The sequence below is a fragment of the Tetrao urogallus genome (genome assembly GCF_951394365.1).
Source record: "Tetrao urogallus genome assembly, chromosome: 21".
NCBI classification, from domain to species: domain Eukaryota; kingdom Metazoa; phylum Chordata; class Aves; order Galliformes; family Phasianidae; genus Tetrao; species Tetrao urogallus.
Genome location: NC_136834.1, coordinates 5,545,650 through 6,116,630, shown reverse-complemented (window position 1 = coordinate 6,116,630; position 570,981 = coordinate 5,545,650). Strand labels below are relative to the sequence as shown.

General features: G+C 49.4%; 12 protein-coding genes and 1 pseudogene across 14 annotated transcripts; 5 read left to right on the top strand and 8 right to left on the bottom strand.

The window, feature by feature from the left end:
- Positions 1–20,812: 20,812 nt before the first annotated feature.
- On the bottom strand, positions 20,813–49,043 carry AJAP1 (adherens junctions associated protein 1; the record flags this gene model as incomplete). Its single annotated transcript, XM_079545408.1, has 5 exons — positions 20,813–20,885; positions 21,830–22,072; positions 22,896–22,983; positions 32,604–33,184; positions 49,015–49,043. The coding sequence occupies 5 exons, from the start codon at positions 49,041–49,043 to the stop codon at positions 20,813–20,815; spliced, it is 1,014 nt and encodes a 337-aa protein (XP_079401534.1).
- Positions 49,044–118,879: 69,836 nt separating this feature from the next.
- On the bottom strand, positions 118,880–129,289 carry DFFB (DNA fragmentation factor subunit beta; the record flags this gene model as incomplete). The annotated part of the gene is given in 9 exon segments (XM_079545592.1): positions 118,880–119,040; positions 119,043–119,160; positions 119,164–119,170; positions 127,422–127,522; positions 127,733–127,906; positions 128,039–128,118; positions 128,708–128,896; positions 128,978–129,104; positions 129,176–129,289. Coding segments are annotated over 9 exon segments (1,071 nt in total).
- Positions 122,777–124,080, top strand: LOC306954388 (UPF0688 protein C1orf174; the record flags this gene model as incomplete). Its single annotated transcript, XM_079545474.1, has 3 exons — positions 122,777–122,830; positions 123,142–123,627; positions 123,973–124,080. The coding sequence occupies 3 exons, from the start codon at positions 122,777–122,779 to the stop codon at positions 124,078–124,080; spliced, it is 648 nt and encodes a 215-aa protein (XP_079401600.1).
- Positions 129,290–130,259: 970 nt separating the features above from the next.
- CEP104 (centrosomal protein 104) lies at positions 130,260–140,835 on the top strand (the record flags this gene model as incomplete). Its single annotated transcript, XM_079545589.1, has 21 exons — positions 130,260–130,372; positions 130,901–131,074; positions 131,412–131,550; positions 132,028–132,093; positions 132,405–132,481; positions 132,625–132,793; positions 133,004–133,162; positions 133,516–133,767; positions 134,549–134,752; positions 135,261–135,428; positions 135,684–135,857; positions 136,686–136,862; positions 136,934–137,140; positions 137,237–137,353; positions 137,720–137,756; positions 137,898–137,970; positions 138,342–138,450; positions 138,726–138,864; positions 139,318–139,385; positions 139,765–139,855; positions 140,699–140,835. 21 exons carry the CDS (start codon positions 130,260–130,262, stop codon positions 140,833–140,835), a joined length of 2,850 nt encoding a protein of 949 aa, XP_079401715.1.
- Positions 140,836–142,275: 1,440 nt separating this feature from the next.
- On the top strand, positions 142,276–146,040 carry LRRC47 (leucine rich repeat containing 47; the record flags this gene model as incomplete). The annotated part of the gene is made up of 7 exons (XM_079545652.1): positions 142,276–142,905; positions 142,979–143,413; positions 143,971–144,087; positions 144,196–144,311; positions 145,047–145,149; positions 145,518–145,607; positions 145,807–146,040. 7 exons carry the CDS (start codon positions 142,276–142,278, stop codon positions 146,038–146,040), a joined length of 1,725 nt encoding a protein of 574 aa, XP_079401778.1.
- A 6,422-nt stretch (positions 146,041–152,462) lies between these two features.
- On the bottom strand, positions 152,463–179,801 carry TP73 (tumor protein p73; the record flags this gene model as incomplete). The annotated part of the gene is made up of 14 exons (XM_079545639.1): positions 152,463–152,783; positions 154,418–154,511; positions 155,484–155,616; positions 155,769–155,923; positions 156,307–156,431; positions 156,565–156,653; positions 157,322–157,464; positions 157,758–157,867; positions 158,262–158,377; positions 158,511–158,697; positions 170,210–170,455; positions 177,057–177,180; positions 177,908–178,003; positions 179,758–179,801. The coding sequence occupies 14 exons, from the start codon at positions 179,799–179,801 to the stop codon at positions 152,463–152,465; spliced, it is 1,983 nt and encodes a 660-aa protein (XP_079401765.1).
- Positions 179,802–183,552: 3,751 nt separating this feature from the next.
- On the top strand, positions 183,553–195,914 carry WRAP73 (WD repeat containing, antisense to TP73; the record flags this gene model as incomplete). The annotated part of the gene is made up of 12 exons (XM_079545418.1): positions 183,553–183,621; positions 184,193–184,345; positions 184,897–185,013; positions 190,902–190,974; positions 191,502–191,605; positions 191,988–192,074; positions 192,536–192,670; positions 192,766–192,843; positions 193,778–193,883; positions 194,743–194,868; positions 195,313–195,504; positions 195,805–195,914. The coding sequence occupies 12 exons, from the start codon at positions 183,553–183,555 to the stop codon at positions 195,912–195,914; spliced, it is 1,350 nt and encodes a 449-aa protein (XP_079401544.1).
- A 1,624-nt stretch (positions 195,915–197,538) lies between these two features.
- On the bottom strand, positions 197,539–199,678 carry TPRG1L (tumor protein p63 regulated 1 like; the record flags this gene model as incomplete). Its single annotated transcript, XM_079545654.1, has 5 exons — positions 197,539–197,733; positions 198,446–198,599; positions 198,849–199,025; positions 199,312–199,403; positions 199,481–199,678. 5 exons carry the CDS (start codon positions 199,676–199,678, stop codon positions 197,539–197,541), a joined length of 816 nt encoding a protein of 271 aa, XP_079401780.1.
- A 2,671-nt stretch (positions 199,679–202,349) lies between these two features.
- On the top strand, positions 202,350–235,446 carry MEGF6 (multiple EGF like domains 6; the record flags this gene model as incomplete). Its single annotated transcript, XM_079545563.1, is given in 38 exon segments — positions 202,350–202,377; positions 202,380–202,471; positions 202,475–202,643; positions 216,961–217,083; positions 220,667–220,792; positions 220,874–220,996; positions 221,118–221,240; positions 222,565–222,702; positions 222,868–222,990; positions 223,498–223,620; positions 224,089–224,259; positions 224,422–224,553; positions 224,648–224,776; positions 225,415–225,543; positions 225,629–225,763; positions 225,864–225,998; positions 226,946–227,071; positions 227,632–227,763; positions 228,049–228,177; positions 228,284–228,415; positions 228,671–228,799; positions 228,915–229,043; positions 229,874–230,002; positions 230,791–230,919; positions 231,027–231,149; positions 231,804–231,932; positions 232,008–232,136; positions 232,278–232,409; positions 232,489–232,617; positions 232,937–233,065; positions 233,169–233,297; positions 233,375–233,503; positions 233,629–233,757; positions 233,838–233,956; positions 233,962–233,966; positions 234,189–234,317; positions 234,397–234,791; positions 235,433–235,446. Coding segments are annotated over 38 exon segments (4,854 nt in total).
- Positions 235,447–236,020: 574 nt separating this feature from the next.
- Positions 236,021–242,311, bottom strand: ARHGEF16 (Rho guanine nucleotide exchange factor 16; the record flags this gene model as incomplete). The annotated part of the gene is made up of 15 exons (XM_079545574.1): positions 236,021–236,160; positions 236,357–236,458; positions 236,550–236,623; positions 236,725–236,904; positions 237,112–237,266; positions 237,409–237,501; positions 237,901–237,975; positions 238,152–238,281; positions 238,560–238,712; positions 239,737–239,897; positions 240,149–240,205; positions 240,611–240,780; positions 241,061–241,112; positions 241,628–242,158; positions 242,249–242,311. 15 exons carry the CDS (start codon positions 242,309–242,311, stop codon positions 236,021–236,023), a joined length of 2,136 nt encoding a protein of 711 aa, XP_079401700.1.
- Positions 242,312–248,425: 6,114 nt separating this feature from the next.
- PRDM16 (PR/SET domain 16) lies at positions 248,426–448,435 on the bottom strand (the record flags this gene model as incomplete). Of its 2 annotated transcripts, none has more annotated exons than XM_079545501.1 (17): positions 248,426–248,560; positions 250,001–250,175; positions 251,135–251,365; positions 252,052–252,226; positions 252,497–252,666; positions 256,764–256,841; positions 258,015–258,184; positions 261,025–261,112; positions 264,023–265,424; positions 268,087–268,240; positions 268,481–268,628; positions 270,995–271,193; positions 275,397–275,499; positions 278,148–278,282; positions 333,701–333,751; positions 368,487–368,836; positions 448,399–448,435. In XM_079545501.1, 17 exons carry the CDS (start codon positions 448,433–448,435, stop codon positions 248,426–248,428), a joined length of 3,801 nt encoding a protein of 1,266 aa, XP_079401627.1. The 2 variants fall into 2 exon arrangements, with proteins under 2 accessions (XP_079401627.1, XP_079401628.1); XM_079545502.1 differs by having other exon boundaries at positions 248,426–248,503.
- An 18,585-nt stretch (positions 448,436–467,020) lies between these two features.
- Positions 467,021–468,154, bottom strand: LOC306954470 (actin-1 pseudogene; annotated as a pseudogene). Its single transcript has one exon. The product of its transcript is annotated as an actin-1 pseudogene (transcript).
- Positions 468,155–468,840: 686 nt separating this feature from the next.
- ACTRT2 (actin related protein T2) lies at positions 468,841–469,971 on the bottom strand (the record flags this gene model as incomplete). Its single annotated transcript, XM_079545364.1, has 1 exon — positions 468,841–469,971. The coding sequence occupies one exon, from the start codon at positions 469,969–469,971 to the stop codon at positions 468,841–468,843; it is 1,131 nt and encodes a 376-aa protein (XP_079401490.1).
- Between the last annotated feature and the right edge of the window lie 101,010 nt (positions 469,972–570,981).

Sequence of the window (570,981 nt, the reverse complement as noted above, 5' to 3'; positions counted from 1 at the left end):
CACGGCCTTCTTCCCAGGATGACACAGGACATGCTTCTGCACTTGGTCAGAAGGCGTTCCCATCTTAGAACTGATATTTGCTCCAAGGGAACTATGAATTCCAAATAAGTTATATCCAAATACTCCTTTTATACCCCATTGCTTCACCCTGAGAAGTCCTTGCTGGCTGCTCTCCTGTTGGCACAGACTTCATCTCCAGCACAACCAAATGGGAACTCAAGGAAATTACTCCCTATATTAAAGGAGAAGGGTATTTTTTTCCCTCCCCTTCTGCCTCCTTCTTAATGAACCCTTACACGAAGGCCAGCCTGCAGTTACCCACTCATCCATCACACATCCCTATCTGCGGCGCAGGTTGACTAGATGAAGAGGTCCATTTAATTTTAGAACCAGGGCTATCTGCGGGGAAGTAGGCAGCCTTATTTTACACAGGAATCTTATTTTTCTCCTCTAAAAGAACATGAAGTTCTCTCCATTCTGCCCAGCCAGGGACGAGGCAGCAGCACTCATCATTGCAGATGCACCGAGGACCCACAGCAGTGCTGGTCCAGGCTCCTGCTAACACTGCAGAGCTCACGCTGTGCAATGCCTGTCTGGCAGCGATGAGGAGGTGTAAACACGAGGAATTTAGTAGAGCATGTGAAAGACATGCCATCAGAGCACACATTTTTTACTGTAATGCAACCTCCATGCAGATCTCAGCCAGAGGCCGGCCCCGTTCATCCATCATTAGCTGTGAAAAATGAAACTTCCTCCAACTTTTCCACATTCAAGAGATTTTCTGTTTGGTTTCCTCGTTTGCTCTCTTTCTTAACGCTTAACATGACTGATTACATACAAAACCTAATGTTCCAGAGGTCTAACTTTCTGGAAGATTCATGGCAGAGCTTCTCTATGTTTTCCAGAAAGGGAAGTATATTTATTTACTGCACTTTAAGGGAAACACAGCATCTCAAAGCCAATTCCCTAAAAGAGCTCTTCTGTCCTAAGGCACTTGCTAAGAATTGCTTCTGCTCAGCTTATATATTACCATATAAAAGAGAGGGGGGGAGGGGGGGGGGGGGAAAAATGACCTTAAAATTTGGACAGATGTCTCTGGTGGGTTTTTGTTTTGTTCTCAGGAAGAAGTCACGCACGCAGCCCTCCCCGATGGCCTCCCAGCCACCAGCCCACGCAGGAAGAATCCATTATTCAGCCTGATCTGCTTTCATTGCCGGAAAGCAACGGCTGTGTCACTGCCTGAGCATCTCTGTGCCCAGCTGCCAAGAAATGCCCCTTCAGATCTGCGTTCATCTGCAAGGTCCGTGCAAGACAGCCCAAGCCGTGCCCCGGGAGCAGCGAGCAGCATTCGCACCCCCCTCCTCTTCCTCAAAACATTGCAGGTGATCAAAAATGCGTAATGAACCGCGCCGGCAGCTCGAGATTTATTTTAAAAGGTTAAAGCAAAACAGATCAAAACATCCTTTATTCTACAGCCATTTCCCAAACGTAACACGTTAGCCCTAAGGTAAAAATCAATGTTCAAAGCCTGTACCAATTTTCAGAAAGATAAATGCTATGTTTAATGCTTTACAGCGGCGATTGTTCAAGAAGCTGTCCTTGGTGTATGTGAGACAGTACCAACATTTCCCAATTAATGCCTGCACTTTGGTAATACAGCCCTCGACTGGTGAAGGGTTTGAGGAGAGAGGCTTTAAAAGGAGATGAAAACAGGCGCCTGCGAGCGCTCTGCTTTAGAACGATTGATGCTGATGGCTCAAAGGCCATCTCCTGCTCTCCTGGCTCCACATCCAGCTCCCTCTGCCATTCCCAGCCCCGACCCACGCAGCATCCCCAGCTCTCCACGCTCTGGGACCTCGCAGCGCATCCCAGCCCACATTGCACTGCAATGGCTCCCACCCCAGCAGTGATAAATTCCCCCCCATCTCTGCTTCCGACTGCAAAACAGAATAAAAGCAGAACAAATCCCACCCGGCACACGCCTTCCGCCTCTCCCTGTATAACAGGAGAGCAATTTAACTTGGAATGTATCGCTGAAAACCCGAGCACAGATACGGGATGCCATAATTAAAAGCCTGCCCTTATCTGCAGCGTGCCGCGGTGCGCCATCGGGTCGCAATCGGTCTCCCCGTATCAGCAGGAGTTCGTGCTGCTTCAGGGTGCTCACACGCAATCCCTGGTGAAGAGTGAGATAAGGGATCCAAACAAGGGCTCCTTTTAGCCTGCGGCAGTTTAATTACTTGTTGCACGGCTGTCTATTCAGAAAGACAAGAGGGATGGATTCATCTTTTTTTTTTTCCTTAGCTGATTCTCAGACACTTCCTTTACCGTGGCAGGGAAAAGGAGGAAGGGAAATGCATCCGTGCATTCTGCAAAGCGTCACTGGGGTGGTGCAGCACTGCCCTGCATGGAGCACTGCTCCCCATGCTGCCATGGGCCTGGGACACAGCACAGAGCTGATGGCAGAGCAGGGCACTGCTCCCACAGCAGGAATTAGCAGCTAACAAACAGTTCTCCTCCCAACCTGAGCGCACTCTGCTTCTTTAGCCACGTGTTTCCTCAGCTAAAAGGTTTCTTTCATCCCCTCCCTCCCTCCCCCCCCCCATCTTCTTGATAGATCCCGAATACAATAATAGCATTTGCAGTGATAAAAAAAATTAGATTGCATAAAATTAATATCGATTCAAATTAAACCATTCGTCTCCTCTCACTTCCCAGCTCCCCAGATACAGTTATTGCATCAGCTGCAATAAGCCAAGTAGAATTACAAGTTTGACTTGCAGCTTTTGGTTTCCCCCTCACCACCACCTCTCCCCTCCAAGGGAAGAAGGGAGAACCCCTTCTGCTGAGCACTGTTTCTCAGGGCCTCTTGGGTGCCCAGGCAGCATGGAAGCACCCAGAGGACCCAATCTTTCCTATGAGGCACTCAGTGCTGGGTCCCTCCTGCTCACTCCATTCCTTTCACAGCCTTCTCCTGGCAATAACTCGAAAAGGAGGAAGAAGCTATGAATGCTTCTTGAAATTAAGAAGAGTGTGTATGGTCTGGGAGTGTGGGAAAACATCCTCAGAGTCCTTCATCCTGGCTGTCACTGCACCAGGTCAGGGGCAGCCCCATAACCAGAGCCCCAAACAGCACAGTGATGGGCACTGCCAGGAGAAGAAAGAAGCAGAAAGCAAAGCAGGTTGGATAGGAAAGGACACGTTTCTGTGGGTCTGGGCTTGTTCCAAGGGGAGTCCCTCACTGCAAGGCAGCCTGCCAGGCCTGACCCAGCATGGGATGCGCTGGTGAGGTTACAAGCAAAGCTCTCCTGCCTCAACGAAGCTCCACTTTTTGGGGAAACCATTCCAAATCAGCTGTCACACTGAGCAGGTGAGCTACAGTAAACTTCTGCGGCTTGGAAGCAGGGCAGAGTTCTTAGAATCCCTCTCACCAGGCAGATTTGGGTCTAAGCTGCTATGTAAAACCCCATGTAAATGCTTCAGGAGGGAGCCCAGCTCCGTGCAGGCACTCAGCACAGCTCCACGGGAGCAGAGGGCACCTGGGGACCTGAGGAGCATCCCCAGCTTCTCAGAAAAGCACAACAGCCCAAGCTCACCTTTCTTACATGCGATATTCAAGAATCTCAGGCACACAGAGTAATGGAATTAGCAGAATTGGCTTTGCCACAGCAAGCCTGAGCTGAAACCAAGAGCTAAGGCTCATGGAAACCTCAGAGAAAGCATGGCTAAGGCTCAGAGAAAGCATGGCTAAGGGCAGACTGGCAACCCAGCTCTTCCTCTTTCTTTTTTTTTTTGGCTCCGATCTATTATGAGCAGTTACACTCACATCCCTCTTCCCGTGCCTGTCAGCTATTCTTTAGCTCAGCCTCGCTCCAGACTATTCTCTGATGCCTTGTTGTCCTGAAAAGTGAACATGAATTACTGCCAGCTCAAATTAGTGTCTCTCCGCGCAGGGTGAACAGAAATGTTGAAGTCGGGGAGGAATCTGGATCTTCAGATCTTTGTATCTGGTTTAACTTGTGTTAAACACCGCGTTATCATCAAACTCCTGAGAAAGCCTTTGGCATCGTGGTCACCTTTAACAGGAAGCCCATTCTCCAGGGGGTTCTGAAGGATGCCCACCCAAGGGAGGTGACCAGAAGCAGCATGAGCAAAGCCCCAAAGGGAAATTCAACTCCATACACGAGTTAGACACGAAACAGCAGCCACTGGAGCCTAGCTAGAGGCAGTGAGCATGTGTTATGGCAGACCTGTGTGCAGCAATAGGAAAGCTGACACAAAGGCTGTCCTGGCCAGGAGGTGCAGAGGTTGGCTATAGAACTGAAAACCAAGCAAATAAAGCACCAACCTGCAACAGTGCAATGGCCCCCAAAACACTCTGATGGTCAGTGAACTGCTCCCACAGGAGTCCTCTGGTCCATGTAATAAAGTAGGGCTGAGATACTTCAGGGAGATGGAAAACACCATTGGATTTCTTTGCCAGCCTGAGCAACCCCAGCAATCCCAGCTGGGGGGGGAAGAGAACCTTTTCTCAGGGGCATCGATGGATTTTATCAGTTATGCATTTGATTTCCCAGGCTGAGCAGCTAATTAGCTCACATGATATGGCTTGGAAACAGCATTAAGCTGCAAGCTAAGCCAACAGAAGCCAGAAACAAACACAATTTAATCCAGATTCGGTCTAGTTATCTTCAATGGCCTTCCCAGGCTGCCCTCAAACTTGCAGAGGGGTACGTGCGCTTTATTGACCAGATAGATGTGCATTTCCAGAGAGATTACAGCCACATGAAAGGAGTTTTGAAATCTGGATTATATCCATAAGCAGCTCTTAATGACTCCTTTGCAGCTGTTACAACGCTCGTGTAAATACCGAGCGAATATTCAAGGCTCCATTAAAGAGAAATTCACTGCACTGTCCGTAAGGATTGGATCTCTCCACAAACCCCAGTGCATGGCTTGGCCCTCCTTAAAAAACAACCACACAACCCACCCCTGGTTCAGCTCAGCTTCTGGGGTCCATAGCAGAGCACTGGGGGCATCCTTGTGAGAGATGCCTGAGTCCAAAGGGAGCCACCGAGCTGCTGTCACCTCAGACTTTGAAGGGAAGAAACCAGAGATCACAGCGAGCAGATTTTGTTATTATTATTGAAACTTGACAAGCAAATATAGCATCAGAACCCCAGGAAGATTAAACAGAAAAAAAATGAGCTCCCTAAACTAATGAAGTACTTGAGCTCCAGGGCAACAATGGTTAATAGTGCTTCTATCTCAACTGAGGAGGCAACAAAATGCTGTTTAATTGTAATTTTAAATATGGATTTGAGGATCTTACCCATAAATCATGGAGTCAGATAAGGGCTGCGCGTAATGACAACTTGTCAAGGGACAGAAATAAAACTCATCTCAAATACTTTAAGATGAAACGCTGCGACTCAACGCGCTGTAAGCTTCAGGGGAGACTTCAGCATCTACATGAGCCACCAGCCCTCTGAAGCCCTCAGCCGTGATAACCGAGCCCATACATTAACTGCAGCAAATCAGAAAGATCAGGACAGTTTGGAAAGTGGTTTTTCTATCCAGTTTCAATGGGAGAAATGCCAGTAAGGCAAAAACCCATTAACCAAACTTGCATTAGAATACAGATCCGCACGTGAGGGTTGGGCAACCCATGCAAGAAGACCTGCAGCCCAGCCACCTCCTGCCCTCACACTGCACTCAGATCAAAGCTGCCCACAGTGGATTTTGGTGCTGTTTTACCACTGGGTTCTCCTTCACATCCCTACAAAGGCTCAGCCTGCAGCTCGCTGCCCACGAAACCCCAAGCAGAGCCAACGGCACACAGGCAGCACCCCACCATCACAGCCCCAGCAGGGAGTCTGAAGCACTTCCATCCCCCTGCACAAATGGGCAGCGAGGATGTTGTCACCTCCAACGTCCTGCTCTTTTCAGTGGCTTTTAATCTTTTTATCCATCTGTAAAATTTCTAATTAACTGAAGTAACTAACCAGCGTTGCATGAACTCAAACTGAGAATATTACAGTCAAATACATAATTAAAAATTTCTGCTGCGTTGCTTCCTTCCGCCAGTTACATAAGTTACTGCACATAGTGCAAATGCCACAGCCAGAAACCCAATTTGGATTATTTCTGTTCTGCTTCAGCCACAAGGAAGCACCCCCAGCCCTCACCCCCACCCAACCCCCCCAGCAGCTCTCCACCTGCGCTTGCTTTGGGCAGAGCAGTGCAGGGCTGGTGCTGTGAGCAGCTCTAAGTGGTGGGAGGCAGCAGGCTGCAGCCCAACAGCACAGGCTCTGCTGGCAGGCAGAGCTGCAATTAGAGCAAAGCACACACTGGGCTCTCTCCTCCTCAGCATCAGCCCTGGAAAATATTCTGCAAGGAGCTAACAGCTGCTGGAGCTACAAAGAGAACTGAGCCTGCAATGGGGACAAGCCAACATGCCAGCCTCCCTCCAACACATGCATGTTCTAGTGACCCACCTGCCCCCGAGCTGCACAGAACCCACCAGATGCATCACTTACTGCCCCCGAAAAGCCCACACAACCCCCAGTGTGCCACCACCTACCTAACATCAGTGCTTGCAGAGGATGAGCAGCTCCAGGAGGCACAAACAGGCAGCCCTGGTTCTTCCCATGCGCTTAAATCATCTCCAACCCAACCAAGCTGCAGTGCCTGCCCAGCAGGCTGGATGCTGCGCGCTCCCAGCCATCAGTGCCAAATTGACCCCATCTGGGAGGGGAGCACAAGTGGGGATGGATGGCTGAGAGCCTCGTTGGCCCAGGTGCTGCTGGTTCTGCTGGTGCTGAGCCCCTGCACTGGAATTAAAGAGCTTCTGTGCTGACTGAGGCTGTCATTGTGTTTGGCTGCTAAGGCAGCACGGTTTGCTTTGCAGGGATTTTCTTGCCTCATAGACCAAATGGTGCTTCAAGTTCCTGCTAGCTGTAGAAAAGCCCTTCTCACTAGCAAGTGTGACTGATGGGCTCTCTGTCCGTCCCCATTGCTCTTTCCATGCCACCACGCACGGCTGCTCCTTCCATTTCACACATGCACTTTGCTCAGCACTGCATTATGTGCGTTACATCCACCTTTGCTTCCCGTAGGCCTGGGTAAAGGTTCTGCAGGATGAGCTCTGTGCTAACAACCACGGTCTGCAATGGACTCCCATGTTATATGAGTGCATTGGAGAGCTGCGGGTCTGTGGGATGCAGGAGGGATTCTCTCCACACTCCCTTTCCAGCCACGCAGGGTGCACCATGGGGGGTATCTGTGAGTAATGCCCCCACTCCTGGCAGTGATGGCCTTTAAAGATCTGGCCGTGCCCTGAAGCAGTGCCTTTGTGAGGATGCTGTGACTGCTGGAGCTGCAGACTCCCACCCTGAGGTGCTGCAACCCTAGGATTGAGCTGGAGGGAGGCAGCTGCTGCTCCTGGCACGAGGAGGGCTGGGTGTTCTCGCTCCACTCGAAATCCTCTTTAGATCAAAAGGCATTGGACTCGGACTAATTTCAAAGCACCTTCTCACATCCCCAGCGCAATCTCTCGACTGAGCTCTAATCCCTGCAGCTGCCAGGCAATGCTGAGCACAGCCTGGCACATCCTGGTCCCCACTGCCAGAATTATCCGTGCTTGGAGCCCGCGCTGCCTGGCAGAGCCGAGAGGGGCACCGTGGCTCACGCTGTGGGATGGTCACACTGATGGGTGACACCTGGGAGCAGTGACAGCACCCACAGCCCCAGGTCACTGTGCCCATCACACCGCTGCCCAGGGGTGCCCAGTACAGGCACAGCCTCACACAGGAATGTTTTACAGCTCTTCCCGACAAATTATCTGAGGGCACTTCAAACTCCGGTGCTATGACGCCATTATCTGTGCCTAATTTTCCATTCCATCCCCTAACATTTCAATTTCCCCCTTCACTGATCTCCTGCTTTAATAGCTCTTCCAAACTTTGTTTAAGTTGAGAAATGCCCGTTCGGTTCTGTTCCCGCCACCCCTCCTTCCCTTCCCCACCTCCTTCCCCTCACCACGTTTCTCTGCTCAGGGGCACAGTTCCCACATCCCCACTTCCTTGGGAATGTCCCTCCTTGCAGTCAGCCCCACTTGTGTCCTGGGAGTGAAAGTCATGGATCTGGTGAACCTTTGCTTCCTCTCCATTCTGCAAGTCCTGAAACTCAGCCCAAGTTGACAATGCTCTTTTCTATCCCCCGGCGCAACTTGGAGAGCAAGCTGTTCCAAGTCAATTCAGAGGGTTACAAACACCATCAGACGGTCTCCAGCAAAAGGCACATCTTTTTGGCCTTTTGTCCTTCCTCTTTGTGACCCGTGAGATGCGCCGAAGCCTTTTGGTTCACTGCCACCCACGAGTCGCTGCTGCCTGCTGGCTTCCCATGGCCCCAAAGAAAGGATGTTCCCAAGCCCCGGTGCTGCGTGCTTGGGCTGCCACAGGGCTGTGATTCCCCACAGCACAGGATCTCTGTGTGTTGTCTCCCTGGGACCTGGCTTGCTCTGTAGGGCCTGCACCACGTGCCAGTCTTCTTAGGCACAGTGGGTAGCGCAGAAAGAACCACACACAGCTTTTCTCACCTGGCTCGAAAGGGGAGAATTGCTCAGCAATGGACTCAGCAGACGATTCTCTGTGCCTCTCTGCTGCTCCATCCCCTGCTGGTTCACACCTCGGCAGAGGTGTTGGGTCCCTCACCCGGTCGCTGCCCTCTGATGGAGGAGAGGAGGTTGGGGAATCAATTACGACAGACAGCGTGGGAACCTGCCTGTCCTGAGGGGAAAGGTTGAGTTTGTATTTTCAATGTATTTCTGGCTCTTGCTTTTCAGCCTGTGCCATGCGCAGGGTCGGTGGGATGCAGCAGTGCAGCTGAACACTGCCAGCAGGCAGGGAGCAGGGCTCTCATCATCACCAAGCAATGGGGCCAGGTTGCTGATACTCATCCCCACCAGATCCACCTCCCAAAAAGCTCTGGGTGAGCAACAGTGCAAAAATCCTGGTGCAAAGCCCGAGTGGCTGCGTGCTGCGGGTTGCAGGATGCTCCCTGAGCACCTCTCTGGGCTGATCGAAAGCAAATTGGCCAACATGGGGCTTTTCTTTATCAGGGACTGTGGTCGCAGCTAATTGCTTCAATGTACAGGTTGATGGGCTGTTACACGAATATTGCTTTTCTCATGGCTTCACAAAACCATTTTACAAATGGAGTTGGCTGCGATCCGCTGCTGCGTTTGTAGCTGCTGGTCTGGGTGTCAGCACAGAGTCTGAAGCAAGAGGAAGGAAAATACGACAGAGAAAGAGATAAGGAAAAATAAACGTCAAGCTGTGCTTTTGTGCAGACTGAGGGCAGAACGCTGGCAGCCTCATGAGCTCCGAGCAGCGGGGGAAGGCAGTGCCAGGCTGGGTCTGCCCAAGGCCCTGAGCCCATGGCAGGGTGGACAGGAGGCTCCAAGGGAAGCATGGAGCAGCTGCCTCTCATTCTGAAGGTAAAGATGGGATGAGCAGCCTCCAGTTTCCCACAGACCCCCAGACCTCCACTGCAGCCCTGCACCGCTCCCTTGTGCAACTGTCAGCCCACATCCTGCCATCTTCAGCATCAGCACGAGGAGGATAATAACAACCCTGCAGGAACTCCAGCAGCGTTTGGGTCTGACAAGGAACTAAGATAAATGTGAGTTCTCAGTTAATATCATGCTTGGAGTATGAACAGAGCTACGGGAACGGCGAGGATTTCAATCAGGTGAGTTTATTAAAAATATATTGACTTGTCATTCCTGGCAGAAGCGAGGAAGGTCTGAGAGCCCCGGGGATCGGATCAGAGCAGTGCCAATAAAACCCAGACAAGATCTAACCTCGCCGTGGCAGCCCTCACACTCTGCTTCCGCTCCCCAGCTCCATTTCTCAGCCCTTCAGCAAGGAGCCTCTCCCTGTCTGCCCATGGGGAGCAATGGGGTTTTGGAGGGAGCCCTCCTGGCCTCCCCACCCTGGAGCCCAGTGCTGCCAGCACATTCTGCGTCCTCCTGCACACCGCAGATCCAAGCTCTTCCTTCCCAATGCCTTCCTGCCATAATTCAGCTCTCCGCTGAGAGGCTTTGCAGCTCCAAACCTCTTATTACCACAAATTGCCTTGCAGTAATAAGCCAATCTCTCCGCACTCGTTATTTATTGGGTGTACCTGGATGTTTCTGAATGCCAAAGCTGCAGCTCCGGGGCACGGCGCAGGAGCAGGGGCTGCTCAGAGCCACCCACCCTCAGGATGCTGCAGTGCCCTGAGCCCACGGGGACCTCACAGCACCTCAAAGCAGTGTGAAACATGCAGGTCTTGGCTGGGAGAGCAGTCAGCTCGTGTGACACATCTAAACTTTTAATAAGGAACAGCACTCAGCATAGCACATTTCCACCATTTATTGGACTGAAGTGCCTTCTATCGCTTCAGTGCCGGGCCCTGAAGCCTGTTCTGGGTGATTTAAGAATGATACATCAGGAAAATGATGCAGACACTGTGTTACATCCAGCCAGGGAGCCACAGGAACCACTGTCACCCTGACCCAGCCTCAATCCCCCCTGCCAACCTCAGAGCCCTGCAGTGGGGGTACTGCTACTGCCATGCCGATGTCCTGCTTGCAGCCTGCAGCCTGCAGTCTGGCTCCATTGGGGCACCACTGGGTCCCCTCGGTTGGGGTCCTTTTGCCCCTTCACCAAAAAAACCCAAACGATCGAATTTGCTCTTAAGAACCTGCACCCACATCTTGACACAGTTGCTTGGTCGGTTCCTCTTTCTGGAGGAGCATTGTTGTGAGCTGATGCTTACCACCTAGCCCTGGATAAATCAGGGATCCGTTCTTCAAAATAGCGTGTTGATTGATGCTTAAAATATCCCCAGTAATTACTTCGCCCCGGTATAATTACAATCATTAAACTTGGATAACGCTTAGTCCTGCTTTTTAACAGAGCTGTGCGCTGCGGCATCAGCGTGTGGTGATGATGGTGCGTTGTTTCCCGTCCCGTTCTGCAGTCTCACCCTGCTGCTGGCTGACTCAGCTCTGCTCGCTGCTCCTCGTGGGCAGCGATCCAGCGCACGAAGCCCCAGAGCAGCCCTCCTGCGTGGCATCGCTGCCCATGGGAGACCTGCGTGGCTCCTGGGCTGCTCCTCGGCCCCAGCTCCGGGCTGCGTGGCTCAGCACAATATTTCTCCTTTGTTCCGGCAGTTGGGGCCGGTGAGCGCTTTTCCAGCTGTGATGAATAGCGGGGAAAGGAATGAGATCCCAACGCTGCATTTCATTGCCCTGAAATCCCACGTGTGTTTGGAAACCGACGGAGTTCCCCACTGATCTGCGCAGCACCGGGGCCATTCGCATTCCGTTGGCTTGTACACACTGTCACGGTGATTTAAGATGGCAATTTGACCCTAAAAAGAAGAGCATCTCACTTTGTCCCTCTCTCTTTTCCCATATATTTTCCCACACAAGACAGCGTTGGAGCAGGGTTCGGCTGGGCTGGGGATGAGCACCTCACTGCTGCAGGAAGGGTTCAGCACTCCCAGCAGATGAAACCGGCAGCCATCCCTGCTTCAAAGCTGCACTGGGTTCTTCCCCTTTCCAGGACAGATGGTGCTGGAGGCAACGTGCCATCCTCACATTGGGGTGAGACAACCCACGAGTCCCCATGAAACCCAATGATCCCATGGGGTTCTGCCTCTGCTGGGGGGTCTTGGGCTGGCACAGTGAGCTGGGGATGCTCCGGGTGCCTCCTGCCCTGTAACCCCAGATGGGAGCACAGAGGAAGCGAGTCACGAGCCGGCGCGCGGTTCTCATATCAGTTTTAATAGCAACATCAGAGTACTAAATATACACAGGGAAATCGGTATAGGGTCGCATTTACAGTGCTTCCAAATACACAGCTTCGAAGTACAGAGACAAATTAAATAAAAAAAAACAAAGCACTCCGGAATAAAATATTCACCTGTGTGGAACCACAGCCGGCCGAGGGCAGCCCAGCCCCGGGCACACGGAGTGCCAGGGCTGCCCAGAGCCACGGGGCTGCCGTGCCCAGCTGTCCGTCTGCCTGTCCATCTGTCAGTCCGTCCATCCGCCTGCCTGTCCATCTGTCCACCTGTTTGTCTGCCTGTCTGTTCACCTGTCTGTCCATCTGTCTGCCTGTCCGTCTCCCTGTCCACCTGTCTGCCTGTCTGTCCATCTGTTTGTCCGCCTGTCCACGTCTGTCCATCTGTCTGCCTGTCAGTTTGCCTGTTTGTCCATCCGTCTGCCTGTCCATTGGCCCGTCTGTCTGCTTATCTGTCCATTTGTCTGCCTGTCTATCCACCGGTCCATCTGTCTGCCTGTCCATCTCCCTGTCCACCTGTCTGCCTGTCTGTCCATCTGTTCGTCCGCCCGTCCATCCGTCTGCCTGTCTGCCTGTCAGTTCGCCTATTTGTCCATCCGTCTGCCTGTCCATCGGCCCATCTGTCCGCCTATCTGCCCGTTTGTCTGCCTGTCTGTCCGCCGGTCCATCTGTCTGCCTGTCTGTCCATCTGTCCGTCCATCAGCCGCAGCCTCTGTATACACATCAGCAGGGCTGGGCTGCGTGCCCCAGGCCGTGTCCCCATGGATGCACCGCCGCGCATCGACGCCTGATGTTACAGAATTTTCCCAGGAAATAAAAAAAGAAAAAAAGAAATATTCAGTGATGTAAAACCGGTTACAAAGTAAAAGCTGTCTCATGTTAGAAAATGTTTTTTTTTTGTTGTTTTTTGTTTTTTGGCAAAATAAAAATAAACTGTAAACTCCGCTGTACATGTCCTATCAAACACAAAAAAAAAAATAAAATAAACCCCTCGGAACCTAAAATAGAGGAATCTGGGTCAGAAATCTGTGCCCTTAGTGTACATTTTTGTGCAACGTATACTTTTTCTCATAGTAAATATCTCCACTCACGACGCTGTTTAAAAATGTACCCTAGAAATGCTGAGAATCATTCTTAAAAATGGGTGAGAAGCGTTGGGTGAGACCTGCAGACCGAAGCGGACCCACAGATGTCTGAGATGGAGAAGGGATTTCTTGCTGGTTTTGAAAAACTCACGTACAGATTTTATAGCTGGTTGAATGAAAAAATTCCAACCGCAGTCATCCTGGAATGGGTGGGCTGAGTTATTACATATATATTTTTATTCTATTTTATTTTTTTTACAAAATATATAATATGTGTAGAATATCTACTATTTAACTACCGTTTTAGCTGAATTACCTTTCCTTTGTAACAAGCTGCCAATGGAGAAGAGGTAACCTGAAATCCATCTCTGCAGCGCTCTCGTCATCGCTACGCCTGTTTCGCTGTCACTGCTCCACATTCCTACCCACACTGGAAATGAATTGAGTCACAAGAATGCTGTGGGAGCCTCCTTCCCAGCGGTGCTCCCATGAGACCCGCAGTGGGATGCCCATTTCTCTCGCTGGGAAGACAGAATGAAGGTAAACAATTGGGTGTTGAGATATGGGCAGCCACCTGGGCACCTGGCCCCCCAGCCCCCATGGGGGCACGGGGAAGGGCCTCGTTCCCATTCCCTGCGACGGGGCAGAGCCACAGCGAAACACAAACGCACCGCTACGCATCTGGGGATCTGGCAGCTGGGTTATATTTCTTGAGAACCACTAAAGGAGTAAGAAACCCATAAAGTGAAATGAAAAGAAGTTGGCTGGAAGCTTATGGCAGAGCAAACATCCCAACTCTTCCTCCGAGCTGCCGGCTCACTTGCACCAAGCACGACCCGACAGCACAGCACGGAGCGGCCCCGGCGCTCCATGGAAAGGCGCAGTGCTTCCCACTGCTGTTTGGCTGGAAAGCAGGCTCAGCTGCTGAATGACAAAAGAAAAACCCTTTCTCAAGGCCTAATTCTCCAAATGTGCACATGTCCTTGCAATGCAGCCAGCCCTGGCTGCTCGGGCAAGCAGTTCCAGCACATCTGAGCACCCGGCGGCAGCAGCAGCATCTGCAGAGCCTCCCCGTTATTACGAATGAGTTTTGGGCTGGCTCACATCAGTGGAACTTGGAGCAATGGCCACCAGCTCAGGGCAGAGCTGCTGTCTGCAAAGGGCTGAAGGCATCCATGCAGAGCAGTCATCTGTTGCTGCAGCAGATAGCAGTGGGATGGGGCGGCCACGGCGTGGCACAGCTCATCAGAACGTGCCTACAAACACTGCACCTCTTGCTCTTCCCCCATGCAATAAGTCTCCCCAACAGGTCTACTCCACTAACACGGAATCATGCAACCAAAGAATCATTCAGGTTGGAACAGACCTCTAAGATCCTCAAATCCAACCCCAACCCACCTCTACCACGCCCACTAAACCATGTCCCCAAGTGCCACATCTCTGTACTTCTTGAGCATCTCCAGGGATGGAGACTCCACCACCTCCCTGGGAACATACAGCTCCAGGTTTTCATGTCATGTTTTTTTGGTGGTTTTTTTTTTGGTTCTCGTCAATAGTAAGGAATGAAAGAAACATGGTTTCATTTCTATTTACTACAAAATTGCACCAGGATGCTGAGTCCTGCCTGGTAAACCACCACATTCACAGCTCTGCTCCTCCCTCCCTTCCTTTCCTTCCTGCTGGCAGTTGTTCCTTTTCTTGGTGTGCTTGGCATGCATAGGGATGTGAGGATTTCTCTGATAAAGTGCAAGTGCTGTTGGTCCTTATAAATAAGGGAAGATTGTGCATCTACGTTTGTCTCCTGGCTCAGCGCTGAGCAGCCTCAGGGTGGCCGGGCCATGTCCTTCTGCAGAGTGGGGGAAGCTCATGGCAATGGAGCCCTGCCTGGGGTTGGAGCTGTCTGACTGTGCTCCCTGACATACAGACATGCAGACACATCCCCTTCCCCGTGGCTCCACCGGACCGAGCTCCAAGCAGTGGCTCCCTAAGGGAAGGAGCTCACCACGATGCTCCCGGTGCCAGGAACGAGGGACTCAGATATATCTCATGATGTCAAACTGCTATCAAGATTACACTGAATACCCACGGGAAGGACTTGGTGCAGCCAGTAGATACAAATAAATAGAAAGATCGATGGGTAAAGCACAACACGATGGCAGAGCTGGAGCGGATCGGGGCCAGAGATGTGAGACAAAGAAGGAAAACCGAAGCGATGCGATAGCGAGGATCATTGGCAGGGGCTGCACCACTGGCATCAGCAACACACAAAGGGGCAGGGAGCCCTGCAGAGACCCTGCTGCAAAAGAAACCGGCTCTGCCATGGAACAAAACCCTCCAGACCCAACATAACCCTGCGTCCAGCTCCGCAGGCTGCTCAGCTGCCCCAGAGCCACAGGGAACGCTGCCAGTGCCCCCAGGGATGTTCAGTTCACATCCGCCTCTGGCACGGAAGACTTCTACTTGGGGCAGCTTCCACAAGATGGGGGAAAACTCTCCAGGATACAAAACCCCATCAGAAAAGGACAGAGAATGCTATGGAACGAAGCGGCTGCGTGCAGGGTGATGCGCAGCGCCAGAAGGGCCGAGTTGCCTTTTCTTGGAACGACGCACAGAGAATAAAGAAATGGAGCTGAGGGTTGAGCAGATGATCAGAATGCGTATCTGGATAACTCTAAAAAAACGTTCATACACTCGGAAGGGGTGAGTTACAAAAAGAACCGGAGGACTTTGGTCTGAACTCCGCTGCCCTTCGCGCTCTGAAGCAGCACAGCAGGAAGCATCTCATGATGGGACGCCAGCAGACCCCTCTGCACCCTGACTTTGTCCCCTGCGGTGCCATCCCCACGATGCTCAGGCTGCAAACAGCTGGAAAACCCCTTTTCCAATCTGCTCTTGCTCCAGACCTGCTTTCAAAGCTCTCCAAGGCCATCGCATCGCGGCTGCATGGCGCGAGCACCCACTGCCAGCGCGGCCCTGCCAGGCCCCCACCGCTGGAAACGCATCTCCAGAATGAAAATAAAACTATCTATATATGTATACATACATATATATGCTTATACATACACACACACATATATATATGTATATGTCTATCTATATATACACATCTAGGTTGGAAAGGCAAGCTGCCCAAGTAGAAAACATCGCTTTAACTAGGTCATATTATGCATGTTAAAGAAATCAGACTTTTAGCCCGTGACGTTTTCTTTAAAAATGAGTATTTAAGATCTTCAAAAATTGCTACAGTACAAAAAAAGTGTTCTGTGTGTGTATATATTTTCTCTGTATATATATATCATATGTATGTATGCATGTGGACCGGAATCAATGACCCCATCGGAAGAGACGCCCCTCCCCTGTCCTCGGTAGCATTTCTGCGTGTTACTGACTTAGCTTCTGCTTCTCACGAAGTCTTTTGCATCAGTACATGGCACATAATGGTATTATTGGCACAGGTTCAGAATCGTAGTCCGTATCCCAAGCTCCAGCTGCTCAGTCCTGCTCCTTCCAGCTCTTCTCGGTTTCCTCTTCCTTCGTGGGATTCTTTGCTCGCACGCTTTTCTCTTCTCCAAAAAAAACCAAAAAACGCTCTTGGAAAAACGCAGTTACCTACAGGCGTGTTCATTTTTATAAAAATATATTTGGCCCATAGAACGCTGCTCTTTGAGTCTCCTACTGGTAAACAGAAATGGTAGGTACAGGTAACCCATTATTTTTAATTTTTTTTTTTACAGGTTCACCAATGGAATCCTGCGGAAAACGAAAAGAGAACGAAAGATTAAAGTTCACAACAGGGAAACGCACCCAGCCGTGCATCAGTTCTCTCAGGCTGCAGTCACATTTGCTGTCGCCCACCAGCCGTGGTAAGGATCAGCCCCACTGCCCTGCGGTGCCCACCCCGCTGACCACACAGGCCCCATGCAGGGACAGGTCCCAGCCCTGCCTGGTCCAACCCAGCCCCCAGCCCCACTGCTGCCACGTGCAACACTGGGATGCAGCGTCCCACCCGTGCTGGTGCAGAGGTGATGATTTGGGTGAAGAGCAGGAGTGAGTAAGAAGCTTAGGTGTGCCTTACTGCACACTTCTCGGCCTGCTTTCCGAAGTGTAATTTATTTCTGATCATTCTGGAGCTTTTCATACTTAGGATAAGAGCATCGAGTGCTCTGGCAGATGAGAAGGCGATGATGAGTACTAACAAGATTTTCTAAAGTTAAATGCCCTAAAGAAATCAATAGAAAATTGGTTAAGCATCAAAAACAGAGATCCTATTGAAGTTCTTCTCAAGCTATTTATTTGCCATCCTCTGACAGATTGCTCCCTGCGTGATCTTTAAACCTTCAGAAGACAATTAGTCCCCATCAGTGCTGGGGCCACTCTATGCATATGGGGTTTTATGGCCGTCAATACACGTTGCACTGCAGCCCGGCGTGCCTTGTGATTGCTGCACATGGGGCAGCTCCACTGACAGCCCCGTGCCAGAAGTGCTGTCCTATGCCCTGTGACCTCTGGCTAGCTGGTGATCAGCACTCTGCAATGCAACATCACTTTTAAGCACGACGTCTAGCATGCACCATCTCCAATAAGGATGCCGGCGTTCCAACTAATTAGCTGAGCAGATTCTAGCCAGTCCTTAAGCTTTTGTTCTGGGGCTGTGCTGGGAATGCTTGTTATTCCTCAGAAGACAAGCCCCGATCTTTACGATGACTCATTATCTGTTAATGTTAATACAAACCACTTGCTGTTGTCAGGCAGAAGGAGGACAAGGCAGCGCACAAAGCACAGCGTTACCGTACAATTCCAGCCATGTGGGCTGCCTTGTGAAAAAAGCTGGGGTCGGATCAGCACTGTCACGCCGAGGAGATTTCAGACTCAGATGCCCACTTCTGCGCCGACGCTGAAGGCGCACGCAGCTCTGGATGGATCCCACTTCGTGCACGCGTTGCAGGATGTACAATTTGTATTGTATCCAAATCGCCTCTTTGTGCAAAGTAGGTCAGTGCTCCATCAACCTCACAGATTTTTGTATAATCTCATTCCATGCGGTTTTTCAGTCAAAGAGAGTGGGATTAAGGACAGGAACAATGCAAAAGACCAAACTTGATTTCAGAAGCCCAGCGGCCGGTGCGAAGCCCAACAAAGCAGCCCTGCTGGCTGCGGCTCTGCAGATGAACCCCCAGCACTCCTCACTCAGCTCCCGGTGCCAATGCTGTAATTGACCACTTCACTGTGCACAGAAAACAGCCCCGGGCCACATCGCTGCTGCAGCTGTGCCGGCCTGCGAGAACGGATCTGGGCTGCTGAAGTGCAGAAATAGCTGCTGTGCTGCCTGTTGCAGAGGTGTGACATTCATCTACGAGCGAGCGCTCCGGAGGGGTTTGGCAGCAGGCGGGTGAAATCTGCTGGAAAACTCCAGCAGCTGTTCTCCATGGGCACAGCTCTCTGCTCTTCAGAGGGCCAGCGCTGCAGCGGGGACGGCTCCGGTGTCACACAAACAGCTCGTGTTGGCAGAGGACGAACCTGACCTAAGGAAACAACTTCAGCATCTGCTTGCCATGTAAGCAGATGAGTTCCACCAGTTTGTCTTACAAAAGCTCAGTGCTGCCTGCAGCAACCGAAGCTGGCTGTGCCACACTGCCCTTACACCGTGCCAACCCTACACCTACACTGTGCCAACCCTACACCTACACTATTCCAACCCTACACCTACACTATTCCAACCCTACACCTACACCGTGCCAACCCTACACCTACACTGTGCCAACCCTACACCAACACTGTGCCAACCCTACACCTACATTGTGCCAACCCTACACCTACACTGTGCCAACCCTACACCTACACTGTGCCAACCCTACACCAACACTGTGCCAACCCTACACCTACACTGTGCCAACCCTACACCTACACTATTCCAACCCTACACCCTACACCTACACTATTCCAACCCTACACTCTACACCTACACTATTCCAACCTTACCTACTACACAGTGCTGTCCCTTCCACCCAAGTGGCCCAGCTCACCCATCAGTGACTGAGCTGCCAACTCAGCAGCGATGCTCAGCTCCCATACACTGAGCACAACCTGAATGGTCCCCACAGATCTCATGCCCAACCTCACAGTGTTCATCTACACAAAGTTTCCCCATCCTCTCTGCACTCCCACCATCCTTGTCCCTGGTCACATCGTGTCTCACGCCTCGAGCTCTGAATGTACACATTTGGTGGCACTAATTTGCTTATTAGAGAGCTAGGAGCTGTGAAGTGCCACCAATTAATATTTGCAAAGTACTCTGAGCCTTTCCAAGGGAAGGTGCTCCCAGTGCCAAGGATTGTGCAGTTTCCAATCGCTGTGCACTGCACAGTGCTCTGCTCATGGGCTGTTTCAGGCACACACACTGCAAGAAATGGGCTGGAAGGGAGAACTGCAGCTAACCCACAAGCACCAGAGCATCCTTCCACTGCTGCTGGGGCTAAAACCCAGCGACCAGACAGCAATCACAGAGGGGACAGCCCACAGGCAAACACCTGCACACAGAGCTGCCCTGGTGCAGGCACATGTGTGTGGGCAGGAGACGTGTTTTGGAGTAATCTCATTTAGGTGATATTAATGAAACCCAACAGAACTTTATAAATAATTGAAATGCTATCACAGGGCTAACGCTTCGGGTAAAATTTGGATAGATTTTTCCGGAGCGCATTGATATGAATTTTATGGATTCCAGGAAAACAGGTCAATGAGAATTTCAAGGATTTAATAAAGCGTAATGGAGCAGCTTTGGACTATTTAAAGAAATCCATTGCAATGAGCAGGGACTCAGCCTTTGGCACAGAACTGCACAGGATGCTGAGGAGCAGCAGTGGGAATTGCACAGGTTTCCTGCAGCGGGCAGCAGCCACTCTCCTCCAGGCACCATAGCTGTGCAGTAGGATTGGGTTGGTTTCTGTTTTGCTTCTTCTAAAATCATTTTAAGCCAAGGGTCAGCTCTCACAGCCTACAAAGCAAAGGATACAGCATGCCATGGCTGCTGGCTTTCTGACGTGCATTCAAATGCAGAACCTCTCTCAGACCTGCTCTGTGCTGTTCCCTGCTCACCAACACAAGTCCTTGTGGCTAGGCACCTTCATGCTTTGCCTCTGTGGCCACAACAACTGAATTGGCGAAACAACGAGAGAACATTAACAGATGGGGACTAAGAGCCCTCTGGCTTCACCCCAGAAGGTTCCCTCTCTCAGGAGCTCAAGATGCTCACTGTGTAAGAACTCACTTGGATGCTAAGTGCTCAAGGCTCTCTCTGGAGCCACTTTCCCAGGCTCTGCTGGTTGCAGTGCCCTCCAAGAAGGCTGGGCTCAGCCCTGTGCCCTGCCCCAGCCACGCACTGCCTGGGACCATTAACTTTTTATTCCTTTCCATTCTAATCTCATTATATTGCTGTGTTCAGTTGCCGAGCGTGATGTTTAACGGGCTGTTCCGAGCAAGCTGCAGCCAGGGGAGGCTGGAAGTTTCATTTACACTGAATGTATGATTCATTGCAGCAGGGGCTTGGGACCGACAGGTTCATGTACCTGAGCGTGGGGCTGGAGCTGGCACGGCCGCCCTGCTGTGATGCAGAACACAGTGAAGCCTAATTGCTTTCTTGCCACCTTCGTGGGAACAAGTAGGTGAAAGCAACCCAAGCCGGCTCACAAACATTCAGAACAATCCCCAAACAATGCAACAGCAGAACGGAAAGCCAATGGAGCCCACCCCAGCCCCAGCACACAGCAACCTCCCCCCGGGACCCCACCATGCTGGGATGTGGGCAGCCGTACCTACCAGGAAACAGCCAGACGGCGTCTGCCCTGCCCAGGAAGTAAAACAGGCTTCGGCCAGTCAGCAGGAGATTTCAAACCATTTCTCAGACACAAAGGCCACAGGAATAAGATGCCGATCAGAAGAAGAGGGTCTGCAGCGAGCAGAAAAATGGGCTTGCATGTGCTGGTGTGCAACACGAGCGAGCTGTGGAGGTGCTGTGCACATCAGCTTCATCAGAGGGAGAGCAAAACCTCTACAGCAATGCTTTGATGGCACTCATTGGCCTGGGAAACCGGGGTGGTGCAAAGCAGGGGAAGAAGCACGGCTGGGGGGTTGGCATGGGGACACTCAGCCAACCCATAGCAACCCTATGGGGACATCCCCAGCATCCCCTCCCAGTGGAACCACTGCTACGTGTGGGACGTGGGGCTGTGCGCTGCCTGTGTGGGGCTGCCCAGAAAGCATCGCCTCAAGGCTGAGAGCAGCGAGCTGCCAGCAAGTGGATGAGGCAGGGGAGCAGCACTTGCCCACCCCATATCAGCCCATCGGGGTTCATGGCCACGCTGACACACACACAACAAAATGGTTTGAAAATCCCAATTCTGTGCCTTCCAAGACGGGAGGAAGCACCAAAAAACACAACGGGCAAACGTCGTGGGGTCACCCCGTCCTCCTGCATTCCTCCCTGCGCGGGTGGGGGGCACCTGGAGATGGGCTCACACAGCTCTGTCAGCTCCCATTATGCCCCTCGTTAACATATCTTTATTTCGTGCCAGACAAATGGCTCATTTGCTTCTTGCAGCCTGCTCCTTCATTAATCACATCGCCCATTCACAAGCCAGCAGCTCTTTAGATGGCACTTAGGAGACGGCAGAAATTCTGGAAGATGGATCTGAGAAACATTTCCTGGCTGGGGGTGGAGGCAGGGAACTGAGAAATGCGGTGCCAAACCCATCCACGATGCTCAAGAGCTGCTCAAGGGAAGGGACACTGACTCTGCAAGGGCACGGTGTGGCACAGCCATGCTTTACTGCAAACCAGGATGGAGACAAGCAGGACCAGGGCGCACGGGAACACGGCTCTGCATCACCCCACCTGTTTCCATTGAAGGTTGCTTTGTAATCTCCAGGCGAGTGCAATGCCTCCTCCGTGTACACTGGCACCGGCGTCCTGACACACTCATGGGAGCACTGCAGCGTTTCGTTGTAGGCTGTGAAGATGTCCAGGCTGCTGGGCACGCGGGCGGGGGTGAAGTCGGTCAGGTTCTGGCAGCTCTCCTCCTGCTGTGTGATTTTGCGTTGGTGGCCGTTGCGCCGCGCGGCCCCGCTTTGCGCACAGCTGCGTGGGGAGAGGAGCACGGGGGAGGGGGGGGGGACAGACACTGCATTATCAGCCATTAATTACAAGCATCGTTTGATATCACGTCGCAATTCTGGCACTTTGGATAGAACGGCTCCCAGTCCAGTGCTCTTTCTTATTTACTTATTTGAAACCTTTCTATCGGGGAGGCACCAGCTGAGTAACTGCAGGGCTGTATCTCTGCCTCCTGCGTGGGGAAGCCCGACCTGCACGCAGCTCTGGGACACGTTGGGAGCTCAGCAATGCCACCAAGGCGCTGCTTTGCTGCTGGGGACCTCTGAGTCCCGGAGCACAGCGGCATCGCGGCAGCTGGCACCGCTGACCTCAAAGTAGGGCAGTTTCTCTGGGAAAATAGGTAAAGTCACGAGTGCCTGAAGCAAGAAGCTAACCTATTTTACCAGGCGCACAGCCTGTGTTAAGGGAATAAATGAGAGCAAATGAAGCTCGAGGTGCACAGGAGCGCTCCAGGTGATGGGGCACACTTAGAACTGGTGGCACCCGAGAGGCTCAGAAGAGAGGATCCAACCCTGGAGCCTCGGGAAGGTGGGAGAGAAGCAGTGCAACCTGCAGGGCCACAGAATGCAGGCAGCTTGTTGGATGACATCACTGGATGACGTCACTGGATGACGTCACTGGATGACGTCACTGCAGGGTCTTGCAAAGGCCGTTCACCCAGCCATGATGCTCAAGCATCCTCCCTAAGGCACCAAACTGAGCCAGCCAATGCTTGCTGTAGTTTGGGTGTGAAATCCCTCTCCACCGGAAGCCTGTCCCAGCCCAGCCCCACCGTGAGGCCCCTTACCAGTTTTTTAAGACAAGAGTTGTTATCAGAGCAGCTATGACCATGATGAGGGACACGGTAATAGTGATGATCTGATGGACTGCCAGACCTGGAAGAGAAGGAATCAGAACAGAGATAGGAAACCAGGGGGACAGCACAGCACCTGCAGAGATAGGAAAGGGAAGGGAAAAAAGTGAGACAAGGGAAAGGGAAAGGGGAAAGGGATGGAAGGGAATGGAAGGGGAGGGGAAAGGAAAGAGGGAAGAGGGCAGAAGGAAGGAAAAGGGAATGGGAAAGTGGAAAGGGGGAAAAAAATGGAAAAGGGAAAAGGGAAAAGGAAGAGTTCTTGGTACATGAACACCCCCAAGGCATTCCCCCAGGACAGCACATCGCATCCCTCTGCCCTTCTCCCACAGCACAGGGCTGGGAGCAGCCCCAGGCAGCAGCAGCAGCACAGTTGTCTCTCCTGCATTACATAGAACAATCTTTAAGCTGGGCCTCTTGTTTCCTCCCCTCTCGAGTATGTTCCTTGTCAGCCTGAATTAGGCACGAAGAACGGAAGCCATGTGAAGATGCATACCCTCTGGGATGGAACAGGAAACCTGAGCACAGCCTTGCAGTGGGTGCGGGATTAACCAGAGATAATAATTACAGTACTAACTGCTGCTCACTTAAGAAGGTCGGTTGGGCTCATTTTCTCCTAATTCACCTTACACAGGGTATAATTTTGGCTCGTGTATCATTCCTAATGAGCAGTTTGGAAACAAAAGCATCTCAATGTACAGTATGTTTGTGATTCCGCGCCGCTGTACAGTGGCAATCTCGTAATGAAATGATTTTCCTGGCTGTGGCCCAAGGATGTGCAGTTTCTCACAAACAGATGTTGCACGCTCCTGATGGGTGATGCTTTTAATAAATAAATAAGTGCCGGCGTGACGGGAAAGCAAGCAGCTCTGGGTATCTATGTGATGCACACACAGTGCTGCTGCTCGGTGTGAATGTGTGCGGTGAGGGAACTGCTGCTGCCCACACAGGAGGGGTCCCAGGCAGCTGCATGCAGGCACAGCTGGTGCTGCGGTGCTTCAGAGCCACAGCAGTGCTGCAACCGCAGCCGGCAGCTGCACGCACGGCTGTGTGCTGCTCTGCTGCCTTCTCAAAGGATGGGAGATGGAAGCTTTGGCTCTCCTGAGGTTGGTTTTCCCCCTGCTCAGTCTCACACAGGGGTTTAGGGTCCTTGCACACATCCCCACTGCTGACAAACCCCATCCATGCAGAAGTTGATCGGATCCAGCCCCACTCCTGGGGCAGAGCCACCTCCCTAAGGCACAGAAATGCTCAGCCCACACACTGCTGAAGAGATGCTGACTGCCCAGAAGTGCTGCTGACCCGAGGAAGAGTGAGAAAGAGCCACATCCATCTGCAGGGGCACAGCCAGCATCGTGCCTGTTATCACTGCTGGAGAGCCACCACTCCCTCGTTCTTACTGCCCTCACTGCCAGTGCTGCAGCATGGACCCAATCCAGTCCTGTTGCCAGCGTGCAACCCAATGCAAAGTGATGGACAACACTGCCCTTGCACCTGAATGGGGCATCAGTGTGGAGCAGACTGCCAGCCCAGGGTTGCATGGCCTGGGGCTGGCTTTTGCACCTCTTGGAGCTCAGCTCTCCTCAGTGCCTCCGAAACAACAGATGTGAGGGTTTCAGCCACAAGCTGAGAGATGCTGGTATAAAGAACAGCGAAAGTGCAAAACAATAAAAACTGAAAGCAGGGTGCTTTTGGATGGAGATTCACTTGCATTGCTCCCTGTGCTTTGCCAGAGGACGCGATGTGGGGGAGCGCAGGAGAGCCTGAGCACGGAGCAGGATGCACTGCTGATCCACCCCAGCAGCTGCTCACCAAACAGGGGGGAAGCAGCACGTTGAAGGGGCACAAACACATCCCCTGTACCCACCCCATGTCCCAGGGCCACACACCGCACTGCGCTCCCCCTGGGGAGGCCATTCACCACATCCCAGTGGGGACGGATCCCCGGAGGGATGAGTCAGGGTTATTTTCCTCCCTTGACTCAAGCACCTATTTCACAAATGACCCATTTCCTTCATTTACTCCCAATTACACTTCAATTGGCTCAAACAAACTGTGACAAGGTTCCTCTGGAGAGCACTTGGCAACGGCAGCTGTCAAAGCAAAGCGAGGGGTGCGGAAATGGCCACCGGAGCTCAACGCACAGCCAAGGTGTTCCCAGGGTGCAGGAGCAGCCCAACATCGTGCACCGTGCCATCCTCACACGGTGCCACCCCACACTGCGCTGGGGTCAGGAGCAGCAAGAGCCCAGCACAGCCCAGCACAGCGCAGTCACAGTGCTCACAGTGCTCTTGGAGCAGCTCCCAGTGGGACACCGCCGGGAAAGATAAAAGGAAAAGCTCTAAAAATAAAGTCCGTGCAACCCAGTGCCCGACGCCTTTGAAAACAGGAGCAGCTTTGGAACGCAGACCTCGATGATGGTGGGAGCCGGGGGGTGAGGGAGAGCCCAATGCTGTGATTAGAGCTCGTGTTTGTAGCACCCCGAGCACAGCAGAGCAGAGCTGGGGAAGGACGGCAGCTCTTCCAAGGAGGACGCACGGGCTTCAAGAAGAGCTGGATAATTGCAGACTGTGGCACATACATCAGCTGCCATATGCACTAGCACAGTTCCTTTGTGTTGCACATGAATTCTGCACTGAGGTCTAGGAAGATTTCAAGGGGATGGGGAGCATTTTCCCCAAAAGCAGTGCTGTAGATGGGGCCCACAGGTGGCTGCGGTGACTTCTTGGGAAGCCCTACAGCAATACCTGCCAGGATAAGGAGTAATCTGTCTTTGTTCTTACTTTGTAAACACATAAATTCCTTTCTTCCCAGCCTTCAAAGAAACATACAGAATGGCACGAAGCAAAATCGATGAAGAATATCCAATCTGCAAGATGAGGTGTTAATGGATGGGACATGCTGGGACACGGGAACATCCCACAAGGGACACCAGGGGGACAGCAGCGAGATGATAGAGAGAAGGGCCACCAGGAGCAGAGCAGTATTTTAAATACAGCCATAGGAAACCAATCTGTCTGGAGGAAAGGGACCTGGAGGATCCGATCAATAGCTCATATAGAGAAATTAGCAGCATGCTGCTGGCTGTGAGAGGTGCCGAGGGAACGCACGCTCCTCCTCCAGCCGATGTGAGCAACAGTTTTTGGTGGGCATGGGGTGACGGTTGGACCTGAGGATCCTAGAGGTCTTCTCCAACCTTAATGAGGCTACGATTGTGTGAGTGAGCACGGTGGGCATGGGTCGATGGTTGATGATCTCAGAAGTCATCTCCAACCTTAACCATGGTCCCAAGCAGGCAGCCAGGCCCTTGCTCACTTCTTTCACGTTTTCTATTCCTCTGTCTCAAGTAATCCTGGAGGCGCTCAGCACTGCAGCCAGGTCAGCCCCAAAGTCCCCTGATTTTGCATGGCAGAGGCCTGTCCCCAGCTCGTTACAGATGCAGGTGGTTGCTTAATTGCACACTGATCACCAGGAAGAGCCCGGCGAGCGCTGAGCGGGCAGCTGCAGCTGCACACAGTGCTGATACCTGCTCCCGGCAAGGGGACTGCAAGCACTCCACTGTTACAAGGCTTTTACTAGTAAATTTGACGCAGTGACCATTTAACTCGAGGGTAATTACAGGAGAAGTATTTAATGGAATTGAAAGTGTGTCCAAACCCCCGCGCTTCTGCTAGTGCAGCAGAATTTAATGTGTCGCATGCCAGGAGGGAAAGCTCTTCAAAGGCACTCTTTGAACCCTTGGAAATGCTGAAATATTGCTGGGTTTTTCCATCCTGCTGAGCACCTCTCCCACTTGGAACCGCTCATTGTGCAGCACCGGGTTGGCACTGCCATATCCCAGCGTGGTCCTGTAGTTGCAGCTCACAGCCACAGCCACCCCATAGGCATCAGTCAGCATCTGTGCCTGGAGTGCTCTGGGCTGCTGACGTTATGCTCCTTGCTAGGCAGAACGAGGCCCACCAGCTTATGGACACCCACCATTAGCACCCACGTGGGCAGCAAGGATGGACTTGTCTGTTCAGGCAGGAGAGCTGCAGCCGACCGTAAAACGTGATTCCAAATTCCCCCAGCCGAGAGAGAGGAAAAAATCCAATCTTCTCAAAGCAAGCAAATGCTAAGGCTTTTATTTTGTATGTTAAATACCATCTATTTGCCACCAAGATGAAAGCACCGAATTTTGGCCTTTCTGTCCACCTTTTGCAACAGCTCCTGGACAGCTCTGCATCGACAGAATTAATTCCATGAGAAAATCCATTCGAGACTCGTGTCTCGCTCCCGCAGAAGTGCGCAGTGGCAGCAAGCAGGAGATATAAGCTCTTAATTAAAAACAAAGAGAACCTCTATCCCCCAAGGCCTTTCTTTCAACAGCACTGGTTAGGGAGACCATATTTTTCATTTTCCCAATAAAAACAGCCACGAGCCTCAGCTCTTTGAAGACCCTCATCAGGGCCTCTAAGCTGCATGAAATTAAGAAAGAAGAAACAGCTTCATTTTGTTTTGCAGAGTACAATCTTGAGTTACCGTTCGAGGCAGAAAAACAACATCTGCTCCAAATACCTGCAACGTCCCAGCCAGGAGGGCTGCAATTCTGCACCCCAGCACCTTCCTGCAGGTGGTTGCCTATGGGAGCTCTGCCACCTGGCTCTTTTTCATGGGTGATTCCTGCTTGAGTGCTTGGATGGAGGCAGGCTGGTTGAGGAGCCTGCTGGCACGGTGGGGCCATTGGGTCCTGGGGTGAGCTGGGAGGAATGCTTGATTGCAATTAGACATGCATGGTTGGCCCTGCAGCCTCTTGCTTATCAATAAGAGCGTCGCTTCTGGGCAGCAGGGCACATCCCCAGCACACTGTCAGCAATGAAAGGAATGGGCTCAAGAGGTGAAGAGCTTACAGAGGGAAAGGATGAAAACACAGATGGAGTTGGTGCCTGTGGGAATTATTCCCCAGCCAAAATAACCTTCTAGGTCATTTCCACAGCTACCACGAAAGCATCCAAGCCCGTGCAGGAGCCAGAAGCCAGTGTCACCAGCCCAGCACAGCACTGCTGGCATTCAGCTCACATCAGGCAGTGCTCACGCTGTGTTCTGCAACCTTGAGCCTGCTGCCTCCAACACCTGCAGGAGCAAAGGAGTGCTCACTGCTCAGAAGCCACCAATGACATTGGGATGGTTCCTTGCCTGAGCCCCAGCGGGCAAAACTCAGCTGCAAGCTGGAGCTGGTGCCAAGGCAGGAGGGATCTGATGCTGGAAGCCTCGTGCAGCCCATAAACCTGCTGCTGGACAGAAACGTTCAATGGGGAGCACAGCATGGGCGTTCTGCAGCAATCACAGTTACAAACAGCCTCTTCCCAGGGGGGATCAGCAGGATTTTGTCCTAATGCTAACTACAGTGCTGCTGAATGGCTTTTATGAAAACTAATCTACAAGAAACACAAGGGTTGACCTGATGCACTGGGAAATGTCCCTGTGTCTGCCCTGCTGACACCTACAGCAGAGCCTCTGTGCTTTTGCCCTCACATGGGGTGGGGGCTCTGGGGGTCCCCACTGCCCAGTGCTCCATCCATGGCCCCTGTGTGACGCTGTGCTGTGAAATCCCTGAGATCAGCTCTGAAGCCCCGCCTGGGGAGCACCAATAATCTGAAGCTAGCATGCAGCTCTTCAGCAACAGAAAGCCAAGGTTCTTGGAAACTGCCTGGTATTTGGGGTTGGGCTGCTGAAAGGGGAAGAATATCCCAGTGCTGCTGCTGCTCAGAAATCTCCTTGCCAAGAAAGAAGATCCTGGAGGCTTACGCTAAAGGCACCAGGACTTATCTGCTCAGGTGTTACAGCAAATAGCACCAAGCAATAAATATCCCTGAGAGCAGAAGAGGAGCGTTCCTGGCTCATTTAGACACACGTGGGCGAGGGCGGGCGTGCACACAGCATCTGCTGATCCTGGGGAAAACAACAGGCAGAGAGAGCTCAGCTCGCACCACGCTCACTTCTTGCTTCGAGAGGCAGCCTCCTCCTCCTCCCAGCTCCTCCATCCTTCAGGGAAGCCATGCAGCCTCCTTTGGGAACCTCCCAGGACAGCAGCAACCCTTGCACCTCCCCTGTGACAAAAGGGAATGCAGACCCCGTGCTGGCCATGTGTGGGAGGCTGGGTGTGCTGTCAGCTGGGACACACATGCCACGCTTCCCCAGCAATGACAGGATGCGATGGATCTTGCTGCTCTGCCCATGGCACTGCCCAGCCCTACTGAGTGCCCAACAAGTCCTCCTGTCGTGCAGAGAGGACTGTCTGACAAATTAAGATGAAACGCGGCCTCGCTTCCAGCTTGGCAGAAGCTATTTTAGGTTTTGAGGAGAGATTTGAACTGAAAGCTCAATAATCCCACAGGATCGATGGGTTTCCCACCTGCGGCTGAGACAGGATGGGAGAAGAGGAGCGCCCCTCTGCGCCAGCCCTGAGCACCACGCACTGCATGCAGGGCAAAGCTCAGCACCCTGCATCACCTCCCTGGGCAGCAGCGTCAGGATCCACACTGTGACCCATGGGAGGGCACTCAGCCCCTCCACAGCTGCCCCGAAGGGCCGAGCTCCCACCCTGCACAGCGCATCAAAGCGGCAGCTCCATTCCAGCTGCCCAGGGTTTTAAAGGCATTTTATCTTTAATTAATTCCTTTGAAGCCTTCAGCAGATGCTATCTCGGCACATCCAGCAGCCCCTCTCCCATCCCTCCTGCTTCACCCCCAGCAGGGCAGATTTTGCCCACACCACACTCCGGGCAGCACAGCACAGGGCAGCACCCACAGCCCCACAGCCACACTGGGGTCCCCAGCACTGCCCACAAGCCCTGTTCTGAGCACGGCTGCTCACAGCACATGATGCCAAATCCATTGCATACCGGCCATCAAATAACCATTAGGAGCAGCAGACGGCACATAAAGTCTTCTGCCTTATAAAGCACTTAAAGGTTTAATTAAAGATGGCTTTTTATTTTTTTTTTTTCTAATCACACAGACAGGAGAGCTTCAGTGCCCAGATTTCAGCAGTCCCTGATTCACCCCTTTGGCTGAGCCGTGCCGGGAGCGCAGCAACCCTACAACCTTTACCTCTCCAGCACTCCGGAGTTTTAATTATTTCTCTCCTTCCATGCTCCGTCGTAAAATGGATATGACAGCCCCCGAAAAAAGGAAGCACATTTTTGAAAAGCATAAGCATAAACTACGCCTGGGTGAACATATTGAGGCCCCATCTGACTGCCATCAGCACTCTTGCCAGGCGCTGAGCAGACATAGGTGGCACCGGGATAAACACACCTGATTGTCAGTTTACTCGCTGCAAAAAAACAAAACAGAAACCCTTGCACGCCAACACCCACCACCAGCAGAGCCGCACGCCCCATTTTGCTCTTTTCTTTTGGATGCTAGAAGCAATCACTTGTCTGTCTTTCTCCTCCTAAGCAGGATATTTGCCGTTCCACGGGAATTTTTAGCCTTGTTTTTCTGTCGGTGAGTCACAGATAAATGGCTCCTGTCTCCTTTTTTTCCCCTTCACCAAGGAGGAGTGGGGTGAGAGGAGGAAGACCTGAGTGAGATTGTGCTCACTGCTTGTCCAACCAACTGATGCTACGTTGGCTGCACCGGGAGCCAAAGGGACGGCACCCACAGTGCCATCACAACCCGGGATGGGTGCTCATCCCCTCCTTGGGGCCACTGCAACGTCACCCATCCGCAGGGAGCTCCTGTGATGTTGGCCTATCTGTGATGCTGGCCGAGGCAAAGCAGGAGCACAAACAAGTTACCTAATCCTCATTTGTAACCATATGTTTTCCCAGGCAGAGAACAAACACTTCCAGCCGCTGCTGCTTACGTAACTGAGCAGTGGAAGGAGAAATGGGCATCAAGGCACAGCTGGTCACTTGACGTGGGGTTGAAGGTGACCCCAACGCTCCCGATGCCCTGCAGCTCCCTCCTGCCATTCCCTGCCCAAGGGGAAGCAGGCAGCAGTGGGATCCATCATCCCACAGCAGTGTTAGCTGATAGCAGCGTGGGCTGGAGGTCTCCCGGCTGCTCGACACGGATGATGGCAGCAAAAGCAAACGCGGAGCTCAGGCACTTTTCAGTCTAGGCTGGACAGGCTGAGATCAAGGAAGCCTTTAGCCTTTAGCACCCGCTCCAACCAGCAGACAAAGCCTTTAGCCTTTAGGATCCACCACACGGCAGAAAGGAGATCATTAATGAAAGCTCTGATCCCACAGGAGCTCCCTCCCTCCCTCCCCAGGGCCAGGGCTGGGGGCTGCTGTGCTCCTCAGCATCCCAGCATCAGCACAGCGATGTCCACAAAGCAGCGCATCTGATAGGGGACGAAACACATCACACCCCGCTCCCAAAGCCTCCGCCAAAACCTCCAAAAACTCAGGAATTGTTACTGATGCTAATTAAGCCAGCTGATTCTAATGCGTTTTTCCCAAGGTTGTGTAGGTTGGGAGCTTTTCACCACTATAAATGATTTATTTAAGTTAGGGAAAAACCAACCTCAGTGTCACTCCTTGCTAGATAAATTCATTGGGATTATGATTAGATCATAAAATTCCTTTTCGTTTTCACTAGAAAATCACTGTGGGCTAAAAGCAGTCAATGCACAATGAATATGCTCTGTAAACTGTACAACAGTATCCCACAGTTTAATATTGGTAATAACAAATATAATTTGAAATAAATGGGAACCTGCTTTCTCATCCATGTCCATGCAGCAAATCGTGCTGGTGGAAAGTATTAGAGTAACTGAGTGCTGCACTAAATTTGATTACGGAAGATGGTTTGTGGATGTATACTGATAATAGGAAGAATACAGCAAGCTGCTAGAAAATGTCTCAGATGAAAGTGATGATTCAGAGCTTCCATTTTTTTCCCAAGCACTCATTTGAAATCATGCCCTTATCTCAAAGCTGGGCAGTGGGAGCCCATGCCACAGCACCCGGTGAGAGCCTCCTCTGGATGCTGATTTGCCATCCACCCCAGTGAGCCTCCACCATGGGCTGCACTCGGCTGTGTTCTTCAGCACATCAACCCCTGGCATCACTACCACTACCCTGGGCCGTTTCAGGATGGAGCCAGAGCCGAGCAGAGCATCTGCGTGGTGATGTGCCCAAAGGCCCTGGCATACACAGAGGAGCTGGGACTGCAGGACAAAAACCACCCCAACCACAACAACCACAAGACGAACCACGACAACTGCAAGACAAACCACTCCAACCAATGGATAAAGCACCACAACTGATGGACGAGCCAATCCAACTCATGGACCAACGGCACCAACCCATGGACAAACCACCCCAGCCGATGAACAAACCACTCTAACTGCCAAACAGCACCAACTGGAAGACAAACGACCCCAACCAATGGACAAATCACTCCAACCGATGGACCAACTGCTCCAACCAAAGGACAAACCACCACAACTTAAGGATAAACCACCTCAGATGACGAAGAAACCACTCCAACCGACGGACAAACCACCCCAACCACCAGAAAAACCACCCCAACCACCAGACAAACCGCCCCAACCACCAGACCAAACTCGAGCATCCCCAGAACCACGGCACAGGACCCCGTGTTCTGTCCTGCGGGTGGGTGAGCGCGGCGCTCGGTGCCTGCCTGGTACCTGCTGTGTCCCCCAAGCCACGGGGTGGACGCGCATCCTTTCCACCACTGCTGTGGCCGGCAGCTGGCTCAGAAGTGCTGGCACGGCCACGGGGCTCCTCGATGCCAGGCGTGGGAGCTGGGCTGCTGGGGGTTGGCACGGTGGCAACGGTGGTGGCGGCGGCGGTGGCGGCGGCAGTGGTGGTGGTGACGGTGGTGGTGGCGGCGGTGGTGAAGATGCTGGGCAGCGTGCTGCTCTCCAGGGAGTCCTCCTCACCCGTGGGGCCCCACACGATGACCTCGGGCAGAGCCGTGGGCCGTCCATCACGTGGAGCAAAGCCGCGGCCTCGCAGCTGTCGCCGGGCGCGGGGCAGGGGGACGGGGGGTGGGCGACGGGCACGGGGGGCACAGGGCCAGGGGGGGCTGGGGCGGCGGGGCTCCTCGCTGCCCCCTGTGCTCCACAGCACACCACGGGGCAGTCTGTGCCGCTGTGCCGACCGTGGAGAGAGACGCGTCCCGGCGGGCTCGCAGCTGGCAAGGTCCATGGCGAGGTGGAACATGGCTATCAACATCCAAGCATGGCTTCCTAGCGGGCAACCTGACCTGCGGGCAGACACAGAGCATGTTAGAAAGCAGGAGAGCGCGGGCAGCACGACCAACCCGTTCCACAAGCTGCGGAGCAGCACTCATCTGACCCTGACACTCCCAACCCTCTCAGCACTGGGATGGGATGCTGCCACCACCCCAAATGGCATCGCAGGACGCTCCGGCCACCTGCTCCCCTTCCTGCTGCCCACGCGGCGACGGTACAGACACCAAAGCGACATCAAAGCCAAGGCTGCATGCAAGAAGAACATCTATGGGCATCCTTCCATCCCTCCATCTGCATCAGGAGCAGCCAGGAGAGCTGACCCAGGGGATGCAGCCCTCCGTCATTTCAGGGCTCCCTCACCAAGCGCTCAGTGAGCGAGCACACGGGAGCACAGAGCGCTCGCTTCGCCATGCGTAACCCACTTGTCATTAATCAGGTCGCCGTGACTCAAAAGCAGCCCTCGCTCTCGCCGGGCGCAGGCTGGGCACGCAGCACCGAGCCCCACCGTGTGCTGGCTGTGTGCAAGGAGCAAAGCCCCGAGCACGGAATGATGAGCAGCCTTTCAGCTGCGCCCTCGCTGCAGATCAAATGGAAACCACGCTGAACTGTCGGCAGGTTAATTATTTCAAATTTTGCTTTGATGTAAAGTGCCACCGCTATTTCATGTCAAATCTCTCTTTCTTCTCCGGTTGCATCTCGCCTTGTAAAGCTCTGCTCTAACTCATGTCTCCCCCTGTGATGTCAGCTCATGTGAAGCGCAGTGTTTCACTGTGAGAAAACACCTGAAGTACGCAGGGTTGGGTTTTTTTCCTGCTTTTTTTTCCCAGAAAGAAAAAAATCATTAGGCCAAGGCCCGAAAATCTTTACTTCATTTTATTCAGCATTTACACAAGAAAGACTTTTGTCGGACTCAGCAGGAGTTAATGAGAGCTTTATATGCCTAAATAGACTAATCCTCCGCAGCGCTGCACCCCGTAAAGCCATTGGTAGCACCACAAAATGTGCATCTGGTTGACAGAAGAATTTGTATACTCCCTCCGTGCGTGAGCAAATGAAGCCAATGGAGATGACCTGGATACTCTGAGGCGCAGTCTTTTTCTGTTCAAAGCATCTTTTTTTTTTTTTCCTCTCTCCCTAATTGGCTTTTTTTTTTTTTCCCCAAAGCATAACAGCATTTATTTTGGGGAGGAAAAAGGCGATGCACGGAAAGAGTGCAGAAGGAGAAAGGGAAGAGCCAGAAACAGACGACATAAACCAAAATAGTTCAGGCTGGGGGAGGAAGAATTTCAAGATGCGAAAAAATAAAAATAAAAATACAACACAGGAACAAATGCATCGTTGGTGCATTTCTCAGAGCGCAGCACCAAAGGTGCCCTCTGTGTTGGTGGCACCTTGTCCCCAGGAATGGGTGCCACAGGTTTGGAAAGGGAACCAGGGGTATCTGCCCTCCTGTGCCGGCTTCACGGTGCGAGGTGTCGAGAGCTGAGCTGCACACTGACCCACAATGTGGAAGCAACCAGATTTTGGAACAGAGATCATCCCCATGTGCTGCACGTCAGCGGCTCAGAGAAGTGAGAAGTCAGGCGTCCGGGTACCCAGAGAGCATTCAGAACAGGTTCACCTTAGCAATACTCAGCCACGCTGTCACTCCAGCGGGCGTCACGCTCCATTTTAGCCTCTGCCCAACTCTCAATCCGAGCTGAAATTTCTCCTTGTGAGGAAGGGGAGGTGCAGGCAGCCCCAGCACAGCGCTTGGTCATGCACACACACAGCAGCACGCCTCGCTGCCTGCCCGCTCCTCCACGAGGAAGGAAGCAGTGCAAATGAGGCACTTTTATTAATAACTGCCAAAGGAGGAGAAGGAAAACGCAACCAGCCCAAACTCAGCTGTCGCTACGGCCCTGCTGTTGTCTCTGAGCATCTCAAAGACAAAATATCGCTCCCCAGTACTCGGGGTTGGTGGCTCATGGACAAAGGCAGATTTCTCTTCCCATTTTCTCCTGCTTGCTGACAACATTCCCAAGTCGCAGCAGCAGCTCACAGGGCTCAGCTCCAACCCAAGCACCATTTCAGTGCTGCCCTGCAGCTGGGAGCAAACATAGCGTGCAACCCTGGGCATCGTGTGGGTCACAGCAGAAACACCATACCCAAGCACAGACAGGGACATTCCTCCTCCCACCCTCGCTGCCCAGGGCTCGGTCTGGCTTTGAGCAATGCCACCGAGGTGCTGTCACCCCCCGAGCATCCTCCTGGGCACCCCATAGGCTGGCAGGGCCCCAGGAGGAGTCCGCTGGGCAGGAGCTGAGAGCACGGTTACCTCTCTGGGATTTGGTGTGCCACGCCACGCGATCTTTGGAGGGCTTTGCAACAACAGAAGAGAAAGTGTCCTTCAGAATAAATAGCAGCGTGTGGGAGTTGCCGTCGCCAAGGCAACGCAGGCGATGCGCGCAGAGCGGCGCTGGGGATGCGGCAGTGCTGGAGGCTGCGGGGTCCCGGGGCTCTGCTGGGAGCAGCCCCTTTCCCTGACCCCATAGCAGGAGGGGGGACTGCGGCTCGCCGCCCCAAGCTCCAAACCCCACATCCTGCAGGTGCCAGAGGTGACAAAACACGGGGCAGCCCGGGCAGCAGGGCCACGTCTGCCCCAGAGATCCATAATGGCACTGCTCCAACACGAGCTACTCCACGAAAGCCCCGTGCCATGGGCATGCTGAAGCTCAGGAGCTCTGTGCCCCTGTGCCCCTCTTACAGCTAGCTGCACGTCCCTGCTCACCCCAGGAGCTGCAAGTCGCTGCTCTGCGGGCTGCCGGCGCGACTCAGAGGATGAACGATCTTTGCTGATGCATCAAATGGCACAAAATCCTCCTCCAACCACTTGAGCTGCGCTGCCAGGCAGCAAGCAGAGGCCAAGGAACAGCAGTGCCCTCAGTGCCACAGCAGTCAGTGCTCAGTGCAGCCACAGCTGCGGCTCCACAGGGACCCAGGGGGCAAAATTGGGATTTTGGTTATCCACGAGCCCCTGCCACCCCCTGCTATTTTTCCCACTGCAAAGGATGGAGGAGAAAGCATGGGGAATTAAGGCTCTTTCTTGTGGGGTGAGGGAAGCCCAACTAAACTTGGAAATTCAGTCAGGAAAAGAGCAGAGCAGCAGGAAGATTTGAAGTGATGGAAACCCTTTATTGCCCTCCTTGCCCAGGAACCTTCCTGCCCACGTACGACCAACTCCTCCCGTGGGTTAATGGCTTATTTTCATCCAGCCTTAAAGCCTTAAAGGCCTTATTTTCATCCAGCAAGAAAAACTCCTACAAATATTTACACACCCCCACTGACAGCTACAAGAGCTGCTGGCTGATTTCAATGCAACTGCCCAGGTAATTACAGTGATTGCATGCACAGGGACCACGGGGGTGGAACCCCAGCAGCAGCCCCCACCTTGCTCCAGCAGCATGGAGACAGAGCAAGTTAAAAGGGACCATGAGCCAGGGTTTAATTTCCCGGCAGAAATAAAAACACGTAAATATTTAGTCATTTGTTTTCCCTCCCTTTCCCCCCTGCTCTTTTGGAAAGGGCCAACTCAGACATCAGCCATAAATTTCTGCCGAGATTAAATCCCTCGGTCGGAGGCACAGCGGAGCGAGGGGGAGAAGCCGGCACGTTTTGCATTTTAAGCTGAGCTCGTGACAGCCCACGCCAACACCACAGCACAGCCCTGGCCATGAGCACGGTGCTCCAGGCGTCCTCCAGCATCCCAGAGCATCCCATGGAGCACCTGCTGCAGCACAGCCTCATCGTGGGGATTTTGTGTCTTTCAGCTCCAAGCGCTTTGCTGGGCAGAGGCGATTTGCTTGCAGGGCGATGGAGATACCTGAGCTGAAGGCACTGAGAGCATTTCTGCCAGACCCGCTGCTTCGTGTGATCTGTCCTCCCCGTATGAAAATCCTTTTCCAAATCCTCTCCAATGCAGCTCTCTGCTTTGAAGAGCAGGGAGGCTGGCACTTCAGACACAGCTTCACTTGAGGAGCTGCACAGGCCTGATCTCTCCATGCTTTGCATCTCAGTGACATCATCCCAGTGATGCTGCCATGCCCACAGCAGAGGTGTCACTCCCACAGGGCTCAGCCCATCTCTCCCCCTGGGAACACCGAGGCCACGCTGGTTCCCTGCCCATGGATGGAGCCTCACCTACTGCCAGGAGCCCAAGAGCACTAAGAGAAGCACTTTGTTAACTGGCAATCTCCAAGCACAGAAGAACCTCCCCTCTAAGATTCTCTCTGCTCTGCCATTACCTCCTCTGTTCTCACATCTCCCTCATTACTATGTGAAATAGTGTGGCAAACCCAGGTCCAAGCCACGCCACGGAGGGAAAGCATCTCACACTGCCTCAAGGCAAAGCGTGCTGCTGCCCGTTCTCTCCAGGTGCCAATGACATTCACGGATCCTGCAGGAAGGGCACAGCAGTGCAGGGACAAAGCCCTCTGCAGTGCTGCAGCTCTCAGTCCCACAGCCCACGGGGTTGCGTGGCGCCATGGGACGTGGGTTAATCCAACAGCTGTATCACCAGGCTGAGCACCGCGTGCTGGAAATCCCTGAATTTGGTCATCTGTCAAAGCAATTAACCAGGATCAGGGCCATGGAGAGGCTTTGACAAATTGCAAAATACAAATTGTCAGCAGCTTGCAAGCCATTGGCAAATAACCCATTTCAGGGGAGCCTCAAAAGACGCACTCGAGTGTGACTCTAAAGGGCAGAGCAGCAGAGGTGCTGATTCGCATCCTCTCACACGGCGATGTTTGCTCTCCAAAACCAGCCCCCTTCTCCCATGAGTGTGGAGACACTTCACAGGAGGCAGTAAATGCAGAATAGGCTGATTTCTAACGCAGGATTATACAAATGGAACCATTCTTCCATTTCATGCCTCATGTTAGGTAATGTATTGGTATTGCACAGGGAATCAAGGTTATGTCCTTGTTTGGATGATTTACGAACGGAGCACTTTACATCTCCAAACAGTGGGCGGAACAGAGACAGAACCATTCCCAGCAGGAACGGCAGGGCTGAGATGGGTGATGCTGGCTGCTCCAGGCTGGGCACAGCACCTTCATGTCGGTGTGATGGGAACCACGAGCACTGGTGCGGGAGGAGCATCGCTGCCTGCAGGCTCTGTGTCCTACACCAGAGCTCAGAGCACCACGGGAATACTGACAGAACTCCCTGGGTTTGCAAGGAGAAATGCTGCTGCACCTCAGGGCTGACTTTCACGCTGGAGCAAGGGGAAAGCAGCAGGTCCTTGGCCACAGCTGCCTCCTTCCAGCCCCGTGTTTCTGCACCATCCCTGCAGCGCAGCGCCCGTCCTTCGCTTCAAAGCTACAGAGCCATTGCCATGGAAATAAAGCATCGCCATTGCATTCTGGGGCCAAACGCCCCTCGGATGGGCTGGGAGGGGGAGAGCAGCAAATTCCCATGTGTGGATAATAGGGATGGATGACACCGTGGGATCTGGGGGGCCACGTGGAGCAGCACTGTGCTGGGGCATTGCGTGGCTCCGTAGGACATCACAGTGCACCCAACCTCTGCCCAGAGCATGAGTTCCTGCAAGGTGATCATCAATGTGAGAAATCAGCTGCCAAGGTCTGGAATGCCAGGACCGGGTATTCAGGTGCAGCAGCCGGCTCAGCAGCACCCAGGTAAATTAAATGCACCTCATCACCACCTCTACCTGTTACAGAACTGAGCTTCAGGATTACCTACTAATAAAAGTGGTATTTAAACAGTTCCTGAGTTCCTTTGCTCCCCCCTCTCTCCCTGCAAGTAATTAAACTGACAACACCTCGTGTGGTCAAAGGGAGAGGATTTATGACAACAGAAAATGAGGCAGAGGGTGAAGCAGCCCAAAGCCCATTGCCAAGTTGGGGACCAGCAGATAACCCTGCTTGTCCAGGACCAGCCTGGGGGGATTAATGCTGCCCTGGCATCCCAGTGCTCCCGCAATGCCAGGCAGCAGCAGAGCTGCTCCCATCCACAGCACTCCTGTGACTGTCTTCAGCTCACCCAGCTGCAAATAAATAATTTTAACATTTGAATAGCGGCGAGTGGGGAAGGCATAATTAATACCCAGCGGTATCTCCAATATGCTGATCCTGTAGCGCAGCCCCTGCCAAGGCTGTCAGGGAGCAGATCTGGCTCAGCAGTGCTGCAGCCCCGTCTGTTCGTACGTTTGGGTCCTGTCCTTCCAGCACACGGAAAGGTCGAGCCCGAGCCCGAGGTGCTGCCTGCACCCAAATGCACGCTGTCCCAATGCAAGACCATGCCAACACCCTGCAAGGAGCAGCGTGGTCTTGCAGAGCCACACCAGCAAGAGCAAAAACCCCACAAACAGTCCGAGCGGGCATAAGCGATGCACGCCGCAAAGGCACGAGCAGATCTGTGCCACAGCAGCCACACACCTGGTCTGTGCCAAAGCAGAGCCAAACTCTCAGCCTGGGTTTCAATCTCAGCCCGTTTTCAAACATTCCAATGGATGCCAATGGGATATGGGTTAGGGTTATGTTGATGTGGGGCGCCCAACATCCCCGTGCACATTGCCACGGATGCTGGTGGGATGCAGGGTGCTCAGCATCCCGTGTACATTCCAATGAATGCCAATGGGACGCATTCTGCTCACCATCCCCACGCACACTGCGAGGGATGCTGGTGGGATCTGGGTGCCCAGCATCCCTGTGTACGTCCTAATGGATGCTGATAGGACGCAGGGTGCCTGGTATCCCCGTGCTGGGAGCACCTGTATGGCACACACAGATAACAAGCAGCACCACAGATCTCCGGCACAGCCTGACTTGCTCTGACAAGGACACAGCATCTGTTATGGGCTGTTTTACCCGCTCGCGTGGGATTATTTCAGATAGGATTTGAAAAGCACCGGGGGCGGGCGGAGGAGAAGCCCAGGAAGGCAGCGCGTGCCTTCAGGCAGGGAAACGTCTTCAGCAGATTGCTGCGTCAAACCTGAGCTCGGTTATCCACCTGCTGCTGCTCCACAAAGCGCCCAGCCACAGCTCACGCGGCAACCGTGCGTGGGGCGGCTGCCCTGGGAAGAGCCGGAGCCTCCCAGAGACCTGGCTCAGCTCAGCACCGACAGAGCCAGCGCAGGGAAAGGGCCCCGGTGGTGCTCAGCCCACCCGAGGTGCACACACACCCAGGGCTGACCTGGCAGCCGCGGCGCCCAGGCTGTGCCAGCAGCACTGAGCAGCGGCCGAACACAGCGCGCATTTAGCCGACAGAAGGGCATTTCATCGCGCTGCCCGCAGCAACACTCGCCGTCTGTCCCGCCTGCACAAAGGGTGGCTGTGAGAGCTGGCTTTCAGGCTCGAACCTGCACCTGTCTCCCATTTATCTCCCTCTTCCCCCCCTGGGATTTTGCAGCAGCGTTGGGGATCGGGCAGCAGCAAGAGTCTGCGATTCAGATGCAACCGACTGGCAAGTTTCTCCCAGCACCATTTCCAAAAAATCTTCCAGAGAAGTCACGATCTCAAGCTCCAGCCTGCATGAAAAATGGAGAGAAGAATCCAGAGAGCTGCCCTTTCTGCCACTGCCCTGAGAGCTGGGCACCCCCCCTTTCCAAAAGTGTATTTACAGAATGGGGCTGCTGAAAGGAAGGGATTGCACGGGGCACTAAACCCATCAGCTCACAGCTTATCCCTGATGCAGGGAAGCATAAATAAGGACAGCGGAGTTCAGCTGCAGGCCCTGTCCCACCAGACCAGACCCCAGCACTAACAGGGGGCAGCAGCCCAGGGCCCCCACACCGTGACCCCCCTTGTTCCCACCACAGGCTGACAGAGGAATTGCATTTCCCCGCAGTCACAAACAAAGAATGAAGTCATATCCCTGCTTTGCTTGGGAACTTTCTCCTTTTCCCGCTGATCCCCTGTGGAATCCATCCATGAACAAAGCAGGTTTTTCTCCCCCAAAACCCACTCCCAGGAAGGCGCAGACCCCTGAAGGGCCTTCCACAAAATCACGGCATGAACTGTTATCACTTCTGACATTCTGATGCCAAAGCAGCCCTCACAATGCCCATGGGCTGCACGAGCCCAGCTCAGGACTGCCAGAACCCATGGCTTCCCCATGAAGAAACTGAGTGCTTATCTTGTTTTCTGAATTAATGTGCTCAGGCGCATCATTACAGCGTACACGGGAAACACTTTGATCTAAAAAAATAAGATAAGTCGGCTCAGTGTGCATTAAGTAGCAGCTTAACGAGTTTTAAAACAAAATAATTAAAACGGGTTCATTATACTGCTGTACCACAATACGACTGCACGGGAACGGCGCATCGCAGTTCACAGCGCTGCCTGCTGAGATATCCCACATCACAGAGGATGCTATCGCTGTGACAAAACCTGAGTCAAGAGCATCTTCTAATGTGGTTCGTAATGATGATCCCCCAAGGAGCTCTGGTGTCCTGGGAAGGAAAACGAGCCCTGAATCCCCTCGAGTGCCACTTCCTTCATCCCCATCCTACAGCCAGGGCGATCAAACTGATGTTGGGAAACGCAGCTGAGCTGGGCAGCATCACCAGCACAGTGCCCACGGATGGTGTTATCTCTGTTCATAGAATCACAGGATCACTAGGTTGGAGAAGACCTCTAAGGCCATCACATCCAACCATCAATCCATCCTAACCATGCCCACCAATCACCACCACCACCACACCTCCACAGTTCTTGAACATGGATGTGACCCCACTGCTCCCCCGGGCAGCCCATGCCAATGCATTACTGCTCTTTTGCAAATGTTCCCTAAAATCCAACCTGACCCTTTCTTGGAGCAATTTAAAGCCGTTCCCTCCTGTCCTATCAATTCACATCTCTGTAACTGAGATCCAGCCCTGGCTCTCCTCATGGGAAGTCCCAGGCAGCTCCACGAACACATGGATGCTCCGTCTGTCATGGAACCTCGGCAGTTGTACAGAGAAACGAATAAAGGGAAAGGGTAAAGGATTTCAAAAGACCCAATAACTGCTACAGAAATGGAGAAGATGAGAGAAATCAAGCTACTCAAAGGAAGCAGACAGATAGCTTTCATGGAGCAAGAAATACAGTAAAAAATAGAAGAAGCCAAGCGCGCTTTGAAGGTAAGAAATGTCGATCTGAGAGCTGGGAGGAAGCAAAAGCAAAAGGATCCTGGCATGTGCTGGGAGCACAAATTGGCCAGGGCTGAGCACCGGGGCCATCAGCTGCTGGGGAAGCTTGGGGCTTGGTGTGCTTAAGGGGAAATAGGGAACAGACAGGAAAGCTGAAGAAAAAAAGCAAAAAACCAAAATAGAAAGCAAAAGGAATAGAAATAGAAAGCAAGAACGAAATCCAGGGCAAAGGCCCTTGATCCCTTCATACAGAGGTTTAAATCCCCTTTCAGCGCCGAACCGTTTCTTTTCCCAGGGGAGCAGCAGCTCGGCGGGCAGCACAGCTGGCAGCGCAGCCCCATAGGGGAGCTGAGTCACCCAGCGGGGCCCGGTGTGGCTGCTGGGCACACGGCTCTGGGGGATGATTGCCAGTGAGTCAGAGCGCGCTGCGCCTCGCATCTCATTGCTGCAAGAGAGATTAAACTTTGCAGAGCGTTATCTTCAAAGGAGATGGAGGTCCCAGCCTGGCAGATCGGCGGTGACAAAAAGACTTTGCTCATCCCCTGGGTAAAGCTCTGCGATATGTGCTGTCTCCTGCAACTTCTCTGCTTTCCATGTTGCTTGCAGGCCGGCCCCAACTGTGCTCAGCCCAGGTCACCCCATAATTCCTCCTTCGCTGCTGATGTCCTACAGGAGCGGGAGAGGAACTCCAGGGGAAACACTCCATTAAAAAAGAAAAGAAGATGAAACTCTCATCCCTCAGCATCAATGCTCAGAAAGAGCAACCTCAGCCAAAAGTTATTCACACCTGAAGACAGAAAGGATTAATTAGAAGCGTGCAGTGCAGCAGGCTGAGCTGGGTGCCAGCGCTGCATCCGTGTGCCAATGGTGTGCACAGGGAGGGGGCTGGGATTGCATCCCTTCCTTCAGGGATCCCATCCTGCACAGCACATCCCGTGCACAGCTCCCAGAACAAATGGTTCCGTCCTCATCCATCACAATGAGCAATGTTCAATTTGCCAGAGAATGGGCCACTTTAGCAGAGGAAATTCTGAATATTTCACTTGAGAGGATGCAAAAAGAGTAGAGAGCCTCTTAGAAAACCAAGAAACAAAATGATGAATAATATGTTCAATCTTCTCAAGGAAAACTTAATAAGAAAACCTATGAAAGGCAACTACTTGTAGAAAACGAGTTTATTCTTCTCAGGAGCTCTTTGGAAGATGATGCATGCCAACATCTGAGATTGCAGCGCTTCTTTTATTTAATGCAAAGCCACTCCAGGCTCAGCTGGAGCTCGGGGCATGCAGAGCTGCTCCCAAAGCTTTGGGCTTCTGCAGGAAAAAAAGCAGAGCCCGGTGATGTCCGAGGTGGGGGAGGGAACGCAGCCACGAGCTGCCCGGCATCAATCACTGACGTCTCATTGGGCGCTTAAGTGGATGTCCTAATCCATGTCAATTAACCACCGCTTCATTACTTAAGTCCCGCAGACGAGGCAGGGAGATGCTATCGCAGCGCAGGAGCACAGCTGAGGTCACGTATGGATGGTGGCAATTAGAGGGCCACGTCCCTGGAGGCAGCGATGCGGGGACGGCCCAAGGCACTGACAAACCCTGGGGATCCCCCCGGCCCCTTCTGCCATCCCGGCGCCGCGTGTTCCGCTGACAACATAAATTAGCACTGTTAGCTCTCGAGAGCCGTAAGTGTTGTCTTGTGAGCAGCAATCCATCAGCTCTCCCACACGGAGCCACAATGGCTTTATGTACAGCCAGGATGCCACCATTATGCGATTCCCATTCCCTATTTATAGGGCCGTAAAGCACCGCTGGGGCGTTTATCAAGGAGAGATTCTCCTGGGCGTCCCAGGGCGCTGCAGGACAGATGTAGAGCCACAATGATGGTGAGAGACAGCACCAATGCTCTGCAAAGCACTGCAAGGAGCACGGCTGCTCGCAGTGCTCTGGGCCGTGCACACGGTGGATCCCCTGGCTTCTCCCACATTAGGGCATGTGAGCGCTGACAAGCTCTGGTTGTTCCGTCTCCAAGGTCCACGCTTGTGTTTCTCTTGAAGGAAACATGTTCCCACTCTCTGACTACATGTTATTCTCGAGGCAGCTTTTACTCAGTCTTTATGTTGAGACATGAACCCGGAGCGCTGCGGGATTTGCAACGCTCCCATCCGCTCAGCAGAAGGAAAGCTTCACCGAGCTCAGTGCTGCTCGCCTCATCCTGACCCGGGCCAGCAGTAAATTCACAGCATGGGCTCTGCCTCTCCCTGCATCAGAGCTGAGAATGAAGCCTTCCGTGAGCAATGAGCTTCGTTTTCATGTTTCTCCCAGCTGAAGTCCATGCACTTTCTTCTCCCCCGCAGCCAGCAGAGCGCAGGGCCGTGCTTTTGGGCAGGCAGTGCCTGGAGGTGCTGATTTCCATGAACTGCACATCCATCTCCAGCCAACCCTGATGTCTGCTTCTTTTATCGCCATTGCTTGGTACCAGAAAGGCTGAATCACTTGAAGAAGAGCCGCATCCTCCCATGCTTGGGGTCACGTCCTGGGGCTGAAGCTTGGAAAGCAAAGATGGGAGAGAGCTCCAGCCCTATCTCCTGGATTGGGGCAGGGAAAGCACAAGGCAGCGTGGCCCCATGGCTGGAGCACCACCAGCACCCAACCCCACACTTTGATGCCACAGGAAGGTTTCATTGTGGGTTGCTAAGGCCAGAGAGAGGAATTGATAAAACCAGAGAGCAGCAGCAGTTCCATGCCAGACAGAACCTCATTTCATGAAGAATCCTCGCAAAACCAAATTAATGTTGAAGGATAAAGGTAGGTAAACCTCCCACAGTTAAGTTCAGGCCACAGAGGCTCAGTTTAAATCTCCCAGCAGTTCTGATTTAATCAATGTATTTCAAAGTGAAATTAGATGAAGTACATCTCCATCACAGGAAATTATGTAAGCTATCAAAGTCTGGAGTTGCAGGTCCCGGTAAGAAGAGCCAGAGGAAATATTCACATCAGCCTTAATTCCATTTTTAAAGAGGCAGTTCAGGTCCGGATTTGGGTGTTATTCAAGAGAAAGAAATCATCCCGATGGTGAATGGCTCATCCTGAAGAAAGGAGCAGCCGCTATTTGGAAGGAGGATGGGAAAGCACTGACAAGGCTGCCGCCTGCCCCCTCCTCCCAACACACTTGGCTGCAAGGAGCTCCCAATGGAAGAGCTTCTGGTCCCAAACCCAAACCACACTGGGCCTGAATCACCACAGCCCAATCCCTCATCACCAGCACTTAATGAGAGCGATGGACATGGCCCCGAGGTGCAGCCCCAGCTCCCCCTCCTCCAGCTCAGCATCCCGATGCCTTAATCCCTCCTCACAGTCCTCTCCCTATTAGCTATCTTTAAAGGCTTAAGCGCGCATATATTTTCATAATGAACCTCAGACGTGTCTGGAGTCATAGATTATTCACACCCTATAGAGTTGTTGTGTAGCAGCTCTCCCTGTCAACCTGTGTACACACACAGAGCTATAAATACAAAGAAGCAGTGCTGGGAGCCCTTTCGGATGAGGACAGGTAAGAACCAGGCTATGGGGCCGCCCCCAGAGCCACCCTGCACCTCGCTCTACTTTCAGTCCACACTCTACGCACCAAAGAAAATTTAGCAATTCCTTATTTTTGGCAGATGACTGTTACATAAAGCGAGCCCAGGCTGCAGCATCCGAACGCCTCGAGCAGATGGGCAGCAGCTTCACACATCCCATGGACCCGCATGACAACGGAGGCACAACCGGCGGTGACGCAGGCGCTGCCTTGGTGGAGCTGCTGGGGGCACACGGACACGTCCCCACATCCCAGCCCCACAACCTGCCCTGCTGCAACCCCACGGAGCCCGGCTTGAGGTGAGCCACGGTTCAGCCCCATCCAGGCCCCCACGTGCCCGGCAGTGCTGTCACCGCTACCCCACGCTCCAGGGAAGAGGCTGCTGAGCGTCGGCGCAGCCACTGCTGCCGAGGTGCGGAGCGCTGCGTAACGGCGCCCTTCATCCCAGCGTCACCGCGGCTGCCAAGTGCTGGTGGCACCGGCTGAATTTCCGTGGCCATCACTGCGCCCGGGAGCAGCCAGCTCAGCCCTGCGTGGCTGCGGGATGAGTAAGGGCTCCTCGGTGGAGGCCATTAACTCCCACTGCTCGCTGCTCTCATTACTTCCCAGACTGCGAGGCTTGCATCTTTTGACGTGCGGCTGCATCTACATCTGACAGCGTGAACCTGATGAGTGGAATTCACGGGAAATGTTTGCTTTGGCAGCAATGATCGGGCCCATAAAGTTCCCTCGGCGCAAACATAGAGGGATGTGTGCTTTTAATGAGTTGCTTTATACAATCAGGAAGAAACGGCCAACGATATTTTTTGCTCGTGCTGCAAATCACTCGGGAGCAGAACGCTGTAAAAACCGTGGCGTATCGTTTAAAATAGGAGAGTTGTAGCTATGGGAGGAGAGTCAGCAGGCACACAGCCGTCAGCCACCGCACGCACGCACTGACACAGCCCAATGCACACACAGCTGCTGGGTGTGCTCCAGGGCCAGCAGACGGCCCCCAGCCACCCCCACCCGTGGGCAGAGCGGGCCCAGAGCTCAGCGGTAAGGCTGTGAACCCAGCCTGCTCGCAGCTCTGCGCAAAGTTCCTGTAGGTGAAAGCAAGGAAAGAAGCATTTTCAGCATGGGGGTCTGAAGGTCCTGCTTTGCTCAGCTTAAGAGAGCACGGCTCGTCTGCAAGGTCACGGAGCTGCCACTGCCCTGGGGCAGAAGGAATCCGATACAGAAGGAGCAGCACACACAGCAGCATCTCCCGGTGCCATCCAGCACACGGTGAAGCAGGCTCTGGCGAGGTCTGCTGCTCCTCTCGAAGCTATTTTTCTGGTTGTCTTTGAGAAAATGAGGGGAAACGGCATGGGAAATGTCAGAAATAAAGCCAGGAGCAATTAGAGTTAGAGAGAAGCGGGAGCAGCAGGCAAGGTTAGCAGGAAAGTTAGCTCTTATTAAAAATAAAACACGGAGGGACTGCAGGCTGACGGGGTGGTGCGGAGGACAGGCTGGCAGCGAGGATCCAGGGCACGCAGCAAAGCAATTCACCGGGCAATTGGAGCAGAGAAGCAGCCGGCAGCTCCCATTTCCAAGGCTAAACTCCTCAAAAAATAAAAAAGCAGAGGGCGTCCTCTATTTCTAAGATTACAGTCTTCTGCCGGCTCCAGCCCTGGAAACAGCCCTCCGGTTCCACCGCTCTATTCATCTTCCACAAAAGAAATCCAAACTGGGAGGCACCCTGAAAAGCGTCTCAGGTGCTTCGCCCAGGAGCAGTTCCTAAGGTCACAGCAGAGCTTCAGACTCCCCATCCTTCCCCACGCAGCGCATCCCCACCCGCAGCCCCAGCCCACGGCGGAGGCACAGCCATGGGGATGGGGTTGGGGCCGCTGTGCCCACGGCTGTGGGTGCGCAGGACAGCACTGCCTGTAGCAGATAAAAGCCAGAACACCACCGATGGCAAACACAGACGTACAACAGAACCCAATGGCCTCTCCCGATTCTTCAGCACAGAGAGAAAATCTGAGCTCAAGTTTCACCTCCCAGAGCTTTAAATCCGAAGCTCGAGCCCAGTGCCAAAGCCTCCAGCGACTCCAAAGGGCTGTGCAGAAGCACCCTTGGCATCACCCATCCCAACAGCGAGCGGGGCACCCTGCTGAGCTCCAGCTCTGAGGGACCCCTGGGAGCAGCAGGAGGGTGAGGGGCCCTCGAGGTGCTGCGCAGGGCTGCTCCATCCATCCATCCATCCATCCATCCATCCATCCACCCATCTGTGTGTCCATCCCACGGCCACGCAGACCCCCAGGTCTCGCTCCCCGGGGAACGCTGTGTATCCCAACCCCCATAGCCTTGTGTGGGGCAGTGGGATGCTCTGCACGCCCGGGAAGCACAGCCCAGTGCTGCTGAGAGCTGCACGCACCGGGAGCTCCGCGGAGGCAGCGCTGCCTGACCCGCGCCCCACGCCACCGCTCGATTGTTCCGAATGGGACTTTTCAGATACAAAATTGGGTTGGGGGGAAAAGAAAGCTGCGCACCTCGCACAGCAGCGTCCCTTTCCTTACCCTTACGTGCTTCACACGCTGCCGCTTTAAATGTATTCTACCGAAACACGGTCAAAATAAACAAAAATCGGTATTCCTGCAGCTTTAAGGACAGACATGCAAGGAGAGGGCAGGGGCTGGGTAAGTAGCGCTCTCCAAACACAATGCCACGAAAATAACAAGATTTCGGCTCAGATGACTTCGCGGCGGTAATGAAAATGCGTTACATAACACTTTGCCTCCGTCTCCTCCGCTTTGCAATTCTCGATTAATCTACAAAACACATCCGTCCGTCCGTGGGCACCGTACGCGCCCGGGGTGCCCCGGCCCTTCGCTTCCCCGGGAGCAGAGCCGGGCGGTGGGGCAGCCCGTCCGGGAGCCGCCAGATCACAGGGAACGGGCAAAGAAAAGCGGACGATCCATCTCACGTAGCGGGGCGACGAAAGGAGCCGGGAAGGGAGGCGAGCGGCGGCTCCCCGAGCGCTTCCCTCCGAGTCTCCGGGCGCGATCGATTCGCGCCCGCCGCCGCTCCCCGCCCGAACAAGTTCGCGATGGAAGTCCGAAGCCCCACCGCCGCCGCTTCCGCGGAGCGGCGCGCACCGCCCTGCCCTACCTGCTTCCCGGGAGCCGTTGTATCCACATGGTCACGTCTCCCGGCGCCGGCCCGGCCCGTCCCGGCGGGGCTCACCGCCTCAGCTCTCCATCCGTGCGCGCCGCCCCGCGCCCGCGGCGGCGCTCAGCGGCGGGGCAGGCGGCGCCCAGCGGTGCGGGCATGCCCGGGGGCCGCCCCGCGCCCGCGCAGCCGGCGCTCGGTGCCCTCAGCGGCGGCGGGGCAGCTGCGCGCCCGCGGAGGTTGCGCGCCCCATGGGCGGCGGGGTGGCGCGGGGCCCCTGCGGGCGCGGTGCGGCGCGGTCGGGTTCGGCTCGGCGCGCCCGCGCGTGTGCGCGCACCCGCGGGGCGGGGGGCCGCGGCTTTGGGAAGTTGCGCGGGGAGGAGGCGGGGGCGGAGCGGGGCGCGGAGCCGCCGCTCTGCCGCCGCGGGCGCTCGGAGCCGCCGCCGCGGAGCTCGTCCCGGCCGCCTCCCGCCCTTCCCGGGACGCGGAGCTCGGCCGCCGAGCGTCCCTTGCCTGCGCATGGAGAACGCCGAACGTTCCGTCCTCGGCGAGCCGTTACACACCCATCGCCCGCCGCTCCCGGAGCGCTGTCCGCGTCCGCGTTGCGCGCATCCGCTCCGCCCGGCACCGCGTGCCACCGCCGCGCCGTCCCCGCAGGAGCTGCCGCCGCCGGGATGCGGTTTCCCCACGAGCGGCGGGAAGGGATGCGGCGCTAAGGCGAGCGATGGAGCACCGACAGCTGCAGGGGGAGCCGAGGCTCCGGCGCATCCCATCCCATCCCACCCCACCCCAACCCATCCCATCCCTCCCGGCTCCCGGGGCCGCAGCTGCTCCCCCCGCCGGCGGTACGAGCAGGCGCAGCGCGGCCCCAAAGTTTCTGCTCTGGTCGCTGTGCCTCCGTCCTGAGCCCCCGCCGCCGCGTCTGCTCCAGCCGCAAGCTCGGGCTTGTTTCTTTTTCTCTGTGCACACTGAGCGACTATGGAACACGCAGATTACGAGCGAATGCGTTGGGAAAGGCTTTGGATATTTTAAGAGGTGTTTCTTTAAAGCCCGGTGTGTTTTCTATGTTTCCAAGAGTGCTGGCAGTGGGAAGCTGTGTTATTCCTATAGCTCATGTATCAAAGAATGGCATCTTTTTTTTTCTTTTTTTTTTTGGGGGGGGGGGGAGGGAAGAGAGGGGGAGAAGATGAGCTTATTTAGATGATATAATTAAAGAAGCCTTTTTATGTGAATTTGGTGACGGATTCTTCAATGCTACCCTTGGTTACAGGTAGAAACGCCACTGATTGCTCAGTCAGTTCTCTTGCAGGAGCAAACCTTCAGTGCTCCTCAGTGCAAGGAAGAGGCATTAAGCAGCCACAACTCATTCTGTGCAAAGCAGTCATGCCAAGAGCAAGGTTAAGCAGAAATGAACGTCACTCCACTGCCTGCCCGAGCCTTTGCATCTTCCTGCTTCTACACAAGCAGGTTCTGGGAACACATATAAGTTCCTTTAAGCAAGCAATGCAGAGTAAAGGTCAGCGTTGTCCCTGTGACACCCAACAAGTCCCTGCTTGTTGCAGTGCTCCGTGCGGATGGGCTGCAGCTGCCAATAGGGGGAGGGAGGAGGGCTGTCTCCCCGGCGAACGCAGGCATCAGATCTATGAAGGCGTCCTAAATAACAGACAGCTTTGTTCCATTGTTTTTCTCCATGTAAACCTTGGAGCGGCAGGACCCCCCCCCCCCACCGCTATGGCAAATTCCAAGCTGGGGCTCAGCATCTCTGCAGGCTGAGACACAGGGATACCTGTGCAAACCCAAAGCTTTACCCACAGTGAACTTCATCAGTGCAAATTACCACTGCTTTAGCAAAAACAGTATCAAAGCACAGCGTTCGCCTGGGCACAGTCCTTCTGCGGGCTGTGTGTGCTGAGTTGAAAGGAAAAGCTCAGTGCTGCTGCAAGCCCAGCGACTTTATCATCCATTAAACCTGGCCAACTGACATGAAAGGTCCTAATAGAGAGGTAGGGAAGAAGGGGCAATTTTCAGTCTCTCAGGAGCCTGAGAGACACTGGAATGCAGTTAAGTAGAAGACAATCAACTGAGGCTTAAACAAACCCAAACGAGCAAACATTAATGAGAGCTATCTTGTGTTTGAAGCAAATCCTCTTCACTTATCCCCACTTAAAATATTTCCCCAGCTGTGCCAGGCGCACGGAGCAGCAATTGCAAGGTTTTGGACCCAGGCTGGGCTAGGAACACGTGCAGAGCCATGGAACCACTGAGGTTGGATAAGACCTAAGGTCACCCATCTGCTCAGCACCAGCACTGCCCACCCACCCGTGTCCCTAAGTGCTACACCAGCCTTTTCCTTGAATGCCCCCAGGGATGGGGCTGTCAGCAGGGAGCTCAGGGCCCAGCTTGGAAAAAAAAAGGGGGGAGGAGGAAAAAAACTGCATTGATACGGCTGTGAGCATCCTTGGTGTTTATAAACATGAAGATATAAATCAGCAAACCTTGGTGGGCTGCCTCAGCACAGCGAGCACACCGTTCTCAGCAGCAGATGGATGCCAATGTTGGCCCCTTTGCCCAGCTTGCCACCGGGGTTGCCGAGCAGTGAGGGATGGAGCTGCAGAGCTGCTGCATGAGGGAGCAGCCCACTGAGGAGCAGGAAGCATGAATTAGCCCCGATTAAAGTAGGAGGGAAGGAAGTCATTAGCGTGTTCATTTGCCTGACTTGTTCTTCTTCATTCCACTAAGAGCACAGAGTTCCTGCAGGCTGGTGCCAAGCTGCAAGCACCCACGGCACCCTGTGCTGCTCAGAGGTGCTCAACCAGCCCCAGTTCTGGGAGAAAAGAGGGGTTCCTCGCCCCATATCCACACTTCTTGGGCTCCCCCAAGCAGCACCTGGGCTGCACCCACCCCATATGAACCTTAATGGGTGCAGGCACCCCAAGGGTCCCCTCACCAGGGGACTTTCCCAAGGAAATGGGTTAATTCCCTGTGCTGGGAGGGCAGGGCACTGCTGGCTGCAGCTGCCAAGGAGGGAAAATTGCCGGGGTTGTTGTTAGCCATTTCCCTTTCATATGGAAAAAAGCATAAGTGTTACTTAGAGATCGCAAAGAAGAGAGGGCTATAACGCAATTGCTTCCTCCCCCTGTGATCGCACTTTGATTCTCGTGTTAACAGGGAACAGCACTCTGCAAAGAAAGCACCTAGCAGGTAGCACAGCCTGAACAGCTCTGGTGGCAGCGTGAGCTTCACCTGGGGATGCTCTGATGGGCCTGGGAGGCAGCGGGGTGAGAGCTGCTACACAGCATCACAGAACTGCATCAGGTTCACAAACTGCGCGTGCTTCCTCAGCCCTTTGCAGGGCTGCTATGGATTCCTCTTGCTTTGGCTCTGTTTGTCTCATAAATCTCAATGGTGCTGACAGTTGGGCACGGTTTAATTTTGCAAATCTGAGAAATGATCAGGCCAATTTAGTTCGCATTTAAACCGTTTGTGTTCACACGCTGGAAAGCCTCTTTTTTTCTTTGCTGCTCCGTGCTTTGGGCCCTTATTATCCTCTGGAGCTATTTATCAATGCACAGCAGGTATATTACCCAACGGTCTCTTTCGTAAAGTGATACAAAATAATCATTCCTGCTCCTCGTCTGCTCAGGAAGAAAAGTGAGGCCGACTCTCATGCATGTCAGCAATCCTGAGCCGCGGTATTTTTGTATGACTGCAGGATAAGTGATTTAACTCAGTAAGCTTTCCCCATAAATGGCAATGGTCGCATCAAACAGCAGAAGGTGTGAGTGAATCCGTGCAGCTCCATCACCCCCAGCTCCCACTGCCACCCATGGGTGACACCAAAGGACACCCCAGCCCCGTTTCCTAGGCCCAGAGCCCGCCCTGCAACAAACGAGCAGCCTCTAATTATGCCCTCTGCCCTCCGGTCCTCCTTCACGTGCACAACACAGCTCCCCATCCCCTCTTCTCCCTGCAGATCTGTCTGCACTATGCAAAGAATTGAGCAGATCCGTTATGCTGGTTAATTGATACCAACGTTTGCAGTTTATGCCATGGCTGGTGGGATGCTGCTGGTTTGCAACAGTGACCGAAGAAACTGCTTGGGTAGGGTGCTTCTCCTTCTGGTTATTATTCAAAGCTTGGTGAAGTGCTTTGAGATGTCTGCAAGCCTGAAAAGCACTACGGGAAGCATACAGTCAGATTGCAGGTTTCCCAGCCCTGCTTCTGTCCAAAGATTTAATATCAGGAAAGCAAAGCCACTGCCTGGAGTCAGGGCAACGATGGTGACCTGTGTGCCCAGGGCACAAGGGATCCCACAGTGCCCAGCCCTGACCCTGTGAGGCTGCAGGGATGATTGAGCTCCCTGCCTTTCCTTGAGCTCACAGAGTGCTTTTTGTTTGGCTTTCTCCTCCCCCTGGGGAACAAGTTGAATATTACCCATTAATTTATACGAGAGCATTTCCAAATAGTAAACTTTCAATAAATTAGTAATGCTGATCTATAAAAAGGGGAAAAAATGGTGTGTTGCAAGTTTATAGCCCTGTGGAAAAGCCGTGAAGCAGAGGGAGCACAGCACAGGGATGCTGCATGCACTGCTCCCTTCCTGGCCAGCCAGGGCCAGCACCTGCTGGTGACACAGCATTGTCACCTCTGTTCTCACCTGCTCAGGGCTGATATACTTCAGTTCAACAGGCCAAGTGTTATTCTGGGGTGCGTATGCTGTATCCACAAGGGAAGGGGCTGAACTTGTAGACACTGCAGCTCCTTCCCCGCAAGCAGGACGGCTGCAGGAGCTGCTTGTGAGCACAGCCTGCCCTGTCAGTGCCACTCTAAATATAAGTGGAGCTGATTGATCGTTTTCCCACTGAAGGATACAGAAATGAAGCAAATAGCATTTGGCACCTGAGGAATCCGTGCTCCCCCGCTGCTCTGCGTGCGGGTCTCAGCTGTAATGGATGCAACACATCGGGATGGAAATCTCCCTCCTTCTGCACACTGCTCCACGTCTTCTTTTTCTGCACGTTTAATGTGAGCTTCGGGAGCTGCTCATTACCTGGCAGCAGCACTACAGGTGTTTGTCACATGAGACTTCTCCCAGCAGAAACAGCTTGAAGGGGGGAAGATGTTGAAGCAAAGTGGTCGTGAAATCTGTAATTTACGTGTCGAGGGAAAGGCTGGGCTGTCCAGCTGAGTCTCCTCTTAACCAGCAGTGAGGTGAAATTCCCTGCAGCTGCCATGATGTAAACAAAATCACACTTTGCATTTTGCCCTTCCTGTGTGCACTGCTACCCCTAAGGCAGAAGAAGTGGGAGAGGAAGAGAGAAAGAGGAGAGGATTTCCTGCGTTGCCTTTTGTTACAGACACTCCCCACCAATATCTCTTTGTCAGAGTCCGACAGGGAAAAAGGCACAGAAAGATTCACAAAAACCAAACCAAAAGTGATGAAAAATGGATGAGGAGACAAATTCAGCCTGGAGAGTACAAACAAACTATCTGGAGCAAATAGTTTATTTTGAGATGCTAACAGATTTGCTCCAGAGGCCTGTAGAAGAAAGTCAGGTACCATACAGCAATCCTTTCCCTTATTTATAGAATAATTACCATGATTTATTAGCTGTGATCAGCAGTGTATTTATGATGTGGAAGTTTTCAGCCATATTTCAAGTAATTCACCCCCTTGCAGAACTCCCTGTCGCTGTCATCATAGCTCCACTTTTTCTTTCCCTTGAAACCTGCTTGCACCACAATTTATGGCTTTGTTTGTGCGAAAAGCAGGTGTCCTGCTTCAGAGAACAAAGGCAAAATGAGAGCTCAAGGGTAAGAGCCAGCAGCTGTAGGGCATCGTGGAGGTGGGCACTGACAGCCCACGGCCCTCCTCTCCATCCCTCCGTGCCCATTCTGTACCTGTGTGTGTCGGGATGATGAGGGTTTGGCAGCACCCGGTCCTTGAAACCAGCAGAACAAACATCATCTTCAACTCATCCTCATCTCCTGATGCATCATTGCCCTTTCCCTGCTCTGAACTGTATGAGAAAACATTTCTAAACACTCTCAGAATAACTCCAAACGTAGCAGCTTTGGGGTGAACGCTTAAGCACTCGGCCTCTGCCCCAACCCAAGTGCTAAGCAGCCCTTTCTGCTGCACCTGGCTTTGTTTCCCATGCAGACAGCACACCTGGGCTGCAGAGCAATGCCCTGCTGCTGCCTGGGTACCCAAACATTGGTGGGGTCTGAAAATTTGGGGATCTGATGGAGAGAATGAAGTTTGATGCTGCTGGAAATATGAGCTGCTGCAGCTGAGGTCCTGCTGCAAACAAACTGATTCTCATCAGCTCTTATTTGCTTGCCTACATGGTCTTAAGGCTGGCTTATTGCACAGATATCCCCTCCTGCTGTCTGACTGCTCCCTGCTTGCTTTCTGCTGCGGTTCTGCCATAAACCATCTGGGAAGCTTTAATTCTCTGCTTTTAAAAGGAGATTGCATTTCACCAGCCAGAGTTGATTACAAAGCTGGGATAAACCCCATAAAAGGTGACAAACCCTTTCCCCATCACAGCCAGAACCCTGCAGAAGTGAAGCGCCCAGCTTCTGCCTTCCCAGCCCTGTGCCCATCCGTGCTGTTCACTTTCCCACAGACCCAGAGGTCTCATTCAGAGCCAAAGGTGAAAGCACATCAGCCCTGCAGCCTCACACCTGCCCAACTGCAGCAAACAGCCCCAAAGACCTCTTGTTCTGTGCCCTGTTAAAGTAACTCGTATTTCACGCGTCCACCGGCAGGCACAAAATGGGGCACTAATAGGATTAATGAGCGGAGCACAGAAACAGCTCCATTACGTTTTGGGAATGAGATATCTGGGAGCAGCCAGGATATAATTTGATTCATTTGTTAAAATAACGTGAATTAAAAAAAAGAGCCCAAAGTGAACCCGTTCCAGGGACCTGCAGAAGGCAAACAAGAACGATGGCCCTTATCCCTGTTGGCATTTGTTTTCATTAAGTGGCTGGAAGAGAGCTAATGGGAGGAGGGAACCTCATCTTTGGTAACCTTGTTGACTCTGAGAGAGCCTGAAGATTTAAACAGAAGTTTGCAAAAACAGCACAGAAATAAAATCCTTTCTAAGCTCTGCGCCTTCCAATCCCTCAGCTTTGCATCCTGGCCCACAAGTCTCCAAAATCCCCATCTCCACCCAAGGCCCCCCAGAAGCTTGAATCTCTGGGATGCTCCTTCAAGACTTCTGTGCAGCTGGGAGGCGAGCAGCGGTGGCTGCAAAATCTGAGAGAAATATTTATCTCCCCTGACTTACTTAATTCTTTGAGGTTTGTTTTGTGTTGGGTCCCAAGGCACCAAAAATTAAAGGGATTTATGCAGTAGAATAGTTTGGAAATTTATGACTTGTAGCCTAATGTTCTCCTGGAAACTTTCCTTGACATCCATCTTTCTGTCTGGTTTTCCCAGAAGCAAAACCTCACCATCTCTTCCCTGCCTTAAATGTCTCTTTCCAGCCCCCATTCACCTGGAAATATTTACTGCATAAGAGCCTGTCCCACAGCCATTAGAAGAGGAGTTATGGGGCTCTCAGGCTCTGTGTGCACTGTCTGGGTCGCTCTATGGGGTCGGTTCCAAGGAGCCATCCCTTCCCCTCCTCCCTATGGGGCCCATGGGAAGCACTGCCCCACCTGCAGCCCATCTTGTTGGGTCAGTTTTGCTACAGTTCATCAGCTCTTCTTCCAAATCTTCTTGGCAGTGAAGTCATCAGGACTGATTTAATGACTTTCAGAGCAGGTTAAACAATGGCTGACCCTTTTGCCTCCTAATTAGAAGTTCTCTTCCCTAATGCTTCGCAAGGTCACATCTCCACTCCCCATCTCTAATTATTACTCGAGGCTTTATGTCTTCTTTGATGGCCTGGCTTATCCACCCATGCTTTCTTCCTAATCATTCCCCATCATCCCTGCATGCTTGCATGATGGAAGGCCAGAGCACCATCAGAGCCACAGGGCAGAGGGTGGCAAGCCAAGGCTGCCCCAGCATCCCCACATCCTACCATGCCAGGACTCATCCTCTCCCTGCAGCAACACATGAAGAGACACAGCCCCATCTTCTCCTCTGCCACCTCGTTCCTCTGATACCTGATTTTTCTTGATAAGCTCCTTGTTTGCCAGGCACACAGTACAAAACTATTTTTCTTGTGCTGAGCAGACAAGATGTTGAAATGTTTTCTTTCTGTGATAACTGCAAGTGGAAGAAATCCTGCCCATGAGTCTTGTCAAGTCAAGGGATCTCTTTGTAGTTCAGTGAATTATTTCATACCCAATGTTAATTTAAAGACAAACAAACAGATCTGAACGCACTTGGTGGAAGAATTATTTCCAGTACATTTCGGGCTTATGCTGCTCTGTACTACACGGCTGTACAAGCACTGCATGCACCCTACTGCATCCCACTGCATTGCATCACACCCCACCCCTCCCTATAGCATTGCATTGCATCACACCTCATCCCTCTCCATGGCACTGCATTATACCCATCCCACCCCAATGCACTCCATACCCCCCCATTGCACCCCATCACATCCAGGCTGGATTGTGAGGCCAGCCCTGGGCAGGAAGCATCCCTGGGGTGCTGCCACCCCTGATTTTCCTATGGGGACACCTCCAGAACACAGCCACACACACTGAGAGTGAACCATCCCTCTTGGGAAACAGGAGCTGCAGAAGAGTGACGTCGCTCCACCTCGAGCAGGAATAAATCAGAAGAGGGCAAAGTGCACAGAACGGATGAACGATAATAAAAATGATGCTCAAATGTGCCATGGGGAGTTAACTACTTTTTCCTGCCCAGCTTTCCTTTCAGGAGCTGCTCTTGGGAAGCTGTGAGTGAAATCAGGACTGGGGGTTGCATGGCTTCGCCTGCAGCCTGGCCCACCATTAGCACAGCCCCGCTGTGCTGAACCATCCTGTTTGCCACAAGGGGAAACACATGCTCAGCGAGGAGAATATCTGAAGCAAATGCTGATGCATTCAACTCGCAATATTGCTTTCCTCTGTCAGAGCTCCTCAGAGAATGGGGAAATGCAGCTCCAGCACAAAGCCCCCAGCCCAGAGCTGTCCTGGCACTGTCAGCCCAGCAGCATCACCGCTCCAGACACACAAAATCACTGCTGTCCTGTGTGTGTAAAGGTCCTGGAGCACACGAGAGGCAATTTGTCTTCTTTTACAGCAGGTGAGAGCTGAAAGGAACCTGGCCAGATTAAATAACCCAACAATGGCAATTTGAGGTCGTTTCCATCACACTGACAGTATTGCTGCCTACAGTGAAATTGAAATAGTGAGCCAACGAGCTCAGCTTGCCTTGACTCCTCAAGCTTCTCCCCATAAGCAGCTCTTCATGAAGGCTGCAACAAACCCAAAGCAATGGCTGGGGCAGCAGCCTCAGCCAGGGATGCGCAGAGCTCTGAGGCCACATGGGTTGCTTCTTCAGGGGACAGGAGGAGGAGACTTGTTTGAAACAGCTCTCTTTGTTTGCCATTTAATGAGAAGAGATGGAGTTTTAAGGGACTTTTGTCAGAACATCTGTGGCTGCACAGGTGTGCCATCGCACGTACGGCGCGCTGCTCTGCGCTGCTACAGAGCCCAGCTCCTCCATGGCGAGCGTGGGGGGGAGAGGGGAGGAGCTGCAGGCCTCAGGAGTGGAAAGCAAATCTGAGATAGCATAAAAACATCATTCCATATATCTGAAAGCCGTTGTAAGCACTTTCCAGGAATATTTTACAGCCCCGGTTTCATTAGTGAGAACACTTACAGAAAGCAAATTCCAAGCTCGAACGCCTGCGTACCCACAGTTTGCAAACGTTGCGCTGTGTGTTGGGTGCAGAACACAGAATGCGTGCTGTTGGTAACTCTCACCCAGGGATGGGCAGTGCAGTTTGGGGCTCCCCAGCATGGGACCCCTCTGTCCTTCTCCCAGTGCAATTTTGGGCCCCAGCCCTCCTCCTGGGCGGTTCATCCTTGAGGTTTTTCTGCTTCATCACGTTGCCAAGAGAGACAGTGACAGATAAAGGAGAACAGCTCCGCGTAACCTCGATTACCCAAGGATAATGAGGCCCTGTGCACCCTTATGGTATTGGTGATATTTGTATCTATTCAGCTTTTTCAGTGCTAAAGGTAACCATTTATAACCATTAAAGGATGGCAAGCACAGCCCTGCCCACATCCCAGCCCAGCTCCTTCCTGATGGGCAGCATCGATCACATTGTGCCTTCACAGAGGTCCACATCTGTGCCCCTACTGGCATTGAACTCCACTGATATCATTACACTAACGAGCTGCTCTGATGCATCAGCCTTGCAGCCTGCCTGCTGTGCTGGGATGTCACAAGCAGCCCCAGCATCTCCATCCTTTGCAAATTGGGAGGAATATACCCAAAGGGAAATGGTGCCCAATGGAGAAGACATCATTTGGCAGATGACTCTCCACGACAAACCCACATTTGTTGGCAGCAAGGTGCCTAATTAATTCCAGTGAAGCAATGAATGAGCAGAGAGGGTCCATGGCCGCTTGCTTCCCACTCCCACAGGTCACCCAATGTCTGAGCAGCCCCAGCAAATCCACCAGATGTGCCATGCTGCTGCCCCAGTGTAGAGGTTGGGCGGATGGACGGGGTTATCTGTGAGCACTAAGCCCCTATTTGTCCCTGCACAGCCCAGCACTGCCAGCCCTGATTGTCATTCCTATGGCACCGTGAGCGCGCGGGCACCGGGTGGGATGGCAATAACAATCATAAGTCTCCAATATTGCTTTCCGCCCATAGAATGTAATTGCTTCTGCAGAAGGAATTAAGCATCATAATGAAATGACTATAAAAAGAGACTTTGTTCTCCATCAACAGATCACAAAAATCTTTGCGTGCAAGGGCACCAGAGTCCTTGAGAGCGGTGCCGGGTTCCCCAGCCCATAGCAGGGCAGCACTGGGGCCGCCACTGCCCTAAGCATAGCATCACATAACACTGCAGGCCCTGGGGATGCTGAGCTTCAGCACTCGACCCAAACTGGCACATTTCTGTCTTCCTGAATGTCTCATCTCTTGCTTTGCTGCTGGGGTATTAGCTGCATTTCGCTCAGCTTTATTCCCACTCCTGGAAAGCAGTATTCAAATCCAACAATAAGTCTCTCAAACCTGGAAAGGGAAGAAGCATTTATTTCTAGGGGAGCTGCCGTGTATCTGAAAGCAGCACTTGCAATGTAGCAGGAAAAATAACTGTACCATAAGTGGAACAAACCCAAAAGAGGGCAGTGGGAGCAGCAAGGCTCACGCTCAGTGCTGCAGTGCACAGGTTCCTGCCTGAAGCATCCTCTTGCTGTTCTCAGCCTGGGTTTATTCCCTTATTATTTATTCCCTTGATGCTGGGCTGTCAGATGAGACCTTTGCTAACCCATCAGCCGTCCATCCCATCAACCCCAGTGAGCTCTGGTCATGCCAGAGGTTCCCAAAAGAAAGAACCAAGAGCCCGGTTCGCTGCTGAGAGTTCATTCAAGCAGCTCATTGCCCATTCATTGTCTCCTTGGATGCTGAAGAAGAATCCGTCCACTTAAAATAGGATTATTTCTGGGTGGCAAACCACAAAGTTAATTTGGCTCTAATCTCTTTAACTAGAACCAATTATGGGAGTGCTAATGACTCTTACAGAGGACTCTCCTGGCCGGTGCTAGCGGGCACTGCAGGCAGAGCAAACACATCACACCCCCTGCCCACGTCCTGCTAGGAGAGCAGCACAGCATTCCTTCCCATGCTCAGGGATGCTTCCACACATGATGCTTTTGCACCGTGCATGCCTCTGCAATGTGGTCACTGCAAGCAGAGCCCTGTGTGCTGCAGCCTGGCTCCCCATCACCTCACAAAACACTTGTAGCCAATCTTCCTCCTTAGTGTTAACAGCTTGCTGGTGGGTATATATTATATAAAGAAGGACAGAATTATTACAGCCCCATAAATTACAAAGCAACTTTGGGAGTGTACTCTCTCAGAACCTTCTGACCGAGGCAAACTCCATCTCCCTGTGCCCTTCTCTAACCACCCCAGGGAACCGTTTTTCTCTCTTTCCATTTTCCAGGCTCACAGAACCATCCACAGTCCCCACACACACAGGCAGGAGTTTGCTTTATGTCAGCTCTGCAGCATTGGTGGCAGGAGGGCACCCAGATCTGCTCTGCTGCATCCCTCCTGCCTGCCCACAGCCCCTGCTCAGAGGAAAGAGATGTGGGAACGGGAGCTTTAAGCACCCCATCCCCGCTTCCTATTGCTAGTATTATTACCACTGTGATATTAAGCCTTTGAATCGTCTCTCTGAATTTATTTGCTTTTGTTTTCATACTCTCGTGCTGTAATTTTCAATTTAATTAGTTTCAGCGTTTCGGAGGGCAACAGGTCGTATTTTATCTTTGCAGTTAATAGCCCTAATTGTTTACCCTTTCTTCAGCAATATCTCATTAACTCTATAGGCCATCCTTTCCCTGGCACCTCCAGAATCAATTTGCTCACAGTGTGGCGCCTGCCCCTAAATCCTCCCCTCTGCTCCCTGAACACCCCTGCCCTTTCTCACTATGGTAGCACTGATTTGAGAGGAGCACTGCAGGAGGAGACCAAGAGGTCTGGGTCATTTCTTACATCGGTGGCCCTGCTGGAGCAGCGCTCACCCTCTGCACTGTGCTACGCCACACCACTTCTGCAAGCAGAGCACAGCAGGGCCTGCAGGTAGCTGGGCTACCCCGACTTCAGCCTTCACACCTCATTAATCACACTTCTAATGAGTTTGTGCTCACCAACGAGATGGTTTTGGCTGAGGAGGTGAATCACAGATGATATCTTCCATTGATCGTTTCATCTCACTCGAATGATTTGTACCCAGGAAATGGCTCTGGATTTTCAGCTTAAATCAAGCTTGCAGAGACGACGGTGCTTTTGGGTTCTGATGACTGCAGCCAGCACAGACTTCTTCCTCCTTGTTTTGCTTTGAAGTTCCTGCAGAGCTGAGCCTGCAGCTGCAGGGTAGCAAGCCAACACGCTCGTGGGTGTGAGCATGTGCTGCAAAGTGCAAGCAGGACACAGTGAGCCCAGTGCCCGTTAGCTGGGCATCAACCTGCTGCTAGCTGCAGGCACCTGAATTATTGATGGGTACATCGGCCTCCAGCAGAGCAACAAGGAGGGAGAAGAGGCTCCTTTCCCTGCGTGCAGCACGGGGCTCTCAGAGAATGGACACAGAGTCCTCACTGCCCTGCACACATCATGCATTGCTTGGAGCACTCAAACGTGCTGTGCTGTTGCTCAAAGCCATCGAGGTGGATTGGCCAGACAGCTCATGAGGAGCACCCAGGGGTCTGCCAGGCGTACCTGAAGCTGCTTGGTCCTTTTACAAGGTAATTTTGATGGTTTTGAGACTATTGCTGGCATGTAGTCTGTACAGGGGGTAAACAAACACATGTACGTGCAGCATATGGGGAAATACCCATGAAGCACAAATTAGCCATATGTCCAAATGTTGCTGCCAAGTTTTCTTCCATCTTTTTTCCTTCGCCCATTTTTATTTTTTAATCTCCTTTGGGCTGCCACCAAAGGTGCCACTTTCCTCCATGCCTCCATCACACATCACTTCCCACTTGTTTTTCTCAGGGCACATTTGAACTGTATCTTGGTTGTTCCACTGCTTACATGCACGTAAGATCTGAACATCATCATTCAGACCACACAGAGGATGTGTATCCCTTCATACAGTGGACAGCATCCCCTCTGAGCAGAGCCATGCACTCAGGAGGACAGAGGTCGCTCCCAGCTCTGTGCTCACTGCTGCTCTGCCCTCACAGTGCTGGACAAAGCCTTGCTGAGCACATCAGGTGTGGGGTATGGAGCCCCAGCGTGGTTTGGGAGAGCTGGAGGTGCTTAGAAGGGATCACAGCCTGAACAGAGGCTCCTGGAAGAGAGCCCACATGAGGGTGATGGTGTTTCTCTAACCCCATATTGACTTTGGCTTCCAGAATCAATTTTCTTTATTAGCTGATGAATCCCTTCAAAGACTTTCTGTACTGAATCTAGATAAATTATTTAAGCAGTAAATTCCTTCCACTCCAGCAGTTACAGTGTGGTGATTTAATAGGGAAGAGAGGCAGAGAGGTTTAGGGACAAGGTCACTGTGAGCAGAACATCTGAGCAGTAATAGGTTTGCTAATAAGTGATCGTACACCAAAGAACCGAGTGTAAAACAGATGCAATTATTAGGAAACAGATATTCAGCAAAAGACTGGGATTAGTGGCAAATACGAGGGGAGTAAGTCATAAGAGACTGTGGTCTTCATTATTTATGCAAGCAAATTGCTGTCAATGAGAGGAGCACCGTATCTGATTCAGGAGCTGGAGGACACACGCCTGCTGCCTCTGTATGGGCTGCAGAAGGAGATGCACAAGGAGCAGCACAGCAGTGAGTTTGCAAGCATCCACGCAGCGCTCCTGCTTCCAGGAGCATGCTTGCCCATGGCCATGATAATTTGCTAATTGTCTACTTAATTGTCACTGGAGGCTGGGCCAGAGGGTGCTCCTACCAGGGCATCATCCCAGCCTGCTGCATTCCTCCTGCTCTGCACACCTGTTGGGCTGAGGGAGCTTCAAGGCCACAATGAGCTGAAGAGCAATGGAATAAGAAATAGTTCTGCCTTTGAGAATGATACTGGAGCATGAGGTCAGAGAATTCAAGCGTATTTATAGCCAGCAAAAGGAAATGATTGTGTTAAGTGGCAGCTGAAGGATGCAGAGACCCAACAGAACCATTGGCTGCAGCCATCCATAATGTCACTGGGAAGGCAATTACACGATGAGGTGATGGGATGCAGAGCATTCTGACAGCAATCATTCTCAATGGCCCACTCTGGAGATCAGAAGGGAAATGTATGCGTTCTACAAAACAAAGCTGCAAATTGAAGGCTGACCTCGGGTGTAGGAGGCAATCCCCTCAGCTGGGTGCAGCACAGCTTAATGGGGGGATCAGAGCACGTGGCTGCGTGCATCCCTGCAGAAATCACACCGAGCTGAGTGTGACCTGGTTCCAATAAGCAGCTATACATAGCAAGCTCAATTAAGGCAGGCAAACAAAGGAGACCTCGCTGCTCCCCTGTGCAAGCTCTGTGCTTTTACATGAGTTGAGCAGTGATGAGGGCAGCAGGGACACCGTGTGCCAGCCCCAGCACTCCCTGACATGTGGGCACCCTGTGCCTCAGAAAGCCCCCAGTTCTGCTCCTCACAAACCTCTCCCAGCCCCACTGCAGCCCATTGAAGCCTTCAGACCTCAGCTTTAGCTGCAGTCCCTTAACTACAACAAAACCCTTCCTCTCCAATTATCCAGTCTGTGCTTGCAGCAGAGCCACGCTCAGCGCCAGGTATGATCAGTTCCTCTGTATTCATTTTTGTTTAATGTGTATTCCATAAACAAAACAAAAAAAAACCCAAACCATAACATTCAGCCAAATGAGGCCAAAAGAATCATCCTCTAACTGTGGTGCATGGGCCCAGTTTGCACTTTCAGGGCAATCCTCCTAGCCGTCCCCACCTCCATCCCAGCTCTCACACCAGGCAGCAGCTCCAGCAAAACCCAACCTCAACAGCAACCTCAATATCAATTGACCACAGGTTCTTGTAATGCAATGGAAAACACAGCAATAACAGCAGAGCAGCAAGGTCCCAGGCTGCAGCAAATGTGGATTCAATCAAATGCAACAGCCACAGGTACAGAAATAAAGGAAAGCAACTGCTTACCTTCAGAAGTCCTCAGGTACACAGGAATCTCCATCAAAACAGCATCAATGCCACTGCCAACCCTTAAATGATGGCTGGAAGGAGTGGATCCTGGCTCCATCCTGTCCAATCACTCAGGTACATTGCATGCAGCTGAGCTCCCCTGGGCTGGCCCTGCCTTCACACCAGGTGCTCCATCACTGGTGCAAACTGAGACTTGGCATTTTCACTACAGTTCTCCACCTGCTATGTGAGGAAGCAGCCCCAGTAACAGGAAAGCCATGGTCCTCCCACTTGGCAGGGTTTTCATTCAATGCTTTCATTAGAACTGTATGCAAACATCTGACCTAGAGGTAATGACCCAGCTGACTTTTAATTGGGTGTAACTGGGTTTGCACGGGCTCCTGTTGGAGATACCCTAACAAGAGGCAGTGTGGGGAGTCGTTGCACATCCCAGCCTTGCTTGTGGCTGCTTTGCCAAGTGGGGCTGTGCAGCACCAGGTGCATCCCATGCGTGTCCTGTGATGCACGCCCTGCACTGCCCACGCTGCATCCATCACCACGCTGTGCCCATCTGCTGCCCTCCCACCTCCGCTCCAGCAGAGCTCAGCTCCGAGGGTTCATTAAGGAGCGCATCCGCATCACTCTCCGCTCTGAGAGCAGCAGGGGTTCAGCACCAACGTGCACTGAAGGAATGAATTTAAAATATATGCATCTCTGGTTGTGTACATCAAAACCAATTTATGCACAGGCAGAGACTCAGACATGTTCGCAGCGGCTTTAGGAAGTGTTTATCAGCCAGGCTGGTTGGGAGATGATCGCCATCGATTGCCACGTCATTGTCACTCCTGGGCACACCGGGAGGCCAGGGGGACATGGATTACATTAGTGAAAGGAAATGGCAAATGATGTGGAGCCAAAATTTTGCTAAGGGCAACCAGTCGTGCCCCTGGGTCACGGAGTGGGCGTCAGCTGCTGGATTTGGGAGAACAATCTGAGAGAGCCCTTTAACGGCAGTGCTATTTATTCACGGATCTCCTCAGGAGAACTCAGGTATTTTAAAAAGGAGAAAAGAAAATCCCACCTGATGGAAAGTGAAACAGAGCTCAAGGAAAAAAAAAAAAGAAAATGAAAAAAGAAAAGTAGGTTTCTTCTTTATGGAGAGATGGAGAAAAGGCAGACTCAGATGAATTGAGGGCTGGGAAAATCTCTCCTCTAAAGGAAATTAAAGAGCTCAGTCTATTGAGTTTGCTGGAATAAGGGTGAGGGATGATCTGGGTGCTTTGAGAGAGTCTCTGTGTGGGAGGGATGCTCTGCAGGGCTGCCAGATGTGGCAGTGAGGAGGGTTAAAGTCAGAGCCAGTAACTGGTTCTGGAACGGCACCGTGGGCAGGTGGGGATCCCAAGGAAGTGAGGGCTGCTGGGCATTTCCTTGGTATTTCCTCTTGGCATGTATGAGGGGGGGAGAAACCAGACCCCATATGGGGCCTTGGGGTGGGAGGAATCACAAAGCAGCCAAAGAGGGATGGCACCGAGCGGAGCAAAGCCCTTTTATCGCTGTTTTGTATCATTGTTACTGATGCTGAGCTCTGGGATGCGGCTCCTTATCAGCAGATCTCAAAGTGTGTGATAAAGGAGGTCGCTATCATTGTGTCCCCTTTTTGCAGATGAGGAAATTGAAGTCAGCTGGAATTGCCGGTGCTTAGCCCTCGGAAAATGAGGCTCTAAATAACCGAGACTGCAGGGGATTTGGGGGAGGCAGGACACAACAACCTGAGTGGGGACGCCGGGCAGGGCAGCAGGACGGACATTGCAGCACAGGAGCAGCAGCACAGGATGTTTAACGGCAGAGCAGTGAGAGCTCACCCAAAGGGCCAGGTCCCATCCTCCGTGTGAGCACCCAAGCAGAGACGGGGTGATATTCACCCACTTCAAAGAGCAAAAAGTTTCCATAATCGCGTAGGGAAGAATGAAAAAAAGCGAGTCAGAGCATTTCAAAAGGCGTTTGCGAAGATAAACAAGCGGGTTGCTCGCTCCGTCTCACATCTCCTGCCACGTTCCTTCGGCCGTTCAGCAAATTCTGTTTGATCAATGAAGCTGCTTTTGCTACGGGGCACAAAATAAGTGGCATAAAGAAACGGAGAGGAAAAATGCGCTGCCTTTAAAGATAAGCAGAACTGTCTTCTGCAGCTTAAGCAGTTAACAATGGCTGCGTCCACTTCTTTGCTCCGGGGCACTTACCTGGTTATTGATTAGGTACTTTGTGTGTGCTTTTGGCTTTCTCACCTCCCAGCCGCCGTTTGGATTTTATCGGATTCTTGCATTTAAAATTACAAGCAGGTACTTTGAATTGGCGTTAGCTCCTTAAATATGTGCTGCATCTTCGTGTGTCACGCCAGCACGAGCCAAGCCCATCAGAAGCTGCTAGATAATAGGCAATTACTGCTCTTAAACAGACGAGGCATTCACTAGGACAATGGGCTGCATCTTAAGTCACCCATAAATTCTCTCGTAGTGCTCCTGTTAATACGTGTTCCTGCGCTCCTTGTCAAACCAATGCTTTTCCTTGGCCAGACCTTCCCATGGGGCAGGTGCTTTGCTGTCAGTGGCACTGTGGGTTCCATCACCACCTCCCTCCCTCCTGAGCCATTCTGCTCTCCAGGAGAATGGGACTGCACGACTGATGTCTCATTAAACTTCTTTCTGAAATAGTATCCTTTTCTTCTGCCCTGCGTTTTCTCCCTGTTAAACAAAAATCCTTTGGAGAACACAAGTCATTTGTTACCATAACAACCCCTCTCCTCTGGCACTGATGCTTTGCCCCTCCTGAGCAGTTGGCCATGGGACACGGTGTGTACATCCCGAGCCCTGCAGCACTGCAACCTTTGGTCTGAGCTTTGGATAAAGATTTACACCTCCCAATGCACGGGAATGGGGATGGGGCCGCCATGAGTTTCCATGTTCTGGATTTGCATTCATCCTTCAGCAGAGAGGATCAACAGAGCCCTGCCACCCCTGCTGGTGCTGGTGGCGGGGTCCTGTGCTCCCTTTCCATCTTCCTCCTCCAAAGCACCAAGCCCACTCATCTGCCCAGCGTGCTGCCAGCTCCTTACCAAGAGCTTAATCCTGATTGCACGAGATTCTTCACTGCTGGCAGCTCTGGAATTTTTTTTTTTATTGCACTGAAAGCTCCCTGGATCTCAGAGGGAAAATATTGCTCCAAGAGCCTCCATTTGCACATAGCTGGTGCGAGGTTGTTAATGTTGCTGTCTATTATAAATTCTCAGTCCTGCCTCTGGAACCTTGCTGTGCCATGATATAACCTTGTTATGTTAACATGAAAATTAAACACAAGAGATGAATCTGCTAAATTGGATTCACCGACGTAGATCAAAGTCACTCCGGCACCAGCACTGGGGCTGAAGGCACGTCGGCCCCGTGGAGGGAGCTCTGAGCAGCCCCTGAGAGAGGAATTTGGGACAAATCCACGTCAATGGCCATTTACAGCTGAATGCTGAGTGCTGCTCAAGGAGTTTGGCAGAAGTGAAATGAAATCTTATTACAATGGAATGCAAGAGGCGCGGGGAGCCCCCGTATTCCCTTCCCAGCTCTTTGGGTGTGATAGTAGGCAGCACAGCACGACCCACCCGAAATCCAGCACTATGGTCCAGTGGCTCATCTATGGAGGAAGGCAAAGAGCTGCCTGTCAGGGGAACGGAGAGCAAATGCTGCCAGATAATTACCATGCGTGCTAATTCCCATTCTTCCTTTCCATGCAAGACTGAGTTATTTATTAAATAGCCTCGCTCCATCCGGCTCCTCGCCCTCTTAGCATTCACTTTCTGAAAATCTTGCTACAATTTGGCCGGTGCCAGGGTGGGAGCACAAAAATAGCTCACACGCTTGAACGCTGAGTGGGGGAACATTTGGAATTGCAAAATTAACCAACAACCGAGCGCGTTTGGAATGGAAAATGTGATGCGAAATTGAAACCTTGGTTGATTGCATCCAGAAGCCGCCGTGCTGGGAAGGGAGACAACCTCTGGTGATTTGTGCAGCCCGGCAGCGCTGCGCGGGCTTGGAAAGTTCCCAGGGAGAGGATTGGAGATGCACTCTCAGCCTGAGAATTGTTCTGCAGAGAACTCTGAGCGGTGCCGCACCGCAGGATCAACCCAATGCGTCCCAATGAAGCGTTCAGGATTTTGTCTTTGGGGTTGATCCAGAGTCTCTTCAAGTCTATGAGAAGTTTCTCAATCCCGAGCCCGCGGGCTTAACTTTTAAATCCTGCTTTTCAGTTCTCCTTCTGCCGCTCATGCAGGTCATAGAGACCCACAGGAACCACGGAGCGTCCTTGGTACCGTGCCCCTGCTTCCTCTGGCAGCCCTGGGAGATCCCACCCACCCCACTCACCCCATTGGGTCACTGTTGACTCGTGGCAGAGCGTTTTTCTTTTCAGAAATCAAAGCCATCTATAGAGGTGCTGCCCTACCTTGGTGAATATCCATTACGCTATTTGACTTCATTAGGTCTATAAATGAAATTAAAACGCGGTTAAAATGGATTTCTTAAATGGACTTGTAAAAGCTTCTGACGGACGAAGCACTTTATTCCTCCAACTCTTTTTATGGCATCCATTCGCACTTTTCCTTTCACCGCCAACTTTTAATGACTTCACTTCTTTCACTTCTCTTGGTGCCCAGAGAGCCTCTGCACGGCCGAGGGACCGACCCTGGTGCTGCCCCTCCGGGTGGCCCTTGGCAACACACAGGATTGTGTTATCACCACTACCTCCAGTGCTCTGCTATACCACATCATGTGCTACAAAACTGAAATGCTAGGCACTGTACCAGTCCGTGTGACGAGCTGGGATGGCACAGGGATGATCCCACTTTGGGCAGAAGGCGATGTCCGAACGCCCGACGCCTGGCGCTGAAATAAAGATGATGGAGGAGATATTCCAGCCTCTTCTTTTTTTCCCTCTCCTCGGTAAATGTCACGCTTCAGGAGAGTATAGCCAAGAAAAGTTCAAAGTAATAATATCAGAAATCTGCTTCTCTTTTCCTTTTGACATTTTATTGTGATATGAAATAGCAGGGGATAAAAGCTCTAATGGGGATATTTGGTTCTTCTTTTCAGTGAGCATTTTAAATGCAGGCTGGTTATGACTCACATTTATTATGATATATGCAAATCTTTAAGGACCTCATTCACAAAGCCAAGGCAGCTACAGACACTTGTATGGAATTTACTGGATGTGAGGAAAAGCCAAAGGGATTATCGCTCCTGCCCAGTCCCTGCTCTCACCGGACCTGCAACCTTTATGCCAGCAGCATGGATCTCGTGCTCTACCCAATCCTCCAGCCTGTGCTGGAAGGGGGGACAGCAGGGCTGGGCAGTGGGGATGGGGGCAAGGACAGAGCCCACCACTCCATATCTGCCACAGCCATTGCCCCCTCTACACGATGACGCAGTGAGCGACCTCATGACAAAACACTCTCCATTCCTCCCACTTTGCTTTCGGTAGGAGCAAAGAGCTGCTCCCCACATCCACTTTTCACAAACCAAGAACCCAAGCTTCTGCTCCGCAGACTGCTTTGATGGTATTTCTGTGTTGACTTTCAACCAGAAATTTCAAGTGGATAAACAACGGCGAGCAACCAGGCTATAAAATACAACTTTAATAATATTTAGCTGGTAATGGGCATGGAGTCTTGTTGATTTGTGATGGAGAAAAGAGGGTTGTTTTTAACAAAAATAATAAAAAACTCATTCCACACTGAATCCTATCCTAATTAGAAGCTATTATTGCTCTCCAACAAATAATCTTCTGAACTAAGTCCATTCCACAGAGAGTGATCAAAGGGTGATTTAATTAAATTTTCATGTTTAATTTTCCTTTTTCCTTTCTGCCATTCCACTTCTTCCCCCCACAGCTTCTCGTGGAGCAGGGATGGCACCAGGCAGGGGGGGCTCTGCTCAGCACCACGATCCCTGGCTGGAGGGAGATGCATCCTCAATGGCATCTCGATCTTCATTTTCTGGTCCGTGGCCAGCTTAAATGCTATACTTAATTTAGAGCAATAACACTTAAATTATGAATTGTCTGCTGTAACTATAAATTATACATTTTGGAGATGAATATTCAGGTCCTCATCCCCAACAGCAGATGTGATGTGGAGAGGTTGGCGGGCAGATGCGGCTTGAAGCCACGGTTTGGGTTGGGTTTCCCAGATGCTGTGGGAGCCCTGGGGATGTGAGATGGGGCTGTGGGTCCCACACTGCTGGGGGATCCCACTGGGAGCTGGGGACCCTGCCCAGGTCAGTGCTGTTGTGCTTTGCCTGAGTTTGTCTCTCTGAGTCTGCAAGGGACTGAGTTCTGTTTTTGCAGAAGTTGTGTTTGAATCATAGAATCACAGAATTGCTCAGGTTGGAAAAAGACCTTAAATTCATCAAGTCCAACCGCGACATAACCAAAGGTGGGGAATTTGCACAGAGCCACGTCTTGATGATTGGACCAGATGATGTCGGTGGTCTTTCCAGCCTTGATTGTATGATTCTGTGATTCCATGGCTGTGCACACACTGGAAGAACAAAAACCACGCGTGTTGCATTGCCTGGCTGCCACAATGAACCAGGGCACGTTAGATGTGTGCCTATCCCGAGGTCCTCAGGTTGAGTTGGAACCTCTCCACAAACACAGAATCACTCAAAGCCCAGTGCAAGCATGGCTGTGAACATTCCCAGGCAGAAAAAACAGCCAGCACTGGGCATTGGGCTGCAGGGCTCGGAGCAGCTCTCCCATGGAATCAGCTCCCCAGGGGGGTGGTTGAGTCGTCACCCCTCAATGCGTTCAAAAACCGTTTGGATGTGGTGCTTGGGGACGTGATTTAGCACAGGGTTGTTAGGGCAGCATGGCCAGGTTGTGGTTGGCCTCGATGATCTTTAAGGTCTTTTCCAACCTGAGCGATTCTGTGGTTCTACACAAGAGGTGCCCGTGTGGGGGGATAGCGCAGCGCAGCAGAATCCCCTCGCTCTGCAGCCTGACCGTACTGAAGAATTCATCAAAGTGACACGGCGACAAAAGGCACCCGTTGTCACTGCACCGTTCCCTTGCCACTCACTGGAAGATAACGCCCGTGCTGAGCTGCATTTGATCTGTTTCAATTCGTTGTTACTTTTCAATGTGTTCGTAAAACTCCGGCGCTAAGAGGGAAAAAAAAAAACCAACGCTGCCAAATACTTTCTAAACCTCCGTTCTGCTGAAAGCGCTCCTGCTCTGAATACACAACATCTCCTGTAGCAACTGGTAAGTTAGCATGCACTTAGAAAAGACACATTTACATACAAATGTGATCTCAGCCCCGCATCTACATAGATGGAGTTCTTTCTTTCCAACTGCTGATTGATTCCCATCTTGGTGTGGGTGCGCAATTGAAACCGAACCTGGCATGCCTTCAAGGGATGAGGCTTGATCCTGCACAGAGCCCCCGATGGTGACATGAACCGAGCTGCCCTTTGTTCTACCCACCAGCAGTGCCAAAAGGGGAAAGATCAGCACAGCTCGTCACCCCCTGCCCACACCAGCTCCGTTCCCACCATAGCAGCCACCGCAAATTCAGAAGATAAGGCGCTTTGTAGAATTTCAGCTTCGACAAAAATACTTATCTGGTTAAAAAAGAAATTATTTTTAGCTTTGCTTTTTCATTTAAAAATGAAGAATTCCCCTCAGATTCCTCAATAATGAATTGCAGAGAAAGTTTCTCTCCAGTTCAGCTGAATGATGCTCATCCAAGGGGGTGGAAAATTACTGAAAAACTATAATAGTAAGTAACAAAAAAGTCTTAAATTCAACCTTTATGGAGTTTTAATCATTTCAAGCGTGATTCATTTCGCATGCAAATCCTGCCTCATGCTCTCTGTGCGACTAAAAACCACTTCAAACCATTTCCACACAAAACCATTTCAGGAGAAGGCAGAGATTCAGATCGTAACCAAAGGGAATCCTGAATTCTAATTTCGCTTTGACATCTGGGGTTCCTTTTGTGAGGGCAAAAATTGGTAGGCACGTTTGATAGCGTCCTCAGATGTCGCTCCTCTCTATCCAGCAGGTGGGTCAAGGCAGGTCTCAGCAATAGCATTCATGTATTTAATCTCAGTGATAGCATTAGTTGGGCACTAATAATGGCACTTAGCCCTCCGTACAGCGCGTAAGCTTCCAAAGCATTCTGCAGACATTCTTTATCTTGTTATTGGCAAACTCAGCAGTGAGCTGGTTCCATTCAGCTCCCAGTGAAAACAAAAATAAGGGAAGCACAGAACTGCCTGCAGATGGCTCAGGGCTGGGAAACCATGGCCATTGCTTCATCGCCACGGCCACCAGTCCATCAGTCCATCAGTCCAGCAGTGTAGCAGTGCAGCAGTGCAGCAGTGCAGCAGTCCATCAGTCCAGCAGTCCATCAGTTCAGCAGTCCAGCAGTCCAGCAGTCCAGCATGTCCAGCAGTCCATCAGTCCCTTCATCCACCAGTCCATCAGTCCATCCATCCATCCATCAGTCCATCAGTCCATCCATCCAGCAGTCCATCAGTCCATCAGTCCATCCATCCAGCAGTCCATCAGTCCATCCATCCAGCAGTCCATCAGTCCATCAGTCCATCCATCCATCAGTCCATCAGTCCATCAGTCCATCAGTCCATCAGTCCATGCATCCAGCAGTCCATCAGTCCATCCATCCATCAGTCCATCAGTCCATCAGTCCATCCATCCAGCAGTCCATCCATCCAGCAGTCCATCCATCCAGCAGTCCATCAGTCCATCAGTCCATCAGTCCATCAGTCCATCCATCCAGCAGTCCATCAGTCCATCCATCCATCAGTCCATCAGTCCAGCAGTCCATCCATCCAGCAGTCCATCAGTCCATCACCGTGCCCTGGGATCCCGGTGAGCTCACAGCCCTGCCGCGTGGTGCAGCACAGACAGGTCCATGGGAATGGGAACAAACAGCTGTAAGAAATGCTGCCGGGAGGGCTGTGCTCGAGGCACACTGCTTCTCAGTGACCCATTTTAGAACAGCACTGATTTCCAACACGGCTCAGACTGCGTTGCTCTGATCTGCAGCACAGGGATGCCCCTGGAAGCAGAGCACGGCAGCTGTCCTGCTGCCAACGCGAGCTGCATGTGGTTCAGTGCAAAGCATAAACATTTTGATCAAAGAGGTTTTTATCAAAGAGGTTTTTCACCAATTTTCAAGTTTGCAACCATTATTTTTTCATTGGCAAGAAGCCCCTGCTCCAAATACAAAAGGGAATGTGAGAAGTTGTCCAGTTCTTATGAGCTCACCTTTCTTGCTTTGGTTTTACTCTAACCTGGGCTCTCTCCTTGGTGTGCAGCGCTTCTTTCCACCAGAGGACAAATACAGCACCATGTGTTTAGCAGATCAATAGAGTCCTAATGAAGTGTACGTTGTGATAAATGAGTGGTCAGAGGTGACCACGGGCTCAGACTGCATTGACCGAGCCGTTTGCAACAGGCGTGTCACCCAACCTCAATTTCAACCAAAACAGACATCAAATATTTATTAAGACACCCTTAATTAGAATGGGCTTAAGAAGAAAAGTGGAATAAAGCTCCTTAGCAAAGTCATTAGACGCGGGCTGTATGAACTGAACAGATTGTGCTCATTGGGACTCAGAGTTTTGGCACTGGGGTTGATGTCAATATTGGTTTCCTCTGCAGGACAACGTGCTGCAGTTGGGTCCCAGTGCACAGAGCCCACTGCCCCCAGCCCAGCTCAGCTCCCACCACCACGCAGCTCAGCACTCCCTGCTCTGGGCTCTGCTCCTAATTGGGAACAGCTCCTGAGAAGGAGATAAAATATTTAAAAACAAGTATTTAAAAGAGAAAGTCAGCCTTTATTAAAATGACTTCATCGTTTTGAGCGGATGCCTTCAAGTACTCTTTTGTAATTCATCCTTATAGATATAAAATTATCATCTGAAGGAAGACTGTTAATAAAACTGACACTTCCCCATCAGTCAACTTAATTCACAATATAACACTTTCCAAATCCAATTACGTCTGTCTGATGACTGACGTTCACTTTGGAGGTATTGCTCATGTAGGAAAGCGGCTACAAAAAAAAAACAGAAGCGAGGAACACGTTGCAGGTGCCATTGCTTTCAGAGGGACCCAGTGCTGCTGGAGTGCAAAAGGACAGCAGCAAAAGCACCGCTGCTGCTCCAGGACCCGAACGGATGCGGTGCAAATCCCCCAGCCTGGCTGGCAGCCCCAGGCACAGCACTGCTGCTCCACGTGCTCCCAATGCCGAAGGCTCTTTGCACCCACGCTGCACATCTTCCCATGAATTTTTGTACATCCACTTGATTTTTCAGTACGTGATCAAGTGGTTTACAAACTCAGAGCCCTCCTCGTGCACAACAAAGGCTGGACCTCTGCGGCCTCAGGCCTCATTCCACTCGAGGCGTTGTTCATTCAAAAAGCTTGAAGTGGCAGCACAAGAGGAACCGATGTAAATTTTGCACTTAAACTATTTATGGGATGCCGAAAGACAAAGCGCTGGCTCACCTGTGGCTGTTACCCCTCACCTGCTTTTCAACCTTCTGCTGCCTTAAGGTTTTTCTTTTTTTTTTTTGTTAATATCTGGATTTAAAACCAGAAAATTGGATTCCTGTGTGAGGAACGGGGGCAGCTGGTGGTGGGGCAGGGCTGTGTGACCGGGGGCGGGGCAGGCGGGCACTGGGCTGAGCCTGAACCTCCCTGAGGATGCCAGAGGGAATAAATCCTGATCGAGGAGAACATGATTGGAACAAAGGCAGCACCACAGCAGTTACTGCATGGCAACCATTGCCAGGGAGACCGAGCTCTCGCTGCTGTGCTCCGGGTACCTCCGTCAGGGAAAAGCATTTAGGCCGGGATGCTCCTAATCACCTTTGTCTTCGTGCTTTGCTCTGCCCTTCCCACTCCTTCCCAGAGGGGTTCCTCTCCTGCAGATTCCTGCTGGCACCACAGTGAGGTCTCCTGGGGACAGCACGGTGCTGCACGGTGTTTTTCTCAGTGCCTGGAAATGGATGTGCATGTCGTTGTGCATGGGATCCACTCCACTGCCTGCAATGGGTGCCCCTCTTCCTGCAGCCACACGAGCAGAGTATTCTTCTTTGTTAACTAGGGTTATTTGTTTAAAGACAAAAATATCTCCTGATTATCACAAAGAGCAGCACTTTAGCACTTTACCGCTCTTTGGGGATACAATTTGCTCGTCATTTCACATTTTATTCTCTTTTATTGGCTGCAGGGTGGTTAAAAAGGGAATGAGGTATATTTATCATGTGCACAGGAAATCCACCAATATAACCGTGCCTGGATGCAGTGTGGGAAGGTGGGGACGATGGGGTTCTGCTGGTGCCCCAAAATGGGTGCTCCCCAACAACCTGAGAAGATCTTATTTCATTCACCTTTAGCTGCCTACAAGATGCCTATTCTTGATGTCCCCCAAGTCATTTCTTTTCCACCTCATGATTATAACGGGGCTGAAGAAAACTCAGCCTTGCTCACCAGAAAGCAGCTAAACAGGCTCTTGTCACCAGGACTGCAGGAACAGAAAACATAGAATATCCCAAATTGGAAGGGACCCATTGAGTCCCACTCAGAAAGAGTTTGCCCCAGGTAGCGTTGCCCAGCATGGAACAACCACCCCACATCAGTGGAGTAACAAAGGTTGCTGTTTGTCATCCCTCCAGCAGCTCGTGGGCCCTGTGTAGCAGCATTTGGATGCCAGTAGCAATGCTGTCCCTCCAAATGTCAGTGGGTCTGGGGGACAGGAGGGTCTCACGTTCCCTTCCGTGCCCCAAAAAACCTGCAGCAGTGTGAGCTGGGGCTGAGCTGCCCTTGGCTGCCTTTGCCCCAGGTGCAGAAAACATGAACATTGAAGAACAGACAGACATCCATCATCTGCACCTCCCTGAGAATGGAGGAAGAGGTACAGCCTGCTTCTCCATGCCCTTCAGCTCCAGGCATTAATAATTCACATCAGTGCAGCCAGGTGTTGCCTGGGAATGAGAAGCCAGAGCATCACCTGCCACACATGCAGAGCGCGCAGCCACGGCCCCGCCAGCACCCTCCTCTTGTTTTTCACTGCTGCACGTCAGCAAAGAGTGATTTGCAAGCAGCAGAGAGCCTCATCAATCAGGTGTGCTCCAAGAACCAAACCGTGTTTCTATTTTAACAGTTTCTGTCCCGTGCAAGCTCACACTGGGCACAGGGTGGGAGTCCCAACAGCAGGGGAGCAGCGGTCACCTTGGTGCCACTAGGGTCAGGTTGAGGCCGGTGCCACTGAGTGTTGCACAGAGCAGCGTTTTGCTACCAGCACCTGGGAACCCCCAGCAGTGGCCCTGCCTCCAAGCACAGAAGCTCAGCACAGCCATCAGTCCCAGGGCTTAATTTGCTTGGAAAAGGCTGCAGTGGCACTAGGAGTCTGGAGCACACAAGTTAGAGGGATGGCTCAAAGAGCTGGGCTCGTTTGTCTTTTTGCCGTGCTGAAAACATGCAGCTATAAATGCACTTTGGCTTTTTTTCTCCAAGGTTGTAAATGTTGCCCCCAGCACAGGGATACAACACCTTGGATGGCTCTGCCCAGCCCTGGAGCACTGCAGGAAAGAGAACGCCGTGCAATCATCATGGAAACTGAAGGTCCATCCATGCGGCAGAGCTGGGAGAGCAGTGGGACTGGGCCACGGGCTGCTCACAACAGATCTTTGTGCTTAAATGGGAAATACTTTGCAGGGTCCACAGATGTAGACTGCTGGAAGAAATTGCTCCAGGTGAGGATCCAGGCTCTGAGCTGACTAGAAATAGCCACGCTTTAAAACAACTTCCCTTCCAGCCAGAAGGCTTGAAGCCCCAGCTCACCTGCCAGCAGGAGCAGTGTGGTGCTTCTGATGCCAGAGGGGCCGTGGTTATCGCGGTGGGCGCCGCTCAACATTCACATCATCAATCAGCATTTTCACTGTAGGTACTACTTTCTATTTGTTCTTTAAAGGAACCCGGAGCAGCGTGGCTGAGCTGACTTAAAAATGCACTGAGGTTGACACAAAAGGAAAAAACCTGGTGCTCTGTGGATTCACAGGGCTATAAGAAATCCACATGTGATGTCCCATTTTCCAAAATAGTGCCCCTATCGATGGCCTGAAGTTTGAAACCAGCGACTGATAAAACATGCAGCACAGATGTGACAAACAGGAGAAAACCGGCTATCTATCACAGCAGTTCCTGAAGCCTTGCAATAAAACAAAATGCCAGATGGAATTAGAAACCACCGCCAGCCAAGCACTGTGAAACTGCTGCTTGGATGCCAACCCTGGGGCTCGTGCTGACCTCCAGCCATGGGTCACCCCACGCTGTGGGTCTGGTGGCAACGCCATCCGAAGGGCAGCATTCACCTCCTTGGGGCAGGAGCTCCAAGAAAGCCCAGCAATGGTGTAACCACGGGCTGAGGGCCACTCCAACCACCTGCTGTCAGTGGGACATTCCTCCCTGCTGCTCTCATATCTGCATCCCACCATGTGCCCCGGGATGAGCAGCTGGCCCAGCAGAGAGCTGCTCACCTCTGTGTGCAAGCCCTCATCAGTTGCTGGGAGGAAGCTCGTGTTTGAGGAGGGGCTGCTGCAGCTTTTCAGAGATCTGAGCACTGAGAGCTGTTTTTCTCTTCTTCCTTTTCTGTTATTCATCTGAAAGAGTTCACTTTGCTAAAATGTGAATCCATCAGGACCATATGCTCCCAGCTATGTTGCAGGCACCCAGGACTAATTCAGATCTTGTGCCTGTCTTCGGGCCATCTGCTAACAGGATCGCAGGAGACAATGTGTCATTACGGGCTGAAATTTGCTTAGATGCTTTGAGGAGCTGCGCCCAGCCCCAGCCACATGAGCCACAATGAACACCCTCGAGTTGCCACGAAGCCCCCTGTGCTGCAGGGAGGTGACACGAGGACCCAGTGATGGCCAAAGCCAATGCCATCCCCACCCGTCCTTCATCCCATCCTCCTCATCTGCTCTGATCCATGTGCAGGACAAGGCCAGCCCACTGTGGGCTGCTGTGGGCACGTGAATCCTCCCAGCAGTGACAACAGAGCCTTAACTAAGCCCATCAATAAGGGACAGCACAGCCCTGAGGCCTCTCTGTCGGTGGGCGAGGAGGAGGTGGCAGCAGGAGAAAATGGAAGGTGAGACTGGGGCTGGGAAGCCCAGCAGCACTCTTGCAGTGCTGCTGTTGCAGTGCATTTCCAGTGCTTGCACCTCAGCTCCAACACTGCAGCAGCCCCATCCCCAGGGCACCTCCAACAGCATCCCAAAGCCGGGCAGCGTTTGGGGGCCGGATCCTTCCCCAGCCCTTCCCAGCAGCGCCAGCAGCAGCCGCCTCCTGCAGCCACAATAGTCCCTGATGATAATTACAGGCTGTGCGGCAGCTCTGTTGTTCTGTGGGACTGGGGTTTTTTTGGTAGCGATAGGTGCTGTTTAAGTACTTGAAAGAATGGCACTTAGCAGATGTCTTGGGGTAAATGGTAGGTTAAGCGATACCGAGAACACCAGCGAAATGAGCGCTAATTTACACTCACATGATTCAATTTGCATGGTTAATTCTATTTAAAGCAAACATCCAGCACGCGCCGGAGTTCCGAAAGCACCACGGCTCTCATTTCATCTCCTTCGCAACGCTTTGGAGAGCAAAATGATGGGGATAACAAACGTTTCTGTGCCGTGGGAGCAAAGTTTCATAAACACATTTCCTCTGGATGGCGCCGGGTCCACCTGGCAGCATCGCTGAGTGCACCAGCACTGCCGAGATTCAAGGGATGTCCTTCAGCTATGGCAGTTGCATCGAGGCTTTGTGCTGAGGAAGCTGGCAGACGGCTCTGACCGAGCAGAACGCATTTTGCTTTGGAACGTGCAGATACTGGAAAATGGAAGATGGAGATATTTAATTTATTTTTGTTGTTGTTGCTTTGGAGCAATCAGTATTGCTTATTGATTCGATTAGTAAGCATTTGTTACCATTCTTCAGGTTCTGTAGGAAACAGGAGGCCTGTAAATGGCCTGGATGAGCAAAAAGCACAAAATACCTCAGACATAATACGCCAAATGTAAATAATATTTATGGCTCATTAAAGCATTGATGCTCTGCGTGCATTGGAGTACACGCAGCGGGGAGCCGGAGGAGAGAGAGGTTGGCTCATTATTTCTTTTCAACCTGAAAAACGCGAAAATAAAATACAGAAAAAACCATTTCCAAGCCATGTCCTAAAGAAGAGCATTCATACTGGAGTCAGCTGTGGCTTTCCCTTCACAGGGAGTGGATAAAGCACTGCGTCACCCACGGGCTGAGCCCCGCCGTGACCTGGGAACTGCAGGCACTCAGCAGCAATGATCAGAGGAAATATTTCACAAACAACGGACGAGGCTGAGATTTCTCCAACAGAGAACAAATTTGTAAGACTGCAAGCTGGTGTCTGGACTATTTGTGAGCAGTAAAAGGAACTAAATTTGACAAATGAAGTGCCTGCTGCAAAGCAGCTCACACGGCTTGAGTAACTACCCAGTAATGCCAAGGCTCGTGCAAATTGCTAGGTAACTACGCTGAAGAGAGCCAAAAATAATCCTTCCTGTGACTTGCTCTGACAGCGTTTGGAAGAGTGAAATAACAGGGTTTCAATACGGAGCGGCGTGGCGCCGGCTCTCTGGGGCGATGCGCAGAGATGGGGATGGGCTCCAAGGCTTCCCAAATGGAGCAACCCCAACAACCCGTGAGGAGAGCATTGGAAGCACTGGGCCTAAATGCTCAGCTGTCTTCCAGGTGCTTCCCCAAAAATGTTGCAATGTTACCGGGTCACTTGAAGAAATATCCTGATCAAATCGGAAAGGCCCCACAAATTGCAAAGTTAGAATTTCCTGGGATGAAAAATGAAGCTATTTTGTACCCTGTCAGCAGAATGTAAATGAATGAGTGGAATGAATTAGTGCACGATAAACTTTTAAAAAGCCAAGTTGCCATTTAAAACAGTAGCGAGAGCTCCGGAATGATTTAAGATTAAAAAAAATAATAGCGCTACTCTAATGCCATTCAATTATGGCCTGCACAGCAAACCATAAATATCCTTTACCGCCCTCTGGGATGTGACATCTTTGCTCTGCTGCACTCAGAGCTGTGCCCCCAGTGGCAGCTCCTCCTCTCACTGTCCCACAGAGCTCCCATCTCCATCCCCAGGGCTATCCCCATATCACAGCCCGGTGCCACCGAGGTGCCAAAGACCCCCTTGTGCCCACACAGCTCCCTCATCCCACTGAGCTCCTCTCTCTGCATAACCACTCCTGCTAGAACCCAGCAGCCCTTCTTCACGCCCCGTTCTCCTCCACAAACAGCTGATTTATTCTGTTTGTAAACTCCAGAGATTGTTTAATCCATGTCAAACCACTTTGCTTCTGCCAGAGTTGCTCCAGAGCTGCTCATGCTTTCATTCTGGCTGCAGCCGCGCTCTCCCGCAGGGCTCCGGGTGCAGCAGTGCCCGCTCAGTGGCTCCCACAGCTGCTGCATCCCTGATGCTGCCAAGAGAGGGGCTGCCAATGCTCCAGGGCTGGGATTGGTGCTGGGGCTCCGGCTGAGCGCTGCCTGTGCGTCCCATGGGGATAAAGCTGAAGCAGCTGTCCATGCAGCCTTAGACCACCCGTGGATGAGGCATCAGCAGACGCAGGGAGGTGCACTGGGATGGACTCCTGACGTATGTCCTCATGTGTCTGACATATTGCCTGCTCATCAACCCCAAGCACAACCGTTAGCGTGATGGGGTTCCCCACAGAGGCAGAGGGCGCGCACCCAATGCCCACACAAGTGCACCAGGAGAGATGTCATTGCCGTTGCTTCGTGCTGTGCTGAGCAGAGTATTGGCACAGTGAGATTTCCCCTCTGCACAGTGAGATGGGCCACAGCCCCCTGACAAGCACTGAATAATAATTTGTTTTGTTTTGTTTTCAGTAAGCCACAATGACTCTGCTGATGCGAGTGATTAATTTGGCTCTTTCCTGATATATTGGTTGATATTTGTATCATCTGGGGCCTCCTCCTTTCGCAGGGCTGGGAGCAAGCAAAACATTGCAGTCAGGAGGGAAACAGCTCAGCACCTCCTCCCCACACCCCAGCCAGGTTGGGGTGGGCTCTTGCCCATCAGATGCTGTGTTATTGCACCCAAGAGCGCAGCACCGTGCCCCACGTCAGGCAGCACCGCACCGAGGAGGAGCACAGCAGGAGGGAGATGAGTCACCCAGGGAGAATTCTGATCTCGTGGCTGCTCGGAATTGGCACAGACACTAAAATGTAGTGGTGTGGGTAGGCGGGCGTAGAAGCGTCTCCATGCACGGATGGAGTTTGGGTCTCTCCGCACCCTGACGCACGTCTCCGCTGTGTGCACCGCACAGCTGCCTCGTAGCTCTGGGATATTTCAGCCCCACAGTGCTGCTCTGGTGAGCGCAGGGCAGAGGGCTCGGCACCCTCCTCAGCGTGGCACCTTTGGGTGCATCCAGCACAAAGGCAGAGGACTCTTCCATCACGACCGCACGCTCTGGGGAGGACGAGGCGCAGAGATTTCATGCCGCCGAGCACAAATGATGTTATGAGTGGGTAATTGCAGAATTCATTTTTAGATAGCGCTACAAATGTAGCTATTAACATCAGCTCCCATCTCTCCTGAGTGATTTACCTGTTTCATTTTATGCAGTGAATTAAACACCAAAATATCCATCGTCTACACAGATCCTGCTATCGATTGGTGTGAGATGCACAGCATCAGTCACTCCCGCGGCCGCACCGCCTGCCCGCTTTGGTGACATGCAGGATTAGCCACAGAAGAATAAAGGCAGCAGCTTTGGGAGAAATGCCTGCAGGTCAGTCGCTGCTGCTGGGATATCCAGCTCCACAGGTGCTCATCTGTCTCCAGAACATGGAAATGTCAGGCTGTGGGTAATTATTTGAAGAATGAGACACTTTATTGTCTAATTCATGACATGTCTTATAGCATGCCTAAGACATTAATGTTCTTCTAAATCATCGCTGGGTATAATATTTTGCCACTGATATCAAGCATAATCTTCATGTTGGATATGCTTCTGTTATCCAACAGTGCTCTGTAAAATTACAGTGACACTAATGCTTACCTCCCTTATTGAATGGAAAAATCAAATTATAGATGAAGCACCATTGATTTTGCCATGGGCTCCAAGGTGGCAGGGAGTCAATTGACCTTTATCGGAAGGGATAGAAAAAGGTGGAGGTGTTTCTGTTACTTTTCGTCTCCTCCTGGTGCGTGTTGTCACTCCTTCTGGGGCTGACGGCTCACCGGCTTTGCTGGGGATGGTTTCCTTCTGCAGCGGTGAGATGCACAGCAGTGCCTCGTGCCCAATGACACGTTTGGCCCTTTAAACAAAACACGTCCACGCTGCAGTTTTATGAGCAGCTTCCCTGCCTCCTTTGCGCAGCGTGATTTAGAAAGCCAGACGTGCTAATTCATCGCTAAGCCCTGCAAGTGGAAGCTGCTGCTATCGTTTATCAGCCCTCTTATAGAGCTTGAATAATCTTCTACATGCATCATTACTTTGTTGAGGCTATTCTTGAGAAATTTGTAGTAAAATGCAGCAAGAAAGGATAGCATCATTATCAGGATTTGCTCCACTCAACAGACAAACTTTCCCCTTATTACAAATGGAAAACGCTTTTTTCCTCCCCATAAACAGCCTGAGGCTGTGCACATTTGATTAAAGATGGAACAACTGCTGAAGGATTTGTGCAGCGTGCCATCCCAGCACACAGACACCAGCACTGTGCACCCATCAGTGCCACGGCAGAGCCTAATTGAGCAGCCCAGCGGGGCAGCAGCAGTGTGCCATGCAGGAGAGCTCCCTCGTGAGCCCCACTGAGCTCGGGCACGTCCCCTCACCACCTCCCTCCACGTGTCACCATGCCCACCCTTCTGTCCTACCTCTCCTCCAGCCTTGACCTCAACATGCCCCTTCTCTTGCTTTCTGGAGCACCTGGGCTCTTGCTGGTGCCTCCCAGTGTTCCTGCAGCAGAAAGGATCACCTCTGAGCCTGCTGCCAGCACTAATGTCTCAAACACTCAACTTTGGCAGCGTGTGGTTTTCTCCTCCGAGCTCCCCTCCCCTCTCCAACATGCAGAACAAGGCTGCTCATTAAGTGGAGGGCAGCTTTATCACACTGATTACATTAACCTAATAGCACCTGCACAAAGCAACCAAAAAAAAAAAAAAAAAGTTCTTTTTTTAAAGCAAAGACCTGATCTATGAAGTATTGATTAAATTCAAGGATTAAATTAAGCAGTGACTGAATGAAGTGCAAGGACTTGCAAGACAGTCTATATGCAGAGCACTGACGACAATGGCCATGGGGGAAATACAAAGGGCTTTGGAGCTCAGCAGAAATGAGGCAGCACCACGTCCTTCAGAGAGTGAAAAGGGGAAAATGCACACGGCCAAAAGGCAAAGCACACAGCCTGCATCCTGCTAAGCTTCAACTGCCACTGATGGTGGGGAACTGGGAACACATTTCCACGCGTGTGGATGTGGATGAGCACTGCACTGCACAGCACAGACACGGCCCCAAAGCCCTGAGGTAGGGGTGGTGTGGGAAGCTGCGTGTGCCTTCCATGCCGAGCCGTTGTAAGCTGTTAAAGGGATTTCTCCGTGGTGATCCTGAGAAATTGTTGCTTCTATTTTCCTCCCTCTCCGAGAGATTTCTGATCCTGCATCAGAGAGGAAAGTTGCATCATCTGGATATGCAGTAAGCTGCTTGTTGTGGTTGTCAACTCCTTCTCATTTCCTTCAGATTGGCTCAGCTTTACTTAGATAAAATTGTCACCAGAACAAAGACTAAAAAGAATCTTTTCAGCTGGCACAAGTTGGCAGATCCCAACTAAGTCAATTAATTGACTTCAGTTTGTATTTTCCAAGTATCTCGCTGAAAGCCGTAACATCCAGGCTGAGACATTCTCCAAGAGCCCATCATTTCCAATAGAGCCAAGATCAAGGCATGTTTTGGCTCCAGGAGGAAACGGGCACTGCCCTCCCCATGCTTTACAGCACGTGGCACTGGATGCGTGAGCGTCAGGCGGGTTCTCCTGCACTCCCAACCTGCTCAAGGTTCGTGGGAGAGCCATGGAAAGGTCGGGCCGAGGAAACCCCTTGGGCCAGCTGACAGCTTTTTCATTCATCCCGAAAGACACCCGCGACGTTACACGAATGCAAATGCAGAACCAAACGCTGGGCCGACCTCGGCTGCCATGCAAAGCATCTCCCTCCGTGCAGAGAATGCATCTCCAGAGCTTTGCCTCCTGCTCTATGGGAGCTGCCACGTTCCAACCGCACGGTGAGGCGGCCAGGAAAGTCACAAGAGGGAGACAGAGCCCATTCAGCACGGCCAGCAGCACCCAGAGCCTCCAGCACCCAGTGCTGCTGAGCACCCCGGGGAGCACCGCACGGTGGATGCAACCTGCAAGCTGGGAAGCGTGCACAGAGCACAGCGTGCAGCCCAGCACCGTGCCCAGCATCCTGCAGGTGTGGGCCACCGTGGGGACAGCTGTGACAGCAGGAAGAACATCTTACATCTCTTGCTGTGGCTCATTACAGAGCCTCGTCCAAGATGGCACACATCATCAGCCCCAGCCCCGTTGTGATACAGACACCAGTTCATAATCTTGATTAGTGGCCTGGAACCACGTTCCTTTTTACCATGATTTGAAAGGAGAATAATGTTTTACACCAACTTCCCTTTTTTGTTTCGGGGGTATTAAGAAATGAAACATTAATGGAATGTGGAAAATGAGCCGAGCGTTCAGCCACTATTTAGTAAATTGTTCCTGTTCATCTCTGGGAGAGGAGGAAAAAAAAAATAGGAGAAAGAATAAAACTGTGCCTAGAAACATACCATTTCCCCAATGCATGCATGGCTGACAGCCACTAAGCACAAATGAATAAATATTTTATGTACTTTAATTTCCTCATCTACGAGCTTGATGTTCTGAGCCTTTCTTTGCTTTATTTTGCTACTTCATAAATGTTAAAAACGTTTATCCTCTTATTCTTTCCAACAAAAGCCAGACTTTTGCCAGTTTGTGCTCCTGTTCCCTTTTGCTTTCATCTCTTTATTAGCATAGCAAAATAGCACATCACCTGCAGTTTTCTGCCTTCAGTAATTTCTCCTTTCTATTTTTTTTCCCTCCTTCCTTCGTTTTCTTATCACCTGTACTCCGATCTCTGTATTATTCAGGAAGCACAATGTTTGATTTTTCTTTTTTTTTCTTTTTGTCCCAGCTGCTCGTTGAACCCTACAGCCTATTGAGATGCAGCTTGCTGCTTCTTTTTTTCCCCGTGTTTATTTCATTTCCCTTCTTATTACGATTATCTCCTCTCCCTTACTACGCCATCGCAATCTTTCTCTCTCAATCCCCCTCCTGCAGCAGTGCTGTTGGGATGCCCAGAGCCCGGCACTTTTCTCCACTCTGCATTTCTCCTGTTTTGCATTTCTCCTGTCAAAATACTTTTTGGAAAATTCCGACTTCTGCGTTCCTTCGGAAGAAGAGATCAGCATCCCTGTGTTATCTATGGGAGCCACGAAGCTGCCATTCTCCTGGCTGGGGGGCAACTGAAGCCCCATCCCTCAGGAGGGTCTCATCCCCCCCAGTGCCTGATCTCTCCCCTGTGCCTCCCACCCTCCACAAGGCCCAGCACAGCACCCTCATGACCTCAGACTGCCCCAAAGGTCCCTCAATGAGTGAGAGAGCTTCAGAGAGCAGCGAGGTGCTGAGACACACAGAGACACCCATGCCCCCATCGCCACCAATCCCCAGCATTGCCACACACGACCGCTGAAACCAGTGCCTTTCCTCTAGGGAGAGAAGCGCCAGAAGCCGTTGGAAGCAGGAGCCCCTGCCACAAAATCGGTGATTTTTTGCTCTGAAATAGGCTGGTTTGACTCTACTCAATGTCACAGAGCCCCAGAGAACGGCACAGACATGCGCCAGGTGACCCACAGCATGGGGCATCCCTGCGACAGGGCAGCACACAGAGAGCAGCAATTAAAAGCTTAATCCTTCTTAAAAGGAGCTTTAGCAGAAGGGACACGGAGGTGAGGATGGATGCAGCTTTCCTGAGAGACAGGAAAGCAATAACAGAGAGCAGAGAAAGGTGAAAGCTAACAGGTATTAATCACAGACAGGGGTCAGCAAGAAGGCTTTGAGGTGAAGATAGATAAGTGGAAATGTCTCTTGAAATGTATAATTGGCAGGAATTTGGAGAACTACCAGCACCCGCTGTGTGCTGTAGCTCCAGTGTTGCATTATCCTTTCCTGGCAATTTACTAAATTTATTCTTCTTTGATTTCTAACAAAATTCAGAGCTCATCATCACCCGGTGGGTTATTTCCATTTGTCTGCTTAAGAAGTGATTTTAGAAAGCCTCAGATACTTTTAATTAGCTTTAATTTTCTAAGCTCTTTTCCTCAACCTGTGATTACTGTTTAACTGAACTGTATCTATTGTCTTTACTCGCTCCTGTGGGCTGAAAAACTCCAATTTCCTTGAAACCAGGCAACGTATCTGAAAATAATGGCAACTGGGAGTTGGGTTCTTGGAAACACCTTTTCTTTGCCCATCACAACAAGTAATGCCAGAAGGTGGGATGCAGAGGACCCACTTCTCAGTGACACTTAGCAGGGCTGCTCTCCGGGTAGAAGAGCTCTCATGGTGATGGATAGCAGAGCACAGCAGCGCCCCGGGGCCAAACCCAGGTACCAGCCTTGGGGTCAGCAAAGCCAGGATGGCTCCTGGAGCTCTAATGATGCTCAGAGCATCGCCTCTGAGACAACCTAACAACACTTGGTGCGCTCAGCACACGTGCAACAACCGCTGAACGGAGCTGCCAACCCAGTGCAGTTTGCATGGGATTGAAATCAAAGCTCCCCGGTGCAGATTACCAGAGATGAGCCCTGACACGGAGAACTATTTTTAATTCAAAGTCTTGTTTCTGCCCGTATGCCAGCCTGTGAGCTCAGCTCTCCCTCCCCACGTCCTGTCAATTTGCAAGGAAACAGTCAAATCCGATTATTATGGGAGACGTGCAGGGAGGGTAACACGGCACGAGGTGACATAATACGTGTTGGGGAAGGTGCTATACTGAGCTTGTCTGTTTTCTGCATGTTATAAATCCCAAAGCTCTGAAGAAGAAGAAATATCCAAGGGGTTGTTACTGCCATAAGCTCTTGAGCTCAAACATCTTTGTCATGAGAGTCACGGGTACAGAATTCATCCACAAGGGAGTACAGTGGGGTCGGTATCCTCTCTCCTGTGGGAGAAGGCAGCACTGTAAAGGCTTTATTCAGGATCAGAACTCCACATCCACCCCACAGCTCTCCTTCTCTCCAGGAATACCCCGCTATCCAGCTTCCATCGGGGGGCTGAGACAGCACCAAAGCAGTGAGGGAAGGAGGCAATCTGTGACGCTCACATAAGGTGGGAGAGGGACAAAGATGCAATGATCCATCAACAACAACTCCAAAAGGTCCTAAGAAGAAGCTCTACAGCCCTCTGAGAGTCCCTGATCAATGACCCCAAAGCTGAATTTTCACCCTTACAGGCTGACCCAATGCTTTAGGAGAGGTCAGGCTCACAGCCAGCCTTTGTGGGCTCTCTCCTTGAGCACGGGCTGCAGCATCAGAGACAGCAGCTTGAAGAGTGCTCTAAGTTCCCCAAGGAAAATGTCATTGAGATGGTTGATAATAATTAATTGCTCTTTTATTGTACTGGATAGCTTGAGGTGGCACACGCAATGAGACTGGAAAGCACGCCCAGTACTCAACGACACACTTATAAATATTGATGGTAACTGGATGAGACAGGAGACTCCACGCTCATCAAGGCGAGGAGCTCATCCTCAGCACAGCCCTGGGTGCTGCTGTCAGAACAATAACAGCAACAACAGCGTAATTTGCTACCCTAGACCAAATGATACCTGCTAATGCAAAGGCATTTCGCCCTGCATCCGAGTAATTACCTTTCTGATTGCTGTAAGAGGCAGAAAACGACCTGGATACCCGTGGCAGTAAGGGCCCATCCTCCTCACAGCTGGCCCACAGAACATCTCCAGCAATGCTGCCAGGGCCTGGGCTTCATTAGCTGCTCCAGCTCCCCAAACTCAGAAAGCATTTTTTTCCTCATTTGCTGCAATAGCATCGCCTTTCACCACCCTTTTGTTGGGCACTACAAACACAACATCCACAGCCCTGCTCAAAAAGAAACCCTTTAGCTTTACCAGAAGCTCTGGGCTTCTTAAAGCCCTGATTGCCAAGCAGGAAAACCTGCAACCCCCCAGCAGGACTGGAACAAACCCACCCAGCTGCTAACATGGACACAGGTGGGGTTACTGAACCTGAACATGTGGGTATAATGCACCTGATGGGAGATGGCAGATGCGCCTCGTTTATTTTCAGAAGACTTATTTAAAGGTGGATACAATAAAATCCATCTTTCCATTAGGGAAAAAGATGACAAAAGATAAAAATAATAATAATAATAATAATAAAGCTTTACAAAGAAGAGAGCAACCAGAGAAGCTGTATGGGAAGGGATGGATGAGGGATGCTGTTGTTACAACAGGGGACAAGAAATGCTGTGGTTCCGAGAGCCCTTCTCAGCAGATGTATGTAAGGGCATTTTTTGTCCACTGAATCTGTGCTCTGCTTTGAAACTCGAAAATCTTTTAACATCAGAGAAGCAAGACATCCTCACAGAGGGCCTTTATTGGCCCAGCGTAGCAGAACTGAATGGGTTATAAATGCCAGAAATAGTGCTGTGCTCAGCTCCCCTGCCCAGCCTGCTGCTGCCCGGTGTCAAGAGGATGAGGGGGAGGGAGCTCCACGTCCCCTGCCTGGTTCTGGGGGGAAGGAGCTCCTTTCCCAGCCAGGAGAAGGGCAGGGAGAGAATTCAGAGCCCCTCCTGCCCACAATGGAAGCAGCATTGTGATGAGAAAGAAAACAGAAATATGAAAGTGAATGGAAGAATGAATGATTTGGGAAGATGAAAGTGAAGAACGGAAAGTTGGCTGAGACAAAGAGAGCTGTGTGTTTCCTGCAGCTGTGCTACCGTGATCAAAGCACTGCAAAACCAAAGCCAACGGTCCAGCAGACCGGTGTGGTGTGCCAGGCAGCAGCCTTCCTCCATGGGAAGAGGAGGAGGAGAAGGAGGAAGGGTTTCTGCTGCCCCATGGAAGGGCTGGAAGCCATCAGGCACACAGTGCTCATCCAGAGCCATTGCTTCATTCATTCTTATTGAATACATCCTGTAATAAACCCAATGGCCACTCTGCACAGCACTCCTCACCCATAACTCCCCATTACATCTCACCCACCCGAGGAGGTGAGATTCTCCAGGAGAGCTGTGCTGGAGATAAATTGAGAGGAAAAGCACACAGCCCTTAATGCAGCTGGGGGCCAAGAGAAGCCCTTCTTAAAGTGAGTGCAGCCACCTAAAACTGTCAGCTGGACAACAGAAATATGCTCTGTTCATTCATTGCTTTCTATGACCACACAGTGGGTCCCTCGGATGCAGTTTCTGAGCAGCTCTTGCCATGTATTGTGGCTGTTACAGCAGGCAGTTTGGGCTGGGTGGTATCAGCAGGCTCCAGGGTCTCCCACTGACCAATGGGGCATGGGAATAAGGGGCTGCATCTCCAGCAAAGCCTGCAAAAACAGTTCAGACCAAGTTTGCCCTTTATTTGTGGATGCCTGGAAGGTTTCTCCCTCCCGCTTTTCTTCCTGATTCCCAGTGAGGCACTCAATGAAAGCACCCAATCGTTGCAGCTGCCCACCAATTAAGCATGGGATGCTGTCCCAGCTGCTGCCCATGAACCCCATCTGCAGCAGAGCAAGGATGAACAGACCCAGGCAGGATGGGCAGCGTTGTGGGAGCTGATGCTGCTTTTTTTTTCCAATGGCAAAGAACAAAAAGCCCGAGGCAGCAGCCCAGGAGGAGGAGCTCCATCTGCACCCCACAGCCGGTGCCATGCACTGTGCTCAGTCCCATGGGCAGAACGCCTGCCGGCACCGGGCAGCAATGCCTGCTGCCATTTAGCTTCACAAATAATCTGCCTCCATTGGGTAAATGAAAGACAAACTACAGCGAGCCCGGAGAAACATCTTCTCCTTAAATATTTTAGAGCCATTAACCTCTCCCAGCACTCATTGTCATCTGCCAGGTAATTGGAACGGCTTCGCCTAAGCAGAATTTTTCTGAGATCAATTATTTACTTCCAGCAGAAGAGCCCGACTTCAGGCTTATTTATGATGCAGCTGTTGCTACCACCGGCTTCCTCAGCCTTGTTTATTCTTAAACAGATAAAAGCTGGCTGATTGGAGATAAAGTTCTTCATTTCTCCAAAGTGCCTGATTGATCTTGTTGGCCACACTTTGAAATTGGGACGCAATACTTTCATTACTCTGTTGTTTCCACTCTATTGCCATTCTGCAAATGAGTTACACTCATCTGACTGAAATCTGTAGAATGAGCTGCTGTGGGGACGGGAGGCCCACGAGAGGTAGAATATCCAAGGCAAGGGAAAGGGAAATGGGTGAAATGCATCCACGGTGGGGATCAGTGTGGGGAGCTGAGCAACCTGGCCTGCCCAGTGCCAACCACCATACGAGAGGGCAATCAGTGCTGTGTGTGCGCCGTGCTGAAAGCGAGACGTATTTGACCATATAAATGGCCTTATTCAAAGCAGAGATTAAGGTAATAACAGTTCTCCAGGAAGGAAAAGGAATTCAATTTCAAAGCCAAATTAAACAAAGCTTCCAATTAGGGCATATAATGTTTTCAGTGAGCTCAATGGCCTTTTTTTTTTTTTTTTTCTCTTTCCATCTCAGTTTGAGTTTAGCTTTTCTAATCTGCTCCATTTTGTCACTCGGGTTACTTGGAGGCGGCAGCTCCTCACACACTGCCAGGTGTTGGCTGAGGGCTGATGGGGTTTTGCTCACCCACAGCCTGCAGGAGCTGCAGGGCTGAGCTGTTCTGGCCCCATCCATCCACACGTGCAGATCAGCCTCATTACAGGAGCCCCAAATGGCTTATTGGGTGCATGCAGATGGCCGTATTGATTTTGTGCTCACAGCACAAATTAATAAGACCTAATGGAAACACGACCCTTTATCCCTGCTTTGTCTTATGTATCAGGAGCTAATACTCCACTTTTTCAACGAGGTGAAGATCTGGTAATTTTCCTTGCATTTTCCAGCTTGCTGCAGGGAAGGCTTGCAGAGAACTCACCCAAATCAGACCCCACACTGACAGCACAAACAGGGTGGGATGGGACCCACAGACAGACCCAGAGCTGTGCCTGGGGTTGCTGTCCCTTGGCACTCAGCATGGCAGTGCTCTGGGCAATGTCACTGCAGCCCATGCCTGGCCACGCTCTTGGTTTAACACAACACTTCTGGCAGCTGCCCCTGTACAGATCTGCCCGTTTAGCACTGCACAGATTTTATCGCCTTCGTTTGATTTATGCCCCATCCTGTGAGCAGGTTGAATTCTCTCTGTTTTAATCTCTTGCTTGGAACCTGCAGGCTGAGCACGGGCTGCCCAAGGGCACGGCGCTGCCCCACTCCTGCTTCCTCTTCCTCTTTTTAAGCAGTCTGACACCTCTGCTTCCCCACTGCCCTGCATGGCAGAGCTGTTTCCACTGAGCTGCTCAAACTGCAGCTTTGTTGTATCTCTTTCTCCTAAGAGCTCACTTTAACTGAGAATCCTGAAGTGCAGCACGTAGCAAAAAAAATATCAAACGATCCCTTGCAAAGTGCACCGGGCGCTGCAGGACTGATATCCTCCAATTCCCACTTGCTGGGGTCCCCCAAAGTGCTGGCCACAGTGCAGCTGACACCAATGTCCCAATGGAGTTCTCAGTGTGGGTGCAGCACCACAGAGGTGCTCTATAGCAGGGTCTGAGCATGACTGTTTGCTTTCCTTGGCCTCTATTTCTGGTGGTTATTGATCCCAAAACAAAGAGGAAATGAGTGAGGAAGGAGAAAAGGAGGTATTTATAGTGCTGCTGCTTATTTTTTCCTCCTGGCTCATCTTCAAAACCGACACAACAAGAGAGAGCAGGGCTCCCTAAGGGCACACGTGTTTAACCAGGCATTAAACTAGATGAGGAGCAGTGCTGAGGTAGGGCTGGTGCTGAGCTCCCAGGCACCTGAGCCCCCAGCCCTGCATCCCTCCCTTTGCCAGCTCCTGTCCCCTCACTGCCCCACATCCCTCCCAGCATCTCAGGGCCAGCACTCCACGAGCCCCTGCTGCTCAAAGCTCCTCTCTGCACAACGATGTCGGAGAGTTGCGTTTATTAAAACTTCCCACTTTGGCAGCTCGTCTGAGCTGAAATCCTCCAGCTTTACACCAATAATTGGCACTCGGATAGCACTGCCATGTATTCAAGGCTTGCTCGTTAGCCACGGGCTGGGAGGATGCCAGCAGCTGTCAGCACTGACTGTCTGGGAAATGAGTGATTTCCTGAGAATAAGCTGCTTTAATTCCTAGCCATCTGATAAAGCGCACGTATTCTGGGGTTTTCAAGCCATCTTCAATCAAGACCAGTGAAAGTTTGCTTTTAACTCAACGTGCCTGGGCTAGGGCTCACTGCTGCTTTGGAGCCGTTGGCCGAGGGCCGTCTGGCACGACAATGGCCATGGGCATGATTGCCCTCTCCTGGGAGGAAGCAGAACTTCTAGGGGAAACTATTTGTAAATAAATTCATAGACCCATCTGGAACGAAATCGGGTTCCCTCCCCGTTCACATCTCTCAGGCCGTGCCTTGCACGAGGAGCTCCAGCTCCCATCCTACACGCGCTGCCAGCTGCAGCTGTGCCAAACTTTGGCAGCCACCGGCGTGGGGCAGCTGTCCCCATCCTGCAGGGCTGTGTCCCCCAGCTGCAGAGCTGACTTCAGCCACAGCCGTGTCCCCGGGCAGGCGGCAGGGATCCAGCCTGGTTCCGCTCCGCACCCTCTGCTCCGTGCCAGCTTTGCCGCAGCTCCGGCTCTGGCACTCGTTCCTCGCAGCTCGGGCTGCACGCAGATGGCCGTGCGCACCCACAGCTGCACGGCATCCATACACAGCATTCGCCCACAGCAAAACATCCAGCTCCAAGGGGCTGGGTGCCAGGTTTGGCTCCCACAGCACCCAGCCCCATTGACAGCACTGGGCAGGGCAGATCCAGCTGTGCACACAGCTGCCCGTTGCTCTCACGCATGCGGCGCTGCCGTCGCTCTGTGCACAGAGAATGCCGTGGACGTGGTGATGCCCCGTCGCTGCAATCCCCATCTTGCTGAGCCCCACCGTCGCTGTTTCAGTAAATCCTCCCTCACACAACCTTGCTGCCAATAAAAGTGATTTGCAATTAGCTCAAAAGCAGGTTTATCTCCTCTCTGCACAAAGTGGTTTCTGCACAGGACTTCCGAAATAAATATTAGAGAAAACAACCAGAGGCTGATAGAATAAAGCCATCCTCTATATTTTTACCTCTTCCACTGGGGGAGAAGGGTGTGAAATACGTTTATAGCTCTACTTACAACCATCCCATGCAGGGGTTCCTTTGGGCAAATCGAAGTGATCATCGGTGAGGATAAATCACAGCTGTCCCATCTCAGCCAATGGAGCCATGCAGGTACTCGGGACACTTAGAGCATAATGGGAGCCAGAGCTCAACTTAAATCCAATCTGGGTCCCGCAGCTGGGAAAGCTGAAATGATGCGAGACGTATCGGTTTAGAGACTTTGCACTGGGAACACTGGAAATGTAGAGAAGACAAATGTCTGTTTGGAGGAGCTTTTGAAAGGGTGGCCTTTGGAAGCAATAACTACGGCTCATAAAAAGAAGGTTAAACGCGTTACTTTGGGCTGCAGGTAGCAAACCAGGTTACAGCCCCATGTGGGGGCGGGCGGAGAGGGCTGGGGTATGGAAATGCCTGCTTAAAGCAGGGTGATGGATAGAGCCGAAAGCAAAGAGGAAGACATTGCTGAAATATGGCATTCGCCTCCCAGTATCATAAGGAGATTTGGGTCCTCACTGGGAGGCTTTGAGGAGGGCTCAGCGTCCGCCCATCCATCAGCAGCCCGCACCGTGCCATTGCGCCATGCATACATCCCCAGGTCTCTCCATCATCCCATTTCTCAGAAATGCTAATGGCCTTAATGTATTTATCATTAACAAATCTCTGACGTTTGAGAACTGGATAAAAATGCTGAGTTGTAGCATCTCATTTATAATTTTTTGTCCCCGAGGATGCCATCAGGTTATAAATATACATCCCCTGTCCAATGGCTGATGGCACGTGGTGCTGCAGGGAGCCAGGCAGGGCTCTGTCATGAATAAAACAGCGTTGGTGAGGAGCGTGGCGTGCCCACAGGCTCTGACAACTGGGCCCATTGCTTATCAAAGCCTACTGCTCCAATGGGAAGAGGATGCGATGGATGGGTGACACATCAGGGCTCAATTAGCAGTTGGGTGGAAGGGAAAACAGCTCAACATGGACACTGCTTCTGTGGGGTCTGTGGTGTGGATACAGGGGGAAGGGAAGAGGAAGGGGAAAGGGGAAAGGGGAAGTGGAAAGGGGAAGCGGAAGGGAAAGGGAAAGGGAAAGGGAAGCGGAAGGGGAAGGGGAAGGGGAAGGGGAAGGGGAAGGGGAAGGGGAAGGGGAAGGGGAAAGCAGCTCTTCTGCACAGTGACACACTGCTGGCAAAGTGCAGCCAGGTCAGATGGGCTGTGAGAATGAATGGGTTGCAGCAGGCTGAAAGGATTATGATGACTATTATTGTTCAGAAATATTAAGACAATAAAGAATAAACGCTGGATCTATTTATAGAAATTCTAGGGAAATCTCTCTCGAGCCATAAACCCACTTAATTGCAAATCTGCACAGATGTTTCTTTTGAATTTGAAAAGTGATTAATAAATAAATTAGAGTAATGCTTGTTTTGGCTGAAATATAATAATAAATAATGTTTATAGGGCTTAGTTACCAAAACATCCTCAGCACTGTGTGACAAATCAGATACAAGCGAAATGACTAAAATACACAAGATGGAAACAAAGTCAGGCTCAAGCCATAAATAAACCCAACAGCAGGAGGGAAGTGGAAGCGACCCTGGCTCTGTGGTGGCAGAGGGCAGTGAGGGAATCCCAGGGCTGAGAGTGGAGTGCTCACAGAATGGTCTCCTTACAGATGCGCACTGATGGATGGCAGGCAGCTGAACCTCATGGTATGGCACAGCATGGCACAAAATGGCACAGTGATGGCACGGGATGTGATGGCAAACAATGGGACACAAGGGCACAGCAATGGCGTGGCATGGCATGGCTCACAATGGCATATGATAGGACAGCACAGCATGGCCCACAATGGCACACTGTGGCACACAGTGGCACACAGTGGCACACAATGGCACCTAATGGCACACAATGGCACACAATGGCACACAATGGCACCTAATGGCACACAATGGCACACAATGGCACCTAATGGCACACAATAGCACACAATGGCACACAATGGCACCTAATGGCACACAGTGGCACACAATGGCACACAATGGCACACAATGGCACCTAATGGCACACAATGGCACACAATGGCACACAATGGCACACAATAGCACACAATGGCACACAATGGCACCTAATGGCACACAATGGCACACAATGGCACACAATGGCACACAATGGCACCTAATGGCACACAATGGCACACAATGGCACCTAATGGCACACAATAGCACACAATGGCACACAATGGCACCTAATGGCACACAGTGGCACACAATGGCACACAATGGCACAAAATGGCACACAATGGCAGGGCACTCCATCATGCACCCTCTGGCAGCTCTCCGCCTCTGTCTCTGGCATTTCCCAGCACAATCCCCTGCTCGACCCACAGCATTTAAGCAACCAGCAAAGCCAAAATGTTTACTGTGTCGCTCATGTTGACTCTCTTTAATTCATGCATAATTCAGGCTCTCTATATAATTCCAGACATAACCGTTCTGTTGACTATTCCTTGACCCACTTACTGTGCAAATACGGCTCGGAATTTAGCAGCGATCAAAAAGGTGAAACCTTGGGAAATTTCAAGGGCTCACGGGCGAGCTTTCCCCATCCAGAGCTGCAAAGTGATGGAGATGTCAGCCTGAAGCTGCCCCCGTGTCCCAGCTGTCCCAGATGCAGAGGCAGAGCGACCTCAGGGCGACCAAATCGCCGGTGAATCCATTGGGCTTTCCACTGAACCAGGAGCTTTTATTTTAATTTATATTGTAATGAAAGCTTGTAACAGTACTGTATAATAAACACAAACAGTGCAATCTTATAAAAGTTTCATCTTTATCTATTTTGGGGAGAAATAGCCCTGTCTGCCTAATTGAAGCATCTGTCATTCTGACATTAAATAGTGCATCCATGGCTCTTTTATTATATTTCCTTGCATTTCTCATACACTGTTAAATTGAAATAACACTGTTGGCTAGGAGATAAAGGGAGATAATAGGTATTTCATAATGAGCAGAAAGGAGGATTCATCTTCAGTCAGAGCCGAGAATTGCTTTATCTTCTCCTGGTGTTGTTGTTTTGTTACCCTAAAGGGGGAATTCTGCTGCTGTGATTTCCCAGCCCACAGAGATCAAGCGAGGAGCACTTAAGGAAGCGCAGAGCACAGCCCCTCGTCAGCACCCGGAGTGGCAGGGCCATCACTCCCCACTAATGACATCGGACGTCGGCAGAGACGTGGCACTGCGTTGAAATAACACAGAAAAGGGCACGTTGGGGATGGTCTGCCCCTTCACCTCCATTTATAACTGCTTGGATAGCATCTGCTGGAGCTGTTGAGGATGGTTTATGTGCAGAAACACGGCCGGCAGCCCCAGGGCCGGGGTGCAGGAATGCTTTACCCCAGCACACAGCACCCTGCTCGGGTTTGCAGCCTTCTCAGTGTCAGACGCTGAAGGTGGCTTTTTCCTTCCTCCCCATCATCTCACCCACCCCATAAGTGGGAAAAAATAAGTCCTGGGGGCCTGGGAGCTCCTCTCCCATGGCTGTGGGGCTGTTCTGCTCGCTGTGCCCAGGGCTGTGCCGAATGAGTGGAAAAGCAAGGATGGAAATGGCATTTAGGGGTGTGAAGGAAGAGCTCGGAGTAAACGCAGGAGATGTCTAATTGAGATTTCACCAAAACCCGCTGGAAATAATTAAAATTGACTTTTAATACTTTGCAAAGTAATTAAGAGTATTGGACTGGATAACTACACTGAAGGAAAAGTGGCATTTAATTGGGATAAACTGAACGGTGATGGGGATGAGGCGCAGCGCAGAGCAGCGAGGTGGGGAGGCCGCCTTCGGAGGGACTCACACTCCAAACTCAGCTTCCAAACCCCGATCTGTTCTATCAGCCCACGGCTGCCTCTTTGGTTATTGATCTGAGCTTTAATAATGGGATCTGTTTTGTCATATCAAGTCGCTGCGCTTCTGCCTGGCCCGGCTCTCATTCTCCTCAATGAGATAGGAACAAATTAAGTGGGTGTGAGAGCTGCTGGCCCTTTGTTCTCGCTCATCTGCTCCACTCATTACTTTTTAGAGGCCTATTTTCCTGCTTTCTCTCTCTGAACAATGGGCTCTGAATGTATTGAAGCGGTGCTTTTATCATCCCCTCTGCAGAGCTCTGTGAGCTCCCCACCTGAGCAGTTGGCTCTGCTGTTTATGAAAACTTTCTTGCTGACTGCTTACATTCAAATGCTGTTCTTGCAGTGAGCAGATCGCTGCATTGCCTCTGCTTGGTTCCCCCTTTGGGTTGAATAGCTTCCATTCACCACCCTCTCCTTCCCCTTTTTCCCTTGTCTCCTGCACAATCGTAACAAAGCCAGGGTCCTTCTCATCTCCCTCTGATGGCTATTAGCAGTGGTTGGCCATTTTTCTGACATTATTTGCCCTGCTTAAGGAAAACAGAACACAAGCCCAGAAAATTCACATCCTCCACTCCCTTCCCATCCTCACCCATCCGTGCTTTCAATGAGCCCCAGCTTTTGCTCTTTGGCCACGAGTTAAAATTCCTTTGATAATTCAGAGGATGCTACATCACCCTTCTCTCCACGTTCATACTTTTTTCTTCCAAGCCTGGCACAAAGTATTAAAAGCCACAATGGGCTTCTCTTCCTCCATTCTACCCAACGGCTTCTTTGAATGCTGCTCTGCTCGTGGCTGCCTTCTGGCCACGCCGTTGCCATTGGGAATTCCCCTGCACTCCATTGATTGCTTTTTGCACTCCCTGGAGGGAACTGCCCCCACAGGGTGCCCAGCCCCATGCCCAGCCCAGGGCAAGGCGAGCTGCCAGCATTGAAGCTCCAACAGACTGTCTTCCTGCAGTGAGAATATCAGCAGTAGGGAAGGAGGGGAGGAAAGGTGCGTGGTCCCCAGCCTTGGTAACCTGCAGAGACACCGGGCTGCAGGGGGCCAAGCATCCCCTGGGGGAGGCCCAGCAAAAGAAAGTTGCACATCAATATTTAACTCTTGCTGATGCATTATTTAATGAGCAGTTTGAAACCTTCTTGCATCGTGAGTTCTTTTTAAACTCACGCCCTATGTTGGAAAAGGAAAAAGCGTCTGTGGGCACAGAAATGTCAAACAAGTTCCTGCTGCAGTGCGAGGTGCCCTGGGGGCTGCTGTGCTCCCCTGTCCTAAGGAAAACTTTGTTGGGGTCATCCAGTGGATTTTCCCATAAAAAATAATGCCTGTTTTACACCGTACGGCATCAATAAAGATGGAAATGCAAACAGGAGAGGCAGTGCTCAGTGGATTTTATGGATTTTATGGCTTTTGCTCTCTGGGTTGAACTTGAATCTCTCTGATTCCCTGTAGGGAATAGCAACGAACTGGCTGCTGACGAAGGCTCATTAGGGGCTCCACCACAGCTGTGTCACACTCAGGTCCGTGGCGCTGTGCTCCCATCCCACTGCCAGGCTCTGGATGGCAGCATGGAATGGAATGAGTATGGTATTCTCCACTTCCTCCTCTATTAAGATTGATTAATTGACCTTTAAAAGTGTACCCGGGTAACAAATGACCTAATAAAATGAATTATCCTCTTCTAGGTGGCGTTTGAAATCCGCCGTAACTTGAGAGGAGACTAATGAAACATCGAGAGCGTTGAAGAAATGACTAATGAAAGAAATAAACCCAATAAAGGAGAATTGATTGGCTGCTCGGGAGCAGCGCTGTGTGCTGGGAGCAGCACCGAGCAGGGATGGCACGGGGAGCAGCACGGGCAGCAAAGCGGGCAGCAGGAGCAGGGCATGGGAGAGGAAAGCTCTCTGCACTGCAGTAAGCGCTGGAGCAATTCTGTGCTCCGTCCCTGGCAGTGACAGAGCCCTCTCTCCCCGGGCAGAGCCATTCGGTGGCTTTTACGAGCTCCTCGGTCGGGCCGGAGGAGCAGAATGACGGCCGTATATCCTTCCCTCTCCTCCCAGTTTGGTGCGAGTGGATATTGTTCCCTGGGCGGGAAATAAAGGTGGAAGTGCCTACGTTGAATTTACAGCTGGCAATAAGCAGAGTTTTATCAACATCCTCCAACAAATTATTTTTATTGCCGGTCTCTTCCAGCCCGGGGCTGTGACCATGAAGAAGCCATTCTGGAGCCCAGGATTCACCCGGAGCAAAGCCTGGGGCAGAGGAAACACAAACCCCACTGCTGCCCCTGCTTCGTTATTGCCACACACTGCAGTAACGGATGGACGTGCTAATACTGATGTATTTGCCAAGCAGTAATTAGAAGCTCTGCAAAAGAAGGTGGTGAAGCACCCACTGAAAACCACGCTGCCTTCTGGGGCGGCGATGCGGTTGTCTGAGCGAGCAGGAATGTTTTATGGTGCAAGGAGGTTGGGTTGCAGGGTGGATTTCATCCACACTTCTATATTAAAGTGTCATACAGAGCTTTCACTCCAACTCTGTATCTTCCATTTGTGAATCTGTTCTCCCAATACAAAGCAATCCGACACATCATTTCAAGCAAATTCGAGTTCATTTGGAGTTTCATTCCCGTTCCCCATTGGCCCTTCAGGAGCTGCTGGAGGTGCATCCAACCCCCCTATTCTATCTGAACCACCATCTTTAACAGCTTTATTACCACTCCCAGCCACAACAATGGGCAGCAGCACCCAACGTGTGGGTAATGCAGCACGATGGGCTCCATCACCTCTGCCTATTGCAGCCAGAAGTGCCATTTGCTGGATGCATTGGAACCAGCTGGAGGTAAAGGGAATATTCAAACTCTAATAAAGCCTTCAAAGCCGACACCACCTCCGGGCTCTGATCTTCCCTGTGTGTTACCTTTGATGAAAATTTATATTAAAAAATATATAAAAAGGGATATTGAAGGAACAGGGTCTGCTGCACATGGGCACAGGGTGCATCCCTGCAGCACCACCAGGATTCTGCTGGAGCCAGAAGAAAGCTGGAGCCATTTCTTAACTTGCAAGCGTGTTCTAAATGACAAATGTATTAAAGTGACCTTTGAAATAAAGAATTGCTGCCTCACCATTCATTGTTTGAGCTAATTGCTGTGAGAAAACAGCTCTGTGAAAGCTCTGACAGGTACATTGCTACACCTTTATTTGCAGTTACACAAATAATTCCTTCAATCCTTTGTGCCCGCGTGATTTTTTATTTATTTTTCCTGACAAAGAGTAACAACTTTGGAAAGGAGCACAGGAGGGAAGCTGCAATTAATGGCGCTGCTGAAGGCCTCCCTTGGCACCAGGTGCTGAGGCAGCCAGGAGGACATCTGTGAGCTGCAGCTGAAACACATTGCTGCGCTGCATTAAAGCAGAGTGGGCACTGCCTGTGGGGTTGGGGTTGGCGTTGGCGTTGGCGTTGGCGTTGGCGTTGGCGTTGGCGTTGGCGTTGGCGTTGGCGTTGGGGTTGGCACAGCCCTGCAATGTTCTGGGTTGATGATTTATCACGGTGGTGAGACTTAAATTGAAATGAGTGCAAATTGAACGATAGCTCAAAACCAGCACTAAAGTCATTGACTTAAAGTATTGAAGAACTGCCTGTGTGATGCAATAAATCCTAATTGTGGGGGATTACAGGTGGGTTGGGTAGGGGCTGCTGGCATGGCTGTGCTGCTGTCCCTGATTTGGGGACAGTTTGGGGCATGGCACGCTCAGCCAGGAGGGCACTTCTGTGCTCTGAAATAACAGCAAGATGCTGCACTTAGCGCTAATGGGATGAGAGATGTTGCTGCTAAGATGGAGAAACAATGAAGGGAGCTTTAAATATTGTGCAGTTCTGTTGACTCCTAAGTGGACAAATTCCCTGTAATGCTCTTACATTTATTTGTTCTTAACTTTAAGAATATCTCTGCAGGGATAGTAATTCAATTCTGTGAGCAGGAGAGAAAGCAAACAGAGCCACACGCTGCTCGCCTGCAGCAAAAAGGAGGGCGGCAGGGCCAGCATTGCCCTGAGTGTCATCTTAACCCAGAAATGAGCCCTCAAACAGCTGCCTTCGCTCAGCAGCATCCAGCAAGGCCTGGGCACGGCTTCATTCTGAGTCGTGTGTCGGCGCTTTGCGTTTGCTGCACCCAAACAGTCGCCGTTCTCAGCTCTATTTCTGCAGTCCCACCGCACAGCAATGAATGGCAGAGTCCACCTCTGAGCACACAGCCCTGAGTTACGGCTGTGCGATTGATCCTCAGCATGCAGTAAAATCTTCTTAGGAGAAACAAATGAATTTTCTATAGCTGAGCGACTATTGCTTTAAGTCATATGCACAGTGACAAACTCTAACTATAAATGGAATGAGATTGTCCTCTAGGTGGAATACAGCCGTGAAAGTCCTATTTATCACCACGCAAACAACATTCTGATGCAAATTTCCCAGTTCTGCTGGCAATCCTTAATTGGCTGCTCCATCAAACAGGTAGAAACGCAGCTCCATCTCCGGGATGTGATACCTGCAGCTATCAGGAGGGGCTTTGTGTGCTTTCCAAATTGCTCTTCAAACACTGTAGCCCATACAGCAGCACTGAAGAACCTCAGTCCGTCCACTTTCTCAGTGCAGAACCCAAATCTTGGAGTGATGGCATCAGCGTGGCTGGGATGAGCAGCACAGAGCGTGTTATAAATCACAAAACGTTCCCTTCTCCTGCTGCTGCTTTTTCTTTTTTCTTTTTTTTTTTAAAGTAAAATGTGTATCTGTGAACACAGACTATGAGTTATCATCCCAAAAAGGCACGCTGGATATTTTACAACATTTTTTACACAGTCTCTCGTCTGAAAGAAGGGAGACAATCGGAGGAGTGTAAGAACAAGCTGTTCTGCACTAATAAAGTGTGGCTGGAGATGATTGGCAATTTCCTCTTGCTGAGCAGCATGCACATGGCACGGCTCCTGCAGTGCTCTGCTGCTCAGATCTGCAGCCACCCCTATGGGCTGAGCCCCACCAGGAGCACCAAAACCTCACTGACGTCCAAAGCAAAGCCGAAAGCCCAACATTTCTCCTTGACGTTAGGAGGGAGCTAAAAACAGCTCAGAACCTGCCCTTGCAAAGCCGGGAGGAGTAAGAGGATTAAGAGTGATGTGAAATTAAATGCCAGCTCCTGCAGATAAAGGTGAGCGCAGGAGGCTGTGCTCTGCAGGCAGTGAGGTGGGAGCAGAGCCAGCACCGTGCACAGGGTCTGAGCCGTGCCCAGCTCTGAGGACGGCCCTGGCAATTCTCCTCATTCAGCCCAAAGCTTTTACCTCCTGCATGAAATGACCTCAGCACAGGAGGCTGAGAGGGTGAGCCGAGTGCATGCATCTGCTATGAACCCTTCACTCCCTGACCTGGCAAAGAGTTACTGTTTCTTTGGGATGCTCTTCCAGTGCAGGACTCCCTGCTGAGTTTCTCAATGGCAAGGTGTTTGCTTTGGGGTTCCCTGGAAGATCCTGCAGTGCTCAGGAGATGCTGTGTGTGCTGCCCAGCTGTGGCCACTGCTCCATGGAGCCAAGTGGGGCCAAGTGGGAACATTTCTCCCTGCCTCCCTCTATGGGGTGGCAACTAAACCAATGGTAGGGACTGAAGTAAGAGCAGTCTTGCAAGACTCTCCTTTGGAGGCAGGAGAGGAAAGCAATGCCTTCACATAAAGGAAACCCACACTGTGTGTAAATTCGAATGCCAGCAGCTTAATATATCATGGACAGAAGCCATTTCATCATTCTGGGACTATTAAAATTTTTAATCAAAAGCTTGAGCCATTAAGCTGCCTTGGGCTGGCAGTAACTTGCTCTTAGCAGAGGTTAAAGCCCACCGTGGTCCAAACAAATACGAAATGAGTTCAGGAAGGATTGCACAGCGCTGCTCTGCGCCGCCAGCCCTGTTGGGCTGTCCCTGCTGGGCAGCCTTGCACAGAACCAGAGACAAGCTGTGACGGAAAGAACCAACGCAAGGAAGCAGTAGGAGGAAATCTCTGCAGCCTGCTGTCTGAAAGCTGCTTTTTAAGGATGCAGAGAAGTCGTGATGGGTGAGAAATGGAGAGGTTCGCTTTGATTAACCTGGAACACGGGGCCTCGCTGTGCGGCTCGGCTCCGGCAGCGGGGCTGAGTTTTATTCCTTATGATATCTGCAGCACTTTGTGAACTGAGAAGATGCTGCGAGCGGCTCTCCCACCCTGGGTCTGCCTGCCGAGCCTCGGTGGGTAGCAAAAGCAGAGGCATTTCCATCATATTCAGTGCCTCGTCTCCCAAAATAACTGTAACTGATCTGCCAGGTGAAGTTTCAGGTAACACAGCAGCAGCAATTACAGCCTCCTGCTGCACCTCGGCTCCCTCCCTCCCACCCCTCGCAGTTTTCCCTTGTTAAGAACTGTGTCTGTGGATTTTCTCTTTATCCCTCTAAACACATAATCCACCCCTGAACCCTGCAGGTCCCTCGCAGCTCGCTCTGACGAGGCAGCGCGGCGTAAGCCTGATAATGCATTCTTTTAAAGAAACATCTGATTTTATCCCTACTAATTGTCTTTCCCTGCAATCTAGGAAGGGGCAAAAGATACGTAAAGCTGTCGGTTTCTCAGCCTGAGGAGCTGCATTCTCAGTCTTGCTGATTTCAGTGTGCATTGAGGGCTGCTGGCACAGGTGCCAGCACAGCCAATGTGTGTGCATGCAAATCCAGGTGCCACCCCACTGAGCCCCACTTTCTGGGGAATGAGAGCTGCATGCAACCTGCATGGGTTTCTCTGTGCTCCCCATTCCACAGCTGCTGGGTAATGCAGATGGAACAGGCTTCACTGCTCTCTTGTATGGCATGCACTGCACATAGGGGATGTGCCGCACTGGGGACACACAGGGGTGGGGGTGGTTTGTTTTTCCAATGGGAGCATCGTGCCTTAACTGTGCTCCAAAAAAGCCCACGGCTCCTTGGTCTGAAGAAACACAGCATCTAATAATAATTCCCCAGTGCCTCTATTTGCTGATGGTGTCTTGAAGGGTTTGGGAAGGGAAGGAGAAAATCAGAGGGCTGTCAGAAAAGAGGCTGAGAAATGGGTGATCCTTAAGAAATGTCAGTGGTTGGAAACACAGAGTCTGCAGGGCAGCAGAGCCCACTCAGACCCACGCAGATGTGAGTGGGGAGGACAGCAGCCCTCCCGCATTAGGGTGAGCTGCCCTTTCTGTTGGCCAACCCTCGTCTCATTGCAGCAGCCATTCCTGCTCCTGCCAGACCTCAGGTGGAAGGTGCACAGCTGCCTCCACGCTGCCAGGACGTTCAGATGCTGTTGGTTTCATTCTCAGGGCTGCCCCGCAGTGCGTGTGTGCAGCACCCATGTGCTGAGAGCACCATCCCACCTCCTGCTGGCTGCTGCCCTTTGGTGCTGACGTCTCTGCTGCGCCCGGGACATTTGGCACAGTTAGGTTTTAAAAACATAGATAATGTTATCGAATTAGAATAATAGCCAAGAAAAACCATCGGTGCTCGGCTGGGGAAATGGGAACGTGTGCATGACAGCAGCAAGGAGAAGCCCTCCAGGAAATTGAATTTAGCTTCAATCATCGTAACGACACCTCGTCCAACCAGGCGATGAGACAGCGGGGTGGTGGAGCTGAGTAAGCAGCACAGAGCAGCTCTGAGATGTGGCACACTGCTGCTGCTGCTGCTGCTTCTCCATGGTCTGCGGGGCGGGCTGTGCCTCGCAGCCTCCATCCATCCATGGTGGCATGGAACCCTGACACCCTGCCCGGCACACAGCTCTGGGATGCAGGAGGTTAATTCACGGATGCAGAAAGCCCTGAGATTTCTGCTTATCACAGATCTCTGGCTGGTGCTCAGATGATATATGTGGCTTTAGGGGCGGTGGGAGTATTTTCTCTTTTAAATAACAGCACCTCCGTTTTTAATTTAGGTAGCACAATAACCACAGAACCATAGACCCTACAAAGCAATTTCTCATTTTAATAATTCACCTTCTGAAGTTTTACTGTGATTGATCAAAGATATTAAGTTTAATAAGAGAATTTATCAAGGTTATCTGATGTCAGAATGAAAGAGAGCCCGAGGTTCTCTAGCTTGCTGGGGGACGTACAGGTCCCCAGTGCGGGCGTCAGCGATGTCACCGAGCCCTATGGCTGCAGCCAACCCAAAGAGCAAATAAGGAACGTGCTTTTGCTTCAGCTTCATGCTGAGCTATTCCCTCACCCAAGGGTTCACTTGTGGTGTTGTGCCCTGGATGCTCAGGAGCTGTATGGGTCCTGAGCCACCCCAAGTAGATCCCGGTGTCTGAAGGGCCATCAGGAGGCACTGGGAAGCAGCATCCCCAGCTGATGCATCCAGGCACTCGTATCAGCGCCAGGAATTCAGCATACATCATCTAATGGTGGTGGTGATTAGAATCATTCTGACTTCAGTGCTGTAGGTGTGACTCAATTATGGACGGGAAAACCCACTCCATTAATGCAGTTATCAATCTGAATTAAATGGAGCATTTTTAATAACGCAGCTCATTCCAGGACGCTTTCCACGCCAGCTTCCTCTTCGTCCTTTCAATACTTTTATAAACTACCCAAAAGGGGAAAATAAGTAACAAGAGCTCCACTAGGCTCAACGTGTAGAGCAGAGCAGTGGTTGCATGCATGTGCAGGGGACATGGGCTGCTGTGCTGCTCTCTGTTCTTGTGTCAGCAATGAGCAGGTGGAGGGATGCTCTCCAGCCCCAGGTCACTGCCCATCAGCTCTGTAGGTGTCCTCATGTCGGCTGTAATGGGAGTTATTCTGATCACAAAGAGCCTGAATTGCGTTTCATATTTCTTGTTAATGTTTCATTTTCTCTTCAAGCTGAAGGATAAGCTCGGTTTAGGAAAGAGGTTGAATATCCATCAAGAATTCGTTCAAACAGGTCAAGTGGAAAGTGATGTATTCAAATATTAACTGTAAAAAGTGTCCATTATCTGCAAATTAGAGCCTGGTGGGAGCAGGTAGGCACAAAGCAGTGGGACCAGGCATCTGATGGCAGTGCGCTGGGTGTCGGGATGGCACCAACAGAGTGGGGAGGCCAGGACAGAGCCAAATGATGGGTGGGAGGCTTCTGAGTGCCAGCCCCGTGGGCACAGTCCCTCTCACTTCTCTGCTCAGGAGCAGTTCTGCCTTTGGAGATCACGTCCTCCTTCACTTCCGCCCAGGGAAGGGAAAAAAGTCCCTTCATTTACATATCAACAGTACTGAATTACCATTACGATGATGAATAAATAAAGAATACAGCTTCTGGAAATTACCATAGATCAACAATCAACATAAAACGGCTCGTTATTGTCGATGCGGTTTATGACAGGTGGCCATTAACATGAGATTGAATCGATAACGAGAGAACTCGCACGGAATGCGTTGTGCAGGGGCAATGGAGGTGTGCGCCCAGCACAGCGAGCAGCGCGTGCTCTGCATGGCAACAGCCTGACACCGCAGCGAGGCTGCGATCCACGCAGGGAGAGCAGAAAAGGGGAGAGCTGAGCCCTGTGCCACGTGTGGCAGAGCCACAGGATCACTGAGGTTGGGAAAGGCCTCTAAGACGTCAAGTGCAACTCCAGCACATCACTGACCACAGTGTCACACCTCCGCAGCTCCTGAGCAGCTCCAAGGATGCTAACCCCATCACCTCCCAGCACAGCGCATTGCGGCGCCTCACCACAACACCATTCCAATACCTCATGTGTCCCAGCAGCCCAGCTCTGAGCTCTGCACCCTGGGGTCCAACACACCTTTCTGAGAAAGCAGCATCATGGTGGAGAAAGGAGGAACCGCTCATTTTAAAGGCTGAAGTGCTTTCTGTTAATCAGAATTGCAAAAAAAAAAAAAAAAAAAAAAAAAAAATAGAACCCAACAACGCCGTCCTCTAAATGCTAAATTTGCCCTTGGACACAGAACAAATTGATAATTATTGTTCTAATTCTATTCCCTGAAGGTCTGGTGAGATAATTAAATGTGTAAGCTTTCTGGAGATGCAATACCTCTGTTCATAATTTATTGCTTCCCACAGCAGTGCTTCCCTTCCTGCACACCACCACTGCATGCATCCCACCCATGGGCCCTCTGGGATCCCCTTGCCCATCTGCGTTGCTGCAGGTCGATGCACGGGGTCTGAAGTGTGCAGAGTTGAGTGGGCAGCACTGCAGCAGGGCTTGGTGTTGCAGCCTGATGGACACCATGCAGTGCCAAGGCACGGAGAAGGGCTGATTCACCGACGTAAGTGACAAACAACTCTGCCGTTGGATTCTTGCAATGCAAGATGGCCTCTGTAGGGCTCTGCTTACTCTGACAGAAAGGACGCCCTGCTGGAAATGTGTTTGCTTTTCATTTTAACGTAGAAGCCCCAAAGCGTGAAGTAAAACTTGCCTCGGAAATCAGGGACGTAAATGCTGGAATCGGCAGCCACACATGATTCTGCATTACAGTGCGGATAGCCCAGTAAATCTCCAGCCTCAGACCTTAAAAACTGATCAGGGATATTAAAAGAAAGTAGATTTGAAAGATATGTAGAGTCCAATATTATTTAAAGCCTCATAAGCCAGTAATAACACTTTAAAATCCATCCTAAATCTTGCCAGGAGCTGGGGAGGGGCTGTGTGACAGCGGGAGCTGAGCGCTGTGTGTGCTGGGAGCACAAAGGACATCAGAGATGCTCAAAGCACATGGAGGAGATGCTCAGCGCCGCTCATGCTGCCCATCTGTCCTTGGCTGTCTGTCCAGCACCAGTCCCTCCTGATGTCCCTCCTGATGTCTCCAGGAGCCCCATTTTGGCAGCTGCAGGACGCTGAGGTGCTTGGAGCACTGCTCTGCCCACGGGATGTGGCACGGATCCAGCCCGGCGCTGTCAGCGTCCTCACCGCCGCGCACCGCTCGTCACAACGTGGGCAGGAGATGGGAGATCTGTTTTTCCTGGTTAATAAGGTTTATTTTTGTTCCGAATGAATAATACATGATTTGTGTCAAAATAAATTACAGTCCTTCCATTATAAACCACTTTGCCTGCGCTGTATCTTCTCCTCTCCGTGTCTTTCTGATTCTTTCAACTATCTTTCTTTTTCTTCTGCTGCTTCTTCCTCTTTAAAGCCCCTTCTCCCTCTTGTCACTGTTGCACCATTCATTTTCGTGGCGGCAGAACAGAATATAAATGTGATGCCTTAGGGCTCAGCAAACTTAAGAGCATGTTGCATTAGGAAGCGCGCTGATTGGCCTAAATTATGTAAGAACAAACCAAAGCAGCTGGGAATTCTCTCATTTGATATCAACGACAATGATACCAAAACCTGAACACCCACATCCCTGGGCCACCTTGAGCCCTGCCAGGCCCATGTGCACCCAGGGTAATGCCTCTGTGAAGTGTGCCCAAGTTCTGCCCTTTGTCCACCTCTGCTCGCAGAATGACTTTAAAGACCAGAGAACAGTAGAATAGTTGGACTGGAAGGGATCTTCAAGATCCTAGAACCGTATAATGGTTGGGTTGGGAGAGATGTTCAAGATCATAGAACTGTAGAATGGTTGGGTTGGAAGAGACCTTTAAGATTATAGAACCACAGAATGGTTGGGTTGGAAGGGACCTTAAAAATCACAGAATCATAGACTGGTTGGGTTGAGTTGAGAAGGGACCTTAAGTATCATAGAATCATAGAATGGTTGGATTGGAAGGGATTTTTAAGATCATAGAACCGTAGGATGGTTGAGTTGGAAGGAACCTTGAATATCATCTAGTTCCAACCCCTGCCGTGAGTAGGGCTGCCAACCACTGGGTCAGGTTGCATGATAGATGTATTGGAAGAAGCACCCTCAGAAGAGAGCTGTGAGCTGGTGCTGGTGGTGGAGCACAGCAACCCCAGTATGCATAACTGAACAGAAAACCCTGAATTCCAGGCTCCTTCTGAAGACGCCTGGAGAAGGTGATTCAGGTGAAGTGCTGCAGGCTTTGAGGCTGGATTGCTGCATTACTTTCTGCTGCTGAAGTGCAAAATGGCTGTATTTTTCTTTATTCCATCATTAGAAAAAGAAGCAGCTTCATAAAATATTTATATTTCTAAAAATAATTGATTTCCTTTTAAGACCCTTGAAGTGAAACCTTATGATGGCGTAAGCGTTGCCTGGGTCATATTCTAAAGAGTGAAAAGCATAATGAAAGAGCCGGTATGAGCCTCTTCACAGGGCAGACCGATAGCTTTATTTAATTACTGTGCACAATACAGGCTTCACTTTGCTGCCTCAACAATGAGAGATGCTCTGCCTCTTCCTAGCCAGGCTCCAGGCAGCTGCCTTTCCTGCCTGGGGCTGGGAGAGGGATGGGGATGGGGATGGGGATAAAGATGGAGATGGGATGAAGATGGAGATGGGATGAAGATGGAGATGGGATGAAGATGGAGATGGGATGAAGATGGAGATGGGCACGGGGCAATGGTGGGGAAATGTGGGGTCTGGTGGCAGCACCCAGGGACTTGGGTTGTGCAACAGGAGCATGGGAAATCTTTGACAGCACAAACACAAATGTCCAAATGCAAATATTTTGTGTGGAAGTGAAGAACTCCCAGACGTGGGCAGGCTGGGTTCATCTCACCTCATTGTTTAAGAAACACCACCAGGAGTAAATAGAGCGGGGAGGGAGCAGCCCCAGTGCTCGGCTGCTGCTGCCTGGATCTCAGCATCAGCTTTCCACGGGCACAGCCCTTCCATTAGACATTTCTCTGAACTCACACCGGGGTCACTGCTGCCGTTCAGGCACAGATCGAGAGGGGAAACCTCTCCCCCCCTGCAACGGAGCCACGTTAGATTTGTGCAGGCAGAACAATGGGGACACCTGCACCGGGAACATGGAGTGAGAGCCAAAATAAAAATCAGCCCCTGATTGTTTAGAAATGGTTCTGCTATTGTGCATCAGTGGCATTGTCTACAGCGAGATAGCTGGTTGTCAGAGTCCTCGAGATGCCACAGGAGAGAAGCAGCAACATCTTCCTCAAATTCTTGCCCATTGTTCGAGATGTCCTTAACAAACACTGGTGGCGTGTACATACAAATCCCATAAATTCCAGCACGGCTGAGCTTTGCTGCTTAATAATTAGGTCTTACAATAGGAGAAGGAGTGAGTGTGTAAGACATGAGCGTTGTTCGTCACACAGCCCAGGGTGCTGAGGGCCTTGCAGAATTCACGCGACTGCGGCCACGGCTGCACGGGGCTGCAAATGAGCACAGGGGCAGGGGATGGAAGCTTCCTCTGAGGGCACAGCCTTTCCCCCAGCCTGCTGCTGGGCTCGGCTGCATGCTCTGCACCACAGCTGCACCAAGCGCAGGGCTGCAGCAGCGATGCTGAGGCTGAACTGGAGCAAACTGAAAAACAAGTTCTGCTGGACGGCGGCGCTATGAATTCTTAATTCCTCTGTCCAGACGGCTTGGAGAGCAATGTTAATTACAAAGTCTTGCTCAGAAGAAATAAAACATGAGCACAAAGAGCTGAGGCCGTATGCGTGGGTTCCCCTGCCCCAGGCTGGGCTGCAGGCACACGAGCTGGGTGAGGGCTTTGGGATCCACACACACGCCTTATTTCACTTCCCCGCTTCAGATTCTGCCGCTGATAGAGCAAAACATTATTGAACTGGAAACGTTGCTTAATTCTTTTTTAAGAAATAGGCTCTGGGAGGCCAGCGAGTGGAAGCGGCAGCGCACACACACCATGTGCAGCTCTGACAGCAGCAAAGCTGTGCTCCGCTCCCAGGGCTGCTCAGCTGCGCTGTGCTCTGGCCACTGGGCTGCAAATTGTTCGTGTCCTCCGATGACCGCTGTCAAGAAACCATAACCCTTCTGCTCCCGAAAGAGCTCACAGATAGTTGGAATGACCTACTTCTGTTCATGCATTCGTCACAGAGAATATTAATTAATTTTTATTGTGGTGGTGTTTTTTTGTTTGTTTGTTTGGTTTGGTTTGTTTTTTTTTTTAATAATCTCTACTAATTTTAGGAGAGATTTCAGCACTACCATTGCATTAAGTGCAAATAACCTGGAACAAAGGGCTTGTTTCCGTGGCTGTTGATATTAATGCCTCTCCTGGAAGCAGTGGCAGCAGGGGGAGGGAAGGCATTAACAGTCCCATTATGCTGCATTACACAAACGGCGTGTTTCGCTCATCTAGGGGATTTAATGGCTTGGTGCAATAAGAGTCTAAAAGCTGGCGAGGGTAAGATAATGGACTGTAAAAAATAGATGTTTATTGACACTTTCCCTCATTGTTTGGCATTGGCGAGTGGCACAAGGCCGAGCTGGTGAGGAGGGGCCGCATCTGCCTGTCTGCAGATCCCCAGGGTCGGATCAGCGCTAACCAAACACAGAGTCCTTCCAAAGACACTGCCGCTGGCTAGGAGATAACAGCCCTGCTAAGGATGCCATGGACCAGAATGATATCATCTCTCTTTACACATTGAGATGGCACAGCTCGGCCCCAAGAGGCTCTGCTCAGCGTGCAGCCGTATTTTGAACCACAGAATCATAGAATCGCTCCGGTTGGAAAAGACCTCTAAAACCACAGAGCCCAGATCGTCAGCCCATCCCCACCACGCTCACCAAACCGTGAGCTCCCTAAATTGAATCATGTCCTCCCCACAGAGTCATTTCGTTTGGGAAAGACCTCTAAGATCCCCAGGTCCAACCCCAACCACCCCGCCATGCCCAATAACCACACTGCTCAGTGCCACATCTCCACACTGAACACCTCCAGGGACGGTGACCCCTGCCTCCCCAGGCACTCTGTGCCAATGCATCACCGATCTGTTGGAAAAATGTTTCCTGCTCTTCAACCTGATCCTCCTCTGACGTAATTCGAGGCCGTCATCTCACATCCTATTGTTGGTCCCTTGAAGGACTCGTGTCCCAGCCTTGCCATGGCAACATGGCCACACACCAAGGGCTGGCGAACCCAATAGCTCCGTGAGCTCCTCAACACAGAATTGGAATAGCAGAAAACCACTCATCTGCTTTCTGCTGCCCTTTCCATTTAGCTTCAGCATTTGCCTGTGTGCACCAGGGGTCAGCAGGACTTTTCTCACTCTGGGCATGATTTCAGATTTAGTTTTCAGTGCCATTGATCTCCTCAAATCCCACACATCCACGTGCTGAGGTTTGCTGGCACGTGCTGGGGGCAGCCCGAGGGTGGGAGATGTCTGAAATTGAAGACACCCAAACACGTCTCTGCTGGGGATCGCTCTGCCTGGAGTCTCAGGCACTGGTAATTATTACTCTTTTAATTTCATTACTCAGTATTGTGATGGGAAGTTTCACCTCTCATTTCTCCCTCCTATACAAAACTCCTATTAGCGCTCTGTGCGATAAAACCATTCCCCACCCGGCAGCTGAGAGCTGGTACAGACTGCTGCTCAGCACCAAATGCCATCACAGCCGCTCAGCACCCACAGCTGTCCCTGCTCAGACCACCCCAAGCGGGCTGCCTGGTGCTGTTTGATCTGCTTCCAAAAAAACAAAGAGGGAAGCTTCCACTTTGCCTTTCTTATGATCCATAAAATGCTGCTGGAGGCAGAGACAGCTGCTGCTATAAAAAGTTACGGTTTAGAAGAACTTCCAGGGGTAGCACAGGATGGCTGGGGCTGTGCTGCGCTGGGAGTCTCAGGATGGGATCAGCCATCACAATGGGCAGGAGGGGGTCAAAGGAGCCATCACAGCACCTGATAGCCCTCAGGTACAAGGGCATAAAGAGCTGCAGGTGGGATTGTGCTCAAGGGTGGCTGCTAGGGGCTGAAAGGTGTTCCTATGGCCAGGATGGGACAGGCCTGGGGGTGAGACTGTTGGAGGTGTGCTGGGAAGGCTTTCCATCTTCAGATAAGGGGAACAAGCAGCTCCCAAGCTCTCATCCCTGTTCCATTGCCTTGTTCTGCTGCTTGGAAGCTCTATGCCCTACTTCACCACTTGAAAAGGGGGAGATATGAGGAGGGAGGGGTGCGTGGGGGATGAATTACAGCTGCACCTTGGGGCTGTGGGTACTGCAAGCAATCGGAGTGCAAAAAAGTAATCTGCAAACTGGGATCTGGTTCCTTCAGGCTTGCAGCTGCAGGAGCACAGCAGGGCACCTCTCCCTGTGGCTAAGATGCAGCCAGGTGAGCCTGGTACCTGTTAGTGCAGGGCAGGTGGGCAGCACAGTGTCACCATGGCCCTGATGATGCTCGCAGTGATTCCACATCCCTGCTTAACAGCAGTGTTTAAGAAGAGGGGTTGCCATGACAACTACCAGATGGGTTTGTGCAGGGTTTGGGCCGTGCAGGCGTGGGCAGGGCACAGAGCTGCGATGCTCAGATGCTCTGCCCTGCTCCGGGGCAGCGGCCGTGTTTTTCTTGGTGCTGCATCACCCACGTGTGCCTTCACCCCAACCACCCGGTGCTGCAGAGGGTTTGCAAGAGCCAGAGGCTGATTCAGGTCTTGGCCCCGAGAATTAAAACAGTTCCACGTTGCACCACCACCCTGCGTGGTGCTCACTGCCCGCAGCTCTGAGCGCTGCAGGACACACAAAGGGTTCCTCCAGCAAACACCTCTGAGCCTGCAGGCTCCCTGCAAGGGGCTCACAGCACTGCACGCTCCTTGCTAGCAGGATCCAGCCCTGCAGGACAGCTCTGAGGTCGGCGGCAACATGGGGTGCCTGCTGCCTTCAGCTGCTGCTGGCTACCTCCATGGCTTTGCTGCTAACAGGGGCTGGTAGCAATGAAAGGAGCCCCCCGGTGGGTGGGGTTTTGGCATTTCATCTCAGTTACAAAATGAATAATTTATACAAGCCTTTATTGGAGCCCAGAGTTATACAACAAATGTTCCGTGTGAACATGCTCACATATTTCAATGTTAATATCTCTCCAGCGAATTTCCTGGCAGCCCAAACCAGGCTGGGATTGCCACATTGCTTATTTACGTAAAATATCATAATCTGGCTTCCATTTGCATTTCTGAAGTGCCATCGCAGTGGCTGGGAGCACGGAGCCCTGCCAGCTGACTGTGTCTCTGGGGCAGGACTAAATGCAGCCCATCTTCTCTCTTTAGGTATTTAAAAGCCTCTGAGAAATGCACATAGGTCTGCATTCCCATTCTCTGTGTTCAGGCCGTATTTACGTACATGCTGCAGCTCCAGTTCTATAGGGATGGCTCAAGCCCGTCCCAACATGGCTGTGTTTTCTTCCGAGCCATTTGCTGCTCAGAAGATTTCTGCCTCTTGGTTTCAGTTCTCCTTCCAGAAACCGCACATCACTTAAACTGACTTGAGTGTAATGATGCAAATGCAGGAAGCAGGTAATTAGTCTCCGGAGGGTGGAACTGAGACTGAAGCAATGAAATCGTTCTGGATGGATCCAACCCCACCGAACTGAAAGGCAGAAATCCCCCGAGGAGCACAGGGAGGGGCAACGTGTGGGCTCTGTCCTGTGGCACTGGGCCTCCCCAGCCACCAGGAGTGGGGCAGCAGAGGGCTGGGTGTGAGTGGCCCTCAGTGTTCCACCCAGAGGTGCTCAGACAACAGCAGCAGCAGCCTTGGAGTGCTGTGCCTGCCTGCAGCCCGGCTGCAGATGAGCTCAACGGCAGCGTTTCCAATGACAGGCGGTGACGTCTGAGGAAAAATAATTAAATATCTACGGCAAACACTCGCAGACTTGGAGCAAGTGCACATATACCTGGCAGAATTGTTCTAAAGAAAGCTTATCATGGCTGCTTCGCTCCTTTTGCTCCTTTTTCATACCTTTCTCTCTTCAAATGGATATGAGAGAGGAGTTAATTTCACCCCAAAGCAAACTTGGCAGCACCTGATGTGTTTGGCAACTGTCTGGCCATGCCACTGTCCGGGTGCACTTAGCAGATGGCCACTGCAGTGCTGCACCAGTGCCACGCTTCCAGGGGAGCAATACGTTGCTGTTCCCCTGTAATTGCCATAGCACACCTCGGTGCTGCTGCTGGAGCAAGGAATGGTTCTCCATGATGCACTGGGGACTGGCAAAGCTGCTGGCACAAACGGGGTAATGAATGTTGGATAACTTGTATTGTTTCACAGACTGAGCTTAAATATTGAAGGAGCAGTACCCTCGTGTCAGAGAGGGGCTTAAAGCTATCTTCAATCTAAGGCACGTTTTCCTCTCTGCACACAGGCATTTGCATGGGGACCTCACTTCAGCGTTAATGGGATTTGTGAGCTTGGAACGTATCCTAATGCACTGCCTCCCCAGTATCTCTTGTCTGAGTAAAACGAGTTTGAATTTTTCATCTTAATTGCAGACCTGTGATCTGGAGTAGATTTTCTTGTACTGAAAAGCATCAGCTTTCAGACCTGGCAGAGACACGTCCCCATGCACTGTGTGCCAACATCCCAGCACTGCTTTGCCCTGCAGCAGCCACTTAGCCAGGAATCCTCCAGTGCTCCCTGCAATGCTCCCTGCTGTGCACAGCCCCAGCGAGGCCATTTGTGATGGAGTGTTGTGTTTGCTGCTCCCTGGGCCATCACTGACACCAGGGCGATTCCCTGCGCTTCCCTTCCTCTGCGCAGAGCCACATTTCGGGCTGTTGCTGTTACTGCAGGAGCACTCTGCAAAGTTGCTGCTGTAGTGGAACAAAAAGTTATCACCAACCCCGTAGGGATCTGGTGAAGATGCTGGCACGAGAAGAGTTTGTAATGAGCTCTAAGACATATTAATGAAGAGAAGTATAATTATTATTGCTGACTTCAATTACAGCCCCTGGATTACAAATATTCTCCCACAATCCCTCAAGAAAGAAATGCATCTTGTCTCTGCAATTAAATAAACTGCATATCAAGGGAAAGGGAGAGGATTAAACTACAGAAGGAGAAATTGCTTCTGCTGGAGGCTGGTGGCCCCGTCCTCCCGAGCGGCTCTTGGGGCTCTGAGGGATGGATCCCTACTGAGTGCCTGCTCCGATGTTCTGATGGGATCTCAGCCCCAAGGACTGCACAGCTTCTCCTTAACATCACTTCCATCTGTGGGAACGGCAGCACTGCTGCTTGCCGAATTCTGTCAGAGCCCAATATCTGAAAGCTCTCTTTGTGCAGCCTGATTGCTGTTTCATCTCTCCTTGCTAACTTGCTTTACACACCGCTGCAGCGCTGCCTTTTGATCCTGCAGGCTGCAGGAAGCGTGTTTGTGCTGCGAAGCCTGCAGCTCTGCGACTGCACCGTGCTACCCATGGGGAGACTTTTGTCCAAACAATCTCTAATTCCCAAAAGATACAGAGCTGCCGGCTTCGCTTTCTAGAAGAAATGGCAACAAGGAATAAACAGTTTTACTCTTCTGCTCGTGGGCGGTTTTCTATTCACACATCCTCACATCAAATCCAGTTGTCAGAAGGGGCTCTCACTGTGTGCCACATGGCTTCTGGCCGCCTGACGGACACCTGAGGGGCTGATGCTCCTCCTTGATGGGTGAACTGGACAAGAGACACTCAGCAGGAAGGAATTGCTGCACACAGAGTCTGCCAGGCCCTGGGAGAGGAGCAGAGATACGAGGCAAGGCACAGCAGCCCTTCTGCGGGCAGAAGGTGCCTTCGTGCTGTAGTATCATCTGATGGAGCTGCTCTGCCAGAACAGCTTCAAAAGAGTGCGGAGGATACACACCACTGGTTTCTTAATGGAGGTGATGGAGGCATGCTTCAATGCAAAAAATATTTAAACAGATTGTAATGAGGATCTGGCTTCATTACGGAGCCTTGTAGGGCTGATGAGTGAATTGTTCCTGTTGCACTCAGGTCCCCAGTTGGAATGAACGCATGAGCACGCAGCACTCGAGGACACCAGAGCAGTTGTCTCAGTGTGAATCTTGCCAGTGGTACAATATTGCTTGCTGTTGCATGAACAGAACATGTCTCCTCTGATTGTTTTTCCCTGCTCTTCTGAGATAGACGCTGTTTGAGGAGCCCCGCTGGTGGAAGGTCTTCTCAGAGGAGCAGACGCAGCTTTTTACATGAAACCTCTGACCTCAGGAGTGGAGGGGATAGAAAACCAACAGCAAATTGCCTTGCCAATGAAGCTCGATCCTTTCTGAAAGGAATCTGTGAGACTTGGCAAAAGTCTGGCCTCAGCAATCACCATTCCATGGTGTTTCAGCTGTAATTGTCCTTTTTTAATTCGGGGAGCTACTGAGCTGTAGCAATATTCCCCAGGCAGCTTAAGCTCCCACTCCTGTAAGATACCAGGGAAGAAGATTCCTCTCGATGCAAATCATGATGGTTTTCGCTCTGTTAAGGCACTGCCTGGCCCAGCACCTGTGCTCAGACCAGCTCTGCCCATGGGGTCACTGCTCATCTGCCCACGGATCAGGAATTCTTAAGAGCCAGGAACAAAATCGGTGAGGCTTTATAAACATTATGTATTGAATTATCACAAGCTAAGTGACAGAAAATGAACAAGAGTTAATCGCATGACAGAGAGGGAGAACATCTCTGCACAGCAATCATTTCAAAGGCAAACAGAAATATTTATAGGCTGAGGGTTGCACAAGTTGCCACCACGCACTGGCAGGAGATGTGCTGTGGGTTTGCTTTAGGATGGGGCTGCAGCAGGCGTGTGGGCATGGCTGTGCTGAACGGCAAGGCTCGTCCCAAGCTGGGTTCAAAGGGATGTGCTGGGTACAATTCTGAAAATAAGTGCAGAATGGAAAACATGCTGGTGATCTTCTATTGCCCAGCAGCTGCAGACTGGCCCCTGCTTCTCTGTGCGCCTGGCAGGGACTGCTCGATCCAGTGGGAGCAGAACACACTCACAGGTACCTGCAGAGGATAAAAGGGAAGAGATGATTTGTTCACATCCCAAAGCAATCCCTGCAGGCAGATTCAGAGACAGGTTTCCAATTGCCTCCATTCAGAGACACCAAGCAGGCTTTAAAGAATCCTGTATATTTTTAGCAGCAACATAATATCAGTGGAAATCTAATAAACTTTGCCATCAAATACTTATCCCATTACACCGGCTTAAGTAATTCAAGCTACTGAAATCAACACAGTGGTTTTATTTTTAATGAGCCTGCTGTAAAACAGCCTCTTCTATCATTGTCAGGTGTGCGTGGAGGAGAGGTACGTCGGCTCCAAGCAGTTTTAATCTCCCAAAAGAAACAACGCTAAATAATGGAGAACGTTTACCGAAACGCTGCCTGTCGCTGGGAGAAGAGCTGAGCGGGGCTGGGTAAGGCTGCAGCTCTGCGCCCAGGGCAGGAGAAGGGCTGCCGTGTGCCAGGCAGGTCTCGGGTCGCAGGCAGTGACGGCGGGCAGGAGCTGCGGTTCTCAAGGCATCTCCGGTGGAACAGTGACCCCCAGCGTCTGCAGCCCCCCACCCGGAGGAGAAGACTTGTTTGCACGACGCTGTTAACGCAGCGATCAGATGCAATCGGAACAAAACGCGGGTCTGCATTGTGGCAGCGATGCTGGGCTGCCGCAGCAGTGTAATCACACCGATTACTGGTTGCGGAGGACCGGTCCCAGTGGGCCGTTTTGTGCTGGGAGAGATTTACTCGGGTTTTGTGAGGCGCTTTAAAAAATCCACATTGCTCAGAGCTGCTGGAGCCGTTGGAAGGGTATGAAGCTGTGGGCAGTGCCTGGGGAAGAAGGCTTTGCCGTATTACCACTTGAAACAGCTACAAAAGCCAGGTATTTGCACCAGAAGCACCTGCCAGTGCAGGCAGCTCCTCTGCACTCTTGGGTTCTTACATCTGCCTTGAGGGTTTTCATTAAAGGAATGAATTTCTTTTTTGGCAAAGGCAGTGTACTGTTTTATTAGCTCCATATTCTGGCACTCCGCATTTTGTTCTTGATAAGAAAGAAATCTAAAATAGGACTCAGAAAGGTTTTTCATGTGGCAAGCGTAAAATGTAATTACGTGGCATGGGTTTCCTGTTGTTTTTATGTATGGCCTCTCTGGTTCCTGGTGTGAGCATTTCTAAGTAATGAATACAAAGGTCTTATTTGGATTGGAGCAGTGCAGAGGCACTCAGGATGGTACTGCTCAGGGCAGTGGGTGTCAGAGGGCTGCAGGCTCCCCTGAATGTTTCAGTTCTGGCTGGGTTATCAGCTCATCAGCAATTCTTCCAGGAGACAGCGGCTCCAGGAGCCCCAGATCAGCACTTCAGTATTCACTGTCATTACCTGAGTTGGCATGACAACATTGCGGTGGTGCGACTGGGAAGAACGACGGGGGGGAAAAGCTGTGTCTCCAAAGCTCAGCGAAGCCATCCTGCTGGAGCTGCTCTGCCAGCAGGCTGAGGGCAGCCGGCAGAGGGACGCCGCAGCCCAGATCTCACTGCCCCAGCTGGGAGGTGGTGCATCGTCATGCTGCTTTCTCCCCAGGTGCTGCTAATGAAGAAGAATGACTGCAGCCACTCGGGCTAAAAATAACTTTTCCATAGCAGGAAAAGACCAGTCCGTGCTCCTGCTGGATGCTTGGTTAGTTTGATAGATCTCTCACTCAACAGTCTGCAGCCGTTACATTTACAGGCAACGTTATTTTTGGCTGCTGTCCCTTGCATGTCACTAATGTTTAACCAAATGAACTTGCAGGATTATAACAGACAGAGACACTGGGGGAAGTGACAGGCACAGAGACAAGTGCTGCAAGAAGCTAATTTACACATCGAATTTCACAGCCCGAGCCTCCCTTCCTGCTCAATAAGCTCATCAGCTGCTGCTTCATACCCGCCAGCCAGCTCTCATAAAAACAAGGGAGCTCAGAAAATGGCTTTTTTTTCTTTTTTCCTTTCTTTTTTTTTTTTTTTTTTTGCCTGCCTGCTTAGACGACAGATTCTAATAAAAACCACTTTTTAATATGGTTGAGACTAAGTCCTCTTTTATGTGGAAATGTGAATTTAATGTAAATAGTTTGCGCTGCTCTGCTTCTCTTTAAGGGCTTGTTGGCTGCTGGCAGTCTCTGCGCAGCCTTTCAAGGCACTCCAGAGGCACTGAGCTCTGAGATGTGGGCAGATCTCTGACGGGGTTCTTGCTGCCTCTCCTGGGGGCCTCTCTGCACTCTGCAATGGATGTTTTCTCAGAGAGCGATCAGAAAATGCAACATCTGCAGTTGTGAAATTGCCCCCATTTTCCCATGAAGGAAGATTGTTATTGAGAGAGAACGCAGCACGTGGAATCCAGGAGCTTTGCAAAGAATCTCGACAGGTTGGTGGTTGGACTTGACGATCTCAGAAGTCTTTCCAAACGTTATGAAGCTGATTCTAAGCCCTGGCGTTCTGGCTTTGTTTGTGCAAGGTGTGCACAGACAAGGATGTGCACGGATGTGTCCAAGGCCACCTGGCTGAGTCTGGCACCTCAGGGTTACGGAAAGCATTCATTAACATCTTCAAAATCCTTTTTTTTTTTTCCTTGCTATTTTCAGTTCACAGAAGAAATTGAAATGGCAACCAAGCTTTCCAGCAGCAGAAACGCTGCTCTGCAGCCAGTTCCAGTCTCTCCTGTTTATGAGGCAGTATAAGTTTTCACTGTATAATAAAAACAATCATCTGTATTCCTTGGCTGCGAGCAACAACACTGACAGTGGAGCAAGTTTTGGTGCTTTGGAGGAGAATATGAATCATCTCAGCCACAGAACAAAGCGCAGAAGACCCCTGAGCACTGAGCAAAGCTGCACAACAACGCAACAGGCCTGTTCTCCAACCTCTGCAGGCGTTGCAGTGCTGAGAAAAAGCTGAATGTCCTCAGAGGAATATTGCTGCCGCATCTCTGAGGTTTAAACTGTTGCTCGTGTGGTTTTTTTCAGGCCAGGATGCGCAGATGGGAATGTTATGTGCTGGCTTGGGGCGGGAGCACAGGTAGCAGCCCCAAGCTGAGAACTGCAGCGTGGCTCTGCGGCAAGGAAGCACATTATCCATCCAGAACAACAGATCCCCATCGTGTCCCGAAAGCACGCAGTTAACAGAAAGCAGGGATGTGGTTTTGTGCTATGGGCAGAGCTGTAGGCTGGAGCGGCCCACAGCCATCGCCTCCCATGAGGACACACAGAGCTCATCACACTCCTGGCTCTCCTCACAGCCCTTGAAGTTAAGGAGGGATTTGCGTTCCTGACGCCATTCGTTCCCCGAGGGCTGGATCACGACTTCCCAATGCACATCTTAGAACCAAAGCTTCCAGAAAGAAGACACTGGAAAGCTAAAGACCTGACGCGTTTATCACCCACACAGCCTGCACGCAAATTTATTTTAGTCCCTTTCCAGGAGAAAATCTGGGCGCTGCGTTTTGCCTCACCAAAAGGCGACTTAACGTCCCGACGGGCCCGGATACCCGGCAGCCCGCGGCCTCTCCCCCCCCCTCCCGTCGGTAAGGGCGGCCCGCAGCGCTGCGCTCGGACCAGGCCGGGCATCACCGCCCCTCCCCAAGATGGCGGCGGGCGGGAAGGCGGCCAGCGGGGCCGGCGGCGGGAGGAGGCGGCAGGTGAGGGCCGAATCGGGCTGCTGCCGCGGGACGGGACGGGGAGCGCCTGGAGAGCGCTCGGGATGTGGAAGCCGTGCGGATGGCACGGGGATGGCGGTCAGCCACGTCCTGCCCTGCTTTGTGCTCTGCTGGCCGTGGGCTGTACGAGGCTCTGTTTAGACCTCTTTATTCTCCCACTCGTGTTTCCCGCTGTGGCTGTGCTGGGTGAGGTTTCTCTCAGAGCTTCGTGCCCGGCCTCCCCACACGAGCTGGCTGCTGATGTGTTCAGGTGCTTTTGAACTTCAGGAGCTTCTTTTGTTTTTTCCTAACAGACTTGTTCACACAAAGCAGCTGGCAAACGGCCCTCCAAGAGGCTAAAATGCGAAAGAACGAGTCTGGTGAAGTCAGGACTGGCAGGCTGTGTGTGTGGGGTTGAGAACCCTGCTGCCCCTAAAGCACCCGCTGAGGGCTCAACTCCAGAAGGTACAGGAGATCACCAGGTAATTCAACTGGAAAAAAGTGAAAGCATCCCAGAGACTGGTGGAGAAAAACAGAAGGAACGTGATGTTTCTTCAAAGCCACGTGCAGCGAAATCAAGGAGAGCTTCTTCAAAAACAGACAGCAGTGAGAATCTGCCAGATCGTGCCTGCAGGGAGGAGGGGAGCAGCTGTGAGAGCTTGCTTTTGGAAGGGACCGACTTGAAGGATGGAGACATCCCTAAGAAACTAAGAGAACTGGATAACAGTGCTTTCTTGGATGAAGACAGTAACCAGCCGATGCCAGTGGATCGGTTCTTTGGAAACATTGACTTTATGCAGGTGAGAGTCTGCCTTTAACACTATGAACATTTGGACATGTGATGCCTTCATCTTTTATCTGTTTCATCAGTGCTGTGTTTAGTGGGAGCAGCGAGGATTCATTTGTGGAGGATTTTTATCTCTTCTGCATCCTTTTCAAGACTGCAGAGGGAAAGGCAGCCCTCACTTTGACCACGAGCAGTGGCTGGTTCAGACGGGCTCCCTTTTGCACTCTAAGGGTTTATTCAGATGCCACCTGCATGTGTGTGTTAGTGCCTCATGTATGAGTGGGGAAGAATGGGAACTGCTGGAGATGGGGGAGGCCTGCCTTTCGCAGCAACTTCACTTCATGATTTCTTCTTTTAGGATCAGCTAGCAGCTGTACTCCCGAGCACAGCAATGAGCAGGAGGGAATACAGAAGGCTGCATTTCATCGCCAAGGAAGATGAGGAGGAGGACGAGGATGCTCTCTAGCAGCAAACTGTAAAACAGAGGAAACTTTGTTTTCACTTTTCTTTGTCTTTCTACCAGTGTGCTGGTGGTTGGCTGTATCACTAGCATGATGTCAGTGTTTGCATTTTCTTAGAGAATGGGTAGAGTCTGCTTCTACAGAGTTGTCAGATACAGGATTCCCCACACTTTTTTTAGGGCAGAGTTTGACTGAATGCTCAGAGAATTGGACACAAATTGTAACTGATTATTAATCACTAGTACCTATAAAAAAGCATGGAAAATATCAGCTCCTATTGTTACAAGTCTGAACTCATATTTACAGCAAACACTTGGCCTATTCTCACTTATTTTTAAAAAATTATCATCTTGGGACAGTTCTTTTATTTCTGTGATGTCTGCCATTACAGCATCTTGCTAGTAATGCAGCCACTTGACTTGCTCACTTCAAAGAGGGACACCAGCTTCTGTTGTGCAAGTTGTCTTGCATTGTTTGCCTTTCAAATGCAATTCTGCTGGCAAAACTCAATGCACATATGTGATTATGAATTCAGTGTTTTTAATCTCCAGACATTAAGTAGTGTTTTTTATTGCTCCTCTGTTTTCTGAACAACCATGTGAAGCTCACAGCTTCTATCTTCCACCACATCAGCTGTAAGCACTGCCCTTTTGACAGCTCTGTAATGCAGATTGTTCATTATTTTCAAATGACTTCCAAAGGTTATGAACAGAAATTCTGTAAAGAAACACATTGGCAGTGATAAAGGCAGAACAGAATCTCTCAGCAGGACTTTACTGGTAGACAAACAAGTGCTGGTGGCCAAGTAGATATGGGTCAGCCCTTCAAATCTGTTTTTTCTGGCCTGCATGTTTTAGATGATGATGAGCAACCTCATATGATTCCAGGAATTGCTAACTCATCCAGCGTTCATGATAATACTTTGAAAGTGTGATTCTGCAAGAAGCTCTCATATTTATTATTATAAAAATAAAGAAACTGTTTCTAAAAATGCAGAGAAAATATGATCAGCAGATGGTTTAAATCAGTATTAATTTCTACAGCTACAGTGTGTTGAACATTCAAAAATCTGAAGCCAAACAAATCGTATATGCATGACATGTTAATTTATTCAAATTCCCACTCCAGTTGATGTATTGTTTCTGTCAGTGCTAGTTCTTGGCTCCTTTTTACTCTTAAGTCTGTAACACTGAAAAAAAATCTTCATATTTTAGCGTGCTCGTGGTTTTCATCACAACTCCATCTAAAAGCAGTTCTCCCAGCTTTCCTTAAATGCTATCTTACAATTTTTTTTCCCCTAGGCAGTATCTTCACACACAGTGCAAAATGGTGTTTGTAAGAAATGTGCCACGATGACAGCACAGTGCTTGTTGTCAGAGACTTTATTGCAGTCCCTTCCCCAACACCAAAACACCAGAACGTGCATTTTCACCTCTGTTACAGTTGATGTATATTCAGTGAGATGATCAGAAAGGCTCAATCCAATGGTGCTGAACTCCTTACTGAAAATGCACCTGCTTATTTTTCATGTAGAAATGTTTGGGAAAGGAATTGAATTGTTGCTTTAATTAGCACTGGCTGTAGCAAAACTCCTGCAATTCCAAGTCCCAGCAAGTCAGGACTCACACAGCAATACTATCTTAATAACAATCCTGTCTGAACTAGATGAATTTATCTGATAAGAAAGAGAAAGAGGTGATAGGAAGAAAATGGAAATAAAAAAACAAAACCAACAACCAAAGTAAGCACCCAGAACTTTCCTTTGAGGTAAATGATGTTATGTCTGGTAAACATCCACTACTTAATTGATGAGCACCTTCTCCTGTGCTAAGCCTTTCTAGTCTGCAGTGGCCATGCTGTATTGTACCTTACTGTTGACTACTCATGCACCTCCAGATACACAGAAAGATGGCAGTGATTTTACTTTTATTTTTTGATATAAAAAATACTCATCCCTGAGAGTTCAGTTGCTATCAGCTGATATTTAGGAAAAAAAAAATGTAAAAAATGATCTACTTGTATTTTGTTACCTGAGAGGTAGAGAGTGTTTCACAGAAGCAGTTTCTGCAGACAAAAGTGATTACTGTATAACAAGATTGTATGTTACTGTATAACAAGATTGTATGTGTTGCTTCAAGAAAGCTCGATCTAGAGAGGCAAAGACTGAGGGAAATCAGTGGGAAAGATGCCAGAGCACAAGGGTGATAAAAGCAGAGATGCACCACATGCTTTCTCCTAGAAGACCTGCATCTATGCAACAGTGGATTGAATGGTCACAGAGGAGTGCAGGTATTTTCGTAGAGAAAAGCCAGCAGCTCTGCCACTGAATCATTTGGCCTGTCTGCAGTACAGTGCCTGTCTTCCTGGTGAAGGCACAGAATAATTACCCTGAAGTGTTCTTTGTTTGGCTTAACATTCAGAGCAGTATCAATCTGCTTTGAATCAGTGCAAGAAAGTTCCGTTTCTGTACCATGCATTTTGCACCTACATTTATTACAGCAGGCAAGAAATCATAAGGTATCATCAGTGTCAGCTTCTGGCCTCTATTCTGCACACTGCGGCTGTGAGTCAGCTTATCACACTCGGCACAATGTCACCTAAGGTGGGAGAATCAGGCACGGTCTGAACGCGTGCTCTGTGAGATTGCAGTTCAATTAATGCACTGGAGGTGATAAAGGAAGAAGTCCTTGGCAGAAGAGACTTGCTAAGTAAGGTTTTGTTTAAGAAACAAGAGCGACTTAAACATGATGCCATCTTACATGATTTTGAAATGGAAAAAAACAAAACCAGAAGTTGCTTCCAAAGAGAGCACTATGCAATCTCACGGGTTTGCTTCCTTTTTCTGTAAATTTTAGTTTTGTCACAGCTGAGATTGTGATTGGTTTTCTTATGGCAAGCAATATGTACAAGTTTCAGATTATGCATTGTAAACAATAGCTGATAAAAGTACTCCCAGTTCACTTCTCTTCCATCTCGTGTTTTGACAGCTTCTGCCAGTTCTGGGACAACACTACGTTTCTTTTCTATTCTGCAGAATGCAAAAGAGAAAACAATATTGCTAGCAAAATCTGTTTCCTTATCAGTATGTCTCCATCTTCCTTCTAAAGCAAGGCAGAAGTTGCATTATTTTACTACAACTAGGTTTGAAGTGTTTTTATGAAGAAATCAATTTAGCAAATTCCCTTTGCTTCAGAAATACGCAATGCCTGGAAAGAGGTGTGAAGGTTTCTGCCAGAAAGGGAAAGAAGGGAGGATATCTTTCATAAAGGATAATGTGGTAAGCAGGGTGAATTCCCATACAGGCAAAATCTGAACAGGTGAATTTGGATTGATGCTTTATACATACATGTGATCGAGATTCCAGGTGCTGAAGAGGATTCTGCTTTCCCTGTTAGTATAGGGGTTGATAGAATGCTTACACGGGCAGTCATCTCTGTCAAAAGGGCCCTGTAAAACAAGATGGCTGCTCATCATCCCGGCTCATCCCAGTCATGAACTGATGCAGCTTCTTCTCACCACAACCAGACACAGGTGAAAACACTGCCAAAACTCAGCTCTTCCCTATGCAAGCACTGAAGTCACCGTCTCCTTCCTCTGATGTTGTCACTGCTGCTTCTTACAACCAGAGACTCTGCTTTGGAGCAGGGCTGAACCTACCTGACAAGAGAACCATCCCTCCTTTGTGCACAGGCGCATCGCTGCCTCCTCCTCTGTCCTGTCGAAGTAGCTGCCATTATATTTCACAGATTTCAGTTTATCCGACATCAGGTCGAGTATCCTTTTATATGCATCTCTTGCTGTAGGATGAACATTTGAAATAAAATTACTAACCTAAAAAAAAAAAAAAAGTACAGTCATTCCTTGGCATCTGGAGCAGCTTGTGTCTCTTCTACAAGTGCTGTGCTGGACTACAAAGGTACTTATATATACGTGTGTGTACTTAACATGCAGTCACACTTTTACCTCTTTCATGTAGCTTCGTATTCTGCTTTCACAGCTGTACCGCATATAGCTTGATTTGTTCTTAAAACGAGATTCTAGACCTAAAGAGAACCAGATTAATTTAGTACAGTGCTTCTAGTTCTGTGCATCTGCTTAGATGTGTCCTTATGCCTTCTTTTCACAAACTCAGTATACAGGCTTTTTTCTTTCACTGGCTCAAGCCTGCTGTCAGGGCTTAACAGAACCACACAGCCCACCTACTTTGAGAGCAGGGCTGTGTCAGCTGCTACACACAGGCTGTTGTTCATCACTGGTGAGAATGCACAGCTAATGGTGGTGACTGCATAGAAAAGCAGTGTTTTATAACTGAGAATTTGCTCTATCGAATAGCATTATTGTGCTCTTTGTATGTGGAACGCTGTTCCACAGGGTTCTGGGCTCCTCTGTTCAAGCCTGACTGGGATCTCTGGCACGCCCAGCAGAGGGCTGCAGAGATGAGGGGTCCGGAGCATCAGGGAGAACCACGGGGCTCAGCCCGGGGAAGAGAAGGCCAAGAGCGGATCTGAGCAATGCTTATCGATATCAGCAAAGCAGGGCAGGAGGGCAGGGCCGGGGCTCTTATCAGCACAAGGCACACCGGGCGCCAGCCGGCACTGCCGGAGCTCCATGGGAGCACGAGGAATCGCGTACCCTCGAACCACTTCCCGTCCTCGTCCCGGCGCTCAGCCGCGCCGTCCCCGCTCAGGTTGTGGATCAGATCCGCCAGCAGCCTCTGCCTGCGGGGCGCCCGCTCGTCCTCCAGCAGCCTCCGAGCGGCCTCCAGCACCGCGTCCGTCCGGCAGCACAGGGCGGCCAGGAACCGCTCCAGGTCCCCGCAACCTGCGGGCGGAGCGCCCATCAGCAGCCGCACACGGATCGCCCTTCAGCAGCCCGCAGCTCCCCGCCCCGCCCCGCACTCACAGCCCGGCCAGCTCTCCCCGGGCCGCAGCAGCACCAGCTCCGTCTGCGGCGGCAGCGTGCGGAAGAACGCCTCGCTCAGCTCCGTCCCATCCTCGTAGAGGCACAGCCGGCTGCCTGCCAACGGGAGCTGCCCGGGCGGTCATTCGGATCCGAGACCCGCGGGACCGAGACCCGCGACCCCCGACCCCCGATCCGCACCTGCAGCAGCCGGCAGCCCTTTCGCAGCAGCCCACGCAGGCTCCCCGCCGCCGCCCCGAACTTCTGCGCGCTGCCGGGGCGGCGGAGGCGGAACGGCCTGAGAGGAGCCGCCATCGCTGCGCCCGCCGCTCCCCCGCCTGCCGCCGTGCGCATGCGCGTCGCTGAGGCCCGCGTTGGGCGCTGCGCATGCGTGGCAGCGCCCGCGCCGTTGCTACGGTGACGAGCGATGGAGCCGCGCTGAGGTGAGTGCGGTGCTGTGTGGGCCTGGCTCGATCCTTTCTGCTTCCCTCCGGCCGCGGATCTCCTCTCGAAGGGCTGTGCCAAGCCGTCCCGGCATTCAGGGCCCCTACGTGGCGGCTCGGGCCGTAGAACGGCTCGGTAAGGGCCGTTTCCCGAGCTGCGGCCTGCGGGGCGCTGCCCTTCGTGCTGAGGGAAGGGCGGGAAGAGATTCCTCACAGCGCCGTCCTGGGGTCTGTGTGTGTGTGTCTGTCTGTGTCTGTCTGTGTGTGTGTCTGTCTGTGTCTGTCTGTGTGTGTGTCTGTCTGTCTGTGTGTCTGTCTGTGTGTGTGTCTGTCTGTGTGTCTGTAGACTTGCGTGGCTGTGAAATGCTGCTGAGTGACTTCTGCCTGGGTCGATTCTGTCCTCTTATTATTATTCCCTGTCAAACACACGGGGCGGGATGTCACACTGCTCTGAAGGTCCTGCATCTAGACATGTGGGGCAAGAAGAAGCTTCTGGGCTCATCACAGTTTGAGTTTTGTCTCCGACTGTTATATTTAGCCCTCCGGTACTTGGAAGGAGCCCACAGGGGCTCTGCTTTTTGCACAGTCTGATGGTTTAACTAGCTGTACAAGTTAACCGAGCCCTCGCTTCACCAAGTCCTGCTAAAACACTCAGCATAAGAACATGGCTCATTTTATGGAGCTGGCATTCAATAAATTCAGATTTACAGTCATCAGCTGCTGGCTTAATGGACCACAGTACGGAATTCTTGGACTGCGCTGTTTCAGTGTTGTTTTATTGCCTTCCTAGGGATTAGCTTAAGTTTGAAATGTGGTTGTTTTGAATAGCTCGCCTCTGCAGGATGCCGCACAAGATTGGCTTTGTAGTCGTTAGCTCATCGGGGCACGAAGATGGCTTCAGTGCAAAGGAGCTGATGGTCCACGCACCAACAGTGAATGGATGGCGGTCACCGAGGTACTGCAAGGGAGAGGGATGTGCTTAATCCTCCAGCACTGAGTGTGTAGTGAGTGGGAGATGCAGCATGCGTGCTCAGACTAGTTTAATGCATGCTAGACCAAATTGGTTATAAAACAAAAGCTTCTGAGTTACTTTATCCCTGTGGAATCCTTGTTCTGCAGGGGAAAAAAAAGCCTTGGTTACAACAAAAGGTCATCTTAGAGTTTGTGACTGCATTGACTTGGTATTAAAACTACAGTCTTCACAATACATCTTCTGGATGTATGTAGTTGTCTTAGTTTCAGCTGGAACAGTCCTTTTCCTTCATAGTGACTGATATGCTGCCATGTTAAGCCACCACAGCAGTGCACGTTAACAGACACACGCATGCATTAAAGTGAAAAATGTTTCTACTCTTTTTTTTTTTGCAATATTTGTAACGATGGCAAACTATAACAACTTTGGAAAGTTTCATGATTAAATGTTATTCAAGGTGGCAGTGAAGTGATCTTTAAAAAGATGGCTCAACATTGTGCACATTTGCAGACTCTGTCAGTACCCACAAGAAATCGTTCTGCAGTTGGTGGAGAGATGTCGAATACGAAAACTGCAGCTGCTTGCTCACCAGTACATGATATCAAGCAAAATTGAGTTCTTCATCAGTGAAAGCTTGCCTGAATACTTTGCTCCTTATCAGTCAGAGAGGTTTCACAGACTAGGGTGAGTCTGACAGCTCTGCATTGTTGTATTACCTTAATCAAGGCGTCAGAAGGAAATAAAAAGCAATCTGGGGATACTGATACTGGGGGCTGATCCAGCCGTGTTGAAAACAGTGGGTTTACATCAATCCCACTTAAAGCAGTGGGGCCTGACCGAGCCGGTGAGGTTTGTCTGGTTGCTGTGAGAGGCATGATGCAGGTGAACACTGGTGTAAATGACAGCGTGCTGTTTGGTTGATGAGTGAGTTTTAAACCTGATCAAAATGCTTAGTTGAGGAGCCAAAACACAGCTGTGTGTTTGTGTTTTCCTCTGCTTACTGCTATGTTTTCCTTCTCAGTTATGTCCCTCTCTCAGACAATGAGAAGACAGGTTTCAAAGCTCGAGAGTTAAAATCTGTGTATATGGATGCAGTTGGCCAGTACCTGAAGCTGATTTTCCATAAAAATTATGACAATAAATACAACTTGTACAGTCAGGTAAGTTGAGTTGTGCTCCCTGCTTTGTAAGCTAGATGAAGTTTCAGTAGCACAGAGTGGGCACAGAAATCTGCCCCCTGCACTTGTAGAAGCTGAAATGCTGATGAAAGCTCCTGAGTTCATTTTCAGTCGTGACCAAATGCAGCTTATGCAGAGCAGATGAGCTCAGTGCACGTTCCATCACTGCCTTTTGTTTTGAGTTTTAGCCTGCATAGCAGGCTCTGTGCTGAAGACAAGGTAAGTTTGTAGACAGTATTGAGGTTGTACATTTTCCTACATTTGAGTAAAAGCAAGGAACAGAAGGAGAGAGATGAGTTGGAGTAAATCACTACTCGATTTTTCAGATTTGGAGGGTGAATCAGCACAAAGTGTCAGCAACTGACTGGCTGTGTGTGTTTAAACATGCTTTTCAATTTGTCTGAGATAAGAACAAAATAACCACCTTGTGCTTTCACTTTTTCTTTCAATCTCTCTCAGGTTGCCCTGGTAGCTATAAATATTATTGGAGATCCAGCAGACTACGGTAATGACAGCAATAAACAGGTAAGTGCAGAGCATCCCTGTGCTTTTACTGTTGCTGCACATGTTGAGCTGCAGGGTTCTTGAGATAATGAATGCATCTTCGGGTAGTTTCATCCTTCAGCAGAGGTGCTGTACATCGATTTTGATCTAACTTTGAAATAAGGGGGATCTCAGAAATTGAGCCTAAGTTGTGTATGCGAAAATGAAGACAATCAATTGGAACATTTGCATTTGCACCCTTAAAGTTCTCACAATTACAATGTCAGAATTTCTATCCTGAACACCCATGTTGTTGATGAATGTGCATTAAGATCTTTCTTTTCCCCACAAAGCCTTCCAGAGAGAAGCTGATTGACCACTACTTGGGAATTAAATCAGATGATCCTGCCTTAGATGGAACATACCTAGGGTAAAGATATTCTTTTGCATATACCCTGCCAAACATCTTCCTGGTCTCCATTAGTTCTCAGTTTCTGTATTCCATTACCTCTCTGCCTGTGAAAAGAAAGCAAATACCCACAGTTATTGATTTCTCTTGTCCTGTATCTTCAGGAAGTCTGACTCCATCTCCCCTCTGGATGATTTGGCTTTTGACATGTACCAGGATCCAGAAGTTGCCCAGATAATACGCAGGCTGGATGAGAAGAAGCACGACGCCGTCCGTCAGGAGCGCTACGATTACGCCAAGAAACTCAAACAAGCCATTGCAGACTTGCAGAAGGTACTGCTCAAAGCTGCTCGTCTCTGAAGCCACCAGGTGCTCTGGTGATCCATCAAGGATCTTAGCATTAACGTGGAAGCATAACAACTCCCAGTGTGTTGTAAAAACAGTCATTTTAAATTCAGCTGGCTTAATCGTTTGTTTGGAAGTCACGTACGTGTGTATTTCTAATGGTGTGATCCCAAGGTAAGTAGCTGAAATGTTTTCCAGGTAGGGGAGCGACTGGGACGGTACGAAGTGGAGAAACGCTACGCTGTAGAGAAGGAGGATTATGATCTTGCTAAGAAGAAAAAGCAGCAGATGGATGCGTACCGCCTGAAAGTGTATCAGCAGCTGCAGCTCCACAACCTGCTGGATGCAGAGCTGATGGTGGGTGCAGTTCCTGGTTTGGGAGGCTGTGTCACATGAGTTCTGTAAATAGAAAGGGCTGAGCGACCCGCATAAATGCAGGGAATGAGAGTGGTTACCAGAGAGGCTTTTTTTTGGACTGTGGGTTTTCCCTACCAGAGACTCAAACGTTATGAACGTGATTAATTCTCAGTAAATTACATTAGAATTTAAAGCAAATAACATCTAAATTCCTAAATGTTATTCCAGAGCTGCACATACAGATTCACAAGGCACTGACGTTCATTCGAAAGAGGCAGAATATTGTTGACTGTCACAGCTGTGAATGTAGGAACTGCTCTTAGTACAATGTCACCTCTCTTTCAACATCTCAGACTCGAAAGCCACCCGACCTGCCTGTGGAGCCTGCGGTTTATGATCATCTTCAGCACACAAAGGCTGCAAATTCACCTCCTCATGAGAACACAGAACTGCAGAGTTCACAGGGAGAGCTGTGGAAAGCAGAGTCTTTGCAGGAAGAGAAGCCGGCAGAACCTCATTCTCCTGAGCCTGTTTTTCTCCATCAGGCCACTCCTCCCACTCTGTCTCATCCCACAACCTCCAGGGAAGTGTTTGCCCAAGAAGAAGTAAGTAACGTGCCTCTGTTGCCAGAGAAATCTCCACAGCAAGAAATTCTGTGTTCAGCCTTCCAAAACAACAAGGTCTGTCGTGGTTTTTCTCATTGCTTGTACAGTATTTGAAACTGATTGCTGAGTATTGCTGATGTAATAATTGGTGTTGGCCTTTCACTTGGCTGAATTTCTTGGAAAGCTGTTAAAAATGTTCATTCAGATGGAAGATAAAAAAAAAGACAATATCTGACTTATGGACGGATGAACAGAAAATAGACATTAAATGACTGCAGGAGTCACAGCTGCTTTGGTAGCAGGACAGGCAGCTGCAGTCTGCTTAATATTGGCTTAATAAATCTTGGAGATCAAGTATGTCAGCAGCAAACAAATTTATGTGACTGCAAGGAAAGCAGAATCTTGGCAAATCTCATGAAGGCTTGCTGTGACTTTTGTAGCAGTAATATTCTCTTAATAGCATGATGACATAAAATAATTTAGCAAGTAGAGCTTATGGCTTGCTGGCTGCCTACCAACAGGTGGTTCCTGTAACTGTCTGCACTTCCACAAAAGGCATTTGGTGTGTGTGTGATGGGATGTAAGAGATAAGCACTACTTGGAAGCACTGATTCTGTTTTTTTCACAATATCTCTATGGAAACTTCAGTATCTGTACTTAATTGTAAAGCAATACTGCTTTGAAGGGGAAAGTGAATTGAATCGAGGCAAACCCAATTAATGATGAAACAACTTCACATCTGAGTTATTCCTGGAATAGCAGCTCTTATCTTCCCTGTTAGGTTGAATTTTTACCTTACGATGAGAGACCTCTCCCAGCCATCCACAAACACTCCGAGGAAGCAATTCGATACCTTGAGCCAGAGAAAACTGAGGGAGACAGCAGTAATACTCCAAGAAGTGGCATTGCTGGGGAACCAGAGCCACTGAGTGAGAAGGCACTGAGGGAGGCCAGCCCTGCTATTGAAGTTTTTGGAGAAGCTCTGGTAAAGAACAACAAAATAAACACGTGGATTACTGGGATCTGTTGTGAGTTTGTTTGGTGTTCGCTCAGTCAGCAGGGAATTGCTGATGTGGTTTTTACACCTTCAAAGATCTGAAACACACCAGGGGATGTGGATGCCTGGGTTGGGCACCGCCTTGGCACTGGAGCTTTTTGGATTGATGACTTGATAATCTGCTAATTGTTTATTGCCTAGTTGTCTGCTTGGGGTGCAGGCCCTACCTGGATACCTGCACTGAAAAGGGACTTTTGTAGAGAGAGAAACCATTACTGTGTCTCAGGTGGTTCCTGGAAATATGATCTATTCACCCATTTTACTCAAATTCCTCAGAAAATAAGTGCAGAAACACCTGCAGTAAAAGCCACGTTCCCTTGGAAAAGGCCTGGGGATTTGATACTTCAGTTCACGCGTTCTTTTCAGGTTGTTTCTGTATATAAATATTGAAACATCAGTACTGACCTTTTAAAAGATGATCTTGTTTTGTGTTCAGGTCTCTGGAGCATATTCCAAAAGTTGGTCGTATCGAGAAGATGCATTGCTGGCTGTGTACAAGAAGCTGATGGAAATGGCAGCAAGCACTGCCAAGGAGGAGTTAAAGAACATGCTGAGGGCTGCGATTTTTCTTGTAAAAAGAGCCATAAAAGACATCGTATCTTCAGTAAGTGGTGATGTGTGTGATAAGAAAATGTCTCCAGCCTGCAATTTGCTCCATTTACGTTTGCCCTGTCCCAGTGAAATCAGCAAGGCCTCACTCAGTGCTGGGATCACTCAGTGCTGGGATCACTCAGTGCTGGGATCACTCAGCAGCAGATCTCAAACTAAGGCAGAAGAATTTTAGATACCATTTAAAAAATACTGTGGTTGTGCTTCTTCCCTATGGTATTTTCTTCACCGTTTCTTTCTTTTTATTTAGGTTTTTCAAGCTTCCCTGAAACTTTTAAAAATGCTCATTACACAATATGTACCAAAACACAAACTGGGAAAGCTGGAAACTTCTCACTGTGTGGAAAAAACACTTCCAGGTTTGCTTTCCAGAACAGGAGACTCTTCATCCCGCCTTCGCATCATGGCTGCTAAATTCATTCAGGTCAGAGCTTTTCTTTGCACTGCAGTTTGGTTAACATCAAGAACGTCACACAGGGACCAGTGGGTGACATCTGACCTGGCTGGGTGTCAGTGCAGAGCTTGCAGCTGTGAGGGGAGGCAGAGCGGGAGCAGCAGCTGAGCCTCAGGATGTGATTGAAGCATAGCTTGTAAAAGCCAACTTACCAACAGCATACAGAAATGACAAAGTCCATTCTGTGTTAAGTGTTGGCAAAGCACAGTTGGGAAGATCTGCTGGGGGATTACTGTGCTGTTTTCCAGTAGAGTTCAGGAGAGTAATTCTGTGTGAAAGTGTGTTAATCCAGCCCCAGGAGGGGGGAGGTGGGTCTCTGGCTCTGGGTTCTTTATCTGTGGTTGCATCCATACACAGAAGGAAAATGAATTCCTTTCACTGGAGGATGTAACAGAAACTTCAAGGTGTGTGATGCTCTCATGTGCCACCAGAGCCCCCAGAAGTGACTGACTGCTTTATCACTGCTGCTTGACTTATTCACAAGAGATTTGTAACTGAATGTTTCAGCGCCATGAGGAAGTGGTCACACACTGTAGAGGAGCTCTGGCCTCAAGAGAAGGAAACTGCTTTTCTGTCCCCAGCACGAGGTGCTGCACTGCCCCGGGAAGCAGTTCCCTAGGGAAGGTGCCAGCTAGAATTAACTGATCCCTGCTGAGATAGAAACAACCAGCTACATTTCAGCAAAGTTCTTGCTTCATTGTACTGCACTCATTTTAATCCAAGTAGATTAACTCTGCTTGGCAAAGGCACTCGTTGCCCTCGTGTAGCACTCCTACAGCACACTGACTGTGTTTGCAGGAAATGGCTCTGTGGAGCGAAGTGAAACCTCTTCAGATTGTTCCACTTCATTTGGTTCAACCCCTAAAACCGAATTCCCCGACACACCTGGCCATGAGTCGAGTGGAATTAGTTGAGTGCCTCCTGAAAGAGATGGGAACTGAAAACTCAGGCTTCACCGTCAGCAATGCCATGAAGGTGGGAGTCGCAGCACTTGGAGCTGCTTTCTGTTGCTGTCGGATTCGTGTTTATTTCTGCTCTCTTTTCAGTTTGCAACGGGAGCTTTGGAGCACAGAGTTTATGAAGTTCGTGACGTAGCGCTGCGAATTATCTTCCATATGTACAGGAAGCACAAAGCTGCCATTCTGGAATATCTCCCTCCAGATGATGCAAGCATTCGCAAGACTGTTCTCTATAAAACACTCTTTGATGGATTTACTAAAATAGATGGTAAACTTTCTGAAGCTGAAATGAGGGTAAGTAAGAAGATTGCTGGTATTTTGTGTTCTGCAGATTCTCCTGTATGCGGATGGTTCAAAAACTTTCATAACTGAAGAGTGTTTTCTTCACAGGCACAAAAAAAGGCAGCAACAGAAGAAGCAGAGAGACAGAAGAAGGCAGAAATAAAAGTTCTTCAAGATCAGCTGGCAGCTCTAAAGGAGATACAAGCAGAAGTTCAAGCTGGAAAGGTCGGGGTGTTTTGGTTTTGCTCTAAATATAACATTTTTAAACCTTTTCCTCAAGTGCCTCCTTGCAAACTATTTGAGCATGGGACAAGTAATGTCAGCTGTAAGAGGGATGGCGGTGTGGAAGAGGGAGGGAGAGCCTCCTCTCTCTGATTTTCACCCTGAGTTTCACACCTGGGGTGTTGTTTTTTGTAACAAAATAAGGAATTGGAACCCTTCCCATTTTATGAAGCTGATGGTGTTGTAAAGTGTTGGCCCTGCTTCTAAGCCTTTAATTACAGACAAAAATCAAAATCAGTTCTTTTTCTCCCCAGTTAGTATCACAGTCACAAAAGACATTTCTGACTTAAAAAATTCTTTGTTCCATAGGAAAAAGAGTCTGATTTCCAGAAGACAGAAGATCAAGGTAGGTAATTTCAGGTAGTACTAAGAGCTGAGATGCCCTGGAAAGACTGTGGGTGCTCAGTGTGTCAGGTTGTATTGACCTTGCATTAGATCTGTTGCTTTTGTTGTCAGCAGAAGGAATATTTCCATTTTCTTTTTACAGGATACAAAAGTCCACAGCCTGCAGCAGCAGAGATTCCAGATGATCATTCCTCTGTTGCAAATTACCTGGATAAGTAAGCTGGATTAATAGCTTCTAATCACCTTAAGTATTTTTGTACAACCTGCTGACAGCTATAGTAGTGTTTCTCCAGTAGATCAAAGCTCATAACTTAAACAGTGGAAAAGAAAACCTTTCTAACAGATTGAGAGCAATCCTGGATGTTGAGGTGTAACTACTAGGCTGGCACTACTCTGAATTTGTTTTCTTAGTAGCTGTTGGTGGGATAAAAAAATAAGCACAGGTCAGGACTATGCAGGGAAAATAAGGGCTGTGTTTCAGAAGGTTTCTAACAGTGGGGACATCTGTTCCCATGTATGTGTTACTGATGCTCTGGTGTTTGGCTGTTCCATTGATTGCTTTGTGCTTTGCTGTCTTTTTCCCCAGCCTGTGCATTTTTTGTGGTGAAAGGAACGAATCCTTCACAGAGGAAGGACTGGATCTGCATTACTGGAAACGCTGTCCTATGTTAACCAGATGTGAGCACTGCAAGCAGGTCAGGCACCACAAGTCAGTAGCAGTTTTTATTCTGTTGTTACCGTGACAAGATATTTAATGCTACAGCAGAGGAATGCTCAGCACTGAGTGATTCGGGGTGGCATTTTTGGAAAAAAGCAGTTGTACAAAATGTATCATCAACTGCACTCCATTTCTTTCTTCCATTTCCTTTGAGAAGAGATCCTTAGCTTCCAAAAATCACAGGGGAAGCTTTGTTTTAATGCTGTTCTTGTTTACTCAGTACAAATCTTGGGTACCTGTGTTGTGCTGCAGGTGGTAGAAATAGCAAGCCTGACGGAGCATTTGTTGACTGAGTGTGATAAGAAGGACAGCTTTGGGAAATGCCAGCGGTGCAGTGAAGCCTTTCCAAAGGATGAGTTGCCCAAACACTTTAAGAGCAGGACCTGCAACGGTGAGTAGTTGTCAGCAGAAGGCTGAACTTCAGAAGTCAGGTCAGCGCAGCATCCAAGCACTGCACGTTTTTGTCAAGTCAGACCACTGCTGTTCAGTACTGCACAGCAATACTGAATGTTAGTCTGTTGTCAGGAGAGAACGTCTGACAAAAATCCCTGCCTTTCCCAGTGCTTGAAATGCTTTGCTTCCATGAATGCATGTGGGGAAAAATGAGCGAGGACAGAAAAGGCAGCTTGTGTCACATCCCTGCACTGTGAGGCCAGACTGGGATGGTTTACTACCCATGGGGTGTAAATGATCATAAAGGATCAGACTTCTTTCAGAGCAGTGAGTGATGATAGGCTGGGGCTGCTTTAATCCTAGGGCAGCCTTCTGTGAGTTGTTTGCTATGCAGATCCTCCTTGCATGTTCAGACTCACCTGTCTGTGCTGTACTTGTTTTATCCTTTCAGCTGCCAAACCAGAAAATGTGGCAAACCATTGCCCACTGTGCCATGACAACTTTTCCCCTGGAGAGGAGGTAAGGCTGCTTCCCAGATTGGTCTGATTTTGTTCCATCATGAGGATGGAGTTTTTGCCCTCCTAGAACACTGCTTTACATGCAGAGATTTCAGAACTCACCAGGGTTACGGAATGGCTCTCATTCTCAGGGGACTTGAAATTGGGGGACGTGTATTTCTTTGTTACTTGTGCCCACATTCCTCTTCTCTGCCCTCTGCTTTGAAGGTGCTGTCGTGCTTCCAAGTGCTGGCAGTCTGCACTCTTTAGTGGCACTGAATGCCTCAGCTATCCCTGCGTCCCTTTCTCCTGTGTTTAAGATTCTGTGTGCACAGACTGGGTAGGCAGGAGGGTGGCTAACCTTGCTGGTTTCTTAATATCACTTCTTTATAACTGGTTAGGCCTGGAAGTCACACCTCATGGGCACGGATGGCTGTGCAATGAATCTACGAAGGTTTTCCACCATAAATAAAACTATTCCAATGCAGCCTGGTAAGACTTCTTTGTAATGATTGTTCTTTTTTGCTGTGTTGCCACTGCTTAAGGAAAGCATTTCAGCCTCGAGAGCAAGGTGGCTGCTTACATTTTCAACACGCTTTTTGCATTTGGGTTGTGATGTTTGGTAACAGTGCCTTCAGTAACAGTAATTTCAAGGTCAGTTGCCAGGGAAACTGACACGTCTGATAATTGGATCGTTTCAGCCTTGCTTCTACTTAACAGCATGGTCATGAATAGAACAATCAGCAGTGATAGCGAGCAGTTACAGTCTGGAAAGCTCCTGACCACCAGTGCAGTGCATTGAGAGCCTGTTTTGGCTGTGATGTCCAACAGAGGACGCTGCTCTCATCCTAAGTGCAAAAGGAATCGAGTGCTGTGTGCTGGGTGCTGCTTTTCCTTTCCCAGTGGAAGCAGGAGCTGGGCAGAGCTTAGGGCTGTGCGAGTTCAACATCAGCAGAGAGAAAGTGATGCTCATCTCAGACTTCTTAAAGTTGTCTTTGCTTATTTGGCACATGTAGAATCCCCTTGCTTTGTGAATGCAGAAGTTAAGCAAACAAGCTATTTCCACTGCTTGCAGCACCAAACCTGTTCTCCTCCTCTGCTTTTTTTTTCCCCTTCAAGCTTTTTTTTTTTTCAGTGCTGTTTCATCCCCTCCGTGCTCAGATTGTTGCCAGAGTTAAACTGCTGTGTCTGAGTTTTGCTTTGCTCACAGCTTTTCAGGGCTGTGCCAAGCTCCTGGGCAGAGCCCTCACATGCTCTCTTTCAGCTGCTGTCAGTGAATGCAGTTCAGCTCAGGGCTCAGACGAGCAAGCAGTGACCTGTGGCATCTCTTCACAGGCAAAACAGGAGGCCACTATTTGAAGAAACCAAGTCCTTCAAGAACCAAAGTTCGACCTCCCTCCATAGGAAGCAAGATCCCAACGCCGAGAGGAGGCCCGAATAAAAGCCCAGGCAAAACATTCTCAAAGCAGTGACAGGACAAGGGCTGTGCTTTGCATTTTGTATTTAATAATTGGGTGTATCATTATTAATGGCCATTTAAAACTCCCGAGCAACTCAGATCTTTTCCATATGATGGCTGAGGCTGCGCAGGCCTGGAGCTGAGCGGTGAGGGCACTGCTCCATGGCTTCCACAGCAGCACTGTGGTTTTCTCATTAGAAAGGAGCAAATCCTCCATTGCAGCCTCGCTCCCTGCCGTGCACAAGGAAGGTTGTGGCTGCTTCCTCATCCCAGAAACAGCCCAGGCCAAACCCCCAGGGCACAGCATTCACTGGAGGGATGCTGTGCTTCCTGCCCTGCTGAGCACAGCCCTGTGGCGGCTGAGGCTCCACGGTGGTGGAGGTGAGCGATGGAGTCAGCGGGCATTTGGTGTAAGGTGGAATGAAAAATGTGTGTGCGTGTAGGAATCAGAATACACACCATGTGTAACTAAAGAGCCGCGTGGCCCTGCTCAGCTGAACTCCTGGACCCTTCAGTTGGTAAAATACCAACTGCATAAGGTAGAATTCTTCCTTCCCTGTTTGTGTAATGAAAACAGAGAGGGGATGTGGTGCAGCTGAAGAAAGCTGTGAGGGCTTTTGCTTTTCCCTTTTGCAAATCCTAGAGCGTTAACAGCATTAATACTCAGCTGCTTTGTCAGTGCACACGAGCAGCCAGAGCTGAGGGAATTTCAGTGGCCACAAACCACGCGTGGCTGTGATTTATGCAGGGAGCGAAGGCGCGGTGCTGCTTTGTACACAGCACTGACTTTGCAACACAGCTTTGTGCAGCCTGCCTACGAGCGTGTGGATTTCACAGGTAGAGCAGCACAGTCGCGTTTTGAAAGTCTTTATATGAATTGTAACTCTCCCAAATTATCAATAGCATATATACATATTCATAAGGGCTGTATATTTCATGTAATGTACGCTTCCTTCCACCGGGGAGCTGCAGGTTCCTGTGTTAGAGCCTCGCTCCTCGTGCAAGCAGAGCAGCAGCAGGTTGTGCTCAGAGCTGAGCGGGGCCGAGCCACGGCCTGCGGCTGCAGCAGAGCGCGGCTCCTGCCGGAGGTGAACTGCGAGCTCGGCGTCGTGCAGAGGAAAAGAGGAAGAGCCGTTTGCGCGCTCTGCATTGGCCGATGCGGCGCCCGCAGTTGCTGAAGGCAGCTCGGCATCGCTCCTCGAGCACGGCTCCTAAACACGGGCAGAACGTAATTAAGGCAGTCAATGAGCTGCATGCGGGCAGCAGGATCTGCGCTTCTATTTTATAACTTGACCGAACCTTTTGAGATGCGCTTTTAGTAACCAATAAAAGACTTGAGCTAAGAACAGCGTTTTGCCTCCGCCCGAGGCCCGGCCGCTCGCTGCCATGGGGGAGGAGCGGGGCGCGGAGGAGGAGCGGGGCGCGGCGCGGTGCCGCCCCGCCGTGCGGCGCAATGGCGGCGGCGTGGCCGGAGCTGGAGGCGGCGGCCCGGGAGCGGCGGAGGGAGCTGGCGCTGCAGGGAGCGGCGGTGGCCGAGCGGGTGGCGGCGGGCGGCGGGCGGCTGCCGGCCGAGCTGCTGGCGCTGCCGCTGCTGCAGTCGCTGGAGCTGAGCGGCTGCGCGGCGCTGAAGGAGCTCGGCCCGGGGCTGGCGGCCGCGCTGCCCGCCCTGCACACGCTGGTGCTGAGCGGCAACGCGCTGGGCCCCGCCGGGCTGGGCGCGGGGCTGGGCGGCCCGCTGCCGGCCCTCCGCCTGCTCGACCTGTCCGGGAACGGGCTGGAGGCGCTGCCCGCCGAGCTGGGCGGCGCGGGGCCGTCGGAGGAGGGGGGGGAGGCCGCGGCCTTCCCGCAGCTGCGCAGCCTCAACCTGAGCGGGAACCGCCTGCGGGAGCTCGGCCCGGGGCTGGCGAGGGCCGCGCCGCAGCTGCGGGAGCTGCTGCTGTCCGGGAACCGGCTCCGCGCTCTGCCCGGGGCGCTGCTGCCGCCCGCCGACGCCGCGCCGTTCCCGCTGCTCGGCCGGCTGGAGGCGGCCGACAACGAAGTGGAGGAGCTGAGCCCGGACATCGCCGCGCTGCCCGCGCTGAAGGTGAGCGACCGCAGCCCCGACCCCGCGCCGCCGCGACCCCGCGCCGCCGTGACCCCGCGCTCTGCTCCCGCAGAGTCTGGACGTGGCCAACAACCGGCTGAGCGCGCTGCCCGCCGCCTTGGCCGATTGTCCCCGCCTGAAGGAAGCCAACCTGCGCGGAAACCCGCTGCGGGACCGCCGCCTCGAGAAGATGGTGAACGGCTGCCAGACGCGGGCCGTGCTGGAATACCTGCGATCCAAGGGCCGCGCCGAGGGCGGCCGCGAGGAGACCCGGAGGAGAAAACGGGAGAAACAGCAGAAAAAAGACGGCGGGGACGGGGAGCGCGATGAGGCGGAGGAGGTCGGGAAGCTGCTGCTGAAGGTCCTGCATGTGGGCGACAACCCGGCGCCGATGGTGGTCAGGGCGAGCCCGGGCGTCAGGGACGTGCGGCCCTACATCGTGTGCTGTGTGCTCAGAGGGGTGCAGCTGCGGCCGGGGAACGCCGTGCGGAGGTTCCTGAGCGCCCAGGTACGGCGGTGGGCAGCGCTGCTGGGAGGCTCGAGGCTCCCCGTGGCTGCCGTGTCCCCATCCCGCAGTGCTGGAGGCTTTTCCTCGCCCCACGCTGCCCATCTCCCAGCTCAGATGCAGCCCCCTGTCCTCGTGCTTCTGTTGTGAGGGGGGTGAAATTATCCTCCGCTTGGAGGTGAAGAGCAGAGCTGTGTGTGATGCTGAGGGGCAAACAGAGCTGTCCCAGGCCGTGGCTGTGGAGGAGTGGCTGGGCTCTGGAATGGGCTGCGCAGGGAGGTGGTGCAGGAGCCGACCTGTTGGTGCCGAAGGAACACTTAAGATGTTGTATTGAGGGACGTGGTTTAGTGAGGTCTATTGGCCACGGGTTGGACTGGATGATCTTGAAGGTCTTTTCCAACCTTGGGGATTCTGTAAGTGGGTGCGAGATGTATTGAGACGCGTTTAAATTGTGCTTCCTCAAGCATTTGTAGCACTAAGTAGAGCAGAGCGCTGAGCCCCGGCGGCGGCACATCGTGCTGATACGTGGCTGTGCTGTGACGATGCTCTTTGTGTTTTAGACCAAACTGCATGAAGATATATGTGAAAAGAGGACGGCGGCCACGATCGCCACCCACGACCTGCAGCTGGTCAAAGGGCCGCTGACGTACAGCGTGCAGCCTCCTGCTGAGCTGAAGGTACGGCAGTGCCAACCGCGCGCCTCTCCTCCTTAATTTCCCTTTGTTTTCTGCAGCCGTGAAGGAGGGAAAGGTCAGAGCTGAATGGCTGCTTCTCATTTGGTGTAGATAACTCCTCTGGGCCGAAAGGAGATCAGAGCCAAGGATCTCCTCCATCAGCTGCAGATGGAAGCGGAGGAGCAGAGGAAGCAGAAGAAGCGGCAGAATGTTTCTGGGTTGCACAAGTCAGTGTTGTGTTGTTGATCAGCGTGTGCGTTTTGCCAGCTTGTTCTTGTGTAGAAAAACAGCTCTGAAGGGAACGTGAGGGGTAAACCTGTGGCAAAGGGGGGTTGAGGAGTGACTTCCATCGTTTCTCCGCACATCAAGAGTAAATTCTTGACACGTTTGTCGCCTGTGCGAGTAATTTGTGTATATAAAGTAGAAGGGAGCCATGGAGAGATGAAGCGTCACGCCAGTTCAGTAAACTGAGCAGAGGAGAGGAGCTGTAAGTCTGTAGAACAGATGAGCTGTGTTCTGTTTGCTGCTCATGTAGAAACCACAGCCGTATCCATCAGGCAGTTGGAGGAGCTGGCCAAGTCGTAATGGGGGAGCTGTGCTTTGCCACAGTGAGTGAGAGGGCAAATAACGTAAATAACTCGTCTGGAAGAATCAGACAGTGGACTGTGATGCTCCCGTTGAAGCACGGGGATCTGGGACAGCAGCAGCAGCCTGTCTGTGTGCTTTGGCAGTGTGGAAATGGAGATGTGAGTTATTTGATGTTCCTGGCCAGCGCTTCTTGTAGTTGTTACTGCATCACCACGGCATCATTTAGCTGGGTTTTAGTGCTCTGACGCCTGTTTTTGCTTTGTGGCAGATCAGGAGCACACTGATTCCTTTCTGTCACTGTTTTCTGCCGTTGTGTCCAGCTGCTGTTTCAGTTACTTTGCGGTGTTTTGTTTCTTTTCTGCTTTTCCTGGTAGGTATCTGCAGTTGTTGGATGGCAAAGATAACTACCCGTGTCTCGTGGATGCTGAAGGTGCTGTGATTTCCTTCCCACCAATAACCAACAGTGAGAAAACAAAGGTACTGTGTGCCATGGGAGTTTGTTCATCAGAATTCATGTGTTCAACTCCAGATTCTGAACTGCATGCATTCTGTGATGCTTGTCACTGTGCTCCAAACCACACATCTCCAAAGCCTCGCTCCCCTCTACCAGACTGATTCAGAGGAATCTCAGAGCTCCATTTCTCCCTTTGTAACTTGTCCAGCTCTAGCAAGCTGCTCCAAGGGCACCAGGCTGCCCTCGCTGAGGCGGCTTTATGGATTGGCAAAGCTCTTTGCCTCTGGTTGAGTTGATGAAAGCCTTTTGTTGCATTTTTGCATTGAAGTGTTGCCACTGTGGGTGGGGATGCAGGAATTCATGGCTTGCTTTACCTGTGACATTCCTGCAGATCAGAAAAACCACCCGTGATCTGTTCCTGGAAGTGACAAGCGATACGAGTTTGCAGATATGCAAAGATGTCATGGATGCTCTCATTCTGGTGAGTGATTCAGTAACAGCCCTCTGTGCTCCTCAGCAAAATGTTCCATGGCTCACATGTATGGGAGAAGAATGCAGAAGCTGTGGCTTTTGTGGGGAAGGAATTGGTTTTCCCTTTTCCTCCCTCTCCTGCTCGTAACGTACCTCACAAGGTTTTTGCATTATATTATGAGCTTTCTGTGTTTTGCCATATTTAACAGAAAATAGCAGAACTGAACAGGTTCACCATGGAAAATAAGGAGGAAGGCTCGGGCTCGGATGATGAACCAGATGCTCTGTGTGGAGCAGAGAATGTGAAGCCCAGCCAGAGCGCGCAGCAGCCGCTGGTGGTGGAGCAGGTTCGAGTGGTGGACATGGATGGAAACCTGAAAGTACTTTATCCTTCAAAAACCGACCTGGCTGCAGCGCCCTCCCTGCTCACAGTGATTCGCTGACTGCTATCAAAGATCAGCAAATTACTCTGCCCCGTTTTCCTTCTTTCCATATCCAAGAACGCAGTGACATGTGTGAAAGAGGAGCTGCAGTGCGCCCTGCCTGCCTGTGTAGGACATCGAAAGCTTGAGCCAGTCCTGGCAAGGAGGATTGCATTCTCTCTCAGCCTTAGGAGAAAGGCAGCAGCACTCTGTGGCTGGAGGCAACAGCATCTGCCAGTGCAAACTTAAAAGCAGGGAAGGTGTTCAAAGTCAGAATCCACCAGCTTGGAAGTGAATCGTGATGGTGTTTTAGTTTCTAAAACAAATGCAGTCGTATTGCTCTGCAGGGTTACTCCTCCTTCCTGGTGCTTCAGCTGGATCATCATCTTAGAGGCTGAACTGGGAAATCCAGTAGGTGACAGCACTGATGCTGCTATGTGCTGTGTGCCAGTGCTGAAGGCAGGGTGCAGAAGTGCTCACAGCATCTCATTTTGCACAGTTTTATGTCTGGGGTAACCATAAAACTGAAAATCCGGTGTATTTTAAGCATTTTAAACCTTAATGCTGCCAGAATCTGAGCAGTGAGTTTTGCAGTAATGTTTTTTTTTCTTGCTGAGTTCCCGTGTTTAGCACAGCTTTATTTTTAAATGGAGGCAGTAGAACTGACTGCAGGGGTTTGCATTTCCCAGTGCATTTTAGAGCCACATCCCATCCTTGTGGAAGCCCCAGCTGTGAATTTATTGTGTACCATTGAGTTAACTGCTGGTCAAGCACTGGATTTGTTCTTACTTGTGAAATGGAGCCCCAGTCACAGGGCTGCTGCTGTGTCAGCACTGCCCCCCAGCTTCCCAGAATGTAAACCTGTCTGAGGTGACCCCAGTCCTCCACTCCACTTTGGTGAGTGCTGGGGACGCCGTCCAAAATGCAGACAGTTGGAGTGGTTCAGCTTTTTGACATGGGTGACAGCAGCCTGGCTGTTGTCTGAATGCAAACCTCTCCATCCATAAGCTGGGGTGATCCATGGACTGAGTCACAGGGTTCTGTGTGATCCCTGTAGATCCCACATCAAATACAGCCACGTGCCTGCGTACTGAATGCAAAAATAAAATGGTTCTTGCAGTTGTATGTCACTGTCACTTCTTCTGGCATTGCTGGATTTCCCAGTCGTGTAACTGTGCCAGCTTGGCCAAGTGGAAACTTAACTTTTCCTGGATCCTTGTGTCTGAGCAGACCCGGTTCCCTGTGAAATAGAGTCATTCTGCAGAGCAGCAACAAGAAAACAACTGAATTACTGCAGAACTTTATTTGAGTGAGTTTAGTTTGCTACTGAGTCACCCCCTGAAAACAAAGGAATGGGAGGTGGGGAGGGGTGATGTGGTGGGAGTTCACTGCTCAGGCCGTTGTGCAGGAGATGCTGCCCTGTACCTCCTTCCCTTTGAAATGCCTGGCGATGAGGTGAACGTGTCGATGTTGGTGAGGGATGGAACCTTGATGCCTTTTTGTTTCAGCATCTGATGGAACTCAGTGCGCTCGTTAATTATTTTCTGAAAGGCAGAGATGTGCAGAGGGATGGAAAAGCATCAGATGGACAGCAGGACAGGACAGTGCTGTCTCAGCAGTTCCCATTGTAGTACCTGCATTGCCTCCAGCACCTCCTCATCAGTGAGTTCTGCCTGGGGAGCTTTGATGCCTGCTGCACTGAATGTAGCCTGAATTATTTTGCTTCGAAATCTTTCAAACTTTTGATGAAAGAGGAAAGAGGTGGATGTGTTAAGCCTCTGTGTGTGATTCTTTGGCATTCATACGGGCTTGACTAGGTTGGAGCATCTCTCAGCAGAGAGGTGGAAGCCTGAAGTGAAGGAGCCTACATTACCTTGCTGGTGACGCGCTCAAGTGCCACTCTGGTTTGTAGCTCTGCCTGCTGCAGCATTTCAGCTTGGCTCTGCATTTTCTCCTGGGCACGTTGCTGCTTCTGGATGTGGTACCGGTTGGTCAGAGCCTCTGCCTGCAGCTGCCACGTTGTGCCCTGCAAACCACTGATCAGCTCCATCTGCTCACCCAGTTTGGATTCTTGCTCTGTAACAACCTGAGGAGATGCAGAAAACGAGCCATTACAGTGAGGAAGAGAGTGAGCAGATTTCCCAGTATCTGATTCAAATGGTTCTTGTATTTCTTGAGCAGTCTACAGACTTAAATTTGTCTGTTCTGGTAGCTGTTGTTACTTAAGGTTTTCTCCAGCACTGCATTGAGTACCTGAGTGGTTAAAAGCAGCAAGCTTGCTATTATAAAAAAAAGCAATTGAGTGGTAAAATAAACTCAAGAAGTCAGGTTTTCATACTAACTTCACTGATACATTTCCAGTGGGGTAAATTTGCTCCCCCAGGCCTAAAAGAAGCTCAATAAAGTGGCTGATGGTAGAGTTTTCCATAAAGGCTCGTGGGCTTGAACCAAATTCACCTGCCGAAGGCTGCAGTTCTCCTTCTCCATTGCTGCCATCATTTCTTCATGTTTCCGTTCTTCTCTCAGACTGCCAAACTTAAGGGAAAATATTTTACACATCAGTTTTGCAGTTCAGAGATGGACCCCCTGTCTCATTAGCGAGAGAATTGATTCAGGAAGGCTGAATTCCCTGCCTCCAGCTCTCTGCAGTGACAGCCACCCCCTGCTCATGGCAGTACCTTGGCAGACATGGCTTGTAGCTGATTCTCTCGCCCTCTGATCTCCTTTTGGAGCCTTTCATTTTCAGATTCGGTTCTCCGAAGCTGGGATTCTCGGATCTCCAGTTGTCTTTGCAAGGAGCACATGGCACCTGTAAGGTTGGAGTGCTCATGTAAGCAAACTGAACCCATGCAAAAGACCTCATGAGCTTTTTTTTCAGGTAAGCAGAAGCAGAGCTGTGTGGGCTGTGGGTTAATGTACAGCACGATGACACTGGTTAATAATGCATTTTACAGTGCTGTGCTGCGTATTAAGTAAATGTACGGTGAGGTAGATGCTGTTCTGAGGACTAATAGAGCCAGTAACTCAAGCATGGGGTTGCCAGAGTGGTGGAACACCATGGAGTGCTCCAGAGTAAGAGCCAGGCCTTGCTGCAAGATTTTCTCATGCCCTTCTAAGGCAAGAGGGAAAGTGGTTTCAAAACACGTGGTGTTTTTGACTCATTCTGTAAGGAGAGGTTTTTGCCCTTGTGTGGACGTAACCCAGCCTCTTTTTCTAGGTAAAATAAACAGTCTCAAAAAGATGAAGTTGCTCTCTGGTACAGTTGTCTGCTGTGGGGAAGCCTTCTCCCCTGGTACCTGTGGCCATGTTGTAGTCATCTTCTGCTTTTTGTAGTTCTGCATGGAGCTCTTTGTGAGCTTTCTGCAACGCAGTGAGCTGAGCTATCAGGGCCTGCTTCTCTGCTTCTGCCTGCTCTGGAAGGGCTCCCGGGGCGCTCGCTTCATTGAGAACTTCAGTGGCATCTTCAGTTGAGCTCCCTTGTTTTGTTTCTGTGTGCTATAAAGACAGAGATAAGGCTTCAGTAGAGCTTAAGTCCTTATGTGGAGAGTGTTCAGAACTGGGTTCTGCGTTTACTGTAAATGACAGCTTGGCACTGCACAGCTTCAGTGTATGGAACTAAAATTGTTACCTCCCCTGTGTCAGCGCTGTCCTTGAGCAAATCCAGCTGTTTCTTCAGACTTTCCACTTCCCTCAGGAGATTAGCAATCACCACGTCCTTCTGTGCACACTCTGCCCGGTACTTTGCGAGACGATCGATCTCAGCTACCAGTGTTGTGAGACACTCTTCCTAGGGAATAAAGAAGTACCGTCACGCACTGAAACGTGAACGTGGTAGAGGGGATGAAAGGGAGGGATGAGGAACCACGGAGCAGACGAACTACGGTGTGTCAGTGCCTGTCCCTTATGCACGCACTGCGTGCTATTGGGCCGCTTCCGCAGTCCCTGCTCCAACGCTCTCCTTGGCTCTGAAAGCTTCTGTGTGCCCCAAATGGAGCGGCACTGTTTGGATCGGCCAGCAGATGGTATCACGAGCAACGACGGCGGCGCTCTGCTGAGGCGTACTGCCGGATGAGGCAGGCGGTACGGCCGGCTTTCCTCACCTTTTCATTGATGGTACGGATGTACCACGGAACGTTATCTGAATGCCTTTCGCACGGATCCCCCGCGGGTTGCTGCTGCCCCGGCGGCCCTTCCTTCCCGTCCTGCTCCCCGGCAGGCCGGTCGCCGGACCGGAGGTCTTCTGCCGGGCAGAGAAGCGGGCAGTGATGCGGTTCGCGGTCAGCCCCCCCCCCCCCCCACTCCCCCCTTCCGGCCCTCCCGCCTCACCCGGCGGACCCGGCGACGTCGCCCTGTCGCAGGTACCGGGACAGCGGGCGCGCAGCGGGGCGGGGATGCGGAGCTCATCGTGCCGCGGTTCGGGCGCTAAGCCCAGCGGGCCGGCCGGCTCCAAGCCCAGCGGCAAACGGGAGAACGACCGCGGCCCCTGAGCCTCCCACGGCGCCCGGGGATGGCGGCAGGGCCCGGGCTGCCCGCGGGAGCCCATCGGGGCCGCGCCTAGCGGCGGCGTTGGGTTGCTAGGCAACGGCGGGCCGCTTCCGGAAGCTGCGGCGATCACTTCCGGGATCGGGAGGTCACTTCCGGGAGGCGCCGCCACGGCCCGCAGGGGGAAAGCGCCGCGCGATGAGGCGGCCGTGTTTGTGTAATGAGACAAAACACCGCCCTGATTTCTGCCTTCTCCGCTTGAGTGCTGCGGGTGCAGCTCCCAGCCGCAGGGCCGAGCCTGAGCACATGAACCTGAGTGCACGCTACAGAAAAACAGAGTGCCTTCAGCACCAGGCGGGCCTGCTCCTAAGCAGGTTCTGAGCCTTTTATTCTCGTTGCAGAAGCAGAGCTTTGACTGCTGTCTGCTCCTCGTATGCTGGTGTTCAAGACCTTGGAAATCTTCCTTTAAACGGTATTAAAATAACAGTTTTGGCTGTGAGGGGCTCCTGTTCTGGGCAGCGCTGTTGTCTCGGGAGCTTTGCTGATGAAGCAGAACAACTCCAGGCCCTTTGAGGTGTAAGATTTCTCAGTAATGTTACGTGCACATTTTTCTGTACAGCATAAGCAAGACTTGAGTTACCAGGTGTTGTAATTCAGACGTGCTTTTATTGTGTTACAAAAAAAAAAAAAAAAAAAAAAAAAAAAAGAAACCACAGCTATAAAAATAACACATTTTCCAAAGATAACGTTCCAAAAAGTACTACTGGTAACATGGTTGGACTGTGTCAGTTAATACTGTTGAAAACATGTTTCAAAACCTTTAGAGCACCTCTGGATGTATCTGCTCACCAGAAGGAGGTGGAGCTGGGAATGCGTTTGCTGGCAGCGTGGCTTTCTGCTGAGCTGCTTGTCAGCCCGAACCAACAGATAAATCAGGCCTGGAAAAAATGGCCATAAGTAGCAAACCAAGGTGGAAGGACCTCACGTGAGGCCACCTCCTCTCCAAGATGGGATCAAACTCATCCCCACCTCACTGTTAGCCGCCTCCGATCCTCACCTGTGGTGCAGGGAGGAATCGCACAGAGCTCCAACTCCGCGGGAGCCTTCACACGTTTCCCCCTCTGCATTTGTGTGACATCATTCACAGGAGGGAAAAACATCTGGATTTTGAATAGGTAAGCCTTGAAACACGACTTTCTGCACGTCTGCATGCTAGAACATAAAAGTAATTGCTTGACGCTATTGTCTCAGCAGTATCAATTTTTATAGCTTACATGAAAATAAATCTTTTTTTCTCCTTGCAGCACAATGAGTATACTGTATGTACATCGCATTGCTGATAAACACAAACATTTAAGTACGTGAACACATCTGGAACTGACGAAGAGATCAGCTTCTGCTCTACAAGGAACTGAAAGGGACACATCTTCTGGCAGTCCATCGGGAAAGCAGAGTTGCTTTGTGTCAGTCAATGGCAGATACTCCTACAGGAATGGAGCAGATAAGGGCTAAATCGTTTTTTGGTTTTCACCACCACTGAGAACACAGAACAGAGGTAAGAAGGTAGGTCTCACTAACAGAAAATGTGCTATCTGTATGCTGCATCTGTTTGATGCCAGGCTCGTCCAGCACAATACGAAACAGAAGGATGAACCAGCAGGTGACTCCTCTGCCGCGTGCAGTCAGCATCTGCGCTGCATTCCAGGAGCTCTCACCGCCCCGTCCTTCCATCGACCCTCTGATAAACCACTGGGATTTCCTCTCTGGGAAGTTCCTGGCAGACGGATGGGGGCCGTATTTCCTCACGCAGCCGACAGTCCGCGTCTGTCCAGCAAAATTATGCTTCTCCAGCTGCTCAAGGCTGAAATATTCTCCCATGTTTCACGCAGGGTTTGGTTTCCCCAGCCCGTCCCTTGGACTCCCTTTGTGTCCGGTTTCCTACCGTCGTGCCCTGGAGAACCTCAGTTGATCTCTCCCTCCGTGAACTCTTCTTTGATGGACTGTTTGCGGGACTTGCAGTCTGGGAGGTCAAAGCCAAAGTCTGCCCACTCGTCCGCCGCGCCGCGGTTGGGGATGGTGATGGTGTGGCGCACGCGGAAGTGCACGGCCTCCATCACGCGCTGCCGCTGCAGCTCCCCCGAGCTGCCAATGGAGATGGTGGAGGCGTTGCTGCTGGAGCGGATGAGCTGCTGGGCCCCGTAGTCGTGGCTCTGCTTGAGTTCTTGAAGGCCCCTCCAGATGATCATCCGGTACTGCTCCGGGATCTTCAGTGCTCCGAGATCCTGGAAGAACAGCGCTGCTGAGGGGCACCCCGTGAGGGGAACACCGGGACGGAGCCTGGCCCCCAGCTCATGGCTCAGAGGGACGCGGGCACAGGAGCGAGTGGCACATCCTGGCCTCGGTCCACACAACACACAACAACCCAGGGGTGCTTCCACGAGGGGCAGCTTCTCAGTTACAGACCGGCTACTCGTGGTCACGCTTGACCAGTCATTCAAACACCATTTTGAAAGTCAGCCAAAAACGCATCTTGTTATTTGGGGACTGGGGGACAGGGACGTAAGCTCACTGTATCACATCAAACTGCTGAGAATGGGAGAGCTCCCGCTGGACGTGGGCTGAGGAGCAGCTGTGCTCACAGGGCGAGGAGCTCAGCCCGGCTGCTTTGCACAGGGCAGGAGCAGCGGGGGGCTCCAGGCAGCCCCCAGGGGTGGGCTGGGGTAATGGGCCGCATTCCCTGAGCCCCGCTGACTGGGGCTTTCGGGGCCCTCCCTGTTGGAGGTGGGCCGTGTGGGCAGTAGCAGCTTTGTGGTTGTAGTGCTAACTGAGAGCTGGATCAACTCAGCAATGGGGGCTGCGCCAGAACAAATACCCTCGTGGTGGAGAGCTGCCAGAGAGCCATGTTAATGCCAAACACAGAGACTCGTATGAATGTTAACCAGAGAAGATAGCGAGTGTGCAATTAGTAATTACAAATACCAACTCGGACAGACAGCTCAGCAACCTGATACAAAGTTCTGGCCATACCAAACATTTCTTTTGACAGCTTGCAGGTAATAATGCAGTTAGTTCAGAAAATGGTCCAAAATCAGGCTAAGGTTGTGCAACTGGCCCCAGCTACCAATGAAAAATCATTGTGTCTTCAGCAGCTGCATTGCCTATCTTACTGTAGCTGCCAGGTAGGAGATCACTACAAACTACCTGGGGGGAAAACAACAGAATCAGGGCAGCAGCTTTTTTTCTGTCCAAAATACTGACTCTAGAACTTACAAGGCTAACTATGGCTCCAAGGGCTTAAGCTTTTTCTACTCCCTATCCTGATGGATGAGGGGAGTCCCTGCTTGGTGCTGCCCTCAGTTTTGCAGCCTCAGTTTTGTCAGCAAGAGGTTATGCTTTAACTGAGAACTGCAGTTGGCAGCTCCTCTTCCCCTGGCAGCAGAGAGCTGACACAGAGCATGAGGGCAGGAATTCTGAACCTACTCTACGCCTGTTTTCATTCCAGCTCTTCCCTAACTGGTGCTGTTTCATTTGCTGAGCACCTTGTCTGGTTTCCTTTTTGTGTTAAACACCTACTTGAGTTCTGGTTTGGGGACATCCAAAAAGAGCTCAACAATGTGCCAAGTTATTAATTTGTTTCTCTCTGTTAGTTCATCAGATCTCATTAGATCTCATTTCTGACAGTCTGGAGGAACCAATGTGGAGGCTATTGTGGTTGCTACCAAAAACTGAACCACTGTTAAATGTGAAGGGCTAGAAACGATGCATAAATGGAAGACATAAATCATGGGGAGTATATATTCTGTAACAGGTTGGTGCACAGTTTTTTTCCTTTCTTTTAAAACAGTTCTGTCCTTGCTTTTAAGATCAACAGCTGATAGAAACAAGTGGTAAGAACAGATCTTCCCAAAGCATTTACCTCTATGGATAGGTTCTGCAGGTGGTAAATATTCTGTAACCCTTGTGAGGTGAAATAGTCGATGCAGTTTGGACACCCCAATCCTGTTAAAAAACTGCAGAAAAAGTTTGGAAAATAAAGTGGCATTAACTTCTCATGAATATAAGCTGTGCTGTCAACCAACACTGTGTTTCAGCTCACTGAAAAGGCAGAAGGGAGACAGCAGTGAGCTCCTGCTGCCTCCAGACTTGGCAACACTTCCAAACGCTTGTGATGTAGATGGGATGTGGGCAAACGAGCAGAGGAGGGAACTTGCTCTGGCTGTTGTCACGCACCTTAAGTGTGACCTTAACTTCCATTAATGTCAGAATGAAGAATGGAACTATGTTCATTCTGAATATCACTGTCTTGTTTGTTTTTTTTCCTTTTCAGACTTTCAGAGGTTTCTGCTGAATTACCTACACTGTTAACTGGAGGGAGCCTGAGCTACCTGAGGAGGAAAAGGGCCCATGCCTTAGTTTGGACAGCAAAGTCAGTCCCTGCAACTTACAGACTAATTGCAAGGCTATTCTGTGAATAGCTCTGGGCTGCTGCTATGCAGCTCTGGTAACTGAATGTACAGGTGCTCTGACCTTGGTGGGATGTCTGTTGAAACGTCTATGTTCTACTTAAAGACAAGCAGTAAAAAGCATCTGTGGACATGCTGGCATATTCCTCGTGGAAATGAACCATGTGGACCAACTTCCAGACATCATTACTACGGAAGGGAAGGGTGGAAGTTCACAAAGCTGTGTGCAGTTTGGCATGCAGGAAAAGATTCTTGTTTGGGAGGACTTAATTTTGTAATTAAGCCAGGACAGATTACCAGGAGGTCTATGAGGGCAAGAGGTGTTTCTAACTGGTAGGTAGCTGGGCTTTGATTTTTAAGATGAGAAGAATGGTCTACATGATGTCATGAGCAGTGATTTCTCAGCTGGGACCAGTGGCCAGTTGACCAGTTGCTAGACAGATCTGAAGGTTAGAGTAAGGGACAACAGCAAGAAACATCAGAGGACAACACAAAAAGGGCACCTGCTGCCCTCCCTACCTGACTAGGCTGGGATCGGGGTTGTAGGGCGGAGGAGGGGTGCAGTGTGATCCTGAGACCATGGACTGGGACGAGTGGCCCCCGTTCATTTCCCCATTGGGTTGCATGGGGTGGCTGTTCAGCATTCCAGGTCCTAGGCAGCAGCCATGCCAACACGACAGGTAGATCAGTCAGACAGAACCAAGACACAACAACCCCTGTCCCTCACTGGGGACCCTGCTGGGCAAGGAGGGCCCCCACCAGCTGGGACCACGGTTCTGCACTCTGCTGCAGTGGGAGCCTTACCCATTGGCCCCAGGCTTGATGCTGAGCCAGAGCTGTGCTGTGCTGGCTGCCCGACCAGCTGGTTGACAGAGGGCAGCTTGTTGATTCCTCCTGCGTGGACTTTATTCATAGGTGAGAGGACAGGGCCGTAGGAGGAAGGTGTCTGCAGCTGATTTCTGCTCAGGAAAGAGAAGGCAAGCGATGAGCATCCAGCAGGAGGATGTGGAGCCAGCTGGCAACCCCAGACCTCCTGTCTGCCTGCTCAGGATCTTTGTGCTGAGGTTTCAGGTAGCACTGAGGAAGGCCAGATTGCACTGAGAGCAGCCCAAGACAAACTGCACTGGTGCAGAATTGGCTGGGCTGCATTTATGTCAGGCGACAGCTACATGTGTCTGTGAAAAGTCCCTGCAGATGGAGAACTCACTGCAGTGCAGGCCCCCTAGGAAGGTTCATATCCAGTGCTGTAGTTTATGCTTGCTGTAAAAAATAGCAGTTGCAGCAGTGCTGATCAGTTTGCTGAGCTGCAGTGGGCACTCAGGGACACTGGGATGGCACTTACTGCCTCTGCAGGAGCTGCTGCTGTTGCTGCCGGTAGGAGTCAACCAGCTGCTGTGGGACCAGCTCCACCAGCTCCAAGCTCTCCTTTATCTTCATCAGGATCTCAAAGTTCTCCCTGCCTCGAACCTGGAGGATGGAACAAGCCCAGCTCTCACCATGGCCCTTTTTTTCTACCCGCAGCCACACAAACCCATCCTGAGAGCACATCCCCAAGAGTTTCCCTTGCCACTGCTGAGCAGCGTGGCTCACTGACACTTACAGGCACATAATACATCTCCTCCTCCCCGTGTCTCCGTTTCTTAACGCCTGGCCCCAGTGCTGGGATGGCCTGAGGGCTCTGTTTGAATGCTGGAAAGGAGAGAAGGGGAAAAATGTTAGCAGAAGATGAAAGTCAAATCAGGCAGCGGGAACAGCTGTGTCCTCTGGGCACGCAGGAGCAGCGTGCTTTGCAAGCCTTTACTGAAAAGAGGGAAATAGCTACCTCTAGGAGAATTAGCTTGACATATCCCAAATGTGTGCTGTCACTTAGGAATTATGGCTCTAGGAATTCTGTGTGTGTGTTTTTTAAGAAAATTTCATTTTTTTCTCTCATTTCCATTCTGCTGTGCCCTGCTGTCTTTGGGAGAACAGGACACATCTGGTAACACCTTGGCTTCCTGAAGTATTTTAGCTCACATCATGCACAATGCTTGCTGCTTAACTGTATTATGTCCTTGATGATGTTCCTTCAAAAACAATAATAATGAGCACATCTGGACAGAAAGGCCCTATGCTAGTATCACTGCATTCTGGGGCAAAAAGAGAGGAGATCCTACTTCTGAGATTCAGAGGAGAAAGGTCAAAGCATCATGCCCTGGTGTGGGTTTAAGCCTCAACTTCTGGAGCACAGTGATTTTGGTTGCAATGGGAAAGGTGCTGAGGCAGAAGGGTTTCGAGGAACAATGCAGGCTAGGAGCTGAAGACTGTGACAAAGCAGTGCTCTGAGGCACCCTCCCTCTCCTGGAGAGCAGACTCACTGCGTTTGTTGGCGTTGCCATTTTTAGCTGCGTTCTCATTCAGGGCTTGTTGCTCTCGGTAATGGTCTTCATCAGCTTTCCGGTCCCTGCCAGGACAGGCACAGATCCGTCCCTCAAATGATCGCCTTCCTAGGACTTGGCCGCTGGGAGGAGAGAGGAATTGGTGAATTTGTTTCTGCCAGGGACGTTCACTTGGGCTCAGCCCAGCATGTTATGGCCTGGCTCAGATCCCCGGGTGTGGGGAGCTCCCCTGCGAACAGCCTGAGCAGCAGCAGTCTCCTGTGGGAGGAGGAGCTGCTGGGGCTGAGGAAGGCTTCAGCTGTGTGGGAAGAAGCCAGCACTGCAGTGGGTCTGCTGTACCTCCCCTGCCCTCTTCCTAGCCAGCAGGAAGCAGCTTTTCCACAAAGGCAAGAATGGTGCTCCAGCAGCCACTTACTCTCTCGTCTCCAGCGTGATGATAATGAGGATGGGTCTCCTGTTCATTCCTCCCACACAGCTGCTGTTGCACATGAAGTTGTACAGGATAGTGGTGAACTCGGTCCCCACCTGCCCAGGAGAGGGGAGCAGACAGTGAGCAAAGAGTGAGGGCATTCCTTTGGGCAGGGCTGTGCCTTGAGTGCCTTTGCAGGTCAAGCAGAAGGAGCACTGAGAAGGGAAGGAGTGGTGACATGTGGCCCTGCAGTGATGGGGACGGTCCTAGGTGGGGGAATGGGACGCTGCAAGGCTGTGGGATCTCTGAGGGGGAGGCTCAGGCCTTCCGTTCCCCACCACCCAGGAATGGGGTGCTCAGAGCAGGCACACAAGGGCTCAGATGTGCCACCCGACTCCAGCCAGGACTCAAATCTTCCTCCAACAAAGCAGACGTCACCAGCGGGTTCACTCCTCCACACTGGGACAAGAGCTGGTTCTGCTCCCCACCACCCCCAGTGCAGCAGGGTACCTGTGGGGGCTCGTAGGGCACCATCACACTCTGCCGTCCTGTCACAGGGTCGTCCACGTACTGGGAGAGGTTGTTGCCTTCCACCCTGATGAGGTGGCTGGCTGGGGCTGACTGGCCTGTAAGTCAAGTGCCTGTGGTTAGGACCTGGAGCTTCAACCTGCACAGGGCAGCAGCTCCTGTGCCACCAGCTCTTCCCAGCCACGTTTTGCAGCTGGGGCTGTGCCCTGTAGGGGTGACAACAGCACTCACCATCGTTAAAGTCACGCCCCAGCTCATGGTTGGGGCAGCGTTTCACCACTTCTGTCACGTGCTCGGCCTTCTTGTAGACAGGCATGGCCCGGATGATGGTGCCCGGTGGCGGTGGGCTGGTCACCTTGATCTGGATGGGACATGTCTTGGCAATCTGACAGTAGAGCTTCTTCAGCAGTGGGGAGTACTGGAATAGAAGAGAGACCAGCGTTAGCACAGCTCACGAGGAGCAAATGGAGAACGTGGACATGCAGCTCAGCATGCAGCGAGGGCAGCAAGGAGCCCTGGGTGCCCGCTGCCCTGTGCCTGAGGGATGCTGTGTGCACGTGGAGGGCTGAGCACTGTGGCTCTCACACCACGCTCAGGCAGGCGCCTGCTTTCCCGCAGCTCCTCTGATCCACCCACCTTCTGCCTCCTGAATGCTCCCAGTGAGATGCCAACATGGCAGCAAAGCAGCATATTAAAATAATGACTCGTTATAAAACCAATTGCTGCCTATTGTACTGTAACCGCTCCGGGGGTGCTGTGCCAGCGCAGGATTCCCCGTGTGCTGGCTGTGCTGATGCACATGCTTTGTGAAGCTGCACAAGAGAGAGCTGCCCTGCAAACTGCTATTGCACGTGCACGCAGGGGACACTGTGTGCTGTTCTGCAGTAACTTCTTACCCCAAGGCTCAGCGCTTGTTTCTCCCTAGCAGTGCTGAAATGTGACCAAGTTCACCTGCACAACAATGTCCACACAAGCCAGATCACACCAACCACTGGATTCAGCATGGGACCTTCTAGGGAGGGTTTCCCAGCTGGCACGGAGGGATAAGGAATCCGTGCTTCATGCTGTGTAATAGAATTACAGCTAATTAGGCAAGATGTCAGACATTAATTATGTCTAGTAAGTGTGGTGCAGAATGGGGTTTATCCTGACCATGACTCGATTCTTCACAGACACTTGCAGTCCTAGCAGAAGGTCACAAAGGATATGGATCAGGGAGGCTGGGGACAGCACTCTGTCAGGACAGGCACTGCGTGATGCTGGGCAGCAGCTGGAAATCAGAGCGGAATGCTGACAGAAGATGCTCTGTGACCACTGAAATGCTCCTTGTGCAGACACAACAGGGTCTGCTTGGTCATGAGCAAGAGGCAAACTTCACTTGCAGAAACAAGTGTCTCCACTCAGCACAGCTGTGTTTGGCCCCAGTGTGCACCCAGTACTGACCCAGCCAGGAACGAGTTCCGTGCTCCTCCAAACCCCCTCCCAGCTCAGGTGCACTGAGTTGTGATGCTGAGCCCATACAGGTTGGGGTAGAATCCTGCTGCTCCTATGGTGCAGCTGAGGATAGAGCAAGAGGGAGAACAGGAGAGTGCTGTGCTTGCAAGGTAAAACATCCCTAAGGTAGCAGAGTCCCTTCTTGTGCTGGAGGAAGATGAACAAACACAGTGCTGGGCTCTAGGTCCTAAGGGTAGCAGCACGTGGAGATGGGCTGACATGTGAGTTTTCTTGGGTCTGCAGGTGCTTGCCCTGCACTTCTCTGAGTGGTTTGGGACTGGGAAGTGCCCCAGGCAGCTGGGCAGGAGGGCCTGTCCCTCACCTTCTACTAACTGCTGTCCAGGGCACACGTGTGAGGAGATGCAGTTCCCTTCCACCTTGCCATGCTGTTTTCTAACAAAGAATTTGTTTGCTATACACGAGCCCACCCCTGCTGCACAGAGCTCAGCTAGTCCCTGCATGCAGGGCATGCTTCTGTTCAAAGTATTTTATCTCATTCCCACAACACGTGCTTTATGCCAAAAAAATACCACCGTGCTGAATGTTTGTGAGGATGTTAATGCTTGTCCTAAGCCACCAAAATACAGGTGTGCAATGGCCACTGAGTCTTTGCTCCTAATACCACGCAGTGAGAAAGCATCTCTGCTCTCTCACGGGCAGAGGGCTTACTTCTAAAGCTGAGGGCTCTGCAGCAAGCAAATAACTTGAGTGCAAGGCTGCTGGTAGGACGTTGGGGCATGTCATGGTGCCACCTTTTAGCAGGTCCTTTACATACGGTAGGGGTGCAATGCCTTTCTAGCAATGGAAAGAGAGAGCAGCACTGGAGCAAGGCTTGAGCCCATACAACCTGCTTGCATGGGTGCAATGGGGACTTAATGCTCTTGTTTTGGGGAGACAATGTGGCAAAACAAGGGTTATGTGGAGGGGGCTCTTCCTTGCCAGGTGTTAAAACACTGACAACTCCTGTCAAAGGATCCTTTCATGTAGACATTCCCGGGCAGCCCTCAACACGCCTGGGAAATAAAACTGCTTTGGAAGAGTAGAGGTGCATTACGGCAAGCTCTTTGGTAACAAATTCTCTCATTATACCATGTTATGACATGGATAAATCTCTGTTAAATAGCACAGCGATTGCCCCGCAGGGAGAAACGCTGCTGCTCAACACAGGCATGCCTCTGCTGATAACCTTATCATGTCTTAACAGCTCCAGCATTGCCTTCAAAGATCCTTCAACAATAACAAACTATTCTTTTAAGGAACTCCACACTGATAACTCTGGGCAAGAAGGATCAGGGTTGCATCCTGTGAGACTGTGCTCATGGTGCTGGATCAGCAGCCCCTGGCTCCCTGCGTGCCCTGCTGCAGTCACTGCCAGAGAAAAGCTGTCCTGGTCTTGGAAACCCTGCTTGTTCATGCTCACTTTGGGAGTGAGCATTATATTTCAGTGCATTTTCAGAATCCACGGAGACTCTTATGTGTCTAGCCGTGTTCTCAGCCAAGAAAAGCAGTGTACACATAAGGGACAGTAAAATGCATGCTCTGAGAATCCCAGTAGAGTGCCATGCAGGTGCTCTGCTCCTCCATGGTCATCTACAGCTGGGCAAAATTGTGCTTTTAGTTATTGATGCTTCCTGAGGTGCAGATGAAGTGCACGCACCTGGCTTACAGAGTGCACCAAGGCACTGTGCCTTCCTCAAGTGCAAAACAGGAGATTTGCCAAGTGAAAAATCAGAACCCCAAGGAGTCTCAAGGAGCGGTGCAGTCACCTCATCTTTTAGCCACGGCTGTGTCGCTGCCGTACGGTTTGAGGGCAGGCCTCAGGCTGCCCATCCATACCATTCCTGTTTGTGTGCAGTTTTTACAAGCTGGTGGCAGCTGTGGCTCCTGCAGGTTTGGGAGCGTGCTGCAGGAGAGCTAGGCTGCCGGCCAGCAGACTGTCCCTGGCATATGGGGAGCAAGCATGGACGGGGCCGAGAGGGGGAGCTGAGAGGGGCTGATGCCCCAGCAGCACCCCTGGGTGCCTGAACACATTGCCCAGCATCTCTGGTGCTGGTGTGGCAGCACTGAAAGATCTCAATCCTAGTGTTTCTTTCGCAGCTACACAAAAGTCTGAATTTGTTCTATCTCTAGGCATCTCCTTCCCTTACCTCCAATCCCTGTTCTATGCTTTAGGCTATTAGTGAAGCCCTTCGTATTCTTCAAGTCATGTCTGATTGTAGAAGGAAGTCAGACAGCCTGTTACTGTGTTTGCAGAGCACAACAGGTTCACGTCGCTGTGGCTTGTGGATGATTGTACAGCATAAACAGCAGCAGTATAACTGAGCAACCACCCTAAGCTTACATAAACTTGCAGAGCACCTATTCTTGTTCTCTTGTTTTTTTTCTCTTACAGGCATGTGGCTCTCAATGTAAGCACACCTCTATTTGCTGCAGGAAAAATACAATGACACCTCTTTTGCTGCTGCTGCTTCTCTGCTCCTGTAATGTCTTGTAGCACAAGTCCAGAGCAGTAAGAATGAAAGAAAAAGCCAAATTCTCCTTTCTAAGTGTTATCTTACTACTGCAGCCACTGCGACCAAGGAAATGTTTTGTGCATTACAAGGTTCAAGTGACCTAATACTCCACAGAAATTCATGGAGACTCATGCAGCTGCAGATGTGACACAGTGAAACTGAAGTTAAGCTTAAGAATGCTGCTGTTCACCCTGTGCACACATCCAAGCTGCTCTGGAAGAAATTCCTGCCCCAATCAGCCCTGCAGCTATTGTGCAGGAAGTGAGACACAGGAGAGGTGGGCTTTCCTCACGTATGCTAAGATCTTTGCTCAAAAAACAACCTGAATCTTCAGCACAGAGACCTACCAGCAAAGTCCATCTGTCCCTGCTCCACTCTGGGCAGCAGAACCGCTAGAAGGATGTGTCCCAACAGATTTGGAGCTGATAAAATCTTATTTATCTTCAACTGTTGACACCGAAGCGTCTAGACTTGCCTGCTTCAGGAGGGCTGCAGCCAAGTCCTTCTTTCTCTCTTGAAGGAAATGATTTGCTCAACAATTACTTTTTCCACAAATCCTCCCCCCTTCTCCCAACCAGCCTCCTCCTCCTCCTCTTTTACATTCCACTCTCCTCATTAGCTTTACTCAAGACGTGTCCAGGACTGCAGTCAATGGATCCCAATAAAGCCACTAGCCTGGCAAGGGAGAGAGAAGAAAAGTGCTGCCTCCGGCTGCTAATTTCCTTGCACTCCCCAGCAAGCAGCTGCGGAGCTGCATCCTGGGACAGGTTTGGACAGATCGCAGTGGAGAGGTGATAATAATGTGTCTGTCATCTTACCCAGACATGTAGCATCTTGCAAACCGCAAATACCGTTAACCGGCTCGGACGAATCTGTTACGACAGATCCTGGAAGACATGCAGACTGCAGAACTTAGTTTTTCTTTCTAATTTTTTTTAATAACCATTTTTTAATCACCGGCCTATCCGACTTCTCACTGAGTTAGAAATTCCTCCTAACGTTTTCTTTGCTGCTCGCTTACTACAAGCTGAGGTTGTGCATCACTTGCGCTGAACAGGAAGGCATCCACCTGTGCCTGGTGCACATGGGCTTGGCACAGCACGATGGAATGGCTGCAAGAGATGCACCAGCACCCAGGTCCTCACCCTGCAATGACCAGGACCTGCCTGGGACACGGGCTTTTCTCCAGAAGCCTGGTGGAGCCCCAGCAAGAGTCTCTGGCCACCACAGCACAGGGACTTAGCAGACATCCTCAGTCCCATACTCACAAATGCTGGACCACCAGTGATGTCTTAGGGCTGCTGCGTGGGTACGGTGCAGAGAGGCACCTTGAGGTGTCCTCTAGCCTGGCACCACTTCCCCACAGCAGTTTGGCTTCCTGGCATGTCCCATCTCACCTTCCCGCTGGTGAGGCAGTTGCCAGCAAGTCGTTTCCTTGACCTGTGCATACCATACACGTTCAAGATAGCGGAGCTGATAGTGGGTCGTGTTGGAACATCACACACCAGATTCCTTTGCCTTTTTTCTTAATTCCATTGTGTCTGGAGCTGCTGGAGCCTCATCCACGCCCTGCAAAAGCTCATGGAAAGCCTCCAGTAGGCTGGTTTCAATGAGCTTTGGAGCAGGCTGATGCTGAGGTTGCTTTCCTATTTCTGGCATGCCAAAATATCCATGCTCTTTTGCCCAGCTACTCAGATAAAAACAAAAGTGTTTATGGCTCAGATGTAGAGCTTACTGAGCCATGTTCATTTGCTCATTTTCAGGCCACTGCTGTTGGACAGATACCTCTGTAAAACATAGTAAGCCACCACAGAGATTGAAGCATTTTCTATAGATGCTCCTGAAGACTTTCCCCTCCTCTTTATAACTGCCTCTCTATTTCAGCTTACTTCAGGTATCAAGGAGAATTTACCTCCAGTAACCCCAATCATTTCCATCTTTCCCTTTCAGCTGCCTTCAGAGAACCATTTCAGCTCCCCCAGTTTCCCTGCACCAAAGCTCCAACTGCAATATTTATGGAGCAACCAGACTTGGGTCTAATTAAACCCCAGTGGTTTGCTTTGAGTAACTGCCTGATTCCACCTGCTCTCGCAGCAGACCCTCACCTTGGCTCTGACCCTCTCCAGCCACAGAGACCTGCCATCACTGGCTGTGCACCGAAACAGCAAGCGTGATGCTGTACATGAGCTGGTAAGGGGCTTCCTCACTGGGACGAGACCCCAGCTGCCTGCCAGGGCTGGGTGGAGAAGCAGACAGCTGCCCCTTTGCAGCCAGGCCACAGGGGGCCAAAGACCCCATTAACGCGTCTGCAGGCTTTGGTGCACACTGCAGTGTTTTGGAGAGGAGGGAGCGCTCATCCACCTCAAACCCAACTTGAGAAAAATACTAATTATCTATCAGTTACCAGCTGGCCGGCGTGGTGAGGGGCTGCCTGCGAGAAACAGCCAAGATCTGCTCACGGCTCTTGCATGTATGGGCAGCTCCAGGGAACTGAGAGTCCTGATAGCTTCCAACAAACAGGCAGGCTGCTGGCGTGCCCTGTCTTGCACGGCTGCGGCTCCGTCCTCCTCTCAGCCCCATCAGCACAGCCTGCTGGAGGGGGGCTTTGAGCATGCAGGGATAACCTTATTTTCAGCATCTGTTTCATTGCTCTCTGCTAAGAAGAAGGCCATTAAAAAATTAAAATGAAGGCTTCCTACAGAAAAGACTAGCACAGCAACTTTGGGTCAGAGTTGGTTGTGATTTTCAAAAGCTGAGCTTGATGCTGTGGATAGAGGCAGCCTGCGGAGTCAGGACCTTGCCACCCATTTGCTGCCTGGCATCTTTCTGCAAGAACAGAGCTGTTTCTGGCAAATGTGGGCCCCAAATCTGTGCACAAAGTCTTCATCTCTCTCCACCTGTTCATTTCATAAGTTTATAAATTCACCACTTGAAGGCTGGAAAGAACAGATTTTGATCTTAGATTTTCTACACTGCTAAGTCTAAGACCCCCACCTTCTTGTCCTGGATTGAGCCAATGGTACCTGCTTGAAGTACAGCTTATCTTTAAAAGGATAGGTAGAATCTTAACTTAAATACTTCATGAGTTGGAGAATCCACCACATTCCTTGGTAAATTGTTCCTATGGTTAATTATCCTCACTATTTAAAAAAAAAAATTTACACTGTGTTTCTAGTCTGAATTTGCCTGGCTTCATCTTCCAAGCACTGGATCTCATTATGTCTTTCTCTATTAGATTAAAGAGCTGTCTGCTATCAGAAACCATCTCCTATGCAGGTACTTGCAGACTGTGATCAAGCCACCCTTACTCTTCTCTAGGAGACCTTTAATGCCATGCATTTCTTTGGTATCTCTCTACAAGGCATCTGCTCCAAATCTTTCATCTTCTTTGGATCTCCCTCCCAACCCCTTTCTATTTTGTCAACAACCTTTTGAAGTGTGGACATGAGAGCTGCACACACAGCACGGCAGTGGTCTGGGCAGTGCTGTCTGTGAAGGCAGCCCAGCTCCCCCAGCCACAGTGACACCATTCTGCTGAGCACTCATATCCTCATGGTTCCCCAACCATGAGCCCAACGCCTGCAGGAGCCTCCTTTCCTAAATGGGGAGCCTCATTCACTCGGTTAATGTCTCACCTCGCATTATTAAAAGATTGTTTATCATCATTTGCTTGAGCTGCAAACTTAATCAACATTAATGTATGTATTTCCAAACCCATGGGTAACCACGTGGTAGGATTCCGTGGAACCCTGCAATACGGGATATGAATTCCTGCTACAGTTTGTTTTCCAGCTGACTTATCATTGCTGAGAATGGACAACACTGAGTTTCCCAGAGAATATCCTTCAGAGGCAAAAGCCTTCAAAAATAGGAGTCTGTTAGGCTACGTGCTATGCATCAAAAAACTACGTCAAATCACTTGACAAGACTGCCTGTACTGAACTATTTGTTTGGCACTGCCTGAGCAGCGCCAGCTCTTTGTTGCTTGGAGTCTTGGTGATTCAGCCCAAAATTGAGAGGCTGATGGAGCTGCTGATCCACCAAAGCCTTGCGTTCACCGCGGAGGGCACCCCTCAGCTCTGAAATGATGGAGGACGAAGCCATGCAGGGGAATTCATGGTCAGTGCTTGCAACTTGCTTAGTGTAGTTGGTGCAGTGAATCTTAAAATACTCAAAAGCTACTGATGAAATAAGAAGTGCATTTTACAGTTGTTTCTTTTCAACTGCAGGAATACACCACGCACGTCCTTTAGCACACCCAGATCATGAATTCAGCTTCTCTCAGCAAAGACTGGACCATTACTGAGCCATCAGATGCCACTGTCCTCCACTGCCCACAACTTCTAGCTTTCTTTGACAAGTGTATTTCCTAACAGTTTTCCCATTATTATTTGCACGCTTCTAGATTCGTGTTCTTAATTCATGCAGAGAACCATGCTGTGTAAGTACATCATTATTTGTATGTTGCCTGATGGACAGTATATAATATGTGATGTTTTGCTGATAATTTCATCCTTCAGCCAGGACAGATTTTCAAACAGCCTAATTTTAATGCAGACTTTGAGAGGGAGGAAGGAAGCAAGCAGCCCCGTCTTCCAGGCTGCTGCACGGATGGGACAGAAGTGGGAGCAAATCTGTAAATCTGTCACTTCTGCAGGACCACTCATTGTGCAGGCAGCACCTCGGGGAGCTGGGCAGTCTGCAGCCCTTCAGGAGTCCTTTGATGGTGGCTGTCTCAAACCATTACCCACGTTCTCCAAGATGCAAGGCGCTGTTGGCACACTCCTGTTCTCTGTGAGGCTCAGCAGTGGTGCAGTGAAGCCTGGTCTGGTGCTCTGAAATGTCAGCTCCTGGTGCTGGCTGGTGGCTTGCATTCTCTGCAGCATGGGAGGCTGCCACAGCATATTGGCCAAGGGTGTCCTGAGCCTGGCCACTTCCCCAAGGTGCTGGGTTAGAAGGGTTTGCTCAGAACTGATGTGGCATGGCTGCTCCAGTATCCAAAGGAGATTTTAATGCAACAGCTTGAGAATCAAAGCAAGCCCTTCCTGACTAGTGCAGCTCCCAGCAGAAAGACACAACAGCTACAGGGCTGCAGACAGCACATGGTGATGCTGAGATAGTCTGAGCTCAGTTTAGTTAGTCACAGAAAGATCCCTGGTTCCCTTACTACTGCTCCACAATAGCAGGAGCTGGACTGTATGCTTGCTGTCTCCCAGTGAATAGAACCAGTACTCCTTGTCTGCAGAGCAATCTGTGCTTGCAAGAAGGCTCTGTGCAGGAGGCAGCACTGTGTGGGTGATGCCCAGTGCAGCTTCAGCAGCTGAGTGGGACATGCCTGAATCTCTCCTCCAGAAACAGCAGCAGCCTGCCCCAGAAGTGATGGGGCACTTGTGGCCTGGGATGCAGTCAGCAGCAGGACAGGTCATCCCCACCAAGGACACTGCAGCTCATAAGAGATGCCAGCATGGCGTGCTCACCGTGTGGGATGGGCTCCGGGGGCTTCCTGCTTCTCCTTCCTTTGCTGTTCTGGGGACAACCAGCCACCTTTGTGGCTTTTTGTGATTTACTCCGTGCAGCTGCAACAGCAGCTGGGATAAAGGAAGGGTCTTTCCTTACTGCTAATTAAAGGTGAGCACAGAATGTATTTTTAATAGGTGCTCTCCATACTAAACGTGCACAAACATATCCTGTTTTCCGTGCTGCCCAAGGGTATCCTGCAGCACCCAGCCTGACCCTGCCCCACAGATGTGCCCACGCCATCACACAGCTGTCTCCCAGTAACGTCCAGCCAGGGACAGCAGCAAGCAAGCATCTGACACTTCCCTGTCTCTTCCCTCTGTAACAGGACAGCTGGGACGAGAAACACCACACTGCTGTGCCTTTGGCTTCCATTCAGATGCTTCACTTTTCAAAATCACACCAAGGAGTGTGCCTCCTCCTTTGACTCATTACCTATCTGGCTGGCATTGCCCCAAAGGTTTCAGCAGGACGTCTATCCTGTGGCCACATCTGCTCCTTTCTCTGTGTGCCTCTGTGGTTTTTGTGGCACGGGAATGCCTGTTTTCCTGTGCAGTTCCTATTTTACATTTAACTGATGTGAGTTATCCCCTAACACGTGCAAGAGTGGACTAGAGTCACATCCTATCCAGAAGACCTTCAGTTTAGTTAAAACCTAACAAATGCATCATTTAGCAATATCTTGCAAGGAAAGACAGTGACAAAGAGTGCCGGACCAACCACTCCTCGGAAGGCAAGCTGTACCTCATCATGGTGCTCATCCCAACCATCGGTCAGCACGTGTCAGCAGTGAGGGCTGGAGCTGATGGACCAGATACAGGGAAACTGCTTTTCAGCCCCGGCCACTGATTGATCTCAATTTAAATGTGAGCTCTCTAGCAGCTTGCTTGAGCTGTGCTGCAGTGAGCCGAGCTGTCAGCGTGAAGCTGCACGGCGCCGTGCTGTGCTGCCTGCCCTCACAGTAGGGATGAGGACTCCTCACCCTGCCTGGGTGTCACTGTCCCTGCAGCACCAGGAGCAAGCAGTGCCCAAAGGGCAGCACTTTGCTGCAGAACTCATCTCACATGGAACTGCAGCACGGACAGACCACGGCACTGCTGCAGACTCTTATGCCCTCAGTACAAAGCACATGTGCAGCTCCTACGCCAGCACCGCAGCGCTGTAAGCCTGCCGTGTCCTGGGCTCTGTCTGCAGAAAAGCATCCCAAGACACTTTCTGTCTACTATGGAAAGGACTTTCTTAACAATTAAGCACATCAGCTTCCAAAAATACAAGTCATTCTCACACCTTGGGCTGACACATTACTCCTGGACAGCTCTGCTTGTATCGTGATAATGTCAAATGACAGCAGCAGAGGAAACCCTGTTACTCCCTCTTTGTGTCACCTGTCTCATCACAGCCTCTCTGCTCTGCAAACATTCTTCCACGGAAAAGAAAAGCCACAAGCATATCTGAAAAGAGCTCCTGGAGACATTCAAATGGCAGTGATGAGGACTGGAGGTGACCACCATGCAGCAGGGAAACCTCCACAGCAGAACTGCCTTCGACTACAGCCACAAGTGATGTGAGTTAAAAATACAGTCACACACATCCAGGAGCCAGCCTGTGACTTCAGGACTTTTTCCCACAAAAAGAAAAGCAGCTGTACAATGCTCAGGTAAATTCTTGATTAGAGCAGAGGACTCCTCTGTCTGTCTGTGGACACACAAGAAGACCAACAGTACCCCAGAGTACCAGGTACTGAACCCACATGGCATGCATGATGCCGTGTAGCCATTTCTTTGTAAATAAATATGTACTCTGTTAATTTGTTGTGGCTTCTAGAGGTAACATTACTCTTCTGATACAGCATAAAAGAGGATTAAAAGTGAAAAGTAAGAAGTTAAAGCAAAGCTAAGAATGGCCCCAACAGAACAGAGCAGCGGTCCATCTCGCCTGCTGCATCACCTCTGACAGCAGTCACTGGAAAATGCTTTGGGAAGCACCATGAGAACAAGGCAGGCACTTCTCCCTGCACATTTTTCCAGCTTTGTGATCTTCGGGGACATTTACATGTAGTCCATGGAATTTCTGCAGCAGAGATTATATTCAAATCACCGTGTTTAACCCGTTTGGAAAAAAAAACTAAACTAAACAAGAACAAACAAGCAACAACAAACAGCCTTAAAAGTAAGCATTAGGTGTTTCTGCCTGCTTTTTCTTATCATGGTCACCTGTGCAGGCAAAGCCCCCACCAGTGGTGGCCGTGCAAGAACCACACATCCTGCAGTGCCACACACCAGTATTCCCTGAGCATCCCAACACCACCAGCACCCAGGCACACACGTGTCTGTGGCAGCCTGGCTGAAAACACTGCCTACAATAGCAAGCATCTCTCTAGTGAACTGAAGAACACATGCAACTTACTGTCCAGGTGGCTGACTTGGCTGTGCTGGATTGCTGGAAGGTCACCTCAAAGTGGTGGGGACCTGGGTAGTCAGTGTTGGAGGGGATGACAGGAGCTGGGGACATGGCGTCGAAGGTAGAGCTGGGCTGCGAGTAGGGTGAATGCGTTGGGACATTGGAGGTGTGCTCGGAGCTGTAAGGGCTGGTGGAGGCTGCTCTGCTGCCGATGCTCTGATCCATGCTGTTGTTCAGCAAATTAAACTGGGACTGGAGGAAGGGAAAAGGGGAGGAGGGAAAAAAAGAAAACACCAGCCAGTTTAGAGACATGGAAACCTCAGCTACACTTCTTCAGGACTTCAGGTGTCCTGTTACAGCTTCCTTAAAGGGCCAGCGTGCTGGAAAGTCAACCAAAATAGTTGTTCTGGGTTGGTTTGTTTTTTAAACAGGTCACCACTTGTGTAAAGGATAAACTCAATACATTTAAGTCGTCCCCTTTTATCAACTTCACCCTCACTGGAGGCAGCACGATGCCAAGATCCCCAGGTTTCTAGCACATTTGACATGCAAAACAATTCTTTTGCAAGTAGGGGGAACAGACATGAGTTTTTTTGAGCTTTGCTAAGATGTGGGAAAAGTCCTACTGCATTGAGGGGGAGCGATGACCACGGCACTGCACACACGACCACAGGAAGGCTCTTTTCTTCCCTGAAGCGAAGCAGGTTGGTTCTCAGCAAATTCCTGGAACCTCACCAGCCTCATCAGTGTTACCAATTTCCCGTAAAGGACTGCTCAGTGCCAGACCTCACAGCACTGATAACGCCAGCCAAGCCTGTGGCCAGACCTCACGCAGGGCAGAGGTACCACGGGTACCAACCACAACTGTCATGGGAGAACTGACCAACTGACCCTGGGCTTCTGGGCTCTGCCTGGAACTGAGGGTGCTGGCGGCCAGTGTGGAGGAGAGGTCTTCTATCCAGAAGACAGAAGGAGGAAGGCTTTGACCTCCACTCTAACTCCACATCATCCCTGCCACAAAGCAGCTCAAGCACAGCAGCAGCCTGGCATCCCCAGGTGAGCACCCCACAGCCACGGCTCTGCATCCTGCGTGGCACTGAGCACTTGAGTTGGTGGCAGTTGCTGATGTTGCCAGCCGTGGATGCAATGCAGCATCTGCTCTGCGCAGCCCAGGCTGGTGCAATGCCTCCTGCCTGCAGCTCTCCAGAGATCTTTATGGAAATGTTGGTTTTGCAGAGTGCTCTTTCCACTTGGAAGAGCTGCAGAATTCAAGCAGAATTCAAAGCCCTAGAGCAGAGACAGAAAAAGCTGTAGTTGCAATAGAACAGAAGGCAGCAGTGCAGCCCCTGCAGACACTGTTACATGTTAGCATGACCACCAGCTCAGCTCAGCACCCTGACAACGTGCCCCAAATGCCAGTCAGTACCTCAAACCCCAGAGCTCCTGCCTTGCTTGCTAGCAGATTGCAACCATCGTGATGGCATTACTCCAAAGCAGACTTTTTCTGCACTCGTTCACTTATCACAAATGTACATGTGGGTGCCATTTCTGGAAGGAGTTCCCTTCCACGAATACGAAGAACCAGATCTGAATGGTGGTTTGTGTAATTCGTTTCATAGCTGGGGTGTTTGCTTTCAGTGGCTTTCACTGATGTCAGTTTAATTTGGGGAAAACCTCAAACTACAAAGTGCACGGCTGTGATGCAGCACACTGCAAATAAGGTCACAGAGCAAACTCCCTCATTTATACACCTACTGGCTCTTATTCCAAAGTGCCGGGCCAAAACCTTGCTTTCCTTATTTATTTTCATTATTCCTTTTTTGAACAATTATTATCAGATATTGCCAATAAGAGCCAGCAGCACTTTCATCTGTGGGTACTGCCTACGCAAAGTTGCATTCTCAAAAGTAGCATGGCTAAAATAGCCTTCATCTTTCATCTGAAAATCAGGCCAATTGTTTTGTTTTTCCTTTTTCTGCATATTTTCCTGTGTCAGTGCATCACTGCTTGCATCCCCTCTGGGACATCCCACCCTGCTCTCACCTGCACCCGTCCCCCTGCATGGTGGGGATTGTGCCATCAGCTGCTGAGCAGCTCTGGGAAGCCTGGTGGGCAGCGTGGTGTGAGCCGGACACAGCAGCGGGCTGGGGATGTGCCTGCTCCCTGGGAAGGCTGCAGGCTGAAAGGCTCACAACTCAGGAATCAGGAGACATGTTTTAACTTGGGATCCACACCTCACCCAAACGCGTACGAGGTATAATGGCTTAAACGCAATCACCCTTCTGCAGGAAAGTTCTCCTGTTGTCTGCATCTATCATAAGGTTCTTGGAGTCTGTAACTAACTGGAGGAATGCTGAACAAGACCTGACTTGCTCTTACAAATACAGCCATTTTGTCCCCTAGAATATGTGCATAAACCCCTCTATTTCTTCTTGCTGCACTATAAATAGCCCTGCTAAACAACCCCCATCCGGGCTTTCCACAAACCCAGATTTTACCAGGAGAAAAAACCACGAGAAACTTCAGCAAAATGGCATTTGGGATGCAGGAGGGAAGCCACGGCCACCCCACCACAGCCAGCTGCCAGCAGGGACCTCGGGGACACGCAGCCCTGATGGTGACACTGGCTGGAAGCTGGGTGGGAGATGTAAAGCATCGCATGGGAAGAGATCCTCAAGGAGAAAAGGATTGTCCTCGTTACGGCAGCACAGCCATTCCACAGCTCAAAGAATCCATGAATATCAAGATTGAGCAGGTTTGTTCTCTTGCGATGACTGGGACAACGGAAAGGCTTCAGGGAACATTCTGCACACACCCTGTACCCAGCCATGGGTGTTTTCTTAGGAATAAATGGGAAGCGAGCGTTCCTCACTCGACAAGCAAACAAGCTGAGTTTCAGACCTGCCGTAGCACACGTAAGGGCACAGTCAGACAAAAGCAGGTTGGGTTTGCACTGTCAGGCACATCAGGAGTGGGTGCCGTCCCAGTTACTCATATCCTGTCAAAATGGGAAATAAACAGGAAGCATTTTGCCTCCTGGTGAAATCTGCTAACAGAAATCTGCTCCAGAGCCGCAGTGCAGAGAGGGGTGAGGTGTCCCCTGGAAAAAAACCCAGAAAAAGCAGTCCTGGTGGGATGTGTTGAGATTACAGTGCTTAGAGCTGGGGCTGTGCGGGGCTGAGGTGCGTGGCAATGGAGCTCAGTGGAAGGCTGAATCAAGGCTGATGAACTGAGCAGAGCATCACGACCACCCTATGGGAGAGAGACTTCCCTTGACAAACCAGAAACCTCACAGCAGACCCATGAGCAGCACCCCAGCCTGGAACAGCACTCAGTCATTTCTGTTAAAGTGAAGTTGTACATGGCATAAAAGAGTGCTTTCTCTTATCACCTGAAACACATGAACCAGACTCATTCAAGTCAGCTGATGCTCAGGGCATCCAAAGGTGGGAAAGCCAGCCTTTGTAAATTAGAGGAAATTTCATTTCAGACCTTCTTCACCCCTACTAATACTGCATGTTTCTCTGCATGTTTTATGATTTATCCTGCTCATAGCACAGTTGGGTTACAAAGCAACAGGCAAAGGCCCCAGTTTCTTGGATTTATAAGCCTGTTGGAAGCAATACTCAGAGCCAAGTGCTGTGTGTACAATGACTGACTTGGTTTTTAAGATCAAGGAGGTTTTGGAAGTATTCCCTTAACAGACAAATCCAAGCAAGAGTGTTTGTATGTTTGTCAACAAATCCAACACAGTGCTTGTGTATGTATGCGTGCAAATATATACATGTGTTTATACACACACATCAATAAGCACATGATTGCAGAAAGGACATCTCAAGCAGCAGCACTACAGCACAGAACAACACAGTACATGTGTGGTTTTCACTACTTGTGTATGACAAAAAGGGGAAATCACATAATTTCTGGTTGGGAAGCACACCAGTGCATCCTTCTATCAATATCTGCATCTACATTTTTTGAATGCCAGAAAGCTGACACAAAAAGCTTTTGACCAAGAAAGCAATCTCACCACTTGAGGACAGAGCTGAGGCTACATCACCTGCAAGCACAGGTGCCATTGCATCCGCCCCTCCCAGCAGCTTTAAACCAGGAAAGGCAAAGCTGCCTTGGGGATGCGGGTGTTTGTCAGGAACTGCAGTCCTTGTGCTTGAGAAGGTCTGAGGAGAAAACTAAGCTGGGCTTGGCAGGCAGTGTTTCCACCGAGGGATGCTCACAACTCCCTTAGCCTTCAGCCAGGTTTCTCCAATGCAAGCGTGTACAATTTGCACGTACAAAGAAGACAGAGAGCCTGTGCTTGCTTACATGAAAGGTTTAAATCGTGCCTAGGTCTCTGCAGAGCGCAACACAGGAGCAGACAAAACATGAAAGAAGCATGGACTGAGCTAGTGAAGCTGCAACAATCCCAGGTAGGCACAGTTCATTTTCTTTGAGCTGCCAAGTGCCTCAGATACAGAGGAGCACTACGTCCAGTGCACCCCCAGCACGTCCCAGGCAGCAGTGTGATGGCTTGGAAGCAGAGCCAGGACACAAACTGAGCTCCTGCTGCAGTGGCAGGGAGCAGGCACAAGCAAGAAGCAACGAGGTAAGACCATTAACAAAGAGTAGCACCTACCGTGGTATAATGCTGCATCGGGTCACTGATGTACAACATTTTAGTCTTCTTGGGATTTACAGACAAGTGGGAACTGTCCCGGCAGAGGAGTCATGGGGTCAGGAGGAGATGGAGCCAACCAGGGAGACGCAGTGCTGGAGCATGAGGTGCAGGACTGGGCAGGCAGTGCCAGGGATGCAGCACTGGCCACCTGCGTGCGGTTTGTTGGCTTTTTTGCCTTTTTCATCTCCCTTAGTTCTGTCAACTAGCTGCATCCAACAACAAAACGGGGCCCACCCCTTTCTGTCCCTCATGACTATTCATTAAAATGCAGGGCAGGCCCCAGCTTGCCCAGTGATGGACGAGGCTGCACCAGCCAGTCCCACCAAGGGGAGAGCGGGGGTCCTACTCTGCAATTAAACCCAGCCAGATTTAATTCCAGAAAGCTGCTTGCAGCATTGCTGGAGTCAAAACCTACCTGATCGGCACCCTCCACCTGCAGACTGAGGTGGCCGTGCTGTCTGGGTGTGCTGATGCAGTGACCCTGAGATCATTCCAGTTCTCACTTGAAGCTGTAAGAGCATTGCTCTGTCCCTCTATTCACCCCAGGCTGGGGGATTCTTTCCCACTGCGTATCAGTGGCAATAACAAACCACGTGAACAGCTTGGACTGGAGCTACCCTGGCTCAAATGCTACTGGAGGTCTCACTGACAAAAATTCCTGGAGACCAGGTAGCCACCCGTGTCCCAGTGTCACATGAAAATCCAGCAACAAATGCTCTTTTTCTCTCTGTCATCCCACCTTTCTTCACTGGATTTAATTGTTTCATTGAGAGATGATCTGTTTTTTCAAAAAAAAATCTAAGAAGGTGAGGGGCTTACTGAACTGCTGGCTGTACGCAGGGCATGAGGTTGGAAGCACAAAGCCTGCAGTCGGTCAGGTCTCCTCCTAACTCAGGGCAGAGGGCTGAAAGGTCTTTGCTTCAGCCAGACACCACTGTGGAAGTTGCATACTGGAGCAGATGGGCAGTTCAGAGAGTAGTGGATCATATTTTCAAAGATGTAGCCAGTGTGCATCACTTGCCTCTCTACACTGTGTGCACGGACCCAAGCACAAAGAGGTCAGAGCAGCATCCTAAGCCAAGCTTTAAGTACTGCATGAACTGAAGCTGGCATCTTTAAGAAAAAAAAATAAGGGTGGCTGTTGTTCTGAGTAACTCACATTATTTGTTTATTTGTTTTCATACATGTCAGTCTGCCATGTGTTTTGGTGATGACAGCTAGCAAAAGCTACGCTCAGCTCATTTTGAGCCTAGCAGCACAGTGTTGAGTTGCACAATGGGATCGATATAAATATTTACTCCTGGATCGTTAATTTGAGCTCCCTCACCCCTGCAAGCCCCCCAGCCCTGGCACGCTGTGGGAACAGCCTGGTTGCACCAGGCTCCTGCTGAAGGGGGCTTCAGTTCTGCAGCAATTGGAAGCTCTGCAATTAACACTGCAGCCCCCACCTGAGCCGTCTGCCAGGCTCCTGCCCCGCTGCAAACAAAGGCCTGGCTAGAGAGGGAAAGTGAGCTAAAAGCGAGGGAAAAAGAGGCTGGGGGAGGGGAGGCAAGCTGGCGAGGAGCGAAATGGGCTTTGTGGAGGGAGATGCTGAAATGGCCAGAGCTGCTGCATGTTGAAGGGATGCTGGTGGGAGGCCAGGCTGCTTGGGGAAGGAGCATTAATGCTGGGAGCATCACAGAGGCTCACGCTGCCTTGAGGATGCCTGCTAGTGGATTTCTAATGCCTGTCTGGGCAGAGGGAGATCCTGATGCCAGATGAGCTGTAGTTACTGTGTGCTGTGCAAACCAGGCCTTTGGCTTTCAGAAGAGACAGCAAGCTGGTCTTTTTGAGGGGGTTATTTCTAGTGCATTGTCTCAGTGCTGTTTCAAATTGAGTAATTTTAAAGACTCTGCCTTTAAAAGCCCTTCCCAAACAGGAGGAGAGTCCAGCAAAATGTATTAACATGTAGCCACTATTTTACCAACTACTGTACCGTATGACTGCAAAACTGCACTACAGTCATTTTATTACAGGTTATTGGACACTGAACCAAACGATGGCAGCTTTGCATCTTTAGTGTTTCTGTTTTGAGTTATGAATAAGTTCCATTTCCTACCCTGAAGCCACTCAATCACTAGGAGAAAAACAAGTTTGTATCTGATGTATCTCTCACTTCTGCAGTCTGAGCACACTCACCATAACAGAGTCATTCATGCCTCTCATCTGGAAGACATCCATTGTGATCTCTGTGCGGTTGGAGACCTCATTGTTGCCTGTATGAGTGGATGGAGAGAGGTCGAAGTAGGTGCTGTCTGGTGCCCTGTAAGCAAGCAATGGCAGATGGTCAGCTTTCCAGCTCTCCTGTGCAGCCTGCGCCAGCAACAAGGGCTACAGTTCAGGAAAACTGGCCGTGCCCAGCCCAGGCTGGTCTGTTGTTGGTTCTGGTGGTTACTGCTGGTGGATGTCCCTTCCACAGTGTGCTCTGTTACATGGGCATGGGTGAGGGCTGATGCTGTGCTGCTGGGGCAGTGAGCTTCCCAGCAGGCACAACACGATGCATGTGGCCTCCTCCCCTTGCAGCAAAGATGAGTTGGTGTCTCCTCTCCCACAATAACTGCAGAGGCATTGCTGACCTTTGCTTTCTTATACAAAAAGTGTGCCCAGATGCTGACCTCTGATGTGCAAGAGTGCAGCAGCAATGGGGCCCTTTGCTATGTTCATTCCTTTGCATTTATGATGGAAATTGAAATTGCTGATGGTTGCACAACCCTCAGAAAGTTTCCAAAACCTGGGAACTACTTTGTGGGGCCCTGCATTCAGTGTATGCAAAATTTCCAGCTTCTGGCTGTCTAGCATCATCGAGGCAAAGTAGTTTGGCAGCTCAGAGCCTGGGAACACAATTCTGAATGCAGGAAAGGAACATGTGAAAATTGGTGCACGTGAAAGATGCTAGTCTCCCTTCATGTCATATTGATTAGATGTGCTAATACAGATTACATGGCAAAGAGGCACGTCTGCCTCAATACACATGAGCAAATGACACTTACAGTGTACTCCAGAGGTGTTCAAATGTTGTACTTTCATCAGCAGGAGAGGACTGGGACATCTTCACAGAGGGGGAGTCTGGCAAAGGATAAATCACTCTAGGCACAAAGAAAAACAACAAAGTTAGTGTTGTAGAGTGCAAACAAAATGTCTCCTTTTTTCCTGGCGGCTTAAAGATCTGGATATGCAGGTATTTTATTTGTTCAGCACAGGAATGGAGTGGATGATCGAACGCAGCATTTACGCTGCTCTACTCCTGCAACACGCACAGAGACCCAGGTCAGCTGCACTAAACTCAGATTATGATAACACAGGTTGCAAATGCTGTGTTACAGAACCATGTCACAGAATATCATTCCCTCCTGTTTTTTACTGGTGCCCAAACTCGCATCAGCAAAGCGCAGGAGCTTTCTGGGCTGCTGGGACAGTTCCCATTGGGCTCCCAGAAGTGTCCCTGCAACAGACCTCTGGCTGCTTAATCTTTCTTTAATGCTGATATTTCAGGTGATGACACCACTTCCATCGTCTCCAATCTTACAAAGATGTGGGTATTTTGGAAAGGGCCAAAGTGGCAGGGTTCTAAGATGTCAGCCCATTTCTGCTAAATGCTATTTCTGTGACACTGGGTTCCCATCTGAAATGTTTACAGCACGCTCCAGCAGTTCTCAGCACTGCTACCCACAGCCCCTTCCACCCTTTGAGAACTATTCTTAGTAATCATTTTGAACCAGGTTCATTCAGTAAAGGGCTTAGATCTCTCAGACAACAACATTGAATTCTTGAGTAGGAAGTCTCTGAATAAAACTGAAACACAAAGTTAGTTGGCGAATAAAGTCTTGCAGTGAGAATCAGAACCAAAAACATGCTTGGTGCTGCTCCCCTGAGATTATGCTCAGCAGCCCAGCACCAGCAGGGGAATGGGGGAAACCCTCCTCAGCAAGGCTGGTGAATGATGGGTGGATGGGGTGATGGTACATGACAAAACTTGATAGGACAGCACGGAGAGGTGCCATCTGAGAGTGAGCTTAGATCAGGTGCGATGTGCTATGAGCTACAGAGAGCCCAAAGACCCCCAGCTTTCTGTCTTCCTTCAAGCACCAGAGCACTGAGAACACTGTGATCTTTCCTTTGTGCCTCCCCAAGCCCCCGGAAGAAAAGGCAGCATGCTGCAGAGAGCTGGGCTGCAGCCATCTTGGTCAGCATGCTGCTCGCAGCCACACCATGCGACTGCCCTCATCCTCCTCCTCCCTGGCCCCTCGCTCCCCAGAGCTGCAGGGGCTGCCACCCTGCCCTTCCTAACACCTATGCACCCCAGCTGCACTCCGGTTACCCCTTTTTACTCACACAAAGGTTACCATCTTGTTTCAACTCGGTACCGACATCTAATAGCGAAAGCCTGAAAACTTCCTGCTTTTCAATCTTAAACCGCTCGTGGTGGGAGCAGCTGCTCTCAGAATGATGATGTTCAGGGGAGACCAGCTGCAGGGCCAGGGCCCTTTCAATGGTCTCTGAGTCAGCTGGGGACCGGGTGGCTTAGGAGCAACAGGCACAGCACCAGCCATCAAAGTGAAAGCAGGACGGCATCCCGAAAGCCGACCCATGCTGGTTTCTGCTGCATCTGCGACTCATCTGAGTGATGCAGCACCTGCAGATGCTCTTCCAGGAGGGTTTGGCACAGCAGCAGAGTCTTTGCTCCCCACAGAACTTCTAGCTGAAGACAGAGCTCATCAAAGTCTCACTTCCGCCCATCCCTCCTCATCCCACGTGTAAACAGAGAAAAAGAAAGGACGGAAGCAGCAGTTTCAAGAAAAGGAAAAGCTCAGAGCTGCAGTGAGGCTTCTCGGGCCCTTACCCTGCTTCCATGCTGCTTTCCATGGCCCTGGGTATCGGTAGCATCAAGATGCAGCCAGGCCTTTTCTTTTAGCAGAGCGAGCACCTCCGCGCCGCCCCGTGCTGTGTGGTCATGCTGGGTGACACCAGCTCTAACCACGTGGCTGCACTCGTTTTCAACAGAAAAAAAAAAACCTGAATATTTTAAGGGCGTTTCAGAAGTTTCCTTTCTCTTTCAAAACAAAATTGACATTGGCAAAGCCAGGTCAGTGCCCATTCACACTTGAGCACTTGGGATCTGTGGTGCAAAGAGCAGCTGGGCTGCCAGTGCAGCTAACACACCTCCCTCGTGCAGTGACTGCTGCACATGCTGGGGAAGCATCCCTGCACCAATAGTGACAGCCTAAAAATTGGCCTTTAAGATGACAGAGAATTGCAGGAAACTTTGCAAATAGCATTCCTGGAAGTTGGCAGCAGTGCTGTCTGTAATTTGCCCTAAAACGAGGATCAGTGAGGGAAGGAAGCAGGGCAGTCATTCTGATGGGGCAGTCCAGCAGAAGGAAAACACATCCTCAGATGTGATCCAGCAGAAGCCCTTGGCACAGGTTAAATGGAGGTGAACCAGGAAGACTCCCATAAACTAATTCTGTCTTTATTGGAAGCACTACTAGATGACTTGGATGAAATTACCTCCCAGTGCCTATCAGCTATGCAAATGGCACAGGGAGGTGACTAACCTGAGGCTAAACACAGCAGCAGCATATTCAGGCTCTCTGCCACTCCCAGTCTCCCACATCAGCCCGGAGGATATGTAGCCTCTGCCATTAAGGCATCAGCTCCTTGATGTCACCCCAACACCTCTTCCCAGCACCACAGTTTGAGGAGGTAACACCTTAACTTCTGCACAGAATTCTCTAGCCAAACTTTCACCATCAGGATTTCCACGATGGCACCTCCAGACACACACATCTGCTTCCTAAGCAGTGCAGCAGGGGATCCTCTGTCCCTTCTTCCTCTATGTAATATAGATGCCTCGGGTGAGCAAGACTGCCTGGGGTGACATTTAGTGGTGGCTGTGACGCAGGACCCAAAGGGAGGCTGCAGCAAAGCAGTCAGGCTGATTCGTTGCTGGCATTTGGAGGAAGAAAGATTGAAACATGCAAACTTGGGGCTCAGTGCATGAAGCCAGTGCTGCTGATGTGATTTGCTTGGTTACACATGGGGAGCTGCCTCTCTGCACACCTTCTCAACTCATCTCCACCATTCACTGGATTGCTGCTTCCCTCTGTTGCTAGTTAGTGCATTGCAGGGAAATTGCACAGTGGGTAGAGACAAAGGTACCACATGCATACAGAGGGGGATGAAGCTTTGATGGGAGGTGATGCCTGGCTGCTGAGTTTCAGCAGTCTCAAGGAGCATCTTTGATCTCACCATTAACTTTAAGCCTTAGCTTTACCTAGAAATGCCTGTCGCTATTTCAGCAAGTAACAACATATTCACCTCCATCCTGCCACCCTTAACAGCCCAGAATGAAATGTGACAAAAAATTTTAGCCACTTTAATGGGAGATAAATGCACACAAGTCTGTACAATGGGTCTATTTCTAATCTTCAGAGGCCTTTGGCCCAGCCTGAGAGAGGAAGACCTCGGAAGCCAAAAGAAGCCATACATGCCTGTAAATCTGCACTGCTGAGATGCTGGACAAGGCATCACTCTTTTCCCACGCAGTAGTGGGGTCTGCAGTGAGAACACACAGCTGGGACTGGGACTTTCAAGGGCAATGGTTAGATATTGCTGATTCTCACAAGAAATTGCAGTGTTCTGCTTGACAGTTTGTGAGCTTATCTCCACACCTCCACTCCTCCCCTCAGCTGCACATTGGGAACCATCCAGCTCATCCAGTCTGCAGCCAACAAGTTAACATTTGCAAAATATTGGCACATCCCAAGGTCACAACACTCAGTGCTCTTGCTCACTCACCTCTGATTAGTAAATTCACACATGCAAAACATTGCTTACAAAACTGACCAAAAGCAAGTGAGCTTTCCAGCAGCACGCTCAGATCTCTGTGTCCAGCAGCATATTAACATCAGCACTGGTGAACAGGACATACTGGAGCAGCCTGAGGTACCAACAAAACAGCATAGACCAAAATCCATTCTGACAGATAGAGAAGTCAACAGATAGGTGCTGTCCCTGAAGCAGGCACCACGACCCTGCTGAGCCTGGCAGTGAGAAACCACCTCAGCATCCTGCCTGTGCTCATCCTCTTCTCTGCTTTTCCATTCCAGGCTGCTCTTTCCTCCATAAGTGCTTTCACTCTGGACCTAAGGCACTTTGGAGCTATCTATCCAAGATTTTTTAATCCTGAGTAACAATCCCACAAAGAAAAGCAGCCACAGATCATCTTCCAGCTGCACTACGGAGCAACTGAGAGAGGGTCTGTGCTGAGGAACACACACACACAAATCGCAAGGAGTTTCCCTTTGTCTTTTTTCTCCTACCTGCTCTGGCTCCCCAGGCACTTGGAGTTCCTCCGGAGGTCTCCCGCAGACAGGAGCGGCCTGGGATTGAGGATCTGTTATTTACTGCACTACAATCTAGTAGCGTCCTGGTCGCCTAGGCAATGACATTGGAGCTGTTGAAAGCTATGTGAAAAGTGAGGCAAAGGCTTGTGCACTCCCTTCCTGGAATACAAGGCAGTTACAAAGGGGTGGGGACAGCTCAGCCAAGCGTGCAGGGGAATTAAGCTGGTCACCAGCCCCAAAATGACTCTGGGGCAGCAGCAGGGCCAGGAAGACAGCTGCTGTCGAGCTGGGAAGGAGACTGAAAGCACAGCTCCAAAGGAAGCTCTGCACCTTGCCAGATTGCTGCTCTGGAGTTGTTTGGGTGCTCACATTGCTCACAAGGCCCAGTCATCCCTCCTGGGGAACAGCAGGGACCGTCCCCAAAGGGCAGCAAGGCCAAGAGCCTTCTTCCTCACTTGAAAGCCCCACGTTGTGGGTCAGAAGATGGAATATTCCTTCTTTAAACCACTACCCAGTGGCTTTCTCTACTTGTAGCTGCAGTTCTCAGCTCTCCGCACTCACCCAACGTCTGCTGACAGCGTTTCCACAAGCTCAAGGTTTGCTTCAGCCAAGCTTAGCTTCGGCCTCCACTTCCCATAACAAATCCCGATGCTGGCTGTCGCTGTGGGCACATCCTGGGTGGGGTTACGGCAGTGCCTCACACACCGGGGCAGAGCAGCAGGTCCGGGCTGCTCCCCCCCCCCATCACCTCCCAAAACCCTTCGTGGCTCTTTCTCTCATCAAGCTTTAGGATCTTTTATTTCTACGCCCTCCCTGTACCGGTGCGCCTCATCTGCAGCTCTCGGCCTTTCATTTCCATCAGCAATTAACTGCGAAGCGGGAAGTGTGACCTGCAGCAGGCCGCGGCACGCTGCCGACCCGAAACGTCTGACAGCCAAATTAGAGGGAAGTCCGCTAATGAGGGAACGGCGCCGGTGACTTTGGCGGGCTGCAGGGCGCGGAGCCCGCGCTGGGAACGCGCCGCTGTCATTACGCAGCTCATTTGCATAATAATTGCTCACTCGCGGGGACTTCCCGCCGCCGGGCGCTCCCTGACAGAGAAACGGCCCGCGCCGCCCGGACTACGACCCCCGGCATGCCGCGCGGCACCCCCTGCCCCGATTGGCTGTCCAGACCGGAAGCTCCCGCCCTTTCCGCCCGCTTCCGCCCTAAGGTGTGGGCCAGGGCGCGGCGGGCGAAGCGGGCGGGTTTGAATCGGTGCTGTTCCCGGTGCCGGTCCGGGCGGTGCCATGGACTTCTCGGAGCTGTTCAAGCTCTCCGGGCTGCTCGGCAGGTTCTCCCCCGATGGGAAGTGCTTGGTGAGAGCGGGGCTGAGGGGCGGGACGGGGCCTTGAGGTGGAGCCGGGCGTTACCGGGCGGTGGTCGCCCGTGGGCCGCGTGGTGGCGGCCGGGAGCTGGGCCGGGAGCGGGCCTCGGTTCCTCCCGTTGGGACGGGCTCCGGGCGGTGCGGTGCCGTTCCTGTGGGGGTTAACAAGGAGAGCGGCTGTGCCGCACGGCCACGGGCCTGCAGAGAGCCGTGCGGGTCGGTCGGTCCGTCCGGTTGGTTGTAACGGCGCGGGCTGCGGTCAGCACAGCGCTCAGTTACCGACGCTTAAAAGATTAGTGGCGTTCCGACGGGACGAGGAATCGTGTTTTGGAGGAGTAGGCTTAGTCGTGCCTAGCAAGCAGCCACAGAACTAATGAGCTCGGGTTTTAAATGACTATAGGCCCCCCTACTGGCTTAAGCCACTGTTTGTGTTAGAGCACAGCTCGTGTGAAGCCTTTCTAAGGGTGAATGCTGCCCAGTACAGCGCTGTGGGGTGCAGCACATCGAGCTTCTCAGGTCCGGGGCTGATGCACCAACCCAGCTGTGTTCCTGCTTGTGCTCAGGCTTCCTGTGTGCAGTACCGGCTGATCATTCGGGATGTGAATACCCTCCAGATCCTTCAGCTGTACACTTGCCTGGACCAGATTCAGTACATAGAATGGTCGTCTGATTCTCTTTTCATATTGTGTGCCATGTACAAGCGAGGGATTGTTCAGGTAAGGACCCAGAGTCCTGTCGTAGACTTGTGTGTGCTGTGAGTGTGAACAGCAGTCACCAGTTCAATGCTTTTGCTAAAGTAATGGAAAATGTTATTGATGATATGTAGTGCAGCACGCTATGACTTATAAAACTGTGACCTACCTCTTAGTTTCAAAACGATCTTAGAATGAAAATACAAAGTAAACTAATTTAAACCAAAGCTAGAAAGGATCTTAGAATTTTCTTATTTCAGCAGGAAACAAATACATGCAAACTTGCCAAATGGTCTAAAGCATGTTTTTTTTTTTTTTTCAATTGCTGGATATACTCAGAATATTTGTCAAATATTTTTGCTTATTTTATGATTTCTATTAACACACAGAGCTGTGAGGCTTACTTTTGTAGCGGAATCCAACGCCAGTCCTTCATGGCCACGGCTTGGAGGTTTCTTGCCCTCTCTGGTCGGTGATGCAGGAGCTTTTTCTCAGCTGAAGCGTATTCTTGCAAGGAGAGGTTTTGATGAGCTGTTTGTTTGGTGCCTGCTTGTTTTCCTTCCTTCCTGATGTAGGTCTGGTCCTTGGAGCAGCCAGACTGGCACTGTAAGATAGATGAAGGGTCAGCAGGATTGGTGGCTTCATGTTGGAGTCCGGATGGTCGTCACATTCTCAATACAACGGAGTTTCATGTAAGTGTGAAGTCATGATTACTCTCCATGGTATCAGATGTTACTGTCTGCCCTTTGCCTCTTAAAATAACCTGGAGTTCTTAAAGCTGTAGTGGTGGTAAAGAACAGTTTTCCTGTATTCCCAGATGTAAACTACATTAGTTCCAGTTCAGATGTTATTGTGTTAATGTTTTATTCTCTGGAGTTTTGGTAAGATAGAAAATGGACTCTTAGACAGATAAAATTGTGTGCTTAACTGTAGGAATAACATTCATCTATGAAAGCAGTTTTGGTAACCAAATACGTTGGTAGTTCAGGGAGATCTACAAACATCCACAAATGGCTTTTGAATTAAAAAAAACCATAGTCTTAGGTTAACTGGGAAATGCTTACAGAAGGGCTTGATGTGGCAAACAGTAGTCAGATGGCTGCTGGTAGAAGCACTTGTGAAATCTGAATTAAAACCTGTGTAAGCAGTTAAGAGCTGTGTTCTGGAATCTGCACTAAGGTGTAGAGCCCAGATCACTCTGTGTATGCTGTACACTGAGGATGCGTTCGAAGGCATGTGGAAGTCTGACTCTCCACCTTTTTAGCTGATGATTGATGCAATTCAGTACATCGAATGGCCAGAAAATAGCTGGGAACCACATGTGAGAAATTTTTCTGCTTAATATATCTGACTTTTTCAGAACGAGTCGGATTTTGAAATGATGCATTGTTGCCCTGAGTTTGGATGTTACACAGCAAGATTTCCATCCAAATATCAATCAGTGGGATGCAGGTGGGGGGCTTGTTATCTGTGTGCATACTGGAGTTAGTGTAAAAACTGATGCTCTCAAGGGAACCTGTGTGGAAATATGCATACAGGGTGGAATTCCCTGGCAAGGATTTGCAGTGCTGGCTGAGGTAGGGATTTTCTGCCTGTCAAACAGTCTCCTTCCATTTCCCCTCAACTTCTTACATCATGGATTTTGTGGAGTGATTAATTTAAACCTGAGTTTCTCCAGCAGCAATCACCTTGGTAGTGAGTAAAATAAATATGAGTCCAGAGCTACAACTCTAAGTCATTGAAGACATGCCTGACAGTCAGGCAGGAGTGGTGTTGTCCCTGTAACCCAAACTGAAGCCTGGTGTTATGTGCTACGAATGAGTTTCTTATGGCACATTCATGTGGGGGTGGACCAGCAAGTATTTATTACCTCCCAACAGAACTTGGTTTGACCTTAAAGGATTTCATTAAGCCTTTGCCAAGTTGGCATCTGTGTTGGGATAAGTTTTCTTTCCAGCTGTAAACAGGTTGCTAAATTAGCTTTGTCAGACAGCTGCCTGGGTAATGCCGATGTCTGAGTTGTGTTTACTCTATAGCATGTAAATCCATGGTCTGCTGGGACAGGCGTTAGCAGTGCTCGGGACAGAAACTGTCAAGATACTTAATATTGGTGTATTATGTGTGCTATGAACTTCAGGGATTGCCTGGGGGGGCTTCTGGTTCCCTGTCAACCAGTGCAGTTTGGCTTTGGTAGCTTGACATTTTCGAACAGCACCAACTAATCACTCATACTTGTAATTCTTCAAGTTAACATATGAGCTCCATTGTAAGCTTGCAAATTGAAGTCATTTCTACTAGAGACTTCTTTAAGCATATGGTTATGCTAATTTATTTCTAGCAATCCTTGCTTATTAGTGCAACAGGGAACGTATTCATTGGGTGACTTGCAGTCAGATTTTTTTGCAGTAACATCTTTACATTTTTACATAGCATCTGTAGTGAGTGCTGTTATCTTTTCTCTTTTTAATGTGACCACCAGTCACATCATGTGCAGTTTCTAACTGAAGAGGAGTGCATGAGAATTCTGACATGTTCTGAAATCCATTTTGACTCGGTTGTCTTTTGAGATGAGCAGTGATGCTCCCAGGGTATTTAATTTCTAATGTTAGTGTAAATATGCAGGTGTGGTCATCTTGCTGCAGACAATTCTGTATCACTGTGTAGGTCTCATGAGTCCTAACATTATTACACGGGGTGCAGTAATGTAGAATGGTACAGATAACCATCTAAACCTTTACATAAACATCCCAGCAAACAGTATGGTACATAAGGCAGAGCTCAGTGGTGTGGTTTGATGACCAGAAGCATACACAGGCTCTGTTCTTTCCCTCACAGAAGACTGGAATCTGAGAAAGTTGGAGCATGATGTCAGTGCTGTTGATTTGTGTAGTGCCCTGGAAAGCAGTTTGTCCCATAGCTGTTGTTTGCTACTGTATTTTGTAGCAGGTGCTTCCTCTGCTGAAAACACTCTGCAGTTTATCTAGCACAGCAGGCTGCTTGCTGGAGGAGTCCATGTTATCAGCTTGTCCTGTCCTATCAGATGTCATTCCAGGTATCGTTCCTCTTTCCCACACAAAGTTTGGGATGACAGGTACGTAGAGTTCAAACAAGAGCTGCAGATAAAAGACGCAGGGAAAGCAAATGGAACTTATTCCAGGCTTGGAAGTTTTGTGGTAGGTGGTTGGAGATCATCCGCATTGTTCTGGAGCGTTTCTCTTAAGACCTGTGCTTTGGAATTTCATGTACTGTAGTTTCTTGAGTTCCACTTCAGTACTGAAGCATTAAGAAGCTTCCTTGGAGCTACAGTGGGAGAAAAAATTGTGTGTGTTTCTGTGTATATTGGAGCTAATCCTTAGTAACTGTAAATGGCTGCGTTGGTTGAAAAATGCTTTCTGTCGAGGAATGCGCTCTGAATAATCTTCTGAAATCCGGTGCTGACAGACAGTGCTATGTAAGGAGGCTTTGTGACCCAGTCAAGTCTGGGACAAAAGTTGACAGTCATTTGAGATGCAAGGTTGTTTAAAAGTGTGTTTTTATCTATTGAAAATCACCAGTCTTACACCTGCCTATAGCTGTCAACACTGGACGTAGTCCTGAACCCAGCACTGCAGACTGTTTATCACGTTACCATCTAAATGCTTTTTTTTCTCAGCTGTTTTTAGGCTATTTTAAAAATGCTTCTGCTTTTGGTTTGGGTTTTTTTTTTTTTTTTTTTCCACTGCAAAACAACAGCTGAAAACTTCTCAGACACCATTATTGTTAGGATTTGGGTTTGACAACTCCAGTTAATCTAGGAACTTATGGTAAGGAAAGAGAAAGTACCCTCAAAACGGGCAGTAAGAAATGCCTGCCATGCTCTGACCCAACCACAAGCTGTTCTGCTGTGAAAGCTGTTGTTCCTTCCCCACAAACTCTGAATAAATAGGAACAGCACAGTTTATTGTGCTTTTTCTAAAGCTTTTTTTGCTTTCTTTTTTTCATCCTCTGCATTTTGTTTCTGTCTCTCAATTATCTCTGCTGGCTGTGAAATAATCCTCCTCAGGCCAGGTTTCACTGGCAGCTTGGGTAGGATTGTGGAATCATTTTTCAGTTCCATCTCAGAAGGTGAAGGGTCTCCCTTTTTCCTCATGTTCAATTGTAAGCATTGTTAGCCTGTGTAAGGCAGGTCTGAGGGCACAGATGAAGTACACACTGTAACTTCCAGTTTAGGGAAACTTTTTTACTCTAGATGAATTGAAAAACTGAAAAGAATCTCTAAATTTAGAGATCAAAAAAACACTTTGCTCATAAGTTTCTAATACCAGTCCCAGACTTTTTAGGCTGTGTTGTGTGGCTTGGACAGGAGGTTGTGATGAAGTTATAGTAGAACTCCCAGCTGAATTGTTTGAGCCTCAGGCAAGGCAGAGGTAACAGTAGGAGCTCTGCACGCCCTGTGCTGCTTCTCCCTGAGAGATTCCCCTCTTCCCGTGTGCTCCAGCAGTAAGGCTTTGCCTTTTCTAAGCCTTGGAGCCAGTCTGTTTGGTCTGCAGTAGCAGTTCATGTGACACACAGCGGGCCAGGTGAGTTGGCTGGAGCCAAGTGGTAACACAAGTGTGAACTTGGATGCCTTTGTCAGGAAAAATGACAATCCAGACCTCAGCATTCAAAGCTTGCAGCTGCTAAGCTTGTATTAAGTGGCTGTAGAATGTGTGTTGTGTGTGCTGCTTGTTTTGGTCAAGGGAGGAACAGCAGCAAGTGCATTTAACACTGCAATTAATAGGAGTGAGCAGCATATCACTATTGCAGTTGCTATAGAAGAATGTGAGTAGGCATTGTGTTGGTATTTTTAAAGTAAATCTTGCATGAGGAGCAGACTAACAATGCTGTATTTTTGTATGTCCGGAAGTGAGCAGTTGTGGTGATAAAACTTGATTAATGGTGTTCATCTTGCAGATTCCACTGGGATCCCTTAAACTTTAAGGTGGCACTACAGATGTCTAGCTGTAATTTCATAGCTGTTAAATAAAGGAAGAGAGAATAAAGGCAGCATTGAACAGTAGCCCAATTGTGCTTTTTAAAACTTTGGACTTAAGACGACTGGAATCTGATATGGTTGTTGCTCTTCCCTGTTACGTTTTAAAACAGCAGTTTTGTGTGTGGTCTTTTCAAGTCTCATAAGTTTCTTCAATATGTATTAAAAATTAGTAAAAACAGCTAATGATGCTCTTTTGCTTTTGCTCTTCACATTTCTGGAGAGAGGCAGTGTTAGGAATCTGTAGCTTGGTTTATACACAACATCAAAGCATGATTCATGTCAGCAGTTAAAAAGCCTCTAAGGTCCACTGCAGTGCACAGGCTCCGGTGTTACCAGGTAAGCACAAACACACAGGAGGCTTCCTTGGGGCCATTTCTCACCACTGAATTGTACCAATTGCTTCAGAGAAAGGAGAATGTTTATTGAGGACAAACACAAGAAAAAGAGCAACAGAAACTTTTTTCCCATCACTGCTGGTAATTGATCTGCGTTGGATGCAGGTGGGTGATTGAATGGTAGATGGTGCTAAAGTTATATTCATGTAGTGAATCAGAACTGATGTTGTTGTTCAGTGGACTTGAGAAGGATGGTTTTGTGCCCATGGATCTTAATTGCAAAAATAGTTTTACCTGTGTCTTGTCTAGAATCTCTTACCTTGGTGCAATAAAAATACAGGAAAACATGGGATGAAAAACATACCCTGGAAACATTCCTTGCTCCAGATATAAATGCAAAGGTTCACATGACATACTGATTAATGCACATATGTCTGGTGTGGCTGCCGTTGCTAAGGGAGAGTAAGTATTTGTTTTTAATTGAATAATCTGCAGATGGCAACGCAGAGCTTCCAGAATGCAGGCTGTGACCTTGACGAGCTGTGAAGGGGCTTGTTTTGCAGCTGACTGCCTTCTTTGCAGTTTTCATGTTCTGTGGGTGCACGAGGCTCCAGAAATACCGCAGATATGGCGCTTAATGCCTTGCTTTTGCTTGTCTTTTAATTCTAATTCTCTCAGTTCTGAAACGTTGCCTTCTTGTGGGTGGCTGAGGAAGGAAGAACAAAGTGCAAATCAGCATCACAGCTGAGCATGTGGTTAGGAGTTAATAAACAGATCTGGTTTCATACTCAGTAGCTTAAGATACAGCGTTCTTGAGTTGCATTGATTTCTCATCTCTTTCCCATGTTTTGTGATGAAATTATTTTTCCAGCTGAAAAGGATATTGGCAACATGTTATGAGCATGAACCCAGCTAACACTGAGTGCATCTCCATCTTCAGTATCAGTGAAGTGCTGCTGTCCATCCTGGTGTTCTGCACCTGGACCTCTGGGAGCGTTCTGTGCCTGTAATATTAATTAGGAATAAGTATCCTTGCTCACTGAAGAGAGTGCTGAAAGAATTCCTTCCAGATTTTCTTACAGCTTTGTGCTATGCAGAATAACTGCAAAACTGAACGAAACCATGCACTGAATCTACTTTGCGTTGTTGATCTAGGTTTTGGGGTTGGGGGGTATGTACTAACTTTTTAATCTACAAAAACAAGCAAATGCTTCCTTGTCTTTCTCAACAGCTGCGGATAACTGTGTGGTCCTTGTGTACAAAATCAGTATCTTACATCAAGTATCCCAAAGCTTGTCAGCAGGGTAAGTGTCACCAATTTCCCACAGGTATGGGATTGAACACAGATGCATTTCTCTGTGATGGGTACCTGGGTGCCATGTGCTGTGACTGCTGCCCTCGGATCTGAGTTTTCAGCCCTTGCACAGAACTGTAACCAGTTGTGTGCCTGTTCTACATGGCTTTCTGTTGTGCTCCCTCTCTGATGGGTCCTGTGAGGTGTCAGATTAAGCTGAGTATGTTGGTGATGAAAAGCACAAATCTGAAGTGCCTTTCCTCATTATCTGTCACTTGAAAAGAGGGTGGCTCCCATCAGACCTGCAGTTAGCAATTTGCTGCCTGAGGTTTGTGTACAAGAATACCTTGTATGAGATGATGGCAACATAGAAAATAAGAGAGGGGATGGGAGCTGACACTTGGAAGTTGATGGGATGCCAGTAGCTGCATAACTAACTTGCACAGCTAAACAAAATTAACTGCTTCATCTGCTTTTTTGGCCAATCATCCGTTACTCTGCCTTGCTCTCTGACTTAGCTTTCTGTCCCGCTGGCAGGAATAGCTTTCACCAAGGATGGCCGCTATATGGCAGTAGCAGAAAGACGTGACTGCAAGGACTTTGTCAGCCTCTTTGTGTGCAGTAACTGGCAGCTGCTGAGGGTAAGAAGTGTCTGCCTTGCCCTGCTTCTGAATAGGTAACGAGCATCTGCTGCACGCTACTTTAAACACCATCACTTTGCTACTCTGGTTGTAGACTTGCCAGTGTATTTTCTAGCCAGCATCTGGCTCCTTTGCTGGCCTGCAGCATACTTCCATAGCAGAGGGCTTCTGCTGAGGAAGCTGTGTATACTATGTGTGTAAAGAAACAACCAACAAACAGCCCCTCATATGAACTTTAGTGACAGTAAACCATACGTTTCTGGGCTGGCATATGAAAGAATGTTATATTTGTGATAGCATTTGGAAGGGTGAAACTGAGGATTACATATGTAGTATTTGTTAGTGTTATGCTTCAAATGATGTTTTTCTCTTTTGGGGGCAGCATTTTGACACTGAAACACAAGATCTGTTTGGGATTGAATGGGCTCCCAATGGCTGTGTTCTGGCAGTGTGGGATACATGTCTTGAGGTATGAGGGGAAAGATGAATTCAGAATTTAAGTTATTTTTTTATAGCTGCCATGTATGAAGCAATAACTAAGATAAAATGTGGTGTTGTATTTCTAAACAAATGTAAGATAAGCTGAACTCCAAGGAAACATTTCAGAATATGTCACCTGTGTAGGTAATGGGCATCCTAACAAGTATGTCAAACTTACGTGGGTCCTTGATGATGATAAAATAGCTTATTGACATCTAACTTATATAAAAATGTGTTTGTAGTTTTGATTATAAACATTGTGGAAGCTGCTACTCAGATCAATAAGGAAAGAATTATTCTGTAAGACAATTTTACTTTATGTTGCGTGAGAATTTAAGTAGTGACCCAAGAAATTAGGAATATTTAAATGTTATCTCTTGTGCAAAGTGTCTTCTGATGGCTGTGGAGTTATGGGCAATAGGACCAAACCAAATAATCAATTTGTTTCAGTACAAAATATTGCTGTACTCCCTTGATGGCAGACTGCTGTCCACATACCAGGCTTATGAATGGTCGTTAGGCATAAAATCCATTGCCTGGAGTCCCAGCAGCCAATTTTTGGCAATTGGCAGCTATGACGAAAAGGTAAGAAATGGAAAAGAGAAAATAAACCTATCTAAACAAACCACTTGCAGAATCGTGTTGTAACCACTCTGTCTTGCAATATCCTCCTGAATTAGGTGCGTATCTTGAACCATGTAACGTGGAAAAAGATCACAGAGTTTGAACATCCAGCAACTCTTAGTAACACAAAGGCTGTAAGTATGGCTGCAAACTGCTGAATCATTATCAGCACTTGGTTGGTGTGGCTGTTTGTTTCCAAAGATGTTAGTAAATCCACTTCATCCTGGAGGCTTTCCTTTTTTTCCCCTCCTAAGCTCTAAATGGTGCTTGGGGAACTTCTTGAATATTTGAAATCATAAGGGAAAAATAAAGGAATCCTTTCCAACTTTCTGGGATACACTTTTGATTATCAGTGTAAGCATTAGTAGATTCTCCAAGGACTGCTGCCACGTGTCAGTGTGTCTTACTGTAGGTGGTGACTGCCCTAGAGATCTGAGGATGTGGATCACGATCCACTGATCCACACCTCAGCACAACACAACTTTTCTTAATTGAAAAATGACCTTTTATTTTCCTGTGAAGCATAGAACATGTAATGGAAGACAAATGGAAACAGCTCTGCTAGCCTCTACTACACAGACAAGAATTGCAGTTGGCATTTTTTATCCTGTTAGGGGATAAGAAGTTATAGGCCTGCTGTTAAAATATTTTTGCTCCTGCAGTTTTGCACTTTGTGTTTATTTATGGTAATATTAAGAATAAAGATTCTTTGTTAAACAAATGATTTTATGTTCCCATTATAATGAAAATAATTTATTGCCCTGCCAGATGTAGGTTTCAGGAATATTAAATGAGGTGGACTCAGTCTTCATGGACTTCAAGATGCATTTATCTGTCAGAAGAGTTTTCTTGATCATGGTTCCAATGAGCAAATAATTCAGAATGCAGGATTCAGTATTTGCCTACTTGAAGCCCCTCTCCTTCCCTGGTGAATTGGGGATGCTGAGATGTCATACACCTGGAAATGAGGTGTATAACACTCGAGTTAGTGGGATGTGGATATTTATTGATAGCCCAAGTTCAAACTCTCCCAGGCCCTTCTTAGAACTGTCACTTGTTTCTTTGTAGATTGTGTATAAAGAAGTGGAGAAATCCCCATCTGTTGAAACAGAGAGATTTTCTTTCCCTCCGACAAGAGCATTGGCTAGTTCTGTCTTCAGCACACAAAGTAAATGTAAGCCAAGGTTTAGTAAAGTAAGACACTTGAGCTTGCCATCTGAAATCACTCTATAAATAAATGTTACGTAAATGCTGATATTGGAATGGATCCTCTGGGTGCTCTGCTCGAGTCTCCTGAGTTAACTGAAGAGCTCCAGGGCAGGAGCACCCTGCTAGAGAGGATGCTGCACTCTGAAGGCACTCTAAAGATCACTGGGCTGTTGTTACAGTTCTCTTGTACTGCTTGGACACAGCAGAAATAGCAGTATAGAAATGCAGATGTGTCTCCAAGTGGCTTAGAAAAACTATCTGAACACTGCATTTCTTGTGATTTGCAGAAACCCATGCGATGTTGTCTCATGCCTTGGAGTTGCTTTAACTGCAGCACCTGATTAGCAATTAAGAATCTTACAGCATGTGGCAGTTCCAGTGGTTTATAAAATAACATCAGGAGGTGTTAGTCTTGCTGTTTGTTTTAGAAGGGACTCTGAAATACTGAACTAATGGAAGGCAATGTATGATTAGTATTTTTCTACTGTTTTTACTTTTTGGTACTATAGCAGTATCCACCTTTGCCTTGCATTGGTATTGGTTTGGAATAAAAGTTAAAAGATGGTGGGAAACTTGATCTTACCTATTTTTCATAGTTTAATCTCAGATGTGGGATTTCCAGTCCTTTTTAGTTTTTGTAGGAGAGTAAGAACAGAAAGCTATTCATAGAAAGATGTAATGTTAAAATAAAAAAAAAAAGCACTATTGGTTGCTAATAGGAGCATCTTGCAGGAGAGTAAATCACTGTCCTGTTTTTAGCAGCTGGAATTGAATGCTGTGTCCATTCAGGCTCGCTTAGTAGGATACTTTTATTTCAATTCCAGATGACATTTCCCAGGTGCCAGTCTCTTTCCAGTACGTCAAACCAGTTACTGACAGGGCTAATCCCAAAATGGGGATTGGGATGTTGGCATTCAGTCCTGATAACTGTTTCCTGGCAACCAAAAATGGTAAGTTCCTACTGTCCTCTGTTAAAGGAGAAACCTTTTTGTTATATGTGCTTTACCTTGAGCTTGCCTTTATACCTAATAACCTGCTCTTTATGCTTCACATGTATATGAAGCCACTGGATTGGAAAAGGAAGCGCTCAGTTCCTTCCTGCTCCGCTTTCAGTGTGTCCCTTGGAAGGCAGAGCTCTTCACAGCCTGTTGTGGGGCTTCTGATTGACACGTGATCATGGCATTGGCACTCAGGTTTTCCCTTTGACAGGCCTGAGGGCTGTTTGTCAGGATGCAAAAGCTGTGGTTTGGAGGCAGAGCCCATTAACAGCAGCATGACTGAATAGCTCAGTAAGAAACAGCGGAGGCTGGAAGACAAACTGAGTACTTCTAAAGAGGCTGTGAGGCCTGTTTTTCCTTTGGGTATTCAAATGATTTCCCCTTTCTTTCTGTCAGATAACATTCCTAATGCTGTCTGGATCTGGGACATTCAGAAACTGAAACTGTTTGTAGTGTTGGAGCAGCTGTGTGCCATCCAGTCCTTCCAGTGGGACCCACGGCAGCCTCGACTTGCTTTATGTACAGGAAATAGCAAAGTCTACTTGTGGTCCCCAGCTGGATGTGTGTCAGTACAAGTGCCAACCGAAGGTAAAGAAGGTACAGTGCCCTCTGCAAGCTGCCATGAGCTTTTTATTTCCACTTATAATAACGCTGGGGCCAAATTAAGTAAAGGTTTAGCTTTGGCTTATGGCTCCTTGAAAACAGGTCTTTCAATCTTTCAGAAAAAGACTGCAGATTATTTGTGCTGGTCTCTACTGCACAGTAACAAAATCAGACTCCCTGTTTAAAGCTTCTAAGGTGGGAGGGATGGTTGTTTTGCAGTGCATGTGGCTTTTTACCTAGGAAAAGGGGACTGGAATAAGGAGGTGCTTCTTGCTGTTCCTGCAGGTGACTTCCAGATTGTTTCTCTCTGCTGGCATCCTAGTGGAGATTCCATGGCACTTCTGAGTAAGGATAACTTGTGTGTGTGTTACTTAGGAAGAGAAGAAGTGAAATAACTCTCAGTTGCATTGAAATGCTCACAAATCTGAGGAAGAATGAGGAAAGGGGTCAAACCCCAATCTGAAGCGTTTTATTTATGAATTATTTATTTGAAGGAGCTTAATCAAACTCCAATCCATAAGGTGCTGTGAGTGTTTCTGAATGATGTTGCATCTAAAGTGTGGAAAACAAAGTCTGGATTTTTAAGAAGACTTCAGTTTTGATGTAATTGAACTTTCTTGCTAATTCTGTGAACTGTGGAGTTTTTTCTAACACTGTAGCTGAATGTACATAATGTATAGATATTATTTAAATTTGATAATTTCCAATAAATATTTTGATAATTACAGACTTAATATGATTCTAACTAAAAAAATGCCATTAATTCGACAGCCTCAGTCTGTGCAAAATGAATGAAGTTGGGGACATCTAACTTTACTGAAAGGTAACAGTGAAGCAGATACCTTAGAGAATGCATTGAGAGGTGCGTGCAACTTGTATTCCACTGTCATTTCTGCTTTGTGTGAGTTTCAGAAACACAAATCAAGCTCAAAAAAAGAAAAAGCTGCTGCAGCACAGTATTTATTCAGCATTGCAGCTGTGCAGACAAATATTCCCATAAAACCATGTTTATAGAAGATCACAGACAATGACAAAGCTTGTTGCAGTAACCCCGTGAGCACTTGTGGTTATAGCATCTCTCCCCTGCTTCTGAAATTCAGTACTGGAGGCTTGGATGAGGTTAAATGTAAGAATGTATAAATCCAGATTGACATACAGTGCTTAAAGTTCTGTCTGTCTCTGTTAGGAGGCCCCGTGCTGCTGCTGTGCCAAACTAGAGTGGATGTAAGAAAATTGCTATGAATATAAATGTGACCAAAGTAGGGTTACTACAGGTAGCAGCTCTGAAGGCAAGTGTTTGCAATGCTTTTGGCAATTCACTCAGTCTTTGTGGTTACAGCAAAAGGTGGTACGAAATGGCAAGTCAGATTCAGTTGAGGAAGGAGCTACTTCTACAAAAAGCTAATGATCTACATTCAGCCATGTGCCTGCTGACAAAGAAATAAGTCACGTTCCCTGCTTCTGAGCACATGTAGCAGTACAGCTGTAACAGGAGTTGCTGGCTCTCTTGCTAAAGGATGCCTGTTATGAGTCCTGAAAGCTGTGTGTCAGTCATCAGTATGCTAAGATCTCTGCAACTGGGAGACACTGGAACCTCTTTAAGCAATACAGGTCAGTCCCCAGCACAGCACATGATTTGGGGTACAATCCTATGTCCTATGGCACAGGACCTTGGGCGTTGTTTGCAGCAGATTCTGATTGCACAGATTAACAGGGAAGAATGTGCAGTTAGAAATGGAAGAGAAAACAGCACTGCTTGCTGGCCCTGTGTAAGGGCTGTTAGTTAGCTACACAATACAGGCATGACACCGCTGTGTGTCTGCTTCAGCTCACTCTGCACCGTGCATTCTCCTCTCCATAACAACCAGGGCCTCCTGTGAACTGCTGGTTCTGCACCCACCCCCCTTTCCTTCCTGTAATGTCTTTGCTTTGCTTACCAAATATTCTGCCAGGCAGGGTTCTCCCCAGGAGCCTAACATAAAATCGCTTTCCCTTTAAAAAGACCAAATGCTGTGCATTTTAAAACCCAATTTTGCCTCTTGTCATGGAGTAGCCAAGCTTGGCCTCGTTGTTGATGAAGGACATCAATCCCACATAAGTCTCAATCAGAAGAGGCCGCTCCAGCACCAGGACCCCGTTGGCCCTTCCTGGCAGTGGCCATTCCTTGTGAGCTTTCTTCACGGCCTGGATGAGCTGAGTTTTAAAGTTTTCCAACTGAAAGATTGAAAAAGATAATAATAAATCACGGTGATGTTTTCCCCATTGTTTTACAAATCCCTCTGCTTTCATAGGGAAGGCTGCTAAAAGTGTAAGGGGTCAACACTGAAGCTCTCGTTGCTGTGAATCTCACATTCCACAATAAACTTTACATTCTGATAATTATGACTAATGTCATATAGCACTGTTTACAAGCAAACAGTGGCTAGATATGTAAATAAGCTATCAGTAGCCATCCTATTTTTCTGCTGTTCTCCTGCCATTAACACTAGTGCTGGAGTTAAATTGCTGTAATGTTCTGTTGCAAAGTGTAAATCTGAGGAGAGCAACCACTGAAAGAAAAAAGAGAGCTACCAAGTGAAGGTTTGCATTAGCAACGATGTTATGTGTTTAATTAGCTGGTGGAAGTGCCAGACAAAAGTCAGCCCTTTGCCTGCCAGGTAAATGAAAGCAGGAATAACATCAAGATCCATTTTCTTTTGGGTTTTACAGGACTCTGCACTTCCAGAAGGTTTAGCTTCCTCTCTGAGTAAACCAGCTGGCAAAAACTGCTTCAGCTGCCCTTCAGAGCTGAGATGCAGAGAACAGGAAGATGCAGCTGTGTGTTGGATTTAACTGCTCCTGTTTGATTTACCCACTCTAAGCAGTACCCAGCCTGCAATAGCAGAGGCCATCTAGAATTCTAGACCAGCAGAGGCGATTCCCTTACCAGGCAGAGGGATGCAACCTTCTCGTCAGCATCTGCCATCGGGTGCTCAGTGAAGGTGGCGTAGGGGACGTTGGTGGACCACGGGTTCCATCTGTTGATGAAGGACGCACGGCTCCTCTTGTCCCACTGGATGCGGATACCAACTCCTTCTCTCCTGGTGTTGAAGACAGCGGGGTTAATATGGGATGGCCTCCATTAGAGGTCTGGAAAAGGCCTCCTTAAAGCCAGGAACTGTGGCGCTGGTTTGTAGCTGTTCAAGACAGCAAGCTCCTTTATCACTGATGGAATTTGAATAAACAAAGTTGGCGACCAGCAGCTCATGGTTTGTCCCAGGGCAAAGGCTGCCAGCTCAAGCTGTGTGCACTGACAGCCACGGGACTGAACTGGGACTGCATCAACTTACTTGTTCAGAGATTTAGGTGGGAACTCAAACTCTCCTACAGAGATGGTGTCGATGGCGTTGAGTGCAATCCTGGTGACGTGCTGGCACTGCAGGCCCACAAAGTCGTATTTGCAGATCAGAAGGGACCGGTCGGTGATGAGCACGAGGCGCTCCTTCTCGTTGTTCCAGTGGTCGATTCTGGTAAGAAATGGAACGTGGAGCTTTAGCTGGCTGGAAACATGTAACAGCTTGTCTGATACAAGGGCTGCGATGGAGAGCAGAGCCAAATATCGGCACTGCTGTGTTTTCGAACATAGCCTTCGCTTCCCACCACCAGGCCTGAGAAGAGGTTGAACATCCCGGCTCAGAAATGGCACAACATAGAAAACATAATTGCCAGTAAAGTATTAACTGCATCTGAGCACGCAGAAGAGAGCAGCGCCTTCCTCCAGCGCTACAGCCACGGCTGCCCCGCGCTACTCACTCGGTCAGCAGCCACACGCTCTCCACGTCGCCGTCCTCCGTGGGCATCACGACGGCGCGGATCTCGCTGACCGCCTGCTCGATGGTGCCGGGCTGCGGGGGGGCGAGAAAGCGAGAGGTGAGAGGAGAGCGGGGCGAACGGGCCGGAGGCGAGGCGGGCCGGGCCGTACCCGGAACACGAAGTATTCCTTCAGGCGGCCCGCGCGGCTCGCGGTGCGCACGTTCAGCGGGCGCAGCTTCTGCCGCGGGGGGGCGGCGGAGAAAGGCGGCTCGGGACCCCCCGGCACCAGCAGCGCCGCCGCCCCCCCCGCCCCCGCCGCCTCCTCGTCCTCCGGGCCGCCCTCCTCCGGATCGCGGAGCTGCAGCATCGCGCCGAGAAGGGCCGGAACGGAACGGAACGGAGCTCCGCCGCCTTCCGGGGCGGGCAGCGGGAGGGGCCGAGCCGCGCCGCACCGCCCCGCGTCGGGGAGGGGAGGGGATGGGATGGGAGAGCGCTGCGGGCTTCGACGGAGCGGGCGGGCGCGTGGCTTCGTGCAGCTCGCGGTTTGCAGGGTCCGGAGCTGCCGCTGCAGCGGCGCTGGGTTCGGGCTCCCGTCTCCCGTGCGGATCCCGTCGTGTGCAGAAAGCCGCTCAAAGCGCAGCCGCTGCCGGCACCGCTCTTCTCCTGCCGTCCGTCGGGTTCGGTGCCCGCACGATCTCCCTCGTGCCTGACCGAAGGGCTCGCGTGGCTGCGATGCTTCCTACGTGCAGCTCAGTGTGCTGAAGGCCGCCTCACCTCGCGCCTCACGGCTGTCCTCTCTCCCCATTCACTTCTCCCTGCTGCTCCCTGTCCCGTCCTGCTGTCCCGGCTTGCGGCTCGCTGTGCTCCTGTGGGGATGGACCTGATGGTCTTAGAGGTCTTCTCCAGCTTTAATGATTCCATGGACTCTGATGGAGCTGGGAAAGCTCAGCTCAGGCAAATCCCCATCAGCTCCTCCGGGGGTGCTTTTCCCTGCAGAACGAGAACTGTGGTAGGAGAAGGCCGGCAGCATTCCCATCCTATTCCCCAGCTCCTCCAGAACTGCTCATTTTGCACTGTGGTTCTGCACCTTCTCCCCAACTTTACAGAGTCTCCTTGGGCAGAGGTGGATTGTTTTCTGTTATATTTCATTGGAAGACCAAATCTCAGTGAGATCCCTCCTGGTGTGTTGGAAAGGGGTGTCCGGGAGCTGACTTTGGGCACTGCATAAGAACTCTTCCTTGGGGGTGAAAAAAAGCCAACGTTATTTCTGCTGCTGTTCTGCAGGTCTTCCCCCTCCTCTGGTGTGGCTGGGGCACAACTGTGGGAGGGATTTCTGCCCCTCAACACACAGAGAAAGGAGCAAGCATTGAGTCTGAGGAGCTGACCTGGGGGGAAGCAGCTCAGCCCCCCCCCCCAACCTCATGGGGCTGCACAGTGGGACGGGACCCGGCTCTGTGAAACCCCTACAGGTTCACATCATGTCAGGAAGCAGCTGCCAGGAGGAGAAGTCACTGTTATTCCCTGCAGCACCAGAAGCCAGGTTTGCTGTTGGCTCCCACCCAGCGCTGACACGTGCTGTGACAGCTTCCCATGGACTGCACTGAGCTGAGGAAGCAGCCGGGGGGGGTGGATGTGCTCCATTTGTGACCCCCAGCAGTAAGGCTGCAGAGGTGCTGCCATGGAGGCTCCCATGCTGGTGCTCATCCTTGCACTGTGGATCTTCTCCCTTGCTGCTGGCACTGAGCTGCAGCCCCACATGTGAGTAGCAGAAAGCATCTGGTGCTGTCCTGGGGTTGGGGGGCTGCATTTCAGAGCTGAGGGTGCAGGGTGGTGAGGGGTTGTGCTGTGCTTCTGCTTTTTAACGTGTTCCAAAAGCACAGAGAGGTAAAGGGAAACTCGAACATCTGCACAGCCTTTGCTTGCGGGAGGCAATGCTCTGTTCTGAATGGGAGGGAATGCAGTCAGGCTGTCCTCTGCTCATGGCCCAAGTGTAGGAACTTGGGGGAGGGGGGGGTCCTCAACTGGACCTCTGCTTAATGTAGCCTTTGTTATTCTCTTCCTTCATTTCACAGCTCATTCCTGTTATACTACGAAACAAAAGTTTTGTGTGTCGCCTTTTCAGAGATCTCACAAGTTCATTTTGTACACGTGTGTGTGTGTGTATGTATATAAATACCAACCAGCAGTAGCAAACCCAGCTAGTGATGCTCTTCTGCTATTCTGAGCACAAGAGGCAGTGATTGTGCAAACAGTTCAACTCCGACCTGTGCTTTGCATTGCACTTTGCACACCTGCTTCCCGTTGTTTCTTTCTTTTCCTCCTTTTGCTGTTATTCCAGGGGCAGGGCAGCCCTTCCTTTCCAATTAAGCATTACAGTTTGCTGTTAATCATTTGGCTGCTTTGGAAAACTTCCTTGGAGTGCAGAAGCCCAGCTGCAATATCCACAGCTCCTCCTGCCCCCCACCCGCTTTTTGGCCCCACCAAGCGGTTGCAAGCCTGTATGGAGCAGCAGCAATAATTCCAATGAAGCATCTTTGGCCAGAGGCAGCTTTTCAGTCTCAAGTTTAGGAATTCTTCCTGTCGTGTAATTGCTGTAATTACTGCCGTGATGATATCTGTGTCGTGGTAATAAGGGAGCAAACAGAGTCTGTCTTTTAAGAGGACATCAAAGGCTCTGCTCACGCCTGCCCCCCTCGGCCCTTTAGTTGTGACACTAAATCCCACTGCTTCTCCACCACAGTTCCCCCCTCCAGGATTTGCTGACAGCTTGTAGAGAAATTGGGATCTGCTTTTGCATCTCTCTGCTGTGCCTCCATCTGCTGATTGGCACAGAGGGATGCTGAGGGTTTCCTTCGTGGGGAGCAATGGCTCACCCTTGCTTTGCTCTGTTTGCAGAAACGTGCACACAGAACCAAACAGGCAGAGTTGGGATAAATATTTTCAGTGGCTGTGCCAGATATTTGTTGTTGTTTGTCTGCTTTTGCTGTGCTGGAGCAGTTTTCATGTTCTGCCAGCGAAGCTTCAGAAGTTCAATCTCCATGCTGATGTTTGTGCAAGCACAGCAGGGAAAAAAAGCACGGCTTGTATTTATTTGTGCTCCGGATCCATCCCAGCAGCAGAGGGCGCCCTCAGCCCCATTGCACCGCTCCAAGGAACCCCATAACAGTGGGGTGAGGGGGAAAAAAGGTCAGATTTACTGCCCATTGCTGTTTGCTGTTACAGGACCACGTCCCACGCCAGGTACGGACAGCTGAACCGCCTGCAGCGCCGCGCCGCACACCGCTGCTGCGCCTACTGGGCTCAGCGCCCAGGGCACCCTGCCTGCCTGCTCTGTAAGTACTGCATGGCTGCTGCTGCTGTGTCCTGCTGCCAAGTGCTATTGAGAACTTAAAGTCAAGCACAGAGCAGTGCTGCTGCTGGGAGTTCCGGATTGCTCCATGCAAACCCTGAGTTTGCATCGCGTCTCCTTGCCCGGCCCTGCAGTGCTGTCTGTGATGGATGGTGCTGCAGGGCTCGGTGCTCAGCCTTCGCTCTCACTCTCTGTGTTTTGGCCCTCAGCAGCCGATTTTGGTGCTGCAGTGCTGTGAGCAAAACGATGGCACAAATGAGGTCTGAAGCTAAGACCCTGAGCCTGGGATGTGTGCACTCAGTGGGTGGATTTCCTGCTCCTTTGAGCTTGCTGTAGTGTAATCCTCTGCAAAGCAGGCAGAAGTGCTTGCTTCCCAGCTGTGTGGGTTAGAGTGTATTCAGATTGCTCAGGTCAGGCTGTGGATATCTGTATGTATAGCAGAGAATTGCAGTGGCATTGCCCTCAATCCCTTTTCCAATGGCGCATCCATGCTGTGACACTCCAGTGGGACCAACGTCCCCTGCCAAGCCATGGGGAAGCCATGGTGGTGCCCAGGTCCTGTGGGTGGCCAAGGCTGGGAGGTCATGGGCTGATCAAGGATGTGGTTCTGTGCAGGAAGATCCTCATCCCAGAGCAGTGTGGGGTGGTACGGCTTCTGCTGGCGGCTCTGGACCTGGAGAGGGTGTAGGAAGGACAGGTGGAGGAAATGAATCATTGAGTGCTGGGGGAATGCTGAAATGGAGGAATGCATGCAGAGCATTGGCACATCAGAGGATTTCCAGTTTTGTGCTCGTTGTGAGTCAGCCCAATGCAGGCAGTGTGGCTGTGCCAAGGGATGTCTGCAGGATCTGTGGCCTCACATGAGTATCCGAGCTTCAATTCTGCCTTTGTTTTACCAAATCTTTGGGAAATATAACATATTTTCCGCGTTTAATGAGTTTTAAGAAATGTATCTCCCTGGAAAAATCACAGCCTTGCTTGTGGCCCTATTGAGGTGCTTTGATTTCAGAAGCCTAATTGAGCGTTCAGCCTCTGTGTGTTCATTTTGCACTTCACTGGGTGAGAATAGAGAAGTGGGGCTGCTCGGCCTTCCTTGCAGTTTAGCTCCATTTCACTCTCTGGTCCACACAGAAGGTGACACATATTTGGATGATCCCAGAGATGCAGCTTTGTCTGCTTTTGGTTTTTCCCTTACAGATGCCTCCAGTTCCCAAACAAACAACCCATCCTCCATCAGTGGAGGTGTGCACCAACCCTGCATTCATCTCAAGGGATTTCCAGCCCAGCCAGAACCCAGCACCGATTTGGGATGGCAGTGAGACGCTGAGCTGAACCTTCCATGGTTCTGCAGTCCATGAGGCCAATTTAAAATCTGTTTCTGAGATTAAATAGCAGCAATTATTCCTCAGCTGCCAGTTCACTGGACAGATTCCACCATTAATAACAGCCAGGCTCAATGAAGCAGAGCATTTCTCCTCCAGCAGCCAAGGAGTCGGGACGCTGCTGTTTGCAAGCAGGTTTGGGGGCAGATTTGTTGTTTTTCCTTTGGCAAGCCCCACAGATAAATCAGGGTGGCTGCAGCCAGCAAAGAGGTTTGTTACTGTCACTTGTGGAGCATCCAGCCATGTGCTGGTTGGGCAGAGCATCCTGTGTAGAACATCCAGCCGTACAAGGAATGAAGAGCCCAGCCTTCCCTGGCTGTCCTGAGCTGAGATTTTCCATTTTTGTGGCTGTTTCCTCCCACCTGTGCTTAATTTTGTGGGACTTCTGTTTCTTGTTGTTAAACCTGTGCACACAGATGCGTGTGCAGTGTGTAGTTGTGCACACGTTGCTTTTTGCATAATTTAGTGTTTGTGGGGCCTCTGTATCCCCCTTACATTCCCACTGGCTGCAAGGACACCTGTTAGACCCTCAGTCTTCATAAACCAGCCAAAAAACTGCCCCGAATGCCAACAGGTGTTTCTAGTTTGGTGTGTGTGAGTGCATATTAACCTCCTTTCTGTCCCCCCAGCCTTGCCAAATAAAATCCCAGCTACTTCTGAAATTCCTCCACTCAGCACTGGAGCAGCAGGCAGCCCTGCTGCGGGTGCCAAGAAACCCATGCGTGTTACAATAGGGAATTTGGGGGTTTTTTTGGGTGAGATTTAAATGGCTTGATTAAATGTGAGTGGAGCTCCAAACCCACTCTTGGCTCTCGTGTTCCAGAGCTGTTCTGAGTCATTGGTGATGGAGATCAGAGCTGCTGTTCCGTGGCCTTAATCTGACTGTCTGAGATCAAAGGGCCCTGTGGTGCTGTGTGTGCTCATAAAGGAGCGGTGGGACGCTGGGTTCCCTCGCTGTGCCAGCAATGCAGAGTGCAGGGGATGGAGGGGGAGGGTGGGTCTCAGGAGCCCAGGGGATGCTGTGCCTTCCTTTGCACACCGTTGTGCCTGTGAGCACGTTGCATTGCAGGGCAGCAGAAGCTGCTGGGCGCCAGATGCGTGCAATCAGGGGATCCCTCTTTTCACCTTAGGCTTTTTAATTGAAACCTGTGGATATAGTAAGGAACAAGCAGCCATGAGCCCTTGGTTAGAGATAAAGGAAGCGTGGATAAACGTCTTTTGTGGCCTGGCAACGAACTTGCTGAGGACAACACAAAACGTGCTCATTAAACATCCTCTAACCAGCATTGCTTTTTGTTTTCAGCAGCGCTGCGGTGCTTCGTCCCACCATTATTAATTGCCTAACACCAAGGATGGCACAAACGGGCCGTAATTTGTTATTGTAACTTCTTCCCGTGCCTTTCTCTGGGTTTTTGCTCTTGACACCTATTATCCATCTGGGAACAGAAGTGGCTTTTGTCGTGAAGTCTAAATAATGAGATCAGTAATCAGCAGTCGTACAGAGACAATCTTGTACTACAAACACTTCTGCAGCTCTTGAGAGCCCTACAAAGAGCTTCCCCCCCCTCAGACACTTTGTAGTATTGACCTTAATTATACTGAGACAAAGAGATGAGGAGAAAGATTATTTTTTCCCAGGAACTCTCCAGTTGTCCAGGACAAAATGTCTGCTGCCATTGTGCTGGCTGAGCAAGCCTCAGTAAGAGCTACAATTGGCATTAGTGCTGCTCATGAGCCTGAGCTTGCCAAGTGCCTGGAAGGAGCACGGCTCTGACCTGTCACAGCCCAGCTTTCTGCTTCTCAGCCCTTATTTCCTTGAGCTGTAATCCCCTTTGTGGTATTTCATCGCTGCTGACTCCGTTCCAGCCCCAGGATGGATGTTTGCTGGCAGGAGCCAGCAGCGAACACTGCTGACCTTTGGAAGATGCTCAGTGGAGAATTCCTGCTGGCTCTTGTTGCTCCTCAGTTAGCTGAAATACCTGAGTGCCAGACCAGCTCTTGCAGGGCATTGAGCTTTTGTGTCTTACGTCAATAGCAGGGCATTCTGCTCTGTCATTGCTGCTCCTGAAAACGTGCTGTCAAGTCTTAGCTACCCAGCAAAGAGTTCTGTGCCAGGCTGTTATCAGCGTCCATTCAATGCCGTGAATCATATTCTGCCCTCTCACTGATCCTTAAGGTCCTGCCAACGAGGCCATGGCTGGAGGAGCTTAATGCAAGCACCTGGGAGATGTGTGGGTTGGTGTGATGAGTTCTTTGGGGGATCCATCATGTTGCTGATTTTGAAGCTATAGACAGCAGAGAATCGGCCCAAGGAGGGCTGCTCAGCAGACAGGCATCGTGTGGATTCTCCTACTTCTGTTGTGTTTACAGTTGAATTTGCTTTATTTATGCTTGTATATAATAACATCTTTGACAAATCACTCCCATGTGTTCTTAGGGCAGCACTGAGAGCTGGTGGCTCGGGTTGCAAGCGCAATCATGGGGTTTGTGTTACTGTCAGGGGCTGCAGGGAGATGTATGAGCCCTATATCAGACTGCACTCCTGGGGAAGCACCAAAGCCAACAAACACCCATGAGCTCACAGAGCTGAGGTCGCTGCAGAGGGTTGGGAACTTTGAAGGAAGCCTCTGCAGCTCCAGCAAAGCAGGAATAGGGTTTTTTTTCCTTTGGGAATCATCTGTGAAATACAGCATTGGCTATGGAGTGGGGAGGAAAAAACCCCATCAAACAGCGGCACGTTTGTTGGGCTCCCCAGGGGAAGCCCCAGCGGGCTGCCAAGACACTGCATTTTTATGTTGATCCATTATATGAAAGTGTCAAAGAAGAATTCTCTCCGTTATAGAGAGGTATTTATAGACTGAGAGGAAAAGCCAAGGCTTATGGCAGAGCTCAGAGGCTGCTGCTGCTCTCGCTGTTGACACACTGACTGTTTTTTCTGTGCTTTGAAGATCCACCCCATGCACGCATCCTTTGTCTGAGGTCCTGGCGAGCTGCACGTCCTGGGATTGGGAGAGCTCTGTGCTTTATTTACGGATGCTTCAGACGGAAGGAAATCTCATAAGGCTTTGATAAATCCAAGCTCTGACGTTTCTGACAGCGTTGTCTGCAGAGCGTAACCGTGCTGCTTATTTATACAGAGCATGAAGGGAAGAGTCGCCCCTCTCTCCGTTCCTGCAGCAAAGCTTACAGCATACAGTGCAGCAGTTTGGGCTGTGTCTGCTTGTAGGATTGCTGCACGTGTCACCTGGCTGCCTCTGCCCGTGCTGGCGGCCATGAGCTGCTCCCAGCAGGGCTGTCCGTGTGAGTGCTGCCAGCTCTTTGATGGAAACAGGAAGGACTTTAACGGATGGAGTCACTCCCCAGTTGGTTTAAAGCATGGCCTGATGTTTCAGAAGCAGTCAGGGAGTGCTGAGGCCAGACAAACGTGTCAGTATGGTTTGTTGAGGGTAAAGAGTATGGAAAGGATTAATTACAGGCTAATCAGACAAGCCTTGAGTTCTTGGGGAGCAGGAAGGCAGCACCCAGCATGGCAACTCTTTGTGTTGGCTGATAGGTAGCAGAGGGCACAGTGCTTTTGCACAGGGCTTTTCCATCCTTTGCATAGATGGAGGCAGCTGTTACCAGGAGTTTGTTGGCTCCTGCTGGTGGGACAGCAGTTACAAAGAGCTGTGGGTACAGAGCTTCCTGTAGGGTGGAGGACGGATGAAGGCAAGGGCCTCGTGTCGCACCAGGGGAGGTTTGGGTTGAAAACGAGGAGCAGTTTCTTCTCCAGTGGAGGGGTGATGCTTTGGCACAGGGAGGTGGGGGGTCACCATCCCAGTGTGGAGCTGTGGATGTGGGCAGTGGGCACGGTGGAGGAGGTTGGAGTTGAACTCAGTGATCTTTGTGTCTTGAGTTCAGTGACTTTATACTCAGTGACTTTATATTGTGCCGAGCCAGTGGCAACTGCGTGAATGACTTCTCAGGTCTGCATTAGAAGAGGGAGTTCAATGGCGGTTCTCCACGATCCCCTTCTCCAGCTCTACTGCCAGCCGGCGATCGCTTCCATCCTTACGACCCGACGCGAAGTTTTCGTTGTAGGATTTACCCTTCCGCAGCCGGCAGAGGGCGGCGGTGTCCCGGCCGTGTCCCCGCGATGTCCCCGCGATGTCCCCTCGGCAGACCGCGGCCATGCGGGGAGCAGATGGGAGCACGGAGCTCCATCAGTGCCGGACGAGTGCAACGAACACGAGATCTGTGCGCGGTAGCAGGAGGAAATGTACAGAACACGGTATGGCTGAAGCTGCTGGCAACTCGTTACTCCATCCAGAGCAACGCCTTACAATGGTATTGTCTCCATTTTTCTTGTTCTTTTGAGAAGGAAATGCTTGTCTACAGGGCAAGAAGTGCAGCTTCTCTAGTACAAATACATGCGTGGAGCACCTTGCTTAGTGCCAAACGTCAGGAGTTTGCCAGCAGCTGCTACATCTCTTTGCAATCTCCCCATATATTTCACACATCAGACTGAAACGCAGCATTTCCTAACCCCGGCTTCATCGTGGGCTGTAACTGGAAAATAAAAGATGGCCAAATGTTGGTGCAGGTCCTGGTGCTGCTCTGGATCTGGGCTCCATCCCAGCACAGGCTGTCCCCACTCTGCCCTGCAGGGAGCTGACAGTGGGGGCTGTTGCTGTAGCCATGCAGCTGGCTGATGAGCTGCACACACAGCCTGGTTTGTGGGAATAATTAAAGCAGCTCTCGTGTCTGTCGGGGAGGTGTGAAAATGCTTGGATGCAAAGCATCTCCAGCTTGCTAAGAGCTCCCATATGGGCTTTGGGGTGAGAGTGCTGCGTTGGTCAGAAGAGAAGGCTGGGCAGGGCTGTGTGTCCATGCAGGGACACTGCTGCTCCCTGACCCCGCTGCACTGCTTCGTTATTTCCCAGAAATGAGCTTCCAAATGATGATGCTGACTGAAGGTGACAGAGGGGGTAGGAGCTCAGCGGCAACATCTGTCATGTTAAATAGTGGCTTGTTTTCTATCCCATCATATGAAATGAATTTACTAATTGTCTTCTGCTTAAATTACTGCTACTTACATTACCACGTGCTTAGTCCTGCTTCTTGCCCGCTGTTAGAAGTGTTTCATTTTTGTTGCACAGTGCCAGGTATGTGCACACTCACACGTGTACTGCTTGCATTACCTCCACAATGCACTGTTTGCCATTCTACGTGGAAACAGTGGGCTGCTGTGACAAAGCAGTGCTGTGGGGATCCCTCTCTGTTGAGAAGAACGTTCCTTTTAATGGAGAACACAGTGATTGTTTGCTTATATTCCCTAGGGAAGGGTTGTGGTGTACCCAGTGCTGCTGTTTTGCCATAGACCTGTGGGATGCTCTTGGTTCATTTGGTGTCCTCTGGAGCTGTTCTTGCTCTGCTGCACCGTTGGATGTGTGAAAGAGGGAAAGCCTGGTGTGGATGCAAGTGAAGTTTTCAGGGTGATGCCCTGAATCTCCTGGGGCCGTGTCTTGTGTTGCTCCAAGAGATGACTTCCCCTTAGGTGCTGATAGCATCACATCATTCCCCATCTTTTACATTAAATCTCCTGTTTTCAGGCAAGGGTGAAAGAGAAGGTGCAGCCCGTGTCTGTCAAACATGGGATTTGTGTTAGTAAATGCCAGCTGCACACCATAGATTTATCAGCTCCCACTGCTCAAGCCAATGCTGTCCTGCAGAGCAGAAATCCAAAGCCTGTGCATTCCTATCGCAGAGCTGAGTGTTCCTGCTGCCATTTGGGACCGTCGTGTCTTCCTGGTGGCCTTCTCACTTATTTCAGCGTTGGTTGGCTTAGCAGGAGTCCAAAAGAATTCCAAACCATTAACAAAACTTACTGACAAACTGGGAAAGAGCCATTGTTGTGGATACTGGTTTGGACATCAGGAAACTCAGGAGAAGAATGTCCCTCTCTTGCCAATTTGATGCATTCGTCATGTTTTGTTGAAAATAACTGAAAAGTATTTCCTGGCTCCGTCCCACAGCGGAGATGTGTGAACCAAACAGCTCTGCCCTTATCTTCTCCAAGCTGAGATATTTTTGGTTTCCCCCGAAGTCCCCGGGTGGGGATTATGGGATTTGCTCCTCGTCTGATTGAGGGCGTCAGGATTTGGGTGGAAACAAACAGCCCTTTGTTCCCCCCTTTTGTCTTTGGGGGAGGCCCCACCGGGACTTCCTTAGCAGGGGTGCTGGTGGTGCTCGACCAAAGCCAAGGTGGGGATGGGCTGTGCAGAGCCTGCTGCTCTCCCTGGGCGCAGTGACAGATGGAGGCGTCCACACGTGGCGTCTCAGAGGCGCAGGGCCCCCTTGCTCCGACCCACAAAGCACCAGCAGCCTTTGGCTCTGCGCTCTGTTTTCACTTCTGAGCTGGCAGTATTATATTTAGAAAGCAAATCCTCCGTGGATTTATTCCGTCCTGGGCTTCTCTGCTCATGCTACCAGGAAAGGAGCCAATTAGCTCCCGTGCCCGTCTGGGAGCTGATTGATGAGCTCACTTAATGCCAGCACGGAGTCCCTGGGTGGCACCAGCTTCCCCTCTGTGTTCACTGGGTTTGAACCTGAGCTGCAGTGAGCATATTTGGTGTGATCTGAGTTCTCTGCTGATTCAGGTGCCCGTAGAGCATCGCTGCTCTGTTGGCTGTGGCTGCAAATAGAACTGCTCAAGCACTTCTGTATTCCTAAATTTCTCTGGAGCAGAAGAGCCATCCGAAGTGGTTTGGGTGGGTGATGGCTGTATGGTTTATTTACTTTGCTTGTTTTTTTTTTTTTATATATGGGAAACAAACCAGATTTCTGTTTCACACCAATCTTAGAGGTTCTACCTCTGTGCCACCTCCTTGAGCTGCTGCTATGCATTTCCAATATGGACTTGCAGGCTGCAGCAGCCTTTCCTACATCCCTTAGCCAGCACCATTAGCCAAAACTGAAGTCCCATCCTGGGGACAGGAGCTCAAGTTTGCAGCAGCATTAAGTCATTTCTCACCCCGGGCCAACACCCCAAGCTTTATTCTTTTGCCTTCACTGTTCCTGATTTGCTGTGGGGGTTTCTGGATTGCTTTCATGTTCTCACTTTGGCTGTTTCCTTTTCACAGTCAGAAGAAATTTGGTTTGGGGTCCAGGTGGTTCTGAATGAGTTCAGAACCCGAGTTCATTGACCCATGTCTGTGTGTGTGGAATGAACTTCAGGAACCTCAGCCCTTAGCATGTTGAACTACAAAGTGCCACATCCTCAGCTGTACAGCTTCAATTGTTTGGGTTCTTGCAGAATTCAGTAAGGCCAAGACTGGATCAGAATGGAATTCCATGGAAGTGGCCCAGGCACTGCATACGGAACCCCTTTGGTGCTGCTGGTCCCCCAGCCAGGAAGCCAGCACGACCTGCTGCTGCTGGCAGCGTGCTGCCATATCCAAACCACCCCATCGTACTTCATCAGCCACAGTAAATTAGGTGAGGAGGAAGCTGGGGCTGGCTCAGACCTGGCCAAGCAAAACTTATGTCATAAGTTTCTGCTCAAGCCTTGAAGTGCTCCCGATACATGTGCTGCACACGGAGCCGTTCAGCAAAGCCTTGCATGACTTTTCTAATAGCAGCGTAAGGAAATATGGGATGGAACGAGTTTGTCACATCATTTGTTGAGCAGCAGCGACTCCAATGGCGTTTCTGTCAGTGGGATCTGAGTGGGGTCTGTGTGGGGAGCTGTGCTCAGCCAGGAGGGGTTCCCAGGTCCTGGAAGTGGGGGAAGGGCTCTCTGGTTTGTGTTTGCAGCCATGGAGCCGCATTCCAAGCCAGGATCATTTTGTATAGACAGCATCCTCATAACACTGCTGGCACAAGCGAGTCTGCCCAAAGCATTTTTCATAGCTTTATGGCATTGCTGCACGTCAGCACCACCAGAAGCATTTACAAGAAAAGTGTCGGCGCTGCCCACTGCAGCAGGGCTGGTAGGGGCCCTCCTGAGGAGGGGGTCGGGGCAGCAACAGCAAACTGTGACATCTGGGTTGCTGGTTGGTCGCTGGGTGCTCTGTGCTGTGCTGGGAGCTGCCCCTATGTGGGTCCATGGGTTGGGGTGCTCGTGGCTGGAGCCCACCGTCCTTCCCAGCAGCCCCCAACGCTTTGCTTTCTGGATTCAGCTCCTCTCCGTGCTTCAGGACTTTCTGTGGAATGCTATTCATTGCAGCCACAACCACAAGTTTTAATTTGGAATTTTACTACAGCCAAAGAAGACTTCTAAAAGCAGCAGCCCCGCTCTCCCCCCTGGCTCAGCCCCACGAGCTCATTGTTTCAAACCATCCCAGAAGCAAAGTGAGCCTTTTGAGCTCGCCTCTGGAAAATGCAACGAGCTGTTCTTACTTCTTGCTTAATGAAAAAGGTAAAATGAAATCCTAGGATTTGCATTATGGAAACGGTGTGGATTTCTCCATAGGGTTGCTCCTTAGTTGAGCTTAGCTTTGTCACTGGAGACTTTTTAGCTGTAAGGAAGGCACAGGGAAGCTTTGCACTTGCAGCCTCACCAGGTGCGTGTCGTTAGAGGGAGGTGCGGCGGTTGGGGCTGATTGCCTTACAGCGGGCACCTGGGCCGGGGGGCAACGGCGGCACTCTGGAGGGGGCTGCAGCGTAGCGGTTGGACAGGGGGTGATGTCAGCTGGGCTGGATTGCTGGCACCTGGGCTGCGTGCTGGGCACCCACGTCCATTCCTCCGTCCGTCCGTCCGTCCATGCAGGCAGCCTCCTGAGCCGCTCCGCCGCTACGAGCCCCCGCTCCGGCTCCTCGCCAATCCTTCCTTCGGAGGAATGCGGTGTCCCGGCCGCTGCTGGCGGTGCGGGGCGAGGGGCGGCGCTTCCCGGAGCTGCCCTCACCTGCGGGGGACGGCGGAGCGCCCCGCGTCCAGCCCCGTACGGAGCCCCGCCCGCTCGCTGCGCCTTTGTGGGATTTTTGTTGGTATTTTTCCTTTTTTTTTTTTTTGGCTCCTGCAGCCCTCCCATTCCTCCCCTTACTTGCTGCGGGACCGCACTGTGAACAGTCGTTTCGGGTTGTTTTTTTTTTTGGTCTTTCCGTTTTACCTCTTTGACTTCCCAGCATGAGGCAGGAACATTTTCGGATGCTGCTGTGGTGCTTCGGTTTTTTGGGTGGCATCCCCGGTGCTGCCGGCAATCACTACCGTTACCAATGGAGAAGCTGCTATCCTTGTTACCTGGGGCGCGGGGGGTCCAGCATTGGCCATGCCGAGATGCGACCAGGTAGGTGCTGGGCTCAGCCCGGGGGGGGGTAGTGCTGCCCTGGGGCTGGTGATGGGGGGCTGGGTGCTGCTCTGGGGCTCGGTGGCTGAGCCCCCAGGTGGGACCCTGGGCTGGCAGCAGTTGGGTTTGCATCCCATTGAGCTACTGCACATCTGAACGCGCTCGTGTAGCTGCTTGGATGTAGATAAGACTGTGAGTCTTATGTGGCAGATTTATTCTGAGAAGTGATTTCTGGCGGGGGGGGAGAACTGAGAGTTTCTATCAGTTGCTGTGCAGTTACGTGGCTTGGTTTGGCACGCTGGAAAGTTGAGTATTTGTGTGATGATCGGGGGCGATATCGGATAAGGAATCATTTCTGTAAGCTCTCATGTATCTGCCTCCTCATCCCTGTGTGTTCAGCTGGCTTAGCAGCAGGCAGGGGTTGAGGCTGCCTAAAGATGTTGGAAAAAGTGGAGAGTATGTGAAGTCTGTTGAGGGCTCTTGGTGCTTGTGAGTAGTGCAGGTATCAAGGAATGCATTGTCTTATTGTGAGATGATCCCAATAAACGAATGGCCCATGCTGTTGAACATAAAAGCGTTATCTGTACATGTGTAAGATGTGGAAGAGCTCAGGAAATGTGGAGTTGTTATTGCTTGGAGACCAGACCACAGAATCACAGAGTTCACACTGCAACTGGAGTTTCCATCCCTGGCTGCATTAACTCGAGTGGCTTGTCCAAGGTGACCAAGCTTTGCCTGGGGTACAAATTTCCAACCCCAAAAGCAAAGTGAGCCCAATGAGCTGCTGCAGGGGCATCTCATGGGCAGCCTCCTTGTGCAAACAGGGAATGAAGAGGTGCTTTGTGTAATGGTGGTGTGCACATAATTGGAGTCTCGAGTGCTTTAAAATCTGTGCTGTGTACACAGCGCTCTGCTGGATCCCTGCATTCGTGTTGAGTGGCTAATTGCAGTGCTGTGGGTTATGTCCTCCTGCAGCCAACCTGTAAAGGAGAGATCATTACTCTCTGCTGGGGTCCTGTGTGAAATCATTGCACCTGGAGGCCCCCGTTCCCTCTGTGATGCTATGAAGCACGGCAGAACCCAGCCCAGCTGTGTGCTCTCCTTTAGTTCTGTTGCTTGCAGCAGGTGTGAGTGCCTTGGGCAGTGCCTCATGGTTTGGGCACCGTGGTTTGCTGTGCTGCCTGTGTTCCCTGCCACGTGCTGCTCGCACAGCCCATGCGTGGGGTTGTGTTCTGTCCTAATGGCGGAGAAGTGGGATAAAGTGAAGCTGACAAGAAGGGTTGGAGCAGATGACTGCAGTGGCAAGTTGGGAGCCGGCAGCTGGCTTGTTGTTACGTGCATCTCTGTTCCACCCTGAGTCATGCGCAATTATCGGCACCATCAGGAGACTGAAACGTGAGCAAGGCTTGTAAGGGAGAGCTGTGCTTGAAGGCAAAAGGAGGTGAGGTGAGGACAAAGGCAGTGCTGGAGGCAAGGTAGCTGCTGGTCCCTCTGCACTGCATCCGACTGTCAGAGCATCCGTTCCTGAAATGCTCTTGGAAACTTCTGCTGCTGATGTTGGTGCAGGGGTTGTGTGTGGGTAAGAGCTATAAGCACCTCCGTTCTCTGTAGGAGCAGCTGCTGTGGAAGTCCAGCAGGCTTGGAACAACCCTGTGGAGCTCAGGTTTGGGGTTTTTTCCCCATCCCCTGCAGCCTGGCACCAGGCTGTGTCCCATTGCTGAGCACCCCAGTGTGGTTGGGTTGTCTCCTTCCATCCTCACCGCTTGGTGAAACTTCTGAAAGCAGCTCTGATGAACTGGTACTGAAAAGATAAAGTAGCTGAATCCCACACAGGCTCATCTTGGTGGATTTTAATTAACCATTTCCCTGCAGCCTGGCTCAGTAATCAGGCTAATTGCTGCAGGGGTTACAGCCTGGTTAGCTGGAGAGCAAACCCTTGCAGTGTATCGGCTGCCGCTGCCTGCAGCTGGGATTCCTCTCCTCCTCCTCAGCCTCTCACAGGAGATAAACTGCCCCTGAACAAAATGCTCTGTAATCTGCAGAGCTGCTGTTGCTGCTTTCCTTCCCCTAACACAGAGCTGCTGTTCAGGATCAATCTCTGCGCTGCCCCACCAGGGAGCTGTGTGCGGTTGGGCTGTGCAGCATCACAACCCCTGCACTCTGCCCTTCCCCTGTTGTCCCACAGCAACTCTGTGGGGCCGGGAGGAGTAAATCCCACTGGGGGACACTGCTGAGAGCATCGATGCTGCTGCTCCACTGCACCCGTGTCGGTGTGGAGAGCTCCCATAACCTTACACAGACAGGGGCTTTCCTAACCCCGTGCCAAGTTCTGCTTCCAGCACTCGCTATGTTTGGTTTTGGCGCTGCTTTGGAGCGTTTTGGCCGTGCTGCTGCCCTACCAGTGCTGGTTGGCACTGCGCTGTGCTCCTGGCAGGGCTGCTTGCTGCCCGCTCAGGAGAGAAGTCTGAGTGCTTCTCACTTCCCTTCCTTGGCACGCTAATTCCAACCAGATTTTGTCAGTCCTCCAATAGGAAAATCGCCTTGGTGCGTCATGAACCGCATCGCGTGGAGTGGAGCGCTGCCATCGCTGTGCTCCCAATGCCTTGTGCCAATGCGGCGTGGCCCACGGGGGTGCACAGATCCTGTCCCTGTCGGACCCAGTGCCATCGCCTTCTGGCTTCGGGTTAGAGTTGAAGGGAAGTGGTAGAACGTTCCCTGAAATTCAGACCAGAGAACTTTGTTATTCCACCTCACTTACCCAGACCTCAGGCTTTGTGGTCTTGAGCCAACTCAGAATGGAGGAGGTTGGTCCGCAATAGGGTGAACACCAACCTGCACAGCTCCAATGCCTGCACCTTGCACACCCTCTGTGCGTGCAGGGTTTCTCCTCTTGTGCTGATTCTTTGACTCTTTCCATCACGTATTGGATCTCTGGTGAGCTTTACGTTTCTGCCCAGCTCTGGAAATGAATCCTAGTATTAAAGGCGATGTAAGAGTTGTGAAAATTTGGTTGGGGTTTGGCAGAGGGACGGCCTTTTGTTCAAGGGCACATGGGCTGAACAGTAGGAGCTCCATTGGATCGTGTTGGAAGGGCTGGGAGCTGTGGTTGGGATTCTCACCTTTGGACACCAATCCTTACATGCTGCCTCTGCAGCTCCCCATTCACTTTGCATCTTTCCCCCTCCTTCCAGCCCTTCATATTCAGCAGTGGCTCTCACCATTCGGGTCACAGGCAGACCATCCATTTGTGGTCCAGATGGATGGATCTACCTTCAACAGATAGCGAGGGAATGCAAAACACTGCTGAACCCACAGCCTTGAGGGCAGATGGCTCTTGGGAAGTACTGCAGCAGTGCTCATGGCTGCCCTGGTGTTACGGTGGTGTGCCTCCATCTGGGAAAAGGGACTGTTGGAAGTTAAGCAAGAGGAAGGATGGTTTACACTGATTGACAAACAAGATGCATTTTTTTCTCATTGCATGCTCGTCCTTGAAATCTCTTAAATCACTTGGCTGCTTAAACTTGATGGAAATAGCAGTGCTGTTCCTGATGCATTCATTCTTCGAATCTGGAGCCACTCAGCAGAGGATAAATAATTCTGACTTCAGATACTGTCATGCCCACTTCTCTGACGTTCTTTATTTCTTCTGCAGATGTTGATGAGTGCCAGGTTCACAACGGGGGCTGCCAGCACAGATGTGTGAACACCTTTGGATCTTATTACTGTGAGTGCAAGCCGGGCTTTCGCCTGCACACAGATGGCAGAACCTGCATTGGTAAGTCAAAGGTTTTTGTGTTCCTTGGGAATGCCTACTTCTTCACAGCCCTCCTCATACCTGAAAGTGTGTGCTGTTGTACATGAAGGTGGTTGATGTTGGCTTGTACTCTTGCATCACGGCCCTGTTCACAGATAGCAGTGATAGGATGAGAGGGAACAGCCATTAGTTGCTCCAGGGGAAGCTCAGGTTGGATATAAGGAAACATTTATTTTCCAAAGGAGTGGAGAAGCTTTGGAACAGCTGCCTTGGGAGGTAGTGGAGATTCCAACCATGGAGATGCTCCATGTAGCACCTGGGGATGGAGCCTGGTGGACGTGGTGGGGTGGGTTGGGGTTGGACTTAATGCTGGCATGGCTCCTTTGGACCAGCAGAGCTGCACTGAACACTGATGGTTTTTGTTCCTGACACTTCTGTGATAGCAATACACATCTATGTGTGTACATGCTCTGCTGTCAGCACAGCTCGGTGCTGGCCCATTAGGGCAGTGGTGTCGAGGGATGGAAGTAAACATCTTTTTCCTGTAAAAGCTCGGAAGAGGGCTGTGGATCAGCAATTGTTTCCCTGCATGATGCTCAGTGCAGTGCTGGGGTGGCTGCAGGGCTGGTTCGTGCCTGGCCCCTTTGTAGTTGGTGCTGCAGACAGTAAAGCAAGGCACGACGCAGGGGGTGAAGCAGTGCAGTCTTTCAGAAGTTGCCCAGGCACCTCTAAAAGTGGGTTGTTAAGGGTCTGCTCAGCAGCTTTGGTTGTCCACAGCTCTGCAGTGCGAGGTCCTGCACTGCCTTTGTTGTTCTGTTAGAGTGAATCTCTGATGATTTGAGTACAGAAAGGAGAACAGGAAAACAGAGCCTGAAAGTGAAATGGAGCAAAAAGAGCCATTGGACGTCCTGAGATCACCCCTCTTTATCAGAACCACATGGCAGGAGGCAGCGAGTTGACATCTTTGGGCCTTCTCCGAGGTTCCAGAATTGGGGGAGGGACTACAGGGCCAAAGCAAAGAGTTTAATCTAAGCCTGTTGCTTGTGTTGGCCGGCAGAAGGGGGAGATGGTCTGCATTAACACAGCGTGGCTCTGGAAATTGTCTGAGGTTGGAATAAATCGGGTTGGGATTACATGGCAGAGCCCTCTTTGTATTGAGAGTTGAAGAACGAAGAGATCTCGCATTTAGCAGGGGTTTTTGTCGTGCCATAAGAGTGTGTGTGGGCTTGGTCTACGTGATGGGACCCCACTGGGGTGGAAAGGTGGTGCAGATGGGAACGTGGGGATCCCACGGCGGAGCAGCAGAGCTCTGGGTGCATCTGTCTGCTGCGTGCACTCCTGTGTCACCCAATGTCCCGAGTGCAGGTCCTGCAGGGCCAGCCACTGTGCTCTGCTTGCAGACGATGAAACCTCATCTGCAGAAAATCTGTCTGAGCTCTAATTGCCAAAGGCTGCACGATGCACAGGATGACACTGGGTTTGGCAGCGGCGGCGCAGAAAAGCTGAGCTAGGAAAAGCATCTGGGAATGGAAATATTTTTAGAGTGGTTCTGTAAACAAAGAAAGAAAAGGAGCAGTAATTAGAACAAGGACTGCGGGCTGTGCTGTGCCAAGAGCCGGCTGGGAGACCCCGAGCACATGGAACAGCACCCAAAGTGCTGTTAGTGCGTTTTGTTTGTTGTGCCTCGGTGTTCCTGCTCTGGAATGGGATTTGTTCCTCTTGCAGCAAAACCAAAGCCCTGGCCCGTGCACTGCACTGCTCTCTGCTCGTCCCTGAGTGCCACGTACAGCAGAGTGTGCTGGCAGGGCTGCGCTGCTGCTCCTATTGCCCACAGTGCCACGTGGAGCACATGGGCTCCCGCTGGCTGCAAGCCAGGAGCACGAGGCTCCCGTAGGGTCACTGGGCTCTAAGAACACATTGCTGAAGGCAACCCAAAGGAAATGGTGTTTTTGTGTCTAAGTTGCCCTGTTGGAGAGCCTGCAGCGTCCGACCTTACAGCATCTCCATCAGCATCTTCTGCTTAAGTCGTGTTGTGGAGAAGGATCTGAACTTTGGGTTCTTCCACTCTGAAAATTTGTCTTCCAAAAGCATGCAGAGATGGCAGTTATCAGACTGCAAATTCATGGGATCACTGCATCCTGGGAGGTTATTTTAGATGTAAGATGCGTTGGCTGGTTGTAGATCGGCCAAGCATTTTTCCCATAAGGAGGAATATTTTGGCAAGCTTCATTGTTGTTTTTCTTCCTTTTTTATTTTAATAAAAGCACTCCAAGCACGGCTCCATGATTTATGGATGTTTTAAAATGTACATTATTAAACACTTAAATATAGCAGAAATGTTTGATGACCACCCATCCCTGCCCTATAGCTCTGCAGTCACCGCAGATACTTCTGCTGTCTCCATCCAAATAAATTACAGGAAACAATGTCAGCGAAGCAGCACAGACTGATAATTCTCACCTCAGCCCTGTGCTGTGTATGGCAGCGTTTTGAGCCCATGAAGTCATATTTATTCCCCAAAATGCCTGCTTGTTAATGGAGCTGATCCTTGCGGGTGATGGTTGCCATTGGACACAGGCTGCAGTGGTGCAGGAGCCAGCAGTGCCAGCAGTGTTCCTCTGCAGGGACCTGGCTTTGCTGTGGAACCCTCAGCTTCCTTATAGGATTTCTCAGAGTCAGGACTTGGGATCCTCCTGCAGTGTAAAGAATGGGTCAGAAGTGCAGGAACCTCTTTGGTGACAGAAACCAGGTGGCTGCCCTGTCCACAATGTGAGTCAGAGCTGGGAGGGCGCAGTGCAGTTCTGTACAGATGCTGGTGCTGTGCTCTGAGTGCCACAAAGCTGCTGCTCCTTGCTTGCAGCACTTATGGCTGCAAGATATGCCCATCTCCAGCTGCACTTCACCCCTTGGGTGCTTATCCCACAGAGCAGTCTGAGCTATTTTAAAGCTAATTAATCATAGTGAGCTCCTAAAGAGGAGGGGAGGGGAAAGAAAAAGATACTCCATGCCTTTGGCCTTGGGATGTGTCCTCGGCTGTAACCTAAGCAAACCCTCTGTTTTCTGCCTGTGTGAAATCCTCTGGGTAGGAGAGTGCTTTGCACGAGGCCTCCAGCAGTGCTGCAGGCAGGGAGCCCAGCCCCCTTCCTACAGAGCATCCCTGAGCAAGTGCACCCAGCTCACTGCTTCTGCAGCAGGCTCACAGGATGGGACGTGTCACACCAGGTCAAAGCAGGGACAAGCAGGAGGGTGCTTGAAATCCCTTCCTCTTGAACGCTCCCAGAAGAACCGATGGTGCCTGCTGGCCTCGCCCTGTGTAATTGCTGTCTTTTGCATGGCTCGGAGCCAGGAACCTAATTTTCCATGTTATTTTGTGACAATAAGATTGGAGCATGCCTGAGTGCAGCTCTCTGAGCAGCAATTAAGTGGCATTAGCTGTGGCGCTGCATTTGCACCATCTGAGCAAAGCTATGAGATTTCGGCGCTGCCCTAGCAACGATCTGCCTGCCGTTTGCCCACCTCGACAACTTAAATAGCTTTATGACTTCAAACCCTCAGATGGTGCTTTCGGATGATGTTTTTTTGTGCTTTCCCACCCCCGAACCAGCACTGAACTCGTGTGCAGTGAACAACGGTGGCTGCGAGCACGACTGCGTGCAGCTGACAGCCAACCAGCACCAGTGCCGCTGCCGCCGGCTGCACCGGCTGCGGGAGGACGGCCGGCGCTGCGCCCGTGAGTGCCGGACAGTGGGGGGAGGGATGGCAGCCCTACATGTGGGGCTCTGTGGGTCATTTCTGCTTCTTTCGACCCCAGCGTGGAGCCCCTGTGCTGAGAGGAATGGGGGCTGCATGCAGCTCTGCCGCGATGTCCGGGGAGCGGCGCGCTGCGAGTGCCACCCTGGATACCGGCTGGGACCCGACGGCAGAGCCTGCCAAGGTGAGCTCCTGCAAGGCCAAGCAGCATTGCCACTGCTTTGGGAATTGATGGGGTGATGCTGAGGGATGCGCCGTCAACACTGTTTCAAGGCTGCTGCTCTTCTGGCTTTTCCCATTTGTAGATGTGGATGAGTGCTTGGCCGGCCTGGCCATGTGTGCACACCGCTGCCTGAACACCCGCGGCTCCTTCACGTGTGCCTGCAACCCGGGCTATGAGCTGGGAGCAGACAGCAGGCAGTGCTACCGTAAGTATGCAGTGGGATGGGGGTCTGTGGGTGAGTGTGGGGGGTCCTGCTGATAAGGAGCACTTGGTACAGCCTGCTGAGAGCGGACCGAGTCACAGAGCTCCATGGGCCATGGTCAGAGCTGTTGGCTTCTCCCACCAACAGAACTCATCCTCATCTTTAAAGTTACCAATGCACAGGTTTAGATGGTTTACTTGGAGCTGTTTGGTTCCAAATGGGCCAAGTCCAACTCCCGGGGACTGCATTGGATGAGTTTGGTCAGCTGTAGATGTGTAACTGAAGGAGGAATTGAGCTAATGATGTGATCACATCTGCTCCCATCAGGAAGAGAAATAAACACAATTGAATGCAAGAGTGAGCCAGATTGCCATATGTTCAGCCAAAGCACATCAGCAGAGATGGCCTGAAGCAAAGTAGTTCAGAGCAACGCAAAGAGCTGTGTGCTGTTCAAGAGCCAAAGCACTGCTGGCACCTCTCTTCCTAAGGGCATGGTTGATCCCACACTGCATGTTCTGCTGAACAAAATCCTGTAGCTCAGTTTCAGTAGCATCCACTTTTGCAAGTAGATGCCTGATTGGTGTTCTTGGATGAGCACACGCTTCTTGCAGGTTTGTTCCCTGCTGTGCCCTGGCTGACCACACGTTAGCAGGGAAGGAGAAAAGATTCGTGTTTTGAGATCTGGAAGTTTTCGGCTGTGGCACAGCCTTTGTTTTCTACATGCACAGACCCACTGGGGAGCGCTGAGCCCCTCTTCTTTCATCTTTTGGGCCTGAATGCACCAAAACCTCAAGAATGTTCCTGTAGGCGGCAGCTATTTTTCTGAGGTTCGAGAGTGACTCAGAGCCCCATGGTACTTTTAGCCTAAAGAAGCTTCATTAGCTAGGCTGGGGTTTACAAGGACTTTGCCAAGCTATGAAGACACATGGCTGCTATTGATGCTTGCCTCCTCCATTCAGCCATGTCAGTCACTGCCTTTCCTAGCTGCAGGCATCTGGATGTTTGCAGCACTCAGCTGCTCCCATTCCCAGCTGGCATCCAAACAGCTCTGTGCTGGGAAGGCTGAGCCAACTCTGGTTGGCAGCACATCCTGCAGCTCGTCAGGAATGGGAGCAGCTCTGTCTGCAGTCTGGTTCATCTCAGCTTGACCATGAGCCTGTCCCCGAGGGGCTCCACAGGGTTATTTTTGTACAGTCCTTTCCAGCCCAGTCTATTCCCATCCCTTCCCTGCAGCACAGCACTGCTCTGCTCAGCAGGGCCGTGTACCAAAAGCACACGTAAGGAGTTGGTGCCGTGGCACTGGATGCTGATGGAATTCCTTCTGCAGGGATAGAAATGGAGATTGTGAACAGCTGTGAGAGTGGCAATGGTGGCTGCTCCCATTTGTGCCACCACAGCAGCACTGGCCCCATCTGCACCTGCAACTCAGGCTATCGGCTGCAGGATGACCACAGGACCTGCACTGGTAAGGCGAGGCTTGTTCCTTGTTTTCACAAGTCTATCCCAAGCCACGAAGACCCTCATGTGTCAGCTGCTGTGTGCACATACACCATGAGGCTATCATGGAGCAACGTTAACAACTGCTGCTACCGCCGTGTATTGACACCCAGCACCCTCTGCTTTTATTTAGACATCAACGAATGTGAGGACGGCTCTCACTGCTGCCAGCAGGACTGCTACAACTACCCTGGGGGCTACGAGTGTGCCTGCCATGCTGGGTACCGGCTGCGTGCTGATGGCTGTGCCTGTGATGGTGAGCAGGGCGCATGCAGTGCGGTGCGTGTGTTGTCCTTGCTCCTGTAGCACCCATCCGTTGGGCCAGCAAAGCTAGGGGGGCTTTGAATTCAATGACTTCAAGTCAGGCTGCCTCAGATTTGCTCCAGGTCTGAATGCAGCCACAGTTTGCACACATCAGTTTTTCAGTATTGACTGAGCGTTGCCCGTAATGTCCATCTTGGTGGAGTTGGTGGTAAATACAAGTGTCTGTATAAAGCATGGATGACTTGGGGACAAATGCAGGCTATTAATGAAAGGAAATTGTTCTGCCTGGTTGTGAGCAGCTAGGCACCTCTTCCAGTTGCTCCCAGTTATAGAGCCATGCAATCACTGGAGTTGGAAGAGACCCTTGAAGGCCATCTGATCCCACTCCCCTGCAATGAACAGAGGCTCTCCATCACTTGGGCAGTCTCCTTCAGCTTTCAGAGCTTTGTGTTACCCAGTGAGGTGCTGCCACCTGCTCGCTGTCCCCTTTGTGTTTTAGATGTGGATGAGTGCTCCTCCAACAACGGTGGCTGTGAGCACACATGCCAGAACCAGGCGGGGTCCTTCCAGTGCAGCTGCCCCGTTGGGTACAAGCTGGATGGAGACAGGAAGGACTGCATCTGTAAGTGCTGCATGCTGGGCACCTTGTGCCTGTCCCCCTGCAGCAGGAACATAGAAACAACCTTACACCATCAGGAGCATCAGAGTGCCTGTCCTGCCCATCCCTGAGCCTTTATAGGCTGCGCAGCCCCTGCTGCAAGTGCCACACTTAGCCCTGTGAAGGAAGGGAACCAGGATCTGTAGCTGATGTGTGCTTGTTCTGAAAGGACACCAAGTTGAAATGCATCCCTTAGTTTTGTTGGGTGGGCAGTCTGCCCCAGTGAATTGGAAAAAGCCAAGTGGGAAGGAGTGGATCACTGCTGTAGAGATATCAGTGACGTGATGAACGCTGAAGCAATTGTACAAACCCTGTACTGAAGTTCTGGTTTCCCTTCGTTATGGTAGAAGTTCTGTACTGTTCCCCACCCCCAGACGAGCTCTTTTCCATTTTCTCCCTCTGACTTTGTGGTCTCTGTGGCTGTTCCCCCAGCTGTAGAGAACTCGGTGGAAGCCCTGGATGCCCGGCGCCCCATCATGCGCCCCATCCCCCACGTGGCCATCCTGCGGGATGAGCTCACCCAGCTCTTCAGCGACGACTACGAAGAGGAGGAGGAGGAAGAGATGGAAGCAAGAGGAGAGCACACGCTTTCAGAAACATTCGGTGGGTGTTTCATGGCTGCAGTCCTTTTGCTTGGAAGCCTCCAGTTTGAATCGTGGGAGCTGGGTCTGTGCCTGGTGGATGCACGAGCAGCCACAGGCTGTAATGTTGGGGTTGCTGGGGGCAGTCTTGGGGAGGGCATCTCACCATCTTGTCTCGTTGCAGTCTGTCTGGAGAACACCTTTGGCCACGACTGCAGCCTGACATGTGAGGACTGCCAGAATGGGGGCACCTGCAACGTGGAGGGGACAGGCTGTGAGTGCCCGGCCGGCTGGAGCGGGCTGCTGTGCAACCAGAGTGAGTGGTGCTGCGCATAGACCCTAATGCACCTTATTCAGAGGTCAAACCCACAGTTGTGCATGCTGTTAAAGCTGTGCCCTCTGTCCCACAGCCTGCCCGCCCGGAACCTTTGGCAAGAACTGCAGCCAGCTCTGCCTGTGCCAGAATGGGGGCACCTGTGAGCCCACCACCGGCACCTGCCGCTGCCCGCCTGGCGTGGCTGGGATCCACTGTGAGGATGGTGAGAGCCCTTGGGCAGAAACAGCTGTGTTCCATTGGTATTTTTCCCTTGGCAAAGCAATGAGCATCTCTGTCAGGTGTTTGTCATGTGCTTCTTTGGAGCCTTCTGTATTTGCTGGGGTTGGTTCCCCCCCCCATCTGAGGGTGTTCCTTGCTCCCAAAGTATTAAAACCTGGGGGGCACGGAAGTGACGAGACAAATAGGGATTTGGCCACAGATGGAGGGTTAGGATCATACAGAAGCTGTTACTGAAGGAGGAGAACATGAAGTAAGGCAGGAGATAGCTGGAGCTTTTCTTTCTGTAGGAAGGAGGTGGTTGAAGGGTGCAGAGAGAAAACAGGAAGGCGAGATTAAAGCAAGCAGTGCCAGGACACCTGGGGAGGGCTGTGCTGCAGCTCTGTGCTGACACAGTGCTTCGTCCGTGTGCTTCTCATGTGGAGAAGTCAGTTTTGAGCTGGTGCAGGGAATCCTGTTGCCCTTATTGGAGACCCCAGCATCTTCCTGGTCAGACAGCAGTCCATCCCTCACTGCACCCTGTGCCTAGGTTTGTCTGTGACGATGTACTCCGATTTTGGTACGTGTCTTTCCTGCAAGACATGAAATTACAGACCCAAACCGCCTCACCATCCCTATCACCAGGGTGCCCAAAAGGATTTTTTGGAAAGCAGTGCAGGAAAAAATGCAACTGTGCCAACCGAGGTCGCTGCCATCGCATCTACGGAGCGTGTCTGTGTGATCCTGGCCGGTACGGGCGGCACTGCCACTTGGGTACGCCTCTGTTATGGGTGCATGCTGCCTTTGGGCTGGGTGCTGTAACAGAAGGGTCACTCCTGCCCTGTCCTCATCCCTGCAGCTTGCCCCAAGTGGACGTTTGGCCCCGGCTGCTCCGAGGAATGCCTCTGTGTGCAGCCCAACACGCAGCAGTGCGACAAGCGGGACGGCTCCTGCCGCTGCAAGCCTGGCTACCGCGGTGTGCATTGCGAGAGCAGTGAGTGTCCTGATGGATATTGCAAGGCTCCATCCTCCTGAGACCTCTGCGCCTCTTGCTTGCCTAGATTAGGAACTAAACATGCTATCTTTGTCCCCAGAGTGTGAGCCTGGCCGCTATGGGGAGGGCTGCAGGAAGAAGTGCAGCTGCTCTCCGGACACGCAGTGTGACCACGTCACCGGGCAGTGCTGGAAGGAGTGTCCTCAGGGCTACCATGGGGAGAACTGTGACCAAGGTGAGGTGGTGGGATTGGAAGTGGCTTCCGATGACCCAAATCTGGGATCTCGTAGAGATAGGAGCTTAGAGAGGGAGGCAGGATTCTTGTGCATAGAGATCCTTATTCAGAAAAGGAAGACAAGCTCTCTGTGCCTCCTGCCCCGTGGGCATCCCTGCTGTTGTAGATGAAGGTGACAGATATCGATCTGTCTTTTTTCCTCCCTTTGATATCCTTTTACTTCCAGACCATCAGTCCCCAGAAGAATGGCATTGTGTTTCCCCTTCTGTTCTTTTTCCTCTGCTGAAGTTCTGTTTGATCTGCACGTGGCAGATTCTGTACTTCATGCACATTAGGACTTAAACTTCTGCCTCTGTATGAAATTCCCACAGCAGTTCCTCTCTCTTTGCTCCATGCTCACCCTCCCTGTTTTCCTCCTGCTGTCAAATTGGGCAGCTGAACTTCTGCTGTAAGAACCCCAAGGCTGTGAGTGGAAGCGCAGTAGGTTCTTGCATCTCGTATTGCATCCACTCATTCCAAAGGGCTGCAGCAGCACTGCAGCTCCCGGGTGCTCAGCTGAGGATAGTTAATAAAAGGAATAAGAAAGGAGCTCAAGCCTGCAGGGGGGGAGTCACAGGAAATAACACAAATATTTGTACAGAAATAGGAGGCTTTTGGCTGTTGTTGGGACCTGGAAATAATTAAAGGGTGAAGACAAACATCTGCCATCAATTAGCACAGAGCAGGAATAACAAAAACTCCACTGTGTCACTCGAAATTTACGAGCTAGGGTGCCTTTTCCTGCGCTAATTGTGAGTGCTGGTGCACGTGTGTCTTGTAGGAACACACAAAAAAAGACCACGAGCCTGGTGTGTGTCTGGGGGCTCGGAGAGGTCTGTAGGAGCTCAGTGGCTCTTGGCCTGTGTGCAGCTCTGTCACCTGCAGCTCTCACTGCTGTTTGCTTGCAGAGTGCCCTGCAGGGCGGTTCGGGGCCGGCTGCCTGCTGCTCTGCTCCTGCGGCGGGGCTCCCTGCGATGCGGTCAGCGGGCGGTGTGTGTGCGCAGCGGGACGGACAGGGCACGACTGCGCCCAAGGTGAGCGCATCTGGTGCTGCGTGACAGCAGCTGGAAGCCACTGATGGAGTGTGGATGTCCTGTTCCTAACAGTTCCAAATACAGTCAGCTGGCCCTGTCCCCAGCCCTGCAGCATCTCAGCTGCCCTGCTCAGCCGTCAGCAGTCTGCGTCCCTCGTGCAGCTCCTGCAGGGTGACAGTGGCTGCCAGGTTAGCATGCTTTGCCAGGAGCTCTGCTCCTCAGCAGCAGATGTGAATCTCAAGTTGACACGAGGGCCCTGGCAGGCTAGCACTTACTGAGGGATGTTTATAAAACAAACACTGAGATGTTGTCTTCACTGCTGGCCGTTTATTCCCAAACAAAAGCATACAAACTAGACAGGGGATCCACTAACAAGAAATTAGGCTTCCCACCTTGCCCTTTTGGTTGCCAGCTCTCTGCATGGGGGTCATGCAGCTCCTTGTCCCTGTCCAAGGGCAATGAGGAACCAGCCCATCTCCAGTCCCAAGCTGAGCCTTCACCCTGCTCTGTGCCGCTTACCACGGACATTGAGCTGCTCTTGTTCTCTCTGATTGCTGCAGCCTGCCCAGAGGGTCGCTGGGGCCTCGGCTGCCAAGAACTGTGTCCTGAGTGTGCCAACAATGGTAGCTGTGACCCTGCCACGGGAGCATGCGTGTGCCCACCGGGCTTCACTGGCAGCCGCTGCCAGGATGGTGAGCATTGGGTCATGGTGGATTCTGGGTCCATGATTGTGAGTGTGGGGTCGTGATAAGTGTTGGGTCTATGATGGTGAGTGCTGGGTCCGTGATGGTGAGCATTGGGTTGTGGTGAATGCTGGGTCCGTGATGGTGAACCTTAAGTCATGGTGAGTGTCAGGATTAAGGAGAGTTGGGGTCATGGTGAATGTTGGGTCCACGATGGTGAGTGCTGTGCTTGTGGCTGTGAGTGCTGTGCCTTGGGCTCGCTGCGGAGTTGCAGCTCGTGTCCCTGCCTTGCAGTGTGCCCACCCGGCTGGTTTGGCCAGGACTGCCAGCAGATCTGCAGCTGTGGGAATGAGGGACATTGCCATCCCGTGACGGGGACGTGCAGCTGCGCACCCGGCTGGACGGGCCACGACTGCCGGAGAGGTACAGCGCCTGCATCATCGTGCATCGTTCATAGGAGACTCTGAGCTGTGCAGTGCTAGGCTGGGGCTGGCTTCTTTACCATCCCTGTGCTGTGCCTGTGTTGCAGGCTGTGCCGCGGGGCGCTGGGGCCCAGGCTGTGCCAATGTCTGCGAGTGCAGCAGCAGCACCGGGAGCTGCGATGCGGTGACGGGGCAGTGCGCCTGCGATCCCGGCCACACGGGCAGCCACTGCGAGGAGCGTGAGTGTGTGCTGCAATGAGTTTGGGCTCAGGTTTGTTTCCCAGAGCCCTGTGGGAAGGGTCGGTGCTGTGGCAGTGGTAATTCTGTCCTCGTGATGCCGTCCTGGTGGCTGTGTGGGTGCATCTGTGAGCAGCGGACTCTCGTTTTAAATACGAGGCGGCCATATCCTTCCAGATCCCTTTTGTCCTAACCTGCGCTCCCACTGCAGCACAATCCCAAGGATGGTTCCTCAGTGCTCTTTGCTCTCTCCCCAGGGTGCCCAGCAGGATGGTTTGGGTTGGGCTGCCGGCACCGCTGTCAGTGTGAGCATGAGGCCATTTGTGACCACATCAGCGGGGCGTGCACGTGTGCTGCGGGCTGGCGGGGGACCTTCTGTGAGCACTGTGCGTAGCCCAGGGCATGGAGTGATCCTTGGGTGTCTGCTCACCCACTGTGCACCCCTAAGAGCCGTCCATTCTTCTTACAGACCCTCTGGGCTGTTTGCTTTGTTCCCTACAGCTTGCCCGGATGGATTTTATGGCATTGAGTGTCGGCACGCCTGCAACTGCCAGAATGGAGCCCGCTGTGACCACATCACTGGGCAGTGCCACTGCCAGCCGGGCTGGACCGGGCCCCGCTGTGCCCGTGGTGAGTGTCCCCAGGGCTGGATCTGACCCCATGCAGCACACACAGCTTTGCTCTTGCTCCAACATTGGGTGTGCAGAGCAATTCCCTTAGGGATTTGTCTGATGTGCTGGGATCCCTTTGGCATGATTCAGTTTGTGCCTTTTTTGGTTTGTTTTTGCTGCTGAGAACAGCAGAGCCCCCAGCCCACATCTCGCAGCGCTGAAGCACTGGTGGAGCTGTTGTCATCCCAACATCTGTTTCCACGCACCACGCAGTGCCAGGTTTTGGCCAGGCTCTGTGTTCTTCATGCCAAGAGGGGGCAGCGTTGTGTGCTGCGTCTATTTAGGTGCCAAGGAGGAAATACCAAATCTCTCCAGAGGGGCTCTATTCTTACACGGCTCTTAGCCAAGCTTTGCAGACTGGAATGGTTCAAAGGTGCTTCAAACCTGGACTGCCCAGCAGCGATCTGGAGCAGACGCAGCCTCACGGAACCCTCTTGGCAAAGGTCCCCTGTTCAGGGGCTGCTCCTGAAGGCTGTGCATGTTGCTGCTGGATCTGACAAGGGCTGGGGATCCTGGCAGAACAGCTCCCTCACAGATAACGTGATGTCACGCTAAGGATAACAGTGCCCATGTGTTGGAGCAGCAGCCACACGTAGCGTGCTGCTGTGGGTTCTACATGTAGCACCATAAAACCAATGCATGCAAGGCCCAAAGAGCAACAACCCATGGGGTCAGGATGGTTGTTATGGTCTGGCTGCTTGCTGGTCTCGCCTGCAGACAGGAGGCACTGCCGGTGGGACTGGGTGATGCCACACATGCCTGTTGCTAACAGTTGTGTCTCTCCTGCAGCTTGCCCGCAGGGCAGCTTTGGTGAGGGCTGCAGCCAGGTGTGCAGCTGCTCCAACAACGCTGCATGTGACCACATCACCGGCCACTGTCTGTGCGCTGCTGGCTGGATGGGACCCACGTGCCACCAAGGTAATGTGCCCTATGGCTGCCCAACCCAGCTGTGGGTGCTAGAAATGCCATTGCTTGGGCTGGGCTGCGCTTTTCAATGGCGGTAGTAGATCCAAAAACCCGAGGCAGACGATAGCAAGGCAAGATTGCAAGAGACTATCAGCACTTCCCATTCATTCCCACAGACAGGTGCCAAGAGATTGCCCTCTCCTAGTGCAGCACAAGTTGCCCTGGCTCGCAGTTCTGTAGCAGCACAGGGTGAGGGCTTGGCTGCTTGCTGCAGTGCCTTCGGGCACAGCTCAGTGCAATTGAGCACGAGAGCATTATTCATGTGCTTAAACGGCTTTTTGTGCTGATGCTCACCATGGCTGCTGCCTTCACCCAGCGTTCTTTGGGCTATGTGCCACCACCAGGGCTGAGACATTTCTGAGAGATCAGGCAGCCCAGTGGGGCGTATAAATTCAGTCCCCCTCTTAGCAGTGGTGGGACGGCAGAGGCTCAGAAGGTACCACATGTTTTTCTGTTCCTCTCATGGTTGTCCTGTGTGTGGCCATTTGTTCCAGCAGTATCCAATCTGCTTTAATTACAGCCATCACCTCCAGCCACAGGCTTCCTCCTGCACTCCGTTACTCAGCTTGGCACTGGGTTGGGGGAAAAAGGGTGCTTTAGGGTTTGGTTTCAGGTTTAGAGAATTTAGGATCCTCATTCCATGCCCTCCTGTCTTTGGGCACGTCGCTGGAGGCTCAGCTTTGCCTTTGGCACACACCTGGGATGGATTTCTGATTGACTGCCTTTTGGTTTCCCCCCAGCATGCCCAGAGGGTTTCTATGGGATGGGCTGCTACCAACGCTGCCTGTGCCAGAATGGGGGGACGTGTGACCCCGCCACGGGGCACTGCACCTGCCCAATGGGATGGACCGGGCTGGCCTGCGAGCTGGGTAAGGACACTGCCAACAGCATCAGGACATGGGCTCTGCCACCAGCCAGTCCCATTTTGGGGTGGTTTGCCTTTGGGGTGACAGCTCTGCCCTTTGCTCTCTCCTAGCGTGCGCTGACGGGCATGGGGAGGGCTGTGGGCAGCGCTGTGCCTGCCTGAACGGGGGGGTGTGTGACCTGCAGGGACACTGCCAGTGCCCACCTGGGTGGAGTGGGAGCATCTGTGAGAGCCGTGAGTAGGGGAGGTGGGATGTGGGGGTGCGGGAGAGGGGCCTGCTCAGTGCAGAGCTGAACGGCTGGATTGCAGCAGCTGGGAGGCTCGGGGGTGCCATGGTCAGGGGGGGTAGCGTGGCTTTGTGGTAAGTGCCGTGGTTTTGGGGTGGGTGCTGTGGTTTTAAGGTAAAGATACAATTTCACGAGGGCTGAAAAGAGTTTGGGTTTGAGCTCCTGCTCTTACCCAAAGCTTTTCCCCATCCCCACACACCCTCACCGCTTTGCATAGATCAGCTTTGAGAGTTGCTCTGGCGGTGCATTCATTCCTGGAGCAGACATGAGAGCTGAACTCCCAGATTTTTGCAGCTGCAGTGCTGACTTCTGGCTCATGTTGGTACTGCAGATACTTGGTTTGCAGCTGCTTTAGGTGCTTCTGCGACAACAGCAGTGAAGAAATTGCAGCCATGTGTTCTGCCAGCACCCAGCTCTTCTTAAAACAGTGCTTAACCCAAAAGCCCTTCCAAAAACCTTTGGTGCAGTTGACTCTTGCACACCAACTTGTGCACGAGTCTGTTCGCAGAAGGGCTTAGTCGTTCAGCTATCACACATGCAATGAAAGGAGCCCCATTTTTTATTCCCTAACTTGTCATTTCTCCCCTGCTTGCACCCCAAGCCTGTCCGGAGGGATACTTTGGTGCAGGCTGCCAGGAGCGCTGTGACTGCAGGGACAAAGGGCTGTGCCACCCCATCACCGGTGCCTGCCACTGCTCCCCCGGATGGAGGGGCCAGCGCTGCGACAAAGGTGAGACTGCATGGGGTTGGGGTTTTGGCTGCTGCGGATTGGGGAGAGCCTGCCATGTCTCTCCTGTCCCCACAGCCTGCCTGCCCGGAGTGTTTGGGAAGAGCTGTGCTGAACGCTGTGCCTGCCCCCCTGGAGCACCCTGTGACCACATCACCGGGCAGTGCAGCTGCCCGCCAGGCTTCACCGGAGCTGCATGCGAGACACGTGGGTACCTGCAGCATCAGGGATCATTCCACGGGCACTGGAATGGGCAGAGGGGTGTGAGCACGTTGCTGAGCCAGGGGATGGGGGTGGGTTTGCAGTGTCAGGGAGTTCTGCAGAAACACAATGCCCTTCTCCATGCAGCCTGCCCGCCCGGCACTTTTGGGGAGCGCTGCGCCCAACGCTGCCGTTGTGCAGGACCCAACCAGGACTGCCACCCCATCACCGGTGCCTGCATCTGTGCACCAGGCCACTACGGGCCTGACTGCGAGCTGGGTGAGCCCATAGCTCCAGGTTGGTGGATGCCTTGCTCTCACCTCGCTGGGCACCATGCAATCATTGCTTTGCTGTGCAGAGTGCCCTATGGGCTGGTACGGCCCTGGCTGTGAGCGGCCATGTGAGTGCAAGAATGGGGCCTGGTGTGAGCGCACCACGGGGACGTGCCACTGCCCAGCAGGATACATTGGTGCTGACTGCAGCGTTGGTGAGTGTATGGGAATGGGGCTGGGGGGGGGAATGGCAGCATGGTGATGGCTCCTGGTCTCCCTGCTTTGGTATGTGCTGTGGGAGGGCAGCTGCAGCTGATCTCATTTGCTGTCTTAGCACTGGAAACACCGTCTTGCACCATTTGTTGAGTGCCAAAATGATGTCCCCGTGACACATCATCAGCTTTTGCGTCGTGCCATCTGGGTATGGCTGCCTCTCTGCTTCTCTGGCAGAGAGAAGTGCAAAAGCTCTGCCCTGCAAGCACAGCCTGCAGGCACTGCAGTGATGAAGGCAGCTGAAGGTGTCCCTCCCACCAGTGTGTCCCAGCGGCCGCTATGGTGCAGACTGTGCACAGCTGTGTGCCTGTGGGGAGGGGGCCACGTGCCACCACGTCACCGGGGACTGCCTGTGCCCACCGGGAAGAGTTGGTCCCACTTGTGAGCAAGGTAACTGCGAGCTGCAGGGCACCTGCAGGGCACCCTGGCACCCTCCTGTCCCAGGAGGGCACCCGTTTCCTGCTGTACCCAGCACTGTGCCCTTGTCCTGCAGGCTGCCAACCGCAGCAGTACGGGCTGGGCTGCCAGCAGACTTGCTCCTGCCAGAATGGAGGGCTGTGCAATGCCACCGATGGGTCCTGCACCTGCGGGCTGGGATGGACTGGGAAATCCTGCGAGTTAGGTAAAGCTGCTCCATGCGCACAGCCCAGCCTGCTTGGTGGCTCGCTGCCCACTGAGCTGCCCTGCTGTGCCCCACAGAGTGCCCACCTGGGAGCTTTGGTGCTGACTGCCAGCTGCGCTGTGCCTGCAGGCACAATGCCACCTGCGACCGCATCACTGGCGCCTGCCGCTGCCCCCCGGGCCGTTATGGGGCCCTGTGTGAGCACGGTGAGCTGAGGGGGTGGGCAGGTGCAGGGGACCCATGTGTGCTGCTCCCTGTAACTGAGCAGATGCCACATGGGCATGTTTCAGAGAGGACAGCTCTGTGCTTCTCTCTGGATGCTCCCTTCCAGGTTGTCCCCCTGGTTTCCATGGGACCGACTGCCAGCAGCACTGTGACTGTGCCCATGGAGCTGCCTGTGACCCGGCCACCGGCCGCTGCCACTGCCCTGTGGGGCTGCGGGGACCCCGCTGCCAGGAAGGTACTGCGCCCCCAGCCCCCTCTGTTGTGGTGCCTCAGAGCCATTTGGCACAGCTGTGCCCCTCTCCTGTCCCAAACCAGGCTGTGAGGAGGGGATGTATGGTGAGGGATGCCAGCAGCGCTGTGACTGCGTGGGGAACGCGCCCTGTGACCCCATCACGGGGCTTTGCCTTTGTCCTCCGGGAACAACCGGCCCCAGGTGTGACTCAGGTGAGGATGGGCAATGAGGTGAGCAGGGAAATGAAAGGAACGTGTGGGGGGGGGGTGGATCAAAATACAGCCCTCAGATGGGTGCAAACATGCCTTGTTGGAGCTGATGTCTCATGGAAGAGCACTGTTCTGTGTGCGTCCCATTGGAAAGATCTTACCCAGACCAGAGCCTGCCCTGCCATGTTGGGGTAGCGCAGCCATCTGATCCCCTCCACCCCACAGAGTGTCCTGTGAGCCGCTATGGCCCCGACTGTGCCCTCACCTGCACCTGTGCCAGCAGCTCCCAGTGCAGTGCCAGGACTGGCCGCTGTCGCTGCCTCCGTGGCTCCATGGGCTCCTCGTGCCAGGAAGGTGAGCCCAGCCCTGTGCTGTGCCGGCCCTGGGTGCTGCCTGCAGCACAAGGGCTGAGTGCTGTCCCCTTCTCCTCCAGCTGTGCCCGCCCAGATGCCCACCAGGTCCCCAGAGCTGCAGGGGATGGAGCACTACGTCCTGCCTCAGCCACAGGGCCCTGCAGAAGCACACGACCCAGCTGGAGGACTTGTTCCCAAGGCACTCGAGTGACAACCAACTCATGGCAGATGGGAGCTGGCTGCTGCCTGGGCTGGATATGGGCTGTAGGACTGCACTGCAGCTGCTGGCCCTCACTTCTGGCTGTTGGCTGCTGGGGTTGGAGGGGAAGGGGTGATATGATGCTTGAAAATAGGTATTTATTCAAAAATATTTATGGCAAGCTCTACCACAGCAGTGCAGAAGCTCTGCAGAGCTGCCACCTGGAGGGGGAAGAGCTGATCAAGAACCTGCAGCACCCAATCCAGACACGGACATGTTGGCACAAAGCTGTGGGTGCCCGCAGCCCTGCAGTGGTGGTGGTGCAGCACCTGGTCCTGAGTGCACAGGGATGGCCCCATCCCTCAGGGGCCAAAGAACTGCTTCCTTTCTGGATGGACTTTCTTTTAATCTGTGAAAATCTTGTACTTTTTTTTACTAATCAATTTTTTCTTCTTTTTTTTTCATTAGATGTGAAGAAATAATGTTAAAATAAGCACGTAGTGAAGGACCAAAATGGTATAACTGAGGTTGGGTATGAGCAGGAAGCAGGGAGGAAGGAGAGGTGGTGATGTGCCAAACACCCATGGGCTCCTGCTGTTCTTGGTGCCTATTCTCCACCCACTCAGGGCTGTGTGCTGTTGGCATGCACCTGAGCTTTCTATTTATTTCCTTGGTGGGCTGGAAAGCCTCTGAGCACAGTGCCTTTCTGAGCAGGGAATGCAGAAACTCCATTGTTCAGATCATGGTTGTTTTTTACTGGTTTTGTCTCTTAATACACCTTGCTGCTTGTTTTCACGTAGCATTTTTCTCTCTCTTAGCCTCTTGTCTCCTTTAATTTAGCACAGTTCTCATTCTTCCACAGTTGATAGAAATAAACAGACAGCCTCACTGAACTTCTTTTTGCCTTGTCTCTTCAGTTAGTTACCTGTGAATGTCACTGCAGCTCTTCTGAAGGATGGCTCCTGAGCCACATCCATCACAACCCAGCAGCAAAGACAGCTGTCAGATGGAGCTTCCTGCTGACTGTTAGCAGTGGGAACACCTGGCTCCTTGGTGGGGGTCCCACTGCTGCACTTTGGGCAAGGAGGATGTTTGCCTCATTAGGATCCAAGAATTTATTGTTGGTCTCCTTCATCCTTTGGCAGTTTGATGCAAACAGAGACATCAGAGCAATGCTGCCCTGAGCATTCCCATTGCCTCCAGCACTCCTTCCATTCCAAACAGACCTGAGCTGCTCAGCGGTCACAGCCCCACTCCCTGCCCTTACCCTCAACCACTCCTTGGTGCTGAGTTGTAGGGGAAAGCCAGCTCTGCACTGAGCAAGGACGCCCTAACGCTTGGCCAAAGGCACCTGGATGCCAGGTCCCGTGTCAGTTAACGGCCATCAACACTGCTGCCACAACCAGTCCCTGCCCAACAAACCCAGGAAGAATGGCTCTCCTGCTGCCTCCGGGCAGGGCTCAGGCTCCAGAGCTCTGGAGCTCCCATGGGGTCAGGCCTGGCTGTTACACATCCGTCTCGATCCGCAGCCGCTCCATCCGCCGCACGTTGCACTCCACGGCCACACGGCTGGTGATGGGTCGAGCACAGGCCTGGGGGAACCAGCCCCGCTCGCCGTCCCGCAGCCGCTCACCCCAGCACCAGCCTGGGAGGAGAATGGGGTGTGAGCACACCTGGGAAGCACCCACAGCAAGAGGCCTCGGGGCTGCTGGAGCTCTGTCAGCCTTCCAGGCCCGGTATCCTGGGCCATGGGCACAGAGCTCAATGCCTGTAATGCTGTGGAAGATCCACCGAGGCCGTGCCCCACCACAGCCGTGCCCTGAGCCACAGACCCCACTCACCATCCTCCTCGCCCAGCAGCAGCACCACATCAGCCTGCTGCAGGGAAATCTCATCTGCCTGCTTGGCCATGTAGGCACGGGTTATCTCCACTTGGCTCAGGTCTGCAGGGCAGGACAGAACCAGTTAAGAACATGGGATCGGTGCATCCCAGGCTGAGTGGGAGCCCATGCACGTGGCCACGCTGGCCCCTACCTCCACGGGGAGTGCTGTCAGGCTGCTCTCGCTCCCGGTGCATCAGCGCGGTGACCCAGCGTGCCCGGTCACTCCTGGCAAAGGATAAACCAACATGAGCAGGAAAGGCCACGGATGGCATCCTGCTGCTGGCAGGAGAGACCTCCCCCCAGGGATGGAGGCTTTCAGGACTCACAGTGTCTCTGCTGACAGCAGCACCTCCTCCCGCCGGCCCTCGCTGTCCCTCTCCATGGCCACACGCAGCAGGTGCCCGCCTGGCCGGCCAGGAGGAGGGGATGGCGGCTCTGAGGTCTCCATCTTCTCCACTGAGATTTGGTCCAGCATGGCGTAGTTCATGACGGTGTAGCTCTCCTCACTGCAGCAGGGACAGAAGGGGCTTCTCAGAGCTTCCTCCCCGCATGGCATCGCCCCCAGGTGGGCTCTACCCGATGGCTTTGGGCCGTTCACAAGAAATGCCTGCCTCGGAGCCACAACACGGCAGCCTCGAGGTTTCCTAATGCTGCCTGGGGAAGCAAGACGTCAACCCACCAGTCCTGTGCCAAGGGAAGACCCTGAGCTGTACCTTTTCTTCTTGGTGATGATCAGGACGTCATTGAAGAGGAAGAGGTGGCAGACCCTGCCGGAGCCCTTACGGAAGATTCCTCCTTCCTCAGAGGAGAGCAGGTAGAGCTCACCCCGTTTCAGCAGCCAGCGGGAGGCAGAGATCAGGGGAAAAGGCTGCAATGGAGAAAACCTGAAGGAGCATTTGTCTCATACATGGCAGGTAAAGACAACTCAGATTAGGTGGATGAAAACACCACAGCAATGGGCAGCTATTCCAGCCCACAGCCTGCTCAGCCCCACCGCCACGCACCCTCACCTTCTTCTTCCCGAACTCCAGCTGCTTCTGCAGAGTGTACAGCTGCTCTGTCCTCTCCATTGCACGAGCTCCTTCGTTGCAGTTCTTAACCAGCTGGAAAAACACAAGGGAGAATGGGTAGATGAAAGGAAGGATGGCACAAGTGTTGCTGGTGAGGTCCCCAATAAGACAAGTAAGAATTGTAGTGCACTCACCTCCATGGCAGTTCTGAGGCTGGGAAAGCACCAGCGGAAGATACAGTGGAGAGAAGGACAAAGGATGGGCCAAGGAGGAATGAAGAAAAGAGGACAAGGAGAAGGAAAAAACACCATCAAGTGAAAAAAATGGGCAAGTGAAAAGATGTGTACCATCCCACAGCTATTTGCAGTGAGAATGTCAAGTGAACTGATGTAAGAAGGAAAAATAAGAGGGCAGAAGGGCAGGCTTGGGACCAGGGTGGTGAAACAGAGTGCTGGGAGAGAGGAGAGATGGGGAGCAGGCAGCCGTCCTCACCTTGCTGATGGCTTTCAGAGCTCTGGTGGCAGCTCCATACGCTGCAGTGCATGCTTGTGTTTTTTGACAGACTGTCTAGAATGTCAAGACAAGAGGCTTTAGTGATATTGCAAGACAGAGCGACGGCGGAGCAGCTGCTGAGCTGGGATCTGTGGTCAGAGCAGAAGGCTCTGGTGGCTCAGCAAACCAACACCTGGAAGCAGTTCCCCTCTCCAGAGGTGCCAAGCAACGCTGCTGTGCGACTTACTTACATCTAACAGCAGAGGAAGCCGCGTTACTCTCTGCATAGGGAGAATGAGAAATGATATCAGTGGCAGCCCTCCACATTCTGGTTTCCTTTCAATTTGTTTCAAGGCCTCTTTAAATAAAGGGTTTGTGTTTCTGGAACGGGACAAGAAATCTCCATTAACGCTGTTTTTCAGGTATCAAGGTTTTCCAGGGGATTCCCATGCGTGAGTAGCACAGTGCAGTGCTGCCTCTGGCGCTCAGCAACAGTGAGCACAGCTGGAGCAGCAGGCAATGGAAAAACAACTGGAAACATTGAGTCTACCCAAGGCTGGGACACACCTGCACCGCCAGCACACTCTGGGATGAGCGGCCTCTGCATGCACCCCTCATACACCCCACCTGCAGGAGCTCCCTGTAAGAGCCGTACTCACAGCAGCCTCTGCAGTGTCCTCTGCTGGTAGACTTCGTTGGAGCAGTAACTGATGTAGGGGTTGAAGTGCTTGGAGGCGTGCTCCTCCACAATGTCACTGATGTCGGGGATGAGGACGTTCTCCTGGTGGCGCTTCTCTAGGGCTTGGAAGAAGCTGAGGAGAGGAAGTCAGACAGTCTCACTGCATGACTCACCAGGGCAGGACAGAGAAGATCTGCAGTTTATTGCAGCCCATCCTTCCCCCACATGCCTTGCTCTGTCCCACGAGCTCGTGTCCTTCCTCCTCCCTCACACATTTACCCTCAGGGATCACGCCCCAGCTCTGGCCTTTGCTTCATCCACAGCCTTGCCCACATCCCAGCACTGCAGGCAGGTGGTGCCTCTGCAGTCTGGGTCTGGGTCTGAGGCAGCAAAAGCCTTCTGGTTTAGGAATTAAAGAAATCAACTGTCCAGAGCAATGCACAAGCTGCACAGCTCGGGGGGTTGCCTAAAGAGAGAAACAAACTGCAACGCACTTGGCCATGAACAGGCTCCGCTCAGACCATCCCAAGACACCACGTGCTCCCCTGAGCAGAACCCCTTGAACTCTTTGATCTGAAATGACATTTCCACACTGTGTGTGCTTCCCACGCCACCACAGCCAGTAGGCACAGCTGCTCCACACACACAGAGCCATGCCCAGGTTGGTGGCAGGGACACACCACGTGCTCAGGGCGCACCTTGTCCCCTGCAGGGCCACCTGCATCACCAGGGCAGCTCACAGCCCCTGCATCAAGTTCCCCTTGCCCAGCGAGCTCCATCCCTGCTGCAGGAAGAGCAAGGCCCTGCCACCCCCGCGTCGGTTCTCACACAGCTGCAGTCCCTGCATCCCATCTGGGAATTCCCAGCTGGGAGCTTCCAGGAAACAGGAAAGCTCTCAGCACAGTGATGGGGAGCTCTGCAGCAGGCATGTGACCGGGCACTGCTATTCAAAATATTATGTGCTGCTCCTGCTGACAAATCCCTCAAGCCAAAACTGACCCAGCATCGTGACTGTGCAACAACAAGGTGATGCTGCAGCGCTATAGGAACGTGTGCTGGGTGAAATACAATCAGGGGATGGATGTCTCAGCACTTCCAGGGATGCTGCCCCTCCATCAGAGAGCTGCAGAGGTCTACCGTCACAATGCTTCACTCACTTGGTGCTGACAGCCAGGATGTCGCTGATGTTGGAGAAGAGGTGGTGGTGCTCCGTCTGGGTCATGGTCTCCTTCAGCTCCTCCGACTTCTTGAAGCAGCCCACCAGCACACTCAGGCTGTGCATGTAGGAGAACTCTGATGTGATGATCTCAAACATCGCCTGAAAGCAGCGAGGCAGGGAGACGCAGCACAGGAAACTGCATTATTACTGGCATAGCAAGGGCGTGAATTAAAAGCCAACTGCATCTCATTCACACCAACGATGCCCATCTGTTATTTAATAACAACTGTATGTTATTTACATTCATAATGACTGGAAAAGGCATATTCAGCATCCCCCATCCCACGCACTGCCTGGCATCAAGGACTTCTGCAGGACGTGCCCTCAGCCCTGGCACACCATGTGCTCACCTCCTGCCTCTTGCGCTCCTCAGGCTTTATGGTCTTCAGCAAGTCTGCCTCCAGCACCTGTGGGTGAAACTCAGTGCAGAAAATGGCTCTGCTGGGCCTGCACAAGAACCGCGTGGTTCTGCAGGTAGCAGAGCTGCTTCACAGGCAGGGATCACTCCGCATTAAACAGGAGACACATCCCACAAGACCAGACCTGCTGGGAGCCCAGCGTGTCCCAGCTGGCCCCAAAGCATCCCACAGCACAGTGCTGCAGGATGAGCTGCTCCCTACTGGGTGGCAGCTCTGAATTTAAAACACACGCTGCCCTGCTGCCTTTCAATGAGCGAGGCACCTGCTTGTGCCATAAGGGCCTACTTGCAAGGATGGATGAGCAAAGGAATAATCATTAACAACAGCGAGGTACAGCCTGGCCCTCTCAGACCAAGCAAAAGACATAGGAAAGCAGGAGGTTGGCACGTGTACCTCTGGGAGCTGGCTCCAGGTGACCTGTGCGGGCCGATAGCTCCGCACCACGATGGCAGCACCAGGCAGGGATGGCTCCTCGGGGTTGGGCTCCTCCAGCAAATCCTCGTCCGACTCATGGCTGACTGAGTTCAGCCCTCTCTCACGGATTTCCTGGTACAGCCGTGGCTCTGCGTGGGGAGAGGTGCAGAGTGAGCACAGCCTCCTGCAGCCCGCCTCGCCCTGCTGGGACGGACTTTGCACAGCGCTGGTCAAGCAGCAGCTTGCACGTCCCCAGCAGTGTTTGCTCTGAGCAAACAGAGCCAGGAGTGTTCCAGCTGCAAGTGCGGCTGCGCCCTGCCCAGCAAGCAGGAATGCAGTGGCACACGTGCAGCAAAGGGACTGGAAAAGGGGGAATTCACAATGACAGCACAGGGAAAAGGCCATGGGATGAGGGCAAGCGGCACTCACGGTCCTTGAATGAGCCACCGTGCTTCTGCACCCGCTTTCGCCCGAGGTTTTTCTGCAGGAGGAAGAAGAGGAGCTGCCGCCATGTTGCCCTGATGGCTGCAGAGCTCACACCTTGTGCCCCAGTGCCACCAGCTGCGTTCAGTGCCCTCGAGAAGGGGAGCAGCCCGCACACACCGCCCTGCTCCCCCAGCCTGACTCTGAGCAGTTGTTTGCAGTGACTCAGCTCCAGCCCCGTGTTATCGGGGTGACCATCTCAGCAAGCTTGCCGCTGCTCGCTGCCATTCCCGTCTGTCTGCCCCACACCTGGACTTTGCCTGCCCGGCGCCTGGGTGCTGGCAGTGCTGCTTCACCCACGCCCATGCAGTGCCCGCAGGAGCCAGCCCTGCTTCTTGCAGAAGCAGATTCCAGGCCCTCTGTGAACCTAAGCAGCTGCTGGTGCCAGGCAGACTCCCAGGCTCAGCCAGCCCCACCAGCTCCATGCCAGCCATACAGCAACAGATGCAGGCACACAGCTCAGCCCACCCCTGTCCCCATCACCACCAGGCTCCATCCCTGCACCAAACCCACCTTGCTTCTGCCAGGGCTGCGGGCAGGCGGAGCGCTCCCCTCCTCCAGCAGTGGTTTCAGAGTAGGCACGGTGCTCACAGGCTCCATCTCCGTGCCCTTCATGGCTGCACGGTACGACATGTTCCTCAGGTTGCGTTTGAGCATCCCTCCTCCATCCTCCTCCGTGTCCTCCTGCAGTGTGACGCTGGGGACGGAAGTTTGCTTCTGCCCCAAGCACGCAGCATCAGGGACGGATCCAGTGCTGGGGTTCCGCGTGGGGTTCTTGGTCTTGGTGGAGACCGCCAGGCTCCGGGGGATCAGCTGCTGCGTGCCCACCTTCAGCGCAGCCGGGCTGTCGGTGCTCAGCACGATGCGGCGCGGCTCAGCCATGGGGAAGCAGCTCATGGTGGAGTCAGGATTGCGCTTGCCTGGAGGGGAGGTTGGTGCAGGGGGCCCGGATCTCAGTGGGTGGCAGCGGTACTCCAGGAGGAAGGTCTGATCCTCGGCTGCTGGTGGGCTGCGGGACATGGCAGCGGCACAGGGAGTGGAGAGCTGTGCCAGAGACAGAGAGTCAGATGGACAGACAGGGAAGGAACGCTTTCCTCCGCTAAGGTATCCTCATACAGGCATGGCACAGCTCACTGTGCTGCACGGGGAGCCTGGCGCAGCCCGCACTGCTGTCCCTGTGGTGCTCACTCTGACCATTGCAGCACTGCTGGGGACCCTACCCTGCACTCCTTGGGCATCGATTCGGATGGACCCACAGCCCAGGGGCAAAGCGGGCTGATGGATGCTCAGCCTCAGCTCCCACGGAGTTGATGGGGGCTCTCGGTGTCCCCACAGCCCCTCAGCTCCATCTCTCACTAGGAGCTAAGCCTGCCCACCTCCTGCTGAGCCACACAGCTGAGCCCCTGGATAAACACCACATACAGCATTCTACTGCTCCATTGCATAACTCGAGTTAAAACTCGGGTTTAATTTCTCCAAACTGAGATCCCATTGTCCACCACGCCTGAGCTACTCCCTTCCAAAGGCCACGCAGCAGAGAACAGCCCGGATCGGGACACATCTCCTGGCAGAGGGACAAAGCACCGCACCAACAAAACCCCTCTGATCCGACGCTTCTATTTCCCTGCTTTGGGTGGGGGACAGATGCTGGGGGCCGCCAGGAAACCCGTGGGATGGGAGAAGCGCCACCTTCCGCCTTTCCCCCTCCCCAGCTGCACGCACAGCCCCGTCCCCGCAAAGGACCCGGAAGGATTTGCAACCAGCAGTGCCACCGCAGCCCCCCACATGCATCCTCGGATCCCCTCCCCGCCCCATACCTCGGCCGTTTGGCAGCTGCAGGCGGTGCCGAGAACCCCCGAGGCGTCCACCCCCACGAGAGGGGCGGGCGGAGCTGCGGGACGGGAGGGAAATTCCTCCGGGTGGGGGAGCGGGGGCAGCGGGGCCGCAAGGCTGGGGCTGGAGGGAACCGATCCGCCCCGAGGGCAGCGCGGCAGCACCCCGGGGTTACGCTCGGTCCCGGTTCTGAGCCCAACTCCGGTCCCGTTTTCCCCCGGGGGTCCCCGTGCCCCCACCGGCCACAGCCCCGCACCTACGGGCGGCCCCAAAGAGAGCGCGGAGAGGGGCGGGGCTAATAGGGGGCGGGGCCACGCGGGGGCGGGGCCGAGAAGGGGGGCGTGGCCAAGAGCTCAGCTCACCTGCTGCTGCTGCTGCTGCTGCCATCCCCAGGTCCGCCTCTGCCGGGTGGGGGGTGATGATGGACGATGGACAAAATGAGATGCAAATGAGATTTAAAAAGGAAAGAAAAAAAAGAAAAAAAAAGAAAAAAAAAAAAAAAAAAAGAGAGATGTTTGCTGCTTTGCGACGTTTCAACAAGAATCCCAGCCCCCAGACGCATCTCTCCCAGCCCCAGACAGGTGCTGTGGGTACCACACTCCCGGAAGGCACTTCACCAGCAGGCAGCATCACGGTCAGTTATTCCCCCATTGCTTCTAAAGGCAGCTGACCAGTCCCGGGGGTGCAGCCGGCCCAGGCTGTGGGGATGGGAGCTGCCCAGTGCCCCCCTGGGGCTGGGGGTGTCCCCTGGTGTCCCTTTTGTCCTGGGAACCACCTTTCCCCTGACCTCCCCCTTTTGCCCCCGCTCTGATTTTGTTCCCCATAAAAAGGGAGCCTTTTTCTCCCTGCTTTACAGCAAATCTCAAATGCTCCCTAGATGACAAAGTCCCACTTGTCAGCAGTGCCCTTCTAACAGTTCCATTCCCCTCCCCAAGCCCTGCCCGACAATCACCCCATTCTCAGCACTCCCTTACCCGACGGATGCTCTCCTTCCCTGCCGGTTCCAGGAGCCACGAGGCTGCTGCGCTGCACAGAGCTCAGCTGAGCCCAAAACCATCCCACGAAGCACCGATGCACGGAACAAGGATCCATCCTCCGGCCAGCACGCCGACTTCCTGAAGCAGAGAGCATTAATCAGCTTTGCAGCTCACACCGTTGGCCCCAATCCCCCTCCGGCCCCATCCTTGCTTACCTTGCAGCAAAGCATCCACCGACCCCACGCCGATGCGTCGGGCGACAAACAAAGCTCACGGGACCATGGCTTATAAAAGCACACAGGTTTATTGCATATCAATCTCATGTATAAATTCATCGTAGCATTGGAAAGATTACATTTGGTATACATTCCTATTCTACAGCATTAACCTCAAAATCAGCTTTTCCTAGTCATTGTTTTAAAGGAATTTCTCTACACAAGTACATTTGTCTTTTATCACAAGCATCAAAAGGAAAATTTGCAAAAAATCGCTTCTTCAAATTATTTTCTACACTTCATCTCTCTTATTTCATTATGCTCCCAACAAAGCGATTCCATATTAATTAATAACTGCCAACACTTCTTTTTTTTTTTTCTTTTTTTTTTTTTCTTTTTTTTCCTTCTTCCTGGGCAGTTGGAGGCTTCTAGCCTCAGACCAACCATCTAATCACATTTACAATAAGTGCATCTACGGGATTTGTTTCTTTTTAATAAAAATCTCACAAACAGACACCATAATGACCGCTAAACACAAGTCATGCACAGTTTACTTATAAACATAACAGAAGCAATATACAATCAAGAATGATATGGAACAAGCACCATCCTCTTTCTCAATGTTTTTTAAACATTATGTGAAAACCAGACATTTACAATTGATTTTTTTTTTAAAAAAAACAACACTATACAGCCCTAAAGGAAAAAAATAAACCAAACAACTAAATTATATCTGTATTGTAACAATGGGAAAAGGAATGACATCGGATGCACAGATTCATGATTCTCGCAAGCACAATATATATATGTTTTAAATTACATCTTCTGCAGGCTGGAAATGACATCAGGGCAAACACCTCTGGCTTTGAAGAGAGCAACGAGAACGTAAAATACATTGAGAATTACTGTCAGAATTACTTTGTTCACGTGTGAATTGCACATTTGGAAAAATCAAAGCTGCCTTTTTTTTTCTTTTTTTTTTTTTCTTTTTTTTAAGCTTTTTCATCCTTTTTTTTTTTTCTTTTTTCTCTTCCCCTCCCCCCCCCATCCCCCCCCCCCCCAAAAAAAAAAAAGTGGTAATAAGAATAAGAAGAAAGAGACCGAAAATAAAAATAAAATAATAATTAAAAAACAAAACAAAACAAAACAAAAACCAAATGAAACAACAACAACCTCGGAATCATTTAATCACAGTATCACTCAACACGACAGGAAAGGTTCATGGCTTTGTGACCAGCGCCGGCAGCCGGCGCACAGTACAGCACAAACGGAACCAAGTCAGTAGGTCGGGGCCGGCCGGGGGCTCACCAACATCCAGTGCTTTGATGCTCAGAGTCCAAACAGGTTCACCTCGTTGTGCAAGTGCTTTTCCAAACGCTTTTTGTGGGAAGGGAACAAGGAGCCGTTTCGCCAGAGCGTCTGCTGAGAGTCTTAAGTGCTGAGCGGGGAGAAAGGGAAAGCTTCCACCACGGGTCCTCGCAGCAAGACGGGAAGCCAGCTGTGCCCCCGGGGAGCAGCCCTGGCACCAGGGACTGCTTTTGGCCAAAGCCACGACAAAGCCTAAGGTTGGCTGCACGTCCCGAGTGCAACGAATGAGCGCTATGAGATCAACGGCAATTCAGCGAGGCTTTCTCTTTATTTAACTGGGGGAAGATGAAAACTCGTCATCAGTGCTAACTTGGGGGGAGTCGGGAGGTCCTGAACACAAACAGAGGCACTGGCTCGAGAAAACGGGAGGAGGACTGGATCAGGAAATACAAACAACGAAAGGAAAGGAGAAATCATTTCATGATTCCCCAACCTTCTGCTCCTCACGCCCTGCGCGCGGCCGGGAGCCCCGAACCCCACAGCGCAGCGCCGCCCACCCGGCCCCTGCTGAGACCCCCGATGGGCAGCGCTGCCTCTGCAGGGCTGCGTGCTCCCCTGCCTGCTCCTGCTTTCCAACCCACCAAGGAAATAAATAGAAAGCTCAGGCAAACGCTACCGGCTCGCCAATGGAACACAACCAATGATTGTCTGGAGAACGGGCAGCAAGAACAGCAGGAGCCCGCGGGCGCTTGGCACATCACCACCTCTCCATCCTCCCTCATACAACACACAACCTCAGTTACACCATTTTGGTCCTTCACTACGTGCTTATATTAACATTATTTCTTCACAATAATGATATATCTAACGCAAAAAAAAAAAAAAAAAAAAAAAAAAAAAAAAATACTGTTAAGGAAGAAATAAAATAAGAAAAGAATTAGCAAAAAATTACAAGTTATTTACAGATTAAAAGAAATTCCAACCGGAGAGGAAACAGTTCTTTATTATTTCTGTTGCCCCGGTGGGAATGGTGCCCAGGGTGGGACGGGGCCAGCTCTGTGCTCTCAGGACCGGGTGCTGCGCCACCACCAGCACAGCCTCGTGCCAACACAGGGAGCAGCTCGGCCGGGCTCAGGGCCTTGGGCACTTTCACAGAGGGATGTGGAAAACCAAACAGGGAGGGCAAATTTTCTCAGAAAATACGCCGGTGCTGCTCATTTACCTTCTGCTCCTTCTATACTAAGGATATCCTGCATGCTTTCCTCCGCGAGCCATCTAAAAACAGCCTGCTCTTGGTGCTGACAGCACGTTATGAAGGGTTCCTAGCATAACCCCCACTTTGTGGGCAGTTGTTTCCTCGGCTTCAGTGTGCCGGGATGAGGCTCCCGTGTTGTGTTCCTTCACCCTGCACTGAGCACACCACCCATCCACAGGCAGACAAACCACACGCTGCCCCTCTGACAGCGGCCACGAGCCCAGTTCTGCAGTTCCTAACCAGACCCAATGGGGAAACCGATGGGAAAACCAATGGGAAATGTTCTTCCCAAGCTGGCTGGCTCTGAGCACGGTGCCACGGCACCAACTCTTGCCCAATCCTTGGAACTTTTCAACTGACGACGCTGCAATTAGCAAATTCTCAGGACACACACCCTTAACGTTACCCAGACAGCCAGTGCTGTTCTTTGCACCAGGTCTGTTTGCTTCCCAGGCTGTGCTCCAATTCAGCAATTCGCACTGCAGAGCAGCACAAACAACGGTACTTCTGGAAGTTGTTTTGGGCCACTGAACAACAGGAGACTTGGAAGAGATTTGAAATCACTCCTAACATACCTGCGAGCAATTCTAGAGTCAGACAGATGATTCTATTCTTGGCCGTGTGCTTGAATAGAGGGCACAGAGCCCTGATGCTGCTGAAGCTAGGACATCTTCCTACGAAAACCAATGGCCGCAGCCATGCACAGCCAACCAACCACCCACCACAACAGCACAAGCAGGATGTTTCTTCTACAATTCCCAACCACCACCAACACTGAGAAGATATCACTGCAGGAAACAACACAGTGGCTGCAACCATCCTGACCGCCCCGGGCCACCTTTCCCACCCCTGATGGCTTTTCACCCTCCCCATGAGACCCAACAGCTCCAGCACAAGACCCCGGGGCAGTGCAGACCAAGAGCCATTTCTCACTCCAGAGGCTCCAGGTCCAAGCAGAGCTCCGTCTTGAGGCACCACAGAGATGGAGAGTGCTCTCCACACAGCACTGCAGGCATGGACATCCAGCTGAGGACCACCAAGCACACGTTTCTGTGACCCAACTACAGCCCGACCCCAGCACTGCTGCAGGCTGAGGAGCCCTCAGCTGGGACACTGCGACTCACGTTCAGGAGCTTTGCACAGAAAAGGTGTTTGGCCAGGAACTGAGCATGGGACAGCATTTCAGTGGGAGTACACAACTTCAGGTTCTGTTATAGGTCAGCAAAATGGGCTGGATTACCCTTCCCTGGTGCAACTCCAGTGGCTCTGCCAGAATTGCACCAGGGACGGGGTCTCACTGGGCTCCGTTTCCTTGTTGCCTCCTTATTCGACTGAGCTGAAGGGATGAAGCTGCCCAATGGTGTCAGGCTTCCATCTCCACGAGGGCTTTGCTGGCTCAGTGATCCCATCTTGTAATGTCAGGGACTGATATCGGATCACGCCGTAGCGATTCGTGTCTTGCTTACGCTGTTCCTATTTTGGTGAAATCCTGGGGGCTGCGTCAGGGTCATCCAGTTGCGGAGAGGTTCATTGCCATAAATTACAAATCAAAACTGTGGTAAAAACGCAGGTCTGGTAGGTCAGATGCGACAGGTTCCTTTCTCAGCCCAAAGTCCAGGCGCTCCCTGAGGCCCTCGCACCCATCTTCTGCTTGCTGGGGTTTGGGGTAAGCGCAGCGCCGCCGCCTCCTCGCTGCGACTGCAGACAGAGCCCTGCGGACCTCTCAGAGGTGGTTGATGGGGTTAAAGGTCCCCGACTCTGAAGCTGCTCCTGCCATGTCCAACCAAGCACCCAGGGAGTTCTGGGAGGACGTGTGGAGGGGAGCGTTCTCAGATAGGGACAGCATCATTGCATAAGCCTGCGGGAGGAGAGAGCAACGCAGGGGACGTGTGAATTCGCACGTGGGATGTGCTGCAATAACCAGCTCACAGCACCAGCTCACAAAACGTGAAGTGGCATTGTCCCTGCCAGCAGGTCGAGATTTGCATCCACATGCAGGGATGGCACCCGCCGCTCCACCTACTGGAACGTGGCAGCCTGGGCTGATGCAGATAATGCCAGCACTCCCCACGGTTGTACAGAACCAAAGGCTCCGTGCCAGGCTGGGCACATGGCACACACCTCACACCTGCCTCTATTCCCGTGCAGGGCAGCAAAAATCGTGCATTTCTGGCACATGGGTACAATGCTCAGTACAGCTGGACCTGCAGCAGTGCAGCAGCACTGATGACAATACCAAGTTCAGCCCCTTGAAGGCCGAGAATCAGAGCTACCTGTCACGTCAGCATGCTCATCTACCTACTGTAGGTATGTGCTGAAAGAGCCTGGAAGTGTTAAGCTTCTAAAAAAGAACAACAGCCCCAGAGGACAGCTCTCTGCCAAGCGTTGGATAGAGCTAACGGAGTAGGTCAAATGTTAAAGGAGCAAGCTTTCCTACGTGGTTAGTGCCTTTGCCATATTAGTAACGGGACACACAGAGGACTCAGGCAAGCAGCTTGTGCTGGGTGGTAATTTGGAGCACCTTTCTTAGAGGCTTAATGTGAGAGGCACTGAGTATGCCCACGACAGTGATCTACCTTCACTCTCACAGTCTTTTGTGAGAGTCCTTCCACGTGGATCAAGATAGGAACTTCATGAAACTAGGCAACGTTTTGGTGCAATGAAAAAGTGGGAAGCACAAATGGATGTGCCCCATACCTCCAGATTTTCCTCTAAACTACAGCAGGGGCTGAGGTGTCACTTTGAGGCTTCCAGGTGGGTCTGAGCTGACAGAGCAAACGCTCCTTCTGTGTTTTGCTTTTAGAAATCAGGGAGATAAGTGAGGAAGTTCTTGATGCCTGAAGGACTGCAAGTCAAGGCAATACTACTGTCTATTATGCTCTCTGTAATCAAATACAGTGACATTTTATTACAGTTTCCGTGGACTAAGCTTGAGTTTCTCACTATGAACCAACTGAAGAACTATCTCACAGTAGAAATAAATAACAGTTGGGAAAAAACATTTATACAGACAGATAAAAACAGACAGATGCCACTACTGTCCTACATAAGCACGTTCTCACAACACAGGGTTAATGATAAATTGATCGGGTGACCTAAAACTGATGCCCACTCCATTTCTTCTCCATTTTTCTGTACAGCTGCGACAAGACAGTTCCCACACGATTCCCTCATTACCATCAGTACTCCTGCTCAGTGGGAAGGGAAAATAAACCTCAGCTGAAGGAGGCCAGCTGCTTGCTAATGCTATAGGACGCGCTGGCAGCAAGCTAGGTAAAATGTTCTGGCATATACCTACCTGGTTTTTAGCCTGCCTGTACAGAGTCTGTTTTATTGTCTCAGAGTCTAAGGTGGAATTAAACACATCTTTAACTTCAAATGCTTCCTCGGCTGCTTTGCGAAGATCCAGCCCCTTCCCAAAATTCGGCATCTGCTCCAAATCTAACAAGCCGGCTTCGTCCTCCTCAATACACCTGTACCAATGACCAGGGGAAGGGGTTGACCTGTTGTTAGCTCATGGCACCGTTCACACACGAGCGTGGTGCTAACCAGTTCCTGCATGCACGTACATGGGGGTCTCACAAGCCACATGCGTGAGCGGACAGATGGACAGACAACGAGAACGACACAGAGTGCAAGGCACAAAGAAGAGGTGGAGAGCGTGATTGTGCACCTACAAGCATTGCTGTGATGGATTTTTGTGAGTCAGCCTGACTAAAGCTCTCTCTGCTCTTCTGCACAGAGGTGTCCAGCTGCTGGCCGCTCCTTGACACGTCTGGCACTGGATCAATGTCTACAGAACACTGCTGTGTCTCCTCTGAGTTGCACTGAAAGCAGTGATGCACTGAGACTAAATAAGATGCAGGCTCTGCATCCGAGGATATTTGGTACAAATGGCAGTTGGGAAACTGAAGCTGAAAAAGGAGCACTAAGCCTATACAGGTGCAACAAATCTTAGTGGCGAAGTTGTCTAAATATCACTCGACCCTGGGAAATAAAAATATTTACCTTTTCCCTAAATGCTGGTGGTTTAACTTGAACTCAACAGCGTTTTGCTACACATAAAATGAGTAGCATGGTACAACACGGATTGCATACGTGTGCTTCTCCCTCTGCCTCAACCAGAGCGTTAAAGACAGGCATCACCCCTGAACTGCAGTGCCCTGCAAAAGCTCTTCTCTGTTTCGGACTAATTGTTCTCCTGCCTCAAACTCCTCAAGTCTTGGATCTACATCTTATCACAGCCTCTCCTTGCAGCCCACTTGTTTTGTATCCCTCACCATGGGTGAAAATGGAATCAGTCAAGTGAACGCTTAAATCAAACTGAGGTATGATATATGGCCTGAGAAACAAAACAGTCACAATCTACCACTGACACAGGGTCAGAAGTCTGGCCCCCAAACGACTTCCCAAAGGACACGGCCCACCTCACCTTCGGGTGTGCTCAAAGCTCATGGTGAGAGATGTGGGCTCCTCATCCTCTTCATCCTCGTACGTTCCTCGGGGCTCTGCAGTGGGTGACACCGTTTCATCCTGTGACTTCCCTGTCAGGCTGTCGTCATCCTCCTCCTCCAGTTCTTCATCTTCATCATCCACATCTTCCGTTTTCTCATTTGCTAATCCGTGACACTGGGAGTTGCTGTCAATATCCTGCATTTCTGGCCTGAAGTGTTTGGCCAAGAGGGAAAGCAAATGAAAAGAAAGAGATCAAATGAGTAAGTCATGCATCTTCACTGTAACATAAGACTGCATTCAATTCATATGTGTGCATGAATGCAAATATCTAGAGTTATCTATGTCCATATGCACACTATTTAAACTACAAAAAAAAGGGAAACTGACATGTTTTAGGCAGTTAAAAATCAGCCTTTGCAGTGCCTGCAGGGACAACGAGCACACCAAGTACACATCAACCCAAATGCTTTTCAAACTGGCATTCTGCCTAGTCTGGATTTAAGCGATGCTTTTCCATCTCTCAAAATATAACATCTGTGGGACACAGGGCTTTCCTCCTCCTCTCTGTACTGCATTCTAACAACCTCCATTCGAGGAAGCTCCCTCACAGCTGGGCAGATTTGATACTCCTCAGTCAAAATGAGGTTTGTAAAACAAAGGCGAAATCAAGATGCCTCCCAGGCCCCACGCCTTGCCATTACTCCTAACCCAGGTCATCTCCTGAAAAGACTCAACACTGGGCTCAGCACTTGAAGTTGGTGGGGCTTTCCATTCCAAACCACGACTTTTCTCTCTTCTGAGTGCTTTAAATCAAATACTACAGGACAGAGGCTGACTGGTCTTTGAACCACGTTAACAATGCGTGCCACCAGGTCATTTCATTTGCTGGTCTACCTTTTATCTGCTAACGTTGACGCTTGATTCATCTCACTATTTGCAATAAAATTTCTGATTTCAGAGAAATACGAATCCTCTTTCTCATCTAAAAGTGCATGGTTGTCTGACTCCGAGTTGGGGGAAGAGGCACTGGTCCCAAGGTGGTTTGTAATGACTCCAGAGTGCTGGCTCACTGAGTGGGAGAAACGAGAAAAGAGAACAGGAGAAACAATCAGATGCTGTCAAAGTCATCGTTAAGAGGGAAAATAAAGGAGGAGCATCATGCAACAATCCTCTCACTGCACAGTAAGCTTATTTTACACAAGCTTATGTCTTCCAGACTTGAACTACAGAGAAAAACAGGCAGCACTCAGCATTTACAGGTGGCACACGCAATTCCAGAAGCCCCATCCATCGTTCAGCTGCTTGCCTGCAGCTTTCCCACAGCAATGCTGCTTGCTACCTGGAACGTTCTCGTGCTCGTGCTTCTTAAGATGTCGGTCCAGGTTGGTCTGCTGCCCAAAGCACCGGTTGCACAGGTGGCATTTGAATGGCTTCTCCTTGTTATGGATGTTTCGAACGTGCCGCTGGAGGTTGGAGGAAATGCTGAATGACCTGTCACAGTATTTACACCTGAAAAATAGAAGCAAATGCCAAAGAGTGCAACGTGAGGGGGGAGAAAAAAAGAAAGGCAACGCAAAAATCTGACTACCAGAAAACCAGAAAAATGTTGGTCTATAAATCTTTACTCGGCTGAGGAGCTGGAATGCAAGAGGCATTAATCATTCCAGACAAATCTGATATTATTGTTACTCAAGGAGCACAAAGGATTAGGATTAATTAAGAAGCGAGCCGTCCAAACAAATAAGAATTTTAAACAAAATAATTACTTTTTTTTTTCACATGAATGTAGAAACACAAAAGGTGAATTAATTCATTTCACATTTTGCAGGGGAGGCAGGTGAAATCTGGCATGGGGAGAGGAGAAAGAAGAAGAAAGGGAGATTAAAACTATAATCTTGTTACTATCTAGCACAGCCCTTCACGGCGCACTGATGTGGACATATGGAAAACCCTGAATTTATTCATGAAATTCCTCAAGATACAGGCAGCAGAGCCTTAAAGACCATTATGGCTGCTATCATAGCACAACGGCTCCCAAGAAATACACCACAGCTTCCAAACTGTGTCAGACCCATTCCCGTGGAGCGAATATCTGGTTTGCATTGAACTATGCGCAACGCACGGAGCCAAGCCAGGGTGTCTGGGGGAACTGCAGAGCGAAGAAATGTTCCTCTTTGGATCACCCCTCTGCAGGGGCAGATGCACTGGACGCGGGGCTGTAGTTACCTTTCCCTCTGGACGGTGATGCTCTGAGCTCTGTGGGCAGAGCACGACTGCAGAGGGCAGCTTTGAGCCACAGAGAGGAGCTCCAGGACTGAAGGTAGAAAGCCAAACTCCTCCAAACCAGCCCGATCAGATCCCCCCTTTCAGTCCATCACCTCTACCCAACAAAAGCACTTTCCTCATGGCTACGCTTCCAAAGCCCACAGGAAGCAGAATCCTTCTCTGCAGAGCTCTGCAAACCCTGTGCACTCATGGGACAAAACACAACCGTTCCTAAAACCCTCTCATCCCAACAGGATCCGTGTAAGGGCAAAATGCATCCCAGCTGCACCACTGGTCCTCGTGGCACAAAGCTCTGGGCTCACAAGTGCCTTCCTCCCATGCTTTTCCCTTCCCTTACTCAAGCACCAAAACTGGATTTGCCTTGACAGTAAGGATGTGGTGTGGTTTCCTACAAGCATAACAGATCCAAATGCAAGAAGAAGGTGCAAGTGTAAAAAACCCATACTGTGAAACACGTGCACCATTTCCAGATGTGCTACAGCTGCAATTTTTATTTGCTCTCCGAAACCAAATTGATATTATTTTTGGGAATAGCAGAGATACATTTATGAAACACTCTCTCTCTTTTCTTCGTGGATTCCACGCCCACCTCCAAATTTCCTACTGTTAAATCACTGCAAAAATATTAAAATATTTCAAATCATGAACCTTTCCTCATGATTAACTGAGGAAAAAAGCAAAATCTCGTGTTAAACCACAGCTTTCTCAGGCTTCCAAAGCTTTCTCTCCCTCCCTGCTAGCAACACAAGGATCAGACCCGGGGGCTGCCAGGCTTCTGCAACCCTCCAGACTGCAGCATCCCAACACCCGACGTCCCGTAGGAGAACAGGAGCTGAGTTCCAGCAGTGCTGTGCCATCAGCTCCCTCTTTCCAGGCACTTCAAAGCAGCACTGCCAGGAGCACGGCTCCAACGCCCCGGCCCCCATCCACCCATTTATTTGGATGTTCAGGAAGTCTTTGAAAAGCTCCCTCTGACAGGTCCTCGCTTTAACTATGAGCTATGCAGACCCAGGCTCGGATGCAGGGAGAGGGGATAAAGAGCTTGTTAAAAAAATAGAAACCAGAGGCAAAGGAGCAACGTCCAACGTCTGAGCACTGGGATGAGGGCGGCGGGCGGCGTTATTTGCAGTCCCAGAGGGGTCGGTGCTTGGATCTCTGCTGGTTTTAATCTAAATAAACGACCTGGACGGAAGGACCAACTTAAACACAGGGAAGAGGGGAGCTCAAAAAGGAGCCGTCGTTGCTTTGTAAAAGAAAATGAGAGCGCTTTGTGCGGAGCTGAGCGCGAGCTGCAGTGCCACAGCAGACAGCGGCGTTAGTTGTTAGCTTCAGCTTAATGCAGATAACAGGACACGGGGGTCTGAAAGGAAATTAAAGCAAAACAAACTCAAAACAGACGTCGGGAAGCACATCTTTATGGGAGGAACGGCAGCCTGGCAGGCAGTGCCTGAGGACCGGGGGTAATTCAAGAATCAATTAGAGGGCATCCTGGAGGGATGCGAGAGGAGAGCCGTGCCGAAGCCAGCAGCCAGGCTGGGCTGCATGCAGCCTGTGTGTTCTGCCTCCCCAGCTCTGCATGCTGTCCTGATGCTGTTTCAAGGTAGATTTTCAGGAAGCACAGAGCATTACCAGGTACTCCTTGCTCCACACAGCACTGCTCCTTTTCAGAAGGAATTAGCATCCACGGTGCCCATGTGCTGTGCATTCCTACCTCATGTCCTCATCACAGACAGCGAGGGAGCAAAAGGGACTTGCTAAAGAACATGGAAGGGTTGGGAACCAGACATTTAAACACCAGAAGGAAAGTTGCAAGATAAAACACAGAGAATCCCCAACCTGCTTCTACCTGCAGGATGCTGGCACTTTAAAAGCAAGCTAAAGGTGGAAATCTCTGCTCTCTGAGAGCAGAGGAAAATCGATGATAATTAAGCCCTTCTATAAACGTTGCACTGACTCTCAGGAGCTCTGTTATAATGCAACATTGTCCAGAAGTCAGCGCTCTACTGCAGGAAAAATCCCACACAAAAACCCCACACAAGGGCCATTTTCTGGGACAAGAGCAGATGAAATACGGCGCGTGTTTTGCTAACCTTTGTTGAGTCCAAGGTCTCCTTTTTTGGAAGAAAACGGCACTGAATCTCTGAGTAACTGGGAGTGAGGGTTTGACTCAGACAGGACTGTGTGCTGAATGCGCAGCATTCATTCAAAGCATATCAAACAGCACAACTGAGAACTCAAAGGGAACGCTTCCAAAATATATGTCTGCTTTGGAGAGGGGGTTTTTGGATTTGAATTTACCTCGTGTCTACACTCAAAATCCTCCTTGCATCTGTGTAGAAAACAAAGTGGCTCTGAATGCACCGTGGGTCACAGCGTGGAAGAAAGTGGCTTCTTCAGTAAAACCAGGCATGAGAATGCCATGCATTGCAGCAGATGGGCTCTGCTGCTCACAGATTTGGTTGCATTTCTCTTTCTGTCATAACCACAACATCAGCTTTGCTGTGAACTTAGGACTGTGTGTGGAAACACCACAACATTACTACCCAAAGCAAAATTGCTGCAGTTGCTGCTGCTGTTTGACAGCGTGCAACACACCGACTCGTCTTATGGAAAACGCCTGGTTTAAAGTGAGCTCTCAATTCATCGCTCATTCAGTTCTGCCAAATGAATACAGATACATATCCTAAAAAGAAAGGAATCAAAGCATTTTTCTGCCAAAGTCTCTTCTTTGTTTTGAAACTGGCTGCAAAACAGTCAGAGAAAACACGGAGCAAAACAACTTGGAGACAGATGCTGCTCCAGCTCTCTGCACACACCTCTGTACCTCCATTTCCTCGTGAAGTCTGAAAGGCTGAGGTGAACAGGACCCCCTTTGGGGGAGCTCAGTGCCTTTTTGTTTTGATCCACAACTCCAGGCATCTCCGACACGCATTAGGGAAAGAAGAAAGGAATCCAGCTAGCTCCAGCAGTTCCTTTCCTGGCAAGCCCTTCAAACCAGCCTGGTTTGCAGAGACATTCAGCACCTTCAGCTGTCCTTGAGACGAATGGTTAACGTGAGTGTGAAACAACACTGGAAATCAGATCACTCCTTTGCCAGCATACATCTAAATATAAGCTAAGTGCCTATCTCCAGGCTGCCAAGCTGGATTATTTTTGGCTGGTACACACAGCATACAGTCCGACGAATCACGGTATGAAATGCTATAGGACCGCAGGGTTACACTGGCACAGCTTTACAGCGAGGGGAAAAAAAAACCCACCGACACGGAGCGGTGAATGAGGGAGGCACTGGGGAAGGGGATTCTTGGGGGTAACATCACCTGTAGGGCTGCTCTCCCGTGTGTGTCCGCAGATGCCTCGTCAGGTTGGCTGAGCGCGGGAAGATCTTGCCACAGTACCTAGGATGGCAAGAGCAAAGTCAGTGCATCAGCAGCACCACCCACTGCCTCCTCTGGTGGGAGATCCAGCGCTGCCCATTCGTGTTGCCAACCACCTGAGATGTTAACAGACCTCTCCTCTGTTCCCTGTTGGTCACTTAAACAGAATCTACTTGATTATCCTCAGAATTCATTGCATTCGCTTCCAGATGAATGCTGCAGCCTTGCTTTGCTGTTACTGGGATATACTGCTGTGAGTCTGACAGCCTGCTTAGAATAAGGAAATGCAGCAGTAGAAAATAAAATAGGAGAAGGAACCACGTTCCATAGTAAATCTGACTCATAGCAAACTCAAAAGGAAGGGAAGTATAAATAAAGATGTTAATTGGGAAATAAAATACTCAGGAGGAAAAGCTGTGCTCTGTGTCTGGGCAGCCCAACACTTGACGTTGCAGAAGGAAATATGAGTTGAGTTTCTTAATTTCAGAGACATTTGGATGTCCGTAAGAGGGATGGTTAATGTGAATGTTAATCCATAATGAAAATCCACGTGGTAATGGGCTACTGTGTGTATAAATCGTAGCTGAGTCCCTCTCATAGTGGGAGACCTGCTGTTTCTAACCACCCAGCTGAAACCTGAGCACAGAGCTTTTGAGGCAGAGCAGAACGCTGCAGTGGCATCAAAGTCTGTGCCCACCCAGTGCCCACGAGAAAGGTGCAGGGAGAGCCATCACAAGAACACACTTGTAGGTAAAGCTGCGTGAGCTTGCATGGATTCCCTCAGGGCTATGCTCTGACACACAGGTTTTTAGCTGCAATTGGTACACGAGCATTGCTGTGGATAGAACTGTCTGTGCAAAGAGCAGCTCAGTGCTTGCTGCTTCTAAAGCTCCTTCACTTCGCATAGCTGAGACTGTGCTGCTTTCCCATTGCAAACTGTGGCATTGGCTACCACACACCAGAGACTTGGCGTGGAAGGGCCCCGTTTGCTTGAGAATCTCCAGATCTGCTCCCGAGGTTATTCAAGATTACAAAGCAAACAGAAGATGCCCATTTTCCACCAGACAAAAACAAGCTATTTCGGAGCACGGTCGTCATCGGCGTGCTCCGTTCTCATTCTGCTGCCCCCTGCTTTCCCTCCCAGCCCCGTGTGGGTGGTGGGGATGCCCACGTGGGGTTGCTGTGCTCCCTCACCTGCAGGTGTAACGCTCCTTGCCCTTCCTCAGGATGGGGTCTGACAGTGTGGGAGGCGGCGATCGGAAGTTGAAGGGGTGGTGGGGAAGGGGCTGCAGGGAACTGCCCGAGTCCGCCTTCATGGCTGCAAAGCTCTCCAGTTTCTCCGTCATCGTTTCTATGGCTGACATCTGCAAGCAGAAGGGCCTCGTGTCAGAGAGATGGGGGAATGAAGGGAGCTGGGCAGGAGGCAGGGGGGCCCTGCAGCGAAGATCAGGCTGAGGATGGAGCGGGGCCATGCAGAGTTTGCCTGGCCAAGACGTTTTAATTACATGTCAGAAAGGTTGAGGAGCCCGTTAAGGTGATGGAAGGAGGAGTGGGAGGTGGCTGAGCTTCCTGAAGGGAAAGGAGAGTCCAGCCAAGCTAAAACAAAAACGAGCAGTGGTTTGGTGAGTTACGGCTATGGGAGGACTGCAGTCTGCACCTGGAAGTGCAGACTATGGTTCTATTCTATGACTCTATGACTCCAAGTCCTGTTTGGGTGGGAGCAGCAGGCATGCAGGGCTGGCAGGGTGGCCCCAAAGGAAAGGCTGCCATTCCCCTACAGCTTTGGGTTCTGGGACCCAGCAGCAGCCACAGAAACACTGGGGGGTGAACACCAGAAACAGAGAGAAACGTGGAGAGATGGGAAAAAGGGAAAGCAACAAAAGGTGAGAAGAGAGCGGGAAAGCAAAGGTTGTGCTCAAAAGTCCTGCCAAAAACAAAAAACAAACAAAAAAAAAAAACACATGCTCAACCAAAATCCACTTTTACTTTCATTAAAGCAAAACAGGAAACCCAAATCCAAGAGAGAACAGCAGCTTGGAGGACTGCACTGACGTCTCCAGCGTTCAGTTTTATGCACTCTTGAGAGCACTTTGAGATACCACGCTGAAAATGGGGATAAAACAAACAAGGCAGCAATAAAGCTGCCTCTTTACTGCAGATGACATCAGTGGGAAGGGAGCAATGGGGGCAGTGGGAGCCTGAATGGAGGCAGACAGCAAGCAGGGAGACGGCGAGCAGCGGAAGGCAGTAGGAAGCCATATATCAAAAGTAGATGCTCTATTGTACAGGAAGGGCTGACCTTTTGCACGTTTACACTTTATTAAACTGGGTTTGGGGGGGGCAGGGGGGGGAGAGCCAAGATATTGTTTAAAATGTATGACTATTAAAAAAAAAAAAAAAGTTGTCTTAATCACCAAAGAATACATTGTGGAAGGCTGACAACCATTCATAAGCTGTAAAAAAGAGGAGTAGTAAAACCCATTTCTCGATAATAGATCCGCAGCCCCTTGGTTGGAGGCTCCCAGCCCATGATAAATAGTAAGTAATACTTAGCGCCAGCCACTTGAAAAGGTTACTTGATCATTTACAGCAAAAGCTCTGCCCCAGCTGCCAGTCATGTAACAAAACCATCACGTTAAAATGCTATCCGGATCTTTCAGAGCTGTGTCACTCAGCCCTTTGCTGGAGTACCTGGAGATATCTTTTGTTGTGCCCTGTTCTTTAGGCACTTAGTCAGAGATGTTTGCTGGCTTGATAGCCCTAGGCTTATTTTAAAATTCTAAACGCTGGCCATAGCCTCTCCAGTGCTAAAGGCTCTCTGCTATTTAAGGAACAACTGCCTGGTTATAATAAAAAAGATGGGGAGAAGAAAAAGAAACTTCACAGGTGAGAAAAGGCTCTCCATTAAGTTATCAGAAAGTTACATCGTTTATTTACGCTGTCCAGAGTTTCATTTAAAATAGACAACGTGTGAATGCCTCACAGCACAGCCACCACTGTCGTCAACTGGGAAAGGAGCAAAAGTTGCCTGGAATTCAGTGTAAGAAAGCAAGCACCTTCTGATGCTTTAGCATGGCTTTGGGCTGGCTGGCATCGCAGCGAGGCCCTCTGTGAGATGCACAACAGAAACAGAGAGCAGACGTGGGCTCAGAATGGGAGAAGCACAGGGAGGGTCCTCCAGCCCCCTGCTATTCGGACGTTGGTTCCAATGAAGACAACAGAAGCAAGAGCTTCTGAAATCACAATGCTAAGGAAAACATCCACGAGAACACTGGATGGAGATCTGGCAAGTAAAAATCTCACATATTCTTGAACCAGTGAGCTGCCTTCATCTACCTTTGGTCCTTGGGATATCTGATTGGTTTGTAGCATGGGAACAGCCACTCTTGAGGCCAAGTGATCATTACACAGCAGCCTCCTTCGTTAAAAATCAGTTATCAGGAAGTTTCGGGCTCGAGCGATTGTAAATTTTAGGCTATTCTGCGTGATAAGCCATCAGAGATAACCAGACCTTCCACATCTTTTCATTGCCATGGGAAGAGGACGTGGTCAGGATTTCAGGAACAATGTTAACAGCCTTCCACCCAATGTCGGCTGCTGCCCAGGGCCCCCACGTTTCTCATCGTCTCCTTGGGTTCCTTGCTGCACTAGCTCCTCCCTGCTATCAGATTCTTTACAGGCAGATATCCCCACCATTCTAACTCACACAAACACAGGATGTTCCTGGCCAGCCTGTCACCATTATCCAGCCTGTATGGAGGAAAAATCAGGGGAAGTTATTAACCAAACTCAGAGGCTGATGCAAAACAATGAAGGAACTAAGTTTAGCTGTGAAAGCAACCAGGATCCAGCTTTCACAAACCTGCAAGTTATTAATCTAAGGTGGGAAACGCTATCAGACAAGAACAATGCATGTGAATGCAACTAAGAGTACAGGAACGGGCTCCCAGCAGGGGGACAGGGATGGCTGGGGGCACTGACAGCACATTGGACATTGTGAAACAGGGAATCACGAGCACAAGGAGTAACACCATTCTGGGCAGTGTTTAGCTATCACAGGGTAAGCATTCAAAGTAACTGCAGGAAAATTCCGGCATTCTGGACCCTTGGGTGGAAAGAATCTGATGCCAGCGACCTCGTTGCACTCCTCCATCACAGAGCTTTGGCATTCAATCAGCACTGAGTTATTACTGTAGAGCTTTACCTGGGGGTGGAATAGCAGCGGGGAGGGTCGCAGGTACTTCTCCTTTAGGGCACCCACAGGGTCTGTCACCTTCCGCTTCTCCACCCTGCTGGACAACAACACAGAGGGTTACGTACCTTCCAGGGCACAGCAGCAAAGGAGCAGCTGAACATTTAAAGGACACCCATGAGGCTGTTCTCCTGTTAACACATCTTTCTCCCCTTCCTGCTGGATGCTACTGATGATGACCCACACATTACCCACAGCGGGCGGTGGAAAACAGAGCCCCTCCTTTGGGCAGCAGTTGGGGTTTCTAAGTGAGGTGGCAACCCAAGTCCTTCTGATGGCACTGCGGCCCCTTCACATATTCCATCCCTGAGCACCTTGCTTTACAGAAACAGCCCTATTTTTGAGAGAACTGGCTGTGCTTTTGCAAAACATCCTCCCTGCAGGAAAACCACGGTGTGGAAGCACCCAGAAAGAGAATCTGCAATATCCTGCAGGGCAACGTTGCGTGAAAGTAACCCCAACAACTGCAGTTGCATCTTTGAATCTCTGGAATGGAGTCCATCCCCATTCCACATCTAACTACGTCAGTCCAGCATAAATGAGAGCAAATCATTTTGCCACATTTCAGCTGATTGGTGCGTGCCTCAAATTACCAAATAGCTTAAAAGAAGAGTCACGCAGAGCGCTAATTGGTGAGCTGTCTTTAATCTGCATTTATTTTTAATTCGGGAGAAGAAAAGAGCAGAGCTGGGTTTGCAATGCACCCACTATTACTGTGCTTTGGAAGGAACATTGAGTCAGTGTGCTCACAGCTGCAACGACCCAGGCAACTTTCTGCCCAACATCAGCAAAGGGTGCTCACGACCCATCGGCCACGCCATGCCATGGGGCTAAGCCAATCTTCTCAGCCCAGTGCCTGAGAACGTTACCTTAACGAGGCCGAGCTAAAAACTGCCCTGATTTCAGGCTGTCTGGCTGCATTAAATTATATCACCAGGAGAAAATGTCAAGGATTTAAGTGGCCTTGGGGAGAAAAATGGAAGGAGCCAAATGATGTGAGAGAGTCTGATAAAGAGAAGTTTAGAAACAAAATATTTCCATATTTTTTCGAGCTGGGACTTGGACGCTCGGCTGTTTGGCTCATTACATCAGGAGTCTGATTCACAAGCAGCTCTGCCACGGACTTTCTATTTTAACGTATTACTAAAACCGTACGCGTCCCCTGGAATGCATCGCGCGATGCCCCGTCCTTCCCTTCCATCTGTCTTTTGGGCCTTCATGCTTTTCCCTGGGCTGCTATTTTAACTGGCAGCTGCTTTTGCAGCCCGTGTTGTTTTAACATTCCAACTGAGCCTGCCCAGAGGTGGCACAACCCTACTCAAACTCCCAGCTTTTGCCTCCCTACCCCACGTCTCTACGTTTTTTCCTGCATCAATGAATAACAGACTACGCACGTCAGCCCTTTTGCCTTCCTTCCCCAGGAGATGCCCACGTTACACACCCCAGCTCGTGATGCAGCCCTTCCCATCACGGATGGGCAGCACGCAGGCTGTGACAGCATCAGCCCCGAGAGCTGGCACAGCGAGAGCCGCTCTCCCAGCAGCAGGCACCGAGGGCTCACTAATCCTCATCTCAGCTGACAGCTCCTTGGCCCCGCTATGCATTGACATCATTTTTTCCCACAGTTATCAGCCATCCAGCAGCAGCAAGGCAGTGACATAGGTGCTGCTCCACCTCGCCGTGAGCCGCTCCTTTGAAGGCTCTGACAACCCATCCCAGTGCTGACACCACAGCCCTGCGGTGATGCTGAGCCTTTCCAGCACTACGAAACCACGACCGCAGCACAACCCATCCCCTGCCAGCAGCCTGGGCACCACTGGGCTCTATGCAGCCCTGCAACACACTAAGTCCAGAAATACCCACTGGTCTGAGCAAGAGCTGACATGGAGCCACTGGGTCGAACCCGCGGCTACGAAACAGTTCATGTGTCCTAAGGGAGAAGTAATTAACAGACAGCTTAATGTCTAAACGAAGCTGGTTTGGGCTGCCTCCTCTCTAAGAACCAACAAATGGTATTTGCCATTTGACAACTGCATCCCTGGGCAATGCTGCATGCAGGCTGACTGCTATGCTCATCTTCAAAAGCTCACAGCCATTCCCCTTTAGAAACAGACACAAACCCCTCCTTTACACCTTCTGAATTCATTCCTCTGGAAGTCTGACCAGCACTTGCATAACTTCACCTACTCTCCTTTCCATGCACAACTTACCAGAGGAGCAACACAATGCATCACTCCTCCCCCCAAAACCCTTCTGTGCAAAGTGAAACTAGAAAACCCTGCGCATCTTTTAAGAACAATACATGCCTCTGGAGAGTCAAGATAACACTCTACCACGGATTTACACAGCACTTGCTGCTCCAGCCTTAAAAACATGTCACAAGGCTGAGTCTGCAACAGCAGTTCCTATGAACTGAAGAAGGAATTATAAAGAAAAAGGGAGGTGGGGAGAAAAAAAAAAAAAGGTGAAGTGGTTCACAAAGGGCCATCAAAGAAGTGAGTGGGAGAGCTGCATTTGCAGACTCCCAGGGCTCCTGACTCATTCCCAAGCCATGAGAGCCCAGGCTCTGAGGCATCTGAACTCTGCATTCTTATCAAATCAAACCTCTGGAATTTCCCCAGCAGAAGTGCCATCTTAGCGTTGGCTCGTGGGAGAGTCCTTTAATAGGTCAAGTTTCTTCTTTACCAAAATAAGGATGTGTTCTTTATACATATTGATTACGAGCACTCCTTTCAATTACTTGGCCCTTTCGATTCACAAAACTCAGCGTGCTGTGACGAAGGGCAGACAAGCACTGCCAGGCAGTATGGACACATCGAGCCTGCCGGACATGTGCTGCCCTTCCTGAACAGCCCGCATCCAGATCCGCCTCGAGTGATGATGCCAGCTAGAAAACCAGCTCAAAAACCAGCTCATTAGAGGAAACAATTAAGGCAGGGTATGTTAATACCTGTAGATGGGATCCATGAAAAAGGGTGATGGCTTTGCATAATGCAGGGATGGTTGCTGAGGCAGCTGAGACTGGGAAATCTTGGGTAAGACTTCACTTGCCATTAGTTTCCTTTCCCCATAAACGTGGTTCTTCCGTGGCTCTCTCCCTCCATTCTGACTGGCTCGGATGCGGTTGCCGATGCTCAGATCCAATGGCTGCTCCTCCCCTGAGGACGGGGCTGGCAGGACCTTCGGCGGTGGCAGGATTGGCTTTATCTCTTTTGGCTTTGTGGTGAGATCGAAGGGCGACTCGGAGCTGGTGCTGCCTACTTTGTGGAGGTCCCTGGGTGACTTTGGTTCTGCCTTGACCAGCAAGTTGTGATTGAGGGTTCGCTCCGTGAAAGGGTAGAGTGAATGGGGGAAGTTGGGGAGGAACTGAAACGGAAACATGGAATGATACGGGAGCGAACCCATCTTTTTCTCCTGCATCCCCATAAAGCCAGGCCCAAAATACTTCTCTGCGATGGAGGCGATAGCCTTAATAGAGTCATTAGCTGCTCCCGTGGTGGGCAGCAGGTGCTCTTCTGGGGGAGGAAAGAAGGAATGCTGAGAATAGAAGAGAGGGATCTCGCTTGTGTTGTTGGTGGAGCTCGCCGACACGGAGCTGCTGACAAAGTCCGGCTTGCTCTCCATCTGTTTGCTCTTATCTTTTGTTTTGTCCCTGTCGCTCTCTGCGTCACTGTCCAGGTCAGAGCCGGTGCCAGTGGTGGTATCCAGGTCCGTGCCCGTGGTTGTGTTGACGTCCTCGAAGTCGCTGCCGTCGGACATGTCGCTGTTCCTGGCTTTTAGCTTCTCCAGGTAGGAGTTCTCCAGGCTGCTTTCACATTTCTCTTCTGCCGAGGCGGCCTGGTTGCTGTTGCTCACCGCAGAGATCAGGGGAAGCGCAGGGTTCCCGAGGGGGCTGGGGAGCTTTGCGTCTTGGGTGTGATTGAGGGGACTTTTGAGGAGTTGTGTGGGTGGTAACAAGGGGGGCCGGGGGTAGAGGGACGGTGGGAAAATCCCCGGGAATCCCGGGGTGAGGGCAGGGAACGCTGGGGGGGCGGGTGAGAATGGAAGACCCCCCGGGTGGGGACGGGATGGAAAATAATCGTTAAATCCCAAGCTGGCGTGGTTGAGGTTGGGAGAGGGCTTGGATTTGTCCATCATGGAGGTGGGCGTTAAGGGGAGGCCCGGGGCAAAAATGCCCCCGGGGTTGTAATGGTTCTTGCCCTCGCAGAAGCGCCGGTGCTTGTTGAGAGAGGAGGTAGTGCTGAACATCTGCCCGCAGTCCTTGCACTTGATTTGGGTGCGACAGTCCGCGTGCATCCGCTTGTGACGGCAGAGGTTGGAGAACTGCGTGTAGGATTTGTGACAGACCTCACCTAAAGCATCAACAGAAACCAACAACAAAAGCAATATGAAATTAACAGGAAATGGGACGGAGCGAGTTGAGAGCTTTCTTCAGTACCATTAAGTGACCGCTCCGTAGGGATGTTCCATAAACGCTTGCCAGCCAGAGCTCCGTTTGGAGGGGCCGAGGCGGTATTTGTTGAATTAGCAGGGCTGGCAGTGCTAAGCTAACACCACCTCACCGCCCTCTTTAATGATCTGTAAATACAGAGCTTTCAAAACGTGATTTTTTTACGACCGCTTTCACCTACGGACTTTGCTGGTGTGGAAGGAAGAGCGTAAAGGAGGAAAAAAGAAATCCCACCCAAACTTTTCTACGTATCCAAACACCGTAACTTTGTACTAATGCCTCTTTCAACACAGGAATAAACCCCACTTCTGAGTGAATTAACACACTTCTTTCACGGGAGAACTTCTGTTATCACCAATTTGTAAACATGGAAGCTGAGACAAAGAGAGGGAAGGCGCATTGTGCAGGCAGGCAGGCAGGCAGGCAAGGACCTGCACCCAAATCCTGCCCACGCTCAGCCCTCAGATCCATGACCGAGCTCTCCTGCCTTCCTTCCTCTCACTTTTACTTAGAGGAACATGGAAGCCTGACTTTCCCTCTGTTTCTTTTCTATTTCCTAGGATTTTCATTAGTATTGGAGTGTCTCAAGTCAGGTGAATGGCGGCTCTGAAAATATCAGAGGAAGCCTCTTCTGCTGAAGTTCAAACCAAAGATTGCTGAAGTTGGACAAACTGGCCGTTTCCACTGAAACAAACATCCCAAAATTCAGTGGATCATCACCGTGCCCAGCACCCACAGGGACTGTGCATGTCCAAACCAAGCGGTGGGTGCAAACCCTTCCGGGCACAAGGACAGCCTGTGTGAGCTCCCTCTCAAATTACAATTTCTGAAGAAATGTCACATTTGGGTGGATTTATTTAAAAGATGCGTGCATATTTTCCTTGCCAGAACAGAATTACCCCTAATTTTAATCATCCCCTTGCCATGTGCCAAGGGATGCTGTATCGTGGCTTGCAACACACACACACACTCCAGTCGATAATAAATCGTTAATCTGCTTCAGCAGATGGTATCACAACCAAGCACACTTTCTGTCAGTTTGCACTGGCTCACTGCTGTGTTTGTGCTATTTTTTTAGTGTATGCATTCACAATAGCACAGAAAAAAAGATGTCATGCTGTATCCACGCAGCAAAAAATTGTGAGAAAACAGAAGATAACAAAAGCGACGTTTTCCAAGAGAACCGGGCTCTTCCATTTGCCTCACCAGGAAGACTTGCTACAGCCTCCTATGTGTGTGTGTGTGTAAATATATATATGCATGTATATACACACACACACACACACACACACACACACACATATATATATACACAACTTTATCCAAACCCCAGGTACAATAGCAGGGGAGGGAGCCCAACAAAATCCACCCAAGTTCCTCTGAACAATAATAAAAAGCCTTTCCAGGGTTTTTTTCCTCGCAGCTCCCCTCAAGTTGCTAATGGATTCCATATTAACACATGTGGCTCCACCTGGTACATCTGAAGTAGGCAGAGTTGGCCTCAGTTGCTTTACACGCTGATTTGGACTGACAACTCCCTAATTCTTATGAGGTGAGAGTGAGGAGATTATGAGGAGAAATCATTCATCTCGCTGCGGCAATACGACGAGATTCAAATTATCTCTTTCATGTGCCCGTCATCAAATGAAAGATGGCATCAAAATGAGCAATAAGAGCGTTTTTTCTTCCTCTGCTGACACCCATCTGATTATCGCAGAGCACGCTAATGAAACGAGCCTCCCAGGACACCCCTGCATACTGTTCCCATTATACCAACAGGGAAAAAGGCAGAAGTGGGTTCAGTGGCTTCCCTACCGTAACATCAAAGCCTGGAATCAAACCCAGACCCAGCTCTGTGCTTTAATGGCACTTTTTGAAGAGCGTCAGGAAGCAGTCCCTAAAGTTTCCATTGGCTTTGTTGTGTCACAACCCACACGGTTATCAAAATCCCATAGGTGCTGTGTCAATTAAAACAATATACAGCCCCAAAACGACAAGAAAGGAGACAAATGGCCCTCGAGGGAAAACCCTTCTTTAGAAATACTCCTCTACAGTGAGCACTAAGGACAGTTAATCTGCTATTTATTTGGTTTCCAAGCACGATCTAGATGAAACACAAAGTAAATAAAGAAGGAAAAATAAAACTCTTAAAAACTCATCTCTGATGCTACCCCAAAATCTGCAACGTGGGTCCAAGGAAACACTCTGGGCAGGCTGTGCCAGGTGTTCACGCTGGTGACATAAGTAAACACTCAAAGTTATTATGGGGGGAAAAAAAAAAAAGGAGAGAAAGAAAGGAGATGAGAAAATAGCATCGCTGGGACTGCTGAGCGACTCAGCTTTTAACTTGTCAAGAAAGTCAAAAACTGCCGTGAATGTTTACTGAAAAAACAGGGAGCACGCAGAAAAAGAAAAAAAAAGAAAGAAAGAAAGAAGTTCATCTCGTTCTCTGACCTATAAAATTACAGCAGCTGCTGACAGAGGGACAGGGAGGACCGGGGGCCCCGCAGGATACGTGCAATTACAGCAGGAGCCGCGGCTCCGCGATGGCCGTGACAACTTACATATGAAAGGTTTGACAGTGCTGTGAATGTGCTTGTGCTGTTTGAGGCCGGACGAGGTGGCAAAGGTTTTGCCGCAGTCTGGGCAGGCGTGGGCTCGTGCTCCAACGTGCTGGGAGCGGATGTGCCGCTGCAGGTTGCTGGGGTCGGTGAACACCTGCAAGAGAAAACACCTTCAGCGTGCGGAACCGAGCGGGGAGGAGCAGAAAGAGAGGCTGCTGGGGGCCGTGCTGAGCCTGGGTGCAGGGTACGGGATGGTCCCCAAGCCCAGCCACAGCCCCAAGCACAAGCCCAGCCATAGTGCCAGCCCCAGCCCCAGCCATAAGCCCAGCCATAGCCACAGCCCCAGCCCCAGCCATAGCCCCAGCCCCAGGGCTCTCCAGCAGAAGCTCCCCACCTTCACGCAGTTTTCACACTCGAAGCGCTTCCCGCTGTCGTGAGACATCTGGTGGCGGATCAGGTTGGATTTCCAGTTGAAGGCCTTGGGGCACTGGTCGCATTTGTACTCCCGCTCCTCGGTGTGGATCACCATGTGCTGCTCCAGGCTTGGGAGGAGAGACACGGCTGTGTGTGGGGCGACTGCAGAGCCAGGCCTGCCCCACGCAGTGCCCCACACGGAGCAGCGACCCACCGCGACACAGGAGGAGCCGCTGCGGGCTCACGATGGGGCACTGAGAGCTGCGGCCATGCACACAGGTCTGGTATTCGTTTCATGGATGGAAAACACCCTCTCTGCCTCAAAAAGCTGACGGGTTTGGTGACTTTTCACAAGGGAAGATAAAACCGGGGCTGAGCCCCCGGGGTCCCGACAGGAAAAAGGAGCACTTTGTGAGCAGAATTCCGGCAGCATCCCCACAGGGAAAGACAAGATATGCACGGCCGCTGCCGAGGCTATCGCCTTGCCATCCACGCAGGCACAAAGCCTGCAGCTTCCCAGAAGAGAGCAATTTAACGTCGGAAAGAAACACGATGAGGTGCAAATACATTTCACTTCTAAACGTCAGACATCTTTTATTACCGAAGCCGGCGATCTCAGCTCCTGCCAACTGGCAGCCTCCCTCCGAGCAGGAGGACGATGGCGGAGCGAGGCGGCTGCTGGACGCGGGCCACGGCTGGGATGGCTGCACCCAGCAATGCACGGCTCCCTGCCCTCCCCTCTGCACAGCACCGCTGCTGGCTTGCAGTCCTGCCATAGCCAAGGGCAGGAGGGAACACAACACGGTGCACAGAGCGATTGCACAAAGCTGCCTTCAAGTCCAAAGGCATCCACAGCACTCAAAAGGGCAGAAGGCTGCTCCACCATCACTGCTGGACCAGGGCGAGCAGTCAGCACCTGCCCACCCCCAGGACCACCCCCACCGGGTTCTGATACAAAACACCCCTGGGCCCGGCCCTTATCAACTGGCAATCAGCTGACAGCAACGTTCATCTCGCCAATAAATGCTGCTCTTTACACCGCAAAATTCTTTAGGTGCACAAAGAAATGCCTACTTTGCATGCACGTATGTAAAAATACGCTCCTGTTCGCTGTGATTCATGAGTTTACTTAGAGCAAATATGGACAAACTAATATCTGTTTAGAGGCAGTACCTACTGGGATTAGCCAAACGTTTATTTATTTAGTCAGCTGCTAAATGCTCAATTCCAGTTCCCCAGTGGCACCCTTGATTTGATCTGTATTAACATCCGAGAAATTGAGACGATCAAGGTGTGCTGACCAGATTTATTGGGGGCTGCTCAGCACATCAAACACAGCGGATTGCCGGGGCAGGGACAGATGTGGGAGCGCTCTGTCCCAGCTCTGCTAAACACGTCAGCGTGCAGAGCACACACTGATGTTGCTGACTCTATTTTTCCTTGTTGGAAAAAACAACCCGAAACTTCATATTGTCTTCACATAGAGAAAGCCCTTAGTGTTCTGCTCTTCACCCCTCAGCACAACCACAGCCACTCCATCTGACTTTGAACCAATGAAAACCTTGAAAACCAGCCTAGGTGTTACAGGCTCCAGATGCACAGTCCTGGAGCGCTTCATAACAAGAAGCAAAGCCAGAAAAATCCCTAGCATTTTTTAGTACCTGGCACCTGCCATTGAACCATGTGAGAACCACACTGCAAATCAATCACAAATCTCTAAGATCTCTGCTTTAAGGCTGCATTCTGTTCCCATCACATCATGCTTGAGAGATGCTTCAGCTCAATTTCAGCAAGACAAAGAATCATGCCGTTAAAGAAGCTCCATTCTTATTTAGAGTTGTCTTAGAAAAATAATTCAATAAGCATTGCAAATTAAGAAAAGATGGAGAATATCTGAATGTCTTATTTTGCTCTTTTTCTGTTCCACTACAAAAACAAGTACTTTTATGAGCAATTAAAAAAAAAAAAAAAAAAGGATGTGTTGGGAAAAGAACTGTAGATTGCTTCTGCAAGATTAAGGAGGAGCTTATGACCACGTCAGAGTTCTTAATATGACAAAGCCTCTTTATACCCACTGATACCAAAGGGCCAAGAATTACATCGGATAAAATCCATGCAGCAAACAGTGGCAGCACGTCACAGTGCTGTGCCCTCAGAAGGACGTCAGAGGGGAGCAGGTGTCACTGAGCTGCTGCCCAGGCCACCACGTCATCCCCGCGCCAGCCCTGGGAAGGTCATGGGGAGCTCAGAGAGCACGCAGAGCCCTGGCACAGCTGCTGATGGGGCAGGGAAACACTGCAGCCTACGGAAGCCAGGGGAGACTGAAAGCCATCCAACAGCTCACGGCATCCAAATGCTCCGCTGACCCCATTGGGGTGGGCAGGAGGAAGGCAAGGCACACTCCTGCTGTACCCTGAGCCACCCAGCGCCCACCCAGGCCCTCGCTCCCCACGCCAGGGGCAGTGCCCAAAGCACGAGACCCCGAGCCCCATACCTGTACTTGTTGGGGAACATCCTCTCGCAGTCCTTGCACTCGAAGACCTGCCCATCGCCGAGGCCCTCCTGCTTGATGTCATCATTCAGCGTCTCATAGAGCGAGCTCACGGCGCTGCACGCGTACTTCTTGTGCCGCCGCAGGTCCAGCTTGGACTGGAAAAGCTCATCGCAGTCCTCGCAGCGGAACGTGTGCTCCTCTGGAACGGACAGACAGGTGACTCTGATTGCGGGTCAGGACATTCCAGAATTCTATTTCACCCAAGGTTGTGCTTGTAAAGAAAATTCAGTACTCTGTGAGGTCATTCAAACCACCAAACAGGAGATCTGCAAGTGACAGCAGAAGGGTTTCGCTTTAAGCACTCAAGGAAAGCCCGGCACAGGCAGGGCAGCATGTGGTGGAAAGAACAAATGAGATCTTCCTCCAAAGAGGCCACCAGGAAAGGAAAGGAAGAAGCATGCCATGCCCAGCTCAGGGCTGGTGCCCTCTGACCGCTGTCCTCCGTGGGCAGCAGAGTTGGGAACCAGAGCGCTGCGGAGGGAAAGGAAAGGGAGCCCAAGTCATGGCTGTTGTGCTGTGCGCTATTTTTTTCCCCCCCAAAGAAAAAGAAAAACACACCAAGCTCTAATGCACGTAATAAATTATTGTAGTCAAGGTCAAACAAATTAAAAAAAGGGCAGCTATTATTAAGTTTACAAGGCAGCATCCTGACCACGGTGCCAAGTCAAACAACCGGCGCAGAGCTGTACATTTTCCAGCACAGAGTGGGGACAGCACGGGGCTCTGCAGCTCCACCCGCACTGAGCTGTGCTCTTTTTCTGAGAACTTCACTCTCAAAGAGGAAAACCCGTGGTCAGCCACGCTGCTTGGGGGGGGGGGGACGAGTGGAAATGCACTCAGTGAGAGGTGGGGCCAGAAGGGAACGTGGCGGTGGGGCTGCCCCATGCCCACGCTGGGATGGAGGGGTGATGGGATGCTGGGCAGGAGGATGCATTTTTAACTAAAACAAGGATTGCTAAGAGCAGGAAACACCCCTATCCTTCCCTCTTTTCAACTCATTCTGGCTGCTGGCATGCTCTGCATGGGTATCAGCATTGTCCCAGAGCTGTGCATCAGCCCCATTCTGCTCCTTACAGAAATCCTGCTTACAGGTAGCTTGTAGAACAGCATTAAAGTGCATCTCATGTGTTTTAAGTCCCTGGGGAAGGAAACCTGGAAATAAGGACATAAGGACCCACCTAGCACCAGTGAGAGGCTGTGCATAACCTAACATTAAAATAATGCAAACTGCTTTCCATAGGGGAAAAAACAAACAAACAAACAAACGAAAGAAAAAAGGAATCCAAGTATCACGTTATGTTTTGTTGTTTTGTTTCACCTCACCTATAGCATGGAGCACATGAAGTTAAAACAGCAGCGTTTCAGACTCCACCTGCATGTGGTTAGGGGCTGGAAGCAGGCCTGGCACAGACAGGCCGTGGGGCAGGGGATGGGACTGTGGGAATCAAATGTTGTTTCTGCATTTGAATTGGATAATATCATTTTTATTTCACGATCTCCGCTATCACCGTACTTTTTGGGAGTCCTTCTACTTGGGGAAGATCTCTGATAAGTTTACATCACTTATCGTATAGACGAACCTTCCCAGGAACGCACACTCTGTATAGAGGTGTATAGATGTATATTTTGTCACACACACTGCAAGAATATCCTGCGTGAGAGCAAACCAGAGGAACAAGTGATGGTCTGCCCGAGGAAGCGCCTGAAGAGACTTTGGGAAGGCCTGGCATCATCCCCAGTGCTCTTTGTTTAACGATGATGACTTTAAAGAAAATCACCATATCAATAGGACAAGGAGAGCACCGAGACATCTTGGAAACAACAGGACGGCTGCTGACTGACACCAGGTAACAAATAAATTAACAAGTGAATAGCAAATGCCAACCTTCTGATAAGATTGTGAACCTGGAGTACCCAGCCATTGGGGAAACAGGGGAGGGGGGAGGCAAGGGGGAGCAAACAGGGTCCAAAGGCTGTCACGTCGTGTCCATAGGTGTGCTCCTGCTTGCGGGACGCCGCCATTGCAATCGCGAATAAAACCTGCTGTTATCAGAGATACCGTCCTGACAAACACGGCTTGGATATTTCCAACAGGATGGGCAGAGCAGCCGACGTGGGGCAGCTCAGCCCAGCAGCTCACTCGGCAAACCTAGCGCTCCCCTCCCCACAGCTCAACCCTGAAGCTCCCCTGAACATCCAGCATCTGCATTTTGGAGACCCCGCTGTGGCACGTCGGGTCGGTGAGTCCAAAAAGCACTGTCTGTTTCCTACGGCTCCGGCTGCACCACCTCTGCTAGCGGCAAGGGCACCAGCTTTTGCTATAGGTAGAAGAGATTGATAATAGGGAAAGAAATGCTTTTATTTCTCCCGGAATACCTGGGTTTGGACAAAGGTATTTTTAAAGGACTGACCTATACATATGTATATGATCTAAGCCCTCAGAGTCACATGCTGTACCTACCGTCACTGCCTGCAGGCGTTCCTCTGGCACTGACACCTTGCCTGGCTGCAGGGTGGCTGGCCATGTCAGTGCCCAACACTGCACCCCGGTTGCTAGATTGCAGAATATTAGGAATCAGCTCTCAAGGCTGCGGGCTTTGGGCCAGCACAGCACCCTGCACAGCCACCCCAGCACAAAGAAGCTGGGAATGGAGCTCACCCGACCCGCTCTGCTCTGTGCCTTTAGATGTGACACCCCGTTCCCACACTTCAGGTTCATTAAAGCGTTTTTCCTTCCCTTCAGCATCACAAATAAAAATAATCGCCCTTCTAAACAAGCTCTCATTCGGGTTCTTTCTCCTTCCAAGAGTGCTGCAAATACAAATACTGCCCTTCAAAAGCAGCTCCTGCCTCAGTGCCTGACGGAGGAGAAGGGGATGAAAGGAAAAGAGAAATCCAGTAACAAAAAATTGCTGCCTGCTCTCTATGTCTTGTTTGTCAAATCTATGGTTATATGTGTCTATCTAAAGTTCCATCAGTAACACTCAGGACAAAGCAGGAATGCAACAGAAAAATAAATCAGTGCCTAATAGCTTTCAGAGAAACCAAGGGGAACACAATTATGTGGCATCTACATGCTAATCTACCAGACTTGAATCTCAAAGGAGTTCAAGTGCCCTACTCAAAATTCCTGCAGTGATAAGGGGTCTGCTGTGTTTGGCTGGGGTTTGGATAAAAGATTTTTATGATAATTATCTTCCCGTGGAACAATTTTGCATTTTCTTTCTTGTTAATTCTGAGGCGAAATGGGGGTGCAGGCAGCAGGAAGAGAGCATTACCGAAAGTCACAAGTATTAAGAAGTCAAATATTTAACGCTGGCCTCTTACAATTTGAAAGCAATTATGTGGCAAAAGCACAGGAAGACACAGATAAACGTTACAGAATGGCAGAGATGGAAAACAAGGAGCACTATTTGCATGTCCACACAAAAGCCTGTTGGAAACAAATGCAAAATGGTGCGGAGTTTTCTTTCCGGTGTCTCTGAGGCATCAGACAAGGGACACAGAACTGCATCACAATGTGTGCAGGAATCGCCCAGCTCTGCGTCCATCTCAAGAAAATGATTCACTTCCTTGCGGGGAGAAAACCGAGACAGTAATTCTGAAGCTGAACTCTTGGTGAGGGAGCAGCTGCTGTTTGGAGAGCCCTGGGTGCACCACTGCACTGAGAGCTGTTCCACACTGCCTGCGTGCTGCACTGCAAACCCGAAATCTAATCCTGCACAGGCAAAGGCAAACAAATGGGCCGTGGGATGGCCAGGTGAAGTGACTTGCATTCCTGCCGTTCATTCTACAGAGCAACAGTTCCAGCTAAGAGCTTACCAAAGACCCTGCCTTACCAGGAAACACCTCACGTGGGGAGCACAAAGGGCTTTTCCACGGCCGCTGTGGTTACCGAGCTCCAGAAATGAGCAGCAGTGCATTCAGAGGAAAACACACGAGGAAGCGAGCAGTGCTTGGTGTGCTGGGTGCCAGCTGGGCAGCCCGGGGACCTTCTCCCTCGGTGAGCAACCCCAGCCCTGCACCCTGCTGTCAGTGAGACCGAGAGCCATGGGATGCCCTGGCTGGGGGGGGGGACCTCCAAGGGGTGCCACCTCCAAGGGGTGCCACCTCCAAGGGGTGCCACCTCCAAGGGGTGCCACCTCCAAGGGGTGCCACCTCCAAGGGGTGCCACCCACCGGCCCAGGTTGCCCCCACCCAACCCCAGCTTTGACCAACACAACTACTTCATCAGTGAGGAGTGAAAGTAAGCAGAAAAATGAGCAGCTGCTGGAGGTGCAAGGCCACCTGGGGCACGGATGGAGGCTCTCACCTTCTCTGAGGGTGCAGCACACTGCCTTACCTTCCATGCTGGGTGCCATGTTCCCCAGGGAATAGCTGCCTTCCTTGGCACACACCAAGAGCTCTTCTCCTGGCTCGATTTCCTTAATAACTTTATAATAGATCTGCGAAGCAGAAACAGAAATTGAGAGACATGTTAAATATGCAGAGATGTGCGCTTTACATTTTTAACCAATAACTCAAATTATTCCAGCTAACGGGGGGGCTGTCACTTGATTTGCATAATTGCTACTAAGAGCTCTTTCTCCTGCCTTTATTTTACTCCGTGCACGTCAAGTTTCACGCAGTTTGGACCACAAAGTAGTATTTACAGTAACAGCCTCCCTCATTCAAATTACACAAAGATCTTCCCATTGTTTCTCCTACCTCCTCCGTGCTCCGTGTACTCGTTACAGCAAAGGGATGATTAACCTGATGGAATTGGAACACTTAACTCTCCGCTTCTCTAAGCCCAAATGGGCCTCGTGATCACAGAGCATCACCCTCACACCCTTCTCCTGTGGGCTGCTCTCACCTGGAACCCGAGGACCGCACTCAACACCAGCACACAAACCAGCCCACTTCTACCGGTGGTGGGGTCTGTTTTCAGAGCACACAGGCAGAGCTCAGACCCCTCCCAGCTGTGTGCCCCATCTCCGTGCCCGTGTGAGCTGTGAGGAATGGCTCTGATGAGGAAGGAAACCAGAAAGCACAGCAATAGGAGGTGGGAGTTTGTGCCACGGCCCCGTGCATCCCAGGGCTCTGTGTCCTCTGCAGGACTTCACCAAACTCTCCGAGTCCACCGCACCCCTCCCTCTGCTACGGAACACTGCTGGAATCCAGCAGACACGAGGCATTAACTGCAAGGATCTCTTTGCTCTCCCTCCAACAGCAACGCACAACGTTCTTTCTAGGATATCAACCAGAAGTCACCCGGAGCAGCTCTCAGCTGCAGCTCTGTGCCCACAGGGAATAAAGACCCCAAACCATCACAGCCCACGGGTGCTGCTGACAGCACTGCGCTGCTCTTCGGGTCCCTTTGCTCCACTTCTCCGCACTGAATTCAGAAACCCCCCGCAGGCTCCCTGCCCGCACTGCAGCCACCACGCTGCTCCATCTCCTGCGTTCCCTGAGCGCATCCCTACCAGCTCTCGTTACAGCCATGCCATTTCTCCAGCGCTGCTCCGGGACTCCCTGGGACCTCCCCCAACCTCGAGCCCGAACCGCAGCCGAACCTCCGAGTGCGGCCGCCCCGTCCGTCCATCCATCCGTCCGTCCGTCCCATCGCATCCCATCCCGCCCGGTCCCACCAGGGGGCACGCTCCGCCCGCACAGCCCCGCACAGCCCCGCAGCGCTTCTAGCCCTCCCGGGTTGTCCGATATCCGTCCCCAAAGGGTGCTCTGTGCTTTGACTGCGGTTATTGGAGTGCGAGAGGAGGAATGCGAGCCAGCAGGAAAGGCCACAGAGAAGGCGCAGTGGCCACCAACAGCACCGACAGCAAAGAAAGAGCTTCCCAAAGTGCCCCGGCCCCAACCTCAGCCCTTCCCTGCACACACCAGAGCCCCAAAACACAAACTATGACCTGAAAGGTCCGCCTGTTCCATAGATGCACTCGTGAGCTTTGCATGGCAAGAATCCTTCAGCATGACAGCACTAAATGGTCACCATCACCTCTGTGTGGCATCTTTAAGCCTGCACCCCTCTGTCTGTCCTGAGAACAAAGTTACTCGGTGGACAGAATCACATTTCTGCAGCAGCTTTTTTTTTTTTTAAGAGCTATAGTCCAACCCTCAATAGCTATTAGGGAAAGGCTGGATTCTGCTGGAGTCACATTCATTTCATCAAGCATCTCGTTACAATCATTAGCTTCACCTTGCAGTCGTGCTACCAGTGGTCTATATCAATTAAAGCTGCTGTGTTTCCCCTCCTGGCAGGCTTTTTTTAGGCATCCCTAACACAAACCAAAGCAGGTGCTCTCATACCTGGGCTCTCCCATTTTACACAAGCTGCCTTCCTTCAGATCCACCACAGCATCCCCATCAGCTGCAGGCTGGTCTTGCTTTTGTTATTTCCAGCTCTGCATCCAAACCCGCCTCCTCTTTGCTAGCTGTAGTCACAGCACGACTGCCTCAGGACTCAACCAGGAGCTGATATCTGACCTACTGACAACTTGAGGTTTGTGAAGCTCCCAGCTTGGATCGCTGTCCCGAATCCACTTTTGGATTTGAGTTTCAAACAGCCCTACAAAGAATGGCCCTTTAATTCCTGGAATGCCCCATCCCCTGCACAGAGAACAAAGGTCACCGCAGCTGTGGGACCAACATCAAAACCATTCAGTCCATGTGCACCCCCCCCACGGACACCCACACCGCTCCCCCAGCATTTCCCCCTGTGCCCATCAGGCCTCTGTTTTCCCTGCAGACCCCCAGATCCTTTCCCACCCCTCTGTCACCCAAACCCAACCTGAGCTCACAGCCTGCCACCGCGTCTGCCCACCACCAACAGCTCGCAGCATCACCTTTCTGTGCTTCTGAAGGCGCTGCAATGCCACCAGTGGCTCCCACGTGCTTAATGAGCACAACCTGTGTCACAGCAGGTGTTAACAGTTCTCACAACCTTCCCCACCACAGCCCTGGAAGATGGGGCTGCACAGAGCTCTGCTATGGGCGCCGCGGCGGCACTGCTGCATGGACGGGTGCTGCAGCCGCTCCATGCTGCTGCTGTGTGCATGGTGCAATGAGTGCAGCAAGGCAGCAGTGCTGGGGCTGTTACCTGCTCGTTGACGTGGCACACGGCGAGGTTCTGCTCTGCACAGGAGCAGGCTGCACGGATGTACTTCAGCCAGGTCCCAGCTCCGCTCTGGTTGGCATCGACGCAGAATTTCTCGTTTCCCAGGTCGTCAGCAATCTGTGGGAAGCAATGCAGAGGTCACTGGTTATGGAATGGCAGCTACAGGAGGAAGAAAGAAAGGAGAATTATTTGCAATATGAGATTCCCAACAAGAAATAGAGAAAGCTGGATTGTATATAAAATTAATAAAGACACGTGACTTGGAACGAGATATATTCCTGAGCTTGTGAACCTCGAGCAAAAGAAAAGGAGAAAAAAGGGAAAAGAGGAATTTTCTCATGTGAACGAGTGCCAGGTCACTGAGAAGTGCCACCAAACATAACCCAGAGCAGAGCCCAGCAGTAAGCACGGCCACAGCATGCACAGCCCTTCAGCTGTACCCACAGTGAAAGGCCTGACTCAAGGCAGTGTCCTCTGGGAACGAGGAGGCTGAGTGACACTGTGGGCTCTTGTTGAGGTCACAGCTTCTTACTGACCCCAAATGAGTTATGGGGTGTGGGGCAGCCTGGGCAGAAAGGGACAGCAGCTCCAATGGAAGCAATAGGTTTCCACCCACAAAAGCAGGATGGTCAGTGCCATGGGTCAGTCTGGGCACGCAGCAGATAGGTTTTGATGGTTTGGGTAAGTAATGCCCCGTTTTAATTAATTTGTACAGCAGCAATCAGAGAAGCCGTGAGCCCAGGAAAGCAGGAGGGCACATTGCAGGGTGAGATGGAGAGCCTGTTTTGTTTTACAGCTGCACAGCACGGGTGCCCTCTCTGGAACTGCAGGCACTTCGAGTGACACTGGAAAATCCCACAGCTCAGCTGAAGTTCACCACTGCTCTGCAGCCCCCACGTGTGGCTCACAGCTCCACTTCAGAGGGTCCTGAGAGCCCCAAACCAGCCGAAACCCTGCAGCGCTGCCAGAGCTTTAGCACCCAAAGTGGGGGTGTGAAATCTCACACAACAAAACGAGCAACAAATGAGTCTGTGTGAACCCTGAGAACTTAAAGCCCTGTTTTTCACACACCCCCCCACTGCGCTCCACAAATAGAGCAGCCTCACAAACCACGGCCCAGCAGTGTCCCTGGATGATGGCACTCTGCACGTGCTGTCCCTCAGAGCGTGCCGTGCTTTCCTTGTTTTCAATTCCAGACCTTTGAGAACAGCAGGAACACGGAACAGGGCAGGGGAGTGCATGGATTATTGCAGGAAACGCCGTTGTATAATGCCAGCACTGCAGGAGTCCTTCCATCACCTCCCCCCCCTCGCCACAGTCCCACTCCATCCCACCCCACCAACACCACACTGTGGATTTCTCATTGATTTCTTTTTTTTCCCTGACCATCAAACTCCCTCTGCTGCAGAGGACGCACCCATAAATGCTGAACCCGGATCCAGAGCTGTGGCTGTGGCTCAGACCCACCTCTGTGCCCCATCCCAGAGCTCCCAAAGCTTTCGGCCACACAGCACTGGGGGTTGGAACCCAAAGGGCCCATTGATCTCGCTTCGCAGTGTATTAAGATTAGAAAGGCTGAGCTCTGTAGCAAAAGTGATGGAAAATTTCTCTTGGATTTGTTTTGCACATCATTTGAGGTTTCCTGCTTCTCTAATTTGTGGGCTCTCCGTTGGGTTGTTTCTTCCACGTTTTAATGGGCAGAACACCAGAGCTGGCCCATGCGGAGGGGTGCCGTGGGGCTGCAATGCTGAGGGATCTGTCGTCAGTTCACTTAATGGGTTCCCAATGTGTGCAAAGAAACGAAGCGCCCGCAGCTCTGCCATCAGTGCCCCAGCATCCTGGGGCTGTAACATCCCTCCCCAGAAGCTGGAAGTGTAATAAACCTTCTCATCCCATCGTTGCAGGATCTGCCTTTGACAGTTTGGCCGATGCTCGCATTTTATTTGGCAGGAGTTCGAGGGAGACTTTTTTCCCTTTTTTTTTTTTTTTTAATTTGTTTTTTTTTTTTTTTTTTTCCTTTTTGCTTTAATAACCCACGAGCTGATTTAGAGCAATAAACTGTTGCCGCGAGGCTTTGTTGTGTTTCTTTTAAATAAAGGGGAGGGGGAGATGGCTGCCATGTCTGACTGTCAGAAGTAACTGAAACAGAAAGTCCATTCTTGCCGCGGAACGAAGAGAAAAAGATTTCATCCAAGGAAACACCTCTGCCAATGTGTGGACGCAGAGCCCAGATGAACTCATAAATCCAGCACTCTGCCTGCAATTAACCTGGCTTCCTGGTGATGTGACAGAGAGTTAATGAGAACCGTGGCAGACAAACCAGGGTACCAGGGTGTGCTCTGGGCTCTGCCAGCACCCGTGGGCACAGATGGAGCTTGCTTGGCTTCGGGTCCCCAGCAATGAGGGCATGGGGGAAGGAACGCCCGATCCCATGCAAGGAACCTCCAGGTGAACCATCACAGCAGGAGAAGACTTTTGAGACGATGGCCAATGTTGATCATTCAACAAAAGCTCGTTTTTCACTGGTAACGTCATTCATAGCACGCTGATTTCGATTAAACAGTAAACTGTAAAGAAATGATGCTGGAGTCAAAGCTCGGGGCTGCCTCAGATATTGTACACACAAGTCAAGGAAGGGATTTCCAGTTCTTTGTAATATACACACACAGAAACTTTGAAGTTTTCCTCCCCGCAGAAAGAGCTCAATACAGCGCACTGTTGTACCGCGCTTCATTTCGCCTTGTTTTTATAAACCAATTAATTAATGCTGTTCTCAAAGCTTAATAGATAAGAATAAACGGGAAATTAAGAGAAGCCTGGATCTAATTAAAAAATGAAGCAGTGCTTTTTGGAAGTGGCGGATGTCTGTAGGATGCCTGCTCCCCTGGGGCAGGGTGCCCGTGGTGCCCCTGGTGCTCTGCAGCTCACCGCAGGGAGCCCTGCTCCTCTCCCCCAGGCAGGCACTGTGCTGGCTGAGCTGGCACCAACCTTCCTGCTGCTCGCCTTAAATCACTGCTTGTTACTCCAGCTTTCTTTTAACAACGATTTGGGAATGGAAGCTGTGGAACACCACGAACGCGTTGGCCTCTTCCAGGTGATTTATGGAAGGCACCGGGTGCCAAAACCGTTTGCCACTCTTTATGCACCGGCCAAAAAAGTAGCAGAGCCTTCCCGTGCCTGTTCCCATTGCTAACACCCATCACAAGGTGCCCTCCTTGTGCAGCTTTATGCCAGCCATGGAAGGGCATGGGGTGAGTAAAGCCCCACAGAGCATCACCCCACGGCTCTGCCAACCCTCCTGCCAGCTCCATCTGTGCCCACAGTCCTCGGAAGGTGCAGCCCATTACCAACACATGGAGCAAATGTAACATCAGTTGCCCAGGTACCCAACCAGCTCAGATAGCTGAGGTTCTTGAAACTGTGTTTTTTCCATGAAATGAATAGGTTTGGGGATCTTCCCCAGCACAAGAACTGAGGGGAGATCTGCCCCTATCACCCAGCACTGGAACCATCCCACCTCCCAGCTGGCTCTCAGCTCCCCCAGCTCGGGCTGCCCACAGGGAGCTCCTGCACAGTGCAGTCTGCTTTATGTTGGCCACAAACCAAAGCCACAGAGGCCAACATTTACCGGCAGCAGCGACATCACCACCATCACCATCCCTCCTCACATTTCATCTCGTTGCATCTAACAGCAACCAAGCAGCCAAACGATCTCCATCTGGAAGTGCATTCCTGTTCATGTATGAGCTCTAAATGCCCTGAATTTACAGGCAAAAAAGCACGCATTACTGCTGCTGAAGCCGTGACCTTACACATCCTGAGCAAAGATATTAAAAGAGAAAGAATGGAGCCAAACCCCCCCAACCCCACAGCTGCACTGCGCTCCCCCAGCACAGGAACCCCCCCGGGTGCCACACTGCACGAGGAAACGGCCCCCAGAGCCCTCTTAGATCACACACCGCTCTCGTGCTCTTTAGAAGGTGTGAATTAGACGAGCTTGTGAACAAGGCTGGCACTGAGAGAAAGAATGGAAGGATATGGGGCTTCCCTTTGGAGCCATGCAGTGGGATGGAAGCAGGAGCAGCAGCTCCTGCTTAAAGGGCTCTGCAAACGATGCAGCCATCCCACACCGAGCCAGCAGCAACGTTCTGATGGAGCACCAATGCACTGAGCACCTCTCATACAGCCGAGACGTGTGATTTCTTTCTGGTTGGTATTTACTGAAAACATGACCAAAAAAGGTGCACAGTGAGGCACTGCAGCCTGCAGCCATCCCACTGCAGCAGCTTCTGCCACTGAGATGCACCCTGCACAGAGCTGCATCCTGCATGGGAGCTGCATCCTGCAGTTACTGACATGCACACCCGCAGCCCTGCCCCCTGCTAGCAGCAGGTATCAGCATGCAGCTGGGGCTGCTGGGGCAGAAGGATTGCCATCTCATCGGGGGGCTTTGGGTGGCATCTCCTCAGCAAAAGCCAAAGTAATTTGACTGTTATCCTCAAACACGTGGAAATCTCCTGTTTTTTTAAGTAAGCTCCAGAATGCTGTTGAAACTCTTTATTAAGACTTAATCCTACAGCCTTAAAAAAGTCTAATAGCGCAGTATTTCCACGGCAGAAATGATTCCTGTCTGTATCTGGCAGCCTCTCCAGTTCTCTAAGGATGAACATAAATTCAATCAGACCAAGTTAAAGCTGAACGTTCGTAAGCCACGCAACGCATTAATTGGGGCTATTAATGTTTTCGGAAGAGCTGCACAACAGCAGAGCCCCCAGCGAGGGCAGGGCATGCATGCTTCACACCCTGCTGCCCATCTGCAGCAATGAGTCTGGCAGAGATGCATTGGAGTCGATGCTGTCAGAAAGGGCAGAAGTCCTTTCCCAGTCCGATGGCTGAGCAGTACCCACACACACCCCAGAACCGACCCACAGCACCGAGGGCCACGCGGCCCCACGGTCCCACCATGTGTGCTTGGAGATGCTCCATCGTCTTTTCCATGTTTCTGCACCAGGTCTGACGTTGGCTGAGCCCATCCAGTCTGTGAGCAGCTGCCAAGAGCATGAAGTAATGAGAAAGGATAGGGAGAGAGAGCTGAGCGTGTTCCAGCCATGCTGTGCGAGCACACCCAGCGCGGCCCGTGGCTGTCAGCACTGCTGGAGCAGCCTCATTAGCTAATTGGCCTTTAACGACCAGACTGGGTGCGTTCCTCGGTGCCACCTTCCCCGTGCTGTCAGCCTGCTCATCCCTGCTGATGGAAAGCACCAAGCCCACTGCATCCCTGCCCACACTGAGCAGCACTGACTGCAACAAACCCCATCTGCTGCAGGGCGAGAGAGGCTGCGGATGGAGGGGGCTGGATGGAGGGGTTGCTCCCTGGAAGCACTCAGTGGACGGATGGGGCCGTGAGCAACCTGGCTTAGAGGAAGGCGTTCCTGCTTATGGCAGGGAGTTGCAACTGGATGATCTTAAAGGTCCCTCCAACCAAACCATTCTGTGATTCTTCCCATGAACCGGAGCCATTACGATGGGGGGAGAATTCCCAGGTGCTGCACTGCACCCAGGTATTCCTTCAGCAAGTGCTGCCCGTTGAAGGGGAAAGCATCCAAGGGAAAGTCTCCCTCTATTGCATTAGCACAGGAACACAACACATCCAAGCCCTTCCCATGACTGCTCTGCCCTGTGATAAATTCTGAACGCGCCTGCACTGAGGAGGGCCATTTCATTTCCAAGCCTTATTCACACGATGAAACAAAATTTTCAGCAGATAAATGCCCATAAATCTCTATGCCTTATTACAAGTGCTGGCTAACGAGCAGGAGCCCATGCAGCCCAGAGTGCGTGCTGCGCCCCGACATGGGGCTGCAATAACACACCGAGAACAGAGCCGGGGCCGAGTGCCACAGGTGCACTAATATAGGCATTAGTGAATGATTAGGCCTCGTAAAATATATGAATGCTGTTTCTTTAAGAAGCCATAAAATTTTATTGAGGAAAAAATCCATGTGCAAGGCTTTGGGTTCGTTTCATGCGGTCATTCAGAATTTCACTCATTTCTGACAGGACCATGATAATTAAAACTGCGGCCCGGGTCTGGTTTCCATAAAGTCCATCTGGCCTTCAGCGATGGCGAGGTTGGAAGTATGTAATTGCCCGGGCAGCAAATAACTATTTTGCCATCCGCAGTTTAATTTTGTCCCTGCAGCAGGGGAGCGAAGTCAGAGGGGCAAAGATCATTACTGCGGAGCGGGGAAGAGGGGCTCCCAGCAGCCTGCTGGCCATGTTTGTTGAAATGCTTGACACCGATGGGCCCCATTAATGCATGGGTTAGATACAATCTGTGGAAAAGGGTCTATTATAAAGGGATTATTTGGAAGTGTTCTGTAGGTGGGGGTGGGTGTGATTGAAGGACTTAAAACTGTTACATTAACCCTTAGGGCACTCGGAGCGGTAACGAACCTGGCATTAAAGGGCTGGTGTTTGTCACCATGTCTTCACTTCCCTCCTTCTCCGCCACAAGGTCAAAGGGATTAACAGCATCCACAATGCTGAAGGTGCAGCTCGTTTCTGCCCGCTCTGCAGCAGCAGCCAGCTCCCTCTGCTCCCCAAACAGAGCCATTAAGCAAGGAAACAAATCCCCAGCGAAAGACAGCAGCAATTACACCCTCAGACCCACTGGGAGTGCTCACACTTACAAGAGAGCCAGAAGAAAGCCAACGCAGCTCAGAGGTGAGAGGAGATGCTGCAGAGCACCGCTCCACGTCCCAGATACCAGCTCCCCGTGTTTGGCACCAAAGCCCAGCAGCAGCACTGGGAATGCCCCATCTGTACCAAATGGGTTTTCTGCTCCCTTCTGCTCCTGTTCAACAGCAAGTCCAACAAACACATTTCCTCTCGGCTGAGGATGAGGCACTGCCATGCCCACCATCCATGACGATGGGTTCTTTCCCACTTGGGTTACCCTATGATACTATGAAGCATTCACCATTAACAAAGGTGGCTGCAGTGCGCTGATTAAAAAGCATAAATGGGGACAAAAAAAGGTTTTAAAACCTTTCTCTTTCAGCACATGAGCCCGATCCCCAAAAGCCCAAAGGGGTGAAGTCTTTTTCTTGATGAGTGCTAACATGGCAGCGCTATACAGTGCATGCTGCGTGCTTAACTGACTTGCCATGCCTTTCATTAGGCAACCATGCAGCCAACCAGCCACACTCTTACCTAACAAAGCCAACCAGCCATGCTCTTACCCAAACAGCTCCAAACAGCCCCACTGCAACCCCATCACACGGCCATCCCAATGGGGCACAACGCTCACCCACCTCCCAACAAACCCCTGCGACAGCTCTCAGACAGCAGCCCCGACTCTCCTGCCTTCCTGTGCCAAAATCGCAGCTACGATGGTGCTGTTCTTGGAAATGACACTAAAAAACACTCCTAAAACACTGCAGATGCATGACATGCATGACACCTATGGCTTTTCTAAATCAAAGGGAGAGAAATTTTGGTCAGCAAAGTAAGAGCCAGGTTGCCAAAAATCCTGAAATGGTCTCTCAGAAGGAAAAAAGAAAAAAAAAAAAAAGAACCAGAATAAAAGAAGCTGTGAAAGTTTATGAGGATAAACACTGATGACAGGTGGAGTAGAAGCTGAAATCCGAACTCGAAAGTAACTGCAAATAAAGATTTGTTACAGATGGTTTTAATATGACCTAACACTAGGATGCCAGCTACAGTATCACTTTTTCCTGTAGGCTGGACAAAACTAATAACATGGTTATGGAAACACGCTTCCCTCGCACAGATACACGAGGAATAAATGGCATTTAATGCACGCTGTCCTCCTTGGAGGGCAGACAGGATCAATGAAGTGCTGCTAAAGAGGCACAGGGCTGCAGCACAGGGATGTGAGCTGCAGGGAGGGAAAGTCGGGGTGGGGGGAGAGCCCACCCTGCAGCCAGGGGTGTGTGGGGGCTGTGCCACCCATCCTTTGACCCTGGAAAATAATCCTTCTCTTTTGCTGCATTGGTTTGGATTGCGAGATATCCTCTCTGCTCCCTTGGCATCATCAAACACGCCGCCGTCGCGAGTTTGCAGAGGAAAAAAATAAGGTAAGAATCATATGAATCACATCTAATTCCCTTTCATGATGTCAAAACCTCTCCAGCGAGTGCTCGTGGAACGGCACAAACACAGCACTGAGAAACCCCACCTGGCCCAGGGAGCTCATCAGCTGAGCAAGCCGTGTGGATTTGCTTGGGGAGAGCTCTGGGATTGGATAGAGAGATGCAGATTGAAGTAAGGAAGAAGTTTTTTACAACAAGGCAGCGAGGCGCTGGCACAGGGTGCTTGCAGAGGTGGTGATGCCCATCCCTGGGCACAGCCGAGGTCAGGCTGCAGGGCTCTGAGCACTGGCGGAGCTGTGGGTGTGCAGGAGTGCGACTGGTGGCCTTCAGGGGTCCTTTCCAACTCAAACCATGCTGTGATTGCATGATTTTCAGAAGCACCAGCACCCCAGTGTTGGAAGCCATATTTATCAAAGACGCAACAGAGTGGAAAAAGGTAGAGCGTAACATCAGCCTGAAGTGTATCAGCGAAACTGCTGGCGATCACACGGCCACAGCAGCCACTGAATGAAGGAAAAAGCCAAGGATGGATGGAAAAGGAGCCCACATTCTCAGTGCTTCTCCATAACCCTTACAACAGGCACAGACCAAGGGCAGATGAAGACCCATCCGTCAGACCGTGCCTGTGCCAGGCGCAGTGCTGAGCACAGCAGTGCTGGAAGAGCAGCACCAGCAATTGCAAAACTTCACCGCTCACCTCGTGGAACTTTTGTTTTACACTCGATTGACTTTTATTACCAACTCCAAAGAATAAAGCAGAGAATTAGAAACAGCCATTTTGGGGAAGAAAAGTACATTATGAGATTAGGGGGCTGGATTCCCCAGCAACCTGGAAATGCTGAGAACAACCATAGCCTCAAACACACGCACCAACTCACAGCTAAGAGAAGCAGCCTTACCTCCTGTGCTTGGCCACGTCGCCCCAGGATGGCATCCAAGAGATGCAGCACCCGGCTCAGCACTTGGTGCTTTCCATACGTACCCAAGCAAACTCTTTCCTAGGAACGCAGGTGGGCAAAGAGGAAGCCACACCTTTCTGCATTTCCTTTAACTCCTGATGCTTATTTGCCAAACTTCTCTGGGCACTTGGCTGGGGTCGGGGCTCTCCTCCAGGGACGCCCAACGCGTGGTTTCGGCACGGCCGCACTCCCCTTTGGGACGGTTGCGTATGGGGGGACATATTTAGGGCCTGAGCGGCTTGACAGTCATGATTAATGCCCTGCATTAGGAGATTCCAGCGAAAGTATTCAGGAGCACGCTGTGCAGTTTGGTTCTCATCAGATGGTCGGGTCTGCAGGCCTATTAAAAACAGCAGGAGAGCTGCAGACTTAATCACAGAGGCTGGGCCTGCGGCGGGAGGAAGCGCGAGACGGACGTGGATGCAGCACGGCCACGGAGCGGCTCACAAACCCACATCCCCGGCGTGGGGAGAAGTGGAAGCTCTGCACAAAGCCAAGGCAGGGCAGGAGCACGGCCAGGAGAGCACCAGAGAGCTGAAGGTGAGGGGCACTTCAGCCCCATTGGCAAAAACCGCAGGTGAGATAAGGCCTGAAGCAGACCGGGTAACACCAATGCTCGTCATGTTGTCAAAACTCCTTCTTTCAGCTTGCCACCTTTTTGTTTTTATCCAGCCGCCTCCAATTTTCCAGCCTCATTTTTCACAGAGACAGCACTGAATTGCAAGAACTAAGCACGAATCTGCATTTACATTTGGAAGCAGAGCGTGCGTCCACGCATAGGGACGGACCGCTGGAATCCATTGCTCTTTATTATAGCCAGCCCACCATTAAAACCCCAAAACCACAGCAAGTGGAGATCACACACATGTCCTATCCACTGCCTTCATGAATGTACATCGTTTAGAGCATCAGACAGGAGCATAGCAGTAGCTTTGACACGAAGCACTGATAGTGCATTGCTCAGCTGATAACTACTGAGCTCAGGAGCCCAGGGGCTGCAGCACATGCCAGCAGCTGGGGGCAACCACTGCCTTCTGCTGCTGCAAAGAGGAGCTCAGCTGCACAGTGCTGAGCAGAGGGAGCTGCCCCCCTTCCCCCACACACACAGCAGTGCAGCACTCACATGAAAACCCAAACCCAAATCGGCATTAGGAACCCAAAACCACACGACTGGAGTGCAGCAAAGCTCCTGAGGTGTTCAAAGTCTCAAAATCCTTTTTTTTTCTTTTTCTTTTTTTTTTTTTTTTGGATGTCTGAATATCAACAAACCCAAAACAATAATTAATTCTTCTCCAGCGCACAGACCCAGTTCAGTAACAAGTGCTAAAAATACATCTGAACCTTAGAAACAAAAGAGGAGGCGCGGAGCACTTTGAAAGCTTGCTCCCATGATTAAATAAATTAGAGCTGAGCTGCTAAGAAGGGAAGGACAGAAAGTTCACCGCCAGCAGGACGGGGCTGCCAGCTCCTGGCTTATTTACCGAGACAGAATCAGGGAAAAGCAGCACATCGTAACACATCTCCAAATTCCAGGCGTTCTTTGGTTCTGTTTTGAAGTGAGGAGGGGATCCTCGCTTTGAGAACACGTGGTTTGTGAGCCGGGCAGAGGCGGTGCCCCCTCCTCCCGCAGCTGCTGGATGCATGGGTGGGATGCAGTGCTGGGATGCACCCTCATTGCTTCCATTGGGCGCTGGGACGCAGCGGGCAGCAGGCAAACACGGCACCGAGCCGCTGCGCAGCCCGCCGCTATCTGCGCATTGTTTGGATTTGCAGGTTATCAGCGGGGCCGCAGCTCGGGCGATGACCTCATTAACTGATGTGGCCACATCAGCACCTCCGAACGGCGTTATCACTCATCGTGTGTCATAAAGCAGCGCGCTGACACCTCCCTGAATGCCGCCTGTATCTTATCTCCTGCGGGGACAGGACCCTCGCGGGGAGACAGCGTGCGGCGAGGAATGCGGGAGGAGACAAGTTCAGCAGCGGCAGCCGACGGGGGATGATTTCTCAAACAAACACTGAGGGGGAAATTAATGGGCTCGGGTTCGCTGCTGACAGTGCGGAGCAGAGCTTCGTTGACTTCTGACTGCTATAATTTAAGAGTTATTACTGTAATTTCAGAGCAGAGCTACTGGGACGCTTCCCCCAGTGCGTCCGGAACGGAGCCGCGTCGCTCCCCCAGCATCACCAGCACAGCGCCCCGTTCCTCCCATGGACAAACCGGGACGTGGCCTCCCAGCCCCGCAGAAACAAAGCCCTGCGTTCTTTACCGTCCTGCTCACAGCTGTGAGCCATGAATAGGAAAGGTGATCCGCGGCCCACGGCACCAGGATGACAAAACCCCAGGCGAGCTCCCCGATGCGCCACTGCCTTCCTGCACAGCGCTGGGAACTTCAGTGATTCTTTTCTTAAGCTCATCCGTAAGATTGTGTTTGCAGCCTCTTTGTTCCAGCCCTTCTCCTGCACCCATCCCCCTGTGCAGCACTGAGCATCCCAACGCTGGGACACCCAGAGCCAGAGCGATCACACACTGACACAGCTTTGCACCAGCAGATGCCAAAAGGTGCTACATGCAGCCAGCACTTAGGGCCACAAACAAATTAATGGGCCACAAACAAATTAATGAGCAAGAAACCTTGCAATGTGCATCACATTGCTAACGGTGCCCAATGCTGCCCGGCTGCTGCCCAGCATTGCAAGGTGAGCTAAGCTAGCCCACCCAAAGTGGGCACAGAATCGGGCAGCAGAAATCAATGCAGAGAGCACATGGTGGCTCCCCCCTTAAATACAATTCATCTGTCATGGCCAGGTGCTTTCTTCTCATTGTACAATCTGTGGAGACTGAAAACATCATAAACGATCCAACCAGAAAAGCTCAACCTACGGAGCCTAATGGATGTAAAGCTCCTAAGTGATGATTTGGTCCCCAACAGCTGAACTAGGAACTATCACCAGCCCCTCTGTATTCTTTTCTCTCATCCAAAACTGCCATCGAGTCTGGGGACCAAAAGATCCCCTACAATCAACACTGGGATAAAAATCCTTTGCTATGCCTTTTCCAGACTTGAACCCAGATCTTTTATTAAACCACATTAACCTAAACATCCTCCCTTTATTTCTCCCCTGCTGGGTAACACGGTGTTGGAACATGAGTTGCCAGAAAAGCTCAGTGTCCTGCTGAAAGCTGCAGAGGAGGCTGGCTCGATGCACTGAGCAGAAAGCATAAACACAACAGGCCAACACATTTTGCAGGGATTAAATGGGTCGGGACCAGCATTACGACTCCTCTCAAAGGGGACAAACAAAAGCAAAACACCATCAACGTTTCCCATGCCTACCGTGCCAGGAAAAGCTTTTCAGATCTGAAAAGCGAAGTAAAATGAAAATAAAATAAAATTCAACAAAACCACGCTGCTCTCAGAAGGTCCCACTTCAGCACAAGTGCATCACAAAGCCCGCATTGTTCCCAGCTGGGCGTCCTCAGTGCACCGCCGCGTGCTCTGGGCTGTGCTGGCGGGTGGGCTCAGCACAGATGCAGCCCTGCAGCTCTCAGCCCTCAGCATCGCAGCCTCAGTGGGGTTTGCAGGCGGCCACTCGCCACCACCCACCCCTACGGACCACGCAGTAGCAGTGGTGTGGCTCTGGGACCCAACAGAGACGCTGCTGAGGGTCCTGCTGTGCATCCTCGTGGTGACGCAGCCACCTCTCTGGCTCTGAACACTCGTCATGAGCCATCAGCTTTGAGCATTTACCTGCTGTCGCATGCAGTCACCGCCCATCCAAAAGAACACACGCTCCTGGCAAAGCACCATGCTTAGTTCACAATGCAGCACCGCGCCGCCCACCCGATTTTCTGAACCAAAATATGATCAGTGGGAAAACAACTGGTTCACTGAGCTTCCCATCAGCTGCATTTCCTGCATCCCCACAGTGGGGACGGACCGTTTCCTCTCCGACGCTCAGAGCTGCGCTGTGAATGCTCAGAAAGGCCCCAGTGCTCATTAAGATGGGATCCCACCTTCCCCACTCCCTTCAGTCCCCTGTAACCTTACAGGTGTGGGTGGATTCATTTTTTCTCTCTTTTTTTTTTTCTTTCCTAAAAGATTGATTACACGCTAAGCAGGGTTTCTTTAGCGAGTGCTCACATCTCTAATTATTAGCACTGCCAACTCTTCCAGCACAATGCTCAGTGTCAGATAAACGAAATCTGTTCCTGTCTGTTCTGTAACTGATATCAGCTCCATAGTGACAGTCCCTGACCTCGGGACCCCGCGCTTTGTGCGCTGCTACATCTCTACTCCGTTGAGAATGGGCTCCGCACACATCAAGACATCACCGATATTAATTAAATTAGAGAAGCTCTTATCACTCTGCTGAATAATGGCCTTTTTCAAGCAGCCCTGAGTAGCCTCAGAGATGCCCTCCTGCAGACAGTATTCAAAATATTGCATTTCCAGTGCTTGTTTTCACCTTCCTCACCCACTCGACGTAGCGGCTTTTGCACTCAGAAACCCAATACAAACCTGTCTGCACACCAAGTACACCGCAGACGTGCTTTGAGATCCTACATGAGCCTTTTCCTACTGGGAAAAAAGTAATGGCAATTATTAGGCACCTGTAGGAGCCTCCTGCAGCACGGCTAAGCTGCTAGAGCCAAGGGAGAACACCGTTAGGAGGGCATTCCTAAAGCATGATGTGTGCATTTCTTTGCAGTGCTGTCCAAACCCAGAGGGTGTGCACACAACGGAGACGTTCCCTTCCAAACGTTGGCAGCCAGGTCTTGCTGTCGCAGCACTGAGAGCTCTCTGGCTCGCTTTCCACTGATGACTGCTATGTGAAATTCTGTAATTACTCGTAAGAGGATTGGCCAACACCAGCCAGCTCCATCTACAGCAGCAGGCCTTGAACCAAGCAAGCATTTGGCTGATTCAGGGCTAGCAGAGGGCCCGACCTTTGTTATTTTCTCCAAAAACCTACTGCTCTCTTTCCTCCTAGATGTTCTTTATTATAAACAACCAAACTGCGGTTTACTTAACTGTTGTTGTTTTGGTTTTTGTTGGTTTGTTTTTTTTTTTTTTAAAGAATCAATACACTTGATTGAAATACAAAACAAAGAATGGAAAAAGAAGCACACCGCTACTCACTGATGCAGGGAACGCAGACGGGGAGCTCCAGCACCCTGTGTGTGCTGATGGGAATGTGGGTTCCACCCAAGGGAGCTGGAGCCCCCAAAGTGAGGGCAGCTGTGAGCACAGCTCAGGAGCTCTGACCATAACAGCCAGGCTTTCTCTTCTCCCACCTGCATCACTCCTTGCCCGTCAGATCCTCTGAGAGCACTCGAAAACACAAGCTGGAGTTCAGGGTCAATTTGCAAATATCCATCCCAGAAGCACAGCTCCAATCGATATGACAACATCTGCCATGATGGCTTCAACAGTCCTGCTGGATGCTTCATTTCTGTCACTGATTGGATAAATGCACAGTTTCAGCCCTTTGGATTTCTGTACGGATGGAGGAAGGGGCAAAGCTGGGAGGTGTTTGCCATCTTTGTGTGTTGAACTGCACCTGGGGACCATTTGGAAGATCCTGACTCCAAAAATGGAGCTATGTAACAAGAGGTGAGGAGTGAGATTAGGGCCTGGCACCAAGGCTGGGGTCGATATTTAAGGGCAATCACACAATCCTGACCTGCATTTCCCTTTCCTAAGAAGCACCCTCTGTCACTGGGCAGTGAAATAACCTAACACGACACGTTCAGCAGTGTGCATGATTTTCCACTGGGGTTTCCTCTCAGATTAGTGTGTCCAGACCTAAAGGTTACATTCCAGAGGTCTGCAGCACTGCTGGGCTCCTCTGAAGCCGCATTTGTTTTCACTGTGAAATAATTTTTAAGCAATTTGCTCCTGAATGGCAACGTGACAGAGAAACCACCGTTCTCATGGAACCCAAAGGGCCATTTTGCATATTCAAAGGCTTTGGCTCCATCCCCAAAGCAGGGAAGTACCCGTAGCACGTGCTCCTGCCTTGTCAATAGGAAACTTTAGCAAAAATACTTCCTACATCCACCTGATGGAGGCTGATGCACAAGGCAGAAAGCCCTGCGGTGGCAGTGGCTATGGGGACGCAGGGGGGAGAAGTTGGGGCTAGAAGCCAATGGGTGGAAATGGCTTTGGATAGGTTTGTGTCATTGCTTTTAACTTGCTGGGAGGGCTGCAGGGCTGCCATTGGCTTATTTTTATATTTCAGATGGATCACTGTGACTGCTGGGATACAGCACAGCGAGAACACCCCGAGTTCCCCTATTAATATGAAACGAGCATCATTGCCCTTCATGGGTGACAAGAGACCGTGCTGATGTTGATGACCAGCAGGCAGGACTGTTTTCCAGTCCCAACCCTTCCACCCCTCGTGGAGCAACAGTGATGCTCTGCCCCTGCGTGGTTCAGATATTGGCTCTGTTGATCCCTGCAGCCAGCAGTGACCTGGTGAAACACACATCACCGCCTTGTCCCCTCTCCCCAAACTCTTTTTTCACAACTTCTTTCCACGGCAGTTATTAAAGGCATGTTGATTACTTGTGTAATTGACCGGTGCTGCTGGTAACAACACGGCAGACTAATTGAAATGTATGAGAAACAATTACGAGTAATTGGAATCAATTAATTGATGATTTTCTTGGGAACTGCCGCTTGATGTGGGCAAATTCTAATTACATTTACCCAGCCTAGGAAAAAATCTCAAATCCCATTATAGATTTTGAAGCAACGCTGTGCTGTTTCCATCGGAGCAGCTGCAGGCTTGGAGCTGCAGGATGGAGCTGCAGGATGGAGCTCATCTTTTGGAATGAGCAGGAGGGGTGGAGAGCGGAGCAGAACCCCACATTCTCTGAGATGACCAGCAGAACAATTGGAATAACTACATAAATAAAGAAAAGTGTACGTAAATCATGTCGTTTCCCATGGTTCTTAAAAAAAATAAGTGCATTTTGCTGGAGAAGAACAACTTGTTGGAAAAGAACAGTACAGAGAATATCTTCAGCACTGCAGTGAGTGACTGGATGCTGGCTATGTCTGCAATGGCAAAGGACTGCTGGGCACCCATCCCTGCGTTCCATCCCTGCACCAAGAGCCCTCCAGAGCCTTTTTGCTGACAATATCATTTCCACAGAAGCACAGCATAGAATCACTGAACATCCGTATTGGAAGGGACCCGTAAGGATCATCCAGCCCAACCCATTTTAAGCAATTATCATGAAAATCCACGGCATTTCTAAAGGAAACAGTTTCCTATTATGCAGTACTGCAGAAATTTAAGCTCCACAGCAAATATTCCGTATTTCATTTGATTCTCTTCAAGACCAGAAGTGAAAAGCATGTCAATGCTCCTGCTTATCGTGACATACTTTGGTGCTTGGCTCAGCACTGCAGGTTACCAGGGCACACAGCCACGTCCTCTTGGGCCAGGAGCTCTGGTGGGGAAGGGCACGGGACGATGGAGGCAACTGCAGTGGAGCAGCAGAAACAGAGCGTGTGGGAAAAAGGCATTTCCTTGTCACACATCCCAGGGAACTGCAGGGCAGGGTCCCACCTTGATCTGCAAATGGGAACACGAGGAACGGGTGCAGGATCCCACTGCAGTTCACTGACGAGGACTGGACACAAGCTTGTCCCAGCGCCCAGCATCAGATAAAAGTGACATGAAAGCATTTCTGCTCGCCAGGGCTCCTCGCATCCCGCGGGGCAGTGAGAGCTGACAGTGCACAGTGGCCACCAAATTGCTGGGCAAACTATGTCATGTACAAGATAGCACCAAGAGCCTGCGTCGAACAAAGCGTCCGTGCTCCTTTGAACTCGTGATGAGCTGTGCGTGTTTTCTGCTCTTTATTTTTGTAACTGCTCCAGACCCCGAGGCAGGTGGCAAAAAAAAATCGAGGCAGGGTTGCAAGGAGCTGCAGACATTTGGTCTGGGGGCAAAGGGAGGAGAACAGACGCTTGGTATTGCAGCTGATCCGGGTGGGGTCCCACGATGCATGGTGGGATGGGATGGGGTTGGACTGGATGGTCTTAGAGCTCTCTTCCAACCTTAATGATCCTACGCTTCTATGTGTTCTATTTTACAGCAGAGGATTTCAGCTTTGCTTTCATCTCTCTTAATTGGTTTATCACCTTTCCAGGCAGCCTGTGCAAACCTGAGCATTAATCTGGAACAAATGATGCAGAAGACCTTGCTCCCAGCCAGGAGGAAGGAAACTGCCCCAGTTTGAGGCACACTCCCTGCAGGAAGGCAGACTGTGCTCAAAGTGGGGCATTTCCCCCTCGGTGCTCCCTCCTCACCCCAGCACTGCCCACTGCAGCATCCCTGTGCTGACGTGACGGACCTCCCATGCCCAGCAGTGAGCCCATGCACTGCCTGCCCTCCTCTCCCCTCCTGCCCCACTCTGACAAATTTTCCTTACTCTTTTCTTTTCTTCTTTTTCTTTTTTTTCCCCCCTCTCCCGGAACCTGCAGAAACAGCAGCACGAGGCAATTTAACTTCGCATTCAAGCTTCTACGATAACAGGTTATCTACATAGCAGCCTGCAGGTCGGGCCTCCCATCATGAGAGATGCCTGGCAGCTGACTGAAAGCTGATTCCTGTCAGAAGCTATTTTCTCTCGGAGACAGAGGAGACATTGTGCCCCTCGGTGCTCGAGTGTGGCCCCGGCCACTGCCAAAAGACCACCTTTTTTTTTTTCTTCGCTGAGACAAAACAGAATCCCCCCGCTGTCAGCTCTATCTGGAGCTGCTGAAAGGAGATGTATAAGCCTGGTAATACTGTCGAGGAGATAACTGTCAAACGGCCTGAAAACCACTGCCTGTCTGCCCAGTGGAGGGATGGGAGCACCAGCGAGGCCACAGCTCAGTGCTCAACAGCTCCTGGCATCTGTGAGGTCTCCCTTTTAGCCACCCTTAATACCCTGCTGAAAGGAAGCCTGTGTGTGCGGCAGGACACGGGCTCTGGCTGAGCAACCGTGGGTGTGTGGGGTCCACGCTCTGTGCTGGCAGCCCTGGGCATGGCTATGGGGCCTCCAACTCAGTCCCACACTGAGGGCAGTGCGAGGAGGACGCAGTCCTTCCTTGCATCTGTATGTGGAAACAGTGCAAAGGTTGGTGCCAACGTGCCACACTTCCATCCCTGCGCTACTTGTCCCAAGCCAAGGCATTTCAGCTGGGAGGAAATAAAACAGCACGCTGCACAAACAAGTATGTTAACCAGATATGCAGTAGGAAACAAACAAACAGAAACCTCACTCCAGTAAAATAAAGTTAAACTGCTTTTACAGCACTGCAAGGAGGAAGTTCATCAGGTTACGTAAAATATATGGGGAACGCTCCTCGCTTTATGCAGTGCTCAAGGATGAAGTGAAAGCAAATCCAATCCACACAAGAAAAGCACGGCGATGTCCTGTCCCACAGAGTACTCAATATAGACGAAGGGGGATGACCATGTCACCCTCCCAGCAATCCCTGTGCAAAATCACCACCATTTGGGTACCCTGCAGCCGTGCTCAGAATGGTTCGCTGGCAGAGAGGCTCTGCTCCCCGAAGACACTTCTGCGCCAAAAAGCCTTTTTTGCTCCCAAAAGCTCTTGGCAGCACATGGCCTACGAAAGGGAGCTCGTGAGCCCTTGCCTTACGTACAGCAGACAGCTTTCCTTCGGGTCAGGAGGGTTTGCACAGGCTCCAGACGCTCGGATTACACCCGAGCTTTGCTCTGTAACCTCCTGTTCTCAATGGCAACATTCTGTGCTCAGCCCCTCATGCTTGGCATGGCCCCACTGTCCCCAGCCCAGGCAGCACTGCCCCACACACTGCCCCAGCACGGCAGGAGGGCAGAGCCCACCAGCATCCCAAATCTGCTGGAAACTTCCAGAAAGAAAGTGCAACCCGGAGTCAGAGAGGCGTGGGGACGCAGCGCTCAAACCATCGCGATGGAGACCTCAATCCACAGAGCGATTAATCAGATTCCTTCTTTTTGTTTTCACAAATGATAAGTACATCCAGTTGGTTTATGTGGACTGTGCCTGCAGGGATTCCTTCCTTCTCAGCCCCATGTGAGCTCCGGGATGGCGGCGGGCCAGAGCCGAGCAAACACCGCATCTTGGATTATGTCGACTTGTATGTTTATTTCTTTTCTCCGGGAAAAAAAAACCAATAAATTCACTCTGTAAGGAATTGCTGGTTTCACTGTTTAGTTCTGCTTTCCCCGCACTTAACCACAACGTCATTATCAAAGCATCCCTTGGTAAGTAATCTGCAAACTCTTCCATCTCCAACTCCAGCACGGCCGGCCTCTTCCAAAGACCAAATGGAAAAAACAGCCTTTGCTCACAGCGTCTGCTCCAGAAATCACTTCTAAATTGCAGATTTGTATATATTTACGCACCCAGCAGTAGAGAAGGCACTTCAGTGCTTATCAGCTGCAATAAAGGAGTGCGGAACGTTGGGGCTTTGGAGCTGGGACTTGGCCGTTAGCCACGGGGAAGCTCGGACCAGGCTAAGAAATGCCTCTTTGGCATCACTCCGTAAGAGATCACACCGTCAGGCACGGTGGCAAAAGGCTGTAAATAGACAAAGCAAAGCCCCTGTGTCTCTGCACGGTTCCTGGAGAGCCCTGACGTGGGGCCTGTATGGCCCTGGATGAGTGAGTGAGGACACAGCTTTAGGAACTGCACTCCCTTCCCCGTGTCCCCGTGTAACGACAGACGCCATCACTGCAGCTCGGCTTGGGGCAGCAAGGCGGATTAAACACCCATAGGTGGGAAGTGGCGAACTGCTGCTGATCTGCAGCCCGGGCTGAGCCAGGAAGCCTGCTGCTCAGCTAAAGCCCCGTGATACGTATGGGGAGAGTGTTATCTAAACCACTAGGACGACTATAAAATATCTTAACAGCTTCTGCTGCTTAGCTGGAAGCAGGGCTCCCCTCGTATCTAATATGAAACAAGTGGCTCAGCCTGTGAAAGGCAGCTCTATATTCCGAGGCCGCAGCGGCTGGAAGCTATGGGGTCGTCTCAGAAGCTCTCAATTGTTTTTAAATTCTGTTTTTACAAGGAGCGTGAGATTTATAGGCTCTTGAGGGGAAGAAAATGATGTAACTTGAGTAAATCAACAGGCCATTTATTCCTGGCCCTGTTTCCTCTCTGTCGCTGTGTTCTGGAAGCAGCCTGGCCCCAGAGGCTGTGCAGTCCTACAGAGCCCTGCACGGCCCCATATGGCCCCATGCAGCCCCACACGGCCCCATACAGCCCCACGCAGCCCCAGATGGCCCCACACGGAACCAGGAGATGGCAGCTGCTTGTGGCTCCTGGCTTTTGCCTCCCTGCAGCTCTTTTCCCCGCTGACGACAGGCACAGGGCAGGATGCTGCATGCAGTGGGTCTGGGACCAGCAAAGGGGAGCAAAGCCTGGGCAGCACGCATTTGGCAATGGCTTATTTCACAGAACCAAATCCAAAGAGCCAAAAGCCCGCTCTGAAAGCAGCTCTGCCCACAGGCTCCAAATTAGAAGAACATTTTAACCTTTGCACTCTTCAAATTTCAAGCCTTGTTACCGTCCCCTAATCTGCTCCCTTAACCTCGAGCAGAGAAGGACTTTTTTTTTCTCTCTATAGGCACGATTTGGCCGATCCACACTGTAAATGGAAGACCTTTACTGCCCCGTCTCCCCTTTTTCAGCGCTCTGCCCATTCAACGGAGCAAAACCCCTTTTGTTCCCTGCTGACACACAGCTGCCTTCACGTTGCGGGCAATGTTACCGCTCAGGTCAGGCAGCCAGGTTGACCCCTCACCTTTGACAGTGATCTTTATCTAGGCTCCATCTTAATTATTTATCTCAGGAAGGTCAGAAAGAAAATGCCTCTCTCAGGACCCCTGCTGCGTCAGCCTGTGCAACTTGTTAAGATTCAAGTTCTTTGAGGACGGTAATTCAAGCAAGCCTCAGGAACGGAGCATCACTGCCATAATGAGGAGATCCCGGGGTTTAGAAAGCTGCTTTCAGCCCACAGCTGTAAATCCGACAGCCAGCAACGCAACCGGAGCCTCTCCTCATAAAGCTGTGAGGCTCCGAGGAGTCAACAGATCTCTAATATGGATGTAAAACGTCTTCACATCATTTCAAAGCCCCCTAGCAGACTCGGGGGCTAAATGTGGAAGAGTTCAACAAAGCAAAAACCTCAGACTTTGACACGAGAAACGTTTGCGACTCACACAAAGTTCAGTAGCACCAAAGCAGGGAGAGGCTCCAAGAAAGTGATTAAAGCATAATACTCTCTCCTCTTTGCCTTCACAGCAGAGTTGAAGGAAAGCCACACACACAATAAAAGGCAGAAAAAGGGGGAAAAAAAAAAAAAAAAAAAAAGCAACCAACAAAACTTGTAGTAAAGAACCGGGGTATAATTTTCTTCAATCAACTCCAGCTCATGACTGCAATTACCCCAAATCTCGGCGAACCTTGCTGTGATACACCAGGGACAGGTCTTGGAGCCTCGGTGGGTGGCAACCTTTCATCTGCCTCTCAAACTGTTCTTTATTGTACGGTTTCAAATTAGTGCTAGCAGCAATGAGCAAATTTGATAATTCCATCTCAAATTAGTTAATGTAACGTGCCAGGAACCACTAACTAAGGCACTGCAAAGATGAAAATGTATCTCTCCAGACTCAGGATGCAAGGTTAACCAGCCTGACATTTCATATTTGAAAAGTTGATTTTTATTCTCATTAAAATGAATTCCTGCTTTGAATCTCCCCCCTTCTTCCATCCTCGTCTGTTTTCCTCCTCCTGCGTGGAAAAACGCACCGTAAAAACACGAGGCCCGCATTCCTTCGTGATACAACATAAATGGTGTCTGACCCAGATAGCTGTGAATTGGGTGGAAATCATTAGGATCAGATGTACTGATGGAGCCTTTGTAGATAGCGGCGTTGGCCGGGCTGTGTTTCCATGGCAGCTCTGGATGAAGCTGATCCACGTTTCAGATCCTTATCTCCCGTTTACCCAAACTCATTTGTTCTGAAAATCACGATGAAATACAGAACAGGAATGCACAGGGTTGGGTTGGACGGGGGCATCCCGTGGCACCCTGCTGCTTTTCTGCCTCTTGCAATACAAAACCACAGAGACCGCGCTCCATTTTTACACACTTTCCCTCGTCTTGGAAGTTCTTCCAAGAAGTTCTTCTTTCCTTCTTTACCTTTTGGTTGAAGATCTGCACCGCATTGGAGCAAACCAAGGCCCTGACATGGACCTTCCCAGTGAATAACACCACGGAGGGCCAGGTGAGCACAGGCTGAGCTAACAACTGCCAAAAACGCGCTGCAGACATCCCCACTTATGCTCTCTCCAAGGCATTATTCAGCAGGGAGAGCACGGCTCACTGCCCACACCGCATTTGTACCAGCTGGCGGATTTACTCTGATTTCTTCTCATGCCACAAACGTTTGAATCTAGATCCAAAGCAGCACAGGTGAGGTCCCACCCCAAAAACCAACCCCGACTTCCTTCCCTCGCCAATCTGGGGCTGCAGCATCACAGGAATGCAGCACTGAGCTGGGCTGAGCAGCCACACTGCATGTCTGGACTCTGCTGCAGCCCTGTGACAGATGATTCTGCCCTGAAACGTTTCACAGCCGAACAGAAGAAGTTCTTTATCTGTGTGGTCTGAGCTCATTTACTCCAGGAGAACACTCCAGCCCCTGCCCGACTGAAAGCCAGGTCTTGTTCTCCCATCTGATGGATGAATGGAATTCAGAAGTCTGATACCGTCCCCTGAGATGTCATTTAAATCCACAGCCTGGCTCAGCAGCAGGTCCTCGGGCTCATCCCCTGGCGCTGCCCCGCACACGGCTGCCTTGTCCTCCCATTACAGCCATGGGGCCTGAGGAGCAGCGTGCCGGCGCTGAGCTGCTGTGAAAGGATGGCACATAGGGACACATAGGGATAGGCACATAGGCACATAGGGAGCAGCTCTCCTCGAGGACAAACCATCTTCCCAAAGCTCAAATGCAAATCCCGAGCTCCCTCCTCATCTTTGGCAAGCTATTTCTGGCACTTGGATGGGTTTGGCTCGTCCCATTGCTGCTGCAGATTCAAAGCTTTGATAGCAAAAGAATGCAGCGAAGCAGCAGAGGAGCAGAAGTGAGCCCTTTTCTTTTTTTGGAGCAAAGGGCTCATGAGCCGTATTGACATCCCCACAGATCCTTCTGCAGGGCAGAGACAGCCCTTCTGCTCTGGGCTAACTGCTGGATTCAACATAAAGGAAATCCTTCCCATTACAGCAGCACACAGAACATGAGGGACATCACATCTGAGCTCCCACAACAACACGCACCCACTCAGCCCATCACACACTGCCGTGCTCCCCGTGGTTATCACAGGAAGGGCCCCGGGACTGTCGGAGCTGCTACTGTTGTAATGCATCCAAGATGAACAGCAGAGAGAGCCTGAAATAAAAGCCAAGCTTCCTGTCCCATGTGCCTGCCAGACTGCTGGCAAGAGGTCAGGGGCATCCTCACCGCAGACGGTAATTGCGAGAAAGGAGGGAGGTGAACGGATCAAAGGGGCAGAGGGGAGCAGAGGGTTTTACAGCGAGCAGAGTGACGGCAGGGCAGGACGCTGGGGAGCACAGAAACGTCCTCCAGCAGAAAGCAGATCCGTGCTCCCCTCCTGCAAAGCAGGTCCTGTGTCGCTGCGAGCGCTGCTGGGATGGGAGGACGTGGAGCTAAAGGCGCTGCTCCATCAGCATCTCCTACGTAAATGAATGGGATTATGCAGCTAAACAATATTTTGCAAGCAAAATGGATAATAAATTATGGCTCTGGAAGTGCTAATGGCGCTCACATTTATTCCTATTAATACTTCCTGGTTTTGAAAGCTGGGCCAGTTCCAGAGATAATGTATTACAAACCTTCTGCTGAAGGATTTGGGTTCCTCTAGGCTCGGTTCCAGTTATAACTGGCAGCTAATGCTTTCACACATTCACAAATCCCTAACTCCTCCCCAAGAGCAGAAGAGAGTGGAGAGGTTTTGGCTTGGGTCAGCAGATTTCGGAGTGTTGCAGAAATGAATGGGAAGTGATGCAGCCCTCTTTAAACATGAGGCCCTAACAGTGGGAGCCCTTCATAATAGATGTTCTTTATGTTGTACTCACATGTACAGCCATACACATCTGCACACTTATGTAATGCCCGGCAGAAAAAACCACGTAAACTCCATGTAGAGAAATGTGCCATTACTCATTTTCTTTCAGCCCTACACAAGTGCCACTATGCTGCTCTGAACGTGAAAACTGCCAAGCTGTTCACAAAAATAACACCACCACAGCATTCAGGGCACGTTTGTAACCCACACACAATGTGAATGGGCACAGAATGGAGCCCAACACCACTCAGCTTTGGGCAAGGCCAACTCATGGAACCCCAGCACGCGGGGACCGGCTGGGAAGGCGATGGGAAAGGAATCCCCTTGGAACCAAAGTCAAAATAAGAAGCAGAGATTCTCTTCCCAAGAAAGTTACAGTCCTGCACCAGGGGAAGCCAGCGGTGGATGTGCTGTCTTCCAAAGACTTAAATATCACACAGAAGCTTGAATCTTACCCCAAGTGAATGCTTCAGAGGACGCTACCATCCACATGCAGAATACACTCAGCTCGCTGAGCACCAGCAGTCACTGGATACACAGCAGTAAATGATGGGAATCACAAGGCCGTGGGGCTCAGGATGGGGTGCTGTTCCATCACAGCTCTTCACAAACCACTCCAGTGTCACAGATGTGCTCCGTACCTTTCAAAATACCTGCTAGCATACATGGGGCATTTCCAAACACCTCTCTGCTGCGTCTGACAACACCCACCCCCGAGACCCCTGAGCACCCTTCTGAAGTTATTTCTGGACATGTCGAATCTCAGAACAGCAATAAAAGGAAAATATCGCCCCAGCCAAAATAAATGTCTATTTGGAACGCGCTTAAAAAGCACTGGAATATTTGGGTAAGTTTGAAATGCTAACCCTCACAGAAGAACAGTCTGACTGTTGAGAGATAGTGAGAGGGATACGTTTATAAAGACCTCATGGTTGATTTGTCTATTTAAAGGAAATGCTCCGAGAGATAAAAGTCTGGACCCTGACTCGTTTGCAGCCACATCAGAATCCCCCTCTGTCCTCGACCAACTCAGCTACTAAGCAAGAAATCTAAACCAACAGATAGAAAAAGGCCTCAGAGCCGCCTGTGTTGGTCAGGTTGTGAAAGCCCCAGTTTGTGCTGCTCGCACCAAAGGCCTTCATGTCTCATCCCAGCAGAGACGAGATCAGAAACAAAAGTTCTGCTCAGCGCAGGGGTCAGCGAGACGCAGTTTGTAACCCCCACTCCTCCACCCCAATCCCAACCGTGGGGCTGTGCACGATGCTTGGTGCTCCTGGGGCAGATCCCACCTCAGGGCATACATGGCAGCATGCAATCCCACAGACAGCACTTAGATGTATTTTTAAGGGCTGTGAGATGCACATTTCATACCCTAAGCAGTGCAATCCCAGTTGTTTTGGCCGAGCTCATTCAGACCAGGACCCGGACCCACAGCACTGCAGCCCCCTCCCCTCTTCTTCTCTTTGCTCTCAGACCTGGCAAACCTTTCTGCTTCATTTTTTCCTTATCCAGAAGGAAAAGCAGATGAGCAAACAGATCAGCTCTAGAGACGATGTGTGCACTGCTTTCTGTTGTTGTTGTTGTTTTAACAGAAACAACAGCAATGCTTCCCTCAAAGCAGGAGCGGCATCGAGGAACAGTGGAATGATTGTTGCAGGAGTGAATCTGGTTTTCATTAGGGGGAAGTGATGGGTCCAATTTCTGCCGGGACTGTTTGCTCCCATCTCCTGTCTGTGCTCTGGCTGGCAGTTAACCCTTTGGATGCCACGTCCCTGAGGCCTCGGAGCAGTGGGAAATGCCCCGGGTGTCGGGGTAGGGGGGGGGGGTTGGTCTGGTTTGGTCTAAGGTGGGCTGAATTCAGAAAGGGAGATGGGGCCGCAGAGAATGATTTGCAGAAAAAGGCCCCAACAAATCGAGACATACCTGCATACACATACATGGCTCTGTGCACTCAGACACTTTGCCAGTTCATCCCCACCTGGCTCCTCTTCCTTTTATTGCTGTGAACTCCCATTGCTGACGAGCGACAAATGGCTGCACCAAATTGCCACCACAACACAAAGTACTGACACCTTTTCTACGAGTTAATGCATCCATACGGACACCACACATTATTATTAACCAGAATGCAGCCAGCTGAAGAGCACAGCTCCATCTTTAAAGGCATTTATATCACGGAAGATGTTCTTTTAGGTATGCTCAGGGAAGCTTTGCAAGATGTGACCGAGTATCCGCTGCTGGTTTCAATGTGTGAAAAGTCATGCAGTGCGTGGGCCATGAAGGCTGCAGAACTCACAGTGCAACCACACTTGAGAGGCACGGAGACTCATTACAAAGGGCATTTGGCACCAGCTCCGAGCCCATAGGCAGCAACCAGCCCAGCAGAGGCAGCCACGTGGCCACATCTCCTGTCTTCACATTTCAGAGCAGTGTGAGCAAAGCACATCACCTGCAGCCAGTTCCGGAGCCCGACAGCTTTCCTCGTGATAGCTTTATAAATAAGATCCCACCTTTATACAGAGCTGCTCACACCACATCCTCCCACACAGAGCGGGGCACTGTGAAAACTCGTGTTTTCAAACGTGCGACCCGGGGTTTCGCTTTCTGCAGAGCCCTGCTGAGAGCGGAGCACATCTCAGCTCATCCACCAGCGCCACGTCACACTGCACCCACGCAGCACCTCACCCCACTCAGGGTTTGTGATAGGAGAAAAGTGGCTGAGATGAAGGGCGGTGGATGCAGGGAGGATGCGGTCGCTCACGGCGGAGCCCATAGCACAGCCAGCAGAAGCTCAGCTGCTCGCTGGGAGGAAAAGGCTCTTCCTTTTGGTGGATGGAAACCCCTCTTTGCTACGCCCAACACATCGTGTGGCACTTGTGGTACAGTGTGTGCTCCCCCTCCCCGTGCCAACACATTGCAGATGCTTCAAAGCCACGCATCGTGCGCCCATTTTCTGCTCAGATAATTCCTTGCATCACTTCAAAGATCTCCATACAGTTGTTACAGACGAGGTGTCTTATGCCAAAACATTAATTGCATCTTCCAGAGAGGAAAAAAACAACTGCGTGTAGTAATGCATTCATTAAGTGACTGATTGACACGGCCAGAAATGGGGCTTTAAATACAAACTGTACAGACGGACAGAGTGCTGGGAGTTGCTGGTATTCAGCTCCAGTAATCTCACCTCTCTGCGGTTTATCTCTGCAAGTCGGATAATTCATCCTCCTCGTGGCAAGGCAAAAAGGGAACTTGGCAGAGGGGGCAAGACAAAAGTAGACATTTTGTAGCTGCTAAGTGCTAACGTTGCTGCAGATCATTTTTGCAAAAGGTTTCTAAACAGCCCCTGTCAGCAACGCCGTATTTTGTTATTTCAAAGTGACTGTGGGAGCCTAATCCAGTTCAAACCCTTTGTACATTTCAATGGAAATGTTCATACACAAAGGGCACAAAAACGCCGAGCTGCTGCTGGATATTCAGGAAATCTAAATCTAATTTGCACTCCCAATCAGCGCCACGACCTCTGCGATGCCTCTGGTTGTTTCTGTGCTGTTATTGCAATTCCAAGACATTGCAGTATCTCTTCTCTATCAAATACAGTTCCATACATAGCTATAGATACAATCCTATGCACGGACCAAAACACAGCTTCAATTAAGCACGGGAAAAGCAGGCTGATTTAAACAAAATGCACACACACAGCACAACAGTACATCGGTGTAATTGATGGGCGTGTGGAGGGGTGGAGAAAGAACACAGCTCTGTATCAGAGATGAAGCAAGTTGGGCATTTCTCACACTTGGGGAAGATGATAAACTTCCTCGTGCATATCCAAGCTGCGGGTCACCACAAATACCACTACATCCAATGTGGAACACCGTAAGGAAATAGCCTTAAGGATAAGGTTCAGCAATGGGACTCAGGAGGTCAGGTTTTTGTCAGTAACAGAGCAGACTGGAGCAGCAGCTGTAATAAATACTATTAGAACAGCACCATAGTAAAATAATCCTAAGCAGGACGGCGATCAAATGGATAGAGCATAAACGTGGTCAAATCCAGGCAGCTGTGCACAGATCCTGAAGTTAGAACCAAAGCTGGACACAATCTCTGTGTCCTGCAAACCCCCCCCCCTCCCCTTCTATGGGGCTCAGAGCCTGAAGCAGCTTTCAGTGATGCACAGTGAGGAACTCCTCCCCGTGCCCAGCAGTTGCGGCAGGCTTTACAGATTCCCACTGACATGAGCTGGAGATGATATCAAATAAGATTAATTGTCGCGTTAAAATGTTGGCTTGCATTTTGGAACTGAGTGCATCACTTACAAACGCTGGTAGAGTGAGGAATTCATTCGAGCCATCTCCCCCAGGGATGTATTTCAACAATCTCCTACCAAAACAACCCAAGTCATTGGAGCACCCCAGGCTGGCTCCCATCTCACACACCCTCCTACAGAGAGCTCTGAGGCACAGTTGGAGCTGCGGAGCTGAATTCTGCATTGTTCCCCTCTCTGCAGAGAAATACACACTCTGGAAACACACATTGGAAGCAGAAATGCTTCCAATGGAGCCATCATAAGCAGCATTGAGACCGAAGTATTTAAGCACACGAATGTGCATTTCACATCGCTATTTCTACAGAAGTCTCTACCCAAAACAGATTTATTTCCATTGGTACTTGAAACAGACAAACATTTTGGGACTTAGTCCTGCTGCATTTTGGATAAAGAGCCAACCTCTGGTGCTGCCTGCTGGGCTACTTATGAGCCAAATGCAGCCCAGCTCGTGCAAAAGGAAGAGTGGGAAAGTCCAAACGTGCTTCTGTAGGAAGCAGGACAATTGTATTTGCTGGAAGGAAAGGCCATGCAGTTCCTCCTATTTTAGGGAAATCTATCCCCCGTGAAACTAAAATCCAGAAAATAAGCACAGAGTATACTGTTGAGTTTTGTCCTAATTTAAGTATGTAACCTTTCCAGAAATATTAAGGAATTTATTAGCTGTGCTTGGTGTATCAGGATCCCCCCCAAGGAACACAGAACCCAGCAAACCAGCAGAGCAGAGCGGGGCTGCAGGGCTGAGCAGTGGCATTCCCACCCAGCTCCCTGCCCAGAAGCAGCACAACATGGAGCTGCCCTTAGAAACTGCACTGAAGGTGGGATTGCCTCCACCAACTCTTCAGAATCGGGTCTCAGGACCACGCAGACACGCAGTTCCTCCAACCCAACACCACCCATCAATGTGCCCAAAAGGCATTCCCACACACGCAGCGGTTCGTGGCCTGGATGCCCTCATCTCTTGATTTATATTTAAAGCACAGAAGCCAAGTTCAGCGCTGTGATAAGCCTGCACCCAGTGCTCCCAGCAGCCTGGGCCTCTCGTTAACTCCGAGCCTGGTTCACAGCCTCCACCAGACACCGTTAGCAGAACCACGTGCATGGCAAGCCTGGGAGCTTTCACTGCCATACCAGGTGTGGGGTGAGATGCACACGGGTGCACTGACTATCACAGCCAAGCCTCTAGAAGTTTTATGGTTCTGACATTAAAAAGCATCCTTTAAAAGCTTCAATAAAAGTCTTTATACAGCTAATGCACAGCATTCAGAATATAACCGTACAATGGGGATAGAAACTCTTCCCCTTGGGCAAGCGCTGCCCCATTCAGGGCTGCTGTGCCCAGCCAGGTCTCATGCCAGAGGCACACGTCCTGCTCTCCCTTCCCTGCTATCATGAGAAAGCATCATATAAAGTAACTCTTGTTCACGTCCTTCATCCTCAAATTTATAACTGCCTCCAGACAGTGCAGTCAGGGGTGAAGGTTATGTGTGTCATACTTGCCAAGAAAGTGCCCCTTTCAACACTTAAGGAACACAGTCATACTACAGATAAAGCAGCAGACAAAAAGATCCTGTCTTTTTCAAGTATTATTTATCTCCTCCGTGCCCTTTGTATCCCTTGCAGGGGAGATATTAGCGGGAGTAAGATTCACAGACCGAAGTCCTTGAACCCAAGAGTGGGATTTAATTGGGTTTCACTTGAAGCAAACATCAGATGGGAACACCGAGGGCTGGGCTCGGAACTCCCACCGCTGCAGCACTGACACATTCCTCTCCCTGTGCAACAGGTCTCAAGTCGGTATTAGAAAGGATCTTTGACAAGACGAAGGGTGAGGTGGGTGCAGCCCTCCGTGCAGGAAGCCCAGCTGGCCCAAACCATCTCCCTGGGCAGGGGACGGCAGCACGGGTGCAAGAGAAGCCGTGTCGGCTGCTGCCCGCTCCCAGGGCCGGGCCGGGCGCTTAATAAGGCTCCTGATGAATGATTAGTATGGATTTCTGCACGGCTAATTTCCGTAACTATCACTCTTTGAAAGACAGCTCGAGGGATTTTGGGTTCAGGGTGCCTCTGTCTCTGCAGACACAGAGCTGCATTATATGACCGAGCTCAAATTGGCATATCCCGTTTCAGTGATCTCATGTGCGCTGCACTTTAAAATGATACAATATTTTGAAACATGCAACTGCTTTACTGATACCGTCTGTGCCTAAAAGCCTTAGCGGAGCTCCAACAATGGCTCGTATCTTATTCTTTTGAAAGTAATACAAAGCCATGCCGTGTGCTTTATACTTTTTATCCGTTGCTCCGAGGCTTCATATTGAAATCTGCTTCCGTAAGAGCGTGGCCGTTCCTCCCAGCCCCACCACGCACTGCCTTCAGCTGCTGCTCATCCTGCAGGGCCGTGCTCGGCCGTCCCGCTGCTGAACAAGCACCAGGAGGCTTCTGCTTGCTCTTGGCAAAAGGAAACTGCGAGCTGTGGACACTGACACAGGCACATAGTAGAGGATGTCCCCCAGCAAGGAGCAAAGCATTTGCAGCTTTTCCTTAACGCAGTTCCTCCCTGTGCCACTGCAGACCCGGGCTGCCGTGCTCCAGCAGCGGCCCTGTGCCAGCACACAGCAGAGCTCGGGCAGCCACGGGGCGAGATCGTGGCCAAAGCAGATGCTGGGACACAAACCCACTTTGGGTGCAATTTGTCAGGTGAGTTTATCACTAATTCTGTTGTAAAACAACAACAATGAAACATCTGAATGCACGGCTCTCATCAGCCCATCCGTGCGCACACACCGTGCTCAGCTGAGACTTCAGAAGGAGCACAGCCAGACCTGTCCACCAGTTCTCCTTTTTTCTATGCCAGTGACCCCTGCAAAGCAGAATTTCCTTTAGCTGCCACCAGACCTTGAGTTAAATTAGGAATTTTAGCATGGAATTCCAGAGAAAGCCAAATATCCCCAAAGCCAACATAGGTATTTGTTCTCTCAAAGCGCTGTTGCTCATTTAACCAACGCTCCTGAATCCTACTGAACTCAAAACTAAAGTACGAGGCCAAACTTGAAGGCACATCTGTGTACGTGCATTACACAACCATTTATGTATTACACGAAAGAGGATTTTCATAAATTAGTTATTGCCATTTTCTTACTCAGGCTCAGGAGTCCTCTGTGCTGGAATACAGCAGAGAAAGTACCTGCAAGCTGAGACAATGTCCAAGTTCCTGTCAGAATGGAATGTAATTAGTGCAAATTAAGCAGCATCCTGAAAAGGAGGAGGTCAGGGAGAGCTAGCAGGGTCGAACTGGGTCATTACCAAGCATTTTTATGGCAGGGAAATGGAGGGACACCGGGTCCCCCCCTACCACCGCAGCCTGGCCGCTGGCTCCACTCCGGGAGCAGGGCTGGGATCCAGCAGTGGGACCAGCAGCAGCCCTGGGCCACAGCATGCAAACACCACGGGCAGTCAGGCTGGGCTTTCTTTCCTCCTTTTTCTTTTCTAAAATGGAGGAAGTAAAGCAGACTCACTGCCAGCCCGTGGCTCGTCCACGCTCGGATCGGACAGGCTCACAATCGCACATATTGGAGCTGTGCAGACACTGCAGCTTGCCCCAGCCTCCAGGTCAGAGCCCCAGGAACAGGCTGTGCAACCAGGCAATGCTCCATTCCCTGGTGCAGGACAAATCCTTCCCTCCCAGCCCTTCTACCCCCAGGTGCCCCCACACGCCTGGATCCGGCCCTGACCACCCAGGGTGCATCCTATAAAACAAACCAGGAGCAAAGAAATCCTCATCCAAACCTCAGATGAGAGGAAAAGATGGGCAGTTATGCGCCGTGGTGGTGACAGCTCCAGCGAGGTGCAGAAATGCCTGCGTGTTCCAAAAGCCACCCAAACCTCCCCCAGCACCAGAGCTTGGAAAGATGTCAGAGCCACACCGAGCCGAAACCCACAACGCCAAAACCTGCAGCGGATGATCCCCATTTCACAAACTGCCTTCTTTTCCAAGAACAAAACTCTAAGAGCCCCAATGCATCCATCTGGGAGCCTGTGGAATCCTGCAGTTTGCTTTCCAGCGGTGGAAGAGGCATTTGCAGCCCCGCAGTCGTGTTGTCACAGAGCCCAACGCGATGCCATAGACTTTTTCTCACGTCTGACAAAACACCAAAAAAGCCCTCCAGCGTGACAACAAAAAATAAATATCAAAAGAACATTTGAGGGGCTCGATAAATTGATCATATTCCGCTGAACCTTCACCCTCGTAACGATAGTACCATTTAAATGCTAATGTCATTTTTAAAAAAGTCAATTACAGGAGTTTTAAAGTAATGGAGTCAGCAGTCTGGATGTAAATCTGCTATATTAATCTGCTCCGTACGCTGTATCCATGGGCACTGATGCATTCACCCCCTTTTCCCTGGAGGTAATGTTCCCTCGCAGTGGTACCAGTAATTGAATCAAGTTGATACAGACACCAAAAATATTGTAAGTCTTGTAGGTAATGAAAAGCATATGTTGATAAAGGCAGTTGCTGTACTTTGGGATGGAAGAGCACTGACATTTGGGAAGTTCAAAATTAGAATTAACCCTTTGATGATTATGTGACCTGAAACTGTCTTTACAAACTCGGATTTCACTGAGAAAAGCTGCTCGAAAGCTGCCATGGGATGGCTGGGCTCCCGTCCTGTTCTCCCTCTGTATCCACAACTACATTCACTTCCATAAAGTGTGGTGAAGAGCAAACCAAGCCTGCTTGCTCCCACACAACAGCATCACAAAGCATTTCTGAGGTTCCATCAGCTCCATTCGGGTGTGTGGATGTGGGCAGCCCCAGCCAGAGCCTTGTTGCCTCTCAAACCATTACAGGTGTGTTAAACAGCCTGAGAACATCTCATTGATTCACAGAAAGCTAGCTGCAGAGAGCAGACATCCTGTGCTACGTTGCAGTATCGTGCATTTTGTTTGCACTGGACTCAAAGCAATCTCTCACGCTTGGAGCCTGTAATCTGCAGCTGTCCAAAGCACGGTGTGCAAGAAAGGTGTTCAGAAAAATAAAATAACCCCAAACCAGAACAAATGGATACCTGACATTCAAAGGTGGACTTTTAGTTGGGAACGAACTTGGAGAAAGCCCAACATTTTGCAACTGCTCCACCCACATAACAAACCATTCAGGTTATTTAGGTTAGAACTGAAGTGGCACTTCTGCACACACGGTGCAGGGAGGAAGGCTTTTGCACTCCTCAAGCCTGGAACGTTCAACACGACTCATTTTGTCCCATGAACCTGTGAGATTATGAACGTGGGGGGAGGCTGATGAGGACCTGACGATGGCTCGGATGTCCCACAGCAGTGGGTTTGCCCACAGAGGCGCACATGTGTGCACAGAAGTCTTATCACAGGGGGCTGCCTGAGTGTTTCCAGACATAGTGAGAGTTATACACAATAAAAGACTACATCAATACATATTTTGAAGTAGTAGTAATAAGAGGATTGCACTCGCTGGTACTCTGCAACAGAAACGGGACTTCCAGATCAAGAAGACTGTCACTGAACACATTCAGCTCATTGCATAAACATGTGCCTGCTTTTGCTGTTGAGGAGGGGCTGATTAACGGTTCATCAAGATTTTCCTACCTCTGCCCTTTGTGAATTAATTTTCAAGCACAGGTCCAATAAAGTTTTACTGAGTGTCACACGCACATGCCGCAGAAACACTTCCAGCATCATTACAAATCCGAACAACTTGGAACGGGGCGCCGCGCCGTTATTTTGTTAGCTTAGGGCCTTATTCTCCTATGGTTCAGGGGTTAAAGGGATCCACGCAGCTTTAAAACACGGCTCAGGCAGCTCCGAGTTAACCACAAATTCAGAACATGTCTAACAACATTTCAACATTCTCAAAACCTGGAACTGCTCCCAACACGCTGCAGGCTCCGGTATCTAGAGACATCAAGCCAGGCTTACAGACAGGGGCTGTTGCTCCCTCAGCCCCCCATAGCAGCACGGCAGCCCTTCCCCACATCCTGCTGTGTGCAGTGGGGTCAGGGATGGGCAGAGCAGGGAACCACTGCCACCCCAATATCACCCTGAGCACCAACGGGAGGAAAGCGTGACGCACGGGAAGGGCTCTATTGGAATAATAATCTCCAGAAGAGTGCTGTCATTTTTGATGTCGTGTTCACAGATCCAATATTAGGAACAGAACCACAAACTGTTTTTCAGGCCTTGATAGGGACATCAAGTGCATAAACCAAACCTGACACCGAAACAGAGGACTGCGTTTGTGAAAATGAATTCATCTCCCATTCGGACCGATGTAAGCAGGAGCAGCTCTTCAGTCACAGACCCACCCGCACCATCACAGCCAGAATTCAGCCACGTCACCCTTCAGTGACGCTGTGACCTGGGAAAAGAAGTAAAATAGCACTTTCCTTCCCCTTTTCCAAAGGTAAATTTGGTAAATGTTGTTTGGGATATTTGGATCTTTACCGCTTGTGTTGTCAGGAGGCACCAGCTACATTTTATTAAAGTTTTGCCTGAAGCCAAGGGCAGGCTGATAAACTAAACAAAACGCGTTAGGTCTGAGCTCACACCTGATGAGTGAGCGGCTCTGAAGCAGTCAACTGGGGTCCGGTCCAAAATGGGGTTCGGTCCAAAATGGGGCCTGATCCAAAATGGGGCCTGCACAGGCTCTGCTGGATGCCCTGGGCTGGGAAATGGTGCCTGGGAGGAGGACGGGGGGAGCTGGTGTGGCACCCTACAGACACAGCCCTATAGACACAGCCCTACAGACAGCCCTATAGACACAGCCCTACAGACACAGCCCTATAGACACAGCCCTACAGACACAGCCCTATAGACACAGCCCTACAGACAGCCCTATAGACACAGCCTTACAGACACAGCCCTACAGACAGCCCTATAGACACAGCCCTATAGACACAGCCCTACAGACACAGCCCTACAGACAGCCCTATAGACACAGCCCTACAGACACAGCCCTACAGACACAGCCCTACAGACAGCCCTATAGACAGCCCCACAGACACAGCCCTATATACACAGCCCTACAGACAGCCCCACAGACACAGCCCTACAGACACAGCCCTACAGACAGCCCCACAGACACAGCCCTACAGACACAGCCCTACAGACAGCCCTATAGACACAGCCCTACAGACACAGCCCTACAGACACAGCCCTACAGACACCCCTATAGACACAGCCCTACAGACAGCCCTATAGACACAGCCCCACAGACACAGCCCTACAGACAGCCCTATAGACACAGCCCTACAGACACAGCCCTATACACACAGCCCTATACACACAGCCCTACAGACACCCCTATAGACACAGCCCTACAGACAGCCCTATAGACACAGCCCTACAAACACAGCCCTACAGACAGCCCCACAGACACAGCCTTACAGACACAGCCCTACAGACAGCCCTATAGACACAGCCCTACAGACACAGCCCCACAGACACAGCCCTGCAGACACAGCCCTATACACACAGCCCTACAGACACCCCTATAGACACAGCCCTACAGACACAGCCCCACAGACACAGCCCTACAGACACAGCCCTACAGACACAGCCCTACAGACAGCCCCACAGACACAGCCCTATATACACAGCCCTACAGACACAGCCCACAGGGTGACTGCAGCCCGGTGAGCACGGCCGGCCCATCCACGCTTTTGGGGCAGGCAGCCCCATCCTAACCCCGACCGGCACGGCACCGTTCTTCACACGCGCCTTACTCTCTGCCCCCCAGGCACAAAAACACGCGTGCTTCGCTTCTATCTATTTATTTCAAGTCCTCAGAAGCGCTGCTCTCGCTCTGCACGGGGCACAGGACGACTTTCTGTGCTTCCACGGCTTCGCAACGCGACCCGGGCCGCGCCGAGAGGGGGCGCCATAACACCTGACATGGGCTTGCGGCGCGCCGTGGGTTGGCGGCCCGGCTCTGCGCTCTGCGCTCTGCGCTCTGCGCTCGGTCGCCGCGGGGCTCGGAGCTCCGTCCCCACGAGGCCGCCGCTCGGAGCAAACATGGGTTAAGAATCCGTCTGCGCTGTGCGGCACAGAGTGAGCAGAAACGTCTTGAAGCAGAGTTTGGAGACAATGAGATGTGAGCGGTTTCTGAAGAAGAAATGGATTCTCTGCCCTGCAGTTATTTAGCGACGGTTCCTAACAGCGCTTCCCTGGGATGCACGCAGAGCATAACAAAAATAACGGACTCAAAGGGGAAAAGAGAAGTGCTTCCCCAAAGCAGCCAAATGCAACGTGGGAGGAACGACCTGGGCTTGTTTTCTCCCTTTTCCATCTGCCAAGCAACAAGTGCAGCCAAGCAGCCCGTCCTGCCCCGCAGCCTGCCCTCACTGCGCCTCCGCACCGCCGCACGATGCCGTGTGCCAGGAGTTGTCCCTGGCCGAGCACTGCTCACCTCCTGTCAGCAGAAACCCCTCCTACACGTGGGACAGGGCAGAACTGAGACCTGGGACAAGGAGCAGCGGCTGAAACCCGCCAGAATGACACAAACAACACCAGAAAAACACCAAAAAACACCGAAAAAGCAACCTGACGTTCTCACGCAGTTCCAGCACAAATCGACTTGTTCAGGATTAAAAAAACGTGACGTGCTTTGAGGCTCTGACAGGATCTGCCTGGATGAGGGCACAGGAGAGGCACGAAGCAGGGCTGACGTCCCTGGGCTACAAAATCCCTTTGTGCAGGCATGGCCTTCCCAGCAGTTCACTGCTCCTGCTGCTCCTGCTGCTCACTGCTCTCGCACAAACCACGCACATGAAGTTGTCACCCAGCTGCAATGCCTTTGCCCTGCGTTAGCATTCCTGGTGGTTGCCTCCAGCAGGTCTTTGTTCCACCAGGGCAGGGCAAACAGTGGGCATGGGGGTCGTTTCACCTGAAATTCTTTTCTACATCCCATGCAGGGGTTCAGGAAAATAATGTCATTCTGAGGGACACGGGTTGGTGGGCAGTGTTAATGGTAGGGGCCTGGTTGGACTGCATCATCTTCCAGGTCTGTCCCAACCTTAATGATGCTGTGAACCATTTGTTCTCATGTCCCCGCAAATGGGAGGAATTGTCAACTCCTCTCAACCAAAAAAAAAAAAAGAGAGAAAAAAAAAAAAAAGAGTTCCAATTGAAACTTGGACATATTTGGTCGTAGGAGCAATTTTTACAGTTAGAAAATTTAAAAAACAAATGGTTCAGACATTTTTATAGGCATAAAAATGGAAGCCAAGTTGGTTAGTGGTTTCAGATGCTTTTTATTTGCAAATCAAAAAGAGCTTCATTTATAAATTGAAATTGTACTGGCTGCTAATCCTGAAGGCAGACTCAGGCCTTTGGCTGTACTTTACAAAGTAGGAAAAAAAAAGAAAGCATTTTAAATACAAATTATTTCATTTGGAAAAATGAGTGCTGTGGTTGGACACTCCTTTTACTTTTTAACAAAACCCACATAGAGCCCTTCAGATGATGGTTCTGCAGGTCTGAGTGCCTCACGTTGCTCTGTGCTGTGCCATCTCTGTGCCAACCTCACGCACACTTTGGGCACGGGGGGTAGGGCAGACGTGGCCCCCAATCCCCATTCCCTCATGCTGCAGAAGAAGCCCTCTCCCTTCTGCTAAAAGGATGGGAAATGGTTATTCTGTGGTCACACACCTCGCTTTGGGTTGGAGGCTGGTGTGATGAACTGCTGCTCCGCAGCACATCGCACCCAATGGCGCATTTTGATGTGGTGAGGATGATGCCTCTGAAAAGATACACAAAATGGGGAGCTGCTTTAGCAGGTGAGCCCAGAAAGCGCACCCCGTAAGCGACACCCGAGTTCTCCCACACCACACAGCAGCCTCTCCACTTCTTTCTTCTGAACTCTCTCATCCTGATGCACCGTGAGATTAGTCTGCTACCTGCTGAGCCTGGTTCACTCATTTATCGCCCTGCAGAGAGTATGAAAACTGGCAGACGTGCTGCCAGCTCCCCCCGTCCCACCATCAGCAGCGTAACTGCTCAGCAGACCCACAGCATCTTGTTTCTGTCTGCAGCACCCCACGCCTGCCTCACAAAACGTCACCACGTTTCCAGCTCAGAGCTCCTCCAGCATTCCTGACTGTGCAGTCACAGCACCTGGGGAACGTGGGCAAGGGCTCACAGCTCACACCTTGCAGTGAATGCTGAGAAGCCATGGGGACAGGTTCCTGTTTTGGGGAATTGGTCGGGCAAGGGTGAAGCAGGACACGAAGCCTGATGCAGCAAATGAGCAGGGTGCAGAGCAGCCGGCTGGGCCAGGTGCTTCTGCTGTTTGTCCGGAGCCCTGGGTGCCCTCAGTCGCTGGATCCTCAGGGATGAAGGCAAACTCACTGATCTACAAACTGCTGAGGAAGTAACTGCGGATCAGAAACGATGCCAATGGGTGCAAGGATGAACGCAGTGCAAAATGAACCTGGGTATGCAAAGTCTGCCAGAACTTAAACTTGCCTCAAGTGAAAGATGGGTCTGTGACACATGCAGAGGATGCCGACTGCTGGTATTTGTGGGTTTCCCAACAAAACACCGCATGTATTAGTCCAACTTTGTTATTTTAATCCCCTTTGGCAATTTCTGGCCCTCTTTCTGAGTTACAGCTCCTAGTGCCCGGGCTCATCCTCCTTCACCCTCGATTTCAGTTTTTCTCTCTGTGGTGATGGAAAACCAAATCTCTGCTGCTGGGGACGGTCTGTGCTGTTATCGCAGCGCAGCAGCACCGTCAGCTGTCTCCTGCAATTGTTCCTGCTGCACTCAGACGGTTTTTTTTTTTGCTTCGGGGGCGGTTTGTTTTATAATTTATAGCAAAAATAAGAATGATTTCTTACAGGAGAAACCATTCCCTTATTACACAGAGTTCTCATTTCGCTGCGTTAAAGAAGCCGAGGAAATGCCGTTCGCTGCCCAGGAGGTGGGCGGGCAGCAGATTTCAACACACCGCTTTTTTTTTTCCCCAGCACCTTCCCTGCGCCGCGTATCAATCCTTCGCTTCCTATCGACGATAAGCAGCGCTCGTTTGCTCGCAGTTGTCGGGAGCTCCGACCCGCGGCTTCCCCGTCTCCCACCCCCGGCTCCCTTTCCTTTCCCCGCTCCGCTCTGAGCCCCTGCCCGGCCCCGTTGCGCTCACACAGAGCCCTGCAATGTTCCCGGCTTGTGCGGTGAGCGCCCGGGGCAGAGCAGCTGCCCGCTGTGAGCCAACCTCGCTCCTGCCGCGACCGCAGCCGCTCCGAACACTGCCGCCCCTTATCCTGCAGCGCCCGTGACCTCCTGCCCATCTGAACGTCGCCTTCTTCCCCGCTTCTTTGATCCGACCACATTTACCCCCCTCCCAAAATCTGCGTCTCGGGGGCCTTGACCTCAGACTGCGTCAGTATCGCAGGACGGTGTTTGCTTTGCTTTCCTGTCCCATGCCCGGATGGGAGGCTGGCTGCTGTCCTCTCTGCTTCAGAAGCAGCCCTCGTGCTGCGGGCCCTGCACCGTGCCAGGGTTTGCTGCACGAAGCCCAGATGCAAGCAGAGGCAGGTCAGGGCTCAAAGCCACGTTGGCTGAGGACTTCCCGGCCAGCAGCCATCCCCACAAGGATGCACGAATCCCAGCAGAGCCGGAACTCATGCTTCAAGAGAAGAAAACCCAACCTGTATTTTTAATTCTCAAAACCTTAACCGTTTAAAAATCCTTGAATGTTCGTTAATGGAAGCGTGGTGGCTTGCTGGCCTTTAGGCTGTTCTCTTACGGCCATTTGTGTTTTGACAGCTGTGGAAGTGCCAAGAAAGCCTACAGCACACCCGGCTGCCTTCTACGAGGGATCCATAACCCAGCAGCCTGAGCACTCACAGCTGACTGCGTTGGTGCTCCCAGTGCTCCCAGTGCTGCTCTGGGCTTAGAGGCTGCTCTCACGCCATTCACACACCAATTTCTGAAGGCGTTTTGAGCCTATCTGAGCCCTGCTGGAAGCTCCTGCTGTCCGTGCAATGTAACAGGAGCGCTGTGCACCTTTAGTGCTTAAATACCAAGCGTTCCCATTCATTCATACCTGCGCAGTGCCTCATTGTAAGGGCTCTTTACAACCACAACAGTGTTTTCCCATTCACAGCTGAGTGTCCAAAGCCACAGCAGAACCCATGAATCTCACAGGACTCTTGTAATGGCTTTAAGCCTCACGTTCTGGGCCGTTTATGGCGCAGCTGCGTTTGCTTCACAGATTTGTTTTAATGCTGTTGGTGTTATTTAGAGAGATATTAAATTCAAACAGCTTTATGGTCGCTAATAAACATCTATTACCATTTCAGACATTCTGATATAACAGCCTCATACAGGTGCTCTCTCTGAACTATGCAGATTTGATTGATTAGGCCACGGTACTTTATTTTACACTTCAGTGGCTGCTAAATCTATTATTAAGATTAAAAATTGCAGTTTGTGCGGGGGGGGGAACAACTTCACGCTCAGCCTGTCGAACAAAAAGCACTTCACCAAAACTCTCTGGGAAAGACGTGGTGCGCTGAGGGCAGGTGAGGAGGAAAGTTCTGTAACACCGCCTGTGTGCTGCTCAGAAGATGGATTTCTCCCTCTAATGTGCATCACACACACTGTCAAGCCAATGGTGCTCAGAAAGCAAGATGTATGGAAGGGAAACCCTCTGAGACGCACGCATCGCTAAAGCGAGAATGACACAGAGCAGCAAACACAGGTCCTGAACCGTCCTGCAAGATGCAATTCCTGTTTCATTAGGAACTTTGGTGGCTCTGTGTAGTGCAGAGCAAGGCAATAACAGCGGGGCAGTCTGCAGTGTTTTCATCTGCCCAAATTTTCTGTAATAAAAGAAGAACTCATGACTGCAGCAAGGAGGGGACGGGGTGAAGCGTGCAGCCTGCTGAGCAGATCACAGCAAAGCTTTGCTGCAAGCATTCATACCAGGCATGCAGTTTTGCTGTGTTCTATTTCTAACTTCTGCTGCTGAGAGTAGGATGGGCAATTTCAATAATGGCTCCTCACTGACCAAACAACTGCCCAGAGCGTGGATGGCCAACATGAAACTTGGAAAGGGATGAAGCCACCATTTCTGCTGTCTTTAAGGCTCCGAATGTGGGGCTGCTTACCGACTGCAACAGCTCCAGGGCTACGGGGTGCAGCAGGACTGCATCAGCTCCCAGTGCCCGCTGTGCTGGGACGGCCAGCAAGGAGCAAGGAGCTCGGAGGGCTCAAAGCATGACATCTGCACCAGCAGCTTTGATTCCAGCACAGCCCCATGTGTCTGCCTGTGCTCCCTGGCCGCCTGCTTGCTGAGCTCCGTGAGCAGGGTGATAAATGGCTGGTTTGTAATGCTGTCATGCCAATTTCGTCCTATGGGAAATGTGTCTCTCTCTCAAAACAGCTTATTACCAACCTGTGGCTGAGGCAATGATCAATCAAACTGATCAGATATGGCAAACATGGTAACTGATATAAAGAAGAGTTCTTACTACACGGTTTGAGGTTAACGTGACAAATGATGGAGTGAGAAGGAATAACTTACAGGGAGAACGCAGCCCATTAAATGCTGAACTTAAAGCAGCTTTGGGAAGCAGAGTTAACACCAATTCCTCTGAATGTGCTCGTATTCCCTCTCTGTCCAAGTAACCCTGAGCACGTTCCTTTGCAAGCAACCTGCACAAGCCACAAGGAATGGGTTTTAAGCATATGGTTTGATTGTAAAAAGAAATTTAAGCATCTGTGCATGTCTTCAGCACTCGGATATGACGATCATCACACTGTCAAGGTTCTCCTACTGAGAGACAACTGTGTCAGAATCCCAATTAAATTCTACAGAAAATTGGGAGCCCCAACCAGATGTGCATCTGCACCTCATCTTTGACTGCAGGCCATGGCATGGCTCAGCTTTAATACAGAGCGTTCAGGTTTAGTAAGTAACAACAGGGAGCACTAAACACCAACATCTGCCACGCTCCAGATCTAACATCCTTGCATATGCCATGCCTCACATCATGTAAAAAAAGGAGCACAGCTCCCTTGAGGCAACACTGACACCTTCACGTGCATGTAAAGAGCAGCACAAGGACTGCAGGTACCGCTGCATCGCTTTCCACTGTTATTATACAATAAATAACCCTCACTTATAGAGATGAGATCTGAAAGTCCTGCAGATGAGCACAGCCTGGTCCCTGCACAGCCCTTGGAAGTGCTGCAGCAGCCGTTTCAGCCCCTGGCAAACACCTGATGTTATTCACTTCGCTGAGCATGTGAGAACGAGGACTTATTTGTGAGCAAAATTAATGAGGAAAGAGAGTCTTCAATGAGACAATAATTTATGGTTTCCACCGCGGTCGCCAACTGCAGGGAAACGCATCCGACTGCTCCTCGAGTGAAGGAAGGGAAAAGGTGGGGATTTATTCTCACAAATATTGACTGCTATTTCAACATCAGGCATTTCATCTTATGAAGCCCTTCCAAAATTGGAGGAAGGTTGCAATAAATGGGCCCTCTGCCCCTACCTGCTCTTCCATTTAATGCCAGAGAAATACAGTCTTGCTCCACATGCCAGAGATTGGATGATACAAACAACTCACAGTGCATTTAATTCTATCTTTATATATATACATATATATATACACTATAAACTGGGAGACATCCAGATCTGCTCAGGACTGTGTGTTCAGCATCATTCATCCCTGCTTTCCTTACGTATCTTTCTTGAAACTCGGATCTGCAGTCTGGCCCTGAACACCAACTCTTTGCTTTTCAGAGATGGAAAACTGCAAACGGAAAAGCCAGAAATGCACCAGACAATAAAATCACGTATAATGGCTACCGAAGTCGGTTCTTCTCCCCCCTCCTTTTTCAACAGATAGGTTTTAGACTCTATAATAATCACGCAGCTAAGATACAAGGTCTCTTGTTGGCAATAACCTACATGACATGACTTAGAAGGCAGGTGTTACTGTAATTAGCTATTGTTTGACTATCAAAAGTCAGAGCTGATTAAAGCCACTAAGTACAAGTGCACTATTTTATTTCAAAGAATATTATGAACTGCATGCTGGGACTCTTTCACTGCGGACCTACCTTCCGGAGTCTGCTAAGAGCCCATGCCAGCAGTAATCAAAACTAAAATCTGCATAAACCTTCGGGGTTTTAATTCAAGCAGAGCCCTTTCATTAGAAATATGTTACTTTATGAAATCTGGTCGCCAGCAAGGGGAGAAAAATGTGACTTCTTAAGAAAAGTGAATGGCATCTCTTTAGTGATTAACCCAAGATTAATGGAGGCTCCTACTGCTAGGCCTAAGTCCATTTTATTGCTAATTCATTTAGGTACTATTTCAGATGTACTTGATGAAAGTCACCTGCTAAGAAGTCATGTTTTGGCAAGCAAGGATAGCCATTATGGTCAAATCCCAAATAGAATTTTTATTAAAGAAGCCTTGAAAAGTGTCTTGTGCGAGTCTTTCAGAGACATACTATTTAATGTACTCAATTAGTTAAAAATTTGGGGCCCGAGTCACTAATCAGACATTCATAAAGCTTTTATTTTTCTGTCTGCTTGCATCTGTAATGTTCCAGGTAGGACGAGCGCCGTGTGGGGACGGCTGAGCTCAGACAAAAGAGGGATGCTGGGGCTCAGGGGCCGCGCTGAGCCCGCTTTGTTCCGCAGCACCGGGAGCCTTGCAGGCTGCATGCAGGCATGGCACGGGCTCTGGGCTCCTGGCACAGGTCACTTTTGTTTCACACTTCTCTGCACTTTGTTCTTTTATACATCGGTTTCGAAGGGATCTTCTGGGGAGAGACACAGCAGCAGCGGCTCTGCAGGGAGCACCACCCGCCCGAGGAGCATCCCTGGGCCATCACAGTGTGGGGCTGGTGTGCAGGCAGGGCTGGGCCTGCTTTCAAGGCAGCTCCTCACCAGCCAGGCACACACAGTGATGGAGCACAGTCTGAAGAGTGCAGTTACTGCAGGGCTGCTAACCAAGCACAGTTCCTGCTGTGCTGGGCGCAGGTGAGTGCTCATACGACGACACAGCCTGAGGAATCCCCCTCTGAACAGACACACGCAGGCACCTGGCACGGCTCCTGCAGCTGCCGTGGGTGCAGGGGGTCCCAGCCAGCCCAGCATGGAGAAAGGAAGACGAACACACTGATACCCTTCACAGTACAGAGCTGATGGTGTCTTAAAGCAGGGGCAGCCTGCAGTAAGATTTCTTCTGCCTCCCTAAGCGCAGGACGGTTCTAAACAGAAAAAAATCGGTTCTTAAACTTTTTTTTTTTTTTTTTAATGACTGACAGAGCTTTAAAAATATTTGCTGAAATTACTCATAGAGCAGTCAGAATCAGGAAAGCAGAATCGTAACGTGGTCGGAATCGGGGAGAGAAACCAAGGCGGCCGCCAGCACAAGGTGCCCTGCTGGACTCCCCCGCAGCACCACAGCGCTCACATCACCACGAAAGGTCAGCACGTGTCTGGGGCAGGATTCGGCCCTAAACAGATCTCACAGAAGCCGGCACGGAGCTGCAGAACACGGCTGAAGGCAACGCGTTACCGCGAGAGCCGCCTTGGTGATAACGAAGTTAACCTCATCTGTTCCTCTTGTGTGCCGGGCACTCACACATGCAAATCTTGTCTTGTTCAACTGTGTTTGTTCACCTCCGTAGTCCTTGGGTGATTCAAATCTGTGTCCTACTATCCTATAATACCCTTGTCTAACAGTTCCTTTTAAATGCATGTGTTAATTATCTTGCCACTGCTGTAATTTCTCCCTGTAGTCCATTAATTAAGAGGTCACAATCTAAGAGCATGTTTACCCAATAAGCTTTCTTTTTTAATTATCCTAATTGCTTGGATACTGACAAAGACTCCATCCCTCCCCTTTCTCTGAGTGGATTAGAAAACGACATTTCAAAGCCCCACACAATGATGGGCTTGTTGAGCACACATATATATGTTTTTACAACGCCGCAATCTTCCAGCGCCAAAGGTCAACAAGGCACAAGGCACCATCCTTGTCTGGCTGCACGAAGATATAAATTGCTCTTCATTAATTCGTTTAGTCGTGTACAATGTGATCTTGGCGGGGAAAAATATAAGCCAAATGCTCCTATTTTCAGCAATAGCAATAGGAGCAGAAAGGTGTGCGCTGCTTGTGCTGCTCGGGAGAACGACCGAGGCTGTTACAGAATGCATCCCTGCCTGCACCTCGTGGATGTCTTTGCATGGCAGTGAGCAGGAAGGAAAGGAAGGAGAAAAAGAAAGAGGAAAAGAGAGAAGGAAGAAAGGAAGGGGGAAAGGGAGAAGAAAGAAGAGGAAGGAAAGAGGAAGGAAGGAAGGAAGGAGGAAGGAGGGAGGGAGGGAGGAAAGGAAGAGGAAAGAAAGAGGAAAGAAAGAAAAAGAAGCACAGGCTCTGAGCTTTTACTGTATCAAAAATCAGTTATTATTCCACCCACCAAAGCACTGCCTTCCCAATTTCTGTCTACTGAAATTACACATTTTGGGGAGCTGCTCGCTCCAAACGCTCCGACCTGGCAAAATTCAGCAGATAACATCTCGGCCACTTGAAAAATATAAAACCTTCCTTTTGTGAAGCTTTGGGGAGGTAAAAAATGTCGCTGTTTGAATTCCAGATAGGATTTTAACACCACAATTAGTAGAGTTTATGTCCAAAAAAATTACTGCTCTGTCAGAATGTGAAACAACATTCAGTATGTCAACCAAAGTCAGTTTTTTGGTTTTAATAAAGCAAACGTCTCACTCAGACCAGTCATCTCAGGAGCTGCATAACAGAAGTATAATTACTTAGAAATTGCTTAGGTACGCGTGATTGATGCATGGTAAATAGATGTTTCCAGCACTTATTGTTTCTCCCTGATGGATTAGGAAGAGTTGTTTAACAGCTCATTTGCCCAGTCCTCCTGGTGTTCCTCGGGTCTGGCTGTGCCAGTCAGCACCAGCAGCTCCGGGTAGTTTAAGTCTCTTTAATAAAGATTAAGATGTCAGAGGTCCTGCATTGCTCAAAATCCCAATTTTATTAACTTCTCATTATCAGCTGAAATATGAAGTGCATTTCTTTTCATCTACAGTCAGGCACTTTCTCAAGGCAAAGGACAGATATTTAATATGCATTGGTGGTGGTCGAGGCGGGTTCTGTCCCGGCCTTGCTGGATGCTGGTGAGCCCTTCTGCACACGGTGGGTTTGAGGAGGGCAACAGAGCAGCAGTGCGAGGACTGCAAGGTGCTCATTGCAGGAGATCACAGCAGCATCCAAAGTCCATTCTCCGGCCAGAAGCACAGATAAGTTCTAATGCCATCAACGTGAACTTAGGCAGCAACTGATAACGTTAATTTGCTGAAGGCAGCAACACTGCAAAGTGTCCAAATAGCATCACCTTTCCAAGACTCATTTCCCATCTCGTGCACGGTGAGCAGGCTCACGCCAAGGCCACAGCTCAGTGCTGTGAGCGCCGTGCCATCCCTGCAGGCCTCTGCTATTCCTGCTGCTCCGCACTCACAGACCAAAGCCACAACGTGGTGGAGTTGTTGCAGCACAATCACCACTTTCTGTTTGCTTCTGAGTCCCGGAGCCTTTCGTTCCCATCAGACTCTACTTTGCTGAGTGCCAAAGGCAGCAGCTCTGCAGGCGGTGCTGCTCCTTTCGCCTTCGCCTCTGTGATAAAACAGGCCAACGCAGCAGAGAGAGGAATCGCCCCGTCAGTATTTAGGAAGGAGAAATACATGTGCCATAAGCTGTCTGTTTCAAAGGCACGTATGTACAAAAGGCACGATAAGTGGGTGCTGAATAGTTAGGAGTGGCAATTATCAGTTACACGTATCATTATGGTCTCTCAACTTTTCAATAGCACAGAGTTCCTAATACCGTGTTTACTGGATCAGGTAAAAGGGGACTCCTAATGCTGTGCAAATATGACTTACTAAAGGACTTTGCTTTCTCACCTATTCTTGTTCTTTTCAAATCAACATTATTAATTGGCCGGCTTATCGGTAAGTGCTGTCTGGCAGCTAAAGGATGTTTCCACCCATTGCAATGATACATAGAAACTCAGCAATGTCAGCCTGAAGGACAAAGAACTTCCATGTTGAAACAAAAAAAAAAAAAAAGATGTTGATACATTAAGCCTTCCCAACAGCAGCGCCATACATTTCAGCCTTAATTTGCCATCCCCAATTGCACCTGTTGTTCCATATTCTATCATCCCTGTTTTCCCTCCTCGTTATATTAATTTAGAAGCTTGGCTTACAGTTACAAAGGCTCGACAGGATCTTAGGAGGTCACTTCCAGCCCTTCCAACCGACTTCTCCTCACCCGCCAGCTCTCCCGAGCACCAAATCCACTCAAACACTGAGAGAAAAGTTGACCAGGAAGGAATACCCAAAACAAAGAGCGCAAAACTCATCACACACCGTTAAAGAACAGCAAAAAAAAAGTCCAGAGTTGAAGGGAGAGCATTCACTGCCCATACCTGGAGTGAGCTGTGCACTGCGCAGTGCGTTGCCTCAGCAGCTGGGCCCATGAATTGGGATGCTCAGCATTCCCCCCAAACCCCTCTGCCTTTGTCTTAAGGAAATGGTTATTCATTTAGGTAGACACTGAAAGGAAAAATCAGACAAATATTTGCTGTGCTGTGTTAGCACGGCGAGGGGGAGCACGGGGTAAGCCCACAAATGCAGGTGAGCTGCTTTATGTGAGCACAAACCCAGCAGGGGAAGAAGGGCTGCTAACAAAGCAAGCCCTGGCTGTGCAAACACCCGGGAGGGGTATTGGTATTATCTATTTCTGCTTGGAATAAATCACTGCATATGGAGGCATCTGTAATATTTGCCTCTCATTTCCTAGCTGACCTCCAATGCACCCCAGCCCTGTGTGCTGACATCCACGGTCCTGGTTCTGCTGGCTCTGGAACGGCCCATTTAGATCAACTGAAAGGAAAGCCTTTGCTATTTCATCCTACGAAACCCCAGAAGACAGAAAACACCTCCAAAGCCTCAGCCAGCTCCCCAGCGTTTCTGAACTTTCAGAGGAAAAGAAAATCTCCATTAGGCCCTTTTCTCATTATTTATGCACATAAGCTTCCGACGGTTTCAGGCTAGAAGCAGAACAGAGAAAGCACAACAAGGAAACCTATTTTTTGGTTATTTCCAGTCCAGGAATTAGGAGGAATCAATTTCTTTAAATGTCACATGTAAGGATTTCATCTACGTTGAACAGAGGTTCAACCAAAGAGGTTCGCAGAGATGCATCCAAACTCCTGAGGAAGCATCCAGTCCAGTCCCTTCCCTTCCCTGGTACTGTCCAGGTGTTTCTTTTTAGCAGCACACCTCTAATAGCCCTCCCACCTGACAGATATTCTCTTCAATAGCTGCACAAAGTGATGAACAGAATGCTGCAGGCACCTCAGGATCACAGATTGCAATAATAGAACCGCCTGGCTTCCGCAACACGTGCATAAATCCCAATCCCAGATTTCACTCTGGAGAAGAGACCTGTCCCACTCGGTGTAATCTGTGCTCGCAGCACTGATGCATAACCTTGGCATGATGTGAATAACAGCAGCAACACCCGTGCACTTCTGGTGCTGCAGCTGCAGCTTGAACAGCGTCCTGCTTCAGTGCAATTCCTGCCCCAACATCCTGAGCAGTCCTTGCATAAATGTCTCACGTAATTCCTCCCCCAGTTCCATGTGCAATTCCTGCCCCAATACCACGTGCAATTCCTGCCCCAGCAGCTCACACAATTCCTGCACAAGCATCTCGTGCAGCTCCAGCACAACCCTGAAGTGCCGAGCAGCAGCAGCACAGCAGAGCTGGGGCTTTCCCCCCGCATCCAGCTCTGAAATCCCAGAGGCCATCATTCCAAAATTTGTGATGTTTTGTCTACTCTGGTGATTTAAGGTTTGTCAGAAAATGTCAGAAAGGCCATGAGGCCAAGGGCTTCCTGATGACTGAGGATTTTCTTTCACATGACCTTCCTGAGGTTGATTTTGGGCTCCAGACAGTGCTGCCTTCAGCTCTGACAGGGGCCGGCTGGCAGCAGATTCATGGAGCTCTCTGGGGCATTCTGGCATTTCGGAGCAGAGCTGTAATGCCTCCTAATCATCCCGAATATTACTGCCCTGCTAATCGCCTTACAGGGGCACATCAATGCCCGCCTTTCATTTGGCATTCGTTTCGTTAGCAAAACAGGAGTGTGTGCTCAATGGTATGCAAACAATTAAACACATAGCTTGATTTAAATGAATTAAAATGTACGTGAAGCAGTGACGTTTCCTATGGGTATTGCAGGCGTTTTCTAATAGGGAATCACTGAGCTCTACCTATACAGCAGTGCGTTTGGAACTGGACGATGTTTAGGGTCCCTGCTAACCTAAGCCATTCAGTGGCTCTGTGCACACAGATAAGCAGTCTGAGAGGTGTTAAACCAGGCAAAAAAACAGCACAGTTTGCTCACGTGGGCGCTGCATTGCTGGGGAGCTTTTTGCACCACCAAATGTGTGTGCAGGGCATTGGGTTCCGTCAGCGCCCAGAACAGGGTGACGCACGGCAGCGAGCTAATGACTTAGTTATGCCCTAATGAGGGAGGCTGCACCAAAACCCTGACAATCCCCCACCTTCCTGCTGGCGTTTAGTGCTGCCTTCCTGCAGGAGGAACAAGACACGAAGCCACAAAACACCGCCGGGTGTGTGCTGGAGGTGGGCTGGGAAAGGCAAGGTGACCTGTGGGAGCTGTGTGTGCTGCAGCTACGGGGACACTTTTGGCTTACAGAGGTGCTCCGTTCAGCAGAGACGCACGCCACCCAGACCAGTGTGCAAACAGCTCACTTGGATGGGGTGTGTGGGGCTGCAGCTTCACTTGGATGCTCCAGAGGCCGGCGGAACAAACCTGACCCCCCAGCATCCCCAGCCCCACCTGATTTTTGGGCACAGACCCCAGGCTCCTTTATGGACCCCTCTTTCCTACACACCCCCCTCAGCCCAAACAACTGTACTGCAGAAATCAAACGTGTGACCCTATTCCTGCCAAGCCATTTATCCATCGGTTTCTTGCCGACTTTCCCCTGCCCTCCTCACACCTTTTTTCACTTTACATGCTTCGTTTCAGCAAAATCAAGGATGCAAACTTCTTAGAAGTACTTAGTTTCCATGGAAACCTAAGCTGACCGCAACATTATTGTTCTCAAGAGGGAACTGACTTTACTATATGTTCATTCACTGAATTAATGGACTCCTGGTTCTTTTATTAGCAGCTCGCTGACAATGGAAAGAGAGAAATGTTATAAAAAAGACTCTCAGACACTGTCCACTCTTTTGTTCTGGGCTTACTGGAATGACGCAAACCTATTCAGGGAAAGATTATAAAAATCAACTCAAAGCTGCCTCTGTTTGTGGCGGCTAAACATGCCCTTATTTCATAGAGATACAACGCACAGAACAGCAGCTCGGGGCTCGTGGGGAGATGGCAGCTGCAGCCACGCTACAGCAGCATGGGATGCTTGCAGGGATCAGCTTCGACCCCGGCAGCCAGGAAAGGCCCGCTCCCCGCTTCTGAGCTGAGTTAAGTGCGCAGAGCAAATGCTATTTTCAGAATCCCCAGCGCTGTTTTCAAAATTTCCAGTGCCATTTTCCAAATTCCCAGCACTGTTTTCAAAGCAGTGGTTCTTGGTAAGGGTGAGGGCTGTTCCGCGTTCACTTCTGCAGCATTTTGGATTCGATTCGTTGATGTTTTAGGTTCCACCCTTCAGCATACAAAACCGAAGGATGCAGAAACTGCGAACTTTAGATTTTTACATCAGCTCCGGTAACGGCCTTAGACCGTCTTTATTCTACACAGTGAACATAACACAGAGTCAGTGGTAAATAAACACCGTTTCGTGCAAAGAGCTGCAAATGCAGGACCTTTACCAGCTCCAGCAGCAATCTGGAGGCCAATGTCTGCGTGTGATTCTGCGACAGGCTGCGCTGAGCCCCGGGGCGCTTGGCCCGCTGGTAATTGCTGCACAAAAGACAGTGAACAGTTCCCTTGCTCTTCCCTAACTACCTTCCTGACTGCTTATTGAAGTCTGATTTCTGACTCCTCTGGGTCATCATTCATCAGCCCTACGGATCCCGGCGGGACGGCCCAGCAGACCCCTCCATATCCCCGGCTGCCAGAGGCCATTTCTGACGGCTGTGATATAGAAAATGTCTTCACAGCAACCCGGTGGGACGAGTGATGGTTATAATACCCAAATAATCATTTTGCAAATTATCATAATTATCAATCAATCATCCTGTGTGAACAATGTGTTCCTGCAGTATCAGATGGTTCCTGTGACCTGTAGCACTCTGTGTACAATAATAAACCCGGCGAGATTTATGGACCTCTCCTCCTCGTTTCTGCAGTAACAAAACATGGGTGGCTTTTTTTTAACTCTTGTTTTAGGAATAAAAGCTCCATCCACCCCGTCCAGGTTTACAACTCCATGCTTTCTAGGAGGTCAAGATTTCTGATCTCACACTGTTTCTAACAGTCGTGTTATTTTTAAAGCAAACCTCTGCGATTTGGGAAAAGTAGCGAAGGTGGTGAATAAATTACTTTCACTTTAGAATGTCAGCAGCATTATGTTACCCACTTTGAGTGTTTTGCAATGTAAGTATGAAGTCAGCCAAAGGGAAGAAATGGGTTTTGTCGTCCGTTTGTGCTCCTTGTTTTTGTCACAATGCCCGATTGAATCCCACTCTTTTGAAGCCGATAGCATCTCCCGCTCCCTGCGCCATACATTCTTGTTAATGGATAAATTCAAGCTCTCCAGAAAGTCAAAGAATAAATTTAAAGCCTTTTGCCAAATGCCTATCCTATTGGATTTTGATAAGACGGCTATTGAGCTTTAATAATGTCTTCTATCCTTTTTCAGCTGGCCCTTAACATGTCTCTTTATTTGTCCCTAAAGCCTCTTCAGCGATGCCTTTTTATTACAAGTCTCTCAGCTTGCTCTCGAGGGAGACAGGGTCGACAAGAGTGATAGATAGATAACTCTATAGATTATCTCCCACAGATGTTTTCTCTCCAGTAGCCCCTCGGGCTATTCCCTTTAAGTAAACAGAAACTAAATGGAGAGCTGCAGGAGAAGTCCCCACGTCCCCATCACAGCAGCTGGGGGGGGAGGCACGGCACACCCCAACCCACACCCACAGCTGGGAACAGCAGAATGCAGCCAAAGCTGAGCCTGGTAATGAGGTTGAGTCTTTCCTCTCCCTCCCCAAAGCGAAATCATTACAACAGTGAGGAGAAGGGGAGCAGCCCCAGGCTCCAGGGCCCTGAATGCAGCAGAGGCGCGTAGGAAAATGCAGTCACGGAATGTATGAGCTGCTCTCTAAGCAAAATAAACAGCCTGCAGGAGGATGGCTTGGAAAAGGAGTTTGGGGAGCAGCGACAGTGATGCCTGCAGGTACACGGTGTGTGTGGGTGCTCCCCTCGTTGAGCACACATCTCCCTGCCAGCACTGCTTGTGCTGCCAGGTACTTACAAACAAAAACCAGGCCCGGAGCTAAGGCAGAGTTTGCAAGTCAACACAGTATCAGCAAGCCAAGCAGGTAAAAGAAAAGCTGGCCAGAAGCATGCCATGCTTTATTCTATGGCACAGTACATTCCAGGTATGGACAAATGATCCTGCACGGAGGTTCTTATTGCTAGAAGTCCTAATTCCAACGAGGCAAACAACCACCACTGCAGGTCTGTGCTGTTAGCTGTGCCGGCACAAATAGCCCTGACACCAGCTGGAAAACGCTGGAAATGGCGAGTTCTGTTCTTCTCCCAGGCCCAAAGGTCTGCTTTACTGTGCAATACAGCATTTTTCTCCCCCTAGCCCTTGCTACGCCCCATCCTCAGCCCACAAACAGCAGTCAGCCCAGTGAGCGCCGGGATCACAGCCCCATCTTGGCTCCAGCTCCAACTCCTGCTCTGCACCCACTGCTCTGTGCATCCCCTTCCCACCACCCACCCACCTCCGAGAGAGCAGGAATAAACTGAGCTCGCACATCAGCTGCTGTGCCTTCATCAGGGATGGGGCAGCTGAATGGTTCAGGGATGCTGGGACGGGAAATCTCCTCCCAGAAGGTTTTGTGCCACCGGAGCATCATGCTGCGTAGCCACGAGTGCTAACAAACCATCCTGAGACACCTCCACAATGGTACAGAGTGGGTTTTCATTCTTTGTTTTTCATTTTTTTCCCCGACTGCAAAGCTGTCCGGCAGTAGTCTTGTCACAAGCCATAAAGTTTAGACTTGAACTCTTTACCTTACCGCTTTGACCTTTTTTACCCCAGCTGTAAAGCCCTACTGCCCATCCTTCAGTAAATTTATCACCTCATAAACTCCCACTAGAGCTTCTCTACACAGCATTTAGAGACAGCAGTGGAGGGGAAATCCTCCCCCCAGTCCAATGTCATAATTGCCCACCTTCATACCTGCTGCCCAGGAAAACAGTGAAGGACAAGGTGCTGTTCAAGACCTGTAGGTTTTTCAATGGAAATAACATAATGGAGCTTAAACACAAAAACACGTATCCAAGACATACGGATGCCAGTTCAATGTTTCCTTCTACCCCCGTCCCATACAAAGCCTGCTCACTCTGGGGTAATGGAGATTCAGCAAAGAGGGGAAGCACAATTCATCAGTGATATCGTAATTAAGGACTGAGAAAGAACAGCCAAGCAGTCCGGGCATGGAGAATTCCCTCCATGGCTGCAATGAGTGCATGGTGATAATAAGAACCTGCCACCTTGTCACCATGTCTGTCCAGACAAAAGGATCCCACAGAGGCAGAGACAAACACCCAGTGAGTTATGGGGAGGAACAAGGTAAAAAGTTCAGCGGCGTTGCGACAGGGCTGCTGCGAGGTCACTGCGTGGTCACAGGACACTGCATGGTGAGAGCCCCAAAAATAAGAGCTTGTTTTTCTCAAACCAGTGAGAACAGAACAGCCCAGCCATGGCCATGGGTCCCAGCATCTGCTCCCAAACTTGGGAGATACTGACAGGCATTACATTCCACCGTGCTGTGCTTCCTTTTAACTTTCAGTATTGAAGATGGCGTAAGAGGGTGAACGGAAAAGGCAGTTGATGCAGTTTCCCATGTAACACACCTCCCTCTCCAAAAAAAGACCCCAATATTTTATGAACACGGCTGCGAATAGCAATGTAAGACCATCGCATCTGAAAAGAATTCCAGTTAATTCCATGTTTCAGCAAAGACACGTCGCCTCGATGGACATCCAGCAGCCATAAGCAAACACAACAAGCGCTGCCCCGCAGACGGCCGTGGAGGGAATCATCCCCACGTTCCTGGGAACAACCCGAAGCCAAATAGAGGGCTGGCTACTGAAACATGGAGAGCTGAGCTGCCCCGCAGCCACTGCGCAGAGACTGACACAGCTGGGCCGCATTTGGAACACGTTTTTCTCTGGTCACTATTACAGTTTAAGCATCACAATGTGATGAAAAGCACTGGTAATACATCATACTCGCTAAATGTTATCCTTTCATAGATCTACTCCTATTCCCTGGGCCTTTCCGTAAGCCACATTTACATGGTATACCTCTAAACATTTAGCACTTTTAACAAAGGACCAACATTTTCTTTGACTGGAAAAGAGGTAAATGAGGTTTTAAGATTTGGACTCGCAGTTGTTCACATTGTAGCTGAATCAAGAAACACTTCACACTACTTTTTTCCTTTTCATAAACGCTGGAATCACAAGAAGACAGAAGAATGTGCCAATAGAACCACAAGATGTAATCCAAAGGAGCAAGAGCAAACACTGGAAAGGTTTTAGGACAATTATTGCAATGCATGGTTCAAAATTACGAGCAGAAAAAAAGAAATTGGGTGTATTTCAAAGCCAGGCAGTAATAGAAATTGCATAAAATCGAGCCATGTCCTACCTTCTTTATACTGCCCTCCTGGGAGGTCACCTCGGGATCAGTCAGTATTTGCTGTGAGAGAAAAAAAAAGGAAAAAAGTGAAGTTCGATTGCAGCTAAGAATATTATAGAATAATACAGATTATTATTATTATTATTACGATTATTATTGTTATTACATAAGGGCCACAGCTCTCAGGTGCATAGCCATTGCAGTTGGTGGCTCAGAGGCTGGCATGGGGCTGCCTGTGGCCACGTCCAGGTGGGATGGACTGAACTGACAGGCTTCAGAAATGCTGGCAAACACCTCCGAGCTCAGCTGGAATAACAGCACCGTGTTTTAAATAGTGGGAATCCTAAAGCATTCTGTGCTTTACAACAGCTCTAATAGATACTGAAATTGTGGTTTGGAAAGCAGCTGAGAGCAAATAGGAGCAAGAGGTGAACGGCAGAGCAATAAAATCCCACGTGCTCACGCGCTCGTGTGTGCAGTGCACAGGTTGGAAGGTTGGAACACCTCCATGGGACGGCGAATGACACCCATGACATGAATGAAGGGAAGGGCTGGTGGCCTTGGAGCATCCCCAGCCCCTCTCTGGGAGCTGGTGGATACTGGAAGCCCTTTGAGAGCCATGGCAGAGCCCTGCCCACAGCTGGCTGTGCTGAAGGACCCACAGCCACCACAGCTGCCCCCAGACCAAGACACCTCAACTGTAATTATTATACACAAAACACCTTTAAACACAATTGGTTAATTACGTGCATTCAGAGTGCATAATCCACCCGTTCAACATGCCCATAAATGTGGATGGGGGAAAAAAAAAAACCACGCTGAAATGAAGTGCAAATTGGGCTGTGGTGTAGTCCTGTATAAACAGGCTTAAGAGTCAGGAATTCCTGAGTCTGGATCTAAATGCCAACACAAGCTTCCTTTTGTTGGTTTGGAGAGATCTGTGCTCATTGGGCAAGTTATGGGCTCTCAAAGCAAATTGTTTTTTTCCCCTTCAATTCAGAGCAGATCTCAAATTTTGAAATTCTCGGAGAACAAAAAAATCTGCAAAAAGTACTTTGGACACATTCAAAAATCGTCCTTCTGCAGCTCAGCATCGTGGCTGTGCATCTGAACGCTGCTTGGTGATGAGCCCAGAAGAAGCTGGCAGGATGGGCACCTTGGGGCAGGGATGCTGCCCAACCATCAGCGGGTTCTGACAGCCTTCAGAAGCCCCCCTGGGTGGTTCGGGAGGGAAGTTCAAGCTCCTCGTTCTGCATTCCCAGTTTGGAATGAAAACAGTTTGAAAACAGAGGCTGAAGGGAGAGCTCTGCAGCAGCAGAACCTGGGGCACACAGCAGGACTGAGCGCTACCTCCTAATTAAACGAGACAGAAAGTACCAGATGTGATGTTTATTAATAAGAATAACAAAAGATACTTTGAAAATCTACTCATTGGGTAATTTTAGCTCAGGCTGGACTTCATCTCATCTGAATGCCATAATCCTAAATAAAGTGCTTGACGTGTACAGTGGGCTGCAGCCTTGCAGTTGACCCAGATGTTCTGAAACGTGCTCAGAATTTACACTGCACCCTTTTTCTACCCACTGATACGCTGACTTCAGCCAAAAGCAATACAGCGTGGCACTGCTAAGGCTTGGGAACCCAATGGAGGTGCAGCAGCAATGCTTCCCTGCCTTCATTTCCTGGGCTCTGCACACTGCTGGCAGTGGGATCCTGCCTGAGCTACACGAGTGAGGGATGTGCTATAATTTTTGCAAAGCCCCCTGAATGTATACTAAACATGTCAAGTAACACCATGTGATTCTTTTTGAAAAACAGTTTACAAGCTGGCATTCTCCAGCTGCAGTTAACCCTAATTTGATTACATTACCGAGACAGATCACAATGAGCTTATGTAAATAGTAACGTTATCCATTCATTCCGTGAGCTCAGATAAACTGTCATTTAAAAATAAAAAAAAATAAAAAAAAGAACTCAAATAGGCCTGATGCATTCAGCACAGCCTACCCCTGCTCCACCACTGAGAGCTGGGGATGTTAGCAGTAGTTCCATGTTTGTACCAGGCTGGAAATGCAAGAGGAAGCCCGATGGTAGCGCAAAGCTGGCATGTGGACAGCAGCACTTCTTTCAGTGACTGGCTCTTCGTTGTCATCTGACCCTGCAGCGGGATGCGTTGGCTCATTCAGCTCTAACACACCCATCCTGTACAGCATCGTGCCCGACTGTCTGGCCTTACTGAGTCCCTCGCTAACATTCTCCTCTCCTGGCACCTGAGGGCAGTTTTACAAACCTGAATAGGGAAATGGAGAAAAGCTGTGATGTGTGATGTGCTGTTCGCTGCCACTATTTGCCTGAGACGCACAACCCGCTGCTCACTGCACCACCAAATCCTGCAGCGAGGAGCTGACCTGCTCTGCACTGACAGCTCTGCCGGCTGCAGACGCACAAGCAGAGAAGAGTTGTTTATTTATTAACTATTCTCATAACAATCCATTTGCCAATTTCAAAGTGAAACCAGAAAGCTGATCCGTGCAAAAGGCATCGCTGTCACAGCAGCTGCTGCTTTCCCAGCTCCTGCAAGAAGTCTGGCATCACCTATAAAGGCCCTCCCCAGCGTACAACCGGGTCATCAAAGCCTTGCTGCTCCTTCGTGGCACCTGCTGATATCAGTTCCTTTAGATACGTCATCAACCAAAGGCATTCATTGCCCTTCATAGCACAGATCTTCCAAATGGCACCATTGGGACCAACACAAAATCTGCTCTAGTGCATATACCAATTTTTAAGCAAAAATAAGCAATGAAACAGCTCTGAATTCTGTAGAAGAAAGATATCCACTTGAAAAGCTCATAAAGTGAGTGCCAAGGGCTGAGCTGCTTGAAGTCGTCTGGAAAATCAGGCAAAACTCTCAGCCTTCTGCCCTGACAGACTGCAGAGCCACTCCATCCAATGCATTGGAATAATTCAGAGTCTGATTTATTGTCTCCAAAGCTACTGGGTCCTGAAATACAAATGGAAACAGCGATTCCCTCCTCTGCATGAATGCTACGTGCAACGCCAAGCTTCGGGAGCTGCAATTCCCTGTGCAAGGAGCATTAAGGGAGGGATCCAGTTCACCAACATCATTTGAGCACTGGCTGGCAATGAGCTGATTTCATATTCATTTTAATCCAGATGCTTTTGTGTAAGCATTACCACCTTCAGTTTACACATCCTTTTTTTTTTTTTTACATTCCTATGCAGACACTTTTCACCTGAGCCTCCTGATGTCACTTCAGGACTGTCGTGATTAATGCCCATTTTTGACACTCAACAGCTTTGCCACTACAAACATAACACTGGTCAGCTAGGAATGCCTTTAAAACAAAACACTGCCATCCTGAGACCCCCAAACGGAGCAGAAGTTATAAATGCTACTGTAGGCCAAGTGCCTTGAGCAGAAAGCATAGTGATGCTGCTCTGGGAGCAAACTGAAGGACCACAGGAACACTGCATTAAAGAAAATGCACGTGGAATCCACACAAACCCAACCCTGGATTGCCAGGAAGCAGATTTCCATTGGTCCCTTACTGTCCCAGGAAGCAAACTGCCATTATTTCCTTACTGCCCTTTGGTTCCAAGCTGGGAGCTGCCCCATCACTCCCTTAACAGCAAAGAATGAACCTGGCCATACGGAGCAAGGAGGATGAGCAAGGATTTCTGCGAGCTGCCCAGCTTTGCCTTCAGGTGCTGCAGCAAAAATCCATTCCAGCACTTCCAATCTTTTTTTCTGTTTATCGTATTTTAAAAATACAGAGACTTTAGAGCACTTTCTGGCCCCAAAACTGACAAAATCTGGTATTTTCTGTAGTAAATAAACTGGTGAAACACTATTCACTTGAGGAAATTTTCAATATCCTGTCTTGGGAATTTGCAGCGAATGTGCCTGGAATTAAGAGGAAAGGGAGGAAAGCTCCGCTCGGAGAGGAAGAATTTCCTTTCCTGGCTGGTGAGCAAGGAGGATGAAGAGCACGGCCCTGCCTGGCACGCAGCGAGCCACGGGCTGGAAGGAGGATAAAGAATAAACCAGGCATTCAGTGCTAAGGGCAACCCCAGCACAATTGGGAACACTGTGGAGCAGCCAAACTGTGGTTTGCGGACCAGTAACAGTCTGCAGAGCCCTGGTATGCACTGCACAGACCATTTTATAACCATTTATTTTTCAGTGGAAAGTCTGAACAAAAAGGTGATCTGGCACGGGACAGCAAATGCTCGATACCAACAGTGATCAGTGGCCCAAAATTTCTGGCCATCGCAGGGAGCAGCTCTGATCAGCTCTGCCCTCGTGTCGCGTGGGGCTGCGCAAAGGAACCGCTCTGTTTGCTGACTTGCAGGAGAACAAACTGCAGTGCACTGCGGGGAATCGTTACAGGTTATTCCAAAGGGAGCTCGGGGAATGGGACGCCCTGAGCTGCACCTCAGACAGGAATCGGCTTCGGGGCGCTGCGAGTAGGGCAATGCCAGGGGAGTAAATGGTGAAAAGAGTGAATGCCAAGCATTGAGAATGTGCTGGAGAACAAAGTCTGCAAGAAAGAAAATAAGCCTGCAATTTACATACGTGGTATCGCAACGTTTTAGACACAGCTCCTCCATGACATCGCCATCAAGTTCAACTGCAAACACCAGGAAGTTAAACAGAATCTAATGGAGAGCGTTTGAAATAACTTCAATAAGCTGAGGACTTGAGACTTTCAGCCAAGACAAATAAGAGAGGGTACTGATTAGTAAATGTCACCATTTCTCCTGCCAAGCACTCAGGGGCTGGTGATAGGAGAGCATTACATATAATCTCGCAGTCTTTAGGGGCTGTTTGATTTTATATTGCATTCTTATCGGGTTCTAAAAGTCCAGTGTTAATGAGCATGAGAAATGCTCTTGATAGCTTGGCGGTTTTGCTGAAGGAGAATGTATTTCATTCATTACGTGTTCTTGGATCCAAGCTAGGGATGCCTTTCCCATTCAGAGCCCCACGTCCAACCCCTGTCTATTCTTCAGCAACCAGGCATCACCTTTAATACCCATCTATTTACACTATTTAAATAAAATGGCTTTTACCAGCTCCAGAGAATGAGATCTTTAAGAAATCTGGAGCAGAGAGACACATTTATGTAAGGAGCCCACTGCATTCCCTTCTGCAGTGCAGAGTGACTCTCGAAAGAAGAATAAGTACGAGGGATGGTAAATTATTGGGAAAAAAAAAACCAACAAAAACAGCAACAAAACAAGCCTTGCTGCTTGGATTCTGATGGCCCACGAGGTGAGGGAAACAGCAAACCCAGATAAACGGCGCTTTGAGAACCCCGCTGTGTCTCAAGCACGGTAGTGATGGCAGCGCCGGGTGCTCGGCCAGCGAGCTGCAGGATGGGCAAAATCCCACCCCAACCTTTGGGGCTCCTGGGGAGGAGCTGAGCAGCTGCTCTGCCATGGTTCTGTGATGTTTGGTTTTCAAAACCACAAAACCATGACACGCTCCCAGTCCTGACGCCGTGCACCCCAATGAATCCAGGTGCTCCGAGTGGGAGCAGCCCTCACCTGTGCCGTCCCTGGGAGCACAAACCAACTGGTGTTGTTGTCAGAATGACCTTAATTATCCATGGCAATTATTTATTTTGTAGATAATTAACAAATCCTGCCTCTAATGAGATTTCTCAATGAATGGAGTCTTTTGTCTGTTATTGCCTACGTCTTCAAACACTCCCCAGAAAAGAAGATTGTAATAGAACACACGAGGAAAAAGTGCTTAAATTAATATATTGATTTTCTTTTCCAAATACATTTACAAATATCACTGTGAACTCCCTTTTCCTGGAGGGAAATTCCATTATAGAAACGAATTCTGACCAGCTGAAAGGGGCACTTCTCTGCATGCCCAGCGAGCACAGCCTGAGGACGAGGACGGATGCCCCCAGAGCTGAATGGTGTCTGTATTTTCTCAGCGTGCTCATCTTCCAAATTGGGAACATAAGTAGCAGACTGAGAACATATGAGAGCCTCTGTCATAACTGCAAAACAGTTTGCATTTTCACTCTGTCCTTAGAGCAAATAGGAGCGAAGGGAAGGTGAGGGTCCCCAACTCCGGGTGCTCCCTGCTGCACAATTACATAACACAATCACTTAAAGGATCTGGAGCCATTTATTATCTGAGCAAAAAATCATCTTGAAGAGTGAAATGTAACGTTTTGGTTAACAGATAAAGCGTTGCTGTTTGCAGCCCTGTAAGTGGATTGGATGGTTAGCTTCAGTCGTATCCCATCCACCTCTTTTTTTGTTCTCGACCCTTTTTAGTTATAAAAATGACCTTGATATTGACAGAATAATATAAATGAACTTCCCCCGTACTTCCCATATTGATAACCTGTTTGTTAAGATGATCAGTAATAATCATAAGTAAATAAAGAGAGCTCATACATCATCTGGTAATGGCAATCCTGACATGCACTTGATCTGACGTATGGGGACCTCTGGGCTTTGGCTGACGAGCTCATACTTCATATTAAATTGCAGCCTGTGTATCCAGGACACACATTGACATATGCATCCATACAGAGCAGTGCACTCAGATCTCAATATTGAGTCATACCTGCTATGAGCAGGACATCTTACAAAGTGCTCGCAGATGGAAGCTGTGTGTTGAAATGGATTCCGCACGTACAGCATCGAGTCCCTAGAATAACTTGGTGTCTGAACCCCAATCACTTGTCTCCCTTTGGTGAGGTTCACACAATGAACCAACCTTGGCAGAGTATTGCTGGGGCTGCACTCATTTGCAGTCCTGCTTCCACTGATTGACATCAGTACTGTAGGGAATGGGAAAGCTGCAGCACCAACAGAGGAGCCAGGAGAACATCACAGAACCACAAAGGTTGGAAAAGTCCTCTTAAGATCAAGTCCAGCCCCAATAAACCACGTTCCCTCAGTGCCACATCTTCATGTTGAACACCTCCAGGGACAGTGACTCCTCCACTTCCCTCTTCCAATGCCTGGACACTCTTTCTAAGAAGAAACGTCTTCCAATATCCAACCTGAACCTCCCCTGGCGCATTATATCTCACCTTAAAGATGTACCAGGGCAGGAGATCTCCTGCTCCAGCTCTCCAGCTGCAGAGCAGGGCCAGCTGGCTCTGTCCTCTCCCATCCCCATGCTGAGTGGCACAGCCTGCAGGCTCACTTCAACATAGTGATTACACAGTTAGGCATTTGAGAAAGAACAGGGAGAAATGACATCATTCCATTCTCTTCCTTACAGCCTAAAGAGACACTGATAAGAATTATGAATTGTTTTGCCACACTCCAAGAGTGTATAACCATTCTGTTTTTTCTTGGGCACATTTTCCTGCCTTGGTTCAAAAACCCAAGTCATGCCAATGAGCATCAAAGTGCTCCAGCTACCTGAGTGCAAATCACAAGCACAGACACAACATGCATGCATTCCCTGTATGCAGAATTCGCCAGAAGCCCAGCTCAATGAGCTGTGTCCCTATCTAGAGCTTGTCCTCAGTTCCATCAAAATAATGGCCCTCAACGTAACCATAGCAGAGCACCAAAGCTGAATAGCTAAGCTGTGACACGTCAATTTTTTATCCTTAATCACACTCAAAGGAAAACAAAGCCAACATGCAACGTTCCCACCACTTTCAGAAGTTTTAAGTAGGAAATGCACTGTCTCATCTGGCAGCTCAGTGCTGCTGCTCGTGCTATGCTCAGCCAGGGGAGCGCATCCCTGCCCAGCACCCAATGGCCAAGATGGGCTGTGTCACCCTGATACCCATCAGCAGGACAACCTGACTGTCACCTGAACATGACAAGGTCACAAGCAATGTGATGCAGCAAGAAAAATGGCCCATTAAAGCCTCGGAAGGCTAGAAGAGAAACATAAGGCTGATAATTCCCTCCTTTATTCACAAGTGATATTAAGTAAATGATATTCTCCACTAAGAAAAGTTAATGTGGAATTATTCTGTGGCCAAACTTCAGACATTGGCACAATCCGTTTCTCATTTAAAAAGCACACAATGTTGTTTTATCTGAGTTGATAGGAGGTGCCAGGTGAGTTCCCTTTTAAGAGCTGGAGAAACAATTTCAGAGCGAACTGGATAATATTATGCTTGGAATGATAATATTGTGTTTGGAAAAGGTCAATATTTTATTTAATCAGCCAGACAGAGAGTGGGTGGCAATTTCAATGCATTTTCTTGAGACAGGAATTTAGGGAGTCCAAGCGGAAATCGGTTTCTGTTTTTTCCTCGGGCTCTGATGTCTTCCACAGGTAGAAGTGCAGGGGCTGCTGCTCGGCGCTGCCCTGCAGGGAACGCTGCGTGCTTCGCTCTGCACCTCGGCCACGAGGCCACGCATTGCAGGGACTGAGGCAGGGATCCACCAGTGAAAGCTAAACAAATGCAACCTTCCCACAGCACGACCCACTCCTCTGCTCTGCCCTGCAACCCACCGGTGCCAAAGCAATATTCGGGGCTGGCTGGGTGGATGGCATCCTCCCACCTGCCCGTCTGATGCTCTCTTTTTGATGTTACCCCAACACCCAAGCTGGCACCCAGCTGCCCGGTGCCTCCATGCAGTGCTGGAGCAAATGGGATCTGCCACATCTGGCAGACACCACAACAGCCACCCCCAGCAGGACGGCCGCTGCCTCCAAGCACAAACGGAGTTTTATTCCCTCAGACAGCAGCAAGCCCTCATCGGGAGAGAACACTGATTAAAAGAGCCAACAAATAACTAGAGAAATGAGCTTATAAATACGGCGAGCACTTCATTTCTTGAGGTCAGAAAACCCGGCCATTATCTGTCTGCTCACATTTTCTTGATTAGACATCTTCTCAGCAAAAGGCCTCGCAGCAACCACTGCACACAGGGCTGTGCCAGAGCGCCTCCCCAGTCCTGGCCGTGGGCACAGCTACTGGGCTGTGCTCAGAACATCCCGAAATCTCCACAGCAAACCTTCCCGGGGCCAATTACAACAGCAGAGAGGTTCTAAAAAAACGCCCTTTGGTTATCTGTAGTCATTCTGGATTCTAAAAAATTCACCTTTGCTGTCCGCAGTAACTCCAGTTGCTCACTAGCAGAATCGAAATGCATTCTCCATTCGGCGCTCCGTGCACAACACCACAATGCTACAAAACACCAACCAAAAAACCCCACGCTTCTTTTTTTTTTTCTTCTCATCACACGTTCTGAAAAAGGGCACACAGCCCTCGCTGTTATTAAACACTCTGACACAGCACTGGGGAAAGCCTTGGGAGATGCAGCTCCACGCGCTGATTGCAGGCAGCGTTTCATCTGGTGCCAAAAGGAACACTGAGGTTAGGAGATGGCTCCCTCCATCATCTCATCACTGAGCATTTCTGTTTACGCCTTGCAAACTGCCACTGACAGCTCATAGACAAAGAAACGTCCATAATGAATCCAGATGCTGGAAATGAAACGTAGTTAAGCCTTAGAAGAGGCTTTAATGAAGCAAAGCTTTTTTGTTTAACTGCCGGCCCAATGTAAATAAGCGCTGCTTTGAGTTCAGCTCAGAGATGATATCTTACCAAACAGTCTGAATGTGCCATCAAGGGAACTGTCGCCTTGTGGGGATGACGTAAAAGCAGTTTAACATTCCTACAACTCAGCTCTTGCCTTCCTCAGCACCCACAGCTCGTGGGGCTGGTGGAACAGCACAGCTCCCGGTGCTGTCAGCCCACACTGCCGTGTCACTGGGGTCAACTGGTCCTGTTCTGACTTAAGGACAGGGGATGAACTCACTACTACCCAGCAATTCCCTCCCCTCTGCCCGTGGCACCTGCTGTAACCAGGCAGGACGCGAGCAAACCCACTGCTCCCCACAGCACACCGCTGCTGGGGGCTCACGTGGAAATTCAACCTCCAGCCCAGACCCCTCTCTCAGCCCCTCGGGGGCTGTTCTGCTGCTTTGAGGTTTGGCAGTGGGTTGTGCTGAAGGTTAGGAAGTTGCAAAGCAGTATCCAGGGCTTGGAGGGAGTCTGTGGCGTTTTGGATAGCTCAAGGACATCTCCTCACCACATCCTTTCATCCCAGGCTTCCTGAGCTATCATCAGCATTTGTGTTTAAGATGTGTTTTTAAAGCTCAAAAGTAATCTGTCAGGTTTTGTTGCTTTTGTTTAAAAGATGTGGAATCTCTTGTAAAACAATCAAATAATGACTTCTGGGATCGGGAGAAGCAATGAAATAAAGCAGAGAACCAAGAAGAGGACACACTGCATTACTCGGTTACGTACTTTGCTGCAGCCAACGCTGTCAATTTGCCATAAATTTATAAGCCACAATTCTTTGCCCTCCCTCCCTAATTCAGACATTCACTCTGCTGGTTGGATGACAGTCACAATTACATGCACCAGCAATACCCAGGCTGACGTTCAGCCAGGACACCACTCCATTTGGATCCTGGAGATGCACTGCTGTGCTCCCACCTGCCAGCCAACGGTTCGGAGCGATGCTTCAGTTCTAAACCATACCAAGACTTTACCATACCAAGACCATAACTTTGCAGTAACATACCTGAGCTGTACCGCTTGGTAAAGGCACTAAGAGTCCTCAGAAACAAGCAAACTAACTAAAAAAAAAAATAAAAAATTAGAAAAAAGTCTGCTTGAGAGGGTGCACAACTCATGTTGTGTTTCGGAATAACTTCTGTCTGTACAACCTGCATCACGCTCTCTCCTACTTTCCCCCGCTGGGGATGCACAGGTGAGCACAGACAATAAAACACAGCCAAGGGAGGCACTGTTCCTAGGTTTGCTGCCAGGTATGGGTGGAAAACAGATGGCATTCCACAGAGTGAGCCCCGGCGGTGCAGAACCACCCACCATCCTACGTCGCTTAAGAAGAACAAATGCAGCACTGTTGCAACATTATCTCATGGGCCGTAAAACTGGCACTCTGCTTATATGCAGCGGAGCCATTTATTTCTCAGTTTTTGTGCAATCTGGTTCAATTATGAATCTGACTGCTTTCTTGCAGAATATAAAATCCTGTTCCCTGCATCATATAATTGCGTTCCATCACGGAACTGGTATTCATCATTGCCCAGCTGTCCCCCGGCCTAAAAGATAAACCATCCATAGGGTAATAAATGTCAAACTATGATTATTGATGCTTTCAATTAAATTGATTATCTATTTGAGGTGCATAGCATGGTGATTTATTGCTGTCTCTTTATGTTGCACTTGGCACAGCAGCCTCCCAGAAAGGTGAATATTTTGATTTCCATAGATTTTCTATCTAATCTGACTCTTAAAGGGCCCACCACCACCCCGGTGCTTGGCACCTCACTGAGCCTGGGATCTGCCACCTGTTTTGCTGCCTTCTGCAGAGCGAAGGCAAAGTGTGAAAACAGAAAACAAAAACTCACTTCTAAATGCTAATGGAATAGCGGAATGCATCCTGCCTCGCGTTCCTCACTCAATAACATTTATTATTTACAGACTGTATTAAACAGAAAGCTCTGCTGAGTGCCACACACCCCAGCAGAGAGATGCAATGACCTTCAGTGCATCACTGCCTCTGTGTTATTATCAGTGCCAGGTAACAGCAGCGATAAAACTGAAAGGCATTTGCTCACCAATAATCAGCAGCAGCTGCTTTACAAGCGGTGCTTCTGTTGTCTGTGCCATGCTTAAGGTGACACAAGTTCGCCTTTATCTGCTCATTCCTTGAAGAAATGCCCCAAGTGTAGGCAGCCTGGAGCTGACTTCACTGTTTGCTGGTTCCAAGGAGCAAACCTGGCTCAGAACTTCCCACCACCTCCCCAGTGCCATCAGAGCTCTCCAAGTCAACTTGCTCTGCTATCGAGAAAGCTGTGTCAAACATTTCCAGGCAGGACTTGGAGAAAATGAGTAAGAAACCCCTCATCTTCATGGGGAAAAAAGAAATTGAGAGCTGATAAGGCGTTGACTTCAAATGTGAAGCAAAGGTAGTATTTTCTTCTGCCACTGCCTACTTGTAGTACTTTGAAGGAACAGGAGAGCACCACGTCCAATCACCCTCTGACTGCATTTCCTGCACTTGCACTGCCCCAGCCAGGTTTCCCATCGTTTTCTATGGGGAGCACCTGAGAGCAGGGCTGAAGCACTGCTGTTTGCAGAGTGCAAAGATGAGTCTGCCTCAGACCTCGAAAATAAGTAAATACAGATAAATGATGAGCAAAAAAAACCAGAGAGATTGCTATCCCACTTCTACAGACAAGACTCAGACATGAAATTAGGTGACGTGCCAAAATCACAGCGTCTCCAGCATTCAGAAATTGAGTTTCAAGCTCCTTAGACCTAATCTTAACAATAAGGCTGTCACTCCTCCTCAGATGCAGGCACCTTTGACCCCGCTAAGCTCAGAATTATACACACATCAATTCAGACTTTGAAGCCTGGCTTATCTCTCAGTAGTGTAACTGTCCCCTTCTCCGCAGCCAGCAGAGCTATCTGAGGGAAAGATAAATGAGCAGGGAAGAAAGAAGAAAAGCAAAGACCGTGCAGCTCGGCGGAACCCCCTGATTTGCATTTGCTGCAACAAGAAAGTAAATCATAGGACCACGGGATCATTAAGGTTGGAAAAGAACTCCAAGACCACCTATTCCAACCGCCCATCTATCAGCAATGCTGCCCACCAAACCATGTCCAAAAGCATTAAGTGCTGTTGCTGTGACATGGAACAAACCATTGGTCAACCATTGGTTGGGCACTGGCGCAGGCTGCCCAGGGAGTGGCATTCACTGACCCTGGAGGTTTAAAGGACTGCCAGATGTGGCACTTGTGGGTACGGTAATGGGCATCAGTGATAGGCTGGGGTTGGACTTGATGGTTTTGGAGGTCTTTTCCAACCTTAATGGTTGTAAGGTTCTACCAGCTGGTTCGGTCGAAGCCTTTGCCACAAAAACAGGCAGGCACACGGAATGCAAGGACTGTGGCCAGTCCTGCCCTGGAAGGTGAGTAAGAGAACGTAAGACTGGTGTCCATAAGGTGTGTGCTGCAATGATAACAACACCCTGTGGACAAGATGAGGGTATTTTTATGGCTTGAAGAATGAGCCTGCAGGCCCGGAAGAAAAATAAATGACAAAAAAAAAAAAAAAAAAAGCTGGCAGGCAGCAGTTTCCCTCCCCAGCACATCGTGAGCTCCCAGAGGCATGGAAATGAGCCCTGCGAGCAGAGCTGAGCGGCTCGGGCAAGCAGTCAGCAGCAAGGAGGGAAGGTGTTTGCCTATGCAAAGTGCCCCGTGCTGCCAGCACCCAGCAGCACTGCCAGCACCCAGCAGCACTGCCAGCACCCAGCAGCACTGCCAGCACCCAGCAGTGCGTGCTGGGGCCACTGCAGAGCACTGCAAACACACCAAGTGCCAGCAGCTCCACGCAGTGCTGCTCCTCCGCATCCCTCGGGCGCAGATGCAGGGAGGATAAGAGAGCACTTTCTGAGCGTTTAGTGCTGCTTCTTCTGCAACGTTCTCCTTAAAATCATTTTTCAACTTGTACGGGGAAAGTTCCAAATCAGAAAAGGAAAACCGAAAGGTTGGCAGTGATGGTGACTCGCTGCGTTCAGACTGCATGGCACATCTTCCTAGCCACAAAACTCACACTTCCTACACCCTCCCAGAAAGCCGAATCAGCCCCTCCTCCCCTTCCCTGTCCTCTCCAAGGGTCACTCCTGCATTCGTGCCCCATGCTGGATTGCTGCGTGCAACACGGAAGGGCTGTCCCAGACAGCAGGCACAGACTTGGCCTTCCACCCTGCAAGACAGACCTGGAATCCAAATTAAGAGCTTTTCTTCTCTGCTTTTCTTCACCCCAATGGAGAAAAGCACTGTTTTGATATCAGATCCTACCCAACTGCCCGCTGAGATCCGCATCAATGAAGGCGCTGCGATGTGACTCAGAGGATTAGCATCTTCATTCTTGGAAACAGATCCCAGCGCAGCCCTGCTCTGGAGCCATGTCACCAAGGCAAGGTCTTTTCCCCTTTCATTTTTTACAGGGGCACATTGGGGCGTTCCAGCTGTGCTGTGCAGTGACCGGCAGCCGCGGTGCCGGCGGGGCGGCCCATGGCTCTGGGAGCCATCTGCTCTATTTAACGCACAGGAAGCACCAGGCAGGTTCAAGAAGCACGCAGCGGATGTAATGGAGCCTCTAATGTGTTTAGGTTTCTCCAGCGGAATCTCGCTTTATCAGAAAACAAAGGTCCTGATGGGATTATCAGCAGAAAGAAAGGCAGGAGCTGTCTGGTTGGGAAGGGGCTGTGTTGCACCAAGGTGCAGCGCTTCCTTCCCACGACAGCCTCCTGCTGCAAACTGCCCTCCGCAGAGCTGGGCCCACGCAGGAGCTCAGCACAGCTCCGTCAGCCCTTGTCTCATGCTGATTCCTTATAGGAAGAGAAATTAAGACATCTCTCTGCTCGCTGATGTCCCTCTGCAAGGCCAGCGGTACTGCAGTGAAATAAAGTTGTATTTTAGGCTGCTGCTATGGGAGCACACCGAGCTGCGGTGCTCCCGAGCGCTGCGCATCGTGCAGCGAGAAGCGCAACATCAGAGCTGCAGCCTTCTGCAACTCCTCCGGTTCGGTGTGGGGCATTCAGCCCTGAATTTATCACTGATGCACTCCATAAAATCCCGCTGACGGCGCCCTGGCGGGGGTGGGCAGGGGCAGCAGCCTGCAGCCCATCCCAGCGCCAGCCTCATCCCATGCAGCACCGCTGCGCCGCGGGGTTTCACCCCCTGCCCTCCCCAGAAGGATGAGAGCAGGGCCGAACCCCCCATCGCCATTTACATCACTCCTCACCCAGCACAGGGCTGAGGGGCTGAGCCCCGGCCCCCCCATCGCTCGCCTCCCCCACCAGCACCAGCTAAAAAAGGGAAAGAATGAGAAAGTGAGCGCTCTGTAGCTGGCACCGCAGACAATGTGCGTCTTGTGTGAGTAATTTAGCACTATGGCCAGTCAATCTGGTTTCTGGGCCCAATGCCCTGACCCTCTTTAGAGCTGCTCTCTCTCTCCAGCACAGTGTGAAACATTTCCTTTCACAGCACTGACACTTTGCAGATTGAGACGTCAGGCCTGTCCAACTGCAGCAAATTAGCAATTTTTCTTTTACTAATTGGAAATAAAAATGTTTGCTAAGGGAATAATTTGTAGGAATGCAGTGTTAGGTTTCCGGCTTTTTATAAGGATGCTTTAAACTTTATGCATGTGCACTTTTCTTCTGTTTTGATGCCTCGCTGTAAATTTTAATAGCTTGCTCGACTGTTAACTTTACAGTCTCGGCTATCCAAAGGAGTAAATGAAGTTTTTAATTTATCTCCCTCCCCAGGACAGCGGGCTCTTCTCCTCCGAGCACAACTTGGGGCTGAGGCATGCAGAGTTCTGTGCCGTCAGATGGGTGGATGGGTGGATGGATGGATGGACGGATAGATGGATGGATGGACAGATGGATGGACGGACAGAGCCCTCGGAGCGCAGCTCTGCACAGCTCCCATGAGCACAGGCTGAGAGAAGGCAGCAGCTCTGCCACCTCCCCACTGCTTTTGTAGCTCTGCCTCCCAGCGAATGTGGTGTAAGAGCCACCTCCTGCCTGCTGGAGGGCCTCCTGGCTGCAGCTCAGCACCAGGGCAGCTGTGTCCGTTCACTGGAAATGCTGCCATGGCTCTGGGGACGGTGCCTGGAGTTGTAACTCCCCTCAGCAGCAAAAGCAGGCTGGGGACGACTTGGTCTTGTTCCTAAAAATCTCTCCGCAGTTCATAAATGCCATGTAGTGAGGGCTTCTCCAAATAACAAAACTGTTCCAGAGAGCGGGCTCAAGAAAGAGCCTCCTACAGCCTACAAAAACCTGCTGAAACCCAGAAATTATAAGGAAATGCCCTTCTGCTGAAATACAATATGTTAGTTTAATATTTCTCCGTAATTCTTAAGGCATGTAATGTCTTCCTGCTAACCACGCTCGGGCAGGAGTACATTAGCTCCTATAACAATGCCAGCACATAAAGAGTTACTGTTCTTTCCCCCCGAACCACCCCCACCCCCCCATAAAGCATTTGACAGCCATGCCTAATAATTCTTTCTGGTGTGGTTTTTCTTTTTCTTGATGTCTTTATGTGAATATGAAGCCAGAGTGAAAGGCTTTGGGTGACCCCCGTGAGAGAGAAAAAGTATGAACTACAGAGAAAGAGAGTGAGATATAGGCTCCCTGCAGAGACATAGGCATCTTCGCTGGCAGCTCGCAACTTGGCTTCAGAGGGCCTTTGTGCAGCAGAAAGGACTCTTCTTCACTCAGGCTGCGACAATAGGTGTTTTGTCAGAGAGGGACAGGATAAAAAGCAGGGGGTGGGAGGCGAGAGCATCATCGGCGAGGGGCTAGCCTTTGGGGCCTGCAGATGTTGGAAGGAGGATGATTTATTGCTCCAGTGTCCCCGGTGGCATTTGGCCACCTTCCCAGAGCCCGGCCTCGGCGGCGGGCGGGAGGAGGGAGCCCTGCAGGGCAGCACTGCCACCATCATCATCGTCACCATCACCCGAGGGCAACGCTGGGCTGTGGGGAGCGGGCAGGCAGGGCTGCCCCAACACAAGGTTCATAGGGCTGTAAGGCTGGGCTGCCCAACACAAGGCTCATAGGGCTGTAAGGCTGGGCTGCCCCAACACAAGGCTCATAGGGCTGCAGGGCTGGGCTGCCCCAACACAAGGCTTGTGGGGTCACAGGGTCTAACACAAGGTTTGTAGGGTTGTTCCCTCTGAATTCTCCCATCTGAGGACTGAGCACATCGTTGCTTTGGCTCCCCAGCCATGGAAAAGCCCTGCAGATCTGAGGTGCAGATTTCTCCTTAGAAATTATTGAATCGCAGCGCGACGGCATCGCACACAGCATAACCAGACCCAGTTAAGCCATCTTCATCCAAAACCCAAAACAGAGAAGTCCAGGGACGTTCTGTGCACAGGACGGTAACTCTTCTCCCTGCAGCTCCCATTGCTGGGATAATGGGCTCCTCAAGCCTGGCTGTGTGCTAACAAAGCAGCCCTGCGTAGCCAGGCAATCCCAAAGGTTGGGTTGGTGAGATGGGAGGAGCTGGGAGTGCTGGAGAAGGATTGATGGAAAGCAGCTGGGAGAAGGAACCAAACTTTGCTGTGTCTCTCCGTACCCAAAGAAAACCCCGGGCCCTTCTGCAGTTTGCCCACTGCTCCATCCATCCCGTAAATTGAAAAATATCCCAGGTCACTGAGCCAGGAACTCCTGGATAATTTCCAAGCAAAAGGAATCGCAGTCGAACAAGAAATACACACCAGGACAGTTTGCTGCCAGAAGTTTGATTTAGGACTTTTGCTCCAGCTCCTTTCCTCTTTTAATATACAGTTTTCCACCACACTTTCTATATAAATACTGTATCCTATGGCTGACAGCCTCTGTCAGTAGATTTATCCACTAGTGGATTTACTAAAATGTTTTTTTTTCTGTTGAAACAAGGGCACATGCTTCACCTCAGCAAAAGGCAAATCCAGAGGCAGTATTACAATACAAAAGCAGTAAATCCTAGCCATGATAGATGCAAAGAAAGGGGTTTAGAGTCATTTTGTACGGAAATCGCCAGGCAGAAGAGCTGAAAACTGGAAGATGAAATACAGAAGTGGAAACCAATGGAAACGGGTATGAAAGAACAAATACACGAGATTCCCTAGATGAGCTGCACAGTGGTGATGCTTAGCAAAACCCCACTGCTCCAAAGAGTGCTGTTAGCTTCAACTGCCAAGAGCCAGCAGCACCTACGAGGAAGGACCACCTCAGAACGCGTTACTGAACTCCAGACTTTCCTGCATCTACTCCAGAGTGCTGCATCCATTTACAGAAGGAAGCGAGGCATTCAGAGGATCAGTGACATGTCCAAGGTCACTCGGAGAGTCAACTGCAGAGTCAACACAAGAGTAACTGGATCTTTGCTCAAAATCCCCTGGCTTTGACTGCTAGACAATGGCCTCCCCTCCCACGTAATCAGCCAGTTATGGAAGGCATAAATGCATATTTGCAGGACGAATTACGTTCGCTTGAGAATAAAAATGTTTGGATGATTATCTATAGATTATGTGACATTATCCAGACCGCTCCAGTTTGGAGTCGGATGGAAATGTGATGAATTACAAGCAAGACACCAGAGTTACAAGAGAAGCTTTGCTCTGACTGTTTCTCTTGGTCTCTGCGAAAAGGAAGAATTTGAGAAATACACCAAAAAAATACAATCCCCGCAGCGTTGAGTCTTCCAGAACCTCCCCAGTTATTATTCTTGTTCCCAATATTCGTTTCTTTATCGCTCTGGGCATTTAGGGTTCTACTACTCATCCTGCCACAAACGGAGCTTTACTCAGCCAGCCGGCGACCACAACGTTGGAGCAAAGAAGCCCCTCTAAAAGGCAAAGGAAACAACTTTCTGCACTTGCACAGGCTGTAAGGTCGCACACTTTTGGGTGAAATCATTGCTGCTATTCTGCGAGTAACTGCTGCATAGTTTGTTCATCTTAAGAGGAGCTGAAACTAAAGCAGCCCAGCTTTCCTTTTCACCCGTTTCCATGTTTTGAGATGCTGTCTGTGCTCCTACACGCACAGATTCTCCCTGTTTGAGGGCAGCAGATCCACACCATGGATATCAGCTCTGTGGCTCCTGAAGGACGTCGCGGCACTGCAAGTAAATATATGTCAAACTGCACTGGGAGGGAGCCTGCTGCTAAAAGCTGGCTTTGTCTCTTGTTTCTGTTTCCTTTTTTCTTACAAGAGCAGCGTTTGCACTACAGACGTGGCTAACAGTGCATCTTTAACGCTGCGCAACAAATCGCCACATCAGCACTAAATACCTCCACTTAATTTTTCATTTGGGTACGATGAAACATTTTTTCCCATGGAAGGAAAAGCCTGCTCTTTGTGACCGTGGCACTGCCAGCCCAAGTTACAGTAAAGGTTAATCACAAACAAGAGACAAAGTAAAGTAGACAAAGAGCATCATACACTTCACTTTTCAATGGATGTTTTCATAAATGTATGAATAATTTAAATTATCATTGCTGAGTATTTATTCGAGTGTTTCAGGGGAAAAAAATGCCTCCTCTTTTTTTTTTTTTTTTCTTTTTTTTTTTTTTTTCCCCTCCTTGATTCTTTTCATTTCTGTCTCATCTCTTTTATGTGCTGCATCGGCTGTTTTCTTGCCATCTGAATCAGTTTTTCGGAACAATGGGATGTATGAGGGCTGAGGGGGCAGTTGAAGAATACAGCCCTTGTTGTACACTCTGTGACTTGACATTGATTAATGAGGGTGCGGACATGGGCAGAATTTGATAGAGAGGGAAGGGGAAATTGGAGGACCTGAGGGCACCGGAGGAGGAGGGTGAGCAGATGACAGCGCGGTGCCAGCGGTGCGGGGCTGCGGGAGCACGGCCTCCAAGGGCACACGGAGCACAGCAGCTCCCTGCTGATCCTGCAGGCCGAGGAGACCCCCGTGGGGTCAGCGCTGCTCCTTCCTTCGAGCCAACGTTTGGTCCAAATACATCCGTCGGAAGGCTTGGTTGTTTCCTGCTCTTTCACACGGAGCTCAGCCCCCACCCTGCTGGTTTGCTTTCCAAATATATATATGCAAGCGGTTTGTGAGCTCTTCTGCAGGAGCCCAACATCTCTGTGTGTCCCACATGGAACCGGGCTGCCAGCATTTCAGCTGGTACCACTGCAGAGAGATGAGAGCTTTCCCGATCCTGTCATTTTGGTAGGATGTCTATCTTCTAACGTAAATTAATCGCAGAATCATCAAGGTTGGAAAAGAGCTCTAAGACCATCGAGCCAACTGTCAGCCCACCCCACCATGCCCACTAAGCACGTCTCCAAGAGTCGCAGCTCCGTGGCTCCTGAACGCTTCTGTGGATGGTGACTCCACCACGTCCCTGTGCAGCCCATTCCAGTGCCTGACCAACAGGCTGTTCCTATGGGAGCACATCAGCCACCCCACGGAAAGCTGCTGCCCACAGGGTGACGCACAGCACCAGTGGCACAGGACCTGCAGAACATCTTGGACTTATTGCTATTCAATACCTTGATGGCAATAGCCAGAAATCTTTTTAGGAACCACTTTTGATACAATGCAGAAGCAAAGGTGCATTTTGCTGTCATTTTGGTCAATATAAATGGGACGTGGGTGGAGGACGTCCCCCCCAGACAGCAGCAGCCCAGGTCCTCAGGTCTCAGGCTCAAATTGCTTGGCCATTCTCCTGTATACCAGACAAATTCTACCCACTTGAAGCACCTCAGCTTCCCTTTGAGGACAATGGCAGATCTGGAGCACACACAGAGGAGCACAAAGTTTCCCAGATGCACAAGCAAAGCCCGCCCTCCCCCTCCCTGCCGAGACCCCGCAGCCCCATCACCTCCCCCAGACAGCCCCACTGCAGCTCCTGAGCAGCAGCCCCTTCTGGGCACCTCGCTGTGGGGCTTCCAATGTGCCCCCACCCCACGCTCAGGCCGGCAGCCCAGCGATCACCTGCGATGGCAGCCACAGAGGGTGACCCGAGCCCTGGAGCTACTGCTGGAACAAATGAGAGAGCTTAACTAGAGCAAGACTGGCATAAAAAGGAAAGGGGAAAAAAGAGAGGAACAAAGATTCCGTCCAATTTGCTCTTTTCGGCATTGTAAAAACTGGCCTGTTTCCCAGTATATCACTCTGCCATTGAATAAGGTCAATTGCAGAGCAGTTCTTCAGTCATCCTGATGGGTTTTCATGAGAAAGTGAATGGAGTGCAAATTAGCCAAAGTCGTCACAAGCTTTTTTACTGTCACTCTAAGCCTGACAGTCCAAAGGAAAATGAGGATTAATAAATCTAACGAACTTTCTCTATTATCCAAGCCAGGTTAGGAAACTATTTATTGTCTCTCTTTTTCTATGTTTCATCCATTTTGCCTACTGTGGTGAAGCATTTCAAGAAGAAAGGAACAACAGACACACGCACACACACGCCTGCGCACACACAGCCTTAACCTCTCCCAGTCCACGAGACAGAGCTGCAGACACACAGCAAAGGAAGGCACTGGCAGCAGGGCAGGACTGAAGGGAGCTCTACCTTGTGTGGCACACAGTGCTGTACAAGTCCCTGTGGCTGCTGATTTCCATCAGTGAGGATGTGTCAGATGTGCAGAACGCGTGCATTTTATGGGAGAAAGAATGATGGCTAGCAAGTCTCGGGGATGTCCTCAATGCCAACTGAGACATTTCCCAGCTGTGGTGGAACAGCTGGGGCAAAGGAGACGAAGAGATCTGTGCCCTGCAACTGTCCCTGGAAATGAGTGCCTGGGAAGGGGACCAGAGCGACTCCAGGTCACCTGGATCCCAATGCAACCTTCACAACAAGTCACCAAACTGATTTCTGATAACTAGAGGTGTACCAGTGGTGGAAGCACACACAAGTTTGGCACCAGGGTCTTAATAACACCTACATATTACAAACAAGGACAAAGATAAGGGAAGGTTGAACCCCACGCCAAACCAACCCGGAACATCAGCAACCTAAAATCATAGAATTACAGAACCACAGAACCGTTTGGGTTGGAAGGGAGCTTTCAGATCACCTAGTTCTGAGCCCCCTGCTATAGGCAAGGATGCAGTTTTCCTCCTGGTGACCAGGACAGCCCTGATTTCCAATCTTGTTTCTCCCCTTCGTGTCAGCGCTTGCAACATGTGCATTCCCCTCTGTCATAATGTGGTAACCTTCCTTCATTAACAAGGAGGAGAAAGGTTAAAGAAGAAAGCAGAAGATTTCATTCTGGAAGCTGCTCAGCAAGCTTTGATTTGCTTTAATTTCTTCCAGACTTCTTTGAGAGAATCAAAACTGTGGACCAAAAACAAATCATTAAATACACCACTCGACATATTCCTGTCTGCAGAGGGTCGCAGAGCACTTTAAAGTTGCATCAAAGCACTGGCTTCAGCACTTTGCTTCCACCTTCCAGGAGGAGACACTTCTCACGGTAACTGCTCCCTGAGGAAGCTCAGCTGCAGCCCTGCTTACCTGGGAGTAATTGCTCAGCATTCAAGGCATCTGGGGTTTGTTGAGATTTCCCCTCTCCCACTCCTACAGTCACTTGTCATTCCGTTTAATAAGGGAGAAAACTTTCCTGACCGTCTAAATTATGCCATTCAAGATATTAAGGAAAACACACATAGCCTGAAGTAAAGGTAAAATTATGCCGCAATCATCAAATCAGCCTTCTCTTCTTTATCCCATCTGTATATTCTCCTTGTAAATGCTCAAGTATTGGCTGCAAAGCTCCACCAGCAGCACAGCCCTACCTGCCTGCCACTTGAATCACTGGCATTTTAATCTCATCAAACAATCGGAGTTTTTCTCCCTGCTGTTTTGACTTTGCTGTCTCTCAGTCTTGTCACATCCACTAGCTTTGAATAAGTGCAGAACTTGCATTTACAGAATTTGCAATCTGCAAGATTGTTTAAGTGATTTATCAAATACTTTGATTGAACACTTATTGCCGTTCCAGCCCTGAATCTCATTTCAATTGACTGAGCTTGACATGAGCCTTTAGAGGGAATGCAGAAGTGAGCTGGGCCGTGCAGGTAACCAGTAACAGCACATGGAACCAGTCCCACCAGCCCAGCACTGGGGTTGATCACAGCCGAGGAACACATTCCTACCAACCTCCTTCAGATAAAGCACAACAGCACCAATCAGATGGGCTGTTTAATTAAGGATCCAGCATAGCATGCTGCAGACAGGTTCATATGGCACAGAACAGCCGGCATCACCCAGCTGTAGCTTTGGCATGCCCTGCACAGCCAGAGACCAGCCACTGCAATGGGTGCTGCCACCACTTTGTGCCCACAGACGACACGCAGATCAGTGCTGGATGGGACTGACTGATCTCCAAGGAAGCTTCAAATAGCTGCTAAGTTGAATAGAGGTGAATTTTTGTCATCAAACAGCCAATGGAAGGAACAGGGGGACTGAGGGCAAGTGAGTTTGAACATCTCCATAGAAATCCAACGCCGCAGCACCAGGGGGGATGCAGCACAGCTCTTCCCATTGGGCTGGAAGGGCTGCCCTGTGCCTCCTGCCCTGTGGCTCCAAAGCACCTGAGCCAGCTGGCTTTGCCTGCTCTCAGTGACACACAAAGCACAAAGCTGCATGCAGTGCAGAAGTGTAACATCTGACAACTGCAATAGATGCTCTGGGACATACACATGATTCTACCAGCAAAACAAGGGACTGGTCCTTTGCTTTCCTCTCCAGCATGACTGGAAGGCCGGCTTTGCAAGGCTCATTCAAAACCCTCCTGAGTTCAAATAAATAAATAAAGCAAGCCAGATACAAAAAAACCACAGTTTACATTTCCTTTCTCCTGCCCATCTTCCCTCTCCCCTCCAACAAACGCTGCTTTTCATGATTCAAGGTTGAAGAAACCCATTCTCTCCAAGCATGTTTGCTCTGACTGCAACATCCCCTCCCGTGGCACAACCTCCTGCAACCAAAACTTAGAAATTAATGCAAGTACACCAATGCCACAATTTCTTCCAAAACAGCAAGGAGAGAGAGGCCAAAACCAGGGGGGATTTGGGGCACCAGGGGATCAGACACAGAGTTTTCACCATTCAAAACGAGCAAGCAAAGACTGAATAAGTGACGAGAATTTGTTTCAGCTCATAACAGATTAAAATGAGGTGCTTCTGCAGCGCAACGGTTGTGATTCTGCCTTATTAAATCCGTTGTCTTTCAGGCTCATGGCATTTTCAAAGCTTCCTCCAGACTCATGTGGGATAATGCACTTCCAAAAAGTAGGCTCTAGGTATGCACATTCTTAAAATCAACCACTCAGCCCGCGTCCAAATAAAAGTGAGCTTTCCTACCCATTTTCCCCAAGAAAGGAAGCTCAGAGCCCTTTTATGCATTGTGAATGGCCCACCTAATTTAGACTGAATTATACCCTAACCTTCATTTCCCCTTTACTTCTTTGCTCCATTCAGCGGTTTCTGACTTCAGCTAATTCACTAACAATCCCAGCTGGTCCTTCCCAGCTCCCAGTTCTTTAGCACATTGTCCAAGGAAACTATGTGCTCCCATCTACACTGGTATTCCACTCTCCAATTAACCTACTGCTGAGAGGCTTTACCCCTTTCCACCATCCATTCCTCCGCACGTACGTTTCTTTTTAACCTTTTACTTCTTGAATTAAAGTTTACAAGATCCCTTCCAGGTGAGGAGGTGTTAAATTTGTTTGCAAAACGCGGCGCTGGACGCAGAGGAAGGCACAGCACACCGCCAGGGGATGGCTATGGAAAAACAGTCGGGTTCATCAAGAATGCATTTCAAAGCCAAGCGTGAAGGCGCAGATGTTTAAGATACAAGTAAACAAATAACAAAGGAATTTCAACACTTGCTGTACGACAGGAATATGCTTGTTCTTCTGGCTGAAGCCACACGGAGTAACCAAGGTCAGCCAGAGGTACGGCTGGCATTTGATGCACGCAGCTTTGCTCGAGACACGCCGGTGGGTTTCCTGTTCTCATATTGAGAAACAATCCATCGCTTCCTATCGCTGCACTAAGGCTGAGGATGAGGAGGAACTCCTGTACCCAGGCACCTCGTGCTCTCCATCCGGGGGCTTCCACCACGTCCGCCACCAGTCAGAGCTGTGCATCTCAGATCGACTTCACTCATCACTTCAGCAGAGTGCTTTGTTAATTAGGGGCACAGACGACCCCAGTCATCAGATACCTGCTCAGCGCAAACAGTAAACCAGGCCAGCAATGATTCTATCTTGAGATAAAAGGCTTTGACACCTTGAAGTCCCTTATCCCCTAACGATGTAATTATAGACAGAAAACTCCCACCCAACTGCTAGCAAACCTCATGTGGATTCAGGCCAGAGACGTGGCTCTGCTTGGGGCTGCCCTGCTGATCAGAAGGTTCTCCTCTGGGCGCTGCTGCAGTCATCCCCCAGAACACTCTTACAGTGGATTAAGAGCACGCTTGAAAAGACCCAGACTTTAATGCAGCATGCTTCTGAAAGCTGCTTAGCATTTCATTTTCTTACGCCATGCCAAGTGTCTTCTTTCTAGGTAAATGCTGCAGATCTCACTGTTGACAAGATCCCAGATGAAGCAGAGATAGTGAGAATGTAACTGATGGCTATTAAACACCCACCTCCCCCAGTTCCTTCCTTCTTGTCCATTTGCTTAGAACCAAGCGAGCATAATAGCAGCAAAGTGCTCAAAGTGGTTTTCAGAATCAGGCAGTGAGAAAGTCAATATGGAGCAGGGTGTCCATTTGTTTTGATTTATCTCACTAACTTCAATTGACAGTTAATTCATCAGAGTAGGAAAATGCCAGTCTAGTGAAAACACAACTCGTGAAGGAGAGAGAACAGAGTGGAAAACAGAGTGTGTGGGTAATACAGGTAATAAATTAAAAGATACAGTATCAGTATTTTATCAGCCATGTTCTGAATTCGCTATATTCCTACTCTTGCCAACTACAGTTCATAAGAAGCAGTAAATTGAAACATGTGTTTGCTGATAGATATCACACACACGTGCCCCTTACAAAATACAGAACTGGGTGTCATCTCGACAACAGCGCAGTGCTTTTGCATTATTAACCCCTTTCCATCTGAGACTAAACACCACTGCTGTGTGCAGAAAAGATGGCATCACCTCAACGACTGCAACTTCCATAGTGGTAGCTGGAAGGCTGCAAAAGCAGAACCACGTTATGGAAAAGCAACGCAGAAGATGCAAAGAAACGACAGCCTGAACTTTCAGTCAAATATCCCATCAGAAGTCTTCCAAAGGTTTATAAGAAGTCCTTTTTTTTTTTTTCTTACAACCACCAGCCACTGCATTTCAAGAACTTTTATAGCTCTGAAAGGGAAATGCCAACTGCTGCACTGGGATTTATGGGTAGATAAGGTTACAGAAGACAGGGAGGTCTCGCAGCCATGGTGCCAGGCTCGCCCAGCACACGAGTGGGGCTCCTCATCACCTTACACCAACTGAGTCCAGCTTCCAAGCATCAAATGTCTGCTGTTCATCACTTGCTACGAGCAGTTTCTTCAGGATCAAACCACTGAATCATTAAGGTTGGAAAAGACCCCCGAGCCCCCCAAGCCCAACCCACCATGCCCACCGACCATGGCCCTCAGTGCCACATCTACCCTTTTCCAGAGCACCTGCAGGGATGATGAAATGGCTTTGTCCCTCTGCTCACTCTCCTGATCCACGTCCCTGCGCTTCCATCCTCTGCCCCCTCCCTCTTCTTCACCAGAACTTCAGCTATACCAGAACCCAAATCACATTTCAGAAGTGCTAAATCTCCCCACGTTTCTGCACGTGCTCATTGCTGCCAGCACGCAGCTCACGCTCTGCCCAGGGCTGGTTGCAGAAGATCCCCATGCAATAAGGAGAAATCACCACCACCACCGTTCCCAAAGGTTGAGCCACCAGAGCTGTGTTTAATTCCTCCCTTGCAAAAGCTTTCAGGTCACCTCCCCTAACATAATCCACCACAACAATTCAGTTCCGTAGATGAGGATTTTTGCCTCTCCTTAGCTTGTGCTTTAACAGCAATGTTTCCAAGTTATCGACCCCTTGCTTCATTAAATGAAGAAAACTGAAAGGTGGGAGAACTGAAAGATTCTGCAGTCCCGTGGCACAAGGGGCAGCGTCACCCCATTCCAGAGCAGCAGCTCCTGCTCCGTGCTGACAATTCCCCTCATTAAGGGCACAGCTATCGGATCCCCTCCTCACTGCAAGCCCCTCGGATTACAGCTGTCAGCTCCATGTGGATCTGCTATTTCACGTTGGCCAAGTTCACCTTAAACAGAACTGTTCTCACAGCACTGAAGTCACGCTCCCACTGACATTTTTGCTGCTTTGCTGCACCAAAAAAATACTTTCAGTACAGACAGACGTGCCATCCAGTTGTTCGTGTTTGCTTTAAGCCAACACACCGGTTGATTTAAATTCACAAGACACCTTTCTGGCTGCTCTGCCCGCGATGCAGCGCTGACCCCGAGGCCCCAGCAGCGCAATGTGTGCCAGACCCAGCACAGGGCTTTATCCGGGTCCCCACAAACCTCTTCTTTCCCAAACATTTGGCTTTGGTGATTCCCCCCGACCCCCCCGCCCCTTCCCTTTCCCTTCCTGCAAGTTTAAGGCAGTTCACCACTTACGGTCATTTACAGCTTACATCTCAGTAAATCCAGAAGGTGTCTGATGAAAAAGAGGGACTAGCCAAGCATCTTAATCCCCCTGTTCATTCATGCTCTCTGTAATGTTCTTTCAGGCCTCTGCTGAGAGACTGGGCTGAAATGAAGGCTGATAAATTAGTCTGGAGGGAAACAAGGCAGATTCTGCTTGTAAAAGGTCATTCCAACTTTGTTCTGGGTGAGGGTTTATCTTGACTGCAGCTGCGACAGACAATGGCCGGGGCCTAAACGGCAGAAATCCTAGCTCTGCTCATGAAATTACTGTGCTGATAAGGGAGAATGGACTTCAGTGAGATCTAAATGGGAAAAGGGAGGTGGGGGACAAGGGTGAAATGTAGGTATTTTTGAACATGATTGAACAAGGATGGCACAATGAGATGTACAATTAAAGCGACGACTTGCCCGGGCATTATCTGAAAGTGAGGAAACATACTGCTGGTAATCAGATCAAAAGGCACAAAATGCCACTTCTGTGCCGAGCAAAGCACCCCGGAGCAAAGACGGGCACGAGGGGCTGAGCTCCCATCGCAGGGGGGGGGTTACAAAACGCTTCAAACAAAGGCATTTCTTAGGGAACAGAGCTTCCGAACCGCTGCATCACTGATTACACATCACCCCATCCCAGCAGCAACAGGAGATTTCCTTCATTAGCAGCGTGCAGCCTGAAAAAGCCTTGCTGGAGCGTGTACACGAGCAGGACATCTGCTGCAGGGAACTTTCCTTCCCTTAAGCACGTTTCGTGCATTTCTGAGACAGAGGATAAGTGACGGCAAGTTCCGACGGGGCGCTCCCAGCCCGTGTGTACACAAATGGACTTGCCTCGCCGCAGAGATGCCTCTCCTTTATTTACCCGGCCCACTTGAACGTGCATGTCTCTGATCAGTGCAAACACATTAAGTGGTCGCAGCGCACTGTCACCGGGCTGCAACCCGATTAAGGTAACCGGCTTGCACTCAGCCCTGTGCCTCAAAGCATCTCGTTATCTGCCTGCAGAGGGGACAGTGAGAGCCAGGAAATGCAAGAGCTGCACGGGCGGCTCCAGGCGGGTGCCACGAGTTGAACACAGAGCACCCCATCAGGAGCAAAACGGCCAACAACACCCCGATGCCCAGAAATGTTCCTTCTGCTCCAACATCCCCCTCCTCGTCTGCCACCAGACCTCCTCCTGCACACATATTCCTTCCAGTAACGTTTCCTAAGTGGGACTCAGAATGAGCTTCACGCCTTCCCTGCACAAACAGCCCGTGTTTTTCAAAGCTGCAAACCTTCAGTACAAGGGCTGCCTCATTTTGTAGAGGTCCCCGTGCTTTGCACTGATGAAATAAACAAAAAGTGGAAAGGATGAATAATTAGCTGAGATGTTAACAGGTGAGGAACAAAGACCCAACTATGTGCTACTACTTAAGAAAGAGCAATAGACCCAACTTCTCATTTTCGTCTCTATGTACAACAACATAAATCCTTTTGCGTTTCTGAAGCCAAATAAGAAGCAACCAAAGTGCCAAAATGTGAGAAGTGCTAAAATCCCACAGAGTAAGAGTCACTATATTTAGCAGTTCTGCAGATCTGTGGTGCTGCTCCCTGTTTGCTATGGGAAGAGAAGGACGGTGCCAAATTATGCAGAGAACGTGATTTGCCCTTTCTATAAAAGCAATTAATGTTTTACTCTGGAAAATCTCCCGTTGTTCCTTTCCTCCTTGCACTGCACAGATTGAGGTAAAGCAATTTCACTTAAAGCCGTCAGACTTCAGGACTAACCAGGAACTCAAGTGAGGTTCACTGAAAGCTGTGCTGATGTCCCAAACCTCAGAGCCCAAGCACAGCCCTGAGCGTTCAAGCCGTGACTCAAAGCCAAGCAGCAGCTTGCTCTGGTGCCTTAACACAATGCTTACTGGGCCTCGGAGGTGAAGGAGAACCTTTCCCTGGAGAACAACTGAGTGAACATGCGAAATCCTTACCAGACAGCCTGCAGGTTCCCCACAGAACATGGGCTGCCATCCTCTGACCCACAGCACAACGTGTGCTGCCCCCCTCACCCCCAGGCACGTCCTGGTGACCGTGCAGGAGCAGCCAACAACTACAGAGCAAGTTGCTTTGCACTGCTTCCACCTTCTGAAACTGCAGCTGAAATGGTCACCAATGATGCCTCCTTTCACGTCCCACGTATGTTGAAGGTTTAATTCTACCTTATTGATCATTTCCTTTACAGCAGCCTCCTGTGTCCCGACGCCCCATCAGCCCTGCACTTCTGGGAGAGGACAAAATAAAGGCTGGGTTTCTACGAAGGTTAACATTCCAGGGGAAGAAATAGTTCCCTGTATTCTGCAAGTCTTTTGACAACAAGAAAGAGCTCTTTCTCAAATCCTGTGGTATACATTGAGTTATTCATGGGATTTTCTTTCCTTTTTTTTTTTTTCTTCTTTTTTTTTCTTTTTTAAGTATGGATGATAAAATACCATTTCAGAAGCTGGTATTCATGGATGTGTCTCGAAGTCGAAAAGAAAATATTTATTTCCTTTTTCTGCTTGTGAATCAGAACGTTCTATTTAAAGAAAGTGCCCTCTGCCGGATTGCTCATGAGTTATTACCCCTTATGGAAATAAAGGAGAAATATCAGGAGGTATTCTTAGTCATTCCCTTTCCCTGTCTCTTCTTGTTTTTTCCCTAATTCCTTATATACCCATGTTTGAGAGAAGTGCCTAAGATAGAGCAAGACATCTCGGCATTCCCGGGCCTAAAAAAGACTTACTCTTTTAACCCTCACATTGAGGCATCTGGCGAAACGTAGAAGGTTACACATTTCAGTCCTTTCACTTTGGGTGTCAGCGGATGCACTTCTAATGTTCAGTCACCATCACAACGATACAAACGCTCCCCACCCTCCAGATTTATCTGCAGGGATGGGATCTGCCCTCGGTTCACGGAGCAGCTCCCTCCTAAGCCCCAGGCTCCAGCCTAAAGCCGTGGCTTACCTGCAGTCCTATCATGCACCAACAGGTTCCAAGTACGGAGTACCGAGGATGGCTGGACAGCTGTTGGCTGTACCAGCACATCTGGGAAGTCCCAGCGTGCTCGTGTGTTCTCTATTCCATATGAACCCACAGATTCCTGCTTTTTCAGAATTATTCTAGCCAAATCGAACTTGGAAAAACGGTGCAGTAACCTTTAATGGGACAGACTTTCTGCGTGCAACATGCTCCACACCTCGGGCACGGCCGCGCACAGCGCCCTCCAGCACTGCTCCCCACAGGAGATGGGATGAGGCAGTGAGAGCAGCCATCTCTGAGCCCTTCCCTGAGCCTCAGAGGGAGAGTTATGCTCCCCCCAAGCCAAAGGGAAAGGCAGAGGCTGGAGAAAATGAATGAATCAGAAGACGCGTGAGGAATAGCTACAAGGAAATGTCATCACATCCTTCCAGCCTGCAAGTCAAAGAACGTGAGCGAGGGACGAGCACAGAGAGGTCCTGAGATGTCCCTGCTCATTTCAGGCCCTGTATTTTGTTTCAAAGCAGGACAGACGAGGACACGCTTTGTTTAACAAACTGTGTCGGCATTTAAAGTGAATTTGGGCAGCATGTTCTGCTAATGGGAAGCATGACACAGCCATCACATCTAAAGAATGCTTGCAGTCCCCTTCCTATCTTAATATTTCTAAGAGCTGAGGAGATACAGCACAATTCTCCTCTCGGCAATCGATGCCAGTCCTGTGAAGCCAAATTTCCTTGGCATTTATGAGCACTTCTAAAAACAAACAAACCCAGCAACGTTTAAGTGCTCTGTTTTGTGGGAACAAGGAGGTTGAACGCCTGCAAATCGCTGACACCAGAAAGCATGCTCAAAAAACAGCAGTTTTCCACTGGCCCAGATGTGAAGCCAAGAATGCTGCATCTTCAGCTGCCAGCTCTTATTTTTCGCACAGCTATTCCTCTTTCATGGGACAGTTTCTGTCTTTGCCCTGATGGAAAGCAAAGCGCTTATTTTGCATGTGTTAAGAAATAAAAGCCTACCTTGTCTGTATGAGTCAGAACTTCAGTGTTCTGTTTCAGCAAATAGTTTCTTAAAATGAGCATTAAAGCAAGGGAATTCACAACAACAGCGTTTTATCACCCAGCCTTAACCCACTCACTCCTGTCTGGTTAAAAGCAAAGACACCCAAAAGAATGGGGGAAAAAATCCCATCTCTTTTTCTCAAGGTGGCTTTCTGCATTCCCTATGAATTTTCAGGCTGTTAGTGGAAACAACAAGTAACCTGACAGTTGCAGCAAACAGCATTCTTGTAGGTCTTTTCCAGCCTTGGTGACTCTATGATGCTAAGATTCCTTGCCTCCTGAAGGGAGATGTTTGACACCAGAGCTGGGTCCGGATCAGACAGTTGGGCTGAAGAAGAGCAGAGCTCTGTTTGCAGATAGCAGCTCGTGCTTCCCAATGCCTTCAAAGAAATGCAGCTTACTGTTCTGTTTCAGTTTCATTTTCACAACCCCAGTCCTGCCGAGGCTGGGAAAGAGAAGCTATTTCTGCAGTGTTCATGCTAAAGCAGAGATCAATTGCACACCAAGGCCCTTAAGCAGATCTCCTAGATGTCCAAAATTGATTTTTTTTATTATTATTAATGACATCAGAAAAAATAAAAATGCTCCCAGGGCCCAGAATGCCTCCAGTACAGCAGCACCAGCTGCAGCTTCCCAGGACCCTGACACGGTGCTGATGGTGCCCACACAGCAAACAGCATTCCTTGCTATGAGCAGTGCCAGGGCCACGCAGGTGAGTTGGTCTGACAGCAGACCTGCTGGGGTGAAGGGCAGCAACTCTTTAGGCAAAAGGCAGAAGCACTATTAAAATTAAGAAACTGCTGATCATTAAAAACAGACCCAAAAAAACCACCCAAGTTTTAGGACTGCAGGTTGGGTGGGAGCATTATCCAGAGTATGAACTACAGGAAATGCAATGAGGGCTTATCCATGAGTGGTAGTTCGGGTGCAAAGAACAATTATCCTTCCTGAAACAAAAATTACTAATGTAACTAATAGAACTGACAATTCCAGTGTACCGGTAACGCGCCCATTAGCCAGCGCTGATTAGTTATCAAAGCCTAATGAAAGCATTTGATTTCCAGCCATTGTGAGTCCAAACCACAAGTTGCACAGACACGCTGTCAAAGAAATGAATGTCAACTTGCAAAAGGCACATCCCTCTTGGAGCACAACAAAACTGGGTCTCAGCTCAGCGCCGCTGCAGGAAACAACAGGCAGAGGCTGCAGGAAAGCAGGCAGAAGTCTGATGAACGTGGTACAGAGGGAGGGAAAATTCCTCCGTTTTCCTCTGCCTACTCAACTTTACTGACACAGGACAGAAATGTTTTCATGGTACGGATGCTCAGCACGAGTGGCCGCACGGAAAGCGGCTGGGCACATCACTCTATGGCACTCTATGGCTATTCCTACAGCCCTCCGTGCTGAGGACGCGGCTCGGTGCCAGCGTGCAGGCAGAAGCAGAGTTTATCCCAGGGATTCATGCTCAGCACAAAGGGAAACGGGAAGGTTTGGAGTGACTGCAAGTTTCTGAGCTGCTGTAGACATACTGGGAAGTGAAAGGCTTCAAGAGTGCCTGCAGGAACAGGCAAGGTCAAAGGAAGAGTGTTGGGGTGGGTTTAAGGCAGTGTTTGAGGACATCTGACGGAGGACAAATATTCCTTCCTTTCAGCTAGGAAACGTTCCTGTCCAACAGGAGAACAAAAGCGCCGCAGAAATGTGAGAGGGGCCACGGAGAAAGAAAGTTTGTTCGTGCACACCGCAAAAATAAACAGTACCACAAAGTCAATGGAGACTGAAGTTAATAGATATGGCTTGTACCAGGCCTGGCGCTCCGTGCGTAATGGAGAGAGGGAGCAGTTCTTAAAACCATGAATGTAAATACAAACCTGTACCAGAAATGTAAAAGACAAGGACAAAGTTACGCCAAGGTCACGGAAGAAAGGATCTGCACCACTCCAGTTTGGCCTGACTTCCAGCAGCCACGGAGCTGGTGCAAAAAATTACCTCACAAGCCTTTGTTGAAAACATATTTAAAATTAAAAGTAAGGTCAGCTGTAAGTGCTAAGGTCCAGAAAAACACAGCTCCCACCTTTCAGCAGGAGCAACTTCCACACTGCAGCCTGCAGAGAACCAGAATGGCGTTTTCCCCCAGGTGCTTTCCAGTGCAGAGCGCACTGCCAGCAGGTAACCCCGAGCTGCCCATTGCCAACTATTGCCAGCCATATATCAACAGCACATTTTGTTCCATTTTTTTCTGCAAAAAACACATTCTGAAGATGACATGGCAACACCGAGCTAGTATTCTGCCACGATAATTCACAAGAAAAGAAGGCAACACAAAGACGAGCTCAGAGGAATGCAGCTCTGTATGGAGATGTGGGGGATGGAAACTCAGCTGTGCATTAGGAAAGGGAAAAGGGGACTGAGCTCCAATACTGACCCAAACTCCTACTTCAGCCCTTCAGGAATTTCCTTCTGCAGAAGAATGACAAGATAGGACTGAGCTTCGTTTTCACGGCAAGCCTACCCTGCTTCTTCATGCAGTGTGGACACATTTTAAAGGCAAACCAAACCATCTGGACACAGTTCCTTGGGCTTCGCAGCACCTTGCTGTTGGCCCATTTGTTAAGACTTCAAAACCCAGCCATGTAAACACAATCAGACCTTTTCAATCTGGGGCCTCGTGCTCTAAGCTCCTGCCAGCACCTTCTGCTTACGGCCACGGCCGCAGCTCTCGGTTCCATCCCACCTCTGTGCTCCAGCACTGATCGCTTCACACCAGAAAGCAGCCGAGGAAAGGGAGGTAAAACTCCATTCCTGCATATTACACTCTGCTGCGCTTAGAACCTGCTTTAATTTAGGATTATCCTTGCAGGTATGGATATTTTCAAATCAATACAGCAGGATAAGAGAGATGGCTGGGATAATCCCCCCAAAGCAGGGAGAAAGACACAGGAGTTTGGGAACAGCGCTGTTTTTCCCATTGAAGATGAGCTTTGTTTAGTTCTGAGGGGAAAATGACTTTTGCATTCCTTTATCTTTGCTGCAGAGCAAGAGCTCAAGAACATCGAGGGTGTTAATGGGTACATGTTATTTTCTATGACCAGTTAATAGTGCCTGCACAGCTAACACGGAGTGGAAGTCAAAGGTAACACACCCAACCACAAAACATGACGCGACTAATCATATTTCTCCCACGGTGACAAGTTCTGAACACAATCTGAAAATGACAAGCACTTTAAGGAGTGACCCAACATCATTTGAAAGCAACCTTCTAAAATGGGGCTGGAGCAGTATCTGTAGCCCCAGTAGCCACCGGAAAGGATTTCTGCTGCTTTTTCAATACTGCATGGAACCTTGGGTACAAAACACTCAGGGATATGGCATCAGCAAAGTCACCACCTCGGTCCCCAGTCGGTCGGGGCTCAACTTGCTTTTATGAACAGTTTGCAAAGACAAATGAATGTGATTACCACACTGGGCACGCTTACCTCCCATCCAAAGTTTGTTTCCTTTAATGTGCTCCTTTGTACTGTCATATAAGGTCCAAATCTTTCCCCAACTTCAATCTTCTTTTTGGCCCAAATCCCTAGCCCTGCCCCTGGGATCGAAGATTCTCTGAGTTCAAAATCTGGTGGGATTGGAATGTCATCAGGAATGTAGACGGGAGCTTCATAGGGCGAGCCCTCCTTGGGAGTGAAGTCCTCGCTGGTGGGAAAGGGTGATGGAGGTCCGACAGGGATGGGGGACATAATACTGTCCTCTGTTTCCTCCTCTGCACTTTCGCCAGCAAGGAGATCAGGGTCGGTCTCGTACATATTATTTACAATCTCGCTGTCACCTAAAAGGGGAAACAGCAGAACAAAAAACACTGAAATACCCACGTGAACATCAGTTAATCTCTTCTCGGGACAGAGTTTCACAAAGCCTCGCTCACACACGTTAAGGAGAGTAGGGGCAGGAAAAAAGGCAATCCTGTCCTACAGAACTGAGGTGAGGCTGAGGTGAGGACATCCGTACTGGCTGCACCGTGCTCGGAGATGGCTAGGGGTGGAAGGAGCACGAGCTGTGTCAGCTGTCTTGCAGTAACAGAAAGAGGGAAGAGCACACAGAAGAGGTGTGCTCGAGGCTCTCTGCAACCACTGATTGTTTGAACTGGGCCGGGGTGTTTTGAAGTGGAGAGGAAAAGAGTAATTAAGGTAAAATCTGGCTTCGGATTCTACAACCGCAAAGCGTAAGCCATCTGAAGAGCTTTCATCTTCCTTTATCAAATGTACAGAGACTCCGTGTGCTTGGGATTGGTGATGCTCATGCCTAAGCTTTGCTCCGGGCCCACAGTGACAGGCAATATATGGGTGGGAGCCGCCTGCGCTGCCAGCAGAGCTGGAAACCACATCCTTTAGAAGCAACACCAGAGCTGTGGGGCTCAGCATCCTCGGGGCAACCCTGGGACCCCACAGCTCAGTGCCCAACACAGCGCTGGGAACCACTGCAGCAGGGAATGGGGGCAGCTGCCCGTGTGCCCGTGTTGGGGTGCACAACCAAGCAGGAAAACTCACAGGTGAACAGCCTTCACCCTGCATGGAGCTCCATGCTTCATTTTCCCCCAAACAATTAGGAAATGAGCACAATGGCAGTGAGCACAAATTATTACGCTTCAAAAAATTGCAAGTCAGTTCCACTACTAAACCTGCAACAACATGCATCCATTCTCTGGTATGCTACTGGCTCGTACGAGCTGAAAGTACTCTTCAGCCATCTCCCCCTTCCATCACTTTCCAAGAACAAGTGATTACCAGGATGCAGGGAAGGACAACGCAGCAGGAGGTGCTCTGAGCACTGGGCATGGGGCCATATTGTCCTTTAGGCTGCAAACGACCCGCTGCCTCCTTACTACCTCTGAGCTCCACGTCTCTCCCTTCTCAGTTTTTGAGGATGTCACCTCTTAACCTCTCAAATAAGCTGCACGGGATAGAATATCTTCCACTGAAATGCATTTTCTGCCCTTTTAAGACTCCTGTCTGAACCACTGGGGGTTTTTCAACAACTCTTCTGAGCTACCCGTGTTAGAACCAGCCATAGGATCCCAGGATTGCCCCATGAGAGAGAAATTTTCCAAAGAAACGCTCCTGAAGCCAGCAGCCTTCATCCCAGGGATGCATTCACCTCTTCAGACTGCAGTGCTAAACACGGCCTTGGGATTTGGAGATCCTTATCACACTGAGTGTGATACTTCAGCATCATAAGTGGGACTTCAGCGAGCAGAGCTGGGCTCACAGCTTGTATTTCCTATGTCTGAAATACAATGCATGTGCTTATATAGCTAGCACATATATATTTAGTTCTGGCTTCCCAGTGCACAAGGATCATCAATGAAGTTTCCTTCCAATTAAAAAAAAAACACACCAGTCGCTAAGAAATTATTATAAAGAGAAAACAGTTCCTATTCAGGCTGCATGCACTGAAAGTTAGTTGCAGCGGCAACATAAAAAAAATCCATAGTTATTAACCGCAAATTAATGCTGAATTAATAAAAAATACAGGTCTTCTCATTAGTTAGTGCATCAGCTTCATAGCATACACTTCACCATTAATTGAAACTCAGCATGCATTATTATTTCCTTCCAATTCCAGAGTTCACAGAGCAAAAATTTATGTCTGTTAGTGCCCAACTTTTCTATGCTAAACAAAAGATACTGTGTCTACTGGAGGGGAAAGCACCTCAAGGTATTGCAAACAGTGGTTAGTTATGCACCAAAATATTATTCTAAGAAGGTAGTCTCGAGGCACAGCTCCTAGAAGAGGTGCACTGAAATGCAGAATCAAATTTAATAGAGTGAACGGTGCAAAAGCAGTGGCAAGCAACCAAGGTGGATGAATGAACCGCCTTGGAAAAAGGCAGGCTTTGAGGAGGCAATGAGCATTGACCAAATAATCAGCTGAAATTTCCATTTCAGATTCTGGGAATAAAACTGGTCTTAGAGACGGCGATGATGCCAAGCATCAGCACAGGCATGGAAGGACCCTGAGAAACAAGAGACGGGAGGAGTTCTCAGCATGCCAGGGAGCAAAAGAAAGGCCAGTACGTAAGGGATAGGAAGAGTGCCATTGCAAATGGTGGACTCAGAGGGTCATAAGGTTTGGGGATTTTTCCAGGGGGAGTCAACTGCGAGGCTGCAACGTTCAACGGGAGCGGAAACGGAGCTTTTTTCATCCGAGGAGAAAAAAAAACAACAAGGGCAGGGGAGGGAAACAGATGAAGGGGAAAAGAAAAACACATTTGTCATCCAATACAAGGAGCTGAAGTATTTTGGGAACAGATTTGCCATCTCTCAATTAAACATGAGGCAGCATGACTGTGCTTTCATTGCGCCGTAGCTCCCACTATGATAACAAGGCCAACAACCGCCCCATTGTGGGCACGGCGCATCGAGAGGGGCTCCCACCGTGCAAAGTGCTAAGGGCTGAGCTCTGTGCGAGGGGAGCAGCACCCAGCTCCAGCTCCCACTGCTGCCCCAACAGCAGCATCTCCTCATCCTCTGATCGCAGCTCCTGTACGCAGGGCACATCTCCTCTTTTTTTTTACCTTTTAATGCCTAATAAAGATTTTCCTGAGCTTGTGCCTAAGCAGCCCAGCAGCAGGCTTCGCTAGAGAAGAGGATTCTGATTCGTTTGCCAACTTTTTTTTTTCTTTTTTTCTTGCTCTGGCCTTTTTGGAGCACAGAGGACTGCCTGCTGCAGCCTACAAACATTTCCTCTGCTAGAAAGTGCAACCCTCCTTACTCAAACATGTCACCAGAAACACGCTTTCATAAGTATTATGTGCTCCATAATCCTGAACATACTTGTGGTTGCTGTAAATGTTTTCTCTCCTGGTATTAGCAAGTCAAATTATTTTCTCCTCTATGATTAGCCTCTTTTGCACTTAAGAAACAGGAATTCCAACCGAGTTGAAAAGCAAAACTAGGTTTAGTGGAGCATGACCTGTGAAAAATTGCAAATGACACAAGTATAAAGGCACCTCACTTCTGAGCACTGTTAATTCAGTCTCCAATATGGGATAATCAGGCCAGCTCTGATTAAATCTGAATTTACTCTGAAGCTGAGCCCAGATCTCACTCTGTGTTTCAGGAGCAGTCCTGAAGTGCAGGTAATCTCTTCCTTCTGACTTTTCAGTCGCTAAATGGAGTCTCCTCAGAGGGCCCAGGACAGGGAACATGACCCCTTCTCCCCAAGCAGCTTCACTGAGTGCAACGTGACCATTTGGGGAGTGAAACAACTCCCAGCACAAGTTCCACCGCCACCCGTTGGGCAACATGCAAACAGACGTGCAGCGATGCACAGCTGCGTCAGACGGTGGAAGGATGCGTCTCAAAGCGACAAGGGTGGAATTTTGCCCAGTTGAAGCCTGTGGATATCGTGAGTTGGATCATTTTTTTGTCACGCTGCTGCGTTTAAATGCTTAGAATCATAGCTGGGAATAAGGCAGAGAGATTCAGTTCAAGGCACGTGTCTCAGAAGGGCGCTCAGAAGCAACTCTCCTGTCGCACTCGCTGTATGAGCTCAGCTCTGAAGCTCTGAGTCCTGCTCCAAAAGAGCTTCCCCAGATGTTAGCTAGATGTCACTAAAACATACAGATGTGTGCACACATCTCCCCGGGCCACAGCTATTCCAGGAATCTCGGGCAGGTTCAGCAGCTGGGCTTTACTTCTGATTAGAGCTGATGCACCTGGGAGGAGTCCATCTGCTCACACTAATTCTGCGCTATGAAACCTCCTGGATTTCTGCTCATCGCGTTGCTCACAGTGCTACAATCACTGCAGCATCTTCCAGCTTGCCCTCAGGGCCATCTGTCCCCCCCAGCACTCCTCTCCACGCTGCTCTGGCTGTAACACGAGTGCTAAAATACAGGCAGGGCACATTTTACAGCTCAGAAACCATCTCCAGTTGCACTGAGTTTCCCCACAACGTAACTTGTGTGTCACTTAATGGTGACAACCGTGCTGTCCTACATCTGCCCCTCTCCTAGTGCCAAGCACTGCGGAATGTCTGCTTATGTGAAAAGCGCTACAGAAATACAACTTGACCTTACTGTTATTGTCATGAAACTAAAATTAGTCCTTCAGAGCTCACTAGTGAAATTACTCTGTAAAAAAGAGCCATTGAAAGGTTGTTTCCACAGATAATCAGATATGGGCACAGGCTTAAAATCTGTGTGACACCAATGAGGGTCCTGCAACAATGCGGGTGCTGCTTCGGTATTGGTGAGAGAGCTCATGAATAATCTATTTAGCAGCTGTAATGAAAGGAAAAAATGGAATGTTAAAGGAAATGTTGGTAAAAGGAACAACGCGCTACATTTAGGGTGAAGCTTTTTGGGGGGAGGGGGACATTTGGTTTTTTATATGCTTATTAATATTAGTATAGAATATACAATTCTGCCACAGAAATGCCCGTTTATCTGAGGTGCCCCAGGACTTTGTTCACTCCCAGAGCATCCCAGCTGGGAAACTGCACACCACGAGCTGCTCCACCGACCTTGAAGCAAACGCAAACCCGGGCCCAGAGCTCCACTCCTTCTGCAGGCAGAACTCCCAGCGAGAGCAATGGGGATATTAAGAGCAAAGAGAACGCAGGGCTGAGCCCATAACACTTTTGTCATCCTCCATGGCATTGTGCTGTTGGCTGACACACGGTGACTTTCCAGGCTGAAATTTGGCAGGCGGCTCCAGGACGGGATGCTCACAAAAGCTGCCCATTTTCACTTGTGTGTGAAAGAACAGCGGGCTGAAAGTCCGCAGCGCTGCCAGGTCAGAGGATCCCTCTTGGAGAAGTGGTTTTATATTAATGCAACATACATGTAAAAAAAAACCAACACAACAAAACGCAACCACAGAAGCCATCATTGTAGAAATGACAAGGAGGAGGATTACAGGTGCATGCTGCATTCCTGCTTTGCTTCCAAATAATCCAGCTGCAGAGCTACGTTAGCAAGGAGGCATGGGACGTGTCACCCCTCCAGGACACACGGCCGTGCACGTTTCTGACTGCAGGGTCTGCACCCATTGACTGCACACTCGGCATCTTTCATCAGGAAAAACAACACCAAACATTTTTAGGACTGCTTCGTAGCCCAGTAGAGCTGGGAGGAATCGCCAGCATCACAGCCTAGTTCAGCCAGGAGTGCAAACACCTGCACTTACGTATTGTGTGCTGAGCACTGCCAGGGCTTGCTGCCTCTCAGCACAGTGCTGCCCACCTGTAATTACCCAGGGCTGGGGGTAAGAGCACCCAGCAGCACCCAGCAGCACCCAGCAGGCAGGGGCTCTGCGCAGCGAACCATTGCAGTGATCAGGTTGCCACCTGATGGCCACAGCTGAAATACAATAGAAGATAGGAAAGCTCATCCCTAACGTCGTGTTATCTGTCTGCCCTGGGTGATAAGGCTGGTATCTGTGGGCCTGAGCACTTTGCAGCTCTGTGCACCAGCACCCAGCTTGCGCTGCCCTATGCACGCTGTCCTCCTGCAGCTGCAAGCAGTGCAGAGCCAAGCAGCCCAGGGGCCCATGCACACCCCTGCACATGGGCTGGGTCTGCACAGGCCTTGGGATGTAGAGCAGCACTGCAAAAGGTTTTCCACGCAGCTCCAGGTGCCCCAGAGAGGTACATACATTTTTCTTTGAATGACCATTTAGAAACATTTCCCACTCCTTCCTGAAAACCCGTAATTTCATAAGCTGTTTGAGCTGGAAGACAACAGAGGGAGTAAAGGCACGCTGGTTGGGCCAACGTGCCATGGGGCCAAAGTGGTGCAGAAGAGAGATGCTCATTTTGTGAAGAGACATCTGGAAACAGGTAATGGAGCCCCGATCCCATAATAGTTCCATATAGGACTGCCAAGCTCCCGCTGCAATCCAACACCAGCGCCTTGTGGCACCTGACCCACGCCAACGAGGTGATCCCAACGCACAGCACAGAGGACTGCTCATGGAATTCCCTATTTATTTACACCATTGACATTAAGTCGGGAAGAGATGCAAGTTCTACCACTTCTCAGGTGGGACTTCAGAGGAAACGGGTCTCCTGGCTGGGAGCTCTGTGGTCACTGCACAGCGGGTGCCTCCGCTGATCGCTCAGTCCCTGCAGGCTCTGCTTTGCTGCTTCGGGACATAATGCACGTGCCTTCCCTCATTTAATGCAGAACCACTGTGGAACGCATTAAAAAACAATTTAGTCCTGGAGAATACCACAAACTGCAGAGTTATTCAGGGAGGGAGACAGTGAGGGATGAGACAGGAGGGGAAGGGAAGGAAAAGCACTGGGAGGAGCTCAACCATAGTGAGGTTTCACACTTGGAGCCTGTTTCGTCTTGACTGTAACGACACCCCTCAAAGCAGGTCGGGTTATTTGATGCAGAACAAGCAGAAGATAACTTGTGTCACAGGTGTAGGAGCGCAGAGCAGAAGAGTTAATTGCAGGGTCTTTAATAACCATCCTACAAAACAGCCACTGCGGGACTCAGCTGCGAGAAGAACAGGTAGCAGGGATTTACAGTGCACTTGGTTTTTGGTTAAAAAAGAAAGCATTTTCTTTTATTACGGGATTTCTGCTGGCAGAAATAGAGAATATGGCTTGAAACAGTATTTCAGTGTGCTCCTTAACACGCGTTTGCCTCTAGTAAAAGCAGCGGGGAAGGGGTCCAAATTGCTCTCCACTAAATGCCAGGATTATATTTCCAGTAAAAGTCAGCCTGAGCATCACAAGCAGTCCCACATAAAGTCCTCTTAGAATCAAACTCTTAAGAGGACGTTGTTGTCCACGACAACCCCTCACCTGATCCCTGGGTTCAATATTTTGTTTTATGTTTGAACTTTAGATGACGTTTCTTCAGATGGTGAAAAATTAATTCACTGCGTGCTTGGATGGAGGACTCACAGTGGGTGCTTGGAAGCCAAAAAAAGCTCTATTATCTCTTCATCAAAGCCACTGGAAAAATATGAGCCTTTGAGATTTCTGTCCCTCAGCTGTTCACAACAGAACGGCTCCAACGAAGCGTCGCAAGAAACGCACCGTGTGACACAGACACTTGTACCAACCAGTGGTGAAATGGAAGTCGTGCAATAGAACCAAAGTCTGGAGAGGAAGAGGGGAAAGAAGACAACGCCACGATTCGGAAAGAAAAATCCTAATTGCTTTGCAGCGGTTTTGCTTATTTTTGCTTCAAAGAAGCCCGTGTTTTAAACCGATAAAAGTGTGGAAGCGCTCCAGTTGGGCAGAAATTCTTTTGTTGGAAGTGCAGCAAAGGAGAAGTTTCAAAGCGACGGCGAGATAATCTCCCCACTGAGAGGAGAGGCACCTATTTAGAATCGATAAATAAATGCAGCCAGAACAGCTCTCCAAAAACTAACAAATGGAGCCGGGCATTTCTCTCAGTCCTGGACGTCAAACCGCAGAGCAGGAATAAAGCATTTGCAAGCCTCCAAAAGGAGACCTTGCAATTGGAATTCACATCTTTGCCAAGTGAAAGCTTTTGGGCTGTTGTCACCGTCTCATTGTCATTCCGCTCACTGTGGGTTCCCCCGGGTCCAGAAAGGACTCCCGGCACTATTAACACCGCAGATTAATAGCGGTGGGGAAAGACATTTTCACAAACATGCTAAATATTAATATTAATCGATAACAATTTCTATTTCCTAACGTGAGCCAGACAAACACACCGCGGGCAGGGGGGGGGAGGGAAGGGACGGTGTCAGCAGACTATGGGAATAAAGGGAATCAGTGAATCAATGCGGGACGCGGGGCTGAGCCGTGAGGTGGGTGTCAAAAGCAGAGCTCTGTTGTCAGAGCCACCGAGGCACACATTTCAATGCCACGGCATCGGGTGGGTTTTCCATCCCCGGCCAAAAGCATTCCAGGGAAGCTCACCAATTCTGTGCTGCAACAGCAGAGCTCTGCAAAGACAGCGAGAAATGGCCTCGGGCTGCTTTCACCAACTCTGCACTCTGCAAAGTGCTTTCCTCGACACTCGTAGCACTATTTATATATCTATATATTTAATTCAGATAGGCAAAAACACGCTGAATCTCTAGAGTGATATTTCAGGCCTTGTACTCGGGTTATTTTTCATCACCTACAACTTCTACTTTAATTAAAAAAAAATAAAAATCCTATACAAACTTGTTGAGTGGTTCCAATGAATGAGCCCAGCAAGGATTTTGAAATTCAGCCTTTGGAAGTCTTTATCTCACTTCCTTTTAATTTTGAGCAGCAGCACACCAGAAGATGCACAACCCTGCTATCAGACCGGTTCCCATACAGACTAAATGTATTATCCACTACATAATGCCTGTGCTGGTTAAACCAAACCAAACCCTTTCAGCTCCAGAGCTCTCAGCAGAATATAAACTCCACTGCATTGCTGAGATTGGTCCTCCCTGAGCTGTGTGGGATTGACAGGGCAGACACACCATGAGCATCGCACAACTGCATCCCATGGGAGCATCCCATGGCTAAAACCCGCTGCTGGCAGCTCCCCACCTTTGGCTGCTTCTCCTGAGCTCGTTCCTCAATGCTCAGCTTTTCCTAATTAGAAACAGTGGTCGGATGACATGGTCCTGCTGCTGCTGCCTCAAGCCTGTGCTCAGGGCTGGAAGCTTGTCAGACTGCACGGAGTCCCTGCCTATGGGAGGCAGACCCAGGGACACATTTCTCTATGGGAAATGTAAGGCAGGAGGTGATGAGCAAAAGTTTCTTCGAAAAAAAAAACAGTTGGAAACAACTTGCATGCCTTCTATGGATTCCCCTCCAAAGCCCATGGAATGCAGTGGGGTTCTAATGTCAGACCCTGCCTGGCTTGGGGTTTTATTCCAGCACTCCTTAGCTTCCCTCAAAGCCCAGTGGTGGGCTTGAGACCACGAGAGCCACAAATACTTGGCATTTCTGCATGTCCTGAGCATCTTCTGGGCACCTCTGCAGGGCTGGTGAGCACAGAGGTGGTCCTTTTCCCATAGCCTTTAGGAGCAGGAATTGCCCGTGGATTTTCCATCATTACAGTTATCATAACTTGGTGATGAGCTCCACGGAGGGACAAACAATGCAACCCTGAACCTCAGGTATGCATCTGGCCAAGGCACACCTCTGCCAAAATCATCCGGCCAACTTCCAGCTCACTCAAGTACACAGCTGCCGAAAATATAGCCAAGTCTGACCAAGGTCTGCCAGACCTGTCTGCAAAGTCACTTCTGACTGAGGAAGCGCTCCAACATTTACCTGTACGGGGACAGTGGTAAGAAATTTAGGACAGGCACACTGCTAAGTTCCACTGGTGGCAATGGGACGTCACAGCACCTGCACTGTCCCCTGGCACTGTGACAAATATTGCTACGCACGCGGCCTTTCTGAGCGCTTGCTGACGGGTTGCAGGACGTCCCCAGGCGCCGTTCAGCGGCGTCAAGCAACAGCTGAGACATTGGTAGGAATCTCACAATCTCCAATGGAAATTCACCCAATTCCTGGGAACTCTGCGGCACTTTTAGAGCCATTCAACTTCCCGGTCACACCAAGCATTCTTACGGCTCGGCTTGACAGATCCATCCATTAACATCATTATTTTTAAGCTGATTTCATTAGATTCTGCTGTAAGAGGCAGTATGGGAGAACACAGCACAGGAAGACGGGCTCTGGCAGTGCCCATACCCACATACAGAGCGCACTGCCCCACCAACCTCTGCTCCCTCCCAAGGCAACCCCGGGTGCTGCACCCACCACCTGGCCCTATTTAAAGCCACTACATTATTCTAAAAAGGATTATTTATACTAAAAACGCTCCCGGGACTACTGTATTTGTATTTCAGGGCTGCTGCATCCCTTATTTCCTCACTGCTTTAATATAGCCCCAGGCCGAGCGGCTGAAATGACTTGCGATGCCACTGTAATTTTTATCAAGGCTTGTTCCTGGTAAAAAGCCTCTTTGTTTCAAAGAAATGTGATTTGGCCTTTTTCCTCCCCTGCTCTATTCCTTGGTTAATATACCACTTCCACCTGCCCTGGGGCAAAGAAAGGTATTCCATGGAATTGGTCAAATCTCACTGTTTTTCTTCTAAATCACAACTGGCTTTTTTTTTTTTTCCTCGACCCTTGCTAAGCACTATCTAAGCTGACAGTCTGAACTTGAGATTTTATTTGTGCCTTAACTCTTCAGCTACCGCACGGCCGTGCTAAAGAGATGCATGTCAGAGCTGGTCAATGTGCAACAGCAAAAGGCTGCAGTGCTTACAGCAAGATGGGAAGGAGAAATCTGGCTCATGTATTTACCACTGGGAGAAATGGCCAGCCATCTATTCCTTCAGTATAGACCCAAAAATAAATGCCTGCTGCCCAGCTGATAACTTTCACTCCGACTCATGTAGTCTTAAAAACATCTTTCAGTGATAATCACAGAGGAGTATACTAGAATATAATACACATAGAAAAAATGCATCGTGAGCCATACAGGAATTTAGATGTGACATTGTGGAAGCACGGCAACACAAGGCAAGCAAACCAACAAGCCTTCCTGCCAGGGGAGGCAACCAGCCTCCAGGAGCCAGACCTGAAAAGGGATCCAAAGCTTCATTTACATGGCTTAAATGCTCACATGTGGATGAGGCAGTGACATTTTGCTGCACTGCATCACTACCTGCAGAGCAAGGAACCAAACTCCCATGCAGCCTGGAGCACGAGGGCTGCATCCCAAGTGAGCCACGTGCTCCACAGACAGCACCTCTGGGGGAAGCAGTCCTCCTGAAGCCAAACCCAACTGCCCTGCAGTCATCCAGCCTGGGCAGCCCACCAGTGCAGCAGCTCTGCACATCCCAGAGTCCTGCTGACATGAGGATGGCACCGTCCCATCGCTCCTCCCTCCCAGCTCGCCACCTCCAGCCCTCACCTCCCTCTTATCCCATCCACCTCTTTGTTTTCTCTCTCCCTTTCAAACACAGGCACAACTTTCGCAAAGCCGGGGTGCATCTGAACAAACCTCTCTGGAACAAACACGAAACCCCACCGCTCACCACATGCCATCACAACCGTCATAAAGATGTTTACAGTTTTAACCGTCAAATAAAGTGCTTAATTCCACCGAGCTCGTCCCCTCCGCTCAGTCACTCCACAGCTTCATTTAGCGGGCCAGCGGTAAAAAAAATTCATTAATTTTTATTAACAGGGAGAGCCATTTGTTCCCTGTGACAATATTTGACTTGTCGAAATGATTTTCACCTCTGCCATGAGGTGCGCGCTCCCCACATACATCACCCGATTACTCCAGGAGCGGCCAGAGTTGCAGTCATTAGCCAGTGAATTAACGACAATCCACAGCGCTATTAATCACGCTGACAAAAGCGTTAGCTCGCTGCTGACCCGAGCACGGCTCTGGGACACGAGCAGAGGAGAGGAGAGCACAGCCACAGGGCTCGCAAAGGAAGGGCTGGTTTATTTTTTTTTAAGCTGCTGAGGCAGGGAGAAAAAGGGAGAGGGAAGGAGAAATTGGAGAGGAACGGCGGAGCAGAAGCTGCACAAGGAAAGGGAGGAAGGCACAAAGAGAAGGAGGAAAGGAGAAACATCGAATCACCTGCTCGAACTCAGTGCTTCATTACATGCAAGGTATTCATTTCTGCCTAATTGCAGGTTGCAGGGTGGCTGCAGAAGCCCATTGCCTGGACTTTCGGAGGGATGCAGCAGCCTGGCTCTAACAGAGGACAGCACAGGAGACAGCGAGAGCATCCCTGGGAGCGGAGCCCCTTGCCCACAGCTCCTCTCCACAGCCCTCTCCTCTCTCCCCACTGACAGCTCCCACTGATCCCATCTCCCACTGACTTCAGTCAATGCCTCCACCCCAATTCCCAGCTATCAGCACCTGGGAGCTCCTGGTTTCAGGTCTGCACAGCACTGCCACGTGTGCCTGCAACAGTTGGACAGGAGCTGTCACTGTCACACACACAGTCTGCTGTGCAGTCCCCACTATTTTGATCTATCACGGCTTCTCTTTCAGCTTTCTGAACGCTGTGCAGAAAAACACTGTCGGCAGAAACAGCCAAAAAAGGGAAATCTGAAGAAATGCAGTTCCTGTGTGAACACAGAGACCTACACATGCATTGGGGCAAGGGAACAAGGGGGACAAGAAGGACTCCTTGCAGCAGTCCTGCATGTTCCCAGTGTGTGGAACAAGCAGTGGTTAAGAACTGCATTCCTCCAGCCGTGCCCTGTGCCATCGAAGCCCGACTCCCACTGCAGCAGCAGCAACAGTGAGACCATTCAAAGTGATGGAGATAATAAAACCATGGCGAGAATTCCAAAAATCTGTTCTGAAAGTTTTCGCTGCTTTTTTTCCCCTTCTCATTCGTGACCTAATAAGGCACAATAACAGTGAATTTTCAGAACTCAGTGGGTTCCCCCCCCATCACCAAGGCTGTACCTCACCCTGCCCTCCACTTCCCTCAGCCTCCATCCATCTTCCCCCCAAAAACCTTTTCTGAAAGCAGAGGAGCAGCTCAGAGCAGGTTGACGATGGTTTGCTTTTGCTGTACCCAATAATTTCAGAAGCTGTTTCTTGTTACCCACTTTCACCAGTTTAATTCTCCTTTTGCAGTGAGGAATGTCAAGAGGAAAGCTGGGTTCGGAAATCCACGATTTCCTGTCCGTTAATTCATTTCAGCAATACAGAAGGCAAGGTGATATTCCTGCTCGGTGCTGCTGCTCAGATACAGTAACAACCAGGGCTGTAAGGGATCCCATCTGCTGCCCCTTCCTGCAATGCTGACAGCCCAAGTGCCCACCTTGTGCCAATTTGGACTCCTCCACCCCGAAGCTGTTTTCTGCCATTTACAGCTTCTAAGAATTTAGACATGAAAGCAGGAACAAGAGCTGATGGAGGTGCAAACCACAACCCCAGCTGTGGGGCAGCTCTCCCATGGAGACCAGCAGAGCATCCCTTGCTTGGGACCCATCTCCTTGGGCTCTGCTGCAGGAGCTGGGGGCAGCGCCCAGGGCGATGGCTGCTGCCCCTCCATCCCCCACCTATTCAGATTGGTTATGCTCTCCAGCAGTGTGAAGATTTCCTTAAGTCCTGATAGCTGAATTCAGAAGGATTTCCTAAGTCCTTTGCACACACAACTGCATGTGACACAACAACCTTTCCTCCCATGTTACTCTACTCCTGCTAGAAATGCCTTTGCTCAGCTGTGGACCACGGTGGAGTGACGCACGCTCCAGGCTGTCCCAAAACAGCCCCAGAACACAAGGTCTCCCCTGCCCTGCCCCATGTACCGCCAGGCACCAGCACACACCTGAACAAGCTGTTTGCTGCCTTGGAAGCTATCATTACAAAAAAATATTTACGACAAAAATATTTTTCTGCTTTGTTTCTGACTGGCCAGCAGTAGTCCCACATTGTCTGAAATATCAACTATGACCGGGGGGAGCTCAAAGGCCTCCAAGAGGGAACGTCCTCCTGCTCCCATCCAGGTGTCCAAGTGACAGCTGTTTTTCACTCTATTTTTCAGGGAAAATTGTGGATGCTCTGAAAATGCACCCATCAACATTAGCGCCTTATTTCTTAATGAGAACCATCTCAAAACAAAAACAACGAAAGCCTTTTCATCGATGCTCAAGGAACCCTGCACCCTGCAGGGAACACTCAAAAAATAAATGGCACACTGCTATCGTTGCTGATCTCTTCAGCATTAAACTTAAGCTGCATAGCATCCATCCTAGCTTAGGTTAGTGATAAGTTCTTCCTAAAACATTTTCCTTCGAGAAAACGGATGGCTGGCTTTACAGAAGCCCATTTCTCCTTTGCCTGGTGCAAGGTGTAAGCTCGGCATCCCCAGCATCACTGCCCTTGTTCCAGCCAGCAAGGAGACAGAAAGCAGAGCTCCCTGTTAAGCTCCCCTGGCTGAGCAAAGGGCTGGGCAGGACTCACAGCCTCAGGGCAGGGAAGGAGCTCCTCGCTGCTCACCTCTGCCAGCAATCTGGCATTCCTCAGCTCTTCCAATTGAACTCAGCTCCCCAGTTTAACTGCTGCACCTCTGCGTGTTTTAGGTCTGTACTCTGGACCTCACACCTCTAACAAAGGGAGGAGAAAAAACGGGGAGGTTCGTGCTCAGTGATTCCTTACAGCCTGCAGCTGCCCCACGAGGCAATGGAAGAAATTCTCTCCAACCAATTCGTGGTTGTGATCCTTGCTGTCCCCCACTGTGAATGCCTTAGTTCCCAAAGCAAAAATTCATTTGAGGAGATGAATGCATAGGAAATCACAGCAGATTTAAATTTTTTTTCCCCAAGGTTTTGAATTAACTGAAAAAAGAAAAAAAAAAGAAAAAAGAAAAGAAAGAAAAACAGAATAAAATAATTTTTAGATCAACCCGAAAAACTCAATTCACAACAGAATTTGTTTTTCCAAATCTGAGACATCTCAGTGCTTTCGTGCTCTCCGGTTTCCTTTTTTAAATTCAGGTCATTTCAGGTCAGAATTAAATGTTTCAACTTTTCTGAAAGAAAACACTTTAAAAATGTATGTTCAAGTCTCTCTTTGGATATTTCACCGTTTTCCATTTTTCTCATCAAAGCAACTCTCCAAATTCTACCTCCCACGTCTTTCCCTTCTTTTATAAATCAATCCGCTGTTACAAACAGCCACCATTTTAACCCTGGACAGACACTCTGCTTTAAGACACCCATTTATCACCTCTCCCAGGGCTCAGAATTCACCCAGGCATCGCCACAAGTGCGCTGAGCTCGGGGCTCTGCGCTGCCCCTGCCCACTGCGCTCCTTCCATGCGCGCAGATGCAGAAATCTGGAGATCACAAAAAGGAAAATCTGGTGCTTAATGTTTTTTCCGTACCACTTTCTGGCTGCTTTATATCTTCTTCTGAAATGCATGGTGAATGAAAACATTAAATGTTTCACAGACTTTTTAACTTAGGGTCTTCATCCCCACATATTTTTCATATTACTCATATTCCCCTGCTTGAGTTAAACTCAAACAGGCCTGGAACAACTTCATTAACATAAAACCACATGATAATAGGAAACAGAGCCTTTTAATGGTTTATTTTCTTATTATCTTGTGATATATTTCATCTTCCCCCCCTTTGCAGTGTGCTACTACATTCTGTTTTCACTCTGCTGGCTGGGTCGAGGCGAGCCCTGCTTGGCAGCAGGGAGCAATCACACACCGAGCAGCAGATCCCACTGAGCCCAGGCACTTCCAGGCTCCCGAGCTGCACAACACAACGTCGCTACGTCAGCAGGCAGGGGCCAAAATCCCGTGCCCCACAACATCACCCACCAGCAGACAGTGCTCCCCACACACACACACACACACTCTGCTCTTTGCTGGCTGCTCTGTGCCTGCTGCTACCGACGCAGCTCCTTGGTTCCTCTGCTTCCTCTGCAGCTCGCTGCTTCGGATGCGAGGAATGCCACGGCAGCCGGCTCGTATGGGACCAAAGCACCCTGTCTGGGTCAAGGGCAAGCTTAAAGGCTTTGGTAAAAGACAGAGAAGCCCTGCTCTCGGCTTTATCTTCACGTCTAAGCATCCCATGCTGTGTCATGACCTTGCCCACATAACCCCTGTGCAATGTCCCACATCATCCCTGTATAAAAATAAGTCCTTACCCTCTCAATTTTGTAATAACTCAGAGGCTTGGCTGCCCGGGGAGTACGACAAGGGAATCTCTTTTGCAATAACACATTTTCTTTTGTCCTAAGACCACAGTTTCAAAATTCTGGAGTTGCAACAGTTCTATGAAGGTTAAAGGAATCTGAAGCTCATGAGGAATTGCATCTGTTTCGGGGTGGCTCTTCTGACTTATTTCCATCACTCATACTTGTAATAATGTAGTAACTAATACCAGTTCTTTATAGGATCTCTACCTTGAAACACTGGGCTTTACTTTCCTGCTCGTTTTGAACACGTCTTACAGAGCTTCCCCAGCAGTTTATATACCAAGGAATTGCTACAGCTTTCTTCTTATTTTGTACAGGATAACAAGCCCTAATTAATCAAAGCATGCAAGGGAAGTGCATTATTTCCCACTTGAAGTACATTATCGAAGCATTCATTGACTATATTTAATCTGTTGCTGGAGAGGCTGGGCAGCAGCCTCAGACTCGTCTTTAAAAAGGAATGGCAATCCCTGGGATTCACATTCTATCATAGCTCAAAGTAGGCTCTGTGAATAAATGGGAGAAGGAAATCAGTGAGATATATTAGCACCACTATATATTTTTCATTTCCCTCTGTCTTTGCTTCCAAAAGAATATTGGTGATGAATTTGCAAATGGCTCTGGATTATGACAGAATTTTTTACCCTTCATTATTTATCCCCCCGCTGAACACCTCTATTAGAGATTACAGTGACAAATGCATGAATAAAAGGCAAAGACAATATTTTAGCACTGCGGTGTAAATCTCCTTTTACGCATTATTAATTTAAAGAACTCCATTCCGGCACACAGCTCTGAGGGGAAGACAAGGTTACATCCGAACCGCTCTCGGCAGCTGGGGGTCAGCGGCAGACAGAGCCCTGCGCACCGCCGGGGGGCCGAGAGCCCGGCGCCCCTCTGGAAACCCCCTTTTCTCCCTCATTCTCCTCTTTGTTTCTTTCTTCACTTCCGTTTCACTCAGGCAAGTGGTGGCCGACGGCCCGGCTGAGCTCTGCTCATCTTCTAACTGGTCACAGAAGGGTGACCAGAGGGCATCGGATGTGGGGGATCCTCCTGATCCCTGCTCACATGGACCCTTATTCACCCCTAATGCCACCCAGGTTTCCTTTCGGTACAGACCACCACGCGGCCTTTCTCCACAAGCCTCTGAAATAAAAGTAACTCTTTCTGTCCTCTTTCTTATTTATTTTCCCAAGGAAAGGGCTCAAATCTTGGGTGATCTGCTACAGCTTGGAGCTCAGCACGGCTCTGCACTGCATCTCCCTCCAGCAGAGCAAGAAGGGGAGGAAATGCTGCTCCTATCTACAGGAAGGAAATAGGAAAACAGATGGAAAGCGCTCAGAATTGGAACAAGTGCGTTTCAAACAATACAACAGGTCCCTTTTACTCCAAAATAACAGAATGCTACTGTGGAAATCTATATACAATCATGCCGTCGACAACAAAGATAACGGGGAAATAATTCTGTGAACCTGAACTGAAACTTTCTGTGAGAGATGCTAATCACCAGCCACAATCTCCATATAGCTCCCATCACGCAACACCAACCCTTTGATTTCACTTGATTTATTTTTCTTAAAACTCATAACAAAAGGCTTCTTAGGACTAAAATACCCACAGCTTATGCCTACCAGAGGTCTGAAAAATACCACCCATCTGCGAGAATTAATTTATCACCAGGTCACTTCTCATGCTGCTACGGACTGAATTCCCTGCAGTTCACCTACTCAACACATCCAGCCTTGTTCCATGCGTTTTCATTGATGGGCTCCTAAGAGATCACGGGTTGATCCGGTTAAATCCAATCCTAGAATCGTGTAGGATTTCATGGGAACATGTGTGTGCCCTCAGCTGCTGCTAAGGATCAGAAGCATGGAAGACAACTTGCATCTCTAAAAACCAGAGATTTCTGTTCCATTTCTGGCATCAGCGTGGCTGAGGCTCTTGTTTGCAAGTAGAGGTTTTAAGCAGACGGCCATTTATGCACTGCAACGATATGACGAGCACCCAGCTCTGCCCCAGTCTCACAGGGATTACCAACAAACTCAGACTGAAAGGTTTTAGGTTTAGGCCTTCATCCTTCCAAAGAGGGACCCCTTAGCACAGGAGGTGGAGGTGTGACGCGGTGAGTGGGCATGCTGAGGATGGATGGGGGTTGGACTTGGTGATCTGGAAGATCTTTTCCAACCCTAACTATTGTCACCTGAGCCTACTTTTTTTCCTTTCTGACTGGAGTTTTCTACAATATGCCTCGTCTTCTGCAGAGTTTCTATGTGATAAATTCATCTTTTTAATGCCAATAGAGAAATGGCCAATTTACCTGGTGAAAAGCAAGGGAAAATAGTCAGATTTGGAATCCTTACACGTTACAAATTAACAAGTACAAAACATTTCTTCCTTGACAGCCAAAAGGACATCAGGAAATGAATGTTTTTCAAGCACTATTTACTGCTTTAAACTTTCAAGAGCATTTCAGAAGTCGCAGGGCTTGCTAGGCCATCCTAAACACCCCTATGGCAGTGTCTGTGCAGGATGCTGTGCAGGTACTTCTTGCTTTCTGAGAAATTGGGCTTCTTTAAGATGTTTAATATTGGAAACTTAAGCTCACCAGTTCTCTTTCAAAATGTAGACCATGGTTCATTGATTTCTTTCCTTCTGAACTGAGGATCTCAGTCAAGGGGGTTGAAAATAAGATACGTAATAGTAATTTTAAACCCCTAATTTGTTTGCCCTCCCTCGTGCTCCCTATACCTTCACAATAAATCCTTTGAAAAAGTGGAAATGCTTTAGTGAAAAGACTGATGGGAAACGTTAAAAAATATCATGCAAGCAACATCAAGTTATCTCTGTTATTTTAGGCAAAACATATTTCCTGCTCTTTTCCCCTCAGACTTACTTACAGTCTGCTGTAGAGCTCAGGCTTCAGACTACCCTGTCAATCAGCGATTAGCGAGGTCGCTCACGTTGGGGTTTTACCAACATACAAACCTCCTTCTGTGGAAGCAGCTTCACCTGTACAAAGCCCTTGTGTGGACACAGCGAGCACAGCGTGGCCTGCTGCGTGGCACGGCTTCTATCAGCGCTGCAGGTCTGCCAGCAGCCCGGCTTATTGTGCACACAGCCCTGCAAAGCCCCCAGTGCCATCGCTGCGTCTGACCGGGATGGGGCTCCCAGCGTGGGGCAGGGAGGGCTGGGAAGGCCTTGGGGGAGTCCCTTACTTCGGGGAGGAGGGATGCCTTCCTCCTCAGCACGAGCTTCAGCTTTCAAAACATGAACATTTTGTAAAATGCAACACCTGAAAGCCCACAGTGTCTCTTTCCCAGCACGGATGTGTGAAGAACTGCAATAAGAACCGTTGCAATAAACTGAAATTTATATTAAAAAAATCACATAAATACTGCCGTAAACCATGACTAAAGCCGCTGAAAAGGGTTATTACTGCACCTCAGTGATCCTGTCCTAATAAAAAAGAAATTAGTCTGTTTAATAACAGTGCATAATGAAGACTGTAGAATAAAGCATGAGATAATTTGTCAGTGATTAGAAGGTCAATGGGTCAACTTATGAACAAGTGAGTTGCTTTACCTGAGGGTAGCCACTGCTGTAACACGAGAAAGGCCCTGCTTTGTCTCGCCTATCTTGCCATGGGTACCTTATCGAAACGAAGCTGCAATTCATCAGCCATGAGGAGATGCAGTGAGGGAACGACGTGTCTACCAAGAGAACCTGGAATGCTCGAGCCTTGTTTGAAAGGCTTTTGCAAAACACTTCTCCAAATGTAAATTATTCCTTCCTGCCCCCCCTTTTTGGGAAGGCAAATATTGCATTTTCACCACAAACTTGCTACAAGATGACTTCATTTCTGCTGAAATATTTTGCACCGAGGTCATCTCAAACAGCAAAGCCTGCAGAAATAACAATGTTTGGGTTTGGTTTGTTGCGTTTACACCGTTTATCCCTGATCCCATCCTCAGTAATTCAAGACCTACTTGACACAAAACCACGCTGAACAACCAGCAGCAAAATCTGCTTCTTGAGAAACCAATGCAGGTGAATTTATGACCTGACAAAGAATTAGAACACTTCATTCACAAGCAGACAACAAAGACCATCTCTGGATCTCAGAAAAGGCTAAATAAATAAGTAATAATTTGTCTTTCATATCCTTCTGCACAGAGAGCAACAATGGTGAATTTCAGCTCTGCCACTAATGCGTGGGGATCAGTGGTTATGAAGCCTATTTTTCTCAAATGCTGGCTTCCTCAGGTCTAGGGGAAGCCATCTCTGATTAGCCAACCTATCCAAGCACATATCTTTTTTTTTTTTTTTTTTATAGTTCTCGTGTAAAATAATTAATCCATGTAAATTACTGCATCTCTTCCAAAGGCTGCAAGTTCTGCCAGCTGCCCTCAGTGCACGGCGCACACACGTGCACAGCCAGGTAAAGCATCTCTGTTTCATGGGGTCAGGTTCCACTCAGCATCAAGGGACAGGCAGAAAAGCTCACTGAGTTTGAATTGACAATAACATTGTGACTTGAGCTCCAAGGAATTCGCACCCCCCCCCCAACCCCGCAACCACTTTTTTTTTTCTTTTCTTTTCTTTTTTTTTTTTTGCTTAAAATAATTAGATTGGATGAGGCAAGATACCTGATCAGTTAACTTTTCCATTCCTCCATTTCCAATGAAATAAAATCTAGCAACAACTTTTCGCAAAAGATGGTGTTCGATGCCAGTGGGTCAGTGGCCAACTTAACCATAACAAATAATAGTCTAGTCTTTCAAAGTTTCAACCATTTTTCTTTAAAGGGAAAAAAAGAGAGAGAGAGGCTGAGTGCTAGAAGACAGTTTTGGATTTCCTCTGCATTTGTACATTGCCAAGTCACTAGCACATGTTCCCTCTAGCTGGCTCACACATCCCTCCGGTGAACACGTGCAAACTGCAGCTTCAGACACTGCAACAAAGTCACTGACGTGAGCTGCAACCACGTTTGCTTTGAAACTGGCATTTCTTAACAGCACAAAATTCAGGCAGCATCCAGACTGACGGCGGCTTTCTGGGCTTTGCTGTTTGCTTTCCGCAGTGTGAACGGCTCTGGTTGAGGAGGGGTTAAAATATTTCAGTTCTGAGTTAAGGAACAGTAAAAGTCTGAGTCCAGAGACACTTTTTCCTCCTTTCCGATGGTGATTGGCTTCCCCTGCACCTCTTTTGTTTTGAGAATTTTGGAGTATGCAGACTTGTGTAATGCAGAGATTGCTTCCAATTTAATTTAGTTGTTTTGTCTTTTATCATAATGGAAATGAGCACAGGATCCTTCCCAGGCTTTCTGCCATGTAAAAGGATGCAGGCTTCAGCCTGGTGGTTCCTCGGAATAACGGGGGAGGGAGAGCAGACTTTAGTGAGATGTGTCAGTGAGGGTCAAACAGCCCCTTGTGCCCCACCACCAAGACCCAACCGGCGTCCTGGAGAGCACGGCTTCATACATGCCCATGTACCACACACACATTGCTGCAGACATCGCCCCACAGCAACCTGAAGAGCCTTCAAAGCTCAGAGCTGCTCAGGTCCCTTCCCACAAGCACGCAGTGGGAGCAGGATGGGGCCCAGCGCTGCAGGACAGGAGTTACCTGCAGGGGCTGAGCGCTGCCTCACCCAGCCAGCACTTCACAGGAGAATAACAAATAACGCCTGTTGTCTTTTCACAGTATAAATATTTGCGCTAATAATCATTCAGGAGAAATATGCGAAGCTTTCAGGATTTACAAACATTTTTTTTTTTCCCCCCAAATTCCTGGCGTTCCGCCAAGCACTTAGCAGAGAATATCGTGCTACCAAGCACAAATCAAACCGCAGATGCAAGAAATGACAACCGTTTCTTTTATTATTATTACTATTATTATTCCTTTCCATTTCAGCTCCAGCCCGACGCTAACACCCCTAAAAGCCTCCAAGCTGGGCTGGAAGGGGGGGGGTCCCACCCCATGTGCAACGCTGTGCCCAACAGCACAGAGCTAGGGGCAGGGGCTGCGTGTCCATGGGGAGAGATGGGCTTCAACCTGAAAAGGGGAAAAGCCCTGAGAAATACTGCACCAAAGGGATGGAAGGACAAAGCAAATATGGAGGAGGAGATGTACAACCACTTGTGACTGGTGAGCCTGTTTCTAGTCTAACACACATCAGGCAAATTCATTACTCCTGGCGCTGAATTCAGCTTCAGGACCAGAAGAAGCAGCTTTGCCCTCGTGCTCCATCCTTGGAGACACGGCCTCATCACAACAGGACAGCCCCAAGCTCTAAGAAACAGCCAGAAGTGCTCTGAGTCAGAGCTGAGCTGCGCACGCAGGGCTGTGCAGATGAGTGCCAGTTGTTCCATGGAAAGCAGTATCTTCTTCATTGCAGTTTTCTGAGTAAGGCCATATTTCAAGAGGAACATGCGGTTTTTTAAAGAGGAATATCAAAGCAGATCTTAATTTTAAAAGCATTTTATATTGTCATAAAAGCCACCCTTACTGACTAACCTGAGAAATGCCCAGCAAATACTGCACAAGTCCCTGCTCCCTGCAAGGAATGAGGGTGGATGGCCTTCAAAGGTCCCTTCCAACTCAAACCAACCTGCGGCTCCATGATTCTAACCCCATTTTTAGCCAGCAATGACCACTGAGAGAAAGCTCAAACTATTAATTCAAGATATAACAGTACTTGCAATCCTATAACCCAGCATTTACACGAGAAGAATAACTGACAACAAGCCATGAGCATATTGAGTGGAGGAATTTTGCATAATTAGCACTGGCCCTAAGCTTTGCTAATAGCTCCAGGAAATCTGAAGCATGGGCTCTGCTGATCCCCACGCATTAGTGGCAGAGCTGAAATTCGCCATTGTTGCTCTCTGTGCAGAAGGATATGAAAGACAAATTATTACAATGCACTGTATTTTGACAGGGCCAACAGATGGGATTTTTTTGAGCTTGAAACTTCTGAGAAGAACTGTTGGGAAATTGGATGGACAGATTTCGATGCGCATTTGGTAACAGAAGCAGTTTCAGGAATCCCAGCTCCTACAGAACTCCCTTGGTGTCCCACAGGCCCCAGGCAGGATCAGCAGCACGGAGCACTGCTGAAGCACAGGGGAGCTGCTGCTATAGGGTTAAGGGGTGGGGAGGCGAGAGGAAGAAACCCACACGACACAACACAAACAAAGCCAAACCCTGCTCCGGTATTTGTCCACCTGCTTGGACCGCACAGGACTGTGGCAGAGCAAACAAAGCACCACGATAGCAGCAGATAGCACGGTTCATGGTTAACTTCAAGTAGCGCAGAACACACCTCTGCAGAAATAGCAGCAGCTCCAACAACTTCAGAGGAAAAGCAAAGCCACACACCCTGCAGCCAGAGCAGCCCTGAGCTGCCCGTCCCTCCGCAGCAGCCGCAGACAGCAGTCGCCACTCAGTGAGAACAAGGAAGGCATCGAGAGCCACGAGCCTCGACCTCGCTGCCTTGCACCGAGTGCCCTGAGAACGGGAACCGAGCGTCGCAAACGAGAAAGCTCCAGATAAAACGATACAGCAGGAAGGAATCCAGAACAAACCCTCGAGAAACAGACACCGCCAGCTCCTCCCGCGGCTCAGCTGCTCGTTTGTACAGCTTCAGAGAGCTGGAGCGGGCTGTGCGTCTGAAATTATCCCTCTGCTTCAGATAGGTATCTCCAGAAGTGCATTTGGCAGCAGCCATAACCACAGAAATACAGTATTTACAGAGACAGCATTCATTAGGGCCTGTTGGTAACAGTGATACACGGGTATTAATAACAACCTCTTGATGGCAGTTTGGTGGGTTTGATCCTTTATTATGGCACATCCGCAGTGACAAATCTTTCTCCTCACACGCAACCCTTTTTTTTTAAGCCATCTTTAGTTCTAAATGGAAGACTATAAAATATCTTTATTAAAGTTTGCTCGTAGATTAGGAAGAGGGCAATAGCGCACTGTGGCTCTCAATCTAGCGCGCACATTTCCCCCCTCATGATAAAGTAAGGGAAAGCAATGCGATGGCTCTCTCTACCTTCCTGATTTATAGCTGTCTATGACTATAGGTCAAATGAATGAAAAGCACCTGGGGAGCACGCTGCAGAACAGGGCCGTGGTGCGACAGCAACCCTGCAGTGCAAGGGAGATGGCGAGTCCGGCTCACTCAGACAAATTAGATAATTAAATGGAAACAGGCTAGATAAATTGCACTTTCTTAATTGGGTTATCAAGAAACAATAGTGACTATGAATGACCTCACTGTCTGTGTAGTCTAACACTTCTCTCCATAGGAACTAGGAGGGAGTTATTTGTCTACGCTAGGGTTATTGTTGGCCTCGAAAATGAATACTTAAGAGCAACGTGGTGGTTTTTTTTTCTCTCACCAGAAGCCATTACCGATAAAGATCTGGGTCTGCTGATACCGAGGTGGGAGTGTGCATGGGATGCGGAGAAAAGGCGGATTGCATGAGCCCTGCATTAAAGCTAAATACATCTTTTACCAAATTTAACTACGCAGAGCAGAGCACTGGAGCTAAACCCTGCTTTTTCACACCCACAAGTTTGCCATCGCTCCTGTTGTTCAGACCAACTGGTTGTGGGCTACAGAGAAAAAACATTACAGTGCTTGTGAGGTGCTACAGGGAATGGAATGGGATGGGATGGGATGGGATGGGATGGGATGGGATGGGATGGGATGGGATGGAATGGAATGGAATGGAATGGAATGGGATGGGATGGGCCTGGGTATCAGTCACCCCCCACAGGGCCAACACAGCGCCCACCACTTGGGGATACAGCTGAGTCCTTGCAGCTCCACAAAGTCGTGAGCATGGAAGTCAGCGCCAGGAAAGAGGAGGGCAAATTGTCAAACCCTGAGCCTATAAAGCATTTGCCTCTTCCATGCCAGGCCCCCATGACCCGTGCTACAAAGATTTGTTCCTTATACCAACTACTAAATTCTAATAGGAAAGAATCATTTGGTAAAACTGCTTCATTGCCTGCATTACCAGGCTCTTTGGTCTGAAAACAGACCCAGGAGAACGCTGCTCTACAAATGAGCAGATTTTGCAACTGGAGTCAACCAAATACTTAAATACATCAATTCTTCCGCAAAACGCAACTTGTATCCACTCCTTGCTACTGCATTGCTACAGAAAGAGTTGAGAGCTATCTGAGTACAGGCTGTATTTTATTTTTCACTGATATCAAAATCTTGATACAACCTGATGATCTATCACTCCATCATTCCCAGGCACTTTGATAAAAATACAACACCAAAACTCATGTCTAGAACTCCGTTGGAGAAAACGACGCTAAACAACTCACCAGGCCTAACAGAACAACCATGCACAGGGGTGGAAAATGGGACACATAGCCTAAAAGAACATTTGAAAGACAGAGCCATCACATGGCTTACGCATGGAAATCTCTCTTGGCTCAGCAACCCCAAGGCTACATGCTGCATCGAAGCCCAGGCTTAACTTGGTCTTAGTGCCTGTCTGCTGTATTTTGCTGAAATAGCTTTCATTGAGGGGATGAATTTTACGATCTTGTGCTCAGTTTTTAGCATGCTGAAGTTGATTCTATCCCCACACACCCACGCTTCCATTCTCTGCACACACTTCCGTTCTCTGCTCAAGGTGCAGAAAGTAGCTGTACCTGACAAACTGCACTAACAGGGTGTTTTGGGATGCTTGCAGCTTGCTAGCGTGATTTTTAAGCACTTCTCAAAGACAGCGTTACCTAAAGCTACTTCAACTCAAGGTTCCTACTAAGATACCACATTTTCTATTCTTATTTTTATTCAAAATGACAGGAAACCAAAAACATCAAGTGCAAACTCTTTCTTTAAGCCTCCAAGATACCTAATGAAAAGCATATCCAGGGGCTGCACCCACGAACACGCTCAAGAAAGGCCACTGAAATTCTCCAGCCATCTGCCTAGCAGGAGACACTGAAGTTTGGGTACGTTGTGACCCAAACAAGACCCAAAAAATAATTAAGAGAAAAGGAAAGGAAAACAATTGCATTTCTACTGCACATTTTGTCCTGAGATCTTCAGTGCGTCAGCAGTGTCTACAGCCTCAGCAAAGCAGTCAAGTACTCACGTCCTTTTTGTTTTAGCAGTAAGCAACCTGTGGCACAGAGAAAACGAATCTAAGAGAGTATCTGACCTCTGCTAGACAATGAATGCTTGGAAGACAGCTGAACAAAAGCAGTTACACACTGGGTCATCAGTTTAAGGCGGTCCTGTGATTTTTTTTTTGTGAATCAGTCCCTGCACAGCAGTGGCATTTTCCTGTGTCTTTAGCCATTAAATATTAACAGGTTGGCTGAAGACTGAATGCTTTTGGAGAGGAAAGATGACAAACCTTTCCACCTTGAAGAATAGCAGAGCTTTACTCTGTCAGATACAAGTTTCCTCAGGCCCCTCTGGGTTCTGGCTGCCAACACAGACCAGCTGCAAGGAACCAGATGCAACTTTTACTTTTCAGGAAACCCTTAAACAAGAAATGTAAATGGATTTTGCTTTATCCTTTCCCCTTAAAAACAAAACAACAACAACGAAAAACAACAACAAAGCCACTTGAGAAAAGAGAGATTAAATCAAGCATCTCTACAGCACCCTCTACAAGATGATGTTTAAGAAGGTAAGTTACCACCACGAATTTTCACATGGCCACGTTCTCATTTAACGTCTCATTTAACGTGGTTAAAATCAAGCATCCAAATAAATCTTTAATTATTTACAAACTTGCTTTCCCCGTGACTGGTCATTTGCACTGAGTTCAAGCAGAGCAATAATTATATTCAATTTCAGCCAAAGCTAGGCCATTTTTCTCTTCTACACTTCTATTAATAAATTAATTACGCAGTCCCCACCGCAGCTGCCAGACAACTAAAATCTGCTTTTGAATTCACTCATTCAGCACCTTCAGAAAGGAATGAAGGCACGAATGTTACCTGCAGAGCAGTGATGGATAATTTGCCTCTGCGTATCAGACCAGTGCATATAGGTTCAACATAAAAATACCAGCTATCATCCGGGAGATTTACACGAACCTTCTGCAGTCCTGCTTTATAGTCAAGCAGGGGAGAGTTAATTATTTCTCCAGAATTTATCTTCTGAATGGATATTCACCGGTAAGCCATCACACCACTTTGTGATGAACTCTGCTCTTTCCTGCCTTCCTCCCAGGAAGTGGCAATCGAAGACAAAAGCCTGCAGATGATAGACAAGGGCAGAGGCCATGTCCAACTTTGATACCTTGTTGATAACGTATTGTACAATTAGATCAATTTGACAATTTCCATTATGGCTGATAAAATATTTATTGAGCCTTGGAGATGATGTCTGATCCCTGTGCCATTTGTTTCACTAATGGGGGAGATATTTACCAAATCAGTAAAAAGCATTCAAATTTCAGATCCTCATAGCCTCCCCAACATTAGATTTGCAAATTACTGGCTGAAACCATAAATTACAGCACAGCACAGCCAGGCTGATGCCAAGCTGACAAGGTAGGTAGATGGCTTGCGATGACATTGTTTCATAGAAGCATTAATCATAGCAGGAAAGAAAATACTCTCAAATTGGTCCATAAGTCTAAATATTAAGGAATGAGAAGCAGGTTGCTGGGAGATAGCTTTAGTTGGAGCTTGAAAATTAGGAAATGAAAAAGCTTTTCTATTATTTAACAAATCATCTTAATAATGTTTTACGCTCAAGTGTCAGCGAGCAAAGGAAATTCCTATTCTTTCCCATTTGCTCTTTATCCTCACTGCTCTTTAATAGGAATATTAATAATGTGAGGATTGGTTCAGACGTTGCTCAAGCTGCATTTTTCTGCTGCTATAGCTTAACTAGAAAGTATAAATACCAAAAGGAAATTTTAATTCCTACGTTTAAACCTTTTGCTTGGTCAGCTGCAAGAACAGGGGCTACAGCTCCTCTTCTGCTTTAATGTTCAAGGTCAAGTGTACATTTACTTATGTGCAGGCCAAACTTATTAAAATCCCACAAATCAGATAAACTGCAAAATCCAGCTTGACGTGAAACACTGACACAGAGGTTTGTAATCTTAGGAAAAAATATACGTGTATCACTGTTGATTAAATACAAACCCCGCTGATTAATTTAGAGAAAAACACCACCTCACAGGGATGATTATACAATGAACGGCTTAAAATGCTTCCCTGCTAATAGCATTGTCAAAAAGCAGAGCCTTACAGTACATTGACTGGGGGAGATTCATAGCACGGCGTGACTGAAGTAAGTTGAAGGTGACATATTTGTCTAGCAGACATAATTAAAGCTATAATATCGGTGCTAGAGGTCAGAGTTGTGCAGTCCTAAGGCAAAAGCAGTTTGAAAGGAAAAAACTCTGAAATAAGGGAATGAAGAACGATGTTGGCCAAGAGTCTGACACCTCTCAAACTCAAATTGCCAAGGTTTGTCTCGGCAGGCCTGATGCTCACATTTTCCTGCCGTACGCCAACAAAACCGGGTCACCCAGGGTTCAGAAGCGCCAGCAGGAGCCCCACAGAGGCATTTCAGTGCCTGGATGTCCAGCACAGCTCTGCACTCCCCAATTACCCACGTCTGCAGGAAGGTTGAGCTGTGCCTGCATGGAGCTCGGGCACCACGACGCATCCCAGCGCCCAGAAAGCATGACAAGAGGGGGTCCCAACAGGCTACACTGTAGTGTAATGGTTTAAAGATGCTCTTCCATCAGCAGACTTGCTGTAAGTAAAACAATAAGTCTATTTCTCTGCAAATGTTTGAAATTCAAATAACCTTTTCCCAGTATCACCAAACTAACACAGAAAACGAGATGCCCTTGTGTTAGGAAAGCACCTGGTAGAGTCTTTGCGTGGGAGTTATACAGGCAACACATCCCAAAAGTGTGGCTGCTGCTAAAATTGACATTTTGGAAGATCCAGAGCATCGGGATCAGGATGAGATTTCTCAGCCTCTGTGGCTCACACCACTGCTTGTTCCCACTGCTCCACGGACTTCACGCCTTCTCTTGATTTAAACATCACTTAGGCTTTTGAGCTCTCTCCCTTGCATTTCAGCATTTTTACAAGAGAAGGCATGGGGAGGAAAATTCACCTCTGAGCTTTCAGGAAAGCCCTCGTTACCCTTGCAGATTTCTGTGTAAAACCAGAACTGGTGGGACGTCCTCAAGGCGTTCTGGCATTCAGAAAGAAGTTGAAATCATTATTGCTTCCAACTTCTTAAAAGTTTACACAGCCTTCCAAAGGCACTTCATATTCACGTGGTCCCACGTTTTGCCAGAGCACTGCGAGCTCAAAGCAGCTCCAGATCCCTCTTCCTTCCACTCCCCCAGTTACTCGCAGTGGCCTGGGACGAGGGCAGGGCACCTTTAAGAACGGCAGAGCTGCTTTGTTTGAGATAGCAAAGTTATTGTCCTTCATGCTGTCTGGCAGCCCTCCTGTCCCTTGGATTTATCTCACACACATGATGCAGCTTTGTGGAAGGGATCGGGAGGGACTTTGCATTCCTCCGCTAGGATGATATGAGTTTGTATCTAAATCTGTTCCATATGACCCACCTCACATGCTTGGTGTCTGGCCGATCCACTTGTAAAGGTCAAGGAGTATTTCAACGGAGGCTTCACAGTCAAAGGGTTTGTTAATAATAAAAAAAACCCTTCTGATAGGAGCGGCACTTCATAAAGATACTGTGAACATTCTCTATTCTTTAGCACAGATACGTTTAAGGACCACAAGAGGCACAGGTGCAACATGAGGCTTTATTTGGGGGCTGTGCTAAGGGTCCCACAGCCTTTCCTCCTTCAATAGCTGAGCTTCCAAACAAGCTGGGATAATTTACATCCGTCTGAGTCCAACAGAATGTACTAAAAGAAAGCACTTTCTCAGCAGATTTTTAACAGATAACAATACGTTTTGATCTCAGACATTTTCATTTTGCTTCTGGCTCATAAGAACCATTCAAAAGCCATTCAAACCTCTCCAGAAGCTACGAAACATAAACGTTAAACAAGCTCAAAACCATATCGGAGCCTCCTAAGTGATCCATCTCAACCATGAGCTATCAGAAATGAGTGGAAGTAAATGGGGCCAACACCAATCCCAGTCTTGTTAACCTGAGTGCTCTCACCATCTTGCCACCCTGATGCAAGGTACCTTGCCAAAATCCTCACTCCAAGGAACAAAACTGCAGTGAGTTTATCTTTGGCAAAGCAGTTCTCCTTCCTCCAGGCAGCACAGCCTCACTGCACACTGAGTGCCATCACTACACTCATAAACATGTTTTGGGGAGACTGCAAGAGAACTCTTGAGCACATCCTGAATGCTAAGGCCACCCCACGCAGAAATGACTGGGGTAATTCTGCTCCCCAGTCACACAAAACCCCACCAGCAATCTGTGCGCTTAAAAAAGAATACAAAAAATATTAGGGAAGAGTCAAAGCACAAATTGAGATGTCACATTTGCAAGCCAAGAAACACAACAGGGAGGAGTCTGCAGTGCAGTGCTGTGCTGTGCAAGCTCCTAGCAGAGAAGACAGAAGTGCACAGTTCAGTCCTAGGCTGTAGGACTGAAGATCACCCACGGAAAAATAACAGTGAACGGCAACACATGAAGGCCAAGTGCACAGAAATATTTCTCTAAGGATCTGGTCTTGGGGAAGATGAAATAAAGCTTCCTTTTAGCCAAGAGGCAAAAGGAAAACTCGCATAGCCGTTTTCCATCTTAATATTTCTGCTGAAGTGTGACAGCACAAGAGCTGTGCTGCAGTTCTGTGCTTCACCTCTTTGAGGGATCTGCAGGCAGCATGGAAATGCCCGTTTCCCACCAGGCAGCCCGGCCCCTGGAACATCCATGGCTCTGAGGGCGCTTCCTAATGCCAACCATAAAGAAAACAGCAAGATGAAATCTATGAAAAATGCCATGCTGACATTGGCTGAGGCCATTGGAGGCTTTAATGTCTTAACCCAGACACAGCGTTTTAACACGGCTAAGAGTTGCTGCCACCAGTTCAAATGGTGAAAACCATCCAACTGCTTCGAATCAGGTTTGACTGCGTTCTGCTTCATTCTTGGTACACAGGACCCTCGCCCTCATGCGGGTTGTGAACAAAACATCTCCGTGCCCAATCTTACACCGTGACTTTGAGTAGGTCTTTCTTGTCTGTAGGCACTTGTAGTTTCTCCGAAACTGGGAGAGAAAGTGCTTAAAACGTTTCCTACCTGCATATGCGTGCAGCCAAAGGCTCAAAACTACAGAAGGAAAGGATGTAGGAACCTGCACTCATGTTCAGAGCCTACACGAGCGTACAGAAGCTGGAGCACTGTTTGAAACCAGCGGCATCTGTTCCCCATACCTTCACACCAGGTCAGTATTAATATCACGAATCCGAGGCTCATTTACGTTAGCACTGGGAAGATCACAGCCCCAACTTTTCCCCTCACTTCGAGAAAGCTTTACAAGCTTGTCCCTGCAGCAAGCCTTGTGGGTGGCCACTGTTTTCGCTGTTGCACCAGCAACTTCGACTTCTAATCCCCCTGCTAATACCCCGGCCTGATTCGCTTTGCTGGCGATAGATAAGTCATGTTGCTGGGTCCCGCACACAGTGACCGGACACCACCTCTCAGCGGCTCGCAAGCCAGCCCCATCGCTAAACAAAAGGCAGTCTGTTTGGTCACCCTTCCTTCAGAGAGGCTTAAGAACATTTTTGTCATTTTTGAACAGCTAATATCTTGGGGGGGGGGGGGATGGAAGTTGTCTAATCTCTTTAAATTTAATCTTTACTGTTTGAAAAATCCGAGCGCAGATGCTTAGTGCTGGACTATGTTCCATTAGACTAATTAGGTCAAGATTACCCACAACGGTACAACTCCACCAACTCCATTTAAGTTCCCTCCCGCCTATCCCTAAAGTTGCACCACTTGGAATTTTATTCACATTTTCCTTCTACTTCCCCAAAGAGCACATAGCATGTTGGCAGTTAATTAAACTGAATGAAAACTGCAGTGAAACCAAAGGGATTCTTCTCTTGGTCTGCAGCATCAGTCCAACCTGGACAAAACCTCGGTCTCGCTGTATGACTGCAGGACAAACCCGCTGATGGGCACTGGTCACAAATATCTTTTTTAAGAAGTCTGCTTACATCCTTCTATTTTGCTTCATTTACAACACAGGTCCACTTATCCCTGCCAGTAGAGAACAGTTTCCAGTTAACGGAAGAAGACAGCCGATACGCCCCATCAGTTCATCCTCCTGCCGCTCAGGACCAACTGTGTGCACGGGTTTCAGTTTCTGCCTTTTTTCCATCAAAGATTTCTTATGTTCTTCATAGCAGGACAACAGCGGGCTGCTCGGTTCACTAGTTCAAGATTAACACAAATACCTGAGAAAACAAAGGACGCATTTCCCCCCTCAGAAAGGTTCCCAGCTCGCTTCAGAACTGAATCTCACTGAAAGGAATCTCTAGACACCTATGGGAATAATCCCTCAAATTTCACGTTACCTGAGCCTTGTCACTAATTACTCACAGCAATAAAACAAAAGATTCTTGTTTTCATTTGGGATCCTTCTGAACATAAGTGAAGAACCTTAGAAAATCTTTTTCTCCACGTTCTTACACAATGCTTCCAGACCGATAGATTTTGCTTTGCATTCTGTCTGCATTAGCTTTACTAACAAAGTCTCAATGGAAACCGAAAAGAATTCTGAGCAGGGCTGCGGATCTCCAGTGTGGCAGAAAGAAAAGAAGACTGACGAGCAAACTTGGCTCCTCAACTCCTTCACCAGAGCAGAGCAGCTAAAGCCAGGGCATAATTTGAAAGCCAGGGGTTGTGACACTGACAAGCTCCTGGGAGAGGGCAGACGATTTGCTCAGCGCACACAGCCTCAGCGTGCAGAACGTGACACGTGAAACAGAGAAGGCACAAGAAATGGCATCGCCAGAGACCATCCCTCACTCAGAGCAGTGCAGTGGAACTACATAAGTCTTTCCTGCAGCGCCAGTGAAATTCAAAGCCCTGCAGATAAGGCATGCTTTTGGAGAAGCCGGTCTTTCGGCCGCACCTTTGGCTATCAAGCCATCCATCAGCAAGGAGTGGAGATGCTGGTGAATCACAGCTATCCAAAGAAAGGATCAGAAACACAGCAGATAATTCCAGCCTCGGTCATACCTCAGCTTCTGAAATTCCCATACTGGAGGCTCAGTCTCTGAAAAAAAACCTACAAACAGTCATACTCACTAAATTCTAGAATTTTGGAAAGGAAATGGCATTAGATTGGACTACCAAAACTGGAATTATGAAGTGGTACAAGAAACTGAACAGAATGAAAATGACATCTGCTGCTGCATAAACTAAGCAAAACGTCCCCATTTACTGCAAAGGTTGAATCAATGAACTGGTATTACTTCAAAAAAATGCTAAAACTCATTCACATAATCAATTCCACCAACAGCACTGGCAATAGACTGATGTGCAGGAAATGATGCTTATGCACACAGGTAACTGAACGGCTTTGTTGCAAATTAAGTTGTTCATAAAGACGTGCCATCATTTAGATGTGACAGACTATACTAAAATCAGTACTGATGAAGCCATACTTTCCTACTGTTTTAAGCACCTTGGATCAGAAAACGTAAGGAAGGAACAGTTTGGGACTGTAAGCACCGAGGTGGCTGCAGACCATTTTAGTAAATTTCTCATTAGGTTTGGTGTAAAGCCCTCTGCAAAGCCAGAAGCTGCACGGAACGCTGCAGGCCTAAAGCAATTCATCTTCCATCCTAAAAACAGTTAAACACAATCATAACTTCATGTCCTTATTTACCCGCTGATGCATGTCAAGCCTGGCTTTGTTGTCCTTTCCTTTCCTTAAATGTATGGTTTATCCAACTTAATACAAAATTCACTTAAGCCACAAGATGAGTTATTAATACGTTCTTTCAATTTTTGGAAGATAGGAATATCTCCTTTGGCTGAGCTGCACCATAGTCCATTTATCAGTAGGAAGAGTCTCCAGAGGAATGAGATTTTTCTTTCAAATACACTTTTGCAGTTATTGGAAAAGATTCAGCGTTTTTCTTGGAGAAGTATGTCATTAAAGGAGAAAGATGAGGAAAATGCTTGTATGTAACAGACTTCTCTCTGATAGCAGACTGGTGCCCGTCTGGACAGATCCCTGAAGACATAAGCAATCTCAATTAAATCCTGAGCACAGAGCATTGCCTACGTAGAGCTCATGTCTAGATCAGGACCTTGGAATGTCAGCTTTGAAACTTCCCTGGGATTGCCTCACACAGCCTGTCGATACGGAAAGCGTGCAGTGCATGCAGGCATTCCCCTCCTCTTTCTATTTTAGTGTCTTGTACCTCTGCAGGAAAAAATACAACCTTAAGCACTGCATTCGTTAGAGCAAAGCTAGCGCGAGAGGTCTCAGAGATGGAATGCCAGTGAGCTAAGAGCTCGTTGATTAAGTTCAGTGTCATAATATTCGATAATATTTCTGGGGCATGAAATGTAATACACATTTGATCTCTCTCACACATGAACTCATGGTGAAGTAATAAATATTTCCCTACAGAATAGTTTTCCTGTAAGCAGAGATTTACCGTAACCCAAATTGCAATTTACTCATTTTGAAGCATTAAAAACTAATCAGACTCTCACAAGAACTTGGATCGCTGTGAGAGGACTCCACAACAACATCACACTCCTGCACAGCATCCACAGCACAAAAGTAGCTGCATGCTTTTAATTCACAAAGTTACTTGCGAGGAGGCTGACTGCTGTTCTCTTTCTGGCCGTCTAGAAGACAGGAAGAAAATCAGATTATTAAAATGAAAACAATAAACAATGGTGGCCTTTTAGAGACTGGGTGGTTATGTTTAGAGCTAATGTTTGCAGGAAAAATCGTCAGGAACTAAACACAATCAGGACTGGATCAAACAAAACGTTTGCGAGTGAAACAATGAAAGTTACACCGGCTGCAGCAGAATTCCCTCACCTTGCAGAGGTTAATTCTCTTTTCTCACTCACACAAACTCAGGGGGAAAAAAAACCCAAAGCATTCATTGCACCACAAAGCGTTAAAAAAGGTCTTCCCAATACACCAAAAATAGGCGTAGCAAACAGGAAAGCAATATTCAGGAGAAGCTGTGTGAAAAAGTTTGGGGAAGGGGGGGCTTCTGGCAAACACAAACACCGCCGTTAATGGGTTTTTTAATAGCTGTGCCACACAGTAATGGGGAACCACCTGCCAAAAGCACAGCAAGGTCACACGAGTGTCACACACACGTTATGGCCACAGCAACGCTGCGATCGCCTGCGCTGACCTTCCGAGCAGCCACCGCTGGAACGGCCTCATCTGGTTTTTGGTCTGGTCCGTTTCCTTTTCCCTTTACCTCAATGTGTTTATTTTGTTGCAAATGCTACCTAAAACAAACACGGGTGCTTTAGGATGCCCACATTCTTCCCCTTCCCCAGCAGCACTCTCCGCTCCCGCCCCGACTGCGATCCCACAATTATTTGATGAGGGAGAGTGTCATAACACACTTGGAGCGAATCAAACCCGAAGGCAGGCAGAGCAAACAGCGCAGCGCTCGTGTGCGCGTGTTTGTGTAAAAATCAATCACTCCACGTTTCTCCTGCCTGGCTTTCGGCTGCCAGCAGCTGAGCGGACGCAGCGCACCGGGGGCTGCCCAGCACTGCTGGGGCCGCGTCCCCACCCAGAGCCACGGCATTCCCCGTCCCGCTGCAGCCTGCACGTCCCACCCAGCCGCAGTCGGGCAGGGAGGGCACGGCTTCCTGCCTTGCACCATGGCAGCCCCACAGCCGAAGTCCTGCTGAAGGCCTCACGCCGCCCCACACGCACGGCACAGTCGGCCCAGGCTGGCCCTCAGGCTCAGCACAGAGCCCAGCAGGTGCCACAGGGATGGCAGCACCAATGGCCGGCGCTGAGCGATGCTGGCACCCAGGCCCCGTCCCTGGTCCCCAGGTCCGAACGCAGCCCAGTCGCACAGACCTGCTGCTCCCCTCAGCTTTCTCGGGGCAGGTCAGAATATTTAAACAGTTGTATATTCACAGACCACAAAGGAGGGAAGAGAATTACCTAAGGACAGGGTTAGCCTGTTTGATCAATGCATAATCAGATAACTGCTCCAGCTTTTTTACAAGTCTTTAAGCAAAGATCAGCCACTCAAATTCTAATTCCTTTTGCTAATTAAGCAGCCTGTTAATTGCTCTCGGGGTCTCTAATGCCATGTCATTATGCTTTTTAACAGCCTGCTTGACATCAATAGGGCTGCAAGCTCCACACAAACAAAGCGGGCATCTAGCACTTACTGAATTAGGCTAATGCCGGCATTGCAGCCGGGCACTGGCACGTCGCCTCCAGCGGGCGGCATTTCATTATCATTTCATCATCCCTGGTGGAGAAAAGCAAGTTACAAATGTTCAACACTTACCAGGGCGGGCAGCAAAATGGGACGAAGCTCAGGACAACGGCCGCCCGGTCCCACCGTCACCCTCAGCCCAGCGCCGCGCGCCATTCGGTGCGGTGGTCCTCAGGGCCCTGAGCTGCGGGGTCAGCAGGGCCGCCCCTGGGGGGGTTTGGCTCCAGGCAGGGCCCCATCTGCCCGGCCAGGGCTAAGCATAACATGTGGCTCCAGCTGAGGGACTCCAGTTTCCGCACTCCATTAGTCCGGGAGAAATTCCACCGGCGAAGCGCTGAGTGAGGGGCCTGGCTGCCTGCGGCAGATTAGGGCTGCAGGAGGGCAGTGGCAGGAGCAGGGCTTGCAAGCACCCACAGGGCTTTCATGGCTGCTTTTATTTCATCGAGCACGCACACAAAGATACGGAACCACACGGTTTGCAAAGGCTCCCAAGGGGGAAAAGCGGCATCTAGCAGTGCGAAACACACAGGGCCCCTTCCTAGCAGGGCTGGGGGAGGAAGCGGTGCCCGAGGAATTGCTCCTGGGGTGCCACGGGCACACGGCCTGCAGGCTGGAGCTCGCTTTTCTCACCATTTTCAAAGCACACAGACTGCTGCAGGGCATCCCCTCTTCGTGTCGCCTCCCTGTCCCTGCAGCGATGGGGCACAGCAGTGCAGTGCTGGGTGGAGGCACTGGCTGCTCTGCTCAGCCCCGAGTGCGCTGTCATCACTCACAACAGGTCAGGTTAAAAATCTGCTTTAGGAGCATCCAGGCCTTGAGACCTACAGTTAGGAATCACAGCCGTAATGTGAGATTCACCAAAAAATGCACTGACCTGCACCAGTGCCCAAAAGTCTCCATCAATACTAATAAACAAGCAGGAAAGGAGGGATTTCTTTGCTTCCCAGGAATCATGTTTACAGATTGCACAAAGATCTCGGTATTCTTAATAAGTCAGTATCTGGGTGAACAGAATTGCAATGAACTATGCTGTAATTATATTCAGTGTAATTATTATATACATGCTACATAGCAATATGTGTATTATTAAAATATAATATTAAAATGATATATAATAATATATATGTAAATATATATTGTAGCAGTTCAGTACATTTTAAGTAGCACTAAGAACACATAAACTGTGTTATGTTTCTAAACAAAACAAGTTTGGATGAAGTAAAAAACCACGAGCAAACTGCAAGACTGAGTGGAGATCTGCTGAAGCAGAGTCGAAGCAGAGTGTTCCAACTGAAGTGCAAGTTCTGGTTATGCCTGAAGTCAACTGCTCCTACCTCAAGCACCGTTTTGGCACCATTAAAGAAATTCAATAACTCATATCCTAAAAATTCAGGCATTTTTAATCATGAGATGAACTAAGAGGGTAGATTTTAGAAAATGCTAGGCATCAAATAATAGAACAACATTGATACTGAAAGACACATCGGGGATGAATTATTCCTCCTGAGGTTTGCTTTCCGCTCTCTGGCCATTTAATGGTTGCCAGTGCAGAAATTTGATGTTTTGGACAAAACAATCTCTAGGTCTGAGCTGACAGCAAAGTCCCAGTGCTTCAGTTCCCACAAAAAAAAAAAGCACCACCTTAATTGGTGCCTGAATGGAGCCACGCTCTGCTTCCGAGCTCCAAAAGTAAAGAGAGGCTCTCGAGCTACACCTGGCAGGAACACCCCAGATTTCTGTTTCTTATCCAAGACAACAGCTCCACCTCAGCACAACTCACAGTGTGATGATCAGGGAAGTTTGCCTGGAAGAGGATGGCTGCCCAGTGCCCCCCACCCCAGGGGATGGTGCTCTCTGCACCAGGGCCATCACATCTGCCTGCATGAGGCTGCTTTCGGGCACATGGCAGCTTGAGGGAGACCCGGGTTTAAATTGCAGCTCCAGATTAAGCAGACAGAAACCTGAACCTGTGCCTTCATCCCAAGAAGTTGCTCTATTTACTGCGTATATCAGAAAGGAAATCTGTCTGGATTTTAATTTAAATGCTGAGATATCCCCGTTTTGTCTCGGGGTAAATTCAAAGCAAGTTTTGTGAACTCAGGGCGGTTGTTTTCTCAGTCCCAAATTCTTGTTTGCTTGCACGCAGCGCAGCCAGGCTTCTCCGTCCCAGACACCCCTGCCCCACTTCTTATTATCTCCGTTCTGTTTGTCAACGCAATCCATCTTTCACTCAGCCTCTTCTCCCTCTTTTCCTTCATTCCTTACTCTGTCCATTTTCAAACAGCAGTAGCAATATCCTCACTATTACTGACAGTTTCCATCTGGTTGCTATCTCCCCATGCTAGCTGTAGTCTGGGAAACTCTCCATGTTGTCCTCTTCCCCTCACCATTTCCTTTGCGGCTCTGGCAGGAATGGCGAGAGCTCTTCAAACAACTGGCGGAATAATGAGACAGGACGAGCATGTTCTGCCCAGATATCCACACTCATCCGTGCCCACAGCCTGAAATAGTTCTGTTCCAATGTTACCAGCAGAACTAATTTCTGACTGCTTCCTTTTAAACTCTGCCTTGTTTTACTTGCTTGAATCAATCTCCGCAGCTCAGCTCGTATCAAATGTGCCTCGTTATTAGCTAAAAGGCCCGTTTCAGCCTCATTGCCATTCCTTTTTCAAGGAAATTCTGGCACACCAGAATGAGACAAAAATATTTAGTGTGTGGCCTTCTGCATTGCGGGGTTGTCTAAGGAACTGCTGTTGCTGATATCACACACAATTAACTCCTTGGCCGCTGACTTCATATGCAACTTTTAAGTGATAAACAATTAAAGCACTCGCATCTGATGCACCAGATATGCCGCTGTCTGTAAGTGGGATTGATCAGAGGGCCCCTACAGATGCCCATGTGGGTACAAGCATTAACGTGCATGCATGTGACAGGTAAAAATGCACTCACGTACAGAGAACAACGTTACGCATCTCCTATGTCTGCTGCAGGACAGCAACGCCGCTAAGCCGCCGTGACCGAGACAATTATCCGTACAGTGAGTAAAATGAGATGTGCACGGCGTGCTGAGGAGGTTTTGAACATGTGGGAATAAAGCACAGAAACTCCGTAGAGTCATGCAGCTAATGAGCAATAAATACACGCTGGCACACCCTCATCAATTTTAAAGTCTTGGTATGAAAAGAATGTAATTAATTAAGATATGTTGATTTATAAGAGGTGACATAACAAGATGGATAGAGAAATCTTTTCCCTCCAATCTGTCACGGTTTCTTTCTAGCACACATGTGGCAGTGCCCTCCTCGGCCACGCACGGAGCAACCAGCGGCACTTCTCTTTTGTTTCCCCTTCCCCACTATCATAAGGAATCGAGATTTCCTGTTCAATTCTCACTTGAATTTGGCCCAACTGTATTTGAAGTGAAACAGCTCTAAAAACATTAAAGAAAAAGAAAAGAAAAAGCTGAAAACCGTCGCATTTAGAAAAATCCCTTTCGCTTTTTTCACTGTATCGCACTGAAACCTCCCCCGTTTCCCCTGCTCCCCCCGTAAGTCAGATGCCTGCTTTGTAACTTGGCATGCGGAGAGCCTGCTATAAGACAGGGCTGTAGCATTTGTTGAGTCAAGATGTTTAATTTTTTTCACTCACATAATGATCCCTTTTTCCCTCCAGCCACTTGAGTTTTGTTTATGTTGCTTGAGCCCTAAACTAATACATGAATTCCCTTCACTGCCAAGATGACGACTTCGGCACCGGGCTCGAGGAGCCAGAGAGGACCGCGTTTGCTTTTAAGGATAGAGGCTATTTTAAAAGTCCTTTTTCCAGTTGTGACAAATTAAATGCACTAAAGGAAACAACTGCTGTTGCGAGAGCTACTGGACTTCAAGGAGGAGCTGGGAGAGTTTTATTTTCTTTGCGAGCACTTGACTTTTGCTAGGGGGCACTTTGCTCCCATGCCAACTCTGGCTTATATTTGATTATTCTTAGAACAAAAGGTTGCAGTAATTGGAATTGGGGAAATTGTGCTCCAATCAAGTGAGTCATCAGATAAACGTGATACCATTAAGTGGCTGTAAAAGGTGGGACTTTTTAAGCAGAGGGAAAAGCGCTGCAACGCATCGGGTCTGTCCCGTGGAGGAGAGATGGATGAGAAGTACAGCTACTTTCACTCAGGCCAGACATGTAAACCTTGTACTTAATGACTGATGAGCAAAATTTTTTCTCTTCCAAGTGCAGATGGGCAAGCCCTTCCTAATTACAAAACAGCAGAAGATCTAATTTTACCACCAGAAAGCAGCGTGCTGTCCAAGTGTTGCCCAAGCAAGAGCTTTAGGTGCTGCTGAAGCAAAAAAAGCCAAACAACATTTCTCATAATGTGATCCATATTCTACCACATGCACGTTTAATATGAAAGTTATGTTTGATATATACCGCCTTAGCGTTTTTCTATTTTAACTGAAAGCCTTTTGTTCTGTCAAGATTATAGTAGGATTTGCTTTCATTTTTCATGATGTTTCACTCCATACATCACCAACATTAGCAGGACTTAATAAGCACCCACCTTCTCCTTCCCCCACCCCTCTCAGGGCCTTTTGATGCATTTTCCTCAAGAGCCCTCAGATGTTGGATGCTGTCTGCAGAGCAGCCTCTCCATGCCCCGCAATGGCAGATAATGAAGAGGACGAGTCTGAAATACTGCGTGGTGCTCCGGGCGCAGTGAGCAGAACGCTTTGCAGCTTTAAATCCTGCCCTGGGTACGGTCGCAGTAATGGGCTTCCCTTCCTCCTTTTCTCTGTTGCAGATTCACATCTGTTTCTCTGCATTTTGAAACTGTGTTCATTTTTCACTGCTGCCCTTTGTCCCACACTTACTAGCTCTCGCCAAGGGCTTCATTTCACTTATTCAATAAGCGAGAGGCACTGCAGACTGGAGAGAGCTTTAGGACAAAGCTCAAACTTCTATTAGGCCTCAACAAAAATGTTTTTGTTCCCCATCAAGGAACTTTTTCCTATCGCTTCTTGTTGCCTTGCATTGGTTTTTCTTTAATTGCCATTTTTTAGTTTGCATAAAACTGCTTGCACCAGGTCACTTTTACACAACTTTTAAATAAAAAAACAAGATGGATGCAATAAAAACTCTCAGCATTTGTGGCTGGACGAGCTTTCTCCTAGAAAATCCCGTTTGTCCTGCATCCTTTTACATCAGCAGGAGCTGGCTGGGGCTGCAAATAGAGTGCATTTCTGAGATCCTGGCTTCTCTGCGTGCCTGCCCTCGTGCCAGCACCCTGCTCACATCCGTGCTCATGTCTCCTGCTCATGAGATTCCTCATGCTCTCTATCTGCAGCCCATTTTTCCCCTTGCTATTTTTCTTTCAATGCACTCAGCCTCCCCCTGCTTGAAGCCCATTTGATCCCGTGGTTGCGAGTGCCCCTGGTACTTGCATGCGTTTCGTTAGCAATTACATTCTATTTTAGAGCTTGAAGCTTCAAAAGGCTTGGGACTTACATGTGTACATTTATAAGCACTATGTCCAAGGAGGAAGTACGGAATGACATCAGGTTTTGTGTATTTGCTCATTTCGCGCACCTCCAGCATTCACCTAAATATTCTCCGGGCCCCATGGGAACCCCTGCGCTCCCACTGCGAGGGAAACAACTTCAGGCTCGAGCTGAGGCTGCCTCGTATCCCTCACCATTCCCATTTAACCCATGAGTTCTTTCTGTCATTAGCACCGTCTTTACATCCCATCTACCCTGCTAAGTGAGGCCGTGGCTGCTCTGTGTAATTAAGAGCAGACACCTGTGTTCCTCGTCAGCGGCAGCGCTCCTCATACTGCAGACAAACACAGGCAAGGAGTGAACGGTCATCAATTACCATCCACCTTGCCTTTGCTCAGCTATTTAGCATTGTATTTCTCCCATGCTCAGTGCCCCTGCATTTTCTGCTGGGTGTTATCGCAGCTGGTAGGGTTACACTCTTTGACTGAGGTTATCTCCATACCCAGCCACATTTGGAGTGCCCTGACTTTCTCAGCTCTTGTTTTCTGCAGGAGCTCTGAGTGTGGATGTGCTTTTCAAGGCAGCCCAACCATATTTACACTTGTTTCGATCTCTGGTAATTTAAGCCCATAAGTCAAAGTGAACAACTGGTGACATTAATGAGGCATCAGAAGAATGAAATTGGTGGTAACTCACGTCCCATGGGAAGGGCGCTGATGACGGAAAAGGGAAACTTAATATTTGCAAAATTAAATAATACTGCATAAACAAGAGGCCTAAAACAGACTGTATCCATCTTTTGAATTCTTTAAGGAGATTTCTTCTTTTTAATAGAACCAGACTGTTAAAAGTATTTCTATTTTCTCCACCCTCCTACAGGACCCAGAAAGCATGATACAAAAAGCCTTAACACTGATCTCAGAGGGCTGGTAGGGGCTTGATTGCACAAAGCATTTCTCTCTAGAGATCTGAACTCAAATTGGTGCCGTGCTCTTCAGCCCGGGGGGAATTCAGCATCTCATCTGCAGCATCTGCCAGGGATGCCCACGGGCTGCCAGAGCTCCAACCTTGGGAAGGACCCAAGAGGTGGGCAAACGGGAAAAAGGGGGAAGCGGAGCCTGAAAGGCAGAAGCAGAGCCCAGCAAGTGCCTCCAGGTGGTCACCAAAGCCCAACGAATCCCTCTGCCAATTTCAGAGACCTTGAGGAGCCCTGGATCAGGTTTGTCAATGCAGGACCTGTGTAAGATTGGAAGCTCTTGTTTGTTTGTTTTTTATTTTAAAAAGAAGGATGGAGGGTCTCAGTCTTGTAATTCTATCACTTGGCTGCTTCCCCCAGCACAGCAGATCTTTGCAGCTCTCTCTGCACTTGTTGAGCTGGGTCAGAGAAGGGCTACATTTCACTTTCTGTTGCATAAGAAATAGTTAAAAGGAAGGAGAAAAGAATTTAAAAAAAGACAACAACAACAACAAAGGCCATCTTTGAGAGCAGGCAGCTTCCAGTTCTAACTCTGCTCCATCTCAGGTCAGTGCTCACACTCCCAGTTGCCGGATTCTCCACACTTCTCCTCACTGCCCACCCAACAGATCAGCACAGGAACATTCACAAAGACACGGAAGAAGGAAATTGTCTCCCGAGTTCTTTCCTATTGAAATATTATTTAAACCAGAACCATCTTAAAGCGAATCAAAAAGCACTCCAAGGGGCCAAACCCATCCCAGCTCACCCGTCCGGCAGCACAAAGGGCCACCGAGCGTGCAGGCTGCTGGCACTTCATTTAACACAGCCATCTCACCCTGACAAGCAGTGAGCTGCGAGGAGAACACGCCGTGCTGCAGGAATGGGCTGGGAGCGCTCAGAAAGGGACCCAGCAAGAGCTCTGTGCAGCACGGGCACTGCTGTCCTGCTCAGCCGCAGCGTGGAATCGATATGCTCTGAGATGAACTCACTGGGGCAGCACGGAGGGGGCAGGGAAGAGGAAGCATTCTGCATTGCTAACAACTGCAGCAGGAGTCGGCATCACCACGCTGGCAAACTTTGCCAGGAGCAAAGATAAGCCAGGCTATTAAATCATACTCCGAGTTTCTCCCTCTGCAAGATATTTATGCCAACGTGCAGAATTTTCCTAAACCGTGTCCTCTATTAGCACTTGCTTTCATTCAAATTAGGGCCACAATAAAGACAAATGACTGTGGCAGATCCAATGCATTTTTACTTGTCAGACTTTCCCCCGTGTGCAGCTGGCTGGGAAGGCACCAGGCAGCATCAGCCTGCACCCAGGCTCTGTGCACTGTTTGTCTGCACAAAAAGCTGCTGCAAGTCAGACCTGGCCCTGCTTCTGGGCATCCCTCGTGCGCATGCAGATCCTCTGTGTTGCACAGGTGAGGAGTCCCAAGGCTGTGAGTTTGGGCCCCAGGAGCATCCAAGCTTTCAGTTTTCCTTAGAGAAAACAAAAGCTGTGCACTCCTTTGAGACATAAACACAGAATTAGCTTTAATTTATAATATACATCAACTGATTCCAATTAACACCGCGGTGCAGCAAGGCATTCGTTATTAAGGCAAGGCAGAAAAGAGATGCAGGCATTTCTTGGGATCCTCAAAGCTTGCTCCCACCTTCCCCCCCCCCTGTGACGTGCAATTTCTCTGGCCCAAGCAAGCATGTTACGAGGGAATACAAGCCAAAATAAATGCAAAACAGTCATTTTCCTCTAGCTTTGAGCATACATCATGCATAAATTATGGGGGGGGGGAGGGAGAAAAAAAAAGGGGGGATTCTGCTTGTTAGTTCAGCTTGCTGATGTTCAAGAAAACTTAGAAACACAAGGATAACATTTGACACACATGCAGAACAGCTTCACTTTCTCACTCACATCATCTCTGCTATTTGGGCTCTGTCTGACAAGCAGAAGCAATGAGGCCATGGCAGTCCCCACATCAGCCAGACAGCACCAAGACTGAAGTTCCATGCCTGAGCCCTCCCAGCACCCAATGCAGAGCTGCATATACGTTTGCTTGGATTTTAATTTGCTTCCTTGATTATATGTCCTTCCAATATATCCCACCTTTCTATAGCATAGTTACATATATCATTTCTAAAATAGCAGCTTGTTGGACTCCAGTGAAAAATACTTGCTGACCCCCATAGGCTGCCTTTAGATGAGATAATGCCTATTTATCTAAAATATCAAATGGGTAGAGAGAAATATCAACAGAGAAACCGAGAGGCACACAAGAGGCTTTCTTTCCTTCTCTTTCTGAAGAGACTTTAAAGCTGAATAAACACCTTGGAAAAGCACAAGCAATATAGGGATCTCCTGGGCACTGAACCTGACCTCTCCAAGTTAAAAATACACATTTGCAAGGCTGGTCCTGCAGACCATCGCTCACAAGAGCAGCCCTGCAGGTTCTGTGAGCCCTTTGCTGGGATCTGTGGGTTGGATCCATGAGGCAGTCCTGAAGTTTGTTCATTCTTTTTGTTTTCCTGATCCAGCAAAAGCATTCCTGCAATGTCTCCTTAGCATTAATTTCATGCTTGTGATGATTAGCATACAAAACTAAAAGCATGCCTTGGTCCGTCTGAGGGATTTTTTCCCCCATATTCAACACGACCTTAATCTTAGTAGCCCAGGTAAACAACTCACAGCTATTAAAAAAGCACAGCCCATCCCAAAACAGGGCACCCCTTGGAGCATGCCTCAAACTGCTCTCAAAACAGCAAGGACGCTTACTGTTAACAAAACGCATTTCAATGTGCTCAACCTGCTGCTGTTTCTCCATCTGTATTTCATACAACAGCTTAGGTCAGAAGGGACCCTAAAGCCCACCCAGCTCCACCCCATGCCCTGCACTGGCTGCCCCCCAGCTCAGGCTGCCCAGGGCCCATCCAACCTTGGACACCTGTCGATAGCCAGGGATGGGGCACCTATCAATGTTAAACATACACCATTTGCATTATTGCTGAACACATCAGGAAGACGGGATGCACTTCTGTACCGGGCAGATGCTGCACACAGACAGCTCTGAATGCCCCGTGGGGCTCACAGTCATGTTTTCTGTGCTCAGGAGGCAGTGCTGTGTGAGCAGCAGACGCACACGCTATCAGCAGATATCTTTCTTGTGTCTCTACTAATGCTATTCACAAGGTCTCGAGCTCTCCTGCCTGATAGAGTATTGATCCCCCGGAGTGCAAAGTCCAGCATGCCATTAGTCCAATCTGTTTTCAAGCTGACACAATCCCATCATTTGTCATCTTCTCCTGTCCCGCTGTGTTTGTTTAGGAGCAGGATATTTGCTTTATCTGTCACTTTCCAATCCTCACTGTATTCTTTACCTGACACGGAGTTTATTGGGTCCACAGTTTTCTCAGAGTCATTAACAAGAGGGATTTGGGCATGCTGATGAGATCACTGGGAAACGATGATGTCGATAGCTTGGGAAGCAGTCACAAACCAGACTCTGAATATGTTCTGAGGGGGATTTGCCTTCTGTACGACTACGTGAAACAAGAACCTCAACTGAAATGCTGGGAAGAGTCAGCTCGGTCAGCACCGTAGGAATTCTCCCAGGGGTGGTTGGGAATCCCAGCACTCACATTGCTGCACGGAACAGTTCAGTGCCTCTGTTCTCTGACGCCCTTTTTACAACTTGCAGATTCCATTGGAACTTCACAAGCTTTGGTAATGCAGGATCTTAAAATAAATACAAGCAAGACAACCATCCCCAGGCTAAGCAAGCCGCAGCACAGCCACACTTACATTTAATTACACTTAAGTTTAATTACGGTGCCCGGGAGCTGAGGGTGCTGTGAGCACCTTCCAGGCACAGCTCATAAACCTCACTACCACGGCTGTCCCTTTGCCTGCCAGGCCTGGCACAGAGCTGCCCACAGCCATCCATGGGGTGGGCAGAGCAGCCACAGAGCAGCGTGCACTGAGTGCTGGCAGCACTGCCTGTGCAGCAACGACCCCCAGAATGCCTTCCTGACGCCCTGCTGGATGCACAGCAGCAGCACTGCCGTTGCACTGTCTGCTGTTCCACCCTTCGCCCCTGCATCACCGTTTTCTCCATGTCACAGATGGCTGCGAGGCGCTCCTGTTGCCTTTCCCCTTTTGTTTTGGGGGCAGCAGGAAGAGTGCTTGGAGATACAAAGGGATCACAGATGCACAGAGACGGTTTCTTTCTCTCATCCTCCAGAACTGCCTTGCTTGAATCCCGGTAATCACACAGTGCCTGGCTCTTCCTACCTCCTCTCTGCGCGCTTTTCTTCTTTGCAAGATTATTCCTTTTTCCCCCACCCCGGCAATGCTGCTCAGTTTGCACCACGTTCTGCATGCTGGGAAGAGTGGTGAAAGGATGGGGAGGAAGCAAATGGATATCTGGGCTGTTTAGGTGCTGTTCCGTGGGCTCTGGAGCCCTCCAGCAGCTCCTCAGCCCTGAGGGGTGAGGCTGGCAGGGACAGGATCAAGGGGAGCTGCTCCATAGCTCGTTAACCACTCCCGTTAACTAATGCCCAGCATGGCCAGCCCTGCACGCACTGGTGGGACGGGGGACAGACGGTGCCGACCGTGTCATGTGAATGCATGGACGAGGCCCCTGCGTTCTCTCCCTTACACATATTGGGGATAAGGTTACGTTTTATTTGTAGGGAATTTTATGGCAGCAAAGCCCATTCATTAAAGAGAAAAGAGAAAAAACAGACGATTGTTACCCAGAAGTCCCCGTCGGTTCTCCCCCACTTGTTTACCCTTTAACTTTTTAAAGGAATTTTCAGACAAAGATGCTTTCTTCTTCCTCTGGAAGTGGAAAGGCAGCGGGGGAAGGCGGCCGGCCGCACCCAGGTGCTGCACAACCCCTGCAGGCAGCGCCCCGAGAGCAGCCTTCCTTTAACGAAGGCCTTTCTGGTGCTCCCTTCAATATTCACTTAAAAATATATATCTATATTAAAACTTCCCAAGTTCATAAGGACGGATCCCTGGGTAGGACTTTTATTAAGTCTTTTCTATTTACTTCCTACCTAGATAAGATCTTAATCACAGCCCCCAAATTATCCGCAATGACATTTATCAACTCTAGTCATCTTTTCTTTAGCATGCTCCGCCTGACCAGTCGGCTTTTCTTCCACCCCTTCCTTTCAATGGAAGTTAATTTCGAGTACATGATTTATCTTGCTGGGCTAACAGCGCCGAGGCAGCCCACCTTTTCAAAGGGCTGGCCAGGGAGTGAATTATAGCAGAGTTGTCCAGTGATTGCGTTCCATAGGGAAGGAGAATAGGCAGCCAGTGTGTTGCCCCGATGCGGCGCTGGGACCTTTTCAGCAGCCGAAGAAAAAAAGATTGGGCCTCTGACCGTGGGGCTGACAGGCAAGCGTTATATCAGCAGACAAAGGCTCGAATACCTGAAAGGATCAGAACTCCATGTACTCAGGGATGTGATGCTGTTTACAACACCCGACGCTGACCCTATCCCGAATTTACATGATATCAGCACAGCAGTCCCTGAGCCTTCGCTCGCTCCTCTCCCCGCATCTCCGCGCGGCGATTTGCGTGCACAGAATTAGCGGCGACCGCATTAAATCCACCAACACTCCGAAAGCCTTCGCACGCATTCTGCTGCAAGCGTCGCTGAAATGTATAATTTCCCTGCATGCCCTGTATGTATCCAGGGGCTCTGTTTGGTTTGGCAATGGGCTTCATTCAGTATCTATTAACATTCAACTTCTATTTGTAAAGGGCATGTACAACCCACTCAAGTACATATTTGGCACGAGCTGCAGCCATTTAGTGTTGGTCCAGGAGTACAGCTGGTGCCATCTGGGGCGGGATAATAAGAATCTTTCACAGAGATCTCAGAAGCTGTGTTTTCATCTTCCCTGTCCCTTCCCTCGCTGTGGGGATGGGGGGGCCGTGCCTGGAACTGCGAGCAGCGCCCGGCGCTTTGCGGTGCTGCCCATGGGGACCCCGATCTGTGGGCCCCAACACCCCAGCAGCACTCAGACAGCACTTTCCAGAGCTTCATTTACTTTCAGGAAACGAGCCATCTCCTTGCTACGAGCTCCGCATTCCCTCCCAAACTGGACTGCACGACTCAGAAGTTGCAGCTTCTCCACGTGAGGTGAGAGACAGAAGAGCTTGCAGCGCTTGGTGCAGGCGTTCAGCTGCTTCCTAACACACACTGCTGCCCAAGTGAGCAGTGAAGGTGAATTTCTGCGATCCAAAATTGCTTGGCACTCAAGAGAACCTGGGGATGGATGACTTACAGCCTGCATCCTCAGAGCTGGCTTCTCCCTGCCCATGGCTCCACACAATGTGCTCTGGGCTCTTCCACCAGGCAGTGTTTATTTTCCCAATGCATGCTCCCTAACGCTGACTTTGAGGCTCTATGGGGAAATACTCATTTCTTTTTGGTAGTTTATTTTCAGGTGAGGATGGCGCCTTTCTTGTTTAATGACTTCTACTATGTACCCACACAGGCAGCACCATGCAGGTGACATTGCAGCAGCAGCCCCTGAGCTCTTCAAAGCCCAACCAACACACGTTGGGGAAGGTCCTCTGCACATTTAAAATGAATGCAGTGCACAGAACTACATCCACACAAACCTGCTCTGCCTTCCAAAAAGCAAACACTCATCTGCCCCACTTGTTCCCAACACAGAATACAAGCACCACCCCCAGACACGGAAGGAGCTTGTCTTTCCCTGCACGATGTTTAAAATACCTCTCTCCACCGACCACGTTACTTGAGCCTTTGTTGTGTTCCACAGGAAGGATGGAACCCAGCTCGCTGCATTCCTGCCCCAAACACTGCAGCTCCCAGCCCAGCACTGACCAATGGAGACCTTCGGTAAGGGGAAACCGTGGGCTAAGTCACGTGCCATTTGCAATGGTTAAAGCCATATTTGCCATTCAGTGCAGAACTCGGGTGAAAACGTGGCACTAAATAAGAAAAAAAAGGATTTTCCTCCTTTTGTACCACGAGTGGCTGCAATAGCAACTCTGTATGCAAGAAGTCCTGCAAGGAACATGCAACTCCCTCACAAGCTCTCAGCTTGCAGCACCATGCAGCTTCCCAACAAGAGCTGAAATCTGAGCTCTGCTGTTTTCTCTTGGTTGGATGCAACGTTCCCATGGGATCACTGCTATCCCACAATTGATGAATACACAGGAACTCAGATGGAAGTTCTTATTGATTATCTTTTGATGTTCAAATACAAATTGAAGCCCTGTTCCCAAACACTGCTCCACCTGCAGGAAGAGAACCAGCACGAGAGGCAGCAGCAACGAACACCAGCCCAAACCCAAGCAGATACCTGCACAAATCACCACCAGAAAACATTTCTCCTCTAGCCAAGATAAAGACACGTGCGTGCAATTAGGTGCTACGTGGGAGAAAAGCAGGCTGAGCAGCACAAGATGCATTCCTCCCTTACAACCACTCCTTGGCTACTGCTCTGGCAGCTGCCTGGTGTTGGTGTGTTCAGGATCACAGGCAGCCACAGCTCAGGGGAGCACTGCAAACATGGAGCACCTGCAGAACCGTTAAGAGACATCCGATTTCTTGAGACTCTGCAAATCCGACATTGAAACGCATGTCTGGAGAGCTGCACACAGCTGTTTCCTGAACTCATCTTCACAAAGAAGGTCATGAATCAGCAATTGAGGAAATCAACACGTATACACGGGGGGACAGAAAGCATTTCTGGCCTTTAACAACATAGAGAACGCTTGCCAATGTTTCATGAATAGCAGGAGAGGGAGAGAGGGAGAGACAGAGCAGGTCCTGCAGTGAGACGTGGTTCTGTTCTACGATGCACCCAACGAGAGGCTAAGAAAGTCACTTGCTAATAACAGAAATACATATTTACCTCATAGGTAACACTGCACGAACTGTGAAATCCATCCTATGCTCAAACACAGAAATTCCTCTTATTCAACTGAAGACCATCCTGTGACGGTAGAAAGCACCACAAATTGGAGAGACAACTACTTGGTTTTTCTTTTGGACTGGGATTTTGTACTCTGTGGCTCTGTGTGAATGCACAGGGAAGGAAATGGCGTTCTACCCGAGGCAGCACGGGGAGCTTGCTTTCATTATTCAAATGGTTGGATTTCAACAATGTAGGAATAAACTGCAGATGTGGAGAAAAAATAATTAGGAGTGCAACAAAATGCAAGAGCACATTAGGGCGTTAAAAGGGTTGGAAGTGTGAAACCCAAAAATAAACATTCTGCCTAATTTATTAATGCTGTGTTTTGATGTACGCTAACCGAATCAATATTTGAAATCACTGCTTGAGAGCTTGCATTTCCAGCTGGTACGGGGACACAAAAACTGGACAGAATGTGTTTGGAGGAAACCTTCCCACTGCAGTGCCCTGCAGTATCACCAGTTTGCAGTTAGTGGCATGCAACTTGTGTTATTCTCTGCTTGCATTAGGATTAACTCTGTGGGTTGACACTGAAGAACTGTAAAAAGAGTTTTTAAAACCCTCACTTTTGTGATCTTTTGTTAACCACATCAGCTCCTCTGTAAGCTGACCCAACTGGCAATAAAGACCACCAGATTTGGAGTGCTTTCTTAAGGAAAAGCCTCCCAGATGCACGCCTGTATCTGGGGACTCCGCAAGAGCTGCCCCAATGGCACCAGTTGGGATTGTCCCCATCTGAGGTGCAAAAAACACAACAGGACTATCCCAAAGAAGCAATGAAAACGCCATTCTCCTCCTCCTCTAGTGCTGAAAGCCTGGCTGGTGGGACACAAGGAGAGGCGAGGAGGTGAGGACTCCGTCATTGCCCACGGAAGGAGAGCACAGCACAGAGGGCGCAGAAGGAAGGAGCCAAAGCATGGTGGTGGGAGCAGATCTGTCAGCAGGCACAGACCTTACACCACGAGCCCAAAAAACAAACACAGCAAGGCAAACCAAACAACGACAGACAGAAACAAAAGGTATTGAAACCAAGCGAGCGGGCCGTCCCAGCGCGCAGGCGGAGCGCCGTGCCCAATGGCAGATGCACCCTCGTGCATTTCAGGAATGTCGGAAGCTCAGTTTCCTTCACTACCTGCCCTTTGTGCTGGGGCGGGATTTATTTACTAATTCCAACTCGGCTTAGCCAACCTGTGCTGAACTGCACTAAGACAAGCCAGGCCTGGTTTCATCTGGAAGAGCCGAGTCCACCGAGCGTTTCAGCCCCGTTTGACCAGGTCCCTTGAATACAGCACTCGGATTGCATCGCCGAGGTTGGTACGGATCCCAACATGAGGATACTCTACAGCCAGCTGCCCGTTGAGCCCAGCAGACAGCAACGCAGAGCGCACACACAGCTGGGAGCAGAGCCCTGCAGAAGCCCAAGCGCCGTCCCCGAGCGGTTGCCAAAAGGGCAGTCTGTGTGCAGCCCCGCCGTGGTGCAGGAGGTCCATCCGCACAGCAAACCTGACAAATGTCTTATTATTACTATTATTTTTTTTAAGTGGGCTTGCTCTCTCTGGGTCACTTTACTCAAGCCTGCCCAACCTTGGTAATAATGAGCCGAGGCTGGTTAAGCAGCTAATTAGCATGCCGTTTGTTAGACGAGTTAAGAATGTAATTATTGTGAGTAGGCAGAGCCTGCCGATGGAATGCATTTTGAAGGTTACCATAGGAATCTTTCCTTGGTCTATTCATTCCAAGTGTAATACTAATCACTATCATAAGGAAAGGATTGCTTGGATATAGACTGTAGGTTAACATCTGATTAGATTTCCAGTGAACAAAGCGACCCGGGAGTTTGTTTGTTAACCCTTTGGGTCCCTGCAAAGTGCCATGCTGGGGCTCCGTGTCACTGCCGTGCCACGGGCTCTGGGTGCAGGGGATGGGCTGAGTGCCATCCAACCACAGGGCTGGCACCACCGAAACCAGCGTGCCAAACTGGCCATGGAGGTGTTTGGCTTCTGTAGGTCGGTTGGGTGCAAATTCTGTGTCGGAGAACGCAAAGATCCAAAGTAAAACAGTAATGGGGGAAAACTACAGTACAGAACCATGGCACCGTTCTCCTATTTCTGTGCAACTCACGGCTCCTTGAGCACGCAGCACGGGGTCCTGCAAAACCGGGGCACAATGACAACACAGCAGTGCGGCCACAGCCCCATCAGGACATCATCCAGCTGACATTGCCCCAAACCCAGCGCCGCGCCTCGCTCCTCCATCGCACCAACCCAAAGCCCAGGGGCCCAAGAAGCCATTGCCAGCTCCCCCAGCCCGGTGCAGCACGGCGGGCGGGCACCCCGCTCAGCTCCCTCTGTGTCATTCTCCATGGAGGAACCAGCCCTGCTGCGGGGTGTGAGCGTGCTACCTTTTGTCGGAAAGGAAATTCATGTAAATTCCTCCTTTGTTCCCTCTGCCCCCAAAAGTCGCAGTCGGCAGAGATCACGTTTATAACAGTGCCTCTCTAAGAGCCGTGGATGTTCATTAAATCGCCTCTGCATATTTTGCTCTTTTTTCCCCCCTCGAGGCAGCCTACCAAAATCTCCCCGTGGTGTTCCTTAGCTCTTACCCTAAAAATATTACAAAAAATGAGGGAGTGAATGCCACAATCTGAATGCATTCTGTGTCCAGCATCATGCTGTTCGCAGCTCACTCGCGAGGCCCAAAGCTCGGTGGGAATTTACAATTCATCGGCGACCAAACTATTTTAATGTTATCAACACATCTTTACCCTGGCATACGAGAGTGTGACTTATGAAGAGAGAAGCAATTTGTTGCGTGAATTTCATCCTTTGTTATTGAAAGCTGCTGGATTTGGATGTATAAAGACCTGTGCCATTAAGCCACGGGGCAGAAGCATCCTATGGGCTAACAAGTTTGTTTGCTTGTTATTATTTTTTTTTAAATACAAATTACTTTAAAAGTAGCATTATGTGGGACTCTGAAGGTGCTTTACTTAAATCTTGTGCTTCTTCCAAAAGATTGTAGAATGTGAAGAAAAATGAATGGAACAAACCGTGATCTCAACTCAGTAGGAAAATGCCAGCTAATTTCTAACCAAATTAATGTATGTAATTCAGCAGTGTTACAATTGTCCAATCCAATGCACCCCTAAATCACTGTATTTATTAGAAAACGTGGACTTAATAAAACAGGAATTTGTCTGGTGCCTTTTCAAAGACATGTACAAAGATCAAGGAGGATCTCTGTGAGAGGACAGCCTGGCAGCTCTGCAGCTCTTTTCCTGCTGCAGAACATCGTCTGCTCCAGGTGGCAGATCTGATTCGCAAAGGAACGCCTTAAAAGTACGGCTGAGTCTGAAACGAGCACTTAAAGTCACCAACAAAAGGCTCCTATGGACCATTTTTTAAGTAATGAACAAACTAAGGTTTAAAAAAAATCCAGTCAAACCCAGTTGAAAAGAGCCCAAACCAGTTCCGAGGTGGCTCTGAGCAGAGCTCAGGGCTGCGCCCCAACTTCCCATCGCCCTGCATCGGCGTCTCCCAGCAGTGAGGATGCCACAGATCAGCACCCAGCAGTGCTGTGCACACCTACACTTCTCTCAGCACAGACCTCCTGCAAACACCACTTTTGGGAAAAGGCAGCTCTTCCCATGAGCAACGCTTTAGAACTGAGGCGTCGATTTCAGGCAGAAAATAAATGCAGTTTTTCCTGAAAGAGAAATCAACCCAATCACCTCCCATCCAAAGGTTTGAAGATGCAGAACGAGGGTTTTTTTTTTTTCCTATATTATTACAAATCCAAACACCATTTTGATCAGTTAGTTTTCTCAAGTTTGTATATACAAACAAGAAGCCGGGAAACTAAGAGGGATGATATTTCAATCCAGCTTTCCCTAGATTACCAGATTCAACAAGAAATGGAAGTGTTCTTTGCAAACTATTGTTCTCAAGCCAGTTCTTTCACTCTATTTTTGGCTAATTAAATTAATCTGGTAAGCAGGTGTAAAACCACTTGTTTAAGCAATGGTTTGGGTTGCTAAAAGGAGAGATTGGGGGTATTTGCACAGTGAGAGGTTTGTACAAGGGAGCATTAAACCCTATCAACAAGAGGAAACTCCACTCAGGATGCAGCAAATCCTGTTTAGCACTTACCAAATCGCACCAAATGCAAAAAGCAGCCTGCTTCTAATCCAATCTACTAACATGAAGGTGAAGTATCATCATCTGTTTTCTTAGGCTGAAAAGTCTGTCCAGCTATATTGAATATGTTTTGCATCGCTAACGCTTGGCATGGTGAGTAGAAACAAACGCTGCTGTCCTTAGAGACTTGGGCTGTATTTGCAGTCAGTGGTGTGCTCAGTTTTGACTCCAGACAGCCTTTAATTGCGATGGGAGCTTTTTCCACATGCGTTTTATTTGGCTGAAATAGAAACTGAGCACCCTCAGTGACCAAAGGCAAATATTTAGCACAAAAAGAACCAAGAAGTACCTAATCAGATAAATACGTATCAACAGTGACCCAGAATGCAGTCTCACCTACACAGAACGATAACAGACCATTCTCAGTTTGCAAATATTAAATATTACTTTGGTGCAGCCATTACAATTTGACAGTGAAGAGTGACAGGCAATAGGAAAATAGCTTGAACGACTGTTTTCAGCTATCTGTCTCTGGGTTGTAAGCGCGCTGCAGAGGAATGGCAGCCCAACACCTGGAGGGCACCCAACCTTCTTGGATCCTGCAAAAAGCTGCAGGCTGCTGCACAATGCCATTTTTGTGGCACGCTGAGCTCACTGCCCAGCGCTTGGTCCACCCACCCAGAGCCCACATCCCTGCTGCACTGCCACAGCTCTCAATGGGACTGCATTTGCTGTGAGGGACCATAAAGGCTGGGGTTTGGGTGGGAGAGCTGTGGGGGGAGGAAGAAGGGAGGATCACGGTGATGAGAGCTGCGACTGCACAACCTGCATCCTCACAGTGCTACGGCCTTGCGAGAGCCCAGAGGGAGCACTGAGAGCAGAAGCAGTGGTGGTGATGCCCATGGGCTCCTTGGGACATGACATGTGCTCAGAGCCACCGAGAGATGCCGACACTCCACCCAACATTGGTTCCAATGGCGAGGACACCAGAGTTGGGCAAAATGGCCATTTTGTGCTCCTCCTTCTACGGCCCCAACCTGCGACAACGACTGCATCCCTTCTCCTCTCCCCCATCCCAAGCACTTCTGCTCGCACCCCCCGCCCGCCCCTTCCAGATCTGCTCCTGTTTTTCGTCTATTTGTGAAGGTGCCCAAGACAGGAGCTCACTTAATACGTTCCCTTACGCTTGTGGCGCAACAGCCTATTCAGTACAGATAAGCCCCTTTAGAAATGAAGGGGAATTTAATTCAGTGCTTGAGTGACAGCAGGAAGATTTATCCCCTCAGTAGACAATACGGCTTTTGGGGCTTTAATCTTGCCCAGACAATGGGCTGTTTCTCGGCCCTCATCTTGTGCCTTTCCCACGATGTTCGGTGATTAACTGGGGCTCCATTGGATGGAAGCCACTATCTCTCATTTAAGAGTGTTTGCGCCTCTGTCAAGGACCAGGGAGGGAGGTGGGAAGAGGAGAAAGGAAGGGGAGGAGGAAAAGTTGAACTCATCCAGGAGCAATGCTGCGAGGCCGGGCGCGGGTGGGGGACACGGATGGGGACGGGCAGTGCCACCTCCCAGCACTGCGGCACGGCCCAGGGATGCGCTGCTGCAGACAGAGCTCCTCCCTCATTTCACTGTGGCCTTTGTTTAGAAAAGCACTTGGCACAGGCTGGAACCCACCAGTCCTCAGGGATGGGCTGCTTGAATGTAAGCATACGTGCTTTCCTACAAGAGACGGATTCCAAGCGCACTGAAGACGTTCAGAGCAGGAGCTCAAGCTCTGCACTCGGTTATAGCAAAGCACTGAGAGCAGAGGACAAGCACCCGGAACACCAGGAGTGCCTTCAGATATTCTGAACACCTTTGGATGGAGGTGTTCGCTGCCCTGTGTGCATTGCACAGTTATGGACAGCTGTGCTTCCACAAAGTCTGTTCCTTCATTAGGAGCAGCAGCACTGCGTTCTGCCATCACTGTCGTGGAGCAGCCACTACTGCTGCTGTACTTTGTCCATCAATGGTTTATGTTTCTTCTCGTGAGAAGAAAACACTGCAGACACCAAAGCTTCAGTTTTGGTACTGAATAGAAACACATATTTAGTATCAAAATCACAGCACAACTGTCTGAGCGGTGCTGGTTGCGGTAACCCTATGCTAATGCAGCCTTAATGGTCAATCCTAATGCACAGCAAGACCTTTTCATATCGAAACATTTCCTGCCAAACGAATTTGGTTGCAATGTGGCGCTTTGCGGGAATTTTTCAGTTTGTGCTTCAGGGTTCTGCTCACTACAGAAGCAGGGCTGGTACAGGCATCTTCCACCATGGAGCTCCCAGGGAAGAGCCCACCGAGGGTAACCTCACAGTAAGCAAGGAGAGCATCACACAGGAGGACAGAGGGCTCCTTCCCAGTGCAGATGGCCGAGGGGCACAGTCCCATCAGACCCCACCACCCAGGCTACCATGGCCACACATTGCAGCCCCGGTGCTGGCACTGCACTGCCTGGGCAGGGCTCTGCAGTCAGCTCTGCAGGCTGCTGCCAGGCGTAGAGCTGTGCTCCTCCAGCTGAAAGATGCTTTGTGTTCGCCACCATACATTGTCTGTTCTCTGATCCTACCAGTGCATAGCTGGATGATTCAATCAGCCGGAAAAAGAAAATGTTGCAGAGTTCTCTCTTATTGATGGGAATGTTTGGGAGCAGCTGAGCCAAAAAGCAGAAGCGTCTGTTCCTGCTCACATGGGGCAGAGAGGAGTGTGTGATCCAATGGCCACAACCACTCCAGGGCCATCACCGCCACCACACAGCTCCCACATGGGACCTGCAGGCACAGGAACTGCTCTGCACTGTTGATGCACTCACAGTTATGGAAGCACAGAGCCATTAAGATGGAAAAGACCTTTAAGACCATCAAGTCCAACTGCCAACCCATCCCAACCGTGCCCACCAAACCGTGTCTCAATGTGCCACATCTCCACATTCACGGGCCCTTTCCTTTTGTCTTTGGCTCTTGTGAGCTCCTCAGGACCCTCCAAGGGCTCCCTGTAGTTCCTGGGAACCTCCCAACACCTTTATGCCAAGCTGAGATGGCCTTTAACAGCCTGAGCTGAGAACACATCTACGCCTCCCCACATGCTCCAAGTGCAGAAGGGCTTTGGTTTGCTTTTGCTGCACCTCTGCCTGAAGATAACAACCTCATCTTCCTCATCCTCCTCTGCAAACGAGAAGTGCACGAGGTGCTGTCCCCGGGCATGCCACGGTCCCTCCTCCCCTGCAAAGCCTCAGGGCCATCAGCACTGCAAAACAAAAACCGAGGCTACGTGGGGATCTTCCCCTCACCCCAGAATACTTTCCCTCTCTGGCCTCCAAGCCACTTCAAGTGCTGTTTTTCTGTTCTATTTTAGACAGCGAGTGCAGGGAGGAAAGAACACAAGAGGAACAAAAATAAGATCCAAATGAAAGAACATACGTGGGGAGCCCGCAGAAAAGCAAAAGCTGGGTTCCTTTGTCACCTCCACTGCTGTGAACCCACTGCACCCAACTCAGAGAGACCAAACTGCGGCGTAGAACCCTGCAGCACCTTCCTGTGGCCCAGCACTTAGAGGAAGTGGGGGAAGTAGAAGGAAAATTACTCTGTACAGGCTTCCCGAAAACTGCAAGGCGCTCCTGTGGCAGCAGCTGTGGGGTGAAGCAGGTCTGCATTTAGGACAAGTGCAGCAGAGGAGCACAGCTCATCCTGCAGCCCACAGAACAGTGTTAAATAGAACGAAAGACAATCTCAGCATCCCTGCTTGCATTATGGGCTACGTCCAGTATTGAACTGGTTTAGCAGCTGGTTTGCAGCAGAAAACACTTTGATGGGAAGCACAGAGCCCTGCACCCTTCACCAGCCTCTGCCCACAGCCACGAAGGGACACAACAGCCACTGTGTAGAAGCTGACCCTGTTTTTCTGACAGCTTTTTGTTTCCAGCATCCTTAACTTCCCAAGCCCCGGCTCAGTACAGCATAAAAGCAAAAATCTTCAGGAAGCTGCTTTGCTTTGCCACTGCTGCTTTTAACAGCGTCACCAACTCTTCACAAACTGACCCTTTTCCTCTAATAATCCACTTAAACATACATATTAAAAATACTCTTCAACCACAACCACTGCAACAACAGCCCCTAAGCAAGGCAGTGTCAGGTCTCTCTTCCAAGGCCACTTGCTTAAGCTTGCAGATGTGTGCTTTTCCTTCTGAACATGCACAAATCCCCACAAGCAGAGGTTGTCCCCCCCACCCCCAGCTGCTGGACGATTCCTGTTAGCCTGCCTAATGCTGGGTGCCATGAATCAGCTCAGGCACTGAGGATTCCCCCTCTCAGGATGTAAGCACACCAGCCCACTACTGCTGGCGTTACCCACACTCAATGCCTCAGGGGTAGTGCAGCCCATGTGCTGAGGGAGCACACTCAGACTTTTGTCCTGGCCGACACAAATGAGGCACTACTGACAGCCCAAGGGATCAAAGTCTCCCCTTTATCAACACACACTTGGCAGAAATGTAAACTTCCCCATATATGGCTTCATAAATTTGTTTGAACTTACTTGAAAACCAGCTAAAGATGTTTCAAGGAGTTAAAACTCACTGCCCCTTTCAACTTCGGGTTCTGAACAAGAAAGGCAGCCCAGGTACTGTGGAGGCCAATTTTTCTTCCATCTGCTGGCTTTAAGTTGGCCGGGGAGGAGGGCTGTGCCAAGATTTCCACATGGGCACCTCTTGGTAACAAGGGAGAAGTCGAAGAAGGCATCAGAACAACCTGACAGTGAACTGCTTACTTATTTACAAAAATAATCAATTAGTGCAAACCCAAACCAACTGATGACGCAGCCCCACGTCCCAGCAGCCCCCCGCGGCCGCCGTCCCCACTGCTGAAGGTGGAGGAGCAGATAAGCTGGGCAAGGAATGAATACAAGAGTGACCTTATCAGGAAAAGGAATGATTAACAGCGAGATGGGCAAGTGCAGAGCAGTTCCAAGGGTGCACAACCAGGAGCCAAAGGGCTCTGGGAAGTTCTCGGCCTTACTCACGCCTCCCATTTCCATTCCTACTCCACGCGGTGTTTTCTAAAGGAGAATTTCTCAATAAGTTTGAGTTTGAAGATTCCAGGTAAAGTTAAAAAGCCCTTGTTTCTGGTTTGTTTCTTCCTTCTGAAAGGAAGCACAGCAATGCGCTCGGTGCCGTGTTTGGTGCATTCCTTTCTCTGCTACTTCTCACCCTGAGCAGACCACGACCTCCTGGACCAGGACAGGGTGAGCAGGGAGGAATGCCACAGCTCCTGCGCTGGTGCTCAGCCTGCTGTACTCAGATCAGAGCTGAGAGCCAACAGGTTGAAATTCAGAATCGAGACCGGAGACAAAACAAAGGATAACCAGACGCTGCAGTACAAAAAAGCCAACACTGCAATGCCATACGCTCACAGAAAGTTACAGAGGGCTTTAAGCAGATGTGCAAAACCACTCGCAATCGTCTCAATAAAGGGACTGTTAAAATTGCACCACCGTTCAATCAGGCAGAAGCACCTACCAGAATTCTAACAGCCAGCACGACCCAGCTCTTCACATTTACTGCCTTGGAAGTGTTGTGTACGTGGGTCTGACGCTGCCCCTGAAGTCAGACCCACATCCCTGGGTACAGAAAATGCCACAGACACTTTTCCTAAAGGACCAATGAAACTGCTTTACCTGAGCTGCCACCAGCTTCAAAGAGGAGGAGCTGGAGATGTGGGTTTTGTCTGCAGAAAAGGCAAGGGAGCAGCTAGAGACAGAAAGGGGAAGGAAAGAGGGGAAGAGCCAAGAAGGAAGTACCCGTCCTTTGACACCTTTCTGATAGAGATCTGCAAAGCAGAACATGTCCCTTCCCTCTCAGCCTGATCCGATTTCAGGAAGGGCCGCGCTCTGCCCCGCTGCTGCGGCTGATTGCCTTCGGGGGCTCCGACCACAGAGCCACAGAATGGTTCGGGTTGGAAGGGACCTTGCATGCAACCCCAGCAGCCAAGGCTCTGCTGAGCCTCTGCCCGTCAGCACCGGGGTGAGGAGCCGTGCATGCGGTGCTGGGAGGACCCACAGCAGCGCCCATTGCACCGAGTGCACATTGCACCTCGCCTGCTGGGGCAGCGATCCCAGCTGGGAATGGCACAGAAGCCGAAACACAAAGCAGCACTTCATGGAATTGTGTTTCTTAATTTCTGTATCATCATTAAAAAGAGCGGTGTGGTCAACTAATTTAAGACGTCGGTGCAAAACCAAATCAGAAGAGTAACACTGGGAAGCAATAAAGCCCTCCGTGCCAAAATTCACTGCAGAAAAAAATGAGTTCTTTTTTTTTTTTTTTCCTTACCCCAGCAGTGCTACAACTTTGAACTTTGCAAAACTTCATCCCCAAATGGATTGACTTCTACATTATCTGACATTTCCTCATTAGCTTCTTTCCTTTCTCTCTTTTCTTTGCAAAAAGGCCCTTGAGTCCAACCATGTCAGAAGGCTCAGAAATTTGACAGATCTTACATTTCCAGCTCATTTTCTAATGAGTTTGTACATCAGGACTGATTAGTGTAATAAAGAATTCATGAAGCAAATAAATGTAACATGAAGACACCTTGAAGAGAGGAAAGAAAGCGCGAGCCAAATGTGTTGAGAAAAGGTCTGGCCTTTTTAACCTTCATTTAATCGTTCTGACAAAGACACTTCATCAAAGCACCCTGGCAGGTATTTGGACTTTGTGTGCATAAATACCAAGCTTTGAACTTTTTCTCCCTGCCATTACCCGGGAGATCCCATCATTAGCCTAATTCAGGCAACTTCTTATCAAGCAAAGCTGTGGTTCACCATCTCCTGACCTGCCACACCAGGCTGGAGCACCTGGACCCAACCCACTGGCACAGTGCTGCCGTCTCCACTGCTGGGACACCCACACAACCCTGCATGCCTGTTCCACAGGAGGAGCTGCTTTGCCACTTTAAAACAAAAAGAACTGCGTGCTCACTTGCAAAGCCCATCCCTAGGTTCACTTGCATTTTATTCTCAGCATCTTTATTTCCTGTCGCCTTCCACTTCGCTTCTAACTGCACTGAGGACTCCGGACTTTGATGAGCTAAATAAGTTTGCACAATTTCCTTCAGGATGCAAACTTTGTCATGCAGAACCGGCACAAAACCACCGCCCAGATATCTACATCCTATGGGAAAGAAATAGCTGGATGGTTTTTAATTCTAACCCTACAGCCAATGGGCAGCAGCTCAGGTGCAGATGTTGGGATGAGCAAACCACCTCAGACAAGTTCCAGTGCCCGCCTCTATTTCCCTGCAGGGCAGCTCACAGGGAATCCCTCAGCACCATGCAGCCACCAGCAGCACTGCTCCTTTGGAAGCTGCAGGAAGATTCCTCTGAATAGGGGCTGTATGCAGATAGTTCAAAGGAGTCCTTGTCCTGTGCAGGCTGGGTCTGCATGGGAACTTATTTTTTTTGTTCTTAGGAAGAAAGCAAAAACCCACAAGAAAAAAAAAAGAAAAAAAAAAAGAGAAAAAAAAAAAAAAAGAAAGAAGCCAAAGAAACCTCCAGGAGTTCAAAGGGTGTTTCATCAGTCCCTAAAAGCAAGGAACCCTTTGTCACCACTGGGTGATGACCAGTCCTGAGAATGGGACATGCACTGAGCGGAGCTGCAGCAAAACCTTTCCTCCATGGCAGACTGCAGAGCTCCCTGCAGCATCCCCTGCATCACAGCTGCTCTGCTGAAGGATTCGAGCTGAAGAGTTTAAATTTAAAAAATATAAACGTTGTTCTAAATCTGATCCTCCTTGAAATTATAAAAGCTGATCCCTTCTCAGGTCCTTACTGCTGTATTTTAAAACTCACTAAGCTGTCACGTAGGAACGCTCCACCTCTGCCCACTTCTTATTTTCTGTGCTCTTTTGACCCACTTCTTCTAGCCACCTTTTCTCCCTTATTCTCCTTTTGCATCTCTTTGTGTTCTGCATCCCTTACCCACCTCACTTCCCACTCCAGCTCTTCTCCCTGCAGGTCCTGCAGTGCCCAAAGCCTCACCCTCTGCCTTCCATTTTTTTTTGGACACCTACCACCCCATGGATGAATATTACAAAGGAACACTATTTCCTTCATTGCACAGCTGCAGAAGAACGTAGGAAAATCAACACGAGTGAGAAGATACAACCAACGTGAGAAGAAGAAATACAAAGCTGACCTGAACTGGTCATGGGATACTGGGGGACACGTGTCCAGCCATTTTGGCATGACATTTCTAATATATATGGTAAAAACAAGGTGCAGTGTAACTGGTGCAGGCTGGGCAGGCCTCCAGCATGCTGAGCTAAATAACTGATTCTGTATTTGTTTTATGGCACAGAGAACTATTCACACTGTCTTCACAGAGCCCGAGGGATGGCTCTGCCCTGCAGCCACGGCACACCTCAGTGCAGCCCTGCATGGCAATCCAGGCCCCAAAACATCACCTAAATTCAGCTCCTTTGTGCTTCTGCCCCATTCCTGTGCACTGCTGGAAACCCCCACAGGACGGAGCCCCGGGGTGGAGCTGGACAGAGGCTGCTGGCAAAAGCCATCACGGAAAAGTACCGTTTTCCTCTTTTTGGCCAAAGTCTTTTTCCATCTTTCCCTCTCCCCAAATTTCCAGTGGCCAAGTGGAAAAGGGAAACCTCATCACATTCAAGCACAAAATTTCCACGTATTTTTCCAAACAGCATCCGACAGCCCACCCTCCCCAGCACTGCGCTCCTCTCCAGGACCTTCACTCTGAGGTGGTTCCTTTTTGGGGAAACCCAGCATGCCCAGCACAGCCGTGCCCTCCCCCACCTGGCTCTGCCCATGCACTGGTCCCATGCTTCCAGGTAATCCCACCGCAGCACCGCTTCTGCCGATCCCCTTCTCCAAACAGCACAGCATCAACCCAGGCTGAAAAGCAAGCTGTGCCACGCGTGGGTCACCAGCTGGTCAATAACAACTGCATTTAAGCATAATTTTTGGAACGGTCGTGTATAAAACCAAGCCCACACCTACGGAAAAGTGTGCTGCAATGAGGTGGAAGAGAGAAATACGCAAGAAATAAGTGTTATCTCAAGTCTAGCTTTCATCACTCTGATTTGAGTGAGAGTTGAAGGGACACTTTTATATTTTAAAACATTTGCAAAAGCTTTACCCAAAATTAAGTCCCAATCCAAACGGAGTCCCCAAAAATGGCAGCACTGACCTCCAACATTGAGAACATGATGCTGAACACAGCAGGACCAGCCAGGCACAGCCCAAAGCCAAACAGCCTTCAGGACTGTGCAGCACATCCTCAAACGGCAACAAACCTCGGGCTGAAGCTCTGCACCAGCTGCAGAAGTGACTGCTTATAGGGGACATCAAGGAAGGTGAACCATTGCCAACAACACACTGATGCTGGATGTTTCCCTGCTGCCTGTCCCCCAGGAAATTCACCACTGTCCATTCACCGAATGCAAGGTTGGAAGGGGCTGAGCTGGTTTTGCAGGCTGACCTCCTGCACAACAAGATCACCTCAAGTTAATTCCTGTTTGAGACTCACAGACCTTTCAGGAGCCATCCAACCTCAACTTAAATTCAACTTAAACTCAGCTTAAATTGTCAGCAATAGCTGAACTTCCTCAGCTCACTCAAATTGCGCTTCCAAGAATGTGCTCAGACATTGTGTGGAAGCAGAGAGCTGGAGGTTGTCCCACAGCTGCCCAGGACAGATGAGGTGACCTTCCAGATCTCCCTTCCAATCCTATTTTCTTTGATGCTCACTTTTTTTCTGCATTGCATCAGCTGTTATCTCACTTTTAGTCTATTTTGCTGCCAGACATTTCACCTTTTCACTTTCTCTTCGTTAAACTCAACAGACTGAGCTTCTGGAACAACAGGAAAACGGTTTATTCCTACGTTTATAGTTACACGTTTTCATTAGGATTTATGCACGAAGGTTTCGGTTACAAAGCAACAAAATGTGTTTTCCGTTGTTTTTGGGTTGTTTTTTTTTTTCTTCTCTTTTAAAATCCATTTCACAATGAAATCCAGCCCCTAATCATCAACTGAGAATAGCAAAACAAGATGTATTATAATCCCCTTCATTTCAACGTTTTGATTCAATTAAACGTGAAGATCCTACAGTAGGGGCTGACCCACTGCTCTCAGCTGAAAGGGGGAAGAAACGAGCTGGCTTTAAAATGAAACAGGTTTCTTTTCTGACGGACTGCGAGTTACAGGATGTTGGTAGTGAACCAATTAAAACACATCTTAAAACGATAAATACAAACCAAATGTACATTATCAGCATGTTCAGCCTTTTGTTTCTCGGCTCTATTTTGTTTCTGCTTATTGCAATCGTATGCGTTTGGAAGGGGGGGGGGGGGTGGAAATCAAATCATTTTAGGAAATAATAAATAAAGAATTCAGCAGGGGAAACAAAAGAAAGCTGCGTTTATTCCGACATAAAACAAACCATTCCTTCAGAGAGCGTGGTGAGAAAGAAGCCACAGCGTTCCTGGATCACAGCTCAGAACCACGCGGGCAATAACAGCAATTCTGCCTCGGTGTAAGACAGCAGTGTGGCACCCACGGAGCACTGCACCAGCACCAGGTCACACCAAGTGCCAACCTCCACCGCTTTCACAGTAAAACAGACGGAGGTGGCACGAGTGGAAGTGTTTCACTTTTCACAAGTCCCAGGAAAAGAGAATTTGCCTTTTTCTCCTCCCTCGTTGTCACTTTTGTGCTGTTCAGTTCTAAGCAATCTGCCCGCAATCCCTCACCCCGGGCGCGTTGCCCTTAATGAAAAACCATAGAAAGTGTGCACAACTTTTTCATTATCCGAGGCTGCAGGTAAGTAGCTGCACAGCCCTGTGCTTAGTGGAAGGAAGTATTGAAAATCTCCTTTGCTATTCCTTGTTTCACGGTTTATAACGCGATACTTATAAATACTTTGGTAGTAGATTAAGCTCCAGAGCAATGAAAACATTTAAAAAAGAGCACAAAGCCTGCAAGTGTCCAAATGAGGGACCAGAAACTCTGCTTTAAGCTCCAGGAGGGGGTTTATGAGATGTAGTGCCATGTGCCATACAATACAAGATAAACATCTGTTGTTATTTCAGTAAACTTAAATCAGATGTTAAGCTCTTTCTGCTGGCGGATAGTGGCACAAAGAAGGAGCTTTCTTCTTACCGAGGTGGCTGCATCCTGTGCTGGGAGAAGATTCTGGAGAGGACCAAACCGTGTGCTGATGGAGCAGGAGGGGGGGGGAGCATCCCAGGGCTGCACTCTGGAATTTCTGCCCAGAAAGACATTGGCTGCAAGCACCAAGGATGGGGGCACTTGCACGCTGGAGAGCACATCCCAGACTGGATGACTGCAATGGAATTACCTCTGTCCCCTCGCCCATCTCAGCATACCACAAAAAACAAGGAAGTCTCTGGTTAGCCACATGGCCTCGGGGGCAAATGGCCACGCAGTGGGACCAGCTGGCAGGTTTGCACCCACACGGAGGGCAAATCACAGCTTTTGGAATCACGGAATCACAAAGGTTGCAAAAGGCCTCCAAGATCACCCAGTCCAACCACCAACCCATCCCCACCATGCCCACCAACCACGTCCCCAGTGCCACATCTCCATGTTGAACACCTCCAGGCGCAGTGACTGCCATTCTCTGGGCACTCTGGGCCAATCCCTCTCCATCATGTTCGCCATGCTCAACCCACGCTGGTTGGCCGTCAGTAACATGCTTTCATTAAACACCATCAAATAGGTCAGATTTATATGCAGTATTCCATTATAAATTGTAAAGAATCAGTCTTAATTGCCAACTTTGACAGCTGTCTACTTTCCTCATTACACACTGTAAGCTGTAAGGTACAGCTAAGTTAATATTCCAAGCTGTTTCTGTTTTCAGCATATTAAAAGGGATCTTATATCCCCAGCACCAGACAGCATATGGAGCTCAGTGCTCCGAGCCCTGGGGTAAAACTTCCCAGGGTTGTGCTGGACTGCTGGAGATGTTGTAAAAAGGATTTTGCAAGGTATGGTTCCAGGAGCCGGGTTGCTCGTGTTCCTCTGCACAGTGGTTACTGGCAGTGCAAATGAACCATGGACCAAACGCAGAACTCCGGATAAAGTTAACAGCACTCGGCCTTTGTGTCCCATTCCAGATGTATTTCTGTTCAGCTTTTAATTTGGAAATTCTGTGGCATAAAGCGATTTAACAATGCGCTTTTAATGACCCTATATATATATACACATATATATATCTTTTGTTTCATTTTTATTTACCTTAGCAGCACGCTAAAACACAACCAACACACCCCAATCCTTTACATTATATTTTAATCAGTGTTTTTATATAGGAAAGACAAAGACACTACTCAGCACAGACACACACCTACTGTACTGCATTTCCCAAGGTGCAGAATTTAATACCCACAGCGCTGAGTCTCCCATCACCATCGCTGCTCCCTGCCCAGCAGAGCCCTGCAGTTTACGCCTGTAAACCCAGGAAACAGCACCCAAGGCAGTGTGGCTGTGAGAGGAGCTGAGGGCAGACAGATGTGCCCAACCATTAATTAATTTTAGGAATTCTGTTGGAGGGATTCTTGCTATGTTATAACGGTCATATACTCAGTACAGACAATGTAAGAGGAAAGAATAAAACTTCTGATATGAATGCTGAAGGCCGCCTTTAGCACAGTACATTCAACTTTGTCTGTTTCCCTACATACTTCCGTATGGATTTTCATGGAATCCTAGAACAGCTTGGTTAGAAGGGATCTTAAAAATCATAGACCCATAGGATGATTGGGTTGGAAGGGACCTTAAAGACCCGATGGCCATAGAATAATTGGGTTGGAAGGGTTCTTAAAGATCATAGAGCCACAGAATGGTTGGGTTGGAAGGGTTCTTAACGATCACGGAACCAAAGAATGATAGAATGGTTTGGTTAGAAAGGATCTTAAAGATCACGGAACCATACAATAGTTGGGTTGGAAGGGACTCTGAAGATCATAGAACGTTGGGTTGGAAGAGTCCTTAAAGATTATAGAATTATAGAATGGTTGGGTTGGAAGGGACCTTACATCATAGAGCAGCTGGGTTGGAAGGGACCTTAAAGAACACAAAGCCACAGAATGGTGGGGTTGGAAGGGCTGTTCCAGTGCCTGCCCCAGCAGCAAGGGATGCCGCAGGGCCACGGAGCCGCACGCTGAGCTCTGCTCACAGTTCCACCAGGCTGGGGCTCTCTCCCCATCTGTCACAGCCCAGCCATCCGCAGCTCTAATCCCGTGCAACATTTATGGAGCATTCCTTCCTTCTCTGCTGAGCAAGTGCAAATACTGCTTGGCAGAGCAGAGCTGCCCGCAAGGAAGGAGCTCCTTGGAGCACTTGCAGCAGAACTCCAACTAACCATAACATCGCACATCTGAATAATACTGTGAAAAATATATAAAATACGTTACAGCGTTAGAAGTTTAAACATCTTAAATCTTGAGCACGCTGTTTACTGGGCTGGGGAGGTGACAGAAACAACATTCAGAAGTGGGACGAGGAGAGAAAAGAGAGCGGAGCGTGTGGGGCAGCCCTGGGGAGCTCCAGAAGGAAACAGCACACAGCAGAACTGCAAGGACATCCAGCAGGGAGGGAGGGAGCAGGAGGGCAAGGAGCAGGGAAGGGTGAGAGGCAAAGGGAAAGAGCATCCCAAATAGAGCTGGGTCCTCCTGCTGTGCTGTAGCCTCACTGCCCTGCTCCGTTCTCAGCACTGATTGCTGGGGGTTCTGCAGACAGAGCAGCGCAGCACTTGCTCCGGGATTGGCCAAAATTCAAGATAAATTCCGTGTTTGAGCTTGATTCCAAAAAAACGTTCTGTCAATTTTCAAGTCGGAACTTTGCTAAAATATCAGATTGCTTTGAGCTTCTTTCCACATGCATTACTGCTGATTTATTGCTCTCGGGCTCTGCAGTCCATTTCAGCAAACAGAATATTTAAACAGTCACTGCGAGAAATATTAAAACAAGCGATGGAGAGTGTTGCAAGATGGTCAGCCCAAACCTCAGTGAGTTATCTGGGGGCTGTGGCCGCAGGGAAGGCGGCTTCTTGGTTTTATTGGGGTGCTCGATGCTATTACTCTACGCACGTTTTTACATGCAGACTTTTAACAAATCAAGGAGAAGTTGGCTTGTTTGCTCCTTGGGGCTGCCAACTGATGGAGGCCCTACAAATCCACGTCCTGCTGCCCATCACCACCCCATGCAGTGATGCAGTGGGGTCGGAGCTGCGCGCGGAGCCCTCGGATGGCTCCAACCAATCTGAGCAAATTCAATTTCCATCCGTAACCGTGAACTTTTTGAGCTTCTGTAGCTTCGAGTCAGCTCATTAACATTACTTAGGCATCGTTTTTATAGCTGAATTATACTATGTTTATACTGTGGAATTCCATTACTTAATTGCTGCACTACTGGAAATTTCAGTGGGGTTCTCGCTTTTCGCATAAATCTTGAGAATAAACATGTTTCTGTATTTCTCTTAATTAAGTGCATATTTCATAAAAATAGCCAACGCAGACAAATTAAGCAGAGCATCATTTGTTTAATCAACGGGGAAACTCGTGCCGCATGTAAATGGAGAAAATCCACGAGCTTTGGTCTTTGCTCCCGGTAACCAACAGAGGTTGGGGCTCCTCTGGATCTCCCAGTCCTGCAGAGAGCTGCAGGCAGCTCCCATGGTGGGGGCTGTCCTGAAGGGGAGGGCAGCACCCAGGAAGGAGCTGCATGCAGCAGCCCCTCACCCAGCAGTGCTGTGGGTCCCACTGGTGCTGTGAGGGTTGGATCTCTCAAAGCTTTTATCCATTTGTTTCCTTGCAGTGGTAAGGGCTTCCTGTTCTTTTTTTTTTGGTCTTTTTCCCCTTTCCCTGAAGGAGGCAGATCAGCGTGCAGCCACAGGGATGACATTATAGCATTTTCCCTCTCCCAGTGTAGGAGCAGCACACAGAAGAGACATTCTTGCAGCGATGGGGAGAAACAAGAAGTGAAAGCGAGCAATAACAGGAATAAACGTCTTCATTTTAGGTCAGGGAATATTTTTTCTTTCAAGTTCAATTTGCTTCCCCTTCTGCACGGCTTTTGTGACTGTTCTGAAGTTTAGGAAGAGATAAAGTAAGGTCTGAATTTAACAAATTCACTGCAGGCTCCAATCTGTCTTCTGCTGGGGCATCGAATGGGTGCAGCAGCCACCCAATCAGAAATGGCTCCTACAGCAGAGGAGGGTCCCTGCCTGCCAGGGCTGCACCTGTAGGGCTGTAGCACAGTAGAGCTGTGCTCCTGTGGGTGCTCTTTCATTCTGGCTCCGTGTCACCAGGCTGCACAACAGCAGTGTCAGCTCTGACCCCAGAGCACCACTCCAGCACATTTCTCACTTAAGTAGGACTGAATTCTTATTTTGCTGCTTTTCTCTGCGAAAGATACCAGCAAACAAGCAAAGTTCCAGAACTGGAGTGCATTTCCAGGCAAAGAAATGAAAGCGTGTGGCCCCAAAGGGCTGCAATTGAAGAACACCTCTGTGCAGAGAGGGCAGGAAACACCCAGAGCCCAGCACATGCAATTCAAAGTTCCTCCAAAACCTTTCAGTGTCTGGGAGGGGACACGTAATCCGTTTTGATAACTCTTGCCATTAAGCAGTGATAAATAATTAAGTCTCTTTAACTGTTTCATTAACCAAAGGCAGATCGAGAGCACTCCGCAGATAGAGAGCAGATCAAAAAGGCTGAGGCAGGCTGTAAATTCCCCCGATGCTTTATGACACCATTTGTATTCTGTCACTCACTAGCTTTATGTATAGTCCAAGCTGTGAACTGAATACCCCATTCAGAAAGCCACTCACTCTGCATGTTATTGCAATTTAATATTTTCACACACAGGCACATCATTATCTTGGAACCTGACACTGCAAGGAGAATTCCGTAATTTTTCAAGAGGGCTTTTTTCTTTCTTTCCTTCTTTCTTTCTTTCTTTCTTTCCTTCTTTCCTTCTTTTTTTCCCCTTTCTGTTGTTCCAATGCAAGCACTGAGGCACGAGATTGATCTAATTGAGCCCTGTTCCAATATTTTGTCTCTAGATACATAGACCAGTGGGGAGATGTAGATGTTTGCCTGTGTTTTCACGGGTTCTTCTCATTTCAAACATGTCTGGATGCAGTTTCATTGAAAGGACTCAAAAGGGAAGATGAAGGGTCTGTCACTGCTCACAAGAAAACCACCTTGCACACTTACAGGCTGAGATACATATATGTGTGTAGGTGTGTGTATATGTGTGTGTGTGTGTGTGTGTGTGTGTGTGTGTGCATATACTGATGGTGAATCCTCACTCCTTCACTCTGCAGTCTCTGCCACGTGGCTGTGGCATGGGCTCATCCCCTCTGGCCGGCGCTCTGCAGGGCAGCAAACAGCATTCCTCAAAGCCGGGCCAGAAGAACGGGGCACATTAATAATCACCAAATCTCAGGGCAAAACGTTATCAATATTTTAAGAGCCAGGTCACATCAGGAGAAGGACTTTAGAAGCAGAGACAAAGGCACAGCTGGTGTGACCCACGTGAGCAGCTCTATCACACGCAGACCCTCGGCAGCTAATCATTAACACAACTCAGATCTAACACAAATCTTTATGTGCAGGCAGCATTGATGTCCAAGGAGCGCGGTGCCTCCAGGGCTGCTCCAAAGTCCGGCGCAGCCGAGGACAGACTGCTGTGCACTGCAGCACTGCTGCCACCAGGGCTGCCCTGGGAGAAGAGCCACGTGCAGGGCTCGAGGCAAACCATCACTGCAGGACCCCTTTGTCCCAAGTGGGTGAGACAGCCTGGAGCCGCCCCGGGGCACGGGGACTCAAATAGGCTTCCCAGCCCCAGCAGGACCCGAAATCTCATTTCTCCCACCCAGACGACGCAAGAGGCACGAAAAAATGAGCCCAGCAGTGGGATGTTCCCCTGGTTAAGTCCCCAGGCCCATCTCACCATCAGGACAGCAGCACTTGGAAGCACTCGCTGCCCTTTGGGTCGGAACAGGTCCATGCTGAGCAGCAGGAGCTCCCCAGGCCCCGAGGACACAGCGCACACTCAGCTCACCTCCAGCACCATTCAGCTGCATGGAGCCCTCACTCCCTAACAGACGCAACCAAACACAACACGAAGGGCAGATCTCCGTTCCCAACTTTATCAGGCTAAGCACTCGAGGAGCTCTCCAGCTCTAAGAACTCCCCAAGTGACCCCCCTCTGCTTTCCATTCATTCTCTATGGGATACAGGAGCAGAAGTGCTCCTGAGCTTGTCAGAGCTATCCGTGAGGCATCAGCTGCCTTTTAAATGCGACCACTGTGCCATGCGGGGATTTAGATTTATTTTATTCCTATGTGATAATTCTGAAATAAAATATATGATGGTTTGCTCGTTGTGCGTGTTCCCTATTTCGCATTTATGTAATAAAATACAAAATGAAACCAGTCCTTTTCTATAAACAGAAAAAAATAGTGCAGCAATTTTATACTACATGAACTTCAAGCACAGCCATTTAAAAATTCATTTACATGATTGAGCCCAAAAGGTCCATTCACTGTGAAATAAAACCCACAAAATGCTGTTTTGAAAGGACAGCAAACGCCAAGCTGATGGGAACTAAACTTCATGGGCATCGGAGACGGAATCAAGGATTTTTAGCAAAATCTGGGTTGGTTTTTTGAGTTGCGTGCTTTTATTTTTCCTCCTGCAATGCCAATAAAACATATCTGGGGATCGCTGGGACCGAAACACCGCTGCTATAAAGTTAAAGATACGGGAAAGAAAATTAACTACTGTTTATGGCAGTGGTGATGGGATCTGCTGGGCAGCACAGCCCTGCCCTGCTGTGTGGCTCCAGGAAGGGCTCTGCGCCTTTGGGGCCCAGCACTGCGTGACACACACTGAGGTTATGGAATTGATCGTGAAGAAATAAACAGAGCGCACTTCTGCACTGGAATACTGAGCTGCAGATGCTAAAGGTGAATGTCCTGAAACGAGCCGTGCACCAGAGCTTGTGCATCTCATGCACAGCCTTGTGAAATCTCCTGGCTGGCATCCTCAGCTGGCGACAACGGGCTCAGCTGATGGTGAATCTGAATGACACGAGCCCTGTCCCACAGCCCACAGCCACAGGCCAAGGCACTCTGCTCCCTCCAGCCCTCAGAAGCCCACAGCAGTGCTCAGAACCGCTCCAAGAAGTGACACCAACGAGGATGAGACAGCAGAAGGGGAGCTGTATTGAAAATGGGTCTGACTCCACCACGTCTCCATCTGTACTGCTAGGAAGAACCGTCCCTCGCACTGCAGCCCAACACGAGCAAATCCCCTTGGAAAACACATCCAAAAAAAGAAACAAACAGGTTTCAATGAGCACCGAGAGCCCATCTGAGAGCCTGGGGCTTCAGCAGCCAGCTGTGGGCTTTGTGTGGTGGAAGTGACCGATGAGCCTCCCGACCAAACCCACGCACGACAACGCACAGCCACCCTAAGACAAGATTTTGTTAACTAAAAACCATTGGGGCACGTTTAAAAAATGATTACAAATTATTTTAACAGTGTATTCGCGGAGGGTTATAAAAACAGCTATAATATTTTTGTCTTGGATTCTAGAATTACCAGTGTGACAGCTAATGCCGTAATGATTTGTTTCAAATGCCAGTGTTTAAGCTGTATAAAGCTGATTTTATACATTTTTCCAGTAGGCCGCATTGTAGTTAATGAAATTAAACACACCAATCGCATTTGTCCCCAGGGGATGAGGAACTGAACACGCCACCGGTTTATTTTTTTATTAAAATAAATTGCAGCCAGCAAGATGGACTAATTGCGTGCAGAATTGAAAAAGAAACATTCCATTGATATAATTAAGCCAATTTTCACGGACAAAAATAGTTATAGTGGATATAAAATAAGCAGAGCATTCACTGCAGTTTGACTTCTCCCCACCCTCTATATTCCGTACAGAACATTCACTATTACACAAATACCCCTCCCAAAAGGCTGTCGGCGTTATCTGGCACTGACGGCTAAATTGGCCCCAAGTGCTGACGTGGGGATCTTGTGCCCATGGTGGAAGAGTTGGCAGAGCCAAAGCCAACAGAGCAGTGAGACCCCCAGCTCGGAGCAGAGCACCTCAAAGACCTGAAGGCCAGCGAGGAGAAATGAACCCCACCACCTCATTCGGGTGCTACTCTGCACCCTCCCAACAGAGCCAACCCTGCAGCAGATGAGGAATTTCCACGCCAGCCCAATGGAGGCCAAGCTGGGCGGCCACGGAAGCATCGCTGTGCTGTGCTGGATGCGGCTCTGCCTTCCTTCAGCTGGAAAAGGAGAACACAGAAGAGAAGCGCAGCCCCCCAAAGTGCGAAGCGCAGCCCAGTGCAGGAAAACATCTTCCCAATTCCTAACTAACTCACTAATTAACTAACTGAAAAGCCAGCAGCTCACTCGGGGCACGGGCGCCCAGAGGAACAACGTGCATTCAGGGGATGAAAGCTACATTTTGGTTTTTATTCACTGAGCAATGAGAAGGAAAAAACTCCTCGGGATGGGGACACTCTGTTACAGATTTGGACGCAGCGCAACGCACAACCGACTGCAATAAAAATAAAAATAAACGGCCCAGGAGTAGGCAGCGGTGATGCATGAAAATCCATTAAGCAAATAAAAGAAATAATAAGGTCGTAGATCTTTTCCACCACGACATCCCTGACCTGCAATTCCTCCCGAAAAAAAAAAGAAAAATAGAAAAAAACAAAACAAAACAAAACAACAACAACAAAAAAAAAAAGGGAGCAGATTTAGGATCAGAAAACGCAGCAGCAATTTTGGTGTGGAATGCTGCAGAGTTCTGACATATCAACAGGCTGCTAGCAGAGAGTGGAAACAAATGTGTCCACACGTATCCTTCAGGAGCCCTGATCCCTATGGGCAGATGGACACCAACGTGAGTGCATGCGTCGGTGTGCTGGTGAGTTACCCCTGCAGGATTTAAAATGCCATTTGGGAGGCTGGCATGAGAAATGCAGCGCTTGGATCCCTGCAGCCAGAGCCCAGATTTGCACGGGTTTATCATTTAAATAACGGGGCTGAAAGAACGGGGCGTCCCGCAGCGGTGGGACAGGCATGGAGCCATGCAGAGGACACACAGCACCCAGCCTTACAGCAAAGGCCTCGGGAACAAAATCACACTGCAATAGGGAGTGCAAATTGCACAGTAGAAGGGCCGAAGCCTGGAGAGTGCAGCTTCTCTGCCCGCTGCTCCGGCCAGGCAGCACGGCCCTGTGAGATGCACCTCATTCAGTCCTGCAAACTTCCCTGGGACTTTGAGCACAGCGCTAAACCGGGCCGAGCTTTTATTAAACACAGAAGCCCTAATAATCAGAGCTGCAATAACAACGACAACACTTGCCACTCATCGGGGCCGTTCCCTGCCAGCAGCTCGGGGCACAGCACCGGCAATGGGCAGGAGGACATTTCCCAGCGCAGGTGGAGCGGTGCAGGAGCCGCGGCTCAGAGCGGCGGTCACGGAGCGGTTACATCCGACACGGAGCCGGGGTACGATTACAGCGAGCACAGTTACACTGACTGCTGCTCTGTTGTGAAACCCAAGCTCCTACGTCGCGTTTTGCATAGAAGCGAGTGGAGATTTGGTGCTCTCAGGTGCGCTCCGTTCGCTCCCATTCGGCTCCGGGCGCTCCGCTCCGGCAGCACGCAGCACGGCAACCCCCGGCTCTGCCCTCAGATACGCTCACAGCAGCCTTGCTGTCTGCTTCTTGTTTTTAACCACCTCTGCTGATCAGAAACCCACCTTGCTGCTGCCGATCGCAGTTCCAACGCAAAGTCTGAAAATAAGGCAGCCCTGCCTGTCGCTAAACTAAGTTCGTCACACGCAGCTCGCTGCACTGCTGCACATCCCTTGCAGGTTCACCACTGCGGTGCCTGCAGTTTTACCATATATTGTGAGATCTTTCTTACGGTGCATCAGTTGTGTCTGCACGGACGCTCCATGCACCGTGCAGGGTTTGGACACAACGCTACGGCAACGGCCATCCAAAGGGAATGCAGTTATTCCCTCTGCATTTTCTTAAATAAATTAAATACGTACAGCGGGAGGGGGGGGGGGGGGGGGGGGCAGGTGGGGGTGAAGCGATAAATTATATTTGTACAATTCGGGTAATTTTTTTTTTTTTTTTTAAGACTAAACTGATTTTAAATCCTTGCTAATTTTTGTTGAAGCGCTAATTACACATCACCGTAATTAGCGGATCAAACTCCCCCCCCCCCTCACTCACTCACTCACACACACACACACTCCTTTCGCTGCCCGGGTTCTTTAATTGCCTAATTGAACAGATCCGGGGCAGGGCGGGCGGCGGGGGCTGCGCGGCGGCGGGTCCGGCCGCACCTGCGTGGGGTTGCGCGGGCGCGGAGATAGCGCCGGGCCGGGCCGTTCGGGATGCGCTGCCAGTGGCATTGCGGCTCCCGGAGCCCATTCCGTGCTCGTGTCCTCCCGCGGATCTGGGGAGAGATGCAGTGAAGGAAGCAGACGCCTCGGAGATGTAATAATAATAATAATAATAATAAGGCTCCAAAATTAAAAGCCCCCCAAAAGCTCCGTATATTTTCATCTTCCGTGTGCGCCGCGCTCTCGGCACTGCCCGCTGGACGCGGAGAAATCCGCTCCGTGAGCAGCGGGATCGGCCCCGCGCTGCCCCGCAGCCATCGGCCGGGAAGGGACGCGGCGCTCCCGCAGCCCACGGAGCCGCTCCGGCTCTGAAACTCGCGCTGCGACTCCAACTTCGTCCCGTTCCCGACGCTAAAAAACAAACGGGGCTGCGGGAGCACCGGCCGCCTTTCTCCGGCACGAACGTTTATTTTGAACTTAAACCGCAACCACCGCTCACCCGCGTGTGGTCTGCGAGCCCGTTTGTACTTTGCAAAGCCGGCTCGAAGAGTCGAAATGGAACGAATTGGCGGCGTGCGGGCGGCACCGCGCTCCGATGTTTGCCGCCCGGCCTCGCTCCGCCGTCACGGGGAGCTCCGGGACTGCCCCGTGGACGGAGCCCCGAGCCGGGGGGGGTCACAGCTCGGCCAGCGGTACCGCCATCCATCCCGGGCCGGGGGGCGGCGGTGCTCAGCCCGGCGGTGGCCGCCCCGCATCGCACCGCACCGCCGCCCCTCGCCCCGACTTTCCGGCCCTGCCGGCGCACCGCAGCGAGCCGAGGCCGTTCCCGGCCCCGATACCTGCGCCTTCCTCCTCGCGAGTCGGCTCCGAATCGCCCAGAGTTCCCCTCTCACCCCCACCCCGGCTCGCACACGCACATTCAACCCCTTTCCAAGTCAGGTAATAGAGTCGAAGTCCCAGAGGAGCTTCACATCTGCTTAAAATATTGTCCAATGAAATGAAATTCTACAACGTAGCCGTGGGTTTCCTACAACCGCCGCACGCCGCTCCCCCCCGGGTACATCGCGGTGCGGTGCGGGCACGGAGCGATCGGTACCGACCCGGAGCGACCCGCAGCCCCGCGTCCGTGTTCCAGCAGTTCTGCAAATAAATACTCCTGGGATAGTGAAACCTTAGCTGCGGGCTACTGTTTGGAACCGTGATCCCTCAAAAATCCTCCGCTGAAACCCCATAAACCGTTGGGCCTTGTATTGTATTAAACACCTGATGTTAATCAGAGCTTCCGAGCGGCCCTGTCCCGCAGTGCCCGCCCGAGGCCGCAGCTCCCGGCGTCCAGAGAGGAGGGCCGGGGGCAGCGGGCACGCATGGAGCCCGGCCGGCTTCGGGAGGAGAGAACAGAACTTTTTAAATGGAAAATAATCATAATAATAATAACTAAAATAAAATAACGTCGATAATATTCCACTGTATTCAACCTCGCTGGCACAGCGCTCTGAAAACTGCTCCTTAAAACAACGCAACTCGAGCCGATAAGCGACAAGGATTTGGCTTTTCTTTTCTTTCTCTTTTCTTTCTTTTTTTTTCCTCTCTTTTTTTTTTTTTTTCCCTTACTTTCTTTCTTTCTTTTTTTTTTTTTTTAATAGAAAAAGTTATTATTTGAGTGCTTGTTCTTCAAACCACTTTATTGTAAAAATAAAAGGAAATCAAAGCCCGGCGGTTCCGCGGCTGCCGCTTCCCGCACGCGTCGCAGCGCGGATCGCGGGGCGGCCCCGAGCGGAGCTGCGCTCGTTGGGGCGCGGAAAGTGCGCGGCTGCGGAACAACGCACGCGGCTGTGGGAGCGGGGGAAGCTCCGCGGGGTGAGACGCGGCCTCGGGGCTGCGGGACCGGAGAGTTTCGGAAGCGGAGCTGCGGGCCGCGAGAGAACTCGGGTACGGAGCGAGCGAGAAGAGGGAAAATAAATGAGAAAAGGAAAGGGAGAAACGGCCCCGTAGCGCTACAGAATCTCGGCCGAGGGCTGCGCTGTGATTTCGGCCACGACGAGAGCGGGGTCGGGCCGCTGCTCCGAGCGCTGCGCCGGGGCCCGTCAGCGCCGAAAGCCCGAACCGAGCGCGGGGTGCGCGGTCCTCCCGCAGCCCCTGGCCCGCACCTGAGCGCGGGATTTGCGCTCCGTCGGCCGAGCCCGACCGACACCGCCAGCTCCCGACGCGCGGAGCGGCGCCGCTATTCCCGCTGCTCCAGGAAGCTCCGGGACCCCCGGACCCCCCAACGCGGAGCCGGAGGGGAACAGAAAGTACGGAATAAGGGTAGGAAGGCACGGGAGGGCGGCCCCGGCCCGGGGGAAGGCACTGAGCGGCCGCGGTGGGGTTTTCTGCCCCGTTCCTCCCCGCCGAAACCGCGTTCAGCTGAAAATCCGGCCTGAAACGACTCGAAAGAAAGAAAGGAGGAAAGAGGGGCCGGGAGAAGACGGAGGAAAAAAAGCCGCGCAAGACTTACGAGCTGCAATTCCACCCCCAAGTAAATTTTAAAAAATTAAAAATTAAAGACACTCCCCCGCTCCCCTCCCCCCCCCCCGCGCCGCTTCGCCCCCGGCCCGGCCCGCAGCGCTGCCCGATGCTCCGGCCCTGCGCGAGGCCGCTCCCGCTACGCGTTCTCTCCCTTCGCCCTCCCGGATAATTGTTTCCGAGGCTGGAAGGGCCGCTTTTTTTATTATTATTATTATTTTTCTTTTCCGTTTGTCTGTGCTGTCTCTCCCCCCCCCCCTCTTCACCCCCCCCCATCACCCCCCCACCTCCAGCTCTAAGTCTCTTTGCATCGCGCAGGCAGATGCCAAACGCAGACCTCTAGCGCCCACTATTTCAAAAGCCAGGAATATTATTTCACAAGACTTGGAACGACTCAATAAAAAAAAAAAAAAAAAAAAAAAAAAAAAAAAAAAAAAAAAAGTTGCTATCCCCTTTCGTCAACTTCGAGCTAACTTTCGCTTTTCTCCCCCGGCCGCCGGCCCCGCGCAGCTCTCCCTGTGCCCGCGGCTCCCACTCCCCGGGCAGCGCGGAGCAGCGCGGGGCCGCCAGGGCTGCGCGCACCCGGAGCGAAGAGCGCGGCTCCCGCCGCCGCCGCGGGCGCGCAGAGGGGCTGTGGGCGCGCAGCCCCCGGCCCGGCTCCGCGCGGCGCTGCCCGAACCCCGCGGCGGCGGTACGCGGAAGAAGGGAGAGGAAGGACCTACTTTTGGGCAGTTTTCTCGCCCTCGCCTTGGATCTCATCGTGTCGGCTTGCGGATTCCTCTCCTCCTCCTTGAGCCCAGAAGCAGCTACACACTATCTTCATCTCCCAAGCATTGTCAGTTTGGACACCTTCGCACATGCGCACAGAGCATTCAATCTGACACCCTCACCAGGGCCAAAAAAACTTTCCAATGTATTCATCATCATCGGGGTGGTTGGTTTTTTTTTCCCCTGTCCTATCCTCTTCTCCAGACCACTTATCTCTGCCCCCTCCTCTCTCCGCGCACCAGCGCAGCCTTCCCCCGATCTGCCCCTTTAAGACAGACGCGCAGCGCTCCGACCCCTCCGCGCAGCGCCCCTCGGAGCGGACAGTGCCCGCGGACCCGGGTGCCATCCCCGAACGAGGTGATTATCGCTGTTATTCCTGCTATTCTTACTATTACTTAATAGCAATGCCGTCGAGAGTTTGTTCACGGGTGTCTCCTCGGAATTCGTACGCGTTTTAAACGCGCTTTTCTTTTTAATCCGAAATATACATAGATATATAATAACGATTATTTACAGCAACTTCTCAACGAGTTTGTTTATTTTCTCCCTTTTTACCCTTTTCCTCCTCTTGCCCCTTTCTGCGCGGGGGGGCTCCTGACTCCTAACCAGCACCAACTTACACTCTGTGCCGTACCGGCACGGCTCTCTTTTGTACGGGGATATTTATTTTAACTACCGGCGTCGCAGAGCTCAGCGGTAAAGCTCTTCCTACCCCAATTTATTCACTCATTTCGACGCGTTTTGACCGGGAATATATATATATATATATGTATATATATAAAATAAAACAAAGCGAATGCCGCGGTGCGGCTGCCTGTGCCCCGGGGCCGCCCGGGCCCAACCGAGCCGGGCTGGGCCGAACCGGGCCGGGCCGCCCGGGGACAGCGGGTGCCGGTGCCGCTTTCTTCTGCGTTCCAGGTGCCGCTGGGAGCGCTCCCGAGGGAACGGCCGCTGCCTCGCCGGGGGAAGCCGAGAGACCCGCGGACAGCCGAGAACAGGGGGGTGAGAAACCAAATATATATAGATGTACGATCATAACACCAGTAAACCCAAACGGTGCCCGTCGTCCCCGGAAGGGAAGGTGGAGGGAGAGCGGGCAGCTCCTCTTTGAAGAAAGGAGCGAAGTGTAAATAGCCCGGTGATTGATGTGCTGTCTTTGACTGCGGAGAAAGCACTGTTTGAATTCAAGTGGCCAGGTCAGATGGTCACGGAAGAAGGTTGAAAGGTAGGATTTAATGAGATTAATATGGAGAGAGGGAAAGCGCGCGCCTTCGCCAAGCTTCCCCAAAATAAAGGGCTACGGGGACGCGCTGAGGGCCGCGCACCGACGGGGAAACCCCGAGCGCAGCCTCCGCGGGTGCGCCCGGAGCCGCAGGTGGGACCGGGGGCCGCGCTGCCCCTCCGCAGTGACCTCCGGCTGCGGCCGGGAGCGGCGCGGGGCCCGGCGGGTGTCGGAGCCCGCGTTAGAGGGACGGCGGCGGAACGGGAGCCCGAATGCAACCCCCGCGTCCGGAGGAAGGGAAGGAGCAGCCACGTGTCGCCCGAACGCTGAAGCGGTGCGCGGAGGTTCCTTCCTCGGAACGCGTGGGGAGACCCGGGCGTGGGTAAACCGAGCCGAGCCGCTCCGGGAAACGGGATCCCTCGTGGCTGCGATTCGCTGAAATATTTCTCCCCGCGACCTCGGCGGCTGCGTCTCTCCGAGGGGAAGGGAAAAGCGCAGCTTCGAAACGCTGCCCCGTTCATTTCTGCCCTTTCCCGGCGGCCCCGACCCGAAGGAACGCCGCGCTCAGGTGAGCGCTCCGTGAGCCCCGGGCCGGGAACACGGCGAGCTCCGCGGATCTGCGCGGGGCTCAATACGGCCCCGCAGGGAATTGTGCTGGGGCCAAAGCCCCGCACCCCCCGAGTTCCGATTCTCCACAGCAAATAGTTCAGTTCCTGCGGTAAATGAGCGCGCAGCGGAGCCGCGCGTCACCGAGACCCACTCGCGAGTATTTTAAGAGATGAGAAATGTTTTCGGGGCTGTGTGTACGCGGACACCCACCTTACCACCCCCCCCACCCACCCACCCCCCAGAAAAAGGCTTTATTTGACGCTTCTGCAAAGGAAGGCACCGAGGAGCGATCGAAAGATCGAAAATCGCCGCGCGTCCCGGCGCCGCGTGGCCGAGCCGAGCCCTCGCGTTTCTGTTCTCCTGTTTCCTTCTTGCTGCTGCCGCGGTGCTGGGGGGGCGGTGGGGGGGGGGGGAACGGGGGTCCCTGCGATGGGGGGTTGAGAGGCGAGGGGTAAAAAGAAAACGAAGAAAAAAAAATTGAAGGGAACGAATTTTTAAGCGAGGTGCGCTGAGGACGGCAGAGCTGTGCCGGCCCCGAGCGGTGCGTCCCCGCCGGCACCGGGCACAGTGCGGGGCTCGGGGCACAACCGCAGCCGTTCCCATCCCGCAGCGGCGCAGCCTACACCTGTTGGAGCGCTTCCACCCAGAATGGGAAATTAATGAGCGGGGAGGGAGGGAGGAAGGGAGAGGGGCCCGGCCCGGGTGGCCTCAGGGAGCCCGCAGCCCCCGGCCCCGCCGGGAGACCCCCGCGGGGCGATGCGCAGAAAAGCGCAGCCAGGACCCTTCTCCCCTCTGTGCCAGGGGTCCGGCCCAGGGCTGAGGCCAACGGAACCCGCGTATTAAGGCTCTACAGAGCCCACCTCTCGCTGCTGTTCGCAGCTCCGTGTCTGCTTCCCGGCCCCGCTGCCACCCGTTGCAGCACCGGGTGCCGCACGCACTGCGGAGGGGCGGCGATGCGCTACGGGCACCGCGACCCCCATCCTAAGGGCAGCCCCGTCCCCAGCGGCCCTCGGGCTCACGGGGAGGCGGGGAGAATCGGGACACGGCCCTTCGCCACTTGTGCCCAAGTTTAAGCACTAAAGAAGATTAAAATGGTTGGGACGGCGCGGCTCGGCGGCATCTCCGCACACGCAGCGGAACCCTTCTCCCGTCCCGAGGATTTGCGCATAAATTCCTCATTGTTTCCTCGCAGCGTCGCGGGGAGATTAGAGCAGGAATTAATATTTTAAACTACGCAAATGCCCGTGGCACAGGACGGGTCAGCGAGCCCCGAGAATGTCACACGCTTCCCCGGAGCTTTTCCCTTCCTAATCTGCCATTAATAAGCGGAGGAAGCACCCACACAACGACCACATTGTAATTAAGGGCTGCCTTAAACGCACGCAATCAAAGAGCGGCTCGCCCCGCCGGTGCCAAGGAATTTCATCACCTTTCGGGCCCGGCTGCGTGCTGCGGGCACAAGGGGGCGGATAAGGACAGCGCTGGGGGCGGCGGGCAGCGCACCCCGACCCCGCACCCCGCCTCAGCCGCCCTAAACCCTTCAGGATCTCCTTCCCGAAGAATTTCCCCCTCTCCTTTTTCAAGTGCTTTTGTTATATTTATTCTTCCTACTTATTTTTATTATTCTCAGATGCCTTTCAGAATGACCGGGAAGCACAAGGACAGAAAAACGCGTTTTGTGCATCAGCCGCGCTGCTTTGCGCTCTCACACTCCCTCTATTTATCTGCGCGCAAAAGCCGCGCAGCGCAGCGCTCTCCGGCAGCTCGCTGCCCCACCGACACCTCTCCCTGCACCGAAACACGCTCAGCAGACGCTGCCCTTCTTATTTCTAGCAGAAGCTCAGGCTCTCCCAGCCCTGTAAACACGCGGTATAAATCGGCCCTTTCGGATTTTCCCCCCAAACCGTTCCCAGCCCCAGGAATTCCTCCGAATTCGTTACGCTGCTCGAGGCCGCGCTTTGCAGGGCCGGGGAAAGGTAACATCGCCCGTCTGAAAATAACGAGTCACGAAAAGAAAAGCGACGTTCACGTGCGAATATCGAACTTCAACCGTATTGTCACCGCCGCCGTAAAAGAAACGCAGCAGCTTGCTTTATTCCAGGAGAGCGCGGCCATTAAAGAGAACTTGAGGAACCCTAACGATTATTTCTTTCAGACGTCGGAACGCGGCCGCGCAACGCGTGGGGAGGATCGCGGGCGGGCAGCGGTGCGCGCTGCGCGGCGGGGCGATGCGGGCAGCGATCGGGGCTCCCCGCACTGCTTTCTCACCCCCCGCACACTGCGCCCGAGGCAACGCACTGTGTACGTCGGTTTTCCCCTCGCACTTAGCGGCACGGCCCTTCTCAAGGTGAAGGCGCCGAGCCGCCGCGGTTCCCTCTGCGGGGCTGCAGCAGCGCAGCGCTCCGGGGGGCTCGCGGCCCCCGTACCCCAAAAGATATTTCCTCGATTAAAGCTTTACGGGGCGGTAGGGTTAGAGCTGGGTGAGCGAACCGAACCCCGGCAGCACTTCAGGCGCTGCCCGCCGGGCGGCCCCCGCCCCACCCGCTGTAACGGCCAACACCCCCCTTATGCCCCCCCATCACTTCGGACTGCAGCGGAGCCTTCGCACGCTCTCCCCCCGCTGACGCCGGCTGTATAATTATTAGCTATTAATTGAGTTCAAGACCTTTTATGGCTATGGGAAATGAGGAGTCCGACCACTAATCCCGAGAAGGGTCTGCGCGCAGCCAAGAGCTATGAAAAAGCCATCCAGGGCTGGCTGGGCCCGGCCTGACACAGTGCCCCTGGGGGCTGTGGGGGGGAAGCATTAACAGGGGGGAAAAAGAAAAAGAAAGAAAAAATCATTAGGTGAAAATTACAAAAACTTTAAACCGACGGGTTGCATTAAGGAGGGCCTTTCGGAGGCCGCCCCGCTGAGGTGGGGGGACCCGGGTGGGGGTCCCCACACGGCCATCCCACGCCGGGCAGAGCTGAGCTCCGAGGGACGCAGCCTTATCTTGCCGCGCTGCCACCTTCCAATTAAAGTGCCCCAAATTGCCAAAAGGCTGATTTGCATGCAAGGGGCTGCGTTCAAAGATGCTAACGCATTGTCTCCCTCTTAGAACTCAACATTTCTCTCTTCAGTCCCCACTTGAAAGAAGTTTTAGAACAGTATTCAAAGACTGTCCAAACGAACAAAACCTTCCCCTTTGCTCGGGAGAGAAATCCGGTGTATTCAACACGAGGGCATATTCTCAGAAGTTTGCACATTTTGTTTTCAAGGCTGTATTGGTGGTGCCTTTTTCCTGCAAGCTTTATTTTTTTTTTTCAGAGCGCGACTCAGACGCCTGAAAAAGATTATTAAAATAGAACATCATACAGATTTTTCCTTTTTTTTTTTTTTTTTTTTTTTTTTTGCACTGTTTAGAATTACTTTCCTGGAAGAGCTTTTTGTGCATATCCCCCCCAAGTCATAATTAAGAACACTTTTTTTTTTTTCACTAGCAAACAGGAAAAGCAAAAAAATAAAGGAAAAAAAGAAAAACACATATCAACCCCATTTCCAGACGCTCCTTTTGCTTTAAGCCCTCCCAAAGCTCTGCGCATCGGAAACGCTTCTCTGCCCCAAATCCACCTGAAAACAGAGCAGGTATCGGTCATGGGCAGCGGAACGAACCGACGGCCGGCAAAGCCCGCAGAGCTCGGCGAGCGCTGAGTTTCCAAAAGCTTCCTAAAAAACCCGACACGATCCTTGCTCCCCCCGCACCCTCCAATCTTAAGGCAGCCGCCCCAACGAAACGAGGATGCTGAACTCCTTTTGCAAACGCGATGAACTGCAAAGAGCCGCCGGCAGCCCGTTTACGAGCAGCTCCTTTTTACAAAGATGCGTCAAGGGCGCAAACAGGGACCCGACGGGACGCGAACATATTTTATTAATTTAATACAAAGCAGCTTAAAAATAATAATAAAGCAGTTGGGAGCACAACTGGGGCTGAGGAATGACACCAGCAGGGTGCGGTGTGACCCCCCGGGGAGCAGCGGATGGCACAGGGACGCACGGGGACCCACCGAACCCCCGCCCCCTCCCCACGGCGCACCGCAGCCCCCCGGTTTTTCCACCTCCGGAGCTTCCCCTCTGCCTTAAGACACGGGGATCGCTCCCGTGGAATAATGCGCAGAGCACAAAGAGCGCCTGTCCTCGGGTTGGTAGATCATAAGCAGGGATGGGAAAGTATTTCACGGCGCCTGGCGAGTTCCCGGCGCTGCCTCCTTTCGCCTCAGCCCAAGGGAAAGCCATCAGGACCAGGAGTTCATTTAGATTTAACAAATTAATGAAGACTTACAGCAGAAAGTAACTCTGAGAACATGTGTTAAAACGCAACAGAAAGAATTTCATCGATTTCCATGCGAGATGGATGGTGTCCAGGAAGAATGAGTCACCCCGGTTCCTCGAGCGGAGCGCACGGAGCGGGGCTGCTCCACGCATGGGCTGGGACCGCTGCAGCGCTGCTCCGGGTGGGCAGCGCCTCGGGAAGCGAGCAGCTCTTCTCAGCACCTGAAAGCAGCGGTTTGGCAAACCCATCTCTGCCCCGGTATCGCTTCAGCTACACGGAACCGCTCAGCCCAGCAGAGGCGCACAGACAGGACCGAGCAGCCCGGCGGTTAAGGCACAGGGAAGGGAGCACTGAGCCTCTTCTGCACAGCACAGCAATGCCCCATTCGAGGCTGTTAGTCCTTCTGCTACTTTTTTTTTCCTCCCCCACCCACATACTTACTGTTCTACTTTACAAGGGTTTGGTTTCATCACCACATGGAAGCCCCCAAAGCATTCCCTTATCAGCTCTGTTCTGACACTACAAAGGTGATCCATTGCACCCAGTTTAACTGATGGAGAAGCCTCTCCAACCCACGAGCACATTCACTGCAGCACTTTTTATTTCACAGGTGGAAGAATGAACTGTCACATCTCAAGGGAGTGGGACGAGCTGAAATCTCAAGGTACACCAATGGGAGCAATGGAGCAACAAATGCTGCAGCTCTGTCAGTTTTTGCCTCAGAAGCTCTGTGTGCAGCTGGGTTTGGGGATGCCATGATCCATTCATGCTTCTATCAGCCTATAGTCAAGTCCATGGGAGTTTCAGCCTTGCTGTTTGGTTTTCACTCTGCAAATTGTCCACACAAGCACTGTGACAGCACAGGGAGCTCAGCAGCTCTATGATACACTAATTGATGGATAGCTGGAAGAGGCAAGCTTCATTTCAAAAAGCAGTTAGAAAATGAAATGCAAATATATACAAAATATTTAATGGTTTCTGTGAATATAAATGTCCCTCTACCTTATGACTGCTATTTTCCAGCCAGCTTTCCAACCAGAGCAGTCTCTGCGCTTCAGTATCTACAATTGTACCATTTATAAGGCAGTGGCCCACCTTGCCCATGTGCTTGTTCCTACAGTGACTCATATTCCACTGGGTTTATTCCTGTGAAGACTTTGTGTTGAAACAGAGGAAAGAGCAGAAACACCACATTTAGGAAAACACGCTTGTCATTCCCTGTCAAAAACAGAGAGCTCTGCCTTACCTCCTGTGCAGGAGATCCCCTTTTACAATGGGCCTAGCATTCAAAATAAAAATTAATTTGATACCTGGGCCAAGTGAAAGCTTTGCTGAATGGCAGAGTTTACTCGATATCTGAAAAATAGCCTTTCTAGAGGAATACTCAGAGAAGAAACTCATAAATTACCCAGCTAAGGCACAGCAGAGTAACTTTACTTTCATGCTATCAATCCAAATCCCCTCCAATCAAACTGCCCTGAGAAAGGTTACCACTGCTTGCTGGCAGCACTGCCTGAATTCAAGGAGAAATTAAGTACCCATCACTGCAGTGCAAGGTCCCAAGCAGCACACAAAGCCGTGCACACCACCAAGTTCTGCAGGGCCATTCCTTCCCTCCCCTCCCAATTCAGCAGCAGCACACAACCCCTGCCTGGTAGATCTCATCTCCACAGCTGTGCCAATGGAGAAGCACTGGGGGGCCACGGCAGCTCCTCCTCTTGCAGACCTGGGCATTTCAGCTTTAGCACATTCAGGCACTACGAACCACCTGTGGTGGCAGTCCTGCAAGTAAAACTGTATCCAAATGACAAGACCTTCAGAAATCAATTATCTCCAGTACCGCCTGCACACACTGAGGTCAGTATTCAGCTGCCCTCTTAATATCAAAAGGAAGAAAAAAAAAAAATGGACAAGGAGCTTCCCAACCAATAATTGCAATTAAGAAGTTGCAGCTCAAGAAATCAAAGGCATTGGTCTCAAGTTTCAGCCCTCCCTCACCATTTCTGTACACCACAAAAAGCAAAATAAAGTCTGAAACACCAAAAAAAAAAAAAAAAAAAGCAAAGTACTGTCAGCTCAGAGCACAAGCAGTTAACATTCACAAGCAATTAACCAGAGAAATGCCTCCTTATGTGCACCATCACTTGTACCTGGCACCTGCTGTGCCACACACCACACAGGGAGCAGAACCCCAGTTCTGACAGGGCTGTGATGCCCCGGCTAAGAGCTGCAAAGCCAAAGACCTGAGCACAGCACCCAGCATCCCAGCCATTCTCCTCTGCCCAGCACTAAGGCCCACTGCCTGAGCCCCTCCTGGTTGCCCCCATGCGCTGCCCCCCAGCAGGGCTGACCCCACAGGAGAGGGAAGAGCCACAAGAAGCATTTCTGATCCTAGAGCAGCACAGCGAGCTGCAGGCCTGCACACACCCAGCAGAGCAGGAACACCTTGGTGGGCATTTCCAGAGCATTTCATTCTCATGGCACCCCAGGCAAAGAGGCCCTGCAGAGAAGCACTGCTTCACATGGCTGTCAGACTGAGACAAGCTTCCACATCCTCCATCTCTCAGCTACACAACAGCACCAGAAATGCTGTTTCCTCCACACACCCCAAACCTGCCTCTGGTTTTCACTGCTGACTATTCAGTGCCCTGAAACAGCTGTGTCATGAGCTGCTGGGCTACCACTCAGCTGCAGTTCAGTTCCTTCGGTATAAATGAGATGAGGAAATAGTTTCATTTCTCTAAAGTATAAAGTTAAATAGAGTGAACTGAAGTTTCTTTAAAAATAATGGAGTGAGATCACCCGTACAGTGATTTAAATGCCTCAAATAAGAGCAGTGCTTGGGTTTAGTGAGTACAGCCTGGGGAATGGGAGCCCCAGCTCCAGCCTTTGGGGGATGCTCGGGGGGGGAACATGTTTTCTATGCAATTATTACCAGCAGCTTTTTAGCTCCGCTCAGAACGAGAATCAATTACAGATCACAAAGCAACTTGATGTTTCCAAGGGAATCTGAGTCTTGTTATAATGCTCAGCCAAACAAAGCATTGAGACAGAGAAGGACTCATCCCCAGGCACTCTGGCCACCAAAGCCAGCTGCTGGGGCAGCACGAGGACACAGCACTGTAAAACATGGGAGAAAGCTTCAGGCACGTGGCCATCCGAAACCCGCAGTACAGTCAGAGCAACAGAAACCCAGAACACATCACTCAATAATGGAAACACAGCAGTATAGTCGATGAGAAGAATCTGTGCTTTTGTCACTGAGATTGCTGCATTTTATATACAAAAAAATACCATGGAGGAATTTTATTCTGGAAGGATGAGAAGAACATTAAACTTCTTTTTTATGGGAGAAACAGAGATACAGAGCTAGCTTGAAAACTGAAAATCTCTCATGCCCTGATCTATAAATAAAACTAGTTGGGATTTTCTTCTGTACTAAATTTAAAGGAAAGCCTTTTCCATAGAGAGTTTTCTTTAAAACAAACTATGCCTCAGAAGGAATGTAATGACGGTGTTTCCAACAAGCAGCATGAATGAATTAAACAATAAACGCAGTAAGAAAGCAGCTGTATTTTCTGTAATAGAAGCAGATGGATTTGCAGCTCAGACATGGCTGCGTTCTCAGAAAGGAGAGGACAACCCCTGACACTCCATCCAGGGCCTTGGTTTCAGTGCAGTTCACACTCCAGCATCACAAAGACCTTTGAGGTCAGCTCCAGTGACCAACAAATTCCATGTTTTATTGCACACTGCACCAAATCACTCAGCTCTCTCCTGCACATCATTTACAGTGCATGCAGGGGAAAGGAGAGAAGAGGAATCAACTCTGTTGGACAGTCAGGCCAGGTCCAGCATCAGCACACAACAACTGGAGCCCAAATCCCATCCTTGTTCACTCTCACCCCTTTGGAGAGGAACCTCGAGGTCTCCTGCAGTGCCTCAGCTCAAATCCCCCACATCTTCCTCCTCCTTACACCTCCCAGTATCCCACCAGCAACACACGTGCAGAAACTCCAAAGTAACAATGCTAAGAAGCCTACAGCAATTCTGAATATCCCACAGTCACAGCAAGCTCAGGGGCACTGCAGAGACCTGCTATACTTCTACACAACAGCAGTATTTGCTAATTAGCCCAGCAACAGACACTAATTACACTCATTTCATGTTCCAAATAGATACCATCACCTTTAACTCCTGAGCAAAGCACTAACTCAGGAGCACCAAACACACACCACATTCCTCTCCAGAACCAACAGTACTCAAATCAGAGCAGGTGACCCTGCAGTAAAGCAGGCTTCCTAGAGAACAACATCTTAACAACTAAGTGCAACTTCGCCTTTAATTTGCCTCCAGCCTCAGAACTTCCCACCACCAGGATTTTCAGACAAGAAATAGCTTTTCTCCTACTTACATTTGCTGTTTTCTTCTCCCACTGCAGCAAAGAGACATCTCCTGATGCCCAGAAATTGGGTCCCCATAACAGCAGCAATCAGACCTGTAAGAAACACTGCACCATTAGACTGAAGGAGACAACTTATTTCCTTACAGCAGCTTCCCCCCAAACCCCACTATAGCCTAACAGCTACAGGCAGCAAGTCAGGAACTCCTGAAGCCCATAGGGAAGCAGTTGGGATTCAGTTTTTCTTCCCAATACAAAAGCTCCCAATATCACAGAGGTTCCTGCTGGAGCCACAGGTTGCCCAGCACCTTGCTGACATGCACCAACTACAGGCATATTTCAGTGAGCCACAACACTGAACGCAGCCACAACACAAAAGCACAAAACAGCACATATTTAGTTTGTGTGGCTTCGATTCTTAACACTAAAGAAGCCTTCAGACCCTACTTCAAAGGGGACAAAGAACATACACACCTCAGAGCAGGCACAAGTCCCCTTGCCGATGGCTGAACACTGCCAGCAACCTCCTCCTCCTCCTACAGCAGCCTAAGCCTTCTGGAAAGTTCTCCAGCCCCACTTATATATAATTAGTCAGTTTGCCACAGGTGCCTTGATTAAGGTGAGTGGAGCCAGCTGGACTTCATTCAGCTCATCAGGCCTTGCTCCCCTTGCAGCTGGCCATGGGCAGCCCTGTGCCTGCAGTGTGGTCGGGCTGCTCCCCTGGTGCCAGGGCAGCAATGAGCATGAATTTCCTTATGGATCCATCCGTACTGGGAAGGATGAGGTGAAACCATCGCAATAAAAATGTTTTCTAAGCATTCTGATAAACCGGATGGGTTCTTTTTGAATGTCAGAAAGGAAAATGGATTTACTGCATTACAAATGGAGGCACCACCCCGTGCTGAAGCAGCTCAGCTGCCTGGGCGGAACAGAACCAGCAACTGATGAGCTGTGGGTAGGGGGTCAATAGTTCACAGCACCACCTGGAGCTCCTGTGTGCCACTCAGGCCCCTCGTGTGCTGGGGGCTGCCCAGAAGAGCCCACTATGGCAGTGCTGGTGAATGTGGCCACTGTGGGGCAGAGCCCATCTCCTCCATGAGGATTGCTGGGCATCCCCAGTGCTCTCCTTTCACTTCTCCTGACGTTTATTTGCAGTAACTGCATGTTTCACAAGCACAAGGAGTCAGCTTCCTCCTGCACACCATGCAAATGCACAAAGTGCAGCTCAGCATCATTTCACCTGCTGATATTTCTGTTTCCAGAAGAGAGCAGGAGTGTTGCTAAAGGATAAAAACCAACACGCGCACGCAAGCCTTTCCCAGCAAGCTCTGATGGATGGGATGTGACACACCGATGCAAAAAGTTTTGGCAAAAAGCAGGGATTTTAAATTGCTCTGCTCTATTTTGCTGTGGTGGGAGTTTTAATGCAGCGTGCTTTGCCTGGAAGCGACACAACAGAACAGACAGTCGTCTCAAATGCATTGTGGGGAAGAACAAAACAATTCTGCAGCCCAAGATGCACTGAGCACAGCACACTGCTCACCTATTGCCCAGGGTATGGCTCGTGGGGCAGCTCCTGGCAGCCCATGGCACGTGGATGCTGTGGGCTTAGGACCCCTAAGCAACATGGGGTCCTTCGGTGCTGCTCCGCAGGCTGGGCCAGGAAGAGCGCTCTGCTTCCTCTCTTCCCCCTCTCTCTTCCTAATGAAATCTTTCCATATTATTAATGGCTAGGGTGGATCTATAGAGTGTGTTCCTTCCAGGATTTTCTTGTTTGCTGTAGTCTTCAAATTTTCCAGTTCATTTCCTATTTTCCTGCTCTAAAACCCCTGCCAAAAAAATCCCCAAAGCACACTTTGGTACTTGAACAGAAAAAAGGAAGAAACACTCGAGAACTGACATTTGATCCAGAGTCTTGTAAATCAGTAGCAATTTTCCCCTAAAATCAGAGTCGTTTCCATCAGCAGATGATGGCTCCTCAAGGTGAGTTTTTATCTAATTAACCACGTGGATGCATTTTGATCACTAAAATAGGCAACGCTGTATCCAATAATTGATGTGAATTTAATTGTCCCGGGGCGTTCAGCCAAAATGTAAAGCCTGGACTTAGGAGAGAGTATTTAATCAGGTTCCTTTAGGAATTAATTGATTAGGAATGAAATTAATGAAATGGATTGATGCCTAGATGTCCCCAGTGACACCAGCTCCCATGGCCAAAGAAGAAACAGGTACCCAAGGAAACGTTCCTCATTCATGGACTGGAATATTAGAAACAAAGCAGCTATGTAATCCCCCATGGAAAGAATTATTTCGGTTTCATGTAATCCCTCAGCAGAAGAATTGGAAACATTACAGACTGTGCTGATATTAGAGCTGGATGCACGGTGGTGCCAGCTGGAACAGGTTGGGAGCTGGGGAATTCCTTGGGACACTCGAGGAGAGAAAAATTCTGGAGTTATTTCATGGATTACTGTTGTTTTTAATCCCTTCCGTGGCTTCTGAAAGAAAATCTCCGCACATGTAGCTCAGACATGAAGGCTTCTCCGTAAACATCAACTGGAAACAACAGTGGTTGGATGGGACTCAAAGTGATGGGACTGCTATCCAGTGAGTCAGGCTGCTTGTTTCCAGGCTGTTTGGGGCCATCTGTGCCTCAGGGAGGGACCCTCCATCCTTGGCAGGTATGGCATCCAGGCAGGAATGGCAGGTGATGCTCAGAGGCCTGCTGACCACCCCTCAGCTGCTCTGCAGGACGTCCCCCCCGTGTGTGCTGACTGTGCTCCATGCAGGCACAACCAATGAGCAGCAGCTCAGTGCAGAGCTGGAGAGCTGAGCACCCCGGATGTGCTTCAGAGCCGTGGAGATGTGGCTCTGAGGAACGTTGGGCAGCTGGCACAGGGTCGGACCTGGGGCTCTTGGAGATCTTTTCCAACCTTAATGATCCTATGATTCTAAGGAAGATGACCGACTAGCCAGAAAATGTGCTCTTGGATAAGTGGAGAGTGATAAAAGCCCAGCAGCTTGGGGGCTGGTGGAGTCTTTCTCCCCACTGTTTCTCTTCTTAACCTGTGTTTAAAGTTACTGAATGGGATGAACCCAGAATCTTGGTGATTTGCCCTAGGAAAGACAGAGCAGCTCTGAAACACAGCCTCTGTGCGGCAGCTGGAGCTGAGCTGGTTCCTGTGGCAGGCTGGGAGCCTTCCTTCCCCTCAAAAAGGAACAATGATCTCACGGCTGTAAGAAAAATCAGCTCTGACGTAAATCTACGGAATACAGTGGGTTTAAAACAGCACAGCTGGAATCAGCATCTGGCCTATTGTCTGGGGCACCTTGAGAGCCCCCGACTCCTCCCTCTGGGGGCACGTGCTTCTAGGAAACCTATATTACTTTGGCTGAAAGACAGAACTTCAGAGAAAGCCATCAGACCACCAGCACCGGTTTAATAGTTCTGCTGTGTTGTTCTGAGAATTACTGTTTTGTGTAGGAATTCGGGAATGACCCATAGAAACAACTTTGGCAGCGCGCGTGTTTCCCTTCGGATTTGTCGGGGTAGCGAAGGATCTGAGGAATGGAGCGTTTCCAAATCTCCTCAGCTCATCTGCATTACGGGGCTGAGTGGCTCAGCAGCAGCTCCTTGGCTTGGCAGCCTGAGGCCGTGACGCCAGCAGGGCCGTCGATCCGAGATGTCCTGAGAGCCGTGGTGGTGAGCGGTGGTTGTTAACGCCACCAAGTTCCCCTCCCTGCTCCTTGGGGGGAGAGATTCACTGCAAAAACAAGCAGTAAATCCTGCCGGGCTGCAAGCAGACTGATTAAGACAGATGCTCTGAACTTTGGGATAGCGAGGATGTGGTTCCGTGTGGCCGGCTGTGCGCAGGCTCTTGGAAGATCCTCCCTTCTCAGACACAGGAGTGGGGTGGACAGCAGCACCACAAACCCTGAGAGCATCGCATGCCTGGGGCTGCATGCCCTCACTGCTCTCCCACGTTGTCCTGTGTGAGCATCAAACTGCAGACACAGAACCCATCACCTCGGTGGGAACGACCATTACAGACCCGGGGCAACACGCACACTGACTGTCCCACATGCTTTTCCAGTTAAAATACTTGGCCTGAGAATGTGGGAGGTAAAGAAGTTGCGTTTTGAGGTCTTTATGAAACATAGCTCACATCCTCTGATTTATGCTCCTTGGGACTCGTTCTGTGTAAAGCATTTAGCTCGCTCTACTTTAGATAAAAGAAACATCTGAAGCATTGGTTGTTTTGGAGTTTCTCATTCTTTTCTCTCATATATCTTCATAAAATCTCCGCGCCAGACACAGTATTCTAAGTTCAGAGCCTCTCCTCTTGTTCCTGCACTCCCTTTTCTCCAGCACTGTGACGCTCTCCCTGCTGCTGGCACCACTGCAGCCCTGGTTCCACTTTGCCACTAAGTGAGGACACGGGACAATGCAGAAAGCAGAGCATGGAGTGGCAGCTTCCCCTGGCTGGAGGTGCATTTTAACAGACCCAGTCCCGAACAGATGTGACAGATGCTTTTGTCCATCTTATCATGGATCACAGAACCGTTAAGGTGGGAAAAGACCTCTGAGATCTCCAAGTCCAACCATAACCAACCCCACCGTGCCCGCTGACCACATCCCTCAGTGCCACACCTCCACTGTTCCTGAACACCTTCCAGGAGGACTCCACCGCCCCATGGGCAGCTGTGCCAAAGCATCACTGTTCTTTCTGAGAAGGCATTGCTCCTGCAATCCAATCTGAACCTCAGCGGAGGGCCTCCCCTGCCCCATCCTTCTGCTTCTAACACCATTTGGGACTGTTGGTGCACAGCGACCTCCACCACGCGGCTGCATGCTGGGTGCCCTGAGCAGCCACAGCTCCTACCGGCTGCTCCTGTAGTCATAGAGACACAGCCCTCAGAGAAATCAGAGTCAATTTAGGCACCTAATGCTGGGATGCCTGAGAGTGAATTGGTTTTGAATTAATCGAGTAAAACAAGGCAGTGAAAACCCATGGAACACGTTGGTCTGGAAGCTGCTCCTGGGGATGGAGCGACAATGCATACTTTGCCCCTTGAATTTTTTATTAAGAGCTGGGTTTTTTTTTTATTTTTTTATTATTGAATATGAATATTTTACACGTCCAAGTTCAGAACAATGCTTTTTTTGGCTGCCTCTGCACTTTTCATGGTTGTGTACCCTTGCATTGCATAACTGAGAGAGATCCATTTACACACAGGGGAAAGGGGACTAATGAATCTCAGCAACGCTCACTTTACTGTCTGTGAAAAAAAGTGCTCTGAAGTATTCCAAATTAAAGAAAAAAAAGTCCACATAAAAAATAGTTGCAAAGAATGGCTTAATAAAATCGGTGTGTGCATGTGTGCACATGTGGGTGCACGTGTGTGTGCAATGCCTGCAGAGCTGAGCATCACCATGGGGACACAACGAGGCTCCTGCATGGCTCTGCTGGTGCTGTGCTCACCTGTCCATCCATCGCCATCCTTGTGCTGTGCTCACACAGCCCAGCAAGGACCAGGGCAGGGGATGGGAGATTGAATAATACAGATAATAACTATTTGTCTAGTGGGTATTTGAACCCGGCCTTATTATTGTGCAGATGACAACAGGGAGGAGAGGGGGAAAGCTAGAGCTCTTGTGCATTTCTCAAGAGCTCATGGGCAGGGTGACAAGAACTGCATTGTTTTGGGTAATCAGCACGCATTGTCCCAGGCTGACACTGCTGCATACCAATAAAACCTTTAGATTCACAGGGAATAGGGAAAGTGCAAAATGATGAATTGTTTGACATTTAAAAGAAAATAAAGGGCTGTTGCTGAACTGAAACTTAAATGAGACTTGGGGAGGGAGGGAGGGAGGGCAAAATTACTGGGAGCAGGTTGAGATGCTTACGTGAGCTTAGTGCAAACTTGCCCAATGATTTTGTGTGCCTGATCTTCAGCTACTTTCCGAGGCCAGGCAGACCCCAGGCACTCACATGTACCATGTGCCCAGAAGACGGGTGGGGACAGATCAGAGGGATCACTTTCTGTGCCACGAGGGCGAAGGGAATGCGGTCCCCAATCACTGACACATCTTCAATGTGAAAATGCAGTCTAACTGGAGTAATGAATTCCCAGTGCCCTGCGCGGTGATGGAAGCACAAGGTGACCAAGGAGTGCAGGGGCTGATAAAGTCTCCTGGAACACATGCCAACGTCTGCTATCTCACTGCGTGCCCTTGAGCAAAGTCATGTCTCTGTGGTAAATGGAAGCAGCCAGGTCAAGCCAATGCTGTGGGTGCTACGTAGCCGTAATAACGGTTTGTTGAATGATTTTTGGCTGCCAGGAGCTGAGCCAGCTCCCTCGGCGTCGAACCGTTTTGGTATCAGTGAATCCATTGCGGATGACACTGGGCAGCACTGTGCTCTGCAAGGTGACTCTGCTACAGGCACGCACAGCTCTGCTAGGTGTCACTCTCCAAACACGTTTCGTGTCTGCATCAGTTGTGCAGTTATCGCCTGTGCTGCTTCGCTTCCCTCCTTCCTGACAACCACCTTGACTTGCACGCTCTCTGGGGTTCCCTCTGCTCTCCAGCACTCTGCTGTTTGCATTCGTATTTGCATTAGATTATTGGAGCAGGAGTCTAAACACTTAAGTTACTGCAAATCCCTCCTCATATGGAAGTTCAGTGAGCTGTAAAATATTTAAACTGTCTACAGTCGTACCTCGTTTGTTTACACATATCCAGTGGGCTGCTAAAAGGTAACATACTGTAATAGAAGAAAGATCCAAGATCGCTGATTCAGATTTCATAACAGTTCTGAAAGCGCTCTGCATACTTGCATTAACTTGATGCAGCAATGCTCAGCTCCACTTCTGAAGCTGCAGGGCCCAAGCGGAGCAGCAAAGAGATGTGTTTCACCCCAGGCCCATTGCTTTGTGCTCCGGAGTCACCCACAGCTCCTTGCCCATGTTCTCTGCTCCTCTATCTCCCCCTCCTCTTCTGCTCACCCTGCTGGGGAAACACGGGGTTGGGAGCAGCTGAGTATGGGTTAGATGTGGCCCCATTCACAGCACTCGTTACTTCTTAAGCACATCCTGTACTTAAGCACAGGGAGGAGCCGAGGGATGGTTGATCAGTCCCAGGGCAGCAGAGGGCATCAATGAGTTTGAAGATTCACCTCCAGCGCTGAATGAAAGCAGACACGGGGCTGAATAATTCATAAGGCAGATTTCTTCTCTTTTCCTACTTGCACTTGTTGGTCTTGAGTGAACCCAACAAGTTCTCAGATATATCCTGGGGGTTTCGGAAACAATTTTTGAACAACACATAAATCATAGCACTAATTAGGTTCACAAATGATGAGAAGATTTCTACTGCCTGATTCAACGTAGTGCATGTATTTGCAGATGTAGACAAAGATGATCTCTGAAAATACACCATTTCCTTACGCTAGAATATTAGCTAAATCCCACAGGTGGGCAATGTTTTGCATGATGTGACACAGCAAATCACATGGTGAGGCCACAGATGGCGCAGAGGTTCTCTAGGTCTTAGGCAGCCAGACCCACTTGTTTCCATTCTGTGGGCAAGACCAAATGTAGAGGCTCAGTCCTCTCTGAGCTTCTCCAGAACAGCTAGAAGCGATGGTGAAGGGTCAGCAAGCCCCATGGGCCCTCTATTTCTCCATCAGAGGTCTCCTTCCACTCTTTGGAGGTTTACGGTGCGTGGCAGGGAGCCAGCCCCCCAGGCATGAGCTGGAGGTGCCTCGTTCTCAAGTGTTTAAAAGTCTGACAAACTGTTTGCAGTTCTAGCAGGGATCAACACGCTCCTAGAATTAAAACCAACATCTTGGAGAGCAAAAATGCTCTGAACAAGGACTCTTTCTTCAGCCCAATGCACAAGGGATCTTTCTTTACTAAGCTATAAAATCACTTACTACAAATCAATTATTTTTTGTTCTGATTTATTAACTGCTCTCCAGCTGTTCAGATTGGCACTTAAGACAATTCCTGGACGGCCATACCTCTCAATAGAATCTTCTCTGGAGTACCGTTGGTCCGACTTCGCTGTAGTCTTCCCTGCTCACCCACATGTTGCGAAGCGATGTTAAGTTGGCGAGCAACGAGGCGCCGACCCACACGGAGTGCATCCGATTTTTTGGCGAGATGATCTTGACGCGGGTTGTGCTGGGGACTTTTGCCTGGAGCTCCTTCAGGAGCCTCTCCTTGAAACCTCGGAAAAGAGTGGAGCCGCCCACGAGCACCACGTTCCTCAGCACGTCCGTCTGGATGTGCGCGCAGCACCTGGCAGTGCTCTGCAGGATCATCCCCACCACCCCTGCTCCTTGGATTTGCACCTCCGCAGGTGCAAAAAGCGCCTCAGGAGCTCGGAACAGCTGATCTCCTGCCTTGACAGTCCTTCCATCAGGCAGCACGTACTCGCACACCAGATTTTCAGGCTTTTGCTGCATTTTTTTAATAGGATCTAAAGCGACGTAGCACAGCTTCTCCTTCATATCCCTGACTATCTCCCTCTCTGTTGGGCTCACAAAGGAGTGCCCCATCTCCAGGAGGAGCCTGGCCAGGTACTTGGTGACCCCTCTGCCTGCAAAATCCAGCCTGGTAACACCCTGCAGCAAGCAGCTGCCTCCATAGATGGGGACGGTGACGGTGACGCCGTCTCCACTGTCCAGCACCATGCCGGTGGTGCGGGCGCAGGCATGGAGGGCTGCCAGCCCCTGCAGGGCCACGTAGAGCGCGGGCACCTGGAAGCTCTCAAACATGAGCTCAGCCATCTTCTCTCGGTGGGACGGGGGGTTGAGGGGGGGCTCGGTCAGCAGCAGCGGCCACTCGCTGGGTTTCACTCTGAGCTCGTGTTCGTACAGGTATCTCCAGATCTTCTCCATGTTGTCCCAGGATGTCACCATTCCGTTTTCCATTGGGTAAGTTAAAGACAAAATGCCTCTTTTGGACTGAGCCTCCTCCCCAACATACCAATTCCTGTGCTCCATCCCAATCATGACAAACGTGAATTTGGGATACCCCACGATGGTAGGAATAACTGAACGGGGTGCCTGCTCCCCTGACAGCCCGGCCTTGCACTGCCCAGAGCCATTGTCAAAAACTACCACTGGGGTCCCAGCTGCCGCTATACTTGACATTGCACACAGGATGGGCAGCACTGCAGCACCAGAAGCACCCGAGCATTCTGTCCCTGCATCACAAGAGGGCACAGCCCCACCGAGCTCACAAAGCCCACGGTGGCATCTGCCATGGGTGCTTGGGAGGGAAGCTGGGTGTTCACACTTCCCTGATAAATTGCGGCAGAGAATCAATGAATTTTTTCAGGCCCTCAGGCACAGAGGAGGGTCGGCTACAGTAATTGCATTTGCATTGATTTATATTTGGATTCTGTTTGGGGGTTTGCTGGGCTTTGAAAGGAAACATTTTTAATGAGGTTAGAAATAACATGCGATTTGGCTTTAGAATAGAAAAACCCAGATATTGCAAAGAGCTCAGAGGGAAGAACCTCCAGCAGAGGAGGTATGCTGCTCCCTGAGTGACTCCTAGAGAGGCTGTGTGACAGCTGGGAACCACTGCATCCCTGTGACTGTGAGGAAAGGAAGGAAGAAATGGTGAGGTGTATAAGCAGTGCTCCCCTTGGAGAAGATAAGCAGTAAGAGGAGTCAAAGCCCCGGTTAGCAATGATTTCGTGTTTTATTTCCACAAAGGATTTGTCAGCCGGGAAATGTGCAGCAGTTTCAGCCCCCTTCTGCTCAGTCAGCCCTCATCAGGGCTTGCTGTTCACGCCCTGCTATGAAGACATCCACTTGGTCTGACGTTCTCCTTAACATTTCCTGTGGATGACAGCTGCCCCAAAATCCCTGTAGTCCCTCACAGTGATCCACATTGATTTGAAAGAGGTCAGGCAGGAGAGGATGGAGGCCCCGACCCACACGCTGTACTTTCTCTCGGGGGGTGCAATGATCTTCACGAGCATGCCCACAGGCACTTGCAGGTGCAACTCCTTCAGGATGCGCTCCTCCAGGCCAGGGAAGAGCGTGGATCCTCCCGAGAGCAGCACGTTGCCATACAGATCCCTGCGCACATCGATGTCGCACTTTGTGATGCTGTTGAAGAGCATTTTGTGCACGCCGGGTGCCTCAATGCCAATGTTTCCAGGTACAAAAAGGGTCTCTGGTGCACGAAAGAGCTGGCTGCCTATCTGGATGATGTTGCTGTCAGGTAATCTGTATTCTTTCATGATCTCTTCTGGACTTGCTTTCATTTCCAGATTGGGGTCCAAAGCCACATAGCACAGCTTCTCTTTGATATCTTTCACGATTTCCCTTTCAGCGGTGCTAACAAAAGAGTATCCGCTCTCCAAAAGGAGCCTCATAAAATACTCCGTGATATCCCGGCCAGCGACATCCAGCCTGGAGACAGCATGGGGCAGGCAGTACCCCTCGTAAATGGGGACGGTGTGGGTGACGCCATCCCCGCTGTCCAGAACTATGCCTGTGGTGCGGGCTGACGCGTAGAGGGCCAACGCAGCCTGGACTGCGACGTACATGGCGGGCACCATGAAGCCCTCAAACATGATCTCCATCATTCTTTCCCGGTTCTGCAGAGGGTTGAGGGGGGGTTCTGTCAGCAGCACGGGTCTTTCGCTGGCTTTCACTCTCAGCTCGTAGTCGTAGACGTGTCTCCAGATCCTTTCCATGTCATCCCAGGATGTAACGATGCCGTGGTCAATGGGATAATTCAAAGTCAGGATCCCTCTTTTGGACTGAGCTTCTTCTCCCACGTAGTATTCTTTCATCCCAGCTCCCAGCATTGCAGATTTGACTCTTGAGCGACCAACGATGGATGTGATAACTGACCTTGGGCCACCATCACCTGCGATCCCCGCCTTGCACAATCCAGACCCATTATCAAAGATTACTGCTGGGACGTCCAAAACGCTGGGGTCAAACATTCCTCACAGAGCTGACAGCTCCCCAGAGCAGCTCACTGGCAGCGTTTTTCTGTTTTTTCAGTGTTTTCACTGAGTTTTAAAGGTTGGTCACTGCTGCCAGGGCAGCCTCCTTGGGGGTGTGCAGCCTGGGGGTGGGCATGTCTGCCCCCAGCTACCTCATAAAGGCCAGTGATAGAATAATATATTTCCCTGCAAGATACAGCATTCCAAACACTTCCCTGGAAATGGCTAGGGCAGCTGTGCCACGACTCCAGCCAGGGGAACGCCCGTTCACCAAGTCCCATCCATAGGCCACGGACCATCAGAGGTATCCCCATACTGAGCCTCACAGCATCTGTTTCTCAGAAGGGCAGGTATTGCAAAATACATTTATGGCAATAATAAAAGGCTTCACATGTACCATGGCTTAGCTACTTACACGTAATTCTAAGAGCTGGTGAAGATTAGGATAGTTTTGGCTGCCTACAGGTGCTAACTGCATTGCTGGTTTGCTTTTGTGCAGAGCATCTGCGCTGGAAGAAGGCATTTTGCAACGAATGCTTTTCTAGGAAACTTCTGAAAAATACTTTTAAATAGGTAGAACTACGTTGGACACTGCCTGTGGCATTCTGGAGTCCTTTTTTCTATCCCAATGCTCAATTTAAAGACTATTTTTTGGTAAAAACACAGAGGTGAAAAACAATCTCTGCCTCTTGCTGGTTTAAGAATTCCCATCAGCTTTAAGCAGCACCGTTTGGTGGGAAGGAATCCCTTCCCCTAATGAACCTCTGTGCTAGGCTGCTGCTAAGCCGACCTGCCTGCAAACAGGCACACAGCTGTCCTCCTTGCACGCCTCCCTTCCCCTTCAGCACTCTGCTGAACTCTTCAATGGAACGTTTTGAAAGAGGGTTACAAATGTCCTGGATCCTCACAACCGATCCCCATTTCGCCTCTCATTATTTTTTCCTTTTGCTTCAGGACAAAATTTCCCACAGAAGGAAGTTTCTGTGCTTTTGAATCCAATCGGGTTTGACAATCCAAATCCACTTACAGAGAAAATTTCCTCTCAAGAAAAAAAGTCACTATATAACTTCAGATCGAACCCTTGGCTACTGCAGCTTAATTGCTTCTCCTTGTGGCTCTTAATCCAGGGCAGCTTCAAAGCCAGGGTGGCTTCTATTAAATTTAATTACTTTTTCTTGCAGCTTGCATGGCAGAGGTGCCAGCTACGAAAGGAAGGTGGCTATGAATCGGAGGCAGATTCCAAACAAAGACATACTTTAAACAGAAATGTTAAATGCAAGCAAATGATCCCCTTGTAAGGCGTTTACACCCCAGATGAGCCACTAAAGAGGAAAACAAGGGGGCAGCTCAGTGTGTGTTATTTCCATCCTGCCTGAATTCCAGACCTGTTGGCGTTAAACGCCACGCTATCCATTTTAGCAATTTCTCTAATCCTCTTAATATTTGTGTACATATATTTCAGCGTGGCACACTTGTTTTCATGCATGCTTCTATATTAATGTCAACAGGTGTCCTAATCACTTAAGACGCTGCTATATTCATCACACTGGAAGCCCCATTTAGTCCTCCATGGCCTGCCTGCAGCTTGCAGGGAAGCACTCCGTTTGGAACGTGATGTTTGGTATTAAAACAGGGGAATATTGACTGTGATCATTAAATGGCAGTTGAACCTAGGTGCAGGAATGCTCATCTGTTCCTTCGTATTGCTTCTGTCATAAATCACCTTAGAAAGAGTATGTGGGATTGACTTTGTTGCTACAGGGTTTATAATAGAGTGATATTGCTGCCTGTGCTCAGAAGAAGCACTGTGAGCTGCCTTTACAGAAGAGACACTGGGTTGTAAAACCCAGAGATAGCAAAACATGCTATGGTTTGGGGCCATTCTTGCTCACTTTATATATCAGTGCTGAGCACGTATTTGCACTTACTGGCTCGAGCATGTTCTTGTGCTCGGCTGCATCAAGTCGCTGCTGGGCTCCATCCTCCTCCACAGGTGTCTTCTGTGTGATCCAGGCTGTGATGCACTCTGGAAGGTCTCCATTTCCCTGTGGTAAAACCAATGGGAGAAGGATCAGCTCACTCAGCCTGTGCCAACACAAACCCCACACATGTAGCATCTATAGTGGAAGGAGTAAAAACCTAGACAGGATCACCAGCAGAAAAGAGACACAAGCAGGACGAGGCACTGGCTGAGAGATGTTTCCTCTCCCTGCTTTGCCACACCAGATTACTTTGGGATCTTCCCCACTTTTTCTTTCTTAATTACCTACAAGCTTGAGGAAGGACTCAAGAAGCAACACAAACCTTATGTTTAGAATACCACCACATATGGGGGACACAAGGGAAAGTGTCCACCCTTCTCCATGCCCTAAAACCCTCAATTGTTGGCTCAGAGCACACAGGGGTGGAAGGCCAGGGAGAGAGTGAAAGGAATCAGGGGCAGAACGAGCTCCCAGCCAGCAAGAAGCAGTAATCACCATCACAGATGCTTAGCTCTAACAACTCAACAAGACCCCTTTCTTCACATAGGAGCTGTGTTTGATTGCTCCCATACTTGTTTCCATCCAAAATCCCTGTTTCGCAAGGTCTTCGTGACACTCCAAATATCCACAATGCTCTTTGAAGTTGAATTTTAATGTGTTTATTGACACCAGTTATGATATTTCAAAACATATGGCCTACAAATTGTTACCATGCACTCCTGGTGTTTACAGTAATCCCCATATTAAAACAAACTCAGCCTTTCCTGATGATTTTATATCTTCTTGCTGACTCACTTGCCTGTGTTTATTTAAACTCCTGTTGAGCTTTTTTTCAATCTATATATATACATATATATTCAACACTTTTGAAACACAGAACAACTATCTGCAGATTTCATATACTTCAGAAACGTTTTGCATCCATTTTTATGGGCACCATATGGCCCAAGCCCTCCTCTTCAGTCCTCCCTGCAGATCCTCGATGTGCAGCATGGCTTTCCCAGCACTTAACCCTGCACATGCAGCTCAGGCCTGATCACAGAACCACGGGATCATTAAGGTTGGAAAAGACTTCCAGGACGATCCAGTCCAAAAGCAACCCAGCGTGCCACTGCCCACGTCCCTCATCTCCACCTCCAGGGATGGGGACTCCCCACATGGTTGTGCCTCTGCCTCACCACTCCTTTGGAGAAGAAATGTTTCCTACTACCCAACCTAATCCACCCCCAGCACAACTTAAGGCCATTCCCTCTCATCCCAGCAGCTTGGCCCAGAGCTGCCCTCTGAGCTCTGTGTTGGAGTCTGCAGGCAGGGAAGGTTTTGGAGGAGCACATAACTGCTCATCCAGAAGGGTTTGGTCAGATCTTCCTTCCTTTCATCCATCCCATGAGGGCACCTCAGCTGTGCTGGCTGACATCAGGAAGGAGAGAGTGCAGCCCGACCCCATTAATAGCCCCAGAACATTTCCAGGCCCTCTGGAAAGCAATGCTGAACAGAGGTGTTAATTTTGGCAGTGAACAAAAGCACCGGGGGAGTAAAATCAATGTTCACTAAATAGAAAAAAGGAATCTAAACAGAGGGAAAACACATTCATTTTCTAATTCCTAAAAGGTATTCAAGGGAGGGAAGTGAAATTGTAAACAAATTATAAAATGTATAAAAAATTACAACTCGTTGCCTGTTTAAAGGAGACTTAAATTACTGCACTGCTAAATTGGAACAGCTCTGAGGACTCAGTCATGCTCCTCTACTCTTTAGACTCACAAAGTCTTGCTGGTATCTCTAGGGGTGCCTGGATTTAATAGTAACATCTAAAATGCTGTAAACCCTGCAAGTGATGAACAACTGGGAAGGTGTGGAACCCACTGGGATTCAAAGTTAATTCAGACAATTTGGAATTCAGCATCTGAGGACTACTCAGACTTACGCTATTTTCCACGTTGGGAAAAAAAATGTAGGAGCTATAGCGAGGAATGATATAAATTATGCATGCATAAAAGACTCTGGGTTGAAAATTAATACATTTAAAATAAATAGTCTTGGCCATTTGAAAATGAAAAGCCCAGGAATCAGGTAACACAATTTCACCAAGCTGAGCTCCAATCACTCAGCCACAAATGAACCTTTCCTGGGGAAATGGCAAAGCTGAGGCCACAGAGAGCTCCTGCTCCTACAGGCTGCCCATGAAGAATTACAGGAGGAAGGGAACTGCGGTTGGACTTGATGACCTGTGGTTGACGATCTTTAAGGTCTTTTCCAACCTGAGCCATTCTATGATTCCATGAAAGTCCCCTATGCCAGATCAAGGGTGGTGCTCCAGGTCTGCCCATACCAGAGCCTTTGCAAAAGACAGCATGATGCTGGGATTTTGAGACAGGAAGAAAGGGAAAGCACAGCTCTACCCTTGGAACACTGTTAACTCAGCACTAAATGCACCCTGAGCCGCTCTGGAACCTCGCTGTTACTTTCTATAGCCAAGTGCCATTACTTCTAACTGTGCTCCGATGGCTGCTGGGCTTGGGTTTATGCTCAAATCATTAAAAGCTGCATCTGAGGTATGAAAGCAACAAGTGGAAAGCATTCCCATGAAATATGCAAGATCTCTGGAACTGAGCCAGTGGTTTAGGTCAAAACTCAGTCACATGTCCTGCTAGCTGGTCCGGAACATCCTTCACATCCAGCTAAGCAAACAGCGTGCAGAGCCCTGCGCCAAGTGCCAGCTCCAGCTGGCATCCCGGTATGCTTCATTCTACAGTTGTTGCAGTTTTGGAGGTTATGAAAAGTTTACTAATGAGAAACATTTCAGGACGATGTGCCAGCAATTTGGGCTGAGGGAAGAGCTGTAATGAGCTTCCACGAGCATATATAACTGGTGGAAAGTCTGAAACATCAGCTCTGCGCCTGTAAATCCCTGCAGCTCCAAACACGGAGAGCAAGCACACAGATTTCTCTTCAGATGTTTACACTCTGCTTTCTAAATATTTAAAACCATTGATGAAATTAAAGACAACTCTCACCGTGTTTTGTTCCTCAGTTATTTGGTCCATTTTGGTGTGGTTCTTCTGTAAACATGAACCTGATACAGCCAAAGGGAGCACCGAGCAGCCAGGCTTTCTTAGCAAACAGTTTCAGTAATCTACAGGAATCCAACTGACCTTCCCAAATTCTGTGGAAAGTAACGCATTGATGTGATTTCTAAGGAAGAAACCCTTGCAAGCAATGCTGGCCGTGCACCAGCACAACGTTCTCGTGTCTCATATTTGGCAGTCTGGTACTCCCCATGCTTGCATCATTGACCTGAGCCATACCTACGTGCTGCCACCAGTTGTGTCCTTGTGTCCTCAGCATCTCAAACGGCAGAAGGAGCAGCTGTGAGCTGCAGAAGATGGGGCTGGAGGAGCTGCAGGGCAGGACCGTGGTATCTGCTCCAGACACAGAGCCCCTGTGACCAAAGCTGAGTGCCAGAGGAGAGGCAAAGAATCACTGCACTGGGGTCTCACAACAAAATGATCTAAAGAACTTTCCCAACCGCTGCGCATTTCTTTCTTTCGTTTTCCAAGTCGTCCCTTGGCTGGTGCTCCAGCTGGCATCCAGCTGATATAAAAGCAATACAACTACAGATCCCATGGGCTTTCTAGCAGAATATTCAACATATTAGAAGAGAAGGCAGAACTAGAGAAAGTGCAAGCAAAACCCCTGTTCCCATCTTCACCCTAAGACAGTGCTCGGGGGCAGTAGGAGCGCAGTGTTTGTCTGTCTACCAGTGCTATTCATCACCACATTTACCATACTTTCTTTGCTTTCCATAACTCTTGGCTTCTCTCATGTCTGGGTGTTTTCTAACCAGCCTAAAGGCAATAAATCAGAGCTGTCAGCATTGGAAGAAAATTAATGTGAGAAGTTGTTCCAAAGGCCACCAGCCTTTTCCCTGCTCTGTGTGCTGTGTTAATCCAGATTCCTCAATGGCTTTCAATGTTTTGCTATTTTCACAAGGTTTGGAGGCTACAGATGCATTTTTTTTGAAGGGCAGATTTGAATTTTATCCTGTAGGGTACCAAATTCCTGGGGTTTCTTCAGATTTCAGAGAGAAGAGAGGGTGCTCAGCACAGGCCCAGGTCTGACCCTGACCCTGGCCAAACCACAAGCAAAGTCCAGATCCACAGTTGGAACACGCCAGGGTCTGAATCTGGACGTTTGGCTTGGATTTACATGAAGAAAAAGGCCAAATGATTCAAAAACATTCCTGTTCCTATGCCCTGTAGTGATGACACCGGTTGAATTATTCATTGCGAGTTATTTATCCAAAGAATGTGGCTGGCATTTCTGCTGAATAAATTACTTGCAAGTTTTGATTTCTTGTTTCATTACTCACCCTGCTCAGTACCACTCAAACTCCAACCTCTTCATCTCTGAAAGTCTCTTTTTCTGAGTCTGAGAAAAAGAACACTTGGGAAACAACCTGCAGCTGGTGCTGATCTGATACAGCAAATACCTCCCTGGGAAAGGACAGCCTGGCAGTCACAGCATTTTCTTGGAACCCAGGGAAGCAGTGTTCTTACCCTGTTCAGCTGCAGGTGAACTCTGTAACCCTGGGCAAATCACTTGGCTCCCCACACCTCTGGCTGCACATTTATAAAATGGACACAGTGGTTCCCTCTGTAAGATACTGTAAGGCTAGATATGTTAAAGATGATGAATTGCCCCGTCGCTATGGAAACTGGAAAAGCACCTAATGCAGATGGATGAGCTCAGAAATAGTCCAACTGAGTGAAAAGTCACGAGCAATTGAGAACTTCATTAGGGAAAATCTGTTGTGTTGTAATCAGCAGCGTTGTGGGTGCTGCTCAACACTTCCTCTAATACAAGTACCACCCTATTAGAAGATCTGTCTCTGGATGGACAGTGAAGGTTTTCCCCTGTGTACCTTCAAGCTTTCCCATCTCATGCCTCGTACCTGCTTAGATTTCTTTTGCCCCAACAGCACGGGGCACTGAGGGAGCTACTCAGTATGGTGTCCCACCAGAGAAAGAGCATTAAAACCAGAACAGCGAGGGCAAAAGCAGCCCAGAAGGCTCAGATTGTTTTGCCCAGGTTCTACATAGACGTGGAGTTTACTTGCTTCTTTCTCAGAACAAGAAGAAGCCAGGGCTTTCAATTCCAACAGGGCCTATGGCTGAGGGAGTGAAAGCCATGGAACTGCAGGCAAAGGAAATGCCAACAATTAAAGCAGTCATTGTGACTCTGGAGCAAGAAATAAATGCCTACAGGGTGATGAGAGACTGAATAAACAAAGCAAACAACGGGTTGTGCTGCACAATGGCACTGAGCAGTGACTGCAGCTGGCAGCCCAGCCCTACCACACCAGTAACACACCAGTAGCACACCAGTAACACACCAGTGGCACACCAGCAGCACAAGGGAAGTGCCCCCAGCACCCCTAGGCAGCCAAGTGTGTTTGGGTCAGTGCTGTTGTCACAATCAAGGCCATACTATCAGCATCTGTTTTTCTGGCAAGAGATGGCCCTGTCTGGGAATCACGAGCATCAGAAATTATTCTGCAGGAATTATTATTATTGAAATGGAAGTATTGATGGGGAAATGATGACAGCAGCAGTTGGATACCATAATAATGATGACTTTGACCCTGCACTGCACTTTGCAGCTAAGAGGCATATTCCAAACTACTTCATTTGTCAGCATCATCAGCTGCTTCACGATAGTAGAAAGCAATGAAAGCTACAGATGTTCTACTGACACCAATATTCCACAGCAATCACTAGCATCCCCAGATCACACACACAGCTAAAATGCCACGTGTAAGTGTGAATGAGAACAGACAGATTACATCCAATCTGGAAAGGTGGAGAACAGTGAACCTGCGATTTCTGGGTGCCCTGATAGCACAGTGTCTGCTGCCTCGGGTGGCTGAGGTCCAAGGGCAGACCCAGGATATGGGTCTGTTGTGGGCAGGACACCCCAGCCCTCTGTCCCTGAGCGCTCAGCAGGAATTCACAGGGCTTTACCGGAACCGGCCTCAATTCCCCTACACTGTTTGCACAGTTAGCATTGCCTACGTGTATCCATATGAAGGTAGTGCTTGGAAATAGTCATACAAGTGGAAAAATGAAAAGAAGACATACAGATGCAATCCTTTGTTCCAGGTAACTTCTGGAATTGCTCAGGCAGTGCATGGGAAGCGCTCCCAGCACACACCTCGTGCCCACACCTGGCTGAAGGGCTGGGATGGCACTGCCCGAGTAAAGTCCAGCACGGATGTAACTCAGCCCCTGCTGACTGGCAAATAACTTCATTTACTGTCATTCAGGTGTCAGGTTCCACTTCCTTGTTTACCGAATGTGATGATATCCTGCAGTATCTGGCTTGCACAATGGACTAAGTGAAATAATTCGAGAGCGAAAATAAACAAATGAAAGGGAGTCCTTACGTACATCAAAGGGAAAGTGTGCCATATCTGTGGGACATCGCCACGCTGCCCCACTGGATCCTGGCTCCAAAGCAGAGATGAACTTCAAGTTGCTGCCTCCCAGGCCGCAGGTCAAGAAGCACTTTGCTCCCATGCCTTGTATTTTATATGCCTGCTGCTTGTCCTCCTGTATTCATAACGTTTACTGAGTTTTGTCTTCCCGACCTGGAGATTTTCCTTCCCCAAAAATGCATTTTACCCCTTACTCCGAGCTGATATATACGCAACTAGGCCAGGCCCAGCAAATCTATGTCAGGAAGGCACTGAATAAAGACACAGGGGAGGAAATCTGCTCCAGGATGCGAGGAGTGGAAAGGAAAAATCTTCTGTTACACCATTAATAAAATCCAGCGTAGCACAGAAGATTTCTTGCAGAAAGGATGGGGAGTCCTTCATTAAATGCAGCTAAGAAAAAAACTCAGTGGCTTTTTTTTCACTTGTGGGTGTTTTCTTCTAAGAAAACTGCCCTAATTATGGGAGTAATTAAATTATAATGCCTACACTATTGTTTGAATAAGGCAAACTCCCTCACACGCCATTAATGTGCTACTGCCAACAGCAGCCAGGGAACTGCCTCAACAATGGAGAGGATTTTCCAGCTCAGTGTGCGATTTGATCTCTATAAACCTCCCATAACATATACTGTATGGCAGTAAATCATTTATAACGTTATTATCCGCCCATCTGGGATCAGAGTGCAACCACTGAGACAACTCGAGAAATCTGGGCTCCTTTCAGCACGGCATGAATCGGACCTCACTGGCTTTGGTAATTCAGCCATTCAGCAGCTGGCTCCCACTCCCTGCCGCCCTCATTCGGCTTTCCAGCAGTTTCCTTCCCAGCATTTCCCCAGGCTCTGGTATTTCTATTCTCCGGCATTGCTGATGCTCTCCCTTGTATTTCAAAGCGGTTGTTGCTCAGGTGTGGTTGGCTGCTTGCAGTCCAGTTCCTGGTGAGAGAAGGAAGTGGTTTGCGAGAAAAGACGATCACGTTTTCCAAGGTAGATTTAGACTGTTGTCAGCTTGGGTTGTCACAGGCCATCAAGGGTTGAGAGCCCTTTCCACTCACACTACCTGCTCTTCCTTCTGCATGAACATCAGCCCAGCTGAATGCTCAGCAGTGACACCAGACAGCCCCATGGAAAACCAAGGCGTGTAAAACACAGCTGCTGGTGGCCCAGAGACTTTGGGCCAAGTTCAAGCTGGAATCACAGAGTGCCATTCAGGTGGTTCCCTACAGCTTGACCCCCCCAAAAATGTTTGCACAACCTTCTCAGAGCGACCTCTGCCAAATTCCACACAGATCAAACGCATGGGTGTCCAAATATTAAAAATATTAATTAAAACAGAATGCTACCATGTTGCTTGTCACTTAAAGCTTGAATGCACTGTTCTCACAGGCAGAAGAGGACAGCTCTGTCCCATAGCATGTCAGAGGGAACGGGGAAAGCTGTGTGACTGGCCATGGTATGGAGAACCTGTCAGTTCTACTGCAGTTCATGGTTTTGTACCATTCTGTTCAGAGAAGACCCTTTTTGAATGTATCAAGCCGCAGGACCGAATTTTGCTTGGATAAATACTGAAGATGACATGAGAAAAGTCCTCCTGCAGTGCCTGCAGTGCTCTGGGCAGTGACAGCCACGGCTGTGCGTTGAGTCCTTGGGAGCACAGAACCTCTGTTAGGGCAGGAGGAGGTTCACCACTGCTCCCATTGCCAACGTCCCCAACTCTGATGGGCTCTGTGCCCTGTCTGAGCACGCTGCCCTTCCCTGCCTTGCAAAGCAGAGATGAGTGACAAACCCTCCTTCTCCTCAGGAGGCCAAATTCAACCCAGAACCCTTCTGGGACGCCCCTCTGAGACCCCAGCCCCGCTCCCCACCTGTCTGCACTGCGGTAGGTCTCCAGCAAAGCCCTTTTTCATCAAATCAATCCCCAGCCCTCCTCAAATGTCACAGCTTTTCAACACACCTGACGGGGCAAAATGTGCCAGGGCTCTGCCTCTGCTGAGTGCTGCAGGGGCTCTATGAGAAGCAAATGATGCACTGCCAGCTCTCACTTCTTCTCTTCCCATCCCCACCCCACCACCCGCTGCCCCATGGGGCTGCCACTGCCCGCCAGGAGTTGGCTCAGATCTGCACCCTGTGCATGGACAGCCTCCCCTGCCAGCAGGGACAAAAATAGAGATGCATGTGTGTGTATACAAACTGCGGTGAGCAAAATATCTGTGTCCTCAAAAAGGCCAACAAATATTTACAAGTGCCAGGTGTTCTGCAAGGAACCCCTCTCTACTCGACCCTTTGATGTTCCTGCTGCTATCAAGTAGCTCAGACATCCTAACGGCAAAGCCCGTTTCTTCTGGAAAATCATCTTTATTCTGAGCTTACAAATCCTCACCTCCTTGACATTTCGGAGCCTCCCAGGCCGAGCACTGCCACGACAAAAGGTTCCTGCAGTGGGAATGCATGCACTGTTCTGCTCACGCCGTACCCACAGCCAGCAGCTCGCAATCCAACACGTGCTCAGCAGCACCATTTAGCCTAATCTAACCCAAATCCCTGTTTGTCATGTAAGTGAATATCTAAACAGATTATTGAATGAAACATCAATTGCTGGTTAGGAAAATCACTGGGATTATTCAAATTCTAGGAGAGAGGGAAATAAAGAAGAGTGTTTCAGTAACGTGATCTGCCAAAAGAGAACGGAAACTCCTTAATAGCACCTTGCCAGAAACAATGCGTGGCAGAGTCTGTTTTAAACAAGATGATTTTTCAAAATATTGTTACTGACTTTTTGTATAGTGTTAGTGAGTTTTGTGTACACTAATAAAAAATGAAAGCTGCTATTAAAAACAAATCAATGGACTGTACCTGGTTTTGATCACACGAGAGCTGGCCATTTGCATCGGTATTTGCAGCATCTGTTCCAATTAAGTCTTGTTTTCTAGTTTAAAGATATTAGTCCAATCACTAGTGTTCTGTTCAAAACATGAATAGAGCATTGTTCTGGCAGAATGTAGTTAAACAGACTCCACAGACTCTATTAAACGACTTTGCTACCCAATTAGAATGGGAAGGAGTCAGACAGACATGACTGTACTGTGTACTCTCTGTTCCACATGTATTTTTATGGATTCATAGTCAATGAAAACAGTTAACGTGGAACATGTGTTAAGAAAACACAGACTGCATGCTGTCTTAGAGCATGTCCAATGGAGCATCAAGCAATCTATCAGGATTTAATGGACACCGAGTTTAATGATTAGAATGCATAGAACAGTGCACAAGAATGGTGAGCCATGGGCTTCCATGTGATGAAACACATTGTGCTCAGCAGCACAGAGCCCTCAGAGCATTAAAGCAGACAAGGGGTGGGCTCACCTCCATTTAGTGTTGCATCAGGTTGCTTTAGGCCTCAGTGATGGGCACTGGGCACTGCTGCAGGGTGTTCTGTATGTGACAAAGGCAACACTTATTGTGGACAGTGCAGAAGACGTACGCAGTGTGGGTACATGCTGATACACAGCAGAGCTGCCTTAGCTCCAAATGGAGCACACTGCACACAGTGCCTCAGCAGACATTGGTAAGCAGGATATAATTACTCCAGTTTCGTGAATAGGGATAAAAATAGGCCATAGAAGCGATAAAGATTTATAGGATATTCTGGTTAGAAACAGCTGTCAACAGTGAGATCTCAACAGACAGCATGAAGGCAAGGTTCATGTTTCTCAAGGACTGTCCTGCTGTAGGAATACATTTCCATCACCTGAGATGCTGCTAAGATATGTTCTTATTTTTATCAGAGGAAAGACATTGACAGATGTGGCCCATCATGGCACCAGGAGGAGGCAGAGGCTGCGGGCCCCCGCTGCAGTGCTGCCCCAGGGCCCCAGCAGAGCACAGATGGGGCAGTGCTGGGTGGGATGGGGCTGCACCAGGGAGGGTTCTGCCAGGGGAAGGAAGGTCCTGGCAGCCTGTCAACTCCATACCAAAGCCAATCACAGCAGGAAGTGCCTGCCAGGGCCTCGTGGGCAGCTTTAAGGCATATTTGGGAAATGTACCTTGTATCCCCTGCTGCAATTTTATAAGGTATTACATACCCTACTGTGTATCGAAGCCATTGCTGCTTTGACTCCAACTAATTAGCTTTTGTAGCTTTGATGGATGGATTGATTCAGCAGTTAAACAGAGATAAATTAACTGTCCATCTAAAGAGAGTTTAACTGAGGAGGGAATTCTGATTAGAACGTTATTTCATGCAGTGCTGCTCTTCTTTCTCAGTGAATACAGAAAAGCCCACCAAGCCCCTCTCAGCAGAGCCAGAGGCCAGACACACAGCTCTGCTCTGCCCCACCAGAGCTCAGAGGAACCAACACACCCCAAGACATAAGCAGGAATAAGCATGCCAGGAAGGGACAGCTATTTTGTACTGCACGCATTTCTCTGTATATGCTTTTAACTTCAAGAACCAAGGAGACCCAAGGCTACGAGACTTTTTCTTTTCACTTGAAGAGGCCGTAGATACATTAATTACTCCTTGTTTTATGCTCCAGTAGGATGAGAAAATCTGATTAAAGGAGGATAAGAATTAAAGCTTGGGGATAACTTTTGCTATGCCAAAAGAAAGGCCCGGCCAGTGCTCAGCAGCAGAGCTTTGGGAGGCAACGCCACACTGCTCCAGCATGCCACTATGACCTGTCACCATCAGCTGCTGCAGGGCAAAGCGGTGAGTGCTGTCCGATAAATACGCCGAAACAGGTGAAATTCGGGCAAATAAACGTTGCATGCAGACACAATCGCAAACTCCGACAGGTTCTGTACCCTGCACCTCAGCCACGCGATAAGGACAGTCCGACAAACAGCGCGGCGACAGCCCTGGGCTCCGCTCCTGGACGGTGGATGGGAGCGCCGGGGCCGCAGCGCCCCCCATCGGCCGCGGGCGGTATAGCAGGCGGAGCGCAGCGGCAGCGCCGCAGCCCCGCGGGCGGCCGGGGGGGAATCGCTGCCGCTCGTAGGGAGACTTAAAAGGGAGATGAGAAGTTTGCAAAGCACTTTCCAGCAACCTTAAACTGTGCAAACAGCGGCAGCGGTGCCCAGGGCTTCTCATGTTTGTGCATTTCAAGCAGATCGCTTTACTTTCTGTGAGCAATCACTGTGCCTTTATATCACATTTTTCTTTGTCTTTCCCAGGCTGTTTGGCCTTTTGTCATTATTTTAACTGTTTATTCCTTCACAGCTCGTTCTTTTCCGTGTGCTCCTGTGTCTCATTACACACAGTTCAGTTTTAGTAAGAAACTTGTCCATTATACGGGTTTTTTTCTGCCTAAAATTGTAATCTTAAGTGTTTCCTACTCTGCTAATAGCAGCCTATATAAAGACTACTCTAAGTGAAGCTGGGGATGGGGTCTCTCTTCTCACTGAGGCTCTGCTTTCATTCCAGGTGCCATAAGAATCATTTCCCACCTGCCCCTGTTCCTCCGTGGGACATCAATCCTCAATGCTGCATCAGAGGAGGAATTGCAGGCAGTGGCTTGCAGGGCTATGTGGCAATGCACAGAGGAATCCATCACCCTGCCCATCCCTCATATAGGAAGGTGGAATGTTCATCCTCACCTTCTGCAGCCCAAGGGCTTCACTGTTGGCGAGCAACGTGCATAACAAATGCATGTATGCATTCAGTGCTGCTATCTCATCTGTTTTACATTAGGAATACACATAAAGACACTCACCTAAACTGAAGCGGAAGTGTCTGACACGTTTATTTATGGCATCGTGGGTGTTTCTTTTCAGAATAAGTTATAAAAAAAAAACTAGAATTCATAGGTTGTTTTTTTCTCTCTGTCTCACTGTAACAAACCCTGAAGTCTTAAGGTTTAGTTTGCTACTACAGTTGCTCATAAATAAAGCTTGTTGGGATAAAGCCCAGGCTTGGGGTCCCCGACTCAGATGCTCAGCAGCACATACCTTTCTCAATTAACAGTGAAGTTATGCACGTGTGCAGTAAGCAATGCCCTTTGATGAAGCTGTGATCTTGAGGGACTGAGGATGAACGTGTGCAGCATTTTGCAGAAATGATGCTCAGTGGGAATGGGGGCTCATCCTGACGAGCCCTGGGCCCAGAGGAAGGCTGAAGGATGGCCTTCATTTCAAGGCATCTCCGAATTCAACAGCTCCATCAAATCCACCTTTCTTTTTCAGATGGAAGGGTGGGATTTGCTGCACGAAATAACAGGTTCTATCATTTTAGCTACTGGAGAGCCTTGGTAAGCCATCACAACACGATGACAGGAGCGCATCAGCTCACAGCATCAGGCCTTTCAGCCACCAGGGGGGTCAGAGCCGCAGTGTCTCAAGGGCAGATGCTTCCACCCATCTCTCCTTCCATGAAAAGCTCCCCCAGGTGTGTGGTGCTTGGTACACATCATCCACGATCATCACAGCTCCACTGTGTACCGTTCTATTGGGAAAACGGCTTAAAAAGAAAGACAGCAGTCACAGAATTCGGGAAAGGGATTTTCAGCCCAAACCAATTAGAGAGAGAAAGGGTGGCTGGGGAGGGGAGGGAGAGAAAGAAACACGGAGCTCTGGAACCACTGAATTACCCTTAATTCTAGGAGCCTGGCCAATCCGACATACGAATGATTGCGCAGACAGTTCCAAAAGTGACACATATGCTCTCTCCCCGGCTCACTCATGGCAAACCCACAGCAAGGAGTTCTTTTTTTTTTTTTTTTTTTCTTAGTGCCCCGGAATTCCCATGAAAGCAGCAAAAGCAGCCAAAGCAAGAGGAGTTAAGACGGTCAAACATTGCAGTAGCGCCCTATATTTAAACGCTTCTGCAAGCCCTTCAGTTACCAAACGTGCTCCCAGCCAGATGCAGCCCTCTGCCCAATGCCTTCTTTCAAAATAGAAGCCCAGAAAGGCTACGACCTGCCAGCCCCGCTCGCTTTTTTTCACTCAGCATACCTTTTCAGATATTCAGCCTCTTACAAAGGAGGCAAGTCTCTCTCCGGTGTTTTTTTGGAAGGAAAATGTGGCATGCACCTATTTTGTTTCATTCTGTGCCAGGACCTATAAAGTTACTGTGGGCTGCAGCTCCTGCCAAGTTCTAAAGGTGACGGGGCAATGGGCACCCAAAGGACGCTTCTATCAATGCCCTTTTATTTCCCCCTCTTTCCCTTTCCACCAAACTTTTTTTTTTTTTTCTAATAGAATTACTCTTATCTGCAAGTGATTTAAACTCTAAGGTTTACAGAAGATTTAAAGAGTGCGAACACAGTTGGAATGTTTTAAACTAACAGTACAAGTTGCATTTTAAGAAAATAATTAACTCCCAGGGGAGGTGCGGTTCTTGGAGTAATGACAGATTCAAGGCTGGCTTTCCCTATATGGAGTTTCCAAATAATAAAATATCTTCGGTTCCCTACTGGTGTCAGATGAGAACCTGTTAGTGTGCTAGTTGCTAGTGGACTGTCATAGGTTTGGGTTGTTGGCTTTTTTTAGTGGGCCCATTAGTGCTTTAAAGACACAGTACACAGTAGGTAACCTTCCACGCAAAGCTTCAGCACAAAGCATTGTAAACGCACGGATTTTACGTGCTTACAACCTTCTCCCATCCCTTTTTCTTTCTGGAAATTAAAAGAACAAGGGAACACTTTCTCTTGTTCGGCAGCTCTCGGTGCCCTGCCCCTTCTGAGGGCTCCCTGAGCCCCAGGAGCAGCACACAGCAGAGCAGCAGGGATGGCAGGGTGGTGTCAGAGCACAGCAGCAGAGGTGTCGGAGCCACCTGATGTCTGTGGGTCCAAACCCTAAAGCCTTTGCCCTGGCATCACAGTAAATCCCCAAATCTCTGGCCTTTAAGGTGAAATACAAGTACTGCTCCATGAATACTCAGTAATATTCTTGACTGAAACTTAATAACGCGCTTTAATCCTTCGACCATACAAACCCTGGTGTTTTGGCTGGATAAATGTTCACTTGAGCTTTGAGGGTTTGATGAAGGAATGGACCATTCATGGAAACTGAGCATCCTGGAGGGCTGTAACACTCACCAGGTATGGGGAAAAGAGGGATGGTTTTGACATTTGCTGTTTCCAGTTAATGGTGGTGGTAGAGGCACCGCTCAAGTCGCTTTTCTAAAGCGGCAGAAGATGAATCTGAATAAGGAACCACCACAGAGGAAACAGAATGAATTAAAGCATTAGGGATGGTGGTAAAAAAAATTAAGACATTAACTGAGACCTCACCACGAGCAGGGTTTTACCCAGGAATCAGGGTCAGGCCCTTCTGCCAGGATAAGCAAATATACACAGGCAAGAAATAAAGTCAGGGGCAGCAGAGCACATCCTCCAGCATCCCACCACCCGTGCTCACCCCCCATCACCACAGCCATCTCCTGACACCCCACACAGCCTCAGCAACCCCTGGGGCTCAGCAGCACTAATTAGACCACAGCTGAGTGTGCCTCTCTGATTCATTAGAATAATAATTAACCCGTAATACCCCGGGCTGCTGCTTGTCTTGGCAGTACCTTCTCCTCGTGGCACCTTTTTGTCCCGCTTTCTAATTCGTTCCTAATTAACTCCATGCACGTTGGCATTTCAGAGCAGGCCTCACAGGTTTCATCACACAGGCAAGAGGTGGTTCTCTATCAGACACTCAGAACTGGATGAATAACGAATGACCGTAGCAAAAGCAGCCCCAATATTAAACAAAGTAAACAAACCCACCCTTGTGGGGTGTGAAAACCTGGGCTGGAGCCATCAGAAGACGTGGCCTTCTTGTGAGGTTTCCACACTTTGCCCTCCTTCCACACACAGATCTCAAAAGTTCCTTTGCTGGGACCTGGATGTTCAACCAGGCGTGGAAACAAAATGTTACACAGATCTGCAGTTTAAGGAATTTTAGAAGTTCTATTTCCTAACCTCAAGAAGTTGGGATCTGAGACGCAGGGTGAAACTAAAGACTGCTCCTATCTATGACAGATAACCATTTCGTCCTGTATAACACTAATATAAGTACATACTGATGTATAATACATACATGCATGAGATTCTCAACTGCCGTATATTCAAGTTCCTCTGCAATGTGTACGAATTGCCCCTCATGCCACGTGCACTCGTGTCCTTGATTTCGCCCACTGAGAAAAATCAGATGGATGCCTCCTATGGTACAAATGTGCACATTGCAATATTTTGTTACCGAGTGAACGAAGCACAGCAGCAGCACTTTGTGTAATGCTCAGCTCAACTCAAAGAGCCGCTGGGCCCACTCAGGTTGTGCACAGTTTAAGACTCCAGCAATGCACAGATGCACGCCTGTTCTCAACCACACTCAGCAGCCTCTCAGGGATGGTGCTTTCCACAAATTTAATTACTTGCAAAACCTTTGGTCATTAACACCCAACCTAAAGTCTATTGCAGGTCACAGACTATTAAAAAATAAAGTGTCCATGCTCCCTAAACAATGATTTGTTTAACTGTAGCTCTAAATAAACTCAAGGCCACAACAACACCAGGACCCTATTGCTAAGTGCTCACCAAGGCACTGCATCTGCTAGAGGTACTTTTCAGTCAATTATTTCTTCTCATGCTTTTGTATGACACTTTGTGACACCGTCAGCCATCCCTTAAGACATTGCATGTCTGTGTGTGAGTACATATGGGCCAAAACCTCCATCACTGAGATGAAACACGTCCGTCTGATTTGCCAAGGCCAGCACGGCAGCAAAGCCCCACCTCAAGGCAGCTCAGACTGACTTTGGAGGATGCTTTGCACTGATCTGCTCCATGAGGTGGGACTTCAGCCAGACAGAACCAACTCCCATTGAGCACCAGGCCATAGAAAAAAGGACAGCATGAGCCACGTGATCGTTATTAATTATTATCAGCGTTGTAGACCTTAACAAGGCAGCTGTGCTCTCAGCTAGTCTGTTGGGAAGTTGGCACAGCAGCCCTGCATGAGCCTCCCTGCAGCATGGGGTGCGATGGAGATGGGCTCTGCTGCCTGCCTTCATCCCATGCACAACAGGTTCTGATGGGGACAGCACAGCTGCTGCTCCTGTCCCCATACAGCTCCGTCACACAGCATGGGTCGAGGCAATGTAAGACCCAGCCTGGCTCTCCTGGAATGAAGCTGGCTGGAGAATGACACACAGCTAAATCCGAACTCATGTACTCACAAAGGCAGAGCCCTCTCGGGCTGCCTGCAGTATGGATATTTTATTGCTTTCATAATATTTTCCGGGTTTTGAAACACAAACCACATGTTTAATATTTTTTGGAAATTTACACATTGCACTTGCTGGATGTTGTTCATTCTAGCACCCACAGCCCCAGAGCTCTCAAAAAACAAAGACAGGGAGAAGAGAAACATTGGGAATGGCTGCGGCAGCTCTCTGGCAGCCCTGCTGCCGAAGTCCAAAATCATTGGGTGCACTCCTTGCCTACTTTGATTTTACAGGGCAATAAAAAGTTAATGATTTCCTTGATGACAAGATAATCCAAATTAACATCCAAACAAAGGATAGAAGCTTGGCAGCTCGCAGACTGTGGAAAGGGAGAAAGTAAACAGTTAGAAATGCTCTAAGCCAAGTTCATCCAGGGTGTAAAACTCTTAAAATTAGTTCAGTTTCACCACAGATGATGAGTTTGGCTGCAGACTGTGAGCCTCCAGCAGCAGGGGCTGCCCACATATTGCTCAGCTGTGCGGCTGCTGGGGCAGCAGAGCCCCATTCCTCTCCTGATGTTCTTGGCAATATGGTTATTAGTGACAGTCTGGGGGCTTCATAGAAATGCCTTTGTGGGATAATGTATATTTTGCAATTCAGGATGCCATTGTAGCCCTAAGTGCTAGAATAACTGTTTAGCCAGCCTGCAGACAGGTTGGATTCCTTTTCAAATAATGATCTTCTAAGGAAAGAAGTGACAGCATACATGGGACCAAACTCTCAGGAAGAGCTTTCTGAGGGGTGCAGTGCACAGCTGGTTTTTTTCAGTAGAACAGATACAGAACCATAGGGGCCTCTGGGGATCCCCCAGTCCAACCTCTCCACTAAAGCAGGCTCCCTAGAAAAAAACAAGGGAAGAAGATAGGCTCATAGACTTGACTTACAGAAATCTGAGCATTGCAGGGATGGCACAGAGAAGAACACTTGCCACCAGGAAGCCAGAGTCCTTCTCTTGTATTCAGAAGAAGGGCTTTGGATTCAGTAAGTAACGACTAAGAACTGATCTGCTCCACTCCTCACATCCTGCAGAATTCAGATCACACACGTATTGTCTGCAGGCATTGTGACTGACCTGCATGTGGCTCATTAGCACTGATTGCAGTCAATCTTTAGCTTCTTAAAGCTAATAATATGTTGGTTCATGTGCTTTTATTCTCAGCTTTCCTCGATCTCCAGACCACTTACTCCCAGAGGAGCTGTGTGCAGTGCTCTGCCACCTCAGCAAAGAACCTGCAGCAGGTTTCTGAGGAGTCAGCCACATCCATGCTCCAATGCTGCAAGCTCAAGCCAGTGATCACATCAGGATAGTGTGTAAATATGCAGCATCAGCACAGAAATGCTGTTCTGCTTTTGAGGGCTGATAAGCTGGAACCCATCTTGTATGCACCTATGTAATGTAAACTGTTACTTTAACACAGTGAGGATATTCACTGCAATACAATCACTCGTCTTCTGCACAGAATTCACTTAACTGAAGGCATAAACAAAATGCAAATATATATTTCACCCATTTACAAGTTTAGGCAAATCTTCTGTTTCCTGCTCCTCAAAGGAGGAACTTTGCCATGGAGAAACCTTCCTCCATTCCTCTTTCACCAGCCCCTCTTAGTTCCAGAGATGGGACTGGAGGTTGGAGCGCTGCACCAGATGACAAAGGGAAGCTTCCTGTCTTTTTAAAGCAATTTAGACATTTAAAAATGCATTCAGGCATTCTGAGGAGCTGAGCTCTCCTCGGAACTGCTCCTGTCATCCCTTCAGGAAAGCGGCGTCTACTGGACATGATGGGTGTTGTAGAAACAAAGAAATTATCCCACGCCTTGGGGACAACCACGACAAATTGGGCTCATATTCACATTCAGTTTGCTGCCAAGTAATTTACAGATCAGTGGGATCTACACGTGGAAGAAGCTCTGTTTGTAAATCTTATCCTATAAATGAAGGCCAATTCCCTCGTGTGAAATCAATGGGAATGAGACACCCAAGTGCTTCTGAAAATCCTGTTAAGCAGCACTGCATCTGTAGGGTCCTTTTGAAATCTATCACTCTCAACTTGAGTTTAATGGGTGTTGAACCAAGCCCTTGGTGCTGGCTTTTCCCTCACTTCTCCATCTTGTCAGTACCCACATGCATCACCCAAGGCAAACGGAGGCTCTCCTCACCATCTCAGCTGTGTTTCCTTTACGCAGAGCTGCGGTGGGAATGCTCCTAAAGCTGCAGTCAGTGCAGGATGCAGTGAGCAGCAATGGCCCCTCCTGGCCCTGCATGCTGGTGCCAAAAGCCTTCAGAAAGAATGCCACATTTCTAATAAAGAAAATGCAGATATAATTAAATGTTTAATGAACATACAAAATACTGGGGAGTTGTGTCTGCTGTTACACATTTTAATGAGCATACTCTCCACGAAGGAGCCCTGTGTGCCCCAGGCGGGGTGCAGCCCATGCTGCTGAGTGTTGCTTTGATGAGGACCCTTTCATGGAATAACAGGTTAAAAAATGCACATAAAACTCCCAGAAATGGCCTTCGTTGGTACTGCAGGGCTGCTCCAGCAGGATGCTGCACAGGGGATCACAAACAACGGGACCATAAGGACACAACACATCTTCATAACAACGATGATTCCGAACCACGCGGTGTCCAGAGGGATGTGATATTCACTGTGGGAATGTAAACTGTACAAACAAATAAATAAATGATCCCATCCCCAGGGGACAATTACAGCCAATTGCTCTTGCACCCGCATGTAAATTGCTGCCAAGGAATTTAGGCTGTGAGGATTTACACATGGCAGAGGCTCTCAATGATGGCCAGTTTTCATGTATGAAATTACACCTGGTCACTGGAACTCAGCGTGCAGCAGATTGCAGCCTGAGATCGAGAAGCTGATGCTGAGCGCTGATCAGAAATGCCCTATTGTCACATCTGTGACACCACATTACTTATTTGTTGTCATCAGTTTAAGAAGGCTGTGGGTTTGGAAACGAGCACATCCTGCAAGGCTGCAGCTAGGAGCAGAAAGGCAGGGAACCTCACAAAGAGGGGCCTGGACTTGTGCTCCATGCCAAGCCCACATGGAAATGCTCTGTGGCCAAGAGGAGAGAGGCTGCTGGCAAGTGGCATCTGCTGGGCAGGAACGGCTCTGGCTCTTCGTTACGCAGCTCTGCGTGGGCCTCTGAGTGCTGGGTGGGCACACAGCCCCTCCAGGAGGGGCTGGAAAGACACAACCAGAAAGAATGAACCAGAGGCGTTTAACGTGCACAAAGCCCCTCAAATAGAAAACAAATGAATGATGAAATAACGAGGGTCCTGGTAGTCCATGTTCTCAAATGTGGAGTTGGGTGCAATCCCTGCCTTTTATTTTCACAATAGCTTGCATTCATTACTTTATTTAAAAATGGTGTACTGTGTCTGGAAAACAGGAAGTAGGCCATAAATCTCTAGTTTAAAAGCCATCTGAAGCCTGTGGACCAGATATGTTCTCAATCAGTAGTCAGGCAGTAAATAAACATTTATATACAGCAACTGCTCTCAACCAGCCTGACCTCCGGCTATTACAGGGCACATAAAGAGGAAATTTGTTTAGTCCCGTAAAAGCCCAGGCAATATATCAATAGATTATTAAAAATGGAAACAATGTAGGCTAATGGATTATATTGATTTTAATAAACATAAGTATATGGGCTTCAGAGATAAGTCAGATATGACATCCTTCCAAGCTCACCTTTAGGGATATCTCCTTAAAATTAGCAAAAACTAGCTTTGTCAAGAATATCAGTCACTGTTCTTTGCTTTGTAAATTGACATATTTTTGGCTGAAGGACTTAAATTGGAGAGTGTTCATTTTTATTCCTGCCTGTGAACCATGAATGCAGTCAAAAAATAAACCTTGTGCATCTTTTATTGTCACTGCTGTGCAGACAAATCTTCAAGCAGTTGCAGGCTGTCTCGAGGCATGCTAGATGAGAGCACACAGATTCTACTGGGTATTTCTTTGCTTTGTTTCACTTTTTTAAGGTGCATTGCTCACTTCTGCTGCAGCTGCTATTGGTGGTGGACACTGAAGCCTAAATCTCCACAACAGAACTGCCTGTATTCTTTGATTCTCCTTTCTAGCACACTGCCAAGGGAGGTAGTTTCAGCTCTTCCCCTTTCCTAAGTGAGTTTCCCTTTTCCTGAGCTAGACAAGTTAAGCTGAGACTCTTGATAGCAAATTAGGGACCACTTTGAGGGCCCAGCTCCTCAAAGACCGCAGACCTAGAACTCGTCCCATAGTTTTTGCCCACTGCTTTTCACCCAGCTATTGCATAATTTTGTGGGTATCATTCACTCATCTTACATTTACAGCAAAAAATTCCCACATTTCAGAACCGAACACTGATTGCATCAGATTCAACTCTGAGTACCCAGCACCAGATTTTCAAGAGGGCTGAAAATCCACAGCTCTTCATTCAAGCACTGCTCAGCACCTCCAATGAGCAAGAGCTCCATAAGCACTTCATATCGGGAGCTCAAAAACAGAAGCAACTTTAAGAGCAGCTGAAGGACTTATTGCAAAGCACATTTACGATAAGCAACAGCTGCATGCTCTGAATTGCTGTCACACATCTAATTCAGTAGGCAGGCATCTTCCTATATGAGAAACAACCCTGTATGACCGAGGCCTAAATCAGGAAAGGTGGCATCTGGAGTTCTCAAAGGCTTCCTTCCTAACTGGACTACGCAGGTCCCAGACAAAGAGACACACGTGCAACACCATGAGCGTTTAAGTCCTAATTAGAAACATCCTTAAAATTTGGGTAGCTCGGATCTAACCGTTGTGGTTCAGACACCTTCCTAATTTATGCTAAGAACATGTGTCATCCATTTTGTCATACCAATCAAAAGGTACTTGAAAGCAAATAAATGCAGGGCTAACCTCAAGCATTTACGAGTTTGGATGTATAGCCAGAAGTGCAATACTGAGGGGAAAGCCATCTGAACTGCTCATGGCTGCTGAAACTGCAAACAACAGTTACAAGAAATGATTCCACTTTCAGCCCAGGCTTCAAAAGCAGAAAGCAGAGAAACAAGGCAGGCTGAATTTCTTTTATTAAGCTGCTGATGCTGATCAGAAAGTTCAGATCAGATGCAATCTGCTGCCCTCCATTATCTACTTTCCATTCTTCCCCTCGCAGAACGAGGGAGTAAAAGCAGCCTTCATAGGTGAGCCTCATTTATTGGGAGCGTTGGCTTCTCTGCCCTCCACTCCAGACAAAACTCAGTCTAAGAGTTGCTTTCATTCTTCTTACAAGCCAAAACAAAACACTGGTTGAAGACTATTTAGTGTCACTTGTTTCGTAAGGAAGAACAGAAGTCTGAACTTACAGTAAATTTCTACCTCTGTTCATTAGCTCCCAATGGTAGAAATAACACCCTTGCAGCAATCCTCAATACCTCACAAATTACAGTAATCTGCAATTATAAACTACAGTGTTAATGAGGTTTGATTGCCTGCTATTTGCGATGCCACCTATAAATGCCACTTACATTTTACAGCAGATTGAAGTTAACAGCCTGTTTTGAGAAGATCACTAATAGTCAAATGGACTTTTATGAACCTTTTGTGATTTCAATTTGCTACCTAGAAACCAAACACGGCCAGAGAGCATTTATCCTCATCACAGAACTGAATCCATTTGATTCTTCCCTATGATTTCCCTTCAGTCCCGATACTGATCTTTATGCAGGAGGGCCAGTTTTCTTCATTAAGGAGAGTGGCATCTGAATTTTCATGCTTGACCTTCAATCAACAGTATTTTGGTAAGTCTCTACAAGGACTAATTGTGTCATTCATATACTTAAGGGATAATGTGCCTTGCAGTGCAATACAGAAGGCAATAAACAGCTTTTACAAGAGATTAAACGCCCAAGCACAGCTAAAGCGTTTAGATAACTGGCAAAAGCCATTTATTGGCATTGCTCTGATGCCAAAAAACCACCCATCTTATACTGTTCTGCTAAAAAAAAAAAAAAAAAAAAATAAAATAAAGAAAATACAAAAGAAAAACTCTAAGGATGACAGAGAGATGTGCCATTTTCAGAGGCACTTTCAATTCACAAAAGAAGGGAAATCTTGTACTGATGGACTCGAGACAAAGCAGAAATTGTGCTTTTCTCGGTGGCAGCACTGACACAGTCTGAACTGCCCTAGGATGTACATGCCATCCAAAGAAAGCAATATCTGGGGCGTTAGGGGACTCGATGAACCAAACCGTACCGTGATTTTGTAGGGACTTAAAAGTAGCTGATAAAATATGAAGACAAGTTGCCACAGACAGGAGGAAATGAAAGACCAAAAAATTAAGTCTCATTTAGTGAATGTGTTTCATCATGCTTGACTCAGCAACCGATGGCAATTAAAACCTGCTGGTAAAGGCAGGATCGAGTGCACAGCATTGAGGACAGCAGGGTCACACTGCCAGCCCCAGCCTTGCAAGCAGCAGCTCTGCTGTGAATCTCTCCAGCTGCGTGCTTCACAGGCACACTGAGCACTGCTGAGGATGCACGGAAGGTCGTGCAGCCATCCACACTTCTGAGCATCTGCCCTTCCACACTGGCATAGAGGTGAGTATCTGAAAGCCAGGGCCTGGTTCCTTTAGGGTGTTGTGAACTGAGACTAAAACGGACAGGGAAACTCATTCTCCTGCCCCCCAAGAGCTTCCTCCAGCCTTTAAAACTGGCAACCAAACAATCTTTGGACAGCCAAAGCTCTGCAGAGCCATGAGCTTTTGCTCCGTGCCCTCTGCCATGCTGCAGTTTCACTCCCATTTGGCCCCCACTCACAAACTCACACGGCACAGAAATGCTCTGTGAGATGCTCAAACACAGGGATTCCTTAATTTTTCTTCCACGAAACCTATCTGCATTTAACTTTCAGACCTCTGGGAGAAGGCAGTCAAATCTTTGCCTCTTCTACACCACATCCAGGAGAAGGGAATTAATGCATCCGCTGAAGAACGCAGGTACATAAACTGCCACAAAATATTAACACAGATAAGGAGCTATTAGAACAAACACGCTGCCAAAACAACAGACCTTCAACGTGGTGACACCGAGATAACAGAACTAAAAGGACGCATTAAAGCTGTATCCCTTCAAAAAATTAAACAAATCAGTTTTATAATGATAGGCACTTCAGAAAGCTTATGTTTGAAAGTCTAAGGGCAAGTCAATAAGGCATAGCTAATTGGAGAACAAATTGACATTCATAAGCTGGTGTTTAACACAACAATGGTAAACAAGGTAATAGACAGTTAATGCAGCAGACAAGGGTGGTGAACAGAAGCAATTGAGGTCGAATAATGGAAAAGGACCAATTGAGCAAATTCGAAGGGCAAACATTCAGATTTCAGCCTGCTTAGCGGGACTCACCCACAAGCTGACCACCCTGAAAGGCTCAGTGGGGTTGTTGTCTTTAAAGAAGGAGTGTGTCAACCACAAAAAAGAAAAGAAATCTACATAATGGCAAATGAATCCGGGTTACTAAGTGCATGTAGTGATAACGTTCAGGAGGGTAAATACTAATGGCTGCTGAGCACTGATAGACATCTGAAACAACAGCGAGCAATCAACATATTGGCCAGCACATTACTTAATGCTGCGTTATCTTAATATAAAAATTACAAGGAGTCACAAACCAAAGGAGTGCTGGGAGCTCAGTTCTCACCGACAGAGTCCTCTGCCTTTACAAGGTGAGCTGTGTTGTGTGGTGTGCAGACAGCACAGCTGGGAGGACTTCCGGGACCTCTTTCTCATACACAGACAGATATCTTGTCCTACAGACGTTCTCTTGATTGTGGGACTTCCTTCTGATTCTGAGTTCTAGACCTAAAATTCAAAGTGTCTGTAATTGTCTGTAACAGATGACAAGGAACTCTGCTGCTAAATGCAAACCATTTTTGATGCCTTTATGTTTCAGATACGTTAAGCCTGTTTTAGGATAGAATTACTCAGCTTTTCATTATTTTAATACCTTCAGTGCAGTTTTCCCAGTTTCCATCAGAATGATCGATTCTGGTCCAGAAGAGGTATGGAACTCAAAGCCTGGGTGTTCGGGTGTTTTCTTGTATTTGTTTTTTAAACCCAAGAAGCATCCTTGTCATCCTCCCTGCTACAGATCTTACAAAGCCCTTTCCCCAAAGCCTTTGCTCTTCAGAAGCTTGGATTGCATCCAACCCCATTTTAGCCCCTGAATGCTCTTAAATACACACACACCAAAAAAAAAAATGCTGTCAAAGAAATATTTGTGCTCAGACAGTACTCAAAATAGATCTGGGAAGATTTTCAGATGTCTGTATTAGGAGTGAGGAGGCCAGAATGGATGCAATAAGCAGCACTGTTTGGAAGGGAGTAGTTTCCCCCCCAAGCAGTTGGCAACTGGGTTTGGGATGTGTGATGGGCAGTGTGGAAGTGGCAGGACTAACACCAACATCCATGCAGCACTGGAGGCTGTTGGATGCATGGAAGAGGACAGGTGGGGAAGGAAACCCACAACTGCATGCTTCTAACAGACCCTGCTGTACATTAATGACAACCCCATTTATTCGTGCTGGTGCACCATGTGCTGGTAAGGCTAATATTGATAGTTGCCGAGTCTCTTAAAGCCCACAAATTAACTAACTACACACACCTAAATGAGGGAAACACAGTTGTGGAGGATGCTTTCTCTAAAACATTGACTCATGTAATTGATGACAACAGTTTCCTTTTTAACTGGTTCCTGCTAGATATAGTGGGAGGCAGCATGAATTGCATATCCTCTATTGCTAAGTGACAGCTAAGATTAAGCAGATGCTCACTGAGGTATTATCCCTTATGCAAACAAATGATAATTTCCCTCATAAGCGACCTGACTCATAAGGAATTATGGATGTGTGGGCTGTGTCGTTTACCCTGAATTTCTTCCCCCCAGACAGGACACGTGGGGACTCAGTGCACAGCTCAGCAACAACCTGCTGCAGTCATGAGATGGTGCTCATGGACGAGCTGCCCCGGCCTCGGCCAAGAAAGGCCAGGCTGTCCCAGGAGGTGCTTCCAGAGGTTTCTATGGAGGCTTTCCTTCCATCCGAGCCCTAAGGAGCAGCCATCCTCAGGCACACAAGCAAAGCACGGGGCATCACAGCGACTGACCCTGAGCACAGCTTCCATGCATCTCCTGTGTCAGAGCTGCCAAAGAAAGCTGCCGGGCAGTCAGTGCTCATTTGCCCCCCATTTCTGTGTCTGTGGATCCCTCTTTTTCACCTGGTTGCCCCCATTTCTCCTGTCCTTCTCCCAGCAGGTACACATAGACCCGGCAGCACCTAAACCGCTGTCCTATTAAAAACCTCATGCAGCTGATTCGGAATCATTTGAGCAAAAGGAGACACAAAGCAAGACGTCTCAGGCTGTCAGGGTAAGCAAGCTGAGAATGACACTGAACGCACTTCTCCCTTCATGTCGTTGCAACAGCTCGGAGCCAGCTGCCCAGCTGTGTCCCCATCTCTTGAGAGGTGACCGAACCCAGCGGGCAGCGCTCGGGTAAAACCCAGACCTGGATGTCCAACCACGCTGCCACCACGCCAGCAGTGAGCAAAGGCTTTGCCACGTGCATGGGGTAACACAGCACAGCAGACACTGCGCTTCATGAGAGGCTCAGGGGGCAGCAGGAGAGCAGCAGCCGTCAGGAAAGCAGCGAGTACAGTGGGATGGAAAAGATGTGGGGCTTATTTCAGGCAGAGTTAATGCGAGGACTGCATAGGGGCAGTTCATTGTTCTGCTTTCATAAAGTCATTTAAGTAGCAAATGGCCCCTGAAACTGATACTACGATTTGAGTCATGTTGGAAGACATATTGAATTAATGATGCAGGTGTGGGTTGTTGTTCCAAAAAACTTTTTTATAGCAACAGTGGGAGGGGAGAAAAGGGAGGGGGGGAACTTAAATGAAAAGATTTGGTCTATGTTATGTTTTTCTAATATTTGAATTTTAGCTAAGATTACTCTTTCTCCTCTCTTTAATATATTGTTTTAAATAAAAAATGCTAATAAATCTTGAGAGAAATATGTCATAGTGGAGTTTAAAAACTGTAGTGCAATATATAACAGTTCATAAAATATTCTATTCAAATAGCCAAAATTGTAGTGCGTTTGGACCAGAAGTAGTTAACTGCAGGAACAGCATTTTATTAGCTACTAAAATTAAGAAAGAGTACTGCTGTTTCACAGCCAGATAATTAAGTACCGTTTTCTCTTTTTTAATACTATAAAATTAAACTTCCTGTTTAAATGGCCTGGTGGGGACTGTAGGCAAAGGGTCGTCTGATGAGCCCTCCGGGCAAATCCAGAAACACAACATAGCACTTATTCACACAAGACTTTAACAGGGTGGAAAACACTGTGATTGAGTAAAAAAAAATGCTGCAGTAAGCGAAAAATTGCAGGTAATAAATCAGAGATCCATTTTTTCACATCATTTTGGCTAATCCATTAAATCTCAGCGCAAAGGAATCTATCAGAAACAGAAGCCACTGCCTTCACTTCTACGTCTCCCAACGTTATTAAAACTCTACAAGAAGCAAAAGGACTCAGTGGAGCCCAGCACACTGATGGGATGTCCTGGCCCCCCCAGCCCACCGGCTTCTCCTGGCTTCTTTTCCATCAGTGACAGCTTTGCTGGGTCTGTCTCTTGGCAGGGATTGCGCTCCAGCCCTTCAGCAGGGCAAAATCTCTCTCCATGTTGCTTTGCAGTGTGGTTTGTTGCTTTTGTTTCTGCTTAATTTCTTAATGGCTGCCCCAAATTAATTGCTAGCAGCAAGATGATGCCTAGGCTATCAGCCAATAGAAGGTGCACTTGTTTAACCCATCAGTCTTGCCCTGCTATGTACCCGTATGCTGTGAGAGAAAGCAACTCCTGCTTTGAACTGCGCAGCACAGACACCGCAGGGAGAATCAGCCCAACTTTGGGCTAAACACGAACAGGAATTCTGACAGCCTATAATTAAAAGGTGAATTTGCACTATGCAGCACCCTAATAAATGAGATACAGCTGTACAAAGCAGGCAAGAGCCTCGCCGCTAACTGACCAGCTCTTGCACATCACAGGCTCAGTTCTGCTGGTTCAGGTCTCATGTGCAGAAGGCACAGCCTGCAGGCACAGCACCTCCCATCTCTGCAGAGCCCTGAAGGAGCAGGCCCAGCAGATGGGCTCTGTGGCTCTGAGGTGTTGGTGCACAACGGAGGACCCAACCTGCTGCAATTCATCTCTCCAGTTGCAATTTGTTTTCTATTAAAAATTGGGAGATTAAAATCACCCACGAAGGCTTCCAAAGTAATAAAAGATTGTCTTCATTTGATTTTCATGCTGTATCTCACTTGAGAGAAGCGAGCAGAGAAAAAGCTGCCCGGTGCTCAGTTCATTCCGCCAGCAGCACGGCAGAACAATGGCATTTCAAACACAAATCCACCCCAGCAGCTTCTGCTGCAAGGAATCAATTCTCACTTGCACAAATAAATAAAGAGACAAAACAAATAATCATTTTTCCATCGCCCCATCTCACAGCACAGAAGAAGGCAGGAGTGTGCCAGTGCTGCGGGCGCCGCGTGTCCCAGTGATGCTCTATCACTGTCAGTACTGGAGTATCTTGAGCCATTTTCACACTTATTTTCCTGGTTTAACCATAGGTGTGTGTTTCTGGCTGCTCCCAGAGCCCTGTTTTCCAGCCCCAACTGTCCATAGGACACAGTAGCTGTGAAATTTTATTGTAGGCTTTGCTTGCAAAAATCCTTTTGTGCATTAAGGTAACATAACACCGCATTTTCATAACGAAATACATTTCGAACCTTAAAAGAGAAAATAAAGTCTTTCATGTTGCTATTAAGCTTGGGTAAAGCCCGGTTATCAGATTTCATCCCTCTGCTCCTCTGGGCCCGCTGCATCAGATTGCTCTCCAGATAACCACTGCAGGATCTGCTCCGTGCATCCTGAGCTCAGCACCGCCAGCTCTGCGAGAGACTGGACACTGGAGCTGCACTATGGAGAAGTGCTTTGCATTATAACAATAATAAACTGCTCCTAGAAGGAAATTCACACTATGTAATGTTTAGTCTCATTTAATCTAATATGGGTTGCTAATGGGCTCTTATTTTGCTTGTACACGAACAGAATTCATTCCAACTGCTCAAGTGCTGAGATTCACTTCTGCATTTCGTTTGGAGCAGCCAGCACTCCGTACCCACACAGACCGACACGAGTGGCTTTTAAAGCCAAACCCTGAGATCTGAAAACACAGAAGATTTAAACTAATGCTCTAATCACTTTCTCTATTCATTTCCCACTAAGTTTGAAAATCAGAGCAGGCATATTAAGAAGATGGACAAATACATTCAACACAGGGCAACTCCTTAGGAACAAAGATTTTAAATCCTCCCGCAGTATTTTCTTTCCCAGAAAGTATCAGAACACAGCAAAGTATCAACCTGCATTAAGGTCGGAGAGGGAAGGCAACAAAACCTTTCGGACTTTGTTTTGCTGACCTGTGCTCTCATAGCCAAGATGAAGATGTGACTTGAGGAAAATAAATCATTTAGCTTCCTGCTTGAGCTACAGGTGACACAATTACTGTCACCTCAGAGCGCTTCCTACCATTATCAGTGATATCCTTACCACTGAATAACTGTCTCAGATTTTATGCCTCCACAATTTTTCCAAATATTCATTTCAATCAGCAAAGTGTTTCCCGGCTCGATTCACTTGGTTCTCAGATGCATTTCACTTTGTCAAACTGTGATTGCAATGCTGTACAACCACTGAAGCTTAAAGTTGGCAATATCTGAAGTCATACACAGGACTGCTTTTTGATACCGTTCATCACATGGCGGCATGCATAGCACTGGAGGCACCGCATTACCAAACTATGGCGATTTCAGCAATAGATGATAATCAGAACTATAACAGAAGTGAAATAAAGGAATTAAACGAGATCAGGCTATCTATCAGACTCATTTTGATTTAGAACTCTAACTCAAAACTCTAGAACTATGGCCAGCTGAATTTAACAATTTAGCAGCAGAAGAAAATGCCTGAGACCATTATGAATTTCACAAACATCCCAGTGTGGTCTCTTTCTTATTCCTCCCCCTTTTTCCATAGTTTCAGATAAAGTTTTTCTGGTGAAGTTCTCTGAACACTGTTTTCTCAACCAGCTCGTACAACAGGTAGCAAAGCGCCCTTAGGAAGAAGAGGCAGAGCACCAAGGAGGGCTGAGTTCTCCCAGATGGAGCTGGGATGGGGTCTGGGGGCTCCTGCAGCCCTGCACAGCAGCCAGGCAGGCGTGCGCTGAGCCAAGATGAACTGCAGCCCCAAACCACAGACAGACATGTTGGCTGAGTGAGTTTTGGGGTGGAATTTTAGGGTTCGTGAGCACAGCAAGAGACCTATGATAAGGGAAATCCATGCAATGTCCGAGAGATCTGGGCTGGCCTCTCCCTGCCACTGATCACTGCTCCAGCCGCTCTGCTTTGTCTTTTACCTGCCGAGGTGAAACTTATTTTTCATCTTTGTAAGCCCCACTTTATGGCACAGCCCCACTCCGTCGCCGTGCTCTGTGAGTGCCAGGAGAGCAGAGCAGTAATCTCTGCATGAGACTCCCTAATTGGCAGCAGAACGCTGGCCCAGCCAACATCTGCAGCTGGTTTCGGTGATAATAAATCAGGGGTGGGGGGTTTCAGCATGGCAAGCAGCCAAGGAGCTTTCCTTCCCCCATTTAGCCCAGAACTGGGAGGACAACAGAGAGGACTGGCACAGCTCAGTGCAGAGGTGGCTGCAGGAAGGCAGGAACCAGCAGAGCTGGTGGGGAGCCACAGAGATGCTGAGCTACGAGCTACAACTTCAATTTATTACAGGCATAACTGCGCAGTCTGGATGCTTTTGAGAAGCACTATGGGATCTGAGCCTTCCTGAGGGATGGCTGTGCGTGGGAGCACACATTTGCCCTTCCAAAAGCACCAGGTGCTCCTGAAGGCGTTGCCCAGCATCTTGTAACATGCATCTGCAGAGGCACAAAGAGAAACAGACAGAAGCAGCCACTTCTCTCCTGGTTTTACGCAAGGTCTGATCTCAGGGCCACGAGGAGAACCTCCTCGTCTTCTAAAACAGCAATAAAGAAAACGTTGGAATATTATTTCTACCCATAGTATTCCTAGCAACATTTCTAGTCCTGAAGCAAGTGGTGCTCCTCTGACTGCCCCCACCGCAGCTGATTGCTGTGACATAGCCAGAATGACCTGCTGCTGCTGGAGACCCTCTGGTACCAGCATGTAAATTAGAACCGAGTTGTGCAATCAGCATAAACCCCACCCTGTGGTGAAAAACGACCAAAGGATGTTGAGGAATTACTCAGTCATTCAGTTTGTAAATTCAGTCATTTACAAAGCAGCAAAAACAATCAGCGTAATTGTGTCACTTACTGCAGTGCTGCCTTTGACAGCTGTAAACAGTTTGGTATTGCACAACTTGGGAGCAGTGATTCACATTTGCAGAAGTAATATCTGGCAGGAAGCATATCTTGAACTTACTTAAACTCTAAAATCTAAGGAAGGAGCTGTACACGATATCCTGTTTGAAAGCATTTCTAATTTAAATTAATGACCTGAAGGATATCTCAAGGCAATAATGATCTTATTGTACTGGGTCCCGCAATAGCTGAAATGAATTATAAATTCCTCTAACTGATTTAGTGGTTAACATTCTGAATCACAGCTAACCGAGGCAACGCTCTCTGAGTTCCAGCATCAGATTAGACGAAACCGTATAGGCTGTGCTCAGCCTCCATGGCTGGGTTGGAACGGGCAGTGAGAAATGTTCTCCTTCTGAGTCAGTGGAAAGCAGAGCAGCCCAGAGGTGATAAGCCCCAGCTTCTGGGCACGAAGTGCATTTTGCCTGGGCACCTCAGCTGCACTGAGCACCAGGCTCAGCGATGCCCACGATGCATGGCATGGCATGGTGTGGTGGGGACTGAAGGCACCCAGGTGAGCTCACAGCAGGATGGGAGCTGCTGCACCTAAGGACAGCTGGAGCTCTGTCACTGACTTCAGAGAAGGGGTGATCTGACCAAAGAAGTCATCTGAAAGCTCCCATTGCACACGGTGCAGTTTGCAGCGCTCAGGATGACTGTTGCTCTGGCAGCAGTTTGCACACCCTTAAGTCCATTTGCCACAGCCAAAAACAAAGTGGATAAAATTTCCTTTCAAACAGGCATCTAACCAAACTGCCCGAAAAGGTGCTTTCAGGAGATGGGAAAAGTGGTGTGTTGCTGTCTGCGAGGCCTGAGCTGCACATGAAGCAGTGCTCAAGGCTTCATTTCATGCTTCTTTGATGAGTGCATGGGTCTTCCTCAGCACGCAGTCCGAGGGGTTCGGTACAGACTGGAACAGGCCATGTTGTAACACCACCTGCATTTCCTCACACTTTGCCCTTTCAAGATGCAGTAAAGAGAGCATTTTGTTCAAATGTGGCTCCACTTGAAACTGTATAGATATTGCTACTATTACATTAGGCTTTGTATTTTGCTAGGAACTTCAGGGACAAATCCAGCTGTAAAATGATTTACTCAAAGTATTAGCAAATCCACAACCCATTTCCAAGTGAAATCTCACCAGGTTTATTGTTGTGATGCCCGAGCGGGGGGAAGTCAGTGTTTTCAACCCTGTTTCCTTTTGAACTGAGCAGATTTGTTTGAACCCCTAATTCAAAACACAGCTTTACCTTTCCCAGCCCACATGGAGGAAAAAAAACCACCGGTGTGAGTGCAAGTAAATCATCAGTACTTAATAATTAATTATTAATAAGAACCTCGCAGAGGTGGAACCGCTGAGCTGCGTCTCAGCCAGCAGCACGCCCTGCCACTGCTCTGTACTCCATCCTCCCCACTGGTGCCTAACAGTGCTCTGAAACACGGGGTCAGGTCAGTGCTTTGAGACACGGTGAGGCAATGTAGCAGCCACACGACATAAAAAACTTCCCACCTTGCAAATGGCTAATTTATTTTCCTTGTTCCTCTCCTTCCCACTGTATGCTTTATTATTTTAAGGCCCTTTTCTCAGGGACAAACTTTGCCTGCCATTATTTCTAACTTGTACCCGGTGTTGAAAGGCTGAAAAAAAATGATAAATTAAATGAGAAGGAAATGTTTAAGGGTTTCTATTCATAACAAAAATACTTAAGGCAGCTTGGGCCATGAATCTTCCACGAGCAAGTTGAGATGCACATAAAGAGCCCGATTCAGAAAAGAAGTGTGGAGGACTTTCATGGATGCCTGCTGTTCGGTGGATTTATGGGGGTAGAAGCTGGTATGTGGGCAGGGTCCAGGCAAGTAATTAGTTCCTTGCAGAACTCAAATATGGAGCTCGCTTTTCCCAATTGTTCAAAGGCTTTTCACCCAAGCAGTGGGTCAGCAAAGAGCCGGGCTGCTGTCACACTGCCTGGTGCCTGCTTGCACTGCTCCTCGTGCCTGAAGATTAATGAACGATCGAGTCCTGGTTTTCGGTCGGTGCAGACACGTGCATCTAATTAAAGGATTCAGAAACCTGGCAGAGAAGTCTCATGGTGTTTTTCAAAGCCACCCAAAGTTTTGGTTTGGTTTAATTTTCCAGTTATGCCCAGTTAATAGGGATTAGCTTACAAACCTCATTTACCTTTTTCTATGTCAACTTTTAGTTCACGTAGTGGGGAAGCTGCTAGATCCATAAATCCTAGGGACTTTAATCAGGTGTTTACCCACGGCACAGGAATGGGCCTGGGCTATGGCAGCGAGGTGCCCTGTCATCGTGTCTCCCTATGGCACAGACCACCTTTGGGGAAGGTCTCCCCATCACCCATCCTTTCCACTCCAACCATTCTGCCAACAGACCGAGGTGATGGGCACTTTCACATCCCTGGCACCCACAGTCTGAACTGGGAGTGCCCACTTCACACAAGCAAACAAAACCAAGCCCAACTTCTGCAAGAATGGCTCAAAGAGAGATGTTTTCAAGCTCCCTTTCACATGCTGGTGAAGACTGAGCACCTTCTTCCTACAGACACTTCCACACAACAGGAAAGATGCACAGCAATGGTAGCCTGTCATTTTCAAGTTCATAAGGACTTTTTTTTTTGCATGCAGTTTTCCACAATTCCATCCCTCCAGGCCCTTCTCCCTAGAAGCAAGCAACTTAGCTCAAGCTGCACTCCCATTTTCATTTGCACTTTTCCTTGCAAAATGAGGTAAAAATGCATCAGTTGTGGTTTACTCTGACCGACTGCAAAGTCAGCCTGAGAAGTCACACTTGTGCTCAGATGAGGGCTGCTGTGTGACAGCCTGGCTGTGCTGGATAACCAGCCCTGGAAGTCAGCTAAGTGCAGGTTAACCAGCCTGCGTCTGGGCTGCTGCTGCTGGGGAATAAAACAATCTTTAAGCCCACATAAAATGGTGAAACATATTCATCCCTAATTTGAGCCACCTCAGCGTTCAGCTGTGCTGAGCACTGAGACGTCTATGTATAACATCTCCTAACATCCAAATTTGCCTGGACTTTCAATTATTCAGACAATAATGGAAACATGTTGGTGAGGCAAGCGTCAGGTTACAATCACAAATTCTTACTTCAATAACAGCCATAAAACAGAGACCTAAAGCATGTTTTTTGCTTTTTTTCCAAACATTAGCAACTCATCTGATACTTAGTCCAAGGATCCAGTTTCCTGCAAGCTGATGACATGTGAGACCACAACCCTGAGGCTGATATTAAATTATACATATATACATATATAAATATACAGAAAGAAAACCTGTGAAATTACAGACACAGATGTGTTATTGGTGTCATAATTTTTTTCCATTAAACACCGTATTAGGTTTATCCCCTTTCTATACTTGAAAATCTTCACATATAAAAGATGAATAGCGACTTCTCAAGGGGATCCTTGTGGTTTAACCTTGTTACAGGAGGTCAAATGCAACATACAAACTATATTGGTACAAAGATGACTGTAAAATAGAATTAGCCTTTCGCTCTCCATTCAGATGGAAGGGAAGCAAACCTGCACATTTGAGTGTCGCTGCTGCTTCAGAGCCCCAAAAAGCACTCAAGCACACAGGGCTCAGGGCAGCTTGAGGAGCACATTTTGCAGAGAAAGAGCGATCAACACGAGGCCCAGATCCTGAAGAGGTGTCAGCAGGGGAACTCTGGAGCCGGTGCTTCACTGGTGCCCACTGCCCAGTACCCAAACTTGCTCTTTTCAAGCTCTCTTTAGCAACAACCACACAACCAAAACAAAAGTGAGACAGCATGCATCACTGCTAATACCAATCTGTGGGAGACAAGAAGGGCACCCACTCCTGGCACACCACCTAAGCACTTTCATGACACCCTTATGAGCCCAGAATGGCACATCCATGGGCTCCCTCCCACAGCCTCCCACCTCTCAACAACAGCATGTGTGAAGGGCATCAAGCACTGCAAAGGCACAGAGGAGGCCTTCCCACACAACCCATCCCACACAGAAGCAAACTTTTTGCACCCCAACCATCTCCTTCTGCAGAGACATACAACTGCAAGACCCCAGGAGGCCCTTTAGTCCCTTTGCCTGAACCCCCAGGAGCAGAAATTCCCCCACCAAGGAGAGCACACCACTGGCAGCGGAGGCAGCAGCTGCTTGATGAGAGCCACCTGGAAACCTTGGTGGCTTTGTCAGCTGCAGAACCTCACTTGGGCCACCCTTAGCTGATGGGCTTTCCCATTTCCTGCTACGTTAAACTGCAGCCTGCTGCACGAAACAATAAGGCTCGTGTTGAAGTTACTAATTTCTATCTTGTCTCCTTTAAAACAACACTGGGAATACTGTAAGCCACGAGGAAGCACGGTTACATAATTCAGGATATTACTGAGTCTCCAAAACCCATTCTTATCCAAGTCCTCCATCTTCTCACAAGCAGCTGAGCACGGGAGGCAACACCCAGCACAACCAGTACCTCCAGGTTGCTGTGATAGAGATGTCCAGTGGCATCCAAAGGCCAACCATCATTTCCTGATACTGCCCCTGGTAGCATATCCATTGGGATTCCATAAGGAAAAACTTCCTTCTCCTCCAGATGCTTAGCAGGCAAGACATCTGCAGGCCTTATGAATTTCACATCTGAACAGAAACACAAAGCATAAGAACCTCCAAAGGAAGACACCAGCAGCAGCACAATAAAGATCTTCATTATTTTTCCTTGACATTTTCATGACAGAATTCGTGTAGAACATCATAAAAACATAAGGCATGTTTACTGGAAGTTTTATAGTTCAATAAAACATAAATAAACAGTTTTTTAGATCAAAGCTACATAAATAAGGAAGCACTGTGGCTTCTGAGACCAAACCAATATATCACATAATATGAAGTTGAAAGAAATGCTCCTGGCACTGCTGTCGTACACTGGAGGAATCCCACCTAAAAGGCATCATGCCTAACTCACATCTGACTTCTTGTTTTCCTTGTGCTTTTAGCAAATAAGAACAGCTGAGGTGTGGGGTTGGTTTTTTTTTTCACAGTACAACCATCTGCTTGTTAAGACTCTGGCGATGAGATTTTTAGGTTCTATAAATGAACCAATAAACAAGGGAGAGAACGGCAGCATTTCCAGGGAGTTCAGGTCTGTGCGTGCTGCACACTGCCAGAAGTGGTCAGTGGCAATCCCAGTGCTCCAGCTCTCTTTAGGCGTACGAGCTCTCCCTCACCTCTTGGTCGGTGTGTGTCTTCCTCCCTGAGCTTTTCCTTTTACTGGATTCAAACCTGAACCTACAAGCAGAATGACTGGACTCACTGATTCCTCACCTAGGTCTTGTTACGTACATGTGCATATTTGCAGGGCCGTGATGTGTGCGTGTGATGCCACTAGCCTTCCAAAACATGCATGCAAACCAACGTCCAGCTCAGTTGCTTACAAACCCACAGCCTCATGCAGTTTGGTTCCCATCCTGATAAACTTCTTCTGTGTCTGCTCAAAAGAACAGCACACAATGTCAGACATGTGGACTTTTTATTAGGGCCATACTTCAGCTCGCGCCAGAGTAAACCCAGTGCATACTTGCACACATATTCCAGGATCTTGTGTGGTTTGCTTTTTCATTCCTGCCAGAAACCGTGCGGATTGTGAGTTTGAGGCATTATTGACGATCATACCTCCGTCTGTTTCCTGGTCTGCATTTTATGTTGTGTTCTTTGCATGGCTATAGGCTTTTCCAGTTATTTTGGTCCCATGTGTCCTAATATGGGGCAGTGGGAACTGAAAATACCCTGCAGTGTTCATCTTGGTATGCAGTTATTGATCCGATGCCAGGGTGCTGCTGGCCACTCCTAAAAATAGTCGTACATCCATCACGGCCAGGGAACCTGCTAAAGGAACAAGATCAGAGCTCAGCCTTCTGCAGAGCCATGCACACACAAAGCCGATGTGCAGGGATGCTGGAGTGGCTCATGTTGGAAACATTGCTCCTCGCTAAGGGCTCTCGCCTGGGCTTGCAATTTCCCAGAGATTCCAACCTCCGTGGCCGCGCCGTAAACCCCTCTGTGGTCCAGGATCTGCTCCAGCCTCCCAGGTTCCCAGGTCACGCTCACTCAAGTGTACAAATGGAAAGAGCATTTTCCTGCCTGCCTTTGTGGTGACTGTGCCCGGCACCTGAAGGCCAGGCTGCGCTTTTTCTGCCTCACACATCATCACCCTCCGCCTGAATTAACTGGCAAGCCTGGTGATGATGCGTGAGGCCAAACAGAATCCAGCCTGAGCTGCCAGGGATGCCTTGGCTGTGCAGCGCTGACAAGGCTGGAAAAAAACGACAGGCGGATCTTAGAAAGTTGGAACTGCATCCGTCTGCTGAGCCTGAGCCACGGGAGAGCACTGCAGCCATGCACAGAGCTGCTGCCCTGGGGTGAGGGCTGGGCTTTGCCCTCGGTGCCAGAAGACAGAAGGCTTCCTACCTGCCCCCAGCCATTCTCACTATAAGGTCAGGGCGAGGAGAGAGCAGTGCAGCAGGAGCCATCCTGCTTTTTGTGGATGTTTGCTTGCCCTCAGCCCTGCCATGCCGACCCACAGGAGGTCCGCGCTCATTCCAGCCCAGGGATGAGGATGCTCACACAGCTCCTGTGGGCAGCCCAGGTTGTCCCCATGCACATGCTGGGATGGGTAACTTTATACCAAATGTGCTTGTCTAAAAATATCTTACTTCTGTGTTTTTTGACCATATGCCCAGGATCGTGAAAATTTTTCCGTAGGAAAAAAAAAAGCTCAAAAAAACCCTTAAGCCCATAACATCTTGGAATGATTTGACCACTTTCTTCTTAGGACATTCTCTCCTTTTTATAACATGATGGGGTTTCTCCTGAATTTAAAACATCAATTTGGCCTAACATGAGGGGAGTGTTCGTTCTTCCAAACCATAAAGATCTGAGACTATAAACTGTTGTTTCTTAAATGCTTCACGGCAAAAGGCAGTCAAAGCATAACATTGACACAAAGTTTCTCTGTAAAACAATCTGGGAAGTGTAATCTCTCTAAGAGGTTTTTTATGCACCATGGCTAATTGTTCCTGACAGTATGATTTTACATCAGGCACTTTTTGTAAATTCAACACCATTCAGACTTTATAGCAGGTAATATTCCTTACAACTGCTAAAACCTTGACCACGTCTAAGTTACTGTTACTTGACCACGTTACCTTTACTGCTGTAGAGGTATTAGAATAACCTTACATTTTTTTGTTAGCTACACAACACTGAGACCAAGTTCTCTGCCTTGCAGCAATCTGCCCTGAGCCTGAAGCAGCCTTCTGCATGAGTTGTGCACATCAAAGAGCAACGCACACTGCAGTGGGCCGGCACCTCCTGCACGGCCTCTGCTGCTGCACTCTGTGGCAGAGGGAACGGAGGAGAAGGCAGATGGTTGGATGTGACTGCTAAAAACTCACATTCTAAAAGCACTCCAAGTGGCTGCCTTTGAAATGTGATGAACTTGTGGAGCCTGATTCAGGATTACTTCATGCCATGCATTCACCTGGACTGGGCTGCGGGCACCAACGTGTTTCTTGCAAGGAGTTACCACTGGGCTGTCCTGCAAGCAATGGCACTTTTGCCTGATGTAGAGGTATTTCCCAGTTTAGGAAATTCTGTAAGCTTAAATTCCTCTTTCAAGAGGAAAATCAATTTCTATTTCATTTGAATAGAGTGGTTTGTTCTGACACTGTTGTGTCAAACAGCTGCCACTTTTCTAGTAGAAATGGTTTAATTTCCATTGAGACTGCACTGTCCTTGTGTAGATCTCAGCCAGGAAAGAAAAAGGAAAGAAAAAAAAAAAAGAAAAGCCTTCATGAATATCCCATATTGATCAACAATTGAATCATTTAATTTCTAGTGAGTAAAAGCATAAGGTGTTTCCAGAAGACACTCTGGTGAGAAGGCTGGGCTGTAAATGTTGGCTCCTGTAGAGCTTTTGAGATGAGAGCTGTGTAAATGTTTCGTATCTTTTGTCATTCTGGAAGAAAAAATCCCTCACGTTGCTTGCTCTTTTGCACTCACATTCAGCAGCAGTGCCTACACCGCCCCCAAGACGAGATGAAGGTGCAAAAACGTGACACGTAAGGAACAGTGGCTTTGTGAGTACCAATCACTGGCAAAACCCTCATATGCATCACACGAGGACATGGTGGCCAACACGAGGACAGTTCTTCCTCCTGCTATGAAGGTAATTGGTTCTTATCACCTCTCCAACCGCTGCCATACTGTTCCCCACAGACTTCACTTTCATCCATGCCCTAGAGGCCAGCTTACACAGAAATCAGGACTGTGGGCCAGCCTACTTTGCCAGGCTGAATTACCTGTGTATGAGCTCTGCTTCACATGCACATACAGACACATGAAAAAGCTCCTTTCGTCCAACTCACTATACCTTATAAAATATGGGTTATAAATACTTTATGGAGCCTGTTCCTCCGAGGGGCTCATTCCAAACGCAGTACGCAAAACCCAACTCTTTTATAGCATGGCAGAAAAAGGGCTTCGTCTGTGCAGAGCACCTCTTGTGAATCAGAAACAGGATTGGGTCTCCAAGTGGACCACACAGCCATGACCAGGTTGCTTTGAGGGCAGCAGAATGAATTTGTATCTGAAGCCAACTGGCAAGTAAGCGAACACTAGCCCTTTCTGCCAGCAATTCCTCCTCACCCACCCATGCTTCTCTACCACACGGGTCAAACAGAGTGGCACGCAGACAGCACAGGCCTTCTGCAGGAACCAGAGAGCGGTGCCATTTCCAAACAGCAAACTCTCATACCAAACTCACATACCCAGCCCTTATCTTTCCAGCCGGACACTTGCTCTCCCTCTAGCTCACATCCCAGATGAGAAAGGAGCCAACCATGCCCTGCCTTCAGCAGCCTTTGCAAGAAGCGAAGTATCTCCTGTGTCGTGATCCTGAGATCTGACTCACAGCTATGAAGTAAAGCCCCAGTGTATTCTTAGGAGTAGAGGAACCTCACTTAAAAGGGAGAATTGGGTCACCAGGGATAGTGATGTTGACCATTAGAGGTATCACACCATCCTCCTGCCTGGAAGACTTGGTGTCAGATTTGCTTCAGCCATTGACCATTATATCAAAGATAGAACAAACAGGACGGAGCAGGTGCCTTTGCAGATGTAGCTGCTTCTAAAATGCCAACTGATTCCGAAATTCTTTTAAAATCTCGAGCGCTGCTTACATTCTGTATTAAAGACTAAGTACTGGGGTTATTCTGGGATAACTACGGCATTCACTTCTCTACAGAACAGATTTGGGCAAACCAGTTATAACTAGCAAAGCTCTCCAGCACACGATTTAATCCCACGGCTTTTCATGTGACTTCAGCTTAGCTGTGACTTTGCTGAGGGACAAAGTTTCAGACTGTGAACTGTGGCAAAATGAAGGAACTCCAGCATTCCCCAGGCGTAAAGCACCAACAAAAGGCAATCCCATGTAAAGTCTCCAGGGTAACCCTGTGGACAAGTTTCATAGAGTTGCACGAGTTGCTGAATTCAGGAGCTGTCCTGTGTCTGTCTCTGCATGGATCTGGACCAGTTCTCCTTTGGATTTATTTTACACTTGTTCAGCAAATCAGTTGTCTTGGAGGGCAGCTGCATTATTCATTATCCCTTTTTTCTAGGATGGAAAAGTTACTAAAAGGTTTCTTTCTTGTTTAAAGCATTTTCATGTTTGAGTATTAATTTTTAAAATCCACTGTAAATCCACAGTACTTACAGTTGTTTGCCTCTCTTTCTTTTTAAATTTATCACCAAAGCTTGTGAGAACACACGCATGCATTTGGATATGAACTTATACAAACAGGTGCTCACATACCCAGCCCTTATCTTTCCAGTCGGACACTTGCTCCCCTTCTAGCTCACATCCCAGATGGGAAAGGAGCTAACCATGCACAGCACACCTGCCTGCCCACGTTCCTTCAGCTCCATTCCTGCTCAGAAGCACAAATGTGAGAGTGCTGCGCTGGCTGTGACCACAAAGTCTCAGCATTTGGGCACTGCTCAGCTCTCAGACAGCAGACAGCCTGCAAGCAAACGTCCCATATCTATCATCTGCTCATTCTCCTTTGTGCTCCCACCTCGGCTGGGAAACAGAGTATTTAAAAGTTTCAGCAGCTCCATGAGGTCACTGCAGCTACAGAAAGCTGTAAAAACTGCTTAGGTTGATGGTTCAAGCAGCCACAGGTCTTTTTCATTACCGAACAGATATAACTCTATGAAATTATTATAATAATAACATCACTTATTTCAACAGGGCTGAAGCAAAAAAGCTATACGATGGTGTTTTATATGCAACATGTGCGCTATAAATATTTCCATAAAAACATGTATTAAAATATAAAGTTGGCAAAAAGAAATCAAAAGTCAGAAGAAAAAAAAAATACAGTTAAACAAGCATTAAACCATAAGCCATGGAATAGCGAATAATGAGAGCCTGCCAGTCGTGGCAACAGGCTTCTCTTTCTCTGTTTCAGCTGCTTCCAAGCACAATGGCACGGCCAAGCTAGCCATAGAGAAAGCCCTTGATAACCTGCTCCTCCAGGCTGCCACTCTCCTTATTAGTGTGAAAATATTCTTTACTTTCTTCAACTGCAATTGCACTTCACACAGTGCCTGTTACAGTGCTGAAAGAAATACTCCACCACTCTGGTGTGGGTTAGGCAAAAAAATCCCTGTACCTGCAGCAGCTCACTGTGCTCTCCCTCCCTCTTAAAAAACACTTTAAGGGTCACAGCAATGAGTCCCTTCTGGCTCCAATTACAATAAAGACATGAAAAGAAGCCGTGCACCTCTGGCTAGCTACGTACAAGGACCTCTCATGTACCCAAACCAGGGCTGAGGACTCCCAGGGTAGCTGGAGGACTTGGCATGGCGGCTGCCAAAGCCCAGCAGGCACTGTTTGCACTAACGAGCACCCTCACAACAAAATCCTGCTTCCCCAGCCAATTCTGCTGTCATACATCTTCCCCGAGCTAACTTGTCAGATCGGTTTGTCTACAAATATGTTCACACTTGGAAATATCTCCCTTCTGTGAACAGCAATCCATTAAACATGCATCTCTCTGCTTTCCCCATCTTGCTCTCCGCACATAAAATAAGTCCTTTTGTCCTCAATAAATGCCTATTCCACATTTTTGCATGTTTTAAGAATTCACGCATACGAAAGAAGCTGTAAAAACATCGCATGGCTTATTTATTATTTAGTGTACACACTTTTTCCTGCAGAATACCAAAATAAAAAAACATTTTAGTCAATCTTTTTTTTCCTCATTTCCTTTGTATTTCATTTCCATTAGCCTGCTTGTTAAAGTTTAAAAACTGCTTTGTTTCCTGACATTGGGATTGATGTGTCTTTCTGTCAGAGAATCTGTTGTACCTGCTGACATGATGGCAGAGGTGGGGGGAGATGCTGTGCCCAGCAGCTGTCCCACTCCAGCAGTCACGCTGTCTGGGCCCTGCAGGGGCCACTCTGAGCTCTGAGTCCAGATATCAAACCCACAGGATTAAGGGAAAGGCAGGGTGAATAGAGCCACACGTCCATCTTTGTACAGCAGTCACCAGATTCATTTAGAGGCCAGCTCAGAAAGATGGCTCAGGATCATCTCTTAAAAGCACAACCCAAAGAGCACCACGTTCCATGCAGTAGTTTCTCCATCAAACCCACAACCCCTATGGGCCCCCAGGAGCTGAATCCAACCTTCACCCTTAGATACAAGCACTCTAACTTCTGTTACTTTTACACAGCTGTAAGAGCCCTCGATTATCTCTTTCACTCCAGGAATCAGTTGTACAGAAGAGCCCTGTATGGCTGGAGCTGATCTGGCATCACATAGCAGTCCCTAACTTAAGCACTCACCCCACAGCAAGAACCTACTAACTAGCCTGCCATGCCTCTCAAGCAAGTCAGGCAGTGCCACTGAACACAGGAGGAAGGGTTTATCCCTGTGTCTGTGCAGCAGAGCAAGCAGTGCAAGCCACCTTGTGTCACCAGCACCAGCACACCTCAGCCTGCTTGGGGACCATGTGGGGGGTGAGGCTGAGCCCTGCCCCAAAGAACGCTCCCAGCTCACCCTGCTGCTGGCCCTACAGCACGTTCCCAGCTCACTCTCCTGCTGCTGGCTGGGCCAGCTGTGATGCTCGTTTCGGCAGCTTGGGCATCTTTCCATTAGGAACTGGATTGAGACCAAGAACTCTTTTCATATAGGTCATTCAGCAGACATAACTACCAACCTGGTCTGGATTCAAATGACTGGCCCGGTGTGAAAAGACCTGGATCTTGTAACTGGTGCCATTAAAAAGTGACTGTTGGTGTTTTGTTTTTTTTTTTTTAATAGCTCATTGCTCCTGGAATCAGATGGTTGTGTGCATGTTCCAAAGGACAGGCTTTAGCGCTCCAGTGATACACGGCGAAAAGCACTTAGGAGAAAAGATAGGCAACACAGCTAGTTTCTAGCATATTTATACACTATTTTATAACACAGCATCCCACAGAACATTGTAAAGCACCAGGTGCCTTGTAGGTGCTGTGCAAACACTACAGCATTATGGATTGCAGCATATAATCTTGTCCTGGCAGGGAGCTGTGCTGGGTGACTTCAAGTGCACTTTATGTTACGTTCCTCAATTCTTTGCACCGATCCACAGAATTTCTCTATCCTTCCTATGCCAGATTCTGAGGTGCACCCACATCTGTGCACACACAGTACACAACTGTAAATATTAAAACCTGTCCTGCTTCCCTACATAGAAGCTAATTATTTTTCCTCACCCTCCTGACATGAAGAAGTACGATCATGTCATGCGATTCACGTGTGCTGATACAAAACCGATCTGAGACAACTAATCCAAGTTTCCAGTCCTCACGGTGACTAAACTGGGACTTCCCTGACTTCACCAACTTCCTGAACGCGTTCAGCTGTGCCTGAAATGAAAGAGAATTTTCCTTATCCCGTTTTCAGAGAACCACAGGCATTTTCAGGGAGATATTCCCACTTTTGATTTTCTAATTTGCTTTGAGCTATTGTGAGAGGAATTATCAGGCATCTCCACACTAACACACTGTTTCCAAACCACAGCAGAATGCCTTCTATTGTTAAATGTTAGTGGTAGTCATGTCACCAATTACCTAGGGACCATTTAATTACCTATTTAACTAATGCACAGCGCTGCTTAGAAGATGGGATGTTGGGAGCTCTGAGTTCTGCTGCTGCCAATGAACTCCTGTGTGTTCCTCAAGGACTCCAAAACCCGCCGTGCTGCTCCAGGCTCTCATCCACAGGTGGAAAAATCATCTTTTTTTCAAGACAGCCTTGTAGCTAAAGTATTCCACTGAAGCTATGGAGATCAACGCAAGCATAAGCACTGCAGCCTGCATCTAGCATGGCTGAAGCTCCTCTTTGGACCTCAGTTTATTAGCAAAGAAGCCTGCTGCCTGCTGTTAGCATTGTAGACTCTGGGATTGTTTCTAATTATGGGCCGAGTCAGTAAGCTTAATAATAACGAGGTGCTTCCTTGATCTCAATGCAAAAATGCTAAAATATTGCTCGGAGCGCATGTATGCACACGTGTGTGTGCCCATGAGTGTGGTTTAGAGCATGAAATGCTAACCAGAAAAGAAAGGACAAGGTAATGCTGGAAGACAGAAGGAACAGAAAAACACAAAGGGCAGGATTCTGGAACATTTCAGTATCCTGTTGACTCATAAGATTGGAGCAGACAGGTACAGCCCAAAGACAGCGTGAGCTAAATGTGGGCCAAGCTCTAACACACAGCAGGAATGTCTAATTTTAGTCTGTCCAGTTTTGGCAATGTCACCTTTAATTGCATGGCTCATTTGAATTGTAAAACACCTTTAAAAGCTAACTAGTAAAAGGAAATAGGCCATATTTTCTAGAGCAACAGTCATATTCAATTTTAACTGTGATGAAATTGGTTTTAAGCAGTTAACGCACATCAGGACTTGAGTTATCAGAGAGAAAGCATGGCCTGCAGACACACGTGCAGATGTTTCAGCCCTTTAATTGAGCCTGCATTCAGAGCCCTTTGGGGCAGCAGACTTCTTGGTGTGACCCACACCTTACTGTACAGATTGCTCCCAGCCAACATGGCACAGATTTGTGCACTGAGCTGCACTTTGGGTTTGCACACTCCTGATGCTCTGATCGGGACCAGTTCCACCTGCTCCAGCACCCAAAAGGGAGGCCAGGATTCCAGGGCATGAGCCATAGCAGTCAGCTGTGTCCACTCTGAGCCTAATTATTGAAAAAGCCAGGCCTGTGTACATAAACAAACACGTTGTGCTGCCAAAAGCCTGGATACTCATTAAAATCTACGTAGTGATTAGAACATCGTGCCAGTTTAGGATTTGGAAAGAAAAAAGGAAAAAAAAAACCAACAAAAAACAGTTTTAGTGGAAAAGAAGATTTTCCGACACCTTGGGTTGTAGCTAATAGCCTTTTTTCCACCAGCTCCAGTGAGGCAGGATTGCACCCCGCATTGAATGCACTGAGCAATTTCCCAAACCTGTGATTTTGTGAATGAAGCCCAAGTAGGCACCCGGTGACATCTCTGAACATGCATGAGCAGATATTCACAGCAAACTGCTCACGGTCAGCAGAGGGAGGAAAAATGCTGGGAAGTGCATCTGAATAACACTCACATTTGTGAAATAATTAGCTGCCGTCCTGGAAGCATGGACACGGGGCCTGGGCTCCTTCCTTATGACTTTCAGTCTTGATTAGGCAGCCCCCAGCTCAGAGCTGGTTCCCTGCAAGCTCCATCTGTTTCTGCACAAGAAGAGCTCTGGTCAGAGAGCTGCAATTGCAGGAAAAGTGCTGCGCAGCTTTTGCAGGAGCCAAACCCTGCTGAGCCAGTGATGGAGGTGAATATTTAAGGACTTTGCCACTAGCATAACCTGTGCTGCCACCTGAAACACACTTGACAAAGAGTGCTTTTCTGTTGCTCCTGATTGTGCAGCACACATAAACTATCAAGCCTTCCTGTAGAAACAGCTCTCTGCTCCCCTCTAGAGAGATTTGTGTGGTATTCACTGTCGTAAAACTATTTTTCTGCTTTTGTTAGCCTGTAGTCCTGGGCTCATCACTTGTGCTTTGGGCTTGTCTCCAACAATTAAACCCCCTGCACCTGAGTGAGGGGCTGTGAGCCCAGCACAGCGCTCCTCCGTTGCAATGGGGTCCGTGCAGCTCAGCGTGCCATGGGATGGACCATCTCAACAATGCTGTCCGAGTAAAGCAAGAAAGTGAGCTTCCCAGATCAGCCCTGCCACAGTTTCAGTAGCTGGTGCTCACACATGTATGAGGAAGGCAGGAGGATCGCAGCCATGGTCCATCCACACAGACAGGGTCTCCAGGACCACTTGGAAGACAGGACTTTGTGCCGCTGGAATTGGTGGGTGATGTTTTCCTTTGGGGCTCACATCTCTCTCAAAACAAGGCCAGGCATGCGAGACACGGCTATTTGAGTTAAGGAAGGAAAACCATCCTGCAGTGGCATTTGGAAAAGCATTTTGGGGCCTGCTTTGCTTACATAGGCACCATGGTAGGTTGTCCTGAAGCGTGTTTCTGACAGGCTATGCCAGTGCCGGAACGGGCTGGGGGCTCAGCAAACTCAAAGCTGCTTTTATTCCAGAAGAGGGACCCAAGAGGTTCCGTGCCCACTGGTTGCTGTCTGCCCTCATCTGAGCTCAGTCTATAAACACAACATGCAACCAAAAGTGCCACCTCAGGCTGTGCGCGCTCCTGGCTCCGCAGTGCTTACGGAGCTCCTGATTTCAGTCTTCAGGACTCTCAAACGATCCCAGGACACCTACTTACACGTCAAGGTTACGTCCGTATTTATACCTTACAAAATCATGCACATTTTAAATGCATTTCTTATCACAAATAATTGTTCAAATAACTTCGGTAATCGATTCCTGGGCTGGGGCTTCCTTCAGTGTTTCTATTTTGCTTGGTTTTGAGGATCTTTCATACCTAAAACCCAAAGTCTTCTCCCCAGACACGTCACATTTTCACTCCCTGTCATATATCAATTCCCTTCTGAGGCGCACAGAACTGAATGCAAAATCTTAGGTGGACTAAATTCTATTCTTTCCCCCTAAGCCTAATGAGTCATTAAAAAAGGCAGTGGGAAATAGCTAGGCAATTAAAATACAGAATATGGAGGTAAAAAAAAAATAAAGTAATGCATCCTTGGACTGTAATTTAGAGAATTTATTAGTCATAAAACCCTGATGAGTTATTCTTATGACAAACCCTGTAATAATAAGAAAAAAATGATAAAAATAATGAACACATTTGTATGACAGCAACCGTAACAAGTATGGAAAATGACAGCACCCTCCTTTGGAAGGATTTATCTCCATAATTACAATCATGTGGATATCTTTTAATGTCATTGTTTGGGTAATTTATTGTTAATTTTGTCTTGGAACCTTTCTTACTGAAACTACTTGCATTTTATCTTTCAAAAATAAACACAGCTCATGTCTTCTCTGAAGGGAATTGCAGGGAGTTGTGCAAAAAGTTCTATCCCAAAAGCAGAGGGCGATGAAATGAGCCTGCTGCTCAGCTCTGCAGCCGTCTCTGTCCGTGCACGAGGGCTGCAGAGATCTACAAATATGATTTATGTCTTTGGGTGGGACTCAGCAAAATTAAGCAGCTTCGCGCACGCGGGAAGGGCACTGCGAGGGTGTCTAAACAAAAGCAGGCAGATGGCTGGCCTGAGTCGCTATGAAAATAAATAACTGGGGTTCTTCCAGCAAGTGAAAACTCTCCTGATCAATTACAGTCCCATAGGGAGCAGCAAGGGCTGCGGGATCAGACCTGTAAGTGCAGAAGAGAGATTCACACATCAGCAGCAAAGCCAGGCCTTCAGCACACAGTGCGCCACCTCGGTCCTCAGCCAGAGCCGGGGCTGCAAACACCGACACCGCAGGCACCGAAACGCAGCCCACAGAGTCCAGGCTTCCTTTCAGTCCCACCATGGCGGTGCCCATCTAGGCTTGGGTGTTGTGTTACGGGTCTGCAGGGCTGAGGAGGGACCCCGGGTGGGTAGGGAGCAGCGCCAGCCCTTGGGAGGACTCAGGGCCCTTTGTGCAGTATCTGGGGCGACTGTCTGAAGTGCCGCCGGAAGCAGGAAAAGAAAGATTTGAATTAGAGCCTGCAGATTGCATTTCAGAATTAGAAACCAGATCCTCCTGAAATCCCACCTGCAAACAAACTCTGAGCACCACCAGTTCTGTAATGGACCACTTCTACCCAAACTAATGCCCCGTCTGCACTTCCTCCCCATTACGTTTTGTTATGCATCTCCCCAGGAGACAGACTTGGTGTCCAATCCGTGTTTCAACAGCCAACAGTGCACATCAAACAAAAAATAACAAGCAATAAAGAGAGGGACCTGCAGCAGCACATAGTCAATAATACATGTTGCCGCTTCGCCCAGCTAAGTGACAGTGCCTCTCCATTGCACGTGTCAAGGCTCATTTAATTTCCCAAGCAGGCAGTGTCCTGACAGGCGGGTGAGTAACACCTATGCGGTATTCGATGTATTTAATGGGTGTCTATGAGCTGGTGGGAGCCGAGGTTCTCCCAGAACCATATGATCTCTGCCAGAAATAAACATCAGTTGGAATGGAAGGGCTCTGATAGGCACAATCTGTTAGCAGCAAATTGAACTGTCACCCTTGTATGTCATGTTCATTTGGCTGATTAAGGAGATATTAATCTACTGTCATTATTACAGTATCTGTCATCTTGGGGAAAAAAAAGAACAACCACAGGGATATGCAGGCAGCCTCACTGGATGTACATACACAGAGAGGGGAGAGCAGAGGTGTGCAGAATACAAATGAAACTCCGAACTGCTACAAATACTGAACCAACCAAACTGACTCCTGGTGCATGTACAGAGCCAACAGCAGGGCCTGCCCCAGGTAGTGCATGATTTTGTTGGTGACCCCTCAAAGGCAGCGAGATGAAATCTGCACAGTAGAGTTTTGCCTTCTCAGGACACAACCATTTTCAGCCATCTGTGAAATGGGTGCAGTAAGGTGTAGTGAGACAAAGTTCCTGACACCACCCTGCACGACTTCAGGAGGCATCCTGCTCCCAGTATTGCCCCTTCCACCCTTTTATCTGAAGAGAACAATACTGACTACTCAGTGATTCACAAACCAAGACTGCCACGAGCACCAATACCAACATTGCAGAAGCACAACGCCAGCTGAAGAGAGAAGCACAAGAGCTAGACTATTGCTTTGGAAATAAAGGTTGGACACCAAAAAACGTGAAGATGCAGTATCTGCTATGCAATAACAGTCTGCAGGATTAAGCATGAGATTCCTCCAGTTTAGGGAACTTAGAAATACAACTGTTGACTTAGCACAGCACAGATCTAATAGCAGTAAACACTGACTGCAGATCTCCCCTTAAAAATAAAAATGGAAAGAAGCTAATTGAGGTCTAGCATCTGTAGGTACAATTTCCACTGTCTTCCACATGCAAATTCTAGTAAAGAAATTAATACTTTGGGGCAGTTTCAGACAGAGACAGTTCAGGATATGGATGTCAGTGCTGGTTAGCAGAATCCTTTAACGAGAGGCAGATGGCCACTGCTTTTCTTTAAGGGCATAGGTGCCACTAAAACAAGATTTCAATGAATATGCACACACACAGTGTGCTGTCTGCATAGGTTCATACTCAGTTTTGTTCTGGGAACACTAAAACTACCTGAAAGGCTCAAGAATACGTGACTCAAAATAAGCTGCTAATTCTACATTTTCTCGGGTGAGAAAATTTATGCTGAGCCCCCGCGCCCCCCGTACTTTTCCAGCAGTCTTCATAGTTTATGTTTGAATCAATAACTATTTTAATATGGGGAGTTTAGAAAAGTTTGATTCAAATTCCTTTGACACAGTTCCATCAACATCCAGTTATAGAGCCATTCTGCATATGACTCATTAAATATTTAAAAGATTCCTATTATTGAATTAACTATTTATTGATTTATAATTTAAAAGATTTATGCTTGGCCATTAAAAAAAATTCCAAGCTGACTTTCACTTAAAGAGATGTCAGGTGCCATTTGCAGCTAGTGAATGTCTAATGTACCCTTTTCACCCCCAGAGTGAAGAAAGGACAATTACTCAAAGACCTCTGGTTCAATATTCAGACTGTTTAGATGCTGAGGTCTGTGGTTGCTTTTTGTTCCTGCGGCATTAGGTCATGCTCAGCAGCCTCTATCCCTCCCACAAACCTCAGCCTCCGTGGAAATGCACAGCTTGTAGTTTCTCTCCCGTTACATTTATTGATTTACATCCTGGATGAATTTTGCTACCTTGAAGAGGCTTGCTGATTGTATTCTGGTTGCAGCGATGCTCTTGCTGAGGTCATGAGCACACATGGCACACGTATGCACATACATGCACAGCTGATCCTTCTTGTCCAGCACTGCTCTTAAAGGAACTAATGCAACAAAGCACTCCAGGCTGGGAGCCATGCCTCTGGAAATTAATGGGCCTTTCTAAAATTAAGGATGGAATTAAGAGCTCTGCTGAATCAGAACCACAGAAATTAAAATTTCCTCTGAGCACGGTAACATTAACTCCCAGCTATAAATCCAGGAGTTATCGGGCTATGGCTTTGCTCTTTCTATAAAGAGTTGGAGTAAAAAATATTTATATATTGCCTTTATTTAGCACCTTTAATCTGAGGCTCACAAACCGCTTTACCAGCATTAATTATTTAAATCTGGAAGAGCCCCTAAGGGGTGCCTATTATTATAATACTCCTTTTACAAATGAGTAAACTGATGCACAGGAAGGTTAAGTGACTCTCTGAAGGCCACACAAAGAGTCCACCCTGAGCCAGCGATAGGCTTTCAAAGAGAAGAGAAAAGGCACAAGCAGAATAAATGCACCGCCTGCCCAACTGTACAAACTAAGACATTCCCAAATACAGACAGCAATACTACTTGGTCTAAAGGAAAAAAAAAGAAAAACAAAACATAGCAATGACTTTTGTCTGTACACAGCTAGGAAAGGTCTGCTTCAGATAATGATCTCTCGCTGTTTGTTTTACTTTTGACTTTGGGGACCTAACTTTTAGTGATACACATTTTTCTACAACCCATTCTTGGCTTTATAACAAAACCACGCAGAGTACTCAGCACAGGTCTGTTGGACAAATAGTGGAGCAATGCACCATCCTGTAGCAATGTTGCTTCAGTTTCTCCAATCCCTGGATTATAAATAAAGATTTCTGTGAAGTGAGAAGACTGCTCGCTCCAAGTAGGAACTATTTCAAGTCAATCTGCCACATAACTTTCCTTGTGGTGTTGCTGGAAGATAGGGATCAACCCTAGGAAAATAATTTTTTGAATATCAGACACGAGTTTTGTCTCCTGCTCTTTTCCACGGGCGATGGCTCTGCAGCAAAGCTGTCTGCTGGGCACCTCTTTGCCAAGCAGTGCGTTGGAGCTGTTTGCAGAGCAGCTGTACAATTTCTGCTTCTGACTCAATCAGAAAATGACAGAGCATTCATTTACGCACTGACATCGCCAGTGAAGAGGTTTGCCCTGGAGCTGCCATGGCCCACTCAGAGCCAAGAGGGCTGTGTGGCACAGGGCCTGGCAGGGCTTCCAGCACAGAAGCCCTCGCTTGGTGCCCAGCGTGATCTCAAAAACTACGTGCAGGCAGCTGTGGTTTGAGTGCAGGGAGGGATGAAGATTCGCCCCTCCAGGGACAGTGCTAACAGACAGGCTCCTTATCAGCTGTGTCACCTGTAATGGACTGGAAACTGAAAAGCCCACAACAAGGAATAAAAATGAGCACCCGCCTCTCTCAGCAGAGCAGGACTTCTCAGGCAAAGATAAACCATCTGCCAGCCCCCATTAGGAGCTGTGTGCTCACACCTTGTTGTCTGTCTGAGGCAGGAGGACGCACAGCCCATTCCATTGGGAGCATCCCCAGGCCTCGGCCATTCCATCAGGAAATCAGCTCCTTCCCTCTGCTTTTCAGATGAAGGCTCCTGAGCTGCAGGTATCAGTGATGCACAGGCAATTTCAGCGCTATCCACACCCCTCCAGGAACACCACCTTCAAAACCAAGTGCTTCCTCCTGCTCAGAGGCTGTGCTTGACCTAGAAGGACCCATTAGCTGCTGGCAGGGTAAAAGTAAGGTACCTCTGGCAACATACACCACTGCTGAAAACTTGCATCTGAACACAGAAGAGCCCAAAAGATTTATTCTGTAATCCATTGGCAGGCCAAAAAGATCTGCCTGCATTTGAAGGCTTTTTAGTATTAAATCTTAGCCAACACAGCAGCGAATATGATGTGTCATGTTTCATACAATAAAATACATAATGCTGACTTTTACATATGCAACTGCACAGAGTAGTCAGGAACATATGCACAAAATAACAGCTATCTGATATTTAAGTACCTGAGAATTACAACATTGCTATGTAAATACATGCATGCTCAGAGACGGACAGACTGGAAAGGATACATACATGAATGGACTAATTCAAACTGATTGGAGGCAAAATGAATTATTCACTGAAGGTTTTTTATCTGCATTATTCACAGGATGCATTGGAACGCAATTATCCACTTGGTCAGTAGACCTCTATCCAAAATTTACCATGCTGGACTTAGAGAAAACAGAGAAAAGGTTATTTCACAATTTGAGGTTCAACCCAGCTCTGCATTTAATAGTAATCACTGCACACCAGGATTAATAGAACATCATTCAGAGACTGAGAAAGCAAGTTATGATAAAGAAGCTGTTGGAACAGGAAACATTTGATTTCCCTGGAGCCCTGTAAATCCATTTCTGATGTCCTTTCAAATTTTCTGTTATTTGCTGCAAAAATTTTAAACACCAGTAAGAGAGCGAAGCAGCTGACGTTGCCATTTACCATGAGAGGGATTGTGTTTTGGCCTCGCGTGTGCAGACTGGCTCAGTGTGCTTAGCAGATACATCAGGATGAGACGTCCTCGGAGTGGCTTGGATTTTGGTGGCACGCTGGATCAGCACCTCCTTGCCTTTGTCTTGCCTCCCGTTCCCACTGAGCCCTTTCTTGCTCTCCCACGGCATCTTCCCCTCCAGCATCTTATCATGGAGCACCTCCAGACCTCCCCACGCCTGCGCTGCTGGGCGCTCCCTGGAGCAGGCCTTGCAGGGTTCTCGTGCACTGCACAGTCTTTTCAAAGTTCTAGCAACAGCAGGCCATAAATCTGTGTTAGGCATGCAGCACTCCAGCCAAGAGGCCTTTAATACCATAGGATTTATTTTATTTTATTCTGTTTACTTTAAGTCAACTAATTTTGTACTAAATTAATTCTGATGCTGTTCTGGGTATTCTGCCAACTTTTAAATGGAGCCACCCAAGCAGAGAGGGCCAGGTACCATCTCCCAGGGAGATGCCAGCTTCATTGAGCAGCTCGTCACTTAGCGGCAGATTCCAAAGCAGGAGACAACGCCATCCACCAATGGGGCACCTTTACAAACTCTCCCGACTCTCTGCGTTTTGTGATCCGTAATCCAGCAGTGCTGCCCCTGCCTTCAGAGCGGTAGCCCAGCTGAACTCTCCCGGTGTGACTTTGGCCATTCAGACAGTGCTGCGGTGTGGGTTCAGTTTCCAGCCGTTGCAGATGCACCATCGTGCTGCAGACAGGTCGCTCTCTGTGACGTCCTTCACTGCTCACCAGCATTGTGTTCACAGCGTTCTTTGTCAGCCCTCTAACCTATTTAGACTGCAAGATAACAACAAGAAAACTATTTTCCACAATAAGAATCTCTTGACATGAATGCTTCCACGTGACATTAAAAATGACAGCGTTGAGAAGCTGATAACCAGTGCGAGATTCTTGCAGGAGCCGCAGAAATTGGAGCTTTCAGTGCACACACGTGGGCTCCGTTTGCTGCTGTGCTGAGGAATGAATTCTTCAGAATCTAAATTTTTCTCTTCTTCACAAGTGTGGAAGCATTATTCATTTTTCATTCTTTATTTTTCCACTAGATAAAGGGGAAAACAAAAACAAAAACAAACAGATTTAAATCCCCAGATGCTTCAACAGTTTTATTTACACGCTTTCCTCCACTTTTGTCACTAACACTGAAATATTGCTGCTCGTAACAAAGTGCATTCTGCTGCTTTCCACAGAAGTATCAGCACATTAAAAGCACAAGGGATCCAGGAGTAAACTCCCTTTCCTCTCATCACACTAATACACTTCCCAGAAGGATGAAAAACATCTCCTCCATTTCCATGATTGGGAGAGACAACTTTAAAGCCAGCTTTCAAAGCCAGCGCTTTAGATTCGGCAAATTTGAGTAAGCAAGAAAAATGCTTTTTGTCATTTTTGCTTTACTGTCATTTGACAGAGATGCCATCAGTTCTCAGTGGCCCTTAAGAACAGCAGGAATTCTGGTGCTGGAGCCATCTGCTCGGCCACAGAGCGCAGCCAGGCTCCATCCACACTGCTGAAGTTTAAGAACGCAAAACACATTTTGAGCAGCAGGTCACATTTACCAAATCCTAGCCATGCATGACTTTACTATGTGAGCAGCCGATTCTTATGTTTCTTCATCAAGGAGTTTTTCTTCCTGCTTTCTCAGCTGTACAGTGTCTCTGCTTTTTTTTTTTTTGGCTTGAGGTCTCTGCCTAATTATCTGTAACCTTCTGTTCGAAGATCGCTGTCCTGCCCTGATAAAAACCAGTAACTTTGAAAACAAACTGGGTCTTAATTTTCCTTGACAGCCCTTCTTTAAACATGTGGGCAAAGCCCCAGCTTAATTAAATGCACATTCGTATTCCAAACAAATTAAGTACAATTAAGGACTCTGAGTTATGGGTATCTATCACTCGGCGATGTTTTTGTAAAAATTACCACATTTAGATCAAACACAGAGGACCCTTTGCTTAATTGCTTCATTAGGGCCCGATGCAATAGGCTTCATAAATACAGGGTCTGATGTCTCTTTGGGAATTGCCCAAAAGACGGCTCTTAAAGTAATTGCTTCCACATTTCTCCCCGCGCGGCGTTCATGCGCTCACTGATCAACATGGGATGGCTCTCATGCACACCAGTGGCTGTGGGTCCGTTTCCTCTCCCAGCCCACAGCTCTGCCCAGCTGCCAGGAGTCACAGAGCTCAGGCAGGGCTGCCTGCAGCAACGGGGAGCGCAGCGCCTGCCCAGCTCTCCCATGCAGAGCCCGCAGACAGAGGCACACACGGTGCACTAGGAGTTGTTCTTCCAAAAGTTGCTCTGGAACAATAATGAACCCCCAGAATGCATCCCATAGATGTGTCTTCATATCTTTCCCTGGTTTTATTCTTTTAATAAACGCTGATATTATGCCTTTTATTAAGCCATCATTTATCATTTACAATGACTGCATCAGCTGAATGCAGACTTCCTTTGACGAAACTAAACTTTCCTTTGATCACACCTGTAGTCGGGAAGACACTTAGAGGGGGTCCACAATGAGGTTTTTTTCCCTGTTGAGATGCAGAAGGAGCAGCAAAAGAAGACATGCAGTTCTTTCCCTTTCTGCATTTGTTTCCTGGCTCAGTGGACACTCAGTTTTGCAGTTTCCCTGCGGTGTGCACCAGAAGCAGCAGTAATGATTGCAGCAGAGCCAAGAGGCAGTGAGAGCCACCTCAGCAGAGCAGTGAAGAATGGTGTGTCATTCTCCAATGGAGTGTTTGCAGAACTGGCGGTGGTGTTTTTTTTTTTAAAATCAGATATTCCTCTTTTTTAGCAAGAACAAAGTGTAACCAAAGGATTTTCCTCTCCAACCCTCTCTCCCAGCTCCTTTTTATCTGTTTTTTCATTTGCTTTTGAATGAAGGCAGAGAACAGAAACATGGAAAGAAGTACAAGGAAAAAAAGAAATAGGTCTCCCATAAAACACAGGATTCCAAGTTTCGGGTGCACGCTAAAAACGAGCAAAATACATTCTTTCTATGATGAAACTTTCTACTTTCTGGAGAAGTGCAATTTTTTCATTGAGATAATCATTTAAAAATCATAGAGAACAGACTTTTCCATGGCCCGTTCTCTCCAGCTCTATCAGCTGCTGCCTTTTGGGGCTGGAAATGCCTCCTCTCCCCATGCAGGGCAGGGATACCCTTTCCCCCGGGGCTCACAGTGCCTGCCCAGCAGTTCCTTGAGCAACCTGAGCCTATAGAAAACTCAGCTTTGTAGATCTGCAGATTTTTTCCTGCAGATACCATCGGGATAAAGAACACAGCAGTCACAAAGAATGCGCAAACATCTCTTCTGTAAAACAGAAGTCAGCCCGATTTCCACAAGCCGTAAAAGTCCATCAACCTCCAGTGGCCAAGGAAACACAGCTACTTATTTTCTGACTGCTTTATTCTCCAGACCAATTTTCCTCAATGCTGAAGAAAAAAAATGAGCGGCAGATTGTCCAGTTTATGACTAGATGGCTGGCAACAGAAATCCTATTTCCAAACTGACCCCTGCTTTCCAGCATGGCATTCATTAATTCCACAGTCTCACATTTCTAGGAAGATGTCAGTCATGTATGTGATTTTTCTATCAGCTATTAATGCCAGATCACAAGGTGAGAAAGCAGGGGTTTTAATCTCAAGACCCTCAGGAGATGGAGCTGAATACATTTGGTGTGAGCCATGTGTCTGGAAATGTCAAGGACAAATATTTTTAAAGTAAGGAGTGTTCATATCCATGTGTAATCTTAAGTACTACAGAAGTGATCCAAAACATAGCCCTTTCCTCCTTGTTATGATTGTTCAGCTGTAGCCAGCATATAACTGCAGCTTCCCAGGAATTAGCTAGGCATCTCTGCACTTAGGAACTTGCATATTTACACTGAGCAACATTTTAAGGCTCTCCTAAAGGCTTCGCCCGTGACAGGATGTTTAGTTTTCTATTTGCAGAAAGGAAAAGTTTTATTGTAAAAGTTCCCAGTCTGTCTCCAGGAACTGTCTGTTCCTCCATTCTGAATGCATGAGCAGTTCCTCACCCCAGCATTTTGTGTTGTTCCTCATCAGGCTCTATTCCTGTGGTCTGCAAAAAGGCACCAAATTTATGACAAGCAGACGGGAGAAACAACAGGCACTTCCAGCAGCAGAAACCTGCTTTGCCAGCCCGCAGCATCAGCAGGACAACTATTTCATGTACCAAGGGATGATATCTAACACAGTACAGTCAGTGGTCGCTCATTTGCCCTTCACATACCGTCGCTCATTTTCCTTCTGTGAGCCTACTGACAATCATTCAAGTTGAAACTACAGGCTGTACAAATTGCCAGCCTTCCAACGGATGGGTACCAGGCGCTCATTTCTGTGTTACCACTCGGAAAAGTGAGAAAGAAAAATTTCTGAAGAAACAGTGATGGTGTGAAACCCTTTTGAATTCTTTTCCTAGATAGCCTGCTCCACTGCTTGAAATGCGGATCCCAGCCTGCTTTTAGCTGCTAACTGCCATATAACATATTATCCTACTTACTGCATACAGTTCCAAACATCTTGTATCTGGAAGCAACAAGGGAGAAGGCTCCTTTATCAAGTCAATCTCAAATCTCATTATGTTCCCCTACAACAGTTTCCGTAAACATTCAGCAATTTTCAGTGTCTGAGCTACGCAGCTGAAGAGGTGCATAAACAGGCTCCACTGAAATGTGAAGATGACTGATAATGTACTAACATTGAGACCCCTTGCTGTGATTATTACCCCCTGAGTGCTCCTTACAGAATGTGCCTCTTATCTCACACTGACAACGCTAATAGAATATGCATAGCCCTATTAGCATACAAGATAATAGCACCCTGGAGGGGACAGAGCCATAAAACTTTAAGTAGAAATCAAAACAGAAGGAGGAAGAAAAAGGGAACATTGTCACAAGGAAAAAAAAAAAGAAAAGAGCCCGAGGGCAAATCTTGCAGCAGAAAACACACGTAGTCATAATTCTTGTTCTAGTCACCATGCGAATGGTAATAGTCCTTAGTCCCATGAATACTATCAGTGCCACGTTTGCTGTGAAACATTAATTGAGATAATGTGCCCCTTTCGGATGCAGCAGAGAGTCGTATGTCAAATTGTACCACAACAAAATTATGGCAGCATCTGCAAGGAATACACAACAGCAACTGGGGCACCCTGCACTGGGGAAGCCCAAGTGGGCCTTTGCCTTTGCAGATGGCATCTGCAGGAGCTGCAAGGAGAGCCGGGCAGCTGCTCCCGCAGGCGGCACACACACATACCTGGGGCAGAAAACCCTGCAGGTTGGCTGTGTTATCTCCTGACCCTCCCTCAGTCACTGCATAAAGCCTCACACAGCTCTTTGAACGCCAAGGCCTTTCTTCAGTCACGTCGGCCCGGTGCATTCACATTTGTTCCATGTAACCGTCCATTGTGGCAGACCTTTCACTGCTCACCCATGGCTGGCAGACAGCCACGCATTCATATGCTTTCCATCTTACAGCAATAGCCAAAGTAAATCTTTCAGTGCTTGGCACAAGAGTGTGAATTCAATAAAAAAGGCTTCAAACAAGTTTGAGATGGCTTGTCTCTAAACAAGCGAGGAACAGTGAGCTTTTCTAATGCTCATTGTGGTTCAGTTCCTGCCTGCAGCTAAATGCAGATAACCCCCAGCAGCACTGACAGCCCGTCTGGTACCCCAGTCACCTGTCAAGTGGGCACACCAGTGCCCACACATCCAGCTCAGAGGGCTGGAGAGAAGTGACCTGCTGCTTACCAGGAGCTTCAACGGGGACAATCAAAGGTCCTTGTTGGCTTCTTTGTGAGATGTGAAACGTTGCAATAGTAGCACTGAATGCGCAGAGCCCGGGGTAATCGCTCTGTGCTTTTTCCCTTACAGAAAGATGGTGTCAGGAGGTAACAAGCACTGGATCCCCGTGGTGCATTTTGAAGCATCGTGCAAAGTTTTCTGGGATTCTTCATAGCATTCACTGTGGTTTCTATAGAGCTAAACTCTTTGTGAAGTGGCTTTGTGTTGCAAAGTTTTTGCAGCTTGTGGGAGTCTGCTGCACTTCATTTTGGTTGATGGTATTTTATGCTGCTGGTTTCAGCAATTAGAACTCAGTTGGAAAAGTCTCCAGTAAAGAAAATCCAGCCATTTTAGAAAAGGAAAGTGGAGAGGAGGTTATAGGAAAGACTCCTGAATGCACCTCTATAGTGTCTGTGTTTAAGCAAGCAAGCATCCTCTCCACCCATGTTATCACAGGGAAAACAGGTCATCTCAGAAACACATGTGCTTCTCTGGGACATTGAGTGGTGGTTCCTATCACTCAACCACAGCTGAGAAGTGCTTGCAAATGCGGGAGTAATATTTTGTGCATTCGGTGATTAGCAATTACCTGCTTTAAATTGTTCTTTGTATTACAAAAAAAAAAAAAAAAAAAAAAGAAAGAAAAAAAAGAAAAAAGAAGAATCTAAAGATGCTAAAAGCTTGGTGATAAAAGATGTGTTATAATATGACAATGGAAACAGAAAAACAGAGAAAAGTTTGTGCTTTCTAGAGGAAAGCGAGTTACTCCCATGTCAGCTTTGATCTGTAACTTTTTGCTGTATCTCCTTACTTTCATATCTTTCTGTAGTGAGGCCCAGCCCCTGTGTTTGAGTCTTGCCACACTCACACACTGAATCGCTCCTCAGTTCAGCACTGCACCCAAACACAGACTTCTTTCTAAAAGTTTAACCTACAGATGTCAAGGTTTTGCTTGTGGACATTTCCTGGCCAGAACAGTGGAAAATCTCCCAGTAAAAATGTGTTAGTTGTGCATTACTTACGTATTCATCCAGAGAAGAATAGATGCTTGCACAGCAAGGCTCTGTGCATGCGAGGGAGAAACACAGCGCATGTGTGCACTTCAGAAAGACAGACTGGGAAAGCCAGGAATACCAGGCAGCTCGTTTCAACAGCAGAGGCAGTCATTTAATGCATAAGTAATTATTCAAGAATAAATAAGTCTATTTTTTTCCCCGTGCTAAGGCATAACTTTTATTTAGCTGACATTATCTCCAAGGATCCTTAGCAGCCCAGGACACAGCAATGTAATACAGTGCAGTCTGGATGCTGTTATGTATTTATTAAGTTGTATCAGGGCCCATTTAGTAGCAGCTCTGCAGTTTATCAAGTAAATATCGAATGCCAAATACAAAAGAGAAGAAAATAGCAACATAAAAAATTTATCTTTGGGGGGAGGAGAGGGAGAAAGAGAGAGAGAATGGTGCTGATAATGTGATTGTGCCTTCAGCAATAGTGGCTAATATCCTTTTGCAAGGGGTGCAGTGTAAAAATATTCCAGAGCTGGGGGAGGAGAAGCAAAGAGAGGGGAGCAGAGCTGTTGTTTGTTTGTTTTAAAGTGTATTCTGGTTGCAGGCTGGGTCAGCGGGTGGCCAGACTGAGAAAATGAGTCCCCCGGGCTGTAATAATTGTAACTGTCAGGGAAAAAAAGTCAAGGTCTTACATAGCAGTGGTCTGCTCTGACTTCTGACCATGGAGAAATATATATGAAAACTACTGCCTGGGGCACTATGGGAAGAAACCAAGAGGTTTTAACTCCTGGTGGCTTGTGCTTATGAATTGGAAACCTCATTTTGCACCTTGGTGGTTTGTATCCTTCTGATTGTTTTCATTTGCAGTATAAATGAAGCTAGAGATCCTCCTCTCCTTATGCTTACATCTGTGATGCAGTGAGCACATATTACTAAGCCAGCTTTGTGTTTCTGAGTATCAAACAGCATGGAGACCGATAACTGATAACTGATCTTTTAACAGTGAATATTCAGAAGGAGAATTTGAATCTAATTACATCTGCAGCATGTTCATTACTCACCAGAGAGCTCCACAGCTGCCTGCAATGGATTACTCCACAGTTGCACACAGGTAACTTCACTGGCATCATCAGAAATATCCCTAATATAAAAAAATGCAAGAGAGAGGTAAGAGGCTGAAAAAGTTAAACCATGCAAGAACAAATCATGTAAGCAGGAGATAAAAAAAAGAAGCCATAGATTTTCTTCTTTTTTCCATTTTTTTTGCGTTTGGTTTTGTTTTTAATTACGCAGCCGTGGACTAGAAGTGAAACTGGTCAGGCTCCTCGTGAATCATCAATCTGATCCTTTATTTAAGAAAGTGTGGGAGCTTTCATGAAAAGTTTGCTAACAATCCTGAGCCCAGAGCATTTTGGTAATTCATTATTAAGTGGAATACAAAATATTTATGTATGTAATGAGACCCCAAATAAACCATACAAACACCAAGCACCAATTATTCTCAGTTTGATCATGACAGCAGCATCCAAGGTGTTGCTGGTAAATGAGGATAACTAATGCTGGAAAGTGATTTACTCGTTGGAAGCCACCACAGTAATGCACCGGGTAACTTTTATGGGCCCCATCTGCACTTTCCCCACTTTTCTTACAGCCTGCCTGTGTCTTGTGAAGGCAGTACAGCACACAGAGTGGAGACAGAGAGAGCAGTAGGTGTTTGTAGTAAGGGACTGAGTCCTGTAGAGCAGACAGGCACAAGTATGAGGAGAGAACACCGCCATGGCATTCGTGCCTGTTGGGGTTACACAAATAGCTCCCCTGCTTTGCCTCCCAGTAGCCCCAAATCTCAGTAATTCACACTTCATTGCATTTTACAGAGAGGCAGCAGAAAGAAGGGGAAAAAAAGGAAAACACAAATTTCAGAGCCTCGGTAGAGTCCTTTCCCTCTGCAAGGCGCAGTGCTAGGACGAGCACAGCAGAGACTCAAAGCCCAGCATGAAATACAGACCACAACAAGAGCACATTTTCACCTTCTTATCCTACACTAAACTTCATCGCATTATGCTTGGGAAGAGAACAGTTTCCAGAGTGGCATCCAGTCTCTCAATTTACAGATTTCAAGCACAGAGAAACTCCCACTTCCTTTCGGTGGTCATTCCAGCAGCTAAGAACATCCAGCGCTAAGAACTTCTTTGAGTTTGTCTCCTCCCCAGCAGTCTTTTTTCCTGCTAATGAGGTCTCAGTGTCCCTCTCTGTGGAGACCCCCAAGTGTGGCAGTGAGGTCAGTGCTAAGCAAAGGGCACCGAAGCACCCGCAGTGCCTCCAGGTTGCTGCTTTAAAGACAGGAGCAGGAGTGGGAGGCTCAGCTCCCAAGGGATGCAGGCGATGCTGAGCCCTGCAGAGCCTCTCTCCTTTGCTGATGCTCTCAGCCTGGAACAGGTGCAGGGCTCCCCGTGCCCCTGCATCCCCAGAGCATTGCTGTGCCCAGCAGGGACAGCCTCAGCCCCGTGCTCAGCCCTCACTGCCCAGCCAAGCAAATGATTGCTCACACGGTTTTCTACTTTAAGGTGAAGGTGGTACGTGTGGAAGATCTCAATGTCACCACAAAGCAGGGAGGGAGGCTGCGAGGAAGAGGAAGGCAGAAACCTTCACAACTAATGTCAATTTTCTGCATCAAATATTTTGATAATTAAACAAAGCTGATCAAGAGAGGAAAACAGCATGTCTCCAGAGCTCCGGAAGCAGAGGCCCATTAAATAGAAGAGTCAGAAAGTGCCAGAGGCGGCAGCCTCAGATTAATGGCACTCCAGTAATAGATTTTCCCAGGCACAGTCACACAGGAGACAACTACTGTGTAGCCAGAGCAGCGAGGAGGCCGTTAAAGCCACAGTAACATTAAATCACCTGGTACCAGGGGCGAGGGATGGATGGGAGAGCATGGGCTGGAAGGAGCAGGGAGCAGCCTGCTTGCAGACAGCAGAACCTTACAGCAGGGGAAGCAGCAGCTCGGAGGTACGATACACACACAGACAGACTGACAGCAGTGCCAGCAGGGAGGCAAATATCTCTTCCCCAGATGCCCAATATCTGAGCAAATGTCTCTTCCCAAAGTGAAGCAGCATGCACTGAGCACTGCAGTGCTGGGTTTTGCTGAGCCTGGCCGCGTGTCGCTTCGGTTGCTCTTCTTAATGAAGTGCTGGCTTTATCTCTAGTAGTTCTCCATTACTTTCAGGGTGTTAAAAACACCGTTTTGAAATCGTTTAAATGCATCTACACCTCAGGAAAGGAATGGGGAGGCAAGTAAGGAGGTGGGGAGGCAGCCCTGCTTCCTTGTTATCCTGTCGGCTTTATCTCAGCAGTGTTTGAACTGATCCTCCTTGAAATGGCCATCTTGTCTAAATCATTTCTATCCACTTTTATAATACAATAACAACAGAAACAAGGGCTTCTTCCAAGTCAGGCTGGCATGGATTAGCGTCCACTAGGAGAGCACTTTGCTCCCAGCTGGGGTGGATGGAAACCAGATGAAGTGGCTGAAAATCGGAAACAACTTTTTAGACGTACTTGAATCCCGATACGATCACATCACAGGGATGGGTTAAATTTATGATCTTATCTAGGATTTTTGTTTGTAATCAATCCCAGGCCCACTGGCTATCACTCACTACGAGCTTATGATTTCCCTGTGCTAACAAGGAAAAGTTGGGACATCAAACTGATATTAGCAGATAGGATCAGAACTGGAACGCCACAGAAAGAAAGAAAAAAGTAACACCCAAAACCAAAGGACAGCTCTGCAGGATGTGGATTTCAGCCTTCGCCCATTTTGGCCCATGCTGCACACATGGACTACGGTGTGTGCAGAAAACTCCAGTTTCCAGGCAGAAAGATTTTGGGATAAAAGCTAACAAAACAAATTAAAGGGGAATACCCTGAGATCAAAGTACAGCTTCAGCATGGAAGTTATGTATCTTTAGTCATGCATATGCAGTGGGGTATGCTCCAGAATGCTCTGATTTCCCTGCTTTTTCCTCGTTATAACATCTAGACACAGTGTATGTCCTTAACAGGTGACTTTTCAGTGGCAAATAAGCACCAAGGAATTGGGAAGGCACAAGAACACCGCTGCTGAGCATTCTGCACAGCCCTGCAGACAGCGAGGAGTTCCAACTCCACACAGAATCGCTTTCTTCTCATCTTTGTAGGGCTCTGAGTCTAACAGTGTGACAAATCTGTTAATGTTTCAGCAGGCAATCTTGCATTTGTACATCCCCTTCAGTCATTTTCCATATGGAATTGGAAGTGTTTTCTTTCACAAGCAGTCTGTTGATTTCTTTCAATAGAAGCATAAAAACATTGTTCAAAATGGAAAAGTTTCAACCAAGACATTGGGATTGTTTCAAAAATCAGAATTATCGGGCAATCACTGTGAGTTTTGTAAAGACAAAAATTGTATCTACTGCAGAAATGGAATAGATAGGTTCAGCACTTTGCCTATGATCACTGCAGGTAGGAAGGTGAACTGTGAGCCCCATGCTCCAAGCCCAATCCTTTCTCATAAAAGTCTGGATACGTTCAGGTGTGCATTTGGTCCATGAGCTCACAATCAACCCTATGCAAGCAGCAGCCTGTGGTGTAATGAGCCCCCCAAAGCAAACACCACTGCAGCAGGGAAACAGCTAGGGCCAGGCTCTTTTATTGTGTACAAATCATATCCATAAATCAAGAATGACTCATCTGAAGTTATTGGTGTTGCTGTGCTTTAGAATGAATGGATCAGAATCTGGTCCACACATTTCACACATTTCTGAGAATCAACATTTGTAACTGTATCAGTAGCCTGGAATGTCTCCTAATTGGCACCAAATGTGAAACAGCTCATTACCTGGGTAGGCAAATAGCTCTAGAGAGATGTCAGAAACTGAATGCAAAGTACACACAGGAACATAAAGAGCAAACAAGTTCCATGCGCAGATAGGAACTGAGGTGTAACAAGCATTAAATAATAGCTATAAAATTTTATGTATGTACACGAATTCCAATATTACTTCATCCAAATTGATGCTTACGTTTAAGGTGTGTGCTGTTTTCCTCTCCGCGTGATAAAAATATTACTCATGAAATTTGTATTTGTGTTGTACAAATATCTTGCAAATTTGTACCACTGTACACTGATGGCGTGGAGATTTACGGGCACGTGGAATCTTTTGAACCTATGAGACAGTGAGCAGCTTACAAACCAGCTGTGGAAATATTGTGTTATCCACGAGCTTTGTCACTCAGCAATACAGGTGTGCACTTTGGGGCTGATGTCCTTCGTGGGACCCAATAGATGATCTGTGTTGAGACGTGTAAAGGAACTGGAGAAAGGTGCCCACAAGATGCTGAAAGCCCAGCATCAGGCAACCATCTTCTTTGTTAATCTTCAGAATAAGAAGTGCTTGAGGATCCCAATGTTTATTCAAGCAAATAAAGTTAATAAATCCTGTTAAAATGTTACTAGAGTTTTGCTGCTCTGTTTGAGATTTGTACCCTCCAGTCCCAATGCTGGCTGGGGAAAGGAAGTGCCATTAACTAATGCAGGAAATAAATCCTGCTTTGTCTGCAGCAAATGTGGCTCCTGGACATTCCTGCCAACAACAGACCGTGAGTTTGAACGATGCAGAGATGTTCCCTTCCTGCTGATTGTAGCAGCAGAATGGCAGAACCCCATGCTGCTGGATGGACACAGCCCAGGGGCTGGCATGGAGGAGCTGTGCCCCAGCAGAGGAAGGCAATGCTCCAGGTGGGTACCTCACCTTTGGAGATGGGCAGTGCTGCTGCAAGAGAAATCCGCCCCTCAATTGGCCCTAAAATTTAATTTGTTCTTTGAAAAAAACTCCGTCTTGGCATTTTAGGCAGGGCCTTGGTGATTTACAACACAGAGTGACATTTCGAAAAAGATAATGTGGGTAATGAATTATTTGCTGATCCAAACCAACAATTGGACATACTTACTTTTCATGGATTTAATCTTTGCCGAGGCGTTAGCTAGCAAGCATGAAATATCACTTTTTGAAGGCATTCTGTTGCATTTATGCAGTGTACAATTACATTAGGCAGCTTTATGACACACTGACTCGGTCGAGTGTGATGCAATGTAATACAACCAAAGTAATACGAGCTTTTAAATGCAACATGATGGCAAAAATCCATCTCAGATCTGATCTTTGTTTCATATCAGATGCCAACTGTCATAATTCACAGGGACTCAAATCCTTCTGGTTTCGCTCACGTGGGCTCTATCAAAGCCAGAGGGATGTGCCCATACCAGCACGGAAGCGGCGTTCACTCAAACTGAACGTGCAAACAAATGGGTTGTGCTCACCAGCACGCATCCCTTAAGCTGGAGCCCAGAGCTCCACATTAGCTGCAATTCTTTTTCAAGCAAAAACACACGCAGGAGGCCAAGCTGGCAAATAGGAGCACAGAATCTCGGAATTCTATTTTGCTGGCAAGGAGCTTGGCCCACTGAGTGTCTCTGCTTGCACAGAGGATGCGGCTGTGAACAGGCTGGCGGCTCTAAGGACCCCATCAGCATCCCCTGATCAACTGCTGCACAAGAAGTATCCAGATCTTGAGAACAAGTTACACACCATGAGGAGTTTCAGTGATTTCCTATGAGCAGTGCCCTGTCACAGCAGGCAGACGTGGGGCAGGGTCAGGGCTGGATCCTTTCCCCACACGAAGCATTTCAGCCCGCTCCTGCGCGGCTGGGATCGGACAGTAGACAGCAATGTGTCCATTCCAATTTCGGTTCTGATCCTGGGATATTTCTAACTCTCTCCATATCCTTGATAGATAATGGTTTAATAAGCGATCTGTTTTTTATTTAAAGGGTCGGTAGTAAAACCCAGATCACATTTCTCACTTGGTGGGTTAAAAAACCGCTTACGCTCATTTCTGCAATGTAAAACGACACTATATCAAATCAAACATTTCCAGATGTGGCCAGCTTGTGTATGGAAGTGCAAGAGCAGCGAGCCTTTATACACAAGCTTCCCAGGTTTTTTAATAGGATTGGAACCCCACCTACTGGCAAAGACTGTTATAAGGACATCAGGACAAGAACACATACAGGCTTCATTCCTGGACTGGAAGGGCAAACCTGCAGAGGGGTTCCTAAACATCTGCTCTCACTTCTTAAAAAGTGCTTAAAAAGTGTCAACTAGAGTAAAGTGATTTTGCTCTTAATTCTGATACTCGAAATCAGATCGGCCATACACAGCCTTTATTGAGATAACAGTCCCACAAGTCTGAGGTATCACACTCCTATAATGCACAGTGAAGATGTGCATTGTAAGTGATGCCATGACACTTACGGAAAATGAAGAATCAGGACAGAATGGATAAATATTCCAAATGCCTGCACCTGAATTAGAGAAGCTTGAAAGTCATTCTTATATTTTATTTAAAATTCACTAAAAAAAAAATAAAAATCCCAACACTTTCCATGTTACAGCTTTCATTTAGAAATAAAAATAAAAAAAGACCACTTATGCAACGTGATGTTTTTTAAGATTAATAAACTAAAGAAGGAGACATTCCCAGAAAGCAGAATCAGACACTGGCAATCAATGTTTTAACATCCCTGGGTGAGATACTTTCCATCTGCAGGCAGAGCAGCAGAGACCATTCCAAGGATGCAGAACCCACATATTGTTTTGCTCCATCTCTTTCATTATTTCAGCATCGACCCAGAAGGTTCCCAGGCATTGCTTCCACTGCAGCACAAGGTGCTGGTTCTGGGGGCAGGCAGCTGGCGGGGGGTGTTTGACATCAATCTGTGGCTCACTGTGGAAATCTGCTGTTAGGGGGAAGGTTCTCTTCTGCTCCTCAGAACTACCAGTCCCACTACTTACATCACCACTATGGACTTAGGTCTCGAAATAAAGAGTTCCTTAATGCTAGCCCTTAAGTTCCCACTGCAAAACACGAGACAGCATCCAGCCCTGAATCAAGCTGCACGGTGGGACTGGCTCCCTGACACTCCTTTCTTTTGCTCTTACCCATTATGCAGCAGAGAGTCCAGCCAATGTCTACATGGCAATGACACAGAAGGAAAAAGTCCAGATGCTGCCTGACAAAGGGGAGAGAGATTGGGCTATTTGTAGTATCTGGCATATGCACCAGGCATGTCCAAATACGAAGAAAAAAATTTCTCTATCTTGGGCCAAAGTTCTAAGAAGAAAAAAAAAGAGGTTTTCAGGATGTGAGTCAGAAAGTCCTGGAAGGGTTTGCCTTGACAGAGTAATGATAACGGAAGGATAAGTGAAAGCATGGAGCTAGCTGGTGAGATAAGGCTGAGGTGGACACATATGCTTCCTGCCCACGAGAAGGGAAACAAGGCAACCCGAGTCTGAACATGCCAGCTTCCAAGAGCTTCCTCTGGGTACGGAGCAGCTCGCTCCTAAGAAGCGCGCTCCTGGGCACCGGCATGAAACAGCAAAAGGAGGAGGGGACCCACCTGGCCAGGAGGTTTGTGAGCATACCTGCTGCAGGCACTGCCAGCGGCTGCCAGCCCTCCCCTGCCACCTCCAGGGAGCCCAGCAGCTGCACGAGGGGCTTTCAAATAAAAAGCAGTTTGCATCAGCGCTGGGTTTGCTTGCTCTGCTATCTTCCGTGATCAAAGAATTGAAACAGCTGCATGTCTCAGCTCGCTGGCAATAAAACCTGCAGTTGATTGGCTTTGTCCTAACCCCACAGCTACAAGGAAAGTGCAACCACAGATTTGATGAGAAAAAAGAAGGCGAACACCCAAGCTGCATTTAGCCACGTTCTGCATCTTCCTAACCTGCAGTCTCCTAAGTGCCACTTACCCAATTAATCCAAGCTCTTCTACTTTATAAGCAAAGCTGTAACATATTTAAACAGCTTAGAAACTGCCCACCAAGCCATGCTCCCTATCTTATTCATCAGCTGCAGGACTGACTGTGCATTAACTAAGAAAGCACATGGCTTGATTAACACTTCCCCTGCCACTTCTCTGCTGCTCTTGATTTCTGCTAAGGCTGACATATCCCAGCTTTTTTAGTGGAGTGGATCTCATCTCAGTAGGGACTGTCTTTTGGACCAGCTCCTAGAACATCCCTGCAGCAGCTATAGTAACTATTTTTATAGGCAAGTTTTATTAGGAAAGTATTTTAAATGGCCTTCGAATGCAATTTAGCAGCTGGAAATAAGGCAGTATGCCAGCACCATGTGATCAGACAATCCATGGAGCACCAACAAGTGCTACCAGAGGTCTCTGGTAGACCATGGTAGACAGACTGTGCTGATAGAATACACTGGGGACATTCAGTGAGCCAGGAGGTGCCCTGACACAGCAAATGCCTGAAAAGCTATGCTGTTCCTGGATCCCTTACTAGAAAAGCCCCTATTTCCAGAGTCCTAAATGGCCTGCTTGGAGCTAAAATGGCTGCAGAAATGGTGGGTTTTGTTACACAATGGATGTCAGTTCATCATAAACATGTGTGAGGACAGAAGCAGCACAAGTGTGCTTCTGTGGCCATCAGTGAGTGTGCAAGAGGAGCGTGAGCTATGTGCTTATGGGGCTGCTTCTGACCAAATGATATGGGATCTAAGGCAATGTAGCCCAAGCACACTGAGCCCAACATATTCATCTTCTGCCCCATACCCACGAGGCAGGAAAAGACCCGCTTCCTTCTCCATTCTGACCACAGCTACGTTTGATTCCAAACAAAGACCTTTTTATCCTCAGCACCCTTTAAACAGCCCTCTGCACAGCACTCACGTCATCAGACCTAGTGGGACGAATGTTTTTCATGTTTTCTGTACAGCAAAAATCCTCCCCAAGAACTGCAACAGAACTTTGCAACAAAAGCCTGACAGACAGACTGGGGAATTGAAGGTCCCTTCCAACCCAAGCCATTCTATGACTTGTGCTGGGAACCAGAGATGTAAGAGCGCTGTGGAGCAGCTGGCAGGCTCCAGCCCTGTGACATGGGGCTCCATGTGCAAAATGGGTTCCATCACCTGAGGAGCCAAGGAAGAGGCCTTCACCAGATGGTTCGAAAGTCCCCGCAAGACAGAACTGCCCATAGGCAAAGGGCTGTCACAGGCTCCTTACACTACAGGGAAACGTTTCTCAAGGGATGCACAGATCTCTGCATGAGCACAGGTGTGGATTGTGAAAGTGCTGAGCGCACATCAGGCCCTGCTGCTGGGGCCAGACTCTTCTGAGTGGCCAAGGCAAGAAACCAGACTGGCATACTTGTAATCAATCACAGGTCTAAGAAAGTAAAAACAAAGCTTGAAATAGCTGAGGACCCAGTTCTAATCCCAAGCAACACTGGCGCAGCCACATGCAGAGTTATGCGGTTTAAACTCATGCAGATGAGAGTGGAAACTGGCCTCCAGTTCAAGTGCATGCTGAGGGAAAAGACAGCTTTCCTTTTAGACATGACTCCAATTGTACAGTCTGAGATTCAATTAAGCTTTGCTTTCCTGACATCTCCTTCCAAATAAAGGCTCAGTCTTTGTGCTAAGCATTTTTAAAAATAAAATAAAACAAAATCATACATTTGGCAGGACCTGGACATTCCAGCTACTAAATTGTACTGTACTTTATGCAAAATTTCAATGCATTAAAGGGAAGGGGGAGGGTAGCCTCTTTGACCAGTGTCCAACTGTTTAGAACTGTTAAATATGAGTTTTTGCCCATGTTTACATGTGGAATGGAACACAGCCATTCAACCACAAAATGTTCCCAAAGCAAACATCCAAAACCTGGCTGCTGGCAAGGTATACTGACAGGATCGCCTGAAACCAGTCATTCACAGAATGCCAAAACAACAGATTACCATTGGTAAAAAATACACAAGGTTATTTTCTTACGTCCTGGGAAGAGGCCATCGCAAGTGACAGGAAACAGCGACTGGCAAGGCCGAGTGTAGGCTCAGGGTTTTTTCATCTGGAGGGAGAAAAAAGATCAGTGTTATTTCAGATCTGCAGAAAAGCATGCGAGTAAGACAATAAAGCTAGCACATGTTGCCAATAGCACATATGGGCAACTTGAATTAGAGCATGCATATTCTGCTAAGTCAGGACTTGCAGCATGATAAATAAAGCAGAGGGAAGGTTGGACAAAGCAGCCAAAGTGGGACATAGCAGCTCCAGATGTGTCAGAGGGGAAGGAAAGATCAGGAGGTGCCCTGTGCCCCTTCAGACAGAGCCAAAGCCCTGTGACAGTCCGCCACATCCTAACCCTGCAGGGAAGGCTGGACCAGGAGGTTTTTCCCAGCTCTTTCCCAGCAGAGCTCAGGCTCCCTGCGATGCCAGGACCACGATGGCCAACCGTGAGATGTGTCCGAGATGTGGGCCGTCCACTGAGCCCCCTAAGAACAAGGGAGTCAAGGACCCAGATCCCTTTGCCAGCTCTTGGGTTGGTCCTTGTGCTTGCCATGCCTGTTTTAAAAACCATTTGCATTTAGACTTTCACAATCTCCACGCAACTGCAACCCTCCTGCTTCACAAAGGGCCACAGCTGCACCGCGCCTGCCTGCTGCCTGCCCCATCCTGCCCCGCATCTCCCACGTCACTGAGAGTAGCTCTGGTGCTGACCAAAACCAACAAATAGAAATGTTTTGTCATAATGTTTTCTTTTCTCCTGCATGTTCACACCTCCCCACGAGCTGAGTGATCCCTGTACACACCGGATAGTGTTATTATTCCTCCTGTGCATCGACACCTTGTTGCATGAGCCGCGCTGATCGATTGCAGGTGCCCCTCTCTATGAAACTGGCCAGCGACCCACTCACAAACTTGCTGCGCTTGTTAATATTAAAATCATATGGCCAATACCCTCCTAAATTAGTTCAGGCTTGAGGTACTGCTGCTTCCCAGTAGGAACAGGGCTGCAACAAGCTTTCTGCAGGCCCCACTATTTATGGTAAACACTCCGCTTTGTTGAAATAACATAAAATTTTGAGATAAATCTATTCTAGCAAAGGAAATGTTAAAGTGCCACCACCATCTCTGTTCAGAATACTAACATGAGCCGCAGTGCAGCTGCACCAGGCGGTACTCACTGCACAGGGCTGCTGGACACATAAGGACCACGTGTGCTCTGCTTTGATCAGAAGAGAGAGGGAAACTGTCCTGAAACTCTCAGTCAGAAATGGAGGGCTGGATTCCCACAGGGATTGCCCAGAGCAGAAGCAGAGCTGCTTTTCACCTTCCCGCACCATTTACCTCAATCTGCAGCATTTGTTTGCAGGTCCCAGGATCATCTCCAGGGAGTTCAGCCACCACCAAAATAAAATCAAAGCCCCTTAATGGCTTTCAAATATGAGGCATATTCCCAAATATTTATGATGTGTGCGTGCTGCCTTCATACTTTGTTGTCTGAGAAATATTTTAACAGATGGATGGGCAACGATAGCTAATGGCAGTTCAACTGATACTGAATTGGTACTTCAGTAGGTAAGTGCCAGGCTGTGCCCCATCACTGGCAGTGAGATGGAAACTAACAGAGCAGCAGGCAGGAACACAGGGCCTGTGCAGTGCCAGAGCCTGTAGCCAGAGCAGAGGAATTTGCCTATTTTCTGCCAGTTCTGCTCATGGGACAGAAAAACAAAGCAGCACGAAGCGTGTCAGTGTGTGTCACTCCAAGCAGAGTCCCCTGCCAGCTGAGGTTGCTTCCTTCCTTTGAAAGGATGAGCACCCAACTTCTCATCACTGAAACACACTGTTTCATTGCACAGACTGATGAGCACATTCTTAGCTGTGTGCTCAGATGATGCAGTGACAACAGGTTTAAAGAGACCGTGCAGAATGAGAGGCACTGAGTGGTGAACGAAGTAGCTGGGCTATGGTAAATCATCCCTCCTCGCTCTGAAGTTCAGCTCATGAGTTCAACTGTTCAGTGTAAGAACGAAATGCTGTGCTGCAAATAGAGGTAGTGCAAATGCCATTGTTCTCATGCACCAGTAATTCACCTGAGCAAAATCTGGGTGAATAATCCACAGAATGGCATCAGCTGGCCAGGAAACATTGCTGGTGATCTGCCCTGGCCACTGGAAATCCAACTAGGGGCACGTTCTGGTTGTGAAAGTCAGTGAGAGACAGCAACAACCTATGAGATTTTCCTGGAAATCCTATCAATATGAGCAGAAAATCTAGGAAGAGTGTGTGATTCTGCAACCAAGAGTTACTGAAAGACAGGAGTTCAGGTGCCATTGGTGCAGATATATTTAAGAGGAGAATCCCAAGGAATGTCTTTCAAAAAGTGAATAACGTTGCATGCTTCTGGGCATCTTGTTCATCCTCTGCAGAAAAACATGGCTTTCTTTCACACATACACACTTCAAAGTTTTGACCGAGGCTCCTCCAGCCTACTTTTCACTGTTCAGTTTACAAGCAGGTACATTTAAGCACATTTGAGTACTCTGAGTTTTACTCTTTGCAGGGCACATTCAGACCTGGCTGCAGACGGCTTTTTGAACTCTGTGCTCCAGACAGAAAAGCAAAGGGAGAATTTGAGGAGGCATGCAGATACAGAGTCATTGTGAGAACACATCAGCCGAATGCTGAGAGCTGCTAACAAAGTTGTGAAAGCAATGCATGCATCTTCAGGAGGATTTTCCCAGAACGGTTGCATGCTCTCGCCTAGCAGTGCTTGGGAAGGCCACCCCAGAAGCTGATGGTTTAAGGTAGTTGAAGTGGGATTAGCCTCCATGAAAGACTCAGGAATACTTTTTCTCAGTGAAAGTTTACAATAATATTTTAAAGACTCTCAACCAACACCCATACTTAAGCTTTGAAAACAGATAATGCATTTTTAATGGGATTGCACATCTGACAAGGAATTTGACTAATTCCTCTGATAGCAGACAGCTTCCTCCCCATAATTCATCTCAAAAGGATCAAAAACCAAAACACTCCCTGCCATCTCTGGAATGGCCCCCCCTGCCCAGTGCCTGGAGAGGCTCAGCTCGGCTCCACGGCGCGGTGGCAGGGAGCAGGGCAGGTCCACAACCCCACGGCCCTTCTGCCACAGGATGGGATGGAGTGAGGATGAAGAGGCCGAAGGCTTCAAGCCAGAGGCTGGGGTGCTGACTCTGAACCCAACGTCTCACGGGTTAATTTGGAACTTGGAGCTATCATCTGTGGCCACCAACGTCTTCGAAGTTGCTCAAGTCAGATAATTTCTCTGCTCTGGTGCACTAACAGCTGTGAAACACTGCGAGATGTTTGAATTTGAGGTGTTTGAGAAGGAAATGCATGAGGATTTTCATTAGCTTTTTCTATTATTTGCCCTAATGAAGATTTCCTGCTCATAATCGTATGCTTTGCCACGGATTAATGCCCTGCTCCAAAGGAGGACACAAGTCAGTGCTCTTCTGAACCACTTGGCTGTGCCTTTAAAACTATTCCCAGCATAATCCTTCATAGAAGATCCACAGCACAAAACCTAGCAAGGTCTGTCAAGGCATTTTTAGCATTTGTTCTGTTAAAAAAACAAGAAAAAAACCCTGAGGTATTAGGGTGCACTAATCTTTAAAAAGGTTAATTTATTCATAGAGATTTTGACAGAGATGTATGGCTAGGCTGGAGTCCCAGGCACCTCTTCCCAAGGGGAGCTGCCAGTGCGGAGACGGCTTCCCTGATACACAGAGGGCTCCAGGATGGGCCCACGCAGCACAACCAGCAGGTTCTGTGCATCCTGGGCACTTCTGCTTCTGTGAGCAGCCCTGGAGCTGCCCCTGCTCCCAGCACTGCAGTCCCATGCAAAGTGCAGGCAGTGAAGCATCACACTGTCATGGAACCCAGCAGGTAATCAACCCAGCAATGCAAGGAAATTGGGAGCGTGTGGCTGAGCTTCTCAGCGTTGTGCTGACTGCTGGCAGCAGGGGTGGGACGGGATGGCATGGCATGGGCAGCATATGGTGCTGTGTCAGTGAAAGCTTTCAGACACGTCTCTCCAGGCAGACTGTGCTTCTGCTGGGTTTTACAGAATAGCATTCTGGGTTTCTCATATGCTTGTTCTCAGACAAAATTCAGTGAGACTACAAGTAATTCTCTGGATATTCTGAGCTAATTGATGCTCCAACAAGAGACACTGTGTTAAATAAACTGTATCCTTGAAATAACACAGATTGGAAAAAGTGAACCATAGTTTGTAATATTTGATCATGCCCTATTTTTTCCACTGGGAACAGAGCTTGATCCATAACTGCACAAAGACCACTTGCAGATTAAAACTGTCCTTACTTCTTGCAGCTGAAGCAGGGGGTGATGCAGAGCCTCCAGACCTCTGGGGCCTCCAGCTGTCAGGATACTGTAGGAACTCAGCCTGATAACTGATTTGGTTGCTTCTTTTTAATTTGCTTGGAGTCTGTGCAATTAAAACTAAAGTTTCCACAGGGTGCAGAAGGATAGAGCTAATTTGTGAGTGCCCTCTCGTTTCAGCAGCAATTGCTCAATGTCAGGAATACCTGCGCTGTTTCTTTCCAGCTCTTTCCCAAAAGAGGAATGTATTCCTACTGATACAGACGGGTACCTGGGCTGACCTGCAGCCAGCCTTGCTCAGCCTCCTGCATCTCATCTGCATCTCATCTGCATCTCACCTGCATCTCTGGCACTGCAGAGGACAGGAGACAAGCTCAGTCAGCGTGAGCCAAAAGCAGTAATGCTCTGCTGACCAGAGCTAGTTAACTGCTAGTTTAGATTATTAACCTCTCGTGTGTAATGAGAGTCCTGAGGCTGCTTAAGCCACAAGACCAAATTTCTCCTAACCACAAACATGGAATCCTCATTAATACGAATCTGAGACACTTTCCCAGGAAGAAATAATTTGTAGAATGTAGAATCCACCCAGAAGCAAAGGATGCTGGATTTAGAGCCATGCCTGAAACTTCGGCAGCTCAGTTTAATTTGTCCCCGAGGAGAGGGAGGAAGGTCTGCAATGAGAAATTGATTTTTATTTTTAATTGCCAGGTGTCACCAGGCCTTAAAGAGAAAGTTTTCTGATGATTTCCCCAATGCCTCCAAATACTTGTAATTATTTTCTGGGGAATTTTACTTGAAAAATGGTCTATTTCTAACTGAATTTAAGCCTGCTTTATGCAAACAGTAAACCAGCTTGTTTGAAAGTAATCTTTACCCAAGGGCTAGCGGAGGAATAAAAATAAATAAAGCATGAGAAGTTTTTACAAAACCACAGACACCACCAGGCTTTCCAGGTCTAAAAGAAGAAAATCGCATTCTGTGGACTCCCCTTTATATTTGTGTAACTTGTGTTTTTTAAGATGTGCTTCAATTGATATTTGGATTGAGTTACCCAACCATCAGCACCTGCTGCCTCTGCAACGGAATGCAGCCTTATCCAGCAGCATGCAGCAAATGGCTGGGGACAGAGAGCTCAGTTATTGCATGCATCTGAAGAGAAGGTAAGGGTTCAGCAACGTGACAACTCATTTTCAACCTCTGTACAATCCTAAGCCAACATGCTGGAGTTCCCTACATGGCCACAAGTGACCCAGTGTCCCCCATTGCAGGACCAGGGTGATGCCCTGCCTGCAGAGCAGCTGCCTGCTCCCATACCAAGCCCCAGGCACAGCCCTGCGTGTGATCCGTGCAGCAGCAGCTCCCTTCTGAGGGGCTTCTGACCTGACGGGCTTTGAAGTAGAAGCGAGCAGTTCTCCCAGGTGGGATTATGCTGTAACAGAAACAGGGGGTGGCTTTCCCAATTGTTCTGCCTGCTCCTTGAAACACGAATCCCCTCCTTTATCCTCAAAGAGCAGCAGTGCTGGCTGAAACCTGAAGACTGCAGGAAGGTGGAGGCATTTCTCTGAAGTACGACGGGAAGGACCTTAACCTTGTACTGCCAAGATAACACCCTGTGGGAAAGTGTGCTTCAGAAACTCACATCCTCTGATAGCCCAGCAGAACTGCTTCAGGATCGATGTCCTGGAAAGCATCAGCACGTAACGCTCCATCCCCGCTGTCTGAGCTACTATGCTGGCAGGAGCTCTCTGTAATGACAATCGCATCCCCCCCTGCACACACTGGTTTGCATTACAGAAAACACGGTCCAACAGAAAGCCAATTTCTCTGCGCTGCAATTGGGTTTGGACTAATTCCAAGCAGTCACTATCTAACAATCTCTTTCCAGGAGTTCCCACTCACTGCTCCTGTATCAATCTATTTTTATGTTGGTATCTTGTTTTAATCTTTCCTTTCACGTGGATGTGAGTGCAATACCAAGAGCAGATGTGGCTCATTTCTGTGTACAACAAGTCTCAGTCGTAATACATTTAAAGAGCTTTCTCAGGTGTGTTTGTTTGGCTTCTATAACGTGTGGACAATGTTTTTCATTAGATTTATTTCTGGCAAGTTTCATTGAAATCAGAAGGTTCAGTTGGGCAGGTTTTTCTCTCCCACTCCAATTTAAACCCATTTTGCAGTTTTAGCAACAAAGAGATATTAACAGCGACTGTTGCTTGGCTCAAGGGTGTGCTGGACGTCCCAGATGTCGGGACATTGCATTTCTGCCAGCTTTACCCACGGGGCACAGCTGGGGCAGCCCTAGGAGCTCACAGCTGAACCAGGAGGCACAGGGCAGCTCCTGCCATGCACATCACGCCTGCTCTGTGCACACACAGCAAATGTTATTCTGCCTGTCGATAAGGAGTATTCCACCAGCATGAAATTCCCTTCAAACCACACACTGTGCAGGAGTGAATTTAAACAAGAACTCACAACACAATGGCAAGTAATAATGGACTACACAGGTTTCATTCCTGATGGTCATCGCCAGCTCAAGTGACAAATAAATTCCACAGGCTTCCACCTCTTCCTGAAATACAAGAGCTTGTGGGATCAGTGAGGATCAAGACGAGCCATCGAGCGCTGCCAAAGCATCTGAGCAATGGGAGCTGCTCAGCTTTCCTCTGTCTGTGGGCCACAAAGGGCCGTCACACTCACAGCCACTTATCTCTCTCACACTGCTGCAGGATTTCTAGTGCTGTGCTACAATTGTCATTTTGGTGTAAGTGAACCTCTTACAGTGGAACCATATCAGACCTTCCCTGGTTTATTGGATAACAAAAGTACTTCACATTTTCATTTCAAATAAATACGTTTTCATGAGCAAGGTGTAAAATTCCCCCAGTGCAGTTGAGGAAATGTGTGCAGCTTAATATCCAAATAACGACGAGTGTGACACAACCCCCCTCTGACCATTCAGATATTACAAGGTCCCAAGATCCTGAATTTTGCAGCAGTTTTTTGTTTTCTTTTAACCTTCTGCTGATGTATCTGATCAGTTACATCAGGAACTGACAGTCTGCTATGGCCCATTAACAAGCATTTCATCCACAGGTTCTTCAACCTGTGCACGGTTTAAAATCGTCTGCTAAAGCACTCCATTTTTCCAAAGCAATATATCATCAACCTAAAACCTGCAAGCAAACTGCACAAGAGGAAGACGAAAGCCACAGCACTGTGCTCAGCAGTGCCACATCCCACCACCAGCTCTCCCACCTCCTACCAGGTACCTATAGGTATGGATTCCACTGCCCAGAGCATGTTCCAAATTGCACTGAGCATACTGCAGCCTGACAAAGAGCTTCGTGGCCCCAATACCTCCTTGTGACCTTTCTTCTTCACTGGGTATGCAGTGATGCTGGAAGCTCATTTTGGTGTGTGCATCTGAGCAACAATTCTGATAGCTTTATGATTTTTACTTTTTTTGACATTTTACACAGGACAGATGTTGTCACCAAGGCTTCTCTTGTAAACTAGATATGGAGATGGCTTGGATTGGGTTACCTTGGTAAAATAGTTTAAAATAAATAAAAGGATGGTTGGTCTCTCTCGGATGAATTAGCTTGATTGGAACTGTCAGGTTAAAAAGGTCTAAATAAACAGTTGTGCATCTACCCTTAATGGAGTTAAGCACCCAGGACAAACAGTAAGGACACCCAGAATGAAAGCCCAGATGAAGGAATTCATCCCTGCACAGACGTGGGTGATGTGTGTGTAAGCACCTTCTAAACAGTCCGAAGAGGGCCTTCAGCTTCTGGAGACCACAGATTTGATTCCAACAGCCACTAGAAGTCATAAGAATGTGCTGATTCCTTTTTCATGCTAATAAATAATGCCATGGAAATATAAAGGTGGAGTCGAGAATGTCTGGAAATGAAGGAGGTCACTTCTGCTCCCTGAAGCCTCTGAGCTCCCTGCAGAGGAAGGACGGGACATTGCTCCAAACCAGTGCTTCCAATTGTTGAAGTCCCTAAAAATCAAAGTTATTCCATTCCTCTGTTTCCTTCCAAAGGACTAAACACATCCCAGTCTATTTACAGTGGTGGTGCGCAGACCCTCCCTTCCACTTCTGTGCCCTAAGTAAATCAATTCTTCACTGGCTGTAATAATGTGCAGAGCAGATTTTTGCATTGGGCGTTCAATACATCTGTGCAGTCCTGCCACCATCAAGGGGTGATTCATCCTGTGAAAGGGAATTTGATGATATCTCAGAGAAGATACTTGCACCAACTCAGGAGGAAGTGCTGTAAAACTCAACGAGGCATCATCCTCCAGCCTGCCAGGGCATTCAGAGGCTCACAACAGAGGAAACACCACTTATCAGAGACCCCTTACTGTAGACCCCTTCTTTTACATTTGCCACTTTGAGCTGTTCAGACTGAAGTTTTCATCCAAAACCATCATCTAAATAGCTCATCTCTGGTTTGGGCTTGTTTGTACACAAATAAAGACCTTGCAAATAAAGGAGTACCTTGCTAAATATCACCTATGGCCAACGCAGCCCCAAACAACCAGGAGGTTTAAATTCCAGCTTTTCAGAAATCACTGGATGCTGTGAGGCCTTCCCAGCTAACAGCTATGAATAAAGCACAGAAACAGAGGTACCTACACAAAGAATTTGGCCCATAGCAAACATACGTTATTGTAAAATTGTCCAGAAAATAGATGCTGTTCAGACCAGAAATTACCTTAAATGACTGTTGAGTTGACTGGGTTACAATATTTTAAGGATCATAAAAATAAATATAGTTGTCCAAACAGAGAGATGCAGTGTGTTGCCAAGTCAAACAGCCCGCACGAAGGGGTGCTCGCCCCGCGCAGCGCTGGGCTGCCTGTAAACTGCAAGCGCTGGGATGAAGTGACTCTTTGTTCAGTCTGTGTGTTTAAAAATTGACGAGTGCTCCGTGGTATCAATCATGCCTGTCAGACAGCACAAGTGCAGATCTGTTACACTTAAAGGGTTGTCAAACGAGACATGATTTAATTTGTCATTTTTTTTCTCTCTCTCTTAGTGCGGCATGCACGTGCTCTTCATTACTCTTCATCATCGGGGAAAATGAATACATTTTTTGTATAATTTTTTTTCCTCGGGAGGGTGGAGGGATGGTTGTTTACCAATGACCCAGCACTTGTGAAGAGATCATAAGCAGCTGTTCCCTACATGCCCTCACGATCTGAGAATTTAACGAAGCCGCGGGAGGGGTGGGATGGGAGCAGGGCACTCAATGGACAAAGGCCTCGCGACGCACGGCGCTGCAGCCTGCAAGCACTGCCCTGGGCCTCCACAAAGCTTCCCTCCCCTCCAAACTCGCGTGAAAGCGACTTGTTCCTGGGATCTTCATGTTGTTCAGGGGAACGGAGCCCACGGGAATTTTGCTCGCTTTAGGACTGCAAGATGGAACTCAAAAACCTTCTGATTTCTGCAGCTCTGTGAGCTGGATCTGATTCCTGGGAGAAGCTCTACCTGCTGTTTCAATCCAGAAGTAAAGCAGATGTGTGTAATATCAGAGTGCTGTGGAAAGGAAAGGATTAACTCATTTGTTTCACAGTTAATGTTGTTGAACTTTTTTTTTCAGGCGACACGCAGCTGCATTCTTCAATTCATACTGCATACATCGCAAGAAGTTGGACTGAAGAACGTGAAACCTGCCTTGTTCCTGGTAATGACAGCTCTCCTGCCCTGCACTAAATGATGTCTGCAGCCAGGCTCACACCAGCACAGCAGATGCCACCAGAACATCCCTGCAGAACCAGCAACCGGGCCGGTCCATGCGGAAGAACCTGAACTGAGCTGCTGTTCCTGCAACTCCTGGGGAAACGTTTTACAGGTCCCCAGTGACAATGGGCGTTAATTAAGCACAGCGCTCACCTGGCAGGTCTCAGCCATGTTCCGTCACGGTAGAGCAGCAAGGTCATATCTGCAGTGCTCCCTGGACGTGAACCTAGAGACACAGCACTGGGCACTGGAGATCAGTGACAGCCAACAGGAGCCACCCCACACCTCCAGGCCATGAACAGAGAGAACTGGAGCCCTGCAGGATGGAAACACTGATTTTCTTCCCTACGCCTCCTAGCTACTTTTCTGCTACAGCTCCTTGGGCGCCCGTCTCTAGCCAGACTTTATTTCAGTGCCGATAAATGTAGTCAGGATGTGAGGAAAACTACCAGGATAATTTTATCCCTCACAGTAAAGGAACCCATATCATGGACATTAAACCCACACAAGGTGAACAGCACCAGTCCCAAGCCTTTGCCTATAACACAAGCCCCAAAGCAGCCTCAGTGCCCAACAGTGAGCTATTTCTCAAGGCCTGCTGCTCAAAGGGAGCAGGAAAATACCAGCACACTGCCAACATCTGCACACCTCACAACAGCAGGGAATTTATGTGATAATGAATTATCACAGAGCCTTAGAGAAGGTCAGAAACCAAATATAAGGGCAAACCAGTCGGCTGCAGCTCTACCTTCAGCCTGAACAGCACCATTCCAAGCACCACATCTGCAGGAGACCAGGAATATCCCATCCCTGGAGGTGCTCAAAGCCACGTTGGATGGGGCTCTGGGCAATCTGATCTAGTGCCTGATTTAGCAGTTGGCAACCCTGCCCCAGCAAAGGGCTTGGAACTGGATGACCTTTGAGATCCTTCCAGCCATTCTGCAGTTCTATAAACATGAGCAGCTAACAGAGCTGATGCCCCTGGAGCAGCCAGCAGCAGGAGGGAGCCAGGGGGACAGCAGGCCCTAAGCTCGTGCTTGATGGCTTTTCTGAACTGTGTCCCAAATCCTGCTTTACCTATTAATGTGAATAGCCCTATTGAATTCAGTCGGGCAGCTCATGGGAATACAGATAGAAAACCTTGGCTCTACTTCGGTAAACTAAATTTCAAGAACAGTCTGAGTATACCATAACAAAGACCCCAAAGCCAGTGAGAACCATGAAAGGAGCTCATTTCATTACTAAATCAATTTATAAGTATAAACATGGAGTTATCTGACTAAAATATGGGTTTTCCCTATTTGAAATACTGCACCTCCAACTTACTTGATGTCACCAATAGGCACCCCTCAAGGAAGCAGGCAGCATGCTGCCTTTGGATACCCAACCATAAATCAAGAGATTTCCTGAAGTCTGCCTGGAATAGTGGAGAGTAGCCAAAATTACATGAAGTGCTATTTGTGTGCTATTAGTTGTGGGGTGTGTGGGGGGAGTGTGGGAAGGAAAAAGGGGAAGAAGGAAAACCACTTTCTTAATAGTTCCTACGATATTTGGAAAACATTCATTCATTGCATCCATTTATCAGGCTTCCATGTAATAACTCCAGGTCAAAAAAAAAAAACAAAAACACAACCATGAAGGGGGGGTGGAGAGAGGAAATCAGGGATACTGGGTTTTGACTGGGAAAAACTGGAATGTTGTCAACGTTTCCATTTAAAAGAAATATAATTACAAAGCGATGTTTGTGTCTAGGTGCCATGCAGTGGCAGCAGATGAGGTCAATTTGTTCTGCTCAGCAGTTTCACATCTGAGCAACAGCTCAGTCTTACAACTTTTAAGATTGCATATTCAGACAGTGCAGCACTCCCACATATCCACTGCAATGCCTCCAATAGCTGGAAGAGCCTGGCTGAGGTCCCACAGCAAACCCTGAACCTCGCGTCCCCCAGCCGTGCCTGCAGCGCTCAGGGCCGGGTTCTGCAGCACTGCAGGGCTGCGATGCTGCGATGTATGGCAACGATACGTGGTGTTGAAGAAGAGATCCCTATGAGAGAACACATCATCACTGCAGACACGAGCTGGGCTCCTCTCCGCCTGAGCTCCAGAGCCATTCCCTGCTTTCACTGGTGACCAAAACATCACAGAGTCATCTAGTGGCCAAGGGGGATCCTACAGAGAGCGCTTCCATTTCTCGACATGAAAAATGGAAAGGTAGCTAGCAATTAGCTCCTGGTATCTGATTTCACCGTGAATTTGAAAAATGCAACAGGAATCAAGAAACCGAGATGAAATAAGTGCCCATGTGAAGCCAGAGCCCGAGGATGGGAGCGAGCTGCTCTTACAGCACTTGAGCTGTCATGAGCAACCTCCCCTGCTGAGTATTGATCCTGGCTTAAATGCAAAAATTTGGTGTCAACTGTCATCTGCAAGGAAGACAGATCTCACTGCAGCAAGATCACAAATCCTTTCTCTCATTCTTTAGCAGATCACATCCGTGGTTGTCTTTTGATGTTTCTAGCTGAGAGAACACTTTCATAAAACAAAACAAAACAGAAAACCTCTTTGGGAATCCCTGTTGGCGCGATGTTTTTGATTAGTGCTAATGTTTTTCTGGCCGGCTGTGAAAATGCATTTAACTATAATTGAGTAGGCATTGTAATTCCAAAGCTTTATGAAACAAAAATCCACAGAGTGACAATCTGATACAGAAATCTGGCAAAAGATGATGTATCTTGCTCCTCAGAGACAAGCTTAATGGAATAAAAATATTGATCTAATATAGAAAGATTGGATATATGTTTTCCTATAGCTTCCACTATTATCAAGGGGGCAAGGGAGAAAATTCTTAACATGAAAACCCATTCATATTTGGAATAGTTTCCTCTTAAAGGAAATGGTGTAATTGTAATGTCAGTGCTCACTGTGCTGCAAACCAGACAAAGCACCGAGGAGCGCAGCGCGGAGAGCAGAGCTGCAGGGCGATGGCATGGACCCATCCTCACCACTGCTGACTTCTGTGATTCCACTACTTCTGATTTCACTCAGATTGGAAGCAGAGGAGAGGGAGGAAGGAGGAGAAAAGGAATTCCTTGCCCTCACTAGCACCACAGTTATCCTATGCTTTATTCTCTCAGCCAGAGATGGACTGAAGTAACTTGCTGGCCACATCCTGAAGAGCTCCTTATTATGGTGGCCGGGAGGAAATCGTGTGTCATCTCCACTCAGCCCTAGAGCTGGAAAAAGCAAAGCCTGCTTGACTTCCATACAGTACAGTTCTGAGAGTACTTTTAATTAATGCTCTAAATTAGACTGTCTTGCAGGAAAAACAAATCTGTCGATGGAACAGACTTTTTAATTTGTGAAACAAGGCGCTCAGCTGTGCAGCAGGAATGGTGACACCGCCAATTTGGCTGTGCTGGCTGATGCTAACCTGAGCAGGGCTGCAGTGCCATCAGGACCCGTCCACCGCCGGCCCTCCTGCTTCCTTCATCCACGCGGAGCTCTGGGCACGGTCTCTCCCTCTTTGCATTTTGAAAGGGGGGAAAAAAAAAAGACTGAAAAAAAGAACAACCCAAAAGAACACTGCGGATAAAGAAAAAATCACAGCATCGAATCAATTAATGCGAGTTCTTCCTAACTTCCACGCAAGCTTTGCCTTCAATTAGCATGATCTCACTGAACCCTCTTGTGTAGGCCTGGAGCAAAAGCAATGGAAACTTTCTCCCTTCTTGTTTTAATCTTTCACCAAGTCCTGACTTTCGCCTCCAGCCCGTCTAATTGAAACTAATCTTCGCGGGCGAGGCCTGTCTCTTTCCCTTAATCCCTCTCTAAGGAAGCTCACATGGTCCCAATTACAGCCACACCGGCCCCTTTTATTCCCCTCCTCGTCTCTTTCTGCCAGTTTCATTTTTTGAAAGTTTGCATTATTAACTCCATGCTTGCGAGTTCCTGTCTGTCACGGGGGCCTAGAGATGTTATCACTGGTTGCCGATGTATAAGGTTACCATGAAAGCATTTTATGGATTACATTTTGCAAAAAGGCGATAGAGGGCATGATAGCCAGCACAGTGGCGAGCTTTATAGGAGTTTATATCTGCAATAAATGAGAGGCCAAGGAAGTGTTTATCTTGGACTTAAGTGTATACCTGCTTAGCTATCTGAAGGCAGAGACAATAACAGCTAAGAGGGGATCGCTGCCATTCATGCAGGGCTCTCACAGAGGTGCCTGTGCATTGGGCTGCGGTGCTGCGAGGGAGGCAGCAGAGCCACGACCAGCGAACCCGGCCGGGAATGTGTTTAACATTATGGAGTTAATGAGGTTATGAGAAGGCAAAGATAGCGCTCGCTGGTTCCCAAGGTGGCTCCTAATCCCAAGGCAAAGCCTAGCCCATTAATGCCGGAGCTCAAACAATTTATTAAAAATAGACAACTCTCTTTCTCTTCCTTTTTTTTTTCCTATTTTTTTTCTATTTCCTTCTCATAACTTGCCTAGTCGCAGGCAATAGCTTCTGTGTTCCTCCAGTGCCATGATTTATTGCTTGCTTATATAGTTTCTGGTTCAAAGCTAGCGCATAAATCAATCACGGTGGTTGCTCCCCTGAATACATTCATTTGAACTCCTGCTGGAGCCCTGAGAAGCACAGCTCAGCACCCCACAGCCACCTCCCTCCTCCCCATCCCCAGCAAAGCTCACTGGGTTTTACTGAGCATGAGCACACGCATCCCCAGATTTCACCTCCTCTCTCAAGCAGGACAGCAGCAGTACAGGACAAACCTCCTCCTGCATTGGCATGATAGCTGCATGCAGCTGTGGAACCACAGATCTGCCCACTCTTATTCCAAGTGGATGGCAATTGAAGTCTGGCCTTTCTGTAACTAAGTAAGGGAGCATAGCAACCATCTGGGCTATTCAAGTTGCCAAAAAAAAAAAAAAAGAGAGTTATATTTGCTCGTATCGACTCCCTTTGGAGAGAAAGTAAAAACGAGGGAAAGAAGCCACGCGAATGACATCCCTTGCAGGTGAATTTATAGCTCAGTGTTCAGTACCCAGCTGCACCAGCTATCCCAGCTGACCCAGCCCCAGGGGCAGGAAGGACAGGCTCCTTTTCCACCTGCTGAGCCAAGCTCAGCTCCGGCTCGGGACGCTGCCTGCAGTAGGGCTGCTCACTGGCCAGCTGGAAACCCTGCCTATCTCATCTCTCACCATCAGGGTAGCACAGGGTATTTCTCATGGGCCTGGAAGGGGTGAATGCTGCAAGAGTGCTGGATGTTAGCTCTACAGGCAGGACTTCACAACATTTTACGAGAAAAAAACTCAAAATATGGGGAAAAAACCGATCAGACTAAATGCACCAGAACTAGAAATGTAGAAATTCCTGAAGAAAATATTTGAAAAAAAAAAAATCATTTCTGTCAGCCAAAACATCTCTTCTGTAATTTCAAAGCATTTCATTTTTTGAACATTTTGAACATTTTTAAATACGTTCAATTCACTAGCTTCAAAGCAACAAGTAATTTAAGCTACAAAGAAAAAAAGACTATTTCTTTTTTAAAATATCAAAATAACATATTTTGACAAACTCAAAGCATTTTTCCAAAACACAATCCGAGTCAAGAATGTCAGAAACCCTTCCCGCAAGGAAAACTGGCATTTTTAAGACGAAATAATATCTTGCACATCTGGACAACGAATTCTTGGCCAACGCTAACTCCTATTTTGCAGTGGTTCCACCTGCAGAAGTGCAGCAGACCCGCAGCGAGGTCCTGCAGGACTCAGGCACGGCGCAGGCACTGCAGCTATTTCAGGTACTTGGCTTTATGCGTTCCTCATCTTTCTTTCTAATGGCAATACAACATGTGCTTGTCTCCCATTGTTTTATGTTATTTTTTTCCCAGTATGGAAGTCTTCAAGAGCCATTTGTCATTACTTCACTGTCTTTCACAAGACTCTTTTCATAAATTCCTGATCATCTCGATAGAATAATAAAACAGCCAAGCCTGTTCTAAGTCTTGCTGGAGAGGTGCTGATGCAGAGGAGTACGGCCCCATATTTTTAAAATTTGAATTGCTGACACAGACTTTACAAAGCCATAAGAGAAAATACATCAACACATCTGTACGGATGTGACTCTTGATGTCTTTTTTTCTGGAAGATTAGATCTGCTTGGAATCCGTTTGTGCTTGCCTCCTTTTCTGGCCTAGGAAGCACAGTCAGCAAGAAACTTCACACTGCAGCCTCTGGTTTGCTGCTGAATGTTTCACATGTGAGCTGAGAAGTAAAAACTCATGGCATAACATCACACGTTTTATGGCATAGCAAGAAGAGGTCATTCTTTCCTTTTGCCTTTGATATTTATGAGGACTTATAGAATGATTACCTGAGGAGGATGGTGGAAATGAATCCTAAACAGAGAAGCTTTGGATTCTCCAACCAAACGAGTGGCTTTTATTCCAGATTTATGACCTTTTCACAGCCTGATGATGATGAGTAATGACCTATCTTCACACTATTGAAGCATTTATTATGACTATTTGTCAATAAAGTAACATAACAAGATTTGAAGAGGTACAACATAATGCTAGGAGTGCAGCCAACATTCTCTTAGCTGTGAACTTTCCCAGATACCTGAAGAGGGCAGCACAGGAGGGTGCCTGCTTCTGGCACATGCCCTGAAGGGAAAGCATTGAGGGAGAGTGTGCAGAGGGGTGGGAGAGAGCCCAGAGCCCCAAGAGGTAAGGAGGCAAGGGAATTCCCCCAAGGGGAAGAGAGAGGACAAATTTATGTTTGCATCCACAACTCTTCTTCTCTCTTTTTCCAGGATCTGAGGGATGCTCTCCATGATGTCCAAAGAGTCACACAGGATTCTTCACAGCATTCAATTCATACCATTAATTTGAATTCTCCAGTTTTCAGTTGTAAAACTCTTACCAGAATGACAGCCGCCTTTGATGCTTTTCAGGCCCATGAAGCAGCTTGAACCCAGCAGAGAAGGATAAAAACCCACAGCACTCCTGCCCCTCCATCAGCTTCGAGCTAAGCACTGAAATTCCACTTGACTTTCATGCCAGTTACCAGAAATTCTCATAGAGCTAAATTGAGCTAAATGCTGAAAATACTGCTCCTGAAAGTCACACGGTCCAGCAGAGTAATTCATCTTTCTGTGAGAGCCTACAGCCATGCCTGCTGCCCGAGCTCCCGTCGCTGTGGTTGTGCACTGGGGCAGCTCTTCCCAGGGAAGTGCGAGCAAGAGAGGATTTCCTCCAGTCTCTACACATAAGAGAGATCAGGCCTTCCCACTTTTGAAGCAGGCTGTCAGTAAATGTCATGTTTTATTTTGCTTCCGAAAGACAAACATGGCAACACATACTTTGTTAGCAGGCCAAAAGAATTATAACTGTATTTTGCTGAAAGCAGTGTTGATTTCGATTTAGCCTAGCACTTCTTGTAAAACTGAATTACACTGAATTCACTCTAAACAGCTGTGACATTGGCATCTTTATAACATGCGCACGCTGCTCGCTATGGTGAGAGTGCAATTGATGCTCGGGGGAAGGCAGCTCCTCTCAACAGCACAGAAATGACAACTGAGGCCAGGACACAAGAGTCAGCAAAGGAAACGAGAAGAGAGAATTCATAGAGGAGTGTGGCTTCTGGATAGCTGCAGCTGGTTCTCTGCCAGGTGACTCACAGGGACAAGGAGCAGAACCCACGTGGGTCCTTGAAGTCTCGTCCAAAGCAGGACATCGAGCTTCACACTGCTCCCATGCCACAAGAACTTGGTATTAATGGTCAACATGTGTAGAACTCAAAGACAGTGGGCACCACTGAAGTGAACAGAGCAGCTGAAATCTGATTTAATGGAGTTTAGATCTGGCATAACCTTTCTGAGGCAGTGGTTCCTCTCTTTCCATGAGGTATTTTTATTCCATAATTCAGGGAGTTCCAGGAAACCCCACAGGGTCAAACCCAGGTCTGAGCCAGACGCTGCTCTCAGGCTCAATCCTGGGCGTCCTTGGTCACAGCTCAGCCCCTCACACAGAGCTGCTGTGCTGACCTCTGTACTTTCTCATTTCTTTAGGAAAATGTGCCACATTACCAGGCAGAGCCTAACTGCAGCAGCAGTTCTGCTGTAACCATGTAGGTGGATGAGGGAAGTCACTAATACAACAGCGATGGGTTCTGTGTCCTCAGAACTGAATCTCAGACCCAGTATGCCAATGCCAGGCTCCAAGTTCCCAAAGCCCATCTGTAGCAATCGTTAAATAAACTCTTCATGGTGTCTTCTGCAGCTTTTAATAGACTGGAGTACTTACACTGTCAGCTTTTAGTGGGCAAGATGTAATTTTCCAATAAACACCACCTCTTCCAAAAAGCAGCACTTTCTGAACTTTTTCCAGAATCCAAAGGTTTTGGCTGCAGCTGCAGCAATGGGAATCAAATTATAAAAACAAAATCCCTCCTTTCACTCCATGCTTTCAAATGTTTTTCCAGGGCTGAAATGAGAGGCGTGCTCACTATTTGTTTCTGCTTCTGTTGGCTTTTAAAAGCACAAGAGGGTAAAGGAGCTGGATGGCTGTAACTTTCACAGCTTGCTTATGTACACAGTGCCATAACCTTTGTGTCTTGCTGTGAGCAGCTGCACTGCAATTGTATTAGTCTGACTGACTGTAAACTGTGTGGTAATATGTAAAACATATTGTGAGTGATGATGACTAATTGGAGAACATCTTGTGAGACACTCTAAACGTGTGTAAAATGTCATCCAGCTGTAAGCAGCATTCTGTCGTGGACTGGCTGTATTACTTACCAGAGCTTCAGGGCTCAGCAGCAACTTCAGAGAGAACAGATGAATGGCATAAGATGAAGCATCCCATGTTTCAGCCTCTTCCACTTTCAGTAACTGATGGCTGGAACTAAGGTACCAAGCTCTGGTAACAGGGTCCTGGTTTACTTGCAGAGATTCAGAGCATCCTGGCTAGAGGACCCTGATTGCCAGTGGGAAAGTCAAACAAGTCAGCTGCATTTCAAAAATCTGTATAAAATGTTAGTTGTATTCTGAACTCTTGTCCCTGTTTCTAGTGCTCTCACGAAGGGACTGAGCACTACTAGCAAACCGTCACGCTTCAGCACTTCTGCAGATGCCAGAGATACGGGGTAGCAGCCACAATTGAAAAGCCAGCAGATCTTGTGTTCAAAAGAGAGATGATCCCTACTGGAAGGCCTGTTGGGCACCAAGGCTTGCGCTGGCTGAGCGTTAGGCTGCCTCGGGTGCCCGTCACCCTGCCCTACACAAAGCTCACGTGACAGGGAAGGTATCAACCTACTGCAGAAAGCAAGTGAGAACTCATCTGTAAGAGTCTCTCTGCGGGTGCTAAAGCAGATCAGTTTTGCAAGGAACTTCAAACCAAATTTCTAAACTTTCTTTAAAAAATTGCAGATCTCACACGTAAAGGACCAAGTGATGCATATTGATGAAATGATCTCTTGTAATGTACACAGAAGGTGAACCAGCTCTTACCTTAAATAGCCTTACGCAGTGTATTCTGGAAGCAAGGAAGATCTTACGCTCATTTCTAAGGGATGCACGCGACTGACCCAGAAAAGATATGGCAGTCTTAAATAGAATACGGCTGTCCTGTTTGCTAACATTCCTTGCCTACAGGATGTGCAAACAGCAATTTCAGTGCAGCACAATCATGACGAGAGTACAGTAGATAAAATATAACAGATAATTACCATTAGACTCTTGCAGCTTTTGTCTAGAGGAGCCCTTAAACTTACAGCAATGGAAGCTGGAAGTCCTCATTAAAACAGAGTGATTTATGTGTAAAGGAGACTCCTCGAGACTGTGCAGCAACGTCTCCAGACAGTTACACTGCAGATGCCCTGTGCCTTCGCAGCATAACATGCATTTAAAAACCTTCAGCAGCAGACCCTCAACAATGTCTCCCATTGTTCACTTCAGCTCACACTGGACCAAAACAATAGGTTGGTTGTAGTCCCAATAAGCTGGAACATATCTGCTATCTGGTGCGCGGGCAACAGTGAGGTTAGCTAAGGGTAAAAATAATTCTGTCCTCCTTGGTGCTGAAAACCCTTTCATTTGCACAGATATTCAAGGCCTAATTTAAACAGGGACCATCTCTTTCCGAACACATCTGACTGGCAGCGCAGGGTAGAGTTACAGCTGTATGGTCTAGCTTGTCCATCACGCATTTAAACACCATCGAGACGATGCCAATAAACCTCACCGCAACCGCTGCTCCCTGCGGATCAGAGCTGGCTGCCCTGCAGGCCCAGGAGCTGGGAGATGGCTCCAAGCAGAGCAAGGTGCCCCGCAGCAGCCGTGGCAGCGCTGGCAGAGCTCGGTGTGCGCGGCCGCCTGCGCTGACCCGGCGGTCACCTCACACTGGTGCTCCAACAGAGCCGTTTTGTTCCGCCCGTGGTGGAGGGCGTCCAAACAGCGAACGTTCAGTGAGGGCAGGAAGAGCGTTTGAAGCAAATTCTTGCAGAAATAAATGTGAATTTACTTAACTTACCATGTCTCCTGCTTTTCCCCTCAGCCCCCCTTTTCCTTCCTACTGCTGTTCCTCAATAGCATCCCTCTACTTTCCAAGTCATCCTTCACACTCACCGCTGTGTACCTCTCTCCCTTTTGCCACCCACTGCCTATTTCTTTATTTTCTTTTTCTAATTTCTTTCCCCTCCCTACACCTCAGCACAGACTTCTTTCCAGGTGAGAATATTTTACTCGGCGATTCCAGTTAAAAAAAACATTGTAAAAGAAGCAGCTCCTGCTGCTTTTCACTCCTTGGAACACGCTCACGTCAGCCCATGGAGCAAAGGGCTGGGGCACCACCAGAAGCAGACCTGCACGGAAATATTTGTTTCCCGGGTTCTTGCCTCTAAGTGGATCTGAGGTTTGAGGGCTTTGTCAACCACTCAGATTTTGTTGAGGGTTTCGGCATTCTGCATAGAGCTGCTGCTTTGGCATGTTGGTATTTAAATGCTAATGTTGTGGCCGAAAGCTTGAACACTAGAAATGCATAGCTTCAAAATCCAAAGTGCACAACAGTAACTTTCAACAATAATCCTGCATTTTTAAGCTATCATTTCTGCAGGGCTCAGTCCTGCTCCAAGGGCTTGGGATAAAAATAGGAGAAGTCAGGTGAAGGAAGCATCACGAGCACTGAGTTGAGCACAGCTCTGTGCTCTGGGAAGGACGAGCAGCACAGATCCCAGACAGCTGCTCTCTGGAGCATTTGCTTGCAACCTGCCAGCACGCTTCCAGCACGGAGGATTGCTCTGTGTGGCAGCAGACACCAGGTGCTTCTGATACCCACTGCCTGGGAAGCATTAAATCCTCTCCTGCTCTTCTGCAAGGCAGCAAAGTTCAGAATAATATCCAGTTTGCCATCAAATATGTTACATTAATACTTGGTATTAAATTTTAATATAGTGATTATACAGGAGAAAAATTGTACTTCAGATTAGGAAGGTATTAAAAAATTTGGGAAACATCTTTGGAAGAAGCATTTTTCAGGTAGTTGAGAGGATGTTGCTGACTTGTCAGAGCGCTCAGGCAGGATGTTCAGACAGGGAGAAGTCTCCCATTAACATGAACAACAGATTCAGCAACTTCTTCTCTTCCTTTTTGTTCATCTCCCCAAATTGGGCTGGAAGCATGCTTCCAATCCTAAAATGGCCCCTAAATATACGGCCTGGTCAGCCCTCCTTCCCAGAGCAGTGACTCAGGAAAGAACAGAACCCATTGAGCAGGGATTCCCTTTAACTAAGCCTATCAGGGCAGACACTGACTAAAAATAAATAAACTAAAAACCTCAACAACTTCTTCTGGCAAACCCAGCACAAGGCAGGGTTCAGTTGAGTCCCAGAGTCACAGCTCACTCGCCTCCAAGGGGATTTTATGGTGTCCAGCTTTCCAGACAACCTGGAACACTTTGGATTTTCCAAAGGAGGAACTGATACGGCCGTGCTGGGACAGCACTGGAACTGCTGACCCCTGGGCCCAGGTTCTCCAGCAGCAGGAGGAAACAAAGAAGCCAGTGTTTGCTGGGAATGAGAGGAAAGAAAAATAATTTTGGCTGAACCAACATTTTCCAGTGAAAACCCTTTTTGTCAGAAAATTCTCAACTAAGTCTACTGATGGGAAAACACAGGTATCTTGTCCTGTGCTCCAAATGGTCCCACGGCACAGCTAACCACGAGGTGTTACCAGGAAAGGTCCTTCCCTTGCATGCATCAGCAGCAGAACAGCTGGTAAGAAGCTCTTCTCAGGTCCAGCTAGTTACAAAAGCATTTTCCAGAAGTACTCAGTAGAAGCAGAAGAGAAGCTTCCAATGTTCTTTTGAAATGTCTTCTTTACGTTGCTATTATGCAACATTAAGAAATAAATATGCAACTGGAACGACGCAGGCTGACAGGATCACAGACAAGACTGGATGGCCTCAAAATCCTTTTTGTTTCTCTGAAAGGTTTCACTGCCTTTTTCTTCATTCTCAAACAAAAGATGAAGATTCAAACAGATCCTGAGGTGACAAGTCCAAGCCCTGCTTTAGCTTCCCTACATACACATTCAAAAAAGCTGACAATCATAGTTACATACATAGCTGCCAGCAGCAGCCTTGCTGCTTTAAATTCTTGTTTCCTTCAGGTGCACCTTGAAGATATAGTAAACAAGCACAGAGTCAGCAGAGGGCTGGAATAAGCTAGTGTCTCTGGACTTTCATTAGCAGAAAAGCCACAATTAATTTCCTAAAGAAAAAAAGGAAATTGAAGGGTTGGTTTTAATCTTGTCCTGGGCTGAGTGAATCCAAGAGTCGGAGCAAATGGGATCCCGTAAATCTAACAGCAGCCACAGTGAAACATTATCCTGTGCCTTTTTAAGGAAGTACTTAGTGTAAGAAGTAGCAGAAATGGTTAGTGGAAACAGACCCTTGCCTCGGCGCTGCAGCCATCGCTTGATGCTGTGACCCGACCAGATGTGTCCATTCAGAGGCAGCGCAGGGCCAGATAAGAACCCTGGCCGTGGAATTAATCAGTTCCCGTTCTCTTAACCCCTCACATGCCTGTGCAGCTCCTACAGTTTTCTGGGGCACTCGGGGTTGAAAAAAAAATAAGTCAAGCCTCACCTGCCCACTGCAGCCCGAGTGAGAGAGCAGAAAGCCAGCCAGCCCAGGGACAGCAGAGCAGCACACCTGCAAAGCATCCATAGGAGCTCAGACCCCAGCCCTGCTCGGATGGCTGCTGGCACCCCCTGCCCAGGCCCACGTCCCTGGACATGCCTTATCTGCCACAGACAGGCAGGGGAAGTCTGACCCTGCAGGAGGTGATTGAAATGGCTTGGGAGTGAATGACACGAAGGGCTGCCCCTGAATGGGGGAAGCTGGAAGCAAAGCTTGGGGAGGGCCAGAGAGCAGAAAGGCACCTGTGAGGGCAAAGAGGAAGGCCTTAGTTGGCAGGAAAACTACTGTGCTCCTCCTGCCCACCTGTGCCTGAGCAACAGTATTTCAAGCTTCTTCATGTTGTGTTTTTTATTTAATTTCCAGCTAACACACTCTTTTATCATCCAGAACCGTGAAAGTAAATTAAGAAGAAATGGTTTTCTTTCAGTTAGACTCACAGTTGCTTTGAGTAACTGCCTATAATTCTATTTAATGAAAAAATAAAATCATTATTCCAGTTCTCCCTGTGCCCTATGACAAGCACACAGACGGGCCCCATTAGCAAGCACTGTAGATTTACTTAATTAGAAAAATATTTTGTTTTCACCAATTCACAAAGAGAGAGAGAAAGAGAGAGGGAGAGAAAAGCAGCAGAAAGGATAAAAAAAGAAACCTCCGGGCACAATATTAATCTAACCTGTTACCTGGTGCTTAATAACTTATAAACTAAAGGCATCTATCAATCTATAATTTACCTTTCCCTTTGATCTGCTACGGCATTTCGTTGCAGCCTACTCAGCAGGCCCACCAAAGGACCAGGTTATCTCTACCAACTCCATCTATTTTATCTTCAGTCCTAAGAGACACTGTTGGACAAAGAGATTTTCTTATGCACTTCCATTGGACTGCTGGTAAAAGGCAGAATGTCCAGCGGGGATCCTGCACCATCGCTGCCTTTTGGCATCAGGTGTCAAGAGTTTTCCTGGTATTTATGGGTTACTTGAAACAATGCATTTTCATTTTATCAGCATCTTGCTTTTTTATGATGATTATTATTCTGCTGTGGCATGAATGCCTCCAAGAAGAGGAAGTTTCAATTAGGATGCTGAAACCCTAAGCTGTAGTTTTATGGCTTTAAATTAACATATAGAGATTTGCTCCAGGTACCGTAACAAAGTCAACATCCAGCCCTGCTATTTGATTACATGAGCTGATAAAGAATTTATGGAACATAGCACAGGAAGCTGTCTGCTCACTGGCTGCCATTCTGCAGGCACTGCTGCTCGTGGGGAAGTGGCAGAGGAGATGTGATGCACCAGGGCTGAACCAGCCGTGCCCCACGGGCTGGGCATTGCCTGAGCAGGGCTGGGCTGGGGGTGCAGGAGGTTTTGGGAGGCAAGGCAGCTACAAACACAAAAACCAAAGCATTCTGTAGGGCGCTTCTCCAAGATGTTCTGCATTATTATAAATTACACAAGCTCTTGAGAAGAAAAACATTTGGCTAAATTCCTAGTCCCAGTTTGAGAGGAAGCAGCTCCTGCAGCATTACATCTCCCTGAGCTGTCGCCCAGAGCCAGAAATACAGCCATCAGCTCCACAGAGCTCACTGAACTTCTTCGCTCCCATACGGCAACTCAGAGCCCAGCTGAGCCGGGGGCTTTCAGAGCTCTGCCCATCGTTATCACCTATCCCCAGTTCCTAAGGGCCAGTGATGTGCCAGCAGACAAATGCAAAAGTCCAAAATCAAAATATTTTGGTCGGGGGAAAAAAAACAAAAAAACAAAAAAACACAAAGCTGGAGGTGCCTCCCACGGCTTCCTTCTGTGTGAGCAGAACTTCGCAAGCAAACTCACAAGTAGCAGCTCCCTCCTTTTGTGCCGGCCCCAGCAAGTCACTTACAATAAGAAATTCAAGGTTTCTGGAGGACGCCCTTGTCCTTACAAATAGTGCACTGGCGCCCTCTACTGGCAAAGCCTTGTCATGGCAGAAGGATGGGCGTCGCTCTGCCAGCAACGAGAGCAGCACCACGGCTGTATCGCCCTTTGAGTTTAACTTCATCCGAGCAGGTATTTCTTTACTCAGCCTAACAGTGAGAATCCTTCGGTTCTCGTGGAAGGAAGGGAGGCAGCCTGACCTTAGGCCAGCCGTGCAGTGATTTTGCCAGCCTGCACATCTCCCTGTAACGGTCACAGTCATTGTGCAACCACATCGCAGAAACCGTCTGCCTTCAGCCCTCTGCTCTGCCCCCTCCTGCAGCTCGCTCCACAGCACCCAAAGCACCTCCTGCAGATGTTTATCTAACCCATTCCCCAAATCTCTGATGACAGACATTCCACAACCTCCTTAGATGATGTCTCCTCGTGTTATGACAAAATTTCTATTGCCTTTCATCAAATGATTGATTCTTGACCAGATGAGAAGTGCTCTTGGCAGACTAATGGGGACTAATTCCCACACTGACATTTTAACCGTTGCATAAGCAACACAGAGAGCCCCATCTGGGTATTTGCCCAGCGAGGATTTCGGCGCACGCGCAGAACCCCAAACTTCACACCCGGGGCCGCTGCCAGGCTGAGCGCCCAACGGCAGCCCAAAGCCACCACGTAAGGCAGGCATGGCAGAGAGAAGCAACTGCTGCCCAAAGCCGACGGAGCCTCTGCAGGGCTGGCGCCCGTGAGCAGGGCGCAGGCAGCCGAGCACAGCGTGCGCCCACAGCTGGGTGCCCCTGGGCTGCCTGCAGCGGCTGCACGGCCGCCCGCCTCCATTAATCTCACTCCTGCTCATGTATCAAAGTGCAGCGCGTTTTCTTGTAAAAATGATTAAGCTGCTAATTAAGTTGTTTATAACTTGTTTCCCTGGTTGCTAATGATAATTAACATGCAAATTAGCTGAGGGAAGAGAGGCACAGGGGTCCTCATTTCATTACCAAGTTAATTACTGTTTGCATACTTAAACGTAACAGTTATAAATGGTGGCATTTAATGTAATGGCCAAGATGATAATTATACCAACAACATTTTGAAAAGTCATTTCACTGCGTGTTATTTTTCTGGGTGATTAATGTTTCCATGCCTGGTTGATGAACTTAGTTCAAACCAATATGATTTAGAAACTTAGTGCAGCCAAATAACTTATCCCTTAACAATGTGTTCTTATCCCCATTTGCTTGTCAAGTAGGGAAGGAACAAGAGGAAACAAAAGCAGTCAGTTTCAATACTAACAGAGGAGAAAAAGCAGGCTGGTTACCATTGTGTGCATAACACAAGTTGGCAGGACACCTACCATGATGCTGCAACAGCCTCCTTTATTTTATACCTCACTGTTTGTTACTCCTCACATTCTGCCCGTGCTGGGAGATCTCTGCAGAGATGCAGCCCATCATGCTCATCGTGCCAGCACCACCCTCAGCCTGAGCAGCTTACATTCCAAACAACACAGCAAACAACCAGCACAGAAACAAAAGCCGGTGATGGCCGTTCTGCACCAGCCATTTGTTCAGGTGTGCCCCAGCCTGTCCCAGCAGCTTCCTTGCTGAGTGAGTTGAGATGTCAGACTGTCTAAATGCTGGGTCGGAAGAGATGGAAAACCCAGTATGCCAAAACATTTTGCTATTTAGATGTTAGTCTTGCTCCCCAGTTACATGTGGTGCAACTGACATTGATTTCAGCAGTTTCCATCTAGAAAATCTTGTACTTGCAAAGTTTGGCTGTGCAATGCTATTGAAACAGCTCAGCACAGGAAATTTCAGGTAGAAACTATTAGACTTGAGTCTTTTATCAGAGGATGCAGCATCAGAGAGGCAGATGGATGTTGACTCACAAACCTCAGGGGAGCACAGTGCTTCATACAGGGGGACACTCGGTGTGCACACTCTGGATGTGGACCCACAGGCAGCATCTGCTCATACCTGAATGGAGTTCTTCCTTCTCAAGTGTCAGAAAAGTTTGGCTTGTCTTTATCAGCCAAGACAGTTGCTTTTCGATTGAACACAAGCTTATTAGAGGTAATACTGCCAAGAGGCATGTACATTGCACCTATGGCAGCACAGACAGGGAGAACAGAAGCCTTGCAGAACCCTTCCCAGGCGCTCAAGAAACACACGTGGATTCAGCAGCCAAGAAACACCGCTACTTCCAAGCTATTAATACTCCCTGCAAACACTTCGTTCCCTTCGAGGGCCTTTGTCCAATTTCAAGCACACCTATTTGTCTCCAGAGTAAACAGATCCGTCTTATTACCAGAGCAAGGAGTTGGACAATTAACTAATTTATGCAACTGCGCTGCTGAATCCCACAGTTAAATTACAGAAAATAACCGAGAGCAAAGCATGTGTGTGGTGACCTTTGGGGGTTTTGTGCTGTTGCTGCTTTAATCTCTAGAATATAAACAAAAGGATTATTGCTTTCTCTAATGGAGTGACAACTCTTATCTTATAATCTTGTTCAAGTGCATCTTAATCCTGCTCTCCATCAGGGAGCCTGCAGCCCTCTGCACTGTTGTTCTTGTTGGGGGAAACAGATGAAAATAGCCCGGTGCAGAAGGATATCATGCTGGCTTTCTGAGTGCATAAAGGTATGCAGGCACAGGTATGCAGGATGCTTATTGTATCAAAACATCTATAGTTATGCACTGCAAAGCCAAGGGAAGATTTAAGACCATCACCTCTTCAAGGCCTT